Raw genomic sequence first — 576,716 nt, 5'->3', positions numbered from 1 at the left:
TCAAGGAAGACCCTCAGTGTTTGCTGGGAGGTGGTAGCGGGCCTGCCAGACATGGAGATGGAACTCTTGGAAGACAAGCTTCTGAGGGCAAGTACTGCATTCAGGTTTTAACAGGCATGTCTGAGGAGCCTGCTGACACATCCCGCTGGAGACGTGAGGAAGGCAGTCGTTAGGCACATGGGTTTGAGATTCACAGGTTTAGGCTCTTCAAACTAGAGTTTATGAGTCATTGATCCGTTGGAGGTTGCTAGAGTCACGCACATGGATGAAATTCTTAAGAAGAGATTAAAGAATGAAATTGGAAAAAGGGACTGGACGAAGCCCGGGCTTCCTCCATATTTAAAGGCCAAAAGAAACCTGTAAAAAGGCAGACATCATGCTCAGAGTGGTAGGAAGAAAATCAGGGTAAGGAAGGGAGCATTTTAAGGAGGATTTCACAATGTGGAGGTCACTGGGGCATTCCCCTGAAGCCGTACCAAGAGCAACATAAATGGAATCTGTTGTCATCTGTGATTTCATGGACACTAAATGCCAGAAAGGCCATGTTGTGTCACCACCAAACACCTATAACCTTGGACGTGGTACCTGAGTCCAAGACACAATGCGTGAATGAAAGCTGGTTTCATCTAGCCTGTTTCTAGCATTCCAACCCAGCAGAAGAGGAAAAGACAGGTAATTTGAATTTGTTGATACTCTTTGATCCAAGGGTCAAGACAAGAAAGGGAGTAATTATCTGCAGCTGAAATCAAATCTCTCTCTCTCAACCAACGGTGGTGAATTCCCAGGTGGGTGCAGTGTGCACACCTAATGAAAAGTCCATCTGTTACAAGATGAATTGTGGCAAAGCTCCGAGACCATCGCAGCAGCCTGTGACAAGACCACTTTGTCCTTTCAAGCATGTTATAAAGACTTGAGAAAGGCTTCATTTTGCACCTGACATTAAAGCACCATTAAAGGATTCCGAATACAATCTCAAAGCCAGGCAATTCTGAGGATGGCGGGAGTCATGAACTCTCCCCATTACTTTGAGAGGGACAGAAAATGTTAAAAAGAACAAAGGTCTGTTTAAAGAACAGAAAAGCCTAGAAATGAAAGAGGAGGAATGTCGCCGCATGTGGAACTGCAGCTTAAAATAGCACATAGTGTGCCTGGCATCGGTGAGGGAGCAACAGCTGCGAGAGGATCTGCTCAAGCATGTCCCTTGGATGTGAAACTTGAGCCGCTCCTTCTGAAATTCTGGGTGCTGGCAATAGCCACCATGTGGGGCAGGCAGGGGGCTCCCTTCCCAGTGTGTTCGGAGGCTCTACACTTCACACCTAACTCACACAACGGCTGGGCCTAGGCATGCCCCTCCTTTTTGGATAGCTGGGGAACTTCCATGGAGGGAGGGCCGAGGTCCCACGGTGGCGGTGGGACAGAGAAGAGCAGGTCTGTCACTGCTCCATCATGAAGAATGCTGCAAAGACTGCCATTTCGGAAAGGTCTACTGTGGGCCAGAGGTCATGCAAAGCACGTTATACAGGTTCTAATTCTCAAGGGAACCCTGATAATAAGACACAATTTACCTCCACTTTACAGGTAAGGAAACTGAGTCCAGGAAAGATTAAGTGACTGTCCATGTCTTGCTTCGAAGTCCATGCTCCTTAGACTGCACCCCAGATTCATACCTGGCTGTGAGTAGAGTGTGGGACCCCATGGGGAACATGTCCATTATTGCCCATTAACCCAGCATCTGTTGTCCCTTTGGGGACATTGCCTCTCCCCCACTGAGGTGAGTCATGCTGGGATGGAAATCTAGGCACATGCCATCCACCATGGGAGCTGTAGGGCCCCCAGAAGCTCCTTCTGCCAGGTCTGTCCTGCACTACCCACAGACGAGGGTCTGGCTGATGGCCTACGCTCAGCCAACCAGGATCCCTCTCCTGGGATACTGAGCGTGTGCAGTCCTGTGCCCCCTGTGCAGCTGGCAAAGTTTCATTCATCCCTGATTCCGGTGTCACCTTGTTTTCCATCTTTCCCTGAGGTCTCCACACCTCCCCCAACGGAAGGAAATGCTCTCGTTTTAGCACTTGTCACATAGCATTATGGCTGGGCATTTTCTTTGTTCCAACCTGTCTCCTCTGCTGTGGGTTCCTGGAGGGCAGAGTGTGTCCCCAGTGCCCAGCACAGGCCTGTCACAGAGAGGGAGCTCACTTCAAGACTGTTAACTGAACTGCTTCACTGTGCAGTCAAGTCCTTGGGCTCTGCTCTGGACTCAGTGTGTCCCCACGTCCACTTATTGAAACCTGCTCCTTAGTGTGGTGGCTTCTGGGAGGTGACCAGGTCATGACGGCAGAGGCCTCCTGAATGGGACTAGTGCCCTTCTAAGGACAGACAGGAGAGATGACCTTTCTCTCTGCCATGTGAGGACACAGCAAGAAGGCAGCCGCCCTGCAAACCAGGAAGAGAGTCCTCTCCAGGAACCCAGTCAGCAGTACCTTGATCTTGGACTTCCCAAACCTCCTGACTGTGAGGAATAAATGTCTGTTGTCTAAGCCACGTAGTCTGTAGTGTTTCTGTTATAGCAGCTTGAACTGACAGGCTCAAAGGACAGGGAGCTCTTTCTGGGCTGGGGAGTTTAGGGGGGGGCTTCAAGGAGGATAGAAAGGACTCAAGTAAGCAGAGAGCATCAAGGAGGACACCACTGACGAGGGGGCAGCATAAACAAATGGGGGACAAGAAATGGCTCACCACGCATCATTTGGTATCTAGAAACAGAAATCCACTCCCGATTTGAGTAATTTACTGTATATAAATTATAACTCAACCACAAAGTGGAGTTCTTATAAGCTTGCTTCCTGATATTCAAGTTAAGGAAACATGGCTGGTTGTCAGGACACAGAGGAACAAGGAGCTGGAATGCCGGCAAGATCACCGACAAATGGCATCTCACCTCTGTTGCTCTCTGCACACCCACCTCTTTCCTTGGACCACCTTCACTTATTCCACCTGTACACAGTCCAGCCTGGACTCCCGAACGCACGCCCCCAGCCCCCAGTTCATGAGGTCTTCCAGTCTAGCTCTGCAACTAACTAGAGTCCCTGCAAGACTGCCCAGATCCACTCCAGGTCCAGTCAGCTGTGGTGTGGGAGGGGGACCTACAGGGATCTACTCGCCTGGTGGAGAAGGGGCGGTGTGCAGAGAGGGTGACCCAGGTGACATAGGAGCTCCACCCGTGTGCCACGCACAGGGCATCCTAGGGAGACTAGCGGGACCAGAATGGAGGGTTTGTGTGAAAAGAACTGGGGACGGGGCTAATCAGTGAGGCTGACCAGCTGCAGGCCCGGCAGTTATGCACAGAATCTCTCAGGCGCAAGAGAGCCTGAGCTGTAGAAATACTTTACTACTGGGCTCCAGGCTCCTTGAGGGTGGACCTTGCACCCCTCCTAGGAATGCCTTCCCAAGGGAGGGGAGCAAGGCCCAAGACAAGCCGGGCTGTCGCAGAGCAGTTTTCTGGGCCAAGAAGTGCTGTTGAGAAGTGAGCGACTAACTGACCCGCCCGCTCTCATGACAGAGGCCGCCCCTTCTCACCACCCAGAGGCGTGAGACATCCGCATCTCCTGACTGGCGTGGCAGGTGCACGGCAAGATTTCCAGGCCTCCAGACGGGGCTGTGCCGATCGCCCTACCTGCCACCTTGGGAAGCGGAACAGAACTGTCTCATCTGGAAGGGCCTACACCGGTGATGGAGCATGCGCCCACTGTCTCTTCTGCCGTCTGGTATTCAAACGGCCCCGGGGAGGGCATGGAGGTGAGGAAGGGAGCTGGCAAAGGGGAGGGTTAGCTGTCACGCCAATCTCGGAGCAGCTTTGTACAGCTTACAACTCTTCCAGCTGCGATACCTACCCTCCCTGGAGGTGGCATGGGCCAAAAGGAGGGGGACTGGGAAGGACAGAGTGTCTTACGGAACTCACTGGACTTCGGGGACAGAACAGAGCCCGCTGTCTCACAGCATGCCTCCTTCATTCTTTTACCCGACTCTGCTTTCCTGTCCCCAAGGCAGAACGGAACGGTGGTCACCAACACCCCCTGACGTCACATGGCCTTTCAACAGGACGACCCAACAGCGCCTGCCATGTCTTAGTTGCTCTCTGTGTTTACGGGGAAGCACCTGATCGGCCCAGCTAGCGTTGGCCGCCGCGGGCCAACCAACTGTGGCCCGTGGACATGACCATGTTATAGGAATACGACTCCTCTCACAGTAACGACAGAAGCTGAGGTGGGGAGGGGACAGTGATCAGAGAAGGAATTATTACACAGTGAGCGGGGAGACACCCCAAGTTGTCCCTTATGGCACCCGGTACAGGACACCCCGTTCTTTAATGTCACCAGACATTGTTCTGTGTTTCCCAAGCTTGAGTCATTCACAAACCGTCGTGACAACACACTTGCCACCTCTGAGTACCACCTACATAATCTTCTCTCACCTACACAATTATTTTGTAAATTAACTTACTTGCTTTACTTAAGTAAATTCTGGCCTTGGCCCAAGCAATAATAGTCATAAAATTCTGTGTTTTGGTGTGTTTTAAAAATATTTTCCTAGCACAGATTATAATCAGTACACACCATCAAAATCAAAAAAGAGTTTGTCCATGAATTTCGGAAACGATTCACGGACCCCCTGCGACATGTGCACCGTACTTTGAAACTATTGCCCTAGAAGCTCTCAATAAAGAGAAAAGCAAAAGATAGTGGTTTTGGGGCCACACGGGCCTGAGTTCACATTCCTATTCTAGGTTATTCAATCCTTGGCAAGTCACAAAAACGCTATAAGCCTCAGTTTTTTTTTCATTTTTTAAAAACTTCTCTTTGAGCTATAGTTAACCTACATGTTGTGTAAGTTTAGGGTGTGCAGCATGTTCATTTGGTGCATTTATATATTGTAATGCTATTACTGTAGCGTTAGCTAACACCTCCAGAACATCACATAATTACCTTTTTTTAACATGATGAGAACAGTCAAGTTCCAGCCTCTTAGCAACTTTGAAGTATAATGGATAAATAGATAAAGAAGATGTGAGATATGTGTGTACACACACACAATGGAGAATTATTCAGCCATGAGAAAGAGGGAAACTGCCATTTCCAACAACCTGGATGGACTTCAGAACATTATGCTCAGTGAAATAAGTCCGACAGAGAAAGACAAAGACTGTACGATCTCACCTACATGTGGAATCTCAAAAGTCAAACTTGTAGAAGCAAAGAGAAGAATGGTGGTACCAGGGACTGGGGGTGGGGGGAATGTTGGTAAAGGGTACACACGGAACCAGAGGATGAGTAACTTGTGGAGATCTAATGCACAGCACGGAGATGAGCAATTTGGCAAAGTGGGGACCAACAACAGCCATCTGCAAGGGGTGTCACGGGGCTTAAACGGGATGAAGTACAGGCGGGCACGCTGCCAGTCCTTCAGGGGCTCAGACCCACTGATGCCTCAAGGGAACGCAGGGCTCCTGCAGGGTCACCACTGCTGGCTTCAGCGTGGCACCACCTTGTGCCCACACACCTTGGAAATCACCCCCCAATCTCGCAAGGTGAGCCAGGGTCTCGGATGAAATTCCCCCCACGAGAACACAGGAAAGGCAGCCCAGGATGGCCATTAATGCTGGGAGTCAGCTCAGCTGGATTTAAACACCGGTTCTGCCACTTATTGGCTGCGTGGACTTGGGAAAGGGGCTTAACTTCTCTGAGCTTCTGTTTCTTCTTCTGTAGAGACGATGATAATAATACCTACTTCCGAAAGGTTTTTGTGAGAATCAAATGAGAGAGAGAGCTGGCCCTCCACAGGCTTTCTTCTCCCTTTATTCTAGGCCACCAGTGGAACCACAGCAGTCACCTGCCATTAGTCACCGTGACTGGGACATTCCTATCCGTGCCTTGACAAGACCTGCTATTTCCGGGATGTGACAAGCTGAACTGGCAGCCAGAGGGGGACTCTGTGGGAAACAGGCCTGACCATGAGCTTCATGAGTTCTGACAGTTATGTGTCTAGCAATGAAAACAGTCATCATTTTCTACAGAAAAAAAGGAAGGAAAAAAAGCATCTCCCAAATCTTTTAAATGAGAAATAATTCATGCATGAAGAAAGCCATTCCAGGGAGATATTATTAAAATTCCACCCTTCGTTGCTATTAGGATGAAATAGGCAGAAAGCCCTGGCACAGGGGGAGGGGGTTCTCCCACATCTGCAGCCTTGAAATAAACACGAAATGGCTTCTCTTTGCAATTTGAAACAACGTCCCTTCTCATTCGGGACCAGAGAGGATGGGAAGGAAATGGGAAGTCTGAGCTCCGCTCATGGGCCGGGGGAGCCCTTTCAAAAATTTTATTCTTATTTATAAAGCTCCAGGAGTGGGGTGTTCTTCTCTGTGGAGACGCAAAGCTGCCCCTCATGGGTTTGCCTGGGTAGAATTTGAGGTCAGGGAGAAACTGCAAAAGGAAGGGGCCACTGGGGACTCCTGTCCTGAACTCAGGATTGGAACCCCACACTTAAATCAACCCTGAACGCTGACACGGCTGAGCAGGTAATTCACATGAGTGAAGAATGCAACTTCTGGAGAGTCCATCTCCACCTAAAGCGGGGCAGCTGCCGCTCACCTCAGCCAACTGCCAGGTTGGAAAATAGGCCCAGAATTGCCAGATCTTCTAATAGTTCCAGAAAAGCCCCAAATCTGAAATTTTATTTGCAGTTTCTTTTTATGTCACATTTTAAGTATTCTTTAAAACACTAAGCTGGCCAAAAAACAAACAAAAAAACCCTTGAACACATCTGCGGGCCACATTTGATCCAGGGGAAACCAGTTTGTGATCTCTGGTTAAACATTTTGTCCTTGCCCTAGTCTCTCGCCCACTGGGGTATTTCCAGACTGTTCTCCCAGTTGAGAGTCACGGGGTGTCTTTTGAGAAGCCCCATTCTGTGACCACCACACAGCATTGAAGGACGCCTGTCCCTGTGTTGTTAATGGAGGAAAATTTACACCCACGCCTGCCTACAAATCCTCTCCAAGACCTTCGTTCCTCAAAATCGCTCCATTTTTTGAGGAGGAATATTTTTCAACCTGAGACGTGTTTTCAGCGGGATGTTCACTTCGACACCAGCATAACCTCCTGTGACATCGCCTGTTTGCTTGACAAATGACAAGATAGGGACTTGACAGCTGGGATGGATTCCTAGCCGCAGGCCTGGCCCACTGCTACCTGCAGGGTCCTCTGGGGCCACCTCCTCCTGCCCCTTGCCTGATACACAGCGCTGCCCAACACAAAACCTGACGTTTTTGCCATAAATCTAAGAGCTGTCCTTTTCTGTTCTAGTCATTTAAAAGTGCAATTGTGAGAGGCTGCGGCCTCCCCAAGGGTGATGTGTTCTGACATCCATATTCAGGGCTGACATGAGACGGCTCCTGGAGAAACAGCCCTGACGTGACAGCCCTTCTGAGCGGACATCACCTGGTGCACAGACGGCTCCCCGCCCAGCTTTGCCCTAGATGGTCCACTGAGGGCGAGAGTTGCCATCTTGCAGAGCACAGGAGGTCCTCACTGGATGTCGTTGGCAGCTTCTGCAACTTCAAGCAAAACTACGTATAACGAAACCAGTTGCACCATCGGCTCGTTGACAGAGGTAAGAGTTAAGTTCCCACGACATCTCATCAATGTTACAATGAAACGACATTATTTGAGGACCTGCTGTACTAGCTGTTGGAGGCCCACAAGCACCTCTGTAACCACTGCATGAGGCTCATAATACTTATACTGGGGGGGTCCTTCCTGGGGTTAACTGAGAAAACCTGTGTGTAATATATGGGTTTTCAGGAGGGGCTTGAACAGTGGTCCCATTCTGTTTCTTATCTGGAAAATTATATCCCCAAATCCATTAGACAAATGGGAGGGAAGAATTAGAGTTCCTACAGTTAAACATTTTAAGCTTTATTATTAGATTTTACATAAATATTTTTTCATAAAATTAGTATATCTTGACTTTACCTAACACCTTTCTTCATTAGGAACCCCAAGTTTCTGTGTTGTTACAGCAGTCCCCCTCATCCATGGGGGACAGGTTCCAAGACCACCTGCGGACACTTGACAGAGCAGTTAGCACCGAACCCTACATATGCTATGCTTTTTCCTACACACACATACATTTTCACTGAAAGGAAGCACTTCATGGCTTCTCTGTGGCGTATGTGAACTGTGTGCTTCACTACTCTTGTGCTTTGGGGCCATTATTAAGTAAAATAAGGGTGACCTGATCAGAAGCACTGTAGGACCGTGACAGCATCTAGTAACCCAGACAGCTGCTAAGAGGCCAGTGAGCGGGAAGTATCTACACCGCGGATCCTCCAGACGAAGGAAGGATTCAGGTCCTGGGCAGTCGGAGTTGGACAGCACAAGCTTTCATCACACTGTTCAGAACGGCACGTAATTTAAAGCTTATGAGTTGTTTATTTCTGGAATTTTCCATTTAATGTTTCTGGACTGTGGTTGCTCGTGGGTAACTGAAACCCCGGGTTGGGGGGACTACTGTATTTAATTGGGCCTCACATAGTAACGGCTAAGTATACACCCTTGGATGAGTATCCCTTATCTGCTGTTTCAGTTCGCTTATCTGTGAAATGGGATAATTTAATGCTTTATCTAATGCACAGGAAGAAAAGTGTGGTAAGCTACATGAAAGCACTTTAAAGAACATAAAAAATAACATGCAGACACAAAATATTAGTTTGATTCCCACAGTCATAGAAGGGAGCGGCTGACTGAGTTTCCATCAGCTACCTGCCCCTGGCTGGGGTCGGGGGTACAGGAAAGGCGGAGAAAGGATTTGGGGCCCTCAGCTTCCATGGTCAGAGGTGGGCATAGGAACCGCCCTTCTTCAAAAGTGTACAATGCGGTATTTCCCAAACGGAGGTCAGGGTGTTAGCAGGATAAAGGGCGTTTGATTCAGGTCAGCCTACAAGTGCAGAGGGTCACTCAGGGAAGTGACCCAGGGATGCTTAATGACTCACCCAAGCTCTCTCTCTCTCTCCCCCCACCCCGACACACACACACACACACACACACACACACACACACAGAGCAGAGAATGAGGACTTGAATCCGTGTCTCTGGACTCCCGCTCTTCCTTTTCTCCCACCCTTGTAGGACAGATTCCTGCAAAGTGAGAGGAGGTACGGTGGGAAGAGGCACCAAAAGAGAAGTGGCCATGGAACAGGGCGCTCACATGGCCTCATGGATCCTCACAGGGAGACCCGAGGCTGGTCTGCCCAGCCCAGCTGAGAGGAGGCAGGGAGGCCATGTGGGACGAGCTGGGAAGGGCACGTGTCTCCTCCAGAGAGCAGGAAGGGGAAATGGGGGGGATGAAGTGGGAAGGCGTGAGAAGAAGAGCACTCTGGGGTTCGGGTCTGGACAGTGCCTCCACAGACACGTGTTCCCCGGAGAGGCCAGGCTGCCCTCGGGGTGCTGAGTCAGCACAGCCTGGCCCAGCTACTCCTCCAAACGCAGGAGCTCATAAATCACGCTGACAGGGCAGGGGCTCTCTGCTGCGCACACCTTTCTGTTTCGGGGACAGATGGCCGGTGGAGCACACGTGTGGATTCTGTGTGGTTCGGGAACTGCATCCGGAGTGGTGAATAGTCCAGGGGGGGGAAATAAACACAGAGATCATTTCCCTCCCCAGTCACCCTGGGCCAGAAGTGACCCCCACACTGAAGCTTTCAGAACATCACCTGTACTGTGACGTAATAATGCTGTCTTTTTATTCAGACTCACTTTTTAATCTAAATAAATATATTTTAAAAATTTAGACTTCTGGTTTGGGGTGCAGCATGTAAGGAGCTTGCAAGTTGTCACCGTGTTCCCATGACAAGCAAAAAGCTGGACAAACTGAAAAAGCAATAACTCTTCTTAGATCAGTCAGAGAAGAGAGGTCACTGGGCAAAAAGAAGCCCCCTAAAACTGGAGAGACAGACAAGCAAATACAGAGAGTCACAGCTTACTGGATCACAAACGTCCCTGGAAACCAGTGCCGGGAGAAACACCTAAATTAAAACTGACAAACTGCTGGAGGCTCAGAGTGGACAAGTCTGAGGGTTAAAAACTCCAGGGGACCCAGTCAAAATTTCTGTGAATTTTACCTCCAGGAACTTGACCAGATTCTCACAATAAATACTGGAGAAAAATCCCCTCATATGGGCAGGGATGGGGGTGAGGAGGGAAGAAACCACTTTGAAATATACCAGAGCATTCTGTTCTAACAAGGCCTGCCCTCAAGAAAAACCATTTTCCAAGAGTCTAGAGGTGAAAAGTCACTCATGAACCATTCTTTTGTCTCCCTCCACCTCTCTCTCTCTCTCTCTCTCTCTCTCTCTCTCTCTCTCTCTCACTCACACACACACACAAACACACACACACCCCAAGTTACTGTCACATTATGTGACAACTTAGGAAATGGCTACTACCCTGAAGAAATCTAACCATTTGCCTCCAAAGCAATAGACTGGGAAGCACGGGCCATTCCGAAGGAACAAAGATATCCTAAATTAAGTACAGGGGTCAACACGACTCAGTTCCACCTGCCAGGCTCACTGGTTGCACACAGACGACGAGGAGCCTTTATTCTGCTAGTGTTTTCTCACTGAACTTCCTGCTGCTAGTTTCTGCAAACCTCGGCCCACGCAGGGCTGCTATCTGAAGAGGGGAGCAGTTTGCTCCCCAAAAGTCAGGACGACATGGTGGAACTGGGCACGCGGCTTCTGCTCCCCAAGCATCCTTTCGGAAAGCACGCTCTTCTCCATATACATGAAACTTGCAAGGCACAGCAGACAGACGGCTGAAGGTCAAGTGTAAATTCCAAATGCTAAGACATGGTTTTGTCTTCTAAGCCTTCTGTGTTCCACTGCGCCCTGTGTAGATGAGGCAAAGCTCCAGGAATAAACAGCAGAGACTCACAGACTCCGGAATTGCGGAAAAACTGGGGTCAGGATGGAGGGAAGGGTGGCTCCTGGCTGAGAACCAGTCACTATTTGTGGAACACCCACAATGTTCCATAGCTAGACGGGTATTTTACTTCACACAGTAATGTGTATACGCACATATATGTATAAATGTGTGTGTCTCATCTTTTCCTTACTGATGAGAACAAAGCTCAGAAAAGCTGAATAAGTGTGTTGATGTGTCCCCAGATCATAACTTGAGGTGGAGACCTGTGTGCAGACAGTTGATTCCAAGATGAAGCCAGTAACCAGGAGAGGGAGCGGGGAGAGTGATGCAGGGAAAGAAGGAAGAGCCGACACAAACCAAGTGACTGCTGGTTAGGGCTGCAGGCAACTGGGCTCAGCCCCGTGGAGACACTTTGAGGAACCGTGTAAAATAGGACTCAGAATTGTCCCCTCAAAGGTTCACAGGCTGGCCATCACACCCCTGAACTTCTGGGCTGAGAGAGGGCCCCTAGCTTTGGAGGAGACCCTCGAGGCAGGGAAGCTGACAGAGTGACAGCTGGCCTTTGAGGGACACGCTGCCTGTGTGGGTGGACCTGGCCGCATCACTACAGCTGTAATCTAAGGTGGTCTCAGTGGAAGGGATGCTGGGCGCAAACACCTGTCAGAGTGGATGACCTGCCGGATGCCTGAGCCCGCGCTCTGCACGGATCACACCACTGTGCTGGGACTGCATCAGCGGTGCAAGTTTACCCTGTCCTTCCGGGGACCCACCCTGCGGCCCATCCGGCAGACCCTTGTTCTTGGGGAGATGTCAAGCTGCAGGTAAAGCTAACTGAGCACTTTCCCCACGCCAGGAGTTCCTAAGTTCAAGAGATGACCCTGGAACAGCTCTTTTGAGATGGTCCCTAAGCCCAGGGTAAATGACAGAAAGTCAAAGTGTGCACGTCTGCACTGGGAGGTGAATTACACTTAGCTGGTAAAGGGAATCCCAAGATTGAATTCCAGTGCTAGGATTCTCCTCCACCTTTCCATGGGGATTCATATCTACGCTTGTGCATATATGAATGCTGACTTACATGGGAGCAACTTGTTTCTTCATGCAGCGACCCACTGTACAGGTTGTCTTAGTCTGTCTGGGTGACCCTAACAAGTACTTCATAGACCGGGGGCTTACACAACAGACATTTACTGCTCCCAGTCGTGGAGGCTGGAAGACCAAGAGCAAGGTGCCGGCAGGGCTGGAGTGTGGTGACAGCTCACCTCCTGGTTTGGAGATTCTGTGTTCTCGTACCCTCACGTGGTGGAGGGCAGAGAGGGGCACAAACTCTCGGCTCTCTCCTCATAAGGGCACTGATCCCGTCATCTGGGTTCCGGCCCCATGACCTACTCACCTCCCCAAGGACCCACCTTCAAATACCATCACACTGGGGACTCGGTTCAGCACATGAATTCTGGTGGGGGTACGGACACAAACATTCAGCCCACAAGACAGACACATCATTTCACACCAGCATGTTTCTCTCTTAGTGTCGGTGTGCCATTGTACTGCATAAATATTCGCAGTGTGTGGTTTATTTCACTAAGTCCTTCTGCAATTTACACAGTTCCCAGTTTTCTGCTTCAACACACATCCTTACTTACGTCCCTTGCAAAGTGTATCTGTAGGATAAACTCCTAGTTATTCCTGGGAAAATTGGTATATGCATTTAAACTGATGGACGTTGCCCAGTCATCCTCGAAAGAAGCCGTACCAATTGATAACCCCCACAGAAACGTCTGAGTGTGTTTTACCACTCACCACTCTCTGAACAAAAACATGTCTCACCAGTCTTTTGACCTTTTGGGAGCCTTCCTTTTATTCTGACATTTTCCTGCTTAATAATACACGTTAGGCATTGGCATAAAGGCATGGCTAGTCTTGGCACTGAAAAGCACAGACCATGACCTTCACCCAGTGCCTGAACACCATTTCTATTCATCTCTACCAACTCGCTTTTGCTTATAACAAACCACCCCTAACTCAGTGGCTGAAAACAACAACCATTCATTTAAGTCATAGTTCTGCATGCTGACCATCCAAGATGGGCTCAGCTGGTTCCGCTACCTCGTGAGCTTACTCATGTAGGTTATGCTGGAGTGGCTCATCTCTGCTCCACACGGTCTCTCGTTCTCCTGGAGGCTAGCCTGGGCTTGTTCCCATGGAAGCTAGCAGGCTTCCAAAAGAGAGAGTGGATGCATGCAAGATCTCTGGAGGTTTAGGCTTAGAACTGGCACAATGTCCCTTCCATCAAATTCTATTGGTTAAAACAAGTCCTAAGATCAGCCCAAAACTTTCCCATTGACCTTTTAATGGCAGTAGCTACAAATTCTCAATTCTAGAATGAAGATATGCTTGGTTACCTTGGGCCACTCCTTCATTTCATTAAGTGAGATTCAGAGTGGATGGCCGGCTTACTCAAGGTCACACAGCTTATTAGTGGATATATCCCATTCCCTATAGTGGCCTGGTCCAACTAGACAATGTGATAAAGGAATAAAACCAACGAGGCCATCCATTGAGGAGGGCAAGATGAGTCATTGGTAGAGAATAATGAAAACTTCTGTTCCATCTGCTCGCCCAGGGTAAGTCATGAAAAACTGCCCGGCCTGCACTTGAAGCCATGTGAGTGCACCATTCGTCTGTGAACCTAATCCCTCACTGAGAATTAAATAATTTGTAGCACAAAGCCTGTAATTATAGTGTCCTTTAAAGACCTCTTCAAGACAAATGGCACAGGTATTGAAATACTGTGCTATGAGTCAATTTGAGTTTTTCAAAACAGAAAAAGGACACAAGAGACAGCAATTTTCAGCAAAGTTGTCATTTTCTATTAATATGCCAAGAAGAATGTAGCAATTCATTGCATGCAATTCATCTTTGTTCTTTTGTGTACACTTTGATGAGATTTCTTAAATTCCCTTGGTAAATAGCATATATTACGGGCTCTTTATTAAAACTTGGGAGCAACTAAGCGTAAAATGAAATATGACTAGTTTCCAACAAGCCCAACATCTCCACTAATAGGAATATTTCCCCAATACAGGTTGTGCTTGGAGATTTTGCTGAGTTATATTTTCATACTTCACAGTTTTGATTTGAGATGAAAAAAACCCAAAACAACAAGCTACCCATTAGGCAGAATACATAATTCATAACAAGAAACAACAAAGATCCTTTACATCAGCTATTCTGCAGAATCTACAGCCTTCAGCCACTCTGGCACCCAACCTCAGGGAGTGTCTGAGCAGTTTACTTACATTTTGCTTTTTTAAATTTAAAATATTACCTAACACCCACATTCTCATGGTAGAAATGAACACAATGTACAAGTAGGAATAAACATTAAAAGTGACCTTCATGCCTTCATCCCACCCCATCCACCTGAAATACCATTCACTTCCTAAAAGCCACTTTTTGCAACTCAGTAGACAACTTTTTAGATATTTTCTATGCCTTCATATTTGTAACATAAACACAAAAAGGTCTCTTTTGTTCTACATAAACAGCATTCTTCTCTACACTTTTGTACTTAAATTCACTGTGTACATTTACTATTACAAGTAACACTACAGCAAGTATTCATGTGTTTGCATGTGTGAATATGTGCTTGTGCTAATGCGTGAGCGTTTCTGTAGTGTATGTAACTCCTCGAAATGGAATTGCTGGGTAAAGGGAACAGGCACGTTCAAGTCAAGGGATTTTGTCAAATCGTGTTCCAAACAAGCTGTGTAAATTATGTTCTGTATTCAATGCACACAAGACAGGCTCAGAAAACCGTGGGGTCAGAAAGGGAGGGTTCACCTCCAGCTTCCACCACTTCCTAGGAGGTGATTCGGGCAGCTAGTCAAGCTCTCTGTGCCTCTGTTTACCCATGGTGAACACAGGACTAATGCACACCTCTAAGGGTCTTGGAGAGTTTTAAATCAGTGAATCGGAATGGAAGTTCCTGGTCTATGGAAGGTCTATCCAACTTTCTCCAGAAGTTGTAACCTAGTTTTGAATAAAATCCCCCTAGGGGATCTTATCTGCACTGCAGATCCAGGGTGCCACCTCCAAAGGTGTGATTGCGGCCTCCTGAAATGTGGCCCAGAACGTCACACATTTTATTAGGTTGGTATGAAAGTAATTGCGGTTTTTGCAATTATTTTTAACCTGTTAAACCGCCATTACTTTTGCACCAACCTAATAACAACCTGCCCAGAGATTTTGGTATACAGTCTTTGGACCACACTTTGAAAATCACCTCCGCATCAGGTAAGTCCCAATTCCATTGATGACTTCTTCCTCCTGAACCAAACCCAGCTTATATATTTAAATAGAGGATTTCCTGTCCATATTCCTTGCTATCTCTCTCTGTCCTTTCTGATCAGACAGAGTGAATGAGTCAGGAACAGGGAAGGGCATGTCTGCCGGCATCATCTGTTAACCAGGCCTTGGAACCCCATGCACTTTGAGATAGTTTTGTTTAGAGACAGAGAAAATTTTACATAATAAGTTGATTATAATAATAATTGCTCTTGGAGAGAAATAGCCCTGTGTTCAGCTGGAGGAAATGCCATATTTAATCCAATCGAAGATGCTAAGAAAGAAAAATGTTGTCATTTATAATTATAAGATGTCTTCTATGATAAATAGCATTCCAATTTAAGAGATGCTAAATATGAAAAAAAATGGTCTTAGAACTGGTGAAATATGGAGGTTTGTATAAGCTATTTGATGGGCAACCAGAGAAACACCAAATCATATGTAAGTCCAAACCATGGTCACCAGGCCTTCTTTCGAGAGAGTGTGCTGGGGGGGCGTTTGGTTTGCTGCGTATCTAGATGAGTCTGGACACACAAACTGGGGAGTAGGCAGATTGCTTTGCTTGTTTGAGGACAGAGAAGCATGAAAATTTGGGAGGAGGAAGAGAACTGAGGATTCTGGGGACTGCAGGGAGGACCTTTAAACACACACACACGCACACACACACTCACACACTCATACACACACTCACACACACACACTCACACACACTCACACTCATACACACACACTCACACTCACACACACGCACACACACACACTCATACACACACACTCACACACACACACTCACACTCACACACACACTCACACTCATACACACACTCACACACACACACACTCACACACACTCACACTCATACACACACACTCACACACACACACGCACACACACACACTCATACACACACACTCACACTCACACACTCACACTCACACACACACACTCACACTCATACACACACTCACACACACACACACTCACACACGCACACACACTCACACACTCATACACACACTCACACTCACACACGCACACACACACTCACACACTCATACACACACTCACACTCACACACACGCACACACACACACTCACACACACACACGCACACACACACACGCACACACACACTCACACACTCACACACTCACACACACACACTCACTCCTCAAACATATACAGTCCCTTCAGAATATTCCTTAGCTGTGCGGTGTGCAATGAAACCCCTTTTTCCATCTCCTCATCAGCTCTTCAGTGAAATCGGCCTGGCTCATTCATACTCATCATGTGAGTGGGTGCTTTGGGGATTCTTAGGTTTTATTTCCACTTTGTCAGAAAAGCAAAGACAGAGAAATTCAAAATGGGGCAACTGGGGGATAAGCAAATTGTTGCCAACTGGCAATGTGGCACCCGTTTTTAATATACATCGTAAGAAAGGAACCGCATCGGAAGGGCTTGTGGCTCATCTGACATCATTCAGTGTATGTGAGCCCCAGTGAGAGTGCAGGAGCCCCGAGTCCTCTCTGCTCTCAGGTCTTGGGCCCCTTCCAAACTCAGGAGTGGACTCTTCTGTGGGCCGCATCTAAGGTTTCAGTCACTAGAATTAACCATGAGGTGGAAGTTTCTGGACTCCAAGTGACCCAGGACATTCGGTGGGCTACTGTGCTGCCCTTTTCTCTGCTCAAATAGTATCACACAGCTTCCTGACAGTGCTTCTGAGACGTCTTCCCTCTTCCCGTATGTCCACACAGCTATGCTCCCCCTGGCCCTGACGTAAAGACACGCATGCTCACAGAAAGCCTTGTGCTCACAGTTGAGAATCTGCTACAAAGAAGGGACAGGGTGTTGAGCTCTCCCTCCAACCCCCCCGGCTTAGAGTAGAAATGACCAGCCCTGGTGAGGGTCAAGCACCAGTCCAATGGTGACATCTCTGTGAGTGGACATATCACTGTAACTTAGTTGTGTCACAATGCCAGGTCTCTGGTGCCCAGTTTAAGACTCAGACTGCCTTAGAGAAGACGAGATCCACAGGTACTAACAATCAGTACTGTTCTCGGCACTCACCCCACAGGAGCCACGCCGATGAGAAAGCCTGCTCTGTCTGTGCAAATTAAATGCAATGCTTAATAGCTGACATAAGGAAAACACAAAACCTGTCAACAGCTCTTTCAGGTTTAATAAACTGAAGACTTAGCTGAATGTTTTCTGCAACGTGACAATCAGAAGTGACATCCACGCAATAGAGCATCACTCTTCTTAGGAGATCCTTTGTTTTTCTGCTAATAAGCACAAGTGTCTCCTGGACTCTACCTCCTGTTTCATTTTCTGCAGCACAGAGAAGAACTCCCCGGCACCCCTGCAGACCGCTAACATGCTCCCGCAGGAAGAATGGAATCTCCACAGAGGAGGCAAACCTGTGCTTACTGAGTGCACATTCTCACTGCAACGACGGTGGGAAGTTTGAGAAGAGCCACTTAGAGAGTCACTAGTGGGTCTGTGCGTAGTTATTTGTTTTGATCAACATTACTGAGGTATAACGTACATTCAAAAGATTGTATCCATTTTAAGTGTTCAGGTCGATAAGTTTGACAAATGGATGTACCCATGTAAACACACAATCAAAATATAGGACATTAGCATCCCCCCCAGAAAGTTCCTTTCTACCTCTTTGTAATTAACCCCCCGCAATTCACAGCCCCAAAAAATCACTGATCTGTTTCTGTTGCTATAAATTAGATCTCCCTTTGTTATAGTTTTACATAAATGAAACCATGTCACACATATTCTTTTGTGTCTGTCTTTTTCGCTCAGCATGAAGTCTGTGATGCTTGTGTCTTTTTACTGCTGAATAGTATTCCTCCGTAGCATGGGTGTATCACAGTTTATCCACTGAGTGGGTGATGGACATATGGATTGCTTCCAGCTTGGATTATTATAAATAAAGCTGCTATAGCATTTGTGTACAACTTTACGTGGGTTTTCATTTCTCTTGGGTGGTTATCTGAGAGTGCAAATGCAGGGTCATATTGTAAGTGCATGTTTCACTTCACAAAAAATTACCCAACTCTTTTCCAACATGTTTGCCCTACTCTGTGGCTCTCTCCTCACTAACCTTTGGGATTTTCATTCTCTTTAACACCTTCTAGCGGGTGTGAAAAGGTCCATCACCGTAGTTTTAATTTGCATTTCCCTGAAGACTAACAATATCGAGCATATTTTCATGTGCTTTTTGGTCATATAATGTTCATTCAAATATTTTGTGTTTTTAGTGTGTCTCCTTACTGAGTTGTAAGAGTTCCTTATATATTCTGAATGCAACTACCTTGCCAAATACATTTAAAATGTATTTCCTCTCAATCTGTGACTTGCCTTTTTAAATTTCCAAGGTTTCCTTTTTTTTTTTTGAAGAGCAGACATTTTAAATTTTGATGAAGTCCAATTTGCGAGGTTTTTTAAAAAACATTCTGTGTAAAAGCATAAGAAATGCCTAAGAAATCTTTGCCTATCCCATGGTCATGAAGACTTTCTCCTATGTTTTCTTCTAGAATTTTTAGTTTTAGCTCTTATGTTTAAGTCTATGATCCATCTGGAAAACACTTTGGTAGTTTCCTTTAAAGTTAAACATACACTTTCCATATAACCCAGCAATTCCTCTCCTAGGTATTTGTATAATAATAATAATAATAATAATAATAATAATAAATGCCACAGAAAGACTTGGATGCAAATATTCAGAGCAGCTGTATTTATGAGTCAAAAGCTGTAAACAACCCAAATGTCTATCCTCATATACGCATATATATCAGAAATACGAAGGAACAAATTACTTGTAAGTGCAACTATGAAGAATGTCATAGATATTAGATTGAGTGAAAGAAGCCAGATGCTAAAGAGTAAATACTGTATTATTCCATTTATGTGAAATTCCAGGGGAGGTAAAAATAACCTCCAGTGATAGAAATGAGGTCAGTGGTGGTCAGTAAGCGGTTAGGATTTGGGCAGAGGGAGACCGGGAAGAGCTGAGCAAACTCAAGGGGAGATGGAAACACTGTGTATCTTAGTGCGGTGGTGCTTGCATGTGTCCAAAGTCATTGACCTGTACACTCAAAGTGCGTGAACTCTATTGAAGTGAATTATATTTCAATAACATTCATTTAAATCTGACAGTAAATTTTGTAAAATTTTGTATTAGTCAGGATTCTCCAGAGAAACAGAACTAACAGGAGAACTGGAGAGCAGATGGTTAAGCCCTGATCTGAGTCTGAAAGTCTGAGAACCAGATGCACAGAAGTCCAAGGACAGGAGAAGCTATGTGTCAGTTCAGGCAGAGGGAGAGGAGAATTCACCCTTCTTCCCTCGGCCCTTTCATTCTATTTATGCCTTTGACTGACAAGGTTAGCCCCGCCCCCACTGGGGAGGCCAATACGCTTTACTCAGTTTGCCAACTCAAAGACTCATCTATTTGGGAAACACCACAGCTGCACCCAGAAATAACGTTGAGCAGCTACCAGGGCTCCCCTTCGCACTGTCAGGTTGACCACTAACACTAACCACCACAGTAGTTATCTATTTATTTGGGTGAATACTGTTGCACATGTCTTCCGTATTAGCGTCCGGTTCCATGTGGCCCTGGGCCATGCCCACGTGGCTCACCATTCAATCCCCAGCGCCAATGAAGCACAGTAACTAGCAAAAGGAAGCTTGTTCAGCAAATCTTTGTTCAAGGAAGGAAAGAGGAGCAACCTGCCATCTTGTTCAGGAGAAACAATGCAGGGAATTAAATGCCTGAGTGCAGGGCTGAATTCACTTACTAAAAGGGCAACGGGAGTTCGGGGAAGAGAGAAATCAGTCTGTGTTTCCTCAAGCAGTCGAAGACGACACTTTGAAATAAGTGAGTCTTAAAAAGCAATGGAACTTGAAGAACAGGTGTATAGGAGAACTGGAATTCCTAGTGGAGAAAACGTCACTAGGAAAAGACGTGGAGTTAAGTGAGTGAGAAATGAGGAGGGAGCAAAGCTTCCTGGATTTTCATCTCACTCCCAGAGTTCGCAGAGGAAGAGACACATCTGCTACTGTAACCCCACACCCCAAATCCAGACCACTACCCTGCTCTGCCTGCCTGCGTCAGGCAACGCCCCCAACCCTGCAGCTTCTCGCTGAGGCCATGTGAGGTCCTGGGCTTAGGGACGTCCCAGGCCTGGGCCGTGCAGCCAGTGGGCTTCAGAGAGAGCACCAGGTCTCCAAAGCCCCGGCACACTCTGGAGACAGCACATTACAAGCTGAAAATTCATTGCATTTGTGAAAAACCTGAATTTATTTAGACAAAAGCAGATGGAGAGGATGGATAATCTCGTTACATTTCAGCACATTACACTTTATTCAGAAGAAATGAAACATAACGCATTATGCATTCTTTTCTTTCCGTCTGCTTTCCCTTCCCCAAGTTCCAATTCATTATTAATATAATGAACTCCTCTCGCCTCCTTCCCAATTCCATTGGCCCGTCCTCCTAATTAAGTTTTGTGCGCGTTGTCCTTTTCAACAGCTCAGGAACTCTTTCAATGTAGCGTTTTTTTCCTCAGACTTCAAACCGTTTCTACAGACGAACTGCTGCTACCAGGCGTATGAAATGCCTTCATCAAATTATAATTTTTCTCAAACGTTAAGAAATTATCTAGGCCCTTCTGTTCCCCAGAGTAGGTCTGACTGACTTGAAGGACAGAGTCTTCAGAGGACTGGGACCGAGTCTTGACTTGGGTTTTTGGGACGGGAGGTGGGAGCCACGTTTTTCACCTTGGCCAACTCACTATTTGCCAGAACAGGGGCTCCCTCTTCCTCTCCCCCGCAACACACGCCAATGCATTTTCCCCCAAAAACGAATGTAATGGGTACAGAAAGTCTCTCAAGAAAAGAAAAGCCCAAATCTTGGAGACAATAAAGACCAAAGGAAAGACTGTAAATGTTGGCTGTCGCAATATGGCAACTACTGCGACTGCTACCATTCAGGGGAAACTTTAGGTCTCCAGAATGGGACCCCAACCCATGACTGCATTCTGCACCCTAAGATTCAGGAAATCAACCTAGAACTAAAACCACAGCAACTTACACCAACCATGAGAGGCCAGCATTTCTCTCATGGGTCAGCTCCATAGTCCATTCACCCGAGGAACAGTCCCTCCAGGGGGGTTACTGAGGGAGATTTGAGCGTCACCCTGATTCTCTTCCGGAAGCCAATTCCCAAAGGAAGTCACTCTCCATGGCCTTATCCCACCCTCCTGGTGGCTGGTTCTGGGTTTGGTCAGAAACTCCTTCTGGGATGTGGCATTCCTTAGGCTGACACCACGGAAGGAGGATGGCCTTCCTTTTCTTTTCATTCTAAAGCATTAAGCACAGGTCAAGGAAGTCTGCTATTGGTATTGTGAAAACATGGCACGTAAGATCTGTCTGCCTCTCTTCACGAAGCTAGGACCCGCTCACAGGGAGGCAGACCCGGCCTGCGACCTTTCATTCTGACTGGCTCTGGGTCCCCCACTGCTGACCTCTGAAGGCAGCTCACGGCGGCAGTGGACTGGGCCACCTGATTGGCGAGCTTTCCTGCATCTTCAGCAGGACACCCCCTGAGCAGGTGTGTTCTTCCTCAAAGTGGCAGAGCAGGCTGCCCGACACCTGGCTCGTGAAGAGCAGCGGTGCGCCTGCCTTTATCACACCCCTGAAAGCTTCCAGAATGAGCCACCTAAACCATGGCCTGCAGGACCAGTGAGTGAGTTTTTTATGACTCTGCTCCAGGGCTCTTAGGAGACAGCACATTTTCCTGAACTTAAATCTTCTCAATTGGAGTTGTCACCTTTAAAGGGTGAGCTGACCCGATGTCCTTGCTGGCCAAGGAAACTTCTAAATGCGGAGGAAAAATTAACACCTTCCTCCTCAGACACTCGGTGAAAGAGGCCACGTGGAGGTCAGGACATCGGCTCAAATCCAATTGTTGAGGGAGTTTGAGTTCATTTTTACAGACAGAAAAATTACCAAATGTCAGCACCTTCTACCTCCTCCCTCTGACTAGCTGTCTCCCTCATCCATCAAGTGGTTGGGGGGGCCTCAGTCCTCCAGGACTGGCCGCCCTCACCCCCCAAGCAGACAGGCCGCAGTGAGCTAGAAAAACCAAACGCCTACGGGAACATCAGTTCCAGAGAGCCGGGGAGCAGTGACCACATCACGACCAAATGTCACCGTGGCCTCCAGCAGCACCGTGCACTCCGCGGGCCGGCCCCACAGCCCAGTAATAGCAGGTGTGAGCAGCCCTGGGCGCTGTGGGGGGCAGAAGAGAACACCTCTGACCCTGCAGAGGGTACCGCCAGGTGGGGACGCAGGCACCGTCCTAGGGAGGTGACCAGAGGACACGCCCACAGCGTGAGATGGAGGGCTCTGGGTCCAGCGCTGCCCAGGGGAAGCCGCTTACCCTCCGCATCCTTAAAACCCCACGGCGTTGTTACAAGGACGAAAAATTAGAACATGCACACGCTTGGTACGTAGTATTTTAAAACTCCAGATGAAAAGCTTAATCACCTCACATCACTGTCCCCAACAGCTCCCTATCACAGAGGGGACAAGATAGGACCACACCTCAGGGCTGCAGGGCCCGCACAACCTCACGCACCTCCCTCCTCAGCCTCAGCTGACCCGCCCCCCCCTTTCTCACTCAGCCCCAGGCACACGGGCCTTGTTGTTGTTCAAATGCAGACCTTCCTCCCTCCTCAGGCCCTTGCTGCGCTCTTCCATGTAGACTGTTCTCAGCCCATTACCTCCCACCCCCCCAATTTTCTTGGCTTATTCCTTAACTTTATTCAATGCTGCCTCTTCCTGCATCACTTTATCTAAAATAAAAACATGCCATCCCTGACAGTCCATCATCCCTTTACCTGTTTTATCTTTTTTCATAGAATAGCCCTACCTGAATTACGTCATGTATTTATTTTGCACCCTTCACTATGGTATCTTCAGGTCCTAGAAGAGCATCTGACAGGTAATAGGCTGGCAGAGTCCACGAATGAATGAATGAATGACCTCTGAGCCCCTGACTAGTGTTCACTTCCTTTATCACGTCTGCGGCAGGTGCCCTGGGCGATCCACCTCCCACTGACTGGCTGCAGCTGGGTGGACAGTCCTGTGGGAGGACAGTCCTAAGTGGCTTCTTGCTGGCTCATCTCAAGCACTCACAGATTTCCTGTCACCCAGGGGCTTCTCTGATACCCTGAGATTCCCCTGGATCAGAACCCAAGTGTTACCCCTGGGTGGGACGTTACTCCCCGGGGCAGCCTGCATCTAACAGAGGCAGGAGCCTTCACTGCTCCCTCTGCTACACCACATTTCAGGAGGGAGTTCTGCAGGCTTCGCTGCAGGTCCTGGGGGCATCCAGCCCTAGGGCCCACGACAGTGACCTCAGTAACACATCCTCGTACCAGCTTTTCTTCATCTCCTGTCTCGCTCTCCCCAGCCTCTCACTTCTGCTTCCTGGGATCAGGCTCTGTTTTGGGGAGACCACCTGACATTGAGTCTAAAAGGGGCATGAAGGGGGGTGCACAGAGCATGACCAGGCTGAAGTAGATAAGCAGAGAGGGCTTCCTGAAGGAAGCGGGCTCTCAGCTTAATTTCAGAGGAGAGGCATGTGGGTTAGCAACTCAAAGAGCCTTTTTGGGCTGCAGGGTTTCAACTTCCAAAGACTTCACAGCAAAGAGCCGAGTCCATGCTGACCACAAAGTTTTTCACCCCCGGCCGATGGTGACCAGGGATGCCAGGTTTCAGACTGTTCTGTCTTCAGACCGTATTCACAGAGACACAATTTATATGAATGCTTTTACCTTCCTAATGAAAACTTAGCCTTTCAAATCTCATTAACTATAATGCAGAAAAAAATTCCTCTATCTCTTTTTTTCCGGAGGTAAAAGCAATGATATTAAATGATCCAATTTAGCTATTTCTAATACCACTCTGGTCACTAATGAAGACGCATGTGCGACATAATGTGTGGCTCACACAGGGCACCACCGCTCAGATGGAGAGCGTGCAGACGGCTCCGTGCAAGAAGGAAATGGACGCAAATTAAATTTTTGCGGATCAAATATTGCTCTCCCCTGGATTCACATGATTGTTTAAGAATCACAGATTCTAACCGGTCGGGCCCCCGCGGAGCGCTCCCACACACACTACCCGTCCTCACTGCAGGTGGCGGACGGGCCATCACGAAAAATGTGCCCACGGGAGCACTCCTTCACCAAGCGGCCGCACAGAGGGCTCTGGGCAGACAGGATTTGCAGCGGTGGGAAGCTTATGACTACGTTTAACGACCACCACAGCATGCTAAGTGCTCTGCTGGTAGTACCTCATCTCAACAGTCCTATGAGGCACGTATATTATCACCTTCATTTTCGTAACTGGAAATCTAAGCCTGAGAGGTTAAGCCGACTGCCTGCCCAGGGTCACACCGCTGCTAGGCGATCTGAAGTCAGCATTTGGATGACACACACCTGGGGCAGGCTCACTCCGTTTTCACAGTTAAGCACTGCAGGAGTTTGTGTTGTTTCTGTTCGCGTCCTTACTCATGAATTCATTCGCCAAACATTGCTGGAACAACCAGGAGAGGTCAGGTGCTGGTATGTGACGGCTACCACCTCGGACTCGCATTCGATAGGTGCCTCTAGGTGTCACACACCTCGTCTCATTTAATTCTCACAATACCCTTACTGTCGCCCCCACTTGTGCAGAGGAGGACACAGACATAGAGAGTTTCAGTTCACGAGTGAAGGCACAGGGCTAGTCGCTGAGGGCTGCAGTTCCAAGCAGCCCCACAGGCCCCAAAGCCCACGTTCTCTGCCTTAACTCCAAACCCCTCCCACGGGGAGAAATTCAAATTCACACCTGAGTCCTGTAATTCGGGGGCCTACGTTTCCTCTGTGTCACACAGTGACGCAACAGTCACCGATGACCTTATACACTCGGGCTGTTTACACTGATGTGTGCAGTCGTGGCTGTATTAGTATAGTAGGTGCTCAGGACATCTTGAAATGGTAGGCACGATTTTCACGACCGAAGTCTTGTGTCTGGCCTACGGCCCGTCACAAGGGAGAATACTGACCTCATTCCCTTTATGCCCCCTTTATTCCACTCACCCTGGAGGCAGGCTGGATAAAAAGGAAAATAATGGAACAAGTAGAATTCCAAGAGAAAAGCCCAAGGCATGTGAGCCGGGGGCATATACGCAAAGTCTGACGCACTGGGTATACTGGCTGCCCAGAGAGAATCCAGCATCCCGACAGCAGGAAACGAAAACTGAGGTGGCTTCTCGAACTCGGGCCCTGTGCATTGCTCCCTGCTCTGCACAATTTTGGCTCCCACAAGGCGTCCAGCTGTCTTTGCGGTGCTGGCTTTGGTGGGAGCTCTGCACACGTTCCTCTCCGACCAAGCCTCTATGTAACAAACCCCAAGTGAGTGCCATTTCAAATGCTAATATGTGAGGTGAACAAATGAAAAGGACATGAAAAAATTCATCTGAATATCGTTAGTCATAATGATTCAGGAAGCCTGGTGGTGGAGAAAAACAGCTCCCTACAAAGGAACGCGACCCATCACAATGTGAGTTGTGGAGAGGCGGCAAGGAATGGGGGTTTTCTGCATATTAAATGCACCAGAAGCCATCTGCCCCCAGATGATAATGATGGAAATTGACAGGCAAGTCCATTAAGTATAATCGTCAAATTGAGACTTTAAGGAACAGCTTGCCAGAAGAGGAGATGTTAAAGATTTATTATGCTTATGAACTACTTTTGTACAATTATTCAAAACAGACGGAGAGTAAATTATTTCATAAAATGTACTGGTAATGAGTGTGTACATTTAGGCCTTTAAAGTGAATGCATTTATTAAAGAGCTCTTAATGTTGCTATTTTATTTGGCATGTCGTTTGTGTTTTAAAATGTCAGTTAAGTATTTCTTTGTTTAGGGAGATTTTTCCAGTATTTCTGTAGGAAATGGAAAACAAAATATGGCTGCAAGTTCAGTAAAATTACATCTGGAACATTAAACTCCGGATGTGTGTTCTACCCGTTTTATAAATGGTGCCGTATGAAGTAGTGGAGGCAGTCGGCATGTTTTAAATATGGATGGGAGATAAGTGAGACTGGCACTAATGTCTTTATAGATTATTTATAACGCCTTCCTCTCACGCTTTCAGGAACTTCCAGCTACACTCGGGTGCCATAATTCAAGCTAAACTCCACTCACTTCCATACCACTTCTCCTTGTGATCCTTCTTACCCGTTTCTCCAGGCACATTCTGACTCTACCCATGAGCTCCTTCATGCCATCTCTGTGAGCTTGTAGGACTTGAGGCTAATGGAGCCTTTTTCTCTGTCCCCTGAAGAGCCAGCCCTAAACATCTGGATTTGATATGTACACAACCGTACTCTTGCATCTGGTCCATTGCCCGCCTTCCAAGAGCATGTCCCTTTCCCTGGGGGAAGACCAGTGCCAAGGAGAGAGAAGGGCTGCCTGCGGTTTCAGCTCCTTTAGTCAAGAAATCTTTAAGGGTCTCCTGTTCCCACCCCACTCCCAGCTCCTACATTGTCAAGGAAAGCAGGAACAGTTCTCATGAGTCTATTTCAGCGAACCTTTTGAAGGGGTTACCACTACCTAGGAAATAAATTCTCCTAGACCGAGACATCCGCTTAACTAAGAGAGAATAAAGAGGAGACATGAATTAGGGATTGGATTGCTGTCCCAAGAGAGACATGTATGAAGAGTGAGCCAGATTATTAATATTTTCTGTTCAATATTTAACAAACCAGGGCTCTCCCCTTGCCAAAACTACTCCCTGGGTACAAATGTGGTCCAGATGGAATGGAGGTCTCTTTTATCCACTGCAAAACTTGATTTTTATTGTTCTCTTTGCAGTTCTAGAAATTGTCATACGCTCTACATTTACTTCTTCTCTCTCTATCCCAGCATACCCCAACTCAACCTGCCCTTCACTTTGCCCTTGAATTAAGTACAGGTCACTGAAACAGTTCAGAGGCTTTCACACAGAGCTAGCCAGTCTCCTGCTGTTTTTCCTCCTCCATCTCATGGTGAATTCAGACACAGGGAAACAACAGGGGCTTGACACCAAATCAGAAAGTTGGAGAAGACTCTGTAGAGATCAGGCGGGGAAACAGAGGCCTGGAGAAGCCGTGGCTGAGCCCGGGCCACGTGGTCAGCATGCAGCAGACCTGCGGCACATTAGTCCACATCGGGTGGGGATGCATCACCTCTGCGATCCGGACACCCGAGAGCCAAGCCTGGTTCACTGCTTGCTGGCTGAGTGTCCCTCTTGGAACTTCAGTCTTGCCACCTATAAATTGGAGGTAATAACTGGCCGCTAGCTGCTGTTAGAATTCTGTAGGACAGCCTAGGAATACAGCTAGAGCCCAACCAGTGTTAGGGTCCACAGTACTCACAGAGTGACTGCCCACCCGATAAAAAATTCTCTTGACCCAAATGCTGCTACCACAGAACTAATTTTTCTTTTCATCACCACGGGATTTCGTGCACCCACTTACTATTCTGCCCCTAAAATTTTTATTCTCCCTACTAAATTTAAGAATTATTGCTAGAGCAGCCACCTGCCATTCCTTCTACAGCAAGTATTCTCAAGAGATGTTAAATAATATTCTCTGTTGCCCTTGGTGACTTGACAAATAAGAAGAAAGAAGTGGGAAAAGGTCAAAGAAGAAAGGGAAAGGGAAAAGCGCTTAGTAGGAGAGGAAGTGCTCGGGAATGGGAAGGAAAGGAAACGACGGCTCTAGGGGAGCAAACAGAATTCTTTTTGGAGAGAACTTAAGAAATCATCATATTCATCCCCTCACGTTACATTTGGAGAAACTGAGGCACAGAGAGGGACTGGGACTCCGTGGTGGTGGAGGGAGAGTAAGCACCCAGGACCCAGTTTTCCAAACTGCCCCTCTGCCCACAATGCCTTTCATTCTGCACCTCCCCACCCCCCGCCACCTTGCTAATGCCTACCCGTTTGGAAACCCCAGCGCAATCACCGGTGCCCCTGGCAAGCCTTCCCCGACCTCCCCTGCACCACGTGTCCAAGCCCTGTTCTCCCCCAAAGGCCTGTCAGTGTGTTTCTTCCCCCGTCCCCTTTCCTGCCCCAACATGAAGCCATGTCATCTGCACTCCATAAACACATGAGTCAGGAGCAGGAAACAGAGCATGTGCCCCATGCGGGATGCTTCTCACCTTCGCAAACACCGCCACACAATTCATTCATAACGAAATAGACAGGAGGACTTGTTTCCATGGAGGCGTCTTCCCGTAGCCAGGTTCATGGGGATTCATTAGAGGAACTGCTAATCTGACGTCCCCTCCTGCACAAAGTGGCTCTTTCTAGCGCTCTTCCTTTCAAGGCAAGCAATGCTCAAGAGGAGAACTAATAAGCAACTGCCGTCAATTGTTGTAGCGCTTTATTTTTTCCTAACACTTGCTCTTATCACTCCAGCCATATTTTATGTGGAACAAATCAATTAAAACATAAAACGAGGATTCTCTTTCTGTTAGGCTCTGTGGTGTGTAGTTATTGGGATGTAAAAAGTTCCTAGTGGATTAAATAAATCCACCCCCCCCAAAAAAAAACAAAATCCATATCCTTACTGTCTTATCTTCAGCTGTAAAGTTTAAGCTCCTTGCTGAGAAAGGCGGAGGAAGAAAACTGACATTTACTGAGCTCCTACTACATGCCAAGCTCTGGGTGGGACAACTTTCATCATGCAGCCATTTAGCACATATGTACCAGGCACTGTTCTAGGAACTGGGGAGGCAGCAATGAAAAACTGAAGTCACTGCCATACGGAGTTTCCATTCCAGGGAGGAGAGACAGGCAGTAAGCGAAGAGTCAGACAGGATACGGCTGCAAAGAGAAAGCAAGCAGATTAAAGACATAGGAGTGCGGGGCGCTACTTTAGGTTGGGGGTCAGGAAAAGACTTTCTGAGGAGGCGGCACTGGAACGGAGACCTGAATGGTGTGAGTGGCAAGGCTTGTGACCGTTGGAAGGAAGAGTGTTTCAGTCTCGGAGGAGGCAGCCAGCACAGAGGTCCTGAGGCAGGAAAGTGTTGGAGCTGCTGGAGCAGCAGGGAGGAGGCCAGCGTCCTGGGAGCCAAGGAGAGGCCAGAAGGCTCAGAAGGTGTAGACAGAGGGGTGGACGAGGGTCAGGTCACGTCACCACGGCAAGGACTTTGAACTCTCTTCCAAATGTCACGACCCTTTGGAGGGTTCTGAGTGAGCGTGGGCCATGATCTCTGACTGACTTTTTAAATGGTTGTGTCCCATTTAATCCTCGAAATGACCTTAAGAGAGAAGTAGCATTAACCTCACTTTACAGATGTAGGAATTGGGGGTTGGGAAGATCCAATGTCTTGCCCAAGGTGATGCTGCCTGGGAAGGCAGATGGGTAATTCCAGCTGAGGACGAGGCTTGATTCCCACCTGCCTATGCCATCTGAGGACATGACCTGTGTCCGAATGATTCGAAAGCATGGTCACAGGTGGGTATTGCCTAAATGAATGCGTAACACTCCAACTGCCAAAGTTCTGGGATGCCTGGGTATTTGGGTCATTGAAGCGGCAGAGATGAAGAATAAAGGGATTTTTTACGATCAAAAAAGAGAATGGAAAAAATTAAGGTGTTTTGGTCCATGCCCTTCTTCAAGCCTTTCCAGGAAAAACATGGTTTTCTTCAGTGCTCCATTTTTACCTCATAGACTGTTTAAAGTTCCATCTCCTACAAAAACTGCGCTGTACATGCACACACGCATCAACTCTGAAACGGACGATCCACTTGCTCTTCGGCCCAAGGGTCTCCTGGAAACGACCGCCATTAAAACTTAGCCGAGCTTTGAGTTTACTACTAATGGCTAATCGCACACGTAGACCATGTCAAGGCGAGTAAACCATGACTGGATCGAGGGCCATTTCTCCTTTCACTACCATATAACCCACCGAAGGGACGTTCCTTCATCCAGCCTTTCCCCGGGATGGAGAGAGAGAAGACCATTTTCAAGTGAGTCCACACATGTACCCACCTCTGACTCAAACGTGCTCACTGACGACGTCAAGGCGAGTCCCTCACAGTTGCTCCTTCCCTGGAGATTGACAATCAACCTGTAGAGCACGGTGAGGACCTCTCCGTGGTGCTGAAGTGCCAGCGAGCTCGGCGAGGATGACTTTGCTGTCCGGCAAGAGGCCCAACACAGGCTCACACAGTAAGTGACAAACGTGGAAAGGGATTGAAAAAAAAACAAACCAGAAGGTCTAAGAGCTTCCGGGAGGGGGTGGAGGCACAGAGAGGTCTCTGATGATTGACAGACGGAGGCTGGGAGGGCATTAAGATGATGAAGAGGAGAAAGGAGGATCCCTGAAGGCTACCAGCTTTCTCAGGGCTCCGAAAAGAGCAGAATCAAGGGACGCTGAGGGACCTGGGGAGTGCGAGTGTGCCTGGGGCATGGGGGACAATGCGAGGGAGGCAGGGACTTTTAGGGTCTGCTTCCACATCTCCTCTGCCCCAACCCTCTCCATACTGAGTGTTGATGTGGCCTCCAGATGACATAGCAAAATAAACAAACAAAAACAGACTCAGGAAATCCTAAAAGCTCCCCTGGAGTGGCTAGACCTAGTGGTTCTAAATCCTACAAGGAGAGAGGGGGTGGAGAGGAAATTTGCAGAGAAAGCCGTTAACATCGCCTCCCCAGGGACAGGGCCTCCAGGTGAGGCTCTCGGGAGCCATGAACAGTCGTTTACATCCCGGGGCTCCCGGATGAAATGAGAAGCAGTCATTAACTCAGCAAGCAGCCCTCATCCTTCCTTCTCCATAAAAACACTGTCACCCGAGGATGGAAAATTACCCTGACAACTCTATCTCTCCAAACTGCACTTTGGAGACAGGCTGAGTAAGACAAACAGACCCTGGGTGAAAAACTCCTGGCTAGACTTCCAAACCAAGGACTCATAAGTAACCCTGAAATATGCAATCCGACTGTGGCTTTGCTCTGTGGCTCGTGGCTTCCGCCCTAGGGGAGGACCATGAATTGCAGGACCTGACAGATGGGTCAGACCAGGGGTGTCTGCCCAGTGGGCTGAGGACCCGCAAATTAACCCCATGGTGGTGCTTCCAGAACAAGTCGGCCTGCTTAGGCAAAGACTAATCTCTAAGAGAAGAGCGGGCCTGAGGGCCAGGACTCCTTCCGGGAATGAAAGGATCAACCCCAGCCCACATATGCAGAGCTGAGACCTCCTGCCTGAAGGAGGGAGCTCCGTGTATCACAGCATCAGAGAAAGCAAACGAGATTTTCAGTGATTGAAAATGCTCATTAGGAGGGAGCCTGTGCAGCATTAAGGGAACCCAGCTGAAAGGTGCGAAATTTTCATAGGCTATATTTTTCTTTCTCAGTCAAAAACACTCTCAATTTGCCAAAGCACTTTTGCAATCATTTGTAAATTGGTCTGCCAGGGTCTCCATGAGAATGTTAAATGACAAGAAAAAGAATCAATATCTCATTGCTGGGCTGGCTCGGGATAGGCATTCATGTGAAAAACAAGATTGGGAGGACCGATAGATGGAAGGGTGCAAAGATGTCAGTCTCCTGGGATGAAAAACAGCAAAGGGTGCCAAATGCCAAGCCAGAGAGAATGATCTGAATAACTAGTGCAAGTAAATCCAACATGAGACAGCTATAGATGTGGAACCTTCTCTTTTTAATTTGTATTTGTCAGGGACTACTGATAAGAATTATATAAAAAAGATTATCTAGAATAAACTGACTCATGCTAAAGCAATGGCTGCAAACAAAAAACAAAACAAAAAAACTTGTGAGGTGAATTATTAAAAAACAAACTGTTTGTGCTGTGAATAAGAAAGGTTATAAACGAACAACTTTGGAAATAGGAAATTTACAGAGTTTAGTACTATTAAAGAAAAAAAGAGCCCACAGGCCCCCCAATTGGAGTCACTGGGGCTCAGCCCATGTCAGTAAACAAAGACTTAATATCTAACCTAACTGCAGCTGCAGCCTCTCTCAGGGAGGTGACCTGCAACCAGTCAACGTGGGACTACCTGGTCAGCAGTGGTGAGGTCATCTACCCGACAGGCCCCAGGCCTGCCTCCAAAGGACGGTGACCTTGCCTGAAACAAGGCACATTTTTGTTAGAAAATTCCTTTTTCCCTCTCCCCCTTCAATAAAGCCTTCATTTTGTACCGCTCCTCGGAGCTCCTTTCTAGTTGCTAGATGAGATGCTGCCTGATTCATGAGTCACTAAATAAAGCCAATTAGATCTCCAGATCGACTCAGTTGAATTTTGTTTTTTTAACAGCACAAAATCTGTATCTTGGAAGAGGCATTGCATGGAGGTGGGGACAGCTATTCAGGATCCAGTAACTGTTAGTATTTACCAGATATTAACTACATACCAGGTAGTGCTGTCTTTGAGGTGTGTGCGTGTGTGTATGTGTGTGTGTGTGTGTGTACAAGAGGTTTTGTGAACATTCAATGAGCCCTATGAAGTGTGAAGACAATTTTGTAGATAAGGAAGCTGGCATAGAGAGGCGAACTATCTTATCCAAGCTGGCGCAGCAAAGCAGAGCTGGGATTCCAGTGTCAGCCGCTGGGCTCTTATTATTTGATTCCACTTTTCATAATTTTCTACCCATTTGGGTGCGGAGAAAGAGAATTTTGAGGGAACTAGCTGATACTCCCACAAGAACAAGAAAAGAAAGAGCTGGATAGCTTTACCCAAGCAAACTTTTCTTTCTTTCTGGGAAGAGAATGAAATGGCAACAGGAAGAGAAAAGACAGCGTCGTGTTTCGGATCTGGCCATCACCTGCTGTTTTCTTTCCCCTGGGTGCCATTTCTGGGACTTCAAAGAGTATCCTGGGTTTTCTCTTCATGCAGTTATAGCTAGCTAAATAAATAAATAATGGGGTAGTGAGAGAGAAGTGTTACTTTCATATGTTTTTCTCAGGCTCCTACAGAAAAAGGAAATTCAGCACAGTTATCATTGAAAATATTTTAAAATAACTACACAACAAGCTAAGAAGCCAAAACATTCTCTTCTTTTTCCAGATACTCTGATTCCTTTTGCATTTCCACTTCTTGGAGTAACATACCATTCTCCCTTTTTATTTCTTTTCTCTGTTAGAAAAGCTACACAAACACCTCTCAAGCTCATTCCTCACTCATCTCAGCAAATTATCAGTGTCTCCCGAAAGATTTTCCTCAGACATTGCAAAGGCTGATAATCAGATCCTTCAAGAACGAAACAGAAAAAAAACTTTTTTCTTTTTGGCTTGTGGTCTTATTCCAATATCTTCTTTTTCCTCCCAAATAAATGTATGAATGACATTCTCTTCCCAAATGAAAAATGCACCCTTTTTTTTTTTATCATTTTATTTTAAAAGGAAGGTCCAAAGTGATTGTTGATAAAGTTCAAGCCAACAGCTTCCACCGGCAGCTGCCAACCGGCCCATTTTCTGTGTACTTAATAGTCACATAGGTTTTGTGATAGCTCTGTTGTTATCCAGCCCTGCCTGGCAGTGAACGAGGGCATTAAGTCAATTAACTGTGTTTGGATGCTGCTGGCTTCGCATTCTGGGAGCCAGCAGAGCACTGCAAGCTTGGCTGTGAGGAAAGGGTCTCCGAGAAGGGAAAAGAGGATTAAGTGGCTTGATGAGGAAGGTACTGAAAGACGGCCCACGGCCCAAGTGGCCCAGGTGGGAAGTGAATGACCACGTGGAGAGGGCAGGCCTGCCAAGTGAGCAGGCTTGGCTGGGCTTCCTTCCTCCTGTCGACAGCTCAGGGTCACCCGCACGACATCATGGTGCTTTTTCTCCTTCTCTGAGTCTTTTCTTTTTTTTTTCAGCCATTCAGAAAACCTTTCCTTTACTCTCTTCCCCCCTTCCTCTCCTTTTCCCACCTCCTCTGTCTCTGTCTCTGCTCCCATCTTCCTTTTGTCACTAATGTTTTGTAGGATACACTCCACTGGCTGGCGTTCTTCTCTGAGGGGATTGATGTGCAACCTTTTGTTCTTTCAAGCTGGTTTTGTTTCCAAGAGACAAAATACCTACTTTGTGTCATGTTCTATGTCTGACTAATGACAACAGAATGGTTATGAGTTGTACATTTGTATTCTTAGAAAGCTTAAATTAGTACCATTTTAATATAACAATTATATCAGCATAAAACTGTTTGCTTCTAAAACAAAAACATACGAAAGCAAGTTAAATGGCTTCCATTATAGATGTCCACTGACTACTAAACCATTCGAAAGCTCACACTAGTAATTCTCACTCCAAAATGCTGCACAATTTCTGTTGCCTGAGTGCTTACAAGATGACTGCCTAGGCCTTCTAAGAAAAAGAGAGCATGTGGGTCAGAGGCGACGATACATCCAGCCGAGGCCAATCGTCTGTGCCTGCTCCCTTTTCTGATGCCCACTGTCTGCATCGATCCTCTCCCTTCACATTATTGATCCAGCAATTGATATTAGTCATAAGATACAAGCATTTTGAAACTAAAGACTTTGCCACAAATTGAACTAATTTTAATAAACTTTTCTTGAGAGATGAATGAATGAATGGGTGGACAGTGAATGGGTATCTGGATGGGTGGTAAATCAGCAGAAGGACAAATGGTGGGTGGGTAGACGGATGGGTGGGGGATGGAAGCGGGCTCCAATAGTCAAATCAGATCATCCAAGGGACATTATGTCTGCTTAGCCTATGCAAGACATCAGGTGGTAGATGTTTTGAGACAAAGAAGTAGAAGACATGGTCCAGGCCCTAAAAAAGTTTCAGTTTAATTTATAAATAATATATAATTAAACATAAAATTATATGGCACAGATTGCTCAGAGGAAACTTGGGTTGCAGAAACAAAAAACTAGGAGTTCCAAGCAAGGAATGGAGTGTTCAGGGAAGACCTTATGGAAGAGACTTGATCTAAGCAAACGTTTAAAGGACAGATAGGTTTGGACAAGTGGGGAAGAGAGGCCCCTTCTAGGGAGTAATGAATGAAATTTGGTAGCACTAAGACATTTCTCTTACTGATAGCTTCCTACTGTCTAAGTGCTTTCAGAAAGAGGAATTATAATTTCGTCCTTTCTGTAATTGTACACTCAGATCCTTGCACAAAGTAGGACCTCAATTAATATGGAGGGAATGAATGCACTGAATAAACGAAGAGTTATTCCGAAAGTCTCTCCCCAGACTCTGGTCTCTCCTTGAGGTTTTGGCATAACATGCAGTTCGGCTACACTCCAGTACAGATTATATTTGATTAGACTTTTCCAGCATAAAAGAGCCCTGACACCAAGTTTACAGTATGAACTGAGAATAGGTTGATTAAATAAAACCTGTACGTAGGCAATAATGGAGACAAACCAGTTTCTGTACATTTTTCCCAGAGGAACCCTTTCATATTTGAAATGAAAATGGCCAAAGGGAAAAATGGAGCCGTGCTTTGACACAATCTTAATTAAATACCTTCACTCCCAGCTTTTTTTTTTGGGGGGGGAACTCTAATCTAATAATATTTTGCCCACGGATTGTTCTTCAAGAGGATAACAAATCACTCCACTGGTTTAGCCTGGCAACTAGCGATGTGCAGTAATTTAATTAGTGGATGTGCCTTATCGGCAGTTTAGAGACTGCAATTGACGATTCTGAAGCAAACAGGAAGCTGGGCTGGGAAGTGGTAACTGCCTGTAAAGGTCCTGGACAGTAAGCGACATGGGGAGTTTGCTAACGACTTTGTCTTCTTAAGTAGCTGGGTTCCCTAACGTCCATCTGTTCTTTGGGAACTTCTAGCTCCAACTGAGAAAATAGTGGAGAAAAAGGAGGAATGTTACACCGTCCAGAAGACCCTGCCTGCCTCAGGGCCTCTGCGCTGACGGCTCCGTTTAGAAGGCTCTGCCCACAGCGGCGCAGCCTTCCTCACTCCCTCTGGCCCCTGCAAAATGTCACCCCAACAGAGAGGCTTTCGCAGGTCGTCCTGTCTATTCTAACCTCCCCTCTCCTATGCTGACGTCCTGTACTCTCCATCCCCTCATACTTCTTTGTTTTCCCACAGTACTTATTACCACACGACAACAATACGCGTTTGCTCGTTGTCAGTCACCTCCCACGAGAATGAATAAATGGGGTACGAGCCTTGGCACTTTACCTCTGCTGGAGGCCAGAACAGGGCCGAGCACAAAGAAGGCACCAATAGTCAAGGAATGAATTTACTGGGTTTTGCTTTGCATATTTAAACCTTTAAAGAGGTAAGCTGAAAGCAAAAGCTGCAGTAAGACTTAGAGTTAGCATTTCTTGAATACCTACTACGTACATTATGCTAATCACCTTCCATTCAGCAACTTCTCCAACCCTCATAACGATGCTGAGAAGTGAATACATTATTACCCCTGTGCCAGTGAGCTAACCAAGTCAGTGCCTGCCTGCCACACTTTGGGGCGCTGCAGACGGGTCCACACGAGGGCAGTTCTAGTTAGGGGCATCGCCTTGGCAGCCTGTGTATGTTGAAAGCAGCACTTGAGCTGAGCGATGGAGATGCTAAGCTGCCACACACAGTCCTTATTTTGTGTTGGGTGCTCTTCTGTGCACATGACACATGTGAATCACTGAATCCCCACCACAGCCCCATGCTGACAATATCTTGATTTTACAGATCAAGAGGATACGAGGTCTGAAAATTAAGTTCGTGAACTTGGTATTAGAGGGGTTATTCATTATGAATTTGTACCAACTGGACAGTTAACCAAGTTTACTATTTGGAAGTGCTGAAAAGGCTGCATGAAAAAGTTAGACGACCTGAACTTTTCGCCAACAATTCATGGCTCTTGCATCACCACAATGCTCCAGCTCACACGGCTCTGTCTGTGAGGGAGCTTGTAGCCAGTAAACAAATAACTGTATTGGAACACCCTCCCTACTCACCTGATCTGGCCCCCAATGACTTCTTTCTTTACCCGAAAATAAAGGAAATACTGAAAGGGAGACAATGCTGATGACATTCAGGACATCAAGGGTAACATGATGACAGCTCTGATGGCCATTCCAGAAAGAGTTCCAAAATTGCTTTGAAGCATGGACTAGGCACTGGCGTCGGTGCATAGCTTCCCAAGGGGAGTACTTCGAAGGTGACTGTAGTGATATTCAGCAATGAGGGATGTAGCACTTTTTCTAGGTTGAGTTCGCGAACTTAAGTGTCAGACCTCGTAAGCCAGAGAGTGATTACTTTTCCAAGGTCAGAGAGTCAACCTAAACGTCAGACTCTGGCTCCAGCGTCTTGCAGAAATGCCATTAAAACAAAACAAAACAAACAAACTGGAAGCCCAAAGAGAGGGGCTCGGGGCTGGAATCCCATGAGCTCCGTAGACCCACACATAAGCTGGGACTCAGCGGCTGTTGTCATCACAGGGGGGTTACACAGGATTCCAAAGGAGAGCAGTACTTTTCTGAAGAAGCTTATGCAATATTTACGGAAAACTGCTCATTGAAGAGACCACTAAAGGTGGAATCTCTTACCAATGGGGACTTTTATACCCAGTAATCACAGGGTAAGTGAAAAGTCATGCTCTGGGGAGCTAAAATTTCTCTCCTGAGAGGGGACAGAAAAAGCAGTCCCTAAAATAAGAAAGGACATGTAGGACAATCATCGTGCTAAATAACATATATGAAAAAAACAAAAAATGGCCCAGTCCCTTGCATTTAGCTGAAGACTTTTTTTGTTGAATGAGGTTCTTTTACTTGCATCTAAGCAATTTCGTTTTCCATTTGAACTGCCTCAAAAAGAGTCAAAAAAGAAAAACAAAGGTTACTGGGAATGGAATTCAGTAATATTTAGGGAGAAGTGAATTGAATATTATCTGATACCTCCATTTCTAGTTGGTCACATACAAGTTCCTGGCAGGGAGCTCACCTAGCTGAGCTTCTGGAAGCACGTTCAATGGACTGTGACTCCGCGCACATGCGTGGGAACGCTGGGAGAAGTGACAGATCCTTCCCAGCTCGTGCGTACACACATACACATACATGTATACATTTACACACACACACACACACTCTCTCTCTCTCACTCACTCACAGCAGGGGAGGGAATAGGAGCACCCAAATCTAGCTCAGATTTTGCCTGTACTCATGTTACTTTTCTTCAGCCAACTAGAATCTTAATAATTTAAATACTAATAGTTATTATTTGTAGAGCACTTTCAATGAGCTCAGAACTATGCCAAGTGCTTTTTGATTATTATATCAATTAAATTCTCACAACTCGCCCACGGAAGAGCTGAAGGACTCAGAACTCAGAAAACACTTACCCAGCCTCACGGCTAGAAAGAAGTGAGGCTGAGATGTGCAATGAGGCAGATGTCACTCCACGACCTGTGGTGGCAGCCACCCCACAGTAGTGTGAAGGGCCCTTTGGGAGGTAGCGCTAGCTGGGTCCAAATCCCACCCCCAAGCCTCACTGAATGAGGCTGAGAAATGGTTCCCCAAAATAAAGAGGTGGGCTCTTTGACCGGAAGAGGGAATGCTGGGACAAGTGACAGACCCTTTGCAGCAGCTGTCATTACAAATGGCACGGATGTGCCTGGCAGGTGGCTTTCCTCCTCACTGCCAGAGATGAGATGACTCAAGGGACACTGTCCAGATGTGATGGCCTGCTGGGGGAAAGGGGTCATCTCAAAGCACAAGGACCCTAAACGCAAGCCCTACGCTGCACAGTGACGCCAAGGCCACTTCTGCACTGGAAGACTGGTTTGTCACCTGTCTCCTTGAGCATCATGAGATGGGATCTCAAAGGACACTGGAATAGGAAATACCAGGCAAGTCAAGGTCAGCTACAGGGCCTTCTTTTCATTTCCCTGTTGGGATGGAGTCAGCACGCTGTCTGAGGTTGGATCCTCCCGAAGTAAATCCTGAGACAATGATTTCAGTGCAAGTCACTTATTTGGGAGGTGATCCCAGGAAAACCTGGAGGAGCCATGGCGGGGCATGTTTTTGAGCAGGTCCCACTGGGGCCACTTAGACCGTGCCTCCGCCGAGATGTTTACCTGCCAGCTCCCGTCCACCATGTTTTGAGAGCTGCTCCTGGGGGCAGCCGCCGACATTTCTGGCCTGCCCTGTGGGTGGCTGAGAATGCTCCGGTGCCCAAAGGAAGCCCCAAGGGAAAGGTCAGGTCAAAGCCATGAGAAGCCGTCTGGCTGGGCTGCGTGGAGCCTGGGCAGGCCCAGGGGAGGAGGGCTGGGCACTGGGCACCAACAATGCCCACCACACACACAACACCAGCTCCACTGAGAGAGCCGACAGCCTCCAGTGTCAGCGAGAAACCACAGCAGCTACTGAGCTCCAACCAACCGTTGGCCATGCAAGAACGTGGACTCAGTGCTCAAGAGAAAATACAAACCAGAAGTGTATTGGAAATCCTTTGATTTTCCAATGTGTTGGTGACAAATTCAAACACTGAAAAGCACGGCAGGCTACACGAAGCTCATCTGCCTGCTGGTCCCAGTGTCCAGCTTCCCAGAGTGAAACAGGTAAGATGCCCCACCTGCTGTCGGGAAGCATTGTCCTTTCTTCTAGGATTTCCACCTGCCCTCTCACGAGGCTTTTACCACACCCCAGGGAGAACCCAGAGGTTCCTGCACGGCGCACGTCACAGCTGTCCCGTGTGAGGGACAGAGGTGAAGGTGAAGGGCTTTGCTGACCCACGGCCATGCCGGCTTCGCTGGTCCTCCCCCCCAGCCGACACTAGCTCCGTGACCCTACCACGTCCCGCAGGCGGGCCCTCAGCAGGGGTGGCACCTTCAGTCAGGAGCGACTAAGGGATGAACTCGGTCCACCATACAGAGATGGGACATTCTCCAGGGCAGATGGTAACCGTCAGCTGCTCCACACGGTGGGTTTCTCAGAAAATCCCCCAATCTTCCAAGGTGACCCAAGAACACAGCTGAAGGGACAGGGCTGAATCGGGCCACTTTTTAGCATCTGCCCCGCTGAGGGGTTACGGTGAGTCTGCAAAGAGAGCAACCCATTCAGGAGCTCAAACTGTCTCAAAGGCGCTGAGAAAATAAACACACTCTCTCTATTAAAGCCTCTGCTTTCTTTGAACTTCTCAGTTTTAGAATATCCCCAGTGATGAGGACAAATGCAATTTTCACCATCAGTGGATCTGAACAGACAATTACACGGAGGCAATAAGACAGGGTGAGGCACTGATGTAGATCGCCCCGCGTGCAACTAATGTGCGGACAAAAGCCGTGGTTGAAAATAACCCCCAAAGCACCCAACAATTACTTGTTTTTTGCATCTAATCTGCACACAATTTGCATAAACATGCCTCTGCCTACCACCTCCACAAAATCACTTGCTGGTATTTGGAGGGCTGGGCAGAGGGGAGAATTCAGACAATTTTCAGAACATTTTTGGGCACACAAAGGAAACTGCTCGAACCCTTGACAAGGGCTCCCGGCTCCTAAACAAAAACAACGCCCTCACTGTGGAAGCAACTCAGATGTACAAGGCCCTCCCGGGCTTGGCCTCCTCCAGGCCCGGCACAGCCCCCGGAGCTCAACAAGAGCTTCTTCAAGTTTCTTATCTTTAGAGTGGAGGTAAGCCCAAGGGTTCTGAGCAGTGGCAGAGTAAGTGGCAGGATTCGACACGGAGTCTCACTTTCCGCAGAACCAGGCTGGGCTTGTCTCAAAGTCTTCATCCAGATGAAGAGTATGAGCCCACAGGCCGGATGCTGAGCAGGGAGGCCAAAGGTCAGGCTCACCCAATGAACTGGGCCGTGAGCTTTGTGTGCAGGAGAAAGGGAAAGAAGTAACATTCAGGAAAAGAGTGTCCGGGAGGCCACGGGGAGGGTGACGCAGACAAAGGCAGCAGCCTGCTCCTTAAAACCTCCCCGGAGGAAAGCGACCCAGGCTGAGGCGCCTCTGAAGGAGGCTGGCGGCTCATGGGGTGTTACTGACAGGCTTGTCACACATGCAGGCAGCGTCTGATGAGTTCTGGGGTGCTAACATGCTCTGCCCCCACCCCTGGCTGCCGATGGGGCAGGAGGGGACACTGCCCTGCTTCTCTCTGGAAGGGGCAACTTGGGAAGAGTCTTCCAGACTGGCTTTCTGGGGAGACTTGGTTTCCCCAGAAAAACAGGGAGAGTCCAGGAAAGGGTTCAGCCAGAGCAAACCTGCTTGGTGCTGCTTCATGCATCATTTCCAGCTTAAAATGTTACGTGGTGGGGGGGAGCGGGGGTGACAAAAGGACATCACTGACGGAAAAAAGCTTGCAGACCCCTGCCTAGATGCCTACTGAGGCCCTCTGGCTCTAGGTGCTGCGAGTCCCCCCCTTGAGGGGAATGGTCTGCCTCATCGTAGCCCAGTGCCTTCCTGAAGTGGGGCAAATGTAACCCAGGGAATTCACGTTGCATCTGGAGAGCACTGTTTAGTGGTTATTTATTTTAACATTGAATCTCGTGTTTATAGCAATTGATGCTGGTTTTGCATTTATGATAGTGATATAAAATATCTTCTTAAAGTCGATTTATTTCCGCCTTTAAAAAGTCACTCTTGAGTAACTTTTAAGTACTAATAGGACATGTTGGACATACAGTCTGATTCCCAGCAGGTGGGGGGCTGCTGTGCTGACACCGTCGGGGGAGACAGCCCAGCACCACTGAGGAAGCCAGGGGCGTGCCCGGCGGGCCACCCAGACTTACGGAGCCTTAGACAGAGTCACTATGCAGCAGTGGCTGCTGCGTGAGAATTCACAGCTGGCCACCGCATGCCTCCTGTCCCAGCGGCAGGGACAGGCTAGAGACACAAGTCACAAGATGAGATGGCAAAGTCAAAGGGTGGAGTGGGGCAGGTGCTGGGGGGGAAAGGAAAGATTAACGAGAGACCCTCCGTACATGACCTTCTTGGAAGGCCTCTCCAGGAAGCCTCCCTCATGGCTCCGGTGGCACAGATACCCTGGAGCCCTCCTCGGGCATGCTCCATGCACTGTCCCAGATCGCTTCACCCTGCTTTCCCCATAGCAGGAAATGCACCCCAGGGATGGTGAGTGAGCTGACTCAACCTCAAATGACATCAAATCAGAGTGAGAAAGTCACTTCCTTCTTGCTTCTACTTCAGTGCATCTGATTAAGAAGTGTCAGTTTGATACTGTGTCTTTCACGACTATGACACTTGCTAATCTCCCTTTTATTATAGAGTCTTCATCATGAAATAATATCCATTGAGAATTTAACATTTTGTTTTATTGTATCTATTTTTAATAAAACAAAGTATTTTGTTTTTTTTGCTTGAAATAGTGATTTTTAAATGAATGTGTTTTTACAATCTAATTGATTTAAAGAAAATGTTACTTGGTAGCCCAAGATGGTGCATTTGTACACATGCTGTGTGGACACGGCAGAGATTGGGAAGGTGGTATATAAAAGACTGGAGTCTGGAAAACACTCGTCACACTTGTTATGGGCATGATTAATCTGTTCCGCTCCCCATGGCAGAGGTGGACCAGGCCGACAGGTCAGAGCCCGGCAGCAGCCTCTGCCGACTTCTCCATCCTGTCCCTCAGCGCTCCGCTGCACGGTCCACAGCACACACCCTCTCCAGTCCAAACAATACCTCACGCCTCCTTCGTCTGTTAGGAATAGTTAGGGTGCAGGCAGCAGAACCGGGTACCATCTTAAGCAAAAACAATCAATGACAGCAACACAAGATGAACAGAGACGCAAAACAAATCGATTAGAAGGCAACTGAGGACCTAAGAGCTAGTTCAAAAGTCAGGGAGCCCTGAGGACCCAGAAGAGGAGGCACACGTGATCCCGGCAGGATGGCGCCATCTTACCACGGAACAGTCCTCGTGGACCGCCTCTCCCCGCATTCAAGGTCAGGGGTGGGGTGGGGACCTAACTGAGCCCGGGTCTCCAGCCAGTGCGCTGGCTGCCAGTGGCGGGGGGAGGGAAAGCATGGCCGGCAGCTTCCACAGCCAGAGGCAGGGAGCTGCCTCCCGTAAGACCGACTCAGTGGGGATTTCCTCCAGCCCAAACATGACAAATGTTCCTAAATAACCTCCCCACGCTCTGCCTCTCACCCCTGCCCCACCTCCTAAAGGCCCTCCCTCTCCGTCACCCTGTGTCTTGCAACAATATTCAGTCTGCTGGCCTTGCCTTTGGCCTATAAACGTGTCTGAGTCGCTCCCGTCATCAAAACCCGCATTCACCCAGAGCTGCTTACAACCTACCACCTGATGTTTCCCTACCAAGAACCAGAGCAACGTTATTCACGCCCGACTGACACATCTTGCCACCCCTGGTGGCTCATCCCACTGCAGCCTGAGTTGTGTCCCCACAACCCCACCCCGACACTTCCCTGAAACCACTCTCCAAAGCCAGCAGTGACTCCTAGCACTTTAGTAAAGAGCACATTGCAGCCTTGATGTCTTCCAGGCATTGGTCGTTCCCTGCTTTCCTGAAATACTTCCTCTTCGGCTCTGGTGGCCCTTCATCCAATTTTTTACTATTTTTTTTAATAAGATTCTCTCTTATTTGTACTCTAATTTACATTATAGGTTTTTTATACATGTTTTATTGTCCCTTCTCAGATCTTAATATTTTTTAAAAAAATATTTTATTGGGGAAAGGGAACAGGAATTATTGGGGAACAGTGTGTACTTCCAGGACTTTTTTTTTTCCCCCAAGTCAAGTTGTTGTCCTTTCAATCTTAGTTGTGGTGGGTGCCGTTCAGCTTCACGTTGTTGTCCTTTCAGTCTTAGTTGTGGAGGGTGCAGCTCAGCTCCAAGTCCAGTTGCCGTTTCTAGTTGCAGGGGGCGCAACCCACCATCCCTTGCGGGAGTCGAACCGGCAACCTTGTGGTTGAGAGGACGTGCTCCAATCAACTGAGCCATCCGGGAGCTCAGCGGCAGCTCAGCTCAAGGTGCCGTGTTCAATCTTAGTTGCAGGGGGCAGAGCCCATCATCCCTTGCGGGACTCGAGGAATTGAACTGGCAACCTTGTGGCTGAGAGTCCGCTGGCCCGCTGGGAATTGAACCAGCAGCCTTTGGAGTTAGGAGCACGGAGCTCCAACCACCTGAGCCACCAGGCTGGCCCCTTACTGAGTAACTTTTACCGGGTCATCAGTACACCCCAGAGCAGGCACTGTGGTCAGGGCTGGGTGGGGAGCTGAGAATAAGCAGGATGCCAGAGTCCGGCACTGAAGGCGCTGAGAATCTAGCAGGAAGACAAGTAAACAGGCTGGTGCCACAGTGCTGGATACTGAAGTGGCAGACTGGACTGCTGTCCCCAACTCCTCAGCCTCTTCCTATATGGAACTGCATGCCCAGGCCCTCTGACCTGTGACGCTGGGCTGCGGGGTATGCTTCCCTGTCCCTCTGACATCGGGCTTGGCCATATGACTTGCTTTGGCCAATGGAATGTGAGCAGACATGACAAAGCACAAGCTTTAAATGTGCTACACAGCATGGCTCAGCCTCTGACACTTCTGCCACCCGCAATGATGCGGGCGTGTCCCGGAATGGGAGACATGAGGAGCCGAGCTGCCCCAGCCAAGGCACCTACACATGAGCGCATCCCTCTGGGAGCACCGAGGGCGGGACCTAATCTTCCCGTGGCTGATCAGAGAAGGAAGTGTGGGCAACTAAGATGGACTGTGAAGGACACGCAAGTGTTGGCCAAGAGAGTGGAACGGGGGTACGGGGGTCCCTAGTGAAGGCAGCAGAGGCACTGAGGTGCGAGGACACACCAGGCTTGGAGTGTATGCATGTTTATGCTTGCTGGAGCATGTGCTGCAGAATCTTTTTCATCTGCCTCTCTGGGCAGTCCTGTAGTTTCCGTCATCATCTCTGTCCGGACTTCTCCTAAATTGACATCTCCAATTCAGACTTCTTCTCTCAAGCTCCGATCGCTTCCCCAGTTGTTGTCTCACTGGGGCTCTCATCGTCAGCGGGTCCTGTGTTTACTTTTCCAGTGCCCCTCAGACTTGCTCCCCTGTGCTCCCAATCTCACTAACGACCCCTGCCCGATCCCTGCCAGGTGCCCAGACCAGAAAGTTTAGTCCCGTCTTGGAATTACTTCTCTCTCACCCATCCCACATCCAATGAGTGAGGAGGTTCTGTTTAGCCCTCCTCTTTATCTCCCAAATTTGCTCCAGACTTTCCACACCTCCTTCCACTGCAAATCGTCATAGTGTTAGCGGGCATTTTTACCTTGTTTCTGATTTTAGGGAGAATTCTCTAACATGCCACCATTAGGGAGAATATATGTTAGAGGTTTCTGATGACTACACTTTATCAAACTGAGGAATCTTCCTCAATTTCTAGCTTACCTATGTCTTTTTAAAGACACAGGTGTTGATTTTCTAAGGTTTTTTTCCTCCTCAATTGACTGAAATGATCACATAGTGTTTACTCTTTGACCAGTGGTGAAGCAGATGTGCTGAGGCGTCACAGACCACACTTGGTGACGATGCCGTTTGTGCTCCGTTAACGCCGGGCTTCATTCCATGGAGGCGCAGGGCCTGTTTGCATTGATTTCTCTCAGCCCACATTCCCAGCTCAGACTTTCTGCATCGATGTTCATGACTAACGCTGACTTACGTCTTTCATTCTTTGTCATATATAACATTACATGAAAAACTTCATTACTGCTATGACAGACTCAGTAAGTTAGAACCCTTTCCATCATTTCCTACAATCCTCAGGTGTTTGTATATACACTGGATAATGGTCACTGTGTCCACCTAACAGTGGATAACGGAAATTACCCATTCCTTCATGGTTCAGCAGAACTCGCTTATTACATTAACTGGACCTAGCATGCTTTAAGGGTTATAATCTTTGATTGCCTTTTCTATTTCTTGCATGATTACTGGTCTTTTTGGATATTTTCTAACCCTCTGGTCAATCTGATTTTGTTAAACACATTAGTTTATTTTCTATTTCATTAATAGAAACTACTTTTCATTCATTTAACTTAGCCTTTTACTTTCTTTGGTTTGTTATTTTTTCTAGCTTCCTATGTTGAAGATGAATTCATTAATTTTTAGTATTTCTCAGCTTCCCGTGTATGAACTTAAAGCTGTACATTTTCCTCTGAGTATCACACTGGTCATGTCCTATTGGTTCTGACTGTAGTGCTTTTATTGTCAATCATTAAAGGTGGCTTGTAATTCTCAGTTTGGCTATCTTATATAGCAAGCCATTTCTCAGTTTTTTGGTTAGTTTTACACATTCTTTTCTCTTAACAGAGAAACCACGTTAAGTTTCCTGTCGTGATTTTAATTGAGAGTTTTTAGTTTAGTTGGAAAAAATTAATATTAGATTTCCTAAGAACATGTTATGTATCTCCATTTGTCTAGATTTTCTTTTATGTCCATCAGTAAATTGTAGTGCTTCTTTTATGTAAGTCTCATGCACCTTATTCAGTTTCTTTTTGCTATTGTGAATGGGATCCCTTCCCCTTCATGGTTTCTAATTGGTTATTAATGGTCTATAGGAAAACCAACAATTTTTGCGATTTTTTTGTTTGACCATATTACTAAACACTTATGAGGATTACTAGTTATTTGACTTATTCTTTTGAGTTTTCTAGGTAGGCAATCAAGTTATCTGCAAACTACAGCACAAAATAAGTGCTCAATAAATATTTGTTGAGTAAATATTTGTTGAATTCTTGAGTTTATCTTCAAGGAAGTATAGTCTTGTGTGATTTGGACGTCCCTCAACAACCTTGCCCTAGAGAATCTTTCAGCTTCCCTCAGTATACTCTGAGTGTTCTCTACAAATTCTTTGTACCTCTGTGATTTATTTCAGCACATTACATAAGCTATACTCTGGTCTTAAATAATTCAGAAGAATCAGAACATAAAGAATTCAAACTCTCACAAATATTAGGGCCTCCATGGTGAATACTGTCGTATTTCTGAAAGACCTTCCATGTCAAGTCTAAGCACCAAGAGTGGGAATAGCCCTCTCCTTGCACACTACAGAAGGGCGTCGTGGGGGACGTCCCGCCCCCCCTCCTCTCCAGAAGCATGGACAGGCTTCTGGCTCTCCAAGCCCTTGCAGACACAGATCTTCCAAAAGGAACAGAGAAAAAAAATGCTGAAACTTGCTCTGGTGACAACACTAATCCATGAGGACTTGAAAGATTTGAGGAATGCAAACCGTCCTCCAAAAGACAAATTTGTTTTTTCTATTTGATTTAAGTTCCAAACTTAAAAAAAAAATACTAGTGAGGGCTGGGGAAGAGGAAGGAGGCAGGAAAATGAGCCCTTTGAAAACTCCTCTGGAGAGCCAATGCCAGCCTGTGAATATTAATGCTGGTACCTGTACCCTGGGGGTGCGTGTGGAGACTGTGAGCTGACTCAGGAGCCCTGCTGTGCCTGGGTCTTTTTGAATGTTAGAAATGAAACCCACAGTCTCTGTGTTACGCAGAAAAATGTCCATTTTCCTTTGTGCACACACTTTCATAGGAAACTGCCTCAGGCTTAGCAAAGAAGGAAAACCATGAGAATTCTTCACAACAGGCTGCTTTCTCCTTGGCAAGGAAAATCCTTACTTGAGACTCTTACAAAGTGAAGGATGAACAGGACACAGTGAAATGAAGCTCAAATTCATCTTGGAAAAGGATTTCTTTCTGAGACAGACTCAATCCCGGATACTGCTCTGGGATTTGCAACCATTTGTACCTAAAGTAGTGAAAGCAGCATGGACCCTTGGGCTCAAAACAAGAAATGACTGGAGGGAAGATGACCGAAGGGAAGAAAGACTTTTAAAAATTAGATGGAAGGAAAATCAGTGCCTCAGCCATTCCTTTGGATAATACGGCTTTTAGTAGGAATTCAGACTTGACCTTGAAGACAAAGAGCACATCACCACCGGATGTGCTCAGCAACACTGCGCCCCCTGGAGTCCTCTGAACAAGCCTGTGCGTGCACCCACCCCTTTCATCTCCCTTCTCCCACCAGTCCTGAAGGTCAGCTGACGCGTCACTTCCTCCAAGAATAATCCCTTAACCTTCCAGACCCTGTGACTACCTCTACTGGGGCACAGATCACCTAGGGTGCTAACTGTCCTTTCCCACTGGACTCCATGGAGGCCGGCATTGAACCCAGCTCCCCACACAGTGCCCGGTGCACGCCAGGAACTCAGGAAATATTTGTGGACTCGACAAGCAGGGGACAGAACAACACAGCATTTCTGGGGGCGACATTGCCCTAGGGCTGTATTTCTGTTTGAAACGAAAGCATTTTCAAGGTTAAATATATTCTTGGAGTCACATTTAATTGGCCAGCATCCCAAACAGTAAATCATTTAGTTCAAGGAGAGAGATTTTTTTTTCTCTCCCTCAGCAAACATTTCCTTAAGGAACGCAGATGAGGCAATTGTTGGAAGAAAATGAAACATTAGTGTGGAGCCGCAAAGATGTCCAAACACTGCCAAAGACGTCCCGCGGGTTTACCCACTCAGGGAGTATCTATAAATATTTTCCTCAGTTAGACTATTAAGACAAAATTATCTGCGAACACTTTCTAAACATTAAGTCACAAATGTTTCCTAATAACATGCTGCCCTTCCTTATTCTCCTTTCCAACACACTGGATGTAAAGGGTGTCCTTTATGTCACGGCTACAGTGGAAATCTTGGCCTTCCTTATCATCTCTCGTAAGAAAAGGCAAAACAGTGGAACTTTAGAGTTTGGTTAAAGGAACCTGAAACTCTTCAATCAGGTATATTAATTTGCTGGGGCTGTCGTAATAAAGTGCCACACCCTGGGGGGGCTTAAACACCAGAAATTGATTCTCTCCCAGCTCTGGAGGCCACAAGGCCTAGGTCAGGGTGTTGGAGGGCTGGCGTTATCTGAGGCCTCTCTCCTGGGCTTGCAGATGCGTCTTTTCCTTTTGTTGTCACAGTCTCTTCCTCCTGTGCGTGTCTGTGTCCCGATCTCTTCTTGTAAGGACGCAGTCATATGGGATTAGGGCCCACCCCAAAGACCTCATTTTAACTTACTTACCTCTTTAGAGACCTTCTCTCCAAATGCAGTCCCATCTGGGGTGCTGGGGGTCGGGACTTGCAAACATTAATTGTAGGGAGGGGCCCAGTTCAGCCCACAACATCAGAATATGTTTTATTTCCTCGGATATTTCTGGGCAGCAATGGAAGATACAGAAGCAGAAAGTCACTGGCTACTTTTCTTCAAAGAGCAAAAAGCTATAATCTCTTGAAAACACAAGAGAAATGGAACCTGTCCACTTAGCAGCTCCCATAAGATGCTCTCCAATGGGAAGTCCCAAGATGGGAAAAGTAGTGCTTTGATTTTTCTGTGGTTTAAAATGTTCTCTTCCCATCAGAGTAGAAATAAGATCACTGAGACTCTCCTGGACTTCTGTTTCGATTTCCCCCTTCCTTTCCATTTCCAAGGTACCAGAGATCAAGGGCAAGGGGTAGAGCTGTCGGCAATGGGTGAGGGGTGGACCCCTATTAGGTGATCACTTCCTCCAGGATTCAGAGTGACGGTGAAGGGCTGTCTCTCTCTAAGGGAGCGAGAGCAGGATGAAAAGTGACTTTTGCAGGTTGCAAATCATACCTGCACTGTCTCTGATTAAATATGCTGTTGACTGCTTTTAGGAGATAAACAGTGTTTAATAATACAGCCTAAACATGCCATCACTCTTCACCCAGACGTGCAAGTTTTTCTGAGCAGGTGGGAAGCAGGCTGGCAGGAGCATCACTCACCCTCATTCGACAACAGCAGGAAGACTTAGAGAGAAACGTCTGAGGTGCTGAGGACGTGGCCCTGCAGTGAACGTCTCTGGTTATTCCCTGTGCCCCATCTCACTGGCCCCTTATATGTTCACAACCCCCCGATTTTAATTTGAGGAAAAGCCCTCATGTTCCTGCTACTGAGAAATTGCCATGGTTCCTGCCTTTTTCAATTAGTTCTCAGAATTACCTTGGCTTCTATGAACTGTTTATATCTCCCACCCAGACCTTTCTCTCAGACTCCACTCATACACCCAGTGGCTATTTGAGTGCTCGACTTAAATACTTAACAAACACCCCAAACTCCAGTCTAAGTCCTGATCGTCCCCCTAAACTTGCTTTCACCACATCCTTACTCACCTTGGTGGGTGGCAAGACCACTCCTCCAGTGACCCACACGTAGGAGTCATCTCCGACTGCTGTCCTCTCACATCCCACATACATCATGGGAGGGCATCCTGCGGTCTCCCCTTTCCAGGTATATTCAGAATCCATCTCCTTGCCACCTCCTGGCCATCATCACCTGTGCAGGACTGACGGCCACTGCCTCCTACCTGGCCTCCTTCTTTCCGCAGTCTACTCCCCCAGCCGTCAGAGTGTATCTTCCGAAATGAAAAGCGTCCATCCTCTGCTCAGCCCCTCCGGGCTCGTCATTCAGCGTGAAGTGAAATTCAAAGTCTCTGCCATGGCAACAAGAGCCTACAGGATTTGGGGGCCCTCACACCCTCTGACTCTACTGCCATCCTCCCCTAACTCACCCTGCTTCTGCACATGGCCCGTTTGCTGCTCCTGGGACACGCCAGGTACGTATGTGCCCTGGGAGCTCTGGCTGGCGCGCGAGCGCTCACCAGCTCTGAGTGGCTCCTTCCCTCCTCCTCCGTGTGGCCCGCCCTGACCACCTCACCCCTGTCGGAGCTCCAGCCCTCCGCCATGCTCTGCTTCCATTTGTCCCACATCACTTATCACCCCTCAGAGGTCCTGTAAGTTACTCATTTGCTTAATGCCAGTCTGCCCACCAGCGCTTCCCTGTGCCCAACAATAGACTAAGATCTACAAACTCATGGATCTTTGTCTGTTTTTCTCTGGAATAGCCCAACACCTAGAATAGTGCCTGGCACATAGTCGATGCTCACGAAGTACTTTTTCATTGAATAATAACAAAGCACACATCCGTCCAGTGAATCCCTTTTAACTCAGTCTAAGCCAAGTCTGTACAAGCCAAGCAGCCCAGCTGAGAGAGCGCCCTGCTCTGAACCCCAGGGCCTCCAAGGGGAAGCCGTTAGATTTTTTCTGCATTTAAAAACAGGATCAAAACCAGAAAGACACAGACTTGCTATGTTGAGTTCCGCTCTGACTAAACAGCGGGTTCTTTCCGCCTTCTGTGCTGGTAGAAATCAGTGGAAAAGGCACTGGACTTGGAGCCAGGACACTCAGAAGGGCACCTTGACCCCTGCCATTTCTGGATGGTGTGACCTTGGCCACCACTCACCCTCCCTGGGCTGTTTCCTCATCTGCAGGGCACAGCCAGTAAGCCCTAGGCCTCAGGGTTGTTGTGAAGGTTAAATGAGATCATGAGTGTGACCCACCCAGCACAGGGCCTGGGACCGGGTGGAGGGACCCCTCTGCCTGCCAGTCAGAGCGGCTCGGCACTGCGGGGAGGGCCCGGACTCTGGGCAGACACTCCACTTCCAAGGCCACCTTCACCACTTACTGCGGTGAACCCGTCCGAGCCTCCACTGCCTCATCCCTCAAATGGGACAAGAAGAGCAGCCTGCCTTAGAGGACGAGCCGAGGGACCACTGAGTTCCTGCGCCCGGCACATGCAAAGTGCTGAGTCCTTTAGCTCCCGCTGGGCCAGGACACGTTCCTTTTCCTCCTGTGCCAACAGCTGCAGTACTCCAGCCGGACTGGCTACTGATGCCACCAATGACACATAACTTACCCCAACAGCCCGGCTGCCCGGGAATATTTACGGGGTAACAAAAATGTGTTTCTTGGGCTTTCTACAGCTTCACTTCTATGATTCCTGGTCTGGAAATGTCAAAATAAGGCTGAGACACAGGTGTCATGCCAGTCGTCTTGGAGAGGAGAGAATGGCATGCAATCTTCCCTGTCTCTCTGCGTTGTTCCCCCACCACCCAGCTCGTCGGCCACAGCACACGGTCAGCCTGCTTAGCGGGCCAGTAAAACAAGGGCTTATTTCAGCCTCTGCTGGCAGAGGCCAGGGTGACTTGTGGAGAGGGCCCGAGGGTACAGACATGCGAGAATGGCTCAGCTATGCCTGTGAGATGGCCTCGGACTTCACCGGGGTGCTGGAAGCCAAGGTTACGGCTGCTGTGCTCTCGTGGCCGTCTTGAAGGCACAGCTTATGACGGCCTGCAGGCTAACCGGGAAGCAGAGCGATGAAGGACAGACCAGGACACCTGTCCACCTTGGACTAGGTCCTTCAGGGTGACATGAGGTGCCACGGGCAGCAGTTGGCTGCCAAACCTGTTGCAGCAGCATCACAGCTTTTTTGTCACTTCTGGTTTTGATACACATCTTGGCAAAACAGAGATCCTCCTGCTTCCCAAGGTCTTGGAATCAAGAATTGATAAAAACCATTTCCCCTCAAGCACACACAACATACCATTTCCATACCTCTGAGCTGTTATGGCTGGGAAGGCCGGCTATCAGAGGTTAGCCCTCCACGGGAGCAAACTGGGCCCCTCTGAAAGCCAGCGAGGTCCACCCACAAATTATCAGCTGCACGAAGTACACTGACTGATGCAGACATCCCTCATCCAAACCCTCACCAAGCACACTCACTTGGAAATAACTCACCGCCCCCCTCAGGCCCCCTCACCACCCCCCTAAGGCCCCCTCACTGCCCCCCTCAGGACCCCTCACCGCCCCCCCCAGGGCCCCTCACCGCCCCCCTCAGGCCCCCTCACCGCCCCCCTCAGGCCCCCTCACCACCCCCCTAAGGCCCCCTCACTGCCCCCCTCAGGCCCCCTCACTGCCCCCCTCAGGACCCCTCACCGTCCCCCTCAGGTCCCCTCACTGTCCTCCTCAGGTCTCCTTCCTCACTCAGAGGGGTTTATATTGGGTAGACCTCTCGAGTGCAGATGACAGAAACCCAACTGAAATTGGCTGAAGCAGAGAAAGAGACAGAGTGAACGCACGGCTAAGATGCTCAGTGGTAATCAGCTTCAGGCACAGCTGGATCCAGACGCCCAAAAGTTATTAGCTGACCTGGTTTCTCCATGTAGACTCTGCTTTCTCCCATGCCCCCTTTTTCCCCAGGTGGGCTATCTTCATGTGCTACAAGGATGAGTCCCAGAAGCTCCAGCTCCAAGACTACATCTTGGCAGCCTAGTCTTTCAGGAGAGCGAGGTTGTCCCCAGCAAAGGGTGGCCACGGTTCTGACTATCCCGACTTCACAGAGGAAGAGACAGGTGCTCTGGGAGGTTAAGGACCGTGACCCTGGAAAGGCATGTCAGCTTCCGTTGCATCCTCTGTATAATGGGGGTAATTTACAAATCTCCCAGGCTTTTGGTAAAATTTGGAAATAGTATGTGAAGTAATTGCCCTGTGCCATATATGCATTCATTTGTTTAAAATAATTGGGAAAAATCTGACACCCCAGGCACAGGCTGGGCAGAACTACATGGACAAGACAGACAGTTCGTGCCTGCTGGGAATGCCAGCGGGGGGTGGAAGGTGGGGGGGGATGGGGAAGAGGTGCACCAGTGACCCTGAGGGGCACGCAGGCGGGAACAGCACGGCACAGGGGCCATAATCCTGGATCTGGGAGTTCTGGGAGGATGTGCTGTTTCAACATGGGGTTTAAGAAACAAAGAATTCAGTGTTACCGGAGCAAAAACTGTGCCCGAGAGAGGTAAGAAAGCAGAATGGGGGCTGGGGGGAAGGTGGGCCCAGAGGGAGGCAGGACAGGATAAACTGGGCTAGGGGACTTGTATGCCACTCCCAGGGCCCTGGGAGGCAGCTGTAAGTGTGGTGGGGCAGGGAGGGGGAGCAAGGAGGGAGTCCCACGCAATAACCTTCCAACCGGCCCTTTGGCTCTCAACCCAGCAGGCAACGCAGTCCTGTGGTTAGTCGGATCACATGCACCTCGGCCCAGTACCCTCTGGGGGCTTCCTGTGGCCTCGGTGAGCTGGCCCGGACCCGCCCGCTCACTCCGGATGACCTCTGCCCACTGGGCTCCAGCCACGCTGGCCACGCCACCTGCAATGGCACGTTTCCCTTCAGGGTTTTTCTCACTGGCAGCTGCCTCTGCCTGGATGTCCTCGCCATGTCACCTCTTTGCTCAAATCTCACCTTCCCAGTGAGGCTTCGCATGACCACTTAATACTGAAACCTGCCCACAGCACCTCTGGGACCGCCTCCCCTTCCTCAGACCTTTCTCGCTTTTTCTATAGCACCTGTCTTCTAATTAACTCCCGAGACCCTCCGGCCATGGGCCACCAAACACGCCCTCTGTGGGACATGCTCGGTGTGCTGCTGTGCCGTGACGGAGATGACATACCAGGAAACCCTGGGGCGTCTCCTTCAGTGCAAGGAGCAATAGGGCCAAACTGCTCAGCTCCACCTGTGCCCTGGTGGTGTCTGCCTGGAGGACACTGACCAGCTACAGAAAGACTAGTGTCCCCCTTCTAGCTTCATGGAGGTAGGGGTGCTTAGACTGTTCTGGTAACTGATACATCTGCGTGTGGAGAACAATGTCGGATACACAGTAGCAGCCCAATTCCTATTTACTGAAGGAATCAGTTAATTAATCCAGGAGCTGACAGGGAGTGGTGCCGGCTCAGGAGGGGGAAGCAGAGAGAGGAGTTACAGAGGACCAGCAGCCTCCTGGCCTTGGCAATGGGGTGAGTGGACCTGTCGTTTCTGAGCTGGGGAAGCCTGGAAGGTGGGCCAGGTAGAGGTGACGGGGGAGGAACCGACATGCTGGAGGAATTCCAGTCACAGAATCATCTGCTCATCCTCCTGTGTGAGCCTCAGCCACCTGTGGCGGCTGTCACAAGCCCCATCCCCACCCACCTGACCCCAGACGTGCCTCAGCTCTCATGAGCTTCCCAGCAGCAGGAATGGTGATCCCAGGGAAACATATGCCGGGCTCTGTTCCAAACTGCACACAGGTTCTGTTACCCAGTCAACATCCCTATGGTTTTAAAGATGAGGAAACTGAGGCACAGAGTAAGGTGTGAGGTGGGATGTGAACATAGGGTGTCCAACTCAGGTCTAAACCACTGGGGGCATTCAGCAGCCATGAATCCAGATGCCAGGAAAGAGGTGGGGTTGAGATGACGTGGCACCAAGACCAACTTGACTTTGGGTGTAGCAAGGAGCCCATTTTGTCATCTGTTAGGAGAAGGCTGATTGCAACAAACACTGCTCGCTGTCCCACAGGGAACCCCGAAGGTTGCCCAAAGCCCTTACAGCCACCAGGTCTGGCTCAGGCCTGTCATGGCCCATTGAGTCAGCATGGCTGAGTTATGTGACAGGAAGGGATGGCTGCCTGTGACATATGCACCACCTGGGAAATCACTGCAAACCTCAAAGGGAGCCAAGTGGGGTCCTTCTCTCCCCACCAAAGGAGGGTGGCTGAGATCCGAAACCCAGGGCTATTCACTCCACCAGGCACCCGCGTTGCCATGGATACCATCACCCCAGCAGGACACTCTGTCTGTCCTAAGCTGGCTCTGCTCTTCAGCCCTGACTCATGCAAGCGAAGGAGGGTTTTTCTCCCCACCTTCCCAAAGCTGGTCCTACAAGAACAAAAGGCATCTGAGGACTTGGAGCTGGGAGAGCTCCTTCCACGTCATCTTTTGAATTACTGATTTCTTCCAAACTCCGTGGTGCAGTATGCTAGCCGCATTTGCATTACACGGAGCGTGTGTGTGGGTACAGCTGCGCTCTCCGAAACTGTCGGTCTATAGGTCTATACTGTAACTGAAGATTAAACACCTTGGAGGTGGGAAGAGAGGGAACCAAGAAGCCAACTAAGCAGTCCAAGCATCTGTCTGCGCCCATGACAAAGATGGTTGCTAGTGAGCCTCAGGTTTCATGAAAATTGCAGATGTCAGCACAGGCGCATGAAGCCCCCAACTCCTCCAAAGCAGGACAGGGTTTAATCTTGAGTCTCCGAGACTTCCCACGGAGCTGCGCTTGTCACTAACGTTCTCAGTGAACATTTATCAGATACGCACATTTGAAGGCTGCTTTCAACTTGTGCCTATTCCTTATCTCACTGGAGCCTCACGACGACACAGAGTCGGCAGGGCAGCTGTCCAAGCCAGGCCCAAATGAGGGACAGAAATGACAGTCATCTACAAGGACGGCAGTGGGGGCTTACTGGAAGTGCGTCAGTCCTAAGTGGCCTGCCAGGGGACAGAAGGGTGACAGACAACAGACATGTGAGCAAGCAAACAGAGCAGAACGCAACGGTAAAACGCCTGCGTTGGATAAGTCTCTGTGGTCCTATCATTCTCCCAAAGTCTACGTTTACGTATTAATTTCCTGAGCACTTGGCAGACACTTCCTCTACAATGAAGACGCTACCATTAGTCAGCTAAGAGCCATCTAAGATTACGCTTTGCAGCTACTTGGAATTGAGCCAAAGCTTATCAGTTAGGGGCTCGCTTAGCTGTGGACGCAAACACCAGCCAAAGCCCAGGGCTTACGATGACCAGGGCTTATTACTTCATGCGCCCTCTGTGCCCACCGCAGGCCAGCCGGGCACACTGCCAGCGGTATTGCCCAGTGAAGCACAGAGGCTTCTTCCCATTGCAGCGGCTAAAGCAAGTCCCACAGCCACACAGGGAGGGGAGCAGGTCCGGTGACCAGCAACCGCGCCTGGCAGAGCAATGCCCACGCGTTTCTGTTCTGCCTCTCCTTTTAGACTGCAAGGTCCCTAGTCACTCTCCATCGTTTTTACCCCTAATTATGTAAACTACAACGCCTAGAAAATCTTCACCTTTCTGACACTTAGTACTAACATTTGCCACCGAGAATGATCCAATTTTTGATAGCTTTACCCTCTGAGAAAAGTTCTTTTTAACATGCAACACCCCTTGTGTTGCCAGCTGCAGGACGAACGCCCCTGGACTGTATTACCAGTGGTCTTAGAACCTGTGGAACAGAGGCCTTTGTGGCTTTCTTTGCCTGGTTGAGATCTGCGGCTCAGCAGTGGGACGGCCTCTTTCTGGAAGCTCTCATGCTGACGCTCTGCTACTGTGCTGCTGCAGGGAGGAGGGCAGGGAACGAGGAAATCATCTGAGGACGGCAGGGCGCTGTGGAATGTCCACAAGACAGAGGTGATAATAAAAACTCAACGGAGTAGGACAACTAGAAGGGAGCTAACCATTAGCAGTGTAGATGGGAGGGGGAAACAGACTTCACAGGAACCCTGAGGTTTATTTCCCAGGCAAAGAGAGCATTTCCTCCCTGGCAGCCAGCCCCTGACCCCCTGGGCTCTCCCACAGATGTCTTTACGTCTGCTCCCTGCACTGATGTACAGGCCAGGCCCCCTCCCTAGAGGCCATCAAGAAGATAATTCATGCTGGACAAGCTGATATGTTCTGACATAGGCTTCTGGGAAAGCCAGCTTGGGCCCAAAACTGCCGAGTACAAAGGCCTTCAGAGCAAAGGCCAAAGAGCTACACAGACGATCAATTGCTAAGCATAGAGCACATTCACAGACATTTACTCGGCTACGCCGCCGGCCCAGGTCAGACCTAGGCCCGCGACTGCATGGGTCAATACCAGGAAAAGACTTTTATCTCCCCATCCCCCACAACCCCAATACGCCAACACCCCAGACTCCTGAGGTAAAATGGTTGCAAGTCAGTGTAAATAGCTTGCTTTGCCCAGCAACTGTGTTCCTGAAAAGTTTCTTGTAAATCAAATTCTCTTCAAATGCAGAGAACTTTCTGTTTAAAAGGAGCCCAGAGACTAACCCTTTTGTAAGGCAAAGAATTTTTCTGTAATATAAAAACACAGCTACCAGCTACCCCCACCTTTCCCCCTCCTCCACCACTCCCGCCCACCCCGCTGGTGGCCCCTCACCCTCACCCACTCCATTCTATAAGGTCAGCTGTAGACATAAATAAGTTTTCAAAGAGGACCCATCTCTGTAACATGTACCTACCGAACCCCCGATAGAGGGGTCTGTGGGATACACATGACTTGTGTGCAGACACCACGCTACATGATCCCGAGATGCTGCCAAGCCTGGCTATGAAAGGAGCTGGCTCATGTGCTGGGAGAATGCTCAGGACAAAAGCCAGACAGCATCTCAGAAGACAGGTAGAGACACAGTGGGGACACCTGTATTTCCCCTCCCCAGCTCACCCCACCCTTCCTGCTAGTGAAGACTGGAAACCAGAGTGATTTACAGAAAATAATCGTTCTCCAAATGTCACTGAGAACGTCCGTCTATAATATCGCCCGAGGATGAGGCCAAAGACTAGCCCGTCTCCTCAATCCTTAACCATTTTTACCACGTCCATGTACCACCTGTAGCAGTATTATTTGCTCAGTAGCTTTAGTTAAATTGACTCACTGCTTTTTACTTAAACTCATGAGAAGCATGAGATTCATGGAAACACAGCTTTGAAATGTAGTTACATTTTAAAATAAAATGAAAATAAATTTTACATTAAAATAAATTGTGAGTGTTAAAAAGTGTGTCTATGCAAGGTCATGCTCGGGCCGTACTGGTATATGCACCACTCTCTGCCAGGACTGGACGAGGTGGCGGCCTCACCAAACCTGAAAGAGTCATGACAGTCTCGAGTCGCTCACCACTGTTTCCGTACCTGCGCCAGAATCATCCAGCAGATGTTACTCAGTATCTATTGCCCTGCACACGGGCGATGAGAGAAAGGGCCCTATGCCGCCGGCAGCTTACAGTTAGTCTGGGAGAAAGAGACTTGTAACACAGAGTGCTGTACAGAGAACTGGCATAGTCTCAAAGTATCCCCACCCCTGCCAAGAAAAACTCATCAATGACAAAGGGAAGGAGAACAACGTTACAAAGCCTGATAAGACACCACCTTATGAAATGGTCAAAGTCAGCGTCATCGCTAATGGAGTACGATATTGTCTTGTGTCACCTATTAAGGTGTGAGAAGCAGCATATTGTGTCATATCTGTGATATTCCTGCCAAAAATGCACAGCATGTCTGATCATGAAGAAATACCAAACAAACTCAGATTGAGGGACATTTTACAACATAAGTATGATTTACCATAATCTTGAGAAGTGTCAAGGTCATAAAAGTCAAAGACAGACAGCAGTCAAAGAAGGTAAATAGATGGGACAACTAAATACGACGTGCAATCCCGGACTGGAGCTGTCACCAAAAAGGACACTGGAACAACCGGGAAAGCCAGGGTTAGGCTGTAGTCATGCAGCCACTTGAACTTCCGGAATTTGAAGGCCGTTACGGTGTGCAGTTACCAAGGACTCGGAGGCTAATGGGGCAGCATATTGGCAGCTTCTTGTCACATGGTCTGCATTGTTTTTACAGCTCCCTGTAAGCCTGAGGTTGTTCCAAAAATGAAGGCTGCTTGAGTGACTATGACAGTTGTTCAGATGAGCCACAGTGAAAATGTGAAAATGTGACCCTCGAGTTACCAGAGCCCTTCCCTAGGAGAGGACAAGACGACGAGGATGAAGTGGGCAAGACCTGGAGGGGCAGTGACAGCAGGTGGAGACCAAGATGACGGTCTGTTTTCAGGCCTGGAAGACTGAGAAGGTATCGGTGTCTTAGGAGGAAAAGAAAAACAGACATGCAATAAATATGCAATAGGCAGGAAGAAGACTGGGGTGAGGGAGAACGAGTTTGTTTTTGGCTATGTCGGCTATGTCGAGTTGTAAGAGAAGTTCACAGCCTGTTCAGACTCCAGGTCCCTCTGAGGATTTGGATAAGAAGAGACGCAAAGAGTGTGTGCGTGTGTGTGCGTGCGTGTTGGGCGGGGGGTGGGAAGGGGGAGCAGAGCAATGCTGGGCTGGGCTTGTCCACCCCAATGACGGTCTGAATGTGTTGCATTCCTACCACGAACGATCCTTTGTACCAGCACCCTGACTGCCCACACCTGTGGGGAAGGAGCCTAAACAGATAACTGATTATTCTTGAAAGTTTGCCAAGAGCAAAAGCTAAAGCCAGAAAGTCCCCAAGCTGTCCCCAGAGTCTAATGTCTTTTCCGCTCACACAAATCCCCTGTTGCCAAATGATCTGTCAGTGGCCTGGACAGTTAAAGAGAATGAATGCATACTGGTTGCACAAATGTATCCTGTGACAACCTTATTATTTAGTACCCTCCATAAAGGTAACTTGTGGCCCCAATACCTTATCTTGGCACTTGAGACTCTCTCCAAATACAATTTGGTTGCTCCATTGCCTCTCCTCTCCAACCTGAGTCCCCACTCCAGCCCGCCCCGCCATCTTTTCATTGTCAAAGCTTGTCACACGCTCTTCCCTGGTCTGGAGGCTTTATCATAAGTTGAAATTCCACTGGCCGTGGAGCACTGTGCTCCACTCTGGAGACACCGAGAAGACTGAGACACGAGCTTTGTCCTTAAGGAATTCGCAGTCCCAGGAGAAACAGAAGGAGCTGACCAGGAGGGAGAGGAGGATGCACTTCACGGAGCCAGGTGTGGGACACCAGTGGGCACGTGCGGCTCAAGCTGGACAGAGCTTACTTTGGCAGTTATGACTTGGAGACACCAAACCAACCTGTCCCCAAGTCTCCCACTTACAACAGGCTCTCCACTGCTTGGAGCGTACACCACATGCTTTGCCGTCCTCACTGACCCTCATTCTTCAGGCCTCAACTAAAAGCATACACGTCCATCAAATTGGCTTTTCCTGACCCACCCCTGCCACCAACTACACTACAATGAGACCATCTACACTCACACTTCCTTCCTTTCTCATCAGGGAAAATGGCAAGGGGCCTTATAAAGCATTGGAAGCAAAACACCAGAGTCTCAGCATCTCAAAGCTTGAATGGACCTTGGCCATCCCAGCCTCTCGTGTGGCAGTGGAAGAAACTGAGCTTCAGACAGGGAAAGTAACTTACCAGACACCACACAGCAGAACAGATGCTTTTGGCTGCAAGAAATAGAAATCTCAACCCAACTGGCTTACACAAAGAGAGAACGTGTTGGTTAATGAAACCGAACCGTCCAGAGGTACACCTAGCTTTAGATGAGACTTGATCTAGGACCCCAGGAAGAGACTGGGATCAGTGTTTTCTCTCACGCGCGTGCTCTCTCTCTCTCTCTTTCTCTCTCTCTCTCTCTCTCTCTCTCTCTCTCTCTCTCTCTCTCTCTCTCTCCCCCCCCCCACCTCCCACCTCCCTCTCTGGCTCTCCTACTGTGGTACCCAAATAGATCCCAAGGCATCCCACAACTACATACTTCCTCAGTAGACTCCACTTCCCCAGGAATTGAACCAAACCTCCAGAAGTTGCTGTTCACGGCCCTGCTTCACCTGGCTTGGTATGCGGTACGGCTCCGAACCCACCACCGTGGCCACTGGAAGGAATACGCAGACTGGCTTAAGGCAAACACGACCAGCCCTAGATCTGGTGGCAGGATCAGTTCACGCAAGTCTCATGGCTGAGAAATGTCGATGCTACTGTGAAGAGGAGAAGAGAATGAACGCCAGGATTGCAATCCAGTCGCCTGCCGCAGGAAGTTACCGGCAAAGTCAGGCCCAAGTCAGGTGTCCTGGCTCCGGTGCAGTAGTTCCATCACGTCCAGTGAAAGCCGGCTAAGGTTCCTTGGCACCAAGACACAGAAGTGGAGCTTTGCGTTCCAACAGTTCTGTACTGACCGGAGTACCAGTGCTCAATTCACCATTCCTCAGGCAGAGAGAGGAACCCCAGGGCCTGAGTCCAGAGAGAGGTGGGAACAAGAAGAAGAGAAGGGGCTACTCCAAGCTGCGGATTTAAATCAGGAATGAGGTGTAGAGAACCTGAGTAATAACTGTCCTGCATGTGCTGCCAATGGAATCAAATCAGCATGATTGATGGAATCTACACAAAGTGAGACGGTCTTCTGGAACACTGCCCGTGACCAGATCAGCAAGACCCATAATTGGCACATTAAATAAAAATAAAGTGAGACTAAAGGTGGCGTTCTTCCAACCTGCAATACTCAGAGCAATGCAAAGAGACTGGCTGGTTGAAGAGGAGAGCGGGGAGAAAGATGACAGGTGTGATTTATGCCACAGGAGCCCTGGATCTGAGCTGGCTTCCTAGGAAATCTTTGTGGATCGTATTACAAATGAAGCTCACACAGAATACATTTCATTCCAATAGCATATGATTTAAGATGTGCTTGTTTCTTGGTCTAACCACAAAAACACTGCATCTGCTAATTCTCTTGGAGCTTTGCCAGTCCCAGAATGCCATCACCAAATAAGCAGGAATGACACGAACCTTTTGATAATTTTCACCTCCATCCTTCTTAAGTGTTCTCTTGGGGAGAAGGAGTGGAGAATTGCAAGACAATTTTATCTTGTGAGGGCCCCTTCATGGCATATACTCAAGAAAAGGTCTATTTCCTTGCAAGGCTCTCCATAAGCTAGCCCTGGCCCGCCGTCAAAGTCAATCTCTCAGTTCTGCTGTTGAGTCTACTGCAAGAAGCAAGAAGCCTGGAGCAAGGAGTTTTTCTATCCAAGTACCAGGCTTGTCTGACGTGCTGTCTTAAACAGGCTGCATCCGTTACCTTCCCACACGCCTGTAGGCTGGATTCAGAGGGTGGCATCCACACTGTGGCCTCTGGATTAAAACCCCACCCCCTCGAAGCCTTCTTGGATTCCCAGCAAGAAGAGATGAGCTCTGTGCTCTGGACACCTCATCATCTTGCTCCTCTCTCGGAGACTCCTCACTCCATGTCCTACCTTGTATTGCTGTGATCTGCGCACCCATCTCATCTTTCATGTCGACCTTCAGCCTTCCAAGGCAGAAATCACCGGTGATTTGTCTCTGTAGTCCCATGACAGCCGGCCCGGATGGATTCCTTAAAGAGAACTCATAGGGCAGAAACTGTGTGTATTTGACTGACAGCAACATCCTGAACAAGTACAGGCAGACACCGCATGAAGGCTCTGAGGGTGCAAAAATGGGAAGGGGCCCTGTGCTCCCTCTCTGATGGGACCCTCTGACACCTCCCTTCCACGGGCCTGTCCCCGAGCCTTCCTTCTGCTGTGGAGGCTACTTAGCATCCTCAGCTTAGAAGCACCTCCACGTACTGAATTCCTACCACCCTGGGAAGTTCCTATCCTGAGAAGCACTCTCAGGCCCGCATCCTTGGAGGCACGAAGCATCTGTAAAAGTTACTGGGAAGTGACACCTGGCTGGTGACATGCCCCAGAGTGGGACGTTCCCAGGAAAGTTGTCTAGACGAGAAAAACAGAGTCTGATGCGACCAGTCATAGAACTGGAGGTACTAGGGACCATTTTGGATTTTATTTTGTTTCTTTCCCTACTTACCCCAGAACTCCAGCCACCCAAACTGGCCTGGCCCTGTCAGGCCACAGCGACTCTTCCCAGAGTCAAGGGCATACAGGAAGATCTGAGAGACAGGATTCTCAGCCTCAGGCACAGCTGCGCCATTAAAATTAAAGTGGGGTGCACTGTAATGTTGACCACTAAGGACAGGGGTTCTAGAGCTAAGATCCAGAGTTTGAAACCGTCTCCCTTAGTTAAGGCCCTTGAGAAACTTACCTGACCTCTCTGAGCCTCAGTGAACTCACCTGTAAAGTGATGAGAGCAACAGTGTGTCTACCATATGCGGTGGTTTTGAAACCTAAGTAAGATCCACGCAAGGAAAGCTGCCAGCACAGGGCCTGGCACATAACAGCACTCAAAAAATGGCAGCAATTATTTTCTCTACTTTCTCATCATTATTACTAAAGTTTCTGGTACTAACATTCCCAAATTAACAGCTAAGAAGAACCACAGGACAGGCTCTTGGCCGCCACGTTTCCTGGTGTCGAAACAGTCATAGGATACCCAGAGCCCCCTTCTGCCTACAGGAACATCTGTTCTCACAGCTGTGGAAGAATGTTCCCGATCATTTTGTCAGTCTCCAGATAAATCTTTCTTTCATAGACTCTAAGAACCAGAGCTAGAACCACCAGCTGGAGAACGCAGGAAGGTTGGTGTCCGTTAATGTAGCAAACCGAACTGTCTAAATATGAGACCAGCCACCTTACAAGTAGTGGACTCCCCACCAAAGGAGGTTATTCAGCTAAAGCTGGATGGACACTGGTTGGACATACTATGCAATGGCTCAGGTATCATATATAGAAATGGAGCTAGAAGACCCTGAGGACTTCACCAACCCTGGGATTCAATGTTCTCTCTCTCTCTCTCTCTCTCTCTCTCTCTCTCTCTCTCTCTCTCTCTCTCTCTCTCCCCCCCCTCCCCCTCCCACCCCCCTAAGCACTTCCTTACAGAAAAAGAAGTGAATAACATTGAAAAGCATCCAAAACAACCATTTCAACTGGGGATCTGCTTTGTGGAACAGAGCATTTTGCAAAGTAAAGTTCCCCAAACTTTTATTTTTGACCAATGGAAAAGAATTTCTAGTAAACATGCTACAAACCCCTACAGAACTCACACGTGAAACGTCAAAGAAATTTCTACTCAATAAACTCTTATTCTAAAAAGGCATTCAAGGAATTGCTCACTTACATCCACCTTGAGTCAAACCAAGTTCAGGAGCAACATGTATTTGAAACTCTGCCCACCTTCTGTCTCCCACCACAGCCCATCTCTGGCTTTGGAATGTGTGTTTTATCTTCTGGGAGGATAGAATCTGTCCTCTGAATCAAAGATCACTTTCTAGATGCTGTGGTGTAATAAAGAATTTGTCTGATCTTTATCCTGGGTTGCTGGCAGGGAGCTTCTAGAACCCTTGGAATTTCCAGAGTGATAGGAGTGTCTCGTTATCCCAATAAGGGACTCACAGTGGGCCCTTAAATAGCTGGTCACTAGATATACCAACCAGGTGATTAAAGCGCAGTGACCGTGGTGAGACCAGGCACTGGGGAGAGGTCAGAGTTCAATCATGCCTCTGTAATGAAACCCCAAAAGTAACTCTAGAAACTCGGTGGAGCTTCCTGGTTGGCCAACTCATGGATGTGGCAGGAGGGTGACACGGCCTGACTTCACGGGAACAGGGCAAGGAAGTTCTGCTTTCGAGATACCCCAGACCTCACCCCGCGTGCAGCTTTTATGATCAAATTGTACGTGCACAGCTTTCCAGAGTTCTGAGACATTCTAGTGACTGAGGGGTCATCAGAACCTCAAACCTGAGAGGGTCATCAGAACCCTCACATTTATAGTCAGTTGGTCAGGAGGGCAGCCTGGGGGGCTCCCAAAGTGTGGCCAGTGTCTGAAGTAAGCAGAGTCTGTGGAAGACTGAACCCTGAAACCCGTGGAACCTGAGGCTACTTCCGGCGGTTAGTGTCAGGCTGGACTGCAGTACACCCAGTTGGTGTTGAAACAGAAGAGATGACATGACATATGAAGTTATTTCACTAGACAGTCTATGTCTTAACTCTGCCTTTGAAGGAAGTTTGGGCCGGCAGGATTCGAAGTCGGAACCTAAGCTCTGGCAGGTAGTGGGGTTGGTGAGGCGAGATGAGACCTGGACCCTGGAAGACGGCGAGAAGCATGACAGAACTTGTGCTCCATGACCGCTAACTGTGGTTGCCATAGAAACCGAGAGTCCAAATAACCACGATTCGAAAACTTCGGTTAGCTGAGCTGGTGTCCATTTCCATGGAAACGGAAGTCAGAGCAGCAGAGAAGTGAGAAGCGGCTCTGGTGAAGGTCAGGAACAGTTGCTGCCTGCCAGCAGGTCTGTGGCTCCCTAAGTGGCACCCGCCCAGCCCCAGGCAGCAAGTGGACAGCTGGAGTTTGTAGGTTACTGACTCTGGAAAGGAAACAGAAGGGCTCTGCCAGGGCTGACACCCATCGCCGCAGCGAGCCTCGCCAGCCCGTCGGGATAATTCAGCAAAATTATATATATTTTTAACCCATGTTTGCAGAAAGACTACGTAGTTGTCTCCAAGATGTTTCTGATAATTGCTGAATGTTGTACTTCATTCATATGGGAAAAGCTTCCTTTCACCAAAATGTGATCACTGTTAAGTGACCATTTGCTCTGTGCATGGCAATAGAAGGTTAAGAACTTGACAACTAAGGTCGCACGCCTTAAGCAATGACTGCGTGTAACTTCAGGTACAAGCAGGTGAACGTTTTACTGTGGAAAATTACAAACATCTCGTACACTAGACAGAGGAAGGCCCGGGTCGGCCCCTCTGGGCCACGGCCAGCCTGTGTCGATGCCTTGGCACACACACCGCCACGTTTCTCCATTTACAGATTGTCTACGGCTGCTTTCCCGCTACAACGGCAGAGTCGGGTGGTTGCAACAGAGACCAGGTGGCCTGAAAGCCTAAAATACTGACTATCTGGTCTTTCCAAAGAAAAGCGTACAGGCCCCCATCTAATGAACCCTGTACCCTCACTCAGCTTGGTCGGCAGTTACCAGCTCAGCAGCGGCAGCCAGTAGCCGGTGAGCTCTCCTGTTGAGTCTCCTCCCTAAGTGCCGCTGTAAGGCGTTCAGCGATTTATACAACAGACGTGTCAACAGCTAAACACAGTGGCAACGACAGGCGTGACAACTCAATCTAGATAGCAACATGGTATTGCTGTCATTTTCTTCTTCCCCCTCTTGATTTCTGTCGCTCTGGCATTGGTACTGAGGAAAAAGAGAAGCCAAGGCTGAGAAGATGGAAAGGGGGGGCTTCAGAAAGGGGTGTGGCAGCTTCCAGCGAAGCAAGAACGGTGTGTGGACCAGGAAATCCTAGTCAGGGTCCTGTCACCGCCGCTCAGGCCCCAGGAGCCCGCCTGGCACACACCGCCAGCACCCATTTCAGTATCTCCTTACACCAAAACTTAGTTTAGGCACACGAGACTGGCTGTGTGGAAGGGCACAGGCGACGGGAGGCGCAGCCGTGCTGCTGGCTTGCTGTGCGCTGCTGGGCTGCCTGCACCAGTTCTGGGCACATGAGTGCCCAGGAGACGGCTTGCCCTGAAATAAAAGGGCACCATTCTGTCTTGCATCACTATCGTCCCTGCTTTCAAAACTCTGTAGGGCAGACGGGAGGGATACACACACGAGTGCTTTTCGGAACACCACAGTTCACACGCATGGTAGATATGAGGGTAACATGTTGAAACCATCCAAGTGACAATCCAGAATTTAGAGCGAAACAAAACAAGACAACGGGGGAAAGTCCTTCCTCTGGTTTCTTCATACCTTCTAGCTTTTTTGAAATGTGTTTTCAGAATCACCCATTTTTATCCTCAGAACCCGCCTTTAAGGTATGGGGGCAATTTATCCAAACCCACATTTCAGGGATAAGAAAGACGAGGCATTGACAGGTAAATACAGATCTCGAGGCCACGTGGGGCAGGATAATGCTCACAGCACAGCCGCGGGAGCTAAACAATAGGCCTGGGGCTCCCGATCCTGACATACGTCCTCTCCTGGAACAAATTTCTTAACCCCTTTTTACGGCTTTCTTCTTCTTTGTAAAATGTGACTAATACCTAACAAGGGCTTAGCAAATATTTTCCCTCGTAATGTGTATCCTGGCAGGGAAAAGGCTCAACCTGATTTTCTGTTTATTTGTTTTGGGCTTTTTGTAGGAGGGAGATGTAGTGGGGAGAGGAGAGCAGAGTCCTGCCCCATGTCTGAGAGGAGTAAACATCGTGGATGGTAAAGAAGGGGCGATGTCTAGCCATCTGAGACCGTGCTTGCATGGGTTCTCAGACATACTTTTCAAAACGGCAGCTCTCGATGACATTCAGTTATGAACCTTGACTTTTGGGAACTCAGCCTTCACCCAAAACTTGAGCCAGACTAAGGTGACACCTCCATCCAAAAGTTACCAACGCATTAGGAATTCAGGGATATTCATGCTTATAGGCTGCTGACAGGTGAAGCTCCCCAGCCACGGTCCCCCCCTTTCTTCTGGGGAGCAGAGATGCTCCAGGCCCCACCATGAAGACACCCAGACACACAGCTGCTGAGGCACAAAGCTGGCAAGGCTGCTGGCTGGCACCAAGTGGCTGAGCACGGAAATCATCAAAAGCACTCCCACCAGCCTCTGTCACGCCTCTGCATTCTGTTTGCCATGGTGAGATTTTCTCCTCTTCATCCTATTATCCTACATTCATCTGTCCTGTCAACACATCATAAATTGTTTATAATGCATGGCTCCAGAACAGCACTGAAGTAATGAGAATAAATAGATCCTGATAGACGTATTGCTACCCACTGAGATCGAACGTTAAACAGTCATGAATATTTAGAAGGTGCTGACTTGCTTCGCGCCTCACAAGGCAGTTGGGAAATTTTGCCACAAGTGGGGTCTGATGTTTGTGGAACCACGGAGCAGCAATGTGTGGAAAGCATTTGGAGCGGGACGTGTTCAAAGCCCTGTCACTAACTACAGTGCCTGGCTGTGAGTTTCCTTAGCAAGTCCCTTAAACTCTCTAGGTTTTAATCACTTACCTCTAAGGTCTCGCCTAGGTTTGAAATTCTGATTTGGGGGGAAGTAGAGGCCTCACAAATGTCACTTCAGTCCTCTTGCTGGGCCTGAGGCCAACACTGCGATGACCAACTCAGCCTGACTGCCTCAGCCTCACACGAGTACAGCCGACAGCGCTCTGCCTCAGGCCCGCAGCCTCCTGTCCTGGGGTCCCCCACATGACCCTGAGGGGCCAATGCCCACACTGCACGATCTGAAAGTACAGGGGCATTCGAGCTCTGTAGGTGAAACGTTTGACTGATGGGAGGTGGGATCTGGCAGAAGTCCCTCTCCCTTACTCGACCAGCCAGGCTGTTCGGAGAAGCGTCTTCTTTTTTGGCTTGCAGAAGACGATCCCGTGACACAGGGCAATCAGTGACACTTACCAAGTAGTGGCAGCTTATCAAGGCACCCTGACACGGGCTCTCCCTCCTGGGCCTCAGTGCCCTGGGCCCTCACCCCTGCTCCCTGGGACTTCACTCCCTAACAAAGAGGAAGCTGTGAGCTTTGCCTCAGGCTTTTTTTCGGGAACATCCACGGATCAAGTTAGACAATGTGAAACTTATAGTCCAGGGGTGTCCAAACTTTTTTCAACGTTTTTCACCAAGGGGCATATGCGGTAAAATACACAAACAGCCGGGCCACTCACTCGAGGTGAAGTACGTATTGCCTCACCTGGTGTATTTAAGTAAATTAAATATATTCTTGGAATTTGCTGCCGGCCAATTAACAATGGCTCATGGGCCGCAGTTTGGACACCCCTGTTATAGTCCAACAGAAATGCCCAAAGTCCTGTAATTGATTTGTGATTGTTTTTAGAAAGTAGAGTATCACTGGGCAAATTAAGACAAATTATTTTGTCTCTCTATCCATCTGCCTATCTACCTAGAGAAAGAGATAAAATTCCCCTCAGAAATGACCTTGAAGTGAGGCAGGAAGAAGGTAGGACATGGCCCGCCCTATCACTGAGACTTCTGAGTGGGGGAAGCAACAACACCTTCCTTCCATGGCTGCTTTGCGTGGCTTGAACCCAAGAAGACAACCACTCTTACCATGGCTCTCCGAGGCTCTGTCTATCCTCGCACCTCTAGGGCGTTCCTACTGGCTTCCTTCCGAAAATAATTCTGCCCAAAATTGTTATGTGTTTTTATGTGGCCTCACTGGAGTCCCGGTCATGAGAGAAAATACAAGTTCCAAGAGCAGACAACTGAATTCTAAGGTTCTACACCAAATGATCTCACTTCAGTACACAGTCACACACCAATTAACAAGGGGGGTAGGTTCTGAGGGACGTAGCGTTAGGTGACTTTGTCGTGCAAACATCACAAAGCGTGCTTACACACACCTACACGGTCCGGCCCACTGCACCCCTGGGCCATATGGTCCAGCCTAGTGCTCCTGGGCTATAAACCTGTACAGGATGTTACTGTACTGAATACTATACTTTTATATGACTGTACATCACCACAAACTCGCGAGTAATGAGTTGCGCTGTGACACCTATGACATTACTAAGTGATTTTTAGCTATCTTAAACTCTTACAGGAACACTGTCATATATGCAGCCCATTGACTGAAACGTCATTATCCAACACGACTGTACTTTGGGTTACTCTCCTGGGCACTGCAGATGCTCTCCAGGTTTGCAGAAAGTCGTATTTGGGGGCTTTGGTGCCGTTGTTATCATCTGCCTGGATGCTTTCTCCTGCCCCAGCCCCCACCTTCTGGTTACAAGCCATGTTCCCTGCACTGGGTACAGTGTATGACTCAGGCTGAGCCACACTTAGTACCTCACCCTGCCCCTCAAGCCAGAAACTGGCCCAGGAAAAGGTCTGTCAGAGGACTTCCCTGGCATTTCTTTTATTTACAAATGTGGAAGACTCCCTTTCTTCTTAGATAGACGCTTCAGAGATGTGACCCAGCGTTTCCAGCATCAGCGATTGCTGTCAAATGGAGAAAACATTTCTGGTATAGCAGAGAATGAAGTCAAGACAGAAAAAAACAAAGGTAAGAGATGGACAGAGCGAGATAGTCTTGGTATCAAGTCCCCACTTCCGGTCTCTGAGCTTCACATACTCCTGCAGCCCATTTTTATTCTCTGAGATGCCCCACTATTTACTAAATCCCTTCTTTGCTTTAAGTTGACTGGAATTGGGTTTCTGTCCCTTGCAATCAAAAGAATCCTGGTTAAAAAGGAAAAAAAAATGTAACTAAAATTCCTGGGAAAAAAAAAACAAGCCCAGTTAATATAGATGTGTTCATATAAAAAGCAAAGCCCTTTCTCTAATATACTCTGCTAGTCTTTTCTTCTCTGCGCAAAAAAATGAATTTGCTATCTAGATAAAGCAGGACCTGCCAGCTACCCTGTGTACTATGTTAGTTAAGCTAGATTTATGAGTTATCTTGGGACCCTCATCCATCACTCATTTTTTTCACGTCATAGAAAGGTTTTATTTGGATGGGTGCACAAACCAGAATAGGAAGCCATGGCTTAAAATGCCAAAAAAAAAAAAAAAAAAAAAAAAAAAAAAGGGCACCCAAGCCAGTTTGCTCTGCTGTGCTAGTGTTAAATTTCATTCATGTGGACAGCAGATGGAGGAAAAACCCAAAATGTTTCAATTCGGTCTTGTCTTATTCTGCCACACTGTCAGGTCCGTAGAAAGCACAGGCTTATGCTTTGGACCATAGACTCTCATGATCATTTTTTTCCATATCTTTCAGAGGCACTGATAGCTGAGTAATTACGCAGCACGGAATACTAATTGCATTCAATAATTACATGGGCCACAGCAGTGTGGAAAATAAAGAGTTACCAAAATAACACATTGTTTCTGACCGAATGAGAGGAACATATAGTTCTGGCTCCAGCAGAAACAGCTGCTGCCATGAGATTGGTGCCCTTCCTGCTCTTCTGGACGGCTTGGCCACCCCACGAGCACGGATGTGAACCCCGAGACACTCTGAGCTGACTCTTAGGCTGTGACATGTCTTTCCTGAAACAAATCATGTGAGCTCCTTCCATACTTGAAAAAGGCTATGTTTCAAAAACTGATTCTGAAGTATGTGTCATCTAGCTTCTGAAATGTTTTCTTCAAAGATGGAGGCACTTCGGGGTGGGGCCCAGCTGCACGTCCTGCTGCCTCAGCTCCCTGGCTCTGGCGGGCCTGCCAGCCGTGTACTCTGGATCTCTGTGTGAGCGTCTTCACTCCAACAGACAACGGGAAATCAAAATCCTCTGCATGTGCAGGCCACGCAATTCTTCTCAAAGGCCCTCCATTTTAAACCTGGCTTCTACTCTGTTAGGTTTATAAGGCAGGGGTTGTCACCACCATTTGATGAAGGAGAAACCTGTGGACCATAAGGAGGTCTGGGATGAGTTAGGGCTGATCCTGACTCACAGAGAGAGTATGATCTCCTTGCTGCTGTTCTCTCTCTCTCTCTCTCACACACACACACACACACACACACACACCCCACCAGTGGGAGGTGTGTCAATTAGTAGTGGTCATCTGCTGTCTGATTATTCCCCCCAGGAGATACGAGACTATTCCTAGTCCTTCTTTATCTTGACCACGTTTAATCCACCACTGGATAAAAAAAAAATTACCTGTATTAATCAAAGTACAAATCTATCTGTGATCTCCTTCTTCCCAGTAATCACCAGCCAACTTAGAGTTAACTATGTGTCATCCTCACATCTTTGCGAGAAGGTGAAAACATTCCGACTGCTATACTATACCAGGCTACTTTGAGCCTCAGGAGTCCTAGCACTGGTGTGTTATTTCCACAAAAATTAAAGTACCAATAAAGACCTTTAGGATATTCTTCAACACCCAATACAGAGATAAGCAAAGATAATATAGACAGGGCACTAGATGGTTACTGAAATAAACAATTCACTTCAGTCATTATTATAAGAATACCACAAAATTTTAATACCATTATAATACCATTATTACAAGAATACCACAAAAGTGCCACAAAATTTTGCTAAAACAATTGCAGAGCCCTCTCTCAAAAAACGTTTAAAACTATTACGGTGAAATCAATCAGAGAGCAAACGAAGGCAGGGATGGCAGTGCAAGGCCAGCACTGAGGTGAGGGATCTCGATACTTCTTTGTGCTTTGGTACCATGTGCAATGTCACGACACGGTAAGAGCACTGAAGAGGTGTTCAGAGACATCCCTACTTGCTGTGATGAGGCAGGATGTGCACTAACATCCATGGGGGGTCGACCACTTAAGGTAGGCCAGGGACGCTGTGACACACTGAAGCTGAGTGCAGCAGGCAGCAGGGCAGCAGCCAGGAGCTGCCCCTGACACTCAGGGCTCTACCACCTTCTGCTACCCAGGGGTTGTTCTCAGAGAACATTTCTGAGAGGTATTTAGTAATTCATGAACCTCCGAGAAAGGGAAAAGAGGCTCAGAGTAATTTTGTGAAGAAAATGAAAAAACAGGTTTCTGCTCATAGAAAATGTATAAAAACAAACAAACGGAGCCACTTTAAAATGGAGCTGGAGCTGCCATCCCAGAGGAATCACCTTGCACATCTTACGCCTTAAACCTCTGGGATGCTGAAACAGGACAAAATAACCTTTGGACTGTGTCTAAAGCGACCTTGTATCCTAAAGAACTGTTTCCAAAACAACAAGAAAGCGAGTGTTATGACTACCGGACTGATGACTATTGGCCTGAAAATTAAAGCTCTGTTCAGAATCAGCACAACTATGTTACGTGACCTGCACCAACAGAGATGCCGTCCTTCTCTGGATGTCACTGTCCCCCTTCCCCTTCTCATCAACCATCGCCCTCACCATCATTCCTCAGCGGAACATTATTGGGGCTTCTGCCTGAACCAGTGCTTCCCAAATAGAAATACATATATATAAAACATATATATCTCAAATAAATTCTTGTTGCCTCTTCCTTTGAAAGCCTTTTTGTTTTCTTCTTAAGGTTAACAAAGAAAATTCAAAGAGAGAAAGAAAGAAACCGCCTCTGTTTGCTTTCTGGTTTTCTGTATATTGAGCTTGTGGCATTGGTGCTTCAGGCCAATGCAGGCTGAGACGGGGAGCCAGCGCCACGCCTCGCTGAAGCAGTGGACGCCCATACAGCATGATGTGGGCGTGGACAGGCTTCAGGCCCTAACGCGGTCTTAAGAAGTGATTGCTTCAGTTCCTCTACTTCAATGCAACTAACTCTGGAAAAGATAATATGTTAGGAGAGGCCTCGAGCATCCGTGGGATTAGCCTATCAGATCCCTTTCCCACCAGACCCTGAAGAGATCCTGGTTCAAGATTTCCCCTGACTTAGTACTAGTTTGTGATCTTGGGTACCCAGCTTCACATCAGTGGCCTGTTATAGAGACACCACGGCCCCATCTGCCTCTCAGGAAAGTTGTAAGAACTGAATGAGATAATACGTAAGTAATAAAGCAATATGGACACCAGTGAGTCATCACAGCTAGATGTGGAACAGCAGCGGAAGCCTGAGGGGGGCGGGCCTAAAAGGCAAGAACTGTATTACAACCTGAGGACCAGCCCTGGACTCACACTTATTTTTATGTAAGCTGTGCCTTGTAGTTCAAAGAGCGAGCATTGAATTTAGAGTCAGAAGACCTAGATTTCAAAACTGTTAAACAGGAAAGTAGGCAAAAATTATGAGAAGGAAGTTAAGGAAGATTCAAATGGCCAAAATACTAGAAAAAATATCCAACCTCACTAGTAATATAAGAAATGCACATTAAAATAGCAAGGTGCCATTTCCACCCATAAAATATTTTTAAAAATAATATTCAGAGTACATGAGTATAGAGGAAAATGAGCTGCGGATGGCTGTACAACTTGGATTACTTAGCAACATGGATCAAAAGACCTTAAAAATAAGTGTGATCCAGCAATTCCAATTCCAGCACTTTTTTGAAGAAATAAATAATAATATGCATAAACATTTAACTATTAGAATTCTTATTACAGTATTGCTTACAATCACAAAGGCAATTTAGAAATTATTTAAAAAATGGTCATAAATTATGGTACAAACACTTAATTCTATACTATTCCCCTATTTTGAAATGCTGTAGAAGTATATTTATTAACATAGGAAAAAGTACCTAATAACTTTCTAAGTGAAAAATATTGTTGTAAAACAATATACACATTATTTGATCATGTATCTTCTTTCTACCCATTTATCTATCTACATCAAAGAATAGTTATCAAAAATTTCAATAATAGTTCTCTCTGGAAGTGGGACCATAATGTATTTTCATTTTCTTCTTTGTTTATATGTATTTCCAAAAATTTCCATAATTAACTTTTTTTACATATGTAAAAAATATTGATTTTTAAGAGGCATCTGTCAGAAGGAGAGAAATTCTAATAGGAGTAGAACTATTAGATTCCCAGTCTATAAAACGTGGGAAGAGGGAACTACCTTCCCTACAAAGTTTACGAGACTCTCAGGAATAATGTAAGATATTTATGAAAAGAGGTTCTGAAACCCATAAATCTCTCAGTAAAGTCAAAAAGGAAGATGGTGAGAACATCAATTTCTGCTCAGATGCCTGCTGTAAGAAAAATAGTTTCAGCACCACGGACAGCGCAGCTGCCCAGTTATGTTGGAAAACATTGCCCAACTAACTAAAGGAAAGCAAAGATGTTTAAACCAGCTTTTAAGTGCAGACATGTGTCAATGAATGTAAGAACTTATTTCATTAAAGTAACTGCAGAGTGATTAATCAATCCATTCAGTCACTAAAATACTTCCCCGTACCTGGTGACAGTAAGTGACATCTGGCAAGAAATCCTATTACACAGGGCTCGCTGGGAGCCTCACAAGAGAGAGAGCAGGACGCTACGAGGCATCTGCCCTCTCAGAGTGCCTTTACCTCCTCGACAACATCTAGCTCCTCGCTGCACATGGACACCACACTGTGACAGTTCTAGAGCACAGGCAGCTGCTGCTGCATACACCACCCATTCGGGGGTCCCCAAGCACCTTGCGGGGAACAGCCACACACACGTATCAGTTCTGACTCCAGCCACAGCTCCACATCAGCATGGGTCTGGTACCGGAGCCAAGGGAGGCGGGCCAGCACATGTAGAGACTGGGAGGGGAGACGGACTGCCTTCAGCGATGTTCTCTGACCTCCAAACCCCCACCCCTTCGCTCTTACAAAGATCTGAATTTCACCTTTGAAGACATTCACTCCTTTTACAGATATTTAATGAGCACCTACTATGTGCCAGGCAGTGTTCTGGGCATGAGGGATACCAGCCGTGACAAAGAAAGATAAGGTCCCTGCAATCAGGGAGTTTACATTCTCGTGCAAGTGACAGACGACACACAAATAAGATAATGACAAGTGCTGTAATGAAATGAAATGAAGTCCATGGGATAAAGGGTTACTGCGAATGGGGGTCAAGTTTAGATTAGGTTTCTCTTAAGAAGGCTTCTCTAAGAAGAGAAGACCTGAAACATGAGAAGGAGGCAGCCATGGAAAATATCTGAGGGAAAAGCATTCCAGGCAGAGGGGACAGCACAGGCTCTGAGCTGGAAAAGACTTGGTGTGTTCAGTGGTCAAGGAGAGGGGGCAGTGAGATTGAGCCACGGAGGCAGGCAGAGCCCAGATCACATTCAGCCTTCTAAGCCTGGGCTTGAACTTGAGTTCTCCAATGTTGTCCATGTGCAATGGGAGGCCAGCTGGGAGACTGTAAGACAGGGAGTGATACTTGGGCTATCGAGTGGACATCCCATGTTTCCCCGAAAATAAGACCTAGCTAGACCGTCAGCTCTAAGGCATCTTTTGCAGCAAAAATTCATATAAGACCCGGTCTTACACTGCATTATATTGTATTATATAAGACCCGTTCTTATAGTAAAATAAGACCGGGTCTTATATTAATTTTTGCTCCAAAAGACGCCTTAGACCTGACGGTCTGGCTAGGTCTTATTTTCAGGGAAACACGGTATTTCAGTGACTTAAAAGTTGATTTTTCCAGGTTTCTCATCTTAAATGCAAACGCCCTTGGTGGAGGTAACATCTTTACTGCACTCTACTGACAACACCCCCTTGTCCCATATCCACTGCAGTCCAGGCAAAAGCCCTGGGTGTCTGACTAGGCGGCTCTGAACACAGGGCAAGTGTTTCAAAAGGCAAGAAGCCACGTGCACCTGAGACCACGCAACACTGCCACGGGCAGATCCCCCAGCGTGGTGAGAGGCAGAGATCGGCCAGCTTGGAGCCAATGAGTGCTGGTTCCTCAGTTCCCCTGCCTACTGGCCTTGAACAGGTTCCACTCTTAGGAAGTTGGTTACAAAAGCACACAGAATGGGCATCACTTGCTGGTGTGGACTGAACGATTATGTCCCCTCAAAGCGTCTGTGCTGAAAGTGCCCCCTCAGTGGGACGGTACACAGAAGTGGGGCCTCTGGGGGGAGATGAGGATTAGATGAGGTCATGAAGGTGGGGCCCTCACGAATGGAATTAGTGCCCTAAGAAGAACTGTAAGAGAGCTTATTTGCCAATCTGTTCTCTGACATGAGGACACAGCGAGAAGTTGGCAGCCTGCACGCCAGAAGGGAGCCCTCGTCAGAACCGACCACACCAGCACCCTGCTCTGAGACTTCCAGCCTCCTGAACTGTAATAAACAAATGTCTGTGGTTGACAAGCCCGCCAGCCTGTGGTATTCTGTTCTAGCAGCCTGAGCTAAGACACTTGGAATTGTACTGAAATCGACCTATGTCGTCCCTGTGAATTCCTGAACTGACGACTGTATTACAGGAACACGAGGGTTTAATTCAGTATCAGAACTGAGTGCTTACAATCATCCTAGACCTAGGCTAGGTACGAGGGTTTCAGAGATGCTCAGACAGCAAGAACATCTACATGCTTCCGTGCACACAATTTTTCTCAGAAAGTGATGAAATTTTGGAAACAAGCTTTGGCAAAGAAATCTTCTTAAGCTGAAAATAACAGGATGGATATTTCAAGCACCTTTAAATGTCTATGTGACTCTCCACCAATACGAAACAGTACTGCTGTCTGGCACACCTTCTTGTTCTGAATTGATTAGGAGGGTGGGTTGGAACCCACATCTAATTCTTGGGGAATTTGGCAGGATGGCAGGAGTTCTGCAGTGTACGTTGTTTACAGCTGAGGCCAATGCCTGCTTATTTGATTTAACGTGTGGTGTGCTGTTCAATTGCTTCCGGAGAGGAAGGGACAGGATTTCCCGTAATCGGCAATCTTGCCCGTAAATGCCATGTCTGCTGACCCAATGAATTTACAAATATTAAAAACCAATTTTATGAAATGATGAATTGAGGAACCTGGAGAGAATCTGCCACCACATTAACAGGGATGTGGCAGAAGAGGCGGAAGCAACAGAGAGAAGGGGCTGAGGGTCCAAAGTGAGGACCAGGGAGGAGCAGAGACAGAGGAGCTGAGGCTTCTCTGAAGAGCCAACAGGCAGGGCTACCCTTCTAACAAGAACCCTCCCACAGATTCTCCGCCTTCCACACCCTCGGAGCAAGGAAAGGGTGTTCTTGGGAGTTCACAAGGGATGGGGGGAAACGTGACAATGACTGGATGTCTGACCACCTCTGTCTTTGCTCCTCCAAATAAACGACGGATACCCCAGGCCATGAACTGGAATATCCCTAACACACTGTGGCCACCTCTCCCAAACCACAGCCTCGTCTTCAGCGACTTTCAGGATCTGAAGCAAACGGACGCTCCTCCCTCTACCTCAACTAATTAGGAACTGAAACATATCTAGTCAAAGCCATCTTTCCTTAAAAAGTTGGAGTTTTCCTTAAGAGTTTAAGTTTTCTTTAAAAGTCAGTTAATAAAGGAGACCAAAATTTCAAAGGGTTCTGTCTCCTCCCAGCACAGTGGTAAATCTATTTTAATTTCAGACCGCTATATGACAAAATATAACTAACACCTTCTTAATCACTACAAAAAAAATCATTCAGGTTATAGGTGAGGAGGTGGTACCACATGGCAGTGGCCTTGGGACCACTAACCAAATTCCAGAATGACAAAAGGATATTCAAAAATCTGTGGAGTGGATCTTGGTAGCTGTGTCTAAGGAATTACTTCCCAATCCAGTGAAGACATGGGGATGAAAAATAAGCCCCTGAAGTGTCATCGTCTTCAGTCAGTTCTCTGGGAAACAGACTGAGATGGAGATTCGCTGGAAATGTACTGGAAAGTGACTTAGAATCACCACCTACGTATGTGGGAGTAACGGAAGTGGAACTGGAAAAAGAGAAAGTGAACTTGGCTGCAGACACAGAAAAAGGCCGCAGCTGACCAAATGCCTCCGGTGCTGGGTTGGCCCTTTGGAGTTGCCTGCTCTGGAGGCAAGTGGGCTGGACCTTTATACTCCTCACTGACCAGTCACTGGATGCTGGATGCCCTCAGGAAGGGCCATGAACTGGGACGAGGGCTTTCTTTGGCTGAGAGAATCCCAGAGTGACTCAGCTGAGAGCCACTGGCTGGCACAGTCCCAGCAGCTGAGGGGATGAGACCCAATGCTGACATGCAGATTTGGGCTGCAAGCCACGGTATTCCTGATGTCAGCGAGGACCAGCCTGGTCAGTCGAGGCGGGGAGTCCGCCCTCACAGAGCACCGCCACACACCGGGAATTTCCATCCTGCCTGCCTTCCTCGGATCAGATTCTCCTCTAACAGTGGTATGTGATCGCCGACTCCAAGGGCTCCCCAAGCTGAGTCTCTTACATACACTTCCGCCTCCATCTCCCTTGAGGAGGGAACAACCTCATGATCCGAGGTCCACTGGCGCCCTCCTTCCCCTCATTCCCCCATCTCAACAGCACTCTCGTGGCTCCCAGGCACGGCACGGCACGCAGCTGGGGACTCACAAAAACCAAGAGGACAGCGGCCCTGTCCTGGAGGAACTCATAGTCTTGTGGAAGAAACAGTGAAAACAAATTTCAAAACAATGTGGTAAGAGCAACGGCAAATGTCATGAACGAAATTTCTTGAGAACCTACAGGAAGGAATGGTCAGCCTCTGCTTGGGCAACATCACAGAAAGCTTTTCCCCTGGAACAGGAGCTTGATCTTGGCTTTGAAAAGTGAGCTGAGATCTGCCAGATGGGGAGATGGAGGGCGGATGGATGTGGGAGGCAGGCGGTGTGGCTGGGGGTCTAGAATGTGACAATCCTTGTCTGCGGAACCCTAACGTTCGGCATGGCGTGGGTTAAGGTGCAGACAGTTGTGTGTTGAACTAATGTTTGGATTTTACTCTCAGAAATGGAAAAGTAATCCAATAGGGGTTTTCAAGTAGAAAATGACAGAATCAGATCTATTTATTATTAAAATATTTAGCGGAATTGTGGAGGAAGAACAAGAATGAGGGGAGCTTCCAGAGAGGAGGTTTAACAAGAAACCTGAAAACTTTTATTATTAAATACTCCAAATACAGAGAAAACAACAGAATGAATGAACATCTGGTTCAGACCACACAGAGTCAATAAACTTTAACTTTCTGGGATATTTGCTTCTGACCTTCTGAAAACTGAAAACTCACAGACACTGTTGAAGCTTCCCGTGTACCTCTCCCCGTGACATGTCCCTGTCCCTCTGCCTCCACACCCCCAGGTGACTGGCCTATGGCAGGAGGCCCTGGAACTATTCCCGGTGAGAATATGAAGGGCTATTTAGGGCAACCGCAAGGAGAAAGAAGATAAGAGAATGGATTCAAGAGACTTTCTGACAAAACTGGAGGAAATTGAAGACCTGAAGGAAAGGAGGACTTTCTAAGACCATTCCGGCTCGATAACAAAGCACCACAGACCAGGCAGCTTATACCCACCAAAAATTTACTTCTCACAATTCTGGAGGCTGAACGTCCAGGGTCATGGCGTCGGCAGGGGTGTGTCTGGTGAAAGCTCACTTTCTGGGTCATAAACAGCTGGGCCCTCACATGGTGGGAGGGGGAGGGGCTGTGGGGTCCCTTTCACAAGAGCACTAACCCCACCCAGGGGCGCCTCCCTCCGCCTTAAACACCTCCTGAAGGCCCCCGCACCCTAAAACCATCATCGGTGCGGATCCGAATTTCAACGTATGAATTTGGGGGGACACAAACCTTTAGACCATAGCAAGGAGGACCGGAGGAAGGGGCAACTCCCAGGCTTTCAGCTTGGATTACACTTTAGCTGGTGACACCACCCCTGCCGCATGAAATTGGGGGCGGAGAAGCACATTTAGAGGAAACAATACAATTCTGGCTTCAGGGAGTTCTCACACTCCAAAGAGAACTCGGGCTGGACTGACCTCGGGCGTCCACTCGCAGATGATACTTTGACCTTCAATCACCAGTGCTCGCTGCCTTCTTGTGGCCAACTTTCTCTTCACTGCAAACAACATGCAGATGTAACCTCCGAACCAGAATTACAGTCACAGGGAAAGGAGCGCGTGGCCTGAGATCTGAACATGCCAACAACATGCAGGAATTCCGCCTACAGCTCACACCGGCCAGACCGGCTATTATTCTGACAAACATTTGCTAACCTGATAGGCAAAGAATGCTTCCCCTCCTGTTTAAATTTGCATGTCTTTGATTGCACTGGAAGTTGCACGTTTTACCATATGTTTGTTTACTGCTTTGCATTTCTTGTTTTGTGAAATCATCTGTTCATGTCCTCTGCCGATTTATCTAGTTCAGTTTAAATGTTTTCATGACCCATTTTAGAAGTTCTTTATAAAACAAAGCTATCAACCCAATGTCATGGGACTGCAAATATTTTTTCTCACTGTGTTTGCCTTTTCATTTGAGTTGTGGGTTTCATTTTTGTTTTACACACACGTTTTTCATACTTGTTCTTTTGCTTAAAATCTTCCTACACTCAACTTCTGAGCATGGTATGCAAGGCCATTCGGGGTCTGGCTCCTTCTGCCTTTCCCCTGCAATTCACCCCACAGAAATACATGCTCTGGACAGCTCCAACGATCTCCAGCTGCATGAATGCGAAAAGCTCTCTGATACGAACAGAAACGCATCTGCCAGAATGCACTTCCTGCCCCAGCAACCAGGAAATTTCCAGGCTCCCAGAATCCAGCTCCAGCAGCCCCTCCAAGGCAGTGTGACGGAGGGGTCAATGCACGGCTCTGGAGTGAGGGTCCCGGACTCGAGTCTCAGCTCTGCAATTTACCAGCTGCATTTGCCAGCTGACCGAAACTAGCCAAGCCACAACTTCCTCACCTATTGACAATAAAAGTAGTGGATCCTCAAAACATTAAACAGAGTTATCACAGGGCTCAGAAATTCCACTCCTGGGTGTAAACCATACGTCCAAACAAAAACTAATACATGAATGTTCACAGCAGCATTATTCATAATGGCCCCAAACTGGGAACAACCCAAGTATCTATCGACTGCTGACTGGATAAACAAAATGCGGCGTATCAACAAAATGGATTATTCAGGCGTATGAAGAACGGAAGTACAGATACATGCAACAACACGGGTGACCACTAAAAACGTTATGCCAAGTGAAAGAAGCCAGACACAAAAGGCCACATACTGAATGAACCCTCTTACATGAAATGTCCAGAACAGGTAAACCCATAGACAAAGAAAGCAGAGACGAGCGGTTGCCAGGGGCTGAGGGAAGGGGGCTGGGGGTGGCAGAATTTCTCCTGGGGGTGATAAAATGCTTGGAACTAGACAATGGTCATGGTTACACAACATGTGAAGATACTAAAAGCTGAATTATACACATGAGAATGTTTAAAATAGTGAGTTTATGTTATGTAAAATGTATCTCAATAAAAGAAATCAGCACCTATGGCCATAGTGACATCTGGTGACTAAGAGAGGGCACTTCTGGAGCACACGGTATGGTTCATCGACTGTGCCAAGCTAACAGGGCACTTGGCAAAGGGAACAGGACAGAGTGAGGGCAACCCCTTCTCACCGAGGAGGAGCTGCGCCCCTTTCGGCATCTTCCTCCCCCTCTCCCCCAGAACCCAGCACCTGCACCTATAGCAGCCTTTGCTTTACCTGCCTGGGGGCTCCTGATGACAAGGGCCGGGTTATGGCCACCTGTGTGCCCTTAGTACCCAGCATGGGGCCTGCAATACACATTTATGATTGAGTAAGCTGAGAGGTGCCCAAAGCTTCAGTCACCTGGGAACGGAGCTGGGTCTAAACCCCAGGAACATACATGTCTGGCGAGTAGGAGTCTGGAGGATGAGCTGGAATCCCTGTACTGAGGACAGATTATAAATATCACTTTGTAATTCCACTTTTCACTGCAGGAAGAAACCAAGACTAAAAGGTTGTATGATCTACTCCCTCAGGCCCAGGGGAGGTTGGAAGGAGAGGATGGATGCAAGACGCCTTTCTGAGGACCCCTGTACGAACACGAGCACGCCAGGGACTCAATTGTGTCCGCCTCCCCAATCCGGATGTTGAAGGTCTGACCCCCCAACGTGACTGCTTTTGGAGACAGGGCTCTGCAAGAGGTAAGTAAGGTTAAATGAGGTCATAAGGGTGGGTCCCTAATCCCTCAGGACTGGTGTCTTTATAAGAAGAGCAGGATGCACACAGAGGAAGGGCCATGTGCGGACACAGGGAGAAGGTGCCATCGGCAAGCCAGCCCGTCTGTGGACTTGCTATGGCGGCCTGAGCATACTGACGCAGTCACCGAGAAAGGCTGTTGGATGCCTGCTCTGAACTGTGCTCCCCACAAGGAAGACGCCCCAAGGGACGGATCAAGGACAAGGTGCAAGCAGAGGGTGCTGAGTCTCCAGGCAGCCTCCTCTCTCCCTTTCCTCTCACCTCCTGCCTTTGTCCACATCCGGGGCCTCTCTGGCTGCAGAATATTTCTCCGTCATTGTTTAACAAAAGGAGAGCTGGTCCTGTGAAGAGACAGGGAACAGTAAAATGGGACCTATTTGAAGGCCAAAACCAGTGTCCTGGCCTGTAATTCATAGAAAGCTCTTCCGCCCCCTACCCCCAGGCTGTCCTTTTCCTGTAAGTCAAACCCATGAATGGTTTAAGATACAGGCACTAAATTAAATGGATCATTTTCTATTGCAAATTCTCCTTACTGTCTTAGCTACTTTATATGTCTGAAATTATTTTATTTTTAGCGAACACATTTTTTAAAAACAAAATTAAATGCAAATCCTTGCAGAGCGTGTCTGACTCCTGTAATGCCTAACTACATAAAAATTGCAATGTATTATTTATATCCAGATACGCTGCAGCTGAATTTCACATGTAAATCAGAATTCCAAGTTCCTTAACTGAAAAAAATAAAATAAAACCTCTTCACTGCAACTGGCTTTCTCCCATCTTTTATTAAAGAATGTTAACACTTTAAAATGTGGCCTTCTTACACACTAGGGACCCCACACCAAGTTAACATCTCGCTTTAATTCACAGAAGAAATGGAAACCCAACACATCTGAAAAATGTTCAACGTGTTTGTAAACTCTAAATGGAGAAAAATCTACAAGAAATGTCCTGGGTCCTGAATAAACGCTCTCCTTGCATTTGCGGGGGGGAAAGCTTGACTTCTAATAGCATTTTACAATCTGTGAATTTGTACACTCACAATCAATTATTTAACTCCTGAGTGTGTGGTGAGACTCAGAAATCAAACGGATAGATCTGAACCTCAACGTCTTCAGGTCAGTTACAATCATGGAAGCAGTGACGCCTCTGGGAGGCTAACCCAGCTCATGAAGGAGCTCCAGGAGGCAGGGGAGCTGCAAGCCAAGGCCCAGCCAAGTCCCAGCAACCAGCAAGCAGGGCTGGAGGTGGGAGGGTGGGAGTCAGGATATCCCCATCCTCACCCCTACCCCCACCCTCCACTGCCTTCTCTAAGGTTCTCTCCATTGGCTTATTAATGTTCCAGCTGCATATGGGACAAACTGACCCTTGCTTTCACAGTCAGTACAGGAGAAAGGAGGTGGGGGAGGGAGAGGGAAGAGAGGATTAAACCGCTTTTGGAGAAGAGACAGAACAGCTCCTCCAGTGATCCCACTGGATCAGTAGACGACCCAAGTCTAGTTCCTCCTGGGCCGCAGCCATGTGACCTTGTGATGTCCACACACGTCAACAATATGAGTCTGCTTCAGTGAGGGAGGTAACTGTGGCTGTTCTCTGGAATTCTGAGCTCTAGGAGTCTAACAATTTGCATCAGGACCGTAGAACACTACAACAGAAAGGGGCCTGGGAGCTTCTCCCTGCCCCCCCAACCCTCACCCGACTTCTGGCATCTCTACAAGCCTCAGAGGCAGTTTCCTCCCCAGCCCTTTGCAGACAAGCAGAATGAGTGGGGCTTGTGGGGAGGCTGCACCTCTGGGGAGAATCCCTACTATGCTGTCAACTGCTCAGAGAACGTTTCCTGAGGAGGTGGGCTGCAGGAGCAGGCTGGAGAACTTCCGATGAGAGTGAATGAAAAAAGCCAAGAAGTCACAGAGAAGCCTGACGCTCTCAGGGGCTCAGGGAGAGGACTTTGTCCACAGAAAGGAAAGAGGCTAAGAGGACAGACAGCAGCTAAGGGGGGTGGCCCCTGCGGTCATCACACCCAGGGCAGGGCACTCCAGGGGCGCAGGGCTTCACACAGGAGCTGGCCGGTGTCCTGCTGGGTGCACAGAGGGGGTGATTATTCCCAAAAGAAGAGCTGAGACTTAGTCAGTTCACTCCACTGGCTAGCATGGGGAGGGAGGGCAAAGAGGGCTGGAAAGAGCTCATCCAGGAAGAGCATGGATGAGGAGGGCTGGAAAGACCCTCTGACCACAAACATTACTCTAATGATAATGTGACATGATAGCTTGGGTTTGTTATGCGCTTACCTGTAAAGCAACACCTTGCTTATCTCATTTGATGTTCCCCAAACTCCTAAGACAGAGGGATTAGAATTCAGCATTTCAGATGAGAATCTGGAGGCTCAGAGATTCAGGAACTTGCCCGGGGCAGCAGTTAGGAAACTGAAGGACAGGGGTTTGACCCCAAAGGACCAAAGAGAACTTGCGTTGTAATCCTTTGAAGATTGCTCAAGCCTAAAACCGCAGTCACCTTTCACCAATAAGTGGGCAGGTACCTGTCTTAAGAAACCCAAAGGTGGGAGGCTGGGGACATGCTGCCTCGTCAGGCAGCTCCGGCAAATGAGAGGTGGTGAGGAAAGCCCTGGGGACACCGAGACAGGAGGAACGGGCCACCCCAGAACAGAAGCTGGGGCCACCACACCCTTTCCTCAGCTGCAGTCCTCCGGGAAACGGCAGAGAAACACGGCTTCCTCCTGGGCTGTAACACTGAGCCTGGGAATTGGGCGGCGGGTCAGTCCTGGTTTGCTAGGAGCTGAATGTTTGCATCCACCCCCTAAATTCGTATGTTGAAGCCCCAACCCACTGTGACGGCATTTGGAGGTAATTTGGTTTAGATTAAGTCATGAGGGAGGGAGCCTCATGACAGGATCAATGCCGTCAGAAGGAGAGGAAGAGACAAGAGCCCCCGCCCCCCTCACCAGAATCTGACCCCGGCGGAACCCTGAGCTTGGACTGCCAGCCGCTACAACTGTGCGAAGTAAACGTCTGGTTACAGCCACACCATCTGTGCTATCTGTTACCGCAGCCCCAGCTGACTCATGCAGGCTTCCTGGCTGCAAGCAGCAGAAACAAAGGACATCAGGCAGTGGCGGGTCAGGGGAGCCGCGGAGTGGGGAAGGGGCACGAATGGGGGGTGGGGGCGTCACAATGTCAGGGGCTGCGCACCCGTCTTCTCGCACTAGAATACCAACTGTCCTTTCTGTTCGTGTGTCCTCTGCTCTGAGTCTAACACCACTGGCCAGCAAACTAGGCGGTGGGGAGAGTAAGGCTCTGTCCCCCTCGGTTTCTGCAGTGGGAATGTGGACCTAGAATAGGCCCCCCTAAGGCGGCAAGTGCTGGGAGAGGAAAGCCCTGGAAGGAACTTGGGTGCTGTGGGGCGGGGAGATGGTTTCTGGGCGGGCAAGGGTGAGGAGGCACGTAGTGCAGATGCAAACGAGCCTGAGACTGGAGAGCGTGCCGGAAAGCAGGGCATCCTCCCTGCCCACCCTGCCAAGGGTGTCTGCCCTGACAGGTGCCCAGAGCCACCGGGGCCACAGGATATCCCACCACCCAACGGCACTGCGAGGACAGAAAGCTGGCGAAACAGAAGCGAGGGCCAGGGAGACTGCGGTCTAAACGGGGCAGCAGCAGGCAGGACCAAAGGAACCCCAAGGAAGGTTCGCCCAGATGGAGTAAATAAACCTGCTCCAGGGTGGGGGGTGGGGAACCCATTACAGCAAGCTGGCAGGGTGCCCAGAACCCAGAGGCATGAAGAGAGGGACGGGGAAGGGGAGGGAGAGAGGGAGAAAAGGAGAGAAGGAGAGAAGGGAGAGAGAATACTGTACGCCTCGTAGCTGTCTAGTCAAATCACATAGCTTCTGCGCCTGTTTTCCCATCTGCAAAAAGGGAATAATACCAGCTGCCCTCCTCGAATTGTATGTATAAGTATTCTTTTACATTCTTCTTGTGAAATATAATGTACAACAGAAAAGTGGGTGGAATAAATGTACAATGTCCCAGGGTGATTTCAGGGGAAAGTGATACAATGCCAAAGAAGGGACCTTGGGGAGTTAAAAGTCACACCTTCAGAGGGACAGTCCAGGTTGAGTGTCTGCCTCTTGTTCTTAACTGAGTCCCTTCTGAGCTCTCTTAGGGGATGCCTGTGGCTCCTGAGCTACACACAGTGGGGGCTCAGGATTGAGCTAGAGCATTGGCCCCGGCAAGTGACAACTGGGGAGGTCAGGAGGCCTTGTCCAGGAGGGTGATGGGCAGCAGTGAGGGGAGGCCCAGCCGCGGTTGCCGCTCTGTGGTGCTGGGTTCAGGGGCTCGGTGGGGATGCTGCAGGAGTTAGCGGGCGTCATGCCCTCTCCTCTCCTCTCTTCACAGCCAAGTATGACTCACCCTGAGGTGGGAGCCTGTGTCACTCGCCCACTCACACCCAGTAACTCTCAGCATCACAGATGAGAATGTATTGGACGGAGTCAGGCTGGCCTGACCCACTGCCTCCGAGCTGTGTGACCTGGGCCAAGGCACCTTTCCTCACTGAACCTCAGTGTCTGTATCTGTACAACAAGAATAATAGGGCCTGGCTCATAGGCTTCTTGTGACAGTTTTACAAGGTCTGACAATTAAGTTCGTGAACTTGCTGCAACGATGTTGCTAACCTTTTTTTGGTTATCAGAGAGATTATTCACTATGAATTTGTACCAACTGGACAAAATGTTTACTACTTGGAAGTGCTGAAAAGGCTGCATAAAAAAAGTTAGACGAAAATGACCTGAACTTGTCGCCAATTCATGGCTCTTGCATCACGACAATGCACCAGCTCACACAGCACTGTCTAAGACGGAGTTTTCAGCCAGTAAACAAGTAACTGTATTGGAACACCCTCCCTATTCACCTGTTCTGGCCCCAATGACTTCTTTCTTTACCCAAAGATAAAGGAAATACTGAAAGGGAGACAATGCTGATGACATTCAGGACATTAAGGTAACACGACGACAGCTCTGAAGGCCATTCCAGAAAGAGTTCCAAAATTGCTTTGAAGCATGGACGAGGCTCTGGTGTCGGTGCATAGCTTCCCAAGGGGAGTACTTCGAAGGTGACTGTAGTGATATTCAGCAGTGAGGGATGTAGCACTTTTTCTAGGATGAGTTCACGAACTTCACTGTCGGACCTCACACATGAGGTTCGTTCGGAGTTGACAGGCTCCAGCTGCCCTGTGACTGTGGGACCAGAACGCAGAGGTCTTGGAGACCAGGCTCACTGCTGTCCCAGACTCCATGTTGCTTGTCTAGCTCTCGCTGTGGCAGAGGGGCGGGTGGGTGAGGATTGTTTAAGGAAAGCTCGCTACCCACCAGCCCTGCCCCTTGGGAGGGAGCCACCAAGAGAACTTCTTCCCCCAATCACAACGGTGACCAAATGCATGTTGCTATTATTTTGAACAAACTGTTATTAGTTAAGTCAATTAACAATCAGAAAAATAAAAGGTTCTATTTTCCCTTCATTTATTTATTCCTTTTCAAGTGCTTGTCCTCTCTTTCTGTAAACCTGTATCATTTCCCTTCTTTCAAGAATGTCTTTTAACATTTTTTTGCAAGGCAGGTCCACTGGCAACAAATTCCCTCAGTGTTGTCTAAGAAACTGTTTATTTCTCCTCTTTTAAAGCATATTTTTGCTTGATACAGAATTCTAGGTTGGTGGGGCTTTTTTCTCCCAACACTTTAAATATCTCAACCCACTCTCTTCTGAAGATGTCAGTGTAATTCTTATCCCTGCTCCTCTGTAGGTAAGGTATTTTTGTCTCCTGGTCTCTTGCAAGACTTTCTTTGTCTTTATGTTTCCACAGTTTAAATATGATACACCTAGGTGCTGTTTTTTGTTTTGTTTTGTTTTCGGTATATATCCTGCTTGAATTTCCTGGATGTGCAGTTTGACATCTGTCATTAATTTTGGAAAATTCACAACCGCTATTGCTTCAAATATTTCTTCTATTCCTTTCTTTCCCTCCTAGTATTCAAATGACACGTATGTTACACCTTTTGTAATTTTCCCAGTTCTTGGATATTCTTCTCTGTCTGATTCATTCTTTTTTCTCTTTGCATTTCACTTTTGGTAGTTTCTATTGACATATCTTTAATTTTTCCTTCCTCCTGCCTGATTTGGGTTTATTTTTGTTCTTTTTTCCCCTAGGCTCTTGAAGTGGGAGCTTAGGTTATTGGTTTGAGACTTTTCCTCTTCTAATATATAGATTTAGTGCTATAAACTTCCCTTTCAGTTCTTCTTTAGCTTTGTTACATGAATTTTGATACATTTGCATTCAGCTCAACATATTTTTTGATCTGCTTAAGGACTTCTGCTCTGGATTATTTAGAAGTATAGTGTTTAATTGCAAACTATAGGAGATTTTTCCTGTCATCTTTCTCTTATTGATTTATAGTTTGACTCTGTTGTGATTGGAAACAAACTGTCATGACTTCAATTCTTTTAATTTTGTTGGGAGTTCTTATTATGGCTGAGGATATGGTCTATGTTGGTGTATGTGCCACAGGCACTTGAAAAGAATGTGTATTCTGCTCTTATGGGCAGAGCCTTCTATAAATATCAGTTCCTGTTGGTTGATGGTGTTGCTCAGTTCTTCTAGATGCTGGCATATTTTCTGTCTAGTTGTTCCAGCGCTTGTTGAGAGAGGCATAAAATCTCTAACTGTAATTGAGGATTTCTCCTTTCAGTTCTATCAATTTTGCTTCACATATTTTGAAACTGTTGTTTGGTTCATACACAGTTAGGAATGCTATGTTTTCTTGGTCAATTGATATTTTATCATTGTTTAACATCCTTCTCTGTCTCTAGTGATTTTTTCTCTGAAGTCTACTTTATCTGATATTAACATAACTGCTCCAGCTTTCTTTTGATTAATTTTTGCACAATATATCTTTTCCCATCTTTTTAATTTCAACCTGTCTATATCATTACATTTGAAGTGAGTTTCTAGGAGATGTCATTTAGTTAGGTCATGTATTTTTTTATCCACTTTGTTGATCTTTGTCTTTTAATTGGAATATTTAGAAAATTTACATTTAATGTAATTATTGATGTGTTAGGGCTTAAGTCTATTTTTTTGTTGTGTTCCGTTTGTTCTCTTCATTTTTTGTTTGTTTTCTTTTCCCTACCCTCCTATGCATTACTTCAACATTTTTTTAGAATTCCAAAATTGAAATTAAAAAATACCACTTACAATATCAAAATATATGGAAAAATGTATGAGGCAAAATTGACAAAGAGTGTGCAAGACGGGGTACTGAAAACCACAAAAAGGTGTTGACAGAAATAGAATATATCATGCTCACGCATTGAAATACTCAAAATTGTTAGTATATTAATTCTTCCCAAATCATGTACAGATTCAACACAATCACAATCAAAACTTACAGGCATTATTTGTAGAAATGGACAAACTGATTTCAAAGTTTATGTCAAAATGCAATTGACCTATAATAACCAAAATTATTTTGCAAAATGATTTTCAAAGCAAAAGGACTTCATTGCCTGATTTCCAGATTTATTATAAAGCTTCGGCAATCAAAACGGTGTGGTACTGACCTAAAGACAGGTGATACATTAGGGGAACAGAATAAGTCCAAAAATAGACCCACAAATACACAGCCATTTCATCTCTACCAAGTGATGCTAAAAAACAATTGGTTATCTTCATGGGGTGGGTGGGGGAGGCCTTGCCCTCACTCTTGTCTGGAATGCAGTTATGGTGTGTGGTATCCTGTACCAACAGACGAGGGCAACACAGTGGAGACAGCAGAAAAAAATATAGAGAAACATCCTGCGTTCCTGACAGCATGGACTGCTTTGAGAGAAATAAAAACTTCTATTTAAAATCTTTTTTTTTTTTGAGGGGGAAATCTCACTAGAACGGTCAAAGCAATGTACTGTACTATCTGATACATAAATTATGTTCTCAAAGTGAGACACTGAAAAGGGAACTAAACTGCCCGGATGGGCTTCAACAGGGCAACCAACTTGAACAAGTCAGCTCCCTTTTCGGAGTATGAGTCTCAGCTCCCACACCTGAAAATGCAGCCCTTGTCTAGGTGAATGGCCAGTGAATTAGATGAGAACAAGCCATGCCAAACACAACAATGGAAAAGAAAAAGAGAAGGCCAAATCAAGTCCTACCAGCGTCGAACAAATCCTTGGAAAACACCGAAAACCAAAACACAAGACCATGCCCCGCCCATTTTCTGCCTTGGTATTATCCTCTTAGACATTTGTGTTTTTTAATAAATCTTCCAGCTTCAGTGCCAAAATTCCATATGCCTTCTCCCGCTGAGAAGTCATAATGCCATGTTTATGAAACCAGGCTCTGTTTCCATGGGGATCACTGTGTCAGTGTAATTCCAGCATTATGACTTCTGGGTATGTTTGAGAAGATGGGTGAAGGCAATGAAAAATCTTCGAATATACACATTTGTTGTTATTCGGTATCTCGTAGCTACAGGAATGATGACACTAAAAATAGAAAGTAGAAACCAGACAGAGACCCCACTAAAGGCGAAAACCATTTTTCTGACTGCTGAAAGGATACTTAACCCCTCAGCCCCACTTCCGTGAAATTTTCTGTCTGCTTAAGTTTTGAATATGTCATAATTTGCATGAGGCATCTGTAAGGCTTTTATGCACTCTATTTCGTTGCCTAGATCTTTCATCTGGGTAGGGATTGCATTCAGCTCATCCTGAATAATGGGCTTCTATTATTTAAATCCAGTATTCAAATTCAATTTTGCTAAGAAGCTATCACTCCTACTCCATCTGTAAATATGGAAACTTAAATATAGAGGTTCCTTCCGAAATTTTCCATAGGGAAAAAAAATGTTATCCATTTAAATGCATGCTTTGAGCACTGCAAATTCTTTGAGCACACAACTTTAAACAACCTATTTCTTTCTAATAATCAAAACTGAGATTATTAAAAATTTGCTGTTTATAAAAGTAATTCATGTTTATTGTAAAAAGAAATCAAACACCGAAGAATATACAGTAGTAAGCATTGTCTACTCAAAATTGCTATGCCCCACAGAGAAACTGTTTTATCTCTGTATTTTTTCTAGGTTTTTTAAATATAAGGAAACATCAATGTTTACATAAATTGAATCATATGATAGGTACTGTGGCAGATTGCCATTTTCCAAAGATCCTGTATGATCTTCTGCAGGTGTCCTTGCCACTGTCGCATCAAGAAATGTTAGTTCTCCACCCCCTGAAATCTGCGCAGGCCTTTCGATGGCTTCAATCAGAATACAGCTGCCATAATGTTATGCTAGTTCTGCGCACAGCCCTTCGCTGGCCTGGCAACCTCCCCTTCCTACTTCTTGGAAGCTGGCCACCATGTAAGAAGCAGAACTATCCTGAGACAGCCATCCTGCGAGGAAGCCCGAGAAGGCCTGGAAAATGAAGTTCTGTGTTAAGAAGCAAAGAAACCAAAGTTCACCAAGGCACCAGACGTGTAAAAGAAGAAGACATCTCGGAAGTGGTTCCAGCAGTTTCCATTCATTAGAAAGAACTACATACTTAATATTCCTGGGGATTCAAAGGAATTAATATTCTCATGTTCCTGGTGAAAATGTGCAATGTTATGGCCTTTGGCAGATGTAATCTAGCAGCATTTATTAAAAATGAAAGCACATACATCGTTTCACCTTACCAGGCTTCTCCTAAGAAAGCCAACAGAAATAAAAGCAGGCGTCTGACTGGACGGACATAGGCACTAAGGTGAGGTAATGGCAGTGACCCAGCTGGATACACGTGAGTGGGTTCAAACCAAGCCATCCAGCTGAGCCTTTCTTAATTCCTGATCTACAAAATCAGAAACAGAGTCAAATAGTGGGGTTCTTTCATGATTACCAAGATATTTTTAACGAAATGGGAAAACACTAATTATGGAATATTAAGTGAAAAAACTTAAATACAACATGTGGGCTATGCCTTTGCGTGTCCCACTTAGCTCACTGCAACAGCCACGTAAATGGGCTCCGTACAAGCCAGGTTGACCCCCTGCAATCTATTCTCTACACGGCAGCCAGAGAGGTCATTCTAAATCAAAATACTTGTTTCTAACTCCGAAATTCTGGAGTTGTTTGTAACACAGCAACAGATAACCAACACATATTCTTTGAATATTTTTTTATTTAAAACACATTAAATCCACCTCATCTCTTTTAGGGGTGCTCATATTCATTTATCATACATTACTTAACTCATCCCTAAGAGATGTACTTCCCTTTATTATCATAAATAATGCTGCAGTGAATATTTCTTTACACATGCACCTGTTTGATTGTTTTCAATGGTGAATTCTTGCAAATCATAGTACTGGGCTAAAAGATAATTCAAAAATTCCACTTTGATATCTTCAGCCTATTTATAATTCCGAAATGTACAAATGTATTTTCACAAAGGAGTATATGAGAATTTCTCTTTTTTCCCATACTTTCATAATCACTGGGCTTTATCAACCTTTATAATCTTAGCCAATCTGCTAAAATATACATATTTCATTTTTACTGGTCATTTCTCATATGTTGTAACTTGCTTGTTCAAAAAGTGTAAACCATTTTAAAGTTTGGTGTCTTTACAGAAACAATTTCATAAATGTACATCTAATAGACATTACTCCCACTCACCGATGTTTCCACCCCTTCCCTCCTTCCAGAGGAGCATGGGAGGCACAGAGTTCCTAACTCAGGGAACTTAGCTATGTGCCTTGGTTTAGGGGGTGGGGCAGGAACATTACCTGCGCCAAGTCCAGGAGAAAACCTGTGACTGCTGGTGCACAATGCTCCACGTCCCGCCTTCCTCTGCTGCAGCTATCATCAGAACACAGGTTGACAGAAAGGTGCCCTAAGATCTAAACGGCCTGGACGTCTAAGCCAAGCTGTTGAGAGAACTGCTCTGGAGAGTCTCCCAGACGCTCTGACTTTGTGTGAGCAACAGATAAAATGGTCTCTTTTACACCAGTGCTCTGAGATGTTGGGTTGTTTACTATGGAATAACCTGAGTTACGCTGACTAACACAATACACATCTGATTATACACATGCTTGCCAAACGCAGCCTTTGTTGTTTGGTTTGTTTGCTTGTTGCCTGGCTCTATTCCAACCTACACACATGTCAACACACACACAACATGGGTTACCTGCTAGAAGGATTTAAAAATCTGGGATGTGTCCTTCCATATTTTTCCTTCATGCTCATACGAATACACACACACACACACACACACACACACACAGAAATGTATGTAAAGTGAGGTTTTAGTCTTTGTTTTACAAAAACAGTGAACTACTACACACCCTTTTCTGCATCTTGCATTTCTTACTCCACAATAACTGATCGAACAAGGTCACCTACTATAGCCCTAGTGCCCTCACCTTACTGACTGCTCAGAAGAATGCAGCAGGCATGTAGAATTTATTCAACCAGTTCTGTGTCATTAGAAACAATGCTGCAATAAACACTTCAGTGCCTGTACCCATTCATACTTCTGCTTTTATTTCTATTGGCTTTCTTGGGGGACACTTGGTAAGTGAAACAATGCATGGGTTTTTATTTTTAATAAATGCTGCTAGGCTACTTCTGCCAAAGGCTATACATAACACTGCACATTTCCACCAGGAACATGAGAATATTATTGTTAAGTCCCCAGGAGTATTAAGTATGTGGCTCTCTCTAATGAATGGAAACTGGTGGCATCTCATGGCTCTTTAAATTTGCATTCTCCTGGCTAACCGGTGAATTTCAGCATCTTTTCATATAGCTGTGACCATTTACATTGGCTCTTCTGTGACTCTTCTTTAGTCAACTACTCGTATGTAAGTGTTGTATTTTTCCTGTAGTTTGAGAAGTACTTTGAATAATATGGACAACTTATCCCTTGTCTGTCATTTGTAACACACTATTTTTTCTTGATCTGTTTGTCCATTGATTTTATCTGCTTCTTAGGCACCCTAAGGTCATTCTCATTTCTTTTATCACACTGACATTTCTGGTCTTAGTTAAGAAGTTCTTCCTGATACAGAAGTTCCAAGATTTTCTGGCAAGAATATTGTGTGTTGTTTTTTTTTTTTTTTACATTTGAGCATTTAAGTCATGAGGAACCTATTTTTTCCTTTGATTTTTAAAAGTTAAGGTATTTTTTATATAAAATAATACACTTATTTTAAGGGTACAGTTTGATGAATTGTGATGATTATGTTTGAAAAAGTAGTCACAGCCAAGATGCAGAACAGTCCATCACCATAAAATGTTTTCTTGTGCCCCCTCTTACCCCCCACCCCAGACCCAGGCAACCACTGATCTCCTTTCTATTATTAGGTCGGTGCAAAAGTAATTGCAGTTCTTAAGGTTAAAAATAATTGCAAAAACCGCAATTACTTTTGCACCAACCTAATAGTACAATTTTGCCTTCTCCTGACTTTTGTATAAATTGAATCATCCAATACAGACTTTTGCACTTGGCTTCTTTCACTAAGCATGGTGTTTCCGACACTTATCCATGCTGTTGTGTGCATTAACCTTTTATTATTTCTTATTGCGAGGTAGAATTCCACAATACAGATAAACCACAACTTCTTTATCCATTCACCAGTTTTTGTCATGTAGATTGTCCTGTGTGCTGATGTAGAAACATTTGCATACTTGGCTTTGTGGATATAAGTTTTTCCTTTGCTTGGGTAGGTACCTAGGAGTGGAAATCTGGGTCATACAGTAAGTGTGTGTCATACAGTTAGAGATACTACCAGCCTGTTTTCCAAAGTGACTGTACCATTTTGCATTTCAACCAGCAATGAATGAGACTTAAAATTATTCTATATCCTCACCAACACTTGTTATTGTCAGTATTTTTCAATTCAGCCATTCTAGTAGCCATAGCATTGTGGGTTTTAATCGGCATTTCTCTGATGACTAGTGATGTTAGAATCTTTTCATGTTTATTGCTTATTCATGTATCGTCATTTGTAAAATATCTGTTCACAAATGTGATCCTTGTTTTACAAAGACTTTCATTTTTTGTTTTGTCTTTCTTTTTCTATTATTTTTTTCAATTGCAAGTGATATTCAGTATTTATATTAGTTTCAGATGTACAGCATAGTGGTTAGACATCTATATAACTTACAAAGTGAAAGACCTTCATTTTTATTGGGATGTTTGACTTCTTATTCTTGAGTTATAAAAGTTATTTATACATTCTTGATGCAAGTCCTTTGTCTGATGTATGTTTTGCAAAATAAATTCTCACAGTTTACGATTTGTATTTTTATTTTCTTAATTATGTCTCTTAAAACCCAAAAATTTTTCATCTGAAGTCCAATTTTATCCAATTTTTTTCATTTTATATTTTGTTTTTTGAATTCTGTTTAAGAAATCTTAATACAATCAAGGGTGACAAAGATTTTCTCCTATGTTTCCTTTCAAAGTTTTACAGTTTCAGTTCTTACACTTAGGTCTATGATCCACTTGGAATTAATTTTTTTGTATAGTGTTAGGTAAGGGCATACACTTATTTTTTTTTTGCATGTGAATATACAAGTATTCCAGCACCATTTGTTGAAAAGGCCATCCTTTCTTTATTGAGCATGTAAGTGTGGGTCTATTTCTAGACTTTATTCCATCCTATTGCTCTATATGAATATTCTTTTGCCATTCTTGATTGCTATAGATTTATAGTAAGTTTTGAAATCATGTAGTATAAATCTTCCAAATTATTCTTTTTCAAAATTGTTTTAGCTATTCTAAGTTCACTGCCTTTCTATATAAACTTAAAACCGCTTGTCAATTTCTTCAGCAATCCTGTTGCTTTTCACCTTCTCAGACCGTGGAGTACCCTGGATGCAGAGCCCAGATCTAGGAGGAGATGGCTACTGATGGGGCCCAGAGTAGATGGAGTAACCGGGGGAACAGATATGCCTTTCTGCCTGAAACAACTGACAAATTGGGCAAAATGTATCAGAGAAAGTTTCTCAAGGCACTAGACACTAAGTAAATAAGACTGCTCCCGAGAGAGAACAACCGAGGCAAGCCCCACAACTGCCACAGATTTGGCCTGGAGAGAACTTCCAGGCAGCAGCACAGGTGGGGCAAGCCAGGTGAAGCACCGCAGTCTCCCTAAGTGGAAGAGGGGGAGTTGGGGTGCAGGGACATGAGGCAGCTAGATTCAGCAGGGCAAAGTGCCGAAAAGGAGAGAGCTGCTAGGAAAGAGGACTCCAGGGATTTATTTCACTGAATAGCTTTTCTGTACCTATTGCTAGAATATGGCTTTTTCCTTTATAGTATGATTATAATGGATTACATGGATAGATTAAACATTGACCTTGCATTCCTGGAATAAATTAGAGTTGTTATTGTTTTGATACAAAAATTCTTTAAAAATTAGAAATACAGTCCAGTAATGCCTTTATATTCATAAGCAACAATGGTCGATAGTATATTTTATACAGTAACTATCATGATTAGGTGTTAAAATTATGCTAGCTTCATAAAGTGAATGTGGGACGTTTGCATTTTCCATGGCCGGAAGTATCTAAATAACACTGGCATAATCTATTCTCTAAAGGTTAAGCTCATCTTGACCACTGGTGCCCTTACCAACGACAGAACTTGAATAAACTTCTAATTTGGCTTATGGTTGCTAGTTTACTCAAGTTTTCCAATTCCTGAGTAAGTTTTAGTGATTTCTGTTTTGCTAGGAATCATCTATTTTGTTTAGGTGTTAAATCTGCATGTCAGTGTTGCATGCAGAATTCTTCTGTGTTTTATAAATGGTGATAGCCCTTTGCTCATTTCAAATCTTTCTACTTTTGTTCTCTCTCTCATCTTAATCAGGCTTGCAGATGTTTCTGCTTTTTGGGTTTTTTTCCAAAGGAACCAATTTCAGGGTTTACTTATCTTTTCTCTTTTCCTGTTTCATTATTTCAACTTTTATCTATTTATTGCCTCTTCTTAGTTACTCAGTTTATTTGGTTATTTTTTTCTTAACTATATATGATGAGAATTTTGTTCCTTTAGTAATTCTGTCTTCTTTAAAAATTAAGACATTTTAAAGTTCTAGATTTTGGAGAGTTCAACTGTGCGGGGTCTTTTTAATTTTGTTTGTGGTGTTTTTTAAATTTCTTCTCTAATTCAAGGTTTTCTGAAAATGTGTCTTAATTTCCAAGTAAATAAGATTTTTTTTAAAAAAAAACACCCTTTCATTATTTACATCCAATTTTATTGGATTATAATCAGAGGATATAGTCAAAATTTTTTAAGGTTTTATTCATGGCCAAGTTCATTTTTTAAACATGTACATGGACATAGAAAAACCGTTTTGTATTTGAAGGATATGAAGTTTTATATACAGTTATCAAATCAAGTTTGACTATCATCAAATTCCATTATATTTCTTTTAAAAACAAAAAATCCTTTCTCAAAGGGAAAACGGAGCCAACTGAAAGCACGCGCAGTGGCCAAAGCTGGAACAGTTTGGGCAAAAGAATAAATAGTATGGGCCTGTAACCTAAAATATAAATTTCTATGAGTCCGTACTGCTATAAATAAATGACTGAATAAGTAAACAGACAAATGCCCCATGCAGAATTCCAAGTCATTTCTGTAGCCAGTCTCCCTTCAAGGACATGGAGCGTGACCCCCACTTCTTCAGTGCGGGCTGTGTATAATGACTTCCGTCCACATAATACATATGGAAAGAAGATGGGAGAAGTACCCCTACAGTGGAGAAACATGACGAATGCTACTCCATCCAGGTGACCAACATTAACATCTACATGACAAGTCACTCTGACAGTTATGTCCCCTTGATATGATGCCATGGGAATGGCACTTTACCCCTGTGGTACTTCTCCCAAAAAACCAGAACTCCTGTCTAATCGTGAAGGAAAAAATCAAGTAAATCCCATTAAGGGGCACTCTACAAGATATCTGACTAGTTCTCAAAACTGTCAAGGTTGAGATAGCAATAAAAAAACAGTAGAATAAGAACCCACCCAAGTTCTCCCTCCACGAAAGCAATGAGAAAATGCAAAAATCAACTTTCTTGAAACTCTGAAAGTTACCTTAGCACTTGTAGCAACTTTGAGAGCATTCAGCCAATAACAACACAACACACTGACTCTCAGCAGGAACAGCAAGCTCTGTGGCATTTTAACTGTTTCCCGCTCCTCAGCACTCTGGAGTCTGGAAAATAGCAGACTGTATTCCCAATACACGAGGGAGCAACAAGGGGCGGAAGTTCTCTCTCAAAGCATCACCGCCACCACAGAGCCATTATCGGAGCAATCTGTAGGTCCCTGGAGGCCCTCATTCCAGAAGCTTGTCTTCATCTGACCTCTTATTAGCCCAGTGCTAAAGCCTCACCTTAGACAGCGTCTGTCAAACGTTTTCAAATCTCGGCCGCCTGAGACCATGACTAACGTTGGGCCAACAACACGCGAACCAAAAAGCTTGAAAGGAGAAGCTGAGGAACGAGCCGTACACGGGGCTGTTCACACACTCAGGAGACGCCGGAGACTTGACAAAAGTCCCAAGTTTCCATCTCTGACTGACTGAGGCTCTGTGTCGACAGCACGTGAAGACCAAGGCCGAGTTGTAAAACACCCAGCTGATGTGAAGACACACCCCAACATGTACCCAGAGCCTCCTGGCAAACGCCCACAGCTTTCTCGTTCTAGGCATCTAAAGCCATTTCTGTCCAGTCATTAGCTGATCACGAGGCTAAACAAGCAGAGATGTCAGCATCCACACGTGACAAAGATACAGACTTGAGAGTATTATTTCAGAAAGTCGCTAAACAAACAATAGAAACGACAAGAAGCACCAACAGCAAACCCTGGGAAGCGGGGAGAACCTCATTTTCAGAGTTGTCATACATGTTACTTGTAATGCCTAGTTTTCAACAACAACAACAAATGTGAGCAAAAGAAGATACGCTCCATATACAGGAATCCGATGGAAATGGTCCTCGAGGAAGTCTAGCCCTTGGTCTTACTAGACTGAGACTTTAAGTCAGCTATTTTAAATATGTTCAAAGAGCTAAAGAAAACAATGTCTAAGGAAGAAAAGGAATTAGGAGAACAATGTGTCACCAAATACAGAATACCAGTAAAAAGACAGAAATTATAAAAAAGGAACCAAATAGAAAACCTGGAATTAAAAGCATAATAACTGAGATGAAAGCTTCACTAAATGGGCTCATTATAGGATGGAATGTACATGTAAGAAGGCAGAAGAAAGAATCAATAAAATTGAACATAGACTAATTGAGATTATTCAGTCTGTGGAATAGAAAGAGAAGAAGAATGAAGACAAATGAACAGTTTCAAAGACCTTCAAAGATCGTTGGTGACACCATCGAGCACACCAACACAAGAATAACGTGAGTCCCATTAAGAGAGAATAGTGAGAGAAGGAATATTTGAAGAAATATTAGATGAAAAGTCGCAAATTTTGATGAAAAAAATGAATCTACACAATTCTATTTACAGTAGCATAAAAAAGAATAAAATGCTTAGGAATAATTTTTTTTAAATGTAAGGCGTGTACACTTAAAACTATAAAGTGTTGCTGAAAAAAATTAGTAGCAGTATTGATAGTCATCAAAAGTAGAAACCACGCAAATGCCCATCAACTGATGAGTGGATACATAAAGTGTAGTCTACACAGACGATGGAACGTTATTTGGCCATAAAAAGGAATAAAGTGCTGATACATGCTATAAACATGAATGAACCTTGAAAACACTATGCTAAGTGAAAAAAGCTAGTCACCAAAAGCCACATATTATATTATTCCAGCTATATGAAATGTCCAGGTTAGACAAATCTAGAGACAGAAAGTAGATTAGTGATGGCATAGGGCTGAGGGGATGGGGGGCTTTGGGGGATAAGTAAAGGGAACAGGGCTTCTTTTTAGGGTGACTTAAGTGTTTTAAAATTGATTGCGGTGATGGTTGCACAACTCTGTGGATATACTGAAAAATACTGAATACACTTCCAAAGGGTGAATTGTATGGTCACGTGAATTATATCTCAGTAAAGCTGTTAACTACCCCACCCCAATAATAAACAACTGTCAAAGTCCTCAAAAACAAGAAAAGTCTGAGAAACTGTCACACCTAACAGAAGTCTGAACATGATGACTAAATATAGTGTGGTATCCTGGAATTACAACAACAGAAAGATATTAGATAAAAAACTAAGAAAAACATGAATAAGGAATGGATTTAGTTAATAGTAACATTTCAATATTGGTTAATTATGAAAAATGTACCACACTGTAAGATGTTAATAACAGGAGAAACTGCACACGGGGTATATGTGAACTCTCTTTACTATCTTCACAATTTTTCTTTCATCTACGAGGATACTAAAATTATAGCACATCTTAAACCCATCTTTACAATTCTGAGAGAGGTGAGCTATCCACTTGAATTAAATTTTTATCGATTCTCTCTTACTTTGTATATTTAGTTGCTATTGGCTTTGGTGCACACATATTTGGTTTATCGCTATATAATACTTGTTTATCCTGTTCAGTGTTTCCATCCTTAAATCCCACTTTAATTTTAACAGGGCCTTTTTGGTGGGCCCATGGTGGACATATTTCTACATGACCACATAATGGTAATATAAAGTGGGATCTTTGATACACTTTTTTCTAACCTTCACTCTCCCTTCATAGTCACCACCCTTTAAAACCTCTGGAACTTTTTTGTTTCACCTGCATCCCCACTTCCCAGCTCACAAATTTTCTGAGTATTTAACTACCCCCCCCCACCACCACACACACACAACTATATCCTTTCTGTTTGAAGAATTTTTGCCTTTGTCCTCCCTATCTCTCCATATCCATTTACAGATATCCTGTAGTTCACCTCATTTTTCTGGTTTCCCCCAACTTAAGTTCTCTATTCTTTTTTTGTGATTAGTCATTTCCTCAGTATTTTGTTTAGATGAAGCATGTGGGTGATATACTCCCACTTCTTGAGAAAAAGAGGAAAATTTTTCATCAATTTTTAAAGCATTCACTCCTTCAGAAGTCACAGGGATCCTGAGATTTCTGAACAATTTAAGAAGTTATTAAGGATGTGAGATAGTGACTCAAACGTCTCTCACCCCTCGGTTTCTGCAGACAGGTAGGAAGACCTATTTCCTGTCTGGAAAAGGTGGAGGTTTTCTCTTTCATGGAAGACTTAGAAATCACCGGTGTAAAGGCAGAAATTGGAGGTTGCTGGAAAACCTGCCTGGAGCAGTCAGAAAGTACTTGTGTGCAAATAGTTTAATCAGCATAACTGAAGGGGCAGCTTGGCCTGCTGGAGAGGGAGGTGATAAGAAGTGTGGAGTCCTTTTTCTGTCTCATTTCAGGGGCCTCACCAAGCGAGATTTGTTTTCCCAAGTAGCCTTTCTTATAGAAAGAAGCCTCAATAAAAACGAATTCTTGTTCTGGTACCACTCAGATTTATTTTAATGCATTGTTCCAAGGGCCTGATTCCACAGAAAAGGAGGGGAAGGAAAGGGAGAGGGAAAGAAACCAGAGAGAAGTTTCCATGTCTGTCTCCACTGACTCCACCAGGCCTAGGAATCACACCTAACCTCAGATTATGTAGGAGAAGGTACCACTTTTAGTTTTCCAGGGAGAATGGACCATACCTATAGATCGAACAGAGCCAGAAACAGAGAAACTGTAGGACCCCTGACAAGCTTAACTGAAGGTTTTACCCCAAGTGAGTAACTTCAATATTTCCTCTCTACCTACGGATGTGCATTTTCTCAGCCTTTTAAAGCAACGTGCTAGGCACTGGACTGGTTCCCAAGGACTTGTAAGTATCAGCATAGTCACATTTTTTTCAGATCTCAAGGAAGAGCCCTCGGGTATACTTTAAATCATAAGGTAGACTCAGCACTTGGCCCTATGCATTATGAAACATCTTGCCCAAAGGCGGCCAGGTGAGTCGCAGGACCAGGTGGGAGTATTCACATCTCCTATTAGCACCTCCATCCCTCTGTCCTCCACTCGGCTCCCCTCATCATCTGAATATACAACATCTGCACCACCTTTCTCACTTGCTCTCTGCTGGGAAAGATGTGACTTGATCTCTTATATATTAGAGGCAGTTCACTAGGCTTGTCATTTAAAATACGGAAAACAGGCACACTCCAGGGTGCCACATGTTAAATATTTTATCTCCTCTCTTTAAAACAATCTGAGCCAAAGCAACAATCAACCACAAAGTAGTCTGGAGGCTGTTTGAGATCCTTGCTCTTCATAGTGTGGTCTGGAAACCGGCAGCACTGGCATCATTCAAGAAGTTACGAGAACGGCAGAATCTCAGGCCCACCCCAGACCTGATGACTCAGAATCAGCATTTTAACAAGTTCTCCAGGTCATTTGTCTGTACATTAAAGACTAAGAAATCCTGGTTCAATTCACTTGTTCATAAACTGAGCCAATATTGAAATGACCTAAGGAGCTTAAAAAAGTATGGATATCCAGTGTCTCACTCCCCAGGGTGTGTTTTAATTAATTAGTCTGGAATGCACCCTAGGCATTTTTAAAAGCTCCCCACGTGATTTTAACATGCAGCAAATGTCAAGAACTGCTGGTCTACTACAGGCTCCCCCACTCCCTATTGCCTCCCAGGTAACATACCCACACAGTTAACTCAGATCTCACCTACCTTGGCCTGTGGGTTGGCAACTCCCGGTCTGGCATCTTGACTTTCATAGGAGTTGAAGATTGAAGGTTCACAAATATTACCAGAAGATTTTTTTTTTGGCCTGGAACAGTGTTTCAAAAAGAATTATTTTTAACTTTGGTACTAAATTAGAAGATGGAGGCTTTCTTAAATGCTGCAAAGTAATTGAGCGTGAATATCTTAGAAAAATATATTATAGCCAAAAGTACTCAAATACACAGTATGAATTTTCCAAATACCTCAGGCCACCCAAGATCTGAATCTTAAATGATCTCAGACATCCAAATATCCCAATCGTTTGAAAATGTAGTCAAATGAGGAGCAAGGGCAACAACAGCAGGGTTGAACCCTGAGGGAACGGACAACTAAAATTAGAGTTTAGGAAAAACATCCCCTTTTGAATTCTGACACCTAATCTTGCACTCTGATCATTGCACCTACATTCCAGCAGCTAAAACAAGCTTTTTTGTTTATATCTATCTGTTTATATAACATTCTCCCAGTGTGATAAAATGCAAACAAAACTCAAACTCACAATTCTTTACCTTCCGTGTATCCATGGTTTTTAGCAATGTGACTCCTCACATTGGGTGAGTCTATTAAAGTCTATTACTTCATCCTTTGAATCTGGGCTGGCCTGGTGAGTTCCAGGGCAGTTCTAGAATGGGCCGAAGCAACATTTTGCCAGTTCTGAACCTAAGCATCAAGAGACCTTGCACAATGCTTCTCTCTCTTTTAGACCCTTGCTACTGCAGTGTGAACAAGCTGGATTAGCTGAACTTGGAAAAGACCCGGGCGTTCCTAGACCAGCTGACAGCCAGCTGACTCCCAATATTTGAGAAAGCTCCGTCAATATCAGCAAACTCACCTACCTGACCCACAGCTGACCAAAGATGCATGAGTAAGTTCAGTCAAGACCAAAGGAATGACCCAACCAGCCTACAGAATGATGAGTTACACAAATGCTTGATTTGCTTTGGAGTCACTTGTTACACAGCAATAGCCAACCGACACACTCAGCACAGAGAATATAAACGCAGACATTAAGGTTCTAAAAAAAAAAAAAAACTAGAAAGCGATTAAGCTAAACTAGAAAAGACTAAGAAAAGAGTGACAGGCCCTCTTGTCAAATTTGTTCCTGTCATTGGGCCACATTGGGACTGCTGTGTTACTTTGCTAGGTCATGGAGCTGTGCAAAAATGTGGCCAGCTGGCTGGAGGTGCTGCATATTCAGAGGATGTCCCTAGTGATCCGTATCTGATAATGGTTTCCTATCCGCTTCCTAATTCTACCACCATTATTGCTCCTTTTATATTTCCATCCCAACGTTACTGAGCATCTTAATTTGAAGACAAAACTTAAATGTGAACAATGTATCATGTTGTGATCCACTGTTCTATCCAACACCAAGTGTAAGGATTCACACTTGGATCTCATTCTCATGACGTGGTAAGAATTACCGCCTGGAGAGGCCCAACATGGCGGCGCTGGAGGCGGGTCTGAGCTCGGCCCCTCCCACGAGCAAACTCGGAAACACACGTAAACAATTACACACGTAGGGCAATTACTCCTGCGAGACAACTGAGCACTGAATGAACAACTTCAGACGACAAGCGAGAGAAGGAGACCAAACAAAGATGCTGGGAAGCCCAGGGAGCCCTCCGGGGCTGCGGGAACTCTCCAGCCTGAGGAGCTGGTGAGCGCCATTTGTGTACGACCCCTCCACCTGCACCTCCATCTCCAGCGGGCGGTGCGGGCTCGAGTGGGGCCCTGGCCTACCTGCAGGGTCACCGCGGCATCGCCCCGAAGACTTGGCCTCCGAACAACGGGAGCAGAACAACAGGGCGTCGCTGCACACACCTGGCCTCACGGCTTGCTCCCGCACCGGAAGTGCTGACTGGGCCTCAGGAGCCGGAAGTGCCTGACCCGCCCCAGGCGCCGGAAGTGCTGGCTTGGCCCCAGGTGCTGCAAGTCCCTGACCTGCTCCAAGCAAACTTCCCGGCCCACAGAGCCTGCGCAGAGGTCGCTCCTACACCCGACCACTTCCAGTACAACAAACAAGAGACAGAGGCTGCATAGGGACGGCTTCGGAGCTGCGGGAGCTCTCCGGGGACTGGGAATTCTCCTGGTGTGAAGGGCGCCTTTGTTTACGCCCTCCCTCAACCTCCATAGAGTGTGCTGGGCTCTCCCCAGGGGGTTTGGCCTGCCTGCAAGGTCACTGCAGTGTGTTCCTGGGTTCGTCGCCCGAGTCCTTTCAGCCTGAACACAGGGAGCAGGCAGGATCAACAGGGCATCACTGCACACACCTGGCTCCTCTCCTGGAGCTGGGCCGCCCAGTAGGCCCGTGCCCTGATGACAGGCACCTGCTCTGCTCCTACTGGCTGGCCAAAACCACTCCCACACACAGAGTTAACAGCTGTCCTTAAACTATTTCAAAAAGTTGAAGAGGAAGAAATGCTTCCAAGCTCCTTTTATGAAGCCTGTATTACCTGGATACCAAAACCAGACAAAGACATTACAAAAAAAAAAAAAAAAGCAAAGAAAATCACAGGTCAATATCCTTGATGAATATGGATGCAAAAATTCTCAACAAAAATATAAGCAAACCAGTTTCAACAATACATTAAAAGGATTATACACTATATATCCATATATCTCTGATATCAAACTGTACTACAAAGCTACAATAATCAATAAAGTCTGGTATTGGGACAAAAACAGACACATATATCAATCAACGGAGTAGAATAGAGAGCCCAGAAATAAATCCTTGCTTACATGGTCAGTTAATCTATGACAAAGGAAGCAAAGACAGTCTCTTCATCAAGTGGTATTGGCAAAACTGGACAGATACATGCAAAAAATAAATAATAAACCTGGACCACTTTCTTACACCGTATACAAAAATAAACTCAAAATGGATTAAAGACTTAAATGTTAAACCTGAAACTATAAAATTCCGAGAAGAAAGTAAACTCTCTGACATTGTTCTTAGTGATATCTTTTTAGATATATCTCCTTGGGCAAGGGAAACAAAAGAGGAAAAATGAACAAATGGGACTAAATCGAACTAAAATGTTTTTGCACAGTGAAGAAAACCATCCACCAAACAAAAAGACAGCTTACTGAATGGGAGAAGATATTCACAAATGATACATCCGATAAGGGGTTAATATCCAAAATTTATAAAGAACTCATATAACATAGTATCAAAACACCAAATAATCCAATTTAAAAATGGGCTGAATAGACATTTCTTCCAAGAGGACATAGAGACAGCCAATAAACATATAAAAAGATGCTCACCATGACTAATGAGATAAATGCAAATTAAACCCACAATGAGATACCACCTCACACCTGTCAGAACGGCTATCATCAATAAATCAACAAACAACAAGTGTTGGCAAGGATGCAGAGAAAAGGGAACCCTCGTACACTATTGGTGGGATTGCAAATCAGTACAGCCACTATGGAAACCAGTATGGAGATTCCTCAAAAAATTAAAAACAGAACTACCTTATGACCCAGCAATTCCACTTTTTGGTAGTTATCTGAAGAAAACAAAAACACTGATTTGCAAAAATATATGCACCCCTTTGTTCATTGCAGCATTACTATTAAAAGGAAATTGCTGTTTAGGCCAGCAAGACAGGTACAGGACATGTGTAGGACCTTGGTCCTCAGCATGACGACGCATAGAGGCCATCTCCCATGTAGCTACTACTGTCAAGGAACTAACGGGGTGGCTGAGGAGACGAGAGGGACGTACCCGAGAACAACGGTGTGTAGATCGCCAGTGCCAGGCTGGATGCAGCATGGACGAGCGTGGCCCCAGACTTTCCAGAGTTGGGAGACAGAGTCACTGCGAGCTGGGCAGGGCAGGGAAGGCCATGGGAGAAATCAAGTAGCCCTCGATGGAGAGATCAAGGGCCATGTTGACTTATTTTTTAAACAGCATTACTGAGGTATAACTGACAAACAAAAAATGTATATATTTCAGGTGAACAACTTAATGTTTGATATACACACGTCGTGAACATTGTGAAATGATCACCACAATTAGTCTAATGATCATCCATCAGCTCACATCACTACTGTTTTCTTTCTTTGTTTTACTTTTGTGGTGAGAACTAAAGATCTGCTCATACACGGTACAGTATTGTCCACTATTGTCACCATGCTGTACATTAGATCTTCAGATCTGATTCATCTTGTGTCACTGAAACTCTGTACCCCTGAAACAGCAGCTCCCCGTTCCCCCACCCCACAGCCCCCGGGAACCACCATTCCACTCTGAGCTTCTATGAATCTGACTATTTCAGATTCCTCATTTAAGTGAGATCATGCAATATTTGTCTTTGTGTGTCTGGCTTATTTCACTCAGCATAATGTCCTCTAGGTTCATCCATGTTGTAGCAGGTGTCAGAATTTCCTTCCTTTTTAAGGCTGAATAATATGTCAATGAGGTTTGTGTTTTGTGTGGTTTGTGTGTGTGTGTGTGCGCGTGTGTGTGTGTAATCTTTATTCATTCATCTGTTGACAGACTTTTAGTCTGTTTCCACATCTTAGCTATTGTGCATAATGCCATGAAGAACATGGGGGTGCAGGTGTCTTTTTAAGATACTGATTTCACTTCCTCTGGATGTCTGCCCAGAAGTGGGATTGCTGGTTCATATGGTACATCGAATTTTAATTTTTTGTGGAACCTCCATATTGCTTTCCATAATGGCTGCACTAATCCACATTCCCACGAACAGTGTACAAGCGTTCCCTTTTCTCCACATCTTCACCAACCCTTATCTTTTGTCTCTTTAATAATAGGGATCCTGACAGGTGTGAGGTGACATCTCACTGTGGTTTTTATTTGCATTTCCCTGATGATTAGTGCTGTTGGGCATCTTTTCATTTTCAGGTACCTGTTGGCTATTTGTATAAAGGATCCTGTTTATGAAACACTCTTTTAGAAGTATGTCTTGGATATCTGTTTCTTTGTTCACACACACACACACACACACACACACACACACACAATTCTGTATTCGTCTCATCAAATCATCCCTATCTCCTGAGAGTCTCAGGAGAGATGGCTTATAGCAGGTACTGTTGTCATCACTTCACATTATCTCGAGCTAGACACCACCCAAGACAGGTGAGCTCCCAGAGAAAGAAACATTCCCAAGTGTTCCAGTGAGACAAGAGCAACCAGACGTGAACCAGGAACGCACAAGAGCATCTTTTGCTAAGTTCCTGTGAATAGCAATTCTTAGAAAGCTTTCTGTGGGGTGCCATCTGGATGCATAACGATCTCCATGATAAAATAGCACTTGCTTCCTCTCTAGCCCAGCACATACCATATAATTATCTGTACTCCCAAGTTTCCTGAGCCTTTATTTTTTTAAAAAAATTAAGGGAAACTTTATCTTTGCACATTTGGTTTTTCAGTACAATTGTAGCACATTTTCCAAAATGCCAAGTAATCTAAAAGTAATTTACATCTGAGCTAGGAATATGTTGGATTTTTAGGATATTTTCCTTCTTACTTCCCAAATTGTACTCTGACTCATCTAGTGGTAAAATGAGTTAAATATTCAACTAGGCGCAAACTGCATGATTAGAGAAGATAGCTGTGAGGGCTGGAAGGAAACCAGACTGATTTAAAATTTACCGAGAGATCATTTAATGCCATGCTATGAGCCTTTCCTGCACTACCAGGAAACTGGTTGTCATTATCTGGTTGTCATTATTCATCAAGACACAACGTACATGGAGCTAGATTAAGGAGTGACCATTCAGAGGCCTCACTAGTTTTTACATACAAATGCGACCCCATCGTCTTAACAGCACAGACCAGCCCACAGATGGCAATTTCACTTTGCAGATTATTAAAATCAGCCTGTCCTTCAAGCTTTCTCCAACAGACAACCGCCCGGCCTGACTACAATCAGCCTGAAAAGGGCTGCACAGTCATCTCACTGCCGTAATTACAGTACACGGATCATCTAATTACTCGGCGTGACTTCTCAAGCCTCTCTTGAAATAAGCCCCTAGAAAACCAAGAGGAAAAATCAAATTGAAGGAGAAAGCCCGGGATTTCAAAAGACTAATCACAAGGGCCTCATATGCTCCTCGGTGAGTAAGGGTAGCGATGAAACAAGGTTTCCCATCTCCTGCGTGGTCCTTAACAGGCAGGGCACGCACCTCAGCCGAAGAAAGCAAACGTTAAGCTGCTCACTCAGGCCTCACCGTGACGTCACATCTGGTCTCCCGTTCGTTGTCAAGGCCGAAAGCTGGGTGGGCTCGCCGTGGCTACTAAAACGTAAATCTTTGAAACAGCTCACTTCACTGACTTTATCATTTGCTAGCAAGACCCTTCTTTACATTTGATGGAGTGACCTGCAGGAGAGACCTTTTGCAGGAGGCGTACATCCAAATGTCTCTTTACAAATAAGAACCACATGTCCACGTAGAGACTCCTCTAAGAAATGTAAGGAGCACTTTCTGAATCCACAACTCAGAGCACTTGGTGATCACATTTCATCTCATCCTCTCTACGTGGTGAGCTTGGAAATTCAGAGTGGGTCAGTAATTTGCTTATGGATAGGCAGGAGAGAAGATGCAGAATAAGAAAATGCTGTTGGATTCCAGCTCTTCCCAGAGAATAATGAGACATGGTTGGGAGTATGGATTCTGGAAACAGACCAACTTGGGCCTAAATTCTAACTTTTACCACTTTATGACCTTGACAACGGTATTGAAGCCCCCTGACCCTTGGTGTCTTGTCACTAAGATGGAGATACTCCCCTCTACCTTATAAAGTTGCAGTGAGGATTAGGTGAAGTAATAATTCATGCCAAGTACTTAGCACAGTTTCTGACACAGATTATTCAGTCAGTGTTGGCTATTATTATGTATTATACTATTTTCCTTGGTTTGATCTCCTTTCAATCCCTTACTGGAATAGCTTGACAGCTTTAGCTAAAGCTACTTCTAAACAGATGGATGTCAGAAACAACAGGAGATCGTTTGCCATGATGGTGCTGAAGCAGTAATTAAATTGGGATCACTGCCCAAACACAACTGGGTAGGAGGGATTGTGTAGGAAATCTGGTCTGTTGGTTTTTCATCAGAGGAAGAGCTGTGCCCAGGGTGATGCGGTGCTGGAGGCAGAGGAACGTGGAGCAGAGAGGAGGGGGCCCTCTCCACTTATGGCTTTCACTTTGATTAAGGCTCTGTTCTTCGCACTGCACCCTGAACACGATAACCCTGAACACAGGGTGTGCTGCAAGTGACCCTATCTTGATCTGCTGCCTCCCAGGGCCAGCCATCTGCCACGTGTGACTGGGGAATCGCTGCAGCATCAGGTCCCCACGCCCTAAGAAACCCAGGGAAGGATGGCAGGCCAGCCGGCCGTGGCCGGTTACAGGGCAGACCATTTGGTGTTAATGGAGCAGAAACAAGCAGGACAGCAAGACTGGGAGAGATGCATTTTCTGTTTGTTTTTTTGTTTTTGTTTTTTTTTTTGTGGAGGGACCTTGGGAAGAGACAACATCCCATAATAAAATCAGTTGGAAGAAAATAAAGAATCGTTATTATGGTGACATCTCTATCAGCCAAGGGTTCCCAGACCAGAGGAGCACGGAAAAGCTTGAAAAGAGTTAGAAGAGCAACTGGAAATAAGAAAAAAGACTTAAGACATAAAAGCAGTGCAGTCCACCCACAGCGTGGAGATGGAAGGGTCCCCCTGGACCTCACAGCCTTTGTAGGACAGGAGGCATCGCTGGGCCGGGAGCAGCAAAGCTTCATTCTAGTCCCTTCCAGGAGCATAAGGGGGGAAGGGCTCGGGGTAAAAGACTGACCACGCTCTACCAAAGTGCTGCTTTTTCCATGTTTATTTTTCACATTCTATGTTGACGTAGATGAAAAGACATTAGGGGGCCAAGCGTGAAAGCAAGACCATGAGAGACAGAAAACAGCCAAAGGTAGCGCATGCTTGCTACCTGCTTTCCCCAAACAATGGTGCCCGGCTGGCCACCCTGACCGGTGTCTGCTTACACTTGGGGTCCTATCTAGCTACTAACCAGATTGGAGCTCAGAGATTCATTTTCACCTGCCAGTTGGGGTGCTGTTGCTCAGTGACCTCTGAGATGTTCTGAGGTAGATTCCTCCAGGGCTTTCCTGGGAAGAATGTCGTCAGTGTGCTGGTCCCCTCCAGTGTGGCACAAAGAGAACCAACAGCCAGGCGTGGGAAATGGAGCTTGGGGACCATCTCACCCCCTTCCTCCTTCATTTTACAAGTGAGCCTCCTGTGGCTTGGGAAGGCTAACTGCCTTCTATCAGGTCACACGTGCCACAGTCAAAGGAGGAACTACGCAGCTTTAGAGGAAGAAACTCGTCATCGTTAGGGAGTTAAACGCTGAGGTGCATTAACGGGACTCTCCTTTGGGGAGGCAGGAAAAACAGGATGGATGTTCTTACAGCTGTGACAGCTCGCGAGAATCAAAGTCCTTCCCACGCCTAAGAGTCTACAAACACAGAAAAACAAAAACACTACAGGATGAAGAGAGTCAGGTTTGCAGAACAGACCCTGCGCAGCAGATACAGCTGGACGACCAACCCATAAGGGAGCCGGGGACGTTCCCAAAGAACAATGGCTGGGTAGATACTTGACCACAGTTTGGCCTCAAACAGAGAAATGAGCAAGGCATCCTTCTGGGTACTGCGCAGCTCACAGAGATGTAGGAAGGGGCGGGGAGAAGTAACGCTGCCATGTTGGGACCAGATCTGACAAAGTGCCACTTTCATGTGTATTATTACCTCACGGCAAGCCACTGAGCTAAGTATTGTTTTCTCTGTTTTACAAAGAGGAGCCTCACACAGTGGCAGAGAAGGCATCAGGATAATGTGCTTGTGCTTTCTCTTCCTATGCCTGCCCAGAATTAAGCTGGAAATGGGTAGCTGCACAGAGAAACTTGGGCGTGTTCCTGCAGTTGACATTTCACAGAACTAAAAACTGTAACATAGAAAAAGGAAATAAACATTGTCTGGAGCCTGCACATACAGCCATAGGCACAGGGACGGAATGACACCCTTTCTCTCTGATTCTGGACTTAAGGGGCCGTGGGAGGTTCCCATCAGCAGTGAGCGCGTCCGCTCCCGGGAACAGATTTGTGACTTCTCCCAACACACAGTTTAAGAAGTCTGGGCTCTATTCTGTAAGCAGCGGGGACTCAACAAAGGTTTCTGAGCACAAGAGGAACTGGGCTGGACACCACGCTCGCTCGTGGGGGAGCTGGGTTGTAAGGACAAAGCCCAGGTTTGACAAGCTGTTGCGAAGAAGTACTTGAAACAGTCTAGATGAGAAGTCATAAGAGGTGATAAAATGGAAAGAGAAATTGGATGGAAATGACCTCGGGGCCCGAACTTCAGACAGCCTGTATGATTCATCCATGAAAATGTGGTTATATGCTATGGTCCCATTAGCCTAGAGCAGGCAATTAGCAAGAATCTCCTAGAGATAATGGCCTGGACCCGAAGGGCTACTCCAGGTGGACAGCTGGTGACAACAATCCTCGGGGAAGCGAGGCACTGGGGGCTCTCAAGGCCGGGTTCAAACCCCTCTCGCCTTAGCTGGGAGAGCATCATCACCAGAGAGCACCTTGCCCTCCCTCACCAAGCAAAGCCCCTGGGAAATAAAGAGGGAGACGCTCTTAGCTGCTCCCTCACCTGAGGGCTTGCCCCTTCCACTTGTTCCCATCTTCCAGTGGCGGTGTTTCCACAGTGCAGCCTCCTTACTGCTTCCCTGAAAAATAGGCAGAATCACGTCTTGCTTCGGAGGGCCTATTAAGAAAGCACTTTGATGATTAACTTTTCTTAATGAGCAGAACAGGCTTTAAAATTGTCAGTCCTATTACCCAGTCCTACCCCTGGGCCTCCCTCAAAGCTAACCCCATGCCCTACTTTCTCCATCTATCACAGACATAAAAGGTGGTTGAAGATCTATTTCCTCCTCCCGCCCTTTTCCCCCATTGTTATTGCCTTAGTTGTAGCTGTCAAGAGACCTTGCTAAAGAAAAGAATAAGTCAGTATTAGCTTACTAGAAAAACACTAATGAGAGTAGAAATCGCAAGTAGGCAGAGAATAGAGTAGAAAGGAAATTCACCACAAAGTCAAGTTCACCTCCTCCACTGCCACGACCCAGACGAGGACCCTTGTTTGTGAAGAACAGAAACGTTTGCTCCTGCACGTCACAGGACACACATCATCATGATTGGTTACTGCTATTTTTTTAAGTGTTGGGATTTTCATTTCTCCCCTAGAAAAGATTAACAAATTTTAGAAATGCTCTGATTTCTTACCTATAATCAGCAGAAAAAATTTCTAATTTAGCTCACTTTGAGGAAATGATGCTTGGACTGGATTCCAAAAGCAGATGACGTGCATAATTGGCAATCCTCTGCCTTTAAAAAGCGTGACAAGTGTCACAGAAGAGCCTTCGCCAGCACTTTAACAAGAGGCCCCCCAGAAGCCCTTCGAGGTGTGTCTGTCCCCTGACGTGGAAGCATGGAGGAAAGCAGCTTTTTGAGGTGGCTGGGTAGCTTCAGGCACCCAGTGATTCGGTGACAGCAGCTTGAAAGGTAGAAAGCTAACTCTGCAAATGTGTCCTAGTCATCTTAATTAAGACCAAAGCCTCTTCGTTAAGAAGGAACCGCACTGGAGTTCGGAAATCCAATGTAAGTTGCCACAATGAATTGGGAAGGATGGAGAGCGTGGACTAAATCCACAGCTGAAGGCACGTATGATTTCAAGTGGCCCTTTTAAAGCTATCTCACATTAAAGGCCAAGTAGATAGCAGGAGCCCAGGGAGGCGGTGTGGTGAGGACCAGTGACCCTGGCATTTGCTGTACAAACCCCCTCTGGCCTTGGCCTCACTGGGGGCTGTCCTTCTTTGTTTCTTCTCCTGCAACAAGTTCCCTAAATTTGTCTTCACGTCACCTCCCTGCTTCAAACCTTCCAAGGTCTTCCCACTGCACCCAAACCCCTAGCCAAGGCCTGCAGGATCCCCACCTGATCTGGCTCCAGCCCGCTCTCCAAACCCACACCTACCCTTCCCCGTGTTCACTCCAGTCCAGCAAATCTAGACTGCCGTCTGTTTGATGGACACAGCTAACGGGTGTCTGTCTCAGTGCCCTTGCATCGTGGTTCCCTCCTCCTGGGTTGCTCTTCTCTCCAAGCTCCACGTGGCTTGCTCCTCCCCATTCTTCAGTTCAAATGTTACCTGCTCACAGAAGGCTTTCTGACCCTCCCTATATGTTAATAACATCTCCCTCGCCCCCTTCTCAACTCTCTCACCACTGTCCAGTTCATATTTCTTTTTGTTGTCAAGCTCGGACATTGCTGTATTTCTTTCTTTATTGTCCTGTCCCTGCACACTGGAATGTAAGTTCCTTGAGAACAGAGATCTCACCTGTGTTGTGCACCACGAGATCCCTAGCACCTGTGACAGTATTCAATCAGCATCTTTGAATGAATGAAGACATGAATTTGTTACGAGAGTCACAATGATTACATACCTAGAAATCAATTTTTAAAAACCTCAGCAATCCAGCAAGAGCACGTGAAACTATGCCAGTCTGGTCATGCTTTGTGGAGAATTCTGCACACACGTCAGTCAGAGCTATCACTGCAGCTCCAATCGCCCTGTGCTCCCAGCTGGCACCTGACAGAAGACAGAGGTAATTTGTAGGAAGTCACATTATGGCAACAACCACAGGTTTCAGTTTTCACTCCCCAGGAGCACTTACACTCAGTCCTGGGTATTTTTACCCGGAGTTGCATCCTGCAGTCAGGCCCATTAATATCCTCCATAAACAAGCCACGGGGCATCGGTTGGAAAGTCTTTAAAATAATGTCTCAAGCCGTCTGGGCACAGGCAGTAATTTCAGTCAGAGCGATGCCGCCGCTTGGGGAAGAGGAGTCTGTGATCCACAGGAGACACTGGAATTGGACTCTCCTTCCGAAGCCCACTTATCTATTCTTCTTCCACATCTATTTCTTGTTCTCGGCCGCCACACGCACACCCAGGGAACACAAATAAGGCAGTTTTACTAGTTAGTATGCAAAGTGTGAGTGTGCTCACTGGAGCATATTTTGTTTCATTTTGAGTCAGTGATCCGGAAAGGAAAGTAGAAAGAGATGGAACCAAACGGGGCCCAACTCATCGATTGTGCTTGGTTCCCTTTAGAGTAATTCTGAAATACGTAAGTGTTAATGATCTGCAGAAATAAGGGCACATGGTCGCTCGGAATCCTTTCCGACGGCTCCCTGCATGACGGACTGGTTTCTGTTAGTCACAGAACTTCCCCACTGGTGACACGGCTGTGTGTGGCCCCTGCAGAGCCACACCAAACAGGGGGTGTAAACAAGATTCCTCATTAGAGAGGAATCAACAGGGGGCGGCACTTCCTCGGGGACGGCGGGTGAGAACCCTGGGAGAGGGGACTGCACTGGCCTCAGCATCAGGACAGGACACTGGGGAGCATTTGGCTACATCTGCAGGGATAGCCCTGGCCTGGTGGCACCAGAGGCGGGCTTCCAGAGAAGGTACTAGAAAACCCCAGGGTCTGATGTGCTTGGAACCTCTAAATTCAGGGTCACTGCTCCCCCTTACAGTGGGACAGAGGTCAAGGCATTTACGTGGAAAGCATTGAAATAATTAGGATGGGACAGAGCAAAGCCAACCTCTCTTCCTCAAACCTAAGAAAAAAAACGTTTAGAACATTCAGAAGGCCAGACCCGCTCGGGCCAGCCCTCCGGCTTCACCACCGTTCACCAACATTAAAGCACACGTCATGTGCAAGGTGCCCCCTGTGAGTGGGGTACTCAGTGACAAACAAGAGAGACAAGTCCCCTGCCTCCTCTAGAGCTTTCACTCCAGTGTAAGGCCATCGTTTTCCTTTTTTTAAAAAGAGCTTTATTAAGATATAATTCACATGCCGTACAATTCACCTATTTCAGGTATACAATTCAATGGCCTTTCATTTATTCACGAAGTGGTTCAACCATGACCACCATCAATTTTAGAACATTTTCATTACCCTAAAAGGTAGTGTAAGGATTTAAGGAGCTCACCACTTAGTTAATTATCGAGTTCCAATTGTCATCATTGCTCCACTTCTTGAAAAGAAGGCAGCATGTAACACGAGGAGCTGTCTGGTCTTGGGGCTCCGAGGAGGCTCCCTGCAAAGTGACATTTGAATTGAGAGCTGATGAACGAGTAGCAGAGAGCCCGGCAAAAGGAGTGCGGTGAGGGGGAGGCAGACAAAACAGGAGCGGAGACGTGGTGGGAAGAAACTGACAAAGGAACTTTGGATTCTATCTTGGAATCATTGGTTTTCTGTATTTAAAGAGCCTTAAGTGTCCCCACTCTCCTGTCACCACCCGCTTGCCCCATGCTCTGATTTTCATATCAAAAGTGTATCTCCTGCTGACAACTGGAGAATGGATGTGGGGAGGCAAGAGTGAAAGCAGGAAGAAGGGTTAGGAGCCCATCACGGAAGTCCAGCGAGAGGACGATGGTGGCCCAAACCAGGGTGTCGGCAGTGGACATGACAGCACTGAATTGATTCAAGATTTGTCGGCACCTGAATTGAAAGACCTTGGTTGTTGACTGACTGACTGACTGACTGACGGGGGGAGGGGTGAATCCCAAATATGGTGCCTCCACAGCTGGGTATATGGGTTACAGCAGAAAACTGGCAGAAAACAAGGATTTTAGGTGTGGGAGAGAGACCATTCCAGGTTCAATACTGGATATATTGACAATGAAGTGTCTACAGACTGTCAAGTAGATGGTTGCATGAATCTTATGTCAGAGGTGAGACCGGGGCTGAAGACACAAACACCGGAGTCGTCGTGCAGCGGGCTTGTGAGCAGTGAGACCACCCGGGGAGAGGCGAGCCAGTAGAGGTGGGGGCCGCGGCGAAGCCAAGGGCAATGCCAATATTTTACTGGTCGTTAGAAGAGAATGAGCTGGTCAAAGACCCTGAGAGAGAGCTGCCAGGGAGGAAGGGGTAAACCGGGAGAGTGGTGACCTAGAAACCAAGGGGAGATGGCGCTTTCAGTTGGGAAATGTTATTTGTTTATACACTGTTGAGAGGTGAGGTCTAAAAACATGTTCATTAGATAGGTGACATGAAAATTATTGGTGACCTACTCATTTCAGTGACAGACAGCGAGGTGAAAAAATAGGACATGTGTAGACAGTTTTGAGAAATTGGGCTGTGAATGGGGGAGAAAGGTGTGTGGATGACGGGCCATGTGGGGTGAGGGAGGAAGGGTTGAGTCGGGAGAGACGTTAGCAAACGTTACTGCTGACAGGAAGGTCCAGAGCAGAAGCAGAGGGAGGAGGGGCTGCTGGGAAAGGAGAGGCAGGCGGGTGAGACCCAGCGAGCAGCAGGGCTTGGCCTTTGCTGGAAGGAATGCCTGCTTCCGCCTGCGGGAGCCTGAAGAAAACCTGGGTTTCCACTACAGCCAGGAATGAACCCATGTCGCACTGGGGGCAGGGACGGCGGGCATCGCTGGCTGTTCACTGTGCCCTACACGTGGGGGGAGTGCGCTTCTTCTCCCCACTAACACAAACACGCATGCGAACACACTCTCGTTACACACGTGTTTGAAACAGGAACCTCACAGGAAACACACCTCTACGTCCCACTGACAAGCTTTCTCCTTGCACAGCTGAGACGTCGGTTTATACTTCACAGGTCAAAACATGCTTTCTCCATTCCTCCTGCTCTCAAGAGTTCAGACTGTCCAACCTTCATCATCTCAGGATGATGATAAATGGCCAAGTGCCGTGGACAGGCCAAGTGAGACATAACAAGTAGCAAAACGAAGGTCAGAAGTATAACACAGTCCAGAGAGGTGACAGCTGGGGTCACCGCGAGACACCATTTCCCCAAAGGCAACAGGATAGAATAGGGGCGAGAGTGGACAGCAGCTGCTGCCGGACTCCTGCCCCTTCTGATCTAGAGAAGTCACGAAGCCTCAGGCTCACCCCTCACCCCCCGCGTCACAGAGCTCAGGGGCAATGGCCTTTGGTGCGGCTCCAGAGTGGTTAGGCTGGGCCGGGCACTGGGCCGCTGCTCTCGGAGCAGCGTTACTGCCCCAGGGCAGGGACTCAGTGGCTGTGGGGAGAAAATGGATGATGCCTGGCTGGGAAAGGTCCTTGAACAGGTGACTAATATTGTCGTGAATCCCTAATGTTGGAAGGATGGGGCGCAGATTCATGCAGACCCCTGGCCTATATGGGAGCTTTGGGCCAAAGGTCTGTGCCGTCAGTCACTGTTCTAACACCAATGGGGACGTAGGAAAGGCAGGTTCCCCACGAGCAACAACACAAGACCTGTACGTCATCAAACTTCATCTTATACATTGTGCAATGGCGTAACTGCTAATGCAGACCTGTTGTTTTAGACCAAGCAACTTTCAATCATAATGCACTTACTATACATTAAAGCACTGAACTTTCCAGGGCTCTTTCTCATTTATCAGCCCTGTTTTTCTTCACGCTGACACTCTAAGACGTGGTGGGTAACTGCTGATTTCCCTCATGCATCTGATGAGCAGAGGGGAGCCAACAGAAACCTACACACAAGCCTGGTCCCTTCAGTGAAGCAAGGTGACTGTCAGCAAGTGTTTCTCCAACCAGTATATGCACTGCTGCCCTGGGTCTCTTTTTATTAGAGGATCTAAGCAAGATTTCAGTAGGTGAATGTATTTTAACTGAACAATGGACAACCAGACTCCTGTCACGGATATGAGGCCCTGGGCCAAAAATACGAGGCACTGTGCTGGGATGGTCCTCTATCCACACAACAGACACAAGTAATGGTGCCGCCCTTGAAGGCTTGGAGGGACTCGCCTAGCTGCTGACTCTGCTACTTCTAGTTATTTAGTTCCCTGCTCAACAGAAGTGGAAAAATCACTTGTATTATTAATTTGCGTAAAACCTTCCAGCTTCAGACTGTGACTATAAAGCAATTTTTACAAAGTTGGAATTCTCAGCTTTTTGCTTTCAAACGACTGAAGTCATTCGTCACTGGTTCTCATAAACATCAAGCTTACACTTTTTTTTACCTTTCATTTTCTAGGTGAGGTAAACACGGATAGGTTTACTGAATTCCTCTAACTCTCACTGCACAATCATGTAGAAAACTACCCAAACAGCCCTTAGTCCCGCTCCTATTTTCAGACAACCAGACCATTACATCTCCCTTTGGGAAAATCTGCCTTCATATTATTTATTATCTACTCTCTTTTCTGTCAACCGACAAGCGTTTATTCAGCTTCCGCTACGTGTTCAGCACTGTAGTGGGTAGTGGGTAGAGACACCCAATTTATTTAGCTTTTATTCAGCCTCAGAAGGCTTGTACTTCAGCTAAAGAAAGCATTCGACTAACAAAATAATGAATGCACCAGTGGAGAGTCTGTATCCTGTAATTGTAGGAATTAGGTGGCATGCCAAGACAAAGACTAGTGGGGGAGGAGGGGACAGCAGGATGAAAGACTAAGAAAAAGGGACAGGAAGTACGTTTCAGGCCAGGGGACCACGTCTGTTTTGAAGACACTGAGTAGCCTGGACTGACTCAGGAAGGCAGACAATAGGGAGTTAGTGAAGGTTTATTTACAAGATGAACGAGGTGTTTACATTCAGTTTTGCAAGGGCTAGAAGTGAGCAGATAATTAGACTTGAGTTCTGATGCTGGATGGGGAGGAGGATGTAGTCACAGTATGTGCAAAGTGGATGTTAATTAATATGGACCAGCAGGAAGCAATTGGCAATTGTGAGCCTCTAAAGTGAGATTAAAAAAAATTATGAGTCAAGGAATTATGAATACTAAAAATGTGAATATCTTTTGTCCTTTAACGTAGATCAATAAGAAAACAACAAAGAAAAGTAAAACCAGAAAAATATCCTAAAATGAAATGGCATCTCTTTAGTGGAGGGCAGATCAATGATTTCAAAAGCTGGAGAAGCATTGCCCAATTTTTTTCAGGATAAGGAAGGGGCAGAAAACATTGGATTAAAAACATTTCATTTCTGCTTGATTCATCGCGCTCCTTCTGAGCTAAGAGCTGTGTGTGAGATTGACCAGAAGGAGAACCTGATCGCACTGCCAAACTTCTAGGTCATAAGCGGTGCTTTCGGGATTTGTAATATCTCCATCACAACACAATCGGATCTGACGAACTAGAGACGTGTGCTGCAAAAAAAACGACAGCACCTGCTCTCAGGCTCAGAAAACAAGCACCCAACCCCCTTGCCAACCTATCGTCTTTACTGGTTGGCTCAGCTGGAAGTTGAAGCAAAATTGCCACTTCCACCTGCCCCTGTAGTTGGAGAGTACAAGATGGGAGAGCCAAGTATCCACCTTGTGTTGTATTTCCCTGCCAAACCCAGGAGCGTGCGGGCGGGCACTCGATGGTGACTGCTGACGTTACTGAGTCTCCTCGCTCTCATTTTACTGCGGGCTCACTTACGCTCTTGGTGCGCACTCTCACGCTTAGTTGGTACCACCCTTCAGAGCTTCCAAAAAAGATGGACCTGGGACCTGCCTTTGCTGTCTGATGGATTTGCCTCAGGTGATCTTTTCACAAGGAAGGAGGAGGGTTTAGCGAGGTTCCCGAGGAAATGTACTTCTCAGAGCTGCAGGGCTCCCTTGTGTCCCCATCGTGTTGTTCGTAAGACTCCTGCCACGTCACAGAGGAACCCAAGCTGTGGTAGCGGGGTCACGGGCTAGGAGACGGGAGGTCCAGTCAGGCTGCAAGTTTTGAGAGTTTTCTAATGTTAATAGGTATCATGGAAAAACTAGAATTTCCTCAGCATCTGTGATGATGTCATCTTTCTGAGTTCTAATTTTGGTTCGGTCACTTACTATTTGTGGGACCTTATACGAGATGCTTCAACTTAGTTCCTTGGTTTCCTCATACGTAAAACGAGGAAACCAATAGTTCCTACCTCATAAGGTGGAGCTAATTCACACACAGCACTTAAGCCTCACACATTCACTGCTCAGTAAACGTAAGTTATCATTAGCTCCGCTTATTACTCAGGCTAACTGGTTACAGCTAGCTAATGGTGTCTTCAAAAACCAGCTCTTGGATTGACTGTTTTTCTGCTTCTGAATTAATTTCTGTTTTACTTTATCCCTTTTTTATTGTGATTTACTAATTCTTTATTTTGTTGTCATTTAAAATTTTCTTGCAATGAGTATTTAATTAATTTATTTCCATTATCTTGTTTAATACTATGTTCAAAGCTACGGATTTTTGTCTGAGCCATCTTATATGTAGTAATTTGATTATAGTATGGACATTTTGAAACTTCAGCTTCGGTTTCAATGTAGAAAAGAGTTTCAAAATTTCCTAGAGGTTGGCTTTTTTCTTTCCTATTTGGTTATTAAACTACGGTGTTTTTCTTTTGCTTAACATAAAAGAATGCAGTCTTGACTATTTCTAATTTTGAAATGCATGGGGGCTTTCGTTGGCACCCTAAATACGATCAGCTTCGAAATGTTCCAGGGGCACTAGAAGATGTCATCTCAGTTGTCTGCATGTGAAATTCAAGACTTGTATGTTACTGATTATATTACTCCCATGCTGTCATACTGTTTGCAGCGTTATCACAGGTGAGTTATTCTGTTTATGTTTTGGTTTCTCATTGCATTTCCAGACACTGGCTTCCCGTATCTTGCTTGGTACACTGGTTAAACTGTTAGAATAAATATAATGGCTCACACACACACTTTCAGTTTCCTGCTTAAACAATTCTTTATATTGTATTCTTTCTATCCAAATAACTGGGACAGTGTGTCTCTCCCGATGGTATGCAGGCTCAGCAGTCAGTGACGGGGTTTAGTAAGCAGAGTGGGGCGTGTTGGGACAGACCCGGCGCCACAGTTAGAGGTGAGACTGAAGCAATTTGGTCATCTTTAACCCATGGCTACACTAAGCTTCAATTCATGACCGGGATACTTACTGTCATCCCAGCTCACAAGCGGGCAAGTGTATGGGTCCGGCCTCGAGGGGCCCTCACTACATCTGCTCACATCCCATTGGAGAATGTCCCATTGAAGTCACAAGGTCACACTCTAACTGTAAGAGAGACTAGAATGAAGCATATCTGAGTAGCCATATGCCCAGCTCTAATTCTGTTACCATGGAAATGGAGAATAGATTTTGATGGACAGCTAGCAATTTCTGTCATGACGCTGTTTTGTTTTGTATATAGATTTAGGCCACTTGTAATCTAGTTACAAATTTAATGGTTTTTTACTTTAAATTCAATGTTGTCTGATATTAAAGTGGAGAGTCACAGTTATAATGGATCTGGAGACTGTCATTTTTCTTTTCTAGCTCGTGTTATATGGTCAATTTTCTGAACACACACACACACACACACACACACTTTCTGGTAATTTAAAATTACTTTTGTATTTTAAGTGGTAAACTTTAGAAACTTTATTTACTAACTTTAAAAAATGAAGTGAATATTGACTTCTCGCTGTGAAAGACAAGGAAATTAGCTCACTTACACTTCCTTCCAGCACCGACTGAGTTTTATTAGCAAACTCTAGGATTTTTGTCCCATTCCGTGAGGTGTATTACTTTAAATTGTGACGTTTTCCCGTTAAGTCATCTTTACATCATTGTCTGTAACTGTAAATCACATTGTCGTTACTATTAATTTTATATTTAATAGATTAATCATTCATAAATAGTTCTTATGTGTCATGTTTTCTCCATTAATCTACACTTTTCACATTGTTTCTCTTGGTAGACTGGGTTTAGACAAATATTATTTTCAAGAAATGTTCACAGTTATGATTCCCAAGTTGCTGCATAATTAAGAATTCTTCATTTGCCTTTATAACTAGTGAGGAAAAAGATCTTAGGTTACACTTACTATGTGACATAGAACTGGTGTGGAGAAGTTGAGCCTTAGAATACGGTGGGTTTTTTTTTTTTTTTTGGTCTAAACTTCTCCAAGATGTTTCAATGTTGCTCAGATTTTTCTGCAACATGATGTGTTCTCTCTACCTGCAGATTTAATTCTTATTTAGGGAAAGTTTTACTCTATCTTTGAATTTCATCTTTCTGTGCCGAGCGTAGCTTTCTCTACCGCTGGATACCAATTTCCTCCATGTTGGATCAATCTTGTCCTCGCCCCATTCCAGTCTTTTCCATCTGCATTCACTGTGATTAGTTCTCTGATCAAATATCACCCTATCAGAGGGCTTCCCACCACCGTAGGACAGCTTTGTCACCTTTTGCCCCCATCCTATTTTTCTTCATAGCATTTATTACTACATGTCACCTCATATCCCCAATCCCAACCAGAACATGAGCTCCAGGAGGAGAGGGAGTTTCTCTTTTCTGTACCCCTAGCATTGTGCCAGAAAAGGATCTGGCACATAGTTGACACACAATAAGTATTTAACTGAATGGCCTCAAGCTTTCCCTGCAGGACAGCAAGTCAGTTTTCAGCTCTGTTCTTGTTGGTTCCTGTTGTTTCTAATGAATGAAACTTGTTTCCTCAGCTCTATTTTTCTTACTAATTGTATTGTCTTATTTTGTTTCTGATTTCTTTTTTCATTGATTCCTTTTCTCTTTCATTTCTCTTAGAGCATTTGTTGTGGAGGATGTTCTATTTCCTAAAGTAAATTTATTTTCAGGACAGGCACCTGGTGGGTGCCCAGGTGCAGGGTGGTCGTCTGCACCTCTGCCCGGTCTGAACTCTTCTGGCCTCTCCTGTTTGCAGCGAGCCCCTCAGACAATAAGTAAGAGCCAAGCTTACCCTGTTTGGTGGAATGATCTCATATGGTAAGTCACTGTCGTTGGAAACAGGATATGCCCTGGACTAGACAAAGTCAATTCAGGTCTCCCAGAATTAAAACAAAATGACAGGAAAAAAGGGGTAATTATCAGATCCAGCCCCCACTGCCCACAAGCCCCCTCTTAGGTAACAAGGCCTCGGTCGGGTACCAGGTCTCAGACCAGCTACTGCTGGAGACTAGTTCTAGGGGATTGTGGGGTCACCCTTGCTCCGCATCTGCCTCCCTCCCAGATGAAGAATCGCAATGCCCACTCCCAATACCTACTGTCTTCACTGGGAAGCACAGCTGGGCAGTCACGGGGTTTATGCACACACAAAGGTGCCAGTTGAGAGGGCCAGCGAAGGCTGAAGCCCAGTTTCCGTTGCCTCGGAGCCAGGTGTCCTGGTACGGGGTTGTCTCTGCTCAGAGAAATGGCCTTTTTTTTTTTTTTGCACAAGTGTGCTACACCTTGTGCCCACAGGGCTGAGTGTGCCCCTGAAGGGTGCCTTTTTCTAGGTCACACAGAGGTCATGTGGCCTGGGTGTTAATAAACTGGGGCGGTGGTATGCGTAGGTGGGGGAGGAACTTGCACCCTGGAAAGACATTTTCTGTCTTTTGTCCTAGACACTTACTCAACCCTCATCTGATTCCCTCCAAATGTATTAGGTTTTTCATAATTTATCTACCGACCTCGTCCTCACCCTATACAGCTTCCGGGAGACCAGAGTATAGGAGCCAAATACAAATCCCAAGGAGTCTTTTGTCTTCCAGCTCCTTTGCAAAGTTTCCAGTGGAGACTGTACTGTTCCCTTGTCTTAATGCTGCTGGGTGCTGGTGGTGCTGGTGGTGAGGGGTGGGGGTGGCTGATTCTTCCGCCTTTATTTTTCATTCATGTTTTTAGCTTCTGAAGCAGAGTAGTTTTATGACCTGGCTGCAGATGACGAGGCTACTCCAGCCTCTCCTTGATTTCAATGTGGTCTTTCTGTGCTGCTTTAACTGTTTTCACACTGGGCTGACACCCCTACATTTTTATGCCATCTATTTGGTATGCACACTCACGAGGGGTAAAGGCATGACTGGGTGCGCTCCTTAGTGCTGAGTTCTGGTGAAAAGTGAAATTTGCCTGGGTATTCTACAGGTGTAATCTGGTGTCCATCAGGCACTGCGAGGCTATCACATCCTGAAGATAACATCCAGAGGATCCCATACTCTGATTTTTCATAAGTTGAAATATGACTTTTTCAGACTTAAATAAAATGGAAGGAAACCTGGAGAACACCATGTTTTTAAAAATGATACTCTGGAAACGTTGCTGAATTTGATATTCAGTCAGGAGTTTCCAACAGACGTTGCTTGTACCATAAACTTATACCATGAATCTGCCACTGTGATAGAGGAAGCTTTAAATCAGATTTAAATCTTGTCATGCCAGGATAAGTGTGCTAATACTTTCACTCAGTCTCTGGAATAGCTGTTAAAACCTCCTGGCTCTGTGGCCCCAATGGGACGTCTAAAACTCATGAGTTCTGTGTTCTAATTCTTGGTTTTTGCTTTTCTAATTAGAAAACAGACCTTGGTTTCTGTGGAAATGAACATCAAAATGTACTGATCCCAACATACGTTTCAGAGCAATACATTGTGAATTCCGTCAAAACACAAACTCGATACCTACGTACAGATTCTCAGTGCCCTCAGTAGCCTGGGAAAACTTGAGAATTCTGCGCATGTATCAGTTAAGCAGGAAGTTAAAGCTCAGTTAGGAAATACATACTTGAAAGTGATGTTTGATTTAAACTCAGACAGTGGCATAGTTCTGGAAACTTTGCTCAGCTAATCAGAGTTTTAAAAAATTCTTAAAAACATAACAGTTTACTTTCCTCCAGATTGTAGTGAGTATTAAATATTTCAAGGTTTTTGTTCTTTATTTCCAGTTTGCCCAGCTGTGACGTGTCAGTCCTCAATTCTCTCACTCCATGGGTTTCATATTTAAGTTGTTTTCATGCTTGTTTTATAAACTAGCTTCATCATTACCTTCTCATAAGCTCTCTCAATATATCAAGTTCAGTAATTATCTTCCTTGGCATATCCCTCTCCTTAACATGCTCTATAAGGGCAGATTTATTCTCAGCACTGTCAACCAGTATATACGTGACCTCCTAGGCAAGATCCATGCAGGGTACCTCAAAGTTGAGAAATGTGCTATCTGACTCCAGAATTTTCCGTGTGCTCATGCATCCATCAATTTGATTGTTACTGAAGCCACTTGTCCTTTCTTTCTTAGATCCTTTCAAGACTCTACAATGGGCTGCATTTTTTTATGTGACAGGTCTGACTTCTCAAGTGAAACTGAGATCAGAAAAATCTCTCTTTGGGACCAAGCTTCAAACTAATAGCATGCATTGTAACACTCAGTAAGGAAATAAATTCATAAAATTTGGTAGCAAAATATGTGTGATGGTAGGTGCCACAGGTTCTCTTCCATTGCATCAATTAAATAAAATATTTAATTCAATTAAATAAAAATATTCACGAGTAATTAAACTCAAAATTGTGAACATGAAAACAAAGAATGTGGCCAGATATATTCATTAATTCAGAAATAAAATTTAGTAACATTACCTTTGTTTTTACTAGTACAAACTAGGTTAACCATCCACACCTCTGAAAAATCTTACACGTCCTATTTTCAGTAAGAACTCAAAGAAAATGTTTGATCAGGTATTATCGGTATTTGTAATACAAGTATCACAAATGTTTGATCAGATTTATTACTGTATTTTAGTCCAACCCTATAGTTAGCACAAATACAAAACCACAGTCACGTTTACAAGGTAAACAGTGTACAATAGCTCTGTATAACTAAAATATCACCAATAATGCAGGTTTTGAGAATCAAAATGTCAGCTGGCTGATTTGGCTTTAATGATTCCTAGTAGAATCTTCTAGGATGATGACACCCCTACAACAGTCCACCACTCTTCCACTAGCTTTTCATTCCCAGTATGCATTACCACTTGGCAAACTCATTTTAATGGCAGTCAGGGGAATTTAGTCCAAAGAGCAATGATTTATTCTGATGAGCCGTTTGATCATGAAACATGCAGTGGTGAGCTTTCAATTCATAAACTATTTCTACCATTCAGTAATGATTATTATTGTAGTTGGCATAATCAGAGAACTTTCTGCACTTGATTCAAAGCATTTTGAACCATGAGATCAGCTATGGCAGGGCAGGCAAGAGGTGCCATGACTTTGTCCAAGGGGGGAACTGGCTCCCGGCAAGATCAGTCCATTCCTGAGTGGCTGCCTTGATTAAGCTCAATCCAAACTTCACACACTTCTCGGAAACGTGCCTCGACAGAGCCTCTGACACCTTCGTCACTAGCTAACCAGACATGGGTCGTCACTGCTGGGCTTCACTTCCCCTTCCAGCAGCAGATTCATTACCACCTTTGTCAAGTAGCTGCATGTGCCTCTCTGTCCCAGGGGGGCAGTGTTGTAAAAGGAAGTCATGTCATCCTGCGAAGGAAAAGGGGAAGCAAGGCGTTGTATTTGGGGGCTTGTAAAGAGTGGACAAGTAAAATCACTGTCAGCCTAGAAGGGAAATAAATTTACAGAATGATTTCCTCATGGAAAATAGGAGCTTCTTGAGCTTTGCTTTCATTTTCCTGAGGTGTCTTCTCAGCATATGAAACAAAGACAGACATTTTGGGTACTCTTCTCTTTGTGGGTAAGTCTTATTTACTCGGGGAACCTCTTTGCAGATGACATCAAATATTAAACAGAGAGCCTAGAATGGAGGGTGTGAGTCACAGCACCACGGAGCCCACTCTGCACCCCAGCCCATCCCAGAATTTAATGTGATCCCTCCCTTCTGGACTCCATGGCTTCTCTCTGGTAAAACACATTCCAACTGCCAACTGTACGAAGGAAATTTATCTCTTCCTAGATTGCTTTTTAGTCAGAACTTCATAGTTGAATTGACTCCTAATTAACTAAAAAGGAACATTAACTCCTCAAGTAAGTCAGACTTCCTTTCCCCCGCCCCTCAAGTACTGGATTTTGCACTCTGTAAATCTGTTTTGTAAGTTAAATGGTAAGAGAGGAGGAATATTTCGAAGAGTTGAGACAATGAAAAAAATCTACAAAAAGTTACTTTCTCTACTTACTTGCTTTTCAACTTCCTTTCCTTGACTCTCATCTTTTTGATATTCACGAAATGCTTCTTTCACCAGTTTGTCCAGATCAACTTTGTCCTGAAATTCTAGCTCAGGGTTTCTTTCCAGTACAATGGACACGACCATTAGTAACTAGAAGAGACAGATATTGAAAGCCAATTAAATGAACCATGAAAGTGACAGAGTCTGGTCATGTTTTCATCCTTTCTGCAGACGGATGGATGACCCTCATATTCCTGTGTGTTCTGTACAACAACAGGCCTGAGGGTCATCTATGGATGGAATCTTCCTAATCTTGCAAATTAGTAGCATAAGTTCATTTTGGAAGCAGCACCATTTCTTTTTTCGTTGTGTATATCCCTGTAGCTGTACAGAAATGTTTTTAAGTCACTAAAATAAAACTAGTAACTTGGAAACACAACTTTCTGAATCCTGTCTCTGGTGTAGCGCCATGTTCACCCAGTTAGCCTTTGGGCGTTCATTAATCCTTGTTGGCAAGACACCAAAACCAGTGTCCGGTGGAGCAGAGACTGCCCAGAAGGTGACAGGCCACAAAGCCAGAGGAGGTAGCTGAGTTCTGTGGAGACTCTGGATCTGGGCTCATGATCGGTGACTTGGAGCCCCGCACCCCAAAATAAGTACAAACCTGTGACCGCACAGGAGTTTCTCAGGGGATTATTATGTTTTTAAAAATACACTTCACTTTAGGAAACGAACATTGTTTAGTCTACATAAACTGTCTCAGTTTAATGCATCCCCCTACTGTTTGACTACGCCACGCATTTACCTTAAGTAGTAATACTCATTTTGGATGACAAACTGTATACACTAAGACTGTATCTGAGTATACAACGCTTGGTAAAGCCTTTCTGATGGTGATTATCACTCCTACTTTGTACATGGAACAGGAAAAAGACCTCATAATTCCCAATTTGGGAGTCTTCCCGACCGTACGTTACTGAAACGCCTCCAAAACAGAACCCCAGGGAACATTAGCAGGAAAGCTCCGGGTCACCATGTGGCAGACCCAGGCTTTAGTCAGGAGAATACAAACTCCACTGTAGTTCTAAGGGAAAGTTCTTCTGCAACGGGAATGATCTCCTTTTGGTCAATGTGAAGACCTTCTATGTCCACTCCAGGTCCCAGGTGCCAGGCACTGGGCAGCGAAAGGCTAACAGATGCGGAAGGCATTCATCCTTCTACGAACACCATCTTTTCCTGACCCCGGGCTCTGCCTCACTCTCACAAGCTGTGAAACAGATCAGCTGACACTGGGTCTGAATCCTGGCCCCTCAGAGATAAGGCTGACTCTCCTTGGCAATGACCGTACCTTCAGACACGCTGGATGTGGGAAGGGGCCATGGCCAGTTCTACACTCAGACAATTTGTGCATTAAGAAGGCACATTACCCACCTGCAAGAAGCACAGAGTCTGATGGAGATATTCTCAGAGAAAGAGACAAAGTGAAGATGAGCTACGTATCAAATCTATCCATCTGGAGGATTCTCTATGGATTTGGTCAAATGTTTTAAAATGGCCAAAGAGCACCTGAACACACGTGTGTGCACAGGTGTGTGTATTTTAGCACTTAATTTATATAGCACTGTGATGATACAGCACAAAATTACATGTCTTCTCTGTTCACAGGGAGAGGTTTGGAAAGGTTTCCCCCAAAATACCAAGTGACTAACTACTGCTAGTAGGTGGGGAGAAGCTTTTTCTGCTTTCTTGTCTGTAATTTTCTGAACTACTAAAGCTTTTTACAATAGTCATGCATTATTTCTATAACAGAATACTGAAAATAAAGCAAACAGAAAAAGGTGACTTCCTCTCTTTGATGGCATTGCTCAAGCAATTACTGTGGAGAGGTGTGTGTAGCTGAAAAAGCTGGAAGTCACTTTCCACCCTGAAGGATTTCAGACGTTTACATTGTTCATGTGCCTTGACTTGGGTTGAGAACGGTCGTCCTCTTCGGGACTCACATGGGGGAGATCTGGGTTAGTGACGAGTGACATTTCTAGTCTCTTGGGCAGTTTCTCTTACTCCAGTTTTCAGGGGGCAGAGAGAAGGCACTTTGTCGGCCTGAATGTGTCTGAATATGTCTGAATACACACCTCCACAATGATCTGTCTGTACTTCGGCTGGTCAATGTTTCCCAACATGTCTTCTACAAGGAGAGAGAAATTCATCTCGTACATGGTCATATCTGACAGGGTTGGTTGCTGAAAAAAATAACATTAACATGCCGTATTGTTATACTCTGGTTCCCACTTAATAGAGGGATTTCATTTTCTAATCAATAATCTTTCTCAGTTTTTATAAAACCTTAGAGAGCATTTTCAGCTCTATGACTAGATTTTTATATATGTCAAACTACTGAAGCCAACCAGCTGACTATTGTGATAAATTAAACCTCCTGTTTTTTAGTAGTTGTCTTCACCATATTAATGTTTTTAGGGGAAAGGGACTATATTAGAAATCCACTTCAATACACAAATGGAACAGTCAACAATTGAGACAATAAATAGAGTACATATTGCTTTTAGAATTAACACAAGAAGTTATGATTGCTGTCTGACCTCAGCTTGCAAGTTACTTGCTGCTAAATTTACATCATTTCTGTGGCAGGTGCTTTCTGGGCTGGCAGCATGAAAGTGCATACAAATAAGCAAGAACAACATGATGTACAGAAAAGGTAAGCAAACACAGAAAAAAGTGAAACAAAAAGAATTTTCTTGATACTACCTTTTATATTTCATTTCAAACAAGAGTATTGCATAGTCTTCCGTTCACTTTTCACAAAGCAAATGAGAGCAGAACATAAACTCAGATCCAGATCTAAACCTAGACATGTGGATAACCCTCGAAGGATGAAAGGAAAGGCTCTAAATATTAGGCCTGAAAGTGGGTGGAGTCACCAGAAATGACGAGCCATACTTACTTGCTTTTACCTCAAGGAAGGTTTACAATGAACTTCATCATAGCCTCAGACCAGTGTGGATCTACTTACTACCCCAGATGGGACCCAGCAGGAACGTCTCCTTTTACTCAAACGACAGTTGTTCTGCCTGGTATAATAATGCCTCAGACCTGTATTTAATGTGGTCCAAGTACTGTCTCCTATATTCAACACAGGCCAACATGTTGTTAATATTCCAGGTAGTCCTAATTTGGGGAAAATAAATCCCGGCTTCTGAACACAGTAATTATCACTGTTTAGATGTCTAGCAATGGGATTCATGGGGTTACAGAAGGAAAGGAAGACCTCTCCATGATCTCACATCAATTTCCTTTTAATGTATCTCATGTGAAAAGTCAACCTAGTTACTATGCAACTATGATAACTAAACCTGGAGAAGGGAGACCACGCTTGCCTTATGTCCCATCTCCGAAAGCACGTAGGGGAGGCAGTGTAGCAGAGAAGTTAGGAGAAAGGGCTCTGAAGTTACACTGCCAAGGGGCCACAGTCTGGGTTCGCTGTTTCCTGGATGGGTGACCCTGGGAAAATGCCTTAGCTGTGCTCCGGTTTCCTCATCTGTCAAATAGGAACATCTACCTCAAAAGATGGCTGTAAAAGTCAAAAGAGAACTTAGAAAGTGCACGGCCCATAAAATACTTAACACGGAAATGCAGGTGGCCCGGATCAGACAATTGAGTGAACACCTGGTAGGTATTAGCAGAAGCCAGGAAGGAGGGTGCCACAGCGGCTGTATGCAGATGGCCGCCTAGCTGGGGAAGCAGGCCCTGGGCAGTGGTGGCTGGTCCTCTGCTCATAGGAGGTCACAGGGCTTCAACCAAACAAAACTACGCCACAGTTTGCAAACAGGATAGGGAATACTTTTTACATTTTTGATTCAATTTTTTGAACAAGTAATAGATTCACATAGTTCAACATTTGAAAAGTTAAAGAGGAGGGTTTTCAGTGAAAAACCCACCCCGTAACCCCAGACCACAGTTTCTTTTCCAAAAGGCAAAGAAAAAAATGCTACCAATTTCTTGTGGGAATTCCAGAAATAGTCCATGGACATATAAACAAAATGAGTATGGGTGTGAATATTTAAGAATGCTTTATTTGTAGAATGACCTGCATCAAAAATAATTTGGTTGGCATTTCAGCACTAGAAACAAATAGAGCACTTCATCTCCAAAAGGCCTTGTCATTCACGTTTGTGCATAAGTGGAATCATTTAGACGCCAGGATTAAGGAAAATATAATCACATCAAAGAAGCAGACCAGTTTCTATACCGTGGGAAACCATCCTAAGGAGGGGGCACTGATTCATTTGGACCAAAGGAAAGCTACATCTCAAGTAAAGTAAGTGATTGTCTCATGACCTAAAAAGTGACTGCATTTTTCAGTCAATGCGAATTGTAAACAGTAATAATCTCCTTATTCACAGCAGTTACTGAGTCACCTTGCTTCTGAGGCCTGATCTCGTTCTGTCTCTTGAGTGGATGTTTTACTGGGTGTGAGGTCCCCCTCAATGGCCAGCAGCACTTGGTGGCGAAGGAATACTGCCATTCATAGAAATGCCACAGGAATCCCTGAATTCACTAATAAGTATACAAAGGACAGCTTGCTGGGCAAAAGGTTTGGCCATGTGGTTCCTTCACACAGAGCTTCCTCGAAGCATTTGAAATACAGTCGTTAAAAATTTTTGATTAAATACAACTTTAAAGCAAAATTTCGTGTAGAAGGAAAGGCTTTCGAGTGGAAAGCTAGAGCAAGGCTTTCGTGTAGAAGGAAACTGAAATAAAACAATAACGGTGACTCAGATTGGGAAAACAATATTTCCGTTCCAGTTGATTATTTCCCAGTATTTCCTCCCTTCAGGGATCTGGATACCCCTCCTTTAAATACTCTTAGAAAATGAATAAGCGGCCAGGTTACTTGCAATGCAGAGAGAAAAGAATTCTCTGCTCCTTCAGGTCGCTTTCCCTGATCTGTACAGGTGGGGCTGTACCTGTGGTAAATGCTTCCCCGCTACAACGATGCCATTGGGGGTGCGTTCCAGAATCTGCCACACACGGTCGTAGAACCCAGCGGGGGTTCTGTTCAAAGACCCGTTGATCTGCCGCCTGTTCAGCCAACATCTGCAGACCGAGAGAAAACGCCTCAGAACTGAGAAGCAAGTGTGTTCAGGTAGAAAGCGGGGATTTCAACATGGATGAACTGTTCCAACAGGGTGAGCAGTAATAGCCCAAACCCGTCAATGATGCCTGTTCTACCAGGTGTTACAGAGATTGCTAAACATTTCACAGCGAAAACAGAACTTGCAGGAAAGGAGAAACTCTCCCAGATTTAAAAAAGTGTGAGAGGCAAAACTTGTTGTCTAGTGAATTACAAAGTTAAAAAATCTCACCATGTGATCAAATGACTTTAATATGCAAAGCAGCTCCATTTAAAAACACAGGAGCAGTCTAAATAGTTATATTACAGCTTTTTCTGTAATAAAAAACAGTTCTTCAATTCAATGCAATCCACAAGTATTTGTTTTAATCTTATTCTAACTTTTGCACAAGCTAAGTCTATGGAAGGGTTCAGCCCTGGAGAAGCTTACAGTTGACTTAGGGTAGCAGCCAACATATTTAAATAACATCGCTAAACCAAAACCTTTAGGCCAAAATGTTGGGAGGAGGGGGCGGGTGCCACAAAAGTTCAGAGAGGGAACTGATTAAAGTGGTGTGAAGTGTTACGTTTTGCACAGAATAATAAAATTAAGAAATGCAAACCATACCTAAAAATGTATAAAATCGCAATCAATGAGAAGCACACCTGAAGACAGATGTTTTCACTAGTGTCTCTGCGCACACTGCCGTCTGGTAGAGTGCACACTGACACTCGGCTGCACTTCATTTCTTACTAATAGCCTATTTCGTATGGATAGCAAAGTGAGACGTCACTGCGCCTCCAGGGTGCCCTGGAGGCAGCAAAGGGCCCTCCTTACCTCCCATTCTGCTGCGGCTGGAGGATATCCAGCAGGAGCTGTTTGACTTCACTAGGTGACAGCTGATATAAGTCTGTGGCTGGCTTGTCTCCGCCGCGGATCTGTAGCTCATACTCCATGGCGTGGATGATCCACCTGCAATGAAACAGGCAGCGCGAATCAGTAACCCCCGACACAAACTCACCTGTGCTGCTCACGGCACTGCCCGCAGCAACACTGACCCGTCCAGAGGGCGATGCAGAAAAGGCCACTGGAACTTCGAAACCCCTGAGCTAATGACTTCCGTCAAGACTGTGTGACATGATCAGACTTAAAAATGAGACCTGCTCTTGCATAAGAGGTTAGAGAGTAAAAATGAAAGGAGGCTTAGAACCTCGGTTCTTGCCAAATGAGGTTCTACCAATTTGGCGTGAGAGTATACTGTATACCAATAGCGACCACGTTATTATGGACTTAAAAATAGATACAAGCAAAAACAAGTGGGATAAAAACGATTCATTGTAAAAAAATGGCTTACAATGTAAACGCTCCTTTTCTAGGAAGGAAAAGGATTTTTCACCTGTTTCCCTCACTTTGCAGTCATTCCTCCATGATTACAGGGGACAGAGAAGTACCTGCCTCTGAAATAAGGGACACAGCTATAACTTATACTCATATATTAGAGGATATACTTTACCCAATAGATTTCAGAAGACTCTTCTTTATAGATATTTAAATGCCGTTTGTGTACCTATTCTTAAAGAATCTATTCTTTAACAGATCTTTAAATGCTGTTCATAAAATAATTCTTTATTACAGAAAGAGCTTCAATATAATTATTTAGGCAAGCGTTTATAGAGTACTATTTGTGTGTATGGTATTTTCTAAGGTGGTGTAGTTACATGCCTAGAAATGCCTAAAATATTTAATTATTTTATGTGTAATTTTATTCCTTAATCTGAGAAGGTTTTAATAAGTATTTTCATAGTTTCATCTCATTTCTTTTACTTACTTTATCCTGAGGAAAGAATTCAGATAAACTGCTTACGCAAACCAAAGAAAACTAGAAATAATACCAAGCCGTAGGGAACCAGAGCTACACACCATTAGGAAAAGCTAGGGAATTAGTTTTACCCAGCAGATTCCTATGCTTTCTCCCTAAATCCTTTGGTGAACACTGAAGAACAAACACAGAGTGCAGCTCAGCATCTGAGAGAATGTGCTTCGGTTCATCCAAGCTGCTTCGTCTCCAGGAGCAGGGCTGTGCAGCCGAGCCCACTGGGAGAAACATCTAGTGACAGCAACGAAGATTGAAGTGGCCACATTACTACACCCAAATACATCAGCATCTTTCTCTTGATACACTTCCTTGAAAGACAACCCGCAAGGCTATTATTGCAGGTACAGAGATGAAAAAGTGGGGTGGAGATCATCAAAAGACTCAAGTCCTTCTTTCTGCCAAGGCTGGTTTGCAAAACAGCAGTGATGCACCCTAATGGGGTGACTTTCAGGTCTCCCAGTGGAAAAGATGGTACGAAATGTGTTAGGCCTTCCCCGGAGATGACGTCAACCAGGCCTTATCGCCCGGACTGCTCTCACCATCCTCTGCTCAGGCAACTCTCAGTGCTTTCTCCCACCTTCTCCCCTATTCTTTGTTGTTGCCATTCCTGGGAGTTAGGAACTTAACTAGTCTGCCAGTCAGCCGCAGAATATGTGTTGTGAAACCCTGAGCTAGGTTACAGAGGCATGAGCGATACACAAAGACAGGACATAATTTTAAAATATACATATAGTTACTATTAGCGTTGATTGTACATCGTCCATATTTAATAGTAGCTCAGTGTAAGGACAATAAAGATGACAAAGTATTTGCAAACAACACAATTAAATGTGAGCTTCCTGACATGAGCGACAACAGAACGTGTGACAGTATTAAGATTTACCATCTGTAACTTCTCTAATCAGTTGAAAACTAGGCTAAACTTATGTTATTGCCAATGACTAGAATTGGTCATCCCCATTATTATTAACTGTATTTCTTCAAAATGTTATACAAGCATGACAGTCACAGGATATTGCTGCTTTGGATGCTTTGATGTGAAAGGTCCTATGCCATGAGCTGGTGGAGCAACATTTCACTTCCAATAAACTGCTCCCTGGACCTCTCTTTAAATAAAAACACTCTATTTTTAATTTTACAGATTAGAGTTGTCTTCCATTTATTATTTTCTTTACTTAACATTAAAAATTTCCACTTGTGGCAGCTTAGAAGAGTAGAAAGAACATCAAATTAAAAATCTAAAAACCTGCCTTTTGGTTTCCTCAACAAGCCAATGGCATGAAAAAAAAGTGTGTGGTGATGGAGTTTTCAATGCAAAGTGACTTAAGAGACATAACTGAGGCCATTTGTTTGTCATCCTGATTTTTTTAAAAGTAACTTTGGGGACAACCAGAGAAACCTGAGTAAGAATTGGGCATTAGGTGATATTATGGAAATATTACTAATTTTGTTGAGTGTGATAATAGTATTGTCATTATTAAGAAAATGTCCTTTTTTAGAGATATATATACTTACTAAAATATTGAGGGGTAGAAGTCAAAATGTCTGGGATTTGCCTTAAAATATACTACAGAAAAGATAAAGATGAAGCGAATATGGCAAATGTAAATTATTAACAATTGCTTATACCATTTAAACAATGGACACTTGGGAATTTGACAAATTATTCTATTACTAACTATTGTAACATTTTCATAACGGAAAGCAAAAACAATAAAGACCCACTTGAATACCACTTCTGTCACTTCCTAGCCGTGCCTCATCGGCAAGTTATTTTTCAAAAGAGAATATTATTATCTTTGTTCAGCTTATTTTATGGAATTATTTTCAGGAACAAATAAGACAATGTATGTTAAGAGAGTCACAAACATGTTGGCAAACTCCTTTTATTTGACATTTCTGACTCAGGACGGAAGAAGATAATCCAATTTTTTAATTCAAGTCTTGGAGTTAATTAAGAAAGTGCCATTCCAATTAACTTCAGGATGTATCCTTTTCTAACATATATTTAAAATGCTTTTTAAAGTCTTCCAAAAATTTGAGTTATTAAAACTAAACATACTCTCTCACATTTACCTTTTAAAATCTTCACACCATAAACAAAGATCACTGGAGATCTAAAAGTTTCCTCTCAGGCTTCCTTCTGTACACAAAATCTCAGCAGTTCTGTGAGCAAATTATAGAAAACACTGTACTCAACAGCCACCAAAGAAAGAAGGTGACTGGTTTTCATTTATTTGAGCTCAAATGAATACACCTTATCGGTCAGGTTTGAAATACATTTATTCATTGAAAAATATTGGCCAAGCTAATCTTTCTGGCATGGAGTTCTTCCAAAGACTAAACTAAAAACAGCAAAATAGCCTTAGACATGAACCACTCTCTAGCAGTCAGAGACTTGAAGAAAGAAAATCATGAACTGAGTAACAAAATCAAATACTTTTTATCTATTTTTAGAACTACTAATACAAAGGGGCATTAATTCCTTTGCATGGCAAAAATCTGATTTCTTACCCTCATCCCGCTGATAGTCACCAAACGTGTTTTGACAATTCTAATATAAAAGCACTTAATGCAAAATGGGGAAAGAAAGAAAGCAAGCGGATGTGGAAGGTCAAAAGAAGGAAGGTTTTGCTTGCACCAGATCCTTATAAATTCAGCCTGTCTAAAGAACCAGGGATATGCTCTACTTGCCAAAAAGCAAATGAGAAAGTAGCAGATACACACGACTGACCAGATCAACCTTCATAAGTATCAAGATTTGACTTGAGGACAATGAATTCCTCAGCACTGCTGGGAACACGTGAAGAGGTGGACTCATTCCTATACAGTTCTGGGAATAAGCTTATCCCTCCAGAAAAAACTCTCTTGTTGGGAGGTTAGTAAGCACACCGTGTACATATCGGCATTGTTCTCTGCAAGATGCTCCAATCAAGGAGGGAAATATAAAGTACATGGAAATCTGACATCACTGGTAAACCAGACCAGCTGACATTTTATGAAAAAAAAAGAAAAGAAAAGCCATAGAGTAGCACTGATCCATAGCAAGAAACAATTTTTTAATAATCATCTGAGGCTATTTCAAGATACTGAGAAGTATCTGCCAAGTTTGCTATTGAACAAGTGAATAAATGACTCTGGGCAAGCCTTTCCGAGCCATGGGATAGGGGATGGGATTCATATCAACTCAGCGAGGGAGACAATCTGGGAAGGCAAACCGAGGTTCCTGCTCTGTAACTGGAGAACAGCGACTCCACTCGACCTCCGATCTCATCCTAAGAGAACAGGGGTAGGCGAGCTCCATTGTCTCCCTTCCTAACCTCCTAGCAAATATCAAAAGCAAAGACCTTCGAAGAGCACCAAACCATGCGAATGAACTCAGAGCTGCACTACCTCCTCCTGCCTCTGCTGCACAGGCGGTGTCACATGGCCACGTGACATGGAGCACCCTGGCCTTCTCTAAGCCTGGGCGATGTGGCCCACAGATGCAGCTGTGGGACTCAGCAGACAAGACACGCCGGGATCAGAACTGCTTCCAGAGGATGTGCTGGCAGGATGCAAACGGAGATGAAAAAGGCTTGATAATGTATATCCTCAGGGGCTATCTGCCGCAAAAGCCTGACTGACAGACCTAGAGCAGAGAGCAGTTGATTGGAGATCTTTACAGTAATGAGCCTGTCAGAACTTGATCTATTTCAACATAAAAGCCAGAACACAAATCAATAATAAGACAGCAAATCAAATCACTATCAGACTAGAATACTACTCCTGTGAGCAGGTTAATTTTCTTCACTGGAGTGCCTGAGATCAGTAAAGTTGACGAAATGGTATTGGCAGGATTAACCTTGGAAAAAAGAAAAAAGAAACATGGTGATATTGGCTTAAAGCAATTGAGGTCGTGGGTGATGTAAATATAAATTTAAAAACCTCAAAACCTGAGAGAGACAGAGGTTAAACCAGAGAGATAAAAGCATACACAGTGCAGGAGAATTCTGGGTAAGATGTACCATGACTAAGACAAATGTTCATATTTCTTATATCCATCCAGCCTAGTGAATTTTGGCATTTCAGGAGGAATATGGTGTTAAAAGCTGAACAAACTATCAATCTCTTTAATCATAAGCTGCATTTTAAAAAGAGAAACAACAGTCAAAAGTCAGATATGAATGAGTCTGAAATCATTTAATTAACTTTTAAGGAAGTTTAAAAAATAATGTATTTTATGAATCCCCTGCCCCCCTTTAAAATTGTGCTACAATCACTACAACACACAAAGGGGTGATTTAGCAAAGCAATAAGTTCAACAATTTCAAGAAATTGGACATTCAAGGACTCTATAAATAAATACTTTGTTCACCAATTTTAAGCAAACTAAAACCTTCCAGGGACTAGCTGAAGGTAAATTCTGTAAAGAAACACACTGGGTCTGTGTTTACTGCTGGCAGTACTCATGCAAGGAAGCCATTCACTTAAGGAGCTGAGGTCCGAGTAAAATTTATTAAGGATGGATGAGTATTAATAAAATATTTATTAAGAGGATACAAAACTGTCTTCTTCCTTCTCAGAGGGGCGTCATCACAAGCCCCACACACAGGATAACGGCACTTCTCTGATACTCCTCGGGTAGAAACAGGGTTCCAAAGCCTCTCTGTTAATGTTGTTGGAAGAGCACTATGGGTGCAGGGTAAGGGGGGTTTCAGAGTCTGCCATGCATTTCATGAGGTCCCATCAGGTGACGGAGGGGTAAGACCATGTCAGATGGCAGTGGAGAATCCAAAAGGGATTCTGAGTCAAGCTTTCTATATGAAACACTTTGGGATCATTCCACTGGGCTCTAAAGAAGGATCAGCCGTGGCGGAAAGGGATACCTCCAGGGTGAAGGTGTCTTGTGAGAGAAGAGGGCCATTGCGAATCTAGGACTGGAGGACGGGAGTGAGTGTGTCTGTTTGTTGGCAGCAGGGGAGGCTCCTCCTATGGAGTATTGTGAGTTGTGGTGTAGAAAAAGAAACCCCCAGAGGCACTTGTTCTCCAAATGCCACAAAGCAGAGGACCTCAAATTACCAAACGTCCCAACAAAGCTGTTGAAGTCTTATCCTTTGTAAAACATCTCCACATTCCTTACCCAGAATCCCCACAATCCAATGAGGAAGCCAAAGCAGGGACAGCCTCCCTATTTTATAGACAAGGGAGCTGCAAGAGGGGATGGGGAAGCATGAACTCTGAAGTCATTCACTAAGTTCAAATCCTGATTTCTGGTCTTGTGACCTTGGGCAAGTTAGTTAACTTGCTGAATTTTCATAGTATCTTAACACATCTCTTGCTGTGTACAAGGGGTTAACTTAGAATCAGTTCCAAATCATCCCATGTCCTTGGTCTCATGATGAATAGAAGTGCAAAATCGCATTTCTTATGCTTGTTACCTTGTAACTGCTCAAGCTCCTTGCACTGTGCAAGGATAACCAACACCAACTCTAGATGGGAGACCTGACAAACAAAAGACAAGAATCCAGGGCCAAGGCACATCACACCGCACATCACTTGAAATGGTCATAAGTCGAAATCATGTAGAAGGGACCATAAAGGTCATAATGATTTAGAAATAAACAGTAAGGCCTGTTTTCTGGAGAAAATAGCAATAGTATACATAAATGAAAAGAAGCACAAAGTACTTAAAGGTTGAAGAATAAGAATTTTGTAGCAAGCCCAAACTGGGTATAAATCCCAGTTCTTTCGCTTACTGTTTGACTAAGATAGGTCATCTAGTCTCTGACTCTGTTTGTTTACTTTAAAATGAGGGTCCTAGTGCCTACCTCAAAGCTGTTGTGTGAACTAAATCAGATACTATGTGAAGTATTTTTAACATATTGCCTAGAATATAATAGGTATTCAATAAATAATACTTGTGGTTACGTTGATGGAGGAAATGGTTGACTACAGTGAGCTTCTGAGTGCAATAACCACAGGTTATTCATATGTGTGTCCCCTTAGAGAAGTACCATTACAAGGCCACCTGTACCATACTCTGATAGGATTAATTAATCAAAAAATGGAGAAAAGTGCTGCATCCTTCTGCCTTCTAGATGTATGGCTGGATTTTCATGTAAACAAGGCCCTGTTTAACTTGGTCATTTCCCTGAAGGACATGACTTGTACAAACCAAGTGCATTTATCACAATTAATGGGGCCCATTTTTCCTTTCTCTAATGAGTACAGAGACATGTTTTTTTCTGCCCTAAATTCGCCATCACTCACTCAAAGCAAGATACCTGAACCTACCTATACCTATATATTAAACAATCTTTCAAATTTTATTGAGCATTTCTTGTGAGCTAAACCCTGATACAGATAGGAAGAATCTAGTCTCTATCCTCAGCAGAAGTAAAGTCCTTCAACAAATTACTGCTTATTTTTTAAAAAAAGAGAGAGAGAGACTTGCCCACAACTAAAAATGTCCCAATGTTTAGAGGTGACCCTGTGAGTCCCACGTAAGAGAAAACACATTATGAGTTGGGCAGGGATACTGTTAATACTCACAGTGGGAACATAATGTCACAATTAATTCCAAGATGAGTTTCAGGACAGTGAATAATTAAAATTTCATGGCAAATTTCTTCATGGCAAGCTGTCTGCTATAGTTAAATACTACGTCACATGCTGCTGTCCTGACATTTCTATTTTGGGTGACATAGTTTAAGTATATTATTTCTCACAGAAGGCAATGAACATATAAAGTATGTTCAGGAAAAAAACTACTTTTAAAATAAACTAAACATACTTCATCCCATGAAGAGAAAGAAGCTTCAGGTCAGATTTGAATTCAAAAATGGAAATTACATTGGATTTTTGAGAAAACATAAGTTAGCTCAAAATGCTGAATAAGCACTAAGGAAAAACTGCCAGAGGTTTAAAAACACAACATTGTCAAATTGTGGGAAACTGTTAAATTGTACGCTAGGCTTTGTTTAACCTTCTGCAAGGATGACTATGGCTTACAGAGTCTCTCCTGAATAGAGTATTTGTTACAAGAGTGTGTTTTAGAAGAGTTATAACCTACACCTCACAGCCTGAGTCTGTGACAATAGAATACTTTTAATACCCTGTACGGAAAGAAAGAATCACATTTCTTTTCATTTAGAGACGACTCATATGAAAAACCCATTTTTGTATCCTCATATGTAGGGAAAGGTTGGAGTTGAAAATATTAAAGCAAACAGAGACCGAACAAATCAGGGTATGATTCAAAGTTCTTACAATTGATTCAGAATACCTCTAAATCTTTGAAAGGAACAACTTTAAGGGATAAAAATGAAGGTCAACTTCTACGCAGAGTGAATTCACTTCTCGATCAAAAGAAAGAGGAGATAAAAAATGGTAAATTCACCTGAAATATATTACTATAATTGAAATCAGGCAAATAGTGTGTAAAATAACTTCAACTAAAAAATTTTAAATAAATCTTAAAAATGTAACTTACAAAATAGAAATCTAAAGAAAATCACTGACATTAATTTTATGTATATTTTTCAGATACTTTTCTACATATACATTACACATACATACATACACACACACACACAGACATGGTATTATTATTGCTCTTTTACAAAAAATAGAATAATACATTTGTAACGCTTTTCCAATTTATGGAACTTTATAAATGTTCTGTATGGCTATAACACTTTATTTAAACTATTTCCTACTGATGGACATCTTGGTCGTTCCAGTGTTTCACTATTTCAAACAATCAAGATTGCCATGAAATATGTCTAAATCCCTAGAATGAGAACTGTTGAAACAAGAGGTATGCAGACACTGCCAAATAAGCAACTAGTTTTTCATATGTAAAAAGTAACTAGAAAGTATGGTAGATAGAAAACAACATAAAATGGCAGGAATAAATTAAAATATTTTTTAAGTGGCACAAATAGGACATATATATTTCTATTAAAAGATAACCTCAGATTGGGTTAAAAATAAATACAGCATAAATGCTGAATATAAAAGACCTATGTATACAAAATGAAAAAAGAGCATTGATGGTAAAAGGATGGAAGACAGTACACTAAGCTAATAACAGAAAAAGAAAGCAGGCAGGGCAGTTATATTAGACAGAAAATAATTTGATTGTTATATTTTATACATTGTAATGGTATTATGGTTATGTTTTTTAAAAGTTCTTAACTCTTAGAGCTATACAACAAAATATTTCAGATTAAATGACATAATGGATTTACTTTAAATCTAGAGGGGGGTGCCAGTGGGTTGGTGGGTGGGTAGTAGGTGGGGGTATAAATGAAATAAGATTGACCTTCTGATAATTCTGCTGAAGCTAGATGACACAGGGCTTTATTATACTATTCTCTATACTATGTAGATGTTAAAATTTTTTTTTTTAGAATTCAAGTTGAAAAGCAATAATGACACAAAGGAAGATATAGTGATATAAACTATAAAGTAACATAGACATAAACAAAGCTTTAAAAAATATATAAAACAAAACTGAAAAATGCAAGGAGAAATTGACAAATCCGTAATTATGAGAAAATTTTAAGACTTTTATCAGCAATCAAGGATCAAGTAGAACAGAAATAGCTAAGATTCTGATGGTCCAATTATACAACTAGCAAGCTATACACTTGTACACACACACACACACACACACCCACACACACACATCCACATATATAATATTTGTGCTGGACAGACTACACATCCTTTTCAAACGCTGGAGGAACAACCCCAGATGGGCCACACGGTGGGTAACTATAATCTCAGGTATTATTTGACTCTTTGACAATTAGAACATATCACATGATCCTTGCACAATCAAAAAAAATTTTTTTTAAAAAGTAACATTTATACCCTATTTGGTTGTGATAGGCTGTTTAAACCTACTATCCCATTTCATCTCACATAACACGAGGCTGGTATGACTGAGGCTAGACGGGTTCGCCCATTTACCCCGTCACCGAGACGGCCGGAGGCACGAGGACTTGATCTCAGTGCTCCTGAATGCCAGCGCCTGGGCAACTGGCCCTGCCACACAGCCTCACAGAATTCTGAAGAAGCTTCAAGATCACCAGAGCCTAACTTTCAATTTCTTCTCCAAACAGAACACTTCCGATTTCATGATTAAAAAATAGATTTGGATAGAAAATGGATACAGCAGAATATTTTCAAAGGATCAAATTTTTACCTGAGTATGTCCTCCTGACACCCAGTTTCACTGAAAATCTTTCTTCTCTTATGGCTCCTCCATTTTATTTATAGGAATTTTTATAAGTATTGTGCTCAGTGTTTTCAGTTTTTATTTTCACGTGATGCAGCTGTTTAAACCCCTGCACTCTGAGTTTAGCAGCGAACAGAGTCACTTCACTAAGACATCTAATGTGGATGTTAAGCAAACAGGAGGATTTTTTCAGGCCACTGGTGGGCATTTCTTCACGCCCCCCGGTGCTGCCTCTGTGCCTCAGGGGACGGTGCACTTTCCTGAATACCCTCCAGACCTGGGGCGGCACTTCACCCACCGAGGCCACGCCTGTGGGAGGACAACTCGGCCACCTGTCCTTGTGCAGGCACGAAGGGTGGCACTCACCCAATCCGGATCTTCAGCATGCCGCTGAAGAGCTCGGGGCTGTTGGAGATGATCCAGCCGACATGGATGACCAGCTCCTGCTGAATGACTGCCTCCCTTTCATCGTGGCTGTTGCACTTGGAATAGATAATGTTCTGAATCACTCGTGGAGACAAAGGGTTAGAGATCACCTCTTCTTCATGCCCAAAGGCACCCAGGGTTACCTGTAAGCGGCAGAATTTGATGATAAAAATTTCCTAGCTACTGAAAGATAAAAGAAAAAAATTCAGGGCTCGGGATAACTGGCAGGCTGAAATTACTCTACGTGAGCTGGGGTATTAGGTAGAATAACTGTTCCTGATTTTTATTAAAATGGCTTTCAAAGCATGATTCCCACCACAGTTCATCATGGTCCACAGTCTGGTCTAAAATGAGGGTCCCAGTTCTGGGAGTGGAGGTGAGTAGATAAAAGCAGGGGTGGAATATAAATAACTATTGAGATGAAATTATTCTGAATGACTTTAGTACAAGAAACTCCCCCAGAGAAACCAGAACACACTGAATCGTCTTCCTTTGCTCCTGGACTGCACAGTTTAGCATTTGAGAGCATATTTTTCACTTCTTTTACAGTTTCTCATGTGGAACCGCATGCTCTTTAACGACACTGTAACCTTTTCAAAGTTAAGTATGAGGTCATACAGTTCTAGTGCAGCCCCCACTTTTCCTGGCACAGTAAGTGCTCAAACGCTTGTTGATTCCCTGTGGAGGGGAATCAACAGGGCTGCCCACGAGGCTGGAAAACAAGAAAGCGCAGAGGGAGATGGCGACAGTGACAACGGAAATTCAAAGCGGGAAGTGCTGCTGGGAGCTGCCAGGGGAACACTCGGGTCCCTCTCCTCTGTGCTGGCATTCTGCCTCCCCAGGGGTCTGCGCCACCTCCCTCCTCCTCATTACCTGTCTCCCTCCCCCATCCATGTACAGTAGGTGATTATAAACGAGGCAGGAGAACAGAAAAGCACAACCACGGCTCCTGTGTTTAGAGGGGCGAGAGCAGAACACGGTGTCTTTTGGCCTAGTTTTTGTGACGGAGGGAAAAGTGAGAACCACTGGTTTATTACATGACAAGTGGTACCAACCAGTCAGTCCAAGTGTGAGTGCTTTTATTAACATGTCAGTGTGTAAAGAAGAAAACAAACAGAAGGCACATCGCGCCTCCCGAAGCAATGGCAACTACACCATTATTTTATTCCAGAGAGCTCGAGGTGACCCGAAAGTGCTCTGTAGAACTACTTCAGTTCTCATAAATGAGTGGATGCCCACTTTGAATGCTCCGTTCTCATTTCTTTGTTGTAGAGGGGAAGATGCAGTCAGTCCCTGGACTACATCCACCTGAGGCGGGACTGTCAGCTCCCAGGCTCACCCCGCTCTGTACGTGGCTGTTTCCTGGGGAGACGTGTTGCTTTGATGCGCAGTGGGTCAGCCACAGCCTCATGAGGGCTCCGAGGCTTCCATAATGTGGGGAGCGGGGTCTCAGCATCACAGGCTGCAAGGCCCCTCTGGATCGTGTGCAGAATAGACAGGACTGACTCTAAGCTGCCCTCTCCCCAGTGTCAGGTGCTAGCGCCCTCAGAGATCTCCGAAAGCTTCTCACGTGCTCATATGTAGTAGAATTAACTGTATTTTCAGATATACTACGAGGGCCTAAAATTCAAGGAAAAATAGCTTCGCAAAGCGTGTTTCCTTCCTTTCGGAAATGGCTCCGTCCAGGGCAACAATACAAGACTGGCTGGAGAGGAGGGCTGCAGTGGGTGAGGCAGGGAACTGCTTAAGTTACTTCCTGGACCCTGGGCTGTTTAGCTGATCAGTGGGGAGGAAAATTCTACCTCTTAATAATTTGGAGAAAACATAACATATGTGAAAAGTGATCTAACTTTTTCTTGGGAATTTTTTATTACAATTGTGTTTTCACTGTTATTAAATATTACTGGATAAAATAAGTAACTTATTCTAGCACTTCAAAAACTGGATAACAGGATGAAATAATTTCAATTTAATAAATTCAGAGCCCTGCAATATGCAATGGGTTGATTTCATTAAAGAGAGTTAAGATACTTCCTGACATTAAAGCCTATTATATCTCCGGATTAACTTGCAGGAACATACAGTAAAGCACACAGATTCCCAAAGAGAAAGAAAGCAAACAGGTTTTCATTCCAACCCAATGAGGATGCAGCCAGGTAATGAGAGCTTCTACACAACAGATCAAACACGCTGCAGCCACAGCCCAGTCTGTACATGCACAGGCAAGCCCAGCTCAGCCCACGTTCACCAAGCGTCCAGCCCACGCCAGGCCCCAGGTCGGGCACACGGGGACAGGTGCTGGACGAGACCTGGGCCCTGATCTTCACAGCCTGCCGTGGGGTGAGAGAACTGGGAGCCAGGCAGCTCGGGAGAAGTGTCACAGGCCCATTGAGAACCCAGAGGAGACAGGGACTGCTAACTGGAGGTGGCCCTGTGAGGAGCAGCTGACAGGCGCTGGCCCCTGGGAGGGGAGAGGTGGCCGGAGCGTTAAGGCAGCCACTGCACTGCGAAGGAGCACATGCCCTCCACACGTCACCTGTCTCCGCCTCACCTATCCGAAACCTGTCTGAGTGCTCCAGGGGTGTTGTTATTCCATTTTCCATGTCAGCACCTTCACTGATCTCAAGGCAACACAGGGGCTGCAGTGACAGATGTGAGGTGCAGCAGACAAAAGGGACAGTCTGTTTAGTAACCGCGCATCTTTCAGACAAGGCTTGCGTGGGGAAAGGGCCTTCTGTGGGTGTGCTGACCATGTGAGAGTGGTTGTGAGAGGCCTGGGACTGGGGCTGTCGGATTGCAACGCAAGGGTCCTACCGATAAACATTGTGGCTGTGACTGAGTGACAGCCTGAAAATCACATACGTACCTGTTTGCCCTGCACTAAAACATTAGTAATGGATGGGGCCAGGCTGTCCACTACTTTACTTAAAAGACTTGCTGCACAGCGTACCACCGACCTGGGGGCAAAGAAGAGAGCACGCCAGAGGTTCACAAATCTAAAAGAGATGAGTAAATGGGGCCCTGATAGGGAAAACGTAAAAATCTGCACAATTAGGTCCTCACATAATCATCTGGACGAAACACTGAGCCCAAGACACTGGACCTAATGGCCAACATTTCCCAGAAGGCAGGACCCACCATCCAGGATGAGGGATGGAGCCCTCATACTCACCTCTGCCACCAGCATCATTTGTGCCAGTTAAAAAGGGAGAAAAGGGAGCCTAACTATTCCTTTCATGGGGAGTGGGGTGGAAGGAAGAATTAAGTGAGTATTCTGATTTTGCATGAAAAAAATCATTATTAAGTCTGCCACTGGTGTATGTTATCTATTCCTATAACCACTTTAAATTATGTTTCTTTTGGTGCCTAGATAACCAAATTCCTTGGTTAGGGGACTCATTCAGTACTCAATTTTAGGAAGTGATACAATGAAATACCAGCATGTATTTTTCTGGATAAAGCCAGAATGTTGGAGGAAGGAATTCACACTGCTATTTTTACATTTCTGAAAAAGTCTTAGGTTATAAGGAGAAGAGATTTTTTTTAAGCATAGCACATGCAATACATAAGACATTTTCTTCCCCTCAAAAGTGAAAATTCATGTGGAGCTTTTAGATGGAAAAATAAAATTAAAATGTAGGTTTAAAACTGTTTTCTTGTATTTCAGGATCTTGATGAAAGTTGACCTATAAAAAGCTTTATATTCCTTAATCTCGATATAGATGAAATAATAAAAACTGAGGTCAGTAACTGATGACATTAGTGAAACACGCTTCGTACTTTTAGTGAAGCTTTCATCCACACACTGTAAGACCAAAAGATATGTTCAGACCTTAGGATGCAAATCAGCCCACACATTTCAAGCAGCTGGAGTTCGGACACTCTATGCATGTTACCTGCTTCCCGTGTACTAGCAAAGTAGTAATGTGTGGGGCTATAGAGGAAGCCGATTTCTGGGTAAATGCAGCCCCGTAGCGCACCGCCAGCCTGGGTGTGTCAGGGGAAAGTCACAAAAGGGAAAATACAGTAAATAAGACTTCCAGGAGTTTGTGCTTTTACACATAACAGTCATCATTCTAAGTGTTGGCTAGTTAATGATTGATCTAAAATGAAGTATAAGGCACAAAGCAAAACCAGGTTTGCTTAGCCAAAAATAAGATTACGGACGACATTTGGAACTTCCTGGATACAAAGCAACATCTCTTAGCCTGCCTGCCTGACTGTACTGAGAATTTACAGCAAAAACGGGAGCTTTAATCAAAGGATTATTACATTACTTCTTCTGGGTTGGAATGGTACATTTACTATCATCATAGAGCTGAAGTACTTACTGCTAAGAGGTTTTTTTTTTTTTTTATCAATACCCTTATTTTAGAGATTAGATACCTGAGGCTCACCGAGTTGAAGGGAATTTCTTATGCTATTTCTTGAGACGTTTTTTTCAAAATTAGAAAATAATGGGTCATTTAAAACATGTCTATACTCTTCCTTTCCAATGGTTAGATTCTGCTAGTGAGACTGTTAGAAGTGCTTCAAAATGCAGACAGTCGTGCATTTCGGCATACCTACCCCATTGTGAATTTAAACATTTTTATCTCAACTTACCTAATTTTGGTTCGGTCCCTGGGAGGAGACCACCTCTGCAGGACACGTTAGTTATTTTTCATGAAGCAACTACACTCACTGGGATCCGTTTCACGTAAGTGGTGAGAGAACTGCCTTGTAAGTGTATTATTTGTGCTTATGACTAAATGAGCCATCGGCCTCTGTCACGGCCTTCTGTGACAGCAGAGCACGTTACCCGAACACAAAGGAGGACCCCGAAGCACCTCCTGGGACAGAGGAGGTACAGGGCAGGAAAGAGTCATTAGCTTGTCACCCAATGAATAATTGCCAGGGTCTATTCCTATGGAGGGCCGTCTTCCCAGACATTCTTTTAATATCTTGGGAGAGCCATGATACAATGGAATGTAGGCAGATCCTTAGAAAGTAGACAGAGGCATGGTGCTAGAACCTCGGCATTTAAAAGTAAAAATTAGAATGAATAACCATCTTTAAGATTGGTCCATTATCTTTAGGTTACTGAACATGACAACACAAAAAATAAAACATAATGACGAGGACACTTATACGAACCAAAGCTTTTTGCTGCCAGCTCTTCTATAGACTCTCTCAATGTGATCAGAAACAGTACCTAGACGTTGGATAATAGAATCTTTGTTGAAAAAATGCTTTTAATTAAATGCATAACATTTATTCTCCTTTAGAAAAATAACTCTTGAATTTTCATGTTGATCCATTGGAGTTGGTACATCCACATCCATTCATGTTCTGAACTACCTGACAGATTAAAACACGTGACCCAAAGAGTTCGTGTGAAGGTCCCCCGTCCTTCTTACTATTTAGTTTGAGTAAATGAAGTTGCTGAATACTTCAGTTCTTGAAATTTATTGTTTTCTTTTTCTTTTAATGTGGAAGCTTTTCAGTGGTGATGGATTTATCTATTTATTTATTTATTTTAACTAAAGTTTATTGGGGTGACAATTGTTAGTAAAGTTTCATAGATTTCAGGTTTGCAATTCTGTAATACATCATCTATATCTCACACTGTGTGTTCACCAGCCAGAGTCAGTTCTCCTTCCATCACCATATTATTGTTTTCTTAATATGCAATCTAACTTTTTAACAAATAAAAATCAGTTACTTAAACCTACTGCAGAAAATGTAAACAGAAAATAGCAGATTGAGCAAATACTGTAGACTCTGAATGTAAATGATTCTTCATTTATTTGTTCAACAAAACTTTATGGAGATTCTGTCATGTACATAATCATCCCAACATGTACTAGTGCTCAAAAGAGCCCACGTGGCCTCACTCTGGCACCAGCTCACATGTGGTCTGGCCTCATGTCTCGTTTGTCAATAAATTCACCATGTGATAGGACAGAGCACCAGAAAGGAAACAAAGGTAAAGAATAAGGTTGTTTCATTTTACTCTGAACTTATTTTTATTGCTTTGTAACATATTGGATCAAATTATATGCAGATTCTGCAAACGGTTATGATTTTTAATACATCACGAGGTTTTATAGATTCAAAACATTTAAAGTCCTTTGAATATCCAAATGAAAGATGAGTATCCCTCCCAAGTTTATAAAAATGGTTTAAAAAATAATTCCTTCAGCATTTTTTATGATAAACTATTTTATATGTGTTGTTTTATTTTAAAACACTAGGAAAACAACCATTCTGAAATCTAGGTTCCTAATGAAATGTTTGCTTTTGAAAAACCCTATTGTTTTAGTTAAAGTATAAATTTCAGTGCATGTCTTCAATATAATTGGGATTCTGCTAATACTTATAGTTCCAAGACTAATTAGAAATGAAGGATTCTGTTTGAGATTTGCAAAGTTCTTCCACCTTCAATTGTTTAAGAAAATTGAAATTATTCCATCCACATGTTTAATACTCCAGAAGGTTCTCTCTTAGCTACAATAATGTAAATACTAAGTAGAGCTTATTTGAATAAACAATTATGTTTAGTTTGCTACCAAAGAGATACCGCTGACTAATCACATTGTGTGGAGAACACTGACTCAGTTTCCAGTTCTAACCAAATCAACGTGCGCCTCTGGACCAAGGCCTTTCAGATGAGCTGTAAACTTTGAACAGCTAGACATTAAGTACTTGAAATGTATTCCACATTATTCTGTACTAGAAAATGCTGGAGGCAGAACTCGATGGAGCATCCAAAGCGTTCTCAGAGCAGTGACTCAACACACAAACGTGGGTTTCGGGGATAATTGCGTTTCATAGTGAATGCAGTGGACGTGGACATGACCAGAAACAATTTATTTTTCTTAATAGTCTTTAGAGCACAAGTCTATTAAGTGCTATATTCCATTCCAATGGCTGCTGCAGACCATGAGGCAGCTAATTTTTAGGGCTGTAACAATTCAATATTGTTCTTGCAAATGTACAGAAAATAAAACTGGAAACAGAAACTGACCATAAACAACTATGGAGTCATTAGAGGTTAACAGTCACTGGGAGAATCCAAGCTCCAGCACCATTCAGACAATCAGAGAAACAACCAAGCATCACTAAGCAATTTAGGACTTCATATATCAGACAGTCTATTCCACTCTAGGGGGGATGAATGAACATTGTCTACTTAAAATTTGAAGGGAAAAAAGGTTTAAAGGAGGAGAAAATAACTCAGAATGTTTTGGTGGATATTCATTATGTATATTTGGTATATGTTCAAGAATAGAGCTGGTTTATTATTTTAAAATGTTCTCAGACATGTACTCTTACCTTCCTCTGTGATGAAGTTGGGGCCTTCTCTTTTGAGTAGTATACCCAGCAGGATGACTTGGCTAGCCAGACAGCTGCAGTCCTGAAAATATAAATCACTGAGTAACTGGAGTGAAATGGGTACAAAAGTTACCACAGGGGGTAGCTAATCATGAAAGCACATGATGCAGAGAGAAAATATTCTGCTATGGAATTGAGGAAAGATAAAATGTCACCGATATACTCTCAAGCATTAGATGACATTATACAACCATTATCTTAGATATCTTGGAGATGGACGGTACCTAAGCTGGCTTCCTGGGGTAACAGGGACTTAATAATCAAGTTTTCCAGGAAACAAGATGAGCAATAGATAGAAAATGTTGTCTATAAGCATTGTCACTTATTCTGCCACTCTCTGAGAGGTCTGGCCCAATCATTTAACCAGTCCCTTCTTGACTTAAGTTTTTCATGAATGGGAGACCATGTTGCTATCGACCTGTTGTGAAGAGATGAATGAAAGGAGGGGATGTGTGTCGAGTGCTTATTAGAATAGTAGGGCGCTGTGCTATATGCTCTCTGCCTACTGCATCATATTCATGCTTATGAAGATCCACAGATAGTAATGATCAGTAACAAGGACTGATGATGTCTGGCAGGATATATATTTAGCCTACATGCTCACATTTTTATGGCCCAACAAGATGTCATAGTTCTACCATAAGAATTTCATTTCCTTGGATAAGCACTATACCGTAACCCCACCCCGCCTCTTTTAAATGCAAATAACCGTAGGGACAGTAAAATACTGGTTGCTAACATATTTATATGGATGTGGTCGTAGGATTTTTTCCTCAGTGACTGGAGAGATTGAAAGCAGCATTAGACCTAAGTGCTGGGCAGGAGAGAAGACCCAGGTTGTCAAAGGAACGGGCACCGAGAGACACATGCGGAGCCTGAAGGCAGCTGGCCTTGCCCCAACTTCTTTAAAGGCCTACGCAATGCTCTCACATCCAAGGCAGCCGACCTCATCCCCACTCCTTAAGCATCTCGAAGACATTCATGCTAATGTCAGACCCTGAGAACAACCTCATTCCTGCCCTGGGACTAGACTGGCTATCCACCTCCAGGTTCACTGCTACCTTCTCTGAGAGGACAAAAAAGAAATATGGCTTCCCCTGGGAGCTCCTGCTCTGCCAGCCCCACTCGGGGCCACCTGGGAATTGCACGGTCCTCACATGCAGTTTTTGAAGAATTTCCCCGGTGGGTCTGTTCTTCCACTCAGTGATGGTGACGTCCGGCTGCTGCTCCAGTTCTGGAGTGCTCGAGGCGCTGCTTTGTCGTTTGACTTTTGAATGTTTGGGAAGCTGTCGTTCCTCAAAACTCTTAAATTCTGGAAGCCTAGAAGTCAAAAGAAAAAGTTTCAGATTTCCTGCCTTTCTACTGTAACCTCAAGAAACACAATAGTAACCCAGAAGGACTTACTCTTCGGTGTCACTGATTCGTAGGAAGTCAAGTTGTTCCACTACAGCTCCAGATATTAGTGTCTGAAATGGGATTGAGAAGATTTGTAGCTCTTAAATTCAAGCCACGCCCTTAGGATCAGTGCATATACTTTATTGTAAGTATGTAACACATCAAAAAAAGTTTACTTAAAAAACATATACAACGCTTAAGTAATTTCTTAAACGAGCATTCTAAAATTCAGCAGGTTTTCAGAAAACAAAACCCCCTGAAATAGAACACAGAGGTCAGGCTCCAAGTTCATGAGTCGTAATAAAGAGGAAAGTCCACATGAGATGAACTGTACATTCTCTCTGTTCTTAGAATTGTGGTTATTTTTAAGTTGAGATTAAAATTCACTGTCTATTAAAATGTTAAAAATACATTTTGAAATTAAAAAAAAAATCCCATGAAACACTAAAATTGTTTTGGGAAAAGATGTGAAATTGCACGTTGGAATCTGCTCCTGTGACGTATTTCAGGGCGATCCAGTGATGGGATATTGCCAGTCTCCATGTTTCGGGATCATGATAGATGTTGCTTATCCAGCCCTGACCTTCTCTACATCCTGGCAACGCACATTTGGTCCTTTCATTTTCCATTAGCTCCCGATTATAGGTTAAGCAAACTACATGAGACCAAACTTGAACATAGCTTTTGTTTGTTCGTGGTTCATTGTGAGTAGTATACATGAATGATAACCCACAATGAATTTTCGCAATATGTGTCCCTTCTCATTATCATGATGAGTCGTCAGATAAAACTGAGGAAGGTACTACATAAAAAACAAGCCAAAAGTTATTATTTTAAAAATAAGGCAATTCTCCAATCCAAAGTGCCGTATATATATTACCTTCTCTGTTTTCTCACCGTTCACTGGAAATGTGAAACAAGACAGGGAACATCCCTTTGTTGGCTACCCACCCAGAATTGTGCTGCCTTCTCCTGTGCTGGGAACTCACAAAGTCCATCTCCCACAAACATCCACCACAAATGGCAGGGTGGACCTATTATCAGCTGTCAAACTAAAGCCTCCTTGCACAGTTGGAATGCAGCTGGTCTGCACATGTTGTGGCTCTCCACAGGCAAGTCTGAGGGCAGTCTGGGCCTGGGAGAGAGCAGCTCCCACCTACACAGCTTGCTCTCTAGTTATCTGTTTTGCTGGATAAATATTCATTGAACACCTGCCATATGCCACATACTATGGAAGGTGTTGAGGATATAGTATGAACAAAATGCACAAAATCCCTGACCTCTTAAAACGGTGTGTATAAGTAGACAACAAACAAACAAATCTAAACACGTCAGATGGTGATACGTGCAAAGAGAAATAACAAATGCAGGGGAGTAGGAGGTGGCAGGTGAGGAGAAAAGGCCTCTCTCACAGGGTCCACGGAAGCAGAGGCTGGAGGAAGAGCTGGAGTCACCCACAGGGATGAGGGAAGAGTGCAGGACTGAGGGAGCAGCAAGTGCAAAGTCCTGAGACAGAAGCAGGCCTGTGACTTAGGAGCAATAAGGAGGGCAGTGTGGTTGAAGTAGAGCAGACGGGGAGAGTGGTAGGAGAGGAGGGCAGAGAAGAAGGTTCAGCTCATGGGTAGCACGCAGACGGCTGGGAGGACTTTGGTTTTCACTTCGAGTGTGAGAGTCACCGGAGGCTTACGATACGTGACATACTCTAACTACCGATGACCAGGTACAGTAGGAAGAGGCTAACTGTCTGATAGCCAATAGGAATTTAGGAGACAATTGTAAAAATCTGGGTGAGAAATGATGGCAGCTTGGACCCTGACGTTAGTGCTGGGGATGATGGGATGTGGTTAGATTCTCAATACGTATGAGGGTAGAGAAAACCGGTTTGATAATAGATTGTAACATGGGTATATAAAGAGTGAAGAACTAATTAATTTTCAAAGCTGGTAACCAATATTGAAAACATAAGAAAATTAATTTTGATTTTAATATTTTCTATTTTTATTAGCCTAACCACCCTTATATACTAATTCAGCTCATAAGGTGAATGCTTAACGGAGTTAACAGGCAAATGCTAAATTCCATTAATAGTCTCTAAAGCTTTCGATAAAAAAAATTTCGGTTGGTCGCAGAGACTCATAAATTAGTTTTATAAAAAACACTGTCCTTATAATTAATTTGCTAGCCATTACTCCTTCAGTTCTGGTGGAAATTAAAGAACTTAATAGTGTTATATTTGTGTCAAATGAAATATAATAGTCAAAAGGTACCCCGCTCTGTGATATATGCCACCAAGTCCTTCCCAGTGGAACATTCGGCCTAAGACAGCACTCCGTCCCATCATTCTGCAACCTCACCTGGGTTTGTTTTCAGTTGGCCTCCCCCGCTAGAATTAATCCCATAAAATCAGGGACGCAGCAAGGGCACTCTATAAATATTTGTTGAATCAATGAACCAATATTTGCATATCGCTACAGAGAGAACAGTCGTGAGCAGACCACTCTGTGAATGCAGAAATTGCATCCACAAGTTTGGCCTGAAAGTTTTCAATCCACAGAAAGAAGCAGACACAAACTAGCTACACCTACAATAAGAACTACGGTGAAGGTTCAAGCACAATGCCAGACGCACACTGTAAGGAGAGCAATTCCAGTCTCAGGAACTTCACTTAAAGAGGTGACATTGACCTAAATTATAAAATTAAAGTATGACTCAGACAGGAGGGAGGAAAAGGCAACTCTCGAACAGTAACAGCATGAGCAGGAAAAACATCCCAATTGCATTCAGAGATTTTGAAAGTAGCCAGTGTGTACTTGTGGGGTGGAAAGTAGGGCTGGGAATGGACCCACAGAGCAGGTCCAGGGCGATGAAGCTGGAGGGAGGCTGAGGCCAGTGACCTGCTAAGGAAATCTGCAAAAGCTTGAACTAAAACCCAAGAGAAGCCTACAGGCGCCATGCATGCACTATATTAAACAGAAGAGAGGGGCTGGGGTGTTCTTTAATGGGTACAGAGCTTCAGTTTTGCCAAAGGCATCTGGACCCACAGCCCAAAGTTACACAGTAGGTCACGTCCCCACTCTGGACCCCCGTTTCCTGCAAAACTGAGCTTAGGGATGAGCTTTTTTTTTTTTTTTTTTTTTTTTTTTTTTAAGGAGGGCGCAGCTCTCACTGGCCCATGAGGGGATCGAAGCGGCAACCTTGGTGCAAACAGCACCATGTTCTAACCAACTGGGCTAACCGGCCACCCCGAGATGAGCTTTTAAAGTCTAAAATTCTGGTTGGGAAACCACTGCAATTGTTCAAGCATCAGATTGGAAGGACCAGATAAGCAGGATGGTGACAACAGGAAGAGGAGGTGGGTACAGAATAAAACATTAAGACAAAAACCTTATTAACCAGAACACATATCAAGAAATGTACTATATCTGGGGTTAATGGTCCTGAAAACAGAACTGCAGTTCAGAAAACTACCTGTAGACGATCAACGTGAACTTTGACGCCTCCAACCACTCCTTTTTTAAAAGCTGCCAGCATATCTAACACAGGGTTGAATCGGCTACCTCTAAAAATATAAGCAGATACACAAAATGTACACATTAACAACAGAATGGGATGTTCATAATCTAATTCTAAGTTCCTTTCACATATGCAAAGCGCTGTGCCACCACCCAGGGAGAGGGATCCAAAAACACAAGGGGGGAAGGGCGGGGGGACGTGTGCACCTCACCTCTTCACCAACCTACCTTATGTTGTCTTCCCGGATGAGAACAAGGAAAAGCGGACGTCCATGCATTTTCCAGTATTGTTTAATGAACTGTAATGCATTCTGTCAAAACAGAAGGATGAGGTGGGTGGGGTGTAACGGCACGTTCTCTGAACTGATCAGACACTTAACCATTCATGGCAAAGAGTCAACAAAACTATGATTCACGATCAAACCCCAGGTAATAGCGATTATTCAGAGGTAGAAATGTTCCCATACACACAAGCGTACAAGTATCACTAAATGCAAGTTAAGCTAGGAACCATTTTGATTTTAAACTTCGTTCTTTAATCAGAGTGCACATGCTTAAAGATGTTTTTTGGGGGGTGGCCTAATAAATACACTTCAAGAATGGTCCCAGGGAGGAAAAATCAACCCAGGGTTATCACCCAGAAGATGAATTCTCATTCCACATTATTGTGGGTTTATATTACAGCAGGTAGAAGAGATTAGACTGAGTCTATACAGACCATCAGAAACGTGAGAGTTCTTTGACTTAGTTTCTACTGTCATCATCATATCAGAGACTGACACACAAAAAAGTTAGCTGAGGTTTTACTTGACATTCCTCATAAGTAAAATTATTTTGCTAACTCAGCTTCTGTTCAAAAAGAGAAAACCACTACTGTTGCAGTGAACATGGTTTCCAAAACAGGTGCCCCTCTTTTTACAAACTATTTCCTTTCATTCCATTTCTACAAGTACAACAACAAAGTCAAACAACTTGACATAAAACTGACTGCACCTATCATTCTAAGGCTGTTAAGTAATTGAACTCTTTCTCCAAAGCTTATGCAGCTGTGGTCGCACGTTCACATTTTACACTGTGTTACCCCGGTGTCTGATCCAGGAGCACTCAATTTAATAATATACGATAATATTAGTCGAAACAAAGTCGTCCCAAAGCAATAAAGAGGTGTTCCGAAGCTACCTTTATGTCATCTATCAGCAGTAAAACATCCTGAGACATGTAGAAATCGCTTAAGTCGAAGATGATAGGGTAACAAACCACAGTCTTTCCTAGAATGCGATAAATCTGTAAGGGATAATTAAAAAAGATACGAAACAGACTAAAGGCAAAGGTATAGCAACATAAGTCCTGATAAAATTTAAAACTGATGTTTAATTCTGAATAAGCAAATAAAACAAAACCTTGTAAAATATGTATAATGTTAAGAAATTTTTAAGTTTCTTGATTGAATCAGCATGCTAATAAACATAAAGTAGTCCACGTCTACTAGTATGATGGGAAAAGCCTGTGTCTGAGTAAAACTATTATTATATAACCAGGTATCTTACAACTTAGTAATAACAGTACAGTGAGATGCTTATTCACTCCTAGAAAACTTCTGTAACACAGAACAAATAAGATTTACTTGTACAAAACAATAATTCAATTAGCTCAAGTATATAATGCAATGTGAGAATGGCTACACAGCAGGGCAAACATCATTTCGGTCTGTGGTACTGCAATCTGAACACTGCCCTGAACAAGGAAATCTCACGAGCACCTTTGATGTCCCCAGGCAGCCAATGGGCCTGTCGGGCCTTCCGGAGAGTCCTAACTTTTCATTGATACCCAGATGGAAATAAGCCTGTAAGACACAAATTTGTAAATCAGAAAGAGGCAAGAATCTGTGCTTTTCCTCTTTTGCCCTTCCCCCGACACACACCCCCAGTCACTGTCCTGCTTATTACTGATTTTTCCAAAGAAAAGGAGGCCAGTGTAACCTTATTCCATGGACTTGGAAGTAAACAAGCTAGCCCACGATGTCAACTTAGAGTCTGGGGCACTGAGAGATTTGAGAGCAAAATTTCCACAGATCCACTTAGCCACGCTCTAAAAACACACTGTGCTTACACTGTTATAAATGTACAACTTACATGGCTTTGATTTATAAAGGGACACAAAAAGACAAATACTTCCTGTGTGATAAAAATCTAGTTATTTAAAGTTTTAAAAAATGGGGCCACACATCACCTACTAGATTCCTATCTTCAAGTATTTCCCACCAGAATAGAAATGTCTTTATTGATTTTTCTGATTACATGAATTTTATAAAAAATTTAAACCATATGCTACAAGTAAATGGTTCTGCTTCCTCTCACAGCCCCTTAGGCCACGTTGGTGTATGTTAAAAGGAGTGTAATTTTTTGTGTGATTCCTAAGAAACCCCAAAAGCATAAGACAGGGTTATAGATTGTTACAGTACATAGATAAACACACCCATACCAAATACATATGTCAATTATATATTTACATAAACGGGTTCATATACTATGCCATCTGTGCAGTGTCCCATTGTTTGAAACTTAATATTGTGGTGTTCCCATTTCAAGAGAGTGAATTGGGTCTACACATTCATTTACATTTCAATGTTGAAATTACTGAAGAATTATAAAGACTGGAAAAATATCTGCAGAAGTATTAGAAAAGGGAAGGGGCCCACAGGGGAGCAGAAACATCTAGAACTTCTATGAGTAAATGTGGGTGGACTGGGAATGAACTGGGAGTTGATCAGTGTCAGAGCTGAACACGTATTCCCATCAGAACGCCTCGGCACCCTACTTGGAGTCCAGCCCTGATGAACTTTGACACTTATCCCCTGATGAAGACAGCTCCCCATTTGTTGTTATTGCAAAACTAATTCAGTGAACATCTTTGGACAGGGCACTATTGTTTCGGCACGATAATTTCTAAGACTTGATGGACCAAAGAGAATGTACCTTCTCTTTGAAACGTAATGCCAGGGTGGTCACCCTCTAGAAATAACAGACCAATTTTACACTGATATTAATAGTGCACAGGCCATTTTTGTCACTCTTTTAGGTCAAAATGAGATTACCTTAGTTATGAATGGCTGTATTCAATTATTTTGTGGCTGACCATTTTACCATATATTTAATGGCTATTTGTATGTTCTATACATTTCTTTCATTTGTTCCCTATCCTACTAGGTATTTGTCATTCTCTTTGATTTGTAAGAGATCTTGGAATATGACAGTCTATGACAATGAAGGCATCAGGCTGGGCAGGACGCTGATGAGACTGTCCCACGTTGTATACACTCACACCATTTCATGCACTAGCATACGGACCAAACCACCCGCGAGACAGAAACACTTCATTCTAGATCTACATGGTATTCACATCTCCCATGATGCAAATCTCACCAGTTACCACCTCACAACACACAACACACACAGTGAAAGCTCTGCTCTCAGCTGTCTGTCCTCACATATCTTCTGTGGGCTGAAGGAGGGCGCAGCTTCTCAGAAGAGAACGCTGGCACACAAATAGTGGACAAAACAGGGTTTGAGAGGGCACGTCCATGTTTGAAGGTAGACTTATAAGAAGCCGTACGCTAGCAGTGTGCCTGACAGATGATTCCCAAAGCGCAGCTGGCTTGGAACACAGAGGCTGTCGCCACAGAGAGTCGCCCACTTGGACCCGTGCACAGGGAAGCTGGGCTCTCGGTCATCACATGTCTTGTCTTTGTAGCCATACCGCACACCCTCCTTGTAAACAGTGGTTAATACCATGTTTAAAACAGCAAAATATAAAGTGAAGGATCCGTTATAACACCACCACTGTGATTCCATAGCACCTGTACAAACACGTATTGTGGCACTCAGCAGAGTGGGCTGTCATTAATTGTTGTTTTTTTTTTGTCATACCACTAGACTCAGAGGTACTGAGAACAGGGACAGTCATTTTATCTGAGTGCCCCACGGGCGCTCTGCACACAGCATGTGTGCTGATGAATGAATGAATACAATATGCCATATTCAAGTCGTTTGAAGCCACATTGGTCTTTTAGATCTTGACTGCATGTTGTTTGGTAGAGTATAGACCCACTTACCATGAAAAATGTTGCTAAGATAAATTAGGCCTGAAGAAAACAGATTCGGGTTAATTTACTTTGAGAGCATGTTTATCAAAGAACAACAACCTTTGTTACGGTTCCCTGGGGCTTTCAGAGGGAGATCACGAAAGCGCATCAGCAAACACAGTCTGCAACACGGTCTGCACCTGAGAAACTGCCCCGAGGAAGCGCCTGAGACCAGCCCGTCCATGCTGCTTCTCTCCCGCCTGCGAAGCCTCAGTTCCCTCTGGGGCTCATTTACCCTCTTCTTACATAAAAACCAGCTTCCCGTCATTCGGATCTTGGGGTAATTTGAAAGTGTTACCGACTTTAGGGAACCTTGCATTTTTGGCCTTATCTCTTCAGTTGGGAAAGAAAGAGCTGTGACTTTGTTAGAGAAGGTTTCAGGGCTCTCGAAGGGCTGTGCTCTGGGTGACCGGCCACCCAGGTTCTGGTTTCACGGCCAATGGGTAGGGTCCAGTCTCCTTAGCAGCCGCCCTGAGCCCTGCATTTCCTTATGCAGTGTGTACCTCGCTTCTCTAAGCTTTTAGTCTGTGTTGTAGCATCGAGGCTTTGATCACAAACATGGATATCAACCCAAGTGACTCAAACTCCATCACTTGAGGGACTATTCCAAACACTTCCACCAAATACTGTGGAGCTTGTTTCCGTACTGAACAATTACCAAAGAAAAGTGGAAGCTTATGAGTAACTAGTGGGAGCCAACGCGTTCCCGTCCCGAGTGAGCAGGAATGCCCCTGCACTGAGGCACTCTGCAGCCATCCGCAGAGCAGGGCATGCAAAAGGCGCCTTTTAATCCAACCCGAATAGGTATTAAAAATAAACTCAGAGGTTTCTTGATAACCACTTTGGGACCCAGCGAACCAAAGAGGAAGGAATTACTGCTGACGCCAAACAGTAAGAAAATAGAAAAAGGAAAGTAATTATTACCAATATACATTTAGATGAGGTTTGTTTAACCGTTAATAAAACGGAAAATAATCAAACCAAATGTAAAGGTTAGTTTACACAACTACTAAAATTAAGGCTAATTTGTTATTTAAGTGCCCAGTCTAGGTTAGAAATAGGCTTTACAAGGAGGAGAACTCAATATACACACACAGTGCAGTTGGTCTTTCATTAACAACGTCTGATAAAGCGGGTTTCTCAATGAGTTAGAAAGCCTTTGGGTTAACGGTGCTATCTCAGAACCGCATTTTAACTGCGCCCCTTGACTACAGGAAGTCTTTCCCGGGCTCTCGCAGCTCCACACAGGGAAGAAACACACTCACTCACTTTCACGAGTTCCTGCTGTGCCCATATCTGAATGGGTTCTACCTGTTGAGGAGTTTGAGTCTGAATACCATACGTGTTGAGGAAAACTTGAAGGCTAAAGAACATAGGGAGAAAAGAGAGAGAGATTTTGAGACAATGCATTTACTAGCTTGGAAAATGCCAGGGAGGGGAGAAAAGGGAAGAGGCAGTGCTGAGTCGAAGCACATTTTTAATGTGTGAATGTCAGCAATACGCTGTCTGCATTGCAATCCAGAGCCCCTCTGGGGTCTCACCATACGCCAGAGGGGAGCTCTGGGGCCTGGCACAGAGGGTGAGCACTGATTTGGGGAATCCCCATCATCTGTTTGTACTCATTCCTCAAAACTGCACCCCAGGCAACACTGGCACTGGCCAAGGTCTTTAATCTTCACATCAACTAAAAATGATTGTTAAACATGAAAAGAATGTTGTTCTGGCACTTCAAGTGACGTTAACGACGTGCTTAAAACCACGTCAAGGGGTCTATGAAATCAATCTCTATTGCCATACTCAATATTGTAAGTATAAAGCAATCATCCCCCCTGCCCCCCAAGAACACCCCGCCCACGTGGATTTCATACCGTTGGCTTTCCGCTATGAGTGCCACGTGAACTACCAGATCATTTTCCAGTGGGCCCTGTAATACAGAAGGGGGGAGGGGAAAGGTTTTCAGAAGGTCTGGTCATCATCAGCTGCAATGAGAGTCAAGGACGACAGTAACCATCTCTAAGCCCTTTCATTAAAATGATGGACACGAGCTGGCTGTAAGTGGTCACCTCTCTTAGCTGGCTCTTCACTGCCTACTCATCAATTTGATGGTGTAGACAGAGTCATGGAACACCGAGAGATGGAAAGCCATAAATCTCACCACTACCAGAGGGGCCAGCCTGTCAGGGCTATTTTGAATGATGCATAAGAGTAGTTTGGCGACCGAGAATCATTTTCCATCATTTAACTCTGAAGGGAAGAGGAGGAACTAAAAATAAAAACCCAATTTATGTATTCAGTGTAAAAAAATGATTGTGAGTTAAAATTGTTCATTTGACATCTTAACCACATATAAGGCTATTGCCTTTTTGTTAACCCATTTTCCTTTGGCGTCTTATCCATCCAAATGGCTTCATTGTAATGTATAGTTCCTACGGTACAGAAGGAAGTACCTTGTTGACTATCAATTAGCACTGTGTTCATGAACTACAAGCTGCTGGGCTTAACAGTTCTAATCAAAGGTAGTGCTGGATATCTGCTACTCTTTCTTGTGTGGAAAAGATTCACTATAGCATATGTTATACATTGTTAAAAGGAACCCACCTCTGAGCCTGTATATAATCAAAAGAGAACATTAAGAAGCACCAATAAATTATAGTATTAGGAAGCTCTGAAAATACTCATCAGATATAATTTCTTTATATTAGGTGGGTGCAAAGAAAATTGCGGTTTTTGTAATTGATTTTAACATTTTAAACCGCAATTATTTTTTCACCAACCTAATAGTAATGAGTCCAACATTCCCAAAATTATGCTGTAAAACACTTGATTTACCATTAGTCAGTTCTTCTCTTGGTGTTCAATATGCCACTAGAATTTATGTATGATGGAAGGCAAGAAATACCAGAATACATACATCAGCAATAAATATCATACAATCCAAGATATGGTTCCCAGAATCATGAAAATGCCATTTCAGGCAGACTTACCTGTGATTTAAATGACTCCATAAGACAGAATATCATGTAACAACCCAACAAAAACAAATATGTATATAAAATGCTATAAATTCTATTTTTATTTGGTAAAGAACTTAAAGTTAATGTTACTCAAAAGGATGAGAAAAAATTATTCAGAGTCTCATCAAGATTTCTAATGACAAATGAACACATTAAGCCTTATTTTTCTGGGATGAGAGCTAGTATTTACTCACCAAAAGAAAGAGTAACCTTAGAGTGGGCCATTATCTATAATCTTCAGGACAATTAGGGATTCTTAAATAAAAAGCAAGTGAACCCATATACTAGAATGCAGGTAACATTTCAATAACAATAAACGAGGCAGCTTACAGATCCTAATGACAAATGGGTATCTTCTTCCTGAATCATAGGCCTGTTTAGGATAATGTGGTCTCCATCCGTGTGAGAGAGTTACTCAGACCTCAAATGCCCACTGCACATGTTGAAGCACACTGAGCATCTGGTTAGGGGACTATTAGACGGTGAGGAACTCTTTCATTGTAAGAACTCAGCATTTCACAAGGTTCCAATTCACAAACCATCGACCATAATGTGCTTAGGCCTTCAACCCCAACCCAAGTGGGACCCCATCCACAGAAAGAATTCAGCATGGGCAGTCCCACCCCAACAATGCCTTTCACTGACAAAGTTGGAACCATCTTTACTCTATTTTCACTGTTTTCTTCAAACCACCAACACTGTTGTCTAAACCCATGAAATCACTCTGGAAACTTTCTAATATTAATTAATGCCTTCTATTTCTGAATATTTTCCATAATGAGGTTATAATATTTTCTGCGTTTAGGTTCACAACACACACACACACACACACAGAGTACTTGAGCCCTGTGCGGCCCGAGTGCTCTCTGTGTGTACACGCATTTGCACACTCATTCACCTGACCGGCAGTTAAGGTTGCTAGTACACAGCGCTCCACGCTAGACCCTCACGGCACAAGGTGATAGGGCCCGGTGTCCCTCCCTGAGGAGTTGAGTGTCTACTGGGAGAGTGGACAACAGGTGTGTTTTCAAATATGTATTTATCATCACGTGAAAATTTTTCACTGATATCTTTCTTTACCTCATTTTAAAAAATGGCTGCAGGGCCATTTTATAGGACATACCATAATTTACTTCAGGAATATTCATTTTGATGGACATTTAGGTGGTTTCCAAATTTTACTTCTGCAGAGAACATAGTAATCGTCTCTATGTCAAAGACTTGCTGAGGATTTATGGAGAACTAACCGCTGAGCACAATATTTGACGCAAAATAACAAGTAAGGGCAGTAATACTTGCTACCGTTGTACTTATTACTTTCACACCTATCCTAGGAACGCTGGCCTTCTCTTCCTTGTTGGAATTTACAGGAATACCTATGTCACCCTAGGTCCCACTGGCTTCCATCGTTCTAAGATACTAGGACCATCCATTATCCCATTATGGCTAGTTCTTCACCAAAGAATTGCAAACCTCTTTTAAAAGAACCCCTCAGGTGACTTACCACCTTCCCAATTTTCCCTCCTTCTCTTTTTCAAACACAGACTATAACGACCTCCTTGCCTTCCTGGCCTCTGTAACTCTGTAGCCCCCACCTAACCTGCTTTGCATTTAGAGACGGAAATGGTCGCACTTAAGGCCTTGGTCTTCTATTCCTCGTGGCATTTGTTTCTTTCTCTCACCAAACTCATTCACTCTGGCAGCATTAATCGTGACCTTTAAGGAGATGATGCCATATATATAGTTCTAGTCTTGAACTTTCTCCTGAGTTCCAGTTCTCACCTTTTTAACTGCTTTACGGACATTTTTTCTTGGTTCTTTCCAAAGTCAATAATTCTAAAACTCAACTAATGAACGCCACCTCCCCCCCAAGCAGGCTCATCCAGCACAGAACCTCACCCTTATCTCTGAGTCCTCCCTTTTACCCTCCACATCCAATTTGTCACCAATCCCCTGTTAACCCTTCCTTCATAAAGTATCTTGAATCTTTTTTTCATTTCTACAGCAACATTCAGGACTGAAAAGTAACAGCAGCACCAACAAACACTTCACATAACCCTCCACATTCTGGGTGTGAGGCTTGGTGCTAAGAGCTTCAAAAAATCATTATCCCCATTTCACAGAAAACAAAAATGAGGCCCAGAAAGCTTAATTAACTTATCCAAGATCACAGAGCTCGTCCACAGCAGAGCTAGGATTCAGACCCAGGCAGTCTGACTGCAGGTCTGTGCTCAGAAGCCCTCACTCATTCTCCCTTTCTAAGAGTGCAAAGAGCAGGTTTGAAAATGGAAATACCCATATACAAGTCCCATCCTGTCACTTCTGTACTCCAAAATCAGGCTTTCCCAAATAAAGCCGTCTTTCCCAACTTCCCACAAACATGTATAACTTTGCTGCTGCCTGTAGCCCCCTGTTCGTCTCCCATCTGTTTGCCTTGGAATACCCCGCTTAAAAAAAAAGAAATCACGCATATCCATTCCAAGTTTCCACCCACCATCCTCCCACACGTGGATGGCCCCTTGTGTTCCTTTCTGTCTGCTCAGTTCTTGACTCATTCTTCCAACCCAGTCTCTTCCAGAGACTCCCCCAAACACCAGGGTATCCCCAGAATAGCTATGAGGCACCTGGCCATACTCATGCCACCTCTTTGGAAGGGCTTCTGCTTGCTTCTGAGCGGTCTGCGTAACTACAGTGAGCCCCCTGAGGGGCCCTTGTGCTCACTTTTCTCACAGAGCTTGTACACAGCACTTGACACTAAAGGAAAAGCAGCTGGTACTCATTGGATGGTCTGGAGGAAGAATCTTATTTCTTTTTTAATCTTAGAATCGCTGCTCACATTGATTAGCACTACACACATCTTCCCTTGAGCATAGGCAGCAAATATTTACAAACATGAACAGGATATTTTTAACAAAGGGAAATAAACATAACTAAGTGTCCACATATTTATATAAGCTATCAAGACATGAACACAAGTCACTTTAATCACATGACTGACCACCAACAACCGGTAGTTGGAAATAGTTTGATTTGAAAGTTTCATTTCTATCAATGAGTAAAGTCAGGTCAGAATTTTAAAACATTTATTGTGATGAACAGCAACACCCCAGAACATTTCCCATCATCACCATGTTTAAGTGTAAGTGCAAGAGGAACTCTGGAGCACGACTTACCTATAAGCTGAGCACTATTAATACTGCAGCTTATCTTGCTCAAAATTGAAAACTACAGTAATTGAGACACCGCCAATTGAGTAATTGAGACATGTACACCTGTCTAGAGTCTACTCCCCAAAGTACTCCAGTCAGGTCAAAGTAGCGGGCTAGGGGATCTGCAGCTGGGAACCAAGAATGTAACAGCGCAGTGCACCGCTCAAAGGTACACAGAGAAACTTGACGTGAATGTGCCCGATGGTTTGCCTTCCCTTTGTTCTTTAATTTTTCAACAGATAATGAATTCATATGGTTCAAAAAATTTTCTATTATGAAACATTTCGGTAAACGCCTCTCCCACCTGTGGTCCCTGCATCCACCGGTTTCCCAACGGCCACCAACCAGGTCATGGCCATGGTGACTTTTGCCTCTTTCCAGAGTTTCCTTTTGCCTATCAACGCAAACAAGAATCTATTTTCTTAGTTTCTCACATTTTTAGACAAAAGGCAGCATATTACAGCCATTTTACCACTTAATAATTATATATCACTGTGTTCTTTCCATGTATTAGTACACAGAACACGTCTTCCGTTTTGTTATAACTGCTAAGTATTCCGTTTTGTAGCTGTATCATACTTATAATGTCATTTTTTTCACATCTTTTATCACTTACGGCTAGTCAACCTTCTGCACTGACTCTCTGGACATGGTTATGGTTACACAGTGGAAGCCGTAAGCATCAGGTTTTACTTTTGCTTCTAAGATTGGAAGACACACTCAGCATCAATCATTCAGAGACATTACTATCACTGGATTATGCAGGTCACTAGAAGAAAGTTACCAGAAAAGATAGCAGGACAGGATTTGGGCAATGGGAAGATTCTAAATCTTTTCTACGAGATTGGCACAGGAAGATATACAGATGTTCACTTACAACTTATTCATGGAAATAAGCTCATTAATAAGATTTATATTATTACTTTATTTGAAGTCCAGCTTAGAATGTCATGGAATTACGATATCTCGAGTACCCGCCATGTGCCTATGTCACTTAAGCACTATGTGATGTGCTGTCACAAGACCTCTCATTTTTAAAGATCAGGAAACGGATACAGAGAAAGGTGAAATAATTGTGAAAGGTCATCCATCTAGTCAGTGGCAGAGCTTAAACCTGACTGTACGTGTGTCTAGTCTAAAGTCAATATGGCGTGTGTCACAGTGTATATTTCAGATTATATGCTGCTTGCTGTTGTGGCTTGTATTAGTCAGGGTTCTCCAGAGAAACAGAAGCAATAGGGTGTGTGCGTGCGTGTGTGCAGAGCAGAAAGAGATTCACTGTAAAGAATTGTCTGGGACACTTCTGGAGGCTGGAAAGTCTCGAGGTCTGCAGGGTGGGTCAGCAAGCTGGAGACCCAGGAGAGCTGATGCTGGAGTTCCAGCCCAAAGACCAGGAGGCTCAAGCCCCAGTTCAAATCCAAAGGCAGGAAGAAGCTCGTGTGCCAGTTTAAGGCCAGCAGGCAGAGAACCCTCTCTTACTGGAGGGAGGGTCGGCTCCTGGTGTAGTCAGGCCGTCCTGCATGAAGCCCACCCACCCTGGGAAAGGCAGTCTGACTCACTCGATCCACCTCTCATACAAAAACACCCTCACCTCATCCAGAATAATGCTTGACCAAATGCCATGTCCCAGTCAAGCTGACACATGAAATTAACCATCACCTGGTTGTAGAAACGTGTTGCAATCATGGGGAGCAAAAGCCTTTGTGTTCCACTGAAAGTCTACTCTTCATCCTTGTGAGTTAAGGTTTTAAGAAAACTCAGCTCCAAGTGTTGTCTATAAAACACCTGTTTTCTTACATGCTTTTAAAACAGTTTTGTCTAACTACATATTTAAAGCTGTTTATTTCATAATTTTTACATTCTATATATTTTGTAGCAAATCTGACATCACGGTGACATTTAACAGTGTGATCATGAAATCCTCAAAGTCAAGTTTATTTTCTACATGCTTGTCCAGTTCAGAAAGAAGGTCTTTGTATTTTGGTTTGGTTTCTTGTCCCAGTCTCCATGTGGCCTCTTCTTTATATCCTTAGTTATAGGGGTTCTCTTCAACTAGTCTTCAGGTGATTCTTGAGGTTGATGTTCTATAATTTATTTGTAATTTTGGTGTGATCCTGGGATGCAGTAGGCTTTGCGTTTACCTAATCCGCCATCTTGGACCTCCCCTTACATGCTTTTTGATAGAACATAATTCTTAAGTTCTTGGCAATTAAATTAAAAAATTACCTCTTCTATTAAATAATGTCTACAGCATGTAAAACTCATAATTCTTAGTTTTGCAACACTGTATGGAGCCCCGGTCTAAGTAGCTTTATTTTTAAAATGCCCTATGTTGCATAAAATAATGCACTGGGATTGGCTGGGATAGGTCTTGTATTGAAAAAAGGACAAGGGAGGAAGGAGAGAAGGGAAGAGAAAAAGAAGCCAACAAATGACTGGGTCACACCTCTCCCGGGGCTGGTCTTGCCTCAAGGGCAGCGCCCGTGAAACGTCCTATACCTCTCCTTCTGGGGTCTCACAGAAACTCATTCATGCTCATTAGCCTTCATCGGTAGGTCCTGCCAACATTCAGCATCTTTTCATTACACTCATTTTTCAGCAAAACCTCATTAGCTGAAGAAACCAGGCAGATGCTTTATACATCTCAATTCCAACTAGAGCCATCACACCGCGATATTTTTCCTGCAGGAGCCAAGGAACAGGCTACGGCAGCTGAACACAGGCGCATCCTGACTGGAACACATTGGCATCTTGTTCTGACATTTCCAACCAAGCCAAAGAAGCAACATAGAGAAAATTAATAGGGAAGCAGAGGAAAGGTAAGTAGAAATATCTGAGGAATAACGTCAAGCATGGTTAAAAAGCGAAACTTGACTCGAGAATAGAGCTGGCCAGAAAGAAAATGGCCCTTTAGGATCCTTGCATTTCTATATTGCATTAGTGATTCTAGTATAAGCTTTATTTAAGAGGGAAACTAATGAATGTTAAACACTATTCCCAAACCGCAAACACAGTTTTAAATGCCTGAATGAGAAAACCAGTTTTTTTGACAGCAGTCCATTCAATAACTGCAGTTATCTTGGAGACACTGCTGGGCATTACGTTGTCACCACAAAATAATCTGCACACTGTTTCCACTCCTTTCTAAGCATTTGCTGTAACTGCATGTTTCTATATTTTTATCTTAAAGAAACGACAGCGTTAACGGTCTCACTTACTTCCTGGAAATGATGCTCCAGTGATGATGCGGGCCCTGCCCTGAAACCCTGACCTGACCCCTGGTGTTTACACAGCTTTCATAACAGCCAGAGGGAAGGACAAATGATGAGAAACAGGAAACACAACAGCAAAAGATCAGCACCAGGGAAGACAAGACGGGTGAAATGAGGGTGAGACAGGGAGGCAGAGGCAGGAGAAGGGAGTGTGGGTTTCACAAGTCCAGTCATTTCCCTCTCAGGGTTTCCCTGTCATTTCAAAGGGCTTCCGGTGTGAAAGGTCTCTAATGGCACACAAAAGCAATCATGGGGAAAAAGGGAGCACGCACAGCACGCCGACTTGTGTTTGGCTTTTCTCCTTCGGGTGCTTACACTGGCCACATCAGGTCTCTGGTATCTGAGGTGAAAATGTCAGAGGCGGAAGGGGCCGTTTCTACCACCCGGAGTGGGTGGGTCATGACAAAGGTGAAGGACTCATTGACTGAGACGGGTGGCAGGCCTCCACTCCAGCCAGAGAAGCACACCTCTGCGCTACGTTAGGGCTGAAATTCGCCCTTAGATGTTCCATCATTCCCCCGATGGATGAGGACACGAGGCCCACACAGGGCCAGTGGCCCAGGGCCTGGAGCAAGGTAGTGGCAGGCGCAGCAGCAGAATCCAGGGCTGTGCACTGCTCTGGCCTGGAGTTCTCGCTAAGTCTGGCCGCCTCATTTACTGGCTGCAAAGCCGGCTTTCAGTGCACTGGAGAAGGGCCAAGTGCGCGACTCCACTTGTGCGTGGAAATGAGTGGACAGCCCCCAGGGGCAGTTATTAAAACATGAAAGGCACCTGAGAAGGGTGGTCTTGAAGAGACACAAGTGTAACAACCTCTGTTCCGTTCTTTTTGGCACCAGATGCTCATCCAAGAACAAAAAAACTGGGCTGGTAAGACAGTGCCAGGGAGAACCTGTGGCCATATTTACAGCCGCTGGGTTAGGGACCAAAGAGATACAGAGGTAACCAGCAAGCTCTAGAATCCAACACGCCTTTAACTACAAGGAGCCATCTTTAGCAGCTGAGGCAGAACTGTTTCTAGTGTGGGTTCTCACTGGGCACCCGACTGCGCAGGAAACACTACCATCACTCATAGCAGCGTCAACCGGAACGTCTTCCACAGCAATGAAATCACAACTCAACAGTTCTGTGTACTAGGAATGGTCCTGCCTCCGAGGGCTGGTCCATTTTTCCCTCATCCACACATCACAGTAGGCACCAGGGATGGTAGCAAAATAGATGAGACCTCCTCCCTCTTCTTCAGGAACTCGCCATATAACAGAGAAGACAGCTATAGGTGAAGTTCAGCAGCGTACCAACTACAATGCCCTTGACGGGTGCTTGAGGGCAAGGGCAACAGCTTCTAACTCAGCCTCAGAACTGAGGAAGACTCCGTAGGAAAGGTATGAGCTGCGCGTAAAGGATACAAACTTGCCATTAATGCATCATTCAGTAAATATTAACATCTGGTAATAAGACAAAGTCCTCTCATGAAGCTTACATTTCAGGGGGGGAGAGGCAGATGATTAAGAAATAAAGAAAATATGTATATAACTAAATAATAAAAAACAGTGATAAATACCAGGATAAAGGAAAGGGGCAATACAATAGTTACTGAAGGCAGGGGCTATTTAGATTGATGGTCAGAAAATAATTCTCTTAGGAGGTGTCATTAAACCTGAGACTGATTCAGTAATGAAAAGGACTGTGCTCCCTTTGGCAGCACATATACTAAAATTGGAACAATACAGAGAAACTTAGCATGACCCCTGTGCAAGGATGACAAAAAGGACTGAAATCTGGAAATTGGCACTTCGGGAAGAAGGAACAGTATGTGCAAAGGCCCCGAGATGGAAAGACTTGAAGTGTGTGAGGAACTGAGAGGAGACCAGCGTCTGGAGCATAAAAGGCAAGCAAAAGAATGACAAGAGATGAGGGCTGAGTTAAGGCCCAAGAGGGCTTTCTAAGGCAACAAGGCCTTCGGCCTCCATCTAAGTGGGATGAGAAGCTACTGAAAGGTTTCAAACAAGGAAAAGACTCAATGTAATTCACACTTTTAGAAGAACGATAAAAGCCACATATGTTGTACTTATTAAGGGCCAGACCCTGCCCAAGCATTTTACATCTATTAACTTATATTATGATGGCTGCTATGCAGATCTGGTTTGCAGAGGGCAGCGTGGACACGGGAGATTAGTTGGAGGCTGCCGTTAAGAGATGATGGAGAAGGAGCAAGTGAGAAGACTTCAGAATATTTAGGAAATAGAGTCGACAGGACTGGATTTAGAAAGGGAGAAACAGTGACAGAGAGAAATCAAAAATTACTTGTATGCTTTTACAGAGTGCAAAGGAAGAGGGAGTGTTCAATGGTGCTGAATGTCTTTGAGGTCAAACAGATTAAAATCTGGAAAGAGATCACTGGATTTTTCAATCAGGAGGCCACTGTAACCTTTCTCACATGGCTTTAGCACAGTGGTGGCATAAGCAGCCTGTATACAGGGAGGGGTGACTGGGAGTAGAGGAAATAAAGATGGTGCAAGTATTTTTCCAAGATGTCTGAAAGGGGAGGAAAGAAGGGAAGTGAGAGAGGTCCCTGAGAGAGGGGTACCATTGAGGAAGCATTTTTTGCTTTTTAGAGCAGGGGACAATTAAACATATCACTAGATTCAGGAGAAGAAGTAAGAGAGAAAGAGGTTGAAATCTAAAAGAAAGAAGGGGTGTCAAAATAAAACAGGTTAAAATAAAGGGGGAGAGGGCCGGCCCGGTGGCTCAGGCAGTTGGAGCTCCATGCTCCTGACTCTGAAGGCTGCCGGTTAGATTCCCACATGGGCCAGCGGGCTCTCAACTACAAGGTTGCCAGTTCAATTCCTCCAGTCCCGCAAGGGATGGTGTGCTGTGCCCCCTGCTACTAAGATTGAACACGGCACGTTGAGCTGAGCTGCCGCTGAACTCACGGATGGCTCAGTTGGTTGGAGTGCGTCCTCTCAACCACAAAGTTGCCGTTCGACTCCCGCAAGGGATGGTGGGCTGCGCCCCCGGCAACTAGCAGTGGCAACTGGACCTGGAGCTGAGCTGTGCCCTGCACAACTAAGACTGAAAGGACAACAACTTGAAGCTGAACAGCACCCTCCACAACTAAGATTGAAAGGACAACAACTTGACTTGGAAAAAAAAGTCCTGGAAGTACACACTGTTCCCCAATAAAGTCCTGTCCCCCTTCCCCAATTAAAAAAATATATATATTCAAATGGTTCCTTACTTAATGAGGCTAGTGTGTCCTTTATATCCTTCCCAATTCTTCACAAATTCAAATCTAAAATTATCTTCTGCAAAATAGCCCACCTATAATGTTTCTTCAGTATAAATTATAAAAGTGAGTACAAGAAGTATCTTAACATACAATGATCATCAATAAGATCAAACTCTCTGGGGACTCAGAAAAACAAAGTAAACAAAAACATTTTCCAACCTAGGAGAAAGCAAAGGAATGACAGAAACTGCACAGTGGCTTCACCTTCTTCTTGGTATGTCATCGGTTGATAAATGAGCATTTGTTGGCCCAGCTACAGAAGCACTATGCTACAGCTGGGGTGGGAGACGTAATAATATAAGACATGAGGCTTGTGACTAATCTAGCTTAGTCATAATTAAAGGACGATGAGGACACAGGGTAACAGCATTAATACTAGAAGCCCTGTTGACAAGGATTCTTTGCTTGACTAAACTTTAGTCCGGCTCCTGAACCTTCTCCTCGGTTCACATGTAGGCTTTATGAAAAATTCCGTTTTAGCAAGAAGCCTGCTACTTCAGTTTAATCAGAGTCCCCACCCTCATGCCCCACCATTCCCAGGTGATGTCTGCTCACTCTGGCCTGCCTTCAGCAAAGAATCCTTTTCGGTCAGCTTACCCAGAATCCCCCTTACCCATGACGTTTCCCCTCCGTACTTTCCCATCCTCTGATCCCCACCCTGTTCCGTGGCTATAAATTCCCTCTTACTCACGCTGTGATTGGGGTTGGCCCAATCTCTCCTCCACTGGAAAATCTCATTGCCGTGGTCTGTACACCTACCCTGCTTCCCCGAAAATAAGACCTGGCCAGACCATCAGCTCTAATGCGTCTTGTGGAGCAAAAAGTAATATAAGACCTGGTATATTATATTATATTACATTATATTATATAAGACCCGGTCTTATATTATAGTAAAATAAGACCGGGTCTTATATTAATTTTTGCTCCAAAAGACGCATTAGAACTGATGGTCCGGCTAGGTCTTATTTTCAGAAAACACAGTATTGCAATGGTCCTGAATACAGTCAGCCTTACAATCTTTAAAAGTGTCACTGAAAAGAGTTTTCTTTAATACCATGCAGTAAATGCACAGTTTATACCCAGATGGACACCAGCGTGGACACGGCTCGCCAGGCCATACTTCAGGACACCTGGGTTCCAGCCTTGGGTCTGTACCTGCGTGAACCTGGAAATGTCACTTTCTCTTTGAATCTCATTTCCTGATCTATAAAAACTGGGAGTTAAACAACATGCTCTTGACAATCTAAATATTCTCTTAATAAACTCTCAATATTCTGCCATGTATGGGAGGTACAGGCAGTAAACACAAGGAGCTGACAAATGGTTTTGAACTTTAGTAGTAAAACAAGAAGAAATCAGCTCCTGTCTGTTACAGAACTATGGGTACTTCATGGCTTATACACATTTGATTTTTAAAAAACTGAACATTTCCAAATCTGGACTAAGATCTGTAACAATATGCTTGGATCAAGTATGTCTTAGGGAAAGAAAATTTTTTAAGTGATTTTCATATTTATGATTTTTATGTAAGTGTAAAATTGTTTTATAGCCTCTTGCCTTATTTTCATTAGCTAATGAACACTATGGAATATAAAATATTTCATTTAGCAACAGAAAAGCATTGAGTAAGTACAGACCTTTTAATGAAAAGCAATGTAGACACATCAACTGTCTTGAAAACGCTATAATGCTGCAGTAAACATCAAGTCTTAATGGGCTCTTATTAGGATAAAGTTCTAGAACAGACATTATTACAGTAAAGGGTGTATGGTCAAGGAAATCTTAATATAGCAAATGACAAAAAATACATAGGCATTACAAATAATATTTTATAGAAATAATATGAAAAATAACTGTGATAGCATAACAGTTAGTGAATGCAAAACTGGACATCCAATAAGACTCTAACCACAGAATAAAAAAACTCATGTATAGTAATAGCCAAAATGTTAAAAATATAATGTTTTCCTCCAGACTTTTCAGAATTTGTCTTATTCTCATTAATGAGAAAGTAATATTATTTATAAAATTAAGTTATTTGGAACAAAATAAAAATAGCAATAATATTTATGAGCTCTTATAACGTGTCAGACATTTTGTTAGTGCTTTACATACATGATCATTTAACCATATTTGAACATGAGTTAGCAATTATTATCCCTATTTAACAAATGAAGAAAGTGAGGCTTAGCGGGATTACTAAAGCTGTCCCAGGTCAGTAAGTAGAAGAGACTGGTTTTACAGCTACCCTGTGTGAACCAGAGCCACTATACTATATCACCTCTTTGAAAACAAAAATTGATTACATATATGTGGTATTCTTTAATTTTCAGGAAAATAAATCATACAAAATTGTATGCACCTGTATTTTCAGAAAACAGAGCACAAAGCCCCCCTTTATTCATTCACTTGAAAAGTAAGAGACCAACAAGTATTTATGTTTTTAGCTCAGCTCTGTATAAATATGTACAGGATTGAGTAAATAAGTACTGACTTTCATCCTAAATCTAGAGCCTTACAGCTTGGAAAATAAGCTCTTATGACTAAAAAGCATTCCTTTCATATTTGCCTTTTCTCCAAAGCCTGTCAAAGTAGATCAATCCATTTTAATTGGCATATTAAACGTACTTCTCAGATTCAAAGCTTGGGTGTCACTGAAAATGACAAATGTGCAACCAGATTGTCTCAAGCGTGCCTCAAACACATGAACTACTCTATCATGATAATTATTCAATAAATGTAAAATATTGCTTCAAGTAGCCGACCAAAAATACTCCTACTTTATTCACGAGTAGAAGGGCAAAAATACCTGGAACTCCCCACAGCCCTCAGGGTAGTGGGGGTTCCCAGAGCCCCTTCCTGTGGTTTAGGAGAGGGCAACTCCATGTACTGTGGGTCATTCAGTGAGAGGGAGTTAGAACAGGGCTAAAGGGTAGTTTTTCTTCAAAGATCAAAGCCCATCAAAAACTGGTAATAGACTCAAAATAAGGGACAAAAAGGGAAGTAGGGAAGTTCCCGACAAGTTCATACGTTTATTTATATTTATGAATGAAGAGGATTTTTTTCTCAGGGTACAATGCCAGGAACAGGTGAGCTGAGCGAGCTGGGCCAGAGCAGGCCGTGAACTGAGGCCTGGAGCAGATTTGCTAAAACCACACTTGACCACCCCATTCCTCGTACGTCTTGATTCTGGACTTACTGTCTTACTAGGAACTACTCTTCTTCTTTTACATTTCAGCCGTGACTTTAAGACGTTTTCATCTTGTAGATGAAATATTTCATTATCTCTTTGTCTATTATTGGAACCTTGAGTTTTAATAAGTTCACCGGGTTAATTAGAATGATGCTTTTAAATGTGCTTAAGCTCTTTTTTTTTTTTTTTTTTTACTTCCAGCTTAACTTTCTCAGTTCTAGATATTTTTGATCAAGGCATTTAATTTTAATTGGCTCTGGTATAAACACTAGTTGGTAGGAGACTCTTATTTCCCCTAAAGACTGAATCCAGGACTGCCTGAAAAGAATCTCTGTCAGTGTGGCATATGAAGGGTAGGCTTTCACAAACATTTCTGATGCCTTGACTATTTTATTCTGCTTTATTATGATATTCATAAGAACTTCTTTCTGTTCAGTACTCAAATTCATTCCCATGCTTGTAGATAAATTTGGCTTTTTGGTCCCATACAAACATGTTCTTTCCTTGCCAATGCAGTGAAGTTGTACATATTTTTTTCATCTTTTAAGCAGAAATTGTCTCAAATTGGTTCAACTCTTTGAGAGCATTAGAATGAAGTGAACCAAATAAAACTGAGCCTCATGAAAAATTTCCTTAAATCACCTAAGATTAATAACCTTTAAAAACTATGAACAGATTTGAAACAAGAATACGAGAGGGAAGTTGGGATAAGTCCGTGTTGTGGGAGTGCTGCATAATGAACCGACTAAATTAGGAGAGGCTTATAACCTTTCTTGGATTGCAGCAAAACTCACTTTGTGAACAGATGGTCTTCCGCCGTTTTAATCACTCTTTAACTCCCTACAATCTGGCTTCTGGGCACACCATCCACCACAATCACTCAAAGACTACCAGTAGCCTAGATCGTGGAAGCCAGCAACAGAAGTGCTAGAAGGAGATTTACAAATCAATCCCAGAAAAATAATTTTCTAGATTAGTGAACTTCACTCTGGATGCGTTTGGAGGCCTGGCCCAGGGGACGCGCAGGTGAAGCATGCAAGGTCCAAAGACCAGCACTGAATGTCTGCCAGCGCTATGCGGTTCCCCAGCCAGCTAGGCAGTCAATCTTCTTGAACCACTGTCTCCAAGTCAAAATTCCCCACACTTTTCCATCCATTGACATGGTTTTATATCCTCCATCTGCGTTAGCCACACCCTGGCAAACAACTAAGCCTCAAGCCTGGCCTTCCAAAAACTGTCTCTCATGATTTCAATTTCCACCATGAGCTATGTTCAATACCACACAACCTCGTATCTTTCTGCTCATTAACTACTGGGTACCTCAACTAACTACCATGTCTGCACTGGAACTGTCAAAATATAAAAAATAATAACAATAGCAGCTAACATTTGTTGAGTGCTTAACTGTAAACAAGAGGCTGGTCTAAGCGCTGCACCTGTACTAACTCTTACTCCTTACCACGGGTCTATGAGGCATGATTCTGGTTTTCCATGTGTGGAAACTAAGGTACACAGAGGTTACCGAGCTGGCCCACGCTTCGGCTGAAGCCCAGACATGGCACCTGCAGAGGCTGTGGTCTTAGCTGTTGTGCAAGCAGAACACCCAACAACATGAAACCTGTCTTGTTTATATTCTTGAATAATAAACAGCATTTTCAGAGTCGATGATTTTTTTTCCTTCTGTGACTCTTCCTTTGATATTAGAATGACTTACTTATGTAAAAATTCACTTGCATTCAACATCCATTGCAAGAAAAAAAATTGTTTTTTCTCAAATTGGTTTTAAAATGAAGAAGAGAAACCCAGTTCCTGGGCTGGTCTTATGCTATTCCCTGTTATATATTAGATTCAGGCAGAATCCTGCAAACATTTAAAAAGGTATTAAATGTATCATCCTTTTTAACCAGAAACCTTCTGTATTCTGATTAATATAACACACATTTCAAAATCAAGTCCATTTGCTATAAAACTCTAGAAACCCACCCTCCAGTTGCTACAAATGGATGTCCCCTACGGGGTTAGCTTATCTGTGGTGGACAACTGTCATGTAGAACACAGTCAGTGAACAGTACATGGTCGGTCAGCTGCTTAGTTTCTGCAGCAATCAGACCTCTTCCAAATACATCGGAATGGGCAGCAAAGGCTGGAAACAAACATGGTCTTCGATGAACCGTTATCTCACATGAACGAGGGAGAGACGCTGCTGTAAGAACAATAAAAAATCTCATTCACAGAATCAGCAGGCAGCCAGCACCTGGATTACCTAAGCAACAGAGAAGGATGGACCCCTCACAGGACAAGTTGGAGTGGAAGGAGAGGGGAGTAAACACTCAGACACAGAAGCTTGCTAGCCTCCTGAAGTGGGCTTTGGTTTTGTTGTTTTGGATAAGCAAGAAGGAAATCCCTAACAAAATTGCTAATTGTTAGACTGTGGACTTGACCTCATCCTAGTGCTAACAGAGAAGAAGGAAACAATGAGACCCCTTTAACACGACAGATGTTACCTATAATGAAACCCAGCACACGTTTTGTCACACTGATGTGACATCTTTGCACTTGATATTTCAGGTCATGTCCACAGGCCTCTCGGTGTCTGAAGGCACAGGTGCTGCTATAGTTCTGTGACATGATTCTGAGCCTGGCTGCTCAGGAAACCAGCTCCGTCCTCTGTCAGCACCTTTTCACACCATTATGAAAACACTGCTTCCAAGCTCGACATCCCTCTCCTTCCCTTCCTCAGTTAACACCTTCATTTTGGTTCTGCCACTTGACAACTGTGTGCCCTTGGAAAAATGACTAAGCCTCTGAGACTCACCTTCTCTCTCTGTAAAACAAGTATAATAATGTTATGTCAGAAAAGTGTTCAAATCAGCCATAATTTGCAGGGCGCCGATCAACAGTAGGAGCACAGTCAATAGTGGTTATTCTTGTTTCCCTCACTTCCTTTCTCTTGCCCTGTCAAGTACCATACTGGGCTGACAGAACACAGAGAAGAAGAAGACACGTTGTCTGCTCTGAGGACCCTTGCCAGAGACTCAGGCGTGTAAACCGACAACTACAATAGAATGACAAGTGTTGTAACATGGAATATGTAAAGGGCTATGGGAAAGCAGGCTCAATGGTACAGCTTCCAAACCCACAAGACTTGTTTTCAGGGAGAAATTTATAGGATGATTAGAAAATAGTGTCTTGTGTATAATTTAATCAAATGTAACATAGGAAATTGGGGGGGAAAGGAGCAAGCACTGTTAGTTACCCTGTTTGTAACAGTTTGGGGTAAATTATTTTCTTTCCAATGTTTCTTTGGAATAATTTTGGTGTTTAATTTACTTGGATTCCACCTGCTTGGGGCCGTCACAACTGTTTAATGAACATCTACTCTGCTTAAATCCCAGTGTAGGTTCGCTGCCTGAGATCTAAAGAAGCATAAGGTATAGCTGGAGAAAATGACACTTCCCAGAAACAAGATGATAAGACGGAAGATAGCAGGTGAGGCCTAGGCTTCCAGTTCTAGACAGCCAAGTGAGCACGTGCCCTCAAGTCTCATCTCTTCAGATCCCACAGAAATGACCATATAGATGTTCAAAATAAACAAAACAGACGAAAGCCATAGAATGACTAGGAAAAAAGAGGGCCTTCAAATAAGATATTTCAGTGTATTAAAAGCTGGCAATGGAAGCGCATAATGAATAAAGCAAAGCAGTGGAAGCCAACAGAACCCAAACTATAGCACTTAGAGTATTCCCCACAATGAGGCCACAGGTGTGGGAGCTGACCCACTGAACGGGGGACCCCAGGGGGCACCTGGTTTGCAGGAACAATGGAGGGCAGACGGGAAAAGTGGGGTGTGACACAGGCCTGATTAAAGCCACAGTAGCCCACCCCGAGCCCCACGTAAGAAACCGCAGTCAGCAATTACAACACGGGGTTTTCCCTCAGTGTCCTGAGCAAACTGCCCGAGGTGACTTCACACGTCTCGTGGAAGCAGTGGCTTCCTCAGAGTAAAGCCCTCCCATCCAGGTGATTGGCAAGGGTGACGATGGCCCAGCCCCTGACAGACAACCTCCCAGCCACAACTTCCTCACCTCTTGCTGAGGTGGTGGGAAGAGACTACTTAATCACTGAGAATCATCAGACTGCGTATCTTACTAATAGATGATTGGGTCGTTGAGGATCACCAGATAAGTGACAAGATAACCAGCAGGAAGAAAGAGAAACACCACATTAATGAAACAAAAAAATTTACATTGAACGTTAAGTTTAGCAAAGTGAGCCAGTCACAGAAAGGCAGATACTGTATGATTCCACCTCTATGAGGGACCTAGAATAGGCAAATTCATAGAGAAGGTAGAAGAGAAGCTACCAGGGGCTGGAGGGAGGGGAGCGGGAGAGACATTGTTCAATAGGCAGAGGGCTTTTGTTGGGGACGATGAAAAAGTTTGGGGTACAGATAGCAGTGATGGCTACATAATGTAGTCAATTTATTTAATGCCACTGAATCATACACTTATGAACGGTGAAAATAATAAATTCATCATTAGGTAATGTATTATGTTAACCACAGTAATAAAAATGGAAAAAAAAAAAACCACTGGAAATTCAACAAATGGTGCTGTAACAACTGGATATCCACATGCAGAGAATGAAGTTGGATGCCTACCTCACACCATGTACAAAAATCAACTCAAAATGGATCAGAGACCTAAATGTATGCGCTAAATCTATAAAATTCTTGAAAGAAAACATAGGCATAAATCTTCACAACACTGGATCAGGCAATGGTTTCTTAGGTGTGACACTAAAAGAACAAGCAACCAAAGAAATAATAGATAAATTGGACGTCATCTAAATGCAAAATTTCTGTGCTTCAAATGACACCATCAAGAAATTGGAATGATAGTCTAGAATGGGAGAAAATATCTGCAATCATATAAGGGATTATATCTAGAATATATAAACAACTCTTATAACACAATAATAAAAAGACAACTCAATTTAAAATGACCACAGTATTTTAGTAGATGTTTCTCCAAAGAAGACCTGTATACAAATTGCTAATATTCACATGAAAAGATGCTCAACAACATTAGTAACTAAAGAAAGGCAAATCAAAACCACAACGATAAAGCACTTCTCAGTGACGAGAATGGCTATAATCAAAACAAGTGTTGACAAGAATGTAGAGCAACTGGAAGCCTCATCCACTGCCGGTAGGAGCACAAAATGGTGCAGCCACTTTGAAAACCAGCCTGGCAATTCCTCCAAATGTTAAACATACAGTTAGTATATAACCTAGCAATTCCATTCTATCCAAGACAAATATGAACATGTCACATAAAAACTTGCACACAAAATTTCACAGCAGCATTATTCATAATAACTAAAAAGGTGGAAACAACCCAAATGTCTACCAACAGATGAACTGATAAACAAATACAACGGAATGTCACTCAGCTACAGGAAGGAATGAAGGGCTGATGGGGGCTACCACGCTGATAAACTTTGAAAACATCATATGAATTGAAAAAAGCCAATCACAAAATCCCACATATTATATGAAACCGTTATATGATGCACCCAGAATAGGAAAATCCATATGGATTAAAGCAGTTGCCTAAGGCTGGGGTAGGGGGAGAAAGAAAGCAAAGAAAAGAGGGGAGTGGCTGTTAGAGGGTACAGGCTTCCTTTTGGGGGTGATGAAAATGTCCTAAAGTTGATTGTGGCGAATATACTAAACAACATTGAATTGTACACTTAATTAGTGAGCTGTATTGAATGTAAATTATACCTCAATAAAGCTTTTATAAAAAAATAAATGCTTAATAATGATAGTCATTGTTATTTTCAATAATTATTCTGGAGGAAAAAAGGTGATTCAAGGAACAGAAGAAACCTTAACTCTAATTTTCAGTCATAGAAATATTTATGAAGATAAACTCTCCTTTAAAATACAGGGACGTGAGACTAGGATGGCCAAGACGCGATTCTCCCTTCTGCTCTAAGTACGATTATCTCCCCCGGAAATAATCCAGTGGATAGCGATGAAAGACTTTGAGAGCTGGAAAGGAGGAGGCGGACTGGTCTGGCTAAAAAGCTCAGAATTTCAGAAACTGTAGTACAGTCACATTCCCGAGGCCCCACAAACACTGGGCTGAGTGCCGAGGCCGGTGGCCTGAGACAGCCAACAGGGCCCGACCACGGCTCTCAGGCTCGTCCTCAGTGCTTTGGATTTGTGACATGCCAAGAGTCCTGTGTGTACTTGAAGGAGTGGACTTCTACAGCTTTGACACTCCTTGTTTCTTGGATTCTGGAAACTTCTTTCTGCTACAATCCTCTGGGAAGCAATGAGTTGATGTAGCAGGCCTGGGTTGTTCAAACCCCAAATATTCCCAAGACAGGCATGTTTTCAGGACGGGCCCTTGGCTGGCTGCTTGGAAGGCTCTGTGTGTGCAGGCCTGATGCCGGGGGCCATACTGTTCCAGTTAATCCAGACGGCTTATGCTAACAGTGTGGTTTATGGTGAACTTCTGCTTTTTCTCTGGGGGCCAGAGCTTTAATGACCAAGGTCAGCCATGCAGGCGTTACATGAGTACAGGACTGACCCTCAGTAAAAGTCCTGGACATTCAGGCTTGAGCAAGCTTCCCTTGCTGAAGTGCTGGCAACACTTTATACATGTTGTCACACATCTGTGCTGGGTAATTGTGTCTCACGCACATGACTCCACTGGGGGAGGATAGCGGGACCTGGTGCCTGGTTTCCCCAGGACTCGCCTCGTGTGCCTTTGCTGATTTCATTCTGTGCCTTTCACTGTAAGAAACCATAACTGTAAGTATAACAGTCCTGTGTCCTTCTGGTCAGTCACTGAGGCTCAGGATGGTCACAGGGACCCCGATACACCCTCCTTGAAGTCAGGGACTTCTCTCATTTTCAGGAATTGTCTGAACTTCACTCCTCTCTACATACTTTTCCCAACATTTGGCAGGGTTTAAAGCACCAGGTCAATCCCCACAGATCAGTTACCTGCAAAGTCGCATCTGGTCAGTCATGACACCCACATGCAAGCGGAGGGCTGGGCTGACCTCTGAAGTGCACCAAGTGCATGGCACCTGGCCCCAGCCATGGGCACGCCAAGTCTTGGCTGCCGCTTAAATGGCTGAGAAAGTGGCAGAGACACCCCGCCATTTTGTATCCCACCCCAAGCAAGCTGCCAATAGCCTGGCATGACAGCTCCCCGCAATTTTCTGCTGCCAATTGTCCCCGTCATCTCCCTTTCAGAAACAGTACACAACTCTGCACAGATGCAATCCCCGTGTGTCCTCACCCTAGAGCAAGTCTCTTAGCTGGGATGGGACTCTGCCTGGGAGGCCTGCCACAGATAATTTAGGAGGAACATTAGAAAAAGATTTCACCCAGAGTGAATTCTCTATAAAATTCACTCGCATTCACTTGTACTCTGATAAGCTTTCTTGAGTGGGAGAGAAAGAGTTGCAAGTATATTGCAGTCAAAAATTACACACAACCCACAGCCTTCCTTCCGTGTGTCAAGAATGAAATAACTGTTTAATTGGTTGATTTCGTTAGCCCTGTGCTTTGATGTTCTCTGTCCCCTGCCCCCCAGCTCAAGTCTGTGACTTATTTCTTTATTTTCTAAGGAAAGGCTTTGAGATTTCACCACCCCAGAGAAGTGGGTCATACGTGTGAAATGCTAGGTAAATGATGAACACAAGTCCTAAAATGGCTCCAAGTCTCAGCGTCTCAGCATTGGGTCATATGAAGTAAAATGTATTCCCTGTTTCACCATTTCTTCACGTAGAATGGCACATCTCAGACTATACAGAATGTTCACGTGTACTGCACGGACACGAACGGTAACCGAGATAAAGGCCAAATCCCCACCTAATAAGGAGTTAACAGGCCAGGGAAAAATTTCTGGCACGTATTAACACCGGGATTTTATATTCTTGAGAAAATCTTAACATTTATTTAAAAGTCTCCCAAGGGCTCCGATCTATAAACCACTCAGAGGAGTAGTTACATGTCTCGTTGAAAACCAGCAAAAGAATCAGAGAAATGATGTGACAGAACCTAATGGATCTGATTGGCTCTCCCTTTCTCTCATTAAAACAAACACGCGCGTGCGTGTGTGTGTGTGTTTTTTAAATAAAAGGAGCATTTATATTCCGTATGCGTATCTTCTGTCAGTGCTGACACTTGCTGTTCTTATGGAGGAAATGTTAACTGGTTGGGAGCCCGGGCGCACACTCGGGTCCATTCCCTTTCCCCTCAGGCTGCTCCCACAGTCCACAGCATTTTCATTTTAACCATCCTCATTACTGGTATCGTTTAATACTTGAGGGTTTGCTCATGTCAACATCAATCTTGCTGATGCTGCAAACACTTACTTTGTTGACACAATGTAGTCTGAATCCACAGGACTAACTAAAAATGTACCATATTCCTTCACCTGGCATGTCACGAAGTACAAAGAACAACTCTGCCACTCACTCACTTGTCCTGTCACAGATATGGCACGGGAGAGACACCAAGCACAGGGTCCTTCACGGGACCTTGCTCCCTTTAATACCAGCGCCATCCCACCCAGGCCCCCGACGCCCATACACACTGCATCTTCTGGAAGACATCTGACACCTAAAACGCAACCACTGTGAAGATGACAATGTTTACCTGGAAGACATCTTGTTGGACACAACTGACTCATTCCTCCTCATTTACAAATAGCCCTTTACCACAAGTCCTTTTTTTAAAATTATGGAATAGTTGACATAACAAGTAAATCTTAACTAATCAGAAGAGGGAGAAGCCTTGTCCTCAGAAGGAGCAATAACAATCCCATTCAGAATAAAATTTCTTCTTCAATTAAGCTTTAAATGTCTCTGGATGAGTTTAATTTAAAAAACAAAAGATCTCTTTACCTGATTGGAAAACCTCATGCTCACGTTACGTTGATTCTGTAGTGGGACATAGCGCTGGATAGGATCGATGTCTTTAGGACTGATTAGTTCATCAGCTGAAAAAAAAAAAAAAAAGGAAAAGACATTACCAAAACTGCATCTGCACAACAAAATAAACCAACAAAATCTCATAGATATTTATAGAACTCAATCAACAAGAACAGAATATACATCTTTCTCATGCACATGGAACATCTTCCATATGCCAGGCCATAAAACAAGCCTCAATACATTTAAAAGGATTGAAATCATACAAAGTATATTCTCTGACCTCTATAGAATAAATTAGAAATCAATAACAGAAAGAAGTTTTAGAAATTCACAAATATGGAAATTAAAGACCACATTCCTAAAAAACGAATGAGTCGAAGAAGAAATCAAAAGGGAAATTAGAAAATACTTTCTAATGTATTTTCTGATGAGATGATTGAAAATGAAGATACAACATACCAAAACTTATGGAATGTACGTAAAGCAATATTCAGAGGTAAGTTTATAGCTGTAGATGTCTATATTACTACAGAAGAAAAATTTTCAATCAATAACCTATCCTTCCACCTTAAGACAGTGGATATGAAAGAGTAAACCAAATCAAAAGTAAGCAGAAGAAAGGAAATAATAAAGATTACAGTGGAAATTAATGAAATAGAACATAAATAAACAACAGAGACTATAGATGAAACCAAAACTATTAATAGATTCTTAAAAAGCTCAAAAGTTGACAAATCTTTAGCTAGATTGACCAAAAAAAAGAGAAAGAAGACTCAAATTACTAAATTAGGGAATGAAAGTAGGAATGTCACTAGTAGCCTTAAGGATTGTAAGAGAATACTATGAGCAAATGCATGCCAACAATTTAGATAACCTAGATGGATGGGGACAAATTCCTAGAAATACACACATCACCAAAAGGGACTCAAGAGGGAATATAAAATCTGATTTGTAATAAGTACAGTTACAAAAAAAGCCCAGTACCAGATTCTTTCATTGGTGAATTTATCAGATGAATGGATAAGTCAAATGTGGTCTATACATACAATGAAATGTTATTCTGCCATACATGAATGAAATGCTGATCCATGGATGAACCTTGAAAACAGGCTAAGTGAAAAAAGCCAGTCACAAAAGGCCACACGTTATATGATTCGAGGTAGATGAAATGTCCAGAAGGGGCAAATCTATAGAAATAGAAAATAGATTAATGACTGTCTAGTGCTGGGGTGAGATGAAGCGATTAGGAGAAAGTGGGTGGTGACTGCTAAAGGATATGAGCTTCATTTTGGGAGGGTGATGAAAATATTCAGAATTGATTGTGGTGATGGTTGCATAACTTTCTATGAATATATTAAAAACCACTGAATTGTAAACTTTAAATAGGTGAAATGTATGGTATGTAAATTACACCTCAACAAAGCTGTTCTCAAAATACTATATTTGCATTCTCAAGGCAGGAAACCAGTTCATCAAGGGGAGACAAGGTGTTTCCTGATACTAAATTCTAAAGAGATTTCTGAGATGGGCCGTGTTTCCTGGGGCACTAACAAGCACAAGAACAGTGATCTCAGCTGCTGTAGTCCTGTAAACACGGAAACTCTTTTCGTGTGGTAGTTCCCTGTGGCAACTTTCAATCAAATCCAAGGATATGACAAGGAAGGAATTTAGAGTGTTTGGCAGAGGAGGGTCTCATGAACACCTGAGGCTCACTGGAGCAGGGATTCTCTGGGGACCCAGAAGGGACTGTGATGGGAGGGGGTGGTGGTAGGAAAAAACCCTGAAATGTAATTCCGCAGAACCTGAGTGGAGTACAAGTTGGAAGTATTTATGCAAATGTATAGAGAGCATACTCTCTGACCCAGCAGTTATGTATGAAGATAAAATTATCTTCATTATGCTCAGACATGTGAAACTTAATTGAATAACAACATCAGAAAAGACTCCCACTTCTCCTAAGGTGAGTCAGCACACTTCTTTCTTTTTACTGCACATAAGCTATGAAAATGTGCTCATTTCATTCTTGATCTTCAGCTTTATACTGCTATGTAAAACCGACACCATGCTTTATATAAAGCATGGTGTATAAAGTCACCTGTGTTTAATATTTACTTTAAAAAATCAGACCTCATTTCCATAGCTTTTTAGGTACCACTTTTAAGGCAGTGAACAATTCTGAAAAACAGAGCAGGGAGTCAACCAGGAAAACGCTTGTCATTTTCCTTGCAGTTTGGGGAATGTTTCTCATTATACTTCTATTCTGAGGTAACTTCAAGGCACACGTGCAATGTCATCCATTAGACAAAATCACCGAAGGTGCTTTTAGTAACTCTTGGAAGATGTCTTTAATAACAATAATAAAAGTGATATTAATAATAGAATAACTAGGAAAAGCAGGAGCGGGAGCAGCAGCGGCCACAGAAGCACCACCGGCACGGCTGTGCCTGCCAACAGCAGCGGCACCAGGGCTTACTTAGGCAGCGCTTACGCTTACTACGCTCCTGCCTTTCTCAAGCATTTCACGTATATGAATTCACAACACCCTCATCGCTTCACAGATGACCTGTGGAGGCACCGAGGGGGTGAGCAACTTGCACATGGCTGGTACACGACGCGCTCAGGTTCAAGTGCAGGAGTCTCCCCCTGGAGTCTGGGCTCTCACCCACACCTGATCTCGCCCTGTAAGAACACTGCCGTTCTGGACAACGCAGGCGCAATAGCTGGGGGAGGAGACGGGACACAGTGTAGACCTTGATAGGTTGTCTTTTTCTTACCCAAATCAGACGGCATATTATAGAACACGCTTTTCTCGCTTTGAAAAGACTATACTTTTCCAAAATCTAAACCAAACCAAGATAGGCTTAATTATGGCAAATATCGATACATAATTTCAATTTATTAATATCAGTTTAGCTCATGACGCAGAGTTGATTAGTACAGTGATATTCTAAATAGCAGCAAATTATTTCCCAATCTCATTTGTCTGATCACTGAGATGTGAAAAAATTTCCACTGCCAACAAGCATTTTACATAATTAATGTTTTACTGTCATTCTACAGGAATGAAAGTCTATCTTTATTATTTTGTTATTTATAAATGATGACAGATAAATTAAGAAATCTATATCCTTGAAAAGCATAAATGCTAATCTATTAAAATTGATATGAATAAAATAATTAACCAACTTTTTGAAAAAGCTTATTTCTTTGCTTTTTTTTCCCATTTCTTTCTTTGTACTGCACCTGCATATCTAGCTTGATGTGCTTGCAAGTATCCATGTGCTTATCTATAACCCTCTAGGCTCTCTGTTTCTTATTCATGACTATACCCCACCTGGCATACAGCAGGCACTCAAGAGACTCAATAAACAAAATAATAAATTGGTAGGTTAACAAATTTGGAAACATTAATTGCTATAATCATTACTTTCATTTCCATAATGGTAAAAGTGACTAATACCTTAAAAGGTCAAGTTAATGGACATATTTTTTTCACTGCATTGATTTTTATCATTCAGGAAGCAAAACAGAGCTCCTCACTGTGCTAATTGCTAGCACCGGTTTTCTGGTGAAGACTGACAAGCCTGAAAGAATTTACACCTGACTAACTATAGAACATTTAAAATGAAAACAACAAGGATAAAAGAGCAATGGCTTTCCACATTGCCCAGACAGTACCAAATCAAGTACCTCAATCAAGCTTTTTTATATATAGATCAGCTATCTTTAAATCCTTAGACAACAGACTAGGTCATCAATATTTCCATTTTTATGCACAGGAAGGGTCATGAAATGTACCCTGAGTTTACCTCAAACAATAAATGTAGAGGGTAAAAAAGAAAATATTAAGAAGAATTTTTGTTTCTTTAATGAAATGACAATTTAAAGAACATTTAATAGAGCAAGTAATTTTTTTTTATCATGACACTAAAATTACACAGGACTCAGTAAAATAGGCTCAACAGATAATTTACAGGGGAAATTATGTGCTTCGAAGTCTAAATGATTTCCAGCTGCAGCGACACACACTAGTAACACGTGTGTTAAGAAATGAGCACTGAAGAAAAAGGCAATGTAGATCCTCAGCTTCATACATTAAACCAAATCATTCCAAACTTACATATATGTTTTTAACTTAATTAACAGAGATGAATTTTCTAAGGTTATTTTATTTTCCATGGTAAAAATTAAACAGACAATGATATATATGAATATATAAAGATTTTAAATTTCATTCAGCAAAAAGCAGCACAAACCAAGTTTAGAGGTAAACAGACTGGGAAAATACCAGCAAGGTTTAAGACACCTAACGTACAAAACATTCAGGCAGACTGAGAGGAAAAACCGTAAAACCAAGGTTAAATGGGCAAAGCAACCATCAGACAATTTACAGAAATGACTAAGAAATATGTTTTTAACAATCAGCATGTAAATGAAAACAGGATACAAAGTAATATCTCACTAAGTTAGCAAAGTGGTCATTTTTAATGAGCCTATTTAATGCCAATGACAGGTGACACAATTGCCCTGCAGATTCCTGGAGAACCTGATAACGTCTGTCTGTCATGGGCTGTGATCTTGGGTGAATCGGGGCTTACTTACGACAGGAAGTAGAACTGTACTCATCTCATCGAGAACTTAGGAGGAGCACTGAGGATACTATTTGTAAAGCGCAGAGCACAGGATCTGACATGTTTTAGGCCCGTATTAGTAGTAGTATTTCTGGGACACAGTCTAACAATATGTGTGCAGAGTCTTATGGGACTCCAGGCATCACTGCTTTCATATTCAATTTTACTAATATATTGATGGTGGGATCATAAATTTTTTATATGTTTTCTAGCCTTAGTAGCAATTCAACCCAAAATTTCAGTTTTAAGAAAGCCAGTCATTTATACAATAAGCTAAAGGAAGAACATCTTCCTGGGTGAGGCTATTAAAGTAATAGAGTATTTCACGTGCTCTCTCATGATGTTTATAATGCCTGCTGCACAGAATCCCACTTTGGGTCACCAGCAATTACATGGATACTATGAAGAAGATAACAAAAGTCCTCAGAAATGGATGTCTTTCTGCTTGATGTTTCCTAAAGTGGAACAGCTGGGAAATCGCTTAGCAACCACAATGTGCAAACACATCTGTACACTCCTATCTCTTCATTTCATCTTTAACTGATCAGTAACGAAACCATGTGCTAGACTGAGTAAGGTGCCAACAGCCCAGTGAAAATCAAGACCTCAGTTTTTTCTGGCCTCATGCATAGTCCCACAGCACTTACTGTGGGGACCCATGATCACGGACTTGAATTTAAAAAGCATTAGATTTTCAGGCTTAATCAGTGGCTTTTATATTTGAGGTCAACTGGGCAAGAAATAGCATGAATGAAATCAAGTGGAAATGAACTTCCCTTAGTTACAAACACCGGAATTGGGTAGTAGGATATCAGAATAACTAGGCTGTCCTCAGAGAAACAAAAATATTCCCTAGGTTGTCACATTCTCTTCTTGCTGTAGAGTTACTGGATGTCACAGTGACAGGCACAGAGTAGGTCCCTACAAATAGCAGCTGAATCATTGGGGAGGTGAATGGTTAAGTATCAATGAGGGAAACATTTTCTTCTTGTGATGTTTTATGGCTCTGGGGTACCCCCAAGGAGGGCCCATGAGCACCCTGAATCACCTGCTTACTAAGTACTACGAAACATATTTTCACAAATACTGTCTCTTAAATGGTAGCTGAGAGAGAGGGAGGGTGGATGGAAGAACAGAAGTAGAACCATTTCCATATGTGTTTGTCCCACAGTAAGTGCTGTATGTGTATTTCCTCGTCAGTTCATCCTTTAAACATAAAAATAAAGAAACTGATGATTATGGAAGTTAAAAGGATTCTTCAAGTCACTATATAGTAAGTCGTACAAATTGTATTCACACCCAGAACTGTTTAGTTCCTAAGTTCATGACCCCCAAACTCTTGATCTTTCCAATAGTCCAAGACAAATGTGAAGAGAAGAAAAAGGAAATGAAACCAAGGGAGAATAAAGTGGAGGAAAAAGATGATAATGTCAGAAATAATCTATATCACACAGTTACAAGTTTGCAGGGTGTCAATAATCACTTAAAATATAGTTCTACTGGAAATAGAGTTCTAAACAATGACTTACCAAAGAACTTTAAGGGATCCAAGAAATTAAATTGGAAACTCTATATGTATATAACATCCGGGATATTTTAAAGTACTTCTATATCTATTTTATCACCTTAAAAGTCTTTTATTAACACTCCTAGGAAATTGAATAATACCTATCCCAAAAAGGAAAAGAAATCCTTTGTAAAATTCAAGAAAATTTTCACTCACATGAATATTTTGGGAGTTTGTGTGTATTGGAGAGAAAGCTATAATTAATTAAAACTGCTCAATAATTTAAGCTTAGAACAATCAAAGAACAGGCCTTGTTTTAACTCGATGTTTATGAATAGTGTTTTCAAAATGTTCTTCCTAAAAAAATTCTATTATTCACCTATATTGAATTATATAGTAGATAAAGCTCAAATCTTTAACGATTTGGGATCTTATAGTAGTACCTAAATGAAAGTCAACACTGTGAATGTCAGACATACAGTAAGGAAAATTAGTTACACATACGATGTATGTCGAAAAGACAAACTGAAGTCTAGAAGTCAGATTTTCTTTAAAGCTAAACAAATAATGTGTCCGTTTCCCTTTTTTAAAAAAAATATTGAATAAGACAATATATTAAACTTAAGTAATGGTTTTGGGAAAGTTTCAGAGTAAAGTCATTATTAACCTCATTTTATGTGATAATTCTCAGCTTTCTTAATCTCAAAAAAAATTCAGTCCAAGGATCATAATTTTCAAGTGACTTTCATGTGATAAATACTCTTAAGGTTATTTCCGCCAAAGAACTCAAAAAGGTACACTACTTTCTACAAACCGATCATTTCCTACATGGGTAGTTTCTAAACTTCCATATTTATTTAACAACTGAAGGCATAACAAATGATCATTTTATTCTAAGATATGTCAAATGTTGTATCACAAAATATGTCTGATCTGAGTTAAAATAAACATGTTTAGAATTTATTTACCTATTTTATAGCAAAGACTGATTTTCTAGAAGTCTAATTTTTCTAAAGAAGAAAACACTGCAACCATTAACTATTTTCTGAGAACACAGGTAGTTCAGGCCGTGGGCCAGGAAACAGCATATTAAGTCTTTTTGCTCTAACAATGGAATAAGTCACACAGTTTTTTGTATAATTATGTACTAACGAATACATAGAGCAAAATATTCTTATGAGGTTCCACTGGATACAAGCTCACCTGAATTAAAGTCATACACAGTTACAGAATATTTTTAAGGACTTCACTGTTCTATTATTTTTATGTAGCTCAAAACTACGTGCCCACAAAATATCCACCTGAAGCTCCTTTAATGCATAAATGGGGCTGTGGTGTAAATATGGTGTCTGGAATCTTAATAGCATCCATAGAAGTTTGATGGTTCTTGGGGCAAGTATCCAGTAGTTAAGAGCAACTAAATGATTCAATCTTCAGAGATCTTATTCATCTTAACCCGCTGTTAACCAGAGGACACACAGCTAGGTCTGAGTGCTAATGAGTGTGCAGCATCTTTTTTTTCAAGGGGAGATAAGTATGTGGTTTCACAGTTTGCAGCACATCTTCTGCGTGTTCTCTTCTGCCTTTTCAGAAGCTCAGCAGGGAAAAGAGAAATTGACTGTTCTTTGAAGCCTTTCTTCTTCTTTTTGATGGTACAACAGGGATTAAAGGTAGACCTGGACGATTTCTGTTCACTCTGGTCTTAATGTAAGAAAATGCTATTTATACTCAAAATCTGTCTACTTTCAGTATATTTATTTTGGCACAAGGAAGGTCCATAGCTTTTTTACTGACTAATAGATACTATTTTCAATCTTTTTTTTTTTTTTTTTGTAAGCTCAACTTGCTTATGTAGAGTATGGCCAATTCTGCATTCCCAATTCATTAGATTTCTTAATTTTATCCAGAGGCTTTGCTCAAATAGCACTCCTTCTAGCTGTATCACCCTCAGGCTGGTGTAGCGCAGAAAGCAGGATGCAGGTTCAGACCTCAAATTCTATATCCCAGGTACCTGTGTTTAGCCTCAGAACTGCAGAAGAGTTTCGCCATGCTCATTTGTCAATTCCAAGTGCAGTATACAGAAACTTATGACTCTGATGTTAAAATTCTCATCCTTACATAGTTTCACTACTCCTCTGCTACAATATTTTTTATTTAGCTGTGAGGATCACCAAGGCTTCTTTGTATTTATGCTAATGAGATAAAAATAGCATTCTAACCAGAGATAACCTTACTAGCTTGGCTTGATTCTACGAAAACTACTTCATGTATGAATTTGTTTTCTTTCAGAAAATACAAAAGCAAAATCTGTATAAATAATATGAACTCCATATCAGAAAGCTGTCTATTTAAAGGAAGAAAATTTTTCTACAGTTTCTTAAATTAGCATTAAGTTTATATGGAGACCCAGAAAATACAGTTAGAAAACGAGAAAATGGAAAACAGCATTAACTTAATTCTGTCTTCTTTGGTTAGCTTCTGTTTGCTCTTATATATTATTTGTGTAAAGCTCGAGGTGGAAGTCTCGACTTTGAAATATTCTCTCTAACAGAATGTAAAAAAAGGAAGCACAGATGAGGATTCTTACAGCACAAATTTAGCATTTATGCAGCAATACCAGGAACAACAAAAACACTAATAGTTTCTCACAGGGCAAGCAGTTCTTTTCATGCAGGTATAGTATCTACAATCAGCCCACTCCATAACCTGTTACCATAAAGGAATTCTGATGGACGTGATAACCTTTGTGATAGAAATGCTAATAATATCTGAAATTTTAGCAAGGAATGGTACAGGAAGGTGCATAATACTTTTTTGGGTTTGTTAAATTAGGCTTCATTTCAATGTGTCCAAAGAATATTCCCATTTAGCTGTAGTTTTAGGAGAAGCTGAAAATAATTCTCCAAAGAATGATGAAGAATGGTTCCATTAAACTTCTAGCTAACTGAGTAAATTGCCAACATGTATTTATTAGAAGGAAGAGAATTTTGAGATAACCAATTCCTTTTGGCAAGCTATGACCAAACATGATTGTTATATGAAATTTTATTACAGTATATAGAAGTAAATCAAAGTTCCCATAGCCTTCTGCTCGAAACCAACCCATTAAGCTGACTGTGGCTGCCTAAGTGGATCTGACAGGGAAATAGACATACTTATATACTTTTACATACCAAGACCTCTTCACAGAATGAACAATGCCCAAAGCCAAGACAAATGTCAGCAAAGGCATACTTACTTCTAAGGGCTTGATAACAAGGGGGGAAAAGGTCCCCAACTTTCTCCACTTACCCAGGAGTTTTGCGATAACATAAAGGGCTTGTCCCCAAAGAAATAGTTTTCCATCACGGCCACAGTTGCTAGGAAATCGCTTTTGACTGCCAGGATTTCTTTTTTCATGTTCTACAAAATCAGCTGGCACATAATAGTACTTTGGTACAACAGGATAACCTATGGATTTCAAAAATAAATATTTAAAACACAACAAATCAGTGTCTTCCCCAAAGTTTCCCTTCAAGAAATGGCAGTGATTAGAAAGCAGAGAGAGAGAAGAGCTGTACAGGAGGTAATAGATCCAACAGGCCATAGAAAAACTGCATACTGTGGTTCCTTTCAGAAACTGCCAGTGAAAAATGTGGAAAAAGCATCCTGATTTTAAAACACTAATTGGACAGCATTCTTATGTTATGCTTTAGCCAACAATGTGTATATAATCTCCTTTAACAACATTTAATTTTAACACCTTTAAGTGAAATCAATAAATATACTGTATAGAAATATTTAGAGCCATAGAAGAAGCTGTATTTAATAGGATTAGTCTATGGAGGCTTTACAAATGAGATGCTGTGGAATCTTAAATGAAGAATTATAACCCTGAGCCATTGCTTAGAGCAAAGAAATCCCCATTTTAAACATTAAGCCCATTCTCTACTATTTAATATCACTGAAGAGAAAAAAATCCATCTTCTCTGGTGACCAACCTATTTTAAAATATTCCTTGGTAGAAACTAAAAATTATTATTTAAAGACTAGAATTTTTGTGAATGCTATGAAGGGGAACACAACAACATTCTAAGACTCTTTTGCAGGATCAGCCCACGGTAAACTTAATTTTCCTAATAAAATTGCACAGGTTTCCCTAAAATTTGCTTCTTTCTTCATGCATCAGTGAATTGTGATATCTGTGTCTAAAGTCACTAGAAACATACAGAGAATAGTTCAGACATCACTTTCTGAATGTGATGAAGCCTGAAGAGTGGCACTAACTAAACGACTACCGCAATGCACAGCGATCTACGCTGAATACTCACAGGTCTGAGTGGAGGGATTTCAAACATGACATTCATTATGTTACTACAGTCATTATGTTATGTTCATTATGTTATGAATCATATTCACCATGATGCTGTGGAACATAAAGAAATTAAGTACCTGGGTTTCAAAATTAATATGAATTTTGAATCCAATGTTTACCCATAAACATTTCACTACTTTAACATCACGAGTATTTTAAAGGGTGACACGTAATGTGAAGTATTGCCTCTAAGATACTTGCAGAATAGCATCAATTTCATGTGAGATAGGAAGGGGGCTCAGGGCCGTGGCTGCCAGTTTGTGTATCGCATCCACAAGGACCATCCAATTTGCACCAACACATGATTAATTTCTAACTTCCAGATAAATGTTTTCATAGCTGCTCACTCATGAGAATATGTTCTTATTTTATCAACACTTCCAAACACCAGAGATGTCTGGAACTTTTTCTCTGGAATGTCTCTGAGAATTAGTTTTCTAGTCATACAGAAAAATTACTTATGTTCTTTTCTGGGCCCTGCTGGTGTTTCACTGAAACCAATCTACTACTCAGAGAATGGGCCTTCGATAATTTCTAAAATATCAAATCCACCCTCAGAGGCTGCCATTTTAGCACCATGGCGGACATTCAAAATCACACGCTAACAGCCCTAGAGGTAACTCCAGAGAGAAAGCCAGAGTGCTCCTGGCCATGGCAGTGCCTTCCGGCGAGGGCGGGCGGCCCTCAGACGTGGGCAGCGCTCACCTGAACACAGCATTTCCGGTGACCTGGATAGAAAGCGTCACTTTATGTTACTGTCGTACTACACGGAGTAGAGGGGTTACACAGTAGTTAACAGAGAAGGAACCTGCACACACCTGGCAAACCATTTTGCAGTTACGAGAGCTACGACCACCTACATTCATCACCTTCCCATCTTGCTCAATGAACTCCTTTTATGAAAACAAATTTACTATAACAAATTAATAGATTATTCTTTCTAATTCATTCAAGGCCCCATTTATTTCTTCAATTTAGTATAAATTGTTCTTTTAAAAGGAATCATTTACACATTTCAAAGGAACATTAAGAAAACATTAATAGGAAGAGTTTCTTGAAAAAACAATCCAACTATACCTTCTGTGGTCTGATGCAACACAGGAGTCAGAAGATCCTGATATTCCTTTACTTGTTTGGGTTTGTCTCTAAAAACTCCTAGAATGTAAAACAAAATCCAATAGCATCTGAGCTCCCTCAGCACCACAGAAATTTTACCTTAGAAAGATCTATTAGCCCAGTTATAACGACGTTGGTAATTTTCTATTTCAATGATAAAAATAAAATTGAAAAGGGATAATGCAAATATGCATGTGATATTCTTCCAGGAAACCAATTTTAGAAGGTCATGTTACCATTTAGAATTGAAAACTGAATTTTAATTGAAATTTCTCTCTTCTTCAGTTTAAAAGTTATCGATATTCACAACGTCACAGATTGCAGTGTTCAAGATTTCTATTCATAAAAAATTCTTCTTTGTAAATATGAAAATATATCTGTATCATTTTAAAAGTAATTCAAAGTATTTTTTACGTTTTTTAGCTGATTTAACATTCACTCAGAAAGCAGAAGGGTAGCATATAAAAATGCAAAGCAGTGAAAATCACTGAGGTGAAGTCTATTTTGCCAGCTGAAAGAAGTCATATTTCATTTCTGCTCTTCTTTCGAACATTTATATCCTATAGCTTGAATTTGAAGAGAAAAGCTCACTTACCATCAATCATCATGTAAAGGAAAAATATGGGAAATTCACATTCAATGCCATCAAATAGCTAAAACAGAAAATAAAATATTCAAAATTTCACTAACAATTAGAGCAATTAGATTAGTTAGAGCAATTACATTAATTAGAACAATTATAGTTAGGATATACATAAAAGATTTATTTATAGTTATAACAAAACTAGACTGATTTTATAAGTAGTTTCATTGTTCTTTTTTAAAAAAAATTTCTCAGAACTCCTATTATACAAAAACTCATTCATTTAATCCATCACACAGAAGGCATTCATTCAATTGATATTTACTAAGTATTAGGTTTGGTGCAAAAGTAATTGCGGTTTTTGCAATTATTTGTAACCTTTTAAACCGCAATTACTTTTGCACCAACCTGACAGTAATGGCCAGTACCCACTAGACAGAGGGCTATGAAGACAAAAATATGGAGAACCTGCCTTCAGGGGCTCACAGCCTACTGAGGAGGCAGACATGTAAATAACCAACTGCTGTACCTTATGAAATGTCTATAACTATACATGCTATGCCAGGAACACACTCGGGGATAAAACACCCGAGTGTGCCTAGGGGTCAGAGAAGGGTTTATGAGAAAAGCGGGGCTTCAACAAAGGCTTGATGGGTTCTCCAGGGAGCTGAGCTACGGCAGAGGTTACGTAACTTGCCCACGGCTAGTAAGTGGCAGAGCCAACCCAGGAAGTCGCCTCCTCAGTCAGAGCTTCTGACCACTCTGTGATGCCACCTGAGATGGGGTATGTTTTCATACCTTAATTTCAGCTGGTTTGTAGTAGCGTCTGTTGGGATCTTCCAATGATGTTCTATACCCATCTCTCAAGAAACGCTTGAATCCATATTTTCCTTTTAATTTTCTAACCACTTTGTCAAGTGTCTGGCTAAACAGAGCTTCATCATCCAGGGCAAATGCAGGATAACTGATGCAGGGGAGCAGGGCGGCATCTGTGTTCTGAGGCAGTGAGCAAAGAAGGGAACGTTAGTGTCTACAGTGGTACGATCCACACAGCCCAAGAGAACCATGGAGTTAAGTCAGTAACGGGATCTCACTGCCAGTGAGACTGCTGTGCTCGGAGAAACAGCAGATGCTACCTGGGCTGCTTTGGTGAACTGTACGGAGGAGGTCAAACTTTATTCACTAATAAGGAGTTCAAGTTTCAACACTGAACGCAAACTTGAAGATGCTAATTAAGGCAGTGTGTAAAAATTTGACGCCAGTAAGTAGCTATTACAACCTAGTTTGTCTTAACAATTCATTTATGATGGTGAAAAACACAAAACAACCTACATGTCCAACAATTAGGTGAGTAAATTAGCAGCCATTAAAATTTATATTATAGAAATGTTTATTGATACAAAAACATGTGTGCTCATAGAATCAGCTTGTCAAGCATGAACAATATTCTTCCAGTTTTGTAAAGTAAAAATACGTGTACGTAAAATATATAAACACAATTGTTGTCAACCTAAGATTATAACTGAGTGGTAACATACTGAGTGGATATTGTATTATTATTTGCATATTTGTGGGTTTTGTTTTTCTTTTGTCAAAATCTTGTATTACTTCTATACAGTAGTTATTTTTAAATAATTAATTTATTCCATCTTGGATGTTTTCTAAAAATAGAGCCCCAAGTACCCCCTAGAAAAATCTGCAGTGGAGTACTATGGGCACATAAAAGTTTATCAAAGGTTAACAATTGCGAATGGTAGCTCATATTAATTTATTATAAAAACTTCTCACGTGAGATCTTGACTCTCTGGGGAGCAGTGAGCACAAAGTCTGCCTATTGCGATTGTGAGCGTCGAGGTCCACAAAAATAACCGACCAAGAGCAGCCCTGGAACGAGAAAGAGCAAAACGTTTCCTAAATTAAGACAAAAGGACTTGTAGGAAGTTGGGCATTAAGAAAATTCACAATAAACTAACACTGGTTGCACCTGAGAGTGGCATTACAGAAGATTTGAATGTCCTTTTTTATTCTTTCAGTATTTCTCAAATTTCTTGCAATAAATATATTAATTTTACAATCATGAAAAATAAATGTTATTTTTATGTTTTCCCTATTTCTCCTTAGTTTTCTTTTAAATCAAAATGTACTGATTACCAGAGAACTAATCAATTAAAGATTTTATTTTAACACAAATACTAGTTTAGTTAACATTTTTAACAAGGAATAACGCAAAAATTAATTCCGATTCATAAAATCTCATTGTATGGTCCTATTAAAGAACATTGATTATACGATCAAACTCAATAAATTTAGATATAATCTAGAATTATGGATATATAAACTACTTGATTAAAATATGAAGATAGGAGAATCTAATATACGTGTATTTTGAAAATCAAAGAGAATGAAATTGGAATACAAAGACTGCTTCCATTATAAGAGAATACTCAGAAAAATACATGGGGAAAGGAAGAGGAGAACTACGATAAAAATTATGTTGGTTCAATATTACCTTCTAAATCTCATCCCAATTCTCACCAACACTGAAGATGCATTCACCCTGAAACTAAAATACCTCTAATCAATCGATCACCTAGATTGAAATTCAAAAAGAATCTAGTAGTAGTAGGCCCTAGATCCAGATTTCAGACTCAATACATGCGTATTTTTCCTGTTAATCCATGTTCATACATGAATCTGCGCTCATAAAATAGAATTTTTCATTCATAATATCATTTCTTAAATCTCTTTTCTGACAAACAAATCAACAAACAAGGAATGAATAAGGCTGTATCTCAACAGCCAGATTAATGCTAAAATGTCCTTGCTATTATTTGTCACTCTCTACTTCTCCTCTCTACTCACAAAAGTGAGTTTAACAAAGCTTTATGCAGTAGCCGCCATTGTCAGAGTGTTCTCTGCTCTGCGGGAAACGAGCAAGATTTCACCTCTGTCCTTGAGGAGCTGACCCAGGTGATACAGAGTCCTGAACCACACGACTATTAAACAAAGCAAACAGGCTGTCCATATACTAGTGAGTGGCTCAGAGGAAAGAATAATAATGACACTGAAACCGTAAAGATAACAGGAGAAAACAAAATAGGTAACTCGGGGTATCTCGTGGGAAAGGTGAGGACCAGAGCGAGGATCTAAGTTTCGGGGGAAAGGGGAGCAAGTAGGGGTGTTGGAACAAAACAGTGGAGAAATGAGTGGGTATGAGATGTTGGAAGCCTGTAAGTACACAAAATAATAGGACTTGTAATTGATCCTTAGGCTGATAATCAAGGTAATTGCATGCCCTATCAGTCTGCTTTCAGTTGAATTTTTAAAGATACAATCTAAGTAGGATAATTTATATATAATGAAGTACAATGGCAAATTTGGCAATTCTTGCCATTATTTAATTAATATAAACAGCCAATTTCTATTTTCTAGCCACAAATAAATGGCTTATTTATCTAAATTCATCAAAGTATTTGTTTGGGTCTCTTTCTCTGAGAGCCTCTAAGAAATATGCACAAGGGGAAAAATAATCTCGTAACATCACCGTATTTAACACTGAGGTCGAAGGCTAGTTAACTACATTGTTTCTAGTCTTCTTAAAAAATAGACCATGCTTTAGGCATATGGCTCCTGAATAGGAATAGCTTTTAAAAATGTCATCAAGGAAGACATACGTATGGAATTAATTATCACCTACTTTAAACTATCAGACACATTAATTTTAAGGCTGCAGATTTCGAAAGAAGCTAGGTGGTCTGCATTGCTTTGAACACTTGGTGTGACATGAGCAATCTCGCTAGTCATCACCTTTTAGGTTCTAGCCTCTGCTTTATTTGTCAATATCATGATTTTTCCAATTAAAGACAGGCATATGAAAGGATGTTTTATAAGTATATGTCGTACAGAATATCTGACTGACTTTGGATATTTTATTTCATCTTCTATGTGTTTTGTTTTACATTCCACACTTCAGTTAGATCATCTGGTATTTATCTTTCTCTGACTTATTTCATTTGGCATAATGCCCTCTAAGGACATCCATGTTGTTGCAAATGTCAAGATTTCATTCTTTAGTGGCTAAATAATATTCTACTGTGTATACATACACACACCACATTTTCTTTATCCATTCATCCAGCAGGGAACACCTAGGTTGCTTCCATATCTTGGCTATTGTGAAACTCTGCAATGCCATCCCTATGCCTTATTATCCTCCTACGCTTTCCTTCCTACCTATCTATCCACCTCTCTCTCTCTCTGTCTGTCTCACTCTCCCTAATACACACACACACACACACACACACACACACACTTATACACACATTCACACATTTAAATGAATGTATTGACAGTGAGGCAGGAAAAGGAAAGAAAAACATTGAAAGATACATGTGGGATTTCCACAAGTTTGACTCTTCAGGAAGACAGAAATGTTCCTACAAGCCAAGAGATCAGGGCCAGAGGCTCAAGGAATCTCCGGGAGAGGCACAACAGTAATACACATGATTTTCACAGGCTCACACTCCTAAATCCTCATGAGCTCTGATCCCTCCACTTCTCCAGCCAGAGGGCTTGAGAGAGGAAGAGTGTGTGAAGTGGGTGATTTAGAGCCACCTCCTGGGCGCCCAGAATGAGATGTTGCTCCCCTCTTCCCAGCCCTTTCATGTCTGTGTCATTCTTGATTCTTCATGCCTTGGATATAACCAGAGACCAGCCTCCAGGGGAAGGTGGAGTGGGAAGAGAAGAGTTTGTATATAGGGAGTGCTGCCATACTCCAACTTGAAACTTTCTTAAAGTCAGACTTGAGGTACACGGTATTAAAACTGCCATAATAAAAGCCATGTCACATTTCACATGTCTGTATAACTTCTTAAAATGTATCTTTACTGACTTTGCATTTTAATAGCTTAGAGTTAATTATAATATCTTTCTTTGCCCTTACATCTTAGAAATCTTTACAAAAACTGCTAAAGAAAATTAGCCTACTTCTTGATCCAGGGAAGTAACCTGTCTGCTTACATTTTATTACTTTCTATCAACAACTCAATCCATGGTCACCGGATGAGGTACAAAAACTGGTCAAAGATCTTATAAAAATTGAAGGCAATCCTCAGGGTTTCCCTTTTATTCCAAAGAAAATGAGATTTAGACACATGATTACAGCCAGTTGAGGTTTAAGCCAGGATCAAAACTCACAACTCTCTGGGTGTACACGTTACACAAATGCCCCTCTACAAGAGGCAGACACGGATATACATTGAATTGAAATCCACATGAGAACTGACATGGAAAATACATGGTATGTAAAGCCAGAAATATTTTAAAATGTGAAAGCTCATCAAGAGAGTTGAGGGAAAAGTTATTGAACAAAGATAATGAGAATTCTTTATCAAGAGATTTTATTTAATTAAGCAATGTTTTTTAGTTAGAAAACTAAAATTTAACTGGCAAATTGTATTCAAAGGGAAACTTATTCAACCATGAGCTGCTACATAAATTTCAGACCTTCTCGAATCATGAGGAATGACTTGGTTAATGAATGGCCAAATTAATTAAACACATAATTCCAAAAAGAGAATCAAAGTTTGTTGTTGCTATGACTGTTTTTTTTTTTTTACCTGGTTGCCAAAGAGGTTAAATCCATTAATTGCTTCCAGAGCTGCTTTTGCTAAGCCAATAGAGCTGAAAGAGAAAAGAAAATACTTTATAACTCTGATATATTTGGCTACAAAAATAAGAACCATTATCTGATGAATATTCACAAGCAAGTTTCTTTATGAACACTTATAACAACTTCCGTAAGAAGAATAATATCTAAGAGACTTCAGTCTGACATTTCGGTATTTTCATTTTTCTTTTTTATGGTTAGTGATCTTTCGGGAAAAATATTTCTAAGTTCACCTTGATCTAGACAAATGGTCATACTACTGATGGGAGTGGTTTTAATTCCAGAATCATTTCTATTCACTAACTCAGGGGAAAAAGCATGAACTTTAGAGGAAAGTGTATTATGAGGACATACACAGTAATTACCAGCTCAGGCATCGTTAGCTTAGATCAATACAAAAGAGCTTTTCTGACGTCAACTCTGAGCCTTAAAAAGATCTCGCACGTCATACATTTACCATGAGTGTGGTTTAATATACCCATTCAAATACCTGCTGCTTAGGGACTAATGAAATAGGTATTATTTTATGCTTACAAAACAACTGATCACCATAGTGCTCATTTTTTGCTATTTTCTTCTCTTTATAATAAAATGTGTACTCCTTTGGATTCTCAAATTCCACATACTATAGTGCTAAAAAATGGGAAGACTCAAATTTCATTAAAATATGACATTGTCATCTTCTAAATATCAACTTTTAAGTATTTTAGGCCTAATATCCACTGTATTTTACTTAAAGCAATATTTTTTCTAAAAGCAACTGCATGTACCATTAATAGCATTTAAAATTAATGATCTGTCATCATGTCTGCTTTTCTCTAAGGCAGTGACTAACAAAGTGGGATCCCCAGAGAAGCAGCATCACCCCAGAACTGCTTAGAAATGCCAGTTCTCACTCCTCTCTGGGAATCAGTGTTACAAAGCCTTTCAGGAGCTTGAACACATTTGAGAACCATTGTTGTACGCTATTCATGTCATCATGACCTACATTTCCTATGGGTTGTTTACATACATGTTCTCAGGTAAGCATGATTTTTATTACAGGAGAGTGAATAGATGGGAAACGTGTCAGCTCCTGTCTGGCCCTCTCCCTTGGGATGCTAGACCTTGGAACACCACCACCATACTATACGGAAGCCTGTATGGAAACACTTCATACAGGCTTTTCGGCCCACAGCTCCTGCCGGGGTCCCAGGCAACAATCTATCCCTGAGTGAGGATGCCTTCAGGCCGACTCCAGCCCAGCCACAGCTGACGGCAAGCACACAGCGACCCTAAGCATGAACCACTCAGCTTAGCCTGATCGAGCATCAGAACCATGAGAACGAATAAAGGCACAAGATTGCTGTCTATGCGTCCAATTTGGAGTGGCTTATTTGTGACAATAGGTAACCAGAAAAGAACCTAAGTCAGGCGCCTATCTCTGATGACCCCAGAGCAAGGAGGCCAATCACACCCAGCCTCGCACACTACAAAGGGAAACCGAGTAGGACCTGCGCAAGGAATCCAGAATATCAGAACCTAAGTCCGGGACAGCTCCTAGGTGTCACGTTCGCCGGCAGTTCATGCAAAACACTCATGGCTAACTCAACCTCTTGGCTAACTAACGTCAATGTGCTCCTGACGTCCCACGAGTTCCCTGTTAGCCCAGGGCACACAGATTTACATGTTCTTAACTGAGTAATATCAGAAAACCTCCACTTACAGTGTGAGGAACATATGCTAGCAAGACTCTGCAGCATTTGGAGAAGTGAGAGAAAATAACTTATTCAAAGGCAAGTACATAAGAAATTGTGTACTGGAGGAGATACACAGTGTAGCTAGCCCAGGGATCTGTCTTTAACAATGGAGCCAAAAGACAGCTGAGGGATGGATTTGGAAATCATCTTCTACATAAAGCATTTAAACAGAAACGAACACTGTACTGGCCTCGAGTAAATGTCAAATTCCTTCCCCTTTAATTTTCTTTCCCAATGCAATTGGCTAAATAATTGGACTTAACTGAAATTTACAAATATGTTAATTTATTACCCACTGGATATTTAAATCTCTGGCAACAGCAAGCTATTTAGAAAATGAAACACTCCTCATGTGATCTTACATTTTACTGGTGAATGTAATACATAATGTTGTAAGAATTAAAAATATTTTACTGGCACAAGACATTCTCAGAAAACTAAATTAGTCAATGATTAGCTCTTGAATATGTGAATATTAGGTAACTATTATCAATAGAACAATTTGATTTTTGCAAGGTGTTACTCCAACATTCACTTAAGAGAGCTAAAATAAAGTGATGTCTGCTTGAGAGATAGTTGTAATAAAGTGATTTGTTGCATAAATCAAAGCTTTTCTACAAAAGATGATGGGTTTGGAGTAGGTGATTTATAACCCACCATCTAATCCCTCAAAAATTAATGGCAAACATAGGAACCAAATTCACAATCCCCCTGCTCATTAACACGACGCTTTAAATCCCCGAGCTACCCAATCACACTTCCTAAAAGGAAAAGGACGTTACAGCACTACGGTTTTAATGGATGTGCGTGAATTGTTCAGTATGGCAAAAATACATAAAACAGAATGGATGGATAGATGCTTCTACTGTAGCTCAAAAACTGGAATATCAAAAATGACTGAAGAAGATTAAGGAGTTACTTTAGATAAAAAGCACTGTGTGGAATAAAATGGTCACTAAAAGCATCTTAAGCTGAGTAAAGTGGTGCTATGATGGTTCCTCATCTGACATTTTAGTGATGGCTTTCCTTATTGGAAAAGCCAAGAGAACAGAACATAAAACCGTCAAAAAAAACCCTCGAAAAATCAGATTTAAATTCGTTTTGCTTCTACAGTCTCGCAAATATAAGAATTAAGAAAGTAAAACCTGAAATTATGTTGTGAAATGTAAAATTTAGCAGTTAGTGTTTCAAAAACTCTTGTTCCCATTTGGACATATATCCACATTACTAATTTATTAAGTACAGTTTTCCTTTTTGCTTCTCATAGCCAAAAAAATTCGAAGTTATGTTTGGGATTCAATTCAATTTATAGAAGACTCATCTCTTTGTCGAAACAAAGGATTTGGGTTTAAAGGGTTTAAAGGGTTTAAAGGTGGCCCTAAGAAGTATGAATATCCTTACATAAATGAGGAGAGGGACATATGAAAATTAAAATGTGTGAGCTAATCTTGGCATGGCTGAGAACATTACTTGAATATGTAATTCTGGGGGTAAAGAATTAGTGTGACAATAAACAGACACCAAAATGATATACGAAGGCAATGTAATTAATCAAGTAATATATGATTTTTAAATATATGGGCATTTATTAAAAGACTTCGAGAAGAAATATATGGGCATTTACTAAAAGACTTCGAGGAGAAACTGAAAGGAGTCTGAGAAGAGCCAAGTGAACAGAGAAGTCAGGAGAGCAGGGAATGGGTGTTTAGGAAACATTTGAAGAGAATCATGGACTGTTTAGAGCAACGCATCCTTAAACCAAAGCCCGTGAAGGGTGAGGCTCCTTCTCGAATGGGGTTCAGATAAATGTAACGACATCACCTTTCAGAAAAAAGTCATGGCGTTACCTAAGAAATATTAAATAATTCAAGAAATTGACCTAAAAGGGATGCCGGCAAGCCTGGGTCTGAAAAGGGCAGCTCAGGAAGGGCCTGCCCAAAGCGTTAAGCTGAATCAATCTGTACTGACTATCAAATGAAGATGTTCTTGAAACTTCCGAGCGAGTACACTCTGCTGTTCTTTCAAACTTTAGAAAAGCTTTTTAAGACTTTCAAATGCAGTGTGATACAGTAAAACAACTTAGATATTCTTAGCTGTACAGTGTCACTGGTTGCAATTATTAAAGGACTACTGAGCACGGATGCTGAAGAGGGAGTCTCTGAGTTCAAAATAGTGTGTGTGTGTGTGTGTGTGTGTGTGTGTGTGTGTGTGTGTGTGTGTGTGTGTGTTGGGGGCCCGGGGCAGTGTTCTTCTCTGATCAGAGTGCATTTTAGAAGGACTATGCCCAGTGTAGGAAGGGAAGGAAGGGACATTCACCAAGCCAGTCACCATGGCCAGTGCCCTAGGGTGCACCAAGGAATCAAAATCCCGGATTATGTTCTGTTCTGACTCCTGCGAAGCACAGAGGGAGGGAGAGTGGCACAGAAAGTCCGAGGGCAAAGGGCAACGAATACTTACAGCAAGAATTACTGTACACTGTCTCGAGCTTGCGGGTCTAATATGGACACCGCACGAAGCAGTAAAGATCAGATCCAACTAGGCACAGACAGTTCTGGGGTGTCTTACAGAAGCAACAGACTAAGAGTTGTGACTTAATCCCTGGTTGGTGGCACCCCTATGTTCCACGAGGCAGGCATGAGCACAAAAAGATCCTGGCCTCCCACCACCACTGCCATCACTGCATCCATGAGCGCCAAGTTCTCCTGCAGTTTCAAAATAGACCCAGAAGTGACACATCCCAAATAGGCTGTGGAGATTAGCTCAGAAACATTTGGGGGAAAAAAAAGTCTACAGTTATTCTGGGGAATTGTACAGTGTTATACTATGGAAAATTAGAAGAAAAACATTAAATGTATAAAACCAAATCTAAATGACAAACTTCACTTCCCATCTATTCCAATAAAATTTGCCTGTAAAAAGTAACATTAATTTTGCATGCAAAGGGTAGCAAAGCACATCACATAATGAACTCCCAAGCCTTGAAATAAAATCTTTAACGGTTCAATGTAAAGACTGGCACCTTAGTTACAGGAAAACAAATTGCAGCCTCTTTTTTTTCATTAGGGACCTTCCAGCACCCTCATTTTCTAGGGTTCATGTTAACTCCTACTCAAGGTTCTTTCTGTGCTTACAGCAGGTCCTCAAATAACATTGTTTCACTCAATGTCATTTCACTGTAACACTGATGAGAAAAAGAAACATCAGTTCCCAGTAGGGCCACTGGAGTTTGCATGTTTTCCTCATGTCTGCATGGGTTTTCTCTGGGGTCTCCGGTTTCCTTCCACATCCCGAAGCTCTGCACGTTAGGAGGTGGGAGTGTCTCCACAGTCCCAGGATGAGTGAGTGTGGGTGTGAGTGGTCCTGCGATGGAAGGGAGTCCTGACTAGGGTGGGGTCCCACCTTGCACCCTGAACGGAAAATCATTACCTTACTTGTTTTTATTCATCTTTCCTAAACGTATGTAAAGCTCAAATTGCTTTCAATGTTTTATATGAGAAGTGTTTGGGGTCCTTATATAGCAGTTTGGTGATGTTTTTGTGACCAGAAATCTGCTGTAGAAACTTAACTTTTGTTTATATCAGTTAGCCTGTGTTAAAATTAGTTTCGTGATGTCGTTTTGCTTAAAGCTGCAGTTTCCCAGAACCCATCAACAATGAGGACGTAAGTGAGGACTTACTGTGCTACATACACTTTTTATAAACAGAAAAACCCCTACTCCAAATATTTTATACTGAAAATAATGTCTGCTCATTAAAAAGTGGAAGGGGCTGATAAATCATAAATACTAAAAAGGTACATTTTTAAAACTTACCTTTTCTAATCAAATCCACTTTCTTACAATTTGACTGATAATCTGGAAATTGAGAATTTAATTTGGATGATGGCTGAAATATAATAACATCTTCCTGGTTTTTTTTTTGGCAGAATTTGTTTTATATCTGAACTGAACTTTCCCACATATTATTTCTTTACTTCATTGACTCCTCCACTGATTGCTACTGGTCTGCTCTCTATTATAAAAATGTCCCATATGAATCATAAAATTTATAGAAAGGTGTTTGCATATTAGTTAATCAGAAGGTCCTTTTTGTTTCAATCTTCGTTATTAAAGTATTCTGAAATGTGAGCGTACGCTTGGATTCTAGTGCTTACTTATGCCAGGTATTCAAATGCTACACACACACACACACACACACACACACACACACACACAATGTTAACGCAATCGTTACAACTTTATGAAGGAGAAACTATTACTACCTTCATTTTATAGATAAGAAAACTGAGGCATTAGAGATGTGATACAGCTGCTGATCTGGAGCCAGTCTTTCGCTTATTAAATATATCAGCTTAATTTTTTGTGTGATGAGTCCTTCTATCCAAAAAAGTACAGAGCTGCAGATTCCTCTGAACCAGTGTTTCCTAAACTCTTTCTCTCCTTCATTTAAGTTTCAGTGATCTAAGCTGACCTAAAGTTAATAACCTTTAAATTCTTCAGTCTCTTAGTGTGAAATGGGTAGGATTAATTGAGCTATACTTTTTAGTTAAATGATGACCTCCTGGGCATAAATTTAGAATATTTGAAAGGTGCAATGAGTCACTAAAGCTATTTCCCTGACCCTAAGGAGTAAGTGAAATTCATAGACTGTTAACATCAGTCATCAGGTACTGCTGTTTATTCAAACCAACTAAACTACAGCTCAAGATGCTGATCACACCTCTTAAAGAAAACAATGAATGTTAAGTTTTATGTAAAAGATAAGAACATCTTATTAGGATAAAAACCAGCTCTATAACGAAAGGGAATTTCACATGCAATGCACATACGCTGGTGTTTGGCAGTTTGAATGTACTTGGTCTTTCAAAGCACATCATTGCAAAGAAGAGAAAGCAAATGAGTTGCTGAGCCGTGGCTGGGAGGCTGATGTGCAGGCAGGGACACCTCGGGAGGCCGGGAAACATACCCTGCTCCTTTCCTGCATCTGTCTATGGGCACCCAGACAGGCTCTTTTGCTTTAATTTTAAGTGAATTTCATCTGTATCATATACAGAAAAAAAGAGATGAAAATTATAGAAACCACAGTTCTAATCTAATACTCTGATTTTTATTCATATTTAAATGCACACATTTAAAATTAAAAAAAAAACCAACAACACTCAGAAATCAGCGAGTTACCTCGAATGTAGCTCTGTGCTGCCATTATTGTATTTGCTTCCCCTTTCCCAGACACCAAAGTCAGGCACACGGTAAACTCTTTCTACACAAAACACAAGGTTTTGAATAAAAGAGACCTAAAAGAAAAGGAACGAAACATAAGGACATGTGCAGTAACAGGATCTTCAGATATTTATGAGAACAATTAGGTACCATTTGAAATCCAAATGCCTACCTGCTTACCAACACTTTTTTAACATGTTGAAATTCATGTGATTATTACATGACTACTATGAACACGGTTACACCTGGTTATTCTAATGTAAAGCCTAAAATGAGAACCTAATATTGTACCATACAAAAAGAAAATTTAAATCCTGCCAATGTTTCAACTATAATTCTTCAATGACATATCTCTTACTGTTCATGAAGACTGTGCATCTTAAGAATTAAGAAACACATAAAGCACTGTTTTGTACTAGAGGATAAGATTTGGAATCTAAAATGCTTATACGATATTACATAAGTCTAAGACTTTGGAGATAGAAAGGTATTTCTCAGTTCTGCAACAAGCCAGGCCCATGTTGGATCAACTGGAATCTTGAATGTATTACTCCTTGATTCTCGTCTTCCTCCTGCCTTGCTACAGCTACAGGTACCCATTCTTTTTTTTTTTTTTAAGGGGAACAGGACTTTATTGGGGAACAGTAAGCACTTCCAGGACTTTTTTCCAAGTCAAATTGTTGTCCTTTCAATCTTAGTTGTGGAGGGTGCCATTCAGCTTCAAGTTGTTGTCCTTTCAGTCTTAGTTGTGGAGGGCTCAGCTCCAGGACCAGTTGCCGTTGCTAGTTGCAGGGGGCGCACCCCACCATCCCCTGTGGGAGTTGAACCGGCAACCTTGTGGTTGAGAGGACGTGCTCCAACCAACTGAGCCATCCGGGAGCTCAGCAGCAGCTCAGCTCAAGGTGCCATGTTCAATCTTAGTTGCAGGGGGTGGAGCCCACCATCCCTTACGGGACTCGAGGAATTGAACTGGCAATCTTGTGGTTGAGAGCCCACTGGCCCATGTGGGAATTGAACCGGCAGCCTTCGGAGTTAGGAGCATGGAGCTCCAACCACCTGAGCCACCAGGCCGGCCCTACAGGCACCCATTCTTGCAAACTCAAAGCTTAGAGTTGGAGGTGAGCTCCAAACAACAGACTAGGAGTCACACAGCTTCCAACAAAACATTTCAGACACTGGATGAAATTTATACTCTCAAAAGTAACTATCGAAAGCAAAGATTACGGTCAGTTCTTATTTATTCACTTTAATAAAGGCAGTATCTTAAGTGGGCTACCGGTCCTGATTACAGGGTTTTGAATGTACTCATCATGTTTGGCTCAATATGGCAAAATGAGTATGAGCATCTCGCCTACCCTTCGTCTTCAGGTCCTCTGACGTGACAATACATATTCCCCACCTCCACTCTACCACACAGAATGACAGAATGTTTAGGTCTCAGTGTATAAGAGACAAAACACAACATCTTTAAAAAAAAAAAAAGTCTAACAAACTAGAAACTATTCCTTAGTAGGCTGGCCCCCAATCATCCCCGAGTAGTCCCCTCTGACACTGGATAGGGCTGACTCATGTAATAAATAAGACGTAAAGTGACAGCCGGTGACGTCTGAGGCTAGGTCACAAAACACTGTCCTTGTATTTTGCTCTCTTGGGTCGCATGCTCTGGAGGAAGGCACCTGCCATACTAACAGCTCTGTGGAGAGGACTCTTGCCAACAGCCATGCGAGTGAGGGAGCCATCTCAGAAGTGGCTCCTCCCGTCTCAGTAAAGCCTTGACAGGCAGTAGACTTGGCTGCTGGCCTGAGTGCAACTATGAGAGACCTGTGTCAGCACCAGCCTGCTCAGCTGCTCCTGAACTCCTGACCCGCAGAAACGAGGACATAACAAATGTTCAGTCGTTTCAGTCCTGGGGTGATCTGTTATACAGCTATAGATAACTGATACAAAAAGAAAGAAATTCCATGTGCCATTCCATCTGAAGAGATTTGAAAAGAGCTTCTAGGTCAGGTGGTAGAAGATATCTTTCCAAAATACAAAGTAAATGGCACATGAGACCCAAACAGTGAAGGAGATTGTGTCACACAGGTCTCATGTCACACAGCACCTACCATGTTTCCCTGAAAATAAGATCTAGCTGGACAATCAGCTCTAATGCATCTTCTGGAGCAAAAATGAATATAAGATCCGGTCTTATTTTACTATAAGACCGGATCTTATATAATATAATAATAATATAATATAATATAATATAATATAATATAATACCGGGTATAATACAATATAACACCCAGTCTTTATAATATCACATCATATCATATCATATCATGTCATATCATATCATATCATATCAGGTCTTATATTAATTTTCGCTCCAAAAGACGCATTAGAGCTGATTGTCCAGCTAGGTCTTATTTTTGGGGAAACAGGGTACAGGCTTTTGCAGTATTTTTATTATAAAACTTACAACCTAAACCTCCTCTAAAGAGCCGAACAAGCACCGTCTGGCCATTCCTGAGTAAACAAGCTTTCATCCAGGGAAGCAACACTCAAGCATGTTTATCTCAGGGACTGGAGCAGGCGGACCACCTGATGAACTTGTCGGTACAACTGGCTCAACAGACCATCTAGTGTTGGCCCCAATTCACGCTTATTTCCTTAAATTTTAAGTTTATAAGACGAATATCAGAGATAACGTTTTTCTGAAATGACATGACACTGTGACATCATTAAAGGACACCAAAGTTAAAGTCATAATACAAGAGAAGGGGCACTAGAATCCATACAGGTAGTTCTCTACTTCATTGTATGAAGATTTTGCTGATATAACTTAACACAGAGACATACAATTAACAGGTTTTAATACCTTAATAAAAATGAAAGCAAATGCAAAATACAAGAAGGGAAGGCTATATTTTAACCTTGTATCGTCACCTTCAAGGTATTCTTTAAAACTTATAGGTGTGGGGTCACCAAAGTCTAGAAAAATTCCTTCTTTATGAAAGAATTAGGAGTCTTTTCATGTAATGAGACTTTTCTACAAAAAGCAGGAAAACACCTTAAACACAAAACAAAATCTCATTTGTTATACGAGTTTGGGGGATAACATGGGATTCTCTGATTTTTGAAAAGTTTCTCTGGACCCATTTCTGAATGATTCCTTTGTTTCTTTTCCTCTGCTTTTAGGAAATGTATTTATGGAGGATGTCATGGAATGTCACATAGGATGCCACGAGGCTGTTCATTACGTTGTCCCTCTGACAGATTATCTCCATTAAGTCATCTCTACTAGTAGACAGAGGACTGAATTAGGTGAACTTCACATTTAAGTAACATATACGTGATATTTGTAAACTTACATTTAAAATACGTATGTTTAACACATATGATGGATTTCTCTTCAGATAAAGAAGAGAAAGCAAATAACAGTACCGGGGCAGACCTGCAGAACTTTCAGCTTTTATTTTGAATAAAAAGCCAGTACCAGGCACTGTAATACTTGGCCAGGCACCAGTGCAGACGGTATACATCAAACCTGACACGTGAGTGGGGGCATTGAAAGATGGTAGGAAATGGGTGTACACTGCGGTCCTGCCCTTACGGGGACGTCCCCCAGCAAGGCTCAGCAGCGTAAACACCAGTACATTCAGAGCACCTTAGGGAGACAACGGCCTTTTCCTTAAGGATCTACGATGTGGGTACAAAGTTTATAAAAACCAGAGAATGAATAAAGATAGGATGACGAGCTGTCAAAAGAAGGAAAATGGCTTATTAAAAATACCAAAGTGCTGACAATATAATACGGGTGTTATATTACATGTGTGTTTGCTTTTTTATGTGTGTCTGCAATATACATATATGTCTCCCCAAACCATGTATTCTTTAATCCTAAGTAAAAGAAGGATTTGGGGAAATTAAAACTTTAATAGTAAATAGAAAAAGAAATGAGTGGAAGCTCCACTTCCTTCCTAGATCCTTGGACTGCCCTAAAATGTAAATATGGTTGGAACCAAAAAAAAGAGAGAGAGCGAGCTAGGACTACAAACTCAACATTTCAGGGCATAAGGTATAACTAGAAAAGGAAAGGGTTCTAAGTCATTGCACCTTTCAAAGGGTTCATTTCTCTGAAATATCTAGCGAAAAGGAACCTCCTTCACTGAAAGTTCCAAGCAGGCCATTTACTGCCTCTCCAGACAATCCTTGACACAGTGTGTAGAACTGCAAGGAAAAGGCTGGTGAACAGCAATAGCATGTGTTTATTCCCGGATTTTAAGTGTATGTGTTGAAGGCTTATTGACACTGGCTAGATAAAAACTTTACATTTCAAATAAAACCTATAAGGCCAAGAAAAAGCACAAGGAAAAAGAAAAAATATGTTTAAGCAGAAAATACCAAAATTGTTTAAGTATAGAAAAGCCGTATAAAACAGAATGCAGAGGTTAAAGGCAAAATCATATTTATGAAAAATGTCCATTGACAAATGAAGATTTAAAAGGAACTATGGCTGATATTGAGAAAGCAAAAACCAAAATCAATGCTAAAAACTGAAAATGGAAATAAAATACCAAACGAGCAAAGCCACCACTAGCAGAGGCCATGTCCCCACCATCAGTAACGCTAATGGGAGACCACTTGCCACCACCATGTTAGTTGCCCCTTATTGTCACTGGTTATTCTGTGTTCTGCTGGGACCTGAGATGCTTCTCTCAGGGTTCTGGAGTTTCTGTGGGTGGGAAGAAATGGGAAGCTAAATGGGGTAGTTCTGGCAGCCCTTCTCTCCTTAGTCAGACACACACTTCCTTTATTTGTTTTATATTTAGGATGCTATTTAAGACTGGTCTGAACTAGGAGTCTCCCTACCCCTCACCTACCCAAAATGTTTGAATAGCAGTATTTCACAACATTATTAAAAATGAGAATGATTTAGATGAAATTAAAACGTAAGTCTTTGATGAACCAAACAGAAGAAACCTTAAGTGGCTATTTTTAGTTCCTCTTTATCATTATTTCTTTATTATTTCTCTTCACTTCTAAACAGGCTTTACTTGCTGTACAACTGGAAGGCACAACTGGAAGGACCTGGAAGACTGTAACCGACTGGAGAGCAGGATGCCAGGTGCCAAGTTCACAGCGGTCTCTGTGCAGCCCACTGAGGATGCTGGTGTTTGTGGACGAGACAACCATTTCCCCGGTGTGGGTTACGGGACAGGAATAAGGGCAGGAACATGTCGCAGGGCTCCTCTCGGAGGGACTGCTCATCGCATGTACCATCTCAGCAAGAAAAGCTTTTTGTTCCCACTGTGGCACATTTCACAACGTGTAGGCATGTGTGTCTCTGTTTGTTCAAGCATTAGTGCCTATGAAGGAAATGCTCCTCCATGTTGGGATACAAATTCTTTGCAAATTTTCAATAAGAATGAGAACATGGTATTTATCTTTTGAAAAACATCAAGAACCCTACTGAGAGGCCCCACAAAGAAAAAGAATACAATATGATAAAAGTATCTTTCTACTTTTAAAAGAATGGGTCACACAAAGCAACAATGTGAAGGGAGACATAATAACTGAGAAAATCTGCAAATGCTATTTTATTCCCATTGTTACTAAAGTTTTCTGAAAGTTAGTTTTTATTTCTGGTCACCTAAATAGAACCTTCAAAGAAGTAAAGTTTTATAACTTGTTATATATTTGTTCATTTTTAAAGTGCTCTGCACTGAAAATATAAAGATTTCTCAATCCAATATCTCAAATCCAGTATCTGACTATATGAATTTAAGAATAATCCATTTTTATGAGACTAAAAGTAAGTTTTAAAAAGTTTAAAAAAAAAAAGATATTCTCAAAGACGTTACTGAGTTCTAAGGAATTTGAGGAACTCATACCTCATCAGTGTTATAGATTATCTGAAGTCCAGAGGAGATCATTTCCACAAGGTAAAGGAGATAGAGTGAGACCGCATTTATCTGAAAACAAATAGCAAAGTGACAAAGTTAAAGGAAACAACAAAAATGTTATGAAATGAAATGTAAAAGCTAAAACTGTAAGTCATTTGCTTTAATAGTGGCACATAAAAATGATTTCCCTTGCTACTGTGAAATAAAGGAGCTGTGGATTTAGCTCATAATAAAATCCCAGCTTTGCATATAAAACTCTAAAATCCTCAAATTCACTGTGATGGTTAACACCTGATGAGGGAAATGGCTACAAGCAGAACTTTTAGCAGGTGTTTCTAGAACATTTGTTTTCAAAGATTTATTTTCCAACTTGGGACTGAAGTATTCCTATACTGGAATAGTTCTGCCCCACAGGCAGCTATGTAATGCCAATCCATTTCAAATGGATGTAAATGAAAAAGCTACTTGGCCACTAAGACATTGGGACTATATCAGCACACCACGAACAATAAACAGCGCATCCTGAAAACAGGCTTATTTTCAGAGAATACAATATTTATAAAAGCAACTGCAGGGACATGCTAATTTTAATCAATGGTAAAGCATGTAATTTAAAATATATTTTTGAACAAATGAGTTTAGAAACAAATTAGCTTCTTTCTTCTTTTAGTTTATTAGTCTGTTAAAAATAGACATTATAACATCTAAACAAAAAAAATGAAAAAACAACGTCCACTTTAACAAAAGAAGACTCTCACAGAATCCTGAACACGATGTGTGAACTGTCTCAAGTAAACAAGCAGTGAGACAGAAACACTAGGACATGGACAAATCCTGAAAACACTGTGCTAAGTGCAAGAAGCCAGTCAGTAAAGACCCCATACTATGACTCCATTTATGGGAAATGCCCAGAATAGGCAGCTTCACAGATAGAAAGCTGACTGGTGATTGCCCAGGGCTGGGGAGTTGGGGGGCACGGGGGGGAGTGACTGCTACGAGTACATTCTTCACGGAGTGATGAAATGTTCTGAAACCGATTATGACAGCGGCTGCACAACTTTATGAGTGTCCTTAAAACCACTGAATTGTACACTTTAAATAGGTGAACTGTATGTCATGTGAATTATATCTCCATAAAGCTGTTACACAATAAACAAGTAAGAAGCAGTGAAAATGTTTTATCGTGCCAGGAAACTGCTAATTTGTGTTAAAAACAGAGACAAAGCAAGACAGAATTTTGTTTGTGTCACCCTTGCCTCCCCTCTATCCTTCCTGATAACGGACAGAATGTTAGGATGGGGCAGAAAACGTACGACACGGAGGCGTGGACAAAGCAGTCTTGCTCCACCAGGGCCTGGCACTGCTGCTGGCTCTCCCAGGAACCAGGACCACCTGGGTGTCTCCTGGTCTCCCGGGCCTCAATGTCCAGTGGTGTCAGAGGGGCCACACAAAGTGATACTGAGTTCTGGTTTTAGATCATTTCGAGTGACATAAACTTTTGAGTGACCTTCCTCAGAACATGATGGAGAAGGGCTTCGGTGCACTGTCAGGCGCCCAAGTATTTTATTATAGCACGGACACTGGCCTGTCAGAAATGACTTTGGAGAAATTTCATTCCTACGGACAGCAATTTAGGGCTACACCTGTAACAGCTCTCTGCTCTGACTTTTGGGGTGTTTCTGTGAGAAAATATCAGTAAGTGACAACCTGTACAGGAACTGCCAAATAGCTGGTTGACCAGCATTTACTGAACCCCTCCTATGTGCCAGGCACTGACTGAATTTCTGGAATACACAAATAAGTGAGCCGTTGACTTCTGAAAACCTTATTTCAGATAGTAAACATATTCATCAAGGCAAAAGGTACATAAAACCTAATTAAGGGATCATTATAAGGAAAAGGTTGAGAAACTACACATTTATGTGGTAATAATCCTCAAAGGAACTGGTCACAAATGAGTACAAGAGTTTCTGCTGTATAGAAACGGGGACACAGCACTTTCTGTGGAGTCTCACTAAAGTAAGACATTTTGGATCTCTCTCGAGAGGAACGACAAAAAGGAAATACTCATATTGTAGCAAGAAGTATATGATAATAAGTATTCTGTCCTAAAGGTCGCAGAGCCAAATGATGTGCAGGAAGAAAATCCATTATAGATAAATAGCACATATATTATTTGTGTCGTAGAAACGAGGCAACGGATGTCCAGCTAAAAGCAGCACACAAAGGGGAGAGGAAAAGAAGTAAAAACAAAACAGAAAATCCTACAATGTCAAATCTTAGCAGCAGTATCAAATTGAATATATTATATAAGATAGAATTTATAGACTCCAGAGTACCTTTTGGAATTTCACATGAGTGATGTTTTTAGCTTTATTGAAAGCTGATATATGAAAAATGAACCATCATGGAACAGAAACCTCTGATTTGCCGTTATAGCACTGCCAATTGTCTCTTATTCCCTCGTTCCTAAGTGCTGAAATTCTTCCAAATTTGATAACAAGTACGTGCTTTTGTCACTGAAACAACCGTAGGATTCCTCCTTCTAGATGGTTCTGAGTATTACAATCTATCCAGTTGCCCTTTCTGCTTGCCCACCGAGAGGTCAGTCAGGCTGAATATTCAATCACAACTAACTCAGCCTGGTGGTGAGCATTTCATGCCTCATTTCACGTGGATTTCTACTTGTATTGTGAACAATTTATGAAATATACTTAAAAAGTGGTAAATAGCCTCAGAGCCTCTATAATGCAGAGAATAAACAGAGAAGAAGAAGGTCTGTGATCTTGTCTTTGTACCTGAAGGTGACCGTACTCCTCACAGGAGAGGATCTCATCACCTGTTTGCACGTTGAACACAGAATGAAGACACGTTGTTGGCCGTGGATCTTGCTTAAACTGCTGGACCTGGAACCAAATATAAAATTGACATCATGATAATAATTCCCATTCCCATTCAAGATTAGAGATTATAAGTGATTTTCCATGAATCTTTTTACTGAGGAAAGGTACATACAGGTCACAGGCAGAGGACAGAACAAAGTAAAAATGTTACTTTGTCTAAAGAAACAAAACGCAGACAAAACTCATAACCACTAACTTAAATACTGAGTGGATTATTTCACCAACAGCTACTCAAGTCTAACAGGGAGATGTGAATGTAGCAGCGATGGCTTTTGCAATGTTTGGCTTCTTATTGTATTTTAGAGTCAAACAATGGTTTCACTGTGTGGTACAGGATTTCAGGGTTTGTATCCCACTGTACTGCTATTTGGAAATGCTTACATGACACTCAGTGAAAAAGTGCTGCAGGCCACGTTCTAATCAGTAAGTGTTCAAAACCTCAAATCTATTTCTTTCTCTAAGGATCACAAATTGTAACCAATGCTCCTGTCAACATATTTTCATTTCCTTTTCCACATATACTCTCTTTACCAAGGAAACAATTCTAAGAGAACATGGTCCATAACTTTACTTATTAACGAACATAAATTTTAACCATTTTAGAATACTAAGTAAATACTAAATGATCTAACAGACAAACTCCAAGGACAAAAAACCATCCACTCTTTTAGGTCCTGTTCAATTCAATTTGGCAAACATTTACTGGTATCAATTATATGTCAAGTACTGTGTTAGTCCCAGGAAGTATGAGATGAATAGGAACAGAGAATCAATAGAATGATACATAACTCGATGTAAAGGCAATGGTTCTCTTCTGTTGATTTTTTGTTTGTTTGTTTTGTTTTCTGCTAACAAAAGTCTTATATATTCCAGGAATATATAAGAAAACCATTGCCTTATTTATGTTCACTTAATAAGTAAGGCAATGGTTTTCTTCTCTCTGAAAAGATGTAAGGATGCTATCTGGATGGTTATGATCTTGCCTTGCTTCACTTGACTAAGGATATACACAGAGCCATGTTCTCTTCTCCACCTTCAAAATTCTTCTCAGCCTTAAAATCCTATCTCAAAAAATATTTTCTTTTATAAAGTCCCTTCTGATCCCCAGTTAAATTCCTTCCTCTGGATTCCCACATCAGGATGCTTACCCCTCAATTATTTCTACTGTCTTTTAATTTTATTAGTTTCCTGTATCTCCCACTATCTTATAAACTTCTAAAAGCAGCACTACCCAATATGGCAGCCGTTAGCTACATGTGACTAATGAAATTAAATTACAATTAAGTAAAATTTGGAGACTCAGTCCCTCAGTCACACTGGCCACACTCCAAGTGCTCAGCAGCCAAATGTGACTCGTGGTTTCTGTATTGTTCAACACTGTAGTCTAGGACATGTCCATCATCACAGAAAGTCTACCGGAAGCCCTGTGCTAGAGGACTAATATACCTCTGTCCCCGCCAAGCCCTGCACAGACACACAGAGCCCGCCCTATGGCTGAAGTCAACAAAATGGAAGTCAGGACCTATCAGCAGCTCATCAAAACTGGGAGAATGAGGGTAAAAGGAGGGATGTACGTCTTCTCTCTATACAGTGACCAAGCCAGCCAGGGTTAACTCAGAGGAGGTGAGAAGGCTCTTCCTTCTCAATATCTGAAACTGCCGGCAGTAGTCTTCGACTACACAGACAGAAACCAGTGTGGTCGCCCCCTTCACACTACCATGAATAGTGTCGCAAAGTGTTGAACATTATTCTGGAATCTTAGACAAAAGTAAAGTTAAAACAAAATCCATTTTGCCCACTTGATAAGGATTTATAAGAGGATATGGGTTTATCAGTTTAACGAAGTGACTGCTGCAGTTGCAAGGTAGTGTTTGTCATTTGTCTTCAAGATGCACAAGTACCCAGCATGAGAATTTATATTCAATCACTGTGTCGGGGGAAAAGCAACCACTAAACAATTAAAGATACTCAAACGGGAAATCACATAACTATGCTTTGCATCTTAAAGCTGTTAAAAGACAAATAATTTAAAATTTCAGAAAAAAATAAGACCCAAACTCTATAAGCTTTGAAATTTAAAGGGGCATATTTTATGTGAATTACAGATAGAAAGTACTCTTGAAAACAGTCAAAATCAAGGAGACATTCATTAGTATTTTATGATGTCTGGCAGCTGGCAAGTAAAAACAAAGAACAATTAAAGCAAAATTTTCTAGACTAAAGAAAATCCAGAATACTGTTTTCTTTGCTTGTATTTTATTTGGACTTTTGCTAAAAACTTTAATCATTGTAAATAAACAGCTCATTTAGGAAAAGGTGACTGAGTATTGTATTATCCTTTCTTAATTTATAGCCTTCAAATATACACTTAGGAAGGAAAAATAATCTCCTAAGGGAATCCTGGAAGAATAAATTTTATAAAACTTTGATGATTTCTCATGAATTAAAAACTACTTAGCACCATTTTAAACAAACAAACATTTGTAAGTAGATAAAGACAGCAACACTCACAGCCTATTGTAAAGCAAACCTCTGCCCTCCAAATTACTAACTACAGATTGAGTCAATTGTGAAAAATTCTGAAAGCTCTCCCTAAGGGTATTAGAAAAGTAAATGAGATAATAGGTGTATGAATATTTAGAGGTAAAAAAGACCTAATGCTAATAAGGATTAAGCAAGTGGCAAGACAAAACAGACAGAAATCAGACCGCTCTCTCTACATTCTGCAAATCAAGGTCAAGGACAATTGTATTTCTCCACTTAAATTCATAATAAATTAAAAATACCTCTTTTAGGTAGTATTTTTAGAAAACACGCCAGGAAGCACATTTTATGGAGAGAACTCACTAAAAGTGGTGCGCCAAAGACTTTCAAATCCTGACTTAAGAAGACAGAGAAGGTGAGCCTTAAGGTCAACAGCAAACGAACACTACAAATGGGCATCCTTTAGCTTTAAAGAAAGGCTAACAGATGTATACCGGGGGTGCCAAAAAAATGCATACAAGTGGACACTTTGGTCAACGTTGCTCAAGCAATAGCTCGCCGTAATCAGAAGTGTCTGTGCCTGACCACTGCGCTGTACACCTGAAGCTGAATAATAATGAATGTCAACTATAATTTCATATATATATATATATATATATATATATATATATATATAAAGTCACAGGATGTGGAGTACAGCGTAAGGAATAGAGTCAGTGGAACTGTAACAGCTATATACAATACCAGGGGGTAGTAGATTGGGGGAGGGCGGTTATCAATTTGTGACGGGTATAAATAAATGTGTAATTATTACATTGTTTTGTACACTTGAAACTAAAAAAAAAAGAAATGTCTGGATGCTGATGGTAACCACTCTGAGCACCTCTTATAATTGCAGAAGTCAAATGCGACCTGTATTCATCTTTTGTTATCAGTATATATTGAGTATTACAATTTTAATCGTTTTCCTTTCTCAAAATGTGTCTACATGTTTTTGGCACTCTCTGTATTTCACATTTTAAAAGATGGTACATTCCCTCCTGCCCTGAGATCATGAAGGAAATGCTGAACACCAAGAAGAGGAAAAGGTATGGTGGGAGGCAGTGAGCTGGGCACGTGCCTCAACCTCTCTGAGTGAGCCGCTCCCAGTGGTCTGTGGATTGGAGTAATACTCTCCATTCCTACTCTAAAGATATGGAGACAAAGAGCAATGATAACAATGGAAATGCTTTACAACTGGGGAAACCCTACATTTCACGGTCTGCATAAATCCCAATGTGATCAATACCTTCTTACATCAGTTTATTTTAACGGTCTACCATTGTCTTATATAAGGAAATCCTTTACAATTTAAGAAATTCAAGACAGTTTAAGTCACATTCAATCTGTATTCAAAGAAAACATAATTGTGAAGACTGGTTAGTAAGGTTGAAAAATATTTAGAAAGGGACATTAACAACTGGCTAAACAAGCCACAAAGAAAAAACTTCGCATTACATCATTTCCTTCTTTCTGATAAACGATTCTAATTTCAGTCCTGTCAGCTTGTTTAGCAAACACATGTAATTCACAGCTCTCACAATGTTCCCTTGAGAAAAGCTGAAATCACAGACATTAGGCATTCATGAAATGATAAATGTGAAATAAACAGTAAACTTCTCATACTTAGGAAAAAATAACTTTATAATCGCAATTACTTCAACATATGTGACATACCAGTTTAATTCAACTAAGTCAATATGAAGTACTTTATATCAAGCATTGAAAAACCTTTATAATGATCTGCAAAGTCAAATCTCAGTAGACAAATTATAGGTTTGTCACATATCTCTATTATCAGCTTGTGAAGAAATTTACTTTTTCTGCCAAGTAACATTTTCTTGTTGCCACAGTTTGGTGGCAGAATATATAAATGAATTTTTTAAGTTTTAACTTCAGATATAGGTCTTAAGAAGAAAATGTGCTATCACATTTTTTGATCCTTTTGAAGCATAAATTAAAACAATATAATATTCATATGATAAAAACATACAAAATATTACATAATCAAAATTGCCCGTTTAATTACTGATGTGCATCTGTGCTGATTAATCATCAAACCTGGGCTGGTCATGGGGACACATGACACACTGATGTACATACGGACACTTATTCTATTAGGACCTGGGGACACATAGATGTAGGTAAATAGGAAAATATCACATTATATTTGTATAGCGCTTTTTAGTTTCAAAAGCTTCCATGTATACTATTTCTTTAATTTCCACAATAACGCTACAAAGTTTGCTATTTTCTAAGTCTGTAACTCCTGCCCTGTTTAGATGTAAATGAAGTATTATTATATTTTTAAACTAAAGTTTACTTAAGCCAGAGCACTCACTCGTCCAAAGGAATTCTGATGGATTTTCTCAAGTAACATAACCTTGGTTAGAATTAACGGCTATTGTGAGGCTCCTGAGAAACGGAGTCTTTATCAAGCAGACATGCAAACTGAAGTCTAAGTGACAGCTCTCAGTCACCTCTCACTAAGGTGTGTCTGCAGTTTCGGGATTCACAGCCCTGGGCTGGGAAGGCAGAGGCTGCTCTCACCTGGCTAACTGGCTTAGGACACGGCTTTACCTCTGGGAAGGACATTCCTCATCGGAAGACGCTATTGCTACATGAGTTAAATTAATCCCTTGGAGCAACGTGAGAATTCCAGCACACCCGACAGCGTCTTACCTTATCGGCCTGCCGCATGTAGCAGTAGAGAACTCCTCTCATACATTTGACGGCCGAATGTTCCAGCTCATGGGTTCTTCCCTTGTCATCATCAATGCGCCTGGGGGAGACAGATAAGTCATGAAAGAAATTGGAAATGGATGTGAAAAGGAAGCAGAGCTTTTGATAATGAAGTATTTAACTATCTGGCTAATCCTATGTTCTGGCGACATCTACTAATTCTGGAACAGTGAAGCTCCATCTTCCTAGTAGATGTAAAAATGCTACAATTAAAAAAAAAGAAACCCTATGATGAAAACTTGTGCAGATTTCTCCTTCTTTCAAGGAAGAAAGCCAATTGCTTTAAAAATAGCATCCAATATTTTCTACATTGACTTGGCTGAAATTTTAAGGAATATTTCTCTGGTGGAACAAGCTACCAAAAGCTTTTTTAAACGCACTGTCACAGAGTAGAGGCAATTTTTTAATATCAATCCCTTCAGAGAAATGCAGATTAGGGTAGGCACAACACTTCTTCGCTCTGCCACGTGTTTCCTAATGCCAGGGTGGGCCCTTCAGTCAGGGTGCCTTCAAGTAAACACACATCCAGAATGACACATGACGGATTTGGGCATGAATTTCTATATGCTGAGGTCTTAGTTTAAAATCAATGAACCACAGTTTACATCACTTGCTTTCCAAAAGAAAGAACAGCTAAAATCTAACTATTAAACTAGGTTAAGATGTTCTTCTGTCCTTCAGTTCCCTTTTTATTATGGATCAGTAATCTTCGAAAGGCGAATGAGAGTTACCCACCACTGAAAAATGAGAGTAGCTTATTTATTGTCTCACTAAATCTTAACTAAAACATCTGGCGATCATCCCCACTTAACAAAAAGTATCACCCATCTCCTTGCAAAGTGTACTATAATTACCTCATCTTCCAACTGCAGACCTCATGTGCCACTGCTAAGAAGAACGATGATCATTTTAACATAGTACGGGGAATGTCAGGAAAAAGCTAAGTTTTCCTCATGAGAACATCATTCCCCCTCGCATAGTAGGCACTGCAGTAAAACCAGCATGATTTCACTCTGTGCTCTATTTTTACCCCTATGTCAGATACAAGAGTTTTAATGGAGGCAAATTACAGCATGGAAAACAGGGGACCAGACATTGATACATGGAGGAAACAGCACAGTGGGGGTATAATAAGCTCAATGAAATGTTCTGTGTATAATTCCTACCTCATCTAAATAGTTATAATAATTCAGAAAAGAAATCAAGTTTTTCTAAAATTGTCTTTAAAATAATTCTGTCCCTAATTTCAACAAGCATTAAACCAAGACTAATATATTCTAGAATAATGCAGCCACAATAAAGAATTTTTGTATTGTAATGAAGTTCTCCTGTTTCTTCTTCTTCTGCAAATAAAATAGTAACCATAGCATTTCTCTTGTCTGAGGAAGTAAAAGAGCAGTTGCATTTGAGTAAAAACATTTAGGCATCAGTATATATTTTTGACCTTTCCTAAAATGTAAAGTGAACCCAGTGATCCAAAATCATTCTTCTATTGTCTACTAGGAACTGGCAATTCTGCTTTTTTTAGCAAGCTCTATGGATGCAAATACAGGTTTTAATATGGTCTGCAGGGGAGTGGGGTGATAAGAATAAAATAAAAATTAAGGGAGTATTAAAAAATAAGATGGGTGTTTTTTTCCCTTATGTAATAATAAATCTGGAGGTACAATGTCCTAGGGAGAATTTGAAGTCTCTTTGCTGGGCAAACTATGTACTAATTCCCTGTAAAATTTATCTTCTTAGTAATTAAAGTAACAGATTTTTTGTGTTACTCACTAGCTAGGGAAATATCTCCCATTTGGAGAAATGTGAAGGTATTCATCACAGAATTATTATGAAGCCTTTGTACTTTCCCAATGTTAAGTTGTGATGGTTTGTTTTAGAGAAGTTCCATGTTGTAAAATTAATAGAACTTTGGTCTAATTCTACTTGTAACTGCCAATGAAGTCATATAGATTACATTAGGAAGAATTCCTCAAAAATTAACCTGTTGGGGCAGCCAGATGGCTCAGTTGGTTAGTGCGTGAGCTCTGATCAACAGGGCTGCCAGTTTGATTCCCACATGGGCCAGTGAGCTGCGCCCTTCACAACTAGTTTGAAGACAACAAGCTGCTGCTGAGCTTCAGGAGGGGTGGTCAGATGGCTCAGATGGTAAGAGTTCGAGCTCTCAACAAGGTTGCAGGTTCAATTCCCACATGGGATGGTGGGCTGCGCCCCCTGCAACTAAAGATTGAAAATGGCAACTGGACTTGGAGCTGAGCTGTGCCCTCCACAACTAGATTGAAGGACAATTACTTAGAGCTGATGGGTCTTGGAGAAACACACTATCCCCCAATATTCTTCAATAAAATTTATTTAAAAAATAAAAATCAAGTAAAACCTTCAAAAAAAATTTTTTTAAATTAACCTGTCAATATTTTCTCTTCAGGAATTTATATCTATTTTATTTGGTAATGAATACATAATATAAAGTTATTAATTTTTAAAATTATGAATAATTTGATTTTTCTGATTGCATTAGTTTTCAATAAGTCTTGTCAAGGATCTCATGAAACCTTGAAACCTGTTTGAATTTGTGCATGTATGTGTATGTACTGAGGACTTAAAAAGATTATTTTATGCACATTTATAATTCATACCCATTTAGGAGTATAATTTGGTATTATTTTTAGATATAGTTAACATTTTGTTAGAGATGATGAAGTAATTTATTTGCAGAAACACATTTGAAATAATTTAATTTTCTTAAATTTATTATAGTTCACTCTATACTTTTGTTTTAGAAGAGGGCAGAAAAGCTTACTAATGTTTGATTTTTTTAAATGTCGTCTACTCATATATATCAAATTGTAGTTTCGAATGTGCCATCATTTTAAATTATGATTACATTACACTAACTATATAATTAATATAATTAAATATAACATATTTACATTTTATTGTTCTTATAATCACATTATAATTATATTATTTTATTTTATAAATAATTATATACTTTTGGTTGACATGGCTCATGTTACAACTCCTTCTGAACCTACTCAATATAACAAAAATCTGCTAAAAGAAAGTTGAATCTATACTCTATGGCATATTAAAAAGTACCAAGTAGGGTTTTTGCACTGTTTGTTTTTAATATAACGTCTAGAAAAAAACATGACTTTAAAATAGGGTTTAAGTACGGAATATCATTTTCTTTACTTTTTGCATTTGAGAAGAGTAGTGATTTTTAAAAGAGTCTCACTTTGAAAGAGTACCTTTCAGGCGGGTTAAATGTGTATGTACTGGAGAAATGGAAACTCGAGGCAAATGTTGATGAGACACCTTGAGCCCTGGCCAAGGGAGAAAGGATGTCTTCCTGCAAGAACTCCTCCTGTTCCCTCCCAGTGTCATATTTACCGCCCGCTCAGGAGTTGAATAAAATAGACGGCCCTAGTTAGTGCTAGTAAACAATGAAGTCATGTGGCTATTTGTACCGTCTAACATTCTGACTTTGTTTTCCTTGAAGTTTGCCTGTGGGGAAATAATGCACAAATGATAAGGTTCAGGGTTAAAGTGATGTATCTACCGTGTTTCTCTGAAAATAAGACCCAGCCGGAGCGTCAGCTCTAATGCATCTTTTGGAGCAAAAATTAATGTAAGAGCCGGTCTTATTTTACTATAAGACCCGGTCTCATATGATATAATATAATACAATACCCGGTCTTATTTTACTATAAGACCCGGTATAATATAATATAATGCAATATAATATAATACCAGGTCTTATATTAATTTTTGGTCCAAAAGATGCATTAGAGCTGATGGTCTGGCTAGGTCTTATTTTTGGGGAAACACGGTATCAGATGTGTCAAGCCTTTTAGAAGAAAGGCTGTACTCTTGCATTTTTTTAAGCCATTATCCCCCAACATTCCCTTTAGAGAAGTTTCAAATGTACAGAAAGGCTAAAAGGATACTACAATGCATAAACCTTTTATTCTTCACCCAGGTTCACCAATTGCTAAAATCAGCTTACATTCTCTACCTATAATTTATTTTCTGAACTATTTAAAAGTAAACTACAAACATCATCACCCCTACACATTAAAGAAGTATCTCCTAAAAACAAAAACAGTCTCCTATATAACCATTATATCATTATCACACCCAAGGAATTTAATATCGATACTATATCATCTAACATATACTCTATGCCAAATGTATCCAAGTAATGCGCCCAAATATACTTTACAGTGTTTTTTGAGTCCAATCAAGAATCATGCATTGTATCTGGTTGTCATATTTCTTTAGTCTTTCTTAATGTAGCCATTTTCATACCTATTTTCTGATCCTCTATGACAGCTGCATTCTTTAAGAGTCCAGGCAAGTTGAATTACACAGAGGCACAATCTGGTTTTGTCTGATTGTTTAGTCACAGGTAGATCCATTTAAACATTTTGGTAAGAAGTCAATGTGGGTGATGTGTCCTTACAGCTATGTCACATCAGGACGCGCCCAGCGTCAGTCTGCCCCACTACTTGCTTGACCACTGGTTAAGGTGCTATTGGCGCCCTCTGTACTCCCAAGACCAGTGGTAGCCTGACCTTTGATGAAGCTGTACTGTGCCTCCACAGACTATGTAAAAAAATGCTTGCAGTGACATTAGCAAACAGGGTGCCAAGGTAACTGCATTAGATGATCTCAGTCTTTGATCTTCCTGTACAAATGCAACCCATCAATGGCATACAACAGAGGGATCGTTCTTATGTGAAAGACACAGTTTTCAAATCAAAGGATATGCATGTATCAACTTCAGAAAATTAATATTCAGAAACCTAATCTTAATAATGGGGAACATACAATGTGATATATAGATGATGTATTACAGAATTGTACACTTGAAACCTATGTGATTTTACTAACCATCGTCACCCCAATAAATTTCAATTTAAAAAAATGGTTAAAATGTATTCTTACTGACTATGTGGCAGAACCCACATTGGATGCTTCCCATATACAATGAAATAAAATTAAGGAGAACATTTGTATTGTGAAAGGATTTTTTTTACTTTATAAAATAATTATTTGACTTACAACAGGTGATACCCCAATGAAGTGCAATGAGAAAAACACAAAAGGGCGTGGGGAGAATCCTGGGCCTGGTTCTCTCATTAACTGGTTGTGTAATTTTGAACAAATCTTTTAACTAAACTCTGGGCCCCAGTTTTATTGTCTGCAAAATTCACTCACCATCAGTTCCCTCTGTGACTGACACTAGCCAACGCAATGAGAACATTCTGTCCAAAAGTAACGCTGACGTGCAAACCTAGAGATTAAAAATTTTGGTCTAAATCGTTCAAACTAGTCTCATGTAACCTGCAGGAAAACGGAGAGGCCTAAAAGGAGATGTGAGCAGTCCTGTGTCACACAGTGAGTCGGCAGCAGAGCCAGAAGGCAGCGGAGCAGGCTGGGCGCACGGCGCCCTCGGGCCTGGACTCGGACTTGCCCGCCTTACCTGTAGGCCAGAGCCAGGGCCCAGGCCGCGGCAGCGCAGTACAGGCTGTCCTGGATCTTGGCCTTCTGATCATCACCGCAGGTTTTCGTGGGAAAGAGACCTGTGGTCGGACTTTGATACAGCAGTAATGTTGACTTGACTACAATGGAAGACGAGAAAAAGAATGAATTCTACAGCCATCGATTTCCCTTGTTTCCTCAGTCTCACCCCACTTCCGACAATTTTGTTGTTTCTAAACTTAAGCTGTATAAAACTTCTGAAGATGTAGAAACAGCTTCATGGAAGTCACTTGAGCTAATCTCGTTAGCTAGTTATGGCTACAAAGATAACAAAAGGGCAACATAAAATATATATCAGAATCTTGAATTACATGAAGGTGAAACAAAAAATCCTTATCTTATGGGAGACAAATAAACCAAATTTTACATTACTTGCCATACTAGGGCAAGTAAATAGCACATGAAGCAAACTACCAATTAAGAGGCATTTGCGACATAGGGTCTGAGGAAGAGAGAAGCCCCATGTATACATCTCTCAAAGCTGCCCACTCACATTAGAAAACAAAACTTGCCAGACTGACTGTGCTCCCTCACCCCCCACCGTCATATATATTTATCAGGGATCTGATATCAGTAACAGTAATCTGACGTTACCCTTTGTATCTCGGTGAATTAGAAATGGATGTAAAAGGGTCAGGACTACCCTAGGAACCATGTATAAATTAAGTCAAAGAGCAAGGGATCCTTCTACCAAATCTTGTATGTGTAAGCACTAATCGAGAAACAGCCTCTAGTTCTCGAATCCAGGAATGTTCAGGAAGGCTAAAAGGACACACAGGCATTGGTGACAGCCTTCAAATTATTCAAGGAACACATATGACTAGTGAGGTTCCTTTTCCAGTCCTGGTATCAATATGCAGTTAGAATGCATGGCTGCCTAAGCACTGAAACCAGTACGACATCCAAACGAGAGAGCATCATCCCCACACTGCACATGACAGAACTCAGGCACAGCAAACACCAATCACAACCACCAGGTCTTCCTCCAGTTTGCTTACCAATTCTGTAATAATGATCCAGCTTTTCCCACAGAGTTTCATTATTAGGTCTTGGAAGATTAATGCTTTTAAGAGGTTCATAAACTGAGCCTAAAAAGAAGGAAAACTCATTAAATTCAGTCATTTTCACCCAGACAAACCAAGAAAACTTCTAAACAAATGAAGAAGCACTACTTAGCAATTAGTTTTCAGCTTTTATATGTGAACTGCTGTATTTCACTACTGTTCAAATTTTTGGTGGGGGAAGGAGAGCGAAGAAAGCACCCTTCTGACAAGTATAGAAGGGTTTTGATGTTATGGGACACCCTCACCCTCACGCCTGCAGTCATTCCATCTAACTCATGTGTATTCTGGTCCTAACAACACAAACATCACTAATGCTCAGCTGCTAGTCACTAGTTCAATAATCTCAGCTCCCCTTGAGAAACATCTCCTAACATGTACTGAAATCCAAACATTATCCTTTATGTTCTTGCTTCATCATGCAGTTTGTTGCCAAACGATTATATCCCCCAAAACCTCAAGGAAGAAGATAACATGATGTTCCAAAGTCATCCCCTCCAAGAGTAGTCAGATCGTTTTCATACTGAAATTCTGAAGTGTCCACCTTCTCCTAGGTAGGCAACACTCTTGCCTTATTCTCTGGACTTTAAGCAGAAACCATTTCTACTTCTCAGCCAGGAAAGCTACGTCAGTCTCAGCACAGCGCACTGCTCAAAAGCTACAGAATACACAACAATCGTGGTAACTTGCCACAAAATGGATACAGAAAATTGTTCACTTGACTTTCTCACCTGTTGGGTGGAAGGAAGACAACTAAACCTTCAGCCATCAGACTAAGTACCGTCTCTCATTCTTGTTAAAATCACTCAGAAATCATAAACTCAAGGTCATAATTAATCCACCTCTGGAGTTAGGGAATGCATGCCACACAGTCTGACCACACAGCACAAGAATGAACCCACAATTTACGGGTGGGGGGGGGAAGGGGGGGGCGAGGATCGTATTGGCATGCATTAAGAATCCGTTATTTTAGAGAAATTAAAGCATTTATGTTCAGAAAAGTGCTATGGCCACTATGCTATTTAAAGGAATCCCTTTATGTTCAGGCAGACAGTCAGCATTATGAAGTAAGGAAAGGATCTACACACTTAAGCAATGGGCCCATTATCTTCGCTGGAGAGAGATGAAGGGTGGATGAATAGTAATACGAAACGCCCCGCACTGAGTGAAGAGATTTTCTACATGTCTTCACAATGACACCAGAATGAATGGCCCCATACTGAAGAACGGGGAGCGTCTCTCATTCTTGTTCTACAAAAATGGGATCATGAAATATGCCCATCCTTGCATCCCACTCCTCGCACTTAACAGCACACATGGAAATCACCAAAGGCAATGGTTCTGTCTAATGGCCGCTACCGTACATCCTCCGGGCTGTGGATATGATACGACTTGGTCCACTATTTCCCTATCAGTGGGTATCTAATCTGTTTCCTAGTTTTGCTGTCGTAAAAAATACAGCAACACATCCTTATACATGGTATAGGCAGAAGTGCGCTAGAGCCAGCCAGGACCAGCAGGGAGAACCAACTGTCAGATTTTCAGGGATTTGGGGAGCTGGTTACGAAACACAGCCGTAAGTAAAAATGAAATTATATAAACTTATAACTAAATAATTATTAAAAATGAAGGTAATAAATATTCAAAACTCAACACTTTCTCATTTATTTTACTACATTTCCCTATTCCATATGCTCTTGAGTTTATACCTGTACGTCTGTACATTGGAAATACCATATACCAGCCCGCATGTTACATCACATCTCTTTCCAGCTCTGCATTGAGTGATGTCCCGTGGAACTGAGTAGTAGCAACCAGAACCATATGGTCTTCAAAGTCTAAAATATCTACTATCTGGCCCTTTATAGAAAAAGTTTGCCCCTCTTGTCTGAATTCCCAGTAGTATTGAATTAAACGAAAAATGTACTTTTTACAAAATAATGGCAAATTGTATCTTTAAAAAAAGACTGAAAAATTTCACATCCTACCTGCAAGTGTCCCGTTCTTTTAAAAGTTCCTCCATTCTGATAGGTAAAGTATAGCTCACTTTTACTTAACTTCCATCCATAACTTCCATATGATCGGTGAGGTTGAGAATATTTTCCAGCTGGCCACGTGCCTTTGCTCTTCTAAAACGACCTACCCTGCCCTTTGCCATCCCTTCATTAGTGCTTATGTCAATTTCTAAGAAGAGCTCTTCGCATGTTTTGTTATTTACTTAACATTCCCATTTCAAATATTGTCCCCTGAGCTTTCATTAATATACCAATGTCACAAAATAAAAACATTTTAATAATCAGATATGTCTATCTTTTCTCACTAGGTTCTAGTTTTCCTTTTTGTTTGAAAAGATTTTGACAACCCCTATATTACATATATAGCCAAGTTTTTTATTAGGTTAAAAAAAAATCCCATTTAGGTATTTGACCCACTAGGAATTTGTTTCTGAAATTGCTTTTAAAGTCAGTAGTTAATTCCATACTTTTTAAAAAGATCAAATTGGTCCTTTTTTTGTTTTGTTTTTTAGGTTATAGAATATTGAATAGAAAGATGCATTTATCCTAAATTATAAGCAGAGAACATCCCAAATTATGGGATTAAAATAGACATTTCCTCCTGAGACAATTACAACTCAATTTTCAAAAGCTATATTAAAACTTAGTACCTAATAATGTAGCATTTGGCCTACATATGTTTTCTAGATATAACAATTTTATGCAAGATTTCAACCCGATCATTCACATACAATGTTTACAAACAGCTTAAACAAAAGTCAGCTTTATACGTGGTTGCATTAAGGTCTCTAAAAATCTCCATTGCCTGGGGCAACACATATTGATTTGCAAAAAAGTATTTTATGTAGCACTCAGTACTGGAAACTGACACAAAGTTGAAACAAAGCAAACAGCATACTTTCATTTTTCTATGGGTCTTGGGTTCTGGCAGAAAAATACACAGAATGTCTGAAAGTAAAATCTTACCCCAAGGAAAGAATCAATGGTATCTCCAATCTGCATTTTATAAATGATTCGTTAACATTGGGAACTGAGCAAGTTGAAGTTCACCAGTTCTAACGATTGCAAACTTAGCATCTTCTCCTGCCTTAGCTAATGGTGAGCAACTGGTTTTATAGATACAGGACAAGGTCAGAGTTATGATTTTTCAGTCAGGAACTAGTCTATGAAAGCTCAAGGAGTACAGCTTTGAGACTGTGAAGTGCAGAGCCTAATACACTAATAAGGAAGTATGGACAAAGAAGCTGTGAATAAGCAAAATCCCGGAGCTAACTGTTCCACAACAAGGTAACGAGACCTAAGCAGAACTTGTGTTGCAGAGGGTCAAACAGCTCCACAGCTTCAGGAGGTGTGTAGATTCTTTACACGCACTCACAATTGCATGCAGAGAAGGCGAGAAGGGCAGGAAGGGTGCAGACCAGGCAGGCATGGGAAAGCAAAAAGATAGCCTTGTATACGAACATACAAAATATATACAGGTCACAAGTGTGGTTTATCAGTAAATTATTAAAACATTAATTTTTGAGCTGCTGAGATAGCAAGGGTTCCCCGAGAACAATAATCTGTATGTTTGTCCTACGTATCATTTATATGATATAATACATTTTCAAGCAACTTTGAAATTTATATTGCATCATTAACTTCAGATGATAATTTCTTCATCTTACAGTTCCCTTTCACTCCTCCACTGATTGAAAAAGAGAAGGATGCTAGAAGGGACCAGTTATTCCCACACCTTCTCAACCTCGTATCCCTACTGCTCGTACCAGGAAGTCTCAGCAAGTATTTACTGAATGAAACTGGGTGGCCCACGTGATTGGGGGAGGCCTCCTTAAATTCCCACAGGCAGAGTTAACGGTTCCACCTTCTGCATTCCTATTGCATTTGATAAATACCTTAATGACAGCTCTTGCTTATCGCAATACATTTTATTTTCACTCTCTGATTACTGTGTTATACCACACTGGAAGTTGATCAATAACTGGACTGTCTCTACTACATAGTAGATGGCAGTAAATGTTTAGTAGGAAGGAAAGAAAAGAAGGAGAGAAGCTGACAAAAACATGTTTGAGAAGATTTCTGATGACCAGTTTACAACTTTATTCTCTCAGGCCACCACGTCTCCTGCTACTGCGCCATCCGTATCATCTGATTCAGTGATCAAGTCCCACTTCATCAGAATTCCATGATGAGACAGTTGAAAAACTTATCTTACTAACTTGAGAATAGAGACATGTTAGCTTTTATAGTTAAAAGATGTGACTAGACTGTACATGACTCAGCACATTAAGCATCTTCAAGGTCACCAATATCTCCTTGCAAAACAAAGAAACAAAACTGCAACCATGATTTTCTTTACTGTTCAGTTCATCCATGCACAGAAATTTAAAACACTAAGGAATAAATGTTCCTCCAGGAAGGGAACGAATACATTATGACCTTCAATGAAATACCTTGAAACTGTTAAAGGAATGAGGTAGATCGACTTGTAATATCATGAAAGACCCAAAGTATATAGTGTGAAGAGCACTGTCATGGAACAAGGCATCCAGTATGTGACCACGTGTTGCAAAGTAGTCAAAATAACTATCTATACATGCGTGATTTTATAAATGTATATGCATATGTACATAAACTAAGTACTCTAAAAAGCCTAAAAGGATACACACCAAACTTAAAAATGACTGCTACCAGGGAGAGAACAGTGACGTTTACTCTACACAGCTCTGATCGTTTATTAGATAAGAATGTATTCACTTATTACTCGTATAATTTTTTTTAGATGAGAAAGGGACATTTTGAATGCCTACTCCTATGCATTGTACAAGTCCCATTTCACCATCCTGACAAAGCTATGAGGCTGGCATTAAAGTGAGGCACGAAAAAGTTACTACATGGCAGCCTGAAATCAGGCACAGCACTCTGGGAGGACAAACGTGCGTGTGCTCTTCACCCTGTACCATGAAACGTCATAAAAATGCATGGCTGAGAAGAGGGAAGAGCCCTTAATCTCTGCCAACAGACTGCTCTAAATTATGTGTGTATGTGTATGTATATACAGCGGGTGCCCCAAAAATGTATATACATTTTAAGAAAGGAAAACTGTATTAAAATTGTAATACTCAATATACAAGTATACAGATAACACAAGATGAATACAAGTCACGTTTGACTGCTGCAATTACAAGAGGTGCTCAAAGTGGTTGCCATCAGCGTCCAGACACTTCTGATTACGGCAAACTGCTGCTTGAGCAACGTTGACTAAAGTGTCCACTTGTATACACTTTTTTTGGCACCCCCGGTATATATACACACGTATACTTTTCCATACTTAGCCTCAATTTATTATCACAGTTCATCCGAACCCTCAACTTTTTCAGTCTGTATGTTTCTCCATGGCAAGTTGGGTAAGAAACATATTTTAAATGTAAAATATGAAATGGCAAATATGAAATAACACAACTTTATAAAAATGAAGTAAAATCTGCCTATTCAACTGATCCAAATAAGATGTGAAAAGGCCACTCCACTGTTCCCATTTTATTTCTAATAAAAAGTTCTCCTAGTGACCTTTATAGAAAGAGGACAGCCTATAAAATCTGTTTAAGGGTATGAAACCTGGTGCTGTTTCATATGGTGGCCTTATGAACACCAATCACTCAATTAGCGATTTCATTTTCCTTTCTTACTTACAGTCTGCTAGAGCGCCTGGTCATTAACGTACATGAATTTGCACGATTTCCGTCAGGGTAGAGCTGTATTTGAACAATTTTAATCTTCCTAAAAAGTTTTTGGAAGTCCTTTTTATGAAAAAAAAAATACATTCAGAAGCGAAACAAGTTCTTACACTTTCTCAACAGTGATTGTTTCTTTCACTGTTGAAACCCCAATGCCAGCAGGGGCTGGCACACAGTGAGCGCCGAATAAATATTTATTGAACAAATGCAATTCATACCCTCTGATATCTAAGATTTGCCAAAAATTACTTGGAATCAGCTGCAATGAATCAGATGATTCATCAGGGCAGCTGAAGTTAAATAACCTAAGTTATGACCATAAAGTAATTCAACTTGGTCTATTCTATTTCATTCTTCTGTTCTTCTATTGCTCATAAAGGAGGATCTGAATGAAATCATAAAAGGGTATGATTTTTAAATGATTTAATCACTAGGATCAATGTGTACAGCCTTACAAAGGGGTTACTCTACGAAGGGCAATACTAATCTGAACACGCAAGACTTCTGAAGAGAGACCCTGAGTCATGATTTCATACTTACACTACAAGTGAAATTTTTAAATTTCAAACTTCTAAGAGTTAAATGATAGAGTCTTAGTTCAATATTAATTGAATTACATGGAGGGGAAAACAACTTCACTATATACTATTCCCAATCTTTACAAGAAATATTTAATTTTATTATGTCTTCTGTTATTATAGTCATAAAACACATGACATCAGGCATTTTGCTGTGTTATATGTTGCTTTACATAAGTCCTACAGAAATAATACTTTCAAGCCATTCAGCAGTTTGAAAAATGGAACTGAACCATTTCCATTCATCATTTATGCTTCGATGAAGCCCAGTCTGTATTTCTTTCTTGGTCAAGTTCCGCAATGCATTTAACACAAATGTTATTACTACTAATTCAGTATTGCCCTGATGACACTTTGGACAGCCGGCAAGAATAAAGTCTTGAATGTTAATCAAAAAAACTCACAATAAATTATGAATTAGTAAAGTAAGCTGACCGTAGGAATAAAAATATTCACAACCAGAATAAAACTAGACACACTTCTGAAAGACCGCATAGCCTTTGTGGATAACGAAGGTGAGTTAATTTTCTTGGCATCAAAATGCAGTGAAGTGTGGATCACCGGCCAAGTAACAGAGGACAGAGGTGGCATTGTCACTTCCTGCTCTCCACCCTCACACTTCAGTGACTTGCTCCAAGGCTGTCCAGAGGTCCAATGGGGATCAACAGCCTTCCATCAAGACCCACCTACAATAAAATCATTAACTGCCCAAATTTGTATGGAATCCACATCATATTTTACAAGCCCACTTTCACTTTTTATTGAATACCGTTAAACCCACGATTCAATCAAGTACAAGCTATCCCTGCTCTCCCCTGCCCACCCTCCGCCCCTAGCGTGGGACGACACTCCTGGACAGGGAGACTGTCATCAGTCCTGAGGGGCTGTGTACAGAACAGGGCTTTGAAAACACACAGACCTGGGCTACAATCACAGTGACAGCCCTTCACAACCATCAGGGCTGGGCCCTCTCCGGGCGAGGTGTTCTCATCTGCAAAGTGGGGGAATTACATAACCTCACAGGGTTGTTGTAAGACTTGCATGAAATATTTTAAGGAAAGCAACCAGCACCGTGGACATTAAAGCCTGATGTCTGCCCTTCCCAATCCTTCAACTGTGAATCTCCTCTAGTTTCAAGGATCCGAGTTTTCAGAGGACCAGCATAGGACTGGTCACAAAATAAGAAATCAAGGGATTCTTAATTAATTGACTCTGTCAGGTTAATCTCAGAATCCTCTTGATCAATCCAAGGATGGACGCCCCGCATAGTGATTTTAAATCAGCAATTTAAATAATCAGTCATTTTCAAGAAACATAGAAAGTTAATTGAGTGGAATTTGAGCTGTAAATGTGATGCTGAAGTATCCTCTGGTTGCACTACGTGGTTTAGCGTCCCTGTCTGTGCAGGAGCCACAGGAAACCGAGACCGCCATTTTTCTGACCACGCCAGGGGACAGAGTGTTACTTCAGGTGGAAGAGGGAGAAAAGCTCCACTAAGATACTACCTACTGTGTGCTACATACGTAAGAGTGATGCTAACAGATCTTCAATAAAATTTTACAACCAAAACAAATGATTTCTGAAGCGTGACTATCCAGAGCCAAACTGAATTTCACTAACAAGTCACTAACAATCGCCAAGTCTAAATAGGTCCAACCATCAGGCATCCCAGAAAATCATTCTGTCTCTGGAAAGACACAGCAAACTCAGGATCCTTGGGAGCAGGATCAACTCTTTCATGAAGAGACGTATAATGAGTGTTAGGCACCACACCCACACCATAGCAAATAGACTAAAATGTATTAATCTACTTTCTAATACACACATTTAAAATTGTAGACCTGGAACACTCTAATAGGCGTGCTTTAAATTCTAAGTATATTCATCAAGCCACACACTATTCAAAATATCTAGTTTGGCTTCAAATGTTTCATGTCTAAGTGTAACTTTACCATATTTTTTATGGACTATTAGTTTTTTATTTAATACAAAACTGGAAGAATGGAACTCCGGGTGGACACTAAGACTATTAAAATTTTGCTGTACTTTAATTTGCATTATAATTTAGTTATAAGGATTTTATTGCAGCAAAAAATTGAAATGAAAACTGGAGTCATGACGATTGGATACTAGGTATTCAGCTTATACTATGACGAATAAAACAAAACTACTACTGTAACATGAAACCATAATGGAAACCAGCCTTGAACTGGCTAGCTTTTTTTGTAGTTAATTTGAAGACCGCTTGCTGTTTTCTTTCCTTTTCAAATAAAAGTATATTCTATTACTTGAAGCACCTACCCTCATTTTGTGTTCATTCTATGATTGTTGAATTTTGTCTTACAAGTATGGAAAAAGAGACTTCGAAAGCCAGTGTTTACTGGCATCATTCCCCTTTAAATGACAAGCTACATGAGACATGAAGGAGGCCACATCCCCACCTTCTCCCCCCAACTCCCAATCAGGGGCCTCCACAAAGATCTTCAAGCAATCAGCACTTCAGTTACTCAAAGAAATACTCGTGGAAAATAAATTGGACTAGGGGGAATAAAAGCTTAACTTCTAGTGCTGACCAATTATGCCTCTCATTTCCATTCAATTGGCTGGCAACTCCCCAAAACTGGAGGCAGTCATTACATCCTGAAGCAGAGCTGCCTACTGAAATGGAGACTATGCAATGCTCTGGACATAGAAAGATATACAAATATAACTATTGAAGTCACACATGGTAAACAGACTCAAAGGAAATGTGAATGATACCCAGTCATTTCCAATCACACCTGTTGGAAAATTTAACTTATGTTATTAATTAATGTACAGCAGTGGCCTCAAAATGGAAGCCCTGACTCGGCAACCCAAATGCACGGGCTCAGCTGAGTAAAAGGATTTGGTGCAGGTGAATGCAGGCCGGAAGTCACAGCCTAGAGCAGACCTGCAAACTGGTGGAGTCAGAGAGCTCCCTTAGGGAAAGAGGGCCGCAGAAACAGCCGTGGCCACACAGGACCTGGGGCTTGTGCCTAAGGAAATCAGGAGTGCCCATGACGACATATTTATGCACAGACTAAGAAAAGCCTGGGAACCTGAGGCTGCCTAACGCAGAGCCCGCGAGCGAGAGCCTACAACACAAGCCAGAGAAGAGATGAGGATGTCCCACTGCTGCTCATCAGCAGATGCTGCTCTCCACAGACTTCCTCCTCCGTCCAGCAGCAGCAGGGCCCGCCGTGGAGCGTGCTAGAATCGCAGGCTCTCGGGCCCCACACAGCCCTGCTGAGTCAGTATTGCATTTTAAGGAGATCCAGGACTCTAGAGAAGTAGTAACTCTATCTCGTAAAAAAACAAGAGAGAGAGGAGAGCCAGGGAGGGAAGAAGAAGGGATTGAAATCGAACAGCAGCTTTGTCATCTTAGGAAAATCCCAACTCTGCAATTCCTAGACAGTAAGACCAAGAACCAACCAAAAGAGCTTACAATCAAAACTAACATCTTGTTCCCTGAGACTTGCTTCAAGACCTGAATCACTGTAACAACCAATCCAAAGCTGTCACATCATCAACTCCGTCCAATCCCAACCGGTCCCCCATCTCGTCAGATCTGCCTTAAAAATCACCCAGCCTAGGTCTTAAAATCCTAAAAATATTCTCCCCTGCCTACCAGGATAGTCAGTGGTCAAGAGAGATAATATTGTGAAGCAGAAAGGAACATGAACAAGCACCTGGTCTAAGCCCCTTATTTTATGGAAGAAACAAGATCTCCTGACTTCCTCTTCAAGGATCTGAGTTTTCATTTACATTCATTATTTTGGCCTCTATGCCCCGGAGAAGGACATTACTTAAACCTAATACAATTTACCAGTATACCCAGAACACCACTCTTAATGGGAGTTGTCAATATGCAACATGCCACACTGAACATAAACATGTAAATCCACTTTCAGCCAGAGAGAGAAAAAAGGTAAATAATAATATGATAATTTCATTATTATCAGTATATCACAAAAACAGCTAACATTATTTGAGCATTTATCAGGTGCAAAGTACTGTGTTGAGAGCTTTATATGCATGATTTCATTTAATCCTCATAACCCTATTATGTAGGTACTGTTATTATTCCCATGTTACAGATTAAAACAACTGAGGTTGAGTGACTTATCCAAGGTCATACTGCTAACAAGTGAAAGAGTTAGGACTTAACAATGAAGTATGTTTGGGATAGTTTTGTTTTGAAACAAAACAAATGAGTATGTAGTTATTATTTCAGGTGTTCTGTTGAAAATGTCATTTCTTATATGAAAATCATACAGATTCACAGCAATATGTACTTCCAAGATAAGATTTAAATCAGAAATACTCCTTTAACAATTTCCCTCCCAATACTAAGCTCTTTTCCAAGCAAATTCCAGTAATGATCTCTGCACTCTGCCCGTGTTAGCCGTGTAAGTGAGTTGTTTCAGCCATCATATACTCGAGGCACCTGTCCTTTACCTAGATTTCACCTCCTCTGACTTCTCTTACTTTAAGACAACTGCAAAAAAAGCTCTCTTCTATAAGTGAATCCATAATAACTCCTTGGCTATGAGCTGAAGAGGTCTCATGTGAAAGCAGAGATTTGTCTCTATTGCATTATGTAGCACTGTGTTTCGGACTTTCACAGAATAAATTCTGTATCATTTCTTATTCTGACAAGTTTTGAATTTACTCTAAATGGCAGAGTGAAGAAGCTAATTTCTTCCCACTTCATTTAAAAGTCTATCATTTTACTCTCCTTCCATACCATATTTCTGAAATGTAATGGCAAGTTCAAATTTCTTGGTACCTTAGGTGAAGTCTATACTGTGATAGGCAAAGCCTATTAAACAGTATTGACCTTCTCCACAGGTAAAAAAATAAAAGTGCTACTGACGACTTACATTTGGATAACAATGTACATGAATAATTTATGTGATTTCTTCCATTTCTCTCAGGAAAAGCCAAAACCGGTAGGTACACCCAGACGGCTCAGGGTTTTTAAGAAGGGGGCAAAGGATATCCTTTGTTCACAGTTAAGAGGACCTCAAGAGTGACCTCACGGAATCATAAAATTATTATTCACTGGGGTCACTATTTTGCTTCAGTTGCTACATACACTTCCCTTGTAGATTTGAACTTTGAATCTTTTTGGACTTGACCAGTGGGGGAAATATATTTAGTATATCATTGTTCAAAAATGGCTGGAAAGTAAATTCAAATTTTATTTACCACGTAAAAAGGTGAAATGATTAGACAACATGAAGTGCTGTGAAGTTCATTCTGTACCAAAATTGCACTAGTTCTTTTTAGCATGATTCACTAATTCTTTCAACTTCAAGCCCCCAGCACCAAGCCCTCTGTCTGGGCAACTGATACACAGCCAGGACCGATTCACTCTCTGCCCTGAAGAATCTCATAACCTGGAAAGGAGACGGATATATACTTATCTAATAGCAATGCAGTGACATCAGAGCTAAAAGAAGCATATAGAAAGTGCCACGGGAACTAGAGCAATTAATTGAAACCTAGGATGCAGAGGAAAGGGATTGTCAGAAAATATGTAGAGGTGAGAGAGGTCGCTGGAGCAGAATAAAAGATTGCGGAAGTGCACTAAGCTCTCAGAGAAAAGCTATTTAAAGCAGAAGGAACCTTGTGATAAAGGTGCAGATGCCAGAAAGAGGGTGTCCCATCTGGGAGCTGCACCAGATTAACAGCACTGGGAGAGGAGGCTGGGAAAGTATGTTTAGTCTAACAGGGGAGGACGCTGGATGGCATATTCCAGGTTTGCATTGTATCCTCTGGATAAGGGAGAGCCACTGGGGAGGTGTAGATAAGGGTGTCACGTGATCCAAACTTCAGAACCTATGAGCCGCAGGCACAGGAATGCTCTGTCGGTTACAAGATTCGTCCTGGGGACTTGAATTAAGAAAGTGACAGCAGGTATGCAGAGGGGAGGGAACAGCCCAGAATGTTTAAAAGGTAGAATAAATAAGACTGAAGAAAGGCTTAAATTTGGTACAGGTCTTAAGTACAAATATCAATATCATCTAGTGTAATATAGCAGGAGAAAGAGTTCAATGATAACTTCTAATCCTCAAATAGTTTTTATTCCTTTAAATGGTAATAATTAACTTTACATCCTGGTAGGATTTTTTTATCCTTGCGGTTATTGAGCAAATGATTATTATCAAAGCTACACGCCTATTGAGAATTGGGATTAACTGGGTATAACAAATTAATTGAGCTTCACTGTGTATTACCATGAAAACAAGATAACATAACCAAACACAAGGATCTCTGAACTGATAGAAAAAACAGATAAAAATTCATAGAACGACTCCACAAAGCAAAGATAATTCCCCTCAGAAATACGTAAATTAAGAAAACAAGCTCTTATTTTAAATACTTCTATTTTAAAGACATTTAACAGGGAAACTTCGTTGTTATCAGCAGACCATTCAAATGACGTTTAACACAAATAAAAGTAAAGGTCTAAAATCAACTAGCTTCTGTGAGCTAATATTTAAAAGGGGCTCCATTTGAATGGAAAAAATTCCCATCAAAGCAGAAAGAATATCAATAGAAATGATTAATACTTTCTGCAATGCCTAGTACAATACCAAATAAAATTAAACAAGATTTCTCAAGTAATTATTTTTAAATAAGACACATTTAAAACATGTATTTAGAAGTATGAAATGTTACCCCGTGGGGGCGTGGCTCTATTTCCTACATGACATCATGAGCACAGCCTCGCGACGCACAGCACATTTTCTCTAGCGCTCTGGGTTTCTCACTATGAATTTCCAGATGATGCTCCATAACCAAATCTACAGCACCAAACTCGTCAAAACCTAACAGTGCTGCCCACTTTGAAATCACTCAACCATAGGAAGTCTGTTGTTCAAAACTTATTAAGTATTTTGCTTTTGCTTAAGGAGAGAAGATATAGTAAGACCAGCTATATTAAGATAGCAAGGTCTGTGGTCAAATGAGACACACACACACACACACACACACGAAAGAGCTACTTGAGACACGACAAAATTTCCATCCTCGAAATATATCAGTAAGTGCTTACACAAAACATTTAAAATCAAAGATCACAGTAGGTTTAGAGGTTTGGTCCTTTGCCCTTAATTTTTGAAGAGTTAGATTTGCACAACTACCATTTATTTGGTCACGCAGATGAAAATTGATGACAGACAGGAAAAAAAAAGATGAGATTGAAATCATCCTAAATCAGAAGCAGTTAAAAGTTTAGATGTAAATTACAAAAATAAACAAACAATAAGCTGCCCTGTAAATTGAAAACCCCACGGGAATAATAGTCCACTAACTAAAGTCACAGTAAACCAAGGTCATCTTTTTGACATACTGATAATTTATGATTATAATCAACTATCAGATACTGGCCAAGTGTAAAAAGTTAATGTAACTACATTAAAAAAAAAAGAATTTAAAACTGTGGAATATCCTTCATTGGTTCAACTTCTGGAGGAAGAGAGAAATGTAATAAAGCATATAAGCTAATGCCCTGATACGAACATGTCTTCCAAACTGCCCAGGAAGCAAACGCATGCGCGATGAGGGACTGGTGGCAGCGGCCCAGTGCGAACCAGGTACCCGTACTTGCCAAAACACCCTCATGGCTTCAACAGTGAGACTCGGTCTCTCATCCAAACAACAGCGCCACCGTTCACCTCCATGACCAGGGCCTACATAGTATTTGCAAAAATTCAGTTCTGAGCTATAAGACTTGACTCTTAAATGGCCAAAAAGAAAGGCCATGGAAATGATGCGAGGTTACTGGTAATAAACTGAGTACGACGGTAAGCTTAAAAAAATGTTTATAACAAATTAAAACTAATGATGTCTACTTTAAGTGACAACAAAGAACACATGAGACATAACATATCAGAACCTATAAAAATGCCCAATTTCAATTATACGCATAAGAAGATTCTCACTGTGTTTTTTGGAAGTCATTTAATGTACCATATCTGTTCATCTATAAAAAGCAACTTCCCCAAGAAATTTGTGAAATATGAACTGAAAGAGAAGAAAGCTATAGAATCAAGACATTAAAAATGAAGAATAATTCTTTTTTAAAGGAATAAAATGTAATTATATCATTATTGATAAAAAGAAACTAATAAAATCTGTAGGAAAAAACACAAAGTAAAATAGAAAATAGCAACAATTTTTTTCACGTTTTTAAAACTACTTCTAATCAAGGCAGCCAAGGCCTAATGTGACAAAAATGAGAACTGTGAATTTATTAAAAACACATCACAGAAAACTACAATGAACCATCAGAAAGCATTTACCAAAATTTCAAGGCCAAGTATATAACATATGCAGTTACAATTCTGTTATTTGTTTTCTACAAAGGGATGTAAAAATAGACACACACACCCCCCAAAAAAAATCATAAAATACGTATCCTACCTGCATAAGCGTTTAGCAATAAAAACAAAACAAACAAACTGGAATAACATCTCCCACAATCCCAGTACCTTTTAACAGGTAAATCAAATATGTATATGAGTATATATCGTTCAACCTTAACCGAGAAAAGATAATGGCAGCACCTTGTGTGGTTTTGCATATTATTCCACTAGAGCAGCCAAAATGCCATTTTAAAAAATGAACCAAAGTTATCATAATGACATAAAAATAAGACACAGATTTATAAGAATTTTCCTGGGTTTATGGGCCACATTCTAAAAGTCCGTTGAGTTAAAGGTATGTTATCAATGGCAGATAGACTAGTGCATCATCCAGGTGGCCACCTGGTCAGAGTCCTGGTGGCAGAGTCAGTGTCTGTGCCTCCTGGTTAGTCCTTAGCAAACATGAAGGGGTGCCCCAGGAGCCCCGCACTACGCTAGGTGTCAAACGTGGGGACAGAGACATACAACACATGGCTCCTGCCATCAGCTGCTCCCTGCCTTCTCTCTACTCTCCAGAGGATCTTCAAAAAATATTTGTCTTCTCACTGCATTATTTTAAATTTTCAATGCTTTCCCTTCCATTTACAATAAAATCCAAACATCATCAAGGCACTGGCCGTCCCAGCCATCGTCTCTCTCCTATCACAATGCTTCGGCCTCTAGCCTTCCCACTGCTCCTCAAATGTCCAGCTCTGTCCCCAAGATCCCAGCTCAAACCCTCCTCCTCCAAGCTTCTCACTTGACTCCTGCTTCCTCCTTCAGCTCAATGTCACTGCCAGAGAGGCTGTCACTAAAGTCCCATCCTAACCCTGCAGAAGATGGGAGCTGATGAGTGGTGTTCAGCAGGGTGGGTAACAGGTCAGTTCTTTATTTCAGAAAAAATCACCCAGACAGGAACTTGTAGAATGGACTAGCGGGAGAGGTGGTACGATGAGAGGTGATGGCTAGAGGCAGCAGAGTAGGAAACAGCTGGAAGCTTCCAGAAGAGAGAGAGGCTGTAGCATGCAAAAGTCCTAAGGTCATCTCTAGCTCTGCATAAACTAAAGTTCCACCAGGCTCTAAGCTTGTCCAAACTTCCTGTGACATCAGAGAGATGCAAGAGCAGTGACCACCACCAAGATGCAGGTAATGACCACGGCCGTTTCTTTCTGGGACACGGCACTGTGCATCACGAGGAAGAGGAAAGCAGTAGTGGCTCTGCCTGAGCTTGTATCCTAGCTGTGTGACTTCATGTAACAATGTGTTTGCTGATTTCAACAGACATAGTAGTAGTACCTGTAGCATAGGACTGTCATGAGATTCCAATGTAAAGCAGAGAACACTACCTGTCACCTATTAAATACTCAGTAAAACGTAGCAACTGGAGTTGTCACTGCTGCCATCACCAACATTACAACCGCTATTTTTATTAGTACCACCACCATGACCACTAACTAGGTACTTCATAGGCATTATTTCATCTTCTCCAAAGGACTCATGAGGGATTACTATTATCTGCTCTATAAAATGAGGGAAAGAAGGTGCAAAAGCAGTTCACACTTGATAAGTATTATACCAGGATCTGAGCCTAGTTGTATGAGCCTGCAGTCCATATATTAATATTACCCACATTATGACACTGTCTCTCAAAAGGGTCAGAAGAGACCTGGGTGGGATGTGATAGGATTTTCTAAGCAATATGACTTACTGGCATTTATTATACCCCAGGCACACCTCTGGGCTCGCGGAACACAGCAGAGAACAAAACAGGTGAAGTCTGGTCTCTCGTATGAGACAGGGAAGCTAAGAGAAAAGCATCAAATAGTGAGACGTACACTACAGAGAATTAAAATTAAGAGTGCCACTTAGAATAGGCCTTTCTAAGGAGGCTAAGTCGAAGATGAGAACCTAGAAGAAAACAAAAGGGACAGGCTAACCAAACAGCAGGATAGAGAGCTCTCCAGGCAGAGAAAATAGCTACTACAGAGAACCTAAAGGAAAACAAAGTTGTGTCTTAGGGAACCAAGCACGTCAGCACGGCTGAGGAGTAGCTGGGGAAGAGGAGAGTTCCATGAGGCGATCAGAGGGGCAGGCACGAGCCAGGTAACTGGGGTCACCTGTGAATTTGATGCTAAAGGTAACGCAGGCTCACAGGGAAGTGACATGACCTGACTTACATTTTTAACAAATTCTAACAACTGTTGGATGGAGAACAGATTGCAGTGAGGCAAGGAGATGAAGGCAGACCCTGGCTACTTGAGTAGATTAGACCAGAGAGGCACGTGGAGGGAGGCTGGAGTACATCTGGAGAATACACAGATGCCGGTATACATTTTTGGAGATGAAGTAGAAAGGATTTACAAATGAACTAAATAAAAAGGACAAAGAAAAGAAGAACAACCTCAATGTTTTTAACTTGAACAGCTGAAAGAATAATGGTTTAATTTACTGAAACGGAGATGTCTGCGGGAAGTACGTGTTTGGGGTTGGAACAGGAGCAGAAGTATTATATAAGGGTTCTGTTTTGGCCAGCTTACATTTCAGATGCCCAGCATATACCCATTTGGAAAGGTTCAGTAGGCACCTGAAGCGGAATAAGGAACTCTGTAGACTTCCTCTTACCCTTTCTCTAGCTTCACAGAAGACTGATGATGAAAAATAACAGCAAGAGGAAAATAGCTTTCAGAATGCACAGTGTGAGTATCCTGTAACAATCTAAAGCAGTGAGACATCGTCCTCTTCACGAAACCATTTCACTTATAAAATTTGAAGCATCATCCTTGCTGAGGATAACAGCACAGAAAGAGAGTAAGCTTTAAGGGCAACGAGAGTCACGCCAAGGGAGTTAAACCATATCATGTGGCTCCATTTCCTAAATCTTATAAGATTACAGGGCAGGACCTAGTAAGAGGAGATCAAAGCTCCGCAGGATACAATTTACAAGTGCTTCCGAAAATTCCATCCTACTTGAAGGGGACCCAATGCACACCAATGTAAGACAAAAAATATCTTCTAACTATACATAAAATAATGGCTGCTCTCTGCTGCCTGACAGGAGTATCCATGGAAACTGTCAGGAACAATTTCTTTAGACTTACAGTGATTAATGACAAAAATGAAATGGACTTAGAGTAAAAGAAAAGCTACGTTCTGAGTAATCTGATTCAAGCTAGTTGTATTTCAGCACAAGTTTTCTTAATCAAATGGCTACTTGGATAGACATCAAAATAAGGGGAAAAGATAAGCAGCCATGTCTGTTTTTGTATAAGTCCAACTCTTAAACGCTTCTCAGCAATATCGTAAAAGACATGTGCTTTCAGGGAAGGTAAGAACTAAAGTGCACTGGCAGCTATGAAACAGCAAGTGTTTTGCATCTAACATCTTTCTTAACCCTCACAATAATCCCTCCAGGTAGGTTTTGTTATCCTTATTTATACAAGAGAAGGAAAACAGTACCAAACATGTAAAGTAACCTGCTCAAGTTCAAACAGGTAGTAAACCACGGCAGGATTTGATTCACGTGTAGCTGAGCACAAAATGCATACTTTTTCCCTCGGCTCGTAAAGGACACAACCCACAACAGTCCAGGAGCCTCAGGCCTACAGTCTCTTTAAGCCACGAGAAACTTTCTGATTGGCTGACGGCTAAATTAGGCTGCAGACAAGACTACTAGGTATGTAACGTGTGAAAAGAAGAGTGTGTCAGACATGTAAAATAAAAAGTTGAGTTTGGCCCAGAATATACAACAAAACCTTACCAGGTATTGATATGCCCATCACATCAAATCAATACAAGAAAATTAATCAAAGAACTTGAAAAGACATCAGTAAAGGAAAAAACTCAAGTCACATGCCGATAAACTCATTTATAAGCTGTGAACCTAGCCAGCCAAGAGGTAAGCTGAGATTCATTTTAAGGAGAGTTTTGTTTTGCTTTTTAATTTTGAAGAAAATAAATTTTTTCTTTATTTTTTAATCAGAGTATAGTTAACATACAACATTAATTAGTTTCAGGTGTACGACATAGTGGTTTGACATTTATAGACCTTATGATGTGATCACCACAATAAGTCCAGTAACTATATGTCACCATCCAAAGTTAGGACGATATTATTGACTCTTTTCCCTGTGCTGTACATTACATCCCTGGGACTTATTTATTTTATAACTGAAAGTCTGTACCTCTTATTCCCTAAAAAGAGTAATTTTTAAAATTATCTTATCATCTAAGAATAAGAGTAAAAATGCCAAGACATTTCTTAACTCATCACAAAATGCTACAATTACTCCAAATAATTGAACTGTAATGCCAGTATGTCTGCTATAGCTGACCAAGCTAATGTATTGTAGAACTGTGGTACACACATGAGAAGCCAAAGCACCCTGAGGTACTGGATGCTACACTTCTTCCCTAATAATTAATTAATTAATTTTGGCTGTGGAATTTGCCTATAAATTCATTGTCTTGTACATTTCACCCTAAGGTTCTTTAAAGAAAAATCTGGACATCCAACAGGTGCTAGCCTTACTGGGGTGATCACTTTGTAAGTTCTATAAATGTCTAATCACTATGTTGCACACCTGGAATTAATATAATATTGTACATCAACTATAAGTGAAAAATTTTTTTAAATTTTTAAAGAATACAAAGAAAGAAAGGAAGACAGAAAGACAGACAGACCTGGGCTTCTAGAACTCTCTTTGGATCTAAGCAATGAAAGCAAGACAAATTATATTCAACCACAGCACATACCGACACGTTAGCAGTCAGAGCACAACTCAGGCATGCACAAATAGAAATGCAGAACACACACTAAATTTAATAAAGAGGAGAAACAAACACAAAATAGCAGAAACAAATCCAGGAGGAATAAAGAGGGTTAAAATAATCTAGGTATGTTGGAAACTAAATTTCCAAAAGTAAGATACTGGCTTTCATTTTTGGTAACATTGGATAGTTTCTAGCCAAAAGTACCAAGGAAAGCTCAGCTGTGAACCCGGACATGCTTTAAAATGACTGTTAAATGAAATAACTCCATAAAACACTCTCCTACAATGATAATGTCCAAGGAACTACAATAGGGAAAAACAATCATTTCCAACATAAATGTAGTCTTTCTAAATTAGTGAATAAACTGTAAATGCAAACTACTCTGCGTATTTCTTTCAACAGATAAAAGTTTTAAGTATTTCTTTAAGTATTACTAAGTTTTGGTTAGAGGAACCCCAAAAAAGTCATTTTTAAGGAATCAGTCTTTAAAATGACTTATAACAATGAAGTTTGGAATTTTTCTGTTTTGTTTCTTGGTACAGTCTACTTTGATTTAACAATGTGGGACTGGAAAAGCTTCTTGTATGTGACTTCAAACACCCTATGTAATGTGAAAGCATAGTTCTTAGGTGTTGAAATTTTTCAGGACTACTGATGCATAAAAGCTTATCTTAGCATTCTGTTTCCCCATAACTGCTATGTAAGTGACTTTGCTAGTGCTGAAAACGCACCAAGCCCTTATTTGGACAGCCAAAATGGAAAACAGAGCCTGGTGCTTAAAGAAAACACAGTCCAAAGATATATGTCCTCTTGTTCTCTTAGTTCAAAGATTAAATCAGAAATAATTGGCAATGTTATATATAATACACTATTTTGTCATTTAGCTGATGACAACTAAAGACAAGAAACATTTTTCATTCCTTAAAGCATACGCTTTGTTATCTCCTATTTATGATTCTTCCCTAAGATATTTCTTATTTCTTTTCTTCAAGATTTTTCTCCTGAATCTTGCCAAAACAGGACTTGAAATATAAATAGAAATAAAAGGGGGAACTGCTTCTGCATGGTTGTGGTGAAACAAAAAGAAAAGTTTTCACTCTCACTGTTTGGCTGGCTCATCTCATATTTAGTTGTTAATGAGTCCTGAGGCTTGAATATTCAGCTTAAGGTACATTAGAGACAAAGCAGACTCTTGCCAGCAGGCTTTTCTGGAAGTGTTCACACACCAACAGGTTTTCAATGGCCCAAGGTGAGTGGAAACTTACAGGAAAAGCCCTAAAAACTTTAGTCTTCATTTCAGCCCCAGAGCCCCTTAACAAAGCCCTTTTCTTCTTCTGTAAAGTGAGATTGGATACTTCCCAAGGCCTGGATTCCAAACGGGAATCCATCCACGTCTTTCCTGGGGGCATGAACCTCCTCCAAGTTGTTTTCAAAATCCTGGGCACTCATCTGAGGAGCATTTCCACAGTTTGCACCCAGCTTGCAAGGGGTTTCACCAGTATGACAGCCTAAGAGCCACTGTGCCAACACCTTCCGCTGCTCTTATATCCAGAAGCCACGGGACAGAAGGCAAAGCACATGGCCTAGAAACAGAATAGTCTCTGGACCCAGCAAGTTGCTTCACCTCTTCCTCAAGCCAGCTTCCCTTTCCTGTCTATGAAAATGTATTATGTAAAAATACCTACTTCACAGGGAGCTAACGAAGAGTAAATAATTGGGATGCTCTCCAAAAACTCCTCTTAAAAGTTATTTCCATCATGCAAGAAGACAAAGATCCCTAAAGAAGCTTTGCATGTACTCATTTGACAACTGAGGCTCAACTGTCACTTCTCGAGCCAGTACAACAACATGTAGCATACAGTGCAAACTTGAGCTTCACAAATAGCAGAACAATGGTGTCCAGGCTTGGACCCACCAAAGAGGTATAAAATCAAAATAAAATCCTATGATGACATCAAACTTCAGAAACAAAGGTATTTAAAATTACCAAGTGACCCTTTGAAGGGGGGGGGTCTTCGCACTTACCAGACCTTAAGAAAGCTGGTGGAGAAGAGGCGACTGCAGCAGGTGAGCTGGCCATTTCAGATTGTTGGCTCTAATCATAAGCGTCACAGGCTAAACTACAGCAATTTTCAAAACTGTTTAGTGGAGGTTAGAAGCAATCAGCATTAGATTAATTGGAAGCAGTGTGAGCAGTCATTAACACGATGCACTGTGCAACAAAGACAATAATTGGGCTTCATTATAATTTTATTTTCTCTTTATGACTTGAAAATTTGATTGTCTTTGCCTTGGTAAGTTACATTTGCTTATAGGGATTAGCCAGGAAATACATAATATCCACTTATTAAACATTACATAAGAGTAGCATTCTCTATTGAGCAGTGAAATGATTAGGCTACTATGTAACAATGCTCAGAATGCTGTAGTCCTATCAGGTTAGTGCCAGTTTCAAACAAAGCTGATTACAGATTCTTCTAAAAGTAACAAGAATCAAGTTGATTGTTTTTAATGAATCAGGATGGTAGTGATTCACTGAAGAAACTTTATAGTGTTAGCAGAAGAATCTGCAGCCTCAACTAATTTGGAGTAATGACTTCAAAAGATCGCCTTTACCACTGTGATGTAAACATATAGGTACATCCAACATTTACATGATGCACTAAACTACTTTGCACATGAAATTGAATTTAAGCGACTGCATTCGACAACAATTAAGTGAAATTAATTTTTTTTCTCAGTTAAGAAAGGGGAGGTGGGTTTTCAAAGCTTACTGTTATGACATTTTGGAGGAAATAAAAACTGGAGAAGAAAACAAACCCTATATGCTTATTAAGGGAAAGCAGAAATGCTTTTAAAATATATGCTGAGGACAGAGCTCAGTTCCTTGTAAAAAGCTGTGGTTATGCTCTATGACCAGATGTTATCAATCCAGTAACACGCTTTATAACCCAAATAGATACATTGCTAGTGTGCAACTCAATACTTCAGTATGACACAAAAATTTTAAGAGAAAGTGTGAAAAAAAACTATATGTGACAATTCCAATGAACTGTATTGAGGTTAAGGACTACTTTTTGAAAACTCTCATTTTTTTTGGTTGTTTTAGTATCACCCTAAGTAAATTAGTGCAAAACTTTTAAGGTTTAAAAACAATGAAATTAGCAACAAAGGCTGGGTAAATTTCTACTGTATAATTTATGAAATTAGATATTTTCTTCAAATTAAAAGGGGGGGGCAGGGTGCACAAAAGACAACCAAGAACTTCATAAATGGAAAAAGCCCAAAACATAATGGTAATATATTAGCCGAGAAAAAATTTTCTTAATATCAAAGCAAATGCAGAGTTAGTTGTCTCAGGGCTACGCATTCGGGTGTTCTTAGATTGGGAACGCTGACATTTGCACCTCCCAACTCTGACATACAGTAGCATCAGTCCTTTTAAAGGCAAGATTCTAAGTTGCTCCTCATTCCACCATCTTTCCCGTTGCTAGGCACACTTTTAGCCCAGGGTCATATCCAGCCATCCTGGCTCTCAGAGGACTTCTCGGCCCCAAGTGCTAACTTCGAAGTCGTGACTTTGCAATTTGAACGAGTCGGTTCAGGACACTTGTACTGTTACAACTGTCTGCGCAGCAGCGCCGTGTGACCTCGGTGGCCTCGGGTCTGTGAGCCACTGGGAAGCAGGCGCCCAGGGGCCATGACTAGGGAGGGGACCTGCTTCCTTCTGAGCCCTAACTGCGCTGGGCGGGAAGCCCTTCGTGGCCCTGTCCCCGTCCACTGCCGCCACATGAGAACCGGCTGGGGCTCAGAGCCCGTGGGGAAGCTGTCAGTGAGCTGCCGCCCGCGTCTAGGACCGGGTCGCAGGCACACGAAGCTACCTGACTTCGGGGGAGGCACACACAGGAGGAGGACACTCTCCTTCCAGGAAGGTGGCCGCCGTCTGATTTCTCAGGAGGAAGCCTCCGGGCTAAGGCGACGCCACCACCGACTTTCTGAGGGGTACACACACGAAACTGGGTTGGGGAACGTACAGGGGATCACGGTGAGACCACCACCTAATTCTAGAGGTGGGGGGAGAGACATCAGGCGGGAGGCCGGGCCGCCGGCTGCTTTCTAAGGGGCCACACGCGGGCGCAGGTTCATTCTAGGACCCCCACCTGCCTCCCGCCCAAGGCGCTCGAAGGGGGAGCACCACCGCGGTGCGGGGTGGGGGTGGCGCCCCAGCCAGCCAAACCTGAGCGCTTGGCCCGGGCTCTTCGCTCCAAGACCGTCCAGCTCACTTCGGCCATGAGCCCCGCCGCCCCCGCCATCGCGCAGGGGCCGCCGCCGCCAACGCCGCCGCCTAGGACACCGCCCCCCCGGCCGCCTGTCAACTCCGCCGGCCGGCCCCGCCCCCCCCCGCGCGACACTGTCGGGAAGCGCGCCGACCGGAAGTGCGCGCGAGGGCGATCTTTAGCCTAGCTCCTCAGCCTCCCTCGCGTCAGAGGGGCTGCCCGTGCGGGACAGGGAGAGGGGGCTCGCTGGCGGCTCCCACGAGCGTCGAGGTTGCGCCCTTTCGCTCTCGGCCGGCGGCGCGGTGCTTTCCGGCTGCCGTAAAGCGCGGCGCTGAGCCAGCGGGCGGGGGCCGAGGGGCGGCCATGGCGGCGGCGGGCCGGCTGCCGAGCTGCTGGGTGCTGTTGGTTCCGCTGCTTCGGGGGCTCGCGCTGCTGGGAGTCGGGCCGGTCCCGGCTCGGGCGCTGCACAACGTCACGGCCGAACTCTTTGGGGCCGAGGCCTGGGGCACCCTGGCGGCCTTCGGAGACCTCAACTCCGACAAGCAGACGGACCTCTTCGTGCTGCGGGAAAGTCAGTGCTTGCCGACCCTCCCTCTGTCCGCTGTCCCGGTGCCCCTCCCGGTGTTCCCTACACCCCTTGCTCGGATGGCTGGTCCTCTTGCATTTCCCGGCCCGTCTCCCCCAGCCCTGTCTCTCTCCCTTTATCTCCAGCATCCTTGACAGCTTGCCCGTCTTCTCCATCTTTTCCAGCCCAGAGTCCTGGCCTGGCCAACCCACAGTTTGATCTCCCCGTGCCCGCCAAAGCCCTGAAAACACCCCAGTTTTTTCCCCTGAGAAGCCCGCGGCCTTCACTCACGCACTTTCTCCTCCCCATGGAATCACCTGCCTTCCAAAGTTCTTCCTGGTTCCCAGGAGTCTTTGTAGCTTGGCTCTACGTTCTCTCCCAAGGCTCCTTCATTCCTTCCTGCTTTTCTTCTTCCAGTCTTCCTTCCTTTTATGATCTGGAAAAGATGCAACTTGACAATTTCTTCTCTTAGGGGACTTCTTCCTTCCTCCACATTTACCTAATTCATCCTTCCCTCCCTTTGTTGGAGTCCCAGCTTTGTTTGAAGCTACTGTGCCCTTCCAACGCCCTAAACACTCCACAATTCACAAGCATTTTGCACGGATCACTGATAAACCCAGTGTCTCCCTGGGAAAAAATTTGACAACTGCAGATTCTTCTCCCTCCTGGGCTGCCCAGCCTTTTATGTGCACCGGACCGTGCCTTGCTTTGGTCACTACCCTGCCTTCCAAATCTTTCTTTGTCACCTTGAGGTTCCTGAGAGTCCCTTGCTTTAGCCATGAATGACAAAGCAAACCTTTTTGTAAATCTTGATGCTGAAAATGGGTCTTAGCATTCTTGAGTACCCACAGAACCACGTACTATTTAAGGTCACTGAGGAAGGCCACTGAGGAAGAAGTGAAGTGCTTATGCAGAACCTGACTGACAGGATCCTGGGCCACATTTCTTGGGGCCCTTGCAAGGACCCCAGAGTGGCTTGTGGACCTGGGATATTTTCTATCTTTGTGTGACTCCATATGTTGCACAAAGGGCACATACTGCCACAGCTGTAGCTACTCCATCCAAACCGATACAGACTCTTCTTTTAACTTTAAAGGTGGCTTACGTTTCATTAAACAATTTCAAAAGTCTGTTCCAGTGAGCACTCATTGACTTCCGAGAATGTATCAATCTGTGGGGTGGTCCCATAAGAGCCACCGGGGAGGGTCTTGGAGGATTTAGCTTTTTCGCCTTACAAACGAATCATGTGCTTGTTACTAGTCAGATACCCGCAGGACTTCCTATGTCCTTCGTGTGATGCCTCTGATAAACTAAACAACCTTAATAAGGGGCTGCGCTTGTTAGGTTTGGGGATGACGAGGCTTAACATACAGTACAGTTAGTTGTAAGACATGCTCTTGATACGGTCCTTTTAAGTCAGCCGACCTGACTTGAGGCAGAAGCCATTGGCTTCAGTTTGAGTGGACCAACTACATTTTCCATGTTCATCCTTCCTATATCTTTGCTGCTTTGAACATTGAACTTGTGATATGCTATTAGGAATCCCCATTCCATCAGACAAGTAGGGCTAACTTTGGGAGGGCAAATAAACTGGAGTAAATAAAAGTTTTCTTGTTGAGAACAGTGCCCAGAAACTTCTTGTAACCACTGATTGGATGTCTTACCAGGAAACATTATTCTAATATCATATATTCGCTTCTTTTAGGAAATGATTTAATCGTCTTTTTGGCAGACCAGAACGCACCCTATTTTAAACCCAAAGTAAAGATATCCTTGAAGTAAGTACAAATGTATTTGGTTTTGTAAAACAGTCGTTAGTGTCATAATAGATACACAATAGCTAGCTGGATTGTCTTTGAAATCAGTTTTACTCAACTGTGGTATTGACACAAAAACACTAGTTACTAGATATGAGCAGTAAATAATTTGTTAGGAAAAATAGTGAATGTGCCAGTTTAAAAATGGCTTACTTGAAAAATAAATAAACACATTTTGAAGGATCCAGGTCTGTTCCTGTATAAACGCCCTCCATTTTCTTGCAAGTTAATACGCTTTCTTGAATGTGTTCAGGATTGTCTGTCCCTTATCCTAAGTGTGCCCTTGGGAGCAGCTCACTCTCAGGCTTATCAGGTCAACTGTGCTTTGTGGGAGGTAGGGGAAGGAAATGTATGGGAAATAAAGGACTTGGGTTCCACTAAGCAAAAAACAAAAACAAAAAAATCCCAATTAATTTTTTTTATTAATGCAGTGTTGTTTTATATACAAGAGGTCCCCAAATAATGTCCTTACATTTGACATCTTTTCATTATAATATTGGTGAAATGCCATAGGGACTTCACTTTCGTTTATAGCAATTAGCCTGTGGTAAAATTGGTTTCCTTATATGTTGTTTGGCTTAAAGTCGAAGAACCTATCAGGGATGTTATGTAAGGACTTGCTGTATTTTTAAAATTTAAAAACTCTTGTTTGTGTTTTACTAGAATATTTTTCAAAGTAAAAGTAACTATCCTTCCCCCTTTTCCTTCCCCAGTCCCCTGTTCCTCTCTCAGATGCAATCACTTTTAAAACTTTTAGCTGTTTCGTCTGGTGTTTAGTTCCATACTTTAAAATACGTTTTTTCACTGTAATTGAGTTATCATCTTCATCGCTTAGACTTTTTTGTTAGTGTAAATAAGGACTTACCATCTTTAAATAATCTCCATCATTTCCATATAGGTATATCATAGTTTTAGTTAACTCACTAATCATTGTTTACATTTTGACCATGTAGATTCTGTATACTTCAGAACCAAACAGTACTTAACAGTACTTCAGGTCTGTACAGTGTCCCTCCTGGAGTAAATGACTGCTTTTTTAAAAAATGAATTGCATAGTTTTCTGTATACATATCCTTAATTTCTTTGCAGATGTTCCCTCATATCTGCCATGTACCTATTGTGCATTTTTGTTTTCCCCACCGAGTCCTCAGCCCTGCTGCCCACTCTGGGTCGTCCTCTGGCCCTTCTGCAGGATTCCGTCTGGGACCTTGCCCTCTCCTACTCTTTTTGGGTCCTTGTGGCTTAAAGCTCATAGCTTCTTCGTTGACTTCACTGGAGTGCAGCCTTCAAGACATTACTGAGAAAGGAGGCGTGGCATGTCCTTCCATGGCCACGATTGTTTCCTACTCACTCTTACTGCTTTGGTTAACCTATAGTCCTCTAGCTTCATTGGTTGCTATTTTAAAATCCAGTGTTATTCTTTCTCCTAATCCTTAAAATCTGATTTGTTTTGTTTTAATCTTGGAAGACATTAAGTTTTCTTCATCCCTTTTCCTGTAAAATTTCATGATCATGTGTCTTGGTGTAGATGATTTTTCATTTATTACAGTGGGCCCCTTCAAGCAGGAGCCTTCTATCCTTGGGGGCTTTTTGAAATGTTCTTGTATTATTTCTTTGATAATTTTTTTGTTTCCTCTTTCAGGAATTCCTGTCAGTTGGTTAGTAGACTGCCGGGGTCTATCCTTTATTCCTTTATTTTATCTGTATTTTCGTCATTTTGTTTTGTTTTCCTCAGGAGGTTTTCTCTACTTTATGTTAATTCTCCCATTGGATTTTTTATGTTTGCTGCTGTCATGTTTTTATCTCCAAGAAGTTTTCTTTGCTCTCTTATTCTTTTGTCTCACTTTGCTGTTCTTTTGTTATAATGGACATACTTCTCTTATGTCTTCAAGTGTAGTTTTGAAGTTTTATACCCTCTGTTTATTTTCTCTGTTTTCTTCATATTCCTTATTGCTGTTTGTTTTGGCTGTCTTTAATTTCCATGGTTTTCTTGGAAAGGCAGGGGTGTCTATTCCTCTTTAAGAGGAAGGCACTAAAGAGCTAATTTGGAAACTCTTTCGCATGGTGGGACTTGTCTCCTCTCTCTTGCCCTGAGCGTGTATTCCTGGCTGATTGGCCTCCTAGGAATAGGGTAGAGCTGGGGGCAAAGCATCAGACTGTTCCTTTTGTACACTTGCCATTAACTCCCTGTTTTTAGCTTAGGGCCAAAACCTTACCCTCTGCTATAAGTTAAATCTCTAAGACCTGAAACTTCCCAGAAATAAACATGCTTTGGTTCTTGCCTGGCTCAGCGAGAGGCAGAAGGGACCATCACTCACAATACAGACCTGCAGTTAAGCCTGTTTTCTGCCTGGTACCTCACTATTGTCCTGTACTCTTCCTGATGACTCCAAATCCTGAGCTTCTTCAGGGCAAAAAATCTTTCCTTCGGTAGCTTTTTTCTCTAGGCACTTTAGCGTATAGTTTCCTTGCCCTGCTAAGTCAGTTAGCACCCCTCCCTCTGCTATGTCCTTTCAGGATCTCTTCGTCTAAGTTTCCATCTAATCCTTTGTAGTTTATTCCTGTCTATTTCAGGGTACTTTTTGCCACCAAATTAAGGACGTGTTTGGACAAGTATTCGTGCCATGTATGTGCAATATGTATTACTGTACTTGCATGCATAAACACATACACAAGCAGAGGTGTACACCTTAGATACACTTTGCTACATAGTAGCATGTGTGGTTGCTACATCATCATTTTTGAGGACCAGGCATTTTTCATGGAAAGGTTAAAGTACTGTTGGAATTCTTTGAGAAAACTGGTACTACCAAAACTGTTTTATGGTAACGAGGATCAATTTTAGGTACCAACACAATTCAATTTGAATTCCAGCTATTCTATTTAACTAGCTTTTTAACACTGTAATCGCTCCAAACATCAGTGTCCTGATCTGTTCAATGAGAATAATACCTAGTTCAGGTAGTGAAAATTAAATTATCAGATAATAGCTATTAAGCACTTGGTGTAATATCTGGGACAGAGTAAGTACACGGATTATAATAAAGCTATAATTATATTGCTTTTCTTCACTACCTTTTCAGTATTTTCCTCATTTCGCTTTAAATAAAACTCTGTGTGTGTGTGTGTGTGTGTGTGTGTGTGTGTGTGTGTGTTTAGGTTCTTGATGCTATTTAGAAAATAATTATCCATCTATTTGGAAACTTGCTGTCTTGCTATTTGCTCTAAGTAGAATTAACTATAAATTGAATTTAAGGCCCATTTTTTGGTTGGGTCACTCAAACACATTATGACAAGACTCTATCCAGAATGTTTTAAGATTTCAAGGTTATAGAAATAATTTTCGAATTATTTTATTATTAAAAATATAAAATTAAGTGTGTATGTTTTGATAGTGTATTGCCAGCTTTGGTGAAAGGAGCTGATTTTCTTTGTGAATCTTGACTAGCTCTCAGAAATAAAATGATGATGTTGTTTTCACTGTATATTTCAAATCTGCATTAAAATCCAAATTAAATATTTTATAAATAATACCTTTTAACTGATAAAGTGAGGGTGATACCCCTTGTTGCTGTAACAATTGACTATGAGCCTCCATTTGTTATAAACAGCATCCAAGTGTCTTGGTATCCTTGACAAAAGAACGAAGTAAAAGGACTGTATTAGCCAGTGCTTGAACATAAAACTGAGCTTTCTTTCCATGTGTTTCGGATTTGTCTTGTTTCTTAAGATTAGTCTGCATTGATCATGAATTCTTCTGTAGACTGAAGAGGCCTACGTACACGAAGCCTGATATTAAGAACAGAATGCAAGTCAGTTCTGTGAAATTTTAAATTTTGCATTGAAAATATTTTTGTGTGATGCAAATATGGAGGCGGACTTTTCTGTTTGAAGTGGACTGGATATCTTAAGATGCTTGTCTCTCTTAGGAATCACAGTGCATTGATAACAAGTGTCGTCCCCGGGGATTATGACGGAGATTCACAAATGGATGTGCTTCTTACGTACCTTCCCCAAAATCATGGCCACGGTGAATTAGGAGCTGTTATCTTCTGGGGACAAAATCAGACATTAGGTGAATTTATTTTAATATTTATCATTGGATATTAAAGCAAAAATATGCCTGTATTCTTATGTGATTATAACAAAGATATTGTTCTGAAATCAGTTCAGAAATGCAGTTCTTGAGTGTCTATAACTGTCTGTAACAACTTAAAAAAAAAAGTCCATTTTCTGATTTTTCATTTTCAACCCAGAACTGGTCTGGGGTCAATTCCAGAGAACCAGATTCACTCTTGCTAGCTTAATGAAGGCAGAGTTTTATTAAAACGTTTTGGTGGCTTACGGAATTATCGGGGTAGCTGAAAAACAAACTGTAGGTTGAACGTTCTGGAACAATCCCCAAAGCCTTCAAGGAAGCGACTGCCTTGTTGCTGTCCGAAAGTGGCTGGTTACACAACAACTGTCAGAACGCCACTGTGCCTTCTGTGACTCACCAGCCCCCTGGGTGTCCTGCACCGGCCTCTTGATACTGACAGATTCAACCCTCAGACACTGACATAGACATGGCAAATGTACAGCTTTGCGGCCCTGCTGCCTGCCCACACGCACTGTATGGCTTGTATCCGACTGGCGAGGCTTGCATTGTACTCAGAGTATCAGATGGAAGGCTGTGTGAGAAATGCTGTTTTCGGTTTCTAGTCTCCGCAGTCCAGGAAAACACAGCAAGGTTGGAGCAGAGGTTGAGTTAGTCTGCCATATCCACCCACACACCTCCAAGTCCTATCTGAAAAGCCAAATAGTTACACCTAAAGAGCCAATGTGTTCATGGAGCCAGATTTCAAGGCGGGGGTGGCGGTGGTGTAGTTGTGTTTTCAGTAACATTTGGGAATGTAGACAGTAACCTCAGTACTTCAGACTCATTCAGTCAATTAGTATCTAAAGTAGTACCATGTGCAAAGCACTGCCTGTACATAAACACGGGCCTTTTATAGTAGAGTCTGGCAGTTCTGCGTATATTGGCTTCTGTACCCCAAACCTTACTTGTCAACTTCACTAATGGTGGGCGGTACATATAAAGGAGACTCACCGAGGTGCCTTTTAGATTAAAGCCTCACGTGGAAGTTATTGTCATGCTGGTCTGCACCGTAGAGCGAGCGCTCCCAATATTTTGCCTTTACAGACTTGATGTCCATTTCAGTTAGAGGAATCAATTAGAGATGAATCTTGAAAAGAATGAAAGAATATTTTTCCCTAAGTGTAGATATCAAAAATAAGATAAAATGCCTGCTGATTTGTGGATTTTCTTTCTTTACAGACCCTCACAATATGACCATACTTAATAGGACTTTTCAAGATGAACCGCTAATTATGGAGTAAGTATGTGCTGGCTTCCCTTTGAGTGATTTCCGACTTACAAACATAAAACAAAGTTTTTCACATAAGAAACTACTTTGCTAAGTAGTATCCACCCTGGGTTCATCTCCCTTTAAAGCTGGTAGGGGCCTGTACTCTTGATCATGCGATGTTTATTTGCCATGAAAGAGAACAATGAAACTCACTGTTTTGGAAGGAGGAAGAGATTTGTGTTTCCTTTTTGTTTCAGTAGCTTTGAGTGTGTCTGTTCTGGATCTTTGTTGATTCTAGCCATGTCATTACTCAAAGAATTAAGATACGTACCTGTTTCAGGGTAAAACTATTAAGTGCTTAATTGATGGATATCAAGAATACAGGGTTTCCTCCAGCGATTTAGAAAGATTTCTATATTAAAGAGAAACTTTTGGCCTTTTTGACAGCTCTGTAGTGTTATCATTTATCTCCTCAAAATAGACTCATACCAGGGTAAATTGAATCAAATTTTAGGATTTCTGGTAATGAGGTAGAGATCATTTTGGGGACTAAAGCAGTGTATGTCCACATGCTTGTCCAGAGCTGCCTTTCATGCAGCTGTTAAAATTACAGTCACAGTATCAGTGGGTCAGTGACCATTAGAAGTCTAAACTGTAAATCCATGGATTAATCTTAAAGGCACATAGTTTGATTCCTTTCATAGTTGTATGTTTTTTCATTGTTGTTGCAATATTCAATGGCCAGTTTGAATCTTTATACCAGCTAGGGATTACTTTTGTGGTTGATTTCTCCTAAGTCCATCTAACTAAACAAGCTGGGTCATGATTCTGGAATAAGTGATGTGTCCTTATCACTCAGGGATAGGCTAGATCATGCAGAGATTACAGACTTTTACCCTGAAAGTTTATTTCTTGCTCACAGTGCACGTTCAGTGTGAGTCAGTGATGGGCTCCGCTCTGTGCCATCACTCAGGGAGTCAGGCCTCATCATCTGTGGGGCTGGGCCATCAGAAACACCGGCCCTCCTCTTTGCCTCGGCAAGCTTAAAGGGGGCTGCAGGGTCCAGGTGCCAAAATTAAACACTTTGGTCTAGAAGTGACCCATCACTCCTGCTGATGTTTCATTGACCACCACATGTATCAGTGAGCGTTGTAACGTTTGCCACACCTCTCAAAGGTTACTTTTCTTTGAAAGCTAAGTTAGAGAACTTAACAAAAATAGCTGCTTAATGTTTTTAATATTTCTTTTCAGCTTCAATGGTGATTTAATTCCTGATGTATTTGGTATCACAAATGAATCCATCCAGCCACAGATACTGTTAGGAGGGTGAGTAAATATGGTTGTAATATTACATATTGCTGCTGCAGGGACTGTGTCTGCGTGAACTGATTGCTTTAACCTCTGGGGGAAAACCCAGCTCTTTAGAAATCCTTGTTCTTAAAGATTTTTAAAAGGGCATTTCGTCAACATATGAGCTTTCCCAAACAATTTGGATTTGATCTGCAACTGCTTTCTATGGAGAGTCAGCTTCATCCCTATGCCTCTGGAAATTAGAGATATAGACTTTACAGGTCCTTATTTACATACTAGTTCATTAGATGCTGTTAGAAATGAAAAAATTTAAACAGGATGGATGGTGCAGTCCGATCAGATTCTCCACCCTTGTCATGTTAGCTCCTGGACTCTTAATGATAAGTCTTGTTCCTTTTTTCTTTTGTTTGTTCAGTGAGCAATCGATAATTGCCTGTAAATGTAAACATCCCTTCTCTAAGCTCTGGAAACATTTCCGTGTATATTTTAGCCTTAACCAATATGTGTGCCAAGGCTCTTACTATCCAAGCATGCCAGTCTTAGGAAAGACCACCTGCAATCTTGCAATTCAAAGATCTCCATTGTAATTCCTCTAGCCCTAAAATACGTCTTCCTAACACAAGAATTCAGGATAGCAAGAGATTTTTCAGGAGATACCTTCAACTTGGTTAATTTCTTTTGTATCTGATAAGACAAAAATTTAGTTCAAGAGTACAGAACACATTTATTTACTTTTTTGACTTTGCAGCAAGTGCAGACAAGCATTTTTATCAATCTTTCTTCCCCGGGTACTTGGAAATGTAATGAATTTTCCCTCAGTGCTTTGGAAAAATACTGTATTTTTATGATTAGTTTTTGAGACATGATTCACAGGTGCACAGACGAGTAAATTGTCAAAATATAATGTATTATGAGGAGAAACTCGTATTTCCTATCACTTTTTCTGAAGATGTTCAATAAAGAATATGGGTGTTTTGATGCTATTCATAGTGACCTTTGAAAGACTTACTGTGAATCCTGAATGAGAAACCTGTTTTCTCCCCCAGCTTCGAAAAGTATCTGGAAGAGAACCCTGCTTTAGACACCAATTGGATGGAGATGCTGCCTTGTCTCTGTGGCCCAGATGGGCAGCTGAGTATGGGTGGAGCTGGGGGGGGTGGGGCGCGCACAGGCCACGCCTACCACAGCAAGCCCTGTAGTTTGCCCTGTGTCCCTGAGACTCCTCAGGAAACCCTGTGCTTACCTTCTCAAAGGCAGACAGACCTGGGATTGAGAGACTTCTGGCCTGATTTATTTCCTGGTGACCTCTGCTGTAGTCAAAGAAATACCTGGAGAGTCTTTAATATGATATAGTTTGACCTCTAGAAATTCCAACTTTGGAGACAGCTGTTGTTGATCATTCAAAAAGTAAAATTTCTAACATCTTTATGGATTTTCTACTTAATCTGCAAAAACCCTATTTGAATGTCATGTGATAGTGCCATAGCGTATTTCTGAATTCTATATTAGATCTTTTTCTCTGATGATTCTTGAAAATCTATATCTTTTCAAACTTATTCTGCCTAAAGACACGTTCACTTTTATGTTGTATGCACTGTATCTTGGCATCCTTTGGCACACTGGAGTCATGCTCTGCTATTTTATGATATTTTTTATTGACATTTCAGTTACAGATTAAATAATAGTAACTAACCATATTGTAAGTAACAAGTTTGTATCCGAGATTTGTCCTGATTCCAATTTAAAGAATGAAGATATATAAATTGGCAGAAAAGATTTTCTGTCGCTAGCATTGGTGGGATAACTGTGGCCTAGCAGTAGCATGATTCGACAACAGAACACTAACTATGCCATGGGAACAAGTATTCATGTATTACTAAAATAAGAAAAGTATACTTAGGTTATGTCAGTTTTGTAAGGTACAGACATATACATAGGTGTGTAAGTGAAAAAGCCGTTCATTAGCCCGGATATTTTGGACTATTCATATGACACCTGTGGCAGCCCAGTCTGAACTTACCAAGAAATCTAACCTACCTTTTGCAACTTAAATATTGTGTTTTATGGGTATTCCAGTCCCAACATTATCTTAAATTTAATTACTTTTGGCCATCACCTCAATTTAACGGGAAATCTGCAGTGATCTTTAACTAGATGCTAAATGCTGCCATAGGATTGTGCTGGAAAGCCCCGGCTGTGTCCTGGCCCAGTGCAGGCGTGGAAATAGGAGATCGCCCACAAGTTTAACTAGCATGACCGGTGTGGCTGCAGTGAAGGTGCAGTGGTCAGTCTAAGCCCAGAATGGCAGCAGGCAGAAGACCCCCTTGTGATTGGACGGTGGGGATATCTGGCAGGACAGGAAGGGTGCTAAATCTACGAGGTGCCAGAGACCACTGACGTGTGCTAAATCTCAAAGGTGAGACTTCAGTTTCTGCCTCAACCTCACTTCGTGATGACTTGAAAGAATGTAATAACGTGCCCCATCACTTACCGGCAGACATTAACACCTCGCTATTAAGTGTTGGACCTGCTTTTGCAGGGATGTGAGATTGTCGTTAATGAGCATTTTCCGTAAAAGGGTATTGAAACTGATGTTGTGTAAGCATTCAGAATGTGCGTATTGTTCTTGGTACTGAAGTGAAAAAACCTGTACCTATAATTTTCATCAAAGCCAAGTGTCATTATATTCGTCGGTTCAGATTTTCCATGACTCATATACTGAGTCCAAACACACTTCTGGGTGAGGCCCAAGTTGTATCCTTGGGGATGTTAATGTAAATATGTGACAGATGGATACTTGACTGTACTCTGTTTACTTCACCATGAGCACATGAAAACTGTGAACGTAATATTAATGGCACTGCAAGCAGCCATTTTTAACTGTTAGTTATGTGGGTGGGGTTTTTTCCCCTCCATTATCAGAAAAAACTCTCTTTTAGTTAAACATAGTTAGCTACTCTCAATTCAGAGGAATAAATCCCTGTTTTTCCATGTAACCTTTCATCTTTTCTCACATTTTAACCAATGACTGACTTATTAAAGCACCCTTTATTTTTACTGCTGATTTTCTTTGTTTCCTGATGCATTACAGGAAATGTTGCAATTAATGGAATAATAATCTGATATTGTGTCACTTAAATCTACTTTAGAAAGAATATGCAAATTATGGTGAGGTTATAACACAAAAGAAAACCAAATAATCCTTAAGGCAGCTTTTAACTTTGTGATCAGTGTTAGCACTCATAATCTTAACAAAAAAAGGTGGCTTTGAGATGATTCAGAATTTCTTTGAATTCCCCTAGCAGCCCCTCCCTTTTCCCCCCTCATACACTATCTATGTTTCGAACAGTGTTGTTTAAGGGAATCTATTAGAACTTGAGAAATAAGTTACCAATATTTCCATAGAAACACTGAATCAATCTTTTTTCCAGAAGAAACTTTGTTGTTGGAGGTAATTTATTCTCCTACTGTTTCTCATCTAATTTTTTTTTTTCAAAATTAAGCCACAGAAATAGTGAAAAGTTTTAGTAGATGACTTAAAATTGTATATGCTGTGATTATTTCAAGTGGCATGTTAGTTAAGGGTCTATATTTTATTTTCTGGAGTCCCTCCAGAAGCTTTTGAGGGGCCAATTAAATGACTTAGGATTCCCTGGTGATTTATCAGTACTGCTTTGTTTTAGGTCCCTGGTGATTTATCAGTACTGCTTTGTTTTAGGTTCTGGTTGGCAGTCTTGTATGTAAGTGAACTTTTGTTTGTTTCTAAGTAAATTGTGTAAGATGTTATTCTCAAAATTTATTCACTTTGTTTTTAGTTAAATCTTACAATTTTTAGGTGTGTGTCCTTTGAAGTTATCATTCTGAAAGATACCAGCTTCTTGAGAAAAACACAGTTTTATAGTTTGTGTAAAGAAATTTAATAGTAACATTTTATCATGAATACTGATAGTTAAAAGTGTCTTGATTCAGCATATTTTTATTAGCATATATCACAATTTTCTTCTTTGAGGAGAAATCATTTTGTTTTATTTTGGTGCTATGCAATTGTATGGAGAAAAGTCCATTTTAAAACAAGTTAGAATACCACTGAACTATAACTTAAAAATGGTTTAGATGATACATTTTATGTTATGTATATTTTACCACAATAAAAAAATTTGGGAAAAAAAAAAGAAAACCAAGCAAGCATAAGATTGGGTCTTTTCCCACCCTTCCCCGTATAACCTGCCTTTCTCTGACCACTTCAGAAGCGGCATCCCACAAGGTTGCACCATTTACCTGTCCACTGTGAGGCTTGGGGTTGGATGGGGAAGGAAGAGAGAGAGAACCCTAAATAAGCCTTTAAAAAAATAATAATAATAATCAAAAAATAAATAAATAAATAAATAAATAAATAAATAAATAAACATATATAGATAGATAGATAGATAGATAGATAGATAGATAGATAGATAGATAGATAAAATGAGTAACTGTGGTTGGCACTTTCCATCAGCTGTCTCATATTTTTTCTCACAACAGATAGCTGTGTGTCCAGAGGGGCTCATTCAAAGGTGAAGGGACCAGTGTGAGCTCACAATATATAAATAAACAGTGGATCTGGGATTGGAATCTTGGCCTCCCAAGTTCTACAACCTCTCTGTTCTTGCCTTCCTCCCCTCTGTAGTGGTCACAGCGGGCTTTTGATGGTACTCCTACTGGCGAGGCGGGACTTCCCACAGTTCAGTGCTGTTTTCCAGGAGGTATAGATGTGAGCTTCAGATCTCGTAAGGCCCAGACCCGGAAGCTACACAGCATCACTGCTGTATTCTGTTGGTCAAAATAGATGAAAGACCTAGTTAAGACTCGAGAGGATTGGATCCTTACTGACTCTACCTGTGGATGTGGGCATGGCACAATCGAAATGCGGCAGCATGTGTGGGATGCCACGTAATGTGCCATCTTTGGGAGCCCAGCCCAGCGAGCTGTGCTTATTCACCAGAAGGAAAGACCCACAGAGCAAGATGCAAGCACAGACCGTTGAGGCGAATCGCCTTCTAGCCCCTCAGGGTTCAGAGGTTCTCCTGCCTGAACTAAAACTGACGTGCCTGAGAATATACCTGTTTTCACTACAGCTTTCTCCTCGGTCCTGTGAAAATGCCATATTCCTTACCCTTAAAGTTGACTAATGATGCGTTTCCGGGGTGTAAAAACCCGCAGCGTACGAAACACAGCTATCCTAAACTAATAGAATTTCCAGTCTTTCTCTGTCGTAATGCTTATTTCTCTTAAGATGAAGCTTGTCTGCAAAAGAAGGCAATTGGTCAGCACTGAGATACTCTGGATTCAGATGTGCTAGAGTGGGGTTGTGAAAATAATGATAGTTTTTGTTTTAATGGCTTTGCCTCTTCCGTCCCTTGACTGTTGTCAGAGAATCTGCTATTGTTGAGAGAGGTCCCTGGGGGAGCAAAGCAAAGAGTATCCATGAGAAATGCTCAATTCCACAAAGCAGACCTTTCAGCTGTTCTTAGGACTCTTCCTACGACACATCATTAACTGGAAGGAAGGTATCTTTCATGCCCACATAGTTTTGAATGATGACAATGATTGTTTCACATGTGACTGGAATATTCTCTAGGACTACCAGACCCGTGACTAAAACTTTTACCTAATTTCTTTCATATTTGCTATACATTTTTCTATAATGTAGCTAAAACCTATTTTATCAAATCATAGCAAGATAATTCCATTTAAAGTCAAGCATCTTATTTTGTCTTATAAAATACTATTTTCATTCTATTACTAGAAAATAAATTTATATGCTGGCTCCTGAGCCAAATTTTTTGTAATATATCCCTTTCCCATATATTAAAGTCTTAAGAAAATTTTGTTATATCTAAAAACATAAGAAAGAACTGGAATTATTTCTCATTTTTATACTCTATTTTTATCTAATTACGTCAAAAGCCAGACGCCAAAGTTCAATATTCATACACATTTACTGAAGGACCATTATGTCTTCCATTATACTTCTGGTGTTGTGAATTATTGTAGCTGTATCACATTGCATTATTAGAAGTTCACTAATGATGACTAGCATGTTGCTTTACCATCTTGTTTTTGTAACCTATTAAGAAAAAATAAGATGAATCAATTTTATCCGAATCTCATTATTTTATTCTGCTTCTAGTAATCTGTCCTACAATATTTATGAAGTTTTCTCTTCAGTGTTTATAATATTCCTTGAAACACATATTAGTACATTTATTTGAATGGGAAAAACGAGGTCAAACTCTGACAGAAAATAGCTTTCATTTGGAGATTGGTTTGACGGTGAGGACTGTCTGTGAAGTGGATTATATGGAAGATGTTTTCCATAAACTGAATGAGCTAAATCAACAGCTCGAAATTTTTTTTTTTTTTACTTTTGTTATGGACAGTTTTAAACATGCAGAGGTGAAGAGAATGGAATGATGAATTTGTATATAATGCACCTGTCATCTAGCTATAGTTGTCAACTCTTAACCAGTTTTATTTCATTCATACCTTTTCCCTCATTTCTTTCTCTTCTAGCACCCTCCCCAGACATTTTTAATCTATAAGTATTTCAATATATATCTCTAAAAAAATAAGGATTTTTTAAAAAAATACATAATCACAATGTATTTATCATACCTAAAAAATTAGGAATAATTTCATATTATATTTCCAAGGAGATTTTAACGAAAATACATGAACAGAATTTCTTAGCATTTATATCTATAAAGGTGAAGAGTAGGACTGGACTTCATGCTGATTCCTGCCTCATCCCAGCAGTGTCATAAGGATGAAGAAACTAATACATTTTGAAGTTCTGTCCATCTGTTCAAAAAATGCATTTCCAATAAAATCTTACCTTTGGTTCAGTAAGTTATCAAACTATATAGTGTGTGTTCTTAACAATTGTACACTAGTAGTTAAAATCATTCAACCTCAGAGAGGTTCTTTTAAACACTTAGATACATAAACAAAACCAATTAATTACCAATTTTAATTTATATACCAGTTTGTAGATAAACATTTTTTTTTTGGAGACATATGACAGAGTGATCACTAAAAAGACTTCAGATATAAAAATATTTTACATCATGATAAAGTTGTGCAAGGAAAAAAAAATGGATATCTTAAATAATGGATATCTTAAATAGTGGTAATTTACCTGGATATCTTAAATAGTGGTAATTCAGTATAGGCTTGTAATAGAAAGGTGGGTGGATCAGCGGTCATTTCAAAGAGCTGTTACCATAGGCAGCCAAAAGCTACAGCTGACATTAATTATATTTAAATTTATTATTCGATAAATACTGTTATTTGAGATTAAGGGTGATGATGCCCGCACATTAGAAAACCTTGACATAGTTAACGTTTCGTGTGTGTGCGCGCGTGCACGGGGGTCGGGAAGCTAATAATTGGAATTTTCTGCAGAGGTCAAGAAATGTCAATGAATAGACTTACCATGGCTCAGAACTGCCCACTTTCTCTTCTTTGCTGTTTTCTTCCTTTGTAATCAGAGTAGTTTGTATTTGTGGCCTTGGCCTTCAAATGGAGTTGAGCACGTATATGAGAAGATTATAGTTTATATGAGTATAGTTGCTTGAAAAATATGGTGTCTGCTTATTATTGAAAAACTGATGTGTACAAAGAGCAACATTAAAGGTAGGAGACATGAATTTTATTTTGAACTATAACATTTTGAACAATTGAATTCTGATAGTCAACTGTATATACATATAATATATTTATATGTATATACAATTTTCAGCAGTCTTAAAATGTAGCACCGAAAGAAACAGCAGCTCTTCCCTCCCCCAGCCCACCTTTGGTACATACCAGAATGGTAATAGACACTGTGTAGAAAGTATGAGGATCTGTTAACCGCCTTTTTAGAGATACTAATGCAGAATAGAGTATAGGCAACAAGTATAAACGTTAAAATACTGTGATGAACTTGAATATTGATTTGAAATGTTCAAGAAAGCAAGATTACATATTGATTTGAAATGTTCAAGAAAGCAAGATTACAATTAATGTTCTGTTAGCAGTCGCAAACTGAAAATGTCGAAAGGGACCCAGACGGAAACAAAAGTGAGTAAAGCAGTTTGGGGAGGTCAGGGCTTCAGCGGTGTGTAGGCACTCGCTCTGTCTGAAAAGGGCCAATTGGTTGTCAGACCTTCAGATATTTTAAGAGAAGCTGGAAATCCAGATTTTTAGGTGAAATATGATTTTTATTTAAGTTTTACCAGTGAATTAAAAAATTTTAAAACAATGTGTGAGTCAAATAAGACAAATCTTTATGCTGAATTTGGCCCAAAGTCTGTCTCTTTATGACTTTGGCTTGATCAGTGCTCTAGCTTCTTCATTTGAAACATTTTTATAAAATTGTAAGACAAAATATCACAAGTTATTTGAGTTTTCCAAAATCCTACTCATAACTTATTTCAAAGGAAATCTATGAAAATTCTTTAGGGAATGAGATCAATAACTGCTCTGGTAGTAATTAAAGACAGCCACGTGACTAACCTCCTCGAGCTCAGCTTTGTAAAAGCTGGTATTTTTTCACTCACTTTTGGCCTAATTGCAAATTTGTTGAGAACATTAGGAGACTCTGCTGCAATGACTTTCGGTTAAACTTGTCACAGAATCTCTAGCTCAAGTCTGCTGATTTTGTTAGTAATTAAGAATACTTTAATGCTTAGAATTTAAAGGACCGAGGAATAAATGGCCTATCTTAAAAAGAAGTAAACCAGCCATTATTAAATGGAACTTAACTGAAATTATTTTAAGCATTTCTAACCTTGCGTAGTATGAAACAGAAGAACATAACATGAATGCTTGGCGTTGACTTATCTTACAACCAATGCTAAATGCAATTCCTCAATTTATTATAATATTTTCTTATTATCATAACTTTATATTAGGGGTTTTGGAGAAAATAATAAAATTAGGTTGTGTGAATACTGCTCGGTTTTTTATTTACCGTCTTGTGTAGGTTACAGATGAGGCCTGGTGTGCACTAAAAAGAACGTTATTGGGGGGAGGTTACTGTTTGTAGAACATGGACCCTTTGTGTAGGGAAAATTCTCTCCTGATGAATGCTTATTCTTTTTCCCAGATTCCACCTGCCAAGAACAAATTAGTGAATTGTTTTTCTCCACTTTGGACATACATCAAAACTAAATTCACAAATAAGCCTTGTTTGCTACCCTGTCAGTTGGATATTGTGCGGACTATTAAATTGGACTTAATTAACCTTAAATTGCTCTTCGGAGATGACATGTCTGTGCTTCCATATGGGACTGGAACATAGTGCTGCGAAAAACCCAGCAAAGTCTAGCTAGGAGTAGAGAACAGGAGGTGCTACTTAAGGCTTTGCTTCAGTGCAGCCTCTATTTGGGGGCCAGATCCTGGTTAGGCGTTGTGGGAGTGTATATCTGGGTGTCTAGAGGAGCTTACACTCTCAAAGACATAGTTCCTCATGTAACTTTAATACAAACTGAAGTGCTCTTCCTAGAGAAAAGCGTTCTAGGAATAGTAAGAGGAGAGCAAAGGCTTCTAGGAGGAAGCCGACTTGAGTAGGGTCTTGATAAATGGGGATGCCTGTGACACTGGAGTGGTCCCTATGGATGAGGGAGTGTGGGGAATGGCTTTATTTAAGCTTGCCCTTCCTTCTATAGTTCATAATAGTCTGCCGGTGGGAACTTCCTGGTTCGCTCCATGTACGAGGGGTATTTTACATGTTAACATTAAGGGAGAGTGGGTGAGAGCTAGATGAAAACTAAACTGTTAGTTTTTTTAATGAGATAAAATTCACATGACATAAAATTTAACCATTATGAAGTGTATGAGTTAGTGGTGTTTAGTACATTTACGATGTCCTATGATCTTTTTTTAAGTCCAATACTAGGAGTTTTCATCACTCCAAAGAGAAACCCTGTACCATTCAGCAGTTACTCTCCCTTCCCCTCCCTGCCCCTGGCAAACAGTAATCTGCTTTCTGTGTATAGATTTGCCTGTTGGTGGGTATTTCATAAAAATGGAATCGTATAGGAGTGACCTTTTGTATCTGGCCTCTTTCACATTGCACAGTGTTTTAAAGGTTCATGTATATTGTGCAATGTATCAGTACTCCCGTCTTTTTATGGCTAAATATTTTCATTGTGTGGATATATGACCTTTTCTTTATCCATTCATTCATTAGTGGATATTTGGGTTATTTCCACTTTTTGGCTATTGTGAATAGTACTGCTAAGAGCTTTCATACACAGGTATTTGTTTGAATACCTGTTTTCAATTCTTTTAGGTATATACCTAGGTATAGAAATACAGGTCATGTGATAATTCTTTGTGTAACTTTTTGAAGAACTGCCAAACTGTTTTCCACAGCTGCTGCACCATTTTAAATTCCCACCAGCAATATATGAGAGTTCCTATTTCTTCACATCATCTCCAACACCTGTTATTTTCTGGTTTTTGATTATTGCCATCCTAGTGGTTTGAAGTGGTTTCTTATTGTGGTTTTGCTTTACATTTCCTCAGTGACTAATGATGTTAAGCATCGTTTGGTGCGCCTGATAGCCATTTGCATGTCTTCTTAGGAAAAATGTCTAGTCCTTTGTCAATTTTAAATTAGGTGGTTCATCTTTTTGTTATTGAGCTGTGAAAGTTCTTTATATAGTCTGGATACTAGACGCTTATCAGAGATAAGATTTGCAAATATTTTCTCTCATTCTGTGGAGTTGTCTTTCCACTTTCTTAATACTGTCCTACTATGTACAAAATTTTTCATTTTGATGAATCCAGTTCATCTGTTTTTTCTTTTGTTGCTTGTTCTTTTGGTGTCATACCTAAGAATCCATTTCCAAATCCACGGTCATGAAAATTATCACTATGTTTTCTCTTAAGAGTTTTATAATTTTAGTTCTTAGATCCATTTTGAGTTGATGTTTGTTGTATGGTGTGAGGTAGGAGTCTAAATTTATTCTTAGTGTGGCTCAAAACTTTGGAATTAATATTCATAAATGATAAAATATTTAGGAAAATGTTTTAGGAAGAACCATTTATGATAGTATAGGAAAAACATTTATGGTAATATTAAGTCATTTTCTTTTACTTAAAAAAATCAAGATATAAATATAAGAGCTAAAACTCTTAGAAGAAAGAACAGGGGTAAATCTTCATGACCTTGGATTTGGAAATGAATTCTTATATATGACACCAAAAGAACAAGCAAAAATAGATATTGGCAAATTACACAAAACATACATTGATAAAGATCTAGTATTCAGTCTATATAAATAACTCTTACAACTCAAAAACAAAGCAATAAATAACCCAATTAAAATAGGGAAACGATTTGAATAGACATTTTTCCAAAGAAGATATACAAATGGCCTATAAGTACATGAAAACATGTTCAACATCATTAGCCATGAGGAAAATACAAATCACAAACATAAGATACTATACCACATCTTCTAGGATAGTTATCATAAAACAAATGGACAGTAATAAGTGTTGACAAAGAAAGGGAGACATTGGAACCCTTCTGCATTGCTAGTGAGAATGTAAGATGGTGAAGCCACAATGGAAAACAATTTGACAGTTCCCTAGGAAATTAAACATACATTTACCATGTGACCCAGCAAGTCCTCTCCTAGGTATTCCCAAAATAATTCTGTCCACACAAAAATTTGTGTGTGAATATTCATAGCAGCATCATTTATAATAGCCAAGAGTGGAAACAAGCCAAAATATCCATTAACAGATGAATGGATAAAAAAACGTGTAGCCATACAATGGAATATTCAGCCACATAAAGAACTGAAGTACTGATACATACTACAACATAGATGAACCTGAAAACATTATTCTAAGTGAACGAAACCAGACATAAAAAGTGACATATTAAATGATTCCATTGATACGAAATCCATAGAAACGGAAAGCAAATTAGTGGTTGCCAGAGGTTAGAGGGAGGAGAGAATGGGAAGTGACTAATGGATGTAGGGTTTTTTTTGAGGTGATGAAAATGTTTTGGAATAAGATAGTGGTGATGGTTGCATACTATGAATGTACTAAAAACCACTAAAATGTAAATTGTATGGTATATGAAACATTTCAATAAAAATAAACTTTCAAAATATCTTGCATATATGCACATATTGCAATAAATACGCACATATTGTTTTAAAACAATGTTCATGTGATGTATGCCTTAAGAAAATTTTTTTTTTTTTTAGGAATTTATCATGGCATCCTGCATTGACCACTAAAAGTAAAATGCGAATTCCACATTCTCATGCATTTATTGACCTGACTGAAGATTTTACAGCAGGTGAGTTGCTCATAAATATACTTCTTTTGAACTGCCAAGAATTATGAGATTTTATTTCCTGTTTTCATAGTAAACATTTTCTTTTGAATTGAATGTTAAAACCAAAATGTTAAAAGGTTATGAGGAAGTCAGTAATATTGGATACATGTAAAAAGTACTGGGTGTAACAAACAAGTCTTTAGTTGTTGTTTTTGTTGTTTGTGTACCACATCAAAATTTGAATAGTCCACTAATCAAGAATTCGTGATAATTTAGACATATGTTGCCTGATGTTTCTTTCCCTTTCCATTTAAAGATTATTGACTGATAAATGCTACAAATTTAATTATAAGAAAAATATTTAGCTTATGTATTTAAAATTTCAAAGGCTTTGAAATTTTTTATTATGAAAATGATAAACATAAAAAAGTAGACAAAATAGTATGAGATATGCACATTTAACCATCACCTAGCTTCAACAATTAACAATATATGGCCAGTCTTACTTTATTTGTACAACCTACCAGGAGCCCCTCCCACTCCAGATAATTTCAAAAAATCCCAAACATCATGCCATTTCATTTGTAAATTTCTCAGTCTGTATCTCTAAATGATAAGGACTTTTTTATTTTTTATTTTTACCTTTTTTAAAAATAATTTATTGGAATAACATTAGTTAATAATTACATGTTTCAAGTGTACAGTCCAATAATACGTCATATGGGTGTTCACCGCCCAGAGTCTAGTCTCCTTCCATCACCATATATGTAATCTGTTTTATCCTCTTCATCCTCTATCCATCCTCTCCCCTTCTGGTAACCACCATAGTGCTGTCTGTGTCTGTAAGTTTTTTTTGTTTGTTTGTTAGTTGCTTTCTGTTTTATATCCCACAAATGTGTGAAATCATATAGTCTTGTCCTATTCCATCTGACTTATTTCACTTAGCATGATGCTCTCAAAATCCATCCATGTTGTCTGTCGCAAATGGCAGTAGTTCATCTTTTCTTATGGCTGAGTAGTATTCCATTGTGTATATGTACCACATTTTCTTTATCTCGTCATTCATCAAAGGATACTTAGTTTGTTTCCATGTCTTGGCTACCGTGAATAATGCTGCAAAGAACATAGGGGTACTTATATCTTTACAAATAAATGTTTTCAAATTTTGGGGTTTGACACCCAGAAGAAGGATTGCTGGGTCAGATTATAGCTCTATTCTTAATTTTTTGATGAACTTCCATACTGTTTTCCATAGAGGCTCTACCAATGTACATTCCAATTTACCCAAGCAGTATACGACGATTCCATTTTCTCCACATTCTCTCCGGTACTTACTGTTTCTTCTCTCACTGGTAATAGTTTTTCTAACAGGTGTAAGGTGGTATCTCATTGTGATTTTGATTTCATTTCAACATGACCTGAAAATTTCTTTAGTATCACAAATACTTTTCCACTCAGTCATCAAATTCAGTAATTGTTTACTGAGCCTCTATCTACTCTGAGGCTTGATGCTAGAAACCAATGGTCCAGAGGTGAAAAAATCACTCAACTCAAGTGTTACAATATCTGAACCTCAAGGATGTTATCATAGCAAGCCATCACTCTATGCTGTATTCAGAAGTTTAAACTTGACTTAAACACACTGATGTATGGCTGAAGTGTTTTTAAATGCAGCAGAATTTCAGACCTCAGTACACATCAACACTCAAAAGTGTTTGTTTGTAGTCTGTTTCAGTGGAGTTGGACAAGGTTCTTACCTGTTTTTCCTTGCACATGCTTGGCAATCTCATGGCTTCAAGCATCACCTACCTGCTAATGACTCCCAAATTTGTACATCGTCAGGTTGGACCTCCCTCCAGCTGCCCACACCACATGTCCACCTGCCTGCCAGCCATCTCTACATCTATGTCTTTATAAGATGTCTCAGACCATGTTTCCTAAACTGCATCCCTGCTCTTCTCTTTTTAATTAAGTTTATGGGGTAATAATGGTTAGTAAAATTACCTAGGTGTGCTCTTTTACTTCAAACCTCCTCAACCCATAATCTCCTCATCTCACTAAATGGCAGTGCCATCCATCCAGTTCTTCGGTCACAGAGTTGGAGTCATCTCTGCAGCCTCTTTCCATCACTCTCAACAGCAACTCTGTGAGGAAATACTGTTCATTCTGCTTTCAGAATATATCTGCAGCCTGACCACTTCACACCACCTCCAACATAACCATCCTGGTCCATGACAATGTCATTTCTCACCCGAATCACCCCAATCGCTGTTCCCCTGCTTCCACCCTTATCCCCCAGAGTCTGTTTTCAACACATGAGCGGCTGTGATCTTTAAAAATATAAATCAGATCATGTCACTCAGAGTTTTCCAGTGGCTTTTTTATCTCATTTAAAGAACTAGCCAAATGCCATAAAATGGCCTATGGGCCCCACATACTGTGGCCCACCATCACATGACCTCTTTGACCTCTGTTCTGTTTTCCCACTTGAGGCTTTGCTGTTCCTTAAACACTCCAAAGCAAGGTTCAGTCTCAAGGCTTGAGTCAAGTGGCTGTTTTCTCTGCCTGGAATATTATTCCTCCAGATACCTGTATCACCTCTTTTAAGTTATTTTTCCAAATGTACTTCCCTTCCTTCATATGTTAATTGAATGTCGTCTGATTTCTCACTGAGACCTGCTATGTGTTCAAAATGGCACCTCTCCAGGACCCCTTTTGCTCTGCTTCCATTTCTCTCCAAAGCCCTTTCATCATATTCCAGAAGTACAGCGTTTGGTAAAAGCAACACTGTTACATTTTACTGTATCTTCTCCTTCTAGAACATAAACTCTGTGAGAGCAGGGATTTTTGTTCATGCTCTTCATCGTTTCTCTGTGCCTGGGCCAGGGGCCTGGTACCAAATGGGGACTTGACAGGTATCTGTTGAACAAATAGTCACAGTTTGGGCAGCAGGATAGAACCTGAAGACAGCTAGCATTTTTTGGGGGGGAGAAGGGGAACAGGACTTTATTGGGGAACAGTGTGTACTTCCAGGACTTTTTTCCAAGTCAAGTTGTTGTCCTTTCAATCTTAGTTGTGGAGGGCACAGCTCAGCTCCAGGTCCAGTTGCCGTTGTTAGTTGCAGGGGGCACAGCCCACCATCCCTTGCAGGAGTCGAACCGGCAACCTTGTGGTCGAGAGGACGTGCTCCAACCAACTGAGCCATCTGTGAGCTCAGCAGCAGCTCAGCTCAAGGTGCCGTGTTCAATCTTAGTTGCAGGGGGTGCTGCCCACCATCCCTTGCGGGACTCGAGGAGTTGAACCGGCAACCTTGTGGTTGAGAGCCCACTGGCCCATGTGGGAATCGAACCGGCAGCCTTCGGTTTTAGGAGCACAGAGCTCCAACCACCTGAGCCAATGGACTGGCCCCAGCTAGCATATTTTTAAGTGCTCAAACTGTTCCCGATGGTCAGGCCTCTGTCAGCTAAAGATTTAACGGCCAACAAAGGAAGCTCTTGATGAAAATGGTGTTTGTTTGCAGAAATCCAAACGTGTATTTTTTAAGGGATTTTCTTTTAAAATTCAAGGGGTTTCTCAGAACTATATACAAAGCTTAGGAACTTGGGCTGTGGGAGTTTTTATCTACATAGATGTAGGAAATAATGGAGACTTTTTCCAAGGATTTTGTCCATTTTTCTAAAAATACAAATTAAACCCATAAGATAGCATGAGGTTATCTTATAAATCCCTTCTAAATGCATTCAGTGTGAACTGATTCAAATTCTGCTGTAAATAATAGTTGATCTTTATCAGCAAAGATGAAAAGACCTGTTTACTAAAAACTGCAGTTGTGTTTCTGATGTCTTCCTTATGTTCTCTGATAAGGGTAGGACACCAGGGAGACAAAGTAATAGGAAATGGTTTGTGTAGGCATTCTGCAACTTCTGTGATACTTTCACATGCTAAGTCCTAAACACTTCTGAGAGAAACTTTGCAGAGATATTAGTCTGTTGCAGCAATGTTGCACTTGCTTATTTTAGAACTATTAGTACCAATTATTAGAACCTGGGCTTGATCCATCCTCACCCTCTCCCCCAAAAAATTCTAGGAAGTCTTGAAGCTGATTATCACTGTATTCTTTTTGACAATAAGAGCCCACATACGTAGAGGACCACGTGACCCCACTGACAGACGGCTTAATTAATATCATTAGACACAAGGCCTTCAACCCCCGAAAATGTTAGAAAAGGTAACTGACTTCCCAGTTGGATAAAAATACAATTATCATATAAGATAAGACAGAATCTTGTTTGGGAAACCATGAGTACCTAAGTACAGTATGTTAAAACTGTGCTTTATACACGTATGCTCCAGGAACTAGAAGGGCAATTTTACCATAGCTGATAACAGATGGAAAGAATGTGAGGTTTCTGATTTTTTTCTGATGGAAACTACTACTGTCTACTAAGGTATGTCTCTTAAGGTGTTTTTACGTAAAGAAGGAAAATGAAATGTAGCTCTATTAAAATTCACTTCATAGTATTGCTCCATTTCCCCTTTATCTCATTTTCAGAGTTTATTACCTATTAATAGATGATACCAATTAATTTCCTCACACCTTGGGAGCATTCTTTATACTCTCTGCAATCTGTCAACACAACCCTAGCCCTCAAATTTTGATCTGTGAAGAGAAGGAAACACTTAGCAAGCTAATTCACAGTAGAGGAAGTCCTTTCTGCTCTGGAAAGTTTTTCCCATTGTGGGATTTATCTAGCCTGACCCAGGCATGTGCTTTGGAGAATTGGGCTTCTCTCTCTGATTAATGTTCACTGAAAGATGGTCTGGTGAATAAGCTTTCCTAAGTATAGTGAGAGCACCACTGAAGGCGTATTCACTCTTTAGTGTCACTCGGGCTCCACAGAGTACACGGAGAAGGACTAAGTGACACTTTGCAGATTATCATTCTGAACAGAATGCCTGCCGGGGGATTAAATTCTTCACCTGTCAGAAAGGACCTGATTTATTTGGGGGCATTATGGTTTTGGTGACCTTGTTTGGTGTCTGATTTATTTGCAGGAAGAGGAACAGAAAAAGCAACCTGAATCAAATTAATATTTTCTTCTTAGAAACAGATTGCCTTGGTTATATTCAGGCTTTTATAAATTACCATCATTACAGAAAGTAACTGGTAACTGAAGTGAGCCAAACAGACTTAGAGAACAGCTAAAAAAATGGTACAAATTCGGAAGCTTGATTTCCTTCTTGAAGGGAAGAGTTAAAATGACTGAAGAAGTTTGGTGGTCCAGGATTTAGCATTCATGAATATTCCCAAACTGGAGCACTACAATTTGCTCTCGAGTTTTCAAGGTGTATGTAGATGCTTCTATTAATTCGGGCCTTTTTTCTTTTTCTGCCTCCTGCTTCCTGCCATTTCTTTGTTCCTCAGCTCCTCTTCATAGACTCCAGGAATGAAGAGAGAGGAAATTCAGGTTATTCAGGCTTTCTCTATTTTTAGTAGTGGAAGGGTGTGTGTGGCGATGCTGTTAGAAGCGGCGTAGTTTGAAGTCTGAATTTCAGGCTCGCTCACTCTGTGCCTGGTCAGACATGGCATCTCTACTCCCTCCGGGGCCTTACTGTTCTTAAGCAGATGAGACGTCAGTGAGGCATTAAAGAGTGAGTAGAGTCATGCTTCTGAACAGGATTGATGAGGCTCCCATCACACGGAAGGTAACGCCTCCCAACTCCAGGGTGCCCTTCATTTCCTTGCTCAGGGACCTCCCATGGTGCCTCTTTGTCCTCTGACTTAGGTGCTGCCTCCTTTGCTCGTATGTGTGGCGACTCTGGCCTCCCTTCCAGCTTTTATCTAGAGTTTTCCAGCTGGTATCCAATGCTTGCACCGAACAAACTCTGCTTTTTCCTGAGCTGGCTCTGGTTTTCCTCGGAAGGTGCCGTGTCTTTGCTTCGGCTGTTTCCTCTCCCTCAGGGTCCCTCATGCATGGCCCCGCTGACACATTGAGCTGGATCCGTTGCGTTGTGGGGAGCTGGTGTGCACATTGTAGGATGTTTAGCAGTGTCCCTGGCCTCTACCTTTTAAATACCAGCAGTGACCAAAACTGTCCCTGTACATCGCTGCATGTCCCCTGGATGGCAAATTGCACATAAAAATGCTATCTGCCCTACATTTGTGCAAGTATCCTGCTCCTTTGAGGCTTTGGCCACCTAGCTGCACTGCTGTCTTTCATTTTCCATTACTGACGCTTGTCAGTTTCCTAGTTTACTGGAGACAGGACAGTCCCAGGCAGTTGGCTAACTCCTGCCATCATTTTAGGTGATTTCGTTGCCCACGGAGATGACCCAGCCTGGCACCATGACCTCAGCCACCTCTGTTCACTCCCTGTGTCTCACAGGTACCAGAACATGTACTGTCCCCCAAATCACTAGCCACACATCCCACCCCCTCCTATCCTTCCAGGGTGCCTGCTCCCGTGCCTTTTCTGCAACACTTCTGGGACCTCACTGAGACGTCCAGTCCACTGCCTGACCTGCTGCTCTCCCTCCGCCCTCCACTGCTCTCTCTATCCATGGGCGTCGTCACAAACAGTCTCTTGCAAATACTTCACTTCTCTCATTCTTTCACAGCCAGACGCTGGAATCCTGGGCAAACCCAGCCGCCTATGTAAGACGCATAGTGTCATCGCTGACTTAGGAGGCTGGCTGTCCGAGTCCCATTGTCACATTCTCAAGCCAAGTCCTCCTTTCTTCTGGCTCCTAGTTCCTGAGCTTTGCCTCTGTTTTGTCCTAGTTTAAAATGGAAGTCTCCCTTTTCATCTTGATACAAGTCAGGTGGCCTGTGTCATTCCCTTCCCCTCTTCTCCTCCTCCTCTCCCTTTCTTCCTTTCCTGCTCCCTTTGGAGAATAAAGCAGTACACACATCTCAACAACCACTAACAGCTGCACCTGTTCTATTTGGGCCCTTAGCAATGTGTGTGCTTAGAGAAGCATCACAGGCCCCTTTCCTCCCCCCAACATATACTTCAGAAAACAGAAAGGGACGGCTGAGTGTGTTCCGCTACTATCAAGTAGACTAAAGTAACGAAATAGTCTTTAGATAACTGCGTAGATAGAAACTGGATCATCAGATACGTAAAACAGTAGGCAGACTTTTACCAGGAAACCGACAGGACATTTGGTAGCAGGTTATGTTACATGGTTTGATATTTCTTCACACCTGCTTTCTGAATATAGATGTGTTCTTAATCTGATATCCAGGATTGAATACTGCTGACCATAAACACTAGACGTAAGATGGTATTTTCTGCATAAATGGAAAGAAGTCTTTGAAATGCAGCTCTTACGACATTTTGAAATTGATTATTTCTATAATTAATAGAACTCTAGAATAGAAACTTCATTTTTAAATAGCATTTGGTTTCCTTAGATACCCAGCTCTTATTGACTATATAATGAAAATAGAATTACATGTTTTACTAATGTTATATAGTGTTTTTTCCGTGTATTAATATACCCCAAACAGTGATTATTGATCACCTAACGATTTCTTCCAATCTTTATCAATGATTGACAGATTGTGCTACATTTTAACTCTTATTAGTTACCTTTTAATGTGTTTAGACTGTAATATAGACTTTTAAATCAACTTGTTTGCCTGGGCACTTCACCTGAATTAGCATGTGTGACCTGCTATGTCTTCTAATCTAAGGGACAGTTTTTGGCATCCCCAAACAGCACACATTATGCGATAAACATAAGTGACTGTGGTAGTTCACCATATTTTCAATATCCAATGTGATGAATGTACAAAAAATAGTTTAAATTGTTTGAATTCTTGTCTAGTCATATTCAAGATGAACTAAGTCAATTTCTATCTATTATAGTTGGTTATATTATGAACTTTAAATGGTTTGGACCTTTGAAACTATTGCATTGGTGTAGTTAAGAAGAACATAAAATTAACATTCAGCTTAAGTCACTTAAAAATGTTTTGGCCAAGATGTTTGCATTTCTCTTGGTAGAAATTATCTATAGTCATAATGGACTCTTCACATTGCATACTGGCATGCAAAACAAAAATGTCTAAAAGGAAATATTTAGTGCACCCTGCCTCCCCTTGCCCTAAAACCAAGAGAGCTAATTTTGCATTAATGTTTTTTTGAAGACTAGATGAAATCATGGAGTAAGAACAAAATTTAATTTTTAATAACTGGAGATGTCATTTTATTCTTTTGACACCAGGAATCTCAAATATCATTCATGGGAGTTGGGGGCTTTGAGGATATCTGAGGATACCTTTAGCACCCGTGTTTATAAATGCAAAATAATTAAAATGTGGGGTAAAATGAGCTCAAAGCAGGTGGGATGTCTTTTAACAAATTAAAAGATCATTTTTGTTTTTCAATTTGATTTTGAAAGAACCTTCATTACAGGGCTTTTGGCAAGCAGTGGGACATTGGCCCTTCCACTCCAGGGAGACATGTGGTGCCTGGGACGCAGCATCCATTCTGAGTTCTCAGAGACAGTGTGTCTTTTTAATTTTCGTGACCTTTATCTAAAGTGAAATTGAATTTTGTCCCTGAAATAAACTTTAAAGTGGAATTAGCCTATATTCGTGAGTCAGGACAGATTAGAAAACAAAGCTCTCAGGAGGGCGGAGCAGGTACTTGTGGACTCCTGAGCCTCGCAAGCTGTCAGCTGACTTGTAGTATTTCCCATCAGTTTCAACATGATGATCAGTATGCCAAATACACACCTTGTTGTTTTAGTTTGTTTCCCCTTTAAAACAGCACAAAATTCATCTGCGGCATAGAGCAAACTTTAAATATTTCTGCCCTCTTAGCCCGAGTTAATTTTTTACAATCCTTAAAAACATAATGCAGATGAAAGAATTAAATGGGTTCTCTTACAAAAAACATTTTAGAGTATGAACATAAAATCATGAAATCTGAAAGCCTGCTGCTATTGAGGAAATCCTTGCCCGTTACCCACGGAAGCATTTCTAGTAATACTTCTAGAATAAAGGGTAATTGCAGTGTGCATGCCAAAGTATATAAAATGTTTAATACACCAAAGGATGAGTCCTAAGCCATTTTCATAATCAAGAACTCAATTTACCTAAATTCAAAGCTATATTTTAAATGACACTGACCTATTAATGTGTTATAGTTGCCTATAATTTTATTAATGCCCAAAACAAACAACCAGTGTTTGATGAAGTTGGTTATGATTCCATGCTCTTGTATTGAATGACTAACTTTACATTTATAATAACATAACATTACTTTTTTAATGAAAAATTGTAAATTTTATGTGTTTTATTTTTTATTTATACACAAAAATAATTTACCACCTAACTTTTTTTAAGGAAGGCACAGCTCACAGTTGCCCATGAGGGGATCAACCTTGGTGTTATTAGCACCGCGCTCTAAGCAACTGAGCTAACCGGTCACCCCCACCTAACCATTTTTAAGTGTTCATTTCAGAGGCATTAAATACATTCATTATGTGGTTCTATCATCACCACCATCCTTCTTCATAACTCTTATCTTTTAAACTCAAATTCTGTACTCATTAAATAATAACTTCCCATTTTCTCGTTCCCCCAGCCCCTGGCAACTACCATTCCTACTTTATGTCTCCATGATTTTGACTACTCTTAAGTACCTCACATAAGTAGAAACATAAAGGCTTTTTGTGACTGGCTTAGTTTACTTACCTTAATGTCCTCAAGGTTCATCCATGTTGTAGCATGTGTCAAAATGCCCTTCCTTTTTAAGGCTGAATTATATTCCATTGTACAGATATACTACATCCAGCTTATCTACTCATCCATCAGTGGACACTTGGATTGCTTCCACATTTTAGCTATTTGGATAATGCTGCTATGAACACGGGTGTTCAGACATCTCTTAGGGATCCTGCTTTCAACTGTTTGGGGAATATACCCAGAAGTGGAATTGCTGGGTCATACGGGAATTCTATTTTTAAGTCATCATAGTGGCTTTCCCATTTTCCATTCCTACCAACAGTGCACAAGGGTTTCAATGTTTCCACATACTTGCCAACATTTGTTATTTTTTGTTTTCTTCGTAGTAGCCATCTTCATGGATGTAATGTGGCATCTCGTAGTTTTGATTTGCATTTCCCTAATGTTTGGTTATACTGGGCTTCTTTTTATGTACTTATGGGCCATCTGCATATCTTCTTTGGAGAAACATCTATTCAAGTCCTTTCCCCGTTTATTAATCAGGTTGTTTTTATTGTTGTAGAGTTTTAGGAGTTTTCTGTATATTTGGAATATTACTCCCTTATCAGATACATGATTTGGAAATATTTCTTCTCATTCTTTGGGATGCCTCTGTACTCTGTTTATACTGTCTTTTGATGCATTCTTTTTTTCATTTTCATGAAGTTCAGTATGTCTGTTGTTTCTTCAGTTGCATGAGTCTTTGATGTCCTTTCTAAGAAATCATTGCCAGATCCAATGTCGTGAAGCTTTTGCCCTGTTTTCTTGGAATAGTTTTATACTTTTGGGTCTGAATTAATTTTTGTATATGATGTTAGATAAGGGTCCAACTTCATTCTTTCGCCTGTGGGTATTTAGTTGTCTCAGCACCACTTGTTGAAAAGATTTGTCATTTCCCCATTGAATGGTCTTGGCATTTTTGTTAAAAATCATTTGACTATGGGGCAACTGGTTGGCTCAGTTGTTTAGAGTGCGGTGCTCTTAACAACAAGGTTACAAGTTCGATCCCCACATGGGCCACTGTGAGCTGTGCCCTCCACAACTAGATTGACACAACTACTTGAGTTGGAGCTGATGGCTCCTGGAAAAACACAAAAATAAGTAAAAGTTTAAAAAAAAATCACTTGACCACATATGAGAGGATTTCTTTCTGGGCTCTGTCTTCTATTATCCTGATCTATATGTCTCTATGCTAATATCACACTGTCCTGATTATTGTAGCTTTGTAGTAAATTTTGAAATCAGGAAGTGTGAGTCCTCCAACTTTGTTCTTTTTCAAGATTGGTTTGGCCATTTGAGGTTCCCTTGCATTTCCATATAAATTTAAGGATAGGATTATTCTGCCATGTTAAATATTATTCTATAAGTAAAATATGGAAAATTTGCAGAGCGTCAGTAGAACTTCCCTATCTGGCTTACATTCCACTTATTTTTGGTACAGTGTTTTAGTTAGGTTTTCAGTTTTAAAAGATGAAGGACTGATTCTCATGTAAGGCCCTTTGACATTAAAAAAGAAAGGTTAAATCTCTTCTCATTGAAGTGAACACTCTTACCATGGTCTCTAAAAGCATTCTACTATCACAGATCACATTCTAATTCTACTTCTACGTTCTACTTTCCCAAGGCAGGGAAGAGAGTTAAAAGAAGTTTAATTAAAGGTTTATTCGTCACTATAAGATTTGCTATTTGCATTACAACTGTCTACTTTCCATATCATTAAAGATATACTTTTGGAGTTAACATTAAGTTTCTTAAATTAATTCATGTAGCTGTTTGAAAGGAAGCTTTAATGCATTTGATACACACTTAATTTTCATGTGTAATCACTATTATACTTTTTTCTGCTTCAACAGAAATATATTTACAATTTCACGTGTGAAGTTTAGGGACTAAACTTCAAATTCCATGATCTTGAGGAAATTATTTACTTCTCAGAATTATCATTTTGTACAGCTTGAATGGATGTGAGAGCAATTTCTGTAATTGTCAAGTGTGGTTAGTGTGTATATTACATTAATAAGTAAGCTTTATCTAATATTTGTTTTTGAATGAGTTAGAGGCCATGAGTATGTCTCATTTTAATAAGTTGCTTCAACTTGAATTTTCTTAATCATCTGACTGTTCGGTTTTAATTTATTCCGTATATAAAGAACTTTATATACTTTAAAATGTCGTGTTCTAGTCATGTTAGCATTTCATTGCTGTCAGTATTGTAACTTCTAGAACTATGTGATTGTTCTCAGGCTTCTGATGAGCACAAATGTCACCTTCTGAGTGAAGCCCTCCCCAGATTCACCCAGGCACTGCATCCCTCTGCCAGCTCAGTGTCCTTGTACATGAGCATAATTCTAGCAGACACGTGGCCACTTTGTATTTGTTTCCACATCTGTCTCACCAGGATCAAAACATTCCTTGAGGGTAGGAACACGCCTCATTTGTGTGTTCTAACGCCTGACTAAGTGCGAAGTACATAGGGGGTGCTTAAAGGATGTTAAATGAGTGGGTAGATATGATCTGATGAGAAAGAAAAATCCTAAAGATCTTTTAGTCTAACTACGTCATTTTTATAGGCAAGGAAATGAAGCCCAGAGAGGTTAATGCTTTGCTTTACTTTGTCCAAGTTATTGGAATTTATTACACTTTTAAGTATTTTATCACTACACTGCTCTAGATTCAGCAAAAATATTCCCTTCCAGTATGTTCCAGAAATGATGTGTAGAAACCATAGAAATGGATTATCTCGTTAAGGCCACTGTTAATAATCTGCAGAAAGTTCCTCTCTGATGCTTAGAAAGGAAACAGATCAGTTAGGAAGAGAAGGCAGTACAGAATCAAGTTTCTAGACTGGATGGGACATAACTGCCTACTGAGAGGTGTGTTTTTGAGTGACAGCAAGCTTTAATGATTTTAAATACCTTATTTTGTATCTTTAACCGTCCCACCCTTAGATTTATTTACAAGAGGAATTAGCTGCTAAACTCTGCTGATCATATGTATTGTGGTTTGCAGTTTATTCTGACATAGCAGTTAGACTGGTACCTTCTACTCATAAATTTTAAAGCATTCAATTCATCACCTCGATTAAATTGTGCCACTTAAGAAATAAATTGCTTGCAGGGTGAATTTGATTTTACATGTCTAGCCACTGTTTTTGTAAGCAAAACTGAGGTTTCTTCTCTAACCCAGACCACCTGAGTAGAAGCCTATCATGCGGCTAAAATTAAGAATTCTGTTAAAAGTGGAATAACTCGGGAGACAGGAACGTATAAAAGATACGTTTGGCAGGAAAGAATTTTAACATCAGTGTACACTGACACACAGAGGAATTAAGTGCTCAGAAATCCAAGATGCCATGTTTCAGCTACCAAAAAAACCAATTTGTGGAGAATAATCCTTGTGTAGGCAGCTGTTTAAAAATTAGCAAGTAAGACATCCTTATAAATTAGGCATAGGTAGACGTGATAAGAAAGGGTCAGGGGTTTGGAATGAAAGGGACTAAGGGAAGTAGGTAACCTTGTTTTGTAAACCAAATGGATACAGACTTACTTGATTGCTTAAGAAAAAACATCAGCCCAAATGCACTTATAAAATTTGTATTATAAAACCTTCATTCAAGTAGACTTACTTTAATGAGAGTTGATGGAAAATCTGAAAATCTTAGTGATGATTAATGCCACGTTCCTGTCCTCCAGGTCCCTCCTTCATTAAGTATTATCATCTCTAATGAATGCTTTAATCTCGGAACGTAGGCCTCCTCCAGAAGATGGAGTGTCTTCCCATATTGGAATTTTGAAGTAATGTCTGTTAACCCATAGAAACATGACAAGGTTGGAAATATTAAAGCTGCAGACTGCCCCAGATTCTTTAAGACCCTGACCTCATAGGGGTAGAGGAAATATGACTTCATTTGAGACAGAGAAGCAACATCAGAATTCAAACTATTACTGTTTTTAAAGGTCCTTAACTTGCCATAATCACCTTGATTACATTCCTCTTCAAAATTCAGCATACAAGTTTTAAATTCCCTATGATAAAAATGTAGGAATTAAAGTATATCCATTCCTCATTTGTTAATAATTCTCATCAAATGAAAACTCTGACCTCCTTAAACATTCCATGTCAAGGCAGTTAACAGGCTCCCGTCATTATTTGCTGCCAGCAGCCTGTTGCTTGGCATTTATTGTTTTCCCCTAAGATTTTCGTGTTCATACATGGTCTGAAATAAATAAATCCAACCCTGTTTTTCTTTCTTACAACAAAAGTACTTCTGCTAACGATTTGACTGGTGAGGAAAGGCAGGGCGGGAGTATGCATGTCTTTACCCAGCGTTTTGGTCTTGTAGTCGCGTGAGCCTCTGTTCCAGAGTCTGGCGTCTGAGTCTCCGTGTAACCTGTGTCCAGCCTCTTAAGTTAGAGGTAGTCAGAACTCTCTGTCAGCATCACGAATCTTCATGTTGGGCCCAGTGTTTCAGGACAGGAAAAACAAAGAAAGGAAAGGGAAGCGTACATAGGGGGTTATGAACTTAAAAAGTGAGATTTTAAAATGATTCCTTGAAATGCAGACTTCCTCCTGAGAATAGTATCTTGTGAACGGGGACCCCATTCAAACAGGTTCCTTATATCATCTTCCTAAATTAGTACATCTGTACAGAATATTATTTGGCGGTATTATTTGATACAGACAATGTAGGAAGGTAGGGTTGGTTTTCTGCAAACAAATGTAACCAAAGCAATACTCTATCAGAGGTTTCAAACTGAGTCTGCAGACGTGTTTTTAATTTTTTCCCCCATACTGCTTAAAATGTTTTGAATTCGATTCCAATGTTTTTAAAATACTGGATTTTCCAATTTAAAAAATCATGTTTTCACAACAACAAGTGGCCGGAGCTAATCGGTCACCATCCTCTTTGGTCAGTGAATGGCTCTTTTCGGGTCATTTCAGCCCCCTCATTCCTGCTGCCTCTCATTCTGAAACCCTTAGCCACTTAGTACGTGTGCCTGAGCCTTTCTACTATTTGATCATCTTGGTTATTTAATTGAGAGCCTCATGCCTTCCAGTGTTTGAGTCGGTGACCTCTGAGCTACAGAATGCAGTTGAACTTCTGCTGCCCGGGGGAGACTTGGTGGCATTCGCTGGTTTCTTGTAATGATTTCAACAGTCATGTGACCCTCAGTGTACTTTTCTATGAACAGTGGAAGCAGGTGAAAGATATTTTGATTCCATCCTCTTATGCTGCCCTTTCACTAATATAACCAGGCCTAAGAAAAACTGGACAGTACTGCAGAACAGACGTCTCTATGAGCTTGGCATAGCCTTCTGGCTCAAGCAGAGCAGCAGTACAGATTATGATGCAGCTTTGAACCATCCTTTGTGGCAATGTCTGAAGCTTCCAGAAGATACTACAAGTCTTACATTAACTGTATTTTCCCAGAATGAGCCATAGTATTACTCCTTTGGAAACACAACGACTATCATCATCCCAGGAGACTTTGTTTATGCAGGAACTCTAAATGACATATGAATATGTTTTTAGAATTTCCATTGGAATATTTTTCTTAAAACGTTGAGACTTCACACTGAAAGAATACAGTGCAATCATTAAACTTTGTTTTCATTTTGCCTAACATGGTTTAGTTCACATAGTCAAACTTCCAATTTAAATTTCTAAAACTCCTTAAGGCTTCCTTTTGATGCCAACTTGAGCCAGAGGGCTCTTCATTTGAAGGGAAGGCTGTGCTTTACTTGGCAAGGATAAAAGTGCAGCAGCTTAATCCTTCCAAGCTATGAATGGAGATAATTGAAGCCTAAACTATGTAATGTTTTTGTACACACTTACTTGCCTATGTGTCTGTATTTTCTGGGTGAGAAACTGCATGTGCACTGAATATTTTCACTATTCTTGTTAGAAGAATATAATGAAAAAGGATGTCATTGAGTTGGGGTTTATAGTCCGAGTTTTTCACTAACTCACGATGTGATTTTTTGTGAAGGATTATTCCTTCAAGTGAATACCAATGATGTCACCTATCATGTTGTTTCTATTAATAATTTTTAAATTAGTTTTCAAGGCAGGAAAGGCAAACCCATATCCAGAACAGGTGTCTACTGTAAAATGAATTGCTGCCACTTCTTTGATGGAGGGGCCCAGTGTAATCTCTTTGCCCCCAACTTTATTCTGGCCCACGCTGCACCACATTCCCTGCCCCCACGCCCTGATCAAGCATCTGCAGAGTATAGTGTCAGGCACACTCCCTCACCTGGCCCCCTCCAGGGCATGTTAACTGGGTCCCGGACTTCTTTCGGGCTGTAGCCCCTTCTCCCTGACGTGCCCATCACATTCCTGGTCAGGTTATCTTCTAACTTGTCTCACCTTTGGCCTGGTGGCCGGGAGAGAAGGTGAGGCGGGCTGTGGGAAGTGGGAAGCTTGTTGCCTAATGGGGGCAGAAACTTCTCCATCCTCTCAAACAGGAGCTCACACCAGCCTTTAACCATGAAAAGGGGGCTGTTTCTGCAGGTTCTGAAGGTCCAAGTGAATGGGGGATGGGTCGAGATTTTGAGGTTCATCACTCAGATGTTCCTATTCCATGGGTCCCCAGCTGGGGCCCCAACCTTAGCACAGCAGACCTGCTTAGGCTGAGAATCGAACCTTGTTGGGGGCTCTGCTCTTACTCACCATTATGTCCTAGTCCGGCTTCCCAGCTTTCCTTGCCCTCCTGCTAGAGGAGATTAAGACCTTTTATATGCTGCCCAACAGGCCCTCTGGCTTTCTCCCGCAGCTTTGAACTTCTCACCTGTCGTGCTCAGCCTTGGCCCCGCCCCTGTACTTCCTCAGCTGAACTTGGCAATAGCCATCTGATGTCACTGTCTGTCTAGTTAATGTTTGCCCCATATTTCTCAAAAAGCCTGAAAGGTCGCACGCACTAGTGTGTTCCCTTCCACCAGAATACCACCCCACGACAGCACCAGGAAGAGAGAACGCGACTGCCTGTACACTGCTTACCCTCAGTGAAAGGTCCTTATCGCCAGCCCGTGGTACGTGACCCAACTCCAAACTCTTTTTGGTGTCAACTGGTGTAGATGGGAGCTATTCCCTGGGAAGCAGACTGAGATGGAGACCAGTGTTCAAGAAGTTTAATTTGGGGGAGCGCTCTTATAGCGAACACTACTGGAAGGGAGGGAAGAAAGCAGAGCCGACTCCGATTCACTGTCAATCAGAACCTCACCTGACACTGGAACCTCTGAAAGTGGGATGGCCCTGCAGGTGTTCTGAGTTGTGACGAGGGGGGACTAGCCTTTGTTCCTCTGAGCCGACCAGTGGTGAACGCAGGCTGGCTCTGAACTGACCAGAATGTGGTGAATGCAGGCTGGCACAAAAAGGGGCGCAGCCTTTGGCAAGATAGCTCTCTGTTCAGCCAGTGCCCTTCCCAAAAAGGGCTGACAACTTGGGGCCGTCAGCAGTATTTCCAGCAGCCGTGGGAATAAGCCGTTCGTTCCTCAGAGACGACCTGGGTGGCATGTCACAGCATCCATTCCAGTTTCACTGAATGTATTTCCTTTCATTGTATTGTTTAAATTACTGTTAACCACGTGGGAGGGTGAGAACTTCATTGCTTTGTTGACTACAATTTTTTCCTGTTATTCTATTCTCATATCATTCAGTCTTGAGGCATGATTCTTCATATTGAATTGTTATTAATTATCTCTATTTTTATTTCTCCACATAATGAATCATTTATTCTTTTCTATAACCTCTGCATAATTGAATAGTGAAATGAAATTTTTTAAATCTGTTTTACAAGGTACTACTTCCACTCCTTTATCTCACTTTACTGTTTTTCAAAGTCTTAATAAATAGCTAGTGCAACTATGAAAATATACAGCCAGCAAACAGTGTGTTACAGTTCTTAAATTTTCTAAACATGAATGAAACAACAGGAAGCTCATAATTTATCTTTTATGCACATATTTTGAGATTACTACAACCTCAGTAGAAGAAAACATCTGCCTTGTTTTTCCGGCATGGTGAAAGGTTGCTGGTGGCTATCCACCACTCGCCTCTGACTAGTCCTGTTTGGCCATTTGTGGTGACACAGTAGCTCTTCCAATTCAAGGAAGCCACCTGGCTTCAAGGTCATGAGCCTTCGACCCCTTCTTGCAAAGACGCCTCTTCATTTATTTATTCACAAACGGATTAAGAATTTTGACAGTGTAATGTTTTCAGTTAGAACAGATTCACTTGTGTCATATTATGTAAGAGCCTAATTGCCCCATTTCTGGATTTTGCTTCTTTCAAATAGCTCAGACCTTGTATTGACATGGTTCTCAGTGATTCTTAGAAATTTCTGTGGCTGTGAGTCCCTGATCGCTTTCTTATGCTGATTATCCATTTTTCAGATAACATAAAAATGTAACAGCTTTTAAACATTCTTAGTACACTAGTTGCTGTGTAAAGTAAAAAGAAATATTTGTTTTTAATGAAATGCTTTAACATAAGACCCTTCTTTTCCCAAGATTTCCCATTTGAAGATGCAATGACTATTTTTAGACAGCCCCAGCAAATTTGCAAGAACCACTGTGTGTGTGTGTGTGTGTGTGTGTGTGTGTGCGCGTCATGATGTCACTTCGTTATTCAACAATCATTTGAACACATACTATTTCCAAGCACATAGGAACCATAGAGCTGTAAAAATCAATTAGGCTTGATTCCTCCCCTCAAGAAGCTCAGGAAAGACAGATAAGAAACCAGAATGTCATGGTACATTGTAGTAACCATGACAATGGCGACATGATAGTGGACTGTCAGTGGAGGGAAAGCTATGCCTAGGGAAGGATGGAGACATTTGAGCTAATTTTGAAAAATCGGTTCACCAGGTGGCTGTGAGGTGAAAGGGTACTGCTGAGAGAAGTTTCTGGGGAGGGAGTAGCAGGAAATGAGCCTGGCAACGGTATGTAGGCCTTCCTGTGACAGGTGAGGTTACCTTGCCTCCCGGAAGACGTGGAATGAGATCAGATAACACACTTTCGCTTTTTTAATCATGCTGATGGTCTTGGGGGGTGCATGGGAGGAGAGGAGGTCGGCCGTGGTGGTTCAGCACACAAATCGCGGGTAACATTAGGAGGTTTTCCGGGATGAGTATGGAAGTAAACACTTCAGGAGGAATGTGCCTTTGAGGAAAGAAATTATCTTCGTAAAAGACTACATTTCTGTAAACACAGGCAAAGCGTCCCTAGGTGTGGTGAAAATTAATGCAAAGCTATTCGATACATTGACATGAAGACAGGGTCCACATACTCGGGGTCAGGAGCTTTGAGTTGAACTCATAAGAAAAGTGAACAAATAACATAGCTTCTGGGAGATGCTAGGAAAATCTTCATTATAATTACTACATAAATTCACATCATTAAATTCATATGAAATCTTTACAGTAAACATTAAAATATGAATGATAGTTTTCTAAGCATTTAGTGGGGGGGGAACCTCTTTAAAATAGTCGTGGTCTTCACATTACTCTGAATACTTTTCATTTTTTAAAGCACAAAAGAATAATGTTTTAATATTCCTGTGAGTCAGCTCATCATTTTGAAATTTTCTGTACTCACTAAGTAAAATAGCCACTCTGCAAACATAATAAATGCTTATACTAGAATAGATGTACAGTTCACCTGGCCTTGTATTAAGGGGATGTTTGATTTAACCATTAACCTATTGTGGTTTTTTTAATTTCATTAAAATTATTGTAGTTTTCAATAAAACAAACTTTCTTTAGTTAGAATATATGGAGATAATTCTACTACTCAAAATTTGAACTATAACTTATTGTTCATTTAATGTGAGTGCTAAAGATTTTGGATGCTATAATATTGTGATTTAAAATAATGCTTGAACCTGACTATGATAAATAGATATGTGCTGCTTTTAGGGAGAGAAAACAAAATGTGATTATGATCAGAATGTCTTTTTTAAAAAAAATATAGTCCATCTTATGTTAAAAAACAAAATTCAACTGGTAGATTTGAAGATTCTAATTGCCTTTTTTAAGTGATTCATGAATCGGGCAGCACCTCATCCAGCAACTGGCAGGATGCTCCAAGGGGGTGCACAAAATGGAAGGTTTTTACAGGAAAACGGGTTTTTACAGGAAAAGGGCAAGGGAACTACGCTGTTTCCCCGAAAATAAGACCTAGCCAGACCATCAGCTCTAATGCGTCTTTTGGAGCAAAAGTTAATATAAGACCGGGTCTTAAATTATATAAGATCCTGTCTTATAGTAAAATAAGACTGGGTCTTATATTAATTTTTGCTCCAAAAGACGCTTTAGAGCTGATGGTCCAGGTAGGTCTTATTTTCGGGGAAACATGGTATTAGCAAGAGAAAAAAGGGTTCTTTTGGGGCCTGAACATCTTTGGGGGGGAAAAAAGGGGAGGATTCTTATTATCCAGATTGCCTCCTCTTTCTGTAGGGGGTGGAGAGGCCCTATGTGACAGATTACTGGTGATTGAATACTTTTGAAGGATTACTACATTTTCCTTAATTGCAGTGATGCAGGATCATCTACTTTTCTTTGATAGGATCAAGCGTGTTAAAATATAATTTAAAACATGTTTATGTACAACTGTAGTAATAATATTTTCATGTGTTGCATTGCTTCCTGTTTTTAAATGTACACATCAGTAACACAACTTACAATTCTGTTATTTTCTTTCTAGATTTATTACTCACGACATTGTCACCCTCTAATACCTACCAGTTTGAGATATGGGAAAATTTGGTAAGAAATCTTTTCTTGGAAGCATTTTTAAATGATGGCTTGCAGTAAAAGCACACGATTTTTTAAAATAAAATGAAAGTAATCACTTGGTCAGTTGGTTTCAACAATAAATAGAACAAGTTTAAGAGTCTTTGGTTGCATTGCTGCATTCAAACTGCTGAATATTGCTGAAGGAAATGATTCATTCCACATCAATGCCTCGGCAGGGTTTTAGGCAGGACTGCCAATTAAACCAATCAGTCTGCCCTCATGTGCATGTTAACAGGGCCCCTGCTGCGCTGTCAGCTGTTGTGAGAGGGGACAGTCATTTAATTTGTCAGCATGATGGTTCGTTGAAGAAAACCCTCTTTAAGAGACCAGTTTTTCCTCCTTGCCTTCAGGCTTATAGAAAAAAATAAGAACAACAGACACTAAAGTTGACCAGGATTAAAAAGTCTTTCCCAATATACAGAGTGCCAAAAACAAATGTACACACATTTTAAGAAAGGAAAAACTGTATTAAAATTGTAATGCTCAATACATACTGATAACAAAAGATGAATACAAGTCGTGTGTACATTTTTTTGACACCCCTGGTATATATTTTTTAACTGCAAATAGAAGGTTCCCAAACTGATGGCATGATTTTATTTAATTTTTAGCTTGATGTAGATTATATGAAAGATTAATTAGTAAAGACTAAATCACCCCACATCTGAAAGTTGTATTTCAGGCTACATAATAGAGGACAGGATTTGAGGACAGGTCAAACTGGCGACTGAGTGACATTCACCAAATAGTGGTCAGGTATCGAGCCTCACCTTCCTCACATGGAATCTGGGTGTAAGTGTCTTCACGGGAGGTTTGTGAAGATTAAATGAAACAATGTGTGTGAAGTGCCTGGCACACAGTAGACGCTCACCAAATTTTAGTTTGAGATCTCTTGATTTCCATCTGTTTCCTCTTGATTGCCTTTTATTTAATCAAAATACTGATGAAAAATAAGCAGATGCAAAAAATTGTAAAGCACACGCTTGGGGGAGAATTTGCATTCCCAGCCATCTCTTGTAGCATAGCCAGTGATGTTGGTCATGATTCAAATTTCTTCATGGAAGGACACACGGTGGGGGGAGGAGCTTAGTTTAGACAAGGTCAGGGTTTCTGAAGACTGCTGATTACTTCTAAACTAGGCAGCTTGATCCTTTTTTTAAAAATGGGGCATGGAAAAGGAAGAAAGACTTCTAAACCAGAAAGTTTTATCTTTGTTTAAAGTACTACTTTTATAAAAAATATAATTATATATGTTTTTCTGATGATAGAAGTATGGTTGTTTTATGATTATAGTAAATTAAATCTCCAAATACTGAGGGGACGTTTCTTTTCAGGTGGCCTTGAAAATAATACCTCAAGTGAATCTTGAGGTATTAGAAAATGAGAAAATCAGTCATTTTGATTGATTAACTTGATCTGTCTGGGGACGTGGAGTCTCATTACAAATAAATGTAACATGTATATAAAATTATGAAATACATATATGATGTATATCAGAATGAATATATCTGAAATTTTTATACATTAAAAATGTCATTTATATACAAAGCAGCTCATATTGTTATTACTAAATGCAGAGTCAAAGTATCAACTTTTTGTTTTTTGTGGATTTCTGACCCATTTTGAAAAAAAAAAACTTGAAATCAATTAATGAGGCGAAAGAGTTAAGGTAATAAAATGAAGCAACTCCACAGGAGAAAAATCTTCATGAAGCGACTAGATTTAGAGTGGGAACTTTTTTCCTTCATTATTGTTTTCTATAAAGAAAATTAATACATGGGCTATTGGACAGTAGATACTAAGGGGTATTCTTGCTATGAAGCAGTTGGATCAGTAAGGTCCCCATTAGTACAAATTAAGGTGAGTGTAGACTCAAAACTATTAGGTTGGTGCAAAAGTAATTGCAGTTTTTGCAATTTTTTTTTTAACCTTTTAAATTGCAATTACTTTTGCACCAACTTAATAGTTCAGATAAAGTGTAGGTTTTGTAAAATGGAGGATGATTTTCAATTAGAAATTGGACGGTTTTCAGTAACATAGTAATTGGCCAAAACACCTCAAAACCTATAAAACCATATTAACTAGTAGAAGAGTAAGAGCTGCAGCAAATCTTTTTAAAGTATCGCTTGCGCACACAGCCACATGGCAGGTGCTCTGGGAGACCGAGGAGGGAGCAGAGCTTGTCAACCAGGAGGGGGGCGGAGATGTGAGTGAGGGTGACCCTGGCTGGCAGGGTGAGAGGCTCACACCTCATGGAAAGGAGTTCAAAGACAGCCGTTGCTTTCATTTGGTCTGCCCAGGACCATCAGGGGCGGCTTCAAAACGGAGGTTTTGTTGAAATAGGTAGCACGGAGAGCAGGATTTTAGTGATTGGGAGAGAGGAAAAGGAAGAGGCGGGCCAGGAAATGCACAGGAAACACAGGACCTATTCAGAGAGTGGCAAGTGGGTGGTATGGCACCAGGACATGGAAAGGTGCTGAAAGGAAATAGTAGAATTGGTTTGGACAAGACCAGGAAAGGCCTTGACTTCTAAACTAAGTAATACGAACTTTTAAAAATTTATTAAAAAAAAAAATTATTGCAAAGCTTTTAAACATTTCAGGACTTTAAAAGCTTTCCTTATTGCAGTTAATCTGGTTACTGCTTATCAGATAGGTTTGCATGGAACCTCTAGGGGGTGGGAGATAACTTAGGTGGAATTTACTAAAACCTGGGAAAGCAGAGGATGATTAAAGGAGTAAAACATTGGGAATGAACAAGAAGGGGTAGACATGAGAAGACAGGCTGACCATTAATGCAAAGGTGACTTGTGTTTTATGCTGGTGACCAGAAACAGAAAAGACAAAAGGAAGTATTTAATTTGGGGCAGGAAAATGAAAGTATTTTAGATAAGAGACATATCCAGGAAGTGGCTAGAAAGATAGGACTAGAGCTCAAGGAAGAGAGTACATCAGTGTCATGAAGGGAAAGAGGTAAGAGAAGAAAGGCAAAGCCCGACCCTGGAACAACACCCACCCCCTTTATGTCAGAAATGTTCCATCTTGGCACTGTTGCTGTCTTAGTCTGGACAATCCTTTGTGGTGGAGATCAGTCCTATACATTGCAGGTTGCTTAGCAGTATCCCTGGCTTCTACTCACTTAGTTGCTAGTAGCTGTCCCCCAGTTGGGACAATCAGATGTCACCAGACATCACCCAATGTCTCCTGGAGAACAGAATCACCCCCAGTGGTTGTGGAGAACCATTGCTTTACGTGAATAAAGATGTGGGCACATAGCCATCATTGTATATTGCTTTCTGATCATTTTTTAGCATAAGTGTGGCAGTTTTAACATTAAATGTGAAACCATGCAGGCCAAACCATGGGCAGTCGCCCATGAGAAGATACTTGTTACAGCACAGCACTTGTGGTTGGAATTCAAGCAGAATGTAGTAGAGAGCCTCCTCTGTCAGTGGTGGTGGGTGAGCTGCTTCAGGGGCGGTGGTCGTTGTGGCAGCAGCAATAGTGTCTGACTACTCGAGGTCCTACTACTAGCAGTGCGTGCTAGCTCAGGACATACTGTGTGCATACACCGTAACAAGCCCTTGGCACAGATGACCTCCCAAACCTGGTAAAAGTACATTTTAGAGATAAGTAGGTGCAGGCTTAGATGAGAACTAACTTACTCAGACCTCAAGGCTAAGCAGAGTGGAGCTGGCAGCTCAGCTAGGAAATCTGTCCCTCAGGCTTGTGCCCTGAAGTCAATGTGCAGTCATGCAGAAACAAGAGGGCAAAGAAAAGGTAAGAAGCATCGCCACAGCAGCACCCCAGTGACGTGGCCCGTTTTGGGGTTGCAGACGTACAGTGCAGGCTGGTAAGAACAGCGTGGTGTGTAGAGCGTGGGACAGAGTGAGTGGTGTCACATCGCACCCCCTGGGAAAGTCACACTTCAGAACACTTTCTAATCGAGCGATCCAGGGGCCCTGCAAGTACACAGTGCATTTCCCCTGTCACAGCCCAAGAACCAGACCCCAAGCGGCGCCCCTTTCCGCCAGGCTCTTCTGCTCTCTCGGCATAAGAGTATCGGTCACGTTTGTCTTTCCTACATTATGTAGGTATATAGCAGCTTCATTTTCGGAAATGTGTCACTCTCTGTCACTTTAGATGTATTATCTAATAAGAGTGACAACATTGATGATGAAGTTTATGAGTCATTTTTTTAATCAAATACCAAATATGTAGACGACACTAATCTGAATGGAAATTAAGTTAAATAGGTTTGTACTGCCAGATGGAGCGCAGAACCAGTGGTGATGATGATGGGAAGTTAAACTCGGTAAAATAAAGAACTGTCCTTTCCCCCAGTTACATCCCAGCTAATGTGTTCTGCATGCTCTCACCGTGGCAAGAACGTGCTCTCTATCCAGCAATGAGAGGGAGGAGTGCTGTTCTTCTGCTGAGGTTCTCGGTGAATGTGGCACCTCAGACACGGAGGCCGTCACCTGGGAAGTACTCACTGTCTCTTGATGGTGCATCATGAGGCTATATCTGGAAACATTTCCAGATGTACTTATTAAATTTAACATCGTCAATGGGCAGTTCATCACTTGAGTCGGTCTAATGGGTTGGTACCCAGCTTTATGTTATATGAGGCTGATGTGTTTTAAGAGAGTTTCCATTCACTCTAACATCATTATATCCCCTCTGTACCCAGTGCTCTGAGCTTTCTAAAATGCAAAAGCACCTGACACTCTAGTCAGAAATTTGGCGACTAGGATACATCTCTAATGTAATTTCAGGTACTCAGGAAGACTGGAGGGGAACCCTAAGGTTTAAGACATTTACGTAAATAAGATTGCTATAGAAAAAGCATTCAAACAGTACCTCAGATGCTTTACAGATGGTAGGGGAAACATGTTTCTGCATGGGATAATGGATTGTTAAAAAGGTTGGAAAACTTCCTGTCATAAGACATCTTACTCACTCGTGGTCCTTAGGCATTGGGTCTTCATGCTTTCAAGGAAGTGATGCCTTTCTCTGTCAATGTCAGAGAAGAGTGCGTCAGAAACTAACTTGCAGATCTGTAGTAGAGAAATCTTTAGAAGAACAAAGGAAGAAAAATGTTTTAAAATATATAAGTATCCTATACAAAGTGCGTAGGAATCAGAGTCAGTATATCACATCGTCGGTAGAGATGTCACTGATGAGAAGAGAGCTCCATATGAACCTGGAGCTCAAAGTCTCAGTCTCAGTGATGTGGTTTATTTTCTTGTGTAGTACTCCAATTACATAAAAGAAAGGTAATAATTTAAAAAAATGCATATTAATTTTGCAAGTCAAATGTGTGTTGCCTCCTTTTGGAGAGAGTACCTGAGATGAAGGATCTCTCCTGGGTTCTCCTTTTCATTTTTGTTTAGCTTATTCGCCTCTGGTTAGTACATGGCAGCTGTTGTAATCTTTTCCTCCCCTTCTCATTGATACATCAACTTGAGTTGATAATGAAGTGGCCCTTTAAGAATCAATATAACTCTCATCCCCTTTGAGGATCTTTTCTTAATAGTCCCCCACAGATTCTTCCGTTGAAATCTGTAAAACGTGGCGTCTTTGCTACTTGCTTATATCACTTGTAGGTTACCTTCAGAAATTCTGTTTTCCTGATTTATATCTCATCTCCCAACTGGACTGTGAGCTCTTTGAAGGTAGGAACTACTTTTTATAGTTCCATATGTTTCCAAAACTCTCTATGGTACTTAAAGTAGAAGACATTCAGTATGTCTGAAATTCATGATGATGATTTACTAAAGGATGTCATACCAGAATTGACAGCAAGGAAAGCAGTCCAGGTGTACCTGCTTTATCAACTCACAGCAGTTTCTTTTGTTTTATGATAAAAGTGGAATGGGAAATGGGAGTAATTTTTGTGCAGTACAACAAAAGCCTTAAATTATTCCCCTGCTTTAGTTAAAATGCTTTATTTCACACCTGATGAATGAATTATGATGGTCTAATCCAAAAATTTCTGCCTTTAACAGGATGGCAATTTCTCTTTCAAGACTGTATTTGAAAAACCTCAGAATATGATGGTGGTTGGACAGTCGGCATTTGCAGACTTTGGTAAGATTGTTTTCATCTTTCAAATTCTCCCCTTTTCTCTGACTTAGTCATTAATTTCCCACATCAGAAAATAACTTCAGTATCTTCAGATCTATTATAGATGTAAAAGATGCCTATTCTAGTATGATACATGGCCTGTGGTCAATTCCTCCAGGCAATAAGGAGCAATTCATGACATGGATGTTTAGATTATAGTTTGAACCCAAGAGGTTCCTGTTTGCAAGAAAGTCTTGTATATCCAGGTTAGGAAACCAAAATGATTGGAATTGACCTGACCTCTTTGAACTTGAATACTAAAAACCATTATTATTTACATCTTAATGCTGAAGAAGAGTAACATCTATTATGAATTCGCTACAAGAGGACATAGGAGTCTCTGTTCTCCATAGATTCTGTACAGTAAACCAAGTTCACATTGGTTAGGAACTTCCAAAACATCTGTGGCTCTTTCACCCTTTGTCAGGGTTATAATTGAAAGGGTTTTGGTATTAGGTGGGAAAGTGGTCTCCATGACCACCCCTAAAGAGGTGAAAGCTCACTCCCTTCCTGCTTTTCCTTTATTCCTCCTACAAACACCTCAGCCTGTTCCTCAAAAATGCAGGTGACACGTCACCACATCCAGAGGCCTCAGTTTCTCATTTATGAAATGAGAATGACGATTATTTCCACCTCACAGGACACTGTGAATGACACCGTGTAAGGAGAACACAGTGTCAGGCACATAGAAGCACAAGACATTGCTGGATAGTTTGAATCTTTTCGTTGGGCTTACCTGGGTTTGTTTTCGCTGCTGCTCTGTGCTCAGTTAACTAAATCAGCTCGTCGTCGTCCAGTGTCATAGAGACGTATCCCAACTCAGCTAAAGAGGAGGTTCCCTAGTGTTATTTGATGGAAATTTCAACACGGACCTCCATGCTGTACTGTGTTTTAGTTTTTCTACACTAAATATTACTTAGATTTTGAGCAGGTTTCTGGTGCCTGATTTATAGTCTTTAATGGAAATAGTCAAGTGATAGAATACATGAAATTATTTTTTTAATTTGCTGATTGACCTGATTAGCTGGATTAATGACGAGTCCCTTTGCAAGTCTCTCTCTAGGCAGAAAGTATATATGCATTATATAATTCTCCGGGGGCTCACAGACCCCTTTAGTCCTTGGCTAAGAACCTCAAAATTAAAGTTATTCGTTTTATGATTGTGTGTTTTGTATGATAACGTGCCTTGCTTTTAACAAAATTTTTAGTAGCTTTACTTTGAAGTCTTAAAAATCTACTGTGTTTACAGTAACTGTAAAATAGATATTTACATGTTGGGCTTTTTTAAATGTGTAAAATATAGGATATAGTCAATTAAGAAACAACTATATTTCTCCCCTGTTTTTAATAACTTTAGGTAGTATATCAGTAAACTTTTTTAATATATCAGTAAACTTTAAATAAATATCTCACAACGTCTGTTTAAAAGTCCATGTATTCTTAGTTGGGTATTATTTAAAAAAAAAAAAAAAAACAAGAAGACTGCTAATGAGTCCAAAAAAAGCAGATGGCATTGAATAAGTTTATGAATATTAGCATGTACAAAATACACATTTTCCTATACATTTGAATACGTCTGTGAATTACATCCTTCCCTCGATCCTTCTCCCCTCCAACTTCCTTTGAACCAAGTCGAGGGAAGTAACTGACAGGCATGAAGTGAGCATGATTTCAGAAATTTGCCATTCATTTGGTTAAAAAAATAAAATTCCTGAATAAATGGTATAGCTTACAGGAAGAACCCTGTTCCAAAAATCAGTGTTTAAATGACTCCCAGCTCATTTACATTGTGTAGGAACAGCTGTTTTTTTACAACTATGATGAAGTGTTTAGCTACTAACATAAAATATTAAAAGATATTAAAAATATTCTAAAATTAGGCTATTCTGGTATATCCAAAGTGAGGTGGGTAGCATGGTTTGAAATCAAATCAGGAACCTTTGGCAAACAAAGAAAGGAAATAACTAAAATCATGCGTGGCTTAACGACGGGGATAAGTTCTGAGAAATGCATCATTAGGTGATTTCGTTGTGCAAACATCACAGAGTGCACTCACACACACCTAGATGGTCTAACCCACTGCCCACCTGGACTACCTGGTCCAGCCCACTGCACACCTAGGCTACCTGGTCCAGCCCACTGCACACCTGGGCCACCTTGTCCAGCCCACTGCACCCCTGGGCTACCTGGTCCAGCCCACTGCACACCTGGGCTTCCTGGTCCAGCCCACTGCACACCTAGGCTACCTGGTCCAGCCCACTGCACTCCTGGGCTACCTGGTCCAGCCCACTGCACACCTGGGCCACCTGGTCCAGCCCACTGCACACCTGGGCCACATGGTCCAGCACAATTCACACCTGAGCCACATGGTCCAGCCTAGTGCTCCTGGGCTACAAACCTGTATCATACTGAATACTGTAGGCAACTTGTACATAATGGTAAATATGTATGTATCTAAACATATAAATACAAAAAAGGTACAGCAAAGATATGGTATAAAAGATAAAAGGTGGTCCACTGCATAGGGCACTGACCATGAATGCAGCGTGCAGCGCCGGAAGCTGCTCTGGGGGCGTCACTGAGTGAGTGTGAGTGAATGTCAAGGCCTAGGACGTGACTGCACACGAATGTACACTTTACCAGCACTGTACACTTAGGCCACACTAAATCTGTAAAACAACACAAGATTAGATCAAGCACAAGACACGATGCAGTCAAGAGACACGCTAAGCGCGAGATACATGAGGCTGCTGTTGGTGTCACACTGTGTTACAGCAAACTTTATTTCCATAAGCAGGAAGAAGACACTAAAGTAATGATTCAAGGAATAGTGTAGTAAATGCATGAAGCAGGAAATAGTCGTTTATTAGCCAGTATTCTGTGCTGTACATAATCATATGTGCTGTACTTTTAGACGAACGGCAGTGCAGCAGGCTTGTTTACACCAGCGTCACCACACGCACGAGTAACGCATTGCACTATGACGTTATGACGGCTACGACATCACTAGGTGACAGGAATCCCTCAGCTCCCTCATAGTTTTCTGGGACCACACCCCCACTCCCACCCCATCCCCGTGTATGTGGTTTGTTGCTGACTGAAATGTCATTATGTGGCACATGACTATTCAAACCAATTATGATGTGCTTTATTTCTTTCATAAAACAAATACTTTCCCAGAGATCAGCTAAATAAAACTCCATGGAATGTTGCACAGCCAATAGAAATGAGGGCAGTGAAGATTCTGTAAGGAGAAAAGAGCAGGACATAATTATCTTTTAAAAAAACAGACTAGAAAGAATTAGGACAAAATGGTAATGGTTGTGTAAGTAGGGTAATAGGTTATTTTATTTCCTACTTTTCAGATTTTCTGTTATGTGGTTAGACTCATTTAAATATTATTTAATAATGAAAAAGTAAATTATAGAAGAGTAATAGTCAGTAATAATGGCAAGAAAGAAACCAAAGTATGTACTTAAAGTACTGTCAGATTCTATCCCATTACTTCTGAGTTCTTATAATTGACCCTGTCTTCTGAGTCTCTTGGCCAGCTCCTTTAGAGATCAGGTACTTTTACACAGTCTTTAATTCCTGCAGATAAAATGCAAAAAATTACACCTCTGTTAGGCTTAAAACTCTGTGCTGAACACCATGTAAGAAAGCCAAGATGTTTTAGGTAATGTCCTTGTCTAGTTAGGAAGACAAAAGACAAACGTGTAAAAAATATATATATATTTGTTTTTATATGTATACATCTACACACATATGTATGTATTCATATATACATATGTGTATAGATGTATACACACAGAGAAGAATAAAGAAGCAACTAGCTACCATGTAAGAGAAACCAGACAGTATTTCATTGTTATGTGTGAAGTTAATGCCGTAGACAAAGTATAAAGTCTTGTGGCAATACAGGTCACTGTCTGCTGAGAAAGGGTAGGACACCTCATGAAAGAGGTGGGATTTTGGAAAGGACTTTGAAGTGACTCTGAGGTTTGGCTAAAACTCATAGAGGTATGAAAACGGTGTGGTTAGTGACTAGTGAATTAAACTAGTTTGGTTTCAATAGAGTTTCTGTAAAAATGTGGAAACATAAAAATGGCCGATGAACACATTGGATTACCAAATGAGTAACAAATGAACAAATGTTAATTTTATTCAGTGAAAGTAGTAGGAAGTAGTAAAAGAGTGTTGAATAGCTCTTTCTTAATAACTTTTTTAATTGACTTCAGAAAGCAAAGTTGAACAAAATCTTTTGGTCTGGTGGGTTTTGCAGAAGGTAATGCTTCCTCAGCATGGAGAGGAATTCAAGGCAAGATTTTTAGAATCTCTGAGATGCTCAGGATTTTTATATCAAAAGAGAGGTAAATTGAAACAGTTTTAAAATACTGGATTTTGTAGGGATGGAAACCAGTCAGGAGATAGGTCATGGCATGAGCTGGGAACGTGAGCTGTCTACATTAATAAATGGAGGGACAAGTATGAGAAACTTTGCAAAGAAAGAATCAGTACATTTAGTGATTGGTTTGACACTACAGAGAGTAAAGAAAAACAAACAATTACCTCTGGATAACTAAAAGAATCATTCCTTTTCTACCAGCCTTCATAGTGATAGGTAAGTCGGAGAGGAAGCTAGTTTGTATATTAAGATATTTTAGAGTCATCACATTCATAAGACTAGTAAGACAAGAGAACTGGAACATTTGTGAAACCAGAGTTCAGGAAGAAAGCCAAAGCACGTTGAAAGTCCCTTAAGAGCCGAGAGGCCCAGACCTAATGAGCCCACCGAGGAAGAGAGTACATACGAATGGATTCGACAGAACTCTAATTCCTGAACTCTGACAACATGTGTCGTCGGGAGGATGGATATTATTTACCACTGTATTTGCACAGCTTCTTAGTAGCCTTTTGGCCATTTCTAGTGCAGTTTTATTCTGCCAGGATCAGAGTGGAAGCAAGCAGCTTGAACAGTTCTCCCTCTAGCCTGCTGGACTGTTGTCCCCTCAGCCTGCCCTGCCTCATCCCACCAAAGAGAGGCAACACCACTGTAAAATGTTGGTACAACAGAAATATTTGATGTGCACACATTACCAGGTGGCACGTCATGCGATTGTGAGACAGCCTTACAGTGTTCTTCTCATGTAAGTCCGCTCCGTCCGTTCTCTTTGCATTCCATGTCACCATGTCACAGCGCGCAGTGGTTACCATAGCAAAAGGGATTGATTAGTCCCTGAGTTTCTACTTTCTAGCAAAGACTGTGAGGCATCTGCCTTGGTGCGTCACAGATGCCAGATGTGCTTCTGATAAATATTTTGAATGCTTTTTGATTGGAAATGGTAATTTATACACCAAATTATAAAATTGCTACTGCAAAGTCTTGATTTCATACACACTCAGCATTTAAAGCAGACCAGGCTATACTTGTTCTTTTTAAGGTATACAGATACTGGGGAAAACTAGGAACCTAAATCCTGAAAGCCTTTACAGACAGGTTTGTATGTGACAGATTCTTCCCTTTCTAGGTAAGGCTAATTTTAGTAAAACTGTCTCTGACATATTGTATTCTCATAACTATACTGTTATTTTAATTGTTTAATGGTGCATGATATTATGAATGTATAATTAGCCCTATGAATTTTAACTTTTAAGTACTGAAATTCTGATATCTAGGCTCCCTCCAGGATGGTTTCTGTGGGTTAATTTTGTTCTTTTGAATGGACTTTCCTGTTTCTTTGTATCCGTTGGATTTTTTTTGTTGTACATTGGACATTTGAATATTATAATGTGGGTACTCTGGAAATCAGATTCTCACCCTTCCCTGTGGTTCGAGGCCATAGTAGTCTATTTGTTCAGGTAGTTTTCCAAACTGTCTTCACAAAGACTATCTTCCATGTCACGTACAGGGTGACCATTTGCTTTAAAGACTTTGTATAGACACACAGTTTCATTTTTCCATGGTTGCAACTAGCAGTAACATCACTAGGTCTGTATGGTAAGTGTCTACTTAACTTTTTATCAAGTTAGCAAACTGTTCTCCAAAGTGGATATACCATTTTAAGTTGTTACCGCCAAGGTCTGAGGGTTCCAGTTTCTCCACTTCCTTGTCAGCTTTTAGTGTGGTCATTCTTTTTTACTATAACCTTTCTGTTGAATATGTTAGTAGTATTTTGCCTTTTATTTTCATTTTCCCTATGACTAATGATGCTGAGTATCTTTTCAGATGTTTGTCATATTTTCTCTAGTGAAATGTCTTCCAGTTCGTTGTCCATTTTTTAATTGGTTGTGTGTCTTTAAGACTTCTTTGTGTACTCTCAATACAAATCTCGCATCAGATATATGATTTGCAAATCTTTTTTCCCAGTCTGTGGCTTGTCTTTTCATTTTCCTAAAAGAGTCTTTTGAGAAGCAAAAGTTTCAAATTTTTATAAAGTTGAATTTATCAGATTTTGCTTTTATGGATCATGATTTTAGTGTCATATCTAACAAATCTTTGCATAACCCACAGACAGAAAGATTTTCTTCTGTGTGTCCTTCTGTACATCTTCTAATTTTACCTCTTATGTTCAGGTCTATGAGCCATTTCAAGTTCATTTTAAATAATTTCTTAAAAACAATATGTATTTTTCCTCAGCTCAGAGTACGGTATTACTTAGATTATTTCCTAATCATAATATTTGTGTGTAGGGAGGGTAATGTCATAAAATGGAGCCCATTTGAGAGAATGTACTAGTATTGACTGGTAATTATTTGCTATAGCTCAGAGTGAGGAAGAAGCTTCAGGAATTTCTTGGTTGTCAGAGTTGCAATTACATAGATCCAAGTTTCGGTATTATAATCGAGCTGACAGTTCTTCACCCACGTAAAGATGTATAATTTGCCTAGAAACAAGGCTTCACGAAATGAATCATAGGGGGTAAAAAACCTGAAATTACTTGCTCTAAAATTGTTTAAAAGTTTATTGCACCTAGATTCAAGTGTTTGATATAGAATGAAATGTACTTTATATAAACATAACTCATCATTATTACCTCATTTATCAAGGAACTAAGAAAAAACATATTCCCATGTTAAGGAGAGGGAGTGACATTGGTGGATTTCATTATCCTTCGCAAATTCAGTGATTAACCAGATGAAATGGAGCACAACTGAAAGCTTTTTCACATGCTAGCACTATTATTTCACAACATCTACTGTTGAGCCAATACAGAAGCATGGTGAATGGTATGTCCTAAATGTTATTGTGGATTTCTAAATTAATAAGGCGCCATTTAATCTTCAGTGAAGCCATGCAGATGTGGCTATCACAGTTTGTTGACTTTTGACATCTAAATTTGGGCCATTGTGTTTTTCAAATTTTACTATTACTTAGTAAATACCCAGTTAGTGATGCAGAATACATTTGTTTTCCTGGCTGAAGAGCAAGGTAAAGAGGGCCGATCTCATAAAGCAACAAGGAGGCCTCGTGTCCACTCCACTTGTTTTGTGAATTAGAAGACTGAGTGTAGAGACTAAGGCAATGTGCTGGTGGCCCTGAAGCCGGGCAGTTCTGGGTATGAAGCCCAGCTCCTCCCCTCGCTTCCTTTATGAACCTACACAAAAGTTACTTGACCATTTTGTATTGTGGTTAGTACAGTGTTAGTATATCTGCGAAATAAAATATTTTAGAACAAGTGTTCACATTATTTACACCTGAACTGATAAACTCAGGAGATAAAAAGTCACATTGGAGGATGTACTCTCCGTCACTGGCCCCTGCCTTTAAATCCAGGGAAGACTAGTATTCCCCAGCAGTTGGCTATGTCTCTAATCCTGGTTGAACCCTTCAAAATTACATGTCAGTGTCAGTAAGGGAAGGAGATAGCCTTGGGTAATAAACTTAGACTTGAATTTAAATCCCAGGTTTATCTGCCACTTAACTACTCTTTGCCTGGGTGATGAATATCGGCAAGCATCAGTGTCCTCGCTGTCCAGTGGGAATAATAGTACTTTCGTCATGGTTTTTTGTCAGGATTAAATGTGATAGTGTATATAAAGGAACCTCTCCTAGGACTTAGCAGATGGTAAGGAGTTATCTTCTCTCTTCCTCCACCCAGAGCACACCCCTCTGTGTACCAGAGTGGAAAATACTATATATGTTTATGAAAACTGAGACAGCTGCGTGTCTACATGTCTTCTCCCCTTTTTCTTCTGTGATTTCTTTTCAGTTCTTAGGAACACACTTGAAAAGTGTTTATAAACGTGATAGTAAGTGATGTCTCAATTGTCCTGTAGATGACTAACCCCTCAAAGCACTCTGGTACCTTTGAGCAAACTGCTGAACTAATGAACAAGGTAGTTGAAAAGACTTACATCAATATTCTGAAGTTGTGCCTGACATCTGCCCCAGTCATTACCTGCGTCTGGCCATTCTTAAATCAGAAGCATTTCTAGAATCTGCGCAGTTGAAGGGACTCCTGGCCCAATCAGGTCTTGGCTCTTCCTCTCTGTGTGATCCTGGACAAACAATCTAGGCCTGAATTTTCCCATGTGTTAAATGATGGAGGTTAGGAATGGATATAATTTCTAAGGCCCTTTATATTTCTAACATTAACTATTTTGAATTCGGTGAGAAGTTAATCTAGTCAAAGTTGATTGTTAAAACAAAGGGATTAATAATTAGGAAAGTGTGTGAATAAAACCCCAATGTCAGGAGGGATTCTTCTGCTCTTGTTAAGTAGAACACTTTACTTTTAATTAATACCCATGCAATAATTGGAGAGGTCATAGCTGCCATAGAATTCATTGTTCACTTTGCTTATGATCTTAGCTACTTCATAATGTTTGATTCCCTCTTTGTCCTTTGAAAAGGTGTAGTAATAAAGATTTTAATCTTGAAAACGAGTATCTTGTGAGAGTGATGGTGTTATCACGGTTGCCAGTTATTTATTTCATCCATCCCCATCCTTCTGACAAGAAGTTCACTATATGTTTATGAAAACTGAGACAGAATTGGGGAAACAGAATTCAGCCAGAGCTAGAAAGAGTCAACAGATTCAGACATTTCAAACAGAAGAATCTTTTGGTGATGGTATTGGGGAGCTGGGGGATGTACTTCTTAAGGATGGGGAGCCGAGACCCGAGAGCGTGAAGTCCTCATAGCGTGTGGGGTATTGATGGCTGACCTAAATAAATTGTGTCCCTCGGTGGCAATTATAACTACTCTGCGCTTGGGAAAGATGTTGATCTTCTAAGAAAATAAGTGCTAATTAGCTCATTGGTTTTACAACCAAATGACTAAAAACGTCTCAAATACTTTTTTCATGAAAATTCCAAAATTAGCATGACTAGAGTATTTGTTGATTTTTTCAAAAGAATATTTCACATTAGTCTCCATGTTTCTGAAATGTGTCCTTTTTTATGATTTTAAACTAACCTATGTTTATTTAAAATATTGCCATTTATAAAAGGATCGCAAAGGTGAAATTTCCAAGGATACGTATTTCAATGAAAGATGAGTCCAGATAGAAGTTGTAGGGTAACCCTAATTAGTGGCTATCATCAATAAGAGCTGATTTCCTCCCTCTGCGAAGGTAACACCGTCAGTCAGGCTCTCCAGATGAAACTAGTGGCCGTAGCCCTCCCCTGCTCTTTTGGAGTGGTGACTCTTGACTTATGTAAAAGCCACCGTCTTTGACATCACCTATCAGTATTCGACCCCTTAGAGTGAGTGTTTGTCATCCTAACGCTGGCATTTCTTAAGCTTGTATGTGCCAAGCACTCAACGAATGATTGCTAGTCTCACCGTTGTCATCACCATTTAATGCTTACAATAAAATGTTGGGGTACTGTATGCATTTTACAGATAAAGAAACTGAAGGCTAAGATGGAAAGTAACTTGGCCACAGTCTTGCTGCTGGCAAGTGATAGCTGAGATATGAACCCAGGTACATGTGCTACCTAAGCCCATGGTCTGAAACCACACGGTGGCCTTAGCGGAAGTGGACTCTTGATATAATAATAACGTTATATAAACATAAAAATCAGCCTGTATGCGGTTTAACATCTGAAGCAAAATAAGTGCATTGATGGACATATTCATAATTCTGTCATTTAAAATGAATATTTTGAAGAAATTGAGTTTATGCCTTCTACATGATCATGTGGTATGTTCTTTTTCTTCCTTTTTTTAATTGATATCACACCTGTTTCATGTTGTCATAGTTTGGCTTATGAGTACTTACAAAAACTAATCATGCCTGCCCTCTATTTTTTGAACTATTCATCATTTATGTTAAAATTCTGAATTTTGTTTTCTTAAAAAAAATCTAATCTGGACATTGTAATAATTTTTCTATCATATTTAGTTTATTTCTGTGCCTATAATTTCTTTATGTTAATGATGTGCTCTTCTGATAAATATAAAGTGATAATCTTTATATGTTACAGTGGAAGGAAAAAGAAAATAGATTTTTTGGTAATTTTTAAAATTTTAGTATATACATTTTCAGTTTTATGTTAATGATGAACCACAAAACTGTAGTTTTATATGTGAATACATTACCTGTCATATGTCTCACGTCTCTTGACAAATGTGATGGGAAAGCTGTTACTTCTTTCCTTATTCTATTTTAGCAAGAAATGCAGTTTTAAAAATCTTGTATAGAAATCTTTTAGCTTTAGGTACCACATGTTAGAAGTAAAAAGAAAACCTTTAAATCTGCTTAGAACCTTCTATAATACTATTAATTAGTCGTGTGACTTGCAGTATTTATATCTTGTGTATGTTACAGCCGTCCATGAGTAAATTTTCCAGTTGGTGGAAGGAGTCATTTTGACTTATTTCCTGTTTGAGCTGTCATGACATTTTCTACTCTGTCATTCAGAAATCATTGATTTATTTTTGTTATTGAATTCAGTTCCAGGTTACAGAACAAAATATTTAGCCAATCCACTTACAATTTTTTTCCTCCATCTATGGAGTACCATTTGTCAAATCCTAAATTGTTGCTTTCATTTTTCATGGTCAAATGTTTCAGTGTTTCCTACTAACCAGCATTACAGTGAGTTCTTGAAATGACGACTCTAAAGGAAAAGCCCTCTATCCTTCTAGGAGTTAGGCATTTTCTTCCTTTATTGCCTACCTGCTAAGCACATCATACTCCTGTCCTAAGTTACACAGAACACTACAGTGAGAGAGGGGAAATAGTGATGTAATTAATCCTCATAGGGACCCCTCGCAGTAGCAAATTATGTTCCTCTTGATCAGTTTACAAATAAGGATAAGTAATACAAGAGATGTTGAGTTTCTTTTCTGAAAACGATGGATCATGCAATAAGTGCTGTGGTTCAACTAGATATATCCATCTATAAAAAGTGCAATAGGATCGCAACACACAGCACGCTAAAATCAATTCCAGGTGAGTCTAAGACTTAAAAGTAGAAATGATGTCTCAGGGTACTATGAATTGGAACTGCCTTTGTAAGTTATAACCAAAACCTAGATGCTATAAAGGAAAATATTAAATCCTAGGCAAAAGAATAATTTTTTATTGTAGAAAGGATTTCTATAAATTGGCGAGAAAAAGACCAACATCATTAAGAAAACAAAAAATGAAAACCACAATGAAATATCATTTTCACTTAGAGGGGCAAAAATCAAAATATTGGATAATTCACTTATTGGTACAACCTCTCTGGCCAAGATTCTCTTAAGTGTGGTCCAAAGTATGGACCCCTGGGGGAACCAGGGGCTTCCTGCAACCCTTCGGGGGTCCACAAGGTCAAAACCATCTTCATAGTAATACTAAGGTTCCATTTGCCTTTTCAGCATCGACCCTGTTGTGATGATGTGAAAGCTGTCTGTGGTGGGTAAAGCTGCTTGCCAGTTAGCAGAAAGCAAAGCAGGGGCAGTCCACATAATTAGCATGTGCTCTATTCTTCACTCACGGTGTTAATATAAAGGAGGAGGACAAGGAGGAAGGAAATAAAAATAATTTCACTTAAGAATGTTTTTGATGAAGCAGCAAAAAAATAATAATTTCATTAAATTTCAACCCTCAAGTACACACCTTTTTAATCCTCCGTGTCTGGAAATAGGAAGTATGCATAAAACACTTCTGCTGCACAGAGTATTGAAAAGCATTGGTGTTATTGGTAGCAAGCTGAACTAACTACTTTTTTTTAATGTAACACCATTTTTTCACTTGAAAGAACAACTGACAAACTGTGGTTATTCAGAGTTGAGAATTTGGTTGACGTTTTAGAGAAAATGAACAAAGTGAGCTTGTCACTTCAAGAAAACAACTGACGGGAAATTACCAATTATCAAATTTGATTACTGTAGAATTTTTTTTATAGAATTATACCTTAAATTTATATCATGTTAATAACCAATGTTACCCCAATAAAGTTAATTTAAAAAAATTAAATTTAATTTAAATTTAAAGTTTTTTTATTTTTTACATATTTGATCTTTCAAGCAAAAAAATTGGAATTTTAGAAAACTTTTATGTGCTACCATGAGCTAACAGCTTCCCAATACCTTAAGTTTTTTGTTTTTTTTTTATGGGATTGGTGGTGATGTTAACAAATGTGACTTTTTGATAGTGTGTAATAAAATGTTTCCACAGTTGGAATATCTACATAACTCAAACTCAGTGAACCGGTATCCTCTAAAAGTTTGATGTGTGATTTTTACAAAGTCACGCATTGGTAAACATGCATTCAAATTTTAAGGTTTTAATTAATAGTAAGAAAAGTTCATTGATCCGGTGCTTCATTATTCACTGCAACTAACCTCTAAGAAATTATCACTTGTTGAGTTTTTATGGCAGTATGGAAGACTCTCCAGAGTTCTCTGAAAAGGCTATGCGAATACTTCTTCCAGCTATATATTTTCATGTTTGTCAACCAAAACAACAGATTGAATACAAAAGCAATATGGAAATCCAGCTTTTTTCTATTAAGCCAGATAATACCACTGTTCTTGCAAAATGTTTCTGTTTTGGCAAATAGTTCATTTTCATGAAAATGTTATTTATGTTTACATTTAATAGATTTATGGTTGTTCTTTTCAACTTAATATTCAAATATTTGTTGGTCTTAATTTCTAATATGATAAATTCCCATAGCTATGACACACATAAACAAAACTTGTTGGGGTCCTCAGTTTTTAAGAGTACAAAGGATCCTTGAGACTAAAAAGTTTCAGGACCACTCCTCTATGGAGATTAAAATAAAAAATTTAAGTTCATATAACCGTTGAAAGAGTAATTTCCATTTTAGGAATTTATTCTACAGGTATAATCTCACAAAGATGCGATAATATATGTCCAGAGTTATACATTGCTGGATTGTCTGGATTACCAAAAGATTGAAAACAATCCAGTGTTTGCACATCAATAGACAATTGGTTATGTTGAGATACATGGTATTCATACAATGCAATGCTATATTATAGAGGCAGATATAAATTTGTCAGTGTGGAACGATCTCAAAGATATATTAAATCAAAATTTCAAGGTGCCAAAAAGTGTGTAGAATACAATATCCTTTGTGCAAAATTACATATATGTGCAGTTAACTCTTGAACAATGCAGGGGTCAGCGGCACTGACCCCTTCCCCAGTGCACAGTCCAAACTCCACATACAACTTTTGACTCCCCAGAAACTTAGCTGCAGTTATCCACAGGAGATTGGGTCCAGAACCCCCTGTGGATATGATACAGAATTGCAGATGCTCAAGTCCCTTATATAAAATGGCACAGATCGGTGCATACCATGGCCCGCTGCAGCCATGGGCTCCCAACCACGGATCAAAAATACCGTTTAAGATCCATGGGTGCAAAACCTGGGGATATGGCGGGCCTGTGTATTTACTGAACAAAATCCGTGTATCAGTGACCTGCACATTTCAAACCCATGTTAGTTCAAGAGTCAACTGTATATGCATAGACTATGTGTTGAAAGATACACAAGAAACTGCTACAGTGGTTGCCACTGTGGAGGGGAGCTGGGGACAAGAGTAGGAAGAACACATTTCTAGAAAATTGAATACCTCTTGAACAGTTCTAAAAATTTAAAAAAAAATGTTCCCCCAAAAATTCTAATGTTTTAAAAAATTATTTCTCATTTTCTTTCCCAAAATTACATGGCTAATTACTTACTAGGAGCGAAGCCAAGTTAAAAAGTCCGTATCTAACTAATGCTGGTTTTACGTTCTTTCTATTACATTGAAATCTCCAGTCTCTCATGGAGTGGGTAAGACATTTACAGAAAACAGTTGTTTTCTGTAGTGGTAATTGTTTTCTTGCCATCATAAGTTGGCCTGCCCAGAAGTCACAAGAATATGCAGAAGATGACCTGGAGTCAGGTCCAAAAGGCTGGAGCCAAGCTCCTGAGGAGAGACACAGACAGTGTCCTAAAGGGGTAGTAGAATTTGATTAGCAGAAGTTGTTTCTGAATGGAGGAGCGTGATTGGGACAAGTAGGGACATGGAGAGCATCCCCCGGCACCAGTGGGAGAGCAGTGGTTCCCACACCTTACCATCATCCAGATCAAATGGAGGGCTTATGAAAATATAGATTGCCAGGCTTCCCCTTGGAGGTCCTGACTCATTAGATCTGGACAGGAGCCCAAGAATTCCCATTTCTACCAAATGCCTGGTGGTGCTGCGGCTGTGGGACTGGGGACCACACTGGAGAATCAGTGTGAGTGAGATGGTGGTTTACAAAGTTGGATAGTCATCTGGGGCCAGAACAGTGAGATGTAACTTGTTTAAATGATGGATCAATTAACTTAATGAGACTGAAAATATTATGAATGTTGAAGAGGATACATAATATATGTAACCCTTATGTGTATCTTCTTTGTCTCCTGCTTAATTAAAAACAGAAAAATTATTATACAGGAATTCATTATAACCCCTTTTTTTGAGAACAAAAACTTTCTTTTAGGGTCCTCTTGGTTTTAAAATTAAAATTTTTCAGAAAATCAGTTTGAATTGTTGAATCTATTTCAGTAAAAGCATCTGTTTTAGAGAAGAATTTTATTTGAAACGTGGGTTAATGTCAAATGAAGTTAACATTGTTCAGCGTGGACTTTAGTGACCAGCCATTCCAAAGGCCACTTTTTATACTGCAGGTGAGAAAATAAGTTAATCACAATCTCATTCCTTCTGTTTTAATTTCTGTTGAGTTTTTAAGAAGGAATTTTAGCCTTCAAGAAGACTTGCTGTGTACTCTCTTGAGGTGCTGAGGAGAAGGCAGCCCAAACATCTTAATTCCTGGTTGTTCTTTATGAATGTACGCCCACGTCCCAGACGGGCACCTCCATCAGCGTGGCAGCCATCACAGGCCACTCACAAGTCACATTGTTTCTCAGAGAATGTGCTTAAACAAATTCTGGTCCCTAGCCATGTGCCTTTGATTCACGTAAGCTTGTTCTTTTTTTTTTTTAAGTTTATTGGGGTGACAATTGTTAGTAAAGTTACATAGATTTCAGGTGTACAATTCTGTAATATATCATCTATGTATCACATTGTGTGTTCACCACCCAGAGTCAGTTCTCCTTCCATCACCATACATTTGATCCCCTAAACTTGTTTTTCTGAAGCTGCTTTTTTCCCTAGTCATAATAACTTATTAAAAAGTAAGATTCCTATCATCTGAGGTGTTAAAAAAAAAGATACGCAGATTATAAAAGACAGACTGTGGAAATATTTAGATTAAAGGAGGCTAGAGATAAATAACAACTCATTGCAATTCCTAGCCCTAGACTACAGCAGAAGTGCTGTAAAGGGCATGGATAGGTCAGTGGACAAAATTGGAATATAGTTAGTACATTCAATAAAAGTGTTGTATCTGTGTGAACTGGTAACTGGGCTGTGGTAACGTAAGAGAGTACCCCTGTTCCTAGGAGATACACACTCAGGTACTTTAGGTAAAGGGCCATCCATAGTGTATGCAATTAGGTACATGCTTCAGAAAAAATATTGATGTCAGCAAGCACGTAAGTGATCAAACAGATGGTAAAATGTTAACATTGGGCAAATCTAGTTAAGGCGTTTACAGGCATTCTTTGTACTATTTGTATTATTGCAATTTTAAATTTAAATTATTTCCAAATAAAAAAATTTTTTTAAAGAAAAACACGCAGAGAGGTGAAACGTAAGATTTAAAAGTTTGTTTTCTTTAAGAGAGAGAACATTTCCTTTGGGTACGAAGTTGGATTCTCGGAAAGCTTTTCTGTCAACTCCCCTAAATATTAAAAAATAGCACTGAGCGGCAGCACAGGGAACATATTCTCTGGTTGAGTTCCGTGACCATACCTATAAAACGTTGCTGATAATTTATACTAAAAGGCATGATTATGATGTTGTCACATGACTTAGTTTTATGTTCATTAGATGGTTACTTGCCAGCATTAAATATTAATATCACCTAAGTCGTGGTCAAAATACTCGTGGGAAATAGGAAACTCCTTGGAAGAAAGAGAAACTGGAGGAAAAGAAATGTGTAAATCATAATCTAATCTTGAGTATTTTGCCATTGCGGGAGAAAATGAAGGGCAGAGATTTCTGATTGGTCCTCCGTTAATTTGTAATAAAATGGTTTGGTTTTTAATGAAGTCTATGCTATTATTACTAGAGTCAGCTTATAAATCACATTTTGCATGTAATTCTTTCCTATTTGCCTGGCTCTTTTTTGTTTATCTTTTTAACCATGATAAATGTTTATGCTTTTGGGAAGCCTTCTCCTTTCCAAGTATTCCTGCCTGGAGTTCCAGCTCTCTCTCTCTCTCAACTTCTTTCTCAGTAGTCCCGAAATATATACATACCGTCAAATCACTAGATGTTCTCTGTACTTTCCATTGTAACTTAACTATTTTATTTAACATTATACTCCACTAAGGAAGGGTTTGTTATCAAAAATGCTGTTAATCATGAGCATTATGAGTAATTAAGCCGTGAAATTAAATGAAAGAAATTAATTTTTTTACTGTGCTGTCCCTTTCACTTTTCCTTGCTCAGGTCAGCTTCCATTGGCTAGATTTTCATTCCACTTAGCCTAAAATGCTTTTTTTTCCCTTTAGAATACATTATTGGAGACCTGATAGGCTTATTATAGTTACATATCTTAATATGTAAACCTACACAAGAAAGGACATTTCTTTATTGTGAGTTCTTACTGAAGACACTACCTCAGGCACACGTTAAATGAAACATTAAACCATAGCAAATAAATCAGTGATTAAAGCAACACACGTTCAGCCCCCAAATTTGCAAGCGAGGTGACTACCCCACTGGGAATGTCCTTGCAGAGACTGAGCTCTGGGACATCAGGACCTGAACCCAGCTCTGAACCCTATCAGGCACAGACAGTAGATACGGGGGAACTGACTGCAGCTTCCTCAGGAACCGCATCCCGAGAGGTCTTTGCAGACATTGTGCAGCTTTTTAAAAACCAGTCAGTTGGAAATGACATCTGGATTCCCTTCATTTGCTTTTTTATTGATAAAAATTTATTGCTGCTTTTTAGAAGCCGAGTATCTGAGAGCTTTGTAACTCTTGAAGTTCACGCTGTACAAAAGATACTTCAAAGTGTGTGTAAAGATAAATTACGTGTAAAGACACATTTAAAATATGCCATGTAATAATGGGTTACGATTGACATGCTTATTTTTCTCCTGTGGCAGCAATGATAATTAATGTAAATGAGTCAAAAGTTACATTTTGGAAAATTGATGATTTTAACATTCAAGCCTGAAATGGGGTCTTTTGGCAACACTGGGTAAATATTTAACCACAGAAAAGTGAGCGATTTAAAAGAAGACACAGTCCATGGCATAGGAAGCAAGGGCCAGAGAAATTCTTTTTTTAATTGAATCGCCTGTATTCAAAGTCATGTGTCACATTTTTCAGTTTATCAGATTGATGCAGACTTTGAACAAATAGGAAATGTAATCTGCCATACAGGCACACTCTATTTGTGGCTCTTAATTAACTCTTGAACTTTCTTCTGGCAGATGGGGACGGACGCATGGATCACTTACTCCCAGGCTGTGAGGATAAAAACTGCCAGAAAAGCTCCATTTACCTCATGAGATCCGGGACAAAGCAGGTAGATCAGCTTGGCTTTTTAATGTAAATAGAATTATGTTCTTGAAAAAAGTCTTCAGAGGTTACTAAAGGTATCTGAAGAATCAGAGCAGAGAGGAACCAAAAATAAATTATTGACTTCCTCACTTCAACTTAATGAAATGCATTGAAATCTATTGTTTGTTGGTTTATTAAGAGAAAAAGTACTGTTATAATCATTTCTGGTGAAGAACACCCATCCTTGACCCTGTAATTAATGATCTGTTAGCATTTTATATGCTGGGAATATGGTAAAATACACTATAGCTATAATAAAGGGATATGTAGAACATCTTATCTATTTTCAAGGCTAATCTTCTCTGGATTTGTGGTCTCTAGATCTGTTTCATTCTCTCATGCTGACTTTTTCCCTGTAGCTTGTAGGTAAACAATTTAGGATCTGATAGTCACAGCCAAAGATTAATGTGGGAATGACATTGAGAATTTCTCCATATTGCTAGCACTTGAAAGGAAGCTAGCAATATACTAGTAGAATTATTCAGTTTTATTTTCTCATTGGGAATAATAAACGATAGAATAATACATTGACTTTTATAGCCCTTATAGGTAGGAAACATCACATTTTATACTAAAGCACTAAAGAAAACAAGTCTTTGTACAGCTAGCATCCTAAAACCATTTAATTATTACACTCAGAAGTTTTATTATCTAGAACTTTTTCTGACTTTAAATCACTGCAAACATTAGGTGAAGTAACACCTCATCAATGGTTTGTAGGTATAAGTAAATGTAGTAATTATAGCCTGTCTCCAAGCGACAGACTACTGTAAGAATATTTTCAAATTACACAGTCACCTCTCTCTCCGGGAAGATAAATGTCACAGTTTTTCGTGACTGTTAAGGATGTCACATTAATGAAGAATCTTTTTACTTGTTAGACCCTGATACATTTACCTTAACAGGAATACTTTTTCCTCATTAATAAACTGTCAACATCTCAGAAATTTGTGATAACTTGGCATTTTGTGAAATTTCCCATCTTCCAAAGCAAAACCAACTATTTTTTTTCAAAGTGAAGTGAAACATTAAAACATTTTGATGATGTGTAATACTTTTTTGCTTTATAAAAGATTGAAAAATGAGATTAAAGATAGAGACAAGTTCTGTAAAACAGCTCATTTTCTGTAAATTTGTTTTTATCATTAAGCTATTTTTTTTTCCCCGTGGCAAATTATACTTTCTTTGGATAACCTAGAAAATGTTCAGGATACCCTGTATACTAAATCCTTTCCAAGAAGCCAATTTTAATATAGCTTGGCTTGAATCCATAGAAATGAGTCACCTGTTTTTAAGAAAAAAACGTTTGCAGGTATATTTGGCCTCCTGCCATTTCAAGCTAGCTGTGCTGCTTCTGTTTGGATGTCTCCAGGTTACGTGCCAGTATCCATACTCTTAGATAATATGGGTGTAATTTTAATGGCATAATTTCCACTCTTTAGATTTTTAATTTGCATTAGGTTATTAAAAGTGAAGATTTGGGCCTTCAGCAGAGAAAGGAATTTCCAAAAGCTTAGTTTGAAATCAACCTATTCTCTCTTTTCTTCATTATAATTAGTATAGAAATAAAGAATTTATTAAAAGTGTAGTTTCTGGCTTTTTGGGTGTCAGAGCTCATCACCCTGGGCAGCTTGCCAGAGCTTGCCAGGGCTGGTATGTTTGGAAAGCCTCTGAGCTGCCTGGCTCTAAGGATGACGACAGAAGTCATTGTCATGTATAAGAGGCACAGAGGAGACTTTGTCTGGTTCTAACTTTCTTCCTAAACGGGCCCTCCTGAAAGAACATCAGTATTAGATATTGCAGTTTGCTGTAATTTTTAAAAATGTTTATTTGAGGTTATACTTCCACTCAACACAGATTTTTAAGACGGGCAATTCAACCATCTACTTCTTAATGTCATTTTAATCCTGAGATTCTGTGAAAAACCTTCTAAATGCCAGTTCCATGAAAGATAACTCGTGATGAATTTTAAAGGGAATTATTTCCTTCAGAGGATCAGTTTCTTATTCATCAAAGTAGCATATTATACCTCACCATATTATAGAGATAAAGAACTTAAGGAAGATGGTGCTTCCCTGGAGGACTTGGAATTGAGCATTTGCTTTGTAGATGGCGATTTGTTTTCTCCTAACATAATGTAAAATCTCATCGTTTTCCTCTTAATTCCTAGTGGGTTCCAGTCCTACAGGATTTCAGCAACAAGGGCACCGTCTGGGGCTTTGTGCCATTTGTGCCTGAACCGCGGCCAACTGAAATACCCATTCCCATTACCCTGCACATTGGAGACTACAACATGGATGGCTATCCAGATGCTCTTGCCATATTGAAGAATACATCTGGAAGGTACGGAAATTAAGTCAAGTGAGAAATGCTTCCCGCTGACTGTATGCCACCTTTATCATACATCGAGTTTCTCTATGTACGTGCTTCTCTTGCTGTGCTGTCTGTTCTGGTGCTTTACCTTGTTTGTCAGTCTCTGTACTAATTCTACGCTGTATTAATTATCGTAGCTCTAAAATAAGTTTTGATATGTGATAGAAAAAATCTTCATGTGTAATTTTTTTCTTCAGAATTGTCTTGACTATTTTTGTCCCTTTGTTCATCCACATAAATTTTAGAATTTTTCTTATTTGACCAAAAAAAAAAAAATCTCTGTTGAGCCTTTGATGGATTTGATTACATTGTATTTATGAGAAGCTGGCTTATTTGTGGTGCTGAATCTTCCAGTCTATAACATTTATTCATATCTTTAAAATATTCTTTAGTGATGTTTTATCAATTATCTTCATAAAACTCCCACACATCTTTCATTAGATTATTTCTTGATAGTTTAGAAATTTCATTGTTATTGTGAATGAGATTTTTTTTCTACTAATTTTGTAGTGATTGTTATTGATATGTGAGAAGACTTGATTTGGGTACTTGATTGGTATATTCACCAATCTTTTTTTACCCTTATTCTAATAGTTTTTACATTCCCTTAGATTTCCCATGTATATGTAACCACTTCATTTGAAAATAAGGATAGTTGGGTCTCATGCTATGCAAGTGTTGCATTTCTTCTTTCTTTTTCTGGTCTTATTGCATTGGCAGTATTCAGTAGCAGTGTTGTTTTCTAGCATCATTGACTTGTTCGTAACCATCCATTTTGTTTTTATTCAGAAGAGAAATTTATTTTTTAATATGTCACAGAAGCTAGCATGATTTAATAGAATGTAAATATGGCATTCTATGATTTAATAGAATATAGGTTTTTCTAATAAACACAGATTATAGAAATTTAGAAAGTACAAATAGAACAGTAAATTAAAATCACCCACAGTCATATCACCCAGAGATGATCACAGTTTGCATTTTGGGATATGGCAGAATACAATTCAGGTTTTAAAGTTAGTCTAAAAATGGCAAAACTACTCTTAAAAATCCATTAAATCACACACACACCATCCACATATATATGTTTGTGTAATCCTCCCTATGCATATAATATATACTGTAAAATGAAAGAATATTTATGAATATACCATTCTCTAGCCTCTTCATTATACTTCTAGAGTTAATGAACTACAGATTCTATATTATTTTCTCACAATATCCAAGCTTTATACATGGAGTTGAATTCAGGACCTTAAGTACATATGGATCGACTCCAGCATGCCATGATGTTACCTCACTGACTTGAGCACCAGTGCTTGTGTAAGATGCACCTTCCTCACATAAAATGTACCCTATTTCATAAATACTTATTGTGTATTTTCTTTCTAGAGAGTTTTTGTTTAGGCCCATATTTGGCATTTCAAAAATGGTGCCCTTTGTAATACAAAAGCAGCAGTTGAAGAACAGTACAGATTCTCACATTCCAAGAAAATACATTTATTATTCTAAGTCTTTTCAGGAGGTGGACAACCAATGTCAGCTAAACACAGCAGAAAAGCAGATTGATACATTCTCAGGTACATATAGGAAATTTAACGAGTGATTTCTGAACATGAAGGGACACTGTTAACATAACAGACATCTGAGACATAAAATCCATGTTAGCCATGCTTTTGAAATGCTCTTGTTCATGAGTCGTAGGTTACTTCCCTCCCGTCTGAGTAAGTGAAGATCAGAAACCAAGCAGAGTCCTGGCGTGACAGTGTCCAGAGCTGTAAGTTCCCTGTGCCGTAGTATTTGCAGTAGAGTTCAGGCTGCAGGCAGAATCACAGACTGCCTGACGCAACTCCTTTTCCATGATGGCTCGGGCACTTGAACAGACTTCCTCAGGCTTTCCCTCAGAGCATAAGCTGAAGTCCTGCTCTTATCCACTGTAGTCTCAGTCTCTCTATGCCTTCAACAACATCTTATTCATCAGCAAGAGTACCCTAACATGGGAGTCACAGCTCATTAGTTACATTTTCTATAAATTTTCTTTATCATAGGGATGCCATTATTTGGCTGTTTAAAGCCGTCATCATCCCAAGAACAGAATTTTATCTCACCTTCAAGTAATGGTAAAAGTAACTTTGGGTGATGAGCTTAAATCTTAACTTGGGTGACTTAAGGTCACTCAAAGCCAAGAAAGAACTGACAAGGAAAAAGTTTTCAGTTCTATAGAAGCACTAATTGTGTTACATCTGCTTTTTCTTTCAAAGTTTTAGTTCATTATCAAAACGTTTTGCCCGCCACTTAATAAAGGGTTTAATAAGTGCTTATGTATACGTTCCTAGTTTAATCTTACTTTAATACATTTTCATTGATGAGATAATGCCCTTTTTTTAAGGTAGATAATTATCTTAACTCAAGCGTTTCCCAAGAAGATAAAATTGAAACTTAAATGGGATTAGTTCTTTTGCCCCACAGATATTCAAGTACATAAGATTTCTCACCTTTCATAAACTAATGGATATTTCATAGAAGTCGGTTTTAGAGTATGGTGTAAACACAAAATATGGCTGGTGACAGAACAATTTACATTTATTGATTGAATTTCATTGGTATCCCCAACTATAAATGAATATGACATTTATGTAAAAATAATGTATACAGATGAATCAGTTGTCTAGACAACTCACCTTGGTAGATCAGGCATTTCTTCAATAATGTTTAAAACACTTTAGAAAGTCTTCTGTAAGAATTGCCTATGTGCGGAATGACTGCATAACTCAGAAAGAAAAAAAACCACATGGGACGATGTCATGTTTAGCTAATGTTCACATATTCAAAAAAATTATTCATGTCTAATGTTGAGTGACAAGTTTCTCTCCATCACTGTAAGATACGTATTTTTCATACTCCTGGATTGTTGTTTTGGAGGTTTTTTTAATCTTTTATCTGTCACCAGAGGACATTCCACAAAGTGGAATCTCAGCTATTTTTTCCTGTATTTTTTCCCTCAGCTATATAGTGTTCAGATTTACAACACACACTGTCTTAACTTCTAGGTGAATAACTCCCATATCTTTATCTGAAACGCTATCTTCTCTGCCATGTGGTTGTCCAACCATCTCCTCAAACTTGCCTTGTCTAAAACCAAACTTAATTATCACTCCCCTTCTCCTTAAACCTGACTTCCTCATAGTTTGCCTGTTTACTACAAACATACTGTCTTGGCCCCAATCATTTTATCCCAGAAAAGTTAAATTACCTTCAACTCTCCTCCACCAAGTAAGTTTAATGCTCTTTCATAATATGTTTTGCAGGCTTCTTTTCCATTGTCACTGCCACCTCCCTAGTTCCAGTCACCTTCTCCTTGCCCTGAATTATTCTAACAGTTTCCTCAGTGGTGTCGCTGTCTCCATTTCAATTCCATCTCTATCCTCTGGATGTAGGATCTTGCTGCATCAGTTATTCCCCTACCCACACACCCCCGCCTCCGCCTTATGCCTTCAGAATCTTCTCACTTCACCTCTTCCCCCCCAGTCTTTATAGAAATACTGTATGTGCAAGTCTCCCCAAGTCTGAAATAAATTTTCTGTGACTCCGGACAGCTCACATTCACCCTTCCCCCGCCACAGTCTGGCTTCAGCCTACTGCAGTCTGCTAAACCTGTCATCCGGCCCCAGGGACTTCTAACTGACAGACCAGTGGACGCTTTTCAGGCTGCACGTCACCAGATTCGCCTGCCTTCGCCAGTTGATGACTTGCCCCTAAACCTCTTCTGGTTTGCTCGGTGTCCTCCTGGCTTTTCCTCCGTCATCTGTTCTGCGAACTCCTTCTCGCCTTGGCCATCTGAAGTATTGAGGTTTCGGAGGGTTCCATTCCCAGCCTGTTGTTGTCACTCTACATGTTCTTCATCTGCTTTGGCTCTTTATGGCCACTTACAAGCTTAGGACTTGGAAATCCCTGTGTCAGGGGTTTAACTACTGGTGGAGCTCACCCTGGATGCTAGCTATGGCCCCCCAAAACTGAAAGGATCTTCTCTCCTAAACCTGCTCTCAGTGCCCTTGTATCTCAGGATAGTGCCATGTCTCACCGGACGTGTGGAGGTCATCCTCCACCCCCAGTCCTCACCGGACGTGTGGAGGTCATCCTACATCTCTCCATCTCTTTCACCGTTTCCTCTCTCCCTATCCTCGTCCCCAGCTCATCACTGCATCTCTCAGTACTAACAGCTACACACAAGCTAGCAGAAGTTCCTACCCCATCTTGTGCCTTCTGCAGTCCTGTGTACTTGACAAGTTGTGCTATGTCCATGAATTTCTCACTCTTAAATTCTGAATGTCCTATTTATGCCATTACCCGGCTAACAAATAAAGTGACCGTTATATTTCATTTTATGTATTAAAACCACAAATATTATATTACCTAGAAAGAAAGTGTTGCAGTGGCCCCCTGATTAGCCAATATAAGGAACCCCTTTGAATAAAGATAAATTCAAACATGAAAAAATCTTTTCCATCCACTTAATTTACTGGAACTTTTCTCATTCAGTCCTCCATCCCATAAAGTTCTGCATTTCTGTTGCCCTTGCACTACAAAAGATGCTCGTTTACTTCTTCCTTTCATTCGAGAAACATTTCCTGTCTACCCCCTGGATGTCATCACAGATGCTGTCTGGGGAATAAAGGTATTGCTCTGCCCAGAGTTTAAGTCAACCTTATTCTCAATATCAAGTTTATCACGTGTTTTGAACATTTCTAATGGGCAGTAATCTGTATTACAGAAATAATTTTTAGTATTTCAAAGTGTAGGTTTAATTTTGTTCTATTAGCTTAGCTGAGGGTTTTGCATTTACCAATAGCTGGCATTATAGGTTTCAGAGCAGCAATTTTAAAAAAAACTGTTGTATTTTTAGAGAATTCCTAACGGACTTAATCTGTGTTTCTTCTTAATTTGTTTTTCTTCTGTGTGTAGAACTGCCTTTCTTAAGGTTTACGCAGAAAGATAGACATATTCCCAAATTGAAGCTCTTTTCCTTCCACATGAGCCTAGGCTGATAATGAAATTGGGGAATTAAGACGAAGAAAGTTAAGGACCATCTAGACGAGCAGAATTCACCGGAGGTGGAAATGACTCAAGTGGACACACAAGCTCTAAGAGCAGCCATGGAGAAAATCAAACTTCCAGTTAAATGATCCATCAGCTACCTTTTTTAATTAGAAATAAGACAGATGCACACAGCAGGTGAACAACCTAGAGTAACCCAGCCTTTGTCAAGTGGTGGTATATTGAGAACCAACACTGACTGCGTGTAGTCTTTGAAGAGAGATTAAAACCAGCCTCAAAAGGCCATACACTAGTGGTATAAATATTGGTCTGTGCAGAGAAGAGGCATTTGGTATGTGCATTTTACATGTTATGTCACTTGAACATTTCCCATGTTTTGTTTTTTTAATGGGTTGAAATTACCTGTAGTTGCTTCTGTTTTAACAACTTTATTGGGATAAAATTCACACACCATACAACTCAGTCATTTTCACATACAATTCAGTGGCTTTTAGCATATTCAGTGTTGTGCATTCATCACCACAGTTAATTTTAGAACACTTTCATTGCCCTAAGAAGCAGCCCCATTCACCTTAGCCATGACTGTCCAATCTCACCAGCCCAAGGAACCAGTCATTTTCTCTCTATCTCTACTTTTGCCTCATCTGGACATTTCATATAAATGCAATCATGCAATAATACATGGTACGTTATGACAGGCTTGTGTGACTTAGCGTGATGTTTTCAGGGTTCTTCCATATGGTAGTATGTATTTCACCTCTTTCTATTGTTGGATGATATTCCATTGTACAGATATACCACCTTTTATTCATTTGTCAGTTGATGGATATTTGGGTTGTTTCTACATTTTGGCTATTACGAATAACATTGCTATGAACATCCATATGCAAGTTTTTGTGTGGACATGTTTTTGTTTTTCTTGAGATATATCTAGGAGTAAAATGTACTTGGGAATGGAAGTCTGTTTAACCATCTGAGGTATTGCCAGATTGTTTTCCAAAGAGCAGCACCGTTTTGCATTTCCATTAGCTGTGTATGTGTGAGGGTTCCAATTTCTCCACCTCCTACTGGCATCTGTTACCTGGGTTTTCCACTGTAGCCATACTAATAGGTATGAAGTGTTATCTCATTGTGGTTTGCAGTTGCCTGATGGGTAATGACATTGAGCTTTTTATGTGCTTATTGGCCATTTTGTGTGTCTTCCTTGGATAATAATCATCTATTTAGATCCTTTGCCCGTTTTTATAATTTAGTTATTTGTCTTTTTATTATTGGGTTGTAAGAATTCTGTATATATTCTAGATATAAATTCCTTGTCATATATATGATTTGTAAAATTTTTCTCCCATACTGTGCGTTGTCTTTCACTTTCTTGATGGTGTCCTTTGAAGCACAAATGTTTTTTGTTTTGTTGTAAAAATTATCTTTGTTTTTTGTTGATTGTGTCTTTGGCACTTTTCTCATGAAGCATATATTTTTAACAGCTTTAGTGAGGTTTAATTGACATAGAGCATGTCTTTAAAGTATGTGCGTTGATAAGTTTTGACATATACATAGAGCTATGGAAATATCATTATAGCCAAGGTATGGAACATATCCAGCACCCCCAAAGTTTCTTTGTAATCTACCCTTCCCTCATCTCACCGGCAACCACCAATCTCCTTTCTGTCACTGTAGATTAGATTGCATTTTCTACTATTTTGTATAAATGGAGCCATGCAATATAAGCTGCTTTATGGCTGGGTTCTTCCACTCAGCATTGTAATACTGAGATTCACCCGTCTTTACATGTCTCCTTAGTTCATTGCTTAGTATAGCTGAGGAGTATTTCATTGTGCAGATTCATCACAATTTGCTTATTATATCCCTTTGCATGTTGATGGACATTTGGGTTTTTATCAGGTCTGGTTATTACAAATAATCTGCCCTGGACATTCCTCTAAAAGTCATTGTCTAGACATAAGTTTTCATTTGTCTTCAGTAAATACCAAGGAATGGGGTGACTGGGTCTTGGGAAGGTGCATGTTTAACTTATAAAGAAAATGTCAAACACTTCCAGTCACTTCACATTTTCTTAAACATTGGTATGGTCAGTCTTTTTAAATTTTACCTATTCTGTTTGTAGTGTATCTCTTTGTAGTTTTAGTTATAATTTCTCAAATAACTGATGACTTATGAGCATGTTTTAATGTGACTGTTTGCCTTTCATATATCTTCTGATGTATGAAGTGTCTGTTCAAGTCTTTTGCCCACATTTTATTTGGGATATTTGTTTTCTTGTTACTGAGTTTTGGAAGTTCTTTATATACAAATGCTTTATTAGATATGTTAATTGCAAAAATTTTTGCTCATCTCTGGCTTGTCTTTTCATTCTCTGAACAGTGTCCTTCAAAAAGCAGAATGCTTAATTTTGAAAAAGTCTTTATCAGTTTTCTTTTATGGATTGTTATTAGTGTCATAGCTAAGAAATCTATATCTAATTCAATCACAAAGATTTCTTCCTATACTTTCCCCTAGAATTTTTATAGTTCTACATTTTACATTCAGGTCTATGATCCATTTTGAGTTAATATTTCTATATGGTGCAGGTATGGATCCAAGTTCATTTTTTGTAAATTGTTATAGCACCATTTGTTGAAAAGACTTCCATTTTCCACTCAATTACCTTTGATATTTGATGAAAATCAATTGACCGTATGTGTCTCAGTGGGTATTTTCTTCACTCTCTATTCTTTCTAATGATCTATTGTCTGTTTTTGCTACAGTACCACAATGTTTTGATTACTGTTGGTTTACAATGAGTAGTGTATTCAGATGGTGTAAGTCCTCCCAATTTATTCTTTTCCAATGTTATTTTGTCTATTTTAGGTTGTTGGCATTTTCTATGAATTTTAGGATCAGTTTGTCAATTTCTGCAAAAAAAAAGTTTTTGAGATTTTGATTGATACTGCATTGAATCTGTAAATCAATATTGGAATAATTGACATCTTAACAATATTGAGTCTTCTGACCAATGAACTGTGTGTGTGTTTATGTGTGTGTGTGTCCCTTTATTTTAGGTTTTTAATTTTCTCAGCAGCATGTTATAGTTTTCAGTGTACAGGTCTTATACATCTTTTGTCAAATACCCAAGTATTTTCATTTCTTGATGCTATTATCACTGATACTTTTTTATTTCAATTTCTGATTGTTGTTTGCTAGTATATAGAAATACAATTTCCTTTTGTATATTAATCTTGTGTTCTGCCACCTAACTCAACTTATTAGTTCTAGTTTTTTGTGGGGTTTTTTTCTTTTTTGGTTTTTTGTTGTTGTTGTTGTTGTTAATGTTTTTTTGGTAGATACAGAATTTTCTAAACAGGTAGTCAAGTGATTTATAAGACAGATTACTTCTTCCTTTCCAAGCTGGATGTCTTTTATTTGTTTTTCTTGCCTTTTACAATGATTAGAACCTGTACCACAATGGCAAGTGGAAGTGGTGAGAACAAACATCCTTGCCTTGTAGGAATAAGGATCTTAGGAGCATTTAGTCTTTCAACGTTAGCACATTTGCTGTAGGTCTTCTGTAGGTGTTGAGAAAGTTCCTTCTCGTCCTGGTTTGTTAAGAGTTTGGATCAGAAGTGGATATTTGAGTTTGTCAAATATTTTTTCTATCTTTATTGAGATGATCGTATGGTTTTCCTTTTTTAGTTTGTCAATCTAGTGAATTACACTCATTTATTTTAAAATATTAAAGAAATTTTGCATTCCTGCAATAAACCGAAGTTGATCATGGTTTTTGTCTTTCTTTTATGTACATGCAGTCTTCACTCTGCAAGGTGCTTAGTTCACTGAAACATGTCCCTATCAGAACCATGTGCCCTCTGCATGGTTCTCTGGTGATCATGAAGCAGGGACATGGTTCCTAAATGCTCGAATTTCAGTGAACACTATTGTGCAGAGCAAATTCTGACTGTATTTACTAGAATTTTGTTAAAATCCGCTGCATCTATGTTCCTGAGGAATATTGTTCTGTAGTTTTTGTATAATGTCTTTGTCTAATTTTGGTACGTAATGCCTCATAGAATGAGTTGGGAAGTATGTCTTCCTCATCTAATTTCTGAAAAGGTTGTGTAGAGTTACTGTTCCTTCTTCCCTGAATATTTGGTAGAATTCATCAGTGAAAACATCTGGGTCTGGAGTTTTTTGGGATTTTAAAAAAGGTTTTGGGCCGGCCCGGTGGCTCAGGCGGTTAGAGCTCCATGCTCCTAACTCCGAAGGCTGCCGGTTTGATTCCCACATGGGCCAGTGGGCTCTCAACCACAAGGTTGCTGGTTCAATTTCTCAAGTCCCGCAAGGGATTGGTGGGCTCCGCCCCCTGCAACTAAAATTGAACACAGCACCTTAAGCTGAGCTGCGTCCCGGATGGCTCAGTTGGTTGGAGCACATCCTCTCAACCACAAGATTGCCAGTTCGATTCCTCGAGTCCCGCAAGGGATGGTGGGCAGCGCCCCCTGCAACTAGCAACGGCAACTGGACCTGGAGCTGAGCTGCGCCCTCCACAACTAAGACTGAAAGAACAACTTAAAAAGCTGAACTAAGATTGAAAGAACAACGACTTGACTTAGAAAAAAGTCCTGGAAGTACACACTGTTCCCCAATAAAGTCCTGTTCCCCTTCCCCAATTAAAAAAAAAAAAAAAGGTTTAAAAGTACAATTTCAGCTTCTTTATCTATTTCTTTTTGAACAAGCTTTGGTAGTCTATGACTTCCGAGGAATTTGTTCATGTAACTTATTAATTATACTGGCACAAAGTTTTTCATAACCTTCCTTTATTTTAATGTCAGTAAAATCTGTAGTGATGTTACCTCTTTCATTCCCAAGATTTTTACTTTGTATCTTCTCTCTTTGTAATGTTTTTAAATGGCCATTCTGGTTGGAGGTTTATCAATTTTAAAATTGTTTTTTGCAAAGAACCAGCTTTTGTTTCATTGATTTTCTCTATTGTTTTTCTGTTTTCCACTTCATTGTTTTCCTCTGTGTTATTATTTCCTCTCCTCTGCTTGTTTCACATTTCATTTGCTCTTCTATTTCCAGTTTCTTAAGGAAGAAACTGAGGTCATTGATTTGAGACCTTTCTTTTTTAATAAAGTGTTTAGTGCCATAAATTTCTCTCTAAATACTACTTTAGTGACGTACCACAAATCTTACCACAAATCTTATATGCCATTTTCATTCAGTTCAAAGTACTTTGTAATTTCTCTTTTGAATCTTTCTTTTACTCAGAAATTACTTAGTGGTGTTTCATTTAATTTCCTATATTTGGAGATTTTCCATATATCTCTGATTTTTTTCTTTTTTTCCAGTTTCATGAGATATAATTGACGTATAATATTGTATAAGCGTAAGGTATACAATGTGATCTTTATATACACACACACACACACACACACACACATATATACACCCTGTTTCCCCCTAAATAAAACCTAGCTAGACTATCAGCTCTAATGCATCTTTTGGAGCAAAAATTAATATAAGACCCGGTATTATATTATATTGTATTATATTATATTATATTATATTATATTATATTATACAGGATCTTATAGTAAAATAAGACCTGGTCTTATATCATATCATATCATATTATACCAGGTCTTATATTAACTTATAGTAAAATAAGACCTGGTCTTATATATTAATTTTTGTTCCAAAAGACGCATTAAAGCTGATTGTCTGGCTAGGTCTTATTTTCAGGGAAACACAGGCATATTTTACTACATTAAAGGCAGTTAACATCCTTTATCTCACATAATTACCATTCTGTTGTTCTTGTTGTTATGGTAACATTAAAGCTCTACTCATAGCAATTTCAAGTATACGATACAGTATTGTCGACTACAGATAACATGATGTACATTGATGAATTGTATTACCTAAATGCCTTTCCTTTGTCTTACAGCAATCAGCAGGCCTTTTTACTGGAGAATGTCCCTTGTAATAATGCAAGCTGTGAGGGGGCACATCGTATGTTTAAAGTCTATTGGGAGCTGATGGACCTAAATCAAATCAGAGATGCCATGGTTGCGACCTTCTTTGACATTTACGAAGATGTGAGTTCAGAGCTCTCGTGTGTGTTGGAGTCTAATTGCTGTCCACCCCGTCTCAGTTTCTTTCACTTTAGCCTATTTGACCAGAAAATGTAGATGAGATCACGACAGCAAATGAGTTCATTAAAGAAAGCCCCTTTTAATTGTTGAATGGCAGAGGGAACAAATCTGTTGATACCACTGGCTGATCAGTACAGGGAAATAGGAAAACGCCTCTATCTCATTTTGTGCTTATTGAGGTGAAACCACCAGAGCATCGTGTTCTGAGACTGGCGAGTGTGTGTGTGCACCAGTAGCCGAGCACGGCCAACAGATAACAGCTTTGACCCTGCACCAGATCACAGAGGAGTTCAGGACTCTCCTAACGCTGTGAACCACAGAGAGCAGCTGTCACCCCAGATTGTTGTGACTGTCTTCAGTTTCCAGGTGACCTTGTGACAGGCTCTCAGGGCCCTGGTTTCCTCCTTTCTAATGTGAAAAGCCAGTTTACCCCTCAGAAAAATAATACATTCTGATAAGTGTGTTAAACTCCAGAGTTGCTATAACACAATATATCCTGTAAAGTAACTTGATTGTTTTAAAAAGTTAAATGCTCACCAGACTTTTATGGCTCCCCCAACCCCATTTTTGCTTTTGTTTTTTTGTTTTGTTTTATAAGAGGCTGATTCTCAATTATAGAATTATTGAGGTCCTTGTTTTCCTGTCTCTCTGCTACCAAATCTCATGTTATTTCACTTTTTATTAGCAGTTTTCAAGCATAAAAGCAATTGACAAAAATATCACAAAGGAATTAACTCCAAATCAATTTTTGTATTAGTTTCAGGTGTACAAAACAGTGTGTTAGACATTTATCATTTATATCCCTCACACAGTGATAAACCCCCTCCCCCATCTACTACCCCTCTGACATCGCACACAGCTGTTACATTTCCACTGTCTATTCCTAATGCTGTACTCCACTTCTTGTAACTATATATATATGTATGTGTATATATATATATGTGTGTGTATGTGTATGTATGTGTGTGTGTGTATATATATATATATATGTATATATATATATATATATAAAATTGTAGTTGACAGTCATTATTGTTCCGCTTCAGCTTCAAATGTACAGTGCAGTGATCAGGCATAAAAATCAGTTTTTAATTTCTGCATATAAAAAAATCATAAATGAAATTTAAATGAATGAAATTTAAAATTGTTTTTAAATCTGGGAAATAAATTTGCGATGAAAGAATCAAATAATATTCTTAATATAAAAAGAGTTTTTACTGATATGCATCACCAAAAACTCCCTCTCGAGCAACAGAATAGAGTCTACAGAAAAAACACAAATGACTAACGTGAAAAAATATGGTAAATGATCGACATTATTAAGAGTCAGCTACGGGCCGGCCCGGTGGCTCAGGCGGTTAGAGCTCCATGCTCTTAACTCCGAAGGCTGCCGGTTCAATTCCCACATGGGCCAGTGGGCTCTCAACTACAAGGTTGCCAGTCGATTCCTCGAGTCCCGCAAGGGATGGTGGGCAGTGCCCCCTGCAACTAGTAACAGCAACTGGACCTGGAGCTGAGCTGCGCCCTCCACAACTAAGACTAAAAGGAAAACAAGTCCTGGAAGTACACACTGTTCCCCAATAAAGTCCTGTTCCCCTTCCCCAATAAAAAAATCTTTGAAGGGAAAAAAAAAGAGTCAGCTGCATGGAAATTTAAATGAGCACACCGTTTTTTCCCTCCCATAAAATTAGCAAAGCTTCCCCTTTAGGGGGAAAAAGAGATGATAATACGCAGTGGTAGCCAGAGCAAATAAAAAGGTGCTCTCTTTTTCTGATTTTGGTCATGTTTTGGCAGTTCATACCATAGGCCTGTGAAAATTCATGCAAATGTGACTGGAAGGAAATAATGCCAAATGCTGTTACCCGCAAAGATTAAAATTACAGACGTTTTTTCATTTTATTTGTATTTTACTATTCAAGGTTTTATATATTTTAGTCGTATTTTTATTTTAAACAAGTTGAATAAGGCTTATGTGTACCTGATAAACATGCCATACATTTCCATCCTTTTCCCATTCAGTCTTGTAGTTTGTTCTTACCGCTTTTGGTGGTTGTTTTTTTTCCAGGGGATCTTGGACATTATGGTACTAAGTAAAGGATATACAAAGAACGATTTTGCCATCCATGCACTGAAAAATAACTTTGAAGCAGATGCTTATTTTGTGAAAGTCATTGGTGAGTATTTGATTTATATGTTTTATTATTAAGTGTTCACATTTAATTTTTGTATTCTTTCTCTCTGTCAACACAAATTTTCCACAGGCTAAGGACATAGTCCTACTCTCCAAATCAGGACATCAACTTCAGTACAATACTGCCATCCTGTACACGAGACTCCTCAGATTTCACTAGTAGTACCAATGATGGCTTCTTTCCAGAATTCTGTGCAGAAATCCCTGTTACATTTAATTTTCCCATCTTGGCAGACTTCTTTAATCTGGAACAGTCCTATTCACGTCCTTATCAACTTTGAAGAACACAGGCTTTCCCACCCTGTTTCCTCATTACCCGACTCAAGTCATACATTCTTTCCAGAAATTCCACTGCGTGGAGTTGGAGAACCGATACGGTGCCTGCCCTCTCCGTGCATCGTATCAGGAAGCACGTGATGCCGAGTCCCACGACCAGGATGTTAACCTTGATCGTCTGGTCATCTTGATTGTCTGACCAGCAGGTCTTTCCACCTTAGTAACTGATTCATATTTTGTGGGATATATTCTGCTATTACTTTCATATCCTTTCCCTTACCAAACCTCTACCTACCAGCCTTAGCGTCCATTGACAACTCCTGCCTGAATCAGTAGTTGTCAAAGAGCGATTCTCTATTTCCAACATTCCTTCTACGTTTATTAGTTGGCATTCTACTATAAGAAAGATCTTTCAGTATAGATCTATATTCACATTTTGTTCCGTAAACAAAATCATTTCTCTTAATGTTCAGATTGTTCCCAGTGGGGCAGTAGGAGGAGCTCCTTCGGGCAGGCTTCTGTACCTTTTTGACACGTTCTCTGGCGTAGCGAGATATCTCAGGTTCATCTCGTGTGTCCCTTGCCCGAAGTCTAAAATCTGACCTTTCTCCAAGGAGCCCTGGTTTCTTCTACCGTGTTTCCCCAAAAATAAGACCTAGCCAGACCATCAGCTCTAATGTGTCTTTTTGGAGCAAAAATTAATATAAGACCCAGTCTTATATTATACCCAGTCTTATATTTTATATAAGACCTGATATTATTTTATATTATATTATACCTGGTCTTATATAAGATTCGGTCTTATTTTATTATAATAAAATAATAAAATATTTTTGCTCCAAAAGATGCATTAGAGCCAATGGTCCCGCTAGGTCTTATTTTGGGGGAAACACGGTATTTATTTGTTCACTGTTAGCTGTTCCCAACCATGATAGCCATCTCCTCCACCTGCCACCCACATGCTATAGAAATCCTGTACATGTTTTGTTACAAGTCTGCTTAAGTATTTTATTTTCTTTGAAGTGATTATAAATGTGATTGTAGATATTTTTTAGTTTCCACGTTTTTGAAATGCAATTGATTTTTGTGTGTCAGTCTTGTATATGGCATCCTTGCTCAACTGACTTATTGGTTCTAGGTTTTGTTTTGTTTTGTTTTTAGATTCCATGGGATTTTCTACATACACAGTCATGTCATCTGCAAAAAGGGACAGTTTTAGTTCTTCCTTTCCAATCTATGTCTTTTTTTTCTTGTTCTGGCTAGAATTTCCATTGTTAGATAATGTTGGTGAGAGTGGACATCCTTGCTTTGCTTCTGATCTTAGGGGAAAGCTTTCTGTCTTTCACCATTCGGTATGATGTCAGCTATGGGTATTTGTAGATTCTCTGTATTGTGTTAAGGAAGTTTCCCCTATTTCTAGTTGGCTGAGAGTCATCATGAATTCGTGTTAGAAGGAAACTGTTTTTGTCTTGTTATTATAGTTGACATCAAAAGAGCCATATCAGTTCATTTGTTAATGGAATGACACATGTATTTCATATAAATATTACAGTTTTGAAATGGGCATAAATAGCCAAACAGAAAAGCAACAGAATAATGAATGAGTATTGGGAGATTTATTTTGGGAAATGGAAATAACAAAAAATGTAATTTTGCTTCCCAACAAACTTCTAGCAAATTCACTCTTATTTGAATGAACTCGGAGTGACTTCCATTTTCATTACCACTGTAACCACAGAATAATTACATTGAGTCTCACCATTTCTACACTTGTTATCCATATGATTGTCTCCTCTCTTTTGCCATTTTCAAGGGGGTATTATTTGGCTATTTTGGAGCTAAACAAATATTTAAATACGCTATATCTTTGGTATGCTGTTAACTTACCTAGTTTGAAGGGTTTATGTTTTTTTTCTCCTCAGTGGTTTTCCTTCAACTTTAGACCTCTAGATAAGAAGACAAGCATCCTACCAACATACAGAAGTCGAACTCAAGGACGCATTCCTGTACCCATTTTCCAGTATTAGGGATCCAGCTAGTCAATAGTTTGTTTCTTGAAAAGGGAAAATTGAGCCTTAGTGAACGAGCTACTCTGTCCCAATTTAACTTACCACGTCCACCCATCGATTCAGATTCTCTGGGACTGGAAACTAGCATAGTTTTCCAGGCTTACAACACAAAATGCAGTGAGTAAGAGGGGACTCGCTCTCGTCTCCTTACTGGGGCGCCCCAACCAAATGAATGTTACTTGTTTCAAATGTATATCTGAAACTCAGATTAATAGTTTTCTTTCAGAGTATTTTCTTTTTGTTTAAAGAGATAGCTATAGGATTTGTGTCCTTAATTTGAGTTGCCAGTGTACTTTAAAGAAACTATTTCCTCAAGTTCGAAGCTTTCAGAAAAACACAGATTAGTTCATCTGATTGTGGTGTGTTTCTGTGTATGGATTGAAAGTTCATGCTTTCTAGGGCAGATGTTACGCATTGAAAAGTAAGAAAAAATTCAAGCGAAAGAGAGGTTCACCCTGTACTCAGCAAGTTCTTTTTCTTCTTTCTTTTTTTTCCAGTTTTGAGAAATAATTGACAATAGAAATTTTTTTATTCAAGCCTCAAAACTACTCTGACACTAAAGCTTCTTTGTTTGTACTCTTTGAGACGTACGATTGCATTTTTTCTGCTTGTCACGCGTCTGTTAGCTGGTGTGAGGCCACGTTAGGCCACGGTTTCCATGCCTGAGTCTGTAGGCTCTTTCCCAGGGCACAGACTGTCAGTCATGTGCAGCAGAAGTAAATCAGAGCACAGCGGTTTCCTAACAGTGAGAAGGGATTCAGATTCCCGTTGTAATAATAATAATAAAATGCTAAAGAGAGAAGGCCATTCTCAGTGGGAAGCAGAAGTCAGTCTTGCTTTTCTAAAAATATATTGATCATTTTGAAAGTGTCCATGTGTAAAAAATATAATTTCAGATCCTCAGTCCTTCCTTGGTATTTATTTATTTACGTTTCCAAAACTGACAGAAAGGTCAGGAAATCTTAGGGACAGGAAAGGCCTCAGAAGCCATCTTGCCCGAGACCAACCTCATGCAACCAAACCTCAGGCAGCTTCTACCTGAGTAAAGCTCACTTCCCACAGAGCAACACATTTCTTTTAGGAGTCCATCTAGTTGTTAGAAAACTTACCCTGTATCAAGTCAAAATGTGCACATTTAGTTAACTTCTGTCTATTGAAAACTGTCAAAAGTAATTGCGCTTTTTGCAATGATTTTTAACCCTTTAAACCGCAATTCCTTTTGCACCAACCTAATCCTGTTGTCTGGCATACAGTAGCCCTTGACAAGTACCTGTTGAATAAAAATAAACAATTAGTCCTAATCCAATGATTGCAGTTTTTGATCCTTAAAGCAGACATAATTTATAACTATAGTAACAGAATACCTGTAAACACACTAGGGTCCTGCTCAGGAAAAGTAAACTTCTTTAAGGAATTAAATAATGAGGCAGCAATGAAATGACATGTCGGAGGCTTTCCTGTAATCCAGGGAAGCAGGAAAGGGAGTACAGATGAAACAAGAGTGGCCACGTGTTATTGGCAGTTGAAGTTGTGTGAAGTGTGAGTGGGGTTCCTTACACTATTCTAATTTGTATGTTTGAAAAATTCCATGTAAAAAGTGTTAAAAACCTAAGAGTGTCTGGAGAATCTTTGTGCTGTAACGTTCTAGCCTAAGTCCGGATGGGTAGCACTGGCATCTGAGTAACAGGATCCTGGGGAAGTTTCCTCCCCGTCTCCAAGCTCATACTCAGAGACTGCCAATTTGGTGCAGGAGGTGTTAGTTTTAGAAAACAAGATAACTTGGCATTAAAGATACTAACATACATATTAATAACATGCTTCACAGGAAGGTCATGGGAAATGAGATGCCAGTTTACAGCAATCATGTGGGAAAAAGAACCTTCTAGTCGTTTTGAGATGCCCTTCCACTCTTTGCTTTGATTATTAGTTGTTTGCCTTAAGTCAGACAGCTGCTAGTATGTAATTACCCTTTCATAGCCATCTACAATGTCCAGAGTTGATTTTGCTCTAAAATAATTGTGACTAATGCTCAAACCAGCCTGGGCGAAGTGACAGTGTTTTCACTTAAGCTTTGCTCTGTGGCTAGTGAAAGGTAAATCTATCCTCTTCCTGTTCCTTGCTGGTTCCCACGACACCAGAGATCCACAGAACACTCCCCAAGCACCTGTGTGAGGACAGTGGACCCTGAGCATTGCAGAATTGGGAGGTTCCCTCACTCCCTCAAATCATACTTCCTAGCTCTAATCTTTTTCTCCTATTCTTTTTTTTTGTTGTTCAATTTTCTTATTAAAAAAGGAAGTGAGGATTTAAAATCAAACATCTGAATACAGTTTCTGAAAATTCTTCATTTAGTTTGATTCCAAGTTACTAATTTGTATTTAAGATACAGAACTAAATGAAACCTGAACTTTGAAATAGCAAGTACATGAAATAAAATCCTCTTGTTAGGTGACCTATCTAAAAACAAAAACAAACAACAACAAAAATCAACCTAATTTCAGTAATTTTTTGCTTTAAAAAATGGGCTATGGTGCAAGAAAAAGGCTGGAGGGGAACTTAAATATAATTGGGGACCAAATACTTAAGTCAACATGTAAAGTCAGACAGAGGCATTCCATTTTCAAATAAGTGATATTTTACATTTATATAGCACCTTATATAGTCAAAGTGCTTTACAATCATTATGACTTGGCAGCCATTCATCAATGTATTTCTCTTATTCTTGTCAGCTACATTTAGAGGTTCTGCATCCTAACTCTATTCTACTAGTACTTGACTCAAATTTCTAGCAAATACATATGAGCCTATATTTCCCTAGCACTTACAAAATTCTGATAGTACTTTCACCATTTACTTCAAATAGGATGAGACCTTTCAAAAGCTTTTATTTCCCTGCCTGCTTCCAGATTTTGTTGAAATAATGTGGAAGTTTACTTCTGGATGGTTCATTTTGCTTTACCTTTTGTGTCCTCAATTCTACAAATCTTTTCTTAACATAACAGTTCACAACCATTTCATCAGTGATTATTTAAACTTAACAATTTTTATCAGCTCTATTGCCACCATTTTACTTACATACCACATCTTTCCTTGTCTTTAGTCTAATTTCTTTTGGTGGAGCACTTCCTCAAGTTCTTTTCAGAGAATTGTACAGAGGTTAATATATTTTCAAAGTCGTGGTATGTCTGAAAATGTCTTTCTCTTGCCCTCACGTATCAACACTGATTTTGCTAGCAGAAAATTTTATCAACGTTGCTCCATTTTTTTCTTGCAGATAGTATGGGAGTCTTTAAAATTGTCCCGTGTTCTTACATGTTCTGTTTGGATGGAGGCCATTCATACGATGGCTCACTTTAGTCTTCTTTCTTTTAAGCTGTTGTTTTCTTCATGTGTCTAAGGATTTTTCTCTGCTTATATTTCTAAAAAGAATCAGTGTTGTAGATAATATGTGTGGCAACAGCACTTGTGTCACATACAATTCTGCATGACAGACGACTGCCACTGCTCCCTTCTCTCCTCCCCAGCAGGAGCTCCTTGGGGCTCACAAGCTGGGAGCCGACCAGAGGGGGAAGACATGACAGTCACTGCTAAGGGACACTGCTAGAGTCCCTGACATCCCCACGCCTATGGCCTCGACCTGGGGGGGGTCATCAGACTCTGAGTCTGAACAGACTTGTGCTTTCCAGTGGGAAGAAGAGCAGGGAGTGACAGAGGCAGAACTCATATGATCACACTGCTTCACGTATGTTATGAAAAATTATATATGTATAAAACATACACCTACCCCATTTCCTATTTAATGTGTGCACATGTAGAGAACAGGATCAAAATTACTTAAAAGATGATTCACTTTTTACTTACATGTTTCTATATTTATATTTTTTACAATTAGCTTACGATTTTTTAACTAAAAAATAGAGAATGAAATATTGGTAATCAATAACAGATAAAAAAACATTTCCATAAGTTGTCTAAAATAATGTCTAAATGACAAGAATGGCTGGGAGGGAGGCCTTTATTTCGCACATGATATTTGATTTGGTATTTGCTTTGTATTCATGTGTCTTAAGCAAAAACTAAAGACGTTTTCAGAAAATGAATATGAACAGTCATCCATAATCCAGGCAAGGATTTTTCATTTCTAAAACCATTTATACAGTATTGACCTTTCTAGCTTTGACTTTTTCTATTCATCCTTTTCCCAGCCTGCAAATTGGTTTGGTGTCACAGTATTTATGTGTGATTATTGCTAGTTTTGGGTTTTGTCCTTTGTGTGAAGTAGCTAACGTAAACTGAATCTCAAAGCTAGAAGCCAAGGTTTTATACTTTTAATATCTTTAAGAATACATGGTCTGTAATGTATAGTTTTCACATGAAATATTAAGATCATAAGCATTGTCATTTTAAAGAAAACTTATGAATTGCACATCCCATCAGTCATGTTTTAAACTAATTTAATCTACTAATAACCAATAATTCACATAGCTCATTAAGTATTTTAATTACAGTTTTTCATTTAACTCTGTGAATAGCCTATAAGTATGTTCTTATTTTTCATAAATCTTTCTAAAACAGCTTTGGTTTTAAAATTCTAGGGGTATTAGAAATTTTTTTTTACAACTGTACTTGAAAGGGTATTATAACATGTTATAATAGATCTTTATAGAATTTTGTAATATGATTACAAATACTAATAATTACAAAACTTTATGAAAGGGTTAAAAATCCTTAAACTTCTAAAAATTAGAATATGGCTCAGCCAAGATCAACTAGTTAGTAGGAAAACATTGACACTTAAAATGAGAAACAGAGAGAGACTTATAAACCAAACAAACAAAAATAGCCATTGCCTTCAAGAAACTCACAGTGGTAAAAAAAAAAGAAAACAAAACCAAACAAAAACCAAAACCTACAAATACAGTACCCATCCTGTTAAGTTTCCTTTTTCCATAACTGGCGTTTATTATGTATTTTAGCACACCTGCTCGGTGGTTGTTACAGTTGCTTAAGAAAATTGTCACAACCATATGCTTTTATAGAAGTAGTGTGACTGTCCCACATCTAGGAAGCGAGCTTTGCTCTAGCAATAGTATGTTCTGCCTTGGCAACTGGACTTGGAGCTGAGCTGTGCCCTACAGAACTAGACTGGAGGACGACTGCTTGGAGCCGATGGAGCCCTATTCCCCAATAAAATTTATTAAAAAAAAGAAGAAAAAAAGAGAAAAGTCCCTTTTTAGGAAACTTACATTCCATAATAAAAACAGAAATACTTTAAAAAAAAAGTTCTGCCTTGCAGCATTTAGTTGCGAGGGCTCAGTTTGTATCTGATGAAAGCACAAGGAATTTTTATTCTGATGGCACTGGAGAAACTACGTTCTTGCACTGATTTAATAGACTCCTGGTACTTTTTACCTGTCAGTAAGTTTGACCTTGTGGCATCTTAAAATTGTAATTTCAGGGTGACATTTATAAAAACGCCTAAGAGTCTACCCTTCGACTTTTCTGTTTATGCAAGAGAGTTTGAAAGCATTTTTTTATTGGTAAAGTTTTGGTTTGGTATTTACTCAGGTTTGTTTTCTGATTGCAAAGATTAAGGAAGCCTATTATATATATATTTTTTTAAAAAGCCTATTTTCCTATTTGGAAAGTCTGGGAAAGTATTTTTTAAAATTGCCACTTCCAACCTCTATGAGCCCTCAGCATTTTCTGCTTGCTTCTGCTAGTTCCTAAAGTTTCAGGCACTCCAAAGGAAGCTGCAGAATTGAAAACTGATGCTTTTAAATCCTGAAATACATAAGTACAGAATCCGTAATCCATTTAAAATAACAATAGTAGCTGACATTTGCTATCATGGGTTAGGCCATCTCACAGGTGTTTTACATGGCTTTTCTTATATATATATATATAACACGACCTATATATGGTCATTTTTAAATGAAAATACATGAGTATATAACTTTTATGAAAAATAATATATTCTTAACACATAAGGAGAAAGGGAAAGCAGAAAATTAGTGTACCAAGTAAATTACACTCTTGGCCGTGCTCTGCATTTTTGACTTGAGAGAACATACATCATCCATGGGCCATCCAGCCCCATTCATTCAGACCCTGCCTGTTCAGGGCTCCCACTCTTCTAGGTAGTTTTATCACATGAGCAATCTTACACAAAGTGCCCCTTAAAACCAGACCTCTTCCCTCTGTGCTCGGTCAGAGTATCGAGTGCCTGAAACTGCCTACTAATAGTAAGACAGATTCCAGTTTGGAATCATAGGCTTGGGGAGTTTTTAGAAAATTTATAAGTTACTCTGTCCAGCCACATTATTTTAAAGATTTTTCGAAAACTAAAACAGAGAGAGGCCAAGTGATTTGCCACTCCCACCTTGTGCATTGGCGCGCGAGGCAGCAGGTGGCCCTACTCGGTGGTCTCCTGTACTGTATGGAGAGGATGCCAGAAAAGAGCTGAGCTTCCGGTTTGTAGCCAGATCGTCACAGAGATATATTCTTGAGGAACACTCATGACCTGTAGATTTAGTTAATTAATCTGATATGAACAGAAACTGACAAAAAAAACAATAATAGAAGAACTGTCACATATGTAAAATGCTACATTGTTTCTCAGCAGCATTTAATTCACATATTCCTTTCTTTTTGAAGAAGTTATATGTAATTTTAATAACTATGTTTAAACCACACTGATGAGCCTATCACATTAATATACTGAAAAATATGAACGAAATGAGAATAAAAATGTTCCTTATATAGCTGTACCTTTGAAGAAACCCAATGTTTTCCAGACCTTTTTTTTTTCGCTTTATTAACGCAAGAGGAGAAGATAGTAAGTATGTGTGTGAGTGGGTGTGTCCCTTTTCTTTTTTGATGGAAAAACTAAAGGATGGGTGGGACTTAGTGATAAAGAAATTGAAATGCAACATTTCACTCTTCTTTAGTGTTCCTTAACAAAAGCAGTATAATTACTGGAATTAGCTAAAGACAGTTTTTCCTGCTTTATGTAAAAGATACATAGTTGGTAGAGCCCCAAAACTGTGTAGACTACATCTGCCTTACCTGCCGCAGTAGCCAGGTACCTGTCACTGGGAAAAGGTCAGGAGGTTCTGTAAGTGAAATAATAATTGAAGGCTAAGAACAGGTTCACCTTTATAATAGTATTTGGGAGTTCTGAATTCCTAATTAAACAGTATTATCAAGCAGAATATTAATTAAGCTCAAGGGTTACTATTGTTCCTTCTTGAATCTGTGGTTGCAAAAACCAAGGAAATGCGTGTTCTATTTGTACTTTGTAGACATCTCTTTAAAAGGCATTTACAAAGGGTGCCAAAAAAATGTATACACATTATGAGAAAGGAAAAAACTGTATTAAATTTGTAATACTCAATATATACTGATAACAAAAGATGAATACAAGTCATGTGTGTACTTTTTTTGGCAGCCCCGGTATATTTGACATGTATGGTATGTACATATGTATGATGCATTTATCTTATCATTTTGACCCTATTGCTACAATATGAAACTTCAAATTTTACAGAGGAAGTGTTGCAAAAAACAAAAATAGATACAGGATACAAACCAATTTTTAGCTTGCTGTATAAAGAATGAAAGAGATGATTATGTAATTTTGAGTAAATACCTTCAACTATGCTACACAAGACAGACATTTTCTCTTGTACAAAAAATAAAATAATCCAGTGATTCATTGATTTCCCATCTCCCATAAAAGTAAGATGATGTGTTTTTTCAATGGCCACATGGTCTTTCAAAAGAGTTCCATTTGCTTTGTGACCTTGAGTAATGCACTGGCCCACGCTCCAGGTTCTTCTTCTGAAAACAAAGTGGGGGTGGAGGTGGAGCCTATTGGGCTTATCTCACAGTCTTACTGTGAGGATTAAGAAGGAGCATATATGAAAGCAAATTCATATTCAGAGTTTGGCACTTACCAGAAGATCAATGAAAGAATGTTTGCTGAAAAGATGCTTGATAACCTTTCTGGAGGTAGTTTCACTATAACTGCCAAAAGCTTTAAGACAAAACCCAGAAATAATTCTATTTCTATGAGTTTAGCCTGGTTAACCACCATTCTACTTTCAATGAATTTCACTACTTTAGATACCTCATATAAGTGGAATCATGCAGTATTTGTCTTTTGTGATTGGCTTATTTCCCTCACCACAGTGTCCTCAGGGTTTATCCATGTTGTAGCATGTGACAGGATTTCTTTCCTTTTTAAAGCTGAGTGATGTCCCATTGTACATATAGACCACGTTTTCTTTAGCCAGTCATCGTCGATGGACATTGGTTTGGGTTGCTTCCACCTCTTGGCTCTTGCAAATAGTATGCATTTCATTGTGATTTAAGTTTGAATTTCCCTGATTGCTAATGATTGCTCATCTTTTCATGAGCTCAGTATAGCTCTGTATCTTTGGAGAAATGCCCCTTCAGATCTTTTGCCCATTTTGTAATTGATTGTCTTTTTATTATTGAAGTGTCAATGTTCTTAATATTATTTGGGCCATTGCCAAATGTAATTTTTATGTTATGAATTACAGTCTAACTTCACTTTCCTCCGAGGAGTCAATTATACAGGACCATTTACTGAATAATCCATCTTGTCTCTGCTTTAATAAGCATTTATTGAGCAAATATGTTGGATTAGGCCTTGAGAAAATGATAGAATGATGCAAAGCTTACATTCTAGTACAAACACAGACTTGTGAGTAAAGAATTACTATTCAGCAAAATAGTAGTTTAAATGAAGGTTTATGAAAATCATTTTGGCACAAGTGGCAAAGGAATACAAATGTCTGCCTAGAGGTGGGGAAAGAGCAACCAAAAAAATACTTTGAGAATAAAAGAGTGAGAACCAGTCCCTGTGCTGGGGTAAGAAACATAAACGTTGAAAACTGTTTCCAAGTATAAAACATTTATTTCACTGTTTCCTCAAGTCGTATTTAATGTAAACATGAAATTAATTACATTAATGTATCAAGTATGAATGAACAGGTATCTTTTGTTGAGATGAAAGATGTCGTTTCATTTCTTAGTGCCTTTGTACTTTATATATCCTGCCTAAGTATATTTCTATTAGAACAACTGTCATTTTCATAGAATTTAAGTAAATATAAGAACCCTTTTTCCCATGGATATATTTGAACTAACAGAAATTTTAACCGTTATTGAAATAATTCATGCATACTGATTGGAATTGTCAGCTTTCTTTAATTTATAACATATACAGTATTTAATAGCACATAATGTCTGCTTTGTAAGAAAGCAGAAGTGGTAGTAATACAGTTAGTGTTCAAAACTCATTGCTTACATAATGGCTTCAGAAATTCTAACCTTTTCTTTTTGGGTGATTATAGAATAAATGTGTCATTAAATTATTTTTGTATATTTGCTCTAGACCCCTCAATGATTTTATAGTTATGTTCTCCATCATAGTTATTAAGCGTGCCGAAAATCTCTGACCCAGAAACTTTGACTAGATAAATGGGAAAAGTATAGTTTGAGATATAAAGTACTAAATGTTCTGTTTGTTTTTCTCAGTATACATTTTAATTGGTTTTCATTTGATACTAATGTCAGATCCTAAGTCATCCTTGGAATTTAGCTAACCACTTGGAAAATAAAACCAACAATAGGTATAGCTTGATATAACCATAATTAATTATATCACTTACATATTTCACAAAATGGCAGTATCTTCACTGCTTTATAAAGGCTTTTGAAACATTGGTGTAAAGTGAACAATAGAAATTTAATCACTCAAATCTAAAGAAACTGAATTAGTTTCTGCTTGTGATCAGGATCCAATAGAGCATATTAATAGATTTTAAGTAAAACAATTAGTTTATTTTAAATATAAGCTTACATTATATCAGTAATAATAGCCTTTTCTTTATTTTTTCCACAGTTCTTAGTGGCCTCTGTTCTAATGACTGCCCTCGAAAGATAACAGTAAGTAAACTTAACTCTCAGTTGTAAACATTTCTGAGAAAATTCTCTGCATGATAAATAGATGCACACAAAATAGTTATCAGATTACAATCAAATTGATATTGCTCTTTAGAGGTGAGTAAAGTATCCTTAAGTGCTCAAAAAAAAGTTTACGGAGAATAAAGTACCTATCCTAAAAAATTTCTCACCTCAAGGTTCTGAACCTCATTTACAAAGCCTTTTCTGACATCCTAGGGAGAATGACCACGGCTCCCATTATTTCTGTGCATACTACTCCCATTGGGGCATATATAATACTTGATCACACTTACCTGGTTTAATTTTGATGCCTCTCCACACTAAAATGTAACACCTTGAGGTCAAGAACCGTGTCATCTTTGTATACTTGGTACATGGCACAGGGCCAAGCTTATGGTACCCAGTTAATGAATTTTTTTGGTATAGCATTAATATTGACTTGCTGTCTAAGGGAATGTTTCAATAAAATAACAAAATGTGAAAATAATTAGGCTTAGTGTTTGAAATTGCCAGTTCATGTACCTTGTAAGAACATTACATTATACTTGAAAGTGTGTATGTGGACCCTGCTTGGGTCCTCATAGTAACCCTTGTTTTATAAGGAATTAACCCCCATTTAAAGAAGAGGAAACTGAGGCTCAGAGAAATAAAATTGTCCAAAGTCCTAGCTATGAAGTGGTGGAACAGAACACAAAGCTAGAGGTGCTGATTATGGTCTCATGTTTTTACTACCCCATTAAAGCACTGCATTGCCAACATCTTAAGTGTGGTTGGGAAACTTTCCATGTTTGAGACACATGGAAAGAGACCCTGAGCCAGAGATCTGCACGCAGAGCTTCCGTCTAGACTCACCTTGAGAGACACCTCTGACACACTGAGGAAAGCAGGATTCGCGGGAGGAGAAGGCAGTCTGTGATGCGTGGGGAGCTGTGAGGCTAGCACGGTCCTTGGGAGATGGCTCAGGTTGAGGAGAGGGGCCCGGACTTTGGACACCGGGGTCAACCAGAAGTTGCATCAGGCAGCCCACAGGAAGGGGTTGTACTTTGTACAAGCCAGCTCCCTCTGAGAACAATTTATATGTAAGAGCCCGGCTATGAGCTAGCAGCCGCTTAGGGACTGAGTGTCTCAGTCCTGAAGGGACCGTCTGGACAGGGCATCCTGTATCCGCTGTGAAAGTACGTGAGTGCCGGCTCAAACCCATCTGCCTTCCTGTCATTAGGCAAGTGTAGTGTATAGGGGAGGCGGGGGGTGGGGGCGGGGGGGAAGGCCATATTGGAACTCACGTGTAGATGTGATTAATCGGAGGCTGATGATGAACTCGGTTGTTTGGGTTTTGTCTACCCAGTTTGTGAACTATTCAGACCCTGTGTTCCTCTTCCTTTCCCTTACTGACCGTGTCCCCTACTGTGTGGCTCTTTCATTACACAGTCTAGTAAAGAAGTCTAAAATGTTCAACTTGAATCCACTCATTTTACCCACAAGCTCTAGCAGAAAATTTGACAGGAAAGACTTTATAATTAAGGCAGATGATACTTCTAAGATCAGCAGTGCTCCCATTCTCCTTCTTAAAATAAAAGTCACATCTGTGGTGTGGAGAACAGAGCCACTTAGAAAGTCACCTAAGTAAAGCCCAGCCTGCAGAGCTGTCCTCACAGTGACCTACGGTCCAGCGCCGTTGGGCTCTTCTGCAGGCGATGTCTGTCTCCTCTTCATCCCTTTATTCCTTTCTTTGGAGTTCAGCTCCTGTTAAACTGTCCTTTACGTGTATCATTTTTCTCCCCTTGATAGAATAGATCACAATTGTATGACATCCTAAAAGAAACAAATGCACACCATACTGCCCCAGTTTTCCATGTGTCAAATGGATGCCCACTTGTGAAATTATTTATTTCATGAAACAGTGGGCGTTCTTCTTATTGCTTTGAAATCAGATCCACTTGATCGTAATGGAAAGTGTTATGTTAGATATGAGCTAGTGTAACACTCAGAGAGCACATGCATGTACCATACGACATTCTTTACCACATGAGTCCATTTATGAGTTGGATAGCTCTTCTGCCCCCTATGTGTTCCCACTCGATACAGGTACTGTCTGCTGTATGGAGGGGGGAGGAATTTCTCAAGTCAGCAGCTAATCGCACCCAGTTCTTTCATCTCCATTTTGAAAACGCCTGAGTCTTTCATTGTTATTCAACTTTAGCTACTCACTCCCATGGCCATACTCTGGACCTCGTCTGCTGGAACCGTTTGGCTGTGAAATCTCAGTGCCGTTCATCTTTCTGACTATTGCCTGTTTTCCCAGCCCTCTCATTCGTGTTACTCTAACTAGACCTGTTCAGCTTTAAGACCATTAGTCTCGTGACCTGTATCAGCTCACTCTTGTCTTTACTTCCATCCTTATTAAGCTACCACACATCAGTCGTCACTTCTGCCACTACCTTTCACTCCCACAGAAGACTCTCCTTCCACTCTACCTACCTGGCAAAATGACAACGCGAGGGCAGTCCCGCCATCTCTCTTACTCTTACACCTAGGTATTTCTGAAGGAAAATAGACAGCCCCGCATATTGGCCACTAACCCATGTAACATTAAATGAGCATAATCATATCAGTTTTATACGTGTCCCTAGACATCTTTCTTCCCCCTCTTTTTCTCTGGTTACTTTCAGGATTTTCTCTTTGATTTTCTGCTGATTGAATATGATAAGCCTAGGTATAGGATTTAGGTATTATCTTGTTTGATATTCTCTAGACCTGTGGTTTGGTGTCTGTCACTAATTTGAGGAAAATCTCGTATTAGGACTTCAAATATTTCTTCTGTTCCTTTCTTTCCTTTTCCTTCTGGTGGTCCCATGACACACGTTACACCCTTGGTAATTGTCCCACAGGTCTTGGATATTCTGTTTCATCTTTTCATTAGTTTTTCTCTGGATTTCCCCTTTGGAAGTTTCTATTGCTACATCTTCAAGCTCACTGATTCTTTCCGCCACTCTGTCCAGTCGCTGATGAGCCCATCAAAGGCATTCTTCATTTCTGTAAGTTGTTTTCTTTTTTTTTAATTTCTACCATTTCCTTTTGATTCTTTCTTAGAGTTTCCATTTCTCTGCTTACATTAATAATCTGTTCTTGCATGTTGTCTCCTTTTTCATTAGAGCCCTTAACATTTTTTTTTAATTTATTGGGGTGACAATTGTTAGTAAAATTACGTAGATTTCAGGTGTGCAATTCTGTATCACATCATATATAAATTACATTGTGTGTTCACCACCCAGAGTCAGTTCTCCTTCCATCACCATATATTTGATCCCCCTTACCCTCATCTCCCACCCCCCAACCCCCTTACCCTCTGGTAACCACTAAATTACGTTCCCCAGATTAATTTTCAAGCCCCATGGCCATCTTGTGGTTACTGATTGTTTTCTAATCCCCTCACCTTCAGAGCCCTTAACATTTTAATCATAGTTATTTCTGGTCTGATAATTCCAACATCCTGCCATGTCTGAGTCTGGTCCTGATGTTTGCTTTGTCTATTCAAACTTTGTTTTCTGCCGATTTTAGCATGCCTTCAAATATATCACACAATTCAGAAAGCTTCTTAATGATCCCAGCTCAAATCTTTCTCTAATGGCCTTTCAATATCTATGAAATTTCAATTATGTGAACTTTCATTTCACTTCTTTGCATTTGTATTGGTTAAGAAAGGAGCTTTGCTACTATTTTTGAAAAAAAAATCTCCACCTCTAAAAGCACTCTGAAAAGTATGAGAGGTGTTTTACTGTTTTTTGTGCACACACTGAATTAATGGGTTTATTCTCTTGTATTCAATCAAATCAAATCATTATACAAAGGTTTAGGTTACACTAAATACTCTCACAAGCTGCCAGTTTTTATGAAATGCACACAGTGTAGTCCCAGTAGATCAGTGGGTCATAAAGAGGGGTCTTCAAACCACCAGCATCAGCGTCTCCTGGCAACTTGTAAAGAATGCACATTTCCGGCCCCCACCCAGACACACCAAATAAGAACGTCTGGAGATGCAGCCAATGAATCTGTGTTTAACAATCCTTCCAGGTGATGCTGATGCTAAAGTTTGTGAACCACAGCACTGGACTGTTTGAAAGGGGATTTACTGTGAGCTAACAACCACGTCATTTTACACGGCAGTTATATGTTCCACTGGGAAGTGGAATTTCACTCCAGACATGCATTCTTGCGAATAAATTATTTCTGTAGTTTTAGAATTCTGCAATCCTACAATACATTAAAGAACTAAAAGGTAAACTTGATGAATGTTTCTGATTTTGATCAAATAATTTTGTCCATTCAGTAGTAGTTCAACATAGTTAAAGATAAGATTTCATTACTAAAAAGGACAATTTATTTAGCCAAAGTAAAAAGGTAATGTTGCAGACATAGTGAGCACTTACTGTGTACCAGGCACTGTTCTAAGTATTTTACACATACTTGCTCAATCTTCACAGCAATCCTCTGAGATACGTACTATGATTACCTCTAATTTAAGATGAGGAAACGAAAACAGAGAGAAATTAAATAATTTGCCCAAGGTCAAGTAGAAAAGGAGAAATTTGAACCCAGATTGTCTGACTCTAAATATTACACTCTTATTTTCTGAATTGGGAAAGCTAATACCTAAAATATTCTCATGACATAAAACGCATGGAATAACTCATAGGTCTTACATTATTACATTAGTCAGCTTGAGCTACCATTACAAAATACAACAGAAAGGTATTTTCTCCCAGTTCTGGGAGCTGAAAGTGAGAAATCAGGGTTGACAGCATGGTCAGGTTCTGATGAGGGCTGTCATCCTGGCTTGCCCAGGCCCACGTGCTCTCTGAGTGCTCACATGGCCCAGGTTCATGTTCATCGAGGGAGAGAAGGCAAGCTCTCCGGCCCTCCTTCTTATCAGGACCCTGCGGCCATCATGATGGCCCCACCCTCATGACCTCCCTAACCCTAATTACCTTCCAAATACCATCACATTGGGGGTTGGGGCTTCAACAACCACTGCCATGCCACAAACACTGAGTCTATAACAGAAAAGTAAACGATTTCAGAAAAGTGTGAGAAAGAAGTTATTATGAAACTTTCACAAATACGTTGTCATCATCACTGATTAATATTCCCATAATTTCAGCTCCTGGCATATTATCAGCTTCTCAGGTCTCACATAAAGGAATTTAAAATGTGTGCATAAATACTTCGATGAACTAGCGGAATTAACTGCTTCAGAAATTCTTAATCCTTGTAAATTGAATTTTTTTCGGATGCATCCACAACTTGATTACAAAACCATTCTTTTGGCATTAGTTGGTCGCAGTGATAGCAAGACACAGTGATTGTGGCATGGCAGCTCTGATGTAGCCATTGCATTCCCTGCTTCCTGACCTGGAATTCAGGGTACCGCATAGCCAACATGCAAGTTACCTGCAGTCATTAATGCTGCAAATCCTGATGGATCTACCGTTTAGGGAGGCATTGATGCTAAGGAATTAGAGCCAGTGTTGATAAAGCTACAGAAGTTCCTTTATGGGACTGTTTCCTCTCTCTCGCCCTGGATTACTTTGCTTTAAAAGAATCAAATGACTCTAGCAGTCTCCACAGCAGCAGCATCCAAGGAGCGTCACGCTTAATTCTTGTTAAAAAGCAACACCTGTGCAGATTGTTTGCACCACAGGCAAAGGGAGTGATCACTTTAGTTTTAAACTCCTGCATTAGAATCTCCTGAAAAACTACAAGCGTCCATCAGGTGTTTCTAGATGCTGTATTGCTGCACACTTGTTGGTGGGTCACTTTCTGTGCTGTGTTTGCTTTGAAGGGACCTTCCGATATAGCTCCAGTATTCGTTTTTTCTAATGTCCTTTTCCCTAGCTGGTATTTCACATAACTCTAAAGCTTTATGAAGAATGCCCTCCTTGTCACGTTAGCTTTCTAGCATATCTTCATGGATATCCACAAGAAAGCCAGTTAGGTCGGGGTGGCTGTGACTTGGTCGTACAGCAAGTAATTTTTTTAACAGACTGGGATATTTGGCAAAACCACCAGTCTGCAAAATCCCTTTCAAATGGCTCCATGCACTTTCATTCTCTGGTACTAGTTGGATCGTTCCCAGAGTGCACTCACTGCACCTCTGTCTCCAGTAGAGCACACGATCACTGCAGCCAGTAGTGTTAGAGATGATGCAGGATCTTTGGTCCAGACAGTTATTTCTCACTCCTCTTTAAGAAGTTCGTCTGCAGACATGCTGCAGCTCATTATCCCAAAGTTTAATTCCTGAATCACCCACTGTCGATGTTGCCAGGCATGATAATTCCTTGCATCCTGATTAATAACATCAACAGTAAACTCAAGCTCCTGAGCTGGATGTTTTAGCCATTCCACTAGTACTCGCCTATGATGCCAAATTTGATCGTTTGGGGGCTGTTGTTCAATTATTGCACCGACGCAGTTCTTTTCCTCATGGAGAACCTTTGGAAGTGACTTTAAGAGGACTCTTAAAATAAGTCTATTTTGATATTAGTGTGGCCACTCCAGGCCTCACTTGGTCACTGTTTACATAGTATATCTTTACCATGCTTTTACTTGCAACCTGTTTGTCGTTTTTGAATTTAAAATGTGTATTTTATAGACAGCATACACTTGGATCATATTGTTCTGTCTATTCTGCTAATCCCTGCCTTTTGATAGGAATGTTTAATCCATTCATATTTCACGTAATTGCTGATAAGGTAGGATTTCGGTCTGCTGTTTTGCTATTTTTTTCTGTGTCTTATGTCTTTTTTCTTTCTCTGTTCCACTGTTACTGCTTTCTTTTGTTACATGTTTTCTAGGATATGATTTTAATGTCCTTGTTTCTAGTACTCTATGTTTAAGTTATTTTCTTACTTGTTTCTCTCAGAATTAGTTTCCGTCTTAACTTAGAAACAATCTCATTCAGATGTATACCAACTTAGTTGCAATAGCGTAAACACACTTTGCTTCAGTATGCCTCAGTTTACTCCCCCTCCTTTGTGCTCCCATTGTCATACAGATTACATCTTCATGCATTATGGGCCCAACAACATGGTTTCTAATTACTGCAGTAGTGTTTTAAATTAGATAGGAGAAAAGAGCTATAAACCAAAATAATTTCTACTTTCTATTTATCTACAGTTACCGTTACTGGTACTTTTTATTTGAGTTACTGTCCAGTGTACTTTCAGTTCAGCCAGAGCAACTCCCTTTAGTATTTCCTGTTAGTCAGATGTGTTAATAACAAATTCTCTCAGTTTTTATCTTATAGTATGTTAATTTCCCTTTTATGAAGGATAATTTTGCTGGCGTTTAGACTTCTTAGTTGATAGCCTTTTTCTTTCAACACTTTGAATATATCATCCTACTGTCTTCTGGCCTCCTGGGTTTCTGATAAGAAATCAGTTTTTAATCGTATTGAGGATCCCTTGTAAGTAATGAGTTACTTACCTGTTGCTGCATTTAAAATTCTCTTTGGCTTCCAACATGTTGACTATGATGTATTTGGTGGAATTTGACTATTATGTATGTTGGTGTGGATCTTTTCAACTTTATCCTACTTGCAATTTGTTGAGCTTTTGGATGTGCAGATTAATGTAGTTAATTAAATTTCAGTATTTCCACCATTTTTGCTTTACATTTCTTTCTGCCACTGTCTCTTCTCTCCTCTGGGACTCCCGTTGTTGTTGATATTCTTAATGGTGCGCCATGTGTCTCTCAAGCTCAGTTATTTTCTTTATGTTCTTCATTTTTGTGTTTCTCAGACTGGATTGTCTGAATTGACAAATCTTCAATTTTACTGATTTTTCCCTCTACCAATCTACATGTGCTGTTGAGTCACTCTAGTGAATTTTTAACTTGTTATCATTCTCTAGAAGTTGGGTGTTTTTGTGTGTGTGGTTTCCATCTCTTTATTGATCCTCTATTTTGGTGAGACATTGTCCTCATAATTTCCTTCAGTTCTTCACACATCATATCCTTTAGTCCTTTGAACATATTTATAACAGCTGATTTAAAGTCTCTTCCTACTAAGTCAAACATGTAGGGTTTCTTGGGGTTAATTTCTATTGACTACTTTTTTTCCTTTGTATACCCATGCTTTCCTGTTTGTGAGTGTCCTAATTTTTTGTTGAAAACTGGGCATTTTAAATAATGTCTTAACCCTGGCAGTCGCTCTCCCTGGTTTGTTGTTGCTGTTTGTTGTCACTGCTGCTGTTTGGTCTGATTGTGTAAAGTGTGTTGAGTGGAGCCACTGAAGTCTCTACTCAGCTTAATGGTCAGTGATGATTGAAGAGAGGTTTCCTTAGAGAGATTCGGTGAGAGATTATGGCCTTCTCAGGTGCCTTGTCTGAAAGCAAGTGTTACACCTGTGGGACCATCTAGATTCCCAGGAACACAACAGAGCTTTTCAAAGCCTCCCTGGAAACATCTCATTCGCATTTTTCCTTTTAAGATTTGGTCAGCCTCTCATTGGCCCAAACTGATAGCACAGCCTTCGGCAGCTTCAATATAAACAATTGCTAATAATTGTTTTTAACAAACATTCCAGTTTGATAGGACTGTTGACCCAGAACAAGCTCTGAGCCTGGCGAAATACACACTGACAGTGGAGGTTTTCAGGGAGCTGCCAGACAGCGCAGGGTGACCGTTCCCTGGGGAAGCTGCTTAAAGTAGTCACGCTACATAATAGACATATTAGATCATAGAAATACCCGATAAAATTAATACTGTGTACATGCAACTATCAAATCACTTAAAGTATTAAGAATTTTCTGCTATTAATAACACAGGTTTTCTTTTGAATAGATATCACAGGTTATCTATTTATGGAAATATTCTCTACATAACTGCCACCTATGTAAGAATTGTGTGTAAAAAGGTTTTACTTTATTTGTAGTAGATTTGCCTGAAACTTCAAATGATTCATTTACTTTCCAAGGATTAACTATTCCTTTTTTTATTGCAGCCCTTTGGAGTAAATCAGCCTGGACCTTATATCATGTATACAACTGTAGATGCAAATGGATATCTGAAAAATGGTTCAGGTAAGACTAGATACAATGTTCACAATGCATAAAAACACCTTTAATCAATATATTGGCAAGGTAAACTAGATGACAAAAATAATCATGTTTGACACCCTTTATAAAATCTTCACTTTTTATACTTAGTCTTCCCGTAGACTTAACATCAGTAGATTACAAAAAGTCCTCTCATTACAAATATCTTAACATTAATTCCTCATATATCCCTATTGTGATGAAACCAAATCATTATCCTTACCTTTCAGTTGAAATAACAGAACGATTGGGAGAAATTACATGAGTTATCTTAATCAAAGTATAAAGTTGTAAATTAGTTATAACAAAACTCATCTTAGGAGAGGTGAAAATTAGGAATTCAGTCTACAACCTAAATAATCCTAGTTTTTTCATATGTGGAATAGAGGCTGGAATATTACATAGAGGTTGTTTTGATATATGATTATAAAGAAAAAATCTTATTTGACTAAATAATAAACGGATAGGTTTTGATTTGCTATACAATTTATCAAAAATACTACTTTTACACTTAAGTGTAGAAAATATTTTTCAATTCTGGGATTGTTAACTAAATCAAAAAAGTATATTTATTGAACCTCTGCTACCAACCAGGCATTGGCACCTGGGAGGATATCTTACTAGAGGCCAAAAACCCATTCAGCAATATTCACTACCCACTGAATAGGAGAGTATTTCCTCAGCATGATTTCTTTTTAATCTACCCCAAAACAATAATGGAACATTGGGTTTATTCTTACTAAATTAAATATTTACTTCTTCCGTGGATTGGGAGGTAATTTGTAAGGAATAAAAGCAAAGGAAAAAATATCTATAAAAAAGATAACTGCAGTTGAATGCATAAATCAAATGAATGCATAAATTTTCATGGCAGAAAAATCATGAACAAAAATAAAAGGCAATAGCAAACTGGGAAAACCTAAATGCCCAACAATAGAGAAATAATAAATTATGCCATTTTATAATAATTTCCAGCCTAGAAAATATTTTAAAATTATTTTTGATGAACAGATGCTTATGATATAACATTTGGGAAGGAGGCACATCTGCAGGTATAATCATATTGTGTGTGTGTCTTTAAGTGTACCTACATGTAGGGAAAATGTGAACACACGTGACATATAGAAGTGTTACCGTGATTATCTTTTGGTTGTGGGATTTTCTTTTTTATATATTTTTTTGCATTTTAGTTGACTACACTGATCATATATTGCTCTTAGTTTAAGAAATAAATTAGTAGGGGTGGCCAGTTTGCTCAGTTGGTTAGAGCATGGTGCTGGTGGCACCAAGGTTACCAGTTCAATCTCCGCATGGGCCCACTGTGAGCTGCACCCTCCTTAAAAAAAAAAAAAAAAAGAAAAATCCTCAAGAAATAAATTAGTAATAAATTAATATTTTTAAAATATTTCAAACATGCTGTATTTCATGCACAAATACATGTTCTAAATAGGAAAGTGGCACTTCATTTAATTGATTTAAGAAGTACTAGCATGAGAACCTGCCTCAAATTTTGAAGGATGAGCCTTCTTAGTTTAAATGTTAAGCATGTTGACGTCTAAAGAAACATTACTTGATTAAGCCATGCCTCCCACACACCCAGCCCCACCAGTAGAGAGCGTCCCACTCTAGGAAGAAAGTGACCATGTACATGTGCTTCAGACACTGAGACCCTGCTTTTCTCATAGAGCAGCCGCGGGTCAGTACTCACTAGTGGTAATGAATTAATGTAGTGGCTTATGATGAGGACTTTTTACTTAACAGAGTAAAAGGGAACAATAGAAAATATCAGAATACACCACAGATAGGAACATTAAGTATTGTTTCATGAAAGTTTCATTGTAGTGGTTTGTGTGTGTGCATGTGTTCTCACTGTGAGATGACATAAAATGTAGTTTTTATTGTGGGCTGTGGTCAGAAAAGTTTGAAAGCCACTACCTACCAGAGATGATAATATGCCTTAGTGTTATTCAAACAAGTCCTGGCCTAATTATCCTTTTGCTTATTGATAGATCTTATCATTATTAACAGATACTCTAGGGGTCTTACTCCACTTCCTAGCAAAGCCTGAAACAGCCAACTGTTATCGGAGTGTCACATTACAGAGGCATCATTAATTTTCTAAATAACCAATAATTCCTTTGACAGATCAAAAAAATAATTATTTCCCTTTAGACTTCTAAGGTTACTATTTGTTAACATATCCGAGAAAAACATAAGTAACCCTTAATTTCTCTGCACCCTTCATCACGTGCCTCAAATGTAAGAGCAGTTAAAATGTATGGCAGACTGAGAAGACTGCATGTCCAAGGGCAAAGAAGCATTTGGGTTGAGGTGTAACAAAATTCATATTGTTAATAAACATTAGATTATTGAGGAAAATGATTTGCTGTAACACCTAAGAACATTTTTTATAATTATAACCTTTTCAGAGTTCTCCATTTTAATCAGTAATTATCGATTATATCCTCCAATGTCAAAGAACATTTTATTCTTTATGGTCATTTCTCACATACATATTCTCTGAAATTACCTTCAAAATATAGTCATGTTCCATTTAGCCACATGTAATTATCCATAAAAAAAATTTTTCAGACCTGAATCGCTTTATTTTTAACTATTCATCACACTTTAAATTGTTATATGCATAGTTCACCCAAAAATGTTAGCTTGAGCAATGATTAATCAGGCATATATTTGTGTCAAAAATCATAAATTGATAACAAAAGAAAGTGGAAAGAATTGTTATGCCCTCCCAGAATATCCATGACATTTTTGTCCCTGAAAGAATGAATTCTTGCAAGAGGAATCATTTATTTACCTTAATCTCACATCAACTAAAGATCTGAGAAAACAGCCTAGTTGGCAGATGTAAGGGTGGAGTGGGGGCTTAGCTGGTGATGGTGATTTTTTTTCTCACTAAATGAAAGGGAGAAAAGGAAAGAAGAGGGGGAAGATATGGAATAGCTCTAAGCAGTGACTGATATATCCTCTTGATATAATTAACAAAAATTGAATGATTGAATGAATGAATTGCAAGTTATACAGAGAAAGTGAAAAACAATAAGAAAGTCTGCAAATCATTCAGCTGTTCAGCAATTAGAAACCCCATCTGTGCAGATGCAAATGAGTCAAAGTCATATTCTTGAAAATCAAAAGAAAATTAGAAATTGTAATGCCACCAAAAATAAAAGATTTGCTTCATGAAATTCTATTTGCAAACTGATTTCTAGTATAATATAGGATCTAGTCAATATAGATCCTAATTCTGAAGGAAAAACTGCTACATAGAAGCTTTGGGAACAAAAAGTGGGAGAAAGAATACAATTTGTCTGTTCTATGGTCTTTGCTAACAAATGTTTTGTCATCCCACAAGTTGTTATAAATAATTCAACAAGCCCTGTCTACTATACAAGTATATTTGGTACAAAGGAATTTGATTAAAATCTCGTTCATCACTCAGTAATACCACTAATGTGTTCCTTCTCAACCCTTAGTCCTACTGAAGGACTTAACTATTATCAGTATCCATGTTTTCCTGTAACTTCAGTTGTGTATCATACAAACCATAGAAAACTACTGTGTGCTACAGTGAAGGTTGAAATTCACAAATATATTATGCATGCAATGCCTGTAACATAGGAAGTACTCAGTACACGCTGAACATGTGCAAGAATGAAGTAAAATTCCTAAGATGATTTTGTAATCATGCATATGTAAATAAAATATTGCCAGTACAAGGAACTATTTACTGTAAGTTGAGTCTAAAATTGAAATAGAATAGTATTTGGAAAAAACAAAAAGATTCTGCATCTCCTTAATTAATTTTTCACCACTCCCTATTAAATTCATTTTCATACAGTATCAGGTGAAGTCAAATAAGTAAATTTAAAAAAGAAAGTACCGCTTTAATTACAAATTATACTTTTAGCAACTAACTCATAGGTATTTACTTTTTGCGGCTAGTTCTCCCCTGAAATAAATTCTAAACTTTTATTCTCTCATTTATGTTTTCCATTATTAATCTGGACTTTCTAGACCAGGAAAACAAGAAAATTAGAGTCCACAAAAAAACAAATACATGGTACAGACCCACAATTAGATTGTGCCTATTCAATGTAATGCCTCTTAGCTCCCCACACAACTCCCACAAAGACCTAAATTATAGAAGGATGAGAAAATACTGATCGATGATAAAAATTTGTCTACATGGAAAATACCTAGGAAAAGACATATACTGTTTTATTGTTAAGCATGTTTCAGGCATAAAAGTAATTTCTTACTCTATTCACATTAATGAGTTTTCTCATTAGCCATTTTTTTTAAGGTGAAATAAAATGTCTTTGACTGTAAGGCAGATTACTAATATATAAATTGAAAGTCTGTTTCTGTTGGTGTTTAGTATAACAACTGCAACATTGATGTTGCCGTTTACATAATAGACCAGAACTGTATCATAAAATCCATCGATCTTATCTACAGTGGAAAAAGTACAAAATCCTTAAAATCCAACAGTGCCCAGTAAGGAAATGTCACTGTTACCAAGTTGTAAACATTAAAGGACCACTTTGAGAACCTTAAAATAATTTTAGTTCTATGCATATTTTTATTAAGTACATTGAGGAAAAACTCTAGAATCCTGGATAGATGTTTCCATTGGTCTCATTTAGTTGCTCTAGTATTTTTGCGTAACTTAGCAAATGGCCTGGAATTTAATATAGTCATTGTTCTTTACGCAAAACATTTGTTATTTTTAAATTTAACTTAGTGAACAGTTTATTAAGCATTATAATATATTTAACTTAATTATGTATATTCACAAAAAGTAGTAATTGAGACTATGAATCCTACTTAATTTATTTCAAGATCTTATATTTTTAAAAATCAATTAGCAGTCTAAAATAAACTCAGTTGCCCATTTCTTGCCAAAATTCTCAACAAAATACTAGTAAACTGAATTCAACAGCACATTACAAGGATCATACACCACAAATGGGATTTATACCAGGGATGCAAGGATGGTTCAACATCCGTAGAACAATTGATGTAATTCATCACATCAACAAAACCAGGGGTAAAAACCATATGGTCATCTCAATAGAAGAAGAAAAAGCATTTGATGAAATCCAATATCTATTTATGATTTAAAAAAAAAAAACTCTCAACAAAGTGGGTATAGAAGGAACTGACCTCAGCTTGATAAAGGCCATATATGACAAGCCCTCAGCTAACATCATACTCAATGGAGAAAAACTGAAAGCTTTTCCTCTAAGATCAAGAAGAAGGATGTCAGGTGGCTGGTTAGCTCAGTTGGTTAGAGCGTGGCCGTGACTGAGAACCCATGAGCTGGAAGATGTCACTAGGAACTTCCCAGAATAGAAAACAAAGAGAACAAGGAATGAAAAACACAGTTACCTTAACGAACATTGAGGTGTACACTGCTACCTTAATTCCCCCCTGTGCCTCCCACGTGGACTGCATACCCAAGGGGGCATCAGCCAACGTGACACAGGTGCAGCCTTGGTAAGCTCTGACACTTTTGAGACTCACCCTGAAGTTCCGTGGGAAGGAGTCCAGTCTGGTCTCCTTGCAAATGAAAGACTGTGTGAGAACAGGGCCTACTCAGCCGTCCCAGCTGACATTCGGATGCAGCAGCCACACCAGCGAGCCCAGTCAACACCAGTAGAAAGTGCCCAGCCAGGCAAAGAATCGGGAGAACTGAAGTGGGTGTAGTTGTATTGTAAGCCACTAAACTTTGGGTTCGTTTGTTATACAACAAGCTTAATTGCTAAAAAGGAATGTGTTCTGCTTTGCTTAAGAGCCAAATATGAAAGAATTTACAAAGCTGAACCTGTCAACGTTAATAAAACAGTGTGTTTGGGAAATGCAGACTTGAGTAGACAGGAAAGAGAAAGAAATGCGGAGAAGCCAAGGAGAGAAGGTGAGCATTTAAGCGAATACACATGTTGGCAGTCACAGCTTCAACCACGTCCCTAGAAGAAGGTGCATGTGAAAGAAATGACTGGTGATGTGAAAAAAATGAGGTGTTTTTGCGTTGTGTGTCTATTGATAGCCAAGTCGTTGCCTCTAGGCCTTTTCAAGTTGGCTACCATGGGACAGCTACCTCGTGTAATGAACATTTAGCATCACACGCTTTAGTAAAAATAACCTATTTTACAATTTGGGACTAGAAAAACCTCCTTCCACCTTTGGTCCATGAAGTAGCTATGCATCTTTTATCGGGGCTTCAGAGCCAAGCAGTTTCACTCCCTAGTGCTTTTAGTTTCTGCTAAAAAACACCGCTTACAGCAAAATGCCAGGGCCCATTGCTTTGCCGCTCAGAGAGGCACAGCTCTCAGATGTGGAAAGTAAAGTGCACTAAAGCATAAGCCAGGCGGCCCCACTTAGCTCATTTGTACCACACTCTCCGCCTGGAAACCAGAGTTTATTTTTTTAATCCAGACAATGAGGGCTGAAACAGAATTGCACATAACCTCAGAAAAGTTTACCTCCCTAAGGAACTGGGTGAAGGACACCGACCATTCACTTGACCCCACAGGTAGTCTGGCTGCGTGGAGAGTTGGGATTTCTTTTATGGTTTGCCTTTGCATCATTTTGTACAGGCATTGGCAGTGGCTCTTATCTATATTTACGTGCATTAAGCAATAGAAAAGCAGTTATCAAACTACTCAGTTCCTCAAAAGGTTAAGCGTAGACTTACATAATGGAACCATTAATTCCATTACTATGGAATCGTATGTTCCCAAGAGAACCAAAAATATGTCACACAAAAACTTGTACGTGAATGTTCATAGTAGCATTACTCATAATAGCTAAAAAGTATAAATAAACCAAATGTCCATCAATTAATAAATGATAAACAAAATGTGATATATCAATACAGTGGAATACTATCCAGTCATAAAAACATGAAACATGGTATAACATGAATGAACCTCATACAACATTCTAAGTGAAAGAAGCCAGACACAAAAGGCCGCATATTATACGATTCTATTTATATAAAATGTCTAGAATAGGCAAATTCATAGAGATAGAAAGGACCTGGAGTTGGTGTGGGGGGTTACCAGGAACTGTGGCGGGGAGGAGAAATGGGAAGTAACTAAAGCTTGAACCAGGGTCACAAGCTCCTGATTTGTTCCAAAAGAGAAATTAGAAAACCTTCCATGAAAAATTAGTGTTATAATTCAACCTAAGGAAAAAAGAATATACAAAGAATGATTATATAATAATCAAAATAACAACTAACATTTGTACAGTGCTTTGCAGTTCCAAAGCACTTTTCTGTATATTAAAAGTGAAGTATTGTGATTGCCTCACCAAATCCATGCAGTGGGTGGTACTGTAGGTCTAATTTTATAGATGAGGAAACATTCGAGTTCTATTTTTCTGTTGTATCTTTTAGCGTCTCCAGGTAAAGGTTTGTCTCTTTTTCATCTCTGTGTAAAAGGCATACAGTGTGCACTCAGTAAATGTTTAGGTAGATGACTATACAAATAAATTAAGACTTAGGAAGGGCAAAGGCCTTTCTAAAGATCAAACCAAGCAGTGTTAGAAGACTGTGTTTGGCATTCAAATCCTGTGTGCTTTTCATGATACCACATCACAAATATATCCTGTCTTTGAGCTGTTACCATGTTGTTATTCCACGGATGTTTTCCAGAGTAATCACTGATATAAGACCTCAAGGAAAACTAACGTTAAACAGTTACACAAATTATGTATTTTGTTAACGTTTTATTTACTACAAACCTTTCGGTTAGCACAACAGACGTTCACTGAGGGTGTTATGTGCTGGCCACAGTGCTGTGTCCCAGGAACGGAGCATAACGATGAGTAAGTCACTGGCCTGCAAGCACCTGAGCGCCTCTTGTCCTGGTTTCAGCCTCCTCGGAGGTTCTCCCACTTATTGCCTCACTTCACCCTAGTCAGTTATCCAGAAGCTCAGCTCAGACACAATTCCAAGTACTCCAAAGGAATACCAATCAAATGTCCGTGGATTCCTTTACTCTCCATTAGAAGCCACCTGTCCACTACCAGGAAAAGAGGCCAACCATTGTTTTAAGACGTTTTCCATAAACAGCTGCAATCCAAACTCCTGAAATCCAAGGATTGAGCCTCTGAGCATGTAGCCTCTCCAAGTCCGCACGCCGTTCTCTTACGACGGCGCAGGCTCTGTCTCCTGGGTCCGCACTAGCACACCTAGAAACACCACATACCTTTGAAAAGTATAACCACTTTCTCTGTGTGGATTCGCCTTTCTGTGATGAAAGCCTATTTCCTGTGCCTAAGCTGATTCCTAAATAGGACTATTAAAAACCAGGAATATTTATATAGTGACATTAAATTAACACGTGTCTTAGGTTTGTAATTTGATAACAGATTGATTAAAATGTTCTTCCAGTCAACAGAGTGTCCAATATATAGCAGGTGCTTAATATCTATAGAATAAAACTAATTAATCACAGACTTAGTAAGTGATTAGTAGGAATCCACTTACGCTGGAAACTAGATTTTCCCAAAGTCCAAGCAAAGTTACGTGCCTTCTCATATAAGCCAGGAAATTTTACCATTGCACAGAGGACAACTTCTTCATTTCTCTTTTCCATGTGGGTAGCCATCCATTTAATTATAAAATCAATGAATTTTAAACAGAAAAATAAGAGGCTAGGATTTAGTATTTTAAATGTCAAGACTCTAGCCTGAAAAGTATCCAGATTTTAAAATTAAATACGAATATTTTTATGATTCTCAAAATTTCTTTTGGCCGCTCCTCACCTTCCAAATCTGTTGTGTCCTCCTTTTCCCCCCACTTCTGCATTGTTATCAGATCACAATATGCTGTTGAGTACAGGTAAGTGGAGCGTGCTGACGACAAGTAGCCTTTCTGCCATTACTGTGTTCTGTGTGGAGGGGTGAGCTCGCTCCCCTATCACTGGCTAAATCAGCAACGAATTTCATTAAATGTTAAACATCACTGTTTTAGTGCATTTCATAACTTGTTTTCTTTGGTTATTATTCTATCTTAGTTGATAATTTATTGTTCAAAAAGTGGTCACTGGTATATTACCAGAAATCATCCTACTATAATAGCTAAGATATTCTATATTATCCAAAATATTCAGAGTCAAATCAAATATTTTCATAAGAAGCCACTAAAGTCACCTTAGATTTTTAAAATTGACTTGCACAGAATTAGACTACATATATGTTGCATTTTACATATAGATTTTTTCTGTAAAGTTTCCGTGTAAGTTCCTTGAAACTTTGAACACTTTTTTTATTATTTAAAAATATCAGGGAATGGATTATGAGAGTAGACTATAAACACCAATTTAATTGGTAGACTTTTTCTGGCTAGGATATCTAATTTGATAAACATTAACAATGAGCCATATCGTATTAGATAACACAAATTACTACCCCAGGTTTGCATTTAGGCACAAGGGAACATGATCATTGTTACAGGTAGGAAGATTTTAATAACCCTATCAGAAATTTGCTGTTAGCAATTAAAATGGACTAGCAGCAAAGGAAAGCAAGTGATAATGTGTTTAAAAATTTTTAATTTTATCATTTATCAAAACTTTTTTAATCCACCGATATTAATAGAATGCTAATCATTCTTGATAACTTCGTTATAAGAAAAAAGATCCATCAGTGCCTGGAACAGTCTCTTTCTTTATTGCCCTGCCAGGAAGGGAGATGGTGTATCAGTCACCCAGTGAGCAAAGAACACACTGATTTAGGGAATACCTCTCACTTCCAGTGGAAAGACTCAAAGCAGACATGACAATATATCAAAAGCATGATTCTCATAGGCAGCTAGAAAATTGGAAACAGGCCATAAAAGAGTACATTCTAATGAGTAGGAGGAAACACTACTGGCCAAATCATTTTTATATCAGAGTCCCTATGTAATGAAATAGAATTAATATTAAATCTACTTATGAAGACATTTTTCTTTCAAAGTCTGGGCTTCATTTTTCTTAACCTCAACCATTCATGTTGTTATCCAGCTTGTCATTCTCAAAATTAAAATTCTCTTCACAGAGAAACAAACATTGTCCCCTACCTGATATTCTCGTAGTGTTTCTTATAGGAAAATACAGTTTAACACACACATATAACACAGAACAAAAGCACGACAATGTTTCTTTAGCATCCCCTTACAAGCAGTGAGAATTATCCTAAAATTTTCACTCTGCCAGCTATAATCCTATAAACTATCTGGAATGAGCCAGAGAACCAGTTTATTCTAGGTAGCTCAAGGGCTAGTCCATATCCAGAGCACTTTTTTATCATATCCTGCATGGAGATCGTTGGATTAAAGGTCAAAGATCAACCACATGACACAGTCTCATCTCCCAGAAGAATTGCGTAAATAGCCCAGGCTTTACATAAGGATGAGAACATGAGAGGTCAGCTCCATGGGCCCAAATATCACAACCGGAAAATGCAGCGCTCCAGCCTGGCTTTACGAAACTCAGCCAGTGGCCACGTTAACCACAATGAGTGCGTGTAAAATGTTACAGGTCCCCAGATCATTTCCTGGAGCCCACAAATAGAGAGATGCAAACAGTAGAAGAAATGAACAACTGGCATTGGAGAGGGTCATCCAATGTCATTAGAAGTCCTTTTTATAGAGCACTATGACAAATATCACACTTTTTTCACCTGAAAAAAGGATCTCAGGTGACGATGAGGGTATGGGATTTGGATTTCGGCTGCCAAAACTATTATAAAAGCCCAGCTCCCCCATTTAGTAGCTGTGTTTTGGGTCAAGTTGCTTAACCTCTCAATTTCCTCATGATAATGCAGAGATAGCAGTAGTACCTACCCACACACACAATTACTGCTAATTGAAATAGTAACAAGCAGCACTTGCCACAGGTTTTGGCACGTCAGAAGCATCCAGTAACTGTCAACTTTTCCTGCTTACAGAGGTATTTTGTTTAACTTTGTACTTTGTCCTCTTCGTGTTCTTCATCTCCATTTTAATTGATGTCAATTAGTGGTATTTCAGAGCTATGATTTGAGAATAGAAAGTACTTCTCAGAACAGTGTTCTCTCCCAAGAAGAGGCATGTTTTTCTCTAAAGTTACATAAAACATTGCTTGTTTGAGTGTGTCCTTTTATCTCATTTTTATAGAGATGCCGTTTTTTCTTCAAGCCAGCGCAGTGCCAGACGAGTAGCAGGCAGTACCGTTAGATGAAAACTCCTGTGGCTTAAAGCCTTGCAGGGAGATAAAATGCAATGTGTTCTTTTTCACTCAGAGTAACACACACACACACACAAACATGTTCACACACCAAGAAAGATAAAACATCAGTGATTTTTAGCTCGTGAATTTTCATTTTTCCTCTTCCTGCCTCTTATATCAGCGTATATACATCATTTAAGTCTATTTTTGACAAACAGACATTAGAGCTACAGTTACGATAGCGCTCATATCTAAGGCTCTTAGACAAGGAAGTCGGCTTCGGTTCCTTACCTGAAACCAGTGCATGGCAATCTGTACAGTGGTGTTAACCAGTCACAGTTGCATGTCAGTGTAATATTCTCCGGAAGAATAAGACAGGATCAACCTTAAAAACTGTTATTATCCTTTTTTACATAAATAATGTGAACTTGAATTATTTTTGGAAAGTCAGACTATGATGCAGTCACAAACAGAACATACAGGCATTTGATTCTGGTGGTTGGGGTGTCTGATAGCACAAATGCCTTTTATGTATTTATTATAAATTGTTCAAAATTTTATTTATAACTGATGTTTTACCTCTAGGTAGATTACATTTCTGTATTGGTATCTATGTGGTCTCAATTGATAGGTATTTTTAATTGGAATATGTTACAAGTCTCAGGCCTGACACATTCGGAAGCTAAAATTTCTTTCATTTATTCATTCATTCATTGAATAAATATGTACTGAGTGGCTAATATATGCCAGGTCTGTTCTAGGCTCTTATAATATAAAGTGAATAAAACAGACCAAAATCTAGCCCTCATAGATATTACATTCTAGTAGGGAAAAGAGGCAATAAACATAATAAGTAAATTATTTAATGCCATTTAGTTGTTAGGAAGTGATAAGTATTGGGGAGCAGATAAAGCAGGGTAGGAAGGATAGAGGAGTAATCAATTTTATGTACGGTGGTCAGAGTGAGGCTCTCTGAAAAAGTGTCATTTGAACAAAGATCCGAAGGAGGTAAGGGAGTTGAACATATAGTTATCTTTTGAAGAACATTCCAGGCAAAGGAGAAAACCAAAGCAAAGGCCCTAAGTTATAAACATTCCTGGAATTTCCAAGGAACAGCGAAGAGGTCAGTGTCTTGGACTAGAATGAATGAGGGAGGGTTAAGGAGTAGATGAGATTCGAGTGTAAACAGGGCAGGACAAATTTTTATTTTGAGTAAAGCAGTGGACATTAGGAAGAACAACAGTTAACACAGGAAAACCAATTTAAAAACTACTGAAATAATTCCAGCTAGAGATGATGGGGGCTTGAACCAAGGTGATAGCAGTAGAGGTGAAAATAAGTGTTTGGATTGTAGATATTTTTGGACCGTGGATATGTATTTCATTTCTTGGCAGACTAGATATAGGATATGAGAAAAAGAAAGTACTATAACTATAGGGTTACTGATCTAAGCAAGTAGAAAGATGGAGTTGCCATAACTGAAATAGAGCAGGTATAGGAAGGAAAATCAGGAGTTCTGTTTTGAATATATTTGCTGTGTAATGTTTTTTAGATGTGGAAATAGAGATGCTGAACATGCAGTTAGATATAAGAGCCTAGAGTTGAGGGATTGAATTTTAGGCTGGAGTTATAAATTTGGGTGTGTCGGGGATGACTGACCTAAGTTAACATGGTCATACGTAACTCTTAGGTTCTTTCAGAGATGATTGTAGTCAACAAGGAATCTGTAGTCACCAAGGATTAGTAGCTACTTTCCTTACTACTAGTAAATATGGCGGAAAAAAAATCTCAAACCAAATAAAGACATTAAATATACATTCATTAACAAGCAGACACAAAACTGTTGATATAATCTGTTTTACACGTCTTTGCATGAATGGATCACTTAAGGCAGATGAGACTATATATTGGTGAAATTAGAAAACACTTTGAGACAAATGAAAACCAACACAACATACCAAAACTTAAGGATGCAGCAAAAGCAGTACTCAGAGAGAATTTTATGGCTGTAAATACCTACATTAAAAAAATAAGAAAGATCTGAAGTCAGCAACCTAACTTCAGATATTTAAGAACTTGAAAAAGAGGGGCAAACGGGTAGCTCAGTTTGTTAGAGCGTGGGCTGTCAACTCTCAACCACAAGGTTGCCGGTTCGACTCCTCAACTCCCGCAAGGGATGGTGTACTACACCCCCTGCAACTAACAACGGCAACTGGACCTGGAGCTGAGCTGCGCCTCCACAACTAAGATTGAAAGGACAACAACTTGACTTGGAAAAGTCCCGGAAGTACACACTGTTCCCCAATAAAGTCCTGTTCCCCTTCCCCAATAAAATCTTTAAAAGAAAAAAAAAAAGAACTTGAAAAAGAACAAACTAAACCAAAGGCCAGCAGAAAAGGGGAAGTTACAAAGATTTAAGCAGAGATAAATGACATAGAAAAGAGAAAAATAGAGAGAATCACAGAAATCAAAAGTTGGTTTGTTGAAAAGATCAACATAATTGATGCTCCTTTCGCTAGACTGAATAAGAAAAAAAGAGAGAAGACACAAATAACAAAAATCAGAAATGAACATGAGGACAGTACTACCAACCATACCAAAACTGAAAGAATTGTATCTAGATGAAGTGGACAAATTCCTAAAAACATACACAATACCAAAATTGACTCAAAAAGAAATAGAAAATCTCAACAGACCTATTACAAGTAAAGAGATTCAGTCAGTAGTCAAAAACCTTCCAACAAAGAAAAATCAAGGACCAGATGGTTTCACTGGTAAATCTACAAACGATTTAAAGAAGAGTTAGTATTAATCCCACTCAAACTCTTCCAAGAAATAGAAAACACTTCCTGACCCATTCTGTGAGGCCAGCATTACTCTGATACCAGGTCCAAACAAAGATGCCATTAGGAAAAAAAACCCAAGAAACTATGGACCAGTATCTCTTATAAATATTGATGTAAAAATCCTTAACAAGCATAATAAAGGCAAAAAAAAAAAAAAATCCTTAACAAAATGCTAACAAGCCCAGTCTAACAGCACACATTCTTATACACTGACCAAGTTGGATTTGTCCAAGGAACGCAAAGGCTCTTCAACACAAGAAAATCAATCAATGTAATACACCACAATAATATGATAGAACAAAGGAAAAAAACATGATCATCACAGTAGACATAGGAAAACCATTTTTGTGACAAAATTCAACACCATTTGATAATTTTTTAAAAGCCCTCAGCAAACCAGGAGTAAAAGAGAACTTTCTTAACATGATAAAGGACATTTATGAAAACCCACAGCTAGCATCATCCTCAATGATGAAAGCCTGAAAGCATACCCCCTAAGATCAAGAACAAGACTACGATGTCCACTTTTACTTCTGCTATTCAACTTTGACTAGAATTCCTAGACATAGCAATTAGGCAAGAAAAAATAAATAAAAGGCATCTAAATTGGACAGGAAGTACTAAAACTATTCATATTTGCAGATGACATGATTCTATATATAGAAAAGAAAAACTCAGTTTAAAAGTGGGCAAAGTATTAGACATTTCACCAAAGAAGATATACAAATGGCCAAACAAACACATAAAAACATATTCAGCATCATAAAGGAAGTGCAAGTCAAAACCACAGAATTACCACTTCACAACCACTAGGATGGCTTTAATGAAAATGACAGAAATAACAAGTGTCAGTGAGACTGTGAAGAAATAAGTACCCTCATACACTGCTTGTGAGAATGTAAAATGGTGCAGCCACTGTGAAAAAGGCAATTCCTCAAAATAGTTAAACATGAGACTACCATATGATCCAGCATTTTTACTTCTGGGTATATACCCAAAAGAATTGAAAGCAGGGTCTCAAAGTGATGTTTGTACATTCATGTTCATAGCAATATTACTCATAGCCAATAGCCAAAAGGTGGAATCAACCGAAATGTCTACTAATGGGTGAATGGATAAATAAATCAAAATATATATACATACAAGGAATATTATTCAGCCATAAAAAAGAACAAAATATTGATAGTTGCTACAAGTTACATGTTTTCAAGTAATCGTGAAATAGGCCAGATACAAATGGTCACATGTTATATGAATCCTTTTACTTGATACCTGTAGAATAGATAAGTTGATAGAGGCTGAAAGCATATTAGAGGTTACCAGGGGAGAAGGGAATAAGGGAGTGATTACTTAATGGATATAAGGTGTCTTTATGGGGTGATGAAATGTCTGGAAAATAGAGAATTTTACAAGTGGCAAAGCTATCCTTCAAAAATGAAGAATTTTAGACATTTCTAGGTGAACAAAAGCATAATTTCATTGTTAGCAGACCAACCCTACAAGAAATACTAAAGAGAGCCCTTCAGGCTTAAATGAGAAGACAACAATCGGACAGTAATTCAAATCCATACAAATAAGTAAAAACCACCATATATAGTAAGACTGTATATAAATAGAAAACATGGTATATGTATTTTGTTATGTAATGCCTCTTATTTCCTATCTGATTTAAAATACAACTGCATAAAGTAATGATTACTAACTTATGTTGATGGACTGATAATGTGTAAAAATATAATTTGTATAATAGCACAAAGGAATGGGAAGGGAAGTTGGCCGTATTGGAACAAAGTTGTTATATGCACTAGGAATTCAGTTGTTGTTGTTGTTGTTGTTTTTAGCTTAATATGCTAATTGTAATCCCCAGGGCAACGACTAAGAAAATAAGAAATATGATAAAATAGTACACTAGAAAACATTGGACAAACGAAAGCAGCAATGGAGGAATAGAAAAATTTTAAAGATGCAAGACATATAGAAAACCATAGCAAATTGCAGGCATAAGTCCTACCATGTTAATAATTACATTAAATGTAAATGGAATAAACACTCATAAGGCAGAGATTGGCAGAATGGATAATAAAATATGTCCCAACTAGGTGCTATCTGCAGGACACACACTTTAGATGAAAGGATACAAATAAGTTGAAAGTAAAAAGATGGGGAAAATTATACCATGCAAAGAATAACTGGAGTGGGCATATTTATATCAGATAAAAGTAAACTTTAAGACAAAAATTGTTACTAGAGACAAGGACATTTTATAATGTTACTTAAAAGGTCAATCCATAAGGAAGATATAACAACTATAAACACATATGCATCTAACAATAGAAACCCCCAACTACACAAAGAATTGAACAGAGGAATTGATAATTCAACACTAAATAATCGGAGGCTTTCATACCCACTTTCAATAATGGGTGAAACAAGTAGGCAGAAAATCAATAAGAAAATAAGAAACCGACACTATAAACCAACAGCCTACCAGATATGTACAGAACACTCCACCGAACAAAAGTAGAGCACACATTCTTCTCAAGCACACATGGAACATTCTCTAGTATAGACCATCTGCTAGGTCATAAAACAAGCCTCAGTAAAGATAAAAGAATTGAAATCATCCCAAGCTTGTCCCCCAACTACAACTGGATATTAGAAATTCACAAATATGTGGAAATTAAACAACACACTCTTTAAAAAACTGATGGGTCAAAGAAATCACAAGGGAAACGAGAAAATAGTTTAGGTGAATGAAAACAAAACACAACATATCCAAATGTGTAGGAGGAAGGTAAAGGAGTTCTTAGAGGGAATTTATTGCTTTAAATAAAATATTAAAGAACAGTCTGAAATCAATAACCGTCCACCTTAAGAAACTAGAAAAAGAAAAGCAAACTAAAACCAAAGTAAGCAGAAGGCAAGAAACGAGAGGAAATAAGTAGGGAATAGAAAAACAGAGCTCTTGGGTCCTCGCTTCCAAGATGACCAAGAAAAGAAGGAACAATGGTTGTGCCAAAAAGCGCCGCAGCCATGTTCAACCTACTTGCTGCACCAACTGCCTGATGCATGCCCAAGGACAAGGCCATTGAGAAGTTCATCATTCAAAATAGAGGCCACAGCCATTAGGGACATTTCCAAAATGAGTGTCTCGCCCGCTTCTGTCCTTCCCAAGCTCCATGAGTTGTACTATTCACGGCGAGATCATCTGGAATCACTGTCATGAAGCCTAGAGGACCAAACACCCCCATCCCGACTTAGTCCTGTGGGTGCTGCTCTGTGACCTCTACCAAAGCCCATGTAAGGAGCTAAGTACTTAAGGACTGAAGAAATATTCTCTGGGGAAAAAATTAAATGGAAATTATACTTTAAAAAGAAAAAAGAGAAAACCAATTGGACCAAGATGGGTTTTGGAAAGATTAACATTTACAAACCTTTAGCTAGACCAAGAAAAAGAGAGGACTCAAATTGCTAAAATACAGAATGAAAGAGAACACCACGACCAACCTTACAGAAATAAAAAGGAAGCTACACAAATGACCAGTCAGCACATGGAAAGAAACTCAACATCATTAGTCATGAGGTAAATGCACATAAAAGCCACAGTGAGATACCATTTCACAATCACTAGAACGGCCATGACCAAAAAGACAGACAATAAAGTGTTATCAAGGCTTTGGAAAAATTGGGATCCTCATAAATTACTGGTGGGAATGTAGGGTGGGTGCTGCCATTTTGTGAAACATAAGCCACAAAAACTTGTGTGTCGATATTCATTCACAGCAGCTTTATTCATAAAAAGACCATAAATTGCATGATTGCATGTATATGAATCTCCAGAATAGGCAAGTCTACAGAGAAAGTAGATTTGTGATTACCTACAGCTGGAAGGGTAAGGGTTAGAAACAGGAGAAACTGCTAATGGGTATGGGGTTTCTTTTCTGGGCAGTGGAAACGTTCTATACCTTGTGGTTATGGCGCAGCAATGTTTTGAATATACTCAGAATCACTTAACTGTACACTTTAAGTGGGTGATACTTATGGTTTGTGAATTGTATCTCAATAAAGCTGTTTTCTTTCAAAAGTGTATCATTAATATTAATGAACCAGACATTTCATTTCACATTTTTATCCTCAAAAAATAAGTTCTAGCATCTAAACTTTTGACATTTTATCATTTTCATATTTAATAAGAGATATGTTTCCAAAGATGTCTTTTTTTTTTTTTTTTTACATAACTGTAGCTGGACAGCTCAGCCAGTCGGCACATTTAGCGCTCCAGCTGCCATACAATGTACTTGGTTTGGGTCGAAGTGCAAATTTTCTGGATCATCTTTATGTTGGTATTCCGCGTCCATCTGGAGAGAAGGTGAGTAAAAATTTGTTTTGTTTATAATTAATCTGTATTTTAATATTGACTATTCAGACATTTGAGTTCAGTAATTTGAATTGGACTTCAAATAATTCAAATACTTTTTATCCCCTTTAAAGAATTAAAAAATTGATTTGTAGTGACTATCTAAGCTTGACCTACATAGAGCACCTCATAATTTGAAGATATATATAGTTTTCTGCCCCCCCCATAAACTTCATGACTCCTATCCCTCCTTCCTCCTTATTCTCACCATCTAATGTACTATACATTTTATTTTGCTTATTATAAGACTGAACCTTAACTTTCATTTTAGCTCTGAGCAGCATTTGTACATAGCACTTTGAACAGTGACTGCTATATAAAAGTATTTAGCAAATATTTGTTGAATTAATCCATGAGACAAATATAATTCTTCCCTGAAAAAAATATCAAAAAATTTTGCCCAAAGGGCACAGAAGCCCTATTTGGGGCTTAACATATGTAAATTCAGCTTACTCCATGCCCAGGATTTCAACTAATGAAATAGTAATTAAGCTTTTTCCTTATTTATTCAGAATAATTCTGTTTTTAAAGTATACTAGATGTTAAATGTTCTTAAATTCTTTTTCCAGTCTGTACGAAAACAAGAGTGGACTGCAATCATTCCAAATTCCCAGTTAATTGTCATTCCATATCCCCACAATGTTCCTCGAAGGTAATGTTCTTGCTTGAACTGAATTTGGTAAAAATACTGTCAACTCTGTATCACAGACACATCTTTTTTAAAGTCTCTCTATTCCTGCTGTGTGCACACGAGAGCCATCACCTAACTTCCTTACAGCAAGCCTCAAGTGACTAAGCATAGCTACACAAAAGTTCCCTGACATTTTTCATGAAGAACAAATTAAACCTTATTAGAAAAACAGCAGGTTAACTAATTAGGGATTTATACATATTCTGCTTAAATTAACTGGTCTTCAGTTTACTGGCGAGAAATTCTAAAATTTCAGATTACTGAATTTTTTAATAAGCATTTATCTTTTTAATAAAAGCTTTGACAAGGGGTATATATCTCACAGTGGTTAGACACAAATTTTGGAGTCAAACAGACCTGGGCTAGAAACGCAGATTCATTGTGGACTGAATGAGGGAGGGGGCTAGTCCTCGTCCCTCTGAGGTCAATGTCTGCATCTGTAGAATGGGTGACGGAACACCTACCTTCTAAGGATGAGGATGAATTATGCTTAACCCAGTGCCCGGCAGAAAGTAAGTTTTCAGTGAACGGTAGGTATTTTTATCCTTATTAGCACAATCCAGAAGGTGCCAAAAAAATGTATACACATTTTAAGAAAGGAATTATAATTAAAATTATAATACTCAATACATACTGATAACAAAAGATGAATGCAAGTCACTTTTGACTTCTGCAATTACAAGAGGTGCTCAAAGTGGTTCCCATCAGCGTCCAGAGACTTCTGATTACAGTGAACTGCTGCTTGAGCAACGTTGACCAACGTGTCCACTTGTATACATTTTTTTGGCACCCCTGGTATGTTCCTTTCATAATATAGCAGTTAGCTCTAAATCCTTAATTTATCTTTGTTCATTTTTCTTTAAATTATTAGATTGATTCCATCTTTTTTAAAAAGTAGCAATGAAACATTCATTAAGCAATGAATGTTTAAACTAACATTTAAATTTCACTGGGAAGAAGGTAACATGTTCTTAAGGCTAGTGTGACATCAGTATGAAAAATAACCAAAGAGAAATGGTATGATGTCTCTATAAATATGTAACCAGGGCCCTGCTTCTTACAGTTCTTCTCAAAATACAGGCTGTGTTGTTCTTTATTAGAGTTTTAGGTGGGGTCTGTTCGGTGGTTTGCTAGAACCAGCGGATGCCACCTCATGAGCCGACTGTATGCATGCATCTCTTTCCAACTCCATTCAGTGAGGTCACATTCAAACCAGCTCTGATGAGTGTATTTACACCGTGACAATTGCCAAGTGCTAGTCTGAGTTCGCTTTTTTCCCCAGAGACCAGTTTACCAGCACGCCACTGGATGTCTTTTATAGTGGGCTTATGGGCTTTGAAAGCAAACAACTTTACTATATTGCATTATGGGGCCATGAAATAAGATAACACCAGTTTCAGAAGTAGTTATAGTGTGAGTCACCTTTTTTAAATGAGTCAGTGTTGTGTGTTTGTTAGTTTCCTATATAGGAAATTTATAACAAAACTAGGAAATCTGCACCCTGAGTTGGAAACTATACATTATGGTACTTCTGTATGGTGCGACACTATGACATAGAACAATCTCAAAACAGAGTGGTAAGCCAAAGATAGTATGTATGCACTTACAGTATGTACAGTCAACCATTTGTGGGTTTTAAAAGAAGATATCTGTGCGCACATGCTTATATGTATATAGAATATCTCTGGAAGGATATGCAAGAAACTGATAATAATGACTGCTTCTGAGTAAGAAACTGAGGACTGGCCTCTCATCCAATTTCTTTCTTACCAAAATTCCTATATTCGTGGGGATTTTTAACCCACTTAAAGTTGAACTACCCACAAAAAAAAAAATCTCACAATAGAACTCTTTTTTAAGTATGAGGTAAGGTACTGAGACTAGCTAACCTCAACTACTATTTGTTTTCTTACTCTTGAATGTCTGGAAAATTCTGCGATAGTTTTTTTCCACATTCTCAGTATTTTTTCATGTTTCTTCTGCTCTTTCTGAAGAAATTTTCTTTTTCATTTTTTATGTACATAACAACCAAATTGATCTTAGTTTGAGGTGTATTTTGAGATTTATTGAGTAGAAACTAACTTATGGATCAATAAATTTTAATTATCCCAAAATAAGTCAATTGCTACTTGCCATTCATCAGAATGATCTTTTATTAAATTTTTAAAATGAAAATATATCCATTCTCTATTTTCAGGGAGAACAAAAAGTTATTTGTAGAACCCCCAGCACTGTTGGTAATATACACCTCAGTGTTAGGCTTTTCAGGGTTTGCAAATGCTACAGTATGTGGACTGTTTTAGAAGAGAGAGCTAGTTCTATTATGCTAAAGTCTGTGCATTGTCATTAATGTTGATGGACTAAAAGTGACTTGGGCAGAAGTCTCAACATCACTGTAGTAATGTAAACCCTCCAACAGGACACAGAAATGGTAGAGTTTTGCACAAGCCATCTATGTACACCCACTTGACCATATAGCAGTTTTAGTTGGTCATATACGTAGATGAACAGGGGTCAAAAAAAGATGATGTAGAAATCTTATTGAAGTCATGTGGCTACACAGCTTCTGAGGTCAAAGTTTCAAATTAAGCAAGTCAATCAAGATATAAAAACGTCTAAGATTGTCCAAAGTACCCTTGGTAAGTTTACTTAAGAATAATCCTCACAGGATCAAAGGAGAACATCCAGCATCTCATCAAAAATTCTGTATCAGTTTGCTGAGTAAAATCTGAACTCTGCAGAATCATCAGTATTGTTAGCCGTATATAAATGTAATGGCTTTTGTTTTATTTATAATGAATGGATAGACGGGTGAATGACTTCATGAATGAATCGATTCATTAATTAATAAGCTATTTTGCTTTTCGATCTCAATAGACTTTTCAAGTTGAAACTATAATTTTAATTATTCTGTTTTCATCTACAGCTGGAGTGCCAAACTGTATCTTACACCAAGTAACATTGTCCTGCTGACTGCCATAGCTCTCATTGGTGTCTGTGTTTTCATCTTGGCAATAATTGGCATTTTACATTGGCAGGAAAAGGTTTGTTCATTTAAGTGAAACATTAACTTTGGTTAATTTATAATAGTAATATATTGTTCTTGAAAAACTCTGTATTTTAAACTCTTTTGACATGACTAAGATTTTCTGATTTTTCAAGTTCTGTTTACAATGTCATGTTATTGATAATTTCTTTTATCCCCTTAAGTTCTATGTCTCTTAGCAATTCCTACAAATCATAAGAGAAAACTATTCATTTTAAAACTTTCACGCTGTACAACAGTTATAAAGTGATCACCCCAAAATCACCAGGTATATAGAAAAACTTATTTCAAAACAATTTCATTTGGCCTGAAAAATAATAATCATTTTATTCAATGGCTCTGTTCCTTATCTGACTGAGAGAGGTGTGGACACTTTTCCAGGAATGACAGTCAGCTCTTCATAAAAAGGATTAGAGCACAGAGAGGTTAGAAGAGTTTCTCACTGTTCAGGTGGGAAATAGCAACGAAAGGGAACACATTGTTTCTATCTTTCAACTGTTCTTTGCACTAAACTAAGCTGATTTCTGTTCTTTGGTATGACACCCTAAATAATAATTAAAAACAAAATGCCACAAATGTTGATTTTTAATTGTTTATGAGGAGAAAAAAAGAAGCTATCACATAAATGTATTAGCAACTGAGATATAATATGAAAAAGCTAATTTCTATTTGTACATGAATATAAAGTACATAACTTTCAGATTCCAACAGTGTTCCCCAAAAAGGGCTCCTTTGTGTCACAGAAGTGTATTCTTCTTTTGCTCCTATTCTCTTTGTATTGTCATGCCCATCCAAATCATTTTTTAACTAAAATTACCATCGGTTTTATCTTAGCTATTTTAACTTATGAAAAAGAGAACATGTTAATTGTTCTGATAAATGTTCATAGGTTTCTGTCTCCAAAAATAGCACTCCTTTCATATCACAAATGATAAAGTTACATATTCAGTTCATTTTAAGACTGCAGCTGAAGTGGTAAGATGCAGGGTGACCCTACGTACTTTTGTCCAGATGTGTCGGGCCGTAGTCTGAGATATTACACAGCTCTAGACCTGTAATGGGAAGGGAATTCATTTGATTAATTTCTGTGGAGAGCTGATTATAGCAGGAGCCTTGTGGACTTACACAGTAACGGTGCCGTAGCTAAAGATCCAAGTTTCATGTACAAATGGGTGTCCTGCCCCTGTGGTACCGCGGGTCCTTTCCTGCCTCTTCGCCCACTTACCTTCCACCCACGCTGGCTGCTCCTGGCTGCCATTTCCTCACCACGGCATCTGGCCTAGGCCCTCTGCTTTCTACACTTCCCCTGCCCGTTTTATCTAAACTCATGGCTTCGGCTATTAACTCACATAGCCCTAGCCCTCATCTCCCCCATTCCCAGCTGTCACCACGACACCTCTACCTAGAGCACTTGCAAGCTCCTTAAAACAGGGTTCCCTCCCTACGTATGAGCTTCACTCACTGCCCTACTGATGGGCCTCCATGGGCATCTCTCAGTGGACCGCTCCTGCCTTCCTGCTGCCAGGGCTTCAGTTCAGCTCCTGGCGCCATCCGCCTGGTCTGCCTGCGTCCATTCTCTCCCCTTCCACTCAGCTTCCTCATCACGAAGTATAGCCTAACGTGCCTGCCTCTCGTCTGCTTAGATCCCTCTGGTGACGACCCCCCGCCTAAACCACCTAAACCGAGGGAACTGCAGCCTCACAGCTCTCCCTGGGAACACCCTCCCCGTGCCCACCCGCCCTGCCCACGTGCCTTCCCGTAGTCCCGTAGTCCCTGTCGTGCTCCTGTCCCACCCCCATTTCCATAAACACTACCCTTTCACAACTTTCCCTCTCCTCACCCCAACCTAGAAAGTAATCTTTCAGAATACTGGTAACATTTTTCACTTTCTAGCCTGAAATAGTTATTCAGTACTTTGGGTCTTCTTCTTTCTAGGCTTGGGTTCCTTGAGAAGAAGATACAAAACTGGGGGTCTTTTTAGTCCTTCAAAATACCAAGCACAGTACTTGTCTGGGAGCAGAGGGCCAATACATACCCACTAAATAGTTACCCCCAAAATAATAAATGTATTTTAATATACTTAATTTAGATTCATTTTTTAACATCAGTATTAAGAATGGAGAAATGAAATAGTTGATTCCATCCTTACAGAAGCTCAAATAAATAATAAAGGATAACAAACTAAAGAACATTTCTTGTTGGTTTTCAAATTCACTTTAGTGGATTATTATAAAATCACAACTTGCAAACTTCAAAAATATTTCGTAAGATTATTACATAAAATCACACCTTTTATCTATTGATTGCTGAGGGCTTTTGTTTTAATTATCCACTTTATATTTCAGAAATAAATCGTTTCTTGACGTTTCCCTATCATTTATAAATGAGTCTAAAATTCTTTTTCAGAAAGCAGATGATAGAGAAAAACGACAAGAAGCCCATCGGTTTCATTTTGATGCCATGTGACCTGCATTTAATATGACATAATGGAACAGCTATTCACCTGATTAACTGAAATACTAAGTTTGGCTTTTGAATATTATTTATAAATGGTGCATCCCTTGGTAATTATTGGAAAGTATTCAAATAAATATGATCTGACTCCGTTCTTTTTTTAAAGCACTTTGTATACAGTAATCTGGGTTCTTTCTTCACTTGTGCTGTGCATTTTTGTTCCTTTGTGGAATGTGTTGCATGTACTCAGGTGTTTATGTATTTATAATCTTAGAAGAATAATGATGATGAAAAAAGACATGTGTAAATAAAAATCTTTAAATGAGCAGGGGTTTTTATGTTCCATTTGAGTTGGTCTTGCTTCTTATTCTGATGATGCAAATTACACTTTTGTGACTGTCACACAGATGAAGTCGTTAACCCTCCACCTTCGTCACCGCAGGTCAGGGTCTTTGGCCGCTGGCTCACAGCGTGGTGACTGGTGACTGGGAATCAGACAGACTGCCTTAAACTCCTGGTTCCCCCACTTACAAGCTATTTGAACTTGGCTGATTGCTTAACCTCGTCGGTAAGCCTCAGTTTCCTTGTTTATAAACAGGGTAATTCTACTGCTGCGTTACTGTGAACCTTAAATGGGATGATGTGTGTAAAGTGCTTAGTTAGCATCTAGCAAAGACCAGTGCTCAACACATTGTCATTATTACTATTTTTAGATCTTTTTTTTTTAGACTTCTGCAACTAATTCTCAATAGACTAGACAGAATTTTATTTTCAGGAAATGATGATACTCTGGAAATTCTTGGTGGTTGATATCTTACATAAAGATTTAGTACTTTCTTGTATTCACTAAAAATTATATTATAGCACCCTCCAAGAATTAATGTGCCTGAAATTTTCATTTGAACACTGATCCTCGTCACGAATAAAGAGCCTTGATTTCCTGAAAGGAAACTGCTGTAGAGAGCATCTGGGAATACAGATCTTCAATCACGTTTCTATTCTCAGAAGCTTGTAGGAGTCTATCATTCACATTCAGGCGTCAACGCAAATTTTTGTGAACTTCATTTCACCAAACAGTTACTGGGAGACTTAAATCTAAGATTGGGGAACAAGTTTATATTATCAGCATTAATAATTTTCTGATACGCAACTGGACGTGATGGCTATAAAACATAAAAACTTATCTGAAAACAATTTTGTTCTTCATATTATTTTTTCTTTACAGTTCACTGAGAATGGCATGTGTGTATAGTGATTTACTTTGTGTAGCTAAGCATGTTAATATGGCTTCTTAATAAATATTCTGTATCGAAACTGTTTTGGTGAGTGTGTAAATAATTATTTTGCAGCATGAAAAGGCTGCAGAGGTTATGAAATCTAAGTCACTTGTCTGGATGGTGAGACAAAGGTCAGATGACTCACCTGCTGCGTCCTGGTGAGTCGGGCAAGACAGCCATCTCCTGACTACAGCACTGAGCTCAAGTCACAGAACAGTCGTCAACCGCAACACGTGCATGAAGACAGGCAGGCTTAGGATGTATCGCGGATACAGCAGGAGTTTCAAAACTCACCTGGAGTCAGGGTCTACAAGGCAAATAAAATGTTAAAATACAATCAGTGAGCTTGTACCATGTTTATTATCTTACCAAACTCCAAATGCAACATCAAGGTCATTTATTAAGGGCCAGCAGGTGAAAAATATGTCACAACATTGAGAACCAAATACAAACACCTTTCTATTAACTTTGACTTGTTTTGGGAAGAGCACAAGACTCCAGGTTGGACCAGTCTGGATGAAGAGCCTGACTCTCCCTTTTGGAGGCTTTTATTCAGTCACTTTAGCTCTTTGAGCTTTGGTTTCTTCACCCGTAAAAGCAGGATAGTGAGGGATGCCTTCCTGAAAGAACTGTTTGGAGTCTTAAATGGCAATCTGAGCATAGATGGTATTTGCTAAGTGCTGCTGCTTTTCTTCGCTCCCATTTCCCACTGCATTGACACACTAAAGAACCTTTTCTGACGCTCTTCCACTGATCTATGTTTCCATAATCCTTTTTAGAGAATTTGGAGGAGTTATTAAGACTTAATAATCATTATGAAGGTAAAAATTACAGGATTTGTAAATACAGTTGACCCTTGAACAACACTGGTTTGAATTGCGTGGGTCCACTCGGACACATTTTTTTCAATAAATACTGTAAATGTATTTTCGTTACGGTTTTCTTCCATTTTCTTTAGCTTACTTTATTGTAAGACTACAGTATATAATACCTATAACATACAAAATATATGCTAATCGACTGCTTATGTTATCACTAAGGCTTCCCATCAACAGTAGGCTATTAGTAGTTAAGTTTTAGGGGAGTCACAAGTTATATGCAGGGGAGTCAGCTCCCCTAACCCCCTGCGTTGTTCAAGGGTCAACCCTACTATAAATACATTGTTAACAGGCCATTCATTTGGACTTGTCCTTTATATTTCTCATTGCCAGCCAAAAAACTGTATTTTCAAAAACTTTATTCCCAAAATCGTTTCTCACTCCTAGAAGGCCTCAGGATTAAAGGTAACTTTTAAACACACTTTCCTTACCTGCCCCACTCTTGGTGAGGAAAGGTAGGGACATGTTATGGGAAGAGATACCTAGACATTCACCGTCAAATTATTGAGCACCTGACAAATCTGTGAAGAGCACCTCTATTCACAATGGTTACTAAACCATCACAGGGGAAAAGGTCTTGGCTTCCTACGTAGCCTTTTCTAGCAGAGAAATCCTATAGCAAAATGTTTCAAGATAACAGGACAAATAAGATCACTAGGTTACATGATGAATCTTAGATTTATATAAAGATCCAGGGGATTCATACGGTAATGCAAGAGAATGAGTTTTATTCCACATTTTGAAAAATAATTTTCCTCTAGAAGGCCTCTGAGAAAGAATAAAAATAATGATATAGTGACCCTTACAAATAACTTGAACTAAAAAAAGAAACTCAGAAACTTGAATTGTGCCCAACAGCCCCTGATGGTATGCTGACGACTCAGCTGAGGTACTTGGGGGCGATCACCTCAGTAGCAAGGTGACCGAAGTTCACCAGCCCTTGTGACAACCTGCAGCCAGGCTTTCCATCACCTGGCCAGTTATTTTAAAAGACCAATAAAGTAGATAATAGATTAGGGCGTGCCCTTGATCAACACCTGTACAGAAAGAAGGAAGGAAGCAGGATGGAGCTGCGACACGTTCTCCACAGAATGCCTCCTATGGCCGACCAGGCGTGTTGAGGTGGGATGACCTTTCCTATCTCCTAACCTGTCCCAGTTCAGGTAAGAAGGCTGGGCCTCTATACCCCCCAATCCATCAGTTACTAGCTACAGATTGCCCCAAGAGCCTCTATCAAGAAAACAGGCACAAATGACCAATGTCAGAAATGAGAAAGGAGAAAGGAGGTAGAAATCAAAAATGAGAAGACATTAAGAACAATTTTATAACAATGAACTTGAAATTTTAATAAAATAGATGAATTCCTATGAAAACACTAAAACAGACAAAAAGCCTGGTTAGTCCTCTGATACATACTGTGATGGGGGGGTTCCAGGTCCTCCTCTAAGAATAAAGGATCTATTACCCTAATTTCTGGGATTGCCTTCAGTAGTCAGCTGTCAGCCCCCTTTGGGGCTGACAACCTACGATCACTCTGTTCTTCTTGACATAAAGGTCCTAAATGTGTATAAACGAAATAGGTAAAACAAAAACAGGCCTGTAAGGAGAAATGGACACACCCACTATTTAGAAATGTCAACAACATTCCTCTACAGTGACTGAGAAAAAGTGCGCAGGAAAGCAGAGTGCTTAGAGATGACCTGGAAAGCACTATCAACCAACCTAGCCTAATGGATATTTACAAAACACTCTAACCAACAGCAGGAAAATACAGCCTTCTTATGTGCACATGGAACATTCACCAAGACAGACCACTTTCTGGGCTGTAAAACAAACCTCACCAAATTCAAAGGATAGACACAATACACAGATTCTCAGGCTAAAATGGAACTAAACTAGGAAGATACCTGGAAAATGCCCAACTGTTTGGAAATTAACACACTTTCAAATAACCATTGAATCAATAAGGAACTCTCAAAGGAAATTTAAAAACTATTTTAACCAAATAAAAATAAGGATAAAATTGGTAGGAGACAGAGAAAGAGACACTTATAGAGACATTTATAGCATTAAATGTATGTATTAACAAAGAAGAAAGATCTAAAATCAGTAACCTAAGCTTCCACCTCAATAAACTAGAAAAAAAGAGTCAAATTAAACCTAAAGCAAACAAAAGACAGAAGGAAATGATTAGAGGAGAAATCAATGAAATGAAAAGGTGGTTCTTTGAAAAGATCAATAATATTGATATACCTCTAAGCAAGCTGACCAGGGGAAAAAAAAGAATAGACATAAATAACCAATATATTGAAGGAAAGACAAGACATCACTACCCATCTCACAGACATTAAAGGAATAATAAGGGGACGCTATGAACAAATCTATGCCTATGAATTCAATCAATTAGATTAAATGGATCAATTCCTTAAAAGATACAAACTACCGAGACACACCTGAGAAAAAATAAACTCATCTATTTTGAAAGTTAAATATTTATACTAAAAAACAAACCTTCCACAAAAGAAAACTCAATGGGACAGATGGTTTCACTGGCAAATTTTACAAACACTCAAGGAAGAAATACCTATTCTACAGTCTCCTGCAAAAGAAGAAGAGAAGTATTTCACAACTCCTTTTATCAGGTCAATATTTCCCTAATACTAAAACCAGACAAAACTATTACAAGAAAATAAAACTACAGGCCAATATCCCCGAACACAGAGGTAAAAATCCTCAACAGAACATTAGCAAATTGTATCCAGAAATATATAAAAAGATAATATGACCAAGTGGATTTCATTCATCCCAGAATACAAGACTAGTTCACTATTTAAAAGGGAAAAAAGCAGTGTTATTCGCCATATTAATAAACAAAAAAAAAACCATGTTATCCTCTCAACAGAAAGGTAATTTGACAAAATCTGACATCCATTCTTGATTTTAAAAAAAAAAATCTAAGCAAACTATGAATAGAACTTCCTTAACCTAATAAAGGGTGTTTACAAAAAAAATCTACAGCTAACAACTTACTGGTGAGAGACTGAATGCTTTCCCCTAAGATTAGGTACAAAGCAAGGATGTCTTCTCCCACTGATAACTTTTCAACATCCTGGAAACCTGAACAAACCAAGAAAAGGCTCTAACAGGCATACAGCTTAGAAAGGAAGAAATGAAACTGTCCCTATTAGTAGATGACATGATAGTCTAGAAAATTTCCAGGAATCTACACACACACACCCTTCTAGAACTACTAAGTGAATTCAGCAGCTTCAGCAGGATACAAGGTCAACACACACAAAAAAAATCAAGCATATTCCTATATGAATGCAATGAGAAATTGGAAATTGAAATTTTTATCTAGCAAACGTTACCAAATAACTCTATTAAGAATTTTATATTTTAATATTATGGTTTCATATTGTACCAATGAATAGCATGCATTTCAGCTTGTTGAAACAGGTTTAAGCATAAAGTAAATAGACCTCCTTTCAAAACTGGCTTTGGCTTTTAAGAAAAAGATACCATATATGTTAGCAATGTTATTCCAAGAAATTTAATTAAGAGCTTTCTTAGTTTTTCACAATCAAATGAAAGTAACTGGATGACCAGAAATTTTCCTGATAATAGTACTTGAGTACTGGCAGTAGGCAGTATTTCTATAAAACTGTCTTGCTTTGGGGTTATGCTAAGCAGAAATTGGGAAACAAGGTGACAGTGTTACTGAAAAGAACTGGTTTTGACTCCTGGAGGTAACTCTTTTCCAATATCATTACATTAACACAGGAATAATTTGGGTGCCTGAGTGTATGGGCTGGATTGTGTCCCCCCAAAATTCATGGTAAAGCTCTAACCCCCAATGTGACCGCATTTGGAGATAGGGTCTTCAAGGGTGTAATAAAGGTAAAATGAGGTCATATTGGTGGGGCCTTAATGCAATATAATTGCTGTCCTTATAAGAAGAGACAGGAGGAGTGTGTGGCCCACACAGGAGGGGCCACGTGAAGACACATCAGGAAGTGTGCGGCTTGCAAGCCGGGAAGAGAGCTCTCCCCAGAAACCAGCCCTGCTGGCCCCTTGATCTTGGACCGCCAGCCTCCAGAAGTGTGAGAAAATAAACTCCTATTGTTTAAGCCATGCAGTTTCTGGTATTTTGTTATGGCAACCCTAGCAGAGTAATACAATGAGTTAAAAAATTAATAATTTTCCTCTTTTCCTTCCCTTAAAAAAAACCCAACAGCTGTATAATAATGAAATCTTCATTCACTGAGATCCTGTATGATTTTGTTTTTCACTCAATTTCACCATCATTGTAACCGTATCTGCACACTGTAAGAAGTGTGAGACACCTGTCTGACTTTACTACAAATAGATTTTCTGTACCTCATTGTGGTTATGTGTAAATTCCTCTCTCTTGCTTAGTTATATATCTGTATAGTCTGCACAGGCCACCATAATAAAATACCACAGACTGGGTGGCTTGGGCAACATTTATTTTCCGGTGATTCTGGAGGCTGGAAGTCCCAGATCAAGGCTCTGCCCATTTGGTGTCTGATGAGAGCTCGCTGCTTGGTGTGCAGACGGCTGCCTGCTCATTATGTCCTCACGCAGCCTTTCCTCCATGCTATGCCCTCTGGTGTCTCTTCTTATAAGGACACTCATGCTGTCAGATCAGGGCCGCACTCTTAGGACATCGTGTAACCTTGAGGCTCCATCTCCCATACAGTCACACTGGGGGGTTAGGACACATGAATTTTAAAGGAAACATACATTCAGTCCATAACCAACCAGCCTTCCTAGGCTATCACCGAATAAAATGTTAAGAGCTCTCAAACTCGAGCAAAACAAGAAAACAAAAACCTGTTCAATTCATAAATACTGAGGCAAAATGCTGCTTTTTTTTGTAATGGTTCATTCTCAACACACCATTCCAATGCTACAGAGACTTGATCAGAGAGAACCAAACTTAAACTACAGGGGTGATTCTGTGGGGAGCTGGAGAGGCTAGGCCTACGCCAGGAAGAGCAGGCAGCATGCAATGAAAGCAGAGTCCTCAGTCACCTGGGAACTGGCAGGTAACCTGGGAACAGACTGGGTGCCACTGGGCGGTCTTCCGGGGAAATAATAATTCAGATACAGAGCTCCCCAGCTGAGAGCTATGCAAACTGCCTTCCTTTTGATTTAGTTAACATATGGCCACACAGTAGTCTCAGCTAGACCTGTGCTTTACCACATTCCTTGGAAAATCCACTCCAGACAATTACACTGTTGTGTACAAAAGATAGGTGTCTTAGAAGGAGCCACAACATGTACATTTCCAATCTACTCTTTGGAAATCTACTTCCCTACCAACATATACTAGAGGAGAAAAGACTTTTTAGGTTTCATCAAACTGGTACTACCAGAAAGTTACCAGGCTGGATGAAAAAGTGCCGTGCGTACGTATACTTCTTTAATTACTGCGGTTGCTCCGATCTCTCCCTTTTTATTATATCCTCAAGTCAAATGCCAGATTAACCTTCCCAGAACTCCATTACTCCACTCTTAAAAATGATGCCTCTGGCCTCCTGGGGCAAGGACAAACTGCCTAGTACCGAATTGAGGATCTCCGCCATCAAAGTCAAATCCACACAACACCTGCCCAAACGGGATGCTGGCCCCTCTGCCTTCTCTCCCCGCCACACTTGCTGTCCACAGCCTTTCCGTTCTTTGGGTGTCACCTCCTTCATAAAGCATTCGTTCTCTAATGACATCACACACACTGATTCTTCCTTCAGTCCACGAATGTGCATTAAGAACCTGTTACATTCCAGAAGCAGAGCAGGCTCCTTCCGCCCGACTCTTGTAGTCCACCATTGTCTGTCAATTACATTTAATGCTCTTATTTCTGTCCTACTGTCCCCATGTGTCACTTAGGTGTATTTGTGGGAAGGGCTCTCAAAGGTCTTATTTACCAGTCGGCACTGGTGTGCAATTGGGATGTTACTTGTTTGGAGGAACGCCAACACACATCATTGATACCTCCCATAGCACATGGTACTAATAAATGGCTAAATGCTTTGAAATGTACTGAGGTTAAGTATGTTTTCACTTCTAAACCCTGTGATTACTTACTTTTGTGCCTTTCTTGGAGGCATGGAAGGAATGAGAGAAGACCTTGACATCCCCGGAAGATATTTTTCAATTGCCTGACACTGTCCTTAACTAACTTGTTAGACAAATACTTATGGAGCTCCTACTATGTATCAGATATAGGCATAAACATTCTGTCTATTACGCTCGGGTCTTACTCACGGATGTTTCCCCGCACCTGTCACTGCTTTCTGCCCATGGTTAACACTCAATAAGTGTGTGTTGAGTGAATATATGAGCCTCCCTGCCCGCAAGCAGCTTCTATTTTAATGGAGTGGGGTATGTGGGATACAGGTGGTGAACAGAGACGCAAGTAGATGAGCAAGATTAATTTCAGAGCGTGATCAAATTACTATGGAGAAAAGAAAGGATAATTAATGCCACACACCAGGCAGCAGTTGGCAAATTTGGAGATTTTTACCAGCAGACTCAAGCCACCCCATGAGCACGGCTTAGTGGTTAAGAGAGCAGTCTCTGGAAGCAGGTTGCCCGAGTTGACAACCCTCTCTCTCTCCATGTGTGGCTCTGGACAAATCCCTTAACCTTTCTGGCCTCGTTTGCCCCATCCTCTAACAGTACCTACCGCACGAGGCGAGGCTGAGGTTAAAAAGAGTAGATTCGTAAAGTGTTTGGTCCTGTGCCTGGCAACCTAGGAAGTGTTCGGTGTTAGTAATCATTACCATAGGTCGGGTTAACTCACCTGGCACTAAAGGGCAGGTGACAATCTCAGGCCCCTTATGCTCTGAGTCCGTGCCCAGATCCGCGCCCCCCTGCCCGAGACAGGTAGTGGAGCAGGGCTGAGCTGGGCAGTGGTTTTGACCTTGAACTGAAAACCTAGGAGGCCGAGGAGTGGGTGCCCGCTTTCCGTCTGCGGGGGCTGCGAGCCGGGGTGGGCGGCGGCGCCCGGCCCCTCCCTCCCGCGGAGGCCACGAGGGCTCGGACCCGCTCGCGCGGGCGCCCTGACGCGGAGAGGGATGCGCCGGGCCCCCCCCTGGGCTCCGGCCTCCAGCCCCTGCGGTTCGCGACCCAGCGGGGCGAGACGGAGGCCCCCGACCCTGCCGCCCCTCCCCCCGCAGCGCCCCCCAGGGCGCGAGGCCGCGGGCCGGCTCGCCGAGCGATTGGCCCGGAGGGTGCGAGGGGCGCGCGGGCGGGGCGGGGCGGGCACATGCGCGCAGGCGGCGCAGCCGGCACGCGGCGCTCGCGCTCCCCGCTTAAATGAGCCGGGGCTCCCGGCGCCCGCCACTTGAGCGGGGCCCGCGCCGCGGCCGCAGGCGGAGCGGCCCGCGCCCGTGCTGTCCCTCGCTTCTGCGCCGCTCGGCTCGGAGCCGGTCGATGGGACGGAGCGCCGCGGAGCCGGAGGCGGCGCCCGTCGGGGGGCTCGGGCAGCGCGGCGGCCGCCGGGAGGCTCGGGGATGGCGGGCCGCAGCACCTGAGCCCAGCCTGCAGGGAGGCAGCCTGGTGGCCGCGATGGGGGCCGAGCGGGACTGCCGCCGCGCCGGGCCGTGAGCTCCGCGCCTCCGCCGCCGCCTGGCCGCCGCCCGGGCCCCTCGCGAAGCGCCGGGCCGCCGGGAACATGGCCCTGGAGCAGCTCTGCTCGGTCCTCAAAGGTAAGCGCCCGGGGCCGCGGAGCACGGCGCCCCCTGCGGGCCGAGGCCGGCGCTTCCCGTCCCTGCCCGGCGCCCGGCGCGCCTTTGTTTGCGAGCGGAGCGCGGAGCTCCCGCGCCTGCGGACCGCCTGGCCCTCGCGGCGCCTTCCCGCAGCCCGCGGCGTGGCGGGCCGGCGTGCGGGGGACGTGGGACAGAACCGGGGTCGGCGGCCGCCGGGGGCCCCCGAGCTTGCCCTCGCGCCTCTGCCGTAGAATTCCGCGCATCGCTCTGCAAAGTTGTGGGCTTCGTGTCACTGGGTCCGAGGCCGGTGTTCGCCGACATGAGTGACAGAAAGTCAGTGCACGCAAACCAAAGCCCCTCCGAGGCGTCGCCGAACGGTTCTCCCGGAGCCCCGCGGTGGCGGGTGGCGGGTGGCGGAACGGCCTGCGCGCCCGGCCGGGTCCCACCTGCTGCGGTCGCGGAGGCTGCGGCACCACTGCGGGCGCCGCCACCCGGCTCGGCCCGGCGCTGCCCGGGACCTCGGCTCTGCCTGCCGCTGGCGTCTGTCCTCTGATTTGTCGTACCGGGAATTGGCACAGTCGGCTGGCCCAGAGCGCGCAGCGCCAAGACTCACTATCCATTGCTGCCTCGCGTTTTCCAGGGGGTGCTTTTTTTAGATTAAAATGTATATACGTAGATATTAAGACTGATACGAAGTTGCTTCTGAAACTCGACTCAATAAATCCTTTTTCCAGTCGTCAGAGAAAAACAGCACCACCCGTAAAGGGCTTCCCTTTTCCCCAAATGATTTAAATTGAAAATTGAATAGCTGTGTATTTGTAACATGAAATATTCTTTTTTTTTCTTATCGTGGTGAAGGAGTTAGGGCGTTGTATTAGCAGTATCATATAGAGCTTGTCGTGGTATCTTAATATGTGTACAGTGACAAATGGTATTTTTTCCTAACTCCATACCAACGCTTTCTTCAAATTTGTTTTATTAGCAAATTCAATATAATTTTGCGTTTAAATTTTAATTGGGTAAATTTTCTGCTCTCCAGATATTCCTAAATTCATAATTGAGATTTCAGTAATTTAATTTAAAATGTTTACCCAACTGTATATTTCTCTATACAGTTTGTGCTAAGGTAACCCAGGACTTTCTAGCTATTATTTCAGTCACCCCATAAATTCTTAGCGATTCCCTCATTATATTAAAATTTAAAACTCTGAAATTCATTCCATAGTTTTTCCTGTCTGTAACTCGTAACTTTATATAGCCATTCCTTGGAAATTGAGGTTTTGTTTTTCTCTTTCCAAATAAAACTATGCACGGCAGGATTTCTTATAGTGCTCCTTCTGCGAATTATCCTCGTCGTTCTGGTTGCGATGTGTTTGTGTCACCATCATGACAGTCCGTGTGAGCAGCCCCCTGGGGAGAAATCCCTGGATGTGCTGGAGAGCTAGCCATACCTGCGGAACTTGAAGAAACAGCTGGGTGGGACAGAATCCCCCCCACTCGTGGGATGACGAGGGTGCAGCTTTGCTGCCTTCGCCCTGCCCGTCGGTACACACTGCCCTCTCTGGCCAGCGTGCTGAAGCATTGGCTGCTGCACCTTTCCGGAAAGGATTCTGTGTTGACGGCTACGGTGAAAGCTACAGTGAAAACAACCGTAGTATCTGGGCTTTGCTTTTTTCACTCTTACCCAACCTGCGCGATTTTGACATGCTAGAGTATTTTTAACATTCAAGCTGAATTGTTGTTGTAGGCTTACTAGTCAGAAAGCAAGCTATTTTTAAGTCTTCTAAAGTTTATGCGTATGTACTTGTAAAGATGGGGGTGTAAATCTTTGGTCTGGAAAGATTCAGGAAATTAACAGAAGTTGATTCTGAGAAGGGAATCCGTGAGACAGACAAGAGTGAAGGCTTGCATTTCACTGCACACCCATTAGTTTGACTTCATTTTTTTAACTAAATGCATGCATTTCCTATACAAAAATAGATTATTTTTAAGTTAACAAAAAATTACCTTTGAAAAAATACCAGCTTTTCCCTGTGCTGCCATTCATGGTGTGCCCCAGGCATGAATAAGTATCTTGTAAGTGTCCTGTAGGGTGGCTTGCTTCTGCACCCAAGAGGTTCGTATGCGAAGCATTTCTGTAACACTTGAATGAGCATGGATATTACCTACTAAAAGCTTGTTCGGAATGTTATGGTCAGTTGCTACTAAAACAAATCAGCCATCATGAGTGCGTGAGCGTTTAGATAGAAGGTAATTTTCTTTACGATGCCATTGATTCTTTTTGTTTTCCTTTCAATGGTGAGAACGAAAGGACGACTCTACCAGGCTTTTTAAATCTTCCTTATATTGTTAAAACTAAATAATTCCCTTGAATTGTTTGTGATCACTCCAGGTCTTTAAAATTTTACTTTCTCTGCCAAAGTTAAGCATCCTGGTCACATGAACTATTACATCAGGATTATAAACTGTTTTACTGTTTGTGTTCCTTCTTCATACTGGCTGCGGGGGAGTCCTTCCTATTAGAGTCAGTTATATTTAAATCTGATAAACTGGTGAAATTTTGGGGGTGATAAAGCATAGCTATCCCTTGGCACTATATTTGAAAAATCTTATCTGAGCCTGTGACAGATACAAACTCCTGTCCTTCATGCTTAAACCTCATCCAAGAAAATAAACTAGACAGAGGAAGTACAGTACTGAGAGGCCGTCCCTTTAATAGTGATCTTTTTAGCACAGCCTTGTTAAAAATTAACTTTTTGGCTTTCCCCCCAGGAGCTGGAGAAAATGTTTTAATACTGACAATTGAAAAGTCTGATTAAACAGTGCCTTTTTCATAGTAAATTCTCAACTAGAATCCAGCTTATGTATGTTTTGAAACCAAACTCACTCAGTCCTGTAATCCACACAGATGTGCATTACAAAAGAAGTTCAGATCAAAGCCACTTCCAGTCCTTGTAATAAGATAGAAAAAAGACTGTAAATAAAGTTCATGTCTAAAATTTTGAAACAGTAATCCAAGTACAGCTCTTGGTTACTATCCTGTACCCATTCGGCACAATCTCCTATCATTTTTAAATTTATGCTCCTGCAGAATAATTGTTGATATAAAATACAAAATGTGTCCCAAGGCACTTTTATGGTTTTTTGAGTTGGAAAGGAGAATCCTAAGAAGTGATTTAATCCAGTAGTTTCCAAACTTAACAACAGAACTCCCTCAAAGGAATCCTTACGAGGGGGTACTAAAAAAAACAAAACAAGGGGCCGGCCCTGTGGCTCAGGTGGTTAGAGCTTCATGCTCCTAACTCCGAAGGCTGCCGATTCGATTCCCACATGGGCCAGTGGGCTCTCGACCACAAGGTTGCCAGTTCAATTCCTCGAGTCCCGCAAGGGATGGTGGGCTGCGCCGCCCTGCAACTAGCAACGGCAACTGGACCTGGAGCTGAGCTGCGCCCTCCACAACTAAGACTGAAAGGACAACAACTTGAAGCTGAATGGCACCCTCCACAACTAAGATTGAAAGGACGACGACTTGGAAAAAAGGCCTGGAAGTACACACTGTTCCCCAATAAAGTCCTGTTCCCCTTCCCCAATAAAATCTTAAAAAATAAAATAAAATAAACGATAGATCAGAGCAAGGTTGCTGTAATTGGTGAGGTGCCTTGCCCTCTCAATTGCTCACCAGAGTGACCCTGAAAAATTGACACTTTTTTACATATTTGTCACATCGCTCACAAAATTACAGCCTGTACTAATCTGAAAGTTCAAGTCTTCCTAGTCATAATGACATTAAAACATGTGCCTAGAGTAATACATTGGAAATTAGAGCACTCGTGAGTGAGAAGATATCAAATACTTTCAAAATGTGACCTGGTCGTGTTAAAATTTGATGGTGGTTGCTGCGGATCTAAGGAAGACGCCTGTAAAATTAGAGCTCAGGAAACTGCCATCCCTGGAGTGTGTGCTAACAAGGAGATTGCCACATTCTGCCCGAAAGAGAAAGCACTTCTGTCTGCTGCAGTTACTCTTTCTTATAAATGTGATGGGCAGTGGGGTCCGCCTGTGTAGGCTGGATGACCCCACAGTTCACCAAGATCTGTCTTCTTTCTTAACTAGTAATTAAAGTTGAGTTTGGTTAAATTTGGGTACTTTTTTGGTTACTTGGGGACGTAGTTTATCGAAAACAAGTTTCTACAACCTAAAGAGTCTGTGGACTCTTACTGGAGCTGCATTCTGCCTTCATTAGAGACGAGGAAGGAGCAGTGCGACACTTACGTGTTGTCACATTCTGGCATCCCCTGAGAGACGTAACATACCTGTGTTTACCACGTAGATGCTTACAGCAAGAAGGCTTCAAAAGGGGCACATTTAATTACTAACCAAGGTAAATGGAGCCTGAGGTGAATTGAGAAAAGTCAGAGTAGTGGCTGAGTATCTGGGGGGGGGAAAAAAGAATCAGGTATTTTTCTGTCCCCTGATTTATGCTGAAGTGAAAAGGATCTGGGTCACCTGTGTGGCTGCCGGTACCCGAGAGGCATGCCTGTTATTTTGTTAGTGCAGGGCTCCATTCTCTGTGCTGCAGCCCAACACGTGGTGTGGGCCTGCCCCGTCACGTCACGTCACGTCATGGACTCATCCATGTGCTGTTGTGAGCCAGGCAATCTAGTCACTAGAGATGCATCCATGAAGCAGGCAGACCAGGCCCCTCGTTCTAGTAGAAGAAAGTACCAGGTAACATAAGTAATAATTTAAATATTACCTACATAACAAAACAGGATGAAGGAGAAAGTGTGGAGCTGCTTGCGAAGTCGGAAAGGCCTCCCAAGACCCAGTGACAGGAAGGAATCAGCCATGCAGAGGAGTTATTGCAGCAGAAGGAGTAGCTGTCCCTAAGGCAAGAATTAGCTTGGTATCTTGAAGTCATGGGAAGAAAGGGCCTGGCCTGTGCAGCCATCGGTCACGGGGCTTGTCAGGTCCCAGATCACATAGGTTCTCTAAGGTCGCGGTAAGGAGTTTGGATTTGTCCTGAATGTAGTGGGATTCCATCGGAAGATTTGTGAAAAGCTGTGATGTGATCTGATTTATGTTTTGAGAGGACCACTGGCTGCTGAGTACAGAATAGACTATAGACGACTGTGGCAGAAACAGTCAGTTATCTCCCCAGACTCACTTTACCCTTCAGGGGCTGTCTGAACTTTAGCTGAGCACACACTCCCCCAAAGTAAAGACTAGATCTCCCAGCTTTCCTTTTAGGGTTAGGTGGCCATGTGACTAAATCAGTCTGGCCACTTGGATTCATGTGCCACTTTGGGGAAGTGTTTTTGTTAAAAATGTTGATTTGGAGATCGTTGTAGATTCTGGGCAAGTGTTTTTAAAGGAAAGAGGAATGGCCTGTGTCGTGTCTTCCTTCTCCCTGGCCCTAATGCAGACACGGGAGCTGTAATGAAGGTCTGATGGCTGGCACTCCAGCATCCAGAAGATGACTGGGCCAGAAGATGACCTTGGAAACGAAAGTCGTACACAGCTGAACAATCTGGTAGAAAGAAGTTAGGCCCCTAGTAGTGAGGGACCTGGCCTTCCCCGAGCCCTTGGCTGCCTACCGTACCACAGTTTTACTTGACAGAGAAATATACTCTATCTTGTTTAAACTATGAGTTTAGGTTTTCTGTTTCTCTGCCAAACCTCATGTTCACATTTTAGGAGCGTACAAGATCAGTGAAAGAAACAAAACCAGACAGAGAGAGCTATTGAATAGTCACAGAAGGAAAGTCTGAATGCTACCAAATAAAACGAGTCTGGAAAGAGTTCCTAGAAAAAGCAGGTGTTAAACAGTATGAAGGTAATTTTCTAGAAGCAAAGGGAGGTTGATGGCAAGTGCAGATTCTCGGAGACAAGAAGTATTGGTGGGGACAACATAAGACTAGGTAGTAGGGCACTCCCCAGCATTTCCAGAACCAACTCCCCAACTTCTACCCATCCTCTGCCCCGCCCCACACCCCACCTGTCCAACCCAAACTTGCCCCCACCATCACCAGGGGAGAAAACAGGCAGCCCCTGTATTGCTTTGATTGCAGTGTCTTCCAGGGGTGGGCCCAGGGCCCGCAGCTTTAGCATCACTAGGGAACTTGTTCCAGTGCAAGCACTCAAGCCCTACCCCACACCTCCCGGGGGAAAACCTTTGGAGGTGCCCCCCATGTGTGTTCTAATAGGCCCTAACGTGTGACAGCTCCTGTGCCAGGGACTCAGTTCCCAGACCTGGAGGTGGACTTCCCAGCACGGATGTGGCCTGTTGAAGCCTGACGACCTCCATCCGACCAGATGAACCTTCAGAAAGTTGGGCCAGTGTCAATTTCCTGTGTCCTGGCCAGCACTGGACTGGAACTACACACACACACACACACACACACACACACACACACACACACACGAAGCACCACCGCACTAACGAGTCCCAACGTTTGGCATTAAAGGGCTTTATTTTACTGTCTCGCCTGGACTCTAACAAGCGACTGACCAAGACCCCATTATGCAACTTGGAGGAAGCTGTTTCCTATGACACAGAATTTAGGCTGATTGACAGTCACACTGTGCCCCTAATTGTGTACATTTGCCCGGTTCTTTATGGGGCCTTTTTATACCAAGCGGCACAGCTCATTTGGTTGATTAAGTTGCAGTTTTTTAAACTTGGGGGAAAGAAAATTGTGAGCAGCCCTCTAAATAAAGTAGAAAAGAATAATAGGTTTATTTGGTGTTGTAATTTTATTTTTACTCTGTTTGTTCTAAGTTGTGTATTCTGTGCAGATTTTAAAAATCAGGTATTTTACACAAGTAAAATTTTGTTGGTCATTGTATTCTGTAATTTTCCTGCCATAATTTATCTTTCTGCCATGATTTTGCTGCTGTTCTCCTGGTTTCAGTTTGTTGATTTCTTACTTGCCCCATTTGCCTGGCTTTGTGTTACTTGCTTATCTCCTGTGAATTATAAACGTGAAAACTGGTCAGTTGTTATGCCTGGGATTCCGGAGGGAAGGTACACCGAGCATGAAATGTTGGCCAGTGGCGTGTCATCTGAATGGTGTACCTGGGGACATAGTGTCTCTAAGAAGATAAATTGATACAAATGGATTGTCAGGTGTCTGGTATTACCCTGGGTTTTCATTTTGATCATAAATCTTCTTCTTTAAAAAATACATAGTTCAAGATTCCAGTCTTCTAACTGTGACCCAGTGCAAAGACGTGAAGAGTCTGAAGGAAGGCTTGTTCCTACGTAACGTGAGATCCTCAACACTACCAGCGACCAGAGAAAGGAGAGGGAAGTTAAAGCTGTTGCAGGAAAACAGAGAGAGGAGACAGGTGGAGGATGGAGGAACCCAAAGATGAAGAAGAGGCGGCTGATTCGTTTGTAAGATGAGAACAAGTGAACGGCGAGAACCGCCTGCCCACCGGTGACCGGCTGGTAGCTAGTCAGTGGCTGCTGCTGGCTGAGCCGTGGCACCGCCGTCTCCCGTCACTGACCCAGCTCCCGCCTCTCTGTGCCCCCGTCGCCCTCACCCCTCACATCCTGCACGTCACCAATTGCAGTGGACTATGTGTGGGAAGCCAGTCACCGATGTCTCCTGCCACTGCCACCACCACTGGCCTGCTTCAGGTCCTTGTCATCTTTGCTTCCTAAGTGACGTCTCCTCCTGAAGAGTTTAGACCCCACACAACTGTCAGCATTCTTGGCCTGAAACAGAGATGTGATAATGTCACTCTCTAGTTAAAACACTCCTGGTGCTTCACTTTATAGTCAGAGTCCAAACTCTTTAGCCTGGCATCCAAACGTTTCACCTCAGCTCTCATCCTGTTTCATGCGCGTGCCGCTGGGTTTCCACGTCAGTTGCTTCTTCCTCCCTCACCTGGATGGAAGCCCTGTGAGGTCCAACCAGATTACACCTCCGTCTTCTGCTGTCTTGCTCACTCTGTTCTCCGCACCCCCAGCAGAATGACTGGCTCCCTTCGTGCCTTCAGTATGTCCTCTAACCCGTCAGACTCCTCTTGCCCTTGTACTGGAGAGGTTCCCTGACGGGTGATGGACGCCTGAAGGATGGTGGTTTGTCCTCATGTCTGTCATTGATTTAGCAGCATGCCCAGCACACGAAAGATGCTGTATGCGTCGTCTCATCTCATCTTCGCAACAACCTTCTGAGGCCGGTGCTATTTCCAACATCCCCAATTTGCAAATTAAGTAAACTGAGGTGAAAGGCCCATGGCTGGTACATGGCAAAGCCGGAACCCCAGCCGAGATCCACCTGACTCGTAACGGCCATGGTCTTCCCTGTTTCGCTGTGTTTCTCCTCCCACGTCTGTCCGGGAGCCTGCTGTCCGGTGGGTACGCCGGATGCCTACTGACTGACTGGGCCGCGAAAGCTGCAGTTCACACCGGCCTGGGCCGGGCTGCCAGTGTGACTTCCGGTGAAAGGAGGAATGGAAGACATCAGCGCACCATTCATAGAAATCAGATATTTAAGAGAACCTTCAAAACAAAGTAATTCGAGATATTAGTTAGGTCTTAGAAATATTCAACTTGGGGCGGGGCAGCTTCATTTGCTGAATAAGCCGCTTTTGGAACAGGGGACAGGACAGTGCCGCACAGCCCTGGAATGCCCTGAAGACGTCTCTAGGACACTGCTGCCCCTTCCTCGGTCTTTATTAGGAATGTTCTCAAAAGTCAGAGCATGTGATTGACTTTTTACAGGCGTCATACATTGCAGAGCTAGCCAGAACTCATGTCAGCTCCGTGAGACGGAGTACACTAAATACAGGAATAATGGGGTCGGCAAAATTTGTTGCAAAATAAGCATGTTTTTTGATCCATCATAAATTGAAAAATGCTTTAAATGCCCTGCACTGTTAGGGCTTGTAGAGTATCAATCGTGTTTTTTCTTGGGTTGTCTTAAGTGTCAAGTAGTTAATCAGAATGTAACATTTAATCCTTAAAAGTCTCGGGAGTGAATGAATGTTAGTAAGACATAGTAGTCGTGGTTGTCTCTGTCATCTGATTTTCCTTGTGAACTTAATACAATGGATCACAGGCTCCGTTTCTTAACTCCCTTCTCTGTTATTTCTCCAGTGTTGTTAATAACCGTCCTGGTGGTGGAGGGGATCGCCGTGGCCCAGAAGACCCAAGGTAATGTACTTACAGCGATAACTACCACGTGCGCAGGGTGGAGGGGTGGCTTTTTTGAAAGGACTGTAACTTTTGAGGATGATTCCCGTAATCCCCCAGGGTGTTCCGATGACCTACGGCTTTCTGTCAGCCCGTCAGCCTCACTTTAACTGGGTTTAGCTGCAGTTAATGGGAGTAAATTGTCGACATAAAACAGAGTCTTGCGCTGATAAATTTTAAGTGTTGGCATCACCAGGAGCTCCGAGCACACACACACTATGGATTCTGTCCAGAAATTTAACGAGACTCATGCCTTATCACTAAGCAAAACTGAAAATCCATTTTTCCAGTGTAGACAAATGAAACATTTCCGTCTGTACCTTCTTCGCGACCCTTTGGACCTGTTCTGTTGTCCTGGTTTATGAAAGAATAGCTGGTGTGATTTTTGAACCAGGTTTCCATGTCGGAGGTTAGTACGTTGCTTATATAACCTGACATATTTTTCCTTTTCATCGAAGTTAAACATCCACATGACAAAAGTCCAAGCATTCTAAAAAGTTAATTGGGAAGGTCAGCCGCCCCCATCCTACCGGACCCCTTTTCCTGTCCCCTGAGATCACCACTCTCAGCTGGGTCCTTCAGTGTTTCCCTGCATATTTCTAAACAACATGCTTTCTGTTGCTTCTTCATTACTTCAGTTTTAAGTATCAGATAATGGTTTCCCTCTATGGAACATGAGTTTTAGCTCTTCCGTGCACGTCCTCTCCACCCCCAACTATGTCGAATGTTCTCTTCCTTCCCATGGGCTCCCCCCACTTGAGTATAATGACGTCAGAATTCTGGTTACATCGTATTCAGGATTGACTTCAGGTCACTCCCTGAGCTTTTTCAATATGAAATGCTGTCTATCAGCTTAGGAAGTTCTTCTTTCCCTTTTTCTTTTCCTTCCCTCTGCTGTTGTTCTGTGAGAGCCTCAATGAGCACCACCCATGACTGACATGGATATATTCCAGAAAAACCGTCCTTAGAACGACAGGCAGCAGGCCAGCGCTGGCCCAGGGCCGCCGTTTGCAAACCTCTGCTCTCTACTTTCCACTTATTTTTTCACTTCTGTTTTTAGAAGCTTTCTTTTGTTTTTTGGGGGGATTTTTTTAAGTATCCTTGCATCCACACTCTTGTTTTATGGAAATACTCTCTTTTTCTCTGAGGAGACTAAATGATGCTGTTGTTTAGTGCTGGTGTTATTGGGTGTTTTGGAAAAATATTTTTCTCACCTAACTCTGTTTCCTCAACTTGCTTTTTTTGGTTGGTTTTTAATCTGTTTTTCACAGTAGAGGCTTTCCTCAAATGTCTGGTGACCTTTGAATTTTGAATATCTGCTCATATTTACAAGGCGAGCTCTAAAATCTGACCACTCACTGTCTGCAAGTATAGGGGGGCTGCTTACTGCGGCCCCCACTGTCGAGTTACCCAGCACTGGGGAAGCCCTTTGTCACCATTGTCGTGTCTTTTTCTTTGGGCTCATTAGAGTCCCCAGAGAAGAAGCTTCCCATTTCCTGCTTAGAGACTCCACATCTGACCAAGAGCCCTGGGGTAAGGGGCGAGGGGCTGCAGAGGACTGTCATTCAGTAGGGTCACATTCACCTGGCCGCCCTGTTCTCAGGCTGGCATTTTCACCCTCACTTGTGCCTGGGGTCCTCTAGTCCAGTAACTCTGTCTTCTCCAAAGAAATAATCGCGTTTCTGATATGGTGGTAAGGCAGCAGGGTATTGGAGATGAAAGGGATGCTGAACAGACTGAACCAAGCCTCATGTTTCTAAGAAGCCCAGATTCACTGCCGTCAGCAGCCCGTGCCCCACTTGCAGACATGCAGTGCTGCGGGGTGTGATGGCAGCGTTGTAGTGGGATTGGCGCGCTCTGCTTCCGTACTTAGGGGTTGTGCCGCCCGCCCTCCAAGGAGAACTCCTGTACTGTCAGTGGCCTCTGAGGAAGGAGCAGAGCCAAATGCACTGACGGTCTGTGATCTTGAATTAACATGCCTTTGTAACGTTGGAGTCTTCTCTGACTTGGTGTTCAGCTAAACATAGCGGGGCCAGACCAGAGGTGAACACCTGGGGTCCTGCGAATTCTGTGTCTGAACTGAGGTTTACGGAGTTTGTGTGATTCGTCAGACTCTCACACATGCTTTTGCCTTGTAGAAGCCACGCATGTCCTCTCCCTACTGGCTGACCTGGCGGACTTGTCCCCCAGTAGCACGTTCTTCCAATCACGACATAGCCTCACTTTTCTCTCTCTTCTGCTGGACTCCGTTTGGTGTGTTACATTTGGCAATGCTGTAACTAATGTTTTCAATGCTGTTTTCCCCTAAGATGGACAAAATATTGGAATCAAGCACATTCCTGCAACCCACTGTGGCATTTGGGTTCGAACCAGCAATGGGGGACATTTCGCTTCACCTAATTATCCTGACTCGTACCCACCGAACAAGGAGTGTATCTACGTTTTGGAAGGTATTTGACCAATTTCTATCTTTTATTGAATGAATTTTTACTTTATTGTAAAACCAAATACATTGGTATAAAAACAAATTTTTGTAAATGTATTTGTAAAAACAAATACATTGGTGAAATGCCTTGTTTAAACCATTTTGAACAAAATTAAACATGTATTTGAGTTAAACTTTAGTAATTATAAATATTTCTGAATATTGAACCCATTAACAAGGTACTAGTTGAAATACTATAGGAATTTTGCGTCTTCTAAGACACACTTTGCCTAGACACAGCAGTATGTACGAGAAATTTCTCTGATAAGTAACAGACTAACAGGCATCTCTTAGTTGAGACTTTATGAGATTTCATGTTGGTTACATTAGTCGTTCCTTCTATTTCTTCTGTTTTTCTGTTCATCGTGGTACATTGTCTCTCATGAACCAAGCATTAGCCTCTCGACCCTAATATTAATCAGTTAAGTATTAAAACATTGACCTAATTTCATAAATGCATAGGCCCAGGGGAAAGATTGCTGTAGCTCCACAGAGTGGCATGCTTGTTGCTCTAACGCTTAGTACAAATCACATGCATGATGTCCTTGTCTGTGGCGCAGTCGTGCCTCGTCTGCCTCCTGTCACCCTGATTCGCTTACTCTTATCTTCTAGCTGCTCCACGGCAAAGAATAGAGTTGTCCTTTGATGAGCATTTTTATATAGAGCCATCATTCGAATGTCGGTTTGATCACTTGGAAGTTCGAGATGGGCCCTTTGGCTTCTCTCCGCTCATAGATCGATTCTGTGGTGTGAAAAGCCCTCCGTTAATTAGATCAACAGGGAGGTTCATGTGGATCAAGTTCAGCTCTGATGAAGAACTGGAAGGGCTGGGATTTCGAGCAAAATACTCATTTATTCCAGGTAATGAAGTTATCATTTCAGTGGTTGGGCATCTCTCCGATTTTACAGTCTTAAGGCTAGAGGAGAGCTAATTGAGTCCAGTCAGTCCTTTAGGAAATGTAGAGCCTTGTCCTGTGAAAGCACGTGTATCCCTAATGCAGAAACAGACATTCAAGTTATTGTTCTCAAAGAGCTTCCCAACCACAAAGTGGGGAAGGAACTTAGTGTAACAAGTATACAACCCTTGTATTTATGTTTTCATGCAGGAAATGTGTTTATTGAAAAAATTAAAACATCCGAATGAAAGAATACTCATAATCTGACCATTGCAGGTATATACAACCAGTATTAAGAATTAGGCATATACACCTTCGGGTGTTTTTCTGTGTCTGTTTTGTTGGTTTCATATAGCTGAGAGTGTGCTGTGCACACAGGTCCATTACTTGCTTTTTTGCCTCAACAACATAGTCAACTGTTTCTTCCTGTCATGAAACATATTTTGAGAATTTTTAAGTGTTGCTTCAGTATTCATCTTCTCAGTGTCAAAAGATGACATTTTGAAAAAGTAAAATTGATCTTATAGACTATTTTTGAGAATAGTTTTAGGTTCACAGCAAAACTGAGCAGAACCTACAGAGCTCCCAGGTACCTTGTACTTGCATCACACACAGACCTCTCCGGGTGGGACCTTTGTCACTGGATGAGCCACATTAACACGCCATGATTACCCAAAGTCCATAGTTTCCTTTAGGGCTCACTGTTGGTGTTGGACCTCCTGTGGGTTTGGACACATGTGTAGTGACATGTGCCCCCATTATAGTGTCCTACAGAGTATTTTCACTGCCCTAAAACCCTCTGTGCTCTGCCTGTGCATCCCTCACCCTGCCCCCTAGGACTCCCGGCATCCACTGATCTTTTACTGTCTCCATAGTTTTGCCTTTTCCAGAATGTCATACATTTGGAATCATACAGTATGTTGCTGTTTCAGATTGGCTTCTTTCACTTAGTCATGTGCATTTAAGGTTCCTCCATGTCTTTTCATGGCTTGAAACTCATTTCTTTTCAACACTGAATAAAATCCCATTGTCTGCATGGACCACAGTTTGTCCATTCTGTTGAAGGACGTCTTGGCCGCTTCCAAGTTTTAGCAATTATGAATAAACCTGCTATAAGCATTATATGCAGGTTTTTGTGTAGAAAAGTTTATCACTCAGTAGGGTAAAGAATCAAGGAGCACAACTACTGGATCATATTAAAATTTCTTTTTAATTTTTGTATAATTGGATGGTGGTGATGGTTATACAACACTGTGAATATACGTAATGCCACTGAGTTGTACACTTAAACATGGTTAAAAGGATAAATATTATGTTAATATATATTTTTATCCAATAAAAATAAATTTTAAACAATTATAAACGGGTGTCTAAAGAAAATTTAATTTGAAAGTTTAGATAGGACCTATATATACTAACCTGTCAGATAGAAAAAAATCACTAATCTAAAATGTCTCAGAATCTTTAATTAGACTGTAAGACCTATTTTAATGTATGTAACTGGGTGCTTGGTTCTTTTTTTTTTTTTTTTTTTTTAAAGATTTTTTATTGGGGAAGGGGAACAGGACTTTATTGGGGAACAGTGTGTACTTCCAGGCCTTTTTTTTTTTTTTCTTCCAAGTCAAGTTGTTGTCCTTCTGAATCTTAGTTGTGGAGAGCGCAGCTCAGCTCCAGGTCCAGTTGCTGTTTTCTAGTTGCAGGGGGAGCAGCCCACCATCCCTTGCGGGTGAGAGGACGTGCTCCAACCAACTGAGCCATCCAGGAGCTCAGTGGCATCTCAGCTCAAGGTGCGGTGTTCAATCTTAGCTGCAGGGGCGGGTGTTCAATCTTAGCTGCAGGGGCGGAGCCCACCATCCCTTGCGGGACTCGAGGAGTTGAACTGGCAACCTTGTGGTTGAGAGCCCACTGGCCCATGTGGGAATCGAGAACCGGCAGCCTTTGGAGTTAGGAGCATGGGGCCCCAACCGCCTGAGCCACCGGGCCGGCCCGGGTGCTTGGTTCTTGTTAAAATTGTTTTTAATTCCAGATATTTTATCATGGTTATTAAATTACATATTGAAAAAGTAGGGGGGAAATTTTTAGCTCAATTTAGAAAACATCCCAGAACTGTTCTTTTTTAACTTAATAAACCAAACCCATCTAGGTGGGGGGCAGTGACATGGCAGCTCTTTTACAGAGAAATGTCAAAGAGATATTTAAACCTTAAACAGCACTAGAGTAAATGTCATAAGAGCGGTCTGGCAAATCAGACTTTCTTCATATACAAGCGAGAGTTACAGGACATTGTCTTTACTGCATTAAAATTCCCAGAATTCTCCCTGTTACTTCCAGGAAGTAGCAATCCATTAAGAGCCTCTGCTCAACAAACATCACCAGGAACTTAGACAATTTCATTTAAACAATACTAATTTCTCATCACTGTTAGTAGGCTTCACCCAGATTTGCCAGTCCCTACACAAAATTTACTTTATAAATTTGACTTTAAATAACTAGACACAGCCATAATTTTACTAATTATGCATTGCCTATTTATTTTGACACATGGTTTTTTTTTTCTTTTAGTGATAAAATTGTGGAATCCTCACCCACGTTTTCAAACAACATGGAAGAGTAGGAAGAACTGCCTAGAGAATTGGAATCTAGCCCCAGCTTAGCTATTGTATGATCTAAGAAAATATAATCTCTCTCTGATTCAGTTTCCTCATTTGCAAAATGGAATATTACATAGCCCCCCGGACATTCTTGCCATTAGCTTAATACTAAATGTGATTTATATGAAAACTCTGAAGTACTATAAAATGCAAATGTAAGGTAATATAGTCTAGAAACTAAGCATTTTATTATAATTTATCTATAATTTTAAGTATAAGCCATATAAAGTTCTCATGATACAACTAATAGAGGAAAAAGTTACTTTTCTTCAAAATAAGAAATCTTTACATATAAAGTTGTCTGGTTTTGTTTTTTAATGTTTAAAAACATTATTCAAATAATTAAGAGCATTGTTTTTTTGTCTGTTTTCTCTTTCGGGTATTACACTTGTTTGCAAAACTCTGATTCATGTATAAAGTACCAGTTACTTCAGTTAGTTGATTTAGTTCATAAAACAATCAAGCACTGACCAATTTAATTAGATCACCTATTTTAATATAAACTATTGGTTCTCAGTCTTCTATGAACTACTTCGTAGGGTAGGCTATCCTGTATGTCACCTGTCATCTTTCTTTTCCCTGTCATTGTGAAAAAGCAGCTCACTGGCTACTACTTTCTGTGGTAAATTACACATAACATAAAATTCATCATTTTAACCCTTTTTAAGTGTATGAGTCAGTGGCATTAAGTACATCGACAATGCTGTGTGACCATCACCACTGTCCATCTCCAGGACTTCGTGGGCATCCTGAGCTGAATCCCATTAAACACGAATTCCCCCTTCCCATTCCCTCCAGCCCCTGGTACTTAAAACGTTCTCTGAATTTGACCACTCCAGGTCCCTCACATAGTGGAATCACACAGTGTTTGTCCTTCAGTGTCTCGCTTATTTCAGTTAGGCTCATGTTTCAGGTTCATCCACGTTGTCGCACATGTTAGAATTTCCTTCCCTTTAAGGCTGAGTAATATTCCATGGTATTGTACAGGCCACATTTTGTTTATCCATTTATCCGTCAGTAAACTAGCTACTGCTTTAACAGAATTATGAGTTGCCAGGCAGCATGTAAGTAAGTTATTAATTCATGATGGGATCAAGAGTATAAACATCATCATTTTAAAAACCTTGATCCTATGAGTGAGCACCTGAATATGCTCGTAAATAACCAGTGGTCTGTAGTCTACACCAGTGAAAGCTTCTCCTGTATTGTTACTAAATGTAGCCGTAGACAAACTTAAGAGGTTAAGCCTTAAAGTAACTCCAGAATATCTCAAAATGCCAATAACTTTCTTCTTTTTCCTGTTACAGATCCAGACTTTACTTACCTAGGAGGTATTTTAAATCCCATCCCAGGTTTAGTATATTACCTATTTTTCCTCATGGCGTTTTGGGTCAGTCTTGTTTTTCTTTGAACATCATTCCTCTATTCTTTCTAGATTGCCAGTTTGAGCTCTCGGGAGCTGATGGAATAGTGCGTTCCAGTCAGGTGGAACAAGAAGAAAAAACCAAGCCTGGCCAAGCAGTTGATTGCATATGGACAATCAAAGCTACTCCAAAAGCTAAGGTATAATTAGGTATTGAGTCATTTCAGAGAACATAAGACGTGATCTGCATGGTGTGTTATTTTGGTTTATACAGATATTTACTAATTACATAAACTTTATACAATTTACAACTTTATAAAATTTCTTTCACTTGATTGGGTACCTCCTAAGATCTCAGCATTGTGATAGTTAAATAAGCTACAATGTAAATTTCAGGAGTGTCACACAAACATTAAGATTTTTTTTAAGATTTTTATTTTAAGAAAGTTAAGATTCTTAAAATCTGTGAATTGAAGAGTACAGGATTGATCAGTGTGATCATAGATTCATGAAAAGGTTTTTATGAGAAGGAAGAATAGGTCACAAGAAGTTAAAGTTTTTTGTCACAGGTCTCAGTTGGTGACAGTAGTGTCAAAACCAAAACACCAGTATATTAAGTCTTAGGTCTGTGCTCTTGCTGTGCTGTCCTCTGCTAGTCGTAGAACTTTAACTCTCACAGATTGAGATTCGTTGCTACTTCTGTTTTTTGCTCTTAATTTACTTATTGGAATAGCAACAGAGAAAATTATATTTAATGTGTATGCATGTAAACAAAGAAAAGAGAGAATAAGGGTGGGAGAACAAACCTTAAAGGATTATGAATACCCAATTTACAACTGTGGTAATGTGATGGATTAGATAACCTGAAAGCCCACCTGTTACGAAACACCTGGAAACATTGGATAAAATATAACATATCATTTTAGAAACATAGGAGGGCTCCAAGAAAAGGAGGTAATTCGTATGGAATAGAAATGAAGAGAAAAACTATAACCTAGAGCCATAAACTGAAAACTGAAATGGGCGGCCCAGTGTTCCCTGTGGTCTCAGTGACTGATCACTCGGGTAGACTTGGCAGGGACGTGAATGAACAGCCACACTGAGACCAAAACAGAAAGGCCTGGGGCTCGTGAGCTCTGTGGGATCCATCACATAAAGCTGGGACCCTCAAAGGGAGATGATTACTGCGAGTGGTAGATTAGAAAAACATGCTCCACTAGCACAGGTTGGTAACGAAGAAGCTTATCTTTCCGGGCTCAGTGTCAGGATGGGGCTAAGTCAGGGGTCTCCCCTCAAACTTCATACCTAGAAACCTGTCTTTATTAGAGTTTGGGATATGAATTTACATTGCATGCTCAATCCAGGAACCACTTAGCCCAAAAATTAACAAGATGGTCCCTGGGCTCATAAAACTTTTGAGGCAGCTGGCAAGACCAAACACAGAATAGCCATGCAGGCTACAGGCTTGCCATAGAGAAGCAGGTGAGCTCACAAGCCAAAATTAGAATGCATATAAACAAACAACCCATCACAGGTGACAGCAGACATGATAAACAAGGAGTGTATTAGATCCTTAAGAACTTAAGTGTTTTAAATAGCCTACAAGAAGGAATAAAAAAGATGAGAAAGAAAAATGACAAGGTACACTTGCAAAATAACCAAATAGAACTTCTAGAAGTAACAAGTATAATTATTGAGCAATAAACCTGAGAAAATTACCCAGAATGTACCTTGGGGTGGGGAAAGGGGGCATTGGGGAGTAGCAGTTTAAGAAAATTTTTAAGAACTGACAAAAAGCATGACACACAGTGAGACTCCCGGAAGAAGAAAAAAAAAATGTGTTGACTGACACCCAGCTCCATTAGGCACCACAGACAGTAAGAAAATCTTTAAAACAACTGGAGAGCAAAGAGAGATTGCCTATAAAGAATGACATCAGACTTGCAGTAGCAAACTAGAAGCCAGAAGACAATAGAATAATGTCTTCAAAGTGCTGAGAAAAAAAACTGGCAAGCTAAAATTCTAGAATTCCATATCCAACTAAACTATCATTTAAGAATGAGGGCAAAATTAAGGTACTTGTAGGCAAAAATAATAAACAGGCGAAATTCTACAGTTACAATCCAAGTGTATCCTGTTTCAGAATAACTACAGGAAATTTTGAAAATACAAAACCAGAAAGGAAATACCAGACAAATACCGGATATAGAGAGCTGATATAGCTATTAAAATAGGAAGGCCACTAATTTACAAGGAAAGTATCATTTTAAATTTGGGGTACTAATAGAGCCTCAAAATGTACAAAACATGAATTGGCAATTGCCAGGGAAAATTGATAAATCCACAGTTATCATGGGTAATTTTTTTCACTTCTCAGTAATTAATATGTCAGACAGACAAATGAGTAGTGCCCAAAGGACATAACCAGCACGGTGTGCCTATGGGGCATGGTATCTCGCTCCCAACATCCCGAGAATATGGGTTTTCTGCAAAAGCATGCACGAAACAGTCATAAAAAGTCGTCCCTTCACTAGGAAGGAAAAGAAAGTCTGAAATATATACCAGTGCTTGGTATCAGGCAGAGAGCACCCTCTGACAAAATACAATTAAATTAGGAACCATCAACCACAAGATAACTTTAAAATCCTATATGCTTGAAAACTTAATAATATAGCACTTAGTGAATGATTCATAGGTCAGAAGAAATCAGAATGGAAATTTAAACACATTTAAAACTCAATAACAGTGGAAGTACTACATATCAAACTTGTGGATGCAGCTAAAATTACAACATCGAGGCGAGACCCTCCACCAGCAAAAGGATATGACCCACTGAAGGCTCAGATGATGGTGAGCGTTCTTTAGCAATAGCGTATTCTTAAATTAAGGTGTATACATTGTTTATTTAGACCTAATGCTATTGCACACTGAATAGACTACAGTACAGTGTAAACATAACGTTGGAAGCACTGGGAAGCCAGAAGATTCGTAATACTTGGTTTACTGCAGTACTCGCTTTTTTGCAGTCTGGAGCCCAATCCACAGTATCTCCCTGGTCGGCCTGTCATTCCCATCCCAACTCTAGTGGTGCTTTCTGGGGAACTTGGCAAGCTCATTCCGAAATTCACATAGACGATGAAGGGTCTGGAAGAACCCTGGCAGTGTCGAATAAAAGCAAAGTGGGGTACTTACTCTTGAAGCTAGAGGTGTGGTGGTTGGTTAGTGTGCAGGTGTCACTCGGATATACACACTAATGAAACTGAAGTATCTGAAAGTAGAACTACACGTGGGTGGAAGCTTGGTGTATGTACAAATGGATAGCATTCCCCATCAAAAGCAGATACTCGATAACTGGCACTGCAGCATGTGATGAGTGATGTTAGACCCCTGTCTTACACTTGACATATAATCAATTCTTAACTGTTAAAACTAAAACTTACATGAGAGAGTATAACCTTGGATTAGGAAACAGTTTATTAAAATCAAACACAGACGACACAAAGTATAAACCTTAAATATAAAGTTGGTTAATTTTCCTACATTAAAATAAGCTCAACCTCCAGAACCAGCCAAGATGGAGTAAGCCCACTATAGCTTATCACAACTGAAAACTCTGGACAGAATACAAACAGCAGTACATGAGCATTCTGAGAAGTAACCATTAGAAGGTGGAGTTGGGACGCAAGTCAGACCCTAAATAATGACCGATAAAGGAGGCAAAATTCAGTTTTTTCCTTCTCCTTTGTCTCCTGCCTGATTCATGGAACTCATACCAGGTCCAGACAGCAAGAACTCAGAAATATTGGTCTAGCCAATAACTGACTATATTGGTCTAGCTGACTAACTGAAGGGGGTCCCCCTCCCCCAGCTCTGCCCAAAGTCAGCCCCAGTTCCAGACCCGCCCGCAGTGCAGCAGGACCAAAACCCCAAGAGAAACCCAATTTCCTTAAAGAGTGGAACTGGGGAGAGGATATGATGACGTCTGCAGAGATTTTAGGGCATCCCATTATTTTTTCCCTCTCTCTTCCAGTCAGTCACTCAGAACTCAAAACAGGTTAGGAGACTAAAGTTCTGAGGACAATTTACCTCTCTGGCCACCAGAGGAGCTAGGAAGAGGAAACTATGTTGTCCAGAGGATGGGAAGGAAATCTTGGAGACCAGGCAGGGAGGGAGCTGGACGAGGGAAAGCCCTGATCCTGGCTTACTTAGCCCTGAACTGTATATGCAGGAAACACAGCAAAGGTATCGAGAACCAAATTACCATATAGACCCCTGTCCACATCCCTGAGTGGGGCATGCCCCGGGGCAAGCCCACACAGCACAGCTAAGGCTCTGGAACTGAACCCACACAAAATGGGTATGCAGCCTGAACCTAACCGGGGAGGTTGCCTGCCAAAATAAAACAAACAGCAACAAAAGCAACATTCTCCAGGGTCTCTGTTCTATCCAAAATGTTCAGGGTGTGGGGTGGCCGGTTAGCTCAGTTGGTTAGAGCGTGGTGCTGGTAGCACCAAGGTTGCCAGTTCGATCCCCACATGGGCCACTGTGAGCTGCGCCCTCCTTTGGGAAAAAAAAACAAAATGTCCAGGGTATAATAAATCACTCACATAGAACCAAGGAAATGTGACTAATTCTGAAAGGAAACAACAGTCTGCAGATCCCAACCCTAACAGGACCCAGATAAGGGAATTACCCCTTAAAGCAACACTATTTCCATACTCCCTGAGGTAAAGGTAGACACTCCGGAAATGACTGGAAACAGGTCTCAGCACAGAAATAGGAACTACAAAAAAAGAACCAAGTAGAACTTTTAGAGCTAAAAATGAAAAACATAATATCTGAAATTTCAAAAAAATATTCACCATGGTCCCAATGGGAGAATGGAGATAATAGAGGAAAGCCAGTAAACTTGAAGGTGACTCAGTAGAAACTTCAATGTGAAGTACTGAGAAAATGAGATTGAAAACAGGCCTCGGGGACCTGTGAGGCCATTTCGAGAAAGCTGAAATGATTTGCGGGTAAAATGTTCAAACCACGGAAGTGTGCAGTAGGACAGTGGGTAGCCACGTGATGGGACATCATGGGGACGATTATGGTTATGAAGACTACATTTAAGGTAAAAACACTGATATGTTTCAGCAAAGCGGGACGTGTGTATCTTACAATTAAACCTCGGTTTTGAAAATGTGAAGAAAAATCGAAACTCGCCAGTTAATCACAATGATTGTTAGAGTAATAGAATTATGAGTGATCCTTTTATTTTCCCAATCTGTCCGTACCATGAGATGCTTTTATAATAAGGAAAATATGTATGACGAGCGTCATGGAGCAAAAAGTTTCTTCTCTTAACAGACAAAACACAAACTTTAGGTTCCTTAATGCTTGGTCTCATTGTTAAGGCAACCAAAGAAACAGACCCTTAGTCTTAGTTTTCATACTAATTAGGTATCGGCCTTTTGACTGTTGTTTTTCTATCAGCTGTCAGAATTCAGTCTACCTGTAACTGGATAAGGGAACCGGTGAATTCAAGTTAATGTATCTTTTTTAAAGCAGTGTTTCTCTTGGTTTCCCTGTTGCAGATTTATCTGAGGTTCCTGGATTATCAGATGGAGCACTCCAATGAATGCAAGAGAAACTTCGTCGCGGTCTATGATGGAAGCAGTTCTATTGAAAATCTCAAGGCCAAGTTTTGCAGCACGGTGGCCAATGACGTAATGCTTCAAACAGGAGTGGGAGTGATCCGAATGTGGGCCGACGAAGGGAGCCGGCTGAGCCGGTTCAGAATGCTCTTTACTTCCTTTGTGGAGCGTAAGTAAATAATTCCTATAGCACCAAGATCTTTTACATAATTTTCATTCATTCAGAATACAATTATTGAGTGTTTCCTTTTGACAAAGACTATAAGTCACAGGATGTAGAAAGAAATAAATCTTGGTCCCTCTTCCTAACATGGGTGAAAAAACCCCATGTTAATACATAAATTGCAACACTCCCTTGTTATCAGGCAGTAAACACACCATAGGGAGTGCAGAAAGTGGAGACTTCTCTCAAGATTTTCAAAATGAAAAATAATTACCAGTCGTAGTAATTCAGCATGGTGAGTAATTGTGATTCCGCTCAACCAGGATCACCAAAGATTTAGATAGACGGTGTCTTCATTTCTTCATTTCTTTTTTTAACTTTTGTTTTTAAATAAGCTTATGGAAAGTTGTAAAAATAGTAGCGTTCTCATGTGCTCTTCCCTCGGATTCCCCTAATGTGAACATCCTGCCAAATCCCAGTAAGACTGCATATTGACACTGATAAAATATTATTAACCGACGTACGGACCTTACTCAGATCTCTAGACAAGTTTCCCCAGGAATGTCCTTTCCCGACTCAGGACCCCACGCCGAATTTAGTTGCCAGCTCTCCTGGAATCTCCTCCCCCTGTGACACTTTCTCACCTTTCATGACCTTGATGTATTTGAAGAGAATTGGCCGGTTCCTTAGTAGAATGTCCGTCGGTGTAAGTTTGTCTGACATCTTCTCATGGATTTAATTGAGGTGCCACGTTTCCGTTGAAAACGCCACAGAAACTCTGTGACGTTTGTCAGTGTGCCACACCGGTGAGGGAGGGGACGCACGTGGATTGGCCTGACGTGAACTTGGAGTCCTTCCTCTGGGGCTGTCCACCAGGTCGATCCACCCTACAGCCACTTATGTTTCCCCTCCTGATGAATGAGTCTCTTGGAGACTATGCAGCTGTCCTTTGGCGCACTAATTGTAGCCTTTGCGAAAGGTTTCTGCTGGGGTGTTTACCTGATGGTGCTTTTCTGGTTCCATCCTTCCTCTCCACTTCTTCATTGTGATTCTGCTCTGAAGAAGGCCTGGTTCTTGTTTCCCTCGCTTACTTATTCAGTTACCTGTATCAGTACGAGCTCATGGCTATTGACTTTATCCCATTATTAGATTTAGGATATGTTGATGAATTGTATTATTCTGTAATCCTAACATTATTTGGTTGCTCAGAGTCCCAGCTTTGGCCATGGGGAGATCCTTCAAGGTGGCTCCTGATTGATTGGGCCTGTGTTTTTTTAATCATTTCCTTACTTTCTGTTACCACCTGGTGACCCAGGGCTCAACCTGTTTTGCCTACCTGGCCCTTTCCTTATCTCACTGTGAGAAACTCTCTCTGCTCCAGTATCGCAGTGTATTTACGTGTTCAATCCTAGCATACACATAAAGTCATTTCAGGATTTCTAACCCAATATCCCTCTTAAAAATTTCCTAATTACAGAGTCATTATTTGTATACCGCTCTTTTTGTCTTTAGCCTTACTGTCAAAATACCGTTTTTTTCAGTTACTTAAATTATTTTTCCTCCCTCCTTCCCTTATGGCTATATAATTCATTTGTAATGTTTGGGTTCATTTGTGACTGTTTATATTTTGTTTTCTGTTGCTCCCACAGCATGGTTACTTTATTTGTTTTTTATTTTTGGAGCCCCCAGAACATTACCATTGTTCCCAGGGAGCTATCCACAAAGATGCATTGTCATCCCCTCTTACTTCTACTGTCACAGGCCCATTCCTACCCACTCCGTGTAGGGAACTGCTCACGTAAGTTCTGGGTGTCCTTCCCGTGTTTCTGTTTTTGAACACATGAGCTGATACGTGTGTATTTCCTATGTCCTCCTTTCTCTTGCAAGAAGGGAAACATGTTATACTCTTTGTACTTCGCCTCTGTCACTGAACCATATATCCCGGGCCCGGGCCTTATTAGTTCAGAGATCATTCTGGTTTTTTATAGCTGCACAGTCGTGCATTGTAGGGACAGACTTCAGTCAGTCAGATTTCTGGGCATGTGGTTAGTTGCAGTATTTTGCAGTTACGAGCAGTGTTACAGTCAATAATGTTTGCTGTGTATTTTCATATTCCTGGATGTGTATCCTCAGGATACGTTCCTAGAAAGAAGGAGGGTTACTGACTTAAAAGGTAAGTCAAATGTACTTTAGTTAGGTATTGCCAAACACCTTCCAGAGGGTTGTGTCTTTTTTTACCAAATTGGGTGAAATATACATAACATAAAATTTACCCTCAACCATTTTTAAGTGTAGAATTTAGTGACGTTCAGTACACTCACAGTGTTGTACACCCATCACCACCACCCACTTCCAGAACTTAGGTGTCATCCCAAACTAAAACTCCACACCCTTTAAATAATAAATCAACTCCCCATTCCCACCTCCGCCCAACCCCAGGTAACCTCTATTCTACTGTCTGTCTCTATGAATTTCCCTATTCTAGGTATTTCATACAAGTGGAATCTTGCCATATTTGCCCTTTTGTGTCTGACTTGTTTTACTTAGCATAAAGTCTTTAAGAATGTCAGTTCTTTTTAAGGCTGAACAATGTCCCATGGTATATATAATACAACACTTGGTTTATCCCTTCGTCTGATGATGGATACTTGGGTTGTTTTGACTTTCCAGCTGTTGTAAAAAAGCTTCTGTGAACATTCATATACAAGTATCTGTTTGAATCTCTGCATTGAGTCCTTTGGATTATATATTTAGAAGTGGAATTGCTGGATCCTGTGGAAATTCTACATTTAAATTTTGGAAGACCCACCAAGTGTTTTCACAGTGGCTGCGCCATTTTACGTTTCCATCAGCACTGCAGGGCTGGTCTTCATCCGTGCCAACACTTGCTGTTTTTCATTTTTTTATAATAGCCATCCTAATAGGTATAGAGTGTGTTTTTTCTGTTGTGGCTTGCAGTTGTTTTTCCCTGATGACTAGTAATGTCAGCATCTTTTCATGGGCTGCTTGGCTATTTATATACCTTCTTTAGAGAAATGCCTGTTCAGTCCTTTGCTCAGTTTTGAATTTGTTTGTTGTTTTTTTGTTGTGTTTGTTAAGTTGTAGGAGTTCTTTATTCTGGATATTAATCTCTTATCAGATACATGATTAGCAAACTTGTTTTCCCCTTGTGTGGATTATCTATTCACTGTCTGGGTAGTACCTTTGAGGTACAAACGTTTTTTATTTTGCTGTAGTCCCGTTTATCCGTTTTTCTGTTTTTGTCTAGTGCTTTGGGTGTCAAGAAATCATTGCCAAAGACAATGTCCTGAAGCTTTTCTTCTGTGTCTTCTTCTAAGGATTTTACAGTTTTCACTCACACATTTATGTCTTCGATCCACTTTGAGTTAATGTTTTTATATGGTGTGAGGTAAGGGCCCAGCTTCATACATTTGCATGTAGATATCCAGTTTTCCCAGCACCATGTGTTAAAAGTGACTGTCCTTCCCCATTGACGGGCTTGACAGCCTTGCCAAAAATCAGTTGACCTTGTATATGTGAGAACTTACTTTGGGACTTTCTGTTCTATTTCAGGGGTCTGTATGACTGTCCCAATGCCACTCGCAACTGGTTTGATGACTGTAGCTTTGTAATAAATTCTGAAACCAGGAAGTGTGAGTCCTCCAACTTTGTTATTCTTTTTCAAGGTTGTTTTGGCTATTTAGGGTCCGTTGATATTGCATGAGTTTTACAATTTTCTACTTCTACAAAACACTGTTGAGGTTTGGTAAGCTATGTGATTTTTATAAATTCTAAGTTTGTAAATATAAAGGTGTAACAGTAAGATGTTATCAGATATTTTTCTTGAGCAATTTGGAGATTAGTAGTTTTTCCCTTTCCTTATCATTTCAAGATATTATATTATTATTCCATGGATTCTATATTAAAATCATGCTTGGATGTGACCATATACAGGCTTTCTTATAGCAGAACTCCTTCGTCTATAATATTAAAGGACTCTATGAACTGCTAGATGGTCACATGGGTGAGGAAGCTGATTTAGCCAACCAGCCTTCTTACCTGCCTTCCATTCATTTATTTAATATTTGTCATCTGAGGTGCTGTGTTTGCTATGAAGATACAAAAATGGATGAAACAGTTCCTGTCCTAAAGGATCTTGTAGTCACTTGGGTAAGGTGACGTATGCAAATGAGGACTGACTAATGTACGGCTAAGACAAAGACCATTTGCGGCAGAAAACAGAGCTTTCTTATTAAATATCCAAGACCCTTCTAGCAGGCAGCCTCGGTTATGGGCCATGGACCTTGAGGGCCGGTCCTTTGAGTTTATGCTTGAGGGTAAGATTTTAGAAGGTAGAAATGTTCATGGAGGTTTTCATTCCACGCTGAGGCAAGAGAATGAACAAAGGCATAGACCAAAGCTATTTTGGGCACAAGAAGTAGTGGGAAAAAAGCATAGAGAAACGAGCCTGGAAAGGTGGATGAAAGCTCGACATTAAATGCCTTTAAACTAGAGGCTAAATTTAGACTTTACGTTGCAGGCACTGGGGAGTTTTGTAGGGTTTTGTGCTATACAATGACACAATCACAGCTGTGCATTCATTGGGGCGTGGAGACTAGTTAGGGGGTCACCTCCATTGTCCAGGTGGGAAACAGGAGTGTCTGACCCAACGCAGTGATCTGAGAATAGAGGACACTTGTGGAGACAATCGGAAAGATGTGGTGACTAATCAAGAATGAAAAGTAACAATGAGTGGGAGATACCTACGATTTGGGGTCTGGCGGACTTGAAAAATGAAAATTGAACAGGCGAGAGGGAGAAAGTGCTGAATGACTTTGGATATAGTGAGTTCCTGAGCAGTTAGAAATGTCAGAAGCTCAGCAGGGTGTTTCCCGTGAGCCAAGTACTGCGCTTCCTGTGACCTCAGGGACGGAGCCGCAGTGCATTTCTATAAAACATTTTTAATTTGAGAACTTATCAGACGTGCAAAATAAAAAACAGTGGTACAGAGGCTGTTTCACTGTTTCAGATAACTACCTATCGGTGCTTGATACAGAGATATAGTTGGTGAGAGAACCTTTGACCTTTTTTTCCGTTAATGTGTTCCCGACGTCGTACCTACTCTGTCCAGTACACTGTCCATCAGCCACGGGTAGCCAGTAAGCGCTTACGATGTGGCCATTCTAGATTGAAATGTGCTGTAATTATAACACTATATCCCAGATTTCAAAGACTTGGTGTGAAATTAAGAATGTAAATTATCTCATAATGTTTTACGTGCCAACCTCGGAGATATTGGGGGCTCAGTTCCAGACCACCGCAATAAAGCGACTCACACGAATTTTTTGCTTTCCCAGTGCACATAAAAGTTATGTTTACACTATGCTGTGGTCTATTAAGTGTGCAGCAGCATTGTCTAAAACACAATACACACCTCAATTTAAAAATACCTTATCGCTAAAAAATGCTGACATCCTCTGAGCCCTCAGCGGATCATAGTCTTTTCACTGGTGGAGGCTCTGCCCCCACGCTGATGGCTGCTGACTGATCAGGGTGGTGGCTGCTGAAGGGTGGAGTGTCTGTGGCAATTTCTTAAAATAAGACAACAGTCAAGTTTGCCTCATTGATTGACTCTTTCTCCAAAGATTTCTATGTAGCATGCGATGCTGTTTGACAGCATTTTATCCACAGAACTTCTTTCAAAATTGGAGTGAGTCCTCTCAAACCCTGCCACTGCTTTCCAACTAAGTTTATGTAATATATAAGTCCTTTGTTGTCATTTCAACAATCTTCACAGCATCTTCATCAGGAGTAGATTCCATCTTAAGAAACCACTTTAGCTGCTCATCCGTAAGAAGTAATTGCTCATCCATTCAAGTTTTATCATGAAATTGCATCAATTCATTCACACCTCCAGGCTCCACTTCTGATTCTAGTGCTCCTGATGTTTCCACCACATCTGCGCTTACTTCTTCCACTGAGTCTTGAACCCTCAAAGTCATCCATGAGGGTTGGAATCCACTTCTTCCAAACTCCTGTTAATGTGGATATTTTGAAAGTTCTAGTTGTCATCTTCTTCCAATAAAAGACTCATCTACACTGAAAATCTGTCCTTCAGCCTAGCCAGTTTCATTCATTATCTTAGCTAGACCTTCACCTGGCACTTTTATGTTATGGAGACGGCTTCTTTCCTTAAGCCTCATGAACCAACCTCTGCCAGCTTCACACTTTTCCTCTGCAGCTTCCTCACCTCCCAGGCTTCACAGAATTGAAGAGAAGCAGGGCCTTGCTCTGGATAAGGCTTTGGCTTAAGGGAATGCTGTGGCTGGTTTGACCTTCCATCCAGACCACTAAGACTTTCTCTGTATCAGCACTAAGGCTGTTTCACTTTCTTATCACTCCGTGTTCACTGGGCTTGTACTTTTAATTTCCTTCAAGAACGTTTCCTTTGCTTTCACAGCTGGGCTGTTTGGCACAAGAGGCCCAGCTTTCGGCCTGTCTTGGTTTTCAACATGCCTTGCTCAGTAAGCTTAATCATTTCTAGCTTTTGATTTAAAGGGAGGGCTGTGTGACTCTTCCTTTCACTTGAACACTGAGAGGCCATTGTAGGGTTATTAACTGGCCTAATTTCAATATTATTGTCTCAGGGAACAGGGAGGTTCCACGGAGAGGGAGAGAGATGGGGAACGGCCGGTCAGTGGAGCAGTCAGAACACACAGCATTTATTATCCATTAAGCTCGCCGTGTGATGTGGGTGCAGTTCGTGGCGCCCAAAACAATTACAGTAGTAACATCAAAAATCACGGTAACAAATATAATAATAAACTGTGAAATATCGTATTACCAAGATATGACACAGAGACACGAGGTGGGCAAATGCTGTTGGAAAAATGGCGTCAACAGACTTGCTCCAGGCAGGGCTGCCACGGACCTTCAGTTTGTAAGAGAACAACTCAATATCTGAGAAGCAAAATAAAGTGAAGCACAATCAAACGAGGTGCATAGATTCCATACTACAGGGAGAGTGTGTGGGATACTGTTCCAGGGCTCCCAATACCACCCACACGTCAGGCGATTTGCCAGGAGGACTCACAGGAAGCTGCACACACTGGACTCTCAGCGAAGGTTTGTTCCAGTGGAAGGATACGAGGTGGGATCAGCAACGAAAACAAGGCCGAGTCTGGAGAAGGCCTTTCCTTTCACAGGCTTCCGTTCTGCTCGCGGCCCCCTCGGAGGGCCAGCCCCGCCCCCGAGGCCGCACTGAGCAGACTCATCTCTCCTGCAGGAAAACACACAGCAACGTGGCAATGTTTCTGCCCCGCGAGGCCCACTGGGGACTCAGCGCCCAGAGTTTGGGGAGCTGGTCACCTAGGCACTCTGCCTTGCGCGTGCCAAAATTCTAGACTCACAGAAGGAAAGCAGGTATTGTGCATACATGACATTGTTAACACTAACTCTAGGCCCCATGAACTTCCCTGTCAGTCATGAGTGGAGGAGAGGCACGTCCCCAGATGCCCGCTAAGGGCCAGCGTGCAGGGGGCCCTCCTGAAGGAGGCAGCCTCGGTCCTGTAGTACGTGTGGGTTAAAGCAACTATTCTTAAAGTTAATTCCACCTGTTAACTGTTAAAGACCTTTTCATGTGACTACTTGCTCAGAGTTTTGGCTCACATTTATTTTGAGGCAGCTCTGGCCTAAGTGTTACGTGAAAATTCTTCTCTAATGTGTTCGGTAGTATTTTCCCTATATACGCATACACTAATGATTTCTCCGTTAGTACAAATCTGATAAGTAGATGTATGAAAAGCCTTCTTCAAGCGGTATCTTTACACTAAGTGAGCACAACCAGAAACTAAGCTGAAGGGGCAGTAGGCTTAGCTCCATGTCCCAAATTTAGCTTTATTACTGAAGAGCAGGAAGAAAACCACCCCTCCAAAAATAAAGGATGTTATAAATTTGAATAAAATAGAAGTTCCGTTTGAAAATCTCCTTTTGACAAGCAAGTTTGAGAGCGTCAAACAGTGCGTTTTACATGCTCATCGTTAATTCAGGTTGTTAACCTTTTTCTTTTGTTCTTCTCTAAGCCGTTAATGGTTTGTGATTGTTGGGACTCCATCCATGAAAGCAGTCAGTGTTTCAGGAGACGTTATATAAATGGGCTAGTCCGCATGAGAGAGGCACGTCATACCTCCTCGTCGTAGACTGCAGCTGTGACTAAAAATAGTGTAACTCAGCTAAAGTGAGTGAAATAGAATAGCAATGAGGGTAGGCTTGACATCTTCCCAAGCACTGAATACGAATGCATACCCCACTCTCTAAGAAATGGTGTGGTTTGAGGAAAAGAGTTTCTAGAACTAGAATTGTGAACGCAGCAGAAGACACGTTTTTAGACTATAAATCCGTAACGTGATTATTTCCAGGGACATGTGGCCTGCAGGCCCCTTGCGGGCTTAATTGAAGGACAGCCATCCTTCAGCATCACTGCCACCTCTCTGCAGAGTGGAGCTGAAATTCTAACCCTTCTTCTTCACCACGCCATGGCCCCTGAGTGAAAGGGGAAGGTCCAGGGTCCCCCGGCTGTAAGTAGAGAGCCGTTCAGAACTGGCATTATTTTTGCTGTTTGTCCCTTTGCATAGTTTTGAATTGAGGCATCTCTTCAGCATCCCACGTCAATAACTGATACTTTGATTCTTGTTATAAGCAGCTGTGCTTGTCCATTGACAACCCATAAAGCCTAATGTATTTGTAATTACAAATAAAACATATATTTCTGCGAAACAAAGTCTGACAGTATCAGTGCTGCTTTCTAATTGCTTTAAATAATGTGGCAGGGCCGTTGTAGAGAGTTCTACAATGAAAACGGAGGGTACTTTCCTCTCACTATTCAGTGAGAAACACTGAGCAGAAAACCTGTCCTTTTTTCACCATTTTGAAGCTATAAAGAGCCATCAAAATGCAGGCACATCATGTACTGTGGATAAACTGTAAGAGCTAATGATAGTTTGACTCAGAACATCCGCGTTTCTAGAAGTCACAGTGCTATTTATAACCTCACTCAACCTGTCTTGAAAAATAGCTTCTTTCCTGTATTCCCATTTGCAAACTGGATAAAATAGGTAAAATTAGAATTCAACATGTATTATGATATAGTGTGATACAGAATTATCGTATGAGAGATGAACAAAAAAACAGAAAACTCCAGATTTCAGAAATGAGGAATTAAAAGCTTGCTATGTGTTCTCTAAGCCATTTGTGACATCTTAAAGCGCTCATTTGCATCATTCAGTTTTACGATATATGTGATGCAACTGAAGTGGGTGCACTAGTTAATTTTGTACTTAAAATACCACCGTGTGTCTTCGTTGGCTTTTCTGCTTTTAATCTAATGGTTTATATGTAACCTTCTGATGAGCTTTGAAACCCTCCAGCATTTTTTAAGAACCATGAAATACTTATTTCATTCAGTAGTTTAAATGATACGATCTTGACAGGTTAATGGTCTCTCAGTAAATTCCTTATTATACACTATTTTTTGCACTTAGATTGAGAACAGGAGTGTCAGTGTGGTTGGGAGGCTAATTTCGTAGCCTCGTCAGATCTTAGAACCAGAAGTCTGAGGGGGCCCACAGTCCATCCCGTTCATTCAGAAGAGGAAGCGACACCCAGAAGGCAAACTGTGTTAGAGTCACAGGGGATCTGCTGGCACCCTGAAGTTCCTGTTTGTTGCTAGTCCATTGCTTTTTCCACTTGGGCCTCACAGCACCGTCCTTCACACTTCTGGGTGGTTTTAGAACCTTTAGTCATGAGAGCCACGGAGGGGTTGTCATACTTGAACTATGGTGGGTCAGTACTCAGCAAATAAGTGAGCTTCAGAGTCTGGTGTGGAGACTTCTTAATCATGTGTAGATGAAAGTCACACCTAAACTCCAACTGACTTACAGTGGGGGCGACAAGGGGGCAACGAGCCCAAGTTCTTGGTGATGACCTGTGGGTTACCTCCTGCCGCAGTGGAGCCTGGGTGCAGACTACCTTTGTGGGGGTCTGCTTTACAAAGAGGTTGTGTTTGCTCTTTAACAGCAAAGCAGCGTCAAATGTTCTGTTTACCTACGTCTGTCAGACTACCTTTCAGGTTTTCTGGGGACGCAATAATGCCTGTTTTTCCAGCCCGTGTTCAGAGCCAATTGAGAAATAGACAAAGTGGATCAGGCAGGTGGACACCAAACCATCGGTTTTATTCCTGACAATGCCATCGGAGAATGTGGTTAGATCTTCCCAAGCTGCCTGTGACCAACCCAAAGAGAGAGGGAAAGAAATACTAAATTCATGGCTATTGTTTACATGGGGTTCATTGTATATTTATTAAAAGGAAGATAGTATGTAGCGAAATAAACCCTACTTACTATTAGTCTAGTAAAGTTTTTCCAAGAAAATGTAAAAAAATATTTGAGGTTTATGAGCATGATATAGAACAATACTAAGTTCTCCTTCCTTGGTGAAATGTGTATTTTTTTGAAAATAAGAAATGTAGAATTTTTTTAGGCAGGAAATACATTTTGTTTGATTATATTCTCGGGAGTCAGATGGTTAGTTGATTCAGGGACGGAGGGTGGAGAGGTAGGAGGCGTGGGTTCTGTCACACCTCTACAGAAGTGGGCAGATAAGCTGTCCCGCTTCTGGGCTTCGGGATTTTTGCATGCCTGTACACTGCCATACGTGACACTGCCGTGTTGGCACTTCTGACTCCGTCTAAGACTTTATTTCCTAACAGAAGTAAGCACCCTGAGTCACAGGCCGGTATAACACACAGTTACATGTACACGGGAAGTGCTAAACCGAGGAGAATATAGCGTGTGACAGGAGCACACAGGCGTCACTAGCCATCTAGGAGAACGAGGGGACTCTCCACGGAGAGGGCGGCGTCTGGGATGATCCTGGAAGATGAGCAGGGGGCCAGTCACCAGGAAGGGAAAGGAGGAGACATTTCAGATTGAAAGGACAGCTTACACAGAACAGGAGAGTACATGCTATGTATGTAGGCCATGTATCTTTATTTAAAAAAATTTTTTTTAATTCCTAAGTTTTTTTTTTCTTGTGGTAAAATCTACGTAACATAAAATTCAGCATTTTAACCATTGTAAGTGTACAAGTCGGTGGCATTCAGTGCATCCACATTGTTGTACAACCATCACCACCATCCTCTCCAAAACGTTTTCATCTTCCCAAACCGAAATTCTGTGCTCACTAAACACTTATCCCCACCCTCCTCTCCCCCGTTCCGATACCCTGTATGCTACTTTCTGTCTCTGTGAAGGCTACTTCTCTAGGTACCTCGTCTGAGTGGAATATTTATCTTTTTGTGTCTTGGCTTCTTTCACTTAGCGTAACGTTTTCAAGGTTCATTCAGTTGTAGCATGGATCCGTTTCATTCGGAATTTTAAGTCTGAATAATATTCCATTGTTTGTACATACTGCATTGTGGTTAGCCTTCATCGACAGATATTTGGGTGGTTTCTACCTTTTGACTTTGTGAATAAAACTGCTGTGAATATCAGTGTGCAGTATCTGTGCGTTCCTGCTTTCAGTTCTTTTGGGTGTAGACCTAGCAGTGGAGTTGCTGGATCATGTGGCAATCCGTGTACGTTTTCAGGACCTGCCATCCTGTTGTCCACAGCAGCTGCAGCATTTGACCTGCCCACCGGCAACGCACAAGGGTTCCAGTGTTTCCACATTCTGACCAACATTTCCTTTAAACTTGTTGAAAAAATTTACCTGGCTACTTACTAGTTCCATAAGACCCATGAGAAATACATTCACCTTGTCATTACATTAAAAGCAACCTTTTGGTACCCAGTGTAAGTAAAACTTTACGTGCATCAGGCAATAGTGGCCTTCGTCTTAGGGCTTGTGCAGTAGCGTGTATTCATGGGAAGGCCTCTGAGGTAAGACACTGCATAACAGTATCTAAATCAAGATGAATTCCTCATCTGTATGCCTTCTGTTCTTAGCGGTAGTTTTCCTTTTTCCTACAGCTCCCTGCACAGACAGCACTTTCTTCTGCCACAGCAACATGTGCATCAATAATTCGTTAGTCTGCAATGGTGTTCAGAACTGCGCGTACCCGTGGGATGAAAACCACTGTAAAGGTGAGAGTCCTCTGGCGAAGGCCAACCTTTCAGAGAGAAAAGTGGCCATTGCCTTTTGTTAAGAATGACCTAAAATGTTGTTCTCCACAACCGTGCTTTAATACAAATGTTCTTTACGATGCATCGCCGACTTCTGGATGTGGTAAAAACAAAGAAAAACACTTAACAGTCAAACTGTGTTCTGTATCTTAAGTTGTTCAAAAGTTCGTCATAGTATTTCTTGCCCTTGTTGTCTTAGTCATTTGTGTTGCAAAGATACTTTATTCTCAAAATAATTTAGAAGGTGACCTAGAGTATAGTTATTTTTTAAATTATATAGAAGTACTATTTAATACAAATCAACTGATGGATTTGGTCTTACAGTATAAAACATACTCATTGTAAGAACTGCTCTTTTTTCATTTCATAAAACGTCCTACGTCTTATTTCCAGTATATACTCCCTGAAAGAGCAGTGAGGTTCTGATAACAGTTGTATGTCTACCAGCCAGTTATCAGATCAGTGTCTCAGTACGAAAGTTTACCTACCTTTTAGTCTTCCAGGGGTCGATCAGGAGCTTACTATGAAAAGCTAATGTGATCTGCTATGGCTGCCCTTAAGTACTTGACACGCAGTATTGTCAGTAGAGCCTGACAGCATGCCTGGGGGCTGCGTCCCATCCTCTTAGTTCTCTTGCGCGGCAAGCCATCAGTAGATGCTGTGGAGTGCTGGAACCCACTGTGCAGCAGAAAGCTAAACGTTATAGAGCAAGAGGATTTGTTTTGGCATTTTCTATATTCGTGTATTGAATTTGATTTGCAAATTGTATGCGTTCATGTGCCTTCCGCGTAAAGAACCCAGCAAGTCCTTTGTCTTTTTTGTAATCTGTCTAGCCATACTATGATTGGTTGGTTTAACCAGAAATCCTAATAGGACTATTTTATTTTTTGTTTTGAAACCTAATTTTAAATTGTGTCATCTGTGGTGTAGGTGACCCAAGTGTTCTGCTTTACCTAAAAATACTACTTTGTGACAGGATTCGCTAATGAATTTTGAAAGCCTCACCGTTTCTCTCTCTCTTTCCGCAGAAAAGAAACAAGCAGGACTGTTCGAACAAATCACTAAAAGTCACGGAACGATCATCGGCATCACATCGGGGGTCGTCTTGGTCCTCCTCGTTATTTCTGTTTTAGTACAAGTGAAGCAGCCTCGGAAAAAAGTCCTGGCTTGCAAAACCGCTTTTAACAAAACGGGCTTTCAGGAAGTCTTCGACCCTCCTCATTACGAACTGTTCTCCCTGCGGGACAAGGAGGTGTCCGCGGACCTGGCCGACCTGTCGGAGGAGCTGGACAACTACCAGAAGATGCGCCGCGCCTCGGCCGCGTCGCGCTGCATCCACGACCACCACTGCGGGGCACAGGCCGCCAGCGTCAAGCCCAGCAGGACCAATCTCAGCTCCGTGGAGCTCCCTTTCCGAAACGACTTTGCACAGCCACAGCCGATGAAAACATTCAATAGCACCTTCAAAAAGAGTAGCTACACGTTCAAACAGGCCCACGAGTGCCCTGATCAGGCCCTGGAAGACAGAGTCATGGAGGAGATGCCCTGCGAGATCTACGCCCGCGGCCGGGAAGACTGTGCACAAGCGTCCATATCCATCGACTTTTAATCCTTCTCCGCGGCAGGTGACGCTGGCGAAGTGTGCACATCCCGGCCTGCGCAGCACCCCGTGTTCTCGGCAGCCAGCCCTTCGCTCCCATCAAAACGAGGGAGACCTTCCTGTCCCGATAACCTATTCTAATGAAGTTTTTATGATCTCAGGCAGTCAGTTTATGTTGAAGCAACCGAGGAACTCACTCCATTCAGTGAAAAAATTAATAATCATCCCTCGGCTTGGCGTCGTAAACAAAGCACCGGTTAGATGGCGTTGGAGGAGGGGAGCGGGCTCTGGGGGCTCGCGGAGCTGGCGCAGGGGCTCGGGGAGCGGGCGCTGGGGGCGCAGGGAGCGGGCGCAGGGAGCCTGTTAGTTTCTGCCCCAGGAATGTGCTCCTGAGCCCGGTGAAGATCCTGATCCCCCAATAAGTTCAAAATAAGGGTGTTTTTTACATTCCTTTTATTTTTTTCTCTCTGAATTTCATTTGTTTTGTAAGCCAGTAATTTTCCAATTTCATTTTCTTACATAAATATAAGTGGTTCATGTACCACACGTATTCCCACATTGGGCATTTGTTCTAGAATTTGTCAAAATATGATAGTTACTGTGGTTAGTGCCAATTAAGGCCCAGAGTTATGTTTCGTCCATCTGTTTCTTCCTGACTGATTTCTATACCGTTGTCTTTTAATTACTGGATCCTTCATCTTTATTTTCTGTGAGAAGTAGATGATATGATTTATCACCTTTAAGTCATATTTTTGTCTTAGTTATATTATACTACAAAATTTCATCAGTCTAGGGTGTATGTACCATTGCCAGTTGTGACTAAAAACTGGAAAAAGATGAAAACTTCGGAATCCTTTGAAATTTCCAAATTTGCTCACTTCAGTGATAGTCCGTTCATTCCTGCGAGCGGAGTCTTTGAATTCTTTTTGGGGAGACCTGTAATTATGTTTATTCCCAGTGTTTCTCATCACCAGATGTGTCTCCTATTATTTTTACAAAAAGATTATTTAGTGCTCTTTGTATCAGTTTATCTTACAGCGTATGGTAACCAAGATTGTATGAGAGAGTTAAAGGAGAATTCCTGAAAAACTGTACAAGCCTTTAGATTGCTTCTTACTTGGGACAATACATTTTTCTAGTTCTTACCAAGAATAACAACTTCCACTTTTTTTTAAACTGCACTTTTGACCTTATTTTTTTTATGGTATATAAACAATAATTTATAAACATAGTATAAAAACTCATTGTGTTTTTTTAGACTTTTGATATTATTTGATACTGTACAAACTTTATTAAATCCAGATTAAAGGCCTACATGACAGATTTCTTTCAGTGTTCGCATTAGCAGCTCTGTACGCTCTGATGGAAATGTACACCGTCATTTATTGTAAAGGCCGTGACAAGTGTACGTAAGCTTTTTGTTTCATTTTGTTATTGCATTTGGTTTATGATAGATTTTTCACTGTGTGATATTTATTCTAAATTACTACACAAATCTTGCATTAAAATATACATTGTTACATGATTCCTCAATCAGGTGATTTATGGCACTGACGTTTTGGATTTTAAGATATATATGGAAAGGAATCCATTTATTGAATGATAACTAATACAGACATGCCATTCAAATGAGATAAATTCTCATTATATTTTTGTAGTAAATTCTCAATGACATGAGAAATCAAAGTTTCACTGGATTTTGTTAATTCTTTTAAATATCACATCTGTGTTTTCTCAGATTAGTGAAAACTGTGACCTGAAATATGATACATGTATAATACTCCTTCAAAATGATTCTTATATCACTTTTATTTACAGTGCATAATGTCCAGAAGATAGGAAAAACTACACATAGCATATTTATGATTTAAGGTTTTTTTAAGTCAGCATAATTTCTTGTTTTAAAAATGCAACTTGGGAAGGTAAAAAGACTTAATGAATGTAGTATTCAGTGAGCTGATGAGGCAGAGCCAGATTAGATAGCTAAATTCTCTCAACAGCGACGCTGAATAGGCAGTTTAATGAGTTACTTGCCAGCCAACATGTGAACGGCATAGTAAATACGTACTTAATATAATAATAACTGATCTCATTCTTCCGTGATGATGAAAGGAAAATTAGCATATTTTCTATGGAAAAATCGTATCCATTATAAAAACAGCTGTTAAATTTATCTTTAACATCTAGATTTAGTAGAAAATAATACAGTATGTGTAACTACATTATCTATAGTCACTTGTAACTTTTTAATTTTTGAAATGTGTGTTGTTTTTTTTTGAAGGGGCAGGAAGAGGCCTATAAAATAGTCTTTAAAGATTACGTTTAACATTAAAAGAACACAGAAGTACATGGTTTCAGGCAACCCAGCAAGTAAAGCATGGAAAGCAAATTTGGTTCTAAATAGTCTGGCTGCTAAAACAGATGGGATTGTTTTTGGTTTTCACGATAGAAAACCCAAACATCTGCAGAGGCTTTCTCTTAAAGAAAGAGTGGGTCTTTTTACAGGACAACATTTCCTCAGAATTTAAAAAAGATGCAAACCACAGAGAGAGGTCACCCTGGGAAATCTTAACCCAGGGAAGGCACCTCTTCACATGGTCTGGAATGCAACTGAAGAACCCGATGAGCAGCCTGAAACGGCCGTGTATCCTACATCTTCACTGAACTAGAGATGGGTATTGAATCTCGTCTATTTGTTAGTCGAGCATTTAGCAGTACACCACAGGAAGAGAATGGAACTGAAAAATGTTAGGCATTATTACTAGCATAATGCTAATTGCTGTATATATAGTCTTCCATCTTTGAGGTCAGTGCGAGAACTTTGCAAAGTGAAAGCCATAAATTCTAGTGATGGAAGATGAAATTCAGCCATACTGTAGAAGTGATTACATCCATCACAGAAAATATGGTACCCAGTGTTAAATACGTAACAGAAAATGCAAATCTGGGGGAAATAGCTTCAATTCAGGAGCAGCATTAAGTAAAGCTCTGTCATTATCTTCCATCTGTGACACGGTCCCAATTTAACCCAAGATATCAACCCCCAAGTGCCCACATACTGCAGGAAACCTCGTAATCCCAATGCCTGAAGCATATGTACTGTAGGAAGACAGCGTGATGGGGGGGAAATGTTCAACCTTTTTAAAAGTTCAACAAAAAGCAGTTTTCCACCTTTCCCGTCACCAAAGAGATTAAAAAGGTCCCTTTGACTTGTTAACCGCTCTTGTGTCAGTGTCGTTTTTCATATAATTAATAGCATTAAAAGAACCTAAAATGTCTGCTTCTGAACAGTTTTTAGTTCTGCGATTGGTGAGCAGGGAGGCTCCTTGTGCCAGGCGTGTGCCAACTGATGAACGGGACAGGAAAAGCCTAGTGTGATCCGGGAGTAACTCTCAGTCAAAGGAGGTATGCTCTTGCAAGATGCTGTCTGCTATGTTGTTCATGTTACTTTATCAAGTACTAAAAATAATATGCCTTAGATCAGACACGTCAAACTGGTCAGATGGAACCTTGAGTTTTGGGGGTTAAGATCCAAGAAAGATGATCTAGTCCAACTTGATTAATGAGAAGACTGAAGCCCAGAGAAAAGAAGTGAGAAAGAACCCAGTGCTCTTTCCTTGTGTTTTACTATCTCCCTGCTTTAGCTGGCTGTGAGGTTTCAAAGTCAAGCCGTTCTAAACAGCAGCTGCGATGATCCATGTAAACTTGTCAGTCATTCTGATTTAAAATGTAATTTATTTTATAACAGCTTTTTTCAAAGCATTATGTTTTACTTTCTTTACCTATGTAACACTTTGCTGTTCTGCAATTTTGTTGCCATGATTTCTTGGCACCTGCAAACTCGGCAAGACAATTACTGTGAATCCTTAATAAAGAATGTTTGTTAACAATTTGTAGGCTGACACTAGACAGAAAGAGCTTCAGTGTTACGCTTTTGTGATCTTTTTTAAATCTAAAGGAAACAATGTATCCTCTAGAAATTAAACGTGTGTGCTGTATCTCTTGAGTTTGGAGAATGATTTGAGTTCTGAGCTATTATAAATGATAAGTTGACCTGGGGTATATCTTTTTTAGCTCCCTACAAAATCAGTTGTCCATGTTTTATATACTCTACTAATAACAAATTCAAAATTCTGAATTTGCTTTCTTTAGTAACTTTTTCATATATTTCTGTGATTGGTTGAAGTGGCTACAAAAGCCCAAGAAACTAATGACTGGAGTGCATGTTTAGTACATACTATCTTGAGTAAATTTTTTTTTTTTAAGCAATGGATTTTTCTTTTAGAGATGAACTTCCTGACTTTGTAAGACTTCTCATATGCTAATCCTGGTTTGACACTTCACAGTAAAGAATTTGACCCTCGAACTGGAAATAAAAACTTGTATTTTGATTTCCTTGCTTGCCTCAATTTCCAAAGTCTCTAGAAGTAGCCAAGAATCCTCATTTCCTTCCAAGTGCAAGGTTGGCATTTCCTATCCAGTAGCTTCCAAAGTAAATAATCATAGTTGTGATAAAAAATAAAAGCGTCCCCAGGCTGTTCCACTTAAAACCATTTTAAGTTCTTAAATTAATCTTTAAGTGAAGATGAAATGGAAGAAGGGGGGTGACAGCAATCTCCGGTTTCCTGCAGGGTGCTCACTGCGTCTGCTCACTGGGGTGGGGCCCACAGAGGGGGCTGGCAGGCCACACTGTCCTTCTGAGGCGCCGAATGCGTGGGTCACAGCCACAGCTTCATAAGGATGGGTGAGTAGATCTCACAAGAGTTGTACACTGAGGCGGAAGCAGAGGCAAGCAAGGTCCTCTGAGTTTTACAATCATGCAGACACAGATCAAAGTACAAGGTAGTCACTGCTGGTCTGTCTGCAAATAGTCACAGAACATTTGACTTTCTGTGGAGGATCAAGAAAGCTTTTATCGAAAGGTTCTCTCAACGTCCACGCTTTGTCACTCTGTCACGTCTGGTTCCTGCTCAGTGGCATCTGGCAGCCACTGAGCCGGTGCATACTTGATTGAAACGTTTTGAGTAGCTGCTGATGGCTAGAAGGGCTTTTTATCAGAAATCTGGGTATTGGACCATACTTTTCGAATCGTGACCTGGCCTCCCACTATGACTTTGTTCTATTGTATTAAGTGGTATATCAGAGAAGCATTCACAAACTTTGAACCGAAAAGTAGTCATGCAAATCATAGGGGAGTTCGTTCTCCACCCTTGAGTTATTTTATCACTTTGTTACGTAGGGGTAATATCTCAGAAGACAATCAGCTCTGAAAACTTCAAAAGTAACATAGCGAATGTGTGACAAGTGGGTAAGATACGTAGCCTCAGCCTTTCACATTCATTGTCGTTCATTGTCGCCAGGCAACCTTACTTTCTCAGTCATTAGTTTTTAATATAAAAAGAAGAAAGCTTGTGGTAGGAGGCTCCTAAGATGGCTGCCAGCCATCCCTGCCTCCTGGTGTTCACAATCTTGTACCATCCCTGGCCCTTGAGTGTGACCTGCTTCTAATGAATAGAATATGGCCAAAGTGACATGTCACTTCTGAGATTAGGTGACAGACTCTGGCTTCTGTCTTCCTTCCCACTAGTACTTTCCAGCTCTGAGGAAAACCAGTGGCCATGTCCTGAGATGCTCTATGGAGAGGTCCACGTGACAAGAAACAGGAATGTCTAGCCAACAGGTAACATGGCACAGAGGCCTGCAGTCCAACCACCTGTGAAGAATTCGACTGCCAGCAACCCATGCATGGGTGTGGAATGGGACCCTCCCCCAACTGGAGACTTGTGACCGCAGACAACACCTTGACTGCAGCTTGTGAAAGCCGGTGAGCCACAGCTACAAACTAACTCAGAAACCCAACGTAACAGGTGTTTCAAGCTGCTACATGTGGGGGTGAGTTGTTCTGCAGCCATAGATAACTAATGTAAAGCTAGAAAAGGACAGGCATATCTCAGCTCCACCCCTGGAGTAAAAGGAGTGGATGGAGATCTAACACGATGTTTTATGTTTGCGGAAAAACTACCAAAGCAATGCCCACACCATCTTGAATCTAGCCCCATGGCATAAGGAGAGCTGGTGTTGCTGTGTGAGTACCTGTCAGCTCTTCGCCTCTCTAAACACAACTAATTAAACACAACTAAACCCACTCTCAAGAGTGGCAAGAGATGCTGAAATTTGATTCTGCATCTGAAATGGAAATGAGATCACGATTAAATCCTAACCCTGAATTCCTTTTCAGTCACTCCTCAAGTCTCCGTGGAGTAAGACAAAATTATCTAAAATGAGTAAAGGATGAAATCTTATTCAGATTCTCCACGGCACCCCCCTTTTGCAGTCAACATGGTTCGCATTTCATCACACGAGCACTCAGTTTCCTGGGCTGCAGAGCTAGTTAGAACTCCATCAGTACTCTGCGTGACCAGGTGAGTCTTAGGACACCGATTGAGAAAGGTGGAGGGGACTGTCACTGAAAATAGAAACAAACCTTTCATGTCCAGCCCCCACCCTACCCCCAAAATGAGAAGGGCAGCCAAGACCTTTCTACACGGATTTTTCTGTGAGGATGAAAAAGAAATAGATTTCCCAAAACAGAGTGCTCTGCTCTGCTCTGCTTTGCTTCGGTCAAAATGGCCGAAAGACCAACTCAGGACAGTTGTTCTTTCTGAAATTGTTTTCTGTAGCTGGTTAGTTGCCTCAGCTAACAGGTAACAGTGTAGCTTCAGTGGTATCTGTGCAAATTGTTCCTTGGAATGTGAAGCTGTTGTTCCTGACATTGTTTCCCCCTGTGGGTGTAATTGTGTCTGAATCCTTCTCTGATGGGAATCCGTCAGAACTCAGCCTCCAGAAATGGACAGTGCCTGTTGCTTTGGAAGCTCTTCCCTCAGGACAGGGACCGATGAATGTCTAGTCTTCCCATCCTGCCCTTTTGGGTTCTGGCTGGCAGGCAGTGGCTGTGATGTGGGAAGGTTTTCATTTTCTTCTGCAGGACTGGGAGACGTGCCTGCCTGTCCACGGGGCCCTGTGGATATCCTCTCTGCTGTTTTTAAATAAGCATGCCCACATGCACTGTCCCAAATCCTTCCTGTCCAGCTCTCCTACCTCCTTTCTGAGGATCTGTTTTTTTTGTTTTCCCGTTACCCACAAATGTTCACAGATTTTTAAAGAAAATTCTACAACACCAAACCAGGTTCTCTGAAGAAACTGCCAAGTTTGTCAATGAAAATTAGGGACTTCCTGAATGGGGCAGGGTGTACAGAGACACTGCCTGGGTGAAAAGCCAGGCCCTGGACTCTGCCCGGCCCGCTCCTTCAGCGTACCCTCACCTCCCAACCCCGGACAAACAGCTGGCTCCTCTGCCCTCATCAGCTGGCACGCTGTTCTTAATTGCAGGGTGACGTACACCCACAACTCGAGGACGTTGATTTGTTGGACTGTAATCTACACTTTAACACCCTGAGCTGCATTTAGGCAGCGTGCCAGGTGTGTAAAGTCGGGATTTAATGACAGGACGTCAGTAGCAGCCGGAATTGAGTACAGAGCCACTGTCAAATACTAATGTGCCACTGGCAAGACGAGGACAGGAACAGCTTTCTCAGTTACCTTTTTTGTCCCTTTCCTGAAGATGCAGAAACTGAAAGCCATGAAATATTGCGTGGAAACACCATCTCACAAAGTCCAGTCAAAACAACCCAGGGTAGTTCTCCTGCATTCAAACCACTGAATTGAGCAACCAAAGGTAAATTCATTTTAACGCTTTAAAATATTAATTATGCTGCCTATTTATGAAGTTCGTGTCTTTCCTGAAGACTCTATCAGGCTTTTTTATTTCCTGAAAATAACTGCACGAGGAGTACTGTGAGTGAGGTCACCATGTCACATCATTCCTGCTTCTCGTGATTTACAAAATGGAGTTCCCTTTCCTCTTAAACGGAAGGATGAGGGAGAAAATCTAATTTTTGAAAAAATACATTTTCTTACTCTAAAGGGTGGGATTTCTCAAACTTGGCACTAATAACATTTTGGACCAGGCAACACCCTTGGTATAGGGGGACCGTCGTGGGCATTGTAGGGTGTCAGCATCCCTGGCCTCTACCCACTAGATTCCAGTAGCACCACCCCCATTTGTGATAATCAAAAATGGCTCCAGACATGGCTGAATGTCCCCTGAAGGGAGGGTCCAAGTCAACCTTCGTTGAGAACCACTGCTATAGAGAGACTAAAGGGTTTTTGTTTTATTTTTTAAATAACCCAAAGTGGTTGAATTCTATTTTAGAGAAACATTTACATTTATGAAAAGGTCTAAAGACTAATGAGCACCCAGACCCCCAGAAGCCTGCTTCACCCAGTTTCATGTCCTTCCTCCCCACTCTGTCCCCCGCAGGTCCTAATTTGGTGTTCAACATTCCCGCGTATGTGTTGGTTAGAAGTTACATACTCTGTCTCTTACTTTTATAGCCGACCTACACATTCTCTCATGCATGCGTCAAGTCTAAAATTCGTATTTTTCTCCTGTAGGCATCAAGTCACATATCGCCTGTGGGAAGGTGGGGGGTGAGGAATTGGATCAGATATTGACCAAGTACCAAGGATGGGGGAAATTCTCTCTAAACTTGCTTAGCAAAATTCTTGCTACAACTGGGCAATGAAGGCCTGAGAAGGACGGACGCCCAGGGTGAAAACTAGAGACTAGAGAACCTGACCCATGTTTATAAGGAGGGAGCCTTTGTCACCAACGAGAGCAGAACACATTCTTCTCATGGAACACGGAACATTCTTCAGGAGAGACCACAGGTGAGGCCACAGAACAACTCTGAAATTTAAGAAGATGGAATCACACAACCTTTTACTACCACAATAGAATGAAATTAAAATCAATAGCAGAAGGAAAACTGGAAAATCCACAGAAATGTGGACATGAAACAACATACTCTTAAAGAGCCAAGAGGGAAGTTTATAGCCATAAACACATTAAAAAGGAGATCTCAAATCAATTCCTAACTTTACATCTCAAGGAACTAGACAAAGAACATTATAAACCCAGACTGAGCAGAAGTCAGGTAATAAAGATTAGAGCAGAGACAACTGAGTAGAAGAAGAAAAAAATCCTCTTTTATTTCTTATGAATTTTATGAAACCGAAAACCCTAAATTGGTCCCGGCTCTCTCAGCCTTTCTGCCCGAGAAAGTACATTCCACAAAGTATTCCTTCCAGATCTGTTTCCTCACCTGACGAAGAAACTGGACGTGCCCCAGCATCCATTAAACTGCCTGAGCTGCTCATTCCTCTTTTCCTCTGTGATATTCTTAAAGGAAATATAAAGATGCACTCTTCTTGCCCCCAAGTAAGGTACTGAGGGCTCCAAGAAATAAAAGGGCACGTGTAAGAAACAACAAATGCTGGCTTTCCTGGCAGGAGTCAAGCCAGACAGCTTTCCGAAGTGTTCAGAGCACGTTTCTGAAGGAGAGAGGGACAAACAAGCTGGATGACAAAGCAGGCGGACGTCCCAAATGACAGAAGAGTCCACTTGCAGGGGGATTCCACAAGCTGGCACCAAGCCAGAGCCTGTTGTGTGTGTGACTAACTGTGACCAGCCCTCTCCCTGCACCTCCCAGACAGCAAGTACTGCACAGGCCTCCCCTTGGGATGTCCCATCCACCCAGGCATGTTAAAAAGAAGGGGGCAGCATAGGATATGGATGCCACATTATTAATTCTGATTGCTCAGATATGCCTGTATGCTTTCGCACACTTCCTCGCTCCAGAGTCTCATGCCCATTACACCATTTCATAGCCCTGAGCTGGAGATGAAAGGGAACGAAGCAAGCTCCAAGGAAACCAGAAGACATGAAAGGATCACAGTTTCTTCAAATAACTCCCAAGACTTGAGGGACCCAAATTCTGCTGGACGGAATGAATGGGGCAGATCATATCAGTGATCCGTGAGACAGAGCACGGCTCCAGAAACCAACAAGCCCGAATAAAGAAACTGAAAAAAGAAGAGAGGGAGGGAGGGAGAAAGGAAGAAGGAAGGAAGGAAGGAAGGAAGGAAGGAAGGAAGGAAGGAAGGAAGGAAGGAAGGAAAGAAGGAAGGAAAGAAATCAACACGCCTGAATAAAGAAATTTTAAAAAGAGAGAAAGGGAGGAAAGGATGGAGGGAAGGTGGAAGAGAGGGAGAGAGGAAGGGAGGGAGAGAAAGAAAGGAAGAAATCAACAAGCCCGAGCCCTGCCTTGGTCTTGGTCAGTGTGCTGCCCGCTGCCCACCTTAGGGAGTGGTCCTCACCCGAGACAGAATGGACAAAATTTAAAAAGGCTGCATAACTGCCCTCCCACCTCTACACATGAATCATTTGTATTCGTCAAGACTCCGTGACTTGGGGAAAACAACAGCCTAACAACTCAGTTAAGCCAAACATGGGCATGGATGAGGTCCGTCCGCATGGCTGGGAAAATCCTGGAAAGACTCATAGCTGGAAGTTCTGCAAGAGCCAGGGAGTGTTTCAGGGGCCGGCACCTGGGACTTGTCACTCCAGGCTTGTCTGCATGTGTGTGCTTGTCTTGCTATGGAGGTCGTACACCCTCACGGAACCTTCATTCCAAAGACAAACATAGTCCCAAGAAGAAACCCAGCGGCCCAGCCGGGAACACTTGCTGGTTACTGAGCCCCCTTCTGAGGCCAGTGGGTACTGCACCTATTCGTTTTTTTCTCTTAACTTGGATTCTGAAAAATTTCAAAACTACAGTAAGTTGAAGAAATAGTACAATGGGCATCTGGAAACATTTCACCTGGACTCATGAAGGGGTACCATCTTGCCATATTTATTTTGTCTGTCTATCTCCGTCCCCAGCATACATAGATTTCTGTGTATCTGTATCCAGATGCAGACAGCTATGTATCTATATCCAAACACGCATGTAGAGAGATCTACGGGGACAGGTACAGCCACAAAGCTCCCTAATTACCCAACACTGCCCTTCACAGCTGGGGTCGCAGTTGCGTTCTGCAGAAACACACGTGGAGATGGAGGGTGGGGTGCGCGAAGCCTCAGTCCACTCGGCGTGAGGGAGAACTGCCCATCAGAGGGTTCTGTATGGAGCCAAGGGGTCTTGGGAGCCCTCCTGGACCAGTCCCTCTGGGGCACTGCGCTGGGAAGGCTGGAACCAGGCGGCTCCCTTGGCTGAAGCAGAGCAGAAGGAGCCACCTGCTGGCCGCACTCTGCAGCCCATCTTGAGAGGAAATCGGGTGGCCACCCCATCTCCCACAGCTGTGCTTTTCTTCTTTAAAATCTGGTTCCAATCAAGAGTCACGAGTTGCACTGAGAAGGCTGTGGGTACAGCTGGGTTCGGCTGTTGGTCGTGCCTGAGCCCCGGTTCTCCAGAGGAGGTCGCCCCCCGACCTCCCCAGGTAGGTCGCCCAACACACCCCAGGTAGGCAGAGAGGAAGGCCGCTTCCAGGACCGCGCCCTCCCTCCCAGGTCACAGTTTCTGTGTCCGTCCAGTGGGGCACTAGTCCAGACTTGCTTTCCTCTGCTACAGGAATAAGCAGGAAAACGCAAGAAGGGAGGCCAAACCCTCTGTCCCATTAGCAGTTTATTGTTGATGTGAATTATCGTCTCCAAAACACTGCCCGGCTCCCAGCCTGTTTGCCTCTCGTTCTCTCTGGAGGCCGTTGCTGTGGGGAAGCCAAACAGACTTAACTTGCTAATGCCAACTATTAAATCATACAAAACCGGCCCCGCTAATGAATTTCTCTCCTCTGGCTGCTGGCACTGATGGGCGCCTTATGAGAGAGGAGGAGGGAAGGGACCCCGGTGTTCACGGTCCCCCCCCACATCCGGCAGCCACCCGCCTGCACCCCCTGGGACTGCCCATCCTGAGAGGCGTCAAGGGACCTGAATAAATTATTTGGTAATTCAAGGTGGATTTTGTTGTTTTCTCTTTCAGTTTGAATAGAATCAGATTGCTTCTCTCAGAAGGAAGGAAAAGGCCACTGTTAAATTAATGTAAGTCCACAAACGACCTCGCTCTCTCTCTGCTCTATTTCTGATGACTATTTATAGATCTGACTCACCTGGAAAATGAGGGGCATGTTCCTCCCCGGCCCATCTTCCCCTGGACCAGTCCCGGCTCCAGGAGGATTGTGGTCACTGGGGAAGCTCAGGTGCGGCTTGGGCGCTGGGCTCCCATCAGCTTCCTTCTGAGCACAGCTGCTGCTTCCCCTGCTGGCTCCGCTCCTCCAGGAGAGGGGCTGGGTCTGCGTCCCCAGGCCTGGCCGAGGCAGGGCAGGCCTCATAGCCACCTGTTCACTGGGGTCCTTCATGGCCAACTAAGAAACACCTCTGGCTTATGTTCCGTGTTTCCCTGAAAATAAGACCTAGCCAGACCATCAGCTCTAATGTGTCTTTTGGAGCAAAAATTAGTAAAAGACCCAGTCTTATATAAGACCCGGTATTATATTATAGTAAAATAAGACCGGGTCTTATATTAATTTTTGCTCCAAAAGACGCATTAGAGCTGATGGTCCGGCTAGGTCTTATTTTCTGGGGAACACGGTAGGCCAAAGAAGGTAATTTACCAGAAGGATCCAGACAGTTCATAGATGAAGAGGAAGCGCTGAACGAGTCTTGGAAAGGACAGGAGTTAGGGCAGCCTGGGGGTGCCAGGAACTGTATTTTGGGGGTGCAAATCCTCTCCAGGTGACTTCAGACCAGGTGGTTCAAACCCCACGGTAGCACACTCGCTGTGCAACCGGGGACAAGTTTCTTAATCTCTCTGGGGTTAATTTATTCTGTGAACCAGGGTCGCAGAGGCTCCCTGTGCATGTAAGTAACCCAGATGCAACCACACTGCTCTTTGAAATGTAAGTTAAGTTGGCTCGGACCTCGGTTTCCTGTCAGTGACAAATGCCGAATTTCCCGCCAGGGTTTCTGCGGCTGCCCTCGGGCCACCTCGGGCCCTGCTGGTGTGTCCAGCTCCAGTGAGACTCAGCGGCTCCCACGGTTGCTCTGTGTGTCAGCTCAGTGCCGACATGCAGTTGGGCCCGTCCCTAAACACTGCCGCGTTACCTGTGGAGAATCTTCACTGAACATGGGGGAGGGAAGAGGCTTATCGTGCGGATCACAAACGAGCATACATGGCATGTGAGACTTTTCAAAGACACAGGAAGGCCGTTTAGTCCAGCCATTAACAGGCCAGACTGACAGGCAGCTGGCGTCCCCTCGAGGGCACCTTGTGGCCCCACTAGGATGTCCCCTCCTGGGAGGGCAGGGACTGTGGGCTCAGTTTACTTGTTAAATAATGAATGAAACGTCTCACCTGAAAGCAAGAAAATTAAAGGCCGAGGATGTCTAGAATGTTTAGCAAGGGGAGAGGAGGAAAGAGGAACCGCTGGCCACGCCCGGAGGGAGTGCTCTCTTCTCTCCTCCCTCCATCCCTCCCTGCTCTGTCCCCATATTTCCTGTCCCCTCCCAGAGGGGCAGGCGTGGCATTTGGTACTGGGCAAACACCTCTGACTTAAGAAGGCGCCGTCCTTGCCCCCACACGGCTTTGGGGCAGACCCTCCGCTGTCAGACAGGAGGGGAGGTGCCTGCGGTTTTCTCTTTGACTTGTTTCTGAGCAAAGAAAAAGGGAACCTCTGCCCTTTGTGAAACTCGGTCCCTTTTCCTCCTGGTGGTGGAGGAAAAGCATTTCACAAGCCAGCGCGCCCTCTGGTGGCCAGAGTTGAGGACCAGCTGTGTTTATTTCTGCTCATAAACCCCTCCCACCCAGACTGTGCCCAGCAGTCATCAGGGGGTGGTAAGACGCCCCAGCCCAGCTCCAAGGCACCCATCTGCCCTCGCTGTCTCCCCCTCCAGGGCCCCCTCCAGGACCACCACTTGGTGTCATGGCTGGTACTTGGCACTTCCCGTATGCTAACAGCCATGTCCCCTCTCTCCTACTGAACAGGAGGTTGGTTCTCTGGGGGAACCCTGCCAGGTCGTCTATCCCCAAAGACTCTGGCACAGGGCTCTCTTCATGGTGGGTACTCTGATCATTTCTGGAGTCGATAAATGAATTTCAGATAAACCAGAGAAGGGCTCCCTGGGAGGCGGGGTGGGGCCTGCGGGTGATGAGGGAAGTCTCTCAGAGGCTGGCTATTGCCTTGCCAGATGAAACACACAGTTTTAATTTCAGATAAACAACAAATACTTTTTTTAGTATAAATACATCCCAGATATTGAATGGTACATACTAAAACTTTTTCTGTTGTTAATCTGAAATTTGAGTTTAACTGACATCCTGTATTTTTATTTGCTGAATCTGGAAAACCTGCCCAGTGGAGTAACCTGCCCATAAGGAGCCCATCTGGGCCAGGAGGTGGAGGACGGTGGGGAGGCTGGGCAAGCAGGTCCCAGAGAGGCTGCGGCGGGACGTCTGGTGGCTTTAAATCCACCTAGGGACCAGACAGAGAACAGAGATGCAAACTTCACATTTACTTACAATTTACATCCATATCGTGGGGATGTGCAGGGCTGAAAACAAAGAGAACCTTTCCTGTTTGAGGGCTCTGCCCAAATGCTCTCCCCAGTCTTCCCTGGGTCCCCTCCAACCACAGGGCCATCCCACCAGTGTCTTCAACTTGTATCTGCAGGACACAGCAGTGTGTCCCACAACTCGAGGGCGGAAGTTGGGTCTCCTTCTGTGTTTCCCCCAAGGCACCTAGAAGGTATCAATAGCAGTGGGAAGGACGCACAGAGGAAAAGCGGTAAGCGGGGATGCCTGCCTGTGCTACAGGCCAGCTATTTCCTCGCCGTTAAAGTGGGGAAAAGCCTACCTTCGAAGGCAGTGAGCGGACGTCAGTCCCGAGAACGAGCCCTGACAACAGTCAGGGCTCAAGAAATGTTAGCTCCTACCGTCATGTGCACAGCTGAAACGCTGCCTAGTAAGCCGCCATCACCCGATTTATCTCCTGGAATAGTATTGCGTTCTGTCCTCTCCCACTTTGATGGCACCTGTAACAACCACAAACATTTGGGGGCCATTTCCTTCACATCCTGAGCAAGGGTTCAGGCGAGTCCCATGAACGTGACATGATAGCACATTCCCTCAGTGAAACAATCTCTTGTCCCCGTTTCCCCGTGACCATGGCTGGGCATCCACGTGTCTAACAGTATTAGAACCCACTTATAGTGATTTATGGTAATTACACCGGACAAGAGTTTGACGGTTATTACGCCTCTTTATTTGGCTGGAAAACACGTGAAGCATGAAGGTGCTCAGCGCCAGCGCTGTTACGAAACCCCCTTGTGTTTGGAACCAATTTAGAGTGTCATTTTTGATATCACAGACTATCCATCTCCGCACTCCAGGTGGTGGGTGTTTGTGTTCTCCTGCTCCAGTAGCAGGACAGCAGGGGGCAGCCAGGCTTTCCAGGGGACCCTAAGACTCAGCTTCTCCACCAGCTCCATCATTCCCCCTCCTGTTCACAGCAAGCTACTAGAACCGATGGACATGCCATCCAAGCCCTGCCTCAGTGTTCCCTCTTCCTCCCTGCACCTGCGGAGCGAACAGGCCAGTCAGGACTGCCAGCCAGCCAGCACACACTGGTTCCCTTGGGGCCGGTATTCATGCCAGACCCACTCTCGGTGTTTGAATACCGCACCTGAGTAAAACAGCCATGAAGTTATAAGAAGCTCTCAGGCTGTGGAGTCACCAAAATGGCTGCAGGAAAGAAGTGAAAAAGTGAATTAACCGGCCAGATGTTTCATTTTCCACCCGACAAACGGAACACGTTCTTCTGCATTTTCTTCCACCTTCTGTCTGAATGTTTGAATGTAGATGCGCACATCACGTCTACCTGCCTCACCACAGGCTGGGAGGCGCTTTCAGGATGGGCCTTCTTTAGAAGCACAAGAAAAGAAGGAGGAAGAGCCTGGAAGAACTCAAGTAAGGCCATGAACGTATGCAAGGGACCAGTGGCTGGGCCTGTGCCCAGACGCCCCTGTGGCAGGCTCACGGTCCCTCCACTGTCCCCAGGGCTCCCAGGAATATTTCTGTCTCTCAAAGCGAGAACTGTGGGTGCCACGTGATTCCCTTGCCCCTCATTTTAATGAGGAAGAACACTAAAGAAACAATGACGGGGCTGCCTGGGCCTGGCCGCGTCAATTCAGTTATCCGGCTCTTTGTTTGGAAACTTGGATTGACTAATGGTAAGACAGAAAGTGGCTTGCAGCAGGCTCTGTCCATGCTGGTGGCGCTTGGGCACTGTTCCTTTAATAGATGTTGAAATATGCAAGAACGCCCTCTCCGTCCGGATGCCCACTACTACGTTCTGGGTACTTCAACTGCTCCTGGTAATTAGATTCTGGAAAACTCCAGCCACTTCACCGTCTCCATTTGGGGGAGAAATTCATTGTTTTAATGTCCACTGGTAAACTTAGGGTTTTACTTGCACAGAGAAAAACCATGAAACAGAAACTAGAGATAAGGACGGAAAACTCTTTCAGTGTCCAGCGTCTGCCTCAGCTGGGGGAGTGCACATGGGGAAGCAGCAAGAGCTCAGCCTGACACTGACGGTTGTACACCATCTGCTGTCTGCTTCTCCCAAGGCCTGGACAGAAAGCTGTTTGCAGGAGCCGGGGGAGGGCGAGGGTTCCAGCCTCCCCTGGGAGAGACGGCACCAACCTGGAGGGCTCAGAGCAGGTGTCCACCTGACTGCCCTGGACTGGAGATGCGGGCTTGGACGTTGGGGCAGGTCTCTGCTTTGGTTAACTAAGTGCTACTGTTTCCCCAAAAATAAGACCTCGCCGGACCATCAGCTCTAATGCATCTTTTGGAGCAAAAATTAATATAAGACCTGGTCTTATTTTAATGTAAGACTGGGTATAATATAATATAATATAATTAATATAATATAATATAATACCGAGTCTTATATTAATTTTTGCTCCAAAAAACACATTAGAGCTGATGGTCCGGCTCGGTCTTATTTTTGGGGAAACACAGTAGCCCCTGGCCTGGCCCAGCCTGCAGACAGTGGATACCAGGCATCTCACAGCTGGCTGCATTCCCTCCCAGGACACTCAGCTGAGTCTAGAAACTTGCTCAAGGTCACAGGCAAGATTCAAATCCAGATCTGCCTGGCCTGAAGTCTGAGCTCTTTCTCCAAGATCCAGTGGTTCCCACACTCAAGATTCCTGGGCCGCATCCTCCACCCCTAATTCAGCAAATCTGGGAGCAGGCCTGAGAATTTGCCTTTTTAAGTTTCCTGGGTAGCTCTGAAGACCAGCTAGGTTTGAGAAGTATTTATAGGAGCCACAGAATTTCCTGAAAGCCAAACAAAATGGCCCCATGAGGCTCAATCTGTGACCTTGGCCCATTTCACCACTCACTTTAAACACTGAGTTAACCTGTCTAACTATGTTAAATCATGTCTGTCCTATTTCAGATCAAGCCTTTTAACATCTCAGTACATAAAGTCCTTTATTTATTGACTAAATTTCTGTCCCAAGACAACATTTATTCTGTGACCACGTGCACATAGACCCCTCTAGTCCTATGCCCCCTTCTGCCCCACACCCACACTGTGACCTCCCAGAAAGAGAAATTCAACACCTACCCTCTCACCCTGTGTGAAAAGACGCTTAGTACAGGGCGCACCAGGAGAATACGTTCTCATCACTTTCCAGCAACGTTGGCTCCTGGAGCTCTGCAGGCTCCTTTCTGGCAGGAAGGTTAGACCAAGAGCTGCATTCAAGACCCAGTTCTACACCCTCCAAGGCATTACTAGCCTGGAATCATGGCGGAGCTTTCTAGAGCACAGCCGTCTCTGTAGTCTGTCAGGGCTGCGATTCTGAACCAGTTCAGGGGAGAAGGTGCTGTTTATGACAAGGAGACTCCCAGGACTTATAAATGGCTCTTTTAATGAACTTCTTACCCTGCTTCTGATTTCAGCACTGGAACATGCTAGATGATGCGTCTAGCAAACGCCTTTCCCAATTCAAAACTTGGGCTAACGAAAGAAACCACGTTTATAAGAAACCCTCTACATAGTGGTTATTTCACATAGACTGTATTTCTCGCTAGTCAAACAGTATCAATCTCTTGTGTCCACTGCCGTCCACAGAAAGCCGTCAGCAGCAATAACTGACCAGCAGCGCAAACAAATGCTTAACTCCGCTGTTCAAAAATAATAATGGAGCCATACTTAATATTTAAAAATAGATTGCTCTTTTCTTCAGAGTTGGTCAGAAAAGATATTAAAATATCCCACAGACTTAAAAAAAAAACTGCTGGAAGAGGCCAGTAAAATGATTATTATGACATTCTAAATCAGGGGTGTCCAAACTGCGGCCCGCGGGCCAACTGCGGCCCATGATCCTTTGTTAATTGGCCGGCAGCAAATTCCAAAAGTATATTTAGTTTACTTAAATAAACCAGGTGAGGCAATACGTACTTCACCTCGAGTGAGTGGCCCGGCTGTTTGTGTATTTTACCGCATACGGCCCTTGGTGAGAAACGTTGAAAAAAGTGTGGACACCGCTGGTCTAAATGATGCCAAAGCATCTGAGAGAAGAACAGAACTCTGTGAAGTCTTGTCTATGCCGTGTCAAGACACCTGTTTGCTCTTTCCCCATGAATTATATTCTTAAATTGATTGGATTTGCTGGCTTGCCATCAACACTGTATGTGTATCACCTTCTTACAGGTGACTTCAATCCTGCACGTAGGGCAATGTGAATAATGTGTTGGGTGTGGTTGCTTTGCTTGTCTATACATCCCACCATTTGGCCCCGAGGGCCAAAGACACCTGGGTCATTGTCCAGGGATGTAGCTACTGTGACCTTTTTATTAGGGTTGCTAGACAGACACTCTAGGGACATGAACCAAAAGCACATTGCAGAAGGGGCACAACCGAGCCTGGGGTGGGGCAGGCAGAGAGGTGTCACCAAGAGGGGACTTTGCAGCCACATCCTGAAGGATGAGGAAGACAACAAGTGGTAGGTCAGAGTGTCTCAGGGGCCACATGAACCAGCTAACTAACTGACACGTGTCACGGCATTATGTGTGTGACGTAGAGTCCTCTCCTTGCAAACGTCCTGTCTTCTTGAGGAACGTGGTACTGGCAGGTTTCCCCTGGATACACCTTCACCTCTCCCTTTCAGTTTCCAGTCCTCCTTCAGCAACGCAGTGGGCTGGTCTGCGCAGTACGCCGTGGCTGCGCTCACGGGCAGCACTGCACTGTCTTCTCTAGGTGACCATGTGTTGTTAGCACAGGCCCTGTGGACAGCTGTCACTCTGCCCCTACTCATTTCAGTCCCTCTCGTCTTTCCTCCTAGGTCCACCCACCTTTTAATCCAGTGCCCTTCACAGACCAGGAGAGACGACGTCCAGTGGGTCACCAAGCCCTGGGGAACAGGGCACTGTGAGGGGTCCTTCGGAGTCTCTGTGGCCTAAGTCTCTGTCCAGGCATCTGGTAAGCGGTCACCTCCTTGTCAGGGCTGCCCAAAGGCGTGCCCAAATCCTTCAAGGGGCTCTCTTTGTGTGTGGTGGGTTCCACTTTAAGAACACTCGATTTATGGAAGGCTGACCTGGCCAAACAGACGCCTGAAGGGCACATCAGCTTTACTCATCCTGCTCAGCCTTCATGGTGCCTCTCAGTCTGGACGTTCCCGCAGCCCAAGTCTGTTCTCTTTCTGCAGGATCATTTTCACATTGTGTAATTATCTCAAGTTCTCGGGGGTACTGATTCTTTTGATGCGGTGTCTGCTGATAGTCTCTAATGGTAGATCCATTTCCCATATGAGCTCATCTTTCCCAGGCGTGTGTGTGTCTGAGAGAGAGCATGCACACGCGTGTGTCCTGTGTGCTCTGGCATGTGGAAATGTCCCCACAGAGCAGGTTGGAGTTTGCCTATGCTAAATACCCAAATATTTCACCCGTCTGTGATGAATTCTTGTGCTAATTCATTGGCTCCCTGTTGCCACAACAAGCAGCAAGAGTGAATTTGGTTCCACATCCTTGTGTGGGGTACGTTTGGGGTTTCAGCTTCTCAAGGAGGTCTTCCCCCCGACCCCAGGCCTGACAAGATACACTTCCACGCTTGGGTAGATGGGCGATGAAGTCTGGAGTTAACAGTAATCCCATCCTTACCTGGAAAATGGATGACCAAATATTTACTTCCTTCGCTGTGTGCTCAGAGACCCAGCATGGTTTGCTCCTTCTCTGACTGTCTGGTCTTCAGTGAGTCGGGCAGGATTGATGAATCCTGAGTGTCCCTGTTTCTCACCATTTATCAGTGTCCTTCCATTTATGCCCTTTCAGCCGTTTTTCAATGCCTGTAAGCATTTTAATCGATGTTATAGTACAATCAACTTTTAAATCATGTTGATACATCTATCAAGTACTCAGGTACAGTCAACTACCTTGTTTCCTTCATAAGCTGATTTTCTAATGGAACGAACCATATTGTGCTTCTCAAGTGGCTCGAGGCCACATGTCCTACTGTTTGTTACTCACCATTCCATTGTCTTCTACACTTTGGCACTAGGTTATTATTTTATTTTTTAAAAGCAAAAACTGGAATCCAGAATCCGGAATGATTATAAAGCTACTGCAAGTTTGAGGAATGATGGAAAGACTAACAAATCAATACTACTACATTTGCTAATTTGCCAAGATTTGGAGTGAGTTTTTTAATTAAGTGGAAATTATAAAGAATTCCTTTAGTACCCTCAGTGGCATTTCCTCTGCACTTAGTGGCTGGAATGTGTTCAGATCTTCCAAAGACTCCTTTAGCAGCTTTTGTCACATCCTTTTCTAAAAAATACTTTCCCCATGTGCAAATTCTTCTAGTGCAAATTTTTTCTCTATTCTTATTCTCTGAAGAAAGGTGTCAATATTGCCACCATTTGGAAGGAGTCTTAATTTCTCACTCTCTGTCCTGGATTAAAAATAATTTCTCTACTGTCTGCATTGATTCGCTAAATGCTGCCCAAACTTGCCTATAGAGTCTCGCAATTTCATTTTTACAACAAAAGGAGTGTAAACCAGAAAGTCTACAACAGAAGTTGCAACCTGGCCACCCATAGGCCGAACAAATCTGGCTCACAGATTCGTTTGCATAGGTTCCATATAACTCAAAAAACATATAACAATTTCACATGAAAATCTACATTTCTGTGTTCTCTTGAAACAGCAGTTCTGCCAAATGGGACTGACTTTCCATCTGGCTACAATTAGCTGGACCTGAGAAGGGACTTCCCCAGTTAGTTGATGTATGAGTCTCCAGAACGCCACAACCCTCACGAAACCAAACTGAAAGATGCTCAGTTTACCCCATTCATACCTCCCTGCAGCTAAGTGAATTTCCAAGTCCTTATCTAGAATATCAAGTACCTTCTTGATCGAAATGATTTTCTTTGAAGTGTCATAAAGAGAAAGAGAAAATAACGAAAGATATGAAGCAAAATGAACCTTGTACAAACCTACTACACAACCAGCTTAAACTCATCACTTTACACATTTTTAGAATAAGTAATAAAGAAATTAACACCGTGTTATTATAAGTGTACTACTCTTGGAATAATACTCTCGAAGCTGCTAGCCAAAAATTGGAGTTTTTGGTGCTCATGGCAAGAAGCAAAGTCACTTCCCAACCAGTACCCACCTTGGCAGCTGCCACGGGACTCTGTGCAGTCCTGGCGACGTTACATTACATGCTGAGTGCTTTCCTAAATTTAAAGTGTAATTGTGGCTGGAAAATAGCAGCTTTCAAATGATGAAGCATGATCAGTGGTGTTGAAAGAGTGAAAGAGATGAGTGCCTTTTCTGCATCCTTAACCATGGTGACAGCACGCTTAGGAAGATGCAAGACTTCGCTGCTAAGATGACAGAGCCTGTTCGGGGCAGAGCAGCCAGACGCCACAGAGATGCATGCTGTCTCCGACTTCGTGGACTCTGGTGGAAACTGACATTTTAATGTCCATGCCATGGAAAAAACTATACATAGTTTTACTTTTTCCCTAAAAGCTTAATTTATGATAATACAGCAAAAAAGAAAAAAGAAAAAAAAGAAAAGAAAAAGTAACTGCAGGGTTTTTTCAGCCTAATAGAATGTATGTCCTGCTTTGTCTCTATTTATTATAATAAAATTCATTTTGTCTTAAGTGTTTCTAAATTACCTGTCATATCTTAGAGCCGTGAATGAAAAGCCACATATACTGTGTGTTGGACTCTCAATCTTTTCCATGCCTCTCTCTTACAGCAGCAGGAGCTGGTAGAGAAGTATCTGGAAAGTTGGTTGAAAGCAGGAAACCACCAAAACTCGTTGTCCAGAAGGACTGGTATGAGTTGGGGAGACACAGGTGACTGCACCCCCACCCCAAACTGTTTGTGTCCCAGACCAAAGATTTGCTCCAGGCCACTGTCTGAGCCTGGCAGCTCGGCCTCCTGCCTGGCCTTCTCAGCTGCTCCCCGTGGGGCCTCTTTCCGCAGGAGCAGACCCAGAATGGATTCTACTGCCCTCTGGCTCAGGCTTGTCAAACACCCTGCCTTAAACCCTGTGAAGTGGGAGAGAGAGGAAGACCCAACTTCAGCATAGAGCCCTCTGGACAATTAAATGCAGGCCAGGTGGAGCCTTTCTAATGTTTTTCTTTACATGATGTAACAGGAGGGGGCTGCGATGCTGGGCCGATGGGGCCAGAGGCCAGCCGGGTAGCCCAGAGTGAAACCTAAAAGGAACGATAAGAGAGTAGGAACATTGTAGAAACGTAATGGCCCCTATTCCCTCTTGGCTGTTCACCCCGTCCCCATCTCCACCTATCCCTGACTAAAACAAAGACACCCCGATTGACAGCTGGTAGACTGAGTAGGGGAGAAAAGAGAGTCGGAGGGAAAGTGGTGAAGGTTTGGACACAGATGGAATCTGGATAAAAGGCACCCACTGCTGTCCAGTGGACAATGCCGAAAAAGACATATTAAAACCCGAGAATCTGAGAGCACACAGGCTGTGCCCTCCCGCATAGGAAAGCTGCAGAACCCCAGAGAGAAAATGGCTTCATGGGAGCCTAGGCTGTGGATGGACAGTTACTTCCCAAGCCCAAGCAGAGCCAAGTATTCTACCATGTTTCCCCGAAAATAAGACTGGGTCTTATCTTAAATTATGTTCCAAAAGACGCAGTAGGGCTTATGATCAGGGGATGTCATCCTGAAAAATCATGCTAGGGCTTATTTTCCAGTGAGGTCTTATTTTCAGGGAAACATGGTAGATAGTTGGGATCCCATTTCTCAGAGCCTTTTAAAGGAGCAAAGCCTGAACAGCTTCAGGCCAAATACCAGCACAGTTCTGGTGGAATAGCCATCCTGAAGGAGTCAGGCCCAGGTGCCAAACAACAACGCACAGACAAACGCATGAACCAGAACAGGACGAAGCCTTAGATGAGGTCCCAAGTAGTCCTGGAGCTTCCAAACACAGAGAGCGGAAGCTCGGATCCGGGAGAGAGACTTACTCTCAAACTCCAGGGACGGCAGTGGAGCAGTGAGCTCAAATGAATCTGTGGGCACCGCACCTGCTTGCTCACCAGTGCTCTTCTCTGGATTCTCATACAGGCCACCAGGTAATATTGACCTTAAACAAATAAGCAATCAGATATTCCTCCAGCAAAATGTGTTCATTTAGGAACAACAAAGAATTGCAGTTTGGGACATGTGGTCTAATGGTGCCACATGACAAGTGCCGAGAGCAGTACCTATATAAATATTTCACTTACTATATATTTGTGAAATGAACAAACAGATGAGTACATGAATATTTTATACAAGGAATACATTTACTCATTCACTCATATTTAACTGCTTACCATCAATAAAGGTTCTCTCGTTGACCAAACTCTTCTCAGACTCCCCTGAATGTTACTCAGCTGGGCCTGACTTTTGGTGTCTGTATTCATCTCTGCATTGTCCAACTTAATCAAGAACCTTGATAAGTCAGTTTAATCCAAATCCCCCATCCTCCATACCTGATCAGGTCCCTCATCCCCCACCATCCCCAGCTGATGTCTGCTCACCCTGGCCTGACTCCAGCAGGACCCCTGTTACGTCAGCTTACCCAGAATCCCCTCACCCCGGACACTTCCCCTCAGTACTTTTCCATCCTCTGACCCCCACCCTGCTCCCTGGCTCTAAATTCCCACTTGCCCAGGCTGTGTTGGGATTGGGCAAAGCCCAGTCTCCCCCCACTGTGAAATCCCATCCCAGTGGCCCCTAGACCTATCAAATAGTCCTCCCTTGAGTAAAGTCTTCCTTACCATGCTTTATCCAGCATCATTTGAACAGTTTTTTCTTTAACACTATGTATAAAGCACTTTGTAAAACTAGAAGAAATAAGCAAGAGAGGTGTAGCTCCTGCTCCCATGAAATGTACAGAGAAGAGGGGAGGAATCTTTAAACTCCTTTCACACTCAGAGCACTTACTGCACAACAGGACGTCAGGCTGTGGCCCTTGGCCTGTGCGCGATCTACAGACGGTATTTCCTTCGCCCTTCGATGGCATCCAGAACCTAACAATTATAACACCGGGTATCTCCCATCTCCCCAAAACAATGTGATCTTTCACATCAGTGGTAAACCACATTCATGTCTCAGTGTACACCCCATTCTGGAATCCAGTTGCTGGAAAACACAGGCAGTATTGGAGCTGCCTTTCTGGCCCGTGGTCTTTGAGGAAGGAGGCCATGCCCGTTCTATATACCTGGCAAGACTGAGTATCAACAAACACTGGTGGTTGTTACTGCCGTCGGCCATAGTGAAGGAGAGCAGCCATGGTCTGTGGCCTTGCCCAGGGCACCTTCTAGGAGTGGTTACAAGGAATACTGACGAGTTCATTAGTCCTGCTGAGAAAAGAGACAAAGGACTGAAGAAATGCTGGGGTGTGGTAGACCAGGGTAAAAGGGATCAAATATATGCTGATTGGTGGTGAACACACAATGTGATATATAGGTGACATATTATAGAATTGTACACCTGAAACCTATGTACTTTACTAACCATTGTCACCCCAATAAACTTTAATAGAAAGAGAGAAAGAGAAAGAAAAAGAAAGAAAAGAAAAGCGTTGCAGGAGTGGAGAGGTGTGGCACTTCTCTTCAGGCTACCACTGACCTGATGGCTTTCTAGATAAGGAGGGCTATTCGTTCAAGACCCTTCTTCTTCTGCTAGTCCACTAATCTGTCAGGGAAAAAGTATTTAAGTGGCTTATCTTTGGTTTGCTGAAAGACAATTTCAGAATGGGATCTCCTTTCAAGGAGACACAGAGTTGAACTACAACCATTTCAGCGAGTTTCATCTCATGGATATCTCCCTAAAGAATATTTCACTTTGGTTTCTTTCTGAGGGAAAGAGGGTTTCCATTGCCAAGGCCAACAGCCCCCTGAATTTCTTCTGTGTATTTTTCCAGTTGGAACTGAGTAGCTTGTTTCTTTAGTAGGGAAAATCTGCTAGCCAAGTTCTCAGCTCAACCACAACTAAAGTAATGTCTCCATTACGTTGACCTAGAAACTGTAATTCAAAGCTACTGTTCTTACAATTTCGAGGTACCTATCCCTGAATCACAGGAGAAAGCTAATGACTTCAAGTTCAAATGGCAAATGCTGGTGCTGATGGCTGCTGGCTTTATATAGTCCCCTGGGAGATCTTTAATTCCAGGATATTTTAAATTAATGCCCTCTGTTCTGAAGAAAATTTAAATTTGTCTTTGGATTTAAAGCAACTTCCTTTAAAAATTAAACTATTAAAAAAAATTCAAAACTTGATTCAGCCTTGTATAATGCCCCTGAAGAATTAAATCCTATTTTCTAATAGTTGGGAAATAAAGAATAATTTCTAAGGCATTTTCATTTCTGGCATAAATACACATCTTAATTACAAGTCAAGTGTCCATCAATAAAGAACTAACTAAATGAATCATGGTACGTCCTCACAATGTATGGAAAGATCATTTATACATATATTACAAGCCAAGAATTAAGACAGTAGTGGAGTTGGAGAGTGAGTGAGCCAAGAGCTAAAATTTTAGAAATAAGGCGGAATTACCCTAGGGGTCAACAAATTAACAATGCAAAGTGGTGTAGTAGGTAATGTAGTCTGGGGACTGGAATGTAAAAGCTTTATGATTTTAGGAATGTAGGCGGGAGAAATATCTGGGAACAGAAATGAGGGTCACTCATCACACCTCCAGGCTTTCCTTCTAAAATCTGCACCAAATCCATTCACTCCTGTCCGCTTTTACTGTTGCCAGCTTAGTCCATGATGTCTACCTTTACTTCTCTTTCTCCTGGATCCTGAGCTTCCTAGATCTTTTCCTTGGTCCTTATCTACCAGAATTTTCTGTGTCTTTGATACTGATTTATTTTAACCCAATGAAATTCACTGAGAAAGAAGGCAAATCCCAAATTGTGGATTTGGAATCCCACAATGGAATCCCAAATGGAATCCCAAATTGTGACTACCTTGATAACTAAGTCAGAATTGAATGAGCTTTCTCTATTCTATTCATTTTTTTTGCTCTGTCTTAGCTATTTCATTTTTTCTGATTAAAGTATGTCAAGACCTCTTGGCACTAAGTCTCGGAGAAAGACTTGACAAATGTCACTACAGATTTTGGATGATTTTCCTAATCTATGTTATCAATTGTACAATAATAATTGTTCTAACAGTTAAGGTGTGAAAATTTTATTAAGCAAATTCATAACTTTAGACTAAGGATTACATGCCAGATCAAAATCATCTGTTCTTCATGTGTGAAATTGACAAAATAAAAATATTAATATTGAACAATATTCTAGAAATGTATCCTATGGAAATAACAATATTCTATTAAAGAAGTGTATCCTACGGAAGCAACTGAAAAAAATACAGAAGAAATAGGCTATAAGGCTATTCATAGAAGCATGGGGGAAGGAGCATCAATGTTTTTAAAAAGTATAAACAGTCTAAGTCTTCAAATATAGAATCACCTTAGACTGTTTTAAAAAATACAGTGCCCTGCCCTACTTCTGATCAAGCCAATCAGGACCTCTCGGAGGAAAGGCCCTGGCACTGGAATTTGTAAAAAGTTCCTCCAGGGGTTCTAATGTGCAATTATCGGGTGAACTATCTTAGGTGAATTTACCCAGTCTTATCTCTATATGCACCATCAACATGTTGGGTGGGGGGATCCCAAATTTACACTTCCAGGGGACTGCCCCCCCTTCCAACTCCATTCTTAGAAACTCAATTCCTTACTCAAGATTTCTCCTTGGATATAGCTAATAAGCACCTCTAATTTATTTATACTTTTAAGTGTTTTAGCTGGTATCACCTGCTTTGTACATTCCAGACTAGTTATATAAAAAGCAGGAAGCAAAACTACTGTCTGACCTCCCTGAATCATGTGGACAGGGCTGTCTACGTACGGTGATTCCATGGGTCTGCATTCAGTTAGTGGTGAACAGTATGAATGTCCTTAAAAACACTGCACTTCATACACTCCCTCTGCACCCCGACCCCACAGTCACACAAGCCCACCACATTTTTAAAAAGGAATTGAACAACAATGTGAGCCCAGCAGCAGTCTGCGATCCCTCCAGCCTGGGACTTGAAGTTATTGGCCTGGAGAGGGCAGCCCTCATATGCACTGTGACTCAGCATTTTCTGGGGCCCGAGACATGAAACGAGATAAAGGTCTTGTTCCCTTCATGGCATTAGCTAAATCTGGAGCGACCTTAAAAACACAAAATCAGGGACTGAAATGTTACAGTGCTCACGCTGACACACGTGATGACCGGGAGGAGAGCATGTGTCGGGGTGAAACACACAGAACTGTTCTGAAATAACCCGTTGACCTGTAAAATTAGCCAATAAGAATGCTGATTACGATTAACACTCGGAAATGGAGAAACTATTGTAAATAAATGAAAACAGAATACAAATATGAACTCTGGTGAGTTCATGAGTCAGGTAAAAAAAATCACTTAGAGCTAAGGAGGCAATTTACACAGCTACTCTTCACTAGAATATCAGAAGCTAAACTTGAACCACGTGAAGGTTTTTTTCCCCTTGCCAAAAAAAAAAAAAAAATCGAGTAAAACTGAAACAAATAGAAAAATCCAGCTCCTTTTACTGTTCTATGGGCAGAAAGAAAATAAGATGAAAATAAGATAAACTATATGAACATTGCAATAAAGACAGTTTCCGGTTCCTATTTTCATGTGGAGCAGGAACTGATGAAGAGGATACAGTAATTGGCAAGCAGGGAGATCTGCAGAGGAGAGACCACAAAAAAGGATGGAGGGGCTGTCCACATGGGCAATTGAGGAAATTGGGGACTCCGGCTCGGGAAGCCAGGAACTTAAATGAATAAAGACGATGAGTAGAGATGTGGAAACAGCCTATACGCAAATGGGCAAAAAAACAATTGCTAACACTTACTTAGTTTTAGCTCCTGTACTCTGTATTAACTCTTTAATTCTCTAAACAAGCGAATGATACCCATTTTATTAAATCCCATTTTACACATGAAGAAAGAGCCTCAGAAAAGTAACTTGCTCAAACTCACATTGCTAATCACCCGCAGGGCCAGACTACCAACCCACACAATCTAACTGCACCATTTTACGTTGCCTCTTATGAACGTCTCTAAACATGAAAAGGAAGTGGGGAAGTTGAAATTATTGAGGCCTGTAATGCATTCAAAACCAGACCACGTGCGGCACTGAATTTCCCCTAAGAAACCTACAGCCTGTTAATGGAGTTCAGACTCACACCAAAATACCATTCAAATCAAACCTTTGTACAAACGGCAGAAGCCAAAGGCAGTGGGAACGCAAATGAGACAGCTGTGTTCACCAAGCTATGGGGTCCAGGAAGAGGGCACTGAGGGAGGAGCGATGGGACAGGATTTGAGGGAAAACGGGGAGTTAGGTGGAAGGAGCGGCGAGTGCGCGTTCACATGAATTACTCCCCAGGGCTTTCAGGATAAATCTCAAACTCCTTGGCAGGGTAGCAAGGCCCTCCACTACTAGGTCTTAAGGGATTCCCAAGGAGAGAGATGATCCTGAGATGCTTATGCTGGAGTCTTTACTACAGTTCGGGTCTCAAAGGATCAGAACATCTTATTTTTCTGTGTCTGTAAATCATTAGTGGGTAGAAGACAGGCTTATTCTTTTGTAACAGTCCCTCCCCCAGTCTGAGCGACCTTACATAGTAGCCCGGTGGTAAGTGTGTAGCAAACACTTTCTGATGTCAATATAAATCAGTGAACATCAACTACCAGTGACTGCCCCAGCCTGGCTGCCTCATACCGTCATCGAGACCTCTGCTCTTAGCTAATGTTAAAGCTCTCCAATAAGAGACTTAAACACGTGATCCAGGTGCAACAGGCAGACCTTTGCTTGGACCTAGATGCCACAAACCAATCATGAAAGCACATTCATGAGACAACTGAAAATCTGAAGGTGGACTAGGAATTAAAGGAATTCTTTTCATTAAATGTGATGATGTGATTATGCTTTAGAAAGTCATCTATTAGATACATAGACTTCAGGTATTTATGAACGAAATCGGTTCCTTAAAACACTGGAGGTCCGGGAGTATGGGGGACAGATGACACTCCTGGTGACATGTGACTGCTGTACTTGTCTTGTACACGTCTTGGGTGTAATTTACTACTTTGTGTGAATGTTTGGAAATTCCCTGATATGAAACGCACACGACACACGCACACCCTCAGGTGCTGCTGTTCATCGTAAGCCCCGAGGGAACCAGACTCAAAGGGTCCACCGGCGGCGGCGTCTGGGTTCTGAGGACGGGCCCGGCGAGCCGGAGGGCCTCCCGCGGGAGCCCGGACCGAGTTTTCTGCCGCCGGCCGCGAAGCTGACCGAGACGGCGGCCCCTGCACCCCGTCGGCACCCCCTTCACGCCTTTCGGAGAGAGCTGACTCCTGGAGAGCGCCGCGCCGTCCTCCCCATTTCTACGCGGGACCCCGGGCGGCCCGGGCCGGGAGGAGAAGCCGGCAGCCGCCCGCGGCTCGGCGGACACCCACGAACCCGGCGGCCGCGGCCGAGCTCTGGGGGCGGGGCTCCGCACAGCGACGTCACGGCGCGCCGTGCGAGGGGTCAAAGTTTAGCTCCGCCCCCGCTTCCCTCTCGTTGTCTCCTCGGCCTGCGCTGCAGCCGCCGCCGCTGAGGTGCGCTCCGTCCGCTCCGCCGCCTTCCTGCCTGAGCGCTGCCCGGCCGGTCGCCATGGCGAACGTGGTCGACACGAAGCTGTACGACATCCTGGGCGTCCCGCCCGGCGCCAGCGAGAACGAGCTGAAGAAGGTGCTGGGGAGCGAGCCGGGCGGGAGGGCGTGAGGGGCGCGGGCCTGCGCGGCTGGGGCGTCCAGGCCGCGCGCTCCCCGGCGGCCCGCGAGCCGGCGCCGGCCGCCACGGGCCCGGGCTGGGGGGCGGCGGCGGCGAGACCGGCCTGCCGCGGGGCGCGCTCTCCGGCCTCGGCTGACCTTGGGCCGCCGGCCCCGCCCGCCCTCAGATGCAGCAAATAAAACCCACCCCTGCGCATAACACGAGGAAAACGCTTCCTTCCTCCCTCCCCCGGCGGGCGCCGGGCGCCGGGCGCTCCTGGGACGCAGCTGCCTGCCCGGCCCTCCCCGCGCCGAGGTCACCACCCTGGAAAAACAGGTTGGGCCGAGGCGCCCGGCGCATCCCGGCCCCGGGAGACAAGCTGTCCGCGCCGCGGACGCCGGGAGCGGGTCGGGCTGGTGTGAGGCCCGGCGGAAGGGAGGGTCGGGCCGCCCCCGCCGGAGCCTCGGGGCCGCCGGGGAGGTTTCCCGGGCGCCGCGGCGCCCGCAGCTCCGCCCTTGCCGCCTCCGTGCGCGTTGACCCCGAGGCGGCGTGGGTCCGCGTTTGCGTGCATTGTTCGTGGGCAGGTAACCTCACGGCCCTGGGCCCGCCGTGGGTCCTGGCCAAACACCTGAGTGTACACTGACTAAAAATAAATGGAAGGCCTCATTATCGCTCCTCGCGGTGCCGCGAACCTGTCACCTCAGGATTTCAAAGCACTTGAGGCTTTGATGGAGCCCCAGCGCATCCTCGCGGGGCTCAGAGCATTCGGATTTGTCAGCTGGGAAAAAGAAGAATGCCCCCAGGGCAGTGGCACGGGCAGTGGAGGGTAAAATGGACTTCCTGCTGCCTTACCGGAAGTGCTGGTTTCTATTATGTAATTCATGTGTCTGAATGGAGTCCTAAGTGCTGTATCTCTCAGCCACCTACATTTATGTAATTTCACTAAGTCTGAGGTCACTCCAATCACGAAGACCCCACATTAGTCCACTGTATGAAAGAAAAGAAAACAGGACCTGCGAGCTTCCCGTGGCTTCTTCCTCGTGGTACATTTAGAGGAGCCTTCGTGAGCAGGGATTCTTACCTACCTTTGCTTAATTTTTAGTAATAATGTTTTGCAGTTTGCAAAGCTTAGCAATCATTTCTTCTTAGAGTTGATTAGCGTCTTCTTGATCTAGTTACTGGCCGTCAAAGACATTTGGCAATAGCAAAAGTGGGGATTTATTAACACTTTGTTTTTCTCTGTGGCGTTGTTTCATTGCTTGTATCTGGCTTCAGTATAACCTATTTTCAGGTGTTACTACTGTGGCTTTGTTATTGGAACAGTTTTAAGATGGAAAATGCCAATAATCCCAATGACTAAAAGATACTTTTTGGAACGTTAGGATTTCACAACACTGCTGCTCAGAATATTAGGTTGTAGTTGTAAATCTTTAAATGGGTCTTTGTATGTAACTTTTTTTTGTCCTTTATTGAAGGCATACAGAAAGTTAGCCAAGGAATACCATCCTGATAAGAATCCAAATGCTGGTGACAAAGTAAGTTATTTGAGACTTTTTCCCCTTGACGTTTCAGTTTTAAACTTAAGTTGCCCTCTTTGAAAAAAGGAATGTTGTAAGAAAAGTCCATTTATGTCCATACAGCCAAGTTTTTGTGTTAAGAGTATTTTGTTTTTGTAGTAAGAATGCTAACATTCTGGGTAGTGGTCGGTGATAACTAGGATTGGAATCAAACCAAAGGCTACTTGTAGCTTGTAGAATTAAGTAGACTCTGAATTCCTGTAGCCTTTCCCCACCCACCCTTCTATTTGAAAATCCAATTGTTTTCCTTTCTCATTATAGTTCAAAGAAATCAGTTTTGCATATGAAGTACTATCAAATCCTGAGAAGCGTGAGTTATATGACAGATACGGTGAACAAGGTCTTCGGGAAGGCAGCGGCGGAGGAGGTGGCATGGATGATATTTTCTCTCACATTTTTGGTGGGGGATTGTTCGGCTTCATGGGCAATCAGAGTAGAAGTCGAAATGGCAGAAGAAGAGGAGAAGACATGATGCATCCACTCAAGTGAATATCTTTTTTTCTTTTTAAAAAAAACAACAACTAAGTGGTTTTTTTTTTTCCAAGTAGTAATCTTCAGTAGTAAGAGAAAAGGTATCCAAAAATGTTCTGTCCTTCATCAGAAAATAAAATCTTCCATTTGCTTTACTGTCCTCATTTGAATTTGATAACCTGGGTGTTTGCTTTTTGCTAAAATCTTGATGGTTGGTGTTTTTACTGAGTAGGAAGGTCGTTTTGTTTTATGCTTCTGATGCTGCTTGTTACTATATGGTTTAAATTTTTAATTACGAAGATTCTCCTCTTTGACGTATTTAAATCTTTCAAATTAACTTTTATTTAAAAACTTAAACAGTGAGTGACTATCTGGCTAGTTTATTTACATGTTATAGTCACTCATTACTTGATCCTCAGTGTGAACTCTTCTAAATTGGTTTCCATGGATCTTGCTGGCTTCAAGCCTGACATTAACCTGCCAACATATGAATAGTGTCTGACCTTGATCTTAGACTGGGAACCCATGAGCCCTCTACAATATGAAAATAGCTATTTTAATTTGCAAAATTGTGAGGTCTTTTATCCTGTTAATTTATTCATTAACCAATAATGATTTTACTAGCAAATGCTAGTAAAGATTGAATTTCAAGTGTTTATTTGTAATTCATGTTATGTAATTTATACATTTGAGTAGATTAGAGGAAGTAAAGCATAATCTGCTACATTGTTTGAGTCTTATTCTTAAATGTGTTTGTATTTTAAAAGAATTAACCCTCAGAAATAAATTATCATTTGGATATCATCGCAACAATAATAGGCAGTATGGATTAGTTCTTCTGGATTTTTCTTTGATATAGAAATGGTCTAGGAAGTAAATAGGATGAAGAGAGTGTTTACTGTATCTTACGGTTCTTCATCTTCTCCATAAGATTTTTTTCATACTCTACAGTAAATGCAGTTTTATTCCCTACTGTTTTCTTTTAACATTATTTTAAATTTCCCTATTAGGACAACGTTTCATTTTGTGTGACTTTATAATATTCCATTCCATGATTTTTTTGATCATTCACCTTTTCTATAGGATGTTTTTCTCTGTAATAAATAGTGCTGCTGTGAGTATCTTTATATACAGCTTTGTCTCTACTTGGCACAGATTCCCAGGCAGGCATCCGTGTTTTGAGGCCGATAAATACAATTAAATTGTACTGTAGAGGACTGTGCCAGTTTAGTCCCACTGGGGAAGGGTGCCAGCTTTGCCAGACCGTTACCCACATTTTTCCTTCCTTGGCCATGTTTGTTGAAGTGAGGGTTTTTCTGGCCTCTTCAATAGTGGTTTTGCATACTAATTGAAATTTAATACGTCAGGGGAAAAGACCTACCTGTTCATTTTCTGTAAACGATTGGTGAAAGGTCTTATGAAGTACAAAAGACAGATGCAACCAAGTGCTTTTGTCTGAGGTTAAGCTGTAGATGTGTCAGTATTTGGAAGTGCTGGTAATGTTTTGTTCATAAGTGTTTTATTCTTATACTGCCTAGAATGTAGGAAGTTTTAGCTTAAGATAAAAATTTTGAGAAAATCCAAATGCCACAAAATAGGATAGGTGCTTTGCAGAATACTTCCAACTATTTTTTGTTCCTCTATTTTAAAGTAAACATGTACTAGTAAAGGAGATTTAAAAACGCAGTGAGAAGGGTAAGACCAGACTCAGTGCATCACTGCCAGATCCTAAATGAAGAGTAGTTTTGAGACTTCTGATGTACATAGGTTTGGTTTTTTTTTTTTTTTTTTTTTAGGTTAGTTTGGAAAGGAATGGTTCTGTAATTCACATATGCTGTGTGAATAAAGGCGAGTTGGGTTTTATCAGTGGTATTTTTTAATAGATTTTTTTAAATCACCCTGTTTTGGGTCGTAGAGCTCTTTGAAAAGCTGATACAAGTTGTTCAGATACACAGTTGTACAGATAACTCACTGGGTTCTTCAGTGCTCTAACACTTGTAGGCTCTCTGTTGAAAAGCTGTTCTTTTTTTCCTCTGACGAACACTTTTCCTCTTCTCTGTCACGCTGTAGATAAGGCCACTTTTTTTTTTTTTTTTTTTTGAGACATGCAATCTGAGTGCCTCCCATAGGTTGTCATATGACTTTGTAGCCTTTGCAAATTGTTTTTGGAGGGATGAGAGCCTTGTAATAGAGCGTGGACTCTAGAGCTAGGCAGTCTGGGATCTTGGGCAGATCACTGAACCTCTCTGTGCCTTGATTTTGTCTTGTAAAATGGGGAGAATAATTGTACCTTCTTCAGAGGCTTAGATTCGGTGGAGGGCTCCTGCCTGAGGCCAGAAGAAGGTTGTGGTGCTTTGGTTTGAGCAGTTAGTTACCAGCTTTATCAGAAAAGGCAGCGCTGCAGACTGTTGGCTTGATCCTGTAGGTTCTGGCTTTGGACACCATATGCACTGTCCAGAACCATAAAGTCTGCCTGCTAATTGGAGCCACAAAATAAAATCTCAGTCAGATGACTTAATGTGTTTTTGAAGTCTTCGTTTTAAAAGGTTGTAGTGGAATTCACTGTACCAGCTGTCATTTATATCTTGTATTTAAGAGAACTTGGCAAATTTGATTGAACCTAATTCTTTTCTCCCCAGAGTATCTTTAGAAGATCTGTATAATGGCAAGACAACCAAACTACAACTTAGCAAGAATGTACTCTGTAGTGCATGCAGTGGGTAAGTGTGTGTTCTTGTCCCTGAAATAAATTTAATCTGTTCTTTCAGTGGTACATTGAGTCTATTCCAGATAAAAATTGTTCATGATTTAAAACTACCCAACACAGAACATTTTCTGATACTTCTGAATGGCAGTTTAAGTACCAGTCATTGGGGGTTGAAGAGCACGGTTAAAGGTGAAAAGCACAATTCCTATTTGTCATGACCTACTGGAATGGTCTCTGGGCAAACATCTAATTGGTACTTTTGCTTGCTGTAGCCAAGGAGGAAAGTCTGGAGCCGTGCAGAAGTGTAGTGCCTGTCGGGGTCGAGGTGTTCGCATCATGATAAGACAGCTGGCTCCGGGGATGGTACAGCAGATGCAGTCTGTCTGTTCCGACTGTAACGGAGAAGGTACACGTGCCCGGCCCCTCTGCTTTTAGTTGGAATGGTTGGGAATACAGAACGGGGAGAGGCTTACAGTTTTTCTTTTTTAACGCACGTTTGTGTTCATCTCATACAGAGTTCTAAAAGGAAAATGTGAAAATAATTATTCCATCATCTAGAGGCCCAGTGAACACAGATAAAACAGTAACTATTATGTTCAGTGAAATGTTCCTCTTTTCTAAATTCCAAAAAGATGGGCAGTGTGCTGTCCTTTTATATTTAAAAGGTGATATTTGATAAAGAGGAAAAAGAAAATTGTTTAGTTACCATTCTGGTAAAGTTGGGGGATTTAACTGTAAGCTTTAGTTAGCTTTTGAGGCTAGATACTGTGATTGAAGCTCTTCTCACGAAAGTAAATGTTTTAAGCTTTGTGGGCAGAATTGTTTCTGAAACTGCTGCTCACCTCTGCCCCTTAGCGCTTTTATAGCCACAGACAGTATGGAAACAAATGGGCACAACTGTCTTCCAGTTGAACGTTCCTTACGCCAACAAGGACGTGCCCCATTGGGCCGTGAGCCTTCATTTGCCAGCCCCTGTTCTAGAGCAGTGGTATCCAAAAGCATTTTTCTGAGATGATGGAAGTGGAAGTGTTCTCTGTATGCAACGTCTAGTGCGGTAGCCACTAGCCTCCTGTGGCTGCTGAGTACTTGGAATGTGACTAGCGTGACTGGGGAGCTCAACTTTTCATTTTAATTCATTTGAACTTAGCCACGTATGGCTAGTGGCCACTATATTGGACAGCACAGTTTTAGAACATCCTTTACTAAGTTGCTTCTGGAAGTGATGAGATAATTCGGAGAAGCTTCGTATTATATTCCCCTCCTAGAGAATCTCAGTGCATTGTACGTTATTGCAGTTGCTGACAACTGCGGCTATCAAACCCAAGTTGACAGAAAATCTTCCATGTACTATTACCAATTTTTAGGAACTGGCATTTTTTAGAGCATACTTTGCAAAGTCAGCGTTCTAGAAACAGTCCCTGAAGTCATTAATTATACATGTCATCTAAGCATCAAAGTGTGTGAATAGTCAGTGGTTAGAAATCTATGCAATTTTTTCACAATCTGCTATGTACAACTTCAATTTTACTTTATTATATACTGTCAAATATTTCAGAAGAATACCTAGAAGAGAAAAGAAACTGTGTTGTCCTAAACATGGTATGGAGAGGTGCCAGTGCCAGTTAAATTCAACCATCTCTAATTGGTTTTGGAAATTCTCAGTGATCGTGTACCTCAGTAAGGGGGAGATCCGTAATAGGTCATCTGAGCAGGTTTTAGTGTATGAAATAAATAAAATCCAGTGCCAACTATACATCGTAGAAAACAACCAAATAAAATCCAGTACCAACTATACATCGTAGAAAACAACCATAAAGGATATTTAAAATTTTGAGTTCTGTGTTCATTGTTAAACTTATATGAAACTAAGACTGAAAACAAAATATGAAGATGCGTTTGTAGAAGCTCCATCATCTGACCACCCATTGTTTCGTTGATCCTTAGGCTTTAACTTTAGGAAGTAAAGTCAGGAGCCAAGAAAGTATTTTAAGGTATATTATACTCTGAAATAGAGGAGACTGGGTAGCAGTAAGATGTGAGTTTTTGTTGTTAGGAATGATGCTTTAAACTTTGGGTAGCAATTAAAGGAAGTTCAGAAAATGTATTTAATGAATAAAGGCATTACCAAGACCTAACTTACCTAGAGTGCAGTATAGTACTCTTGCTGGAAGTTTGAATGACCTCTCTTTGCAGGAGAGGTAATTAATGAAAAGGACCGCTGTAAAAAATGTGAAGGGAAGAAGGTGATTAAAGAGGTCAAGATTCTTGAAGTCCACGTGGACAAAGGCATGAAACATGGACAGAGAATCACATTCACAGGGGAAGCAGACCAGGCTCCCGGAGTAGAACCAGGAGACATTGTTCTTTTGCTACAGGAGAAAGAACACGAGGTAATTTCCTTTTTGTTTGTTTTATTCAGAAATGTGTCTTGTGTGTGAGATACAGGTTAGACCTGTTTGGGTTCTCTGGAGCAACCCTGAACACAGGCCGAAGTTGTGGAGAGGTCAGGCTGAGTTCCTAAGGGTTGACTTGTTCAGTAGATCAGCAAGGCAGGTGCAGTGAGACGCGCCCTGGGAGTCACATTCGGTCCCAGCTTGGCCATTGTCCAGCACGGTGACCTTATGTAACCCTGATGTCTCTGTACCCCATTTCCTTGTTTATGAAAACAAGGGCACTGGACCAGGTGATCTAAGGTGGCTTACTTTTCACTGGGAAACGCCTTTGATGGGTGGGGAGTGGACAAGGCTTCAGGCCTCAGTGCTGCTGTTGGTTTGTTTTACATACTGGGTATCCAGGCGAGCTGTTCTTGAAAGGAAAGGTTCTGAAGTTTCAAAATGTTTTCATTTTTGGATTTCTGGTTGAATCTGTATGGTATCTGTTATGTACAAAGCATAATTGATTAGCCCAACGATGTGGTCTGGTGGTGGTTTTTTGATTATTACCATTGTACCTGTGTTAGTTAATGTGCTGTATGTGGTATACTGTAGACCTTTACTCAGGAAGAGTATATCAAGCTAGTCGAGAAACATCCCTGTAGTAATCACCCACATTCTTGAATATGGAAACATTTGACAGGGTTCTGGCTTTGAATTTGACCACGTTGATTCAGGTTATTCTGGAAGTCTTTACATCCCAGGTCAGCCACCTTTTTAGTTTACACTCAAGTTTTCTCCCATTTGATGGTGATTTTTACAAATAAATTTTTTAAACCACGTCAGGAATCCAGTAGAGAACAAAACCACAGTGAGAGGCCAATTCTGGGAATTTGATTAGGTTCATGCCATCTAGGCTGTGTTCTCCCCTGAACTAGCCTTTCTCCGCAAAGCTATAAATTATATAGATACAGAGATAGATATTGTCCTTTCGTGGATATTGCCAATCTCACAAATGGTAAGGGTCTCCTAGATTGCTTAAAAATAGAGGAGTAATTTTTAGAATTCTGCCTTGGGGTCTTACAAGTTGAAATATTTGTAACTCTTACAAGATTCTCTATTAACTGGCATTTTAAGCCATTTCCTCATTTGCTTAATCTTCCATGCATGACAGACACCATACAAGGCAGGAAGGCAGCCGCGTAACTGATGTTTATAGTCCCCTTGGGCAGAGACTAGAGTCAGCTGTATTGTAAGATGGCACAGGGTGTGGGTATTCTCACTGGTATATCACTGGGGCAGTTATCACTTGATGTCTGGCAGTGCAGCCGCGGGACTGGCGTGAGGAAGTTACAAAGTAATGCTTATTTGGAGCAGAGCAGAAACGATATTTTTGGGTTTGGGGCATGTCAAACTGATGGTGAAATTTTGTCCCCCTAACTAAGTTCAGTCTTTCATGTTGCCGTATCATTAAATGGGGATTTGCAAAATAGAGGTCACTGGTTGTGGAGACAAGGGACTTAAGTTCTGACTCCCATTTACTAGCTTTGGCCTCCCTGGGCTTGGCTTGCTTAACTGAAAACAAAGCTAGTCTTCTCTCAGAGGCTGGTGTAGAATCAAACGAGGTAACGAATAAGCTGCTTTTCTTCCTTGGGGCTGTCGGAGGCGTTTGGAAGTAAGTCACTTAAAATTGTTGGCAGCAGTGGAATTGCGTGGAATTTCCAACAGACAGCAGATGTCATTGGTTATCTAAAGTAAAACGTAGAAATGGTAAAGGTTAGAATGGACGGTCATATAGTAAGAAGGCAAAGGTTCCTTCTTGGCTTTATTATGACAAGTAAATTTGACCCCAAGATGAGATTTAGGCAGTTGTTTAATTTATACCACTGAAAATACTCTAAACCTTCTGAAGAAAACTTGACTAGTTTGAACTAGTTCATGAAAAAGCTTCTAATTACTTTGTTTAGGGCTTTTTTTCTCTCTGCTCCCAACACTCGTGTTGAAGTAAGTGTGAGGCCATGAGATTACGGTTCACGCTGCATCTGAAACAGTCTAGATGTTCTGATCCAAATCAGTCAGTTTGGGGAGGATATCATGTGTGTTCCTCGTTCATGGTGCATGTGAGATTGTAGGGTGAGCTGGGTGCACTTGTGCTGCGTAGAACCACAGTGTCTGGCGATGCTAGTCCCCCACCCCCACTACACACCATCCTTTGTTTTCATAAATTATTATAGCTTTTCAGTGGTTTACTGTCTGGTTCTTGGTAGTGCCTCCCATTAATCTTGTTTTTCAGAAATTCCCTGGGTGTTCTTGCTTGTTTATTCTCTGAAGTTTGGCATCATCTTGACTACCTTAACACCTTCCCCTCCCACACACACCCCCTTACACACAAAAAACAAACTCTGATACCATTTTTTATTGGAATCACTTTACGTTGAGCCCTCTATCGAGGAACATGGTGTCCCTTCTTGCTCCCTGCTTCTAATATTATTGTAATTTAATGAAAGGACATTTGGTGAAAGATGATGCAGGTTTCCTGGTGCTGCTGAGGCAGCTGGTCCAGGACCCCTGGTCAAGGTAATGGTGTGAGAGTAACTTTCCTTCGTGGGGAACTTTAGGAGGATAATTTAAGAAAAGGGGATATCTTTCAGCTTTCCTCTTCTCTCTGACACATTGAAAGCTTGGAAGCAGTCTAGGTTTATTGAATAATCTTTGCATGACCTAGTCCATAGGTTTATTCTGTTTGATTTACATTCATCTAAGCAAGTTTTGGATTTTAGGTGAGATAAAACTCGTTTATGTATGTGTGAAGCATGGGATTTAAGCTTCTGTACAGACTGAGCATTACTAGTTCAACTTTTTATGTTGAACTTGGACCCTTTTGTTAGGCTCACGTCTGGAGAGCACTCCAGGGTCAACTGGTTGTACAGAACCCCGCTGGGCTTTCTACACCTTTTTGCGCAGAAGCAGGATCAGGAAATGGGCCTGCGGAATATACCCAGTTCTGGTTTTGGAGCCTCAGCTGTGCCTTATGAGCCATTGTTTTCACAATTCCAGAGCTTGTCTGATAGAAGTTTCTAGCATATTACTTGAGAATAGCTAGGTTTCCTTACATAAATTTAGGGAATTTGGAACGGTGGCAGTTTGGCTTCTGCGGTGAATGGTAGAATTAAAGTTTTGAAATCGATTCGAGGAACACAGCACAACAGAGTATGGTGCCATCATTTTTTTAAAAACATATTTCTTGTGCACTTTATTTGTAGGTGTTCCAGAGAGATGGGAATGATTTGCACATGACATATAAGATAGGACTTGTTGAAGCTCTGTGTGGATTTCAGTTCACATTTAAGCACCTTGATGGTCGTCAGATTGTGGTAAAATACCCCCCAGGCAAAGTGATTGAACCAGGTAAATCACGATTTTTGTCTGATCCAAGAATCCATGTGTTCTTGTACAGTTTGTCATTTTTTTAGAGTAGGTGACTCTTAATGTTATGGAGCACCTTTCTTCTTGGATGAAATTCTTACTGCTTCCCCATTACTGACTCCAATAATAGGATGTGTCCGTGTCGTGCGCGGTGAAGGGATGCCGCAGTATCGTAATCCCTTTGAAAAAGGTGATCTTTACATAAAGTTTGATGTGCAGTTTCCTGAAAACAACTGGATCAACCCAGACAAGCTTTCTGTAAGTGTTCTCCAAATGTAAGCAACAGATGACTTAAGGCATAATAACAGTTGTTTCTTTTCACCTTCCATTTGGTTTTGGTGCTAAGATTAGATCACACAACTTTTAACTTTTTAAGTATTTGAGTGATTAATGGGCTGTCCTGGTTGTTAATAAAATGAGGATTGCTGGTGTAAATGTTTGTGGGGCCAAGCGGGGAATAGTAAAGGAGTAAAGCAGATTGGGTGTGATGGGCTGGTGGGAGGTTGGGACCCCCTGGAGAGCAATTCCTCACCTGAAGAGGGCAGTCCCCAGCTTAGCATCTTCTGGTTATTCCATGCAGGAAGAGATGGCTGGTGTAACATTTTCCAGTGTTTAAGCGTTGGCAACTAATTTTGTTTTGCTTTTGTTTTTTTCTAAGCAATATGTGGGTTGCACAAAAGATGTCTGCAGATTTGGCCTGTGGGTCATCAGTTTGTGGTCTGGCTTACAGTGCAAAGACATCTATTTTCACTCTCAACGAAGCACACACCTTGAAAGGGATCAAAAGGGAGGTTAGTGAAGATATCTTGCAACTAACCTTGTTCTTGTCTGTTGAAATTAAGGAACTAGAAGATCTTCTGCCCTCTAGACCAGAAGTTCCCAACATAATTGGAGACACAGAGGAGGTAGAGCTTCAGGAATTCGATAGCACCCGGGGCTCAGGAGGTGGCCAGCGGCGTGAAGCCTACAATGATAGCTCTGACGAAGAGAGCAGCAGCCATCATGGGCCAGGGGTGCAGTGTGCCCATCAGTAAACTCTACAGACAAATTGCACAAGTGGATTTTCTTTCCACGTTTGCCTGGTTTGTTTTCGGCGATCCAGCTGGAGTGTCTGGGTCAGTCGGGATGAACTGATGGACATCTGTTGGTCTATGTGTAACTTTTAAAATTGGTATAGTATCTCCAGAGTGTATAATTTAAGCTAACCACAAAGCTTTACATCTTCATTTTGACTGTTCTGTAGCAAAATAAAGCACTTGAAAGGAAACAAGACCCCCTTTCACACATGGGTTTTAAGTTTCAGTCTTGGCATCTGTGCTTAATTTTTATCGGTTTTGTGTAGAGTTTTTTTTGTTTAATATTTTAAATTCAAATCCCACATTGTAAAGTTTGTGTACAATTTGTCCCGAAGCTTTGTGTTTGGCTGCACCCGCATAAGCTGCTACAAATAGAATAAAGAATTTCATAGCCTGTATCTATCATTTAAGTGCATGGAAAAATGGGCTTTGCACACAATGGGTTTGGAGCTGACTGGGAACATGGAAAAAACTGCATTAGTTGTGGTTGTAAAGTTTTTTCGTTTTTTTTTCTTTTTTTTTAAACATCTTGTGAAAGATTTTTGAAACTCAATAATAAAAAGCAGTTGGTGTAAATTATTCTTTGTGTCACATTTTTAGAAGGAAGAGCATATTTTGAACTAGAGGCTGTATCCTTAGTTCTGGTTCTTAAGCAGCCCTTAAAAACCCATTGGCCTGAAGCTTTCGCCTCAGGCATGTGCCCATTTGATAGTTTTAAAAGGCAAAAGAAAGTTTGATATGTTGGTAGAAACAGGCTGTATTGGTTTCAGTTGATGCTTTGTAGACTCGAGGACATCTGAGTTGTGTAACTCGCATCCGGGCCAGGGTAACCTAGCCTCTGTATCCCCACCGCCCCCTTTTTAAAAATAAGGTAACAGCAAATCAATATTAGAACCATGTGTGCGTAGAACCTGTTAAAATGCTCTGTTTTCATTAAATGTTAAGTTAAAAATTATCTGTCTCCATTAAGTTGAATATTCGAGTTTCGGGGAAGCGGTTATTACTCATGTTTTATAGAATAAGACTCAGAATGGTATGAGAAAAATCAGGTGAAACTACTATGAAAAGGATGTTGTGTTGCTCTTTCCATCTTCCGACTATTACCTTCTTTTCATTCCCAGAACACACTTTAATTTTAGGGAAAAGAGGCATCAGTTGTACATTTTACATTTGTAAAAGAACAAGTGGGGGGAACTGAAAACTAAAATGTTGAAATGTATTATGCCATCCCTAAGCCTTAGTATACCTGTAGTTTATTTCTAGGTCTACTAGAACCTGGATGGAACAAAAGGTGTCCTGGCATTAAGGCCCGTGGGGTTTAAATTATTGTCCTATCCACTCTACCTCCATTGTACAAAAAATATTTTAACAACCAACCTGGGCAAGATTCAACAGCATAGTAGTTTTGTATCTAAGGTTACTTCCCACGACCACTTGAAGCGTAAGAAATGCAGTGGCAATATAAAGTTTGTAGCCTTTCCAATAAAGGTTTATAAAACATTAGAGTTGTTCAGTGTAGTCTTTCTTTCTATTCTTCTACCCAGGTTTATTTTTACTATAGCAAAACCATATGGAAGGGGAGTGAGGCCTTGTTGAGATTGTTAACTTCACTCAGTCTGCTTGTTGCGCTTTGCAGAGCACCTGTCTAGAAAAGAAGCATATATAGTATCAAGCACCAGCACGAAGAATCTTTTATAACAGCTTTATTGTAATACAACTTCTATACTGTTAAGTATACCTTTTGTAAAAGGTATGCATTTTGGGTTGGGCGGTTACTACTGTGTTATCCCAAAAGGAAGACCTACCCTGAAAATAAGCCCCAGTTAAGATCTCAGCCAGACAGATGCTTTTAGTACATTATGACGACGTTCCAGAAGATGATGACATGACTGTATTTAAATAAATACAGATTGTTCTACAAGGAAAAATAAGACATCCCCAGAAAATACGCTCTAATGCGTCTTTTAGAGCAAAAATTAATACAAGACCCAGTCTTATTTTGTGGGAAATACAGTATATTCCGCTTGGCAACCATCGCCACCACCGAATTGAGAACATTTTCAGCACCTCAGAAAAGAAACCCCAGGCCCAGTAGCACTTACCCCCAATTCCCTTCCCTGGCCCCTGTGCGATCGCTAATCTGGTTTCTGTTTCCAAGGGTTTGCTTATTTTGGACATTTTGTGTGAAATGGAAGTGTAACGTCGCCTTTTGTGTTCACTAGGTACGTGTTCAAGGTCCATCCCCATGATAGCAGGTTTCAGGACTTCATTTTTATTGCCAAGTAACATTTCACTATAGGTATACCACATGTCTACTCCATCAGTTGGTGCACATTTACCTTTTCTATTTGGGATGGTGCTGCTGTGATTTTTGTGTGGACATGTTTTCCGTTCTTTTGGATGTATACCTAGGCATGAAATTACCGGGTCACATGGTAACTGTTTACTCTTTCGAAGGACCGCCAAACTTCCCAAAAGGCCGTACCGTTGTGCAACCTACCAGCAGTGTATGAGTTGCCGTTTTCCCACAACTGTCAACATTTCTTACCCATCCTGGGGGTGTTGACGTGTTTTCATTTGCATTTGCCTCATGACTAATGATGTTGAACATCTTCCCATGTGTTTACCGGCCATTTGTGTAGCTTTGGAGAAATGTCTTCAAATCCTTTGCTCATACTTGACTCAGATTTTCTTCATTTTTACCTACTTCTGTTCGGGATGTTTATTACATGTCATATCTGTATAGGCTCCTCTCGCCTGAGCTACTTCTCAGAATGGTTTTTGATGACAATTTTGAGGTGTTTTGTAGAAAGTCCCTGTACTAATCCATGTGTAACAGTTGTTTCTAACAGTTTTACTTGCTTTGAATCACTAGTTCAGTGAAACACAGAAGCCTTGCTCCCCACCATCTGCCAACCACTTGCATAGTTGCTCTGTTCCAGTTTACGTGGACAGAGCTATCAGAAGTAACCCGTGCCCATGTGGGAAACACCTTTATCCACGAGTACGGTACTCCATTGTCAAAGTTATTTAGTTCAGCACCTTCCCCCCCCGCCCCCGACCCCCTTCAGGGACATTGTTTCATATGTTTGTAATAGAGTTTCGTTGTGTTGTTGCATTCTGCATTCCATCCCAGGAAACCCCACCAGCACCTCCTAAATGATTTTTTTAAATCCAGGTACATCAAGCGTCACTCTGCCATAAGTTCAATGTGATTTGACAAATGCATAGTCATGTATCTACTACTGTGGTGTCGTACAGAAGTTGCACCACCCTAAAATATCGTGCTTCACCTATTTGACTCCTTCCCTCTCCGTCTCCTGAACCCATGACAACCACTTCTTACTGTTGCCTTTTCCAGAATTTCATATAATTAGCCATATAGCATGTAGCTTTCACTTAGCAATATGCATTTAAGATTCATCCATGTCTTTTAAGCTTCCACTGTATCGTCGTTCCAGTTTATTTATTCCTTATCAGATAATTTGGCCAACATTTGTCCCAGTCCATTGGGTTGTCTTCACTTTCTTGATAGTGTCCTTTGAAGCACAAAGTTTTCTAATTTTGAGTAAGTCCAATCTGTCTTTTTCTTTTGTTCCTTGTGCTTTTGGTGTCACAAAGAATTTTAACCAAAATGTGTAATGCTGAAGAGCAGTGTTCATTGTGGTGTAGTAATTGCTTTTTTACACACAGGTCATCTGACTCTGGGGAATAGTTAGTTAGGACTTTGGAGATCCCATCTGGTAACTGATAAATTGACGTGAGAAGCTCACGTGAAGCTATGTCTAACAACTGCACCAATTAGGTCTTGTGTATTTTGTCCCAAGTACTGATTACACCCACTCATTTGGTGAGAGAACAATAATGCTGTGGATGAACCAGTTTAGCAAGATGGAAGGAAGCTCGCTGCCTCCACATCTGAGGGTATGGACCGTCATGACAGCCAGCCAACATCATGGTGTGACGGATATGTGCCAGGCTCAGTGCTCAGTTTACAGATAATGAAGCCAAATCCCAGCGGTACTAAGGAATTTCAGAAAGGTCACATGGCCAGTAAGTGATGAGAGGATTCCATATACAATGGAATATTGCTCGGCCAGGGAAGGGAATGGTTTCTTGCCATCTGCAGCAGAGTGTTTGTGGAGGGTATTGTGCTGAGTGGAGTATGTCAGACAGAGAAAGAGGCAATGAGATTTCATTTATATGGAAATTTAAACACCCACAAACCTCAAATAGAGAGAATCATTATTTTCTACTGAGTGTACATGCTATCAGAACAGTTATGCAGGCATATATTTAAAAACAATCATATTGGAGGTATTTTCTATTATGTAATTAACATCATAAAACACTCTACAACATTGTTTTTGAACAACTACGTACTGTGCACTGAATGAATGTAACAAAATTTAATGGGGGGGGTCTTCAGGTAATTTCCGACTTCTCACAATCATCAACAATCTTTTAATGAACGTTCTTGTGTTGAATCTTGTTGCACAGCCATCATTTCTCTAAGATAAAGGCCTGGAAAGGCAATTTCCAGATGAAAAACTGTCTAAGCACCAGGAGGAGCTAGTTGGTCACCTACAGGATCCCCACTGGCTGTGTTTTTTAAAAAGCCAACATGCCCTGTAACTTAGCAGCGGAGCCCACCTTGAATGTCCCATCAGCTTTGCAAAGGTGAGAGTGCAAACACCTGGGCACACAGCTCCTAAAGAATGCCCAATACCCAGCTCCTTGTCTTTGAAACCCTCTGGCTAAGATGGACAGTGGATTAAATAGGCATTGTGGACATGTGCCAGTTACGTGACTATATCAATTTAGAGATTCTGTGCATTTGAGAGGGTGGGATGAGTCGTGGGTGGGGTGGACACGCACAGCAGAGTCTAGTCAGGGGAGACTTATTTCCTTCTTTATTATTCACTGGCAGGTTTTAGCAGTCAGATGATTCTTTCAGGTGCATTCTCCTTCTGTATGCAGTTCTGTGGTCATTTTGACCATTTGGCTGAGAGCTGTCACTCTTCCACCAGGTTGCAGGGAAGGAAATAGACATGCTAAACAGTTGACTTGCCTTTTAAGGTTCTAATTTCAGGGCTCAGGCCCCAGTGCTGCCCCCCAAGTCCCATCCCTGGTACATACACATTGTCAGAAAGGATGCTCTAGGGGTGACCTCCTGACATTGCAGCTGGTCAAAGATGACCAGGGAAGGAGGGAAGCACTGGTTCTTTTTTGTGGTTTCTATGTCTTTTTTTTTATGCTTGCTATCTCTTTGCTGAAGTTCTCACTAAGTTCCTTGAACATCCTTCTAACCATTGTTTTGACATCCGTCTCTGGTAGCTTGCTTGCCTCCATTTTGTTTAGTTCTATTTCTGGAGTTTTCTCCTGTTCTTTCATTTGGGTCATGTTTCTTTGTCTCCTCATTTGGGCTGCCTCCCTGTGTTTGTTTCTATGTATTAGGTAGATCTGCTATGTCTCCCAGTCTTGCCAACTTGCCTTATGTAGTAGGTGCCCTGTGGGGCCCAGTGGCACATTCTCCCTGGTTACCTGCACTGGGGCCTCTAGGAGTGTCCCTTGTGTGGGTTGTGTGTGCCCTCTTGTTACATAGTTGAGCCTTGATTGCTACTGGCACATCAGTGGGTGGGGTTGACCCTCAGGCTGACTGGCTGTGGGGTTTGGCCACGTCCATAGCTTACAGGCTGCTGTGCAAGGGGCTTACCCCGCTGAGGGATTTGCCCCAATGAGACTGCTTGTTGAGACTGCCGTTTGTATGTGCCACTTGTGGGGCTAATTAGGTGGTGCTCTGCAGTGGTCTGAAGCCAACCTCCAAGTATGTTGGTTTTTGGGCTGCTTGGGAGGGGCTCCAGTGAAGGCCCAGGTCACCTACTGCCTGTGACTAGCTGGGGACTACCTGGTAGGAGCTACAAAGCGATTTGTGGTTGTTCATTGCCTGTGTTAAACCTGGAGACACGTAAGAGAGTCCACGCTGTGAACCGAGGACATCTGCCACTGGTACCAAGTTTGGGCTAGCTCCACAAAAAACCAGGACACCCTAAGGCCTGCTGCCAACTGCCAGCTCCCTTAAGGTTCAGCCACTGATAAAGCCTCATGTGGTATGTGAATTGGTTTAGGCGGGGTCTCAGAGTCACTACAGTGGGAAGAGTTGTGGTCACCAGGTTAATGTAGACTGGTTTGGTGCCAGTGCTGAGCCCGAACGACTCAGCAAAAGTCTCAGAGAACATTGAGGCCAGTTGATGCCTATCTGGGGCCCGTGGTCTCTGATAGTTTTCCAAGGGAGAGTGCAATACAGGCGGGGCTGGCTGCTCCCAGAGCAAGAATCTCCAGCGGTAGGGGAGTGGGGTGGGGTGGGGCGCTCACCAGACCAATCGGATTCAGATTTAGCTGTAAGCAAAGGGGGCGGGCTCAACACAGGAAAGATGGCGTCGGCCTGCCAGCTGCAGAGGGGGCCCTCACACAGGGGAAACGGTGATTGTCCTCCAGCCCTGGCCACAAAGCCACACACCTCAGTCTGCCCCCCGTGTGCGTCTGACATCTCCTGAAGCACCGTCCCTGCCCTGGAGCCCAAGGTGAGTGCCTGCGAGGGAGCGAGTCTGTGCGCGGCCGTTTCAGAGGACGCTTGGGTTTCCCGCCGCCTTCCGTCCCACCTGGATGGTTGGAATCTGCACGGTTTTTCACAGCCAGATGTTGTGGGCCTCCCCTTTCTGGCACCAGTACTCTGGGCTGGGGAGAGCCTGGGGTCCCTTGCTCCTCTGGGGGGACCTCTGTGGCCGAGATATCCCTCCTGGTTCTCAACCGTCTCACGGAGGTTTGGGGTTAGCTAGTTCCGCGTCTCCACCCCTCACAGCAGTCTTGACATGGCTTCTTTGTATGTTTAGATGGAGGATTTCTGTTCAGTTAGACTTCAGATGGTTCTTGAGGTTGGTTGTTCTGTACTTTAGTTGTAATTTTAATGTGTTCACAGAAGGAAACAGGCACAGTGTTTACTCCGCCATCTTGGATCTCTCTGAGAATTGACCTAGTAAGTTTTTTTTTGAAGTAGTCAGGTAAGCGGTTCAGACCTTTAAGAAACCAAAAGTCATTAGAAAGGTTTTCTAACTAACCGACTTTCGTTTTCTTTTCAATTAAATAAGAGGATAACTTGTGCTGTTTTCTCCACCGTCCATTTTTAAGGTTCCTTCCTTTAAGGCTTCCTATGTATTCTTGATATTAGTCCTTCATGGGGTTTATGTTCTGAAAATGTTTTCTCCCAGTCTGTGGCCTGCTTTTCATTTCTTAGAGGTGTCCTTTAAAAAGAGTTCTTAATTTTGATGTAGTTCGATTAATTTTTTGATTTGTGTCTTTTTGTCATAAGAAATATTTATTTACCTACAAAGTCACAGAGATACACTCGTAAGTTTTCTTCTAGAAGATTTATAGTTTTAGTTCTTACATTTTAGGTCTGTGATCTATTTGAAATTTTGCGTATGTGTAAGATACTGTGTTTCCCCGAAAATAAGATCTAGCCTGACAATCAGCTCTAATGTGTCTTTTGGAGCAAAAATTAATATAAGACCTCGTCTTATTTTACTATAAGACTGGGTCTTAGATAATATAATATAATATATACTATACTATACTATAACATAATATAATACCGGGTCTTATATTAATTTTTCCTCCAAAAAATGCATTAGAGCTGATTGCCTGGCTAGGTCTTATTTTCAGGGAAACACGCTAGGAGTTGAAGTTCATTTCTCCCCCAAGGGTATATCCAGGTGTTTTGGTACCATTTGTTGAAGACTTTCGGTTCTGATTGTACTGCTTTGGCATGCTTGTCAAGAATCATTTTGTCAGACAACTGTGTCAAAGACATATGTATGCAAGTGTGTGTGAGTAGTCTATTTTATGCCAAAGTGATAAATGTATGTGAATCTATTTCTGGACTCTATTCTGTTCTATGACTTGTTTGTCCTTTTAGCAATACCATACAGTCTTGATTGCTGTAGTTTTAAAGTAGGCATGTGTACATTTAATACTGACAGTGCCAAAATACCCTCCCAAAAGGTTGTACAACTTCATAGCCCTACCGACAGTGTAGCAGTGTTGCTTTCCCCACTCGTACCAGCATGGGGCATCATCAACCTTATAAATCATGGGACCCTGTCTTATTATCTGCTGCTTCCCCATCACTGAGCCCTGGGCCTGGCACACAGCTGCTCAGCCGTTGCTCAATCTAGGTGTGTTACAGCAAACGCTATACTGAAAGCAATCTCGAATAACAACTGTCTTTCAATCCCTGTCTGTTTAATAAACTCTGTACAACACCTACCAAGTTTAGTCCGCAGACACGGGCGCGTGTGTGTGAAAGGAAGGTACAGACAGTATCTCCAGTCCCCTTGGTTATCAACCAGTAATGACCTTCAACCCTCCTGAACTCACCATCCTCCCCCAACCTGTCTCGAAAGAGGAGTGTTAGTGCAGCACCACCTCCAACCCCCTTTCCTTTGGGGGCGGGGGGGGGGCGGCTTCTCCAGTGGCTCTGGTGGGACTGGTGACCCTGACCCCTTTTCTGCCTCCCACTCTGTGCACAGGGCTAGCCAAACACCTGAATCTCATGGGCCAGAGACTGGCTCGGGGAAGGGCACATGGACCAAGGTACCCAATCAGAGCGCTTCCTTGGAATTTCCAGGTGCAGAGGCGGACAGGACAGGCTTTGTGTTTAACAGTGAACATGAGAACCAAAGCCAGCTCCCCTCCCAGGCTTCCAGAGATTCCGCTTTTCCTCTTACGCTACTTTGAGTAAGTTTTCATTTCTTTCAACTGAGAGTCCTTTTTGGTTTTCCCCCCAAAGTTTCTTTAATAAAGACAGACATTTTAGTTTTGGGTGAAAATTAGTTTTGAATTTGAAAAACACCCTTCAAAACGGATGTGGATGTGGGAAAGCCTTGTGTGGACCCTTTCGCATCTCCCCACTGGCCTCGGAGCCCCTCCGGCTCCCTCTGCCCGCCCAAGCTCTGGCCCCCTATAAAGAAGCTGCTCGTTATTTCACACCTACTACAAAGTCAAGGTCTGTCTTCTTTTTAACAACACACTACTTCATCTTTGAAGTTTTTCCACCTCAAGCAACAAAAAGCACTTCAGGGTCTTAAGAAGAAATGGAAGCTGAAAAGCTGACTGAAGTTTGTAGTATCTGAGGGGAAACTTTTATTATTGTGCTGGGAACACAAGTTACAGAGAGTGAAGAAGTACAATGAGTGACGGCCACTGGATCCCTAAACTATAAGGAAAGTTCAGCACAGTCACCACTTTTGAAATGTATTTTATTTCAAAATTTCCAGCGGAGCGATCACGAAGTACCTTGGCCAGGAGACGCCTATGAGAACCCAGATTAGAAAGCAGGGACAGGCAGGCCTGTCCCCTTTTCCTGCAAATCCACACACTGGGGCAACCACCTGCTCGGCCTCGAGGTGCGAAGTGATGGACCACCCAAGGGACAGCCCAGTGTCCCCCCACCTGCATATCTAGATGAATCACAGAAAACATCACAGGTTTATGTTTACAGTGTGACCTCAAATGACAAACAACTTTGTCTGGTGGTGCCCACACGAGACACCAGAATCGAATCTGTAGAAAATGAACACTATTGTGACCAGCATTCCTGCTGAAGGAAGTTAATCCCCAAACCAGCGCTCCTTCTTATGTTTTTATTCATTTACTTTCAAAGCAACCCAAGTGTATATGTCATCTTTTTAAAAATCATGTAAACGTTGCAAAGTTTTTAGGGGTTATTTATAGTCTAAAGGGATTTATTAAAAAAACTACTGGACTTGTTAAGACTACAAATACTAGCCTCCCCTCCCCCCCATGAAAAAAGCAATTGTTACAAAAATATAAAAAATAGACTAGCTTCTACTACTTAACCTTTCCACCAGAAATCTCACAGCTCTGGGACGCATCCTGGTTTATATACCATACGACAAGCAAAGGTGCAATTTTCTCATTTTTCTAAGGGAGGAAAAGTTCCAGAACATTCCCGTTGTTACTTAAGATTGTGGCTGCACTCTTCATAGGGATGTAGTGCCAGTGAGTGGGGACAATTTGAAGTTTCTGTTGCATCCCCTGCATGGACCCAGCAGGGAAACGGGAGCATAGGAGCTGCTTTCCAAGCTCACTCCTCTTCAGGTTCCTCTCCAGTTCCTTCCATTTTCTTCTGGGACTTGCTAGGTCCTCTGACTCCTGAGCTGGCCTTGGGTTCCCTAACTGCCCACTGGGGAAGGCTGGTGGTAGGAGGGGCTCGTGGTGAAGGAGAAGAGGGCACGACACCAGCTGCTGCCTGTAGCGCCCACTCTGTGGAGTGTGGGTCGGGCTCCCACCCGGGCTTGCTAAGCCAGGGAAGCTGCACACCTGGTGGGTGGAGCCCCCAGCCTGAAGAGATGACTGATGCTACCAGCCACGGTCTGCAGAGCCTGGAAGCAGGGCCAGCAGCAAATGTGGAGGCAGCACACCTTTACACACGTTAGGTTCATCCCATGTCCTCTCCCACGGCAGCCCAGCTACCAGGCACTTGGGCCAATTAAGGGCGAGGAAATGGACCAAAACCAGTTTAAAACAACTAGACACCAGGGGAGGAGAGGAAGGGGTTTGACTGTTAGGTCCTTTCCTTGTCCCGGCTGTCGCCAGCAGAGGGCGATGTGTGTAAGGTCTCCACCAAGGTCTTGGGAGAGAACCGCAGTTGGGTAACAGTGGGACGGATCCACACGCCTCCCTCCACCTGACTGAGATACCCTGGGCTGAAGGACACCTCTCAGATGGGGGTCCCAGCCTCCACATGCTCAAGAGAACCCTTCACCCGCCAAAGCCCTTGCGTGTACCGTCCGCGCTACAGTACCAGCTACGTGCTCCCAAATGCAAACCTGGTTCAACCTGGAACCTGCCTCACAGCCATTCCTCCCCTGCAAGACCTGTGGACATTGGCTATGGAGCCCCACACCCACCACACCCTTGCCTGGCAGCCCACACAACCCCGTGTGCTCCACCCCCACCATTCTTGACGGACAGACAGAGGGTGGGCCCTGTCTGACCTCCATGGACTTCCAGGCCCTCCTCCTGGAAGGACTAGATTTCCACATGGCTAAGGGTTTTATTGCCAGTCCTCACCACGGTTAAGCCATATATTTCCCAACACCTTCTCATTTCTGCAGATCTGAAACATGTCACCCAACACACCCGGGTTGTTTCAGCCCCCACATGAACTTCCCAAACGCACAGCAGCAGCAGAGCAGAGACCAGCACCACACGCCAAGCCGTCCCCTTACTTTGGTTGCATCAAAAGATACCAGGGCTCCTGAGACATCCCCAATTCACATTTGCTCGGAAGAGAAGAGCTCCCAACATCAAGGCACAGAGAAAGAAGTCTCCTGGGGCAAAATGACGATGAAAGCGACCAGTGGCCTGTGAGGCCTGAGGCAGAGTCGCTGGGGGAGGTGAGTTCAGTTGGCCTGGGTGGGCGTCAGGGAGGGCTGGGGCCCGGTCTCCCCGAGGCCGAGTCCTCACGCGTACTTCTCCAGGAACTTTATATGAAAATCCTTCACCTTCTGTAGAACCGTCTTCAGCTTCTCCACTGGAGGGAGAATGGTCATTCTGTGGGAAGAGAGAGCAGCGTCAGCCTGGACACGTGGCTCTGGAAGAGGGGAGGGGCTTGAGGCCGGCAGCTCATTCCTGCAGCAGCAGCTGTGGGGACGGACGGGCCTGCTGGCCTACTGCAACAGCTCCAGTGTCATGAGCTTAGTTGTCACGACAGCAGCTGGCACTGGAGGAACCACTGCCCCCTCCCCCATTCTTACCTTTTTTTTTTCACCCGAGTGATACTACATATGAACTAAAGCAATACGCTGGGGCAGCAGACAGGCTGAGTGACCCAGCTGTCACCGCAGGTCTGCACCCCACTCTGACTGGTGCTCAGAACTCTTGCAGAGCGTGACTCTCTGTCCTGCAGACATGGAGACCCCACTCCTGCTAGACAAGCCTTTCCCATCTCCACCGGCCAGGCCAGTCGCTCACAGTGAGCACCTCCAGTCACAACGCTCCCTCCAAAGGCATTCCCAGGTTGCCACGGTAACGAAATCCTCCCTCCGCCACTTTCCACAAGATTCCCAGCCCTAACGGTGGCCTTTTGAATCAGCACCAAATCGCAGAGGGGAACCTATCACTAGGGCGGAAAGGCCAACCCAACATGCTTGCGCATCCAGGGCATGATGCCCATGACCTTGACTGAGTCAACACTTGGTTCCAAGTGCCAGCTAAGCTCATGACACTTCTTTTTTTAGTGTCTGCTGCAGGGGCCACCTGAGAGCCCCATGCACGGAGAAAGTGCTGTTCTGAACAGAACGGGCCTCAGCCAGGAACCTGCTCAGCTCGGGGAGTCCCCATTGCACAGGGACGGTCACACACCCTGGGAAATGCGTCACCATGGGTGCAGCTGGTCCCTTTGTTTCGGATGCAGGATCTCAGCTGGCTTTTGGTGCAGCAAATGGGCGACTGAGCACCCAGATGCTACATGCTGCTATCATAGAGGTGAAAAGGGACAGGCAGTAAAGAAGAAAATACCACCAGAAACATTCCAGAAGGTTAAGTGATGGAGACGGCAGAGGGGGCGAGAGCTCTCAAGGAGTTGACCCCGGCTCTGCAGGACAGAATGGGGGCCGAGGCAGAGGCTGCACACATCTGTCTCCGAAACCAGCTTCAGCTCTGCGTCCAGAAGCCCAGGTTTCCCAGGACAAGCCTGGCCCAGCCCTGGTGCCAAGGGGAAGTGGTACCTGAAGTGATAGGTGCCCTCCCGCTGCCCGAAGCCGCTGCCGGGCACAACGCAGATGCCGGTCTCTTCCAGGAGCTTCATGCAGTAGAACATGTCGGGGGCCATGTCATGGGCCTGTGGAGCAGGGCAGAACTTAGGGTTCACTCCTGGCTTTGCACAAACACACCACTGGGAACTGAAGCCAAAGACAGTGGAAACAGCAGCTTCTAAGGGGACACGGCCCTCCCCCTCCCCCACCACAGGGACCAAGGCTGCACACTGGATGCTGCTGGCAGCAGGTGCAGGGGCAAGGAGCCTGAAGGACGTCAGCCTGGCATGGGCTGTGGCGTGTCTGCGTTTCCATTGAGAGGGCCAGTCTGTACCCGCCCCAGGCAGTCGCTCAACAAACAGTGACTGTGGCCTCCTGTACACCAAGCCACGTAACCTGACAACGGGCCCTGAGGTCTGCACCGGGGGGGCTCCTGGGGGACACTGTTGGTCTGCACAGACCAGCACCTGTTCACTGGGCCCTGGGCCCCGACACCGGGTGCTGACGCAGTAGGTCTGGGGCGGGGCAGACTCTAAATGGTTAACAAGGTGTTGAGGAGGTTTCGGGGTGGGGGTGGGGACCACACTCAGAAACCCCACTCTGCCCCTTGATCCTCCAATTAGGGTCTGTGGCATCGCCTGACAACACAGAATCTCGGACCCTCCACAGACTTCCTGAACTAATCAGAACCTTAACAAGTCTGGAAAGCAAGGCACTAGGGCACAGAGGCCGGCTCGAGGGGACCAGAGCTGTCATTGGCCCCCTGCCTGCGTTTAAGTTTGAGGGCATCGCAGCGCACCTGGGCACCTGCCTCCAGAGCACCGGCATTACCAGGCCCAGGTCAGCAGCACCCGCCTGGGGCCCGCACACGGCCTCATCCCCACAGCACGTGGGGGCCGCCGGGCCTCGGGGGCCGTCATCTGTATGCAGTGAGCATCAGCTAACCGAGGGGACCACCAAGTTCAGGTCCTCTAGGGCCAGCACTTTTGCTGGCAAGAAGCAGCCCCCAACCCCGCAACCCCAAGTGGAGCTGGTGAGGGAGCCGCCCGGCGGGGTACCCCTGACCTGAGCTGCCTCCACAGCTTTGCTGGGGATGAAGATCCGAGGAAAGGCGTACATGGCCCCCTGCAGCGGGTTGCACTGGATTCCTGGGACTTGGTTAAACAGGTCTTCTGTCAGCTTAGCTTTCTTGGCCAGGTCACCCAGCACAGACTCTTTCTCCTGATGGGACACAGAACGCACAGGAGTCAGCCTCACCGGACATCACGGAATGGCTCAGCCACCAGAAACTGTGCCTTCAGTGCCGGGGGGCAGGGCTGACTGGTGAAAGGGGAGCTTGTGTGCATGAGCACAGCCACCAGGGAGGTGGCGACACACGGCCCTTTGCAGGAACTCCTTCCATGACACGCCACCCTCGAGGCTGCCACGTGCCCGGAAACACGGGACATACAAGTGCAGGGAGTCCCAGGACACAGCTAGCTCCTGGGGAGCCTGTGTCGTGGGTTCTATTCTCGTACCAGGATGTCACGCCTGCAAACTGGCACCACCAGTCCCTGCCCAGAAGTCTGAATGGACTTGGCCTTGGGTGGAACACCCTGAAACATGCTTCTGGGCGATGTCCTCACCACTTCATTTCGGGGGGCCCACCCCTCCCCGCTCGCAATCTGTAGGGTGTGCATTGGGCAGATGACCCAGGCGACGCAAGTCAGTGACCGGCTCAGAGCTGGACATGTGTCGAAGGCCAGAGCGGAGTCAGCCCAGGACTGCTGCAAGTCCTGCTGGAGGGGGGATGGAAGGTGTGGCCGCAGACGACGGCTATAAACACGTGGAGCCTCGCCATACAACAAAATACTACTCAGCCGTGCAAAGGAAGCAAATTCTGACTCACGCTACCGCAAGGACGAGCCTCGGAGACGTCATGCTAAGGGAAACCAAACATCGCAGAGGTCAAATGCTGCAAATTCCCACTCCTGTGAGTACTGACAGTAGTCCAACTCATAGAGACAAGAAGGGGAACAGAGGTTCAGAGGTTGCCAGGGACTGAGGGAGGAGGGTGGGCAGGTTGTGTTTAATGGGGATGGTTTCACTTTGGGATGATGACGGTTCTGGAAATGGGTAGTGGTGACGGCTGCACAACAGTGTGAATGTATTTTATGCACTAAACTGCTCAGTTAAAAATTATTAAAATGGTACATTTTATGTTCTGTGTATTTCACTACACACAAAAAAATGATGTGAGCCTGGAACAGATGGAAACTGACTTCTTGGTTAATGGCCCATAAATGCCTTTTTCTGTTGAAACAGTCAGAGTTGGGTTTTTGTCACTTGTAACTGGAAAGGTCTGCCTGAATCACCTCGAGCTGTGAGACGTCTGGTTAGGCCAGAGGCAAGCCCAGGGCCTACAATCAGTGCCCATCCATTCTCCCTTTTAGTTGCGTACCAGAATCCCCCAGGGAACTCTCAGCACAAAGTCGCTCAGCTCTGGGTGCCCACCGGGGTGCCCACAGCTGAGGAGGAAGGAGTCATCACACCCACTTCAAACAATGCCCCAGCCGCATCCTCAGACTTAAGCTCCTGAGGGCCCGTCGGGCACCAAGGGGACCAAGAGTGCCTCCTGGAGGCCCCCTGGAACAAGGCCGGCCATCATGATCCTGAGCACAGGGTGAGGAAGTACTTGTGACTCGGGCTGAGGCAGTGACTCAGAGAAAGCACAGGACACAGCGGACTCACCCTGCTGAACTGCTCAAAGGACTCCTCCCCTGGCACGGGGGGGTTCACGACAATGTCCATGGCGGCCTGCCCGGACACTGGGGGGCACAGACGCACCGAGAGCAGCTTCACCAGCTGGCCTTTGATCTCAGGGTGCAGGTTGATCACCTCCATGTAGCCTCCCCTGTAGCCACACCTGGAGGATTGAAGAGGGGAAGAGGCCCACCAGTCAGAGACCTCAATTAAGTGCAGTCTGGCCAGAAGCTCTGGAACCATCCCCACACCCAACACCGAGTGGCTGAGCTCTTGCCAGTGGAAGGTGAACGGACATGATATGTGTAAATCCCACAGTACTTCCTTACAAGGAAAAAGCAAGCTGTCTCCTTTCTCTTTCCTTTTCCCACTTCCTGAGAAATGGAGACAGTGGGGCAGCCGCCTCAGTGCTGGCGATGGATGCCACATGTCCAGAAGGCAGGACTGTCCCCCCAGCTCCACTGGAGCACAGCCTGCCCAGGACGTCCAACCACCTTGGGACTGTTATGTCAGACAGAGAGACACTTACATCTCGTTTGAGCCCCTGTATTTTTGGCCTCTTTGGTATAGTGGCTTAGCCTGAACCTTAACTAATACACCAGCCCCTGCTCCAAAGGGGCACCTGATTCAGGCCTGGCATCCCCCTGCCCAGGCTCCAGGGGTCGGCAAGTGACGCACTGGTGCCACCAAGCATGAGGACTTTTCCTGAACTTTTTGCTGCCAGAAGACAAAGTCAACCCCACGGAGAGCAGAGCTAAGAAAGAAAATGAGACAAAGCAAGAAAGCAGGGACAGTCCCATGGACACCGCTAAGCCTCTGATTCAACTTTACCCCTGCACTTTTTACTGATATGGATTAAAAAAAAATAGTAATAAAAGCCTCTTTGGTGTAGGCCAGTTCAGGCTGAATTTCTGTTCCTTATCGCTAAAAGGATCCTGACTGACATTGAGTCAAATCACAGGCAACAAGCTGAGATGTGCAATGAGTTTAACAAACTTTCAGAACCGAATCAGTCCCCTCAGTCATACTTTCTGGAGCTGTGCCTCCTTCTCTGGACGGACTGAGAAAGCTCAGACTAACGACGGCACCAGTGCGGGACCCCAGGCCAGGAACCTGGTCTTACTTCCCTGAGTGGCCCTGCACCCTCCGCCTCAGAGCACCGGACATGATGACACACTCAATAAAATGCCACAGGACTGAACTGGCAAAGACAGTCCTCTGATCCCTCGCCTGGACTGTCCGTGGCCAGAGATGAATTCCAGCATCTCAGAAAGGTTTCCCATCACAAGTGTCAAAAGGAAGGACTTCCTGCTTAATCGTCTGTGAAGCGCAGAAAACCAAGTGGAGGAAAGCTGTCTGAACCCGTAATTAGGATCTGAGGGCAACGGGGTCCTACCGGGATGCCACCCTCTAGGGGACTCACCATGGAACGAGTGATCAGTAACACAGATGGAGAGATGGCGAGGTGTGCGATAAACACGCGAGTTTGAAAATGACTTAACAGAGAACAGATTTGTTTAGGAAATGTGCCAGCACATGACTGAGGCAGCACTGCTACCAGGGTGGACCAGAAAGACCAGCGTAAATTAACCCCTGTCCACCTCAAAGCCAAGAGCAGTTAGGCAGTCATCCCAAAGGGACAGCCCCCTCAACCTGGCCAAAATATTTCTTCAAGCTTCAGTTACACTGGCCTCCCGCTTAACAAACGAGACGCCTCTGCCCTCGTGACACCTGGCACGGACCAGAACCTCCGAAATGTTGGGAATGAGTGCCGCCGGCTGTAAGCACCGGCCTTTCCTTCTCAGTCTCCTTTGCAGGGTCCTGCTCTTCGGCCCCAGCATCTGAGCAGCGAGAACCCAGGCCCAGTCCTCGGACCGCTTCTCTGTCTGTTTGTGAGACGTCTGGGCTCAGCGCCTACGTAAAGCTCCATCACGGACATCTCCCAGACTGACACCTCCACTGGGTACTGGCCTGGCCTGCAGACGCATCCATGCCTATCTGGGCACCCAATGGGTCCTGGTAAATCGAACACAAATATCAGCTCCCGCTCCTGCCCACAGCCTCCCTCGTCTGTTGATGGTAACTCCATCCTTCTGCTATCGTGCGTGACAAAGAACTTGGGAATCATCCTTCGCTCCTCTGTCTCGCAACCATCTGCCCCATGAAGGAACTCCTGTCAACGCCACCTTCCAACACACCCAGGATGCAGGTGTCCTCTCCACATCTCTACCTGACTCGCAATATCTCACCTGGATTGTAACAGCCTCCTGACTTGAGTCCCCGCTTCTGGCCCCACCCTCACCACATAGCAACCAGCGAGAATCTAGTAAAACATAAGTCAGCTGAGGTCACGTCTCTGCTCCAACACAGTGGCTCCCATCTCACTCTGAGGAACAGTAAAAAATAATCTAAGTAGCCTCCTAAGACTTCCTTGGTCTCAACTTCTGCCACTTTCCCCCTCTCCTTCCCAGTCCCCTTGCTGCTCCTTGAACATGCCAGGCACACTTCCACCTCAGAACCTTTGCACGTGCTGTTCCCTCTCCCTGAAATGCTCTTCCCTCAGGTGTCTGCATAGCTCCCTCCGTTCCCTCCTTCGGTTTTAACCCAGAAGCCAGCTCTTCAGTGACCCCATCCCTACCTCTTGGCGTTCCCATGTCTTCTCTAAATAGTTCTGCCCACCTGGTACACGATTTTACTCGTTTGTCACCTTTGTCTCCTCACTAGAATATAAGCTCTGTGAGGGCAGATTGCTGTGCTCACTGCTGCACCCTCAGTGCTCAGGTCAGTCCTGGACTTAAAGCAGGTGCTCAGTAAATATTAGCGGAATGACCACACACAGGATTAGCCCAGGGCTCAGGTGGGACGTGTACAAAGCCTGGCCGCCCGGCCTGACGGCATTTGTCCACTCAACCTGCCTTCCCTCAGGCTTTCGTCAGTGTCAGAGCAACAGGGACAAGTCCAGCAGAAAACACTAGTGTTGGAAGCTGCTGTGAGGTGCTGCTTTCGTTCGCATCGTTTACCTGTAGCCGGGTTTCTTTTAAGCATGGCCTTATTTTAAGCGAGCCCCTGCCCCAGGGTTGTCCTCACACCACTGGGCTTCCCCGGGGGGAGCTGCAGCCTGTCTCCAGCTTCTTAGATCAGTGGAGGCCATAGATAAGGGCTGCCCTAGCTGTGCAGGGCAGGGGGGCAGGGGAGCACCGGGACCAGGCAGGCCCGGAGACCGCGGGACAGACGGAGGTGGACGCCACATACTCGCCCATGTAGCCCTTGGAGGTGGAGTGGAAGGAGGCGAGTTCCACGTTGCTGGAGTACTCAGGGCCCATCTCGGAAAGCACCTTCTTGAAGGAGTGGAACCTGCAGTCCGGAGAGTACACGTTGTCCTGGTAGACCTGCGGGAGGGACAGGGCGGTCACCAAATGTGCCCGAGAGGCCAGAGCCCACGCAGGCTCTGCTGACGGAGGGCACACGTGCTCAAGGTCACCCCAAAGCCCACGCTCCCATACTGCTTCCAGGGGGAGCAAGAACGTGCCCGAAGGAACCTTCCAGAACAAGGAGGAAGACAGTAGGAATGGACGCGACTTGATTTCTCCCACAGGCACCCCCACCCAGTCTGCAGACTTCCTGTCTACCTTGCATGACCACTGACAACACTGAGGTCTCTCACCTGCCTGGGCAGGTTTCCTTCTGACACGATTAGGAACGACAGCGGTTCCTTGCCTGGCCTGACCTCCCTGCTTCACTGTCAGGCCCCCACCAGAGCAGAGGCGTGAGCAGCACCCACACCTGTTTGGTTCCCCTCCCATGCACACAGCCTAGCACTCAGCAGGCAGCATCCCACTCCGGCACCCACTTGGGACATCGGAAAACCCAGGCTCTCTGGGCCTGTGGGTGGGAGGGCCAGGCAGTCCTCCTCTGCCCCCACAGCCATCTCCCCGCCCCCACTCCTCCTCAGCCTCCGGCCCTTCCCGGTCTTCCTCCCTCCCACCCACTCCCTCTCCTCTTCCCAGACCCAGAGGGGAGGAGGTTAGTGCACCAGCCAGGTCACAAAGAAAACTGTGAGTCACTCTGCTGCCCCTTCTCTCATTTAGGAATGAATATTTTAGGCCCATCTGCTGGTAAGCTGTGTGTGTGTGTGTAAGAATGGCAGGTGCCAAGGAGCAAAGGAATGAAACTAGTGTGTTAGAATCTACAACTAGCCAGAAATCATGCAGAAATGAAGATAAAGTGACAACAGAATTTGACAGGTCTTCAGTTTCTTTCTTCAAAGCAGAAAAAGAATGGGCAGGCCGTGGCTTCAGAACTGGGGTTCAAGAAGCAGCAGCTATGGGGTTCACTAAGATACCCCTACTTACCGGCTGGTGTGGGAACTGAGATGGCGGGTATGGGAGCAGAAGGGGCACAGCATGGCAGCCTCATGCCCACCCAGCACTCACCCCCGATTTGCCCTCAGGGAACACCACTCCCTGCCCTCCCTCTGGATGTGGCAGCACAGGGCAGAGGCCACACCCCTTGCTCCAGGCCCTGTCAATTTGCACGTTGCAACCTTGGACCACAGGGATGGGTTCAGCAATGGGTGTGAGGCTCCAGGCTGAGATTTCCTGAGACCACCAGGAAGAAAGCTCTTTCTAGGTAGGGAAGATAGCAAGCCTGTACATGGGGCCAACAAGCAGGATGAAAGGAGAGACACTCTGGAAGACACACACCTGAAAGCCCCAACCCCTTTTAATTTTTTTAAGTTTAACTGGTTTGGGGTAGATTTCTGAAATTCATAACCAAGTCCCAGCTGACGTGGGGATGGTTTCGGTCAGTTTCACAGGCCGTAACACTGAACGCCCCCATCCTCGGGGGGCATTTCCCCTCCACTCGGCCCAGAGCCCTCCCTCTGTGGGGACAGCTGACGCTGCTCTTACCTCATCTGCCAGGAGAAAGAGCTTTTCTTCCCATGCAAAGTGAATCACATCTTCTATGCACTTTCTGCTTTGCACCTGACCTAAAAAAAAAAGCCCCAACAAAACCAGAATGTGGGTCGTAATACTGCTGAAATTGTCCCGAGGGAAGAACCCCACCCAGAACCACTTGGGTGTCCTGTGTTCCCTGGTGACCATAAGGGACCACCCTCCCTAGTTGGGACCAGCAGCTCGTTTCTTTCAGGGCTCCTAGGGCAGTGCTTCTCATGGTCAGCTGCACAGGACAGCTGCCTGGGCCCCTCCCCAAAGATTCCAGGGTGCACAGAATAGCTGCCTGGGCCCTCCTCAGAGATTCTGGGATGCGGCCCGGCCTTTGGCCTTTTTGAAAGCTCCTTTTGTGAGTCTAATGTCCGATCAGGATGGACAGGCCAGTTCTGTGTCATTTCCCTACAGCTTCCTGGTTAGAACCTTCGTCATTAGCTGGTGCTAATACCCCAGCTCCGGCCAGCTGCACCCATTGTCTGCACTCAGGAATTCAAGCGGTGCTTTCAGCTGATTGAAGCAGCATTTGCTGTTCCCAAGAAGCAGATTCCACAATCAACTCCAACGCGTTTTGGCCATGACCCAATTTATCTCAACAAAGGAGGAGAGAGGAGCCCTTGTTCTCAGCATCTAAAAAGCATCCAAACAGCTTCCGGTCCATGGAGCCAGCAGCCCAGAAAGATCAAAATAGGCAGGACTGAGCGTTGTTTTTTTAAAAACAGAAAAATATGCAAAATTAGGAGTGATTTTCAGCATTTGGAAACAGTATTTTTTTCTTTTTTGGAGAGGGGTTTGCTTTAGTTTTTGATATGGCATTTCCTTCTCAGGCCACCAGGGCCACAGCAATGCTGTGTCAAAGAAAAACAAAAACGCACACACCAGCATTCTGGAAACTGGTTCAGAAAAATAAGTGGGAGGGGCGGTAAAACGAGGCCCACGATGAAGGATGATGGCTTGTGTGCGAGTAACCTCAAGGAGGAGATTGCAAAGGCAAGAACAGGAAAAGAAACTGGTCTCCATAATAATACAACCCTGCCCAAGACAATGCCTGTACCGGCTGACCTCCCAGGGTGGTCTGCAGCAAATGTTAGGGCTTCCCCACAAGAAAATCTGGAGTTGGACTGGGAACCCAAGAGCAAAGAGGACTTCCTTAACTCTTCAGCGCCCAGAGGTCCAGGACACCAGGCCCCGCCCCCACTTCCCTACCGCCCAAAACTGACAAGGGAGTGCCGTGCAGACCTGTGGGGTTCCCGGGGTTGATGATGCACAGCACCTTGGGGTCACAGTGGTCTTTGGCCTCCCGCACAGCCCGCCGCAGCTCATTGACATTCAGGGCCCAGCAGTTCTCCTCGTCCAGGTAATAGTTCACCTGGACGGCATTGAGCTCGGAGATGACTGCCGAGTAGAGGGGGTACTGTGGGATGGGGATCAGCACCCCTGTCCGTGACTTGCCGCCCCCGGAAACCAGGATTTTCAGGATCGTCTGCAAGGAGAAGTCACATTTTACAAGGCCAGCACCACTCCCCACCCCATGGGGTGGACGGGCAGACAAGCCGCAAGGTCCCGGCCCCAGCCTTTCACCGGCCACCCCACTGCCAGCCTCCAGGGCAAGCCCATGTGAGTTGCTGAACTTCCCTGAGTCCCACTTTCCTCATCTGTAACATGATGTCTGCTGTGAGGAATAAGCAAAATAAAATGCTTTAAAGTTCTTAGCACAGTGCATGGCACGTAAAGACGTGACACTTGTTAGTATTTTGTAAAGAGGTCTTTAAAAGCAGTAGTCTGCAAACTGGCCCTGTCTCAAAATTATTCTGACCTCACCCCTGAAACGCATTCTGTCTGTCTGGGGTGGGGCCCAGGAATCGTGTTGTCAGTAATTTCAGTGCCCAAGGTTGGATAGACCCCTAAGTAAGGACGGAATTGCTGAAATGGGTAAAATACCCACTTACTACCACCAGGTGGCGCCTCGACCCGTTTCCAAAGCTGAGAAAGCAGGCCGTGGGCATCCTGTGGGTGCTGGTGGAGGTGGCAATAATTCATTGAATTAAGAAGCCAAAACCCTTTCTGGGAGAGTCCCCACCTTACACACAGGCTTAGGGCCTTTCTCAGGCTCAGTTCTTGCTGCAAGAACGCCACCAGATTGAAAAGCACAATGACTGGATTCTTTTCACTAAAGCTTGAGGTGGCCTCCCTCCCCTCCTTAGGACACAGGCCTGTGCGGGCTTCTCTGGGAACGGAGAAGGGCTTTGACAGCAGGACACAATGGAAGACGCCATGGGTGGGGGCCACAGCCCCAACGCTAGAACCCTAAATGCCACAAGAGACCGACTCAAAGCAAGCAGACCACTTGTCTGTGGGCCTGTGTCCTCACGGGCTGCAGCAAGAGTTCAGTGCACTTGGAAAGGCTGTGGGAAGGGATTAAAGCACTCCACATGGAAAACGAAGAGAACCGCACGGAAGAATGAAGTCCTGAATGGGGAGAGGGAGTGGATGGCGCAGGGCGCTGACCAGGCGCTGGGGGAGCAAGCGCGAAGGGCACGCCAGGCTGCAGGCCGGTGTGCTAGTAACCACTGGTACCCCCCCTCCACCCTGCCCTCAGCCGACCCCCAGCCACTTCTCACCTCCTCACTCGCCCTCACATCTACTATGGCCCCTCCCTCCCTGCCAAAGTGAAAACTTAAGAACGGAATTCTGTCCCCCTGCTGCCTACTTCAACGGCTCCCTCCTGCGCTTAGGACCAGGGCCCCCATCCTCAGTGGCCTCGAGGCCCGCAGGACTGGTAACTGTGGCCCTCACCACGTGTGCTCGTCCACCCTGACTCTCCATTTCCAAACACACAGCCTCCTTCCAGCTCAAGGCCTCTGCACACACCCGCGCAGTCCACCCCCACCCACCCCCTGACTTCACACCTACGTGTCCTCCAGTCGGCTGTCAGCCTTCCTCAGAGAAACCTTGCCACCCCCACCCCACTCAGGTCAGCGTCCCTGCTGCTCCCGCCATAGTACTTTGTCCTCTTCACCCAGAAGAGAAACAAAGCTTGTGATGTGGCATTTATGTATGTGATATTAATGCCGGTCTAATCCAGCACTAATGTAAGCAGAGGCCAGACGTGTTTGGGTGCCCTGGCAGAGGAGGCACACCGGTACATGCTGAGTGAGAGAAAGGCCACTGCCACCAGAAAGATGGGCACCCTTGAGTGCCTGCTGGAGCTGCCGGTGTGCACTTGAGGGGAACCATGGCCGCAGAAGTATCCAGGCTCATGGAGACTGAGTGAAGCTAGGATGCAGGCACCTGGGTGGGGCAGACAGCAGGCACCAGGGGGTGGCCGGCCCTCCTCCCAGGCCTCTCCCTGCTGGCAGGCTCACATGCGTGGCCCTGGCAGGCAAGGCTGCTCTTCACGTGGGGGAATGCTGGCCAACGAGTTACCCTCCCACGTACAGTAATGCCGTCACTAGCTCCAGTGGTCAGGTAGATGTTGTCTGGGTCTGCAGGCACGCCGCCATCTCTCCTGGTGACGTAGGCAGCCACATCTTCACGGATGCAGTTGACACCCTGGCTAGCACTGTAAGATCCTGTAGGACAGCAAACAAGACAATGACCAGAGGTAGGATGTCTGGCTCCACGGCCAGTGACGTCCACACATGTAATTAACCGAGTGGTGGGGTGGGGAGGGCTCAGGTGAGGTCTGAGTCCCACTACGCTGGGCTCTGGAATTCTGGCAAGCCGCTTAACCACCTGTCCCGGCTTCATCCACCCATCCTCTATCCACCCACCCACCCACTTATCCACTCACCCATCTGCTATCTATCCATTCATCCACCTGCCCACCCACCCAGCCAGCCACTCATCCACCCAGGATTTACTGAGAACCGACTAGGTCAGGCGTTATTCTAGGCCACTGAAATGGTGCTCATATCTGTTTCACCCACCCTCCTGGGATTTATACACATTTTATGGCAATATAAATCATGACAGCTGGGATTGCTATGCATTTGTCACTGTTGCCTACACATGATTCCACAGAACTGCAGAGAACGGGTTGACCCAAGATGGCACCACCTGCCAGCACCAGGAACCCGAAGCAATGACCAAAACTAACCACAAGTCCCTCGGGTGCTGGGCCTGACACCCCCCCACACACACACACACACCTACCCCATGTCAACAGTATCCTCAGGCTGCCATTTAGGATTAAAATGCGTACCACCATTCATACAACGTGCAAAAACAGGAAAGGCCAATTTATGACGCTAGACCTTAGAACAGTGGTGAGCGCTCCAGGGTGGAGGCACTGACTGCAAAGGGGCACAGAGGTGCCTTCTGTGGTGCTGGAAACGTTCAGTATCTTGGCCTAAGTGGAGGTTACGCCTAATGAGGTGACTTCTTTGGGGAAGTGAACCAGGAGGCTGGGGGTCAGAGTTTGGAGGCCGATTTTTCACTCTATATCCTTCTATACTGTTTGTATTTGATACCACATTTAGAGAAAACCAGATGCTTCCTTCTAAGGCTACTGCAAAACCACCACCAGGAGGCAGGATGGGAATCTGGAAAGTAGCTGATGCTTCTCTGGCCTTCAGAGAGAATCAGTCCAGGCCTTGCACGCAGGAGGCACAGTTTGAGGCTCTGCCTCAGCCTCTCTGTGCAGCATTGGGCTTGCCCTTCCCCTCTGACTGGCTGTAAAATGGGGGGTGGCGCAAGGGGCAAACATTAACATGCATCAAATGTGGGTGGTGGGCACAGGGTCTTCTGTTACATTATTTTGGGTATTCTAATGCATTTGAAATATTTTGTAAATTAAAGTAGGGAGGTGTTAGAGAATTCTTCCTCCACTGGGTGATTTATTTGGTATTTCTGAGCTCCTGTGCTCAGAAACCTTCCAGTGCTCCCTGTTTCCCTCTGTCTTCTTTCAATGTCCTCCTCTCCACTCCACAGGGCCTGGTCATTCCCAGGCCAGCCAAGCCTCCTCCTCTTCCTGCTTCTAGTGCCCACTTCCTGGAGTTCCCAGATCTTCACCCAATGGCCAGCTCCCTGCTCCTGTGGGCCAGACCTTCCACCCTTTTCCTTTAGAGCTCCTGTTATGCTCCATCCAAATGCACTAATCCTTCAAAGCTCAGATCTAGTCCCTCTCCAGGGGGCCTGTCCTAAAGCTGCCCCCAGCCTCTCTCCTGGCCTGTAATTTCTCCAGCTATTTTATTGCATACAGATGAAGCCCTGCCTCTCCCCAGGTTGACTGTAAATTCCTTGAGGACAGGGACCATTACTTATTTCTTCTCTGCCTCTCTGCTAGAGCACCTATGCCCCTGCCGGGCCCCACCCCACCACACCCCTGCATAGGACCCCTGCCCCCAGACCAACGGCAACCTGCCTCCCACGGCCTACAAACTGGCACCAACAGCATTGCCAACCTTCCCAACCGCATACCGCCTCACCCTTCACTCAGCCATACTCAGTCCTTAAACCTCAGGGCTTTTGCACACACCATTTCCTCTCTCTCTCTCTTACTCATCCTCCACGTGAATTTGAACTTTCTCCTAAACCCGCCCTCCTCATTAGGATCCCTTGTTATAACCCCATTACTCTCTGCTCTTTCTCCAAGAACTCATGAAAAGTAGGGATTATGTTTTTGTGTGAATTCTTTTTAATGTTTGCTTTTCCCAAATCTAACAATAAGCTTTGTGAACACAGAAACTCCCTCTGCCTTGTTCATCAGTGTCCCTCAGGGCCTAGAACAGTGCCTGGTACATGGTGTGTGCTCAGGGAGGCTGGACAGGGCAGAGATTGCCCATCTCCTGCAGGAGTGTCTAGTTTTCACCTCAATCCCACTTAAGACCCAGGACACAACCTGAGAACTGAGTTACTAATCAAACAGCAAATAAATGAAGCCCCAGTAGGAATTGTAAAGGGCACGATGAAAACACATCCAGGTGAGCTTTAAGGCCTGTGCACTCATTTAATAATCCGCACCTGGGTCAGGGGGCTTTGGGGTGTATTGACACTTTCCTTTACGTCTATGGGCAGGTGCTCAGGCTGCCCAAGGCTTAGTTCACAGAGAGCACCAACCCTACTGCCCCCCCCCATAATGGGCAGGGCCTGGTGGAGACCCCCGAGGGCAGGGCTTCACACCCGACAAGGGGCTTTAGCACATACGTCAGCCTAGGAGGTAAGTACAAAGTACTTCCTCGTTCAAGGGTGAGGCTCAGAGAGCACCTACCTCACCTTCCTCATGAGTCCCTCAGACAAAACTCAGTGCGAGTCTCCAAAAGCCCACACACAACCGTCCTCTTGCTACGGCCGCCCAGAGGGGACTCCTGTGGAGGTGGCCTCCCGACCTCATGGCCTCAGCTCTGGGTGACAGAGTCGCAAACACTTGTTGCTGAGGCTCAATACCTGGGACAAAGGTGCCCTCCCCCTCCCAGACATCCCCATCAGACATGCAGAAGGCAAGCTCAGTCCCCCCCTTCCTCCCAGTTCTCTGCTGAGGATTCCAGGAGGCTCAGGCCCGCGGCCAGGGGTCCTGAGAAACGCCTTTGTCCTGACTGGACGGCGGGCACAGGAGGAAGGAAGCCTGGAGGCCGGGCCTCTGGGCAGCTCTCTGCCAGCCTGCGGTAGGACTCGCCACACAAGGTGCTGGCCCACACCCTATCCAAGCTGGCAGGTAGGGAAGCAAGGGGCATGGGGCCTGCCCGACAGGGACACCACTCAGACTAAATAAAGGCCGGTGGGGTGACCACAGCCAGGAAGGTAAGTGTAGGGCTCTCGATAAAGGGACAAACCAGAAAAGGGAAAGGAGAGAGGCCAAGGGTGGTGGCTGATCCCCTGCTGAGCAAGCCACAAGAAGCCCTGTCCCACTTTCCGGAACATTCAGGCACGTGTCCTAAAAAAGCTCTAAGAACGACTGTTTTCCTCAGGGCAAGGGAAACTGGATCTCCCGTGTAGGCGCTGGGCAAATAATGGGGCAAAAATAAACAGAATAAAAACCAAACATGAGATGAGAACAAAGAGCAGAGGCCCAGCGGCTAGAAGTCCGTCTCAGCAGGGAAGGGAGAGAGAATATCATTTTCACATCTACAGGGGCCAAATTCCGGGGCGTCCCTCAGTAAGGAGGCGGAAGGCTGGGCGTGGGCTCCCGGCCAAGAGAACCAAAGGCTGGATGACGGGGAGGGACACAGTGAAATGGGAGGGAGGGCGGCACCGTCAGAATGAAGAAAGCCACCAAAAGAGGACCAGAGACATGTCACGGTGCTTCCCTTCCCCAATAATAGACCGCCAGACACAAGGACAAGTTGGGGACCACAGAGCGGGAGAAGGCTGGACAAAGCTGGCTCTATTCAGCCTCCCATAACCGAGGCTGGTCACCGGGTCACACCTGCTCTGCCTGAGGGCTCAGCGTCGAAGCTGGCTCCCAGGTGCAAAGCCCAAGTCCAGCCCAAGTCCACTGAAAAATGACACTGACCCCAGGAGGCTCTTAGAGCAGGGTGAGCAGGGGAGACTCATTTTCATTTACTCTGCACGTCAGCCACCCCACACACATTCGCTTACTCTCTCACACATAACCCGAGGCCTAGGCCAAGAACACGTTCATTTCATGCCCTCTGGGACCTGGCAAGTCGGGGCTCACCCAGGCTGTTCCCGCCACAAGCTTGTAGGATCCGCCGGGCTCGCTTCTTAGCATCTTCTGGGAAGCTGGGGCTGTCCAACAGGTTTGGATAGGTACAGAGTGCCATCACCTGGGGGAACAGAGGCGCGGGCGGGGCTCCTAGCACCTCCACCCCAGAGCCCTGGGCAGGAGATGGGGTGAAGATGACAACTGTGGGGGACAGAGCTGAGCAGGCCTCTCCACGAGGGCTCTGGCCCATGGGAGCTTGGGGGTGGGTGAGGAGGATGACCCTGGGCTCTGCCGCATAAGGGGAGACGGTGAGAGGCGGGGTGCACAGTGACTTGTGCTTGGGGCCCCAGGGTGGGCTGCCACAAGAGGGGCCGGGGAACAGAGAGGCTGCTCAGTGCCCCGCCCCCACGCTTCCATAAAGGACAGCGGTCACACACCCAAGGCCAGAAGAAGCAGGGGTCTCCTGAGCACGGGCCGGCACTGGGCAGGCAGGTGAAGCCCAGCTGACAGGAGCAGGACAGCACGGACCCCCGCCCAACTCACAGTCTGAGCTCCCAACCCCCTCCCCGGATCCCTTCTCCCTTCCCTCACCATCACCCCCTTTCCTGGCCAGAACTAAAGATCAAGTCAGCTTTCTCAGCTCTGCAACAGAAAATCACCCTAACTTCATAAATTCAGAGGATTAAGCAAAGAAATGTTCGCAAAAGTGCTGGCAAGCCCCAGCTCATCAGGCAAGTCTAAGCTGGCAGCTTGGGAGCCGTGCCAGGAGCATGGGGGTGGAGGGGGTAATGGGGGGGGTTGGGGCTCATGGCTCTGACACCAGCTGGGTGACCTCAGGCCAGCACCGGCTTCTCGGAAACCAGCTTTTCTTCCTATGTACAATGAGCGGTGACCCGGCCTGCCCTCCTCACAGGGACATCTGTGAAGCTAATAGGAGCTGCGTGAAGGCTGGAGGAGGCCAATGCCAAGTGGGAGAGGCTGGGCCTGCCATGGCCAGCGGCAGGGCTGGATTTGGGGATGTGTCAGCCGGCCAGAAAAGGCTGAGACAACATGCAGGACACTAGTCATGCCAGGACTCCAGTGCATGTGGGGAACCTCTGCGGAGAGAGGCAGGCACTTTTGGCCTCGTCCCTCCGAAGCTGCTTCCAGAACAACCAGGGCCCTCTGACCTCCTCCAGCCTCCACTTTCCTGGCAGGGACACATGTTTGGTCTGATCCATTTCCCCCTCCTGGGCCGGGCTTGGGGCCTGTGACATTCCCGGGCAGCTGGCATGCTCCTGTGGTCCGCAGCAATGGCCATGGGAAGGAGGCACAGTGGACGAACCTCGGTTCTGCACCCCCAGCCTGTGTGACTGCCTGAGGGGCTGCAGGCTGAGGCCCCCCGGCCCCCACCCCCTCCGCCCAGATTGCAGGGCAGGATAAAGGGTCTGGGGTGTTCGGTTCCCCTGCTTTCCCAGACCTGCAACCCTTAACCACACACAGGACCACATTTTGCTCTTAAACAATAGGCCCCAGGTCTTCTGCAGGAAACGCTCTCACCACAGCTGGTCTCCAGCCTCTGTTCAGGAGGCCCTGTGGCCTTCTCCCACCGCTCCTGCCCACCAGCCCCACAACTTGGGCCCATGCAGCATCTGTGGTTGGTGCTCACACTGAAACACTGTAAGCTGCCTCCTGGAGACCTCAGAAGCGAGCTGGGTCATCAGCAAGGCAGCCAGGAGGCAGCCGCTGGCAATGTCACCGACCCCACACTCTCCCTCTGGGCCAGGGGTGAGGCCTGCTCCTCATTGTCTCAGTAAGGCCATCCACCACCATCCTCTGAGGCCACGCTCTGGTGATCTCCACTGGCTCAAAGCCACCCAGCTGGTAAGTGGCAGAGCCAACGCTCAAACTGGGTGTCGCACGTGGCAAGCTATATGGCAACCCTCACACACCACCTGCCAGCCCCCTGGGCCTCTGCCTTTCCCACCTGCCTCTCTGATGCCCTCATCAACCAAGTTCCAAACTCAGCATCCAGGACCAAGCACCATGGAAGAGGCTCCCTGGCAACCGCATACACTAGTGCAACCCCAAAAAGGGTTTAGGAATGTTAGACAACTTTGGGAGAGGAGGAGGCTGAAGGGGACACCCAGAGACATCAGCCACAGGAAGGGCTGCTACCTCAGCGGCACCTCCCTGTGGGGTTCTGGTGCCTGTTGTGTCCTGAGGGGCTGGGCAGGCAGGGAGGCAGAGGCGAGAAGAGCTGGCTGGCCCTCCCAGCCTCTAGTCCCTGCTCTCCCAGAAGCCTCTGCTCCCTAAGTCCTGCTCACCTGTCGGAGGAAGGTGATTGGCTGCTGGCCCATGGCGTGTGCGTCTCCGATGTTGGCACGGATGACCTCAGTGAACGGCTTTTTGATACCCTGAGCAGAGAGAAGGCACCAAACAGTTGGTTACTTAAGAGACTCTCAGAGCCTGGATTCCAGAGGCCAAGCAATGATCCCACAGGGTGTAAATAAGCAGACCTACTTGGAGCCTTACCAGCTGTTGGGCAGAGTGTCAAACCCTTGAGTGTCGAACCACTCCATCAGGAAGAACTAGTCTTAATCCCATTTCATAGATGAGGAAATTGAGGCTTCAAAAGGTTAAGAGACTTGCCCAAGGTCACGAAAATGATAAATACAAGTATTGGGTTTTGAAGCCAGGCTCCAAGAGCACTTCTTAACCACTCATCTCCACTGTCTCCCACTTTCAGAAAAGGCTGGAAGGGCGTTCCTGGACTGCTAAGCACTGGAAGGGCTTTCCTGGACTGCTAAGCACTGGAAGGGCTTTCCTGGACTGCTAAGCACTGGAAGGGCTTTCCTGGACTGCTAAGCACCCCAAGGGAGCTGCACGTCCACGGCCCCACAGCGGCCTCCTAATGGGTGTCTACAAGGGGTCTGGGGCGAACGTGGTGGGAGGGTGGCCGGCCTGAGCAGCAGCAGATGCCAAAGGTCAGAGAGAGGATTCCATGACCCCCAGCTGCCCGCCCCCACCTCACAGACTAAGTATATGGCCAGGGCCCCTACAGACACCCCGTCACCAGCAGGGACTGCTCAGAGTCGTTCCCTCGTAACCTTGGCTCTACAGAATGAAGAATGTGGTCTGGTTTTCACATTTAAAGGAAAAAAAATCATCAGGGAATGAAAGCATGGCTGAAGAGCAAAATTGAGGCCACTGCCTGAGCATAGCAGAGAGATCCCAGAGAGCAGAGGAACTCAGAGATCCCGGTGACAACATTACTGGGGGGGTGTCAAGGACACCCTGGCTACCGATGAGAAAACACTGTTTGGATGGAGAACTGTGGGGATCTGGAAATGTGGGAATTCCACACAGCTCCCTGACAAATCCAAAATTAGCCACTGGAAGAGTTAGGATCACCAGCAGGTTCAAGGACCTCCCAAGGCAGCTGAAAGGATTATCTGAGATAAACAGTATGAAAACACTTGGCCGAGGACAGACGTCATCATCTTACAAAGCTGGGCCAGGAGCGAGGTCACGAGGGTCACGGTAGAGGCAAGGTGGTGACAGTGCCAAGGGGTGGCCTGGAAGGGAGGCAGGGCCACCTTGCCATCTCCTGCCGCCTTTTCCCTAAAGGCACCCTAAACACAAATTTTAAAGATACTATTCTATCATTTTAACACTTGTCTTTTTCTCCATGTCACATAATATGTACATAAAAGCAACTTCAGAAAACTTCCCCTTTTTTAACCGGTATTGCACACCTTAAGTAAAAACCAGGGGGCTTAAGGGATGAGAGCAGCTGCCAAACAAGTTTTCCTGACCCTCTTTTGCCACCCCTCAACCCTTCCTCTGTAGAAATTCTGCAACTGATTCTGAAGCGAGGAGGCATGGGAGGCTCCCCAGAAATGGCCCTGCACCTTCATAAACACCACTGGGGAGGAGACAGGGACACCCTGGCTGCTGCAGAGGAGAAAATGTGGTTTGGATGGAGGATTGTGGGGCCTGATAAGTCTCCAAAAGCTATGTTTCTGGAGGAAAAGGAGGCCAGTGGATTCCGCCGTGCTCTTCGACCGAGTTCCTCCGAGCTGGCCAGTAAGGAAAGATGTCCCGGGGGCATGGAGAAGCAGCCAAAATGCCTGACGGCCAAGGCGGGGGTGTGGAGGGTGGCAGGGGGCACGGTTCCGCCCACTGCTCCAGGATGAGGCCAAGGGGTGAGAGGAGGTACCCTAAAGACAGGCTGAGGGCATGTGGCCCCAGGGCTCATCCTTGGAGCCAAGAAGGCTGGAATAGACAAGTGACCCAGGCCACTGTGCAAAGGGGTGGGCCTGACACACCCCTGGGCACCAGCCTGGGCTCCTGGCACGGGACCCTCTGTCAGCCTGGCTGAATCGCCATGGCCCCCATGCCAGGCCAGCTGAATGCACATGATTTCCATGGCGTGGGCACAGGCCATTCTTCGGCAGGGAGTAAATCTGTCACAGTTGAGGCCCAGGAACCCACACACAGCTGTGGGCCCACAGCCAGCCCAATGCAGGGAGAGAACAATGAGAATAATGCCCAGAACGGGGTCCTGGATGTTTCTGTCCTGGGCCCTCCCCCCTTGAACTGCCCATCCAATTCAGGGCCTGCGACAAGGAGCCTGGGAACGCTGAGCACCTCCTCTCTTGGGTCCGGGCGCCCGCAGGCCCCAGACACTTTGCAATGATGGATGGGCTGTGGGGCGGGGAACTGGCTCCCTCGAATGGCAGGGGCCTAGCCTGTCCTGCCAAGGGCTGCCATACAGAGACTGTCCTGGGCATACTCCTGCCTCCAAGCACTCGAGGTACACGAAGGAGCCGGGGGCAGACTCCTGCCCACAGTGGCTCATCCTGGCCCGGCAGGCACACCCAACGGTGAGCTCGCCTCAATCTAGCCCCCAGGAGCCTGCAGGTCAGCGTGTGGCATTCTAGTTCCCCTCACAGCATCCTAGCCCACCTGTCTAACCCACCTGCACACATCCCACCCAGGGCTGTCTCCCTGTGAGCCACTGAGATGAGTTCCTACCCAAGGGGGCTCCCTTCCCACCATTCGGCTCAAGTAGGGATCAGAGGAACGGCCCCCAGGCTCAGGGGATGGCGGATTTCAGAGAGTGTCAGTGGGGAGAAGGAAAAAAGAGTTATCACAACCCTCCCCAGCACACAGGCCCAGCGTCACCACAAAGGTCAAGGGGACAATGGGTGATTCTAATAACAGCAATGTGACAGTTTCCTAGAGCAGGGGAGGGCTCTTGTCACTTCATGTGACATGCGGGCACAAAGCCTCGGTAGGAAGGTTAGTCTCTAGAGAACCTCCCTCTCATTCAACAAATATTTATGGATCACCCACGCCCCATGGCAGGAGCCAGGGAGACAGGAGAGGCCACCGCCCTTCAGAGCCCAGGCTGGTGAAGAATAAGAAGTGGGCAGGGGAAGGGAGAGAGGGCATGGGCAGCCCCAGGCCAGGAGCACCGTGAGAAAAGACCCCGGCATGAGGGACGGGCCTGGGGCAGGCAGGAAGCAATCGGAGAGCTCCAGGAGGAGGTCCCAGAGACAAACTGCAACGGGGCCCCGGGGGCCCAGAAAACAGGTGCACCTCACAGCTGAGGAACCGAGTGTCAGCACAGAGTCTGCCTCTGACCATTATGGAAAGAAGCAAAGCTAAAGAAACGGAGCTGAAGCTATACCCACCCGTGACTGAGACATTAGGTAGGAGCTCCGGGGCGGGGCTCCCTGAGCACTGGGGCAGGAAAGGCTGCTTATGGGCCCCTGGACTCTGCGGGCTGGCGGGAGGGCGAAGCACAGACGCCGAGATTTGCAGGGCAGAGGCCGGGGTGAAAGGGTGAAAGCTGAATGAACTCCACACAGGGTGATTCATAAGAGCAAGGCTAAGGCCCAGGCAGGAGAGGGCAGAGCCCGCCGAGCAGAGCCGGACCCAGACCCAGAGCCTCAGGGGGGAGGAAAGGCCAGAGGGACCCTGGGCACTTCCTCTCCCCACGCAACTCTCATTGGCTTGACGACAGAGACTCAAGAGTTCTAATTGGCTTCTAGCTGTTCAAGGCCATGTCGCTTGTCTTCAGGAGAAATAAACTGGCCCCGTTTTGCAGAGGAATGAACAGAGCCCAAGGTGCTCTGAAGCCGGTGCTCTGAGCCGCCGGCACACGAAGGCCAGGCCAGAATGCATGTCCGTGGTGCCTTGGGCAGTGTCGGGGGGAGGGTTTGTCCCATTGGAAGCCGCCACTACAAATATCTTTTTTAAGTAGCATCTAAACTCTATAGGACATGACCAATGAGATCTCACCCCCTGCGCTTGGCGCACCCAGGGTTTCCAAACTTGGTTCTTAGCTGACTGTGGCCACGTGCTACAGCACCTCCGGTGTGACGTGTGTGAGATGCAACACCCCCTGATAGTCACAGCAGCAACCCATTTTTCCCTTAAATTGTGAATGTCTTGCCTCAGACACGTGTACTTTTACAGACAGAAGCAAAGCCATTCCTCGGGTGCCAACCTCCTTCCCTCCCCCAGTAAAGCAAGCGAAAAAGAAGGTTGAGGAAAAAGAACTGTCTTGCTCATTATTGAGCAAGACAGTTTCAAAACTCCCATTAATTGCAGCTTATTTTTAAGTGCCGCTTCCAGTGAAAATGGGGATCTGAAAAGCTGACAGGTTCTCTGCGTCAGAGCGCTGTCAGGGAGAGACAGGGCCTCCTGAGTGCACATGTTGCTGGCTGGAGGAGGAGGGTCCCTTTCACACCCTCCAGCCGACCTCCTCTCCTCCTTTGGGCTCTCCTGAGCATTCTCCACTCCTATCACAGAGGAAAGGACAGGACTCGGTGGCAAGCCACCAAACGTCAGAGCGCTTGTCCAGCCAAACAGCCGGCACTGGGGAAGTGCTTCCATGAGGCAGTACAAAGGCCTTCAGGTAGGCAAGGAGGTATGAAAGTCAGGGCAGGGGGAACCCTGAGTCCATGGGATCTCCTTTCACAGACAAGGATATGAGATTCACCCCAAGTCACTCCACTCCCTACAAATCCTTGCCTATCCCATCTCTAACCAAATCAAACCCCATATAATATCAGTCCAGTTTTGATTACTACAATTCAAAACAGAGGTAGAAAAACCAAAGTTGGGCAAAGCCAAGACCCCCCCCCCAAAAAAAAAAAGACTGGGAAAACATGGAAGGCGCTCTCAGAAGGGCACTGTTTAAGCGAGCACAGTGGAGAGGCTGTCTCCCAGGAATAAAAGGTTCAAGCAAGGCTGTGCAGGCTTGGCTGGGGCTAGATTTCCAGCACCCACAGCAGGGCAACTGAGACCCTACAAAGGGAAAAGAGAAGGGATGAGCCTGGGTGAAAGCACCAGAGACTGTAGGTGAACAGAAAGAACGTCTCAACTTCGGGTAGGACGTGGGGGTGGGGGGACATCTGTCCCAGAAATCACAGGGTGTTTCTGGCCCAAATGACCGAGAAATTTGTTTACCTGCAATCATCGAGCCATACCCTGTTGGAAATCCTTCCTGGTTCCCCACTTTTGCCCCCAAACTTGGCACCTTCAGATCCTGAGCCCAGCACACAAGGGTCCACCTTTCCCGTCTCATTCCTCTCCCATCTCTCTCTGCCTGACAGTGTTCTCCCAATCCCTTCCCCAGAACTTCTGACCTTCTGTCGCCGTTCCCAGCCCTGCTCTCCTCTATTTCCTCTGCCTGCTAAGAAATCCCACCGATCTTTAAAGACCTGGGGGAGGAGAGGCTCAGGCCCCGAGAACGAGAGCAGCAAGCTCCCTGAAGGCAGACAGCTTTCTGTCCTTATCGTCCTCATACTTCATGGAGCCCACACCCAAGTCACTATTTAGCAAAAAGTAGAGATAACCCCTGAACCCCAGCCAGCTCTGGAACCAGAGTAAAATCAGCTGAAAACTGATAAACCGGGAACAATTCAATCTCAGCTTTGTTTTAACAAGGAGACTTGTCCAAGGAGGACCGGCTCCAGCCTGCCAGCTGTCAACAAGGAGCAGGGCAGCAAAACCTGTGTTCCCTACCACTGGCCCCTCTCCAGACCAGGGAGGCACAGAAACCCAGCCAACCTTCGGGGCCAAGCTTTAAACTTAGCCCTGCAAGAAGTCAGAAGGAGACACTGGACTCTGGCTTGTCCAGCTCACTGTTTTGAGTCAGCAGAACTGGGTGTCCCAACGAGGTCTCAGCAGGCCATGAGCTCATCAGACCCCCAGTCCCCGTGGGAATAGGGACCAAGTGTTATGATCCCACCATGGCTTCCTCCCATGCATTCATGGGACACTAAGTACTAAGTGACCAACTCCCCAAGACGTCCAGTTCTAGTGCCTCTGAGAGCAAGATCAAGGAAACTCCCCACTCCCATTCGGCGTCAAATCTGTCTTGAGCAAGACAGTTCAACGATCATGAACTCTTTCATCAGTTCGTACACATCTTTGGAGTGTTTACTTTCTCTAAACTCTCCCCTTCACTCCACCTCCAGGAGTCCACTCAGATTATCTGGTGGTGGATCTCTTACACCTACCGCAGCCACCCTGCTTGTAGGGAGGCAGAAATCTCTCCTGGGTGTGTGGTCACTTTACACGTAGCTATGAACTCAAGCCAAGATCCCAGCCGGCCGGCCACCAAGAGGAAGCAAGTCACAGGGCCACCCTCCCAAGGCCCCAAGGCCCAAGCCTCCAGCTGCCGACTACCCCACTGGGAGGTGACTGTCTCCTCCGACAGAGAACAAAATGTGGGCACCAGTCAAGGTTCCAGAGGGGCCGAAATGAAGGAATTGGTCAGGACCCCCCTCAGGGCCCCCACTCTTGTCAGGGCATCCTTTCTGGCACAATGACCCAAAAGGTCCCAGACAGAGAGAGGAAAAGTTTCAGGAACAAACCCTCCCCTCGTCCCTAATGGGATCTCCTTCCCCCACTCCCATCCAGCACCCCATTGCACGACTCCTCCATTTTACTGTCTTCAAAGCACTTATTTACTCTCCGAAATTCTCCTGTTTGTCCCTTTACTGCTTGTTGCTGTCCTGCGTACCCCCTTAAACCTCCCAGCATGATTCCACGCGGACAGAACAGCCACATAACACGTAGTGCCTGGTACTATCCGCCGCTCAACAAGTGAACCGCATCTGAGGGCCTGACTGTGCCAGGTTCCGGGCACTGGTGGGTGAACGGACGGGAGGGAGGCATCGTCTTGTTTAAGTCAAGCATGGCCCAATGAAGAAGCTGGCCACGGGGATGGGAGGAAGCCCAGCGGGCGGACCCCAGAAGGGGACAGCTGCTGCTGTGCTCCCGGTCGGCGCCCCTCGGCCTCCCCCGGCCCAGGCGCCCGCGCTCACCCGCTGCAGCTCCAGCTCGATCTCGCCGGCCTTCAGCACGATGGGTCCCCGCACCGCATACTCCACCGCCTTCACCTGCGGGTTCATGGACTCGAGCGTAAGGATGCGCTCACGCCGGCTCCGCTCGGGCCGCACTTTGAGCACCGCCGAGGCCTCCGCAGCCGCGCTGCTCTGACTACGGCCCCAGAGACCCGGGGGCCGGGGGCAACAGCCCCGCCGGACCAGCAACGCCGCTCGCTGCATCGCGCGCTCGCCCAGAGCAACCTTGGCACAAAAAGAGAAAGAAAATAAACACGTCGCGCACAGCCCAAGGCGGGCTGCCTCCAAGCCCAGCCAGGGGCTCTCTCAGCGAGCGGTGCCAGCCTGCCTCCCGGGCTGAGTGCCCATCCCCCGGCGACTCGGACCCTCCAGCGCTCCATTGCAGAGCCAAAGCGCTGCACAATCGGGTTTTGCAAAGGCTGTGGCCGATGCATGCATGTAACGTGCCTGTCGCTGCCTGGCCACCCCTCGCCGGTCCCGGCTAGCACGCACGCCTGGGGCTCCTCTTCGGCTCTGCGGTCCGCACCCGCATCCCAGCGCCCGGCGCCCGCACCGCGGTGTACACTGAGCTCGCACACCCACCGCTGGTGAGTCCGCCCCGAGCTGCCCGCTGGCTCCTGGGTTTTGTAGTTTTGTAGTCTGTTTCCGGAGCAGGTGTGGAGGGCTGGCTGAACTACACGTCCCATAGTAGCCGGCGCTCGCCTGATCGGGGGCGGGGCTGAAGGCGGGAGCGGGAGTCTGGCTCCGCTTGGGGCTGGGCGGGGTCTTTGTCCCTGCAGAGGCGGGAGAGGTGGTCTCGCTGGGCTCCGCGGGGCCCGGGCAGGGGCCCGGCAGGGCCTGTCCTCTCAGCCTTCTGCGAGTTCTGAGCTATTTGCAGCTTTTCCCTGGAGGCGCCTTCCGCCCTCCGCCCCCACACCTGCTAGGACGCAGGTTGAGGGATGGTGCAGTCCTCGACCCGAGTTTCATCATCCAGGACCGACAGTGGCAGCGGCCGCTCAGCATGGGCTGGTAGGAAGTGGGGATTAGGAGTTTGGGACTTGACTGCCAGTCTTACCCTTTCTGAGCGTGGGTTTCCTTATTGGCAAAACGGAGATCTGCCCACAACCTCTAAGGGTTGTTGAGAGAATTGAAGGACCAGCATCTGGCACATACGTAGCAGGTGGTCATGCTATTCCCGACCACTCCATCGGAAGCCCTCCGCCTCCGTTACCTCTTTTTATTTCCTTCCAAGCATCTGAAATTGTCTTGTTTAGGTATGTTTTCCTGGATTATGGCCTACCTCCCCCATAACCATGTAAGCTCCAGAATGACAGGGGAAGCATTGGTTTTGTTCGTTGTATCGGCGGCACCTACAAGGGTTCCGAGCACATAGTAGGCACTCAATTTGTTGAAGAATGTTTGTTAAAGAATGAATGCTTAGCACAGCGTGGCAGTTATCTGGGGCAAAGGTGTCTGCAGGCAAAGGTTTCCTGGCTCAGCCAGAGCGAGAGCGGAGCAAGACAAGGAATGGAAGAGCCAGGGTCTGAGACAAGTCACGTGCCTCTCTGAGCCTCAGATTCTCTGTCTGCAAGATAGATTGCATTAAATGATTTCTAAGGTCCCTTCACCTCCTAGAAATTTTGTGTGTGGGTGTTTTCAGGCAGAAAAATAGTTCAGAGCTTCCTGACCCCAACAAATACACACACTCACATTGGATCTGTGAAAGTAGGGGGGCTGGAGGCACTTAAAAAACAGCTGTGTAGGGGAGAAGGTACTAGAAAATCTGGATTTGAATATAGGTGCATATAGTCACTTCCTGCTTGGCTGACTTTGAACATATTACTTAGCCTTGGTAAGCCTAGTTTCCCCATCTGTAAAATGGGGTAACATCCTGGGCTGTGGAGAGTGTTCAGTGAAGTAACTCTGTAAAAGCCAAGAGTTTGGAAGGAACCTAATGGGTCGCTTTTGTTCATCCTTGTCAAGCGCATGCCATATACTTTGATGAAATAAATTGATTACCAGTAAAGGGGAAAGGGGGATGGGGAGACTAACAGAAACCAAAGATTTCGCTGAGTGTTCCTATGTTACTTAGCAAACTGGCGTGGCCCACAGAGAGCCCTGGAAAGTTATTTGGGTTTCTCATCACTGGCTCCACCTCCAGCACCTGTGTCTACACCATTTCCTTCCCAGCCTCTGTCTCAATGGCCAGGGATTCAATCTGGGTGAGAGTCTTCCCCTGGGAGCTAAGCTTCTCTAAGGACTCCCCTGCCTTCAGTGTCGTGTTCTCACCGCTCTGTCCGGCTGGGGGACACATACCCACACACTCCCCTCCACCTCCAAAACACACTTACCTTTGACCTACATGTGAGGTAAGCACAGTCCCTCACTGTTCACCTAAGGGTCTGTGTATTTCCTGCTGTCTCTACCCCTGATCAGAAGGGACAAGGAGGCAGAGAGGGAGGGCAGGCTTAGAGAGGTGTGTACACATTCATTTATGCAACTGAGGAAAACAATACCCAGCGCACAGCCCATCTACTCAGGTTCCCAGGATATCACTGTAGAAAACAAATTAGTGTCCCAGTGATGTCCTGTGCCAGCCTGTCATGATTACATGAGAAGAAAACTCCCTTGCTCTTTTGTGAACTACACTTTACAATTTGCAAAGCACTTTCTTGCCTATCACTGCATTTGAACCTGACAGTCATCAATGAAGGAGAAAGGGCAGGCATTATCCCTATTTTGCAGATGAGGTTCAAAGAGGTTAAGTGACTTGCGCAGAACAGGACCCGTGATCCCTAACTCAGGGCTGAGCCCACACGCACAGGGAACAGACTTGTGTAGCTCTCTGGGTTTGGGAAGTTTGAGCTGCTCGTTGCAAGGCACTGAGCCCTTAAAAGGCCTTTGGATGGTAGCTGTGGTGATGGATGGTGGTAATGGTGTGAACTTGGTCCCTTTTTGGCCCTCTAGGACAGGTAGGGGTGGGGCAGGAGCAGGCTCCTAAATATGAAAGGTACCACCTAGTTGAAATGCTCATGAATGCTCTCCCCGTAAACTGAATGAGACCTCCAAGTACAGAGCAAGCTCTTCACGCATACAGTTCAGAGAGTCCTGCATTCTCAAGACATGGTACCAGGCTTTATTCCTTAACATATTTTTGCTGAGCACCTACCATGTGCAATATGCTGAGCTAAGTTCTGGGACTCTAGTGAGTCACACAGACGGTCTCTGCCTGCACAGAATGTACAGTTTCTTAGACATCAATAAGATAATCTCACACACAGGCATGTGATTACAAAGTGTGATAACTGCTGGGGAGAAAAGGACAAGGTTTTATGACGGCTTACAGCCCAGAGGCCTGAGCAAAGGTTTCCCAGAGGCAGTGGTGCACGAGCTGCTCCGAGGCCTGGCGATGACGTGGAATCACAGTATGGGCCGGGGAGACGTGCCCTCACCCGTCCAGGGAGAACTTGCCTTCATCCTATGGGGTGCAGTCAGCAGACGGCCTCCACCTGTCAGTGCCGTCAGAATCTGCATCACTGGCAGAGAGTACTTTGCCTGAGGTCTCCATCACGCCCTACCTGGAGAATCTGCTCAGTGACTGAGCAAGACTCAGGACGTGCTGGGGTGATACTTGCTCCAGGGCTGGCCCAGGAGGCTAGCCCAGGCTCTGGCAGGCCTGCGCCCCAGTTTTGCTTTCCTTGCCCTATCCTGCTTCCTCCCACTTCCTCCTCCCTAATATCCATCTTGCACGTCACACCCCATCTCAGTGTTGGTGGTGAGGCAGACAGATCCCAGGCCAGGGATCACTGAAGGCCTAGAGGTCTGAGGAGCTCCAAGGAGGCTCAGGTTATCTCAAGACTGACAGTGAGGGAGGGGCAAGGCTGGAAGACAGGGGTCCGAGGTAAGCGGTGTTAGGACAGGGAGGCCAGGTCCTGAATGTAAGGTTTTTGTCTTTATCCTAAGGAAAACTAGAAGCCACTGGAAGGCTTAAAGTAGGGAAGTGACATGATAACATTCATGTTTGAAATTCTGCTGCATGGAGGATGGATTGGAAGGGGATGGTGGGGGTGCAGGAGGACGAACTGGTACTAACCAGGTCCAGTGTTGGCCTGGACTAGGGTGTGGGTGATGGGAAATGGGCAGGCTCTCCCGCGTCGCTAGAACCTAGCATGTCACCTGGCACACGGAGGTTCTCAGTAAGTAATGAATGGATGGATGAATGAATGGATGGATGAACGAACGACGAAGTAGACTCCATAAGGTCCATGATCTTGGGTGTTTTCAGTCCAGCATGGGCTGGGCAGTGTGTGGTAACTGTGGTGCGGGCAGCTCCGTGAGTACAGAGCGGGCCGTCCTGGGGGTCATGAGGCCATTCCACTCAGCAGATGGGCACTGTGGGGTGCACGGAGGGACAGGTGACCACCCAGAATGTCAAATCACGCTCAGGCTGGGTGCTTGGGTGACTCAGGGACGCTTGAGGAGCCTGGCAGAATTTAATGGTGTCACTAATCAAATGCCTTGGCTAACGGTACAGGGCAGTGATTCTGAAGTGTGTCCAAGGGACCCGAGTGTCAGCTTGAAAGGCAGACTCCAGGGCCCTATGGCAGACTGGCAGGCCGTGGCGCTCCAGGCTTGGGTCTGCCCAGGACTCTCCTTTCATCAGGATTCAGATTGTACTAAAGTCTGAGCACCACAGGCACAGTGCCAGGCTGGATGGTATCCTGATCCGAGAGTTCTGAATTCTGGTTCCAGACTGGTCACTAGGCTGATGTGTGACCTGCTGTGTGATATGAGCCAATGGGACCCCCTCCTTCGTCCTTAGCCTCCTCACCTGCAGAATGGCTTGCATTTCCACCTGCTTTCTGAGTTAGTGGCTCTGCTGAGACCTTGGAAACGGTCCAGCCTCCCCTTCTAGTCCCACTGACTCTCCCAGTCACAGTGGCAGCCTCTGCTCCCTGAGCCTCGGTTTCCTTACCTGTCAGTCGGATGAGGACAGTATCTGCCTCTGTAAGGTTGCTGAGAGGATTAAGATAATAGTTTAAAATTTTGTTTTTCTTATGGATATTTGGTAGATTAAAAAGTCTGACAGGATTAAAACTCCATTGTTAATGGCAGTTATCTGTGAGTGGTGGGATTATTGATGACTAATTTTTCTTTTGCTTACTCTATTATCAATGTTTTAAAAAATGATAAAAAGTAAAATTAGTTTTGAGAATACAAACATGGAATTGCCATATGACCCGGCAATTACACAGAAGAATGGAGAGCAGGGACTTGTGTACACAAATGTTCACAGCAGCATTGTTCACAAGAGCCTACAGGTGGAAGCCACACATGTGTCTGTGGAGGGATGAATGGGTACACAAAATGTGGATAAACAAAATACAATGGAAATTCTGACACACGCAAACACATAAAGACATTATGCTAAATGAGAAGGACAAAGGCACATTATGCAGGCACAAAAGGACAGAGATTGCATGATTTCACTTATCAAAGGTATGCAACTTTCTAGAGAGAGAAATTAGAATACATTACTGAGGGCTGGGGGAAAGGCGGAGTGGAGAGTTGTTTAATGGGAACAGTTTCAGCTTGGGATGATAAGAAAGTTCTGGAGCTAGATGGGGGAGATGGTGGCACAACAATCTGAATGTACGTAATGCCACATTTTTTGTTTGTTGTTTTGTTTTTATGGGGAGAGGATTCAGGATTCAGATAAAAAAGAACTATGCCCCTTCTGTGCCTATCCAGAATTATTAGGGAAGGAAAAAGCCAGGAGACCTCAGGCAGCGAATTCTATTTGCTCGGGTGGCCAGGCCGGGCCCCTGCGCCCTGTCCCTGAACCGTGGTTAGCTGGGAATAGAGGAAGGTGGTTCCCAGGAAGAGCTACCTATCACGTTTTCGAATCCTGTACCAAAGAAGCAGAAACACAACAGATGTTCACTTCAGGGTTTCATTCGAGGGGTTTCACTGCTTTTTGTAAAAAGTATGCTGACCCTCATCTAAGATAATGCAATGGCATGACTTGTCATTTAACCCTATCTGTTTTAAAGTTAATTTTTAATTTTATGAATAATTGAGAAACAGGACCCTGTATACGAGGTTAACACATAGATGGATAAGGCTAAAGTCCGCTTTGGCCGCTCCTCCGCAGCCCCGGCCCCTGGCTGTTTTCTGATGCCCGGCTGACCTGCCCCATCTTACTGCCGGCCCTTGACCCTGTTCCCTGCTGAGAGAGCACTTCAAGTCGTTCGAACATTAACCAGTTAAATAATCATGACGGTGAACCCGTCCCCTAACAGCCGTTTTGGTGGCTCATCTGTGCAATGGTCCTCCCTTTGTACAGAAGTAAAACGTGAGAACTGTCGAGAAGTTTAGAAACGTGGCTCCTTGTCTGTTCTTCAGTGTGGTGGGAACTTGGGTCCCGGCTGCATCTTTGATCAGCAGGCTTACTGTTCCATCACAGCCCGGGTAACTAATGGGCTTTTTGGCTCAGCGTTCGCAAAGTTTACGAGATTGTTTTGATTGGGAAGACTTGTGATTCAAGTTACAGAAAACCCTACTCATGTTCGCTTTTAAAAAGGGATCTATTGACTCGGGCGCAGGCCGTGCGTCTGCAGACGAAGCCCGCGCCTGCGGGCCCCGGCTGACGCGCCACCTCCGGGCCGCCTCCCAGGCCCGCCCTCGGTTCTCCAGCCTCTCAGCAGCCGCCCCGCCCTGTGGAGCCTGCGGACGTGCCAAGGAGCCCGCACCGGCCGCCCGGGGCCGTGGGTCGGCTTCCTTCTCCGCACGTGAGGCTGACGAGCTAATCCTCTTCCCGGTCCCGCCCGCCTGACCGCCGCGCGCGCCCCTGCTCCCCGAACGCCGGGAGTCTGGAGAGAAGGCCCCGCTGGCCCGCGCGCAGCCCTCGCGCCGGAATCGGGGGTCCTTCCAGCTGCGAGAGCGAGTCGAAGGGGTCAGTGTTTTCCTACAGGGCCCCCCCACCGCGCCTACTCCAAACCAATCCTTTCGTATCTCACGATAAGAATTACGTGTCCCCAATGTCCCTGGAAGAGTCTTAAAGCTGAAAGGGATGGTAGTGATCATCTAGACCAGGGTTGCACATGTAATTTAAATTTTCTAATAGTTTCATGAAAAGAATTTTAAAAATGAAATTAAAAAAATAATAATAATAAAATAATAAAAAGGGATATATTGGCTCATGGACCCAAACAGTGTGGAGGTATTTGGTAATTCAAGAATTTCGGGGTTCAGGGCTCCAGTCGAGTGAGGGTAATGCACCTTGCCCAGCTCCAGGGGGCTCCGGTGATGCTGTGTGGCATGAACCCGACACTGCACTCTTGGTGATGCCCCAGAATTCCTGTGCTATGGGTCCTCTTTGTTCTACTTTCTCTGTTGACTCCCCCTCAGCGGTCTCCCTTTGTACAGTAAACGGGCTGTGGTAGCTCCTTGCCCCACCCTCTCCCATCCCCAAAACCAGGAGAGACAGGAGGACCTCTTTCTCCGAGAAGTACCAGGAAAAGTCCCGTCCTGACTCCCCGGTTCTGACTAGGTCACAGGCCCAGCCCTGAGCCAATGACTGAGAGCAGGGGACACAGACGTGCTGATGGGCTCAGGCCTGGGCAAGGTTGGCGGCTCCTCCAGAGCCTCTTGAATGAAGAGGGAAGGAGGAGGGACTCAGGTATGGTTAACAGAGTGGTGCCGTGACAAGGGGTAGCTCAGCCTGGCTTGGATGGAACCCCCTCCTATGAGGCAGCGTATCACAGTGGTTGAGGACCACACGACTTTAGTTCCAACAGTGGCGTTACCGTTTAAGGGCTGTATGACCTTGGACAAGTTACTAAACCTCGTTGGGCCTCAGCAACCTCATCTGAAAAGTGGAGGAAGGTAGCACGCCCCCACAAGATTGTTGTGACATAAAATTGATTAAATGTGTGTAAAACACCTAGAACAGTAACTGGCGTGGGACGAGATCTAGTTAAGTCTTTGCCGTTATTGAAAGAGGTCATGATCCTGAGGGGAGTGTAGGGGAAACGCTCATACAGCAAGTCTTGAATAGAGAAAGGGTGGGTGCCTTTGTCCCCAGGCTGTGAGATACAGTGTGGTGAAGTGACCCTTTCCATCAGCTCATCAGCCCACCGGTCCTCCTAGGGAATGAGGAGCTTCTGGGTTCTGCCCGTGTGCATGCAGGGGTGTGGCCACGCTGAGGGGACCTGCAGGGCGGGCATGACTGTAGAATGCCATTGGGAACAATCCATTGTGAGATTTGATTCACAAGCATTGTTCTCGAACTTTAGACTCTGATTCATGATTTCACTGCCAGCCCAGGGAGCAGCAACTGCTCCGATTTGTGACGTAACAGGCTGATTTCTGTGCTCGCATAAGCCATTTATAGCTCTCCTCTCCGCCCATCACGGCCTTTCCACAAACGACCCAGGTGCAACCTGCAGGGAAACTGGGGACTGTGACTGAACTCTCTTTGTAACAAAGTGTAAACTGGCCTTTTGAATAAGTGCTGTCTTCATAAGTCCCAGGTCTCAAACGCGGCAATTAAGAGAAGCCTGACAAACAGAAGAGACCTGTGTCCCAGGCCTTTTCAAAGCCCCAAATGTTGAATTCCTGACCTGTGTCTGGCCTGGATCTCACCGCCCTGAGCCAACTCGCCCCACCCCTTTCTTAGGAACCATCTTGGGTGCTGGCAGCAAACGGCTCGCGAAGCCAAGCACATTTTATTCTCCACAGACAGGGTTCTATATAAATCTCCCTGTTTTAAAGCAATTTCTTTCGCCCTTTATTTCTTTTGTGCGCCTTCAGAGTCTGCTTCGGTTCCTACTGAGCAGTATCCCCGTATGGCCGCTGACTCTCCTACAGGCATTCACAGTCTGCACACGGCCTACGGGCAGCCTCCCGGGCAAGTGCTGATGTAATCCGACAGCTTCTCCCTATGCTACTAAGCTAGTTTTTTGTCCCCCAAATTCTACTTTTGACACTGCCCCCTTTTATTTTCTTTCCTTTAAAAGGAAGGTATTGGCTTAGCTGCAAGACCTAGCTCCTATATGGTTACCCCCTGTTCTAGAGGGTTAGTGCAGTGAGACTGAGGCCATCAGGCCACCCCAGAATCCAGCAGGCTATGTTAATCTTGATTTCCAACATGTTTCTGAAGGCATACCGCTCCTCCCCCCCACCCCCCTCCCCGAACCTTCATCTTGCTTCTGTCTCCTCATTTTTCATGACCTCCAGGGAGACGTTCCTGGATCCCTCTGATTTAGCTATCCCTCCCCCAGGCTTCCTGGAGTCCGCTATTCTCATTGCTGTTGGACTGTGACCATTGATTTACTTGCCCGTGTCCCTCACTAGAGCAGAAGCCAGGCGGGGACCATACCTGACTGGTCTTACCATCCCCCGTGTCTAACAGATAAGTGTCAAATGAATGAGTGAGCGTATATATACTGAATACTTACTATGGACCAGGCACTGAATGAGGCTCTAGAGACACCACGACCTTGTCTCTTTGAAGATTATAATCTAGTGGAAAGATACACACTGGGTTAATAATCGCACGTGCCACTCTATAATCTTGAACCGATCAGGACGCTGAAGAGAAAGAACCGGATGTGAGGAGACTGATAGGAGCATGCAGAGGCGGGATCAGCAGGACTTTTACCTGGGTTATGTTAGTACCTGAGACCCAGGGAAGAGCTCCAAGACTGAAATCTACCCCTGTAAGCAGAGGGCAGGCAATGACCAAAGCAAGAGGCTGGCCGCTGCAGTCTGGTAATTAATAAGAGTTTCTTAATGGAAACTTACGTATGTGGCATGTCATGGGCAAATGCAAGATGAAATGGGGCAGGGACCATCGAAGGATGTAGAGTAGGGGGGGTAGTCATGGGTGCTAGTACGTGAATGCTACCACGTACGGGAAATCACATGTTCAACCTGGTCAGGACGACAGCCTGGTCCAGGAACCAGTACATACCAGGAGGTGGGGGAGGGGTGCTGTTTATGTCATAATGAACGTCCATTACATAGTGTCAACGGGGTTTGCAGAGAGCAACCTCCATCCTGGCCCAGGTCCAGCTCATGGGACAGACAGTGGTGGTGCCGTGGACTGTCTCTCCTCCACAGGCAGGAATGGAGAGGCAGGCCTGGCGGTGATTTCAGGCCGAATGAGTCAACAGATAAGTGAGTGGAAGGCTGCCTGGTCATCATGGGCATCTGCTGACTTGGCTTGTCTTGTGTCTCTTCTTCGGGTGACAGTCCGTTTTGGTTTTTTCATTTTTTTTTTCTTGGGGAGCCATGCCTTCCTCATTCTCATCCACCTATACCTTTTTCTAGCAATGGACACTTAACCTAGCCAAATTGGGTATGTCATCTCTCAGGCCTCCTCCCATGTGTTAGTCTAGGGGTGAATTTGGACCCAAATCAAGTCTGGGAGTCTTGGCAGAACTGTGAAGAAAGACATGTATTTCTTTCAGCACTTGAGAATTTGTGCTTAAGAGAGAAGGGAAGAGATGGATGGAGACAAGTAGATTCCTGATGACTTTTTTCAGCACCTGGATCCAGCCACGCCTGAAACTCATGTGGATATAATTGTGTCTAAATTCACATGTACATGGCTTTTAAAGCTATTGACTAAACAATTCTTCCATCTTTTTATTTGGCTTAAGTTCATTTTCGCAGGGCCTCAGTTACTTGCAACTAAAAGTGTCTTTATTAATACAGAGATTTTTAACTAATGTCATTCATTTGCTAAATCCAAAGGGGGTGGGGGAGAAACGAGGTAAAGTATTTAGCAAGGGGGAGGGGCAGCTCAAACACACCAATATTTCCTGCACCCAGAGGGATTCCCCCTAAAGCTCTGTATTCTACAGCCACTTCCCCAGAGACCCAGACCCTTGGGTCTGCATCCTTGGGTGTTTGAGTGTCTGGCAACAGATGCACTGAGAGAGGACCAGTAGAGGGAGACACAAATAGGAACCTTCCCGGCCCTGGCAGGGCAGGGAGGCCCCGGGACCCCAGGAGCTGGAAAACCACAAGCTGCTTCTGTGTTGGAGGAATGTGGGACAACCCTGATTTGCGAGTGGAAGCTGGCAGGAGAGCTGGCTTTTCTGGATTGTGAAACTTGAACCTGCAGGGCCAGGCAGCCTGGGACTGTCAGTGGCCTGTGAACAACAGCACTGGTGGGTCACGGCTGCCATCTAGTGCCAGATGTCACCTTCTGCAAGTTGTTTACTGGCTGTTTCCAGCTGGAAGGCCTCTTGTGGGCCCATTGGAGGGAGGAGGTCGTTACCTCTGCCTTCACATCAAGAAGAACCTCAAAATCAGACTTTTGATATTATCTCTAGTTTAGCTTATTATACATACGGTCTCAGAGCCAGATTGTCTGGATGAGGAAGAAAGGTAGTCATTCCACTACGTTAAACTTGTATCTCATTCCAAACCTCTAGGATACTATAAATTAGATACATAGATGGTAGATAGGTAGGTAGATAGATACATAGATAGATAGATAAACAGATAGATAATACATAATAGAGAGAAACATTTTAAAATTCTGTAATGGTTATATTTGTGACTCAGGCTTCTGGCAGGAAATAGGTATCATTTTCCAAAGGGGCGACTGGAGAGAGTAATGAAAGGGCTACTCACAGAGCAGTGGGAAGGGGCCCAGGGAAACAACCAAGGACCAGGTAAGCCGGCTGCAGGTGGTGACAGTAGGAAGCAGCACCACCCATAGGCCTGAAGGAGCAAAAGGAGGGCCAGGAGCCCCCAGGAGCTGTTCTGTAGGAGAGCTCCCCCCGCCCCCCTCCAGGTGCCCCGGGTGCTGGCTCTCGGTCGAGTTCCTGAGAAGCACACCTGAAGAGGAGGCTTCATGGTAAGAGACTGAGTAAGGAGGTACTCCCCAGGCAGATGGGAAGTGGAGTGGGAGCAGCAGGACAGAGGAGGGGACAAAGCCAGGACAGAGGAGGGGAGACCTCAGGCAAAGCCCCGTGGGGGGCCCCTTTAGCCCGGTCCTGCAGGAGGACTTCGGGGGCTCGGTTCTGTTTCACGAGGTCTGCCTGCCTGTCACTGCTCAGATGGGAGCGGAGGGGAGGAAGCGGGGTGGGGGGGGGAGGGACTTAAGCCTTGGCCCTTCTGACTGTTCAGCCCGGGCCGCGGACAAACTCTGGAGTGCTGAGGGCACTTCCTGAGCATAGCCAAAGGTGCTGGGTGTTAGATAAGCACCCTGAACATCAGTACAAAGGGACCCAAACGTATGTGGGTTCAGCTAGGACGTCGCCTTAAGGTGGGGATGGGAGCCAGTGAGATGTGATGTCAGTTGACTCCTGAGGGGGAAGGTGCTGTGATGGAGTTGGAATTGAACAGGTCTGTTTAGGGGACGGGCTAACACCAGTGAAAGATAAAGCGGGCGCCTCCGAACACAATCAGATCTGACATTCTCAGCCAGTCCCACAGGAGCTCTGGAGCAAAGACTGCCCTTTTGAGGAGTCGTGCGTTGGGTAGAAATGGCCAGGCCCTGGACCCCTCACTGTGTCAGTCATTGACTGGTAGTCGAGCGGGAAGGGCATGGTTCCTGAGGGTGGGACTACTGGAGGCTGCCAGCCAACAGTACTACTTGCAGCTAAATGGCAAGTTCTTTTAGAAGGGAAATCCAAACAGAGCAGCTCCACAGCACCCACGTTTAATGAGATGTAGGGAATTTGGTTGTCTGTGCCATCTTCTCAACACTAAGAAGGAAAGCCCTGCCTGCCTGCAGGGATAACAGAAATAAGGGGCAGAGAGCGAAGCGTGGCCCTGGTGTCTGACCTGGATACCTTGATCCAGCTGTGCCTGCAGCCCATCATATGCTTGTCTTCCCCAAACACTCTTTTTGCTTAAGACATTTTGAGTTTTCCATTTTGGCAAAAGAAAGATTCCGGACTGATATGCTCCTTGAGCCTTAAAATGAGCCTCAGGATACCATGTTGCAGGGTTTGGGGAGTTCATTAACTGTTCGGGACAGTTAATGTAAAGCATGGGCACAGTTGATGCCCGATACGTAGTATTTTGTGCAGTGAGAAGGAAAAGCATAGGAGGCAAAGCAGGGCCTGGGACACCTCGGGAGGCCCCTCTGTGTCCAGGGCCGGCCAGCGCTCAGCAAGGCCTGGCCCCTGGCTCGGACTGTGCAGAGGAGCCCAGCTGTGAAGGAGGCTGGCTCGCGAGTGATTTTGAGCCTGTGGTTTTCTGCAGTGAGTGTTCCCTGAGCCAGTCGTTATTGGCCGCGTAGGAGGAAAAGAAAGCCCTCTTTCAGGACAAAGATGAGGCCTCTCATCCTCTCTGTCTTTACCTGGACAGTTCTTTACATTTATTTTTGTTGTTGTTGTTTGTAGACTATTCCTTTGTGGACATAAGTAAAGTTTATAACAAAACAAAAAGAATAAACTTCAAATAACCACATTTGCAGCAGTGTGATGATTGCAAAGCTTTTGGGAAAAACAAAGAACAAAGACCTCTTATAACTCAGGAGCTATTTTCGGTTTTCTGAGAGAAATGGGAAATTTGTTAATTTAAAGATCTGCAGGGCTTCCCACTGCTCTTTGCTCTTCTCTCACCAAAAACATACAAGCTTTAAAAGGCTCCTTGGTGGGGACTTTGTGTTCTGCATGTTAAAACAATACGGGGTGGAGGTGGAGGTTGCTGCGCTCCTGTCTCCCAATCTCCCCGAGGAAGCTTACATCCTAATTCTAAAAGGGAATACAAAGTGCCTTTGAATAGCCATTTGGTTCATCACGTGCCTAATATCTGTTATTAAGGAAGCTCCTGCCTGCTCTCATTGCTCATTGAGAGACTAGAGCAGCTACAGCACTTGAACAGCTCGCGGGAAAGGTCGTGAGCAGAGTTAGGCATCAAAAGCCAGTGGGAAGTGGATTCCCCTGGCACCTGTCCTGCTTCTTTATTTCTGTCCTCTGACCTCTACCAATCCTTCTCATTTTTCTCAGGTCTGTGGGACCCCCAAAGCCCATCTCTTGGTCACTTCCTTTGTGGAGCCCTCCCCAGGATGCCCTGGCAGAGTTAGTTATGGTTTCCTTTGGGTACCTATGTGACGAGTATGATACTGCAGAAATGACAGTTTCACTTCTGAAGTTAGGCCATAAAAGACATTGTGACTTCTTTCTTGTTCTCTCTTGGATCCTCTGTTCTGTGGAGGGCCTGCTGCCATGTCATGAGGCCACTCAGGCAGTCCTATGGAGAGGCCCACGTGGTGAGGCCAGGGTGATGGTTTTGAGATGCCCACAGATTTTTCAATGTACTTCCCTTCAAGAGGTGGACCTTACTCCCCTTCTCCTTGAGTGTGGAATGGACTTGTTGACTCACTACAATCGTGAAGAACATCATTCTCCCCCAGAGTTTATATTAGCGTTCATTCTTGGTGTTGTACACTCCAGCCGTTGTTGACAATGAGATGTTAAGTCCCAACTATTACTGTATTACTGTCTATTTTCCCCTTCAGATCTGTTAGTATTTGCTTAATATATTTAGGTGCTCTGATGTTGGGTGCATATATAGTTATAATTGTTATATCCTTTTGATGGATTGACCCCTTTATCATTATACAATGACCCTCTTTGTCTCGTGTTACAGTTTTTGAGATGAAGTCTATTTTGTCTGATGTAAGGATAGAACTCCCTTTGATCTCTTGGTTTTCTTTTGCATGGGATAGCTTTTCCCATCCCTTCACTTTGAGCCTATTGGCGTCCTTACCGCTGAAGTGAGTATCCGGAAGGTAGCATATACTTGGGGCCTGTTATTTATTTATTTTTAATCCATTGAGCCACTCTCTGTGTCTTTGGATTAGAGAATGTAATCCATTGGCATTTGAAGTGATCGTTGATAAGTAAGGGCTCAGTAATGCTACCTTATTTATTGTTTTCTGGCTGTTTTGTAATCTCTTGTTTCTTTCTTCTACTCTTGATGTCTTCCTTTGCAATTTGATGATTTTCCGCAGTGGTATACTTGGATTTCTTTCTCTTTACCTTTTGTTATCTCCTATAGACTTTTGCTCATTCTTACCATGAGGCTTACATAAAATATCGTTTAGTTTTAACAGTGTATTTTAAGCTTATAACAACTTAACTTTGTATGCATACGAAAACTACCCCGGTTTATGTTTTTGATGTCACAATTTACATCTTTTTATTTTTTTGTATCCATCAACAAATTATTATAGCAGTATTTTTGTCCTTTAATATTTACACTAGAGTTAAGTGTTACATACAGCCATATTCGGGTATTCTGAATTTTGCTATATTCTTACCTTTACCAGCATGTTTTATTTTTTCATATGTTTTCATGTTATTAGTTAGCACCCTTTCATTTCAGTTTGAAGAACTCCTTTCATCATTTCTTTAAGGTAGACCTAGTGGTGATTAACTCCCTCCGCCTTTATTTATCTGGGCAATTCTTTCTTGTATCTGAATTATAGCTTTGCTGAGAGAAGTGTTCTTGCTTGGAAGTTTTTCTTTTTCCCTCAGTACTTAGAATTTATCATTCCACTCTCCTGGTGTATAAGGTTTTCACTGAGAAAGACACGAGTAGCCTTATGGAGTTTCCCTTGTATGTGAGGATTTTTTTCCCTTGACTTTTAAAATAGTCTCTCCTTGTCTTTGATTTTAGACAGTTTTATTATCATGTGTTTGCAGAAGATCTCTCTCGGTGGACTCTGGGGACCTATGAGCTTTATGAATGGATGTCCTTATCTCTTCCCAGACTTGGAAACTTCCCAGCCATTATTTCTCCATGTAATCTTTCTGCCCAGTTCTCCCTCTCTTTTCCTTCTGGGACTCTCATAACACAGAAATTTTTTTTCTTGATGGTATCCCATGATTCACGCAGGATTTCTTCACTATTTTTCATTCCCTTTTCTTTGTTCTCCCCTGAATAGATAATTTCAAATGACTTGTCTTTGAGTTGAGAGTCTAGCTTTATCAAGTCAGCTGTTGGTGTTCTCCACTGCAATTTTCATTTCATTCATTGTATTCTTCAGCTCCAGAATTTCCCATTTACTTTTTTATGATTTCCATCTCTTTGAAACGTCTCCTTCTGTTCCTGTGTTGTTTTTCTGATTTCTTTGATGTCTTTGTTTTCTTGTAGCTCACTGAGCTGCCTTAAAGCAACTAGTATTTTGAATTCTTTATCATTCAAGTTATAGATCTCCATTTCTTTTGGGTCTGTTACTCGAAAATTATTGTGTTCCTTTGGTGGTTTCCTATTTCCTTGATTTTTCATGTTCTTTGAAGTGTTGCATTGCTGTCTTTGCATTTGAAGGAGTTGTCTTCTCTGGTCTTTACTGTCTGGCTTGGGAAACGAGCAGTTTCTGTCAGCCCAGTGGTTCTGAGACTTTCTCAGACAATATATATATACACATATATATATGTATATATATATGTATGTGTATATATATGTATATATATGACTATATATATGACTGTATATATATGTCTGTATATATGACTATATGACTGTGCATATACTATATAATCCCACACTTGTTCCCTTTTTGGGGGTGGGGTGATTCTTAAGACTGTATGTCTTCTTTCAATTCTGCAAAGCTAGACCTAGTGCTGACAGTTTCAGCCTTGCCCTTCCCAGGGTGGTAGTGAACGTCCACATTTGTTTGCTCTCTCACAATCTCGTGCAGTTGGGCCAGCTTTCCGTGTGTGCTCCCAAGCTCTCTGCCAGTGCTTACACTTGCCACCTCAGGGCCACACACACTGACCACAAGGCAGGGAGTTTGTGTGGGTGAGGTGTGGAGAACATTGGGGTGTCTGTGGGCCAGTTGGAGCGATCTGCAGGCTAGGCCTCTCCGGCGGTCTGTGGAAGGGCCTTCTAACGGAGTCTACAACGCAGTTAGTAAGATCCGTTCCCTTTGGTGCATGCCAGGGCCCTGCTGCTATGCCCCCAGCCTCCCCCCGGATCCCCCGCCCTCAGTTGTACAGCTCACCTCAGTATTCTGGATGTGGTGAGAAAGAAGTGTGCCCCTTTGGCAGTGTCCCACACAGCTGGGGAGCTGGACACTCACGAATGTGCTCTCCCTTTCTGCTGGGGGAGAAACTGCAGACAGAGGGGAGACTCTCCTGGCACTGAGCTGTGCTGCCCTGGGGGAGGGGAGATGCAGTGAGACTGTTCCCCTTACCCTCATCAATGCATCCAATCTTGGAGATATATATATATATATATATATATATATATATATATATATTTTTTTTTTTTTTTTGCTCCAAGGTAGTATTAGAACTTCTCCACTGGACTCCAGGCTTCCACAAAGGTACTCTCATTCGTGGGTGTTGTCAAAATCAGTGTTCTTTGACGTGAATGAAGATGGTAGAAAATTTCTAGTCCACCATTTTACTGCTGTCACTCCTGTGGTTTTATTACTAATACTGAATTGTCCTGCATTCTGGGGCTGAGTCTCCTTTGGTCATGATGTATAATCCTTTTTTTTTTTTTTAAAGATTTTATTGGGGAAGGGGAACAGGATTTTATTGGGGAACAGTGTGTACTTCCAGGCCTTTTTTCCAAGTCAAGTTGTTGTCCTTTCAGTCTTAGTTGTGGAGGGCGCAGCTCAGCTCCAGGTCCAGTTGCAGTTGCCGTTGCTAGTTGCAGGGAGCGCAGCCCACCATCCCTTGCGGGAGTCGAACTGGCAACTTTGTGGTTGAAAGGACACACTCCAACCAACTGTGCCATCTGGGAGCTCAGTGACAGCTCATCGCAAGGTGCCGTGTTCAATCTTAGTTGCTAGGGAGGGGAGACCACCATCCCTTGTGGGACTTGAGGAATTGATCCGGCAACCTTGTGGTTGAGAGCCCACTGGCCCATGTGGGAATCGAACCGGCAGCCTTCGGAGTTAGGAGCATGGAGCTCTAACCGCCTGAGCCACCGGGCCTGTCCAATCCTTTTAATATGTTGCTGAATTTGGTTTGCTAGTATTTTGTGGAGGATATTTGAATCTTAATATTTTAATGAAAGGAAGGAATGCAACGTATGGCAGTTAAGACTGAGGAACAAAAATTTAAGTTAGAAAGTTGGAAGAACAGAAATTTTACATATTGTTATGTTTCATATTTTAACAATTATCAATGAAAGAGACAATGAACTTGACCTTGCACATCTGTGAAAAATTATAATTCAATATTTTACACATGTGATAGAACAGTTTGAATTGTACTTTTCCTGAAAAGAAGATCCATATATAGGAAAATCATGGATGTGAAAATCATTTCTTTCATTGAAAAATATTTAAAATTTTAACATTTGTTCTATGGGATAAATTGTTTGACCTAGCAACTTATGACAATTGCATATGAATTTTGAAAATGCATCATCAGTCCACTTTGGGTAAAGCTTAAGAATGAACTATGAATTTACTGAAATTGCTTTAAAATCTATCCTTTGATTCCCATTAACATATCTCCATGAGATAGTTTTCATACCATGATGTGAGTGAAAAAGGGACTTTGAAATAAACCTGACAAGCTGGGGGAGGGGGATTATGGGGTACCACATGGCAAGTCTGACAAGCTCAGTGACTAAAGTAGTCACACAGGATCATCAGATCACCATTCCTAACTGGGCAGGTCACAGCAGGTAGTCACATCCCAGGTCCATAGATTCCTTAGCAACGGTCAGCCTTTACCTTAAGTGAACCCTGTTCATTGTTCTCATGCTTCTAGGATAACATATATATATTTTTTTTTTAAAGATTTTTTTTAATTGGGGAAGGGGAACAGGACTTTATTGGGGGAACAGTGTGTACTTCCAGGACTTTTTTTCCAAGTCAAGTTGTTGTCCTTTCAATCTTAGTTGTGGAGGGTGCCATTTAGCTTCAAGTTGTTGTCCTTTCAGTCTTAATTGTAGAGAGCGCAGCTCAGCTCCAGGTCCAGTTGCTGTTACTAGTTGCAGGGGGAACAGCTCATTATCCCTTGCGGGAGTCGAACCGGCAACCTTGTGGTTGAGAGCCTACTGGCCCATGTGGGAATCGAACCGGCAGCCTTCGGAGTTAGGCGCATGGAGCTCCAACCGCCTGAGCCACAGGGCCGGCCAACATAACATATTTTTGAAACGTCAGAGTGTTTTCTTTTCCAGACCCCTTAAAGGCACAATCACAGGCACCAGAGACTAAACCACAGAACACCTCATTGTTACATTATTGCCCAAATACCATCTCTATGTGCTGTAAATTAACTATCCTGTACCCACTATTGTAAAAGAAGTCTGTTTCTCATTTTTGCTTTTTATCCAATCCTTGAGATTTCCTCACTTTGCTTTCTCCCGCTTCCTTAATCTACCACCAGTGAATTTCATGTATCTTCCTTACCTCTCCTTCTTTGATTCTAAATGCATAAAAGGAACTGCAAAATTGTCATTCGCCAGAGCATTTTCTCAATCTGTTGAGATTTTGCTTCCAGGCAGGTCCTCAAAAACTTGGTTCAAATGAACTTTTATAAAACTTTTCTATAGGTTTGGACATTCTTTCGTTAACAATGAGAACTTAGAACTAGTTTAGACATAAATTTTCCTTAGCAAGCAGTGCTTTTATTAATATAACCTAGTTTAGTATAAATGACCAAAAAAGAAACAACCTCATTTGTCACATTGAAAAGTTTAAATATTTATGTACATTGTATTCATTCAAAGAGTGCTTATAGGCACTTAATATGCAGAACAGAAATCTCACTCATACCTATCTTTTAGTTAGAATTGTAGAATGAAAAGTTACCAGTGTAATAGCCATTGTCTCACAAATGCTGGTTGGCAAATTTTCTCTGAGCAAAGTTTATGTTTTCTTAAATTATTTTCTATGTTTTGTTTGTTTCTGTTGTTTACTGAAATGTAATTTTGTCGGTCAAATTCCATATTTAAAAAATGAACTTGCGTGCTCGCTTCGGCAGCACATATACTAAAAATGAACTTGCATTTGTATATACTGGGGGTGCCAAGAAAAATGTATACAAGTGGACACTGGTCAACGTTGATTAAGCAGTAGTTCGCCATAATCAGAAGTGTCTGGACACTGATTTGCAGAAGTCAAATGTGACTTGTATTTATCTTTTTTAATTGGTATATATTATTACAATTTTAATAGTTTTCCTTTCTTAAAATGTGTATTCTGTGTATTGTTTCACTCATTTTACCAGTGACTTATTTTTATCTTAACTAAGTATGAGTGACTGATGGATGAAAAAAACTAGTTCTTCATTGTGGACAGTAAGTCGCACTGGTCTAAATAGCTAGACTGTGCTCCTTAAGGGCCAGACGCCGATACATTTTATTCATATTTGCCTGACAGTGGGATTTTGGCAATTATTTATTAAATAAACGAATGAATTTTCACTCCCCCATCCTGGGTCCAGGTCGTTAATCACATGTCTGCTACAACTCCTCAATGATTAGACTTGCTAACATTTAGTGAAGTTAATTACATGCCAGGTGCTGAGCGGTTTACCTTCTACCTCTTTTCTTTCATTCTCCTTCCTCCGGAGGAGGCGTGCCCAGCACCTATCTGCGTTCTGTGCAGTCGTTGGTCGAGCCTGACGCCGGTCACTGCCAGGTCCCGCCCACGCCACGCCCCCACGCCGACCGCACGGCCGGGAGAAGGCGTGGCCATTGCCCTGCTGGAGGGTCCCGACCGTCACCTCTCGTGAGAATCGATCGGGACGCGCTGGAGGGCCGGCCCTGGGTGGGTGGCCGCACGGTCCGCTGTCCCACGGAGCCGGCGCACGCCGCGCCCCGCCCCCTCGGCACGCAGGCTCGCGCACGCGCGCGCGCACCCGCCAGCGCCTCAGTCTGGCCAGCGGGGACCGGGCGGGCGGAGGCCGGGCCGCTGAGGTACGAGGGGAGGAGCCCGAGCCGCTGCCGCCGCCGCCGCTGCCGCCGCCGCTGCCGCGGGAGAGGAGCATGTCCGCAAGTCGAGCCAAGAAAGTGAAGATGGCCACCAAATCGTGCCCCGAGTGCGACCAACAGGTGGGCGCCGGGGCCGGGATCGCGGGCGGCGGGGCGGGCGCGCTCGGGCGGGTGGCTGTTGGCGGCGGCCGTTGGCTGTGGAGAGGCCGCCTCGCCGGGGTCCCGGCGGCCGAGTGGAGGGCCGGCTGTTGGGCTCGGCGGTCACGGGGGGAGCCCGGACCCGGCCGGGCTGAGCCGAGGGGTGGCCGGGGCAACGCCCGGGGCCGCAGCCCGGCCGGTGCGCACCTGGCGGCGGTCAGACGGGCGAGTGTCCGTCCTGTGGCCGGGCCGCGCGGAAGGGGGCGTGGGCTTGTCCCTGAGTCGCCTGGCCGGCTCCGGGTGACAGCGGCGGGAGTCTGCGGGCAGCGGCCCAAGTGGACGAGCACGGTCCCTCCTTTGAGCCCCCTTCGGCCCCTCCAAGGATGCCCGATGTGCCCATCCGGGAGCCCCCTCCTGTCGCGGAGGGTGGCTTTGTTCCCATCAGCTGTACACGGTGGACCCCAAAAGTGTCCCCACCGCGACCTGGGTTCACGCCGAAATGTGACAAAAGGGACCTATGTAATGACGTTTTCCTTTTAAATTCGGTAAATTGGTGATCTTTTATGCTTTTTAACAATTGTCATAACCCAAATAATTATTAATTTGGTCTAAAGTTTTTGTAGAACAGTATTGAATGCTAAGTACCTACGAAAACCCTATTTTTCTAGGCGCTACCCTCTTAAAATGGTGTGTATTGTTCTGACTTTTTAAAAGAGGAATTAATTTGCCATTCATATCTATGTGTGGTTTCTTGAGTTTTTAATATCTGCTCTCCAAACTAAAGTCATGTGCAGGCCATGCAGTGCCGGCCGTTCAGCTAGACGTTCAAACTGACGGGCCCAGATATGCCAGGAAACACTGCATGTGATCAGAACAGCTTCAGAGTTTTGGTCAGTAAGGATCCAGCTTTCCAGGGGCTCTCCCTGTCTCTCCAAATGATAGGTCAGCTGTAAAGGAACAAAACCACGCTAGTGGTTGCAAGGGCTACCATGGCTTAGAAATTTCGTGTTTTTAGCCCATGAGCAAGGCCTTAGCTCTCGAGGTTTTGCAGGGAACGGCACGTTATATTTTACTTAGAGAAGCCCAAAGCTTAGGCTTCTCACCGTTTCCCTTCCAGTCCAGATGCCAACAAGGGGTCATTTTTACCATAAGCAATGGTACCTAGTAACACTGCAGACATTCTACCTTTATCAGGCTGACAGGGTCGCAGTGCTAGAAGAAGGTTAACCCAAGGTCTGTTTTTCTCACGAAGTTTTGTTAACCCTTTACTAACATGTCATAACCCAATGGAAAAAAATTTTTATTGTTTACTTTGTGTATAAAATTTGATTATTAACTAGAAAAAATAGAAATTCATTTGGAACTCCCTCAGTTAAAACCATTTGTCCGATATCTTTTATGCCAAAATTCAGACCTTAATATATATTTCTTTTCCAAATAATTACCTCTCTTCTTCCTCCCTCAGCAAGAGAAATTTACTGCCTCTTCTAATTCCTCTCAACAGTGTGTTGTAGTTTTTAGTGTACAGGTTTTGTACATATTTTGTTAAATTTATCCCTATGAATTTAATTTTTGGGGTGCTATTATAACTGAAATTGTTTTAAAATTTTCATTTTATCAATGTTTATTAATTATATGTAGAAATACAATTGATTTTTTTTATTGTAGTAAAAATCACAACATTCACTAAACAATTTTAAAGTGTATACTTTTGTGGCATTAATACATTACAGTGTTGTACAACATCACCACTATCTCGTTCCAGAACATTTTCATCACTCCAAAATCAGACGCTGTTTATTAAGCAGTCAGTGTTCCTATTGCTATTACAACCTCCCTCCAGCCCTTAGCAACTACTAATCTGCTTTCTCTCTCTATAGAGTTACCTATTCTTGATACTGCATGTAACTGGAATCATAGAGTATGTGTCCTTTGATATCTAATTTCTTTAATTTAGCACTTAGCTTATCCATTTTGTACACATGTCAGTACTTTATTCCTTTTTATGGCCAGCTAACATTGTATGGGTAAACCATGTTTTGTTAATCCACTCATCAGTTGATGGACATTTCGGTTGCTTCCTCCTTTTGGCTATTGTCAATAACGCTGCTGTGAACATTCATTTACAAGTTTGTGTGTTTTTTTTTAAAGATTTTATTGGGGAAGGGGAACAGGACATTATTGGGGAACAGTGTGTACTTCCAGGGCTTTTTTCCAAGTCAAGTTATTGTCCTTTCAATCTTAGTTGTGGAGGGTGCCATTCAGCTTCAAGTTGTCCTTTCAGTCTTAGTTGTGGAGGGCGCAGCTCAGCTCCAGGTCCAGTTGCCGTTGCTAGTTGCAGGGGGCGCAGCCCACCATCCCTTGCGGGACCCGAGGAATTGAACCGGCAACCTTGAGGTTGAGAGGACGCACTCCAGCCAACTGAGCCATCCGGGAGCTCAGCGGCAGCTCAGCTCAAGGTGCCGTGCTCAATCTTAGTTGCAGGGGGCAGAGCCCACCATCCCTTGCGGGACTCGAGGAATTGAACCGGCAACCTTGTGGTTGAGAGCCCACGGGCCCATGTGGGAATCGAACCGGCAGCCTTCGGAGTTAGGAGCACGGAGCTCCAACTGCCTGAGCCACCAGGCCGGCCCCTGTTTGTGTTATTTTTAACACCTGTTTTCATTTATTATATTCGCAGAGTGGAATTGCATGGTCATATAGTAATTCTCTATTGAACTGATTGAGGAACTGCCAAACTTTTCCACAGCAGTTGCCCCATTTTACATTGCCACCGACATTATATTAAAGGTTCTAATTTCTCCATATCCTCACCAACACTTATTATTTTTGTTTTAAAAAAATTATTATAGTCATCCTAATGTGTGTGAAGTGGGATATCATTGTGGTTTTGATTTGCATTTCCCTAATTAAGGACATTGAATATCTTTTCATGTACTTATTGACCATTTATGTATCTTCCCTGGCAAAATGTCTGTTCAAATTCGTTGCCCATTTTTAAATTGGGTTGTTTTTCTATTTGTGGTTGAGTTGTGAGTGTTTTTGTGTATTCTGGTTACTAGACCCTTATCAGATACATGATTTGCAAATATTTGCAAAAATCCATTCTGTGGGTTGTCTTTTCACTCTCTTGACAATGTCCTTTGATGCACAACGTTTATAATTTTGATGTAGTCCAATATGTCTGTTTTTCCTTTTGTTGCTTGTGCTTTGGTGTTATAACTAAGAAACTGTTGTCAAATCCAATGTCATGAAGATTTACCGTTTTTTTCATCTAAGGGTTTTATAATTATATTTATGTCTTTGATTCATTTTGAGTAAATTTTTCTATATGGTGTAAGGTAAGGGTTCAATTTCATTATTTTGTATGTGGATATCCAGCTGTTCCAGCTCCATTTGTTGAAGAGACTACTCTTCATTGAATTGTCTTGGCACCATTGTTGAAAATCAGTCAGCCATAGATGGATGGGTTATGTCTATTCTTATGCCAGTACTACAAGTGGGTTTTCTTTTTAAAACTGATTCACAGGATGTTTTTAAAAGACTCTCTTGGCCATAAAACACACCTTAACAATGTAAAAGAATAGAAAGTGTACAATGTCTGTTCTCATACCACAATGGAATTAAACTAGAAATCATTTAACAATAACTGGAAAATCAAAAATACATGGAAATTAAATGACACAATTCAAAATAACACATGGCTCAAAAGAATTTCAGTCCTTCCACTATATGAGGACTCAGAAGGAGCCCTCTGTGAACCAGGGAGAGGACTCTCACAACAATGTGACCATGCTGTCACCTTGACCTTAGAATTCCCAGCCTCCAGAAATGTGAGGAATGAATTTCTGTTGTTTCAGCATGAATTGTATATCCAATTGATTGATGGTGGTGTTGAGTTCAACTGTGTCCTGACTGATTTTCTGCCTGCTGGATCTGTCCATTTCTGATAGAAGTGTGTTGAAGTCTTCAACAATAATCCTGGATTGGTTTGTTTCTCCGTGCACTTCTGTCGGTTTTTGCCTCATGTAGATTGATGCTCTGTTGTTAGGCACATACACTTTTAAATAACACTCTATTGCTTTATGAATATTGTGATTACCTTGTAACAACAAAATAATCCGAAGTCTTCCCTCCTGTTCTTTGTATTATTGCTGTCATACATTTTACTTATATATAAGTACATATATACACATACACAGAAGATATATACATAAACAAATAATTGCATATGTTGTTGCTATTATTTTGAACAGACTGTTATCTGTTAGATCAATTAAGAAAAAGAAAAATGTTTTTATTTTGCCTTCACTTATTCCTTCCCTGATGTTCTTTCTTTCTTTATTTGCATCCAACTTTCTGGCCTATATTTTCCTTCTCTCTAAAGAACTGTTAACATTTATTACAAGACAAGTCTACTGGCAGTAAATTTCCTCAATTTTTGTTTTCCTGAGAATGTCTATTTCTCCTTCACTTTTGAAGGATAATTTCTCAGGGTACAGAATTCTAGTTGGTGTTTTTTTCTCTCAACAATTTAAACCCCATTCTCTTCTTCATTGCATGGCTCCTGAGAAGATGTAATTCTTATCTTTGTTCCTATACCAATAAGGTATTTTTCTGCTCTGATTTCTTTCAGTATTTTTTCTTTATCTTTGATTTTCTGTAGTTTGAAAATTATATGCCCAGGTGAGGTTTTTCTGGAATTTATTCTGCTTGGTGTTTTCTGAGCTTCCTGGATCTTTGGTTTGGTGTCTGATGTTAATTTGGGGAAATTCTCAGTCATTACTGTTTGAAATGTATCTTCCATTCCGTGTTCTAGTGTTTCAATTATGCACATGTTAAATCTTTTGCTGGTGTCCCACAGTTCTTGGATATTGTGTTTCTTTTGTGTGTTTTTTTCAGTCTTCAATCTTTTTTTCAGTTTTGGAGGTTTCTATTGATATATCCTCAAGTTCAGAGAGTCTTTCCTCAGCTGTGTCCAATCTACTAAGGAGACCATCAAAGTTATTCCTCATTTCTGTTAGTGGTTTTGATTACTAGCATTTCTTTTTGGTTTGTTCTTAGGATTTCCATCTCTCTAATTACATTACTCATTTCTCCCTGCATGCTGTCTACTTTATCCTTAAAGCCCTTAGCCTATTAATTGTAGTTATTTTAAATTCCTAGTCTGATAATTCCAGCATCCCTGTCATGTCTAGTTCTGATGCTTGCTCTGTCTCTTCAAACTGTGTTTTTGCCTTTTCGTATGCCTTACAATTTTTTCTTGATAGCTGGACTGATGTACTAGGGAAAAGGAATTGCTATAATTAGGCCTTCTGTAATGTGGTGGTAAGATGGAGGAGGTGGTGAAGCGTTCTATAGTCCTAATACCAGTGGCATTTTTCACACAACAAATAATCCTAAAAACTATATGGAACCATAAAAGACCCCGAATAGCCACAGCAATCTTGAGAAAAAAGAACAATTTCTTTCTCGTAGTCTAATCCATATTGTAACTATTCTGAGAGTCACATTTTAGGAAATAATTTTTGTACTTCACATTTCTCCTGGCCATTCTCATTAGCATTATTAAACATTTGCTGTATGCATGGAATTGTAAAGAACTAGGAGAATGGATATGATTCTTAAATAATTTTTATGAGGAGTTGATTTCTATCTTCAAGTTACTTATTGTTTAGATGAAGAGACGACAGAAACACTTGAGAAGTTTTATAGTAAAATTTAATATATTTTTCTTCTTTTTTCCTTCCAGGTTCCTGTTGCATGTAAATCTTGTCCTTGTGGTTATGTATTTATTAATAGGAAATTTCTAAAAATAAACCACTCAGTGAAATCATCGTCTTTTACAGGTAATTGCGAGTTTACCAACTTTTCATCTTTTATGGTTTCTATTGTATAAATTAAAAAATATTTTTTGTGAGTTAAAAAAATTGTGCTGGTGAAGTTATAATATTATAATCTATTGAAGTATATCTTTGGCTTTTATTAGATATAGTAAGTCAGTTTATGATGTTGATTTGTTCTTTACCCAATTTAAATTAACACCTTCGTAATACTGATAAACTGCAATACATTTTAATGAGAAATTTTAATTTGAAATTGTTAACTAGAAAAGGGAAACTTGGTTTTATTTTACTATATAATTTTTTAAAGTATCAGTTATTTTGTTCAATTTACTAGTTTAGACTATCTAAAAAATTGCTGATTTTAATTTTGTTTGAGTTTGCAGCTTTTTCTTTAATGTTGACAAATGTAGATTTCTTTAGTAAGTATATTCAGAGAAAGTGGGTTTTTGTTACTCTTAATTTTTTCCTATGATAAAATAAGATGTTTAACAGTAGTGAACCCAAAATGGGAGTAGATTTATTACAAACATTTATTGACTGCCTAACATATACCAGGTACTGTATATCTTGGGCACACAGCAGTAACTCTACCACTAAGATAGGTTCAGTGCTGTCATAGTGGATTAGGGACTCGTATCCAGAATATATAAAGAATTCTTATACCTTAGTAATAAAAAGAGAAATGACCCAGTTAAAACAACGGGCAAAAGATTTGATAGGATTTGTCCACAGAATATATGCAAATGTCCAATAAGTACATGAAAAGATATTCAACATCATTAGGGAAATGCAAATCAAAATCACGAGATGCTACTTCATACCCACTAAGATGGCAGTAATAAAAAAGAGAAAATAACAAGTGTTGATGAGGAAGTGGAAATCTGAAACCCTCATACACTGCTTAATAGGAATGTAAAATGGTACAGCCACTTTGAAAACAATCTTACCAGTTACTCAAATACTTAAACATAGAGTTACAGTATGGTCCAGCAATTCCACTCTTAGGCACTTACCCAAGAGAATTGAAAATGTAAGTTGACGTAAAAACTTGTACATGACTGTTAGAAGCATTATTCATAATAGCTAAAAAGTGGTAACAGTCCTGATGTCCAGGAACTGGTGATAAACAAATGTGGTCCATAAAATGGACTATGATTTCACAATAAAAAGAAAGGAAGTACTGTTATGTGCTACAGCATGAATGACTCTTGAAAATATGCTATGTGAAAGAAGCCAGTCACAAAAGATCACACACAGTGTGTGATTCCAGTTATAGGAACTGTGTCCACACAGGCAAATTCACAGGCAGAGAATAGATTAATGGTTTAGGGCTGGCAAGGGAATAGGAGGAGAGAATGAGAAATAACTGTCCGTGGGTTTAGTTTCTTTTAGGGGGCAAAAATGTTCTAAAATTAGATTCACAAACCCGTGAATATATTAAAAACCATTGAATTTTACACTTTAAATGGGGAAATTTTATGGTATGTGAATTATTTATCAATAAAACTGATTTTAAAAATAGCCAGGAAAACACTAAAGGGAAAAACTATGTGTATTGACCAGCCCTATCAGCCATTAAAATATAAAGCCTCTATAATTAAAATATTTTGACATTAGCATAGACAAATAGACCAGTGGCAAAGAATAAGAAGTGCAGAATCAGATCCAGATTCATATGTAAAGTTAGTATATGGCAAAGAAATGCTATTTCAAATCACTAGGGTAAAGATGGACCTTTTCTCTTTTTCTTTTTTATTATGGTGAAATATACATAATATTTATTACCGTAACCATTTGTAGGTGTCCAATTCAGTGGCATTAAATACATTCGCAGTGCTGTGTACCCATCACTACTATTTATACCTGAAACTTTTTCATTTTCCCCAATATAAACTCCATACCTATTACACAATCTCCCCATTCCTTCCTCCCTCCTCCGCCTAGCTATCTATTCTTTCTGTCTCTATCAATTTGCCTATTCCAGATACCTCCTATAAGTAGAATCATACAATATTTGTCTTTCTGTGTCTGGCTTATTTCACTAAGCATAATTTTTTGAAGATCTATCCATGTTGTAGTGTATATCAAAATTTTTATACCTTTTCATGGCTGAATAATTTCCATTGTACACACACACGCACACACACACACACACACCACATTTTGTTTATCCATTCATCTCGTTTCGGCTATTGTGAATAATACTGCTGTGAATATTGTGTACAAGTATCTGTTTGAAATTCTAGTTTTAGTTCTTTTGGATATATGCCTAGGAGTGGAATCGCTGTGTGTGCAAGATAATTACAAAACACTTAAAAAAAGGGAGAGGAATATATTGTTGAAAGAACATGGAAGCCAACCTGAAGGAGTTCCTAATCGCCAAAGCTGGAACAATTTGAGCAAAAGAAATAGTATCATTGGATTATAACCCATAGAATAATAAATATCAGCCCAAACTGATACAAATAAAAAACTGGGGGAAAAGACAGTTCTTCTTTATAGAATTACAGTTAATAACTATGGAAGGATTGAGGGAAATAGAAAATCAGCATTAGCTAAATACAGTAATAATTGTTGCAGACAAGATCTACTCATGGATGAAAATTAGTGAGTGAAAGTTTGAGGAGAAGTAAAATTTGTATAGCATCAAAGTATTCTCCCAGACCTTCATGAACCGCAAAGGGAAAGATACTAACTTTACAGGGAAGGAAACTTGGCCAAAATTTACCTTAATCAGTGATCAAGGTGCACATCACAGTAATAAAACATATCGACGTTATGAAACCCATGACATGATACACTGAGAACGATATATCATTTTTGTGTATTCTTGCCAAAAATGCATAACTTTAGTCCAATCATTAGACAACATTGGCCAAACCCAAATGATACGCATTTGACAAAGTAATCGATCTGTTACTTCAAAAGAGTCAAGGTCATGAAAGATAAGGGAAGACTGAGGCACTGTCAGAAATTGGAGGAGACTAATGAGACATGACAACTAAATACCATGTGGGATTTCTTTCTTTTACAATGGCCTGTCTTGTCTAATGGAATCTATTTCTGTGTTTTCTCTTTGAAGATTTAAGGCATGTTTTAAAATGTGTTATTTTAGCTTGTCTTAAAATGTCTCTGTTTCAAATTGTTCCATTATTTGTAAGTAATTTTGAGATATGAATTCTACTCATGTGTCCCTTCACTACAGTGGTTTTGAGTCCGCCTCCCCCTTTTATGCATTTGGGAAATTCTCTCCTTTGCTTTTGGATTTAGCTCTGTACTAAAACGAGCTTTATTTTTTGGTTGTATATTAACGAGCGTTTTTTTTTTTGAAGTGGAAGAAGTGGCTTCTTGCATCAGTTAAATCTATATTGATGGGAAACCTTTTTTCCCTATTTTTATTCCATTTAGGAGCAACAGGGTAAATTGCTTTTAGTATATTAGAGGCCAATTAGAGGCCAAAATAAAGCTACTCGTTTTCCTAATATTTATCTTATAGTTGAAATATATATATTTTGTTTTTTGGTAACAATATATTATGGTTGAGGTCAGATTTTTTTCTGCTTTTGTAATAAGAGATTAATTATTGACTTATTTAAAGTAGCTTAATTTAGAATTTAAGTGAGGGCAAAAAGGATTGGAGACTTTTTTCTCTCTACTTTACTGTCTTGGAAGCAGAGGGGAGGAAAAAGGCAGAAAAGTTGCTGTAGAGGAATATGTACTTATAAGGGGCTGGAATTAAAGTTGCTGAGAAAGAAACCTTCCCCCTTACTACCCCAAGATTCACCCCAAACATTGTCCAGAGTCGAATTTTGCTAAATCTCTCACATTTTTTTTTTATTTTTAATTTTTTGGTGGGTTTAAGAAATATATGTTATGGATGTTGTTTTAAAAAAAGCGCTGGGCAATGGACTCTGGTGCCATTTAGAATAAGGACTGGCAGAGGGGAAATGCAAACTTAGGCAAACAGTTCTTTCACATCCCTAAAATATGTTCTTTTTATTCATCTACACCAAAATTAAGCATAAAGCCAAAAGGAGTGAATAGAGAGGTGAAAGAAGATAAATTCTAGAGTAAATAAAGATGTAGAAAACATAAAAAAGGTCGTGAAGTCGCATTCATTCAGATCACGTGAGACAGGGAAGAAGAAGACCTAAAAGTGCTTCTGTCAGAAAACATAAGAAACAGGTACTGATCAGTCCATTATGGGAGAATTTTTTCCCCAAGTATTAAATTGGTCTGAGATCTTAATTTGATAGTACTGAAAAAATTGTTTGGTAGGCATTGAGTTCCTGGATTTAAAAGCACAACTCATATTTTAGTTCAAAAGCATTTCTTTTATGGTAGATGCTTATAAAATTTCTGGTAATTGTATTCCTGTTGGAAAACATAAAGACTTAAAAGTAACAACCACCTGACAAACTGATGGCAGCAGAGTACAGTGATTAAAACATGTATCCTCCAAATGAGATTGCTGATACCTGCCCAGTCGAAATTTCACCATGATTGGTAAAGGTGATGTGAGGTCTGTTTTCAGTTGTGTTGTTTAGTATTCACCATGATGTTATGCTCTTCAGTTTTTATTGTTTATTTTCTCCAACAGACGTGAACAACGCTGTATCTTTGAAAGGTTTGCGAATACTTTTTTTTTTTATGAATTTTGACTAGGACATAGTGCAGCCATGGCAAGTGGAAACAATATTTCTGTCTTTGGAGAAGGCTCCGTTAGTGAAAGGACTATCCGGTGGTGGTTTGAAAAATTTCGTTCTGGGGATCTGAGTCTGAAAAATGAGCCTCGAGGGAGGCCCAGATCTGTTTTAAATGAAGATCGGTTGAGAGCCATGGTGGAAGCTAACCCCAAAAAAGCAATTCGAAGCCTTGCGGCAGACTTAGAAGTTTCTGCTACAACCATTTCTCGACACCTGGCAGCAATAGGAAAGGTGAAAAAATTCGACAGGTGGGTCACACCAGTTGACGGATGATGATAAGCTGAGATGGTTAGAGAGATGCTCCTCCCTTACGGTTTGAAAGAGCAGAGACTTGTTTTGGAGAGCATTGCGAGTTTTTTCAAAAAATGAAATTAAAAGTGAGCTGGACAATGATTGCATGTCGATGAAGTTCCCAAACAATTGTTAAAGCCATCATTGCAACCAAAACTAGTTTCGTAACTGTATGGTGGTATGCAAAAAGGGTATTTCATTACTGCTTTTTAACCCAAACTGCTTTTACTGTTCTAAAACTAGCAATAGCATTTTGTTGTCAAGAAGTTGAAATTAGGTATTAAAAACTGATCTAAAAGCACCGTGCATTGGTTAGCAGACATGGTCCTATACTTTTCCATGACATTTGACCACAGAAATCACAGATCACTATAGCGAAGTTAACTGCATTGGGCTAAGAAATTTTGCGTATGCGTCATACTCATCTGACCTTTTTTCAACAGATTACCACCTTTTTTGTCATTTTTAACTCTTTCTAAGAAACACAACATTCTCCAGTTGAGAAGCAGTAATTGAAGCATTTAAATAAATTTTAACAATAATTTTATAAATATGGTATATACGTATCACTTAATATTGGGGAAAGTTTTATCACTTGGGGAAAGCAGTTAATGCTAATTCTGCATATTTTGGTTAAATAAATCTTTTGTTTTTCTCAAAAATGCAACATTTTCATTTTGACCTGCAAAAAGGCAATTTCACATGGTTCAGTCTGATATCTCCCAAGACCCTAGCAGAGCATGAAGACTGAGACGCACCTAAGATACGGCCAAACCACATGCTGCTCCTGAGTTTTGGGCTTCTTCATGGCGAAATGTGGAGCTACCCAGAGAGGGAGAAGGAGAGAATGAATTCCAAGGATTAAGGACCATGGGACGCTTTACTGCAAATTCAAAAACAATAACAAAAGCAGTGACATCCCTTGGGATAAGAGCAGCCCTGCACTATGACACACGTGTGGTGAGCAGAGTGTTGGGTGCTTTCAGTCTTGATTTACTCCTTTGGCTGAATGCCCTAGTCTGGAGTCACCTCATCTTACTGCTCCATCCTTGGGTTTGTCAAGGAATCTGCTCAGTGTTTGTGTGGACTCGTGCTTACTCCCAAAAGAGGGAAGCTTCTGCCTTAGCTCAGGCCGATAGGGAGGGTAGCAGGGCTAAGACCAGAAGTGGGGGAAGGACTTTATTCCAAGAGCAGTGCAAGCTAAACACGCACAGAGCGAGAGCAGTAGCTTGGCCAGTGTGAAAGAGTGGTGGCGTGTACTTACTTAGTCTGGATGATAGTTATTTTATGGCCATCACCCTTCCCTCAATGCGCAGACCTCTTGTTAAACTTCAGAGCTGGATGTTGGACTTTGATCACAAACAGTCATCCCACATGAATGGTTCGGGGATGGGTAGGAAACCCACACAGAAGCAGTGAAATGTGATGAGACAGAAAAAGGAGTGGATAGAGGATGCTGAGTTATCCTAGCGAGCTTCCCTTCCACCTCCAGCAGGGGCGTGGCCCCGAGAGACAGAAATGGGCCCTGTCGTTCTTGTGAGCACGTGGATCCAGCTGGCCTGGAACTGGTGCTACAAGTGGTTTGAGTTATGTGAGCCGGTGAGTACCCTGCTTAAGCCATTCTGAGTTTGAGTTTTCCATTTTGGCAAAAGAAAGATTCCGGACTGATATGCTCCTTGAGCCTTAAAATGAGCCTCAGGATACCATGTTGCAGGGTTTGGGGAGTTCATTAACTGTTCGGGACAGTTAATGTAAAGCATGGGCACAGTTGATGCCCGATACGTAGTATTTCGTGCTGTGAGAAGGAAAAGCATAGGAGGCAAAGCAGGGCCTGGGACACCTCGGGAGGCCCCTCTGTGTCCAGGGCTGGTGAACGCTCAGCAAGGCCTGGTCCCTGGTGCGGACTGTGCAGAGGTGCCCAGCTGTGAAGGAGGCCGGCTCTCAAGTGACTTTGAGCTGGTGGTTTTCTGCAGTGAGTGTTCCCTGAGCCAGTCGTTATTGGCCACGTAGGAGGAAAAGAAAGCGTTCTTTCAGAACAAAGATGAGGCCTCTCACTGCCTTTCCTTTGGTGATTATTTGTACCTTTTTTCTTAATCATAGATTATACAGAGTGTAAATGTTGTGAACAGAATTAACACCAAATGAATACATTTTCACCATGTGATCATCATCTCTCCATTGCTTTGGAAAAGTAGGAACTACAGCTTTAAATTTATAACTCTTTAATTTAGAAGCTGCATTGGATTTTCAAGAAAAATAAAAATTTTACAAACACAAAAACCAAGCATCCCAACGCTCTCATTCTCCTTTCCCAGAAAAGAAAGAAAAGCTTTAAAAGTCTCTTTGGTAGAAACTTTGTTTTGAGTGTCAAAATAAAGGAATGGAGTTGGAAGCTGTTACATCTCACCTCCGCCCCCCGCCCCCCGACACGTTCTCCCCCACCCTCTCATTTCCCTGAGGTAGCTTGGGTCCTACCGTGGTTCCCCGAAAATAAGACCTATCTGGACCATCAGCTCTAATGTGTCTTTTGGAGCAAAAATTAATATAAGACCCGGTCTTATTTTAATATAAGACCGGTTATAATATAATAATATAATATAATACCGGGTATAATATAATACTGGGTCATATAATATAAGACCAGTCTTATATTAATTTTTGCTCCAAAAGAGTATTAGAGCTGATGGTCTGGCTAGGTCTTATTTTCGGGGAAACATGGTAATTATAAAAGGGAATAAAAAGTGGCTTTGAATAGCCATTTAGTTCAACATGTACCTACTACCTGTTATTAAGGAAGCTCCTGCCTGCTCTCATTGCTCATTGTGAGACTAGAGCAGCTACAGCACTTTAATAGCTTGCGGGAAAGGTCGTGAGCAGAGTTAGGAACAGCGTCAAAAGCCAGTGGGAAGTGGATTTCTCTGGCACCTGTCCTGTTTGTTGGATTCTCTGTTCCTCTGTCAGTGCTTCACCCACAGTAGCCTCCTTTCTCTTCCTGTCACCTCAGCTCATTTGCCCATGCTGTTCTTTCTGTCTGAATATTTGCTGTGCCTCTTCACCTTATTAACTCTACCCATCATGCACTTTTCCTCCGGAAAGTCTTCCCTGATTACAGGTCGGGGGGGGAAAGTCACCCCATTACAGGTCAGGTCCCCTTGACAATGACTTTAGAGCCCCAGTATTGCTCTTTCATAATTGTGATCATAGTAGTAATATATTTATTTGTGTGATAGTATGTATTTGTCTATCTTCTCTGCTATATTATAAGATTCACAACAGCAGGGATTTTGGTTTTTTTTGCTCTCAAGTGTACCCTCATCAAGGGCACAAGATCTAGCACATAGTAGGTGCCTAGTAAATGTTAAACGAATGAATGAATATTAGGGCCAGTTTCATCCACTTTGTAGAAAACCCTTGTGTTATCAGTGTAAGTAAGGAATATGTATGACAGCAAATAATTGAAAACCCAATGGACATTGGCTTACATAAGTAGGTTTTATTTTCTATAACTTACAAAAATTTCCAAACATACAAAATATTTGAATTTTACAGTGATCACCAGTATGCCAACCTCCTAGGTTGTACCACTGACGTTTTACTATACTTGTTTTATCACTTGTATCCATCCGTGTTTTTTTTAATACATTTCAGTGTAAGTTTTAGGCGTTAGCACATTTCACCGTAAATACTTCAGCGTACATGTCATTACTTAGAGTTCTTATCTGCTTCAGGTTCTTGTTGAGATAAAATTTTAATTCAGTAAAATGCCCAAATTCCAAGTGTGCTATTCAATATGTTTTGACAAATGCAAACACTTGTGTAACACAACCCCCATTATGATACAGACTATTACCATCAGCCCAGAAATTTCATTTATACCCCTTTCATTTTATCCTCCTCACCCTTACCTACAAAGCAAACACTGCTCTGATATTTTTATATTAGGTTGGTGCAAAAGTGATTGTGGTTTCAAGAGTTAAAAATAATTGCAAAAACCGCAATTACTTTCGCACCAACCATAGTATAGTTTTGCCTGTTCTAGAACTGCATATAAATGAAATTGTACAGTATGTGCTCTTTTGTGTAAGACTTCTTTTACTAAGCATGTTTTTGAGATTCATCTATTTTATTGCGTGTATCAATACTTCGTTTCTTTGAAAAGGGGTTCCCTTAAATGAATATACCAAAATTTATTTATCTGTTTACCTGTTTGATAGACATTTGTGTGCTTTTCCCCTCAATTTGGGCCTATTATGAATAAAGCTGTTACGAATATTCTTGCACAAGTCTTTTTGTGGATATATGTTTTCATTTCTCCTAAGATTGGAGCTCCTGGTTCATAGGCTGTGTATATTTAGTTACCATAGAACTTTCTCCAAAGTGATTACACCATTTTATACCCCCTTCACTAACATTTGATGTTATTAGTTTTTTAAATTTTATCCTGGTAGGTGTGGAGCTGTATCTTATTTTGAGCTATTTGCCTCCTTTCACATTATAAGGAATTTAGGGAGGCAGGGCATGACTGAGGTAGCTACGCAACAATGCTTTTGGGGACCCAGGCACTTTCTGGCTTTCTGTTCATCCTTCTTGGTGGATTGATCATAACTCCCTGCGTGGCACCTGGGGTGGGCAGCCTCTCAGATGGCTCCCAGTGACCCTGGCCTCTTGCTATTCTTTCCCTTGTATAATTCCTTCTGATTGAGCGTGGGCTGGACTTAGTGACTTGTTTCTAACAGAATATAGCAGAAGTGATAGCAGGCCACTTCGGAGCTGAAGTTATGAAAAGCATGTGGTTTCTGCCGTGTGCTCTCTCGTTCTTTCTCAGCTCATTCATTCTAGGTGGAGCCAGTTGCCCTGTTTGGAGGCAGCTCTTTGAAGACTGCACTGATGAGGGACGGGGGTCTGCCAGCAGTCACGTGAGCGAGCTTAGGAGTGGGTTTCCCCCAGCGGAGCATTCAGATGAGATTGCAGAACCTCACGTGCATGTCTGACCCACAGACACGGAGATAATGCTCGTTTTTTTTAAAGCACTAAGTTTTGGGGTTATCTGTTGTGTAACAACAGATAACTAATGTAACACCTCATGATCTCATTGTCATAAGACGGCGTGCTGCACCTTCAGCGCCTCATGTTCATGCTTCCGACAGTAAGAAAAAGGATGAAAGGCAAAGAACAAAGTGTCCTTGACACGAATCTGTTCATTTTTATCAGGAACCAGAACCTTTCTAAAAATCCCACTCAGCACACTGGTTTACATCCTATTGGCAGACTTTGGTTTAATTCCTGTTGGCCAGAGAGAACACCACATGACCATGTCTAGTTACAGGTGGCTAGAGAGAAAGGGGGAGCTGGACGGAGCTGCGTCAGTCAACTGTCAGTGTCTGTCACACTAACCACTTCAAAAACCCCATAGAGTTAAGACCTCTTAACACCCACCCCAGCTGAGTAGCTGTTTTGGGAGATTTCCAGAAAAAGGACCTATTCAAATGAAACTCAGAAAACTGCTCAGGGCCTGGATTGCAGGGTCTAGGTTCCTACGTCAGACCCTACATCATTCTTCATGGGGAAAACTAATGTACTCTTCCTCGGCTACTTCTATTCCTCCAGTCTTTTGCAATAAAAACTTGAGAGTTATCCTGGAAATGTCCCTGAACATCCCCTAACTGTCAGCAAAATAGCTCAAGTTTTGTTGATATTGTGGCCTCCTTTTTAAAACCCCACCACTCTCTTTTACTGTCCTTCCTCTCCCGTACTTCAGGTCTGATAACATGAGGCATATTGCTGAACCACGCATTCTGAACTTCAGATCAAATCCTGTTACTCCCCAACTTAAAACCCTTATTGCACCACTGCCCTCAGGAAGAAGCCTACACTCCTTCCCGTGGTAGTAAAGACCCCGCGTATGTGGATATGGCCCACTGCACCAGCCTTAACACTTTGCCCTGCAGTTGGTGTACCCACAGCATCAACCTGCTGACCTCCCTGTCTTTGCTTACACTGTCCTATCTGCCTGGTAGGCAGATCTACCTTTGATAGGTCGTCCCCTCTGATTGGGCAACTCCACCTAACATCCTTAGGGATTCAGCTTTGGAGACAACTCTTCTAGAAAGCTTTCCGGGACCACCAACTCCCTCAATAGTGGGTCAGGTGGCCTCTTCAGTAGCTGTGTACAAATCCTTTTCCCCTTTTGGCGGGGGAAGACTGCTAGGTTGACCTAGTAGTTGAATACAATAGGATATGGAATGAAAAAGAAGTCGTCTTTCTATCCCAGCCCTCCAGTTCCTTTTTTCAGTTTCTTAATGCATATTATATACTATATACCAGAGCTGCCAAAAAGAAGTATACATATGACTTGTATCCATCTTCTGTTATCGCTATATATAGAGTATTACAATTTTAATATAGTTTTTTCCTTCCTTAAAGTGTGTATACATTTTTTGGCACCCTCTGTATATATATAATGCATATTTCTTAAAGGATAAATATATTTTTGTATTATTTTTGCACTATTTTAAACAAGATGTTCAGTACCTTGTTTTTCCAATTAACTATTTTGGAGATCATTCTATCACTTCATATAGATCTAGCATTCATTTGAAGAGCTGTAATGATATTTACCTTAATTTGCTCAAGCAATTTGGTGCACATCTGCGCTGTTTCTGATTTTGCTCTGATAAGCACGGCTACAAAGTGCAACATCTTTGCACAAATCAATTTGGGCAGAGGTGGAGTATATCTTCAGATTCTTAGGGATGGGATTGCCAGGTGGGTTTTAAATTTTGATATAATGCTCTAGTCAACCGATTTACTCTTCCCATCAATAGCCTAACTCTATTCCAATGCGTACTTTTTGAGGACAGCTCCTAGTAGTATTCACATTTTTCTGGCAGAATTGGCCCTCAGTAGATGTTTGACTTAACGAAATTCATATCTCTCAGCGCCAAGCCCAGGGCTGGTTTATAGCCGACTCGTCAGGTATTTATTACAACTCCTCAATGATTAGACTTGCTAACATTTACCGAAGTTAATTAAATGCCAGGTGCTGAGCGGTTTACCTTCTACCTCCTGTCTTTCATTCTCCTTCCTCCGGAGGAGGCGTGCCCAGCACCTATCTGCGTTCTGTGCAGTCGTTGGTCGAGCCTGACGCCGGTCACTGCCAGGTCCCGCCCACGCCACGCCCCCACGCCGACCGCACGGCCGGGAGAAGGCGTGGCCATTGCCCTGCTGGAGGGTCCCGACCGTCACCTCTCGTGAGAATCGATCGGGACGCGCTGGAGGGCCGGCCCTGGGTGGGTGGCCGCACGGTCCGCTGTCCCACGGAGCCGGCGCACGCCGCGCCCCGCCCCCTCGGCACGCAGGCTCGCGCACGCGCGCGCGCACCCGCCAGCGCCTCAGTCTGGCCAGCGGGGACCGGGCGGGCGGAGGCCGGGCCGCTGAGGTACGAGGGGAGGAGCCCGAGCCGCTGCCGCCGCCGCCGCTGCCGCCGCCGCTGCCGCGGGAGAGGAGCATGTCCGCAAGTCGAGCCAAGAAAGTGAAGATGGCCACCAAATCGTGCCCCGAGTGCGACCAACAGGTGGGCGCCGGGGCCGGGATCGCGGGCGGCGGGGCGGGCGCGCTCGGGCGGGTGGCTGTTGGCGGCGGCCGTTGGCTGTGGAGAGGCCGCCTCGCCGGGGTCCCGGCGGCCGAGTGGAGGGCCGGCTGTTGGGCTCGGCGGTCACGGGGGGAGCCCGGACCCGGCCGGGCTGAGCCGAGGGGTGGCCGGGGCAACGCCCGGGGCCGCAGCCCGGCCGGTGCGCACCTGGCGGCGGTCAGACGGGCGAGTGTCCGTCCTGTGGCCGGGCCGCGCGGAAGGGGGCGTGGGCTTGTCCCTGAGTCGCCTGGCCGGCTCCGGGTGACAGCGGCGGGAGTCTGCGGGCAGCGGCCCAAGTGGACGAGCACGGTCCCTCCTTTGAGCCCCCTTCGGCCCCTCCGAGGATGCCCGATGTGCCCATCCGGGAGCCCCCTCCTGTCGCGGAGGGTGGCTTTGTTCCCATCAGCTGTACACGGTGGACCCCAAAAGTGTCCCCACCGCGACCTGGGTTCACGCCGAAATGTGACAAAAGGGCCGCAATGGTTTTAAGTTTTCGGCGAATTTGGAGATTTTGGGGGGTACTCATCATACACTTACTACATTTTTGACGTAAATTATTGTGAATTTTTTCTTTACATTGTTTCTAATGGAACATTATTGAATAACGCCCCCAGGAAGCCCTTCCCTTCTGGGCGCTCCTCATTTCCCCCACCCTCCACGGTATCCACTGTTAAAAATTTGGCATTTCTGCTTCCTGGTCTTTTAAAATATATATACGTGGTTTCATGAATTTTAACTGACTGCTTTCTACACACAGTTAATAGTGTCGGAGCTGTATTTTAAAAATTCTCATTTTGCTGTTTTTAGTTTAAGCATGCCTCTTTCTTTACTAGAATAATAGAGGTTCCTCAGAGCTTTACAACCTAATGAGTTAAAACTCTCAATTAAAACCATTCATAAGTCTCATATTTCATGCCAACATGCAGATCTGGGTGTGTTTTTTTCTTTTCCACTGAGAGAATTTTTTTCAAAATGACTACCTCTCTCCTCCCCCTTTCTTTTTCTTTCTTTCTTTCTTTTCTTTTTTTTGATCAGGAGTAATTTGAAATGGCTGGAGACTTTTAATAAGCTGGTTTTAGTGCATTCTTTAAGGAGCAATCTAATAGGTTGATCAAATCTTGTAACACAAAATGTTAACATGTTTTATTCAATATCTTTTATCGGCAGTGGTAGAAATGCTGATCAGAGGAAGATTGTGCAAGGAGAATTACACTTTATTGATCTTAGGAGTTTGAGTATGCATTATAAAAATAATTTAGTCGTGTTTTCCAAAGTTAAACTCCCATTCTTACCAATAAACTAAATTTGTTAAGTTCTGATAAAATTGGACTTTGCAATTTAAGTCTCTTTGCAGGGTTTATTTCAATATTTAAATCATTTTCGTTTGTTCCAATTAATTGTGCAGAAGTATAAGGTTTACATGGTATGCATTATGCGTTCCAGTTTCTGTAGGGCACAAGTCACTGCAAATCCTGACCTTGTTTTACTTGGCATAAAATTACCTTTTGGGAAAAATAACCTGTTTTTGATATCCTGGTTAAAGAGAGAGGAAAGGATAATAAACTTGTAGGAGTCCCTGTAACTGTTCAACAAAACATCAGCATTTTATTTGGAAAGATGACATTAATTTTGTTTTGTACTGTCTCTCCTCTGTCACAACAAAATAGTTTGGGTGGCTCAAACAATAATTTATTTTCTCACAGTCTGAAGGCTGGATGTCCCAAGATCTTGGCAGAGAGCTCTCTGGTGTCTCATCTTAGAGTGGCACTAATCTCATCCTGAGGGCCCCACATCATGACCTCATCTAAACCTAATTATCTCGTCTTCAAATGTCACCACATTGGATGTTAGGGCTTCAGTATATGAATTGGGGGTGAGAGGGCACAATTCCATCCATAGCAAGCTACTATATAATTTTTAAATGTTGGTTTGCTTTGTCCTTAAATACTTAGGAGAATATACATGAGGACTAATTAAATTTTTTAGTGATTCTTAAAAGCGATTTTTACTAAAAGTAACTGAAAATGAAAAAAATAATAGATTTTAGCATTTTAATTACTTGAAAGTGCAAACATCTTATAAACAAGAAAAAAATTATAATTCAGAAAGCCATTGTTTAAGCACCACTAGAATACTGCTAATACAGGCTAATTGCCTTACAAATATCAAATTAGAATTTATTATAAATATAAATGTGAAATCTTTAAAGTTTGAGGAAATGGCCCCAGTTGAATAGATATCCACGTTCTGTGTGTGTGTGTGTGTGTGTGTGTGTGTCTGTCTGTCTGTGTAAGTTTAAAAACCAAGTACAGAGAGCAGGAAACAAGAAAGACCTAGATTTGTAGTTGCTTGATAACATCCCCTTTACATGCTTCTATTGAAAATACAGTTCTGAAACATCTAAATCAACCACAGTGCTTTTCATTTTCAAGGGGGTTTCACATCCACTAAACCCAAATTACTGAGCCATTTTGTATGTATCAGTATTCATGGTTCTTGTTAATTTTCTGGTATCTTTTGTGTATGTTTCTGTTTCACCTTAATTTTTAAAAAAAATAGAGCAGCTCTTTTTTTTTTTTTTTCACTTACTGGAAATTTTATGTGACATATAGTAAACATGTCCACTATAGGTAACTTTATTTCTCTTAGTAGTGAAGAATATAAATTAGTTCTCTATAATGTGGTTGTTTTTGAGCATTTTAAATCAATGAAACAATATAGGACCAAGATTTTGTTTCTTGCAGGTTTTTTTGACCTGTTTTACTTGTAAAACTACAGCCTAAATACATTTTTCAAGGAATAAATTGATGCACAGTAAGCCATCAGTAAACTTTGGATTTTTTTCCATTTTAAATTTTTGAAAGTGTAGCATTAGAACTTTAATTACTATTCATTGTCATTACAACTGAAATTTGAAGGAAGGTTAGGCCGTTTGTTTAAAATCTAAATTACACTATAATGTAAAGAAATTAATATTATGGAAGTTGTCCACCCTATTTAATAATTCTTTTTATAGGATTTGGGTTGTGGTGGTGGTTGGTTGGTTGTCTTTCCCAGTTTGGCGGATGGGGGAAGGAACTTTCTATTTTAAAAAGGACTTCAGGGTGACTTAGCTCAGGCACATTGAATGTTTCTTGAGCATAAAACACTTGAATTAAGGGATGAAAATCAACCTATCCATTCATCAGTGTTTTTGCATTCTTCATCCCAAAGCCAAATGTACATTTCTCACCTAACTGTATCATTCTGTTAATTGATATGGGTTGATACAATTTTCTTGTGTGTAAGACAGAGACCTAAATTTAAATTTATTGAGTTTCAGTAGCTGGAAGAAAATGCTTACTGAGTAGCAAAGGATCTGTTTAATAAGAACATCATGTTTTCTGTGTTTTTTGAATAGCATTAATTTAAAACAATTTATATTACTGTGGATGCCCTTAATGATGTGTTCTAAGTGTAAAGGAAATGAGTCAGTAGTACCTTTGAGCTTGGTTTCTATGAAGATGTGAAATTTCAAAAATGACAAACATATTTATTTTGGGCAGATTTTACACTATTAGAGAATGTAATGTTATATTTCCTGTCATGGTTTGAAAGAATCTCATCACATTTTTAATAAAACAAGCTGTTAGACATATCTGGACTACAATTATTTTTTATAGGATTTATTATTTTTCTTAAATGCAAACTAGAGATCCTTTGTTTAATATTTTTATGCAAAGAAAAGGAATTCTGCCAAAATTTTAATTCAGCTTAATTAAATCAAGTATTTATAGTCTAGAATATGAGGCATTCTGTACATACATGGATAAAAAGCTTTTTAATTGTAAAACTAAACTTTTACATAGGCAGAACAATGGTCAAATGGTATTTAATCTTATAAAGGGAATTGTTAATTTTCTGACTACTCTGAGTATTTGTTGAGATTGATTTCTGGTTTTTGGTTAACATGTCTTGATTCCAAGAATCATTAAGGTTACTAGTGAAGAGATTATTGGGGGGAAATGTAAAAATTTCTTTAATACTTTTCAGTAACATTTGGTTTTTTAAAAAATATTTATAGACTTGAAACAGAAAAAGGAGCCACATGTATTTTAACAGATTTGGTAACAAACTTCAAGAGCTTAAGTGTTGTCAGTCGATGGTCATTGGTGCCAATTCAACGCCAACACGAATCCCTAGTTTGGGATGCAGTGATGAAAGAAACTTAACTCAGTGCAGACAGCTCAATTGTGATACAGCATGACTGTGAGGTGGCCCTGGGGAGAGGCCCCTTTCTGACTGGACAGCTTTGCCTTGTTCTGCTCTGCCTGTTCTTCTCCACTCTGGTCTGGCGAGATGTCCATGGTGTTTCATCTTTGGTGTTTCAGCTCCAGCCAGGGAAATGTCTTCAGTCATCCGTGGAAAGGGAAAATGCTCTCCTAGCCACAGGGGAGCTGACTTTATATACAGAGAACTCCCTGCCCCTGCTCCCTGATTGGTCTGTCCTCATGCAAATGAGGATTCCAAATTCTTGAAGTTTGGTCCAAAAAGTACTGTCCTGATTGGTCAAAAGGTATCCTCTCTGATTGGTTGGTGAAGATGCTGATGGAGATAGAGCTGTGCAGCTCCATTTGGATGGGAAAAGCCTCAGTCCTATTGGTTAAAATATAATTCCAGGAACTCCTTTATAAGGGCTGGCTCAGATGGCAGGAGCGCAGTGCAGCCAGGCAGTTCCCTGCAGGCTTCCTCCTTGCTGCAGTTTGCGTGAGAGGCCCCTATGGAGAAACAGTTGCTACGGTGTTTCCCTGAAAATAAGACCGGGTCTTCCCCCCCACCCCCAAGTCAAGTTGTCCTTTCAATCTTAGTTATGGATGACTGGGTCTTATATTAAGGTTTGCTCCAAAGATGCATTAGGGCTTATGTTCAGGGCATGTCATCCTGAAAAATCATAGTAGGGCTTATTTTTCGGTTAGGTCTTATTTTCGGGGAAACACGGTCGGTTTTTTAAATTTGAGCCCAGTTAGCCTCCAGGAGCCCTTAGTAGGTATCTTCTTTCTCAGGGTCCACATTGTTTTATCCAGTGTCCTTCCTGGAGCTGAAACTGTGTGATCCTAGATCTCACTCAACTCCTACATTCTCTTTTGTTTGTGCTATACGTTTGCCACCTCAAACTGGTTGTTGTAAACTATTCTTTTTTTTTGTCAGTGGTAATTGGCGTCTTACTTTCTCATGTTAGAAGCTGAGTCATTTTTCAGTTCTTTCTCCCTTTTGAAATGTTTGGCAGGTTATCTACCTTTTCTCCATTTCCATTCTTACTCTTCATTCCAGTTGGGCCCTCATAATCTTATCCTGGGATTACTTTAATGACTTCCCAGCCATGTTCCCTTTTCCGATTTGTTCTATATAAACTGCTATTCAAACTAATATTTTAGGAAATGCTACCTTTTTTCCCCCACACATTTTTCCTGGCTCTGACCCTATTATGTTTTTCTATTGGTCACTTATGTCAGCACATGTTTTTCATTCATTTACTATATTGATGGTATTGTAAAGTATTAGAATATGAAGATATATAGGACACAACACTCATCTGAAATAATTTGTTGTAAGGAGGTGGGATTTAAGTAAATCTACGATTTCTACTTCAAGTAACTTATTCAGGAGACTGCATAAACACTGAATGTTTAACAGTAGAAAAATAATGTGTGGTTTTTTTTTTTCCCCTACAGGTTCCTGTTGCATGTAAATCATGTCCCTGTGGTTACATATTTATTAGCAGAAAACTTTTAAATGCAAAGCACCCAGAGAAATCACCAACTTCTGCAGGTAATTGTGAGAGTTTACCACATTTTTAGGCTTCTTGATGTAGAAATTGAAAATTAATTTTTGTGAATTTACTGTTTTCGTTTCTGTTGAAGTTAAAAATTAAAATCTATTGAAATATGTCTGGTTTTTACTATCTATTGCAAATCAGCTTATGGCATTAAACATTCCGTTTAAATGTTAACTCCCTTATAATGCTGATAAAGCTTGTAACAAATTTTCTGTTTTGTAGGATGGAGAGACATTGAAGGGTTTTAAGCAAGTGTTAAGGAATACACTTTTAAATAAGTGTATCTTATTTAAAAATAAGTTTAATTAAGGTGTAATTGACATTTAATAAGTTGCGTATATTTAAAATACACAGTTTGATAAGTTTTGTTATATGTTTATACCAATCAAACAATCACCACAATCAAGATAATGAACATGTCCATCATTCCCAACAGCTTTTTTTTTCCCCTTTGTGATCTCTACTTCTTGCTCCTCTGACCCCCAGATAACCAGTAATCTGCTTTCTGTCACTATTCTAGAACTTATATAAATGGAATCATATAATATGTACTCTTTTTTGCTTGGCTTCTTTCACTGATCATAGTTTAAGATTCAGCCATGTTGTATATATAAATTAAGAATTTCTTTTTATTGTTTAGTATTTGTATGGTCACAGTTTATTTACTGGTTGATGGACATTTGGGTTTTTATTCTCTTCATGCTGGCAAAATTTGTAACAATGTTAAAGTTTTTTAAACTAGTGGCTGGAAAAATATAACTTGATTCTGATGTGAATTAATTTTTAGACGTATTGGTTATTGTTTACAATTCCCTGATTTAGAGTATCTAAAAAGTAATTTTGTTTGAATTTTACTTTCCCATTAATTAGACAGATTGGATTTATTCAATGGATATATTTATAAAAGATGAAATTTTGTTATTCTTTGGTAAAGTCATAACTTCATATAGTGACGATCCTCAATTAAGAATAGGTTTATTACAAATATATATTGAGCATCTGCAGTGTGCTAGGCGCAGTGTACTAAGCCTTGGGCATAAAATAATGAATGAATGTACTACCAAGGCAGGTTCACGGTCAGGAGCTTATAATTGTGACGACAGGAAATAGACAATGAACAAATGAGACTATCAGCTTGTGATAAACGCCTTGTAGGAAATTAAAATAGAGTGCTGTCCTAGCATGTTACTAGAAGGCTACTTTTGATTGAGTGGTTGGAGAAGGCCTCTCTGAGAAGTGACATTTAATGTGAGGCTGAAGAGGAACAAGGGGCTAGTCATGATCGGATCAGGGAGAACATTGTTGAGAGATGAAATAGCAACTGCAAAAATTCTAAGGCTGGAAAAACACTAGTATATTTTAGGAACAAAAAGGCCAGTGTGGTTGCATTGTAGACAGTAGGAGCAGGGGAGTGTGGAAGATGAGGACAGAGGGACAGGCAGGGACCAGATTCTGTAGGGCTTTGTAAACCAGAGTAAGAAGTTTGGATTTTGTTCTTAAAATGTGGGGAGAAACTGTTGCTAGGATACGGGATAGGGTGAGGGGAAGGTGGCATACTCTGATTTGCCTTTAAAAACATCATTCTGGTTGCTGTCTAGAGAATAGTTTGTTGGGGTCCAAAGTGGGCTATTGCAGTATGTTAACTGAGTGAGGATGCCAAGTTAACAACGTGGTTAGAGTAGCAGATGATTCAACAATTATTCATGTTTATGTCTGTTTATCCTCCGTCTATATAAAGGTGGCAGAAAAGTTGTTTCATCCCATTTCTGCCTCTGTTTGAGGTTGCTTCCTTTTATCATGAGAATGCACTTAATTTATTGATTCTTTAAAAGGCTGTTACCGGATTAGTTATATAGGAGTCATCCAGAGAGCTTGTTAAAAATGTATTCCTGGATCTTATTCCCTAAGAGTTTGATTCAAGTATGGGAACCCTGGAATGACTCATTTAGTAGATATGCTGGGTGGCATGTAAACTCAGTTTTGAGTCTCCAAAATGAATAAGACATGGTCCATGCCCTTAATGGGACAAGTGTGTTCATTCTTTTTATTCAACAGGTTTTTGGGGCTCATTTTATACACCAATAATTCAGGTGAGAAATGAGGTAAGGAAGAAACACAGCAGAGAGAAGGGCATATACTACAAGTGTTAAGGAATCAGAATCATTTGAACCAGAGGGAAGAATTTAGAATGACTCCCAGATTTCTGACTTGGATTACTGGTTACAAAGGGAATATAAAAGGGAAAACAAGTTTTGAGGGTAAGATGAAGAATTTACTTTTGGATGTAGTTGTGAACTATCACCCACGTGGATTTGTTTTCCTAGTTGGGCGTATAGTCTGAAGCTCAGGGAATAAATAGCCTTCACTGGAGATAAAGACTTCAGCAAATAGGTGGTAGTTGACATCATGGAAATGGATGAACTTGTGCTGTAGGGTAGGAAGAGGAAGGAGTCCAAGAACTGAACTCTGGTAAACTCCAGTCTTGGGTTGAAGTGGGTAGGGAGGTCAGATAATTGAGAAGAAATAAATGTCAGTGGTAGAACAACCAGTGGAGAGTGGTGTTACAGAATTCATGGTGATGAATGAGAAGCAATTCATTATTATTTTACATTTGGAGTTTCCTAAGGTTCTGTTGTTTAATTAGAGTGGCCTTGTGACCTTGAAGTGAAGATAAAACATGGAAGCCTAGAAAGAGGAAGTAGCAGAAGAAACAGAAAGAATAGTTAGAAAAGACAGAAACCTCTGGGATAGACTGTATCATAGAAACCAAAGGAGGAAAGTGTTTTAAGGAAGAGAGTTAAGAGTATTCAAAGCCTGGAAAACAGTTTGATGTAGTACAGATGTGGAGATCAGCTTCAGATTCTGGTTTTGTCTCTCTCTAACAAGTTAATTAACCTCTGCCAGCAGCTGCTGTCGACTTGTGTACAAGATAGATTTATAGTACCAGCCTTAGAGGATCAAAGTTAGATGAAGTGCTTAGGAAAATGTCTAACGTGAACAAAGCTTGGTATGTTACAGGTACTCAGTAAAATACTCATTTTTACCATTACATTTCTTAAGATTTCTTAAGCTGTGCCTTGGATAATCTACAGTATGTAGAGAATTAAGAGGAGTATAATTGTACAAACCTCTGTAGTTTATATTTATAGTACTTGATGAAGATTGTCACTGGGGTCTAGAACATTTCAGTTTAAATGAGCAGAGAATGTATAGAAGAAATGAAAATGGATAATACGCAGTATCTGGAAAGATCCACTTCACTAACAATCAGGGAAATACAGTTAAAATAAAATGCTATTTTTTTTTGCCTACATTCTGACAAAAACAAAGGATTTCTAAGTGCTTTTATGAGTGTGGCAAAGTGCGTACTGGCATACTAGTTAGTGGTAAGAGTGTAAGTTGGCACAGCCTGTTTGGAGAGCAATCTGACAGTAGATAAATGTTTTAAATGCACATAACCTAGATTCTAGACTTCTTTATCAATAGCTATGTAGCCTAGAGATCTAATTGTTTATTATGCACAAATATTTACTAGGATTTTCAGGCAATGCTGTTTGTTATAGCAAAAAAGTAGTAAAGCCAAACATCATCAGGGGCATGGTTAATAAAGTAGGGTATACTTTTTAGGGAACAACAGTATGTGCTAATTAGAAAGAAGGATGCAGCTACTGATGTGGAAAAATCTGTAAAACACTTAAGAAAAAAGTGCAAAACAATACTTGTATGAACTCATTTGTTTTTGACAACTTTATGATGAGAACTTTTAAGATTTCCTCTTAACCACTTTCAGATATGCAGTACAGTATTATTAACTATAGTCTCTGCTATACATTACATTCCCATTACTTAAATTTATTTTATAACTGGAAGTTTGTACCTTTTGGATCCCCTTCACCAATTTTACTGCTCGTTCCCCCTGTCTACCCCCCCTCCACCCCTGTAATTCTGGCAAACTCCAATCTGTTCTCTGTGTCTGTGAGCTTGGGGTTTGTTTTTTTAAGAATCCACATGTAAGTGAGATCATATGGAATTTGTCTTTCTCTGTCTGACTTATTTCACTTAGCATAATATCCTCTGGGTCCATCTATGTTCTCACAAATGGCAGGATTTCATTCTTTTTTATGGCTGAATATCTTTATCCATTTATCCATTGATTGATATTTAGGTTGTTTCCTTATCTTGGCTGTTGTAAACAGTGCTGCAGTGAACATGGGGTTACATACTCATATATCTTTTTGAGGTAGTGTTTTTTTTTTTATTGGGGGACATTGGGGAACAGTATGTTCTTCCAGGGCCCATCAGCTCCAAGTCGTTGTCCTTCAATCTAGTTGTGGAGGGTGCAGCTCAGCTCCAAGTCCACTCGCTGTTTTCAATCTTTAGTTGCAGGGGGCACAGCCCACCATCCCATGAGGGGATTGAACCTGCAACCTTGTTGTTGAGAGCTCACACTCCAACCAACTGAGGCATCTGGCTGCCACGCTGGCAGCTCAGCAGCAGCTGGTTGTCTTCAATCTAGTTGTGGAGGGCGCAGCTCACTGGCCCATGGGGGAATCGAACTGGCAACCCTGTTGTTCAGAGCTTACGCTCTAACCCTAACCTCCCCCCCCCCCCCCCCCGAGTTAGTGTTTTTGTATTCTTTGGCTAAATACCCAGAAGTAGAATTGCTACATCATCTGGTACTTCTATTTTTCATTTGTTTATAAGACCCCACAAAATGATTTCTACATGTAGTGTTAATCAGTAAATGCATAAATGGATAGATCACTAGATAACAAGGAGGAATCAAGGAAGACTTTTATTTGTATAATTCAACATTTAAAACAAAAAAGACAACAATCTTTAAAGCTCAAATTGCACTTATTTTAAAAGTGAAATCAAAGCTATAAAAGATCATTTTAAATTTCAGTGGGTTGAAACCTTATTTAGTTATTTGTAACTTTGTCACATGCAAGAGGAAAATAATCTGTTAAGTCAAAGAGATTTATCTAGGTTTGAATTGTTCAAAACTCACATTTTTCATATATGCCTATCATCTTTATGTCTTCATAACATACATGGAAATAGGGAGGTAGGACACTGGAACTATATAAAACTGTCTAGCTGAAAATATGCATAAATAAACAAAATCTATTTTGGAAATTGAGATTTTTGCAAGTTTCAAATCAATTTTGGTGAGAGGAAGGAGATGAGTGTTAACAAATAAAGCTGTATCAAGAAATGCTCAGTGTTTTGTACAGGTGCATAGAACCTCAAGACAGTCTCTCACATCTTTTCCAAATGAGTTAAGTATGTGTTGTTTCTTTTACCCTTTTTGGGAGGCCAGAATTAAATCGAGATAAAATTTTAAAAATTAACTGTCTTGTTCATGTAGAATTTTATTTCTAAATTGAATGGTTGAGAGTTTATAAAGTAGCCTTGAGTTTAAGCCTTAACTGTCAAGTTGAAGAAATTTCTTTTAAAAAGAGATTAAAATGATTACTGTATTTCCTAAAATTGAGACTATCTGTACTGTGGACCAAACCTTGAGTACTGTAGTAGTTATCTATTCAAATATTTGGTCAATTACCAAATACTGACAGAAGCAGTTTTTGAATCTTTAAATTTGGTTTTCCAGATGGGTGTTCCAGGTGGTTAGTGACATCAAGGGTGTCATTTTTTATTTAATAATCATGAATATACCTTTTTCCTTTTAAAATTTTAATTATAAAACTATAAGGAAAAAGTAAACTGAAATTCTGAATGAGATAAAGCAGTCCTCGAATAATGCTGCTTTGTTGATAAAGTCAATGAGATGCTGTAGGAACTACTCTTGTTTATATCAATTAGCCTATAGTAAAATTGGGTTTATTATACGGCGTTTTGTTTAATGTGGCAGAACTTATTGATGACGTTAAGTGAGGACTTACTGTACTAGTTCATAAAGGACTTCCTCTAAAGGTAAGAAAAAAGATTTAAAACAGTAAAAAATTGGAATTGTTTATTAGTATTTAACTATTTCTCAGTGGGTATAAGCTTTAGGTTAAACTTAGTCAAATAAATAACAACCTCCCCATTTTTTATTGGGGAAGGAAAAAACGGGATGAAAAAAATTAAACCTAAACATAACATTTCAAATTATTCTCTAAGGTAAGTTAATAGGCAAAGGCTGTTAAATAAGCAAAGAAGTCTATAAATGACATTCACTTTCAGTTTAGGGGAAAAAAATGCAGAAATATTACTGCCAGTACCTTTTGTAAACCCAAAGTGATTGAACATCATTCAGTAGTAAGTGATGCTCAAGTCTGGATTACTTGGCAGTGAAGGTTTGGTTTTGTTTCAGAAAACATTGTTTCTTACATGCTAATCACTTAAAATTGCTATTACATTCATATATGGAACATAACTTTTATATAGTTTTTATTTTTGCCTTTTGGTAAAAAAAATGCATAGCATCACGTGTACTTTTAGGCTCATAATCATAGTTGTCATAATGATATGTGTATTAATCTTTAAGGCCTTTTTTTTATAGAATCCTCTGATTTCCAGTTAAGACTTACTTTAGCTCTGCTGCACAGCTGTCATACTAAGATTTCTTTCCATTGTACACCAGGGATGATCTCACTTTTTCTTATATACTGTTTTTATTTTGTTTTTGTTTTTTTTCAAACCCATGAGTTTTTATTTCTGCAACAAATTTTGCAGAAATTGTTTCAGACCTGGAAAAATGTTCATGAAAGACATGAATGTAGTGGTACATTTCCTATCTTGGATTGTGGAGAATACCTTCACTTTGCACACACAAAAACGTTCGCATCTTTCCTCTGCACTCAGTCCTTTCCGATGGAAGGCTGAGTTTTCAGCTTAGGGCAGTTTTTACCTATTACTTGTTTTTCCCCATTCTCTTTTCTTTTCCTTCTGGCATACTCATTGGATGATACGTGAGGATCACCCATCTACAGAAAACATGACTGACCCAGGATTGGACAAATAGTTGATTTTTCCTATTTAGTGAAGAGAGATGCAGTTGGCACTACAGGACTGGTGGGTCCATGAGATCATCAAGGATCTAGGTTCTTTACTTTCTTCCATCTTGAGAAGATGTGGCTTTCGTTCTCATCGTTACCAGGTAGCTGTTGTACCTCTGGGCATCCCATAAGCATTCCAAGCAGGAAGAAGAGGGAAGGGCAGAGGCACAAAGGGGCATGCCAGCCACGTTTATCCCATTCAACAATCTCTCTGGAAACCTTACCCAGTTCCACTTACATGTCTTCTTTGGCCAGGACTAAATTTCAGGGCCACTTCACCTATAGGAGTCTTGGAAAGTGTGTTTATATTTTAGCTGGGCACCCTCCCCTCTTGAACAGATCAGGATTCTGTTCTTACTGAAGAGGGGACAATGAATGGCGGGTAGATAATTCGCAGTTAGGTCATAGGTAAGCAGTATGAGATTTCTTGGAATTCTTTGTATTTCGTGGAATTTCTTGGAAGAGCTCGTCACTAAACTGTCACATATTCTCTGTTTTGTCTTTTTGCTTTGTTCCAGGAAATTTCATTGATCTCTCTTTCTAGATCTATAATTCTGTCTTTAGAATTCTGTCTTTATTTACTTTGTCTTTTAGACTTTAATTTTTAGCAGTTCATCTTGTTTTCTGATTTCTTCTTTTTCATCAAATCTTATTTTTTTCATATCTTGTATTGTAAAATATACATAACATAACATTTAGTATTTTAGTCATTTTAAGTGCACAGTTCAGTGGTGTTAAGTACATTCATATTGTGTACTTAACCATTGTCACCATTATCCATCTCCAGAACTCTTTTCATCTTCCCAAACTGAAACTCCATCCATACCCATTAAGCAATAAACACCCCATGTCTCTTCTCCCCCTGATCCAGGCAACCACTCTGTGCCTGTGAATTTGACCACTGTTGTTACCTCCTATAAGTGGAATCATACAATATTTGTCCTTTTGTGTCTGGCTTATTTCAGTTATCACGATGTCTTCAGAGTTCATCCAGTTTGTAGCATATGTAGCACCTGAATAATATTCTGGTGTATGTTTATACCACATTTGTTTATTCATACGTTGATGGACGCTTACGACTTTGTGAATAATTCTGCTGTGAACATATCTGTTCGATTTCCTGTTTTCTTTTGGATACATGTCCAGAAGTGGAATTGCTGGATCATATAGTAATTCTGTGTTTAATTTTCTGAGGAATTGCCATATTGTTTTCCACAGTGACTACACCATTTTATATTCCCACCAGCAACATACAAAGGTTCCAACCTCCACATCCTGGCCAACGCTTGTTATTTTGTGTGTTTTTGATAATAGCGCTCCTAATGGGTATGAAGTGATATTTTGTCATGTTGATTAGCGATGTTGAACTATCTTTTCATGGGTTTATTGGCCACTTGTCTATCTTTTGAGAAATGCCTATTCAAGTTCTTTGCCCATTTTTGAATTGGGTTGTTTTTGGTTGTTGAGTTGTAGAAGTTTTTTTTATTCTGGATATTAGTCCCTTATCTGATGTATGTTTACAAATATTTTCTCCCATTCCATGAGTTGCCTTTTTACTCTGTTGATAGTGCCCTTTGATGCACAAAAGTTTTTAATTTTGATAAAGTCCAAGTTGTCTATTTTTTCTCTTGTTGCCTATGCTTTTGGTGTCGTAGCCAAGAAATCATCGCCAAATCCAATGTCATGAAGCTTTCGCCTGCTTTTTTGCTTTTTTCCTAAGTATTTTATAGTTTTATGTATTAATTTAGGTCTTCAATTCATTGTCAGTTAATTTTTGTGTGTGGTATGTTGTATATAATATTTAGCACTTAGATCCTTTAGTTCATGTTGAAAATGGTGACACTCTGATTTTATCATTCCTCCTTCATTTTTTAGCTGCAGAAATTCTAAAATGAGAAACTTCTCTTCATCTGCCCTTTGGCTCTCCAGTGAGTGATATAGTTTGAATAGAAAAGGCAGGTTACATGCTTTATTCTTTCCCTTTTAAGTTTCCAAAATAGTGAGTTGGTTCTTTAGCATCTTCCTATGGTGGCCAAGTAGTTTTTGCTTTTGTATTTAATGTCCTGTACTCATGGTTTTAAGTATATTTGATATGTTTCAATCTATTACAGTCATTGCTTTTATTGATGCTCAAATTGTCCTATAATGGTCAGTGTGGAGCCTCTTTAAGTTACCCTTGAGTCTTTTAACAAGACCCTGGTTGTCTTTGATAACTTTCTTGCAATCTGGAATAATTAAACATCTGGTATATTTCTAATCTGAGACCTGCAATTAACTAGTTCTCCAACTGGTACTTGGAAGGATATGGTACTTGGAAATAACTATGACTATTTTACTTTAAAATTAAAAGGAAATTTACAGTTGTCTATTAAACATATTTATTTACAGTCTTTTAAATTGTTCCATTGAGTTTTGGGGATGTGAATTTTCTTATTTGTTTTGTCCCTTTGCCGCCATTAATTTAAGCATTTGGGGATTCTCTCTTGTTTTTGAGATCAGGTATGTATTAAAGCAAGTTTTTGTTTTTCTTTTTTTTTTTTTAAATTGTTGTTTGTCTTATCCAACATTCTGATTTGTTTGGAGTGAGAAGGAGTGGCTTCTTGTATTAATTAAATCACTATATTGAGTAAAGTTCCCCTATTGCTATTCTGTTTAGGGAATCAGATGCTCTTAGAATGTCAGAAAGGACCTCATCTGTGGCTAAAGTCAAAACTTCTTCTCTAATAAAAACATCTATATTTTCTATAGATGCTTTCTGTTTGCTTTTTATTGGTAACTTTAATATAGTATGGCTAAGGTCAGTTTTGCTTCTGAATAGTTGACATATTTCAATCTATAATTTGGGTAGGGGCAACAAGGAATGGAATTTTTTTTTTCCTTTTCTAATACTTCACCTTTTTTAGCTTGGAAGCAGAGAAAAAGACAGTTCGCTGTGGAATTGTGCAAACTTGTAAGGGCTGAAATTAAAGGTGGTAACATAAAAATCGTTTTCTGATACAAGAGTACTCCTACCTTATGTGTTCATGTGGATCATCTAAATTCTGTTGAATTTCTTTTTTCCTACGTGGATGTGAGGGGCCTAGATGTTACAGTTGTAGTTTTACAAGTATTTGCCAGGCAGCAAATTCTAGTGCTATTTAGAAAGAAAAAAGAAGACAATGAGAACTTAGGCCAACAGTTCTTGCTAAGCCCTAAAATATATCACTTTTATTCATCCACACAGAAAACAAGCATGAGGCCAAGAGGAGGCGGACAGAGAGAGTCAGGAGAGAGAAGATAAATTCTACAGCAAATAAGGATTTAGAAAACAGAAAGAGGTCTCGGAGTAACAGCCATTCAGATCATATCAGACGAGGAAGAGGAAGACCTAAAAGTGCATCTGCCAAAAAACATGAGGAAGAAAGAGGTATGAAAAAATTCAAGCAGTTTTTTTCCCCCCAAGTATTTATATTTTCTGAGATCTTAATTAGATAGTAGTGAAGAAAGTGTTTGTCAGGCGTTGAACTTCTGGACTTAAGAATTACCATCGAATCACCACTCAAATAAGGAAAGCATTTCCTCTAAGATAGATGCTTGTTAAAAACAAAAACAAACAAACAAAAGAACAAATTTAATTCTTACTGAAAACTGAAGGCTTAAATTAGGTAAAATTCACTTTGCTATAAACTGATGATAGTAAAGTTCAGAGATGATAATTTGTATGTGACATCCTGGAGAAGCCTGTTAAAAATGGGTGTATTTCTTTTTTTAAAGATAAATCAGTTCTGTTAAGACTTCAAATTGTTATACTGTGGTTTTTACATTGGCTATTGAAAGTGTTCCTCAGTATGAATTTTTAAATTGCTCATTGTGTGCTCCCTACTTTGAATAATCTATCAGTAATTGTTTTTTAACCATTAACTGAAACCCGAGCTTCTCTTTTTCTTTATCTGTCTTTAAAAAGAAAAAAACTTTTTATCATGGAAAATGTCAAGGATTATACAAGAGTAGAGAGAATAGTATAATGAATCCCCATGTGTCCATAAATACCTTTTTTTTCAAGCCAATAATTAATGAGAAAAAGGCATAGTTGCTCTTTATAATGCTTTAGAAACCTCTTTCGAAATAATTTCATCTTCAGTGAAATGCATTTCTTACGTTGTTTGTGAGTTGTGCTTTGCTTTTTTAGGTACTCAAGTATTCAAGCATAAATGTAAATTTCTTTTATTTTAGACATTGAGAATGTTTTACCTGTTCACCACTTCTCTCTTCGTGTGCTTTTATTTGAATAAAGTTACACCGTTAGGGAACATGACTTCACTGATATAGCTGTTCCTAACTTTTGTCAAAAGAAAGATTTCTTAATATTGTATGGCTAAAAGAGTAAGGCTTATATTGTGTTTGTATTGTTGGAAGACTGTACTTAGATACTTCTTAAATCCTCGGATAATTTGACTCCCTTTCTCTTTCCTTCTGGTACACTGCTCTGCCAGAGGATTTGAGTTTTTCTCTCAATTTGAATGTGCTGCTGTAACAGTGGGATGATCAGAAAATCTGTGCTAAAGACCGTTTCAGAAGGGGAACTAGGTAAAGTCAAGTCAACAGGGAAAAAAGAAGAGAGGAAAAACTGCTTGGCCCAGAAAACAGAACATTCTTTTCCATTGAAGTAAAGGGAATATAACCCAAAGAACGGAGAAAGGAATGCTTCTGGCGGAGGGCGGAGGAGACGGGGAAACAATGACCGTCTTTCCTCGGGCTGTGAGGTCTATAGAGTTGTGCTCAGACTCTGTGTATGTAGCTGGGACTTTTATTTCATGTTAACTTGAAAATAGGAGTGTGTATTTGGCTATAAATTTTTTCCAGGTATTTTCAGTTTATAGAAAAGTTTTAAGAAAGCTATTTCTAGAGTAAAATATGCTTTTAATTTATTTGTTTTTAATACAAACAGGAAAGTGCTCAAAGTAGGTTTTGTAAAATAAGCAAATCTTTTAATGGGGAGGGAGTGAGGAGATGGTCAGCAGCAAACTTTTTCTGTCAAGAGCCAGATAAATACTTTAGGCTCAATGGGCTATACAGTCTCTGTCATAGCTACTCTGCTCTGTCACTGTGCCTGGAAAGCAGCCATAGACGATATGTAAATGAGTGGGCATGGCTTGTTCCAGTTAGACTATGAAAACAGGTGGCGGGCCAGATTTGGCCCCCAGTCTGGATTTTGCTAACCCTTGAGGCAGACGATGTTCTCTAAATATAATATGGAGAGAAAATATGACTTTTGAAGTATCTATATGTTTTAGAATAAACTTTTTTGATATGCTTCTTAGTGTCAAGTAGCTATTTAGTTTTATTCAGTTTTTATTGATTCCCTGCTCAGAGGGCACTTGAAAAATTTGAAGCATCCTTTACGTTTATTTTTATAAGGACAACCTGGCTGAGTGTCTAAGAACATATTTTTAAATTGACTTTATTGTTCTCTATATTTTGATAAAGAACAGGCAGAAGAAAGAGTAGAAAAGGAAAGCCTGTTAGACATCTAGATAACAACGTAACTTTATAAAATCCTGAAAACAAACCATTAAACAACAATTTTTTTTTTTTTTAAGACGAGTCTTCATTTTATATGTGGAGAGTATGTTTATTCTGGATATTAGTAATGTAGTAGTGACATTTTGACTGATTCAAATATATTGGGCCATTCGGAATAGCTTAGTTAGAACATATAGAATGAATGTAGACTTCAAGATGGCGGATTGAATAAACATATTCAGCTCTGCACCCTCCCCAAATCCTAATAAAAGGATATTTTTAAAAACGGCAAAGTCCCACAAGGACAAGGAATGAGGGAAGCAGCAAAATTCTGGAAAGTGATACCCTTAAAACTTAAATTGTAAGCTCCTTTGGGGAACGTGAAGAAAGAACTGATTTTTATTGCACCACTGCCTTAAAATGAGGAATTTGTGCATCAGTTATGTCTAGTAGTGTAGAGATGAAAGTGAGGCTAAAAACAAGATTGTTTGAAAGTCTAGTTTCTAAAATGGCCCGTTAAGGCTGTTTACCTTGTCCTCCCCTCTCTCCAAGTTTATCTTTTGAAAAAGATAAGACAGAGTCTCTGGTTTAGGGGATGGATACCAGCCTTCAATGAGGGCAGGAGTACAATATTAAGATCAGGAAGATTAAGTGAAAATTGAAGATGGTAAATATTGAGTTCTCCAGACCAGGCTTATAACCTCCAGGTAAGGGATTAGAAGTATCTTCTCTAGGGACTCTGCAGAGCCCAAGAGAAAAGACCTGAAATGAAGATATTAAGGATTTCACAAAGAAAATGGCCACGTCAGATCATCCTAAAGTGATGACCACAGTCAAGCTCCACAGGTGTGCAGGAGCCAATCAACTTTTTTTGTTCAACTCCTAACTATGAGCATATTACCAAGAATTACCCAGATTTATGGAAAAAAGCATCTAGTATGAAAGGCAAGACCAAATCAAGAGGGAAGAAAAAAACTTGGATAAAACAAGTTTTTGCAGGGAGAATAAAAAATCAAGACTATCATTAATATTCTTAGTAAGAGAAGATATTGTCATGAAATAAGAACAAGATAATATTTAAAAGGAAACTGCAGATGTTGCAAAGTAACTGGAAAATGAACTTTGAAATACAAATCTCAAAAGAAATATATGTATCTGATTTGCAGAAATGAAAAACCATAACAGAAGGCTTGTAGACAGAAACTGAAGAAATGTACCAGAGCATAGAGCAATAGGAAAAGAAATTTAAAAATGGAATGGGAAACGTAAGGAATTTAGAGGACCAGTTTGAGGGCAACATCTATAAATAATTGACATTGCAGAAAAAGAACACAGAAGATCGAGAAGGAAGTCATCAATGAAATAATTCAAGAAATTTTCCTAGACCTGAAGGACACTGAGTTTCCATATTGAAATGACTCACCAAATTCCCAGCCCACTGGGTGGTTCAAAGTCGAGATTGTGCCAAAGCATAATGGTATTAGAATTAATACAGTGGATACTACTCAGCAAGGAGCAAACTACTCATACATGAGCAGCATCAATGAATTTCAAGAACATGTTGAACAAAAGAAGCTACACACAAAACAGTACATACTATGTGGTGCTGTTTCTATGAAGTTCAGGAACAGGTAAAATGAATCTGGTGTCAGAACAGTCATTGCTGGTGGGGTGGGGAGGGATTGACTAGAAAGGAGCATGAGGAATTTTCTGTATCTTGATTGTGGTGTGGGTTACATGGATGTATGTTTGTCAGAGCTCCTCCAATTGTACACTTAAGATCTGTGTATTTCACTGTGTAAATTTAGCAATAATTAAAAAAAATACTAAAAAAAAGGTATTGGGTTTTCTTAACAATAGCACCAGTTGTTGGAAGACAATTTTTTGCCTTCACAATACTAAGGGGAAATCTAAGAGGCTTTAGTCAACCACACTGTGATTTAGCGTGAAGGTGGACTAAAGACATTTTCCAACATTCAGGGTCTCAAGTGAGTGTATGCTACCCATACTCCCTTTCTCAGGAAGCTACTACAAGATACATGCCATCAAAATGAAGACGTAAACCAAGAAAGAAAGTATCCTGGGATCTGGGCACAGGGTCTGATGAGAGAGCGAGAGAAAGATATGAGGAGCGTCTCCAGCACACTGTTGAAGAGAGATCTCAAGATGATGGTTATGCAATAGGCCTAGCGAGAAACCATTTCAGGTTGGAGCAGATTGGACTTGGAAAGATTTCTTCAAGATAAAATGGATAGAATAACTAGTAATGTATAAACATTCTGAAAGATTTGTACAACTAGGAGAGGGTTTGGGTTCAATTAGTAATGAAAACTAAGCAGATAAAAAAAGAAAGTGAAATCATTTACATAGTGAGAATAATGTAAACATTGAATATTAATCTCACCAAGATTGTGATGTAAATATAATGGGAAAATGCGTGGGAAGAGTATGGTGGGGGCAAGAGATGGAAAACAATAAATTCCTAACTTTCCACAGTGGAAAGTCATTTAATAATGCCTAAAACCAACAAGCCAAGTAGTAGCATCATATAAAAATGTTACTTAGAGATAGGTAAAAACAAAAAGGAACAACTGGGAAAAACTAGTAATTGCATCTGGAGAGTGGGAAATGTGCATGGGGTTTTGGGTAGCAAGTATTGTAAAAACGATTTGACTCTAAGCTACGTGTATTTTTAACTTTGATTAAAAAGTCAAAACAAAAACAAACAAAAGCAGAATCATAGTAGAGCCTGAAAAGAGAATTGGAAAGAATGTACACAGAGATGGTAATTGTGATTTTAGCTGTCTTATGAGATAGGTGATTTCTTTTTTGTTTTTCTGTATTTAAAATTTTTTCTACCATGAACTTGGATTGCATTTGTAATCAGGAGGGGAAAAAATAGAAATAAATGTTGGTTATTCTTATTTTCCATAGCAGGGCTAAGGTGAAGAAGTTAACATATTCATAAAGGAACCATTGATGTTCAGAAGGGACCATCTGTAGGGTGAGAAAATTCATTCTGATTGAGACAGTTAGCTCATATGGTACTAGTGAGGACAATGAAATAGTAGAGATTTTTACAGAAATGATGTAGATATTAGACTGTATAGAAATATATGTAGTCTCCAGTTTTCCGATTGAGTTCATGACATTTCAATAACTCCTTTGTGTAATTTAAAATAATTTCAGTTCAGTAGCATAATACTTTATAACATTTAATGTACCTTATAGTATTATGTATAATATTTATTGTTCTTTAAAGAAATACTTGAAAGCTTTAAATTTCGTAATATAATTACTGCATTTACTGCCTTTATATTAAGCTTTCCCTTTTTCTTTTAACAGAGAAACAGGAAAAGGAAATTGACATCTATGCTAACCTCTCTGATGAAAAGGCTTTCGTGTTTTCAGTCGCCTTGGCAGAAATAAATAGGAAAATTATCAATCAAAGACTTATTCTCTGATATTTGTCTGCAGAATGTGTTGAAACTTTCTTCAGGATTACATCAGCAAATTCTCAACCAGTTACAGACTCTCAGGAGCATTCTGACTGCATCATCAATAAGGGCCACTGATTGGTTTTCCTCCTATCATTTAGCCTGTGCCACACTTTGGGAGCAAAGCTGTAGGCTTGGACTGTTCTGGGATTTCCTTGTTTACCAAGGAGTATTGTCAGTGTTTTGTGTTTGGGATATAAGTAAGTGTATTTACCAAAAAAAAAAAAAAAAAAAAAAAGAAGACTGATAAAGGTTAAAAGGTTAGGGATGGGAATGGAAATATGAAAACTAGGGAAATAAAATGCTTGATAATTTTTCAGGTGTGCCACCAGAGATGCAATATTTTAAATATTTTGAGAAAGACTTTAAAAATATATATATTTCAGATTTTCAGCACTAACAGATTGCATATATACAGTTCATTTACTTTTAATAAATTGGCAATTGATATTTTATTGAACGGGGAATTAAGAATATAAATTGTAAATTTTGTCTTAAATTGATTTTTTTCTTGGCCTTTATTTTTATGACTGAAGGTATGAGTTATATTTTGGGAGATACTTTCTAGGCATTTTGGAAGCTTGGGTGCTATATGAAGAAAAACATTTAAGGATATATGATACTTCAGATATAAACATCTTGTTTTCTTGAATGTAATTTATTTATTGGTTAAAAAAAAAACCACTTTTCTGCTCTCAAAATGGTGCCTGTTAACCTAAACATAACATATATTTATTACATGCAAAATATTTCTTAGATAGCCACTTTTAAGCAGTAATGTTTTATCTGAATGGATGTTCATTTATACATCCTGATAATTATTTAAATTGTTACTTAACCTGGAAGAAAAAAATAAACCTTAATGTTGAAACTAATAGATTAAATAATGTGGTATAAGCTTCTTGTTCTAGTGAAGTTTGTGAAATATATTTAAATTCTTAATTTTTCTAGTGTTAAATGATAACTGTTTATAGTGGCTTTATTTTATATTAAGTGCTGTTGTGTTTTTGCATATTGATTTGATTAACATATTAAGACTTGACAGGAACTTCCCTTATTTTAACCACCCCCCTTGGCCAGATCTGTTTGGAAGTCCTGAAGCCTAATTAGGAAATTTTCCTGTCAGTTTTCACAATAGCTCTGGCAGTGTCACCCTGCATCTCCCTTCACCTCCCCAAAGAAAAAGGATTTACATTCTTTTCTTTATCTAAATGGCAGCCAGCAGAGGGCGCTTAAGAAGTTCTGTAGGTAGGATGTAGAATTTTCCTGTGCCCTTCTTGAAAAAAAAACAAGAATTTTCCTAAGAATTCCTTTTCGCTCAATTCCCCAGATTTACCTGCAGTTACCACTGCAGTTTTTTTGAGTACATTTTAAAGCCCTAGTAATAAAGTTTATCCCTGAGAAGGCTAATGTGATTTTATCTTTGAAACATAATACAAGAAAACTATTTCATTTTGAGAAAAAAAATGATTAATATCTAAAAATACTTGTGAACATATACCAGGGGTGCCAAAAAAAAATGTATACAATTGGACACTTTGGTCAGCGTTGCTCAAGCAGTTGTTTGCCGTAATCAGAAGTGTCTGGACGCTGATGGGAACCACTTTGAGCACCTCTTGTACGTAATTACAGAAGTCAAATGTGACTTCTATTCATCTTTTGTTATTGGTATATGTTGAGTATTGCAATTTTATAGTTTTTTCCTTTCTTAAAATATGTATACGTTGTTTTTCTTTTGGCACCCTCTGTATATGTCCTCAGAGAAAGCAAGAACAATGTATTGAGTAGGCCTCTCTTTAAAGAATTATTGACCAGAGTCTATCCCTTTAAAGCTGAAAATCATGTTAAAATAGTCATTGGATAAGGGAGGAAACTGGTTACTAGACTGGAGCTTGCCATGTAGAAAAGTAATTTATTTCTGGTGCTCATAATGTTAAATCATTGGCTTATTTAAAAAGTTCTTTCGCGGTGGGACAAATTAGCTTCCCCTGTTTGTGATGTAACCTATTTAACCAATTTCTTTCCCTGTAGGTGGATAAGGCTCTGGAAAAGGCTTTTCCTGTGGAGAGTAGGCCTTTGTTCTGGAGAAAGATCTGGGTGTATTTCAAGATGGCTTTTCCTTCTCTCTGCCACAGCTGTGAGGGGATATTTTTTTCTTGATTTGTAACCTTGAGAATTCTAGGAGTATCCGCGAAAGTGTGCCCCTCTCCCTTCCCATCAGGACTGCAGCCCCAGGAGTTTCTCACTGCCACGAGTCCATGCAGCTTCCAGCATTCGTCAGAATGACCATGTAAGTGCTCCTCTCGGTATATGGTTTCAGAGGTTTCTGCTCCAAGTAAGCAGGCATTCCTGTCATTCTCTGCATTTGCACATCTCCAGAGTTTAGGGTGGCAGGCAGTTTGTCCCACAACCTCAATTCTTTGACAGGTCCAAGAAAAGTCATTGATTTTGCAGTTTTGTTAGCTCTTACAAGGATGAGAATGATGACTTCCAAACTCTTTATGTGTCATAGCTGAAACTGGAAGTCTGATTATGGACTATCACGTCTACAAAATACCTTCACAACAATGCCTAGGTTAACATTGGAACAACTAGGGACTATAGTCTAGTCAGATGACACACAGCACGGTTTGCCTGTTGCCTTGCTGCCCTTCTCAAGCTGTACTTAACCTCAAACAAAGGCAGTGACAGAGTCATACTTGTACCTAACACAACACGACTGCCCTCCACACAGCTGAGAACATGCTGACCCTAATCCCAGAAGAGCATGCAGAGGCCTTGGGTGATGTTCAGGTTCTTCTTTGATCCTGTGACTTAAGTTCTGTGATGTAAAGTTAACTTATTAATACGTCTGTGTTAGATATGCTCAGGGAGTAAGAGAGGGAAGGAAACAGTATCCCTAAGCCTTTGTGTGCCTTCCTTCGTAGTATACCAAGGCATCTTCATTTAGTGTAGTCGAAACCTTTGAGTCCATGGTTCAGCTGACCAGCCAAATTACTGGATGCCTTTCTAACCACCCAGAGCTAAGACACGGAATTCAGAATCTCAGCTTAGCAGGCCCATATCAGTATATTCAGCCTGATCCAACTTACATTCCTTCAGCCATAATGACACACCCTTAAGATCGAACCCCATACACACACCTCATATTTTACATCAGTGTTAATGAGAAAAATCATGCAGGTCTTTTGATGTGTAGTGTACCTATCTTCTGTGGGTTGTACTTTGTAACTTAGGGTTTTTCCTAAGAGTTCTTCCCATGCCCTCATCTTTCAACGCTAAGCCTTGACTGCTTCCCTAAACCTGCCTTTAATGGATCCCCATCTTCACCTGCGGTGTGAAGGTTTCCAGTTAATCTCCCTTTGCCTACGTTGTAGTTCTTGACAAACGTACTTCTGAGCCTTTTATCTTACCCCTCCTCACTTGTGGCTTTTTAAAAGCCCTGTCCTTTTCAGTGTATAGGGAGGGGTTCATGGCCCTTCTCTCCAGGTTGAAGCCTAAAGACTGTCTCTAGAATCTCTCTCACCAGACCAATTTTCAACTTTCTAGGATGGAAAAATCCTGTTATTTCAAGTTACCAGAAATTTGTTGGGTCACTTGGTCATGACCACTTGGTCAGTTGGTCTGTCCCATAGTACGGACATGGCTGCTGGGAGTCTGCTGGCGTAGACTGTGTTGGGGGCATTCCTGGGAGAGGCAGAATGTCTACCAGCCAGGTGTTCTCACCCAGGAAGTGCCTGCTGTACTGCAGACCAAGGCATTGGAAAAAGTCCTGAGGTCCTTGTAAACAAAACGGAGGAACATGACCTGAGTCCTGGGAAACTGAGTGCAACTGTAAGCAATTGAACAAGCAGATCCAAAGAGGGTGGGTGGACTGATGTTCGCCTGGCGGCCGGTCCTCAGTGATGGGCTGAAGGGCTCTGCTCACACCTGCCCTGATTTTAGCTTTTCTCTCAATGACTCAGATGGGTTCTCCTAGAGTTATGCCCAGAGAAACAGAGGCTATGTGGTCCTGGCTTCCTTGGTGCTATCAGGCCACATTAAGAAAGTGATCTTCATTTGTCATTTTCTGGCCACCCTCCACTCCCCTTCCTGCTTGCCATTCCCCAGCCGTGGGATGGCAAGTGCATGGGGCTCTAGTCAGACCTCCCCTGTGAATGACTGACACAAAGATGGGGAAATGGCTGGAATTCATTCATCGCTCCCCTCCCACTGCCAGCCTTTTTTCCTCTTCTCCTGGGACTCCATTTAGTGAACACTGGACTTGGTGATTTGATCTGTTCTTTCACATTTTCCCTCTTTTTTTCCTATGCTCTGGGAGCGTTCCTCTATTTTATCGTATGATTCTTGTTTTGAACATTTTATTTCAGCTGTCATGTTTTAAATCTAATCGCTTCTCTGCTCCTTTTTTTCAAATCAAACTCTTCTGGTTTTGAAATATCTTCCTTAAATCTCTTTGAGTGAAGTTTTCTTCTAGTCCCTGATTACCTTTGTTTCCACCAGAATTTTTCACATCTGTCTATCTTGGTCTCTCTCTCTCTCAAGCTGCTGGCTCTGCTGATACCTTGGGGATCTCTGCTTGTCCGGTTATATTTAGAAAAGAAGGTCCACACAACCGGGGTGGTGTCTCCCACACATTTACTGTTTGTTATTGCACAAGTAGTATTTCTAGCAAAAGAATGTAATAGTTCCATTAAAATACGTTCCATTAAAATAGTTCCATAAAATATTCTTTATTTTCTTAAAAAGTATGCAAGTAGTACATACAAACATGCTCCTTATTAAAAATGTGAACACGGTTCCCAGCAAGAATTCTGGCTCGGTCCTCTGGCCATGCGGGAGTGGGGGGAGGTGAGTGGGAGCGGATTTTTAGGCTGAGGCCACCGGGCCGTCAGAACGAGAACTTGACTGGGAGACATTAAGCTGACGACTAAAAACCCTAGATTCACCCATGTGTATTATTGAGTGTCTGCAGAGAAGAGCGTCAGGGATGAGTTTATTTCTTCTTGAGGGTAAATGCCAGCTGCCTGTCCTTGCTGGGGTGTGTATGCGGAACTGGGGGAAGGTAAGCAGGTAGTGGAGAAGAGCAGGTGGGTACAGTTGATCCAACACTGGAGCTTGCCCGGGTTCCCTCAGGCCCAGCGGCAGTCCTCAGACCTTGTCCTGAGCTCTTTGAGGCATTCTTTATCTGGGATATCTCTCCCGTCCACTTCCTGGTTTCAGGTCTGTGTGAGCTCTCTCACCTTACCTGACACTGCCATACTCCATTCTCCTTCAGGCATGGCTGTATTCCTTTGTGTACTTCTGTT

At 42.3% G+C, this 576,716-nt stretch overlaps 7 protein-coding genes, 1 non-coding gene and 2 pseudogenes across 12 annotated transcripts; 7 read left to right on the top strand and 3 right to left on the bottom strand.

Moving 5' to 3' along the window:
• Positions 1–127,772: 127,772 nt before the first annotated feature.
• PHKB (phosphorylase kinase regulatory subunit beta) lies at positions 127,773–256,584 on the bottom strand. Of its 4 annotated transcripts, XM_033128060.1 has the most exons (32): positions 256,469–256,584; positions 254,257–254,369; positions 232,634–232,723; positions 231,577–231,715; positions 226,026–226,125; positions 220,716–220,823; positions 217,906–217,986; positions 211,985–212,100; positions 205,020–205,083; positions 201,190–201,285; positions 200,200–200,397; positions 199,414–199,471; positions 198,780–198,857; positions 196,640–196,798; positions 187,181–187,275; positions 164,141–164,196; positions 163,542–163,635; positions 159,891–159,974; positions 159,311–159,415; positions 158,360–158,442; positions 158,088–158,178; positions 154,629–154,690; positions 154,382–154,544; positions 153,165–153,246; positions 150,984–151,041; positions 148,714–148,804; positions 145,788–145,990; positions 135,154–135,288; positions 134,170–134,299; positions 131,320–131,427; positions 129,197–129,337; positions 127,773–128,546 (listed from the first exon to the last, which is right to left on the bottom strand). In XM_033128060.1, exons 2-32 carry the CDS (start codon positions 254,309–254,311, stop codon positions 128,409–128,411), a joined length of 3,261 nt encoding a protein of 1,086 aa, XP_032983951.1. In that variant the 5' UTR covers positions 254,312–254,369; positions 256,469–256,584; the 3' UTR covers positions 127,773–128,408. The 4 variants fall into 4 exon arrangements, with proteins under 4 accessions (XP_032983951.1, XP_032983950.1, XP_032983949.1 ...); XM_033128059.1 differs by lacking the exons at positions 148,714–148,804; positions 254,257–254,369 and adding an exon at positions 149,744–149,834 and having other exon boundaries at positions 256,469–256,580; XM_033128058.1 differs by lacking the exon at positions 254,257–254,369 and having other exon boundaries at positions 256,469–256,580.
• On the top strand, positions 173,451–173,557 carry LOC117035662 (U6 spliceosomal RNA). Its single transcript, XR_004425233.1, has one exon. It is a non-coding gene; the product is annotated as a U6 spliceosomal RNA (small nuclear RNA).
• Positions 256,585–256,727: 143 nt separating the features above from the next.
• Positions 256,728–384,915, top strand: ITFG1 (integrin alpha FG-GAP repeat containing 1). The gene is made up of 18 exons (XM_033129558.1): positions 256,728–257,079; positions 258,779–258,851; positions 262,820–262,965; positions 264,208–264,265; positions 265,490–265,564; positions 277,807–277,901; positions 298,327–298,388; positions 304,429–304,510; positions 322,556–322,650; positions 324,856–325,028; positions 336,058–336,208; positions 338,331–338,439; positions 350,736–350,779; positions 359,796–359,874; positions 378,202–378,326; positions 378,944–379,026; positions 381,992–382,109; positions 384,518–384,915. Exons 1-18 carry the CDS (start codon positions 256,872–256,874, stop codon positions 384,575–384,577), a joined length of 1,836 nt encoding a protein of 611 aa, XP_032985449.1. The 5' UTR covers positions 256,728–256,871; the 3' UTR covers positions 384,578–384,915.
• Positions 356,574–358,317, bottom strand: LOC117034376 (protein farnesyltransferase/geranylgeranyltransferase type-1 subunit alpha-like; annotated as a pseudogene).
• On the top strand, positions 376,686–377,863 carry LOC117035597 (40S ribosomal protein S26-like; annotated as a pseudogene).
• A 9,194-nt stretch (positions 384,916–394,109) lies between the features above and the next one.
• NETO2 (neuropilin and tolloid like 2) lies at positions 394,110–430,935 on the top strand. 2 transcript variants are annotated; one of them, XM_033129560.1, is made up of 9 exons: positions 394,110–394,456; positions 403,566–403,622; positions 405,971–406,111; positions 406,759–407,007; positions 411,001–411,024; positions 411,129–411,256; positions 416,636–416,864; positions 428,885–428,998; positions 430,066–430,935. In XM_033129560.1, exons 1-9 carry the CDS (start codon positions 394,423–394,425, stop codon positions 430,644–430,646), a joined length of 1,557 nt encoding a protein of 518 aa, XP_032985451.1. In that variant the 5' UTR covers positions 394,110–394,422; the 3' UTR covers positions 430,647–430,935. The 2 variants fall into 2 exon arrangements, with proteins under 2 accessions (XP_032985451.1, XP_032985450.1); XM_033129559.1 differs by having other exon boundaries at positions 394,138–394,456; positions 411,001–411,045.
• A 29,834-nt stretch (positions 430,936–460,769) lies between these two features.
• Positions 460,770–473,732, top strand: DNAJA2 (DnaJ heat shock protein family (Hsp40) member A2). Its single transcript, XM_033128163.1, has 9 exons — positions 460,770–460,965; positions 462,462–462,521; positions 462,825–463,048; positions 465,674–465,754; positions 466,014–466,147; positions 467,935–468,131; positions 471,377–471,521; positions 471,670–471,797; positions 472,382–473,732. Exons 1-9 carry the CDS (start codon positions 460,888–460,890, stop codon positions 472,571–472,573), a joined length of 1,239 nt encoding a protein of 412 aa, XP_032984054.1. The 5' UTR covers positions 460,770–460,887; the 3' UTR covers positions 472,574–473,732.
• Positions 473,733–484,029: 10,297 nt separating this feature from the next.
• GPT2 (glutamic--pyruvic transaminase 2) lies at positions 484,030–510,716 on the bottom strand. The gene is made up of 12 exons (XM_033128137.1): positions 510,567–510,716; positions 510,081–510,344; positions 503,058–503,147; positions 500,764–500,872; positions 496,584–496,717; positions 494,385–494,628; positions 493,107–493,186; positions 491,449–491,585; positions 488,185–488,359; positions 486,520–486,675; positions 485,428–485,540; positions 484,030–484,252 (listed from the first exon to the last, which is right to left on the bottom strand). The coding sequence occupies exons 2-12, from the start codon at positions 510,321–510,323 to the stop codon at positions 484,162–484,164; spliced, it is 1,572 nt and encodes a 523-aa protein (XP_032984028.1). The 5' UTR covers positions 510,324–510,344; positions 510,567–510,716; the 3' UTR covers positions 484,030–484,161.
• Positions 510,717–530,669: 19,953 nt separating this feature from the next.
• Positions 530,670–544,559, top strand: LOC117034810 (histone-lysine N-methyltransferase SETMAR). The gene is made up of 4 exons (XM_033128139.1): positions 530,670–531,098; positions 536,869–536,965; positions 541,628–541,916; positions 542,652–544,559. The coding sequence occupies exons 1-4, from the start codon at positions 531,033–531,035 to the stop codon at positions 542,701–542,703; spliced, it is 504 nt and encodes a 167-aa protein (XP_032984030.1). The 5' UTR covers positions 530,670–531,032; the 3' UTR covers positions 542,704–544,559.
• A 4,416-nt stretch (positions 544,560–548,975) lies between these two features.
• C15H16orf87 (chromosome 15 C16orf87 homolog) lies at positions 548,976–572,279 on the top strand. Its single transcript, XM_033128138.1, has 4 exons — positions 548,976–549,532; positions 555,301–555,397; positions 565,632–565,814; positions 571,256–572,279. The coding sequence occupies exons 1-4, from the start codon at positions 549,467–549,469 to the stop codon at positions 571,372–571,374; spliced, it is 465 nt and encodes a 154-aa protein (XP_032984029.1). The 5' UTR covers positions 548,976–549,466; the 3' UTR covers positions 571,375–572,279.
• Positions 572,280–576,716: the final 4,437 nt, after the last annotated feature.

Source organism: Rhinolophus ferrumequinum, chromosome 15 (assembly GCF_004115265.2).
Source record: "Rhinolophus ferrumequinum isolate MPI-CBG mRhiFer1 chromosome 15, mRhiFer1_v1.p, whole genome shotgun sequence".
NCBI lineage: Eukaryota > Metazoa > Chordata > Mammalia > Chiroptera > Rhinolophidae > Rhinolophus > Rhinolophus ferrumequinum.
The sequence above is the reverse complement of the archived record's forward strand: the minus strand, read 5'-3'. Positions and strand labels throughout refer to the sequence as shown.

Excerpts from the sequence above, each read along its gene's own strand:
- LOC117034810 (XM_033128139.1), top strand. The coding sequence starts at position 531,033 with ATGTCCGCAAGTCGAGCCAAGAAAGTGAAGATGGCCACCAAATCGTGC. Across the intron at positions 536,966-541,627 it reads GAAATCATCGTCTTTTACAG|GACATAGTGCAGCCATGGCA; the intron begins GTAATTGCGAGT and ends AATTTTGACTAG. Across the intron at positions 541,917-542,651 it reads AAGGTGAAAAAATTCGACAG|GCAATTTCACATGGTTCAGT; the intron begins GTGGGTCACACC and ends ACCTGCAAAAAG.
- GPT2 (XM_033128137.1), bottom strand. The coding sequence starts at position 510,323 with ATGCAGCGAGCGGCGTTGCTGGTCCGGCGGGGCTGTTGCCCCCGGCCC. Across the intron at positions 503,148-510,080 it reads TCGAGCTGGAGCTGCAGCGG|GGTATCAAAAAGCCGTTCAC; the intron begins GTGAGCGCGGGC and ends CTCTCTGCTCAG. Across the intron at positions 484,253-485,427 it reads GAGGGCACCTATCACTTCAG|AATGACCATTCTCCCTCCAG; the intron begins GTACCACTTCCC and ends CTCTTCCCACAG.
- NETO2 (XM_033129559.1), top strand. The coding sequence starts at position 394,423 with ATGGCCCTGGAGCAGCTCTGCTCGGTCCTCAAAG. Across the intron at positions 394,457-403,565 it reads GCTCTGCTCGGTCCTCAAAG|TGTTGTTAATAACCGTCCTG; the intron begins GTAAGCGCCCGG and ends TTATTTCTCCAG. Across the intron at positions 416,865-428,884 it reads CTTTACTTCCTTTGTGGAGC|CTCCCTGCACAGACAGCACT; the intron begins GTAAGTAAATAA and ends TTTTTCCTACAG.
- C15H16orf87 (XM_033128138.1), top strand. The coding sequence starts at position 549,467 with ATGTCCGCAAGTCGAGCCAAGAAAGTGAAGATGGCCACCAAATCGTGC. Across the intron at positions 555,398-565,631 it reads GAAATCACCAACTTCTGCAG|AAAACAAGCATGAGGCCAAG; the intron begins GTAATTGTGAGA and ends TCATCCACACAG. Across the intron at positions 565,815-571,255 it reads AAAACATGAGGAAGAAAGAG|AGAAACAGGAAAAGGAAATT; the intron begins GTATGAAAAAAT and ends TTCTTTTAACAG.
- ITFG1 (XM_033129558.1), top strand. The coding sequence starts at position 256,872 with ATGGCGGCGGCGGGCCGGCTGCCGAGCTGCTGGGTGCTGTTGGTTCCG. Across the intron at positions 257,080-258,778 it reads CCTCTTCGTGCTGCGGGAAA|GAAATGATTTAATCGTCTTT; the intron begins GTCAGTGCTTGC and ends CGCTTCTTTTAG. Across the intron at positions 298,389-304,428 it reads TTGAGATATGGGAAAATTTG|GATGGCAATTTCTCTTTCAA; the intron begins GTAAGAAATCTT and ends TGCCTTTAACAG.
- PHKB (XM_033128059.1), bottom strand. The coding sequence starts at position 256,544 with ATGGCGGGGGCGGCGGGGCTCATGGCCGAAGTGAGCTGGACGGTCTTG. Across the intron at positions 158,443-159,310 it reads TGCTGATAGATGACATAAAG|AATGCATTACAGTTCATTAA; the intron begins GTAGCTTCGGAA and ends CTGTTTTGACAG. Across the intron at positions 154,545-154,628 it reads CGAATCAGTGACACCGAAGA|GCTTCCAGAATTTAAGAGTT; the intron begins GTAAGTCCTTCT and ends TTTGACTTCTAG.
- DNAJA2 (XM_033128163.1), top strand. The coding sequence starts at position 460,888 with ATGGCGAACGTGGTCGACACGAAGCTGTACGACATCCTGGGCGTCCCG. Across the intron at positions 471,522-471,669 it reads AGGCAAAGTGATTGAACCAG|GATGTGTCCGTGTCGTGCGC; the intron begins GTAAATCACGAT and ends CTCCAATAATAG. Across the intron at positions 471,798-472,381 it reads TCAACCCAGACAAGCTTTCT|GAACTAGAAGATCTTCTGCC; the intron begins GTAAGTGTTCTC and ends GTTGAAATTAAG.